Source organism: Acomys russatus, chromosome 3, assembly GCF_903995435.1.
Source record: "Acomys russatus chromosome 3, mAcoRus1.1, whole genome shotgun sequence".
In the NCBI taxonomy this organism is placed as follows: domain Eukaryota; kingdom Metazoa; phylum Chordata; class Mammalia; order Rodentia; family Muridae; genus Acomys; species Acomys russatus.
In genome coordinates this window covers 59,494,529-59,997,900 of record NC_067139.1, presented here as the reverse complement: position 1 = coordinate 59,997,900, position 503,372 = coordinate 59,494,529, and the positions used below count along the sequence as shown (strand labels likewise).

The window sequence follows — 503,372 nt, the reverse complement described above, 5'->3', positions numbered from 1 at the left end:
AAGCCGTGGCTGATCACTTTTTAAAAAGATAGAATAACTTACAGGAGTCCAGTGTTATATAGTCAATCCCGAAGCACCGAAGATGGAACATTTGAAGGGGTTTTAAAGGTGAGTCGAAGTCCCCTAGTGGGGTGAGGGGAGGTTACAGGTTGTGTTCCCTGTTGGGGAATGGCAGGTGTAAGGACCATGGAGTGGAGGATAGACAGGATCTGTCCTGTGGCTGTGTTGAGGTTGTTATTGCCGACAGGTAGAAATAACCAGCTAGTGTGCACATTACAAAGGTGCAGGTCTTCTACACGCAGGCGGAGAACTACAATCCATAGTAGAACACCGCATTGCAATTAGCCTTGTGAGTTGGAAGTGTAGTTAGAAAGCATCTCACTGTGTGGCCAGGCTGACTTCTTACTCAGGATCCTCCTGGCCAAGCCTGGCTGGTGACACAGTCCCTGATCCCATCACTCAGGAGTAAGGCAAGAAGAATCACAGGCTCAGCCTGCTTAAGTTTCAGAGTTCAAGACCAGCCAGAACACCTTAGGAGTAGTTTTCCTCAGAAAAAAGTCACAAAAAAGGATGTGGTGGGGCTGGAGGAGAGAGGCTCAGGGTTAAGAGCGCCCATCTGCTCTTCCAGAGGTCCTGAGTTAATCCCCGGCAAACCACATGGTGGCTCACAACCATCTAGATGAGATACATGCGCTACACTGTATACATAAATTTTTTTAAAAAAGGTTGTGTGGAGACAGGCTCAGTGGCAGTTTACAAGACATATCCAGATGTCCCAAGTTCAGTTTCTAGCTTCCCACGTACCACACACCACATCCCCTGCTTCAGACTTCCAAACACTGGAATTCTATAATGCATCTGTACCCACCGGCATGGCTGAAAACTTTCTTTTCTGCAGACCGGGTCTCACTGTGTAGCTCTGGCTGTCCTGGAACTCACTGTGTAGACCGGCCTCAGACTCAGATATATGCCTGCCTCTGTCTCCCTGGTCCTGGGACAAAGGTGTGCACCACCATGCATGTTTATTTGGGATATTCTTAAGGACACACAAAAAATGAAAGAGAACTAATGAATATGGCTGTAAAACAACACTAACAGTTCTGTCCTGGTATGTGTGTGGGTGGTATTGAATGTGAGCTTACATATTCAGGTGGCCTTGAACTCTACAGAGCCCCGGCATGACCTTGAACGCCTCATCCTCTTGCCTTCACACCCCACATACGGGGTTACAGGCATGCACTGCCATGTTGGACATCTCCCCAAGTGTTTCCTCTTCTCTTCCTCAGTTTTGTTCTTATCTAATCTTAATTGTTCACCGACACAGCACATCACTCTTTAATCTCCAAATATGCCTTTAGTCCCAGCCCTCGGGAGCGGATCTCTGTGAGTTCAAGGCCAGCCTAGTCTACAGTGAGTCCAAGGCTACACAGAGACACCCTGTCTCAACCCCCCCCCCCAATTACATTTGGGTTGGGAGTACGTAATTCAAGAGTAGAGTACTTCCTAGTGTGTACAAATGGAGGGCTCAATCCTCAAAAATGGTGTGTGCGGTGGGGGAAATCACATCTTCTACTTAAACTTAGGTAACTATGGCCTCCTCAATAGTCTCAAGTGTTTAAACAACAAAACAAAATTAGTAATTCTTTGGCTGGAGTTGACTCAATGGGGAGCCGGCTGGTGGTGGTGCACGCCTTTAATCCTCTCACTCGGGAAGCGGGCAGGTGGATCGGTTCAGCCCAGCCTGGCCTGCCTGTAGAGTGAGCTCTAGGACATCCAAGGCTACATCAAGAAACCCGTCTCGAAAAAAAAACGCAAAACAAACAAAAAGAGAATGCCTGCTGCTCTTGCCGGACAGGTTTTTTCCCAACACCCTCACACACAAGCTCACAACTGCTATAACCCAGTTCAAGGGACCTGATGCGTCTTTGGCTTCCACAGGCACTTCATGCACATGGTTCACATACAGGTCACACGTTAAACACAAATTTAAAACACATTAAGAAAGTATCTTATGACTGGTTAAAGCAAACAGTGTCCAGCTTTTGATACTGACATGACATCATCCACAGATGCTGGGCTGTGTCATAGCTGTCTGAGGAACACAGGCAGCCTGTCTGCCAGTTTGGGACCTGCCAGGTTTAAAAGCGCTTGACTGGGACAGGTCTGTGTCTTTGTGGGTGTGTCATATGACCCAATACTTCTGGCTCCGTTGCACTGTTGCTCAACCCCGTGACCATGCTTTGAGTTTAAAGAAAGAGCGGTGTTGTAGCAGAAAGTTAGCAAAGTGAGAGCTGACAAGATGTGCCCTGTGGACACTCAGGAGACTGGCTGGACACGCCATTAATCAGCACTCAGAAGGCAGTGATGAGCAACCTCTTTAAGTTGAGCCAGCCCACCTAACAGAGTGGAACCCAGCAGCTCGGGGCTACATGGACCCGACACTGCTCCCTTCCCCGCATTCCGCGCCCCCGCCCCCTCTTGCTCTGTCTGACACCTATGACGGAGGCAGGGGGATTGTGGATGGATTGAAGGTAGCCTAATATTACATAGCAATCAAGTGCTCAGCTACCCAGGCCTATATAGCAAAACTGTCTCATAAAATGAAATAGAATGGAAAGAAGCAGTTTTATAAACTTTTATGGAGGTTGTGAACATACCCTAATTAAAAAAAAAAAGACTCCTTAAAGAAAGTGTGCGACAGGCTTTGTAATGGCTGTTCTTGGTCGTCAACTTGATACATCTGGGATGAACTGGGATGCAGAAATAAAGGGCACACCCAAGAGACATTGCTTTTGCTTGGTCAAAGTGGGTGAATCTTCTAGTCAGGACCTTTGAGGTAGGAAGACGCACACCTTTGATCGGGATCTTTGGAAAGAAACACCTTTAATCTAGGCCACACCTTCTGCTGGTCGTGGAAGGAGGAAGCTTTTGCTCTTGCCTGCTTGCTCTCACCCCGGCTGCAGCCCGTTCCTTCACTGGCATTAGAGCCGCCTTCTTGGACAGCCCAGTGTATGCTGAAGACCAGCTGAGACCTCCAGCCTTGGGACTGAGCAGCTTCTAGTTTCGGACTTTCAGTTCACAGCTCGCCATTGTTGGATTAGCTGGACCATAGCTTGGAAGTGAGTCTAATAAATGCCCCCTCTCCCCACTCATTCTATAAGCTCTGCTACTGTAGAGAACCCTGCGCCACACAAGGTTATTGACTCACTGGCACAGGAAAGGACTTTCTGAGCAGGACACTAATGGCACAGACACAAGACCAACAATTAATAAATGGGACCTCCTGAGGCTGAACAGCTTCTACAGCAAAGGACACCATCATTCAGGCAAAGTGCAGCCTATAGGGTAAGAAAGAACCCCTATCATTTTCACATCTAATAGAAGGTTAGTATCTAGAATATATAAAGAATTTTTAATGAGCATCAAGAAAACAATCCAACTTAAAAGTATGGTATAGAACTAAACAGAAAATTCTTAAAATATCAAAGACAAATGACTGAGAAACACTGTAAAATGCTCAAAATCTTTAGCCGTTGGGGAAATAAATTTAAAACTGCTATGAGAGTTTCCATCCTAACTCCAATCTGAATTGCCAAGACAGATAAATGACAACACAGGATGGCAAGGGTGTGGGGAAAGGGTAACCCTTATTCATCACTGGTGGAAGTACAAGCTGCTACAGCCACTGTGGAAATCAGTGTACAAGTTCCTCGAAAAGTGGAAATTTGACCTGCAACAAGATCCAGCTGTGTCACTCTTGGGCATATAACCAAAGGACTCCACATCTTCCCACAGAGACACTGGCTCATCCACGTTCACTGGTGCTCTGCTCATTATAGAGATTAGAAACAGCCTAGATGGCCATCCACCAGGGAATGGATAATAAATATGTGGTGCATTTCCACAATATATAATACAATTCAGCTGTTAAGAAAAATGAAATTTGCAGACTCGGGATCTAGCCAGAAGAGGAGGTAGAAAACTGTAAGAGCCAGAAGTGGGGCTCCAAGGAAACAGTGCCTTCTGGACACAAGAGGACTGATGGTACAATACACTCACAGAGACTGTGGCAGCACAAAGCCCTGCACAGGTTCAGACCAGCGAAATCCGAGCACCGAGGAGGGGAGGAGACACAAAGTCTCACCCTAACCAAGAAGCCGTTTGCAATTGATAACCTGCAGGGAAAAGAAAAACCAGTCTTCTCCAATGGAATGTTATCTGGTCTATCAACCACACTCCAGGGCAGACCACCGGCCTAGCGGCAGTAGCTGGCTAATACTTCTCTCTCCTCTCTCCTCTTCTCTCTCTCTCTCTCTCTCCTCTCTCCTCCTCCTATCTCGCTCTCTCTCTCTCTCTCACACACACACACACACCACACACACACACACTCCTCTCTCTCTCCTTTCTTCTCTCTCCCTCTCCTCTCTCCCTCTCTCTCTCTCTCTCTCTCCCTTCTCTCTCCCTCTCTCTCTCTCTCCCCTCCCCACCTCTCTCTCCCTTTCCCCCCCCTCTCTCCCCCCTCTCTCCCCCCCTCTTCCCCCCCCCCTCTCGTTTTTGGCATCTTTCAAAATACAAGACAGCCATAGTCGAGTTGCTTAGTGGCTGTCCACTGACACATGCGCCTCAGCCAGCCTCTGCCTCACAGAACATGTCCTGTGGGTCCCTGCGCTTTGGATACTGTGAAACCTCCAGGGTGTTATCAGCGGCCTTGGCATTCTAAGCTGGAGACCTGCAGCCACTTGTTCAAGGTTGCAGGCCCAAGACAGAGATTGGTCATTGTTGGTGCCAGGAATGTGCCCTGTTTCTCCCGTATCTCTGGGCACAGCCTCCTGCCTCATAGTGACCCAATTGTCCTGGCCATCAATGCCAGTTCTGTGCAAGGCATTGGAATGTGTCTTTTGTTAACAGCCTGGTGTAGTAAGAGCTGGGAACCCTGGGCACTGGAAAGCCACAGAGGGCCTGTTTGTTCATAGTGGGGCTGGCCGGAAGTATAGATGGGCACCTTTCCTCACAGTCCCCAGGTTAGGAAGGCTGTGCCCACAGGGCTAGAACCAGAAGCCTCCCAGGAGAGAGGAAGGAGAGAGGGAGACAGGGTCAGAGCTTTGTTTCCGGGTCCTTGACACTGAGTCCAGGGTGTGGGGAAAGTTTCCAGTTCCAGCTCCCTAGATCTGTTCTTTCTAGGGATTATAGTAACTTTATTATTATTATTGTTGTTGTTGTTGTGTATGTATGAATGGTGTGTGCATGCTTGTGCACATGTGTGTGCCACAGCATGGGCATGGTGATCAGAGAACAGCTTTGTAAAGTCAGTTCTCTTCTATCTATGTGGGTTGTAGGGACTGAACTCGGGTCATCAGGCTTGCATGACAGGTACTTATGTCTGTCTCCCCATCTCTCTCCCCTCCTTTGCTTGCTTTCCTCGTTCTCCTTTCTGTGACAGCACCTAGGGCTGGCACAGGGCTGCGGCCCTAGCCCACTGTCGTTCCTTAGCCACGCTGCTGCGCCTGTGTTCCATCTGGATCAGAGGTCAGCACTTGCTTATTAACCGCCAAGGACTATGATGAGGTGTGATGACAGAGTGTGTGGCTTTTTCGCTAGTGAGCATCTCACGTCTCTTCTGGTCTAAAGCAACACTCCCATCACCTTGGAGTGCTGGGTAATGGATGACTCAGTCACTTTTTTTTTTTTTTTTTTTTTTTTTTTTTGCTTTTTCGAGACAGGGTCTCTCTGTGTAGCCTTGGCTGTCCTGGACTTGCTTTGTAGACTAGACCAGGCTAGCCTCAAACTCATAGTGATCCACCTGCCTCTGCCTCCCAAGTGCTGGGATTAAAGGCGTGCACCACCATGCCTGGTGACTCAGTCACTTTTATGCCCTGGGTCTGCACTGTGTTCCCCAGTGGAAGGGTAATTGGCTTCTCAGATCCATGTGTCTGACGCTAGCCTATCCGACAGATGGCATAGTAGCATGCCAAGTCATGAGTGGATGTGTGGGACGGAGGGGTCAGTCCTGCTGGCCTGGGGAGGCTGCCACAGCAGAGGATGGTGTGTAGTTGTAGGTATAGAATTAGAATTCGTTGTTGCCTGGCACGTGTAGGGCCCAGGAAAAGCAGTCGCAGCGGTCTGTCCCTTGGCTCATGCCTCCACCACGTGCCTGGCCCATGACTCCTCCCATCAGCAATCCCACAGCAGATGGGCCTCTCACTGCTCTAGCACAGTAGGTGTGGGAGGAAGCCCCACGAGGACGGTGGGTGCACCCTTCTGGAGAGGGTGGCATCTGTTGTGCCTCTGCAGCCACAGGAAGAACGTGACCTGGAACGTGTTGTTCCTGCAGGCCCCATTGCGCGTGGCTGGCAGTTGTATAAGCTGCTAGTCACTGTGATGGAGAGGCAAGCATGAAAAGGAAGTAGAAACAGCTGACTTGCTGACTTAGGCTAAGTAGCCATGCCACTGTTCCTGTCCTATGCTGTTGGTGACAGATTGCCCAACCACCCATCCGTAACGTCAGTGTCAGAAGCACCCTGGCAGCAGACACTGCATGATACAGGGACCAGGGGTCCTGAGGGCCTGACTGTGATGTATGCAAGATGCATTACTGCTCATCGGCTTCCTTAGAAACAATGAGGGGGTTTGGACTATGTGGTCTATAAACCTAATTCCCCCTGAATCTTCGTTGTAGCCAACACAAATGTCTGGATGCCCTTCAGAGAGCTGAGTGGCTATTGAGTCAGAGGGCACGAGGGTTCCCTGCCTGCTGCCTTCTGGCAACCTCTTCTGTGCCTCATGCCTGACCCATCTGTGACTTTGTAGAACGTGCATACATTTTCAAGTGTTTTCCAGACTCAGCTGACTGGGCCAGTGTGTGGTGAAGGTCACTTACCCAGCTCATTCAGGAGTGGCCTGTAAGGATTACCCCCACGGCTAGTTCCACAAGCTCTGTTAGCATCCCTGAGTCATGGAGACACTTAGGTCATGTCCTATGTGGGTCTTATAGCCCAAGCAGAGCTGTGCATTTGCCTCAGTGGTACTCAGACGCAAGCTTCACCTCTCCAGCTTGCTTGTTGGTTTTCTCTGCTGAGGGAACCACTGTCTGACCGCCCTCAGTTAGATCATGTGTTGGTAATAGGGCCTGGCACCTTTGTTGGGGTTCAATGGCTGGATCTTATTAGTTGTCTCAGGGACCCCCTAGGTATCGTCTTTCATACAAGGGCAAGAACAGGAAGCTGAGCGTGTAGCTCGGCAGCGGAGCGTTTGCCTGGAGTGTGTGAGCTCCTGGTTCCCGCCACATGGTGGATGAATGAGTAAACTAGGTTTATCGGCTTTCTCTGGGATTGCTAAATTGGCTTCTGCTGTTTGAGGTTCTGTGTTTTGTGACACATCTGAGTTGCTCTCTCAAGTTAAATCTTAAATACAGGTAGTAGCTTTTGGGTGATTCTAATGGTGTGACCTCAGATCCAGCACCTGAGCTGAGAGACTTTAATAACTGACCTTTTCCTTCACAGCCTCCACAGCCTCAGAGCACTTCATCTCTCTTGAGGCTCGTGGGTGGCTTCATATGAGAGTTCCTCATGAGTGTGCCCACTCTGCTAACTCACCCAGAGCACCATATTGAGAGGCTGGCCTATGGCTCTCCATCAGTCTCCAGGAGGCATTTAGTAGATTTGGAGCCATCTGTTTCCATTTCTTTCTTTCTCTTTTTTGTTTTGTTTTGTTTTGTTTCTCAAGACAGGGTTTCTCTGTGTAGCCTTGGCTGTCCTGGACTTGCTTTGTAGACCAGGTTGGCCTCAAACTCACTGCAATCCGCCTTTAATCCCAGTACTCAGAGAGGCAGAGGCAGGAGGATCACTATGAGTTCAAGGCCAGCCTAGTCTACAAAGCAAATCCAGGACAGCCAAGGCTACACAGGTAAAGCCTGTCTCAAAAAAAAAAAAAAAAAAAAAAAAAAAAAAAAAAAAAAGAAAAAAACCAACAGAGCAAAAGAGGAGAGAGAGAGATTTTATGAAAGGTGGTTTCAGTGTGCACCTCAGAAGTCTCCACACCTACCTGTGTTCACAGCGGTTTCTACCTCTTGGTCTTCCTTATGCTGCACCTCACTGTCTTGGCATTGCTAGAACAAAAGGCCACAGACTTGGGGCCTGAGCCGGCAGACACTGTGGAGGCTGGCGGTCCCATAGGCAGTGTCTGTCAGGGCTCTTTCCTGGCTCCTCCCTGGGTGCTCGCCGTAGGAGTTCATGTGCATCCGTTTTCTAAGATTTGAGTTACCTTTTTCTCTGTGTGTACATGCCTGTGTGTGTGTGTGTGTGTGTGTGTGTGTGTGTGTGTGTGTGTGTAAGAGGGTGCTGGGTGCCAGGTGGCTGGAAGGCCGACGTGAGTGCTGGCAGATGAACTCTGATCCTCTGCAAGAGCAGTAAGTGCCCTTCCGCACTGAGCCCCCTCTCCAGCCCTCAAGTTCATTCTTAGTTACATTTTACATTCAAGTTTGAGGCTCCCTGGGCCCTGAGAGTCCCCGCCTCAAATTTGGAGTGAGTGGGTGGGTGGGTGGGTGAGTGAGTGAGTGAGTGGGTGAGTGAGTGAGTGAGTGGGTGAGTGAGTGAGTGAGTGAGTGAGTGAGTGGATGAGTGACTGAGTGGGTGAGTGAGTGGATGAAGTGGGTAAATAAACACAGGGGCTGGAGAGATGACTCAAAGAGTAAAGTACTTGTTATGCCAGTGTGAGGACTAGAGTTGGGACCCCGACACCTGTGAATGTTGGTGGGCGTGGCCACCTTATTACCATTACTATTAGTTTATCTCTGTGACAGGATCTTGCTGAATAGCCCAGGCTGGCTTTTTAGTTTATTTTTGAGACAGGGTCTTGCTGTATAGCCCAGGCTGGCTTTTTAGTTTATTTTTGAGACAGGGTCTTGCTGTATAGCCCAGGCTGGCTTTTTAGTTTATTTTGAGACAGGGTCTTGCTGTATAGCCCAGGCTGGCTTTTTAGTTTATTTTTGAGACAGGGTCTTGCTGTATAGCCCAGGCTGGCTTTTTAGTTTATTTTTGAGACAGGGTCTTGCTGTATAGCCCAGGCTGGCCTTTTAGTTTATTTTTGAGACAGGGTCTTGCTGTATAGCCCAGGCTGGCTTTTTAGTTTATTTTTGAGACAGGGTCTTGCTGTATAGCCCAGGCTGGCTTTTTAGTTTTGTTTTGTTTTGTTTTGTTTTGTTTTGTTTTGTTTTGAGACAGGGTTTCTCTGTGTAGCCTTGGCTGTCCTGGACTCGCTTTGTAGACCAGGCTGGCCTTGAACTCACAGCGATCCGCCTGCCTCTGCCTCCCGAGTGCTGGGATTAAAGGCGTGCACCACCAGGCCCGGCTAGGCTGGCTTTTTAAAAGTGCTTCTTTCCAGGCATTCTCGAGTCTCCTACAGACTCTGTCTCATGATACAACTTCAGAGTCTCAAACGCTAGCCTCCCCCCCATCAGCCCTGAGTTGCTGCTCCTGCCTGCCCTTCAGGCCTCTCTTCAGGAAACCTTCCTCAGTTTACCCTTCTGCTGCCCTGTGCACAGCCTCGAAGTGTAGATTTCTGCACATCAGCTACACGTGGGCCCAGTCCCCTGATGGGTCACTGTGGGCTGGAGGGCCACAACTGTGGGTGTGCACAGACCAGACCAGGGGTTGCCCCTCATGGGTTATCGTGGGTCACTAGCTGCTTCTTCCCCCAGGGCTGCTGTGGTCTCTGCTTCTTTGTTTCTTTCCCCCTTAATTTTCTTTGCAAAGTGCCCTCAATCTATGTGAAAGTTTCCTCTAAGTCATGTGACACTTTCTCTGGGGAAAGGTGGGGCCCTGTTGTTCCCCTCCTAAGTCCCAGGGGATGTCCTGGGGATGTCCCATCAGGCCTTCCACCTTCCGTAATTGTAATTGGCCTAGGGATCCTGTTGACTCTGGGTGTGGTGCTGTGCCAGATTAGCACGCGGCAGTGGTCTGCCTCTGCTCTGGTGAGAAGGTAGAGATGAGCCTGAGAATGGGGCCAGCAGTGTGGGCTGCTGACTTCTTAGGGCGAGCATTGCTACAGTGTCGGTGTGGAGGTCAGAGGACAAACTCAGATGTCTCTGGTCCTTACTGTGTACCCTAAGATTGGGTCGTGTTTGCTCCTACATTCACCAGGCTTAGTGAGTCCAGGACAGCCAAGATAACGTAGAGAAACCTTGTCTCGAAAAACCAAAAGGAAAAGTTATTTGTGTTGTCCTTTTTTTTTTTTTTTTTTGGTTTTTCGAAACAGGGTTTCCCTGTGTAGATTTACTTTGTAGACCAGGCTGGCCTTGAGCTTAAGAGATCTGCCTGCTTCTGTCTCATGGCCTAGAGAGAGCTCAGCAGCTAATATGTGTCATAGGCAACTGGACTAGAGGTTCAGAGCCCCAAATGAATGTCAGGGAGGTGTGGCAGCTGCCACAGCTCAGACAATAAAGATGGGGGTTGGGGGAGGATCCTTGAAACAAGCTGGTTAGAGAAACTAGGTACAGCTTAGAGCTTTGGGTTTGACCAAAAGACCTGGCCTCAAAAAATAAGGTAGACGATTGATTAAGATTCTGGATACTCTAGACCCGAGTTCTCAATCCACAGCACCCGTGAAAGAGAGCCAGGCATGGTGCAGTATTTGCTTGTAATCCCAGCATGGGAGAAGTGGGTGGATTCCTGGGGTTCACTGGCCAACCTAGCCTCACAGAGGCATTCCAGGCCACTGGGAAACCTTGTGACAGAAAACAGGCTCCTGAGGAATGGTTCCAAGATTATCCTCCGGCTTCTCCACGTGCACATGTCCACATAAATACACAAGCACTGTGTGCGCTGTTGGCAGCTGTAGCTGTGAGGATAATGCGGCTTGCATTGACCCTTCTTCCTGAAAGCCGAGGTTGTGTGTTAATAGGTCCTGGGCCTGGCTACTGCCATGCATGGCCTGCCTCTGCTGTTAGTGCGGACTGAGAGGGCTGTCTGGCAGTGCCCATGCTAAGCTGGCAATCGTGTTGTGGGGGCATTTTGTTTCTTACTGGCTCTGGGGTCTCCAGAAAGGCTGTTTTCAGAGACACTGCCTCACCTGTAGAGCAGAGCCCTATGACTATGGTCTCTGGGACCACTTTGGGCTCTGAGGTATAGGTAAGGTGCCCAGGACTGCTGTGTTTACCTGGGCTTCGTTCCTGAGCCAGGGCTTTGGAGAAAGGCCACAGCTGGCCTAAGTAGTCGTGGCCATCACAGATGCAAGATCCATGCGTTTATTCATCTGTTGAGCTCCAGACTGTGGAGACTCTGCTCAGCAATCTGGTGTCCACTCGGTCATCAGCCACCTATTACCCAATTCCATGTATGATGGACCTGCCCATGTAGCCTATCGAAGAGAGAGGCAGAGACAGGTCAAATCTTGGGCCATTCATCTCCAGGGGCAGGGATGACGGGCCCCAGGGACTCCCCGGCTTTTACCTAAGGCCTAACAAGACCTTCTCTCTCAATAGGCTCAGCTGGAAGCGCAGAAAGCCACGCAGGACTTCCAGAGGGCCACCGAGGTGCTCCGTGCTGCCAAGGAGACTATCTCCCTGGCTGAGCAGCGGCTGCTGGAGGATGATAAACGGCAGTTTGACTCTGCTTGGCAGGAAATGCTGAATCACGCAACTCAGAGGGTAGGAGTGACCGTGTGTAGGCTGGTGGTGGAGACCTGGGCCTACATGTTGTATGTTCTTTGGGGTCCTTACAGGAGTAGAGGCAGGTTCCTGGGTGACATGAAACACTCCTGTAAAGGGCATGGACTGTCTGCTCTATGTAGTCTTTTGGCTGGCCTGGCTTTAAGCCATCCTCGGCACGACAGTCTCCCAGTGGCAGGTGGGAGATAATCTTTCTCTATATTGCCTGACACGTGTCTGGTTCCCATGGTCCCTGCATGTCTCGGCAGTGAGTTGGGTTTCCCAGTGGGGCCAGGATGTTCTCCAGGGTCGGCTTCCACTATATCAAGAGGCCTGCAGGTCCCAGATGGAAGGCCTCTGTTAACAGTCTCAACCTGCCACTTGGGTGTATATGTTGGTGGGTGAGGTGCCTAGACCAGAACCAAGTGAGCACTCACTCAGGCAGGGCCTCCCAGGTGGCTCTGGGGAGTGGTACATGGGGAGCTAGGACTGATTGTCATCTAGGCTAATGTCACCATTATTTGGCTCTCCACCTGTCCCCAGCACTTCCTCCCTGGTCATCTTGCTCAGAATTGGAAGCCATAATCATCTTGGTCTAGGTAGGCTAGCAAATAAAATACCACAAACTGCCTGGCTCCTATATAGAACAGTTCTGGAAGCCAGGAAGTCCAAAAGCAAGGCTGACATATGTGGTGTCCGATGATGCATTTCTGGTCCTCCAAGGGCTATCTCCTCTGAGTGGCAAATGAGCTCTCTCAGACCTCTTTTTGTTCCTGTGGCGCTAGGGCTTGACCCCAGGACCTCTCACACTGCTGACAGGCATTCTAACCCTGAACTGCAGCCCACCCCTGAGGTCTCTCTGTAAAGGGCAGCGGTTCCACAGCTTTACTGCCTCAGGGCCCACCTCGATATCACCACGCTGGGGACATTCCTACTCCAGCAGGTAGGGCCACGTGCTTGGCACTGTGGTCATAGGATGTTCTGAATACATCTTCCTTCCACCCGGTGCAGCTCACGGTCTTTTGACTCTTGATCCCCTTAGCACTAGCCTGTCCTCCCACAAGAGCCCAGAAGGCCAGTGTCAAAGCGAGGCCGGAGGCTTATTATAGATAGGGTAGGCAAATGAGCTGCAGTCCCTGACAGAAGGCGCAGGCTGTTGCTTCAGTCTCGATGAGTGACAGGAAGGATGTCTGTGGGGTAGAAAAGAGGTCAGGAGTCAGTGCCAGTGGCTGTTCCCTTGTTGGTGTCACCTGCCACAGTTGCTCAAGTCCTGGGGGATCTGATGATTAAAGATGGCGTTGGGTATCTTGAAATAGAAAGCCTGGTGTACAAATGACTTCAGGAGTCATATCTGTCTTGACTTTATATCAACTCTCCCTTGAGACCTGCCTGTGGCTTGGCCTGGTGACCTTGAGCCTCCTGCCCCCTAGTGGGCGCGATACTTGTAGACCCAGGAAGGCTGAAGAAAGTCACACTAGGTCAGCTGAAGACAGACCAAAGGGGAGGTTGGAAATCTTGCAAAGCAAAGCCTGATAGTTGAAAAGAACCAACTGCACAACCAACAAGCCGCAGGCCTGCCTTTGCTTTGAACTTCTTGTCCTCCAAAGCTGTAGCTCTACAGCAGCGTGTAAGAGGCCATTTCCGAAATCGCCAAATGTGCCTGTTTATGGTGGTGTGTGCCTATAATGCCAGCCAGGAGACTGAAACAGGAGGATCGAGGCTAACCTGGGCTATATAGGGGGACCCTATATTTTTTTTAAAAGGAGAAAGAAACCACCGGATCTGTTATTATGAAAAAATTTTAAATCCACGTTTTAGTCATGGGGTATGGTTACATAGACTAGGACATGCTTTTCCTTGAACTGGTGAGACACGATCCTTCCTCTGAGCAGGTGGCACTTAGCCTGTGAGAAGCCAAATCCATCCCTGGCAATGAGGTAAAAGTACTCACATTAAAAAAAAGAGACATGACTTTCCCTCTACGTCACTGTACACTACCCAGTGCCTCAGCCTGCAGGGCATGCTCCTTGATGAAAACAGGTCCAGTGCTCCCCGCAGTCCAGATGCTCATGTTTGGCTCTGAAATAGCATGAGTGAGTGTGACCCTCTGATTGAATTAAGCACTTCTTCCAATGGGACTCATGGGGGCCATTTCCCAGGTTTTGTGGGAAATGCTAGGCTGCCTTGAAGAGGACCATGCAGGGCCTGGCTGACTTCTAGAGATAACAGGGAGCCTGGTGCATCAGAGGAACTGAGCATCACAGAACCCTCTCCTCCCATGTCTCAGCAAGTTCCTCACCTGAGGCCATCTCTGTATCTCCTCTTAATGCACACGGGAGCGCACGCACACGCACACACATATATCCGCACATACGCTGTTTAACGACAGCACTAGATGGCCATACCTGATGCCGTAGCAGAGGCTGACACTAGATGGCAGGGGCCCCAGTATTCCCCCGTGGTCACAGGGAACACTATCAGCAGGCTATGGGGACAGTTGTCGGCTCAGTGCTGGGAAACAGCAAGTGGTTTTAGCACCACTGCCAAGCCTACCGTTGAGCAGCCTCCCTTGGGGCACAGGACTCCGTGTTGTTCCTCGGCACCAGAGGGAGGTTTGGCAGGAGAGGCATCTCCACACCATGGCTGCTTTGATTTTGATATGCAGCCTTTTGGGGAATGCGAATGGCTTTCTCTTTCTACTCTCTGAGACAGGAGTCCTGGTAGCCTGGGAGGGAGGAGTTGGCTTTTGATGTCTGCTACAGGGGACCAGATGGTGGAAGGGGGATGTGGCATGGGCATAGGAAGGCAGTCTTTGTTGATGAGCTGGCAGCGGGGGCTCCTGGGGAGGAGTGGGCAGGACATGGCCAGCCTCTACTCCAGGCTTCCAGGAGGTCCATGAAGGCTGGGATGCAAGAAGAGTTGCTTCCTGGAAAGCTGCCTGATGAGACATGAGAGCCACCATATGCCCCCTCCTTGGTGCAGTGGTAACAGTGAGGCTACAAGGAGATGGGAAAGCATCTTTTTACCTGGATGGACATTTTAGATTATAGAAAGGCTGTGGGTAGGGCCCAGAACAGGGCCCGTGTTAGGAGTATACTCTAAACCACGCGAATGGAGGAGACCTCGTTCATCTTAAACAGTTGTTTCCTTGAGCTCAGTTCACCTATTTTCTTCTACTCAGAGAAGGATGTAGAAAGCTGAGCACCATTACTCATCTTTGTGTGTCCTGTGTGCTCATGCCAGGACAGTGGCAAATGGGTCCTAGGGATCTGTGGCAAGACACAGAGGAAAGCGTGTTAGAAGTGTTTCTTCCAAACTAGGCACAGTAGGACACAGGGGTGCATATACGATTTATCAAATGGTTTGGGAATACATGGGGAGTACAGCCATCTCAAATAATGAAACAAAAAACATGGCATGCTACCTCCCCAAAATACCACTGTCACAAGTCCTCTAAATGGCCAAGCTACCCCTGCTGCCTGGGTCCCACACCCACACAGCCTTTAAAGACACATATTATCGCAGTAGCATTCATATACCCTGCTAGGTTATCAGCTCCAGATTTGGCCTCTTGTTCCTTGCCATGGTAGGTGCTGGATTAGTGTAGATGGTTCTGAAGTGGGAGTGGTGGCAGTAAAACAGAAGAGCACCTTGTCAAGAGTCTGGACTAAATACCGGACCAACAGGGGTTCCAGGAGCCCGGGCTGGCCCCACGGAAGGCTTTCCTCTGGGGCTCCATCTCTCTTGCCTGGATGCTGGTCCACCTTTCCTGGTAGAACTTCTCTTCTTGTGCCCCGACTTTGCCTTGCACTCATGCCTGGCTCCCTGCCCTCATCACTGCACACAATTTACAGCTGAATATAAGGTGCGGATGGAGGAGCTCTTTGGTTGTCTAGGCAGTGTACCATGGTGACATGCTTGGTGGCCACTGGGCAGGAAGCTCAGTGTATGGTGTGGGGGGGGTTGTCTTCCCAGAGATGGAGGGTTGTGTAAGTGGAGAGGTGAGGTGCAGACCAAGTGCAGTGATGTGTCCTGCTAGGGTGTGGCAGAAATACTGATGTGTGTCCTTTGAAGGTGTTGCTAGCAATACAGCCGAATGCTTGGGGCTTTCAGGGTGCTTAAGGTTAAAAGGCTTTTGTTTGTTTACAGTGTGGGAGCTGAGGTAGAATAGGGCCTGTGTACAGCTTGGGAGAGCCCTGCTTCTCCCAGGAGACACTTTCTGCTCAGCAGCTTTAAACTGCAGCTTTTCAGCTGAGTTGGCTCCAAGTGCATCTGTTTAGTTCCATAACAGAACAATCACATCTGACGTGGGGTTTTCAGTTTTCATAAAGGTTATACACCAACTGATTAAAAGCTTAGATGCAAGGCTAGACAGAAGAGTTATTGCTATTTTCCCAAGTGTCAAGCATGAGATGCTTTTAATGTATTTTGTTTCATTGTGAAATTTTGTGTTAGAACTAAGAAGGGAAGGATTCTTCTAGCCCCAGGAGTCATTTTAGTCCCATAGGTTGCCTCACTTTAGCTTGGCTCTCTCCCTTTCTCTTTCTCTTAAAAATTATTTCACATTTATAAAACATACACTTTTTAAAACTATTTTTTCTTTTTATTTAGTCTTCTCTCATACAATACATCTGGGCCATGCCTCCCCTCCCTCCACTCCTCTCAGTACCCTCTCCCCATCTCTCCTCTCTCCCAGATCCACTGCTCTTCTACTTCCCTTCAGAAAAGAGCAGGCCTCCCTGTGATACCAACCAAACATAGCATAACAAGATGCAGTAAGACTATCAAGGCTGGCCGGGTGTGGTGGCGCATGCCTGTAATCCCAGCACTCGGGAGGCAGAGGCCAGCCTGGTCTACAACGTGAATCCAGGACAGCCAAGGCTACACAGAAAAACCCTGCCTCAAAAAACAAAAACAAGCAAACAAACAAAAGATATCGAGGCTGGGCAAGGCAACCCACTAGGATGAAAAGGGTCCCAAGAGTAGGCAAAAAGAGTCAGAGACACCCCCACCGGAAGTGTTACAGCACTTCCACTGTAGGCTTCCCCCACAGCTCCACTTCAGCCAAGGGGAAAGTTTCCCTAATGCAAATGTACCAGTTCTGCTCCAGTGGGGGATGGTTTCCCCAGAGAAAGTGTCACAGCTCTGCTCTGAGGGGGCCATTTCTCCCTTCAAAGGCTCTGTTCAGGCTCTGTTCCTGAGAAAGTGTCAACCCTCTGCAGGGTAAGGTGTCCTGGCCGTGAGGAGCCAAGGAGTTCCACAAAGCCATACCACATGATAAACCCCACACAGGAGATTTATTGGGAGGGGAAAACCCAGGAGGGTGGCTGCCTCTGCTCCAGAAAGCAGCAGCAGAGAACCGGACAGAAGGAAGGGCCGATAGAGGGTTTCTTTGAGGGAGGGGCATGAAGCTTTCCAGGGTGGCCTGAGATTGGAGAGATTCTGTGGCCTGATCACTGGGGCAAGCTCAAGGATTGGTGGGGTCTTTTTCTTTTCTTGTATGGTGGGGGCCTGGACACTCTCCTACCTTGAGGGGCCTGTGACAGCTGTTATAGCTGTTTTAGCCTTAAGGCCATTAGGGAAGTCTTGGGGGGTGGGGAGGGCTGGCCGCTGGAGCTCCTGGGGGTGGGGGTGGGGCTGACTACTTGCACACCTTGAAGGTTTAAGAACTTTACAAGGGACTCCAGGGCAGGAAAAGCTTTCCCTGCTGCTTGAGTTGGTATAAACAGCCCACACCCACTATCACAGTTTGGAGTCCGGCAAAGTTCCAGGCTAAATAACCTGTGTGCAGCCATGAGGGCTCTGTGATTGCTGTTTCGGTCTCTGTGAGCCCCCATGAGCTCTGCTTAGTTGAATCTGTGGGTCATGTTCTTGTGGTGTCCTTGATCCCTCTGCCTCCTATAATCCTTCCTCCCACTATTCTGCTGGGTCCCCCATCTCTGCCTAATGTTAGGCTATGGGTCAGGAAGCCTCTCTGGTGGAGATCAGGCTAGACAGTGATCTCTGAGTATAGCAGAATATCTATCATTATGAATCATTTTATTGACTTTTTTTTTTTTTTTTTTGGTCAGTCAAAACATAGACATTTTAATAAGGTGAAAGGATAAATATTACACAAGCATAAACTATTACCATGGCGATCCTGATTAAGGAGGAAGTTACTATGTTATTCTAGTTCTGAATATTTGGGTTTAAGTAATTGGATTTAGTCATTTAAGAAAAAAAAGGACCTATGCCTAGTCTACAGGCCAGTCTGAGGGAGTCACTCCTTCCCAAGCAATTCCATCTCAAATCAAGCTGACAAAAATTAATGAGCACTGTTGGCCCCTTGTCAGCTTGACATACTAACCAATCATTATAAACTATGTTCCTAAGATCCCTTATTAATATCACACTATCAAGTACAGGTCAGAGCCAGGCATGTGGTGCCTACCTTTAATCCCAGCAGTCAGGAGGCTGAAACAGGTGGATCTCAGAATTCAAAGCCAGCTGGTCCTACAAATCCTATTCCAGGCAGCCAGGGATACAGAGTAAGACCCTCACAAACAAACAAAAAATTAAAATAAAATAAAATGCAGTCAAACACTTCAAAGTCCTGTGATGGGTTGGAGAGATGGCTCAGCAGGTAAGAGTACTGGCTGCTCTTCAAGAGGACCCAGGTTCTATTACCAGCACCCACACCTGCTGACTTACAACTGCCTATAACTCTGGTTCCATGGGATCCAACACCCTCCTCTGGCTTCTATAGGCAACAGACACTAATGTGGTGCACAGACATACATGCAGGCAAAATACATACATAAAATAAAAATAAATACATCTAAAAAAAATCATTTTTAAAGTCCCATTGTCAAAAATTTCAGCACTTAAAAGTCCAAGACTTTTAAAAACACATCTAAAGTATCTTAACTGTGGATTCTTCTAAAATAGAATAAAAAACAAAAAAAACAAACAAAAAAAGTTATGCTTTCTTCAGTGGGGAGTACAAAAACAATCCAGTCATAGCAAAACCCAACATCCAGGAGTATAAATCAAATTCTGTAGCTCAGTGTCCAGCATCTAGGACTCACTCATAAACTGGATCCAGAGGGCTTGCTTGGGCAGCCCCCTTTCCCCAGCACTGCTGTTCACAGCTTTCACACAGCTTGTCTCATAGACTCAGGCTGCCTCCACTCTATACTGATACTCCTTCGGTGGTGGTTCTGTAGTCCTAGCATCTCACTGCAGCTGAGGCTGCACCTTCACCCACTGGCTTCTCCTGGCTGCTCACAATGCTATGCCTTGGCTTCTTTCCTTGATCCTTCAGTCCTGTATTGAACCAGGGTTGACTGGAGATCAGAGCATGCCAGTAACCTTCCTGTGTGCTGCTTGACCCTCAGGTTACAGGCACCACAGCCCTTGCTAAAGCTGTCCTGCTCGCGTCTCATAGAGTGCCAAGGAGCAGGGCCACTGGGTCTCCTCTCTGCTCTTCAGTTGACAGAGACTGCCCCCCTGAGCTTGCCTAACCTTGTTGCTGTTCCTCTAGTGTAGTACAGTGTGACTATAAGTAGAAGACAGGGAAAACAGCTGTTCAAGGGGGTTCTCTCCGATCAGGCCTTGAGCTGGTGTTTCATAAAGACAGGGAAGACCATGTCTCTCCTTGGTTCAGGGCACTCAGGACTCTTAAGGTTTATCAACAGGTTTAGCACCATACTCTCACCAGAACTCTGCCTTTCTCTTGATGGTGGGTTTTGCAAACCTCAAACTCTAATATGAACAACTTTGTTTTAAATTTAATTTTAACTGATTAACTGGGAGGTCTGACCTTTTGCATTTTGTGCCTAGGCAACTTGAGGGCCTTTGGCAAGAGTCTGCCACGCTGGCTTTTCTGCTGTCATGTCTGTTTTCGGTGCTTTTTAGTTTTGACATTCAAGTTAGGAAGCTCTGAAGCCCCCACTGCTGCTGCCCGTCAGGCTGGCCCCAGGTTTCTCCTAGGTTCCACAGGCTTACACAGTAGAAAGTAGATACTGGTTCAGAGTATTTAAACATTTCTTTCCAAGTCACTTGTCATAGCTAACTTGGGTATATTATCTGACAGGCTTTTTCAAAATAGACCAGGAAGAAAACAGATCCTATTTTATTGAAATTTAATCTTAGTCTTCCTGTTGATTTATTCAAGGAATTGCTTTCTTTTTCTTCTGTTTTTAAAGACAGAGTTTCTCTGTGTAGCCTTGGCTGTCCTGGACTCACTTTGTAAACCAGGCTCTTCTCACAGAAATCCACCTACCTCTTGCCTCCCTGAGGCCTGGGATTAAAGGCGTGTGCCACCACACCATGCCTGGCTTGAACTTCCTCTGTGTGTGTGTGTGTATGTGTGTGTGCGCGCGCGCGCCAGGAGCTGTTCTGGGCTTGACCAGTCTGGCTTCTGCCCTTGTTTGAAAGGTCATGGAGGCCGAGCAGACCAAGACAAGGAGCGAGCTGGTGCACAAGGAGACGGCAGCCAGGTACAACGCCGCCATGGGCCGCATGCGGCAGCTGGAGAAGAAGCTCAGGCGAGCCATCAACAAGTCCAAGTGAGTCTGGGCCCATCCTTCCCCGGGTGAGGGCGGCTCCCTTCTGCATCTGCTCTGCCTTTTATGTACTTTCACCTAGGGATTGCCCAAGCAAGTGCTTTATATAGGCTCTGGAACTCCCTGCATAGTACCCTGTTCCCCAGTAGTAGTAGTAGTGTGTGACACCCTGCATCCCACCCCCCAACCCCTGTAACACTGCCTGCTGCTGCTGCTGCTGCTGCTGCCATGGTGGGGATGCTGGTAGGAGTTAGGAATTGATCCAGATATGATTTTCATGGGTGACACAGAAGAAGGGATTTCTAGAGCAAACCCTTATCTGGCTCACAGGCTCCACTTCAGGGAACTCAGCTGGTGCCCTGACTATATAGCTGATGGTGTGGGCTGGACAAGTCCCTCAGTTTATCTATGAGCAATAGGGGTGAGCTCTGCTCACCATTCATGGTCTCTGTGGATTGAGCTGGTAAAACACTCCAAAGGGGCTTAATGGAACTTTCTCCAAGCTCTTCTCCCTAATACCCCTCTACATTTGACCAAGTAACAATCAGTGGGAAAAGATGACTGGGAGCCAGGGTCCCTTCTTCATTCCATCCAAGAGAAAGGAACAGGACTTGTGATGGCTGGACCCAACAGTGAGTCAGAACCGGGACCTATGGCAGAGGTGGTGAGGGTTCCTGGAAACCCCTCCCCTCCCCCAAAGCTGAGGAAGCAGCCTTCTATGCTGCTTGCTTTGTTTCCATGTTGCTTCAGGACTCCAGTCTTAACATCGCCGGTGCCCCCTGTACACTTTTCTCGCACTTAACGTCCTCACTCATCACTAACATGGTTAAGGAAACAGACTTCCTGTGACTACACTCTGCCAACCTTTCCAGATTCCTCTGGGTGACGCCTGTCTGCCTGAGACTAAATGCCAGGCTGTGCCCTCCATGTAATGGCTTCAGGGCTCTGGTGGGCTCTGCCTGCCCTGTTGCTTTGCTCACTGTCCCCTCCCCTGTCCATCTTTGGCATTCATGTGCATGCTCCTTCACCTGGGCATTTCAGACACCTACCACACAGTCTCGAAACCTCGGCTGGCCTGCTATCCACTCCGTTTGGCCACTAAAAGGAATTTATTCCCAAGTCTCAGATTTTCCTTACACACCAAAGGGGTCTTGCAGTGTGTCCTCATCAGCAATTACAGATGCAGGATTTAGGAATTTCGGAGGAGGAACAGCTCAGGCACCAAAGCTTCTACAAAGTGCCAGCTCTTCTGACCCAGAGTCCAGGGGACTTGCCTTTTCCTTGTCTGTAACTAGCCTTGGTCACTGTACATGAGAACTGGTGCGAGGTTCAAAGTGCAGTGATCCTGCTATACCCAGCTGACAGGGAGCAGTGTTGCTTCTTCCATAGTTGGTCTCAGCAGAGGGAGTATTTTAAGTAGCCTGTCACCTCAGCCCCTTCTTACACTTGGTCTGCAGCCTGGAGTAGCCACCCTACAGAGAAAACTGTACCAGGATGCAAGGTTTCCAACATCCTGAGACCAGCCTCCTGTCAGAGGACTTGGGTGAGCCAGCAGTGGTTCTGTTGGTATTCCTAAATCCTGAATGTCCTGACTAGCTACAGTGGATGTAGTGAGAGGAGTGCACCATGAGATCATAATCTTAGTTTTGTTTTGTTTTTTCCTGTCTTCTGCAGGCCTTATTTTGAACTCAAGGCAAAGTACTACGTGCAGCTTGAGGTATGTGACCTTGGATTTGTCACTGTTTGGTTCTCCATACCTCCCCACACTTAAAACTCAATTTTAATGCAGTAGCAGGCCTTCAAATGGCCCATGTGCTATGCGAAGCGAATAGAGAAACGTCTTCCTACACTTGGCCTCTTGGGTTTTCTATGTTGTCTGGAGCTATTTGCCACTTACTCACGTGCTCTTTGTATTGCACTTTTTTTATTAGGTTTCAGTGTGATCACCCAAGACAAGCAGCCCTAGGAACATCTTGGTAGTAGAGTTCCCAGGCTTCCCACTGTACTGTCAGACCTTTGAGGGTTGGGTCACCAGTCTGCATTATAAGCAACCCTATAGGTGAGATACGGGGCCAAGAGCTTCTGTCAGGGGCCAAGTGAGGAGGCTACAGGACTGTCCACTGTTCTTTTCCTGAGGGCTGCATTTTATTAGTAGCCACTTCTGCGTATATCACATGGACTGGTGTTGAGGTGGTAGTGATTCTCTTTACAGTGAATGGGTCGTCATTAATGAAAGTAACTGGACCCTCCTTTGGTCCATCGTCTTGGGTGTCTTAGAAAGTTCTTTGTGATGTAATCATGTATAGCCCTCTCTTGGTGGGGATATCCAGAGCCACTTTTGGCTTACCAAGGCCTCCATCTTCCAATTCAGCAACTGAAGAAGACGGTGGATGATCTTCAGGCCAAGCTGGCCCTGGCCAAAGGCGAGTATAAGGCAGCCCTGAAGAGCCTGGAGAGGATCTCGGACGAGATACATGAGCGGCGGCGCTCCAATGCCATGGGGCCTCGGGGCTGTGGCGTGGGGGCAGAGGGCAGCATCACTTCAGTGGAGAACCTGCCTGGGAGCAAACCCGAGCCTGATGCTGTTTCTGGTGAGTCTGGCAGTGGGGCTCACATGGCATGTGACCTGTTTTCAAGGCCTTCTTGTCCCATGGTCCCTATCCTTTGCCTCATGACTGATGATTTAAACAGTTGGGCAGCCTGCAGGCTGTTTTGATGGTTTTTCATGTTTTGGGGACACTGTGGTCATTGGATTGCTACTGAGTGTTAGTATTCTGTGGTCAAGTAAGCTTGGGAAATGTTCCACCTCCACCCTTCTCAAGAGTCTCAGTACACATTAGAACATAAAAGGCTTTAGGAAGCTCTGAGCAGAGATTTAATAGGGACTTGAGACCCAGATGGTTCAGGTCCTGCTTCACCACTGGTATGGGCTAGAGGGGTCTTGACATGTTCAATGCTTCAGCTGTGTAATGGGGATACTGTCTACTTTGCTGTGTAGGGTGGTATGGAGTGACAGCTGGCAGCTCTCCCTAGGGTCTGGCCACATGGGCCGCTTCTGTCCAGGGATATCCTGTGCAGAAAGGATAGATGATGACCTAGTTTCTGTTAATCAAGAAAACTACCTCGTGACACTAAATGACACCTCGCAGCTTTTTCTTTCCTGTGGAATAATCCATTGTGGCTCTCTCAGGCTCCTTCCCCAACATTACCCCCCTTATCACTATTTAAAAATTTTTTGTGTATGAGTATTTTTTCTACATGTATCTATGTATATCACAATTGTCTGGTGTCAAATAAGGACGTCGGGTCTTCTGGAATTACGGTTGTGAGTGTTGGTGTAGGTGCTGGGAATCAAGCCTGGGTCCTTTGGAAGAGCAGCAGGTACTCCATCCTCAGCAATTCTTGAAGGCCATCAACATGCTGAATTTCCAGATTGAAGGGAAATGAAGCTAATGTAATCAATGACGATGTATGAGTTACTTTATGTACCTCCTTACTAGTCCTGTACGTAGAGCACCATGAAGCTGTGTGGTCAAGTGACTTGATAAGGCCACAATCAACAGTGGAGTTAGGATCTAAATTCAGGTCTGGGCCCATTTCCTGTCTCAAGTGGTATAGCACAATCCTCTGTGGAGTGCTAGGCCATTCTTAAAGATGCCACAGGCATAAAGGGAACTTGGAAAACAAGAATGGCTTGACTCAGAGCCTTGGCTATTCTGTCCACAAACTCAGGCTCAGCTACAGCACTGTACGGGAACATTGTTGTTTGTAGCAAGCAGTGCTCTAGGCAGACTTTGAGCATAACTGGTGACATTCCATGTAGGCCTGCCCTGCCAGCAGCCCTTGCTGCTTATGCCAGAAGGGAAACCTCCCATCTTCATTGTGAGACTGCCTCTATATAAGACACATTACAAGAGGCCAGTGTCTGAATTTGTCTTTTCTTCCGTGCTGAGGATGGAACCCAGGCCTTTGTATGTGCTAGACAAGCTGCTGCTTTTCAAACGCTCCGGAGGCTGGTCAGACAGGCTCAGGCCCTCCATGCTGTGAGACTGCCTGCCAGCAGAGTGCATGTTTAAGGAACTGGCTCCTGTCTAGCAGACCCCATGTGACTGATGTTCTCTCCCATCACAGTGGCTTCAGAAGCCTTTGAAGATGACAACTGCAGCAACTTAGTGTCTGAAGATGACTCAGAAACCCAGTCTGTGTCCAGCTTTAGTTCAGGACCAACAAGTCCATCTGAAATGCCTGACCAGTTCCCTGCAGTGGCAAGACCCGGCAGCCTGGATCTGCCCAGCCCTGTGTCCCTGTCAGAATTTGGGATGATGTTCCCAATACTGGGCCCTCGAAGTGAATGTAGTGGGGCCTCCTCCCCTGAATGTGAGGTGGAACGAGGTAGGTGGCAGTCCCTTTGCCAGGTCTCCCTTTGCTAGGCCTTAGGGGGCCCAAGGGTGCATCACCGCATCTCTAAGAACATACTTTGGGGTAGGTCACTCAGATTGCTTTCAAGGGCTCTTCTGGTGTCCCTGGCACTCTGCCTGGCCAGCTTTAGCCAAGCAGAACTTAGGCCCCATGTCTCGCCTGAGAACAGTCCTCTTGGCAAGCTCCTGCTGAGAGGTTTGCTTCCTAGCAACAAAATGAGAATGGTACATCTCATTGCTAAAGATACACACCAAGGAACAAATGCAGTGTATTACCCAGTGCTGGAGAGCCCTCAGATGCATGGTGGGTGGCAGTGGAACTGCAGAGAGCTTCTGGTGGCTGATGCTGGTGCCTTTGGAACTCTTGAAATTGTCAACCCCCACTTGCAACCTTTGTTATCTCTACAGGAGACAGAGCAGAAGGGGCGGAGAATAAAACGAGCGACAAAGCCAACAACAATCGTGTTCTCAGCAACAGCAACAGCAGTGGCAGGGGCAGGAGCCAAAGCAGCACGTCACTCGAGGGCCAGGCCTTGGAAACCCGTATGAAGCAACTCTCCCTACAATGCTCAAAAGGAAGAGATGGGATTATTGCTGACATAAAAATGGTGCAGATTGGCTGATTCACCCAGGCTGTGGCCCATGTGCAAATCATATTTACACATGAAACTCAAGAACATCGTGCCAATAATCATTTAACATAAGCCAAATTGTAAGCATTTACTCTAAACTGCACTAACCAAGTTTCAGTGACCTTGAGGGCTGAAGAATTTCCCTCTGGTAAGAGCTCTTGGGCTGGTGTGTTCTTTAGAGCAGAGCCATTGCAGGTTAATTGTGACCAGGGTCACAGCCTTTGCAGAATGTCCCCTGTAGCGGCAGCATGGAAGCAATAACTAGTTTCTGTGAAAGAACCCGAGCCAGGAGGAGAGCTGGACACCTAGCCAGGGGGTCACCAGCCGACATCTCTAACCCCCTTTCCCCACTACTTGGGGAAACTGAGATGTCTCTTCATTATATCACAGGGCACTAAAATAATTTAAAAACTCTCACCAACAAAAACGCAAGTGTTCTGAACACATTGTTTTGACCTAGCTTAGAAACAATGCCAAGAACACAATTCATTTTCATCACCCTGGTGCTCAGAGGGGGTTTTTAAAAGCATGTCTTCTGGGAACCCCATTAAAACCATTTCCTAGGAAAGCTACCATGAACTGCACTTTTTGGGGTGGGAAAGGTGAATGCCAATGTGGGGATGGGGACGGAGGTAGCAGGGACATAGCATAGAGGGGATTTGTGGCTGTGGGAGGTTTCGAAGCCTAACCTCAGCCTGCCAGCCAGGGGGGTTATTCTAAGAGAAGTGCATGTGAAGAATGGTTGCTATGACAGGAGCTGATTTCTATGTAGGCTGTAACTTCTACAATAACAGATTACTTAAGGTTTATGCTGCACCTAGTACTCCTTAGAGGAAACTGTCCTTAAAGCTGGGAAAGGGAGTGGGCATGGCTGGTAAATAGAAGCAGTGGATTATGCTAACAGTAGTGTTTAGACTGCTTAGTGTTTATGGTTATGCATACTTAAGAGCACTGTAGTTTATTTGTCCTGTTATATTAATTTGCTATTTCTGAATGAAAAAAAAAAAAAACAACCCTCCCCCCATTTCAAATTGTCTATTGTATATTTTATCCATTTATGTTAGCCCTTCATACAATAATGGTTTCTCCTTTTTTATTGTTGGATACAGTATCCTAACTACAAGGTTATTTTGTACTTGTTTTAATACCTTGAGTGTAATAAAAACTAAGAAAACTTTGTGACTTCAGATGAAAAAGCCCACACTGTTGTGTGTCTTCTACTCTGGGCCGTTCCTTGCCTTGTTAGGGGAGACCATGGATGCTGTGGCCATCTGTTCTCATGTAAGGTGACGAATCCTGGTAATTTAAGTTCCAATACTAAGGTCTGGATTAGAATTCCACCATTTGTTTGTTTTGTCTGTTTGTTTTTCGAGACAGGGTTTCTCTGTGTAGCTCTGGCTCTCCTGGACTCACTTTGTAGACCAGGCTGGCCTTGAACTCACACAGATCCACCTGCCTCTGCCTCCCGAGTACTGGGAATAAAGGTGTGTGCCACCACACCCAGCTTTAGAATTCTTTCACTTTTGCCATTACAAAGGTGAGCAATGAGAACAAAGCAGGTAGCTCCAGGTGACATAATCCTGAGGTTTCCAGCTTCATTGGTCAGTGTACTCTTAGGGGCAGAAGGAACATTCTGCTCTATGGTCTCATGTGACTCAGCCTCATTTAGTTAATGTGTGATTCACTTGGGCACTTTTAAAAGCTTCCCAGGTGGATCTAAAGTGCTTTTTCAAATGGAAATGTGAGAGTACCAGAGTTTAATGTATATGCTACATACTGAAGTGTGCTGTGGATAAGGTGCCTGTTGATACTCCTTGGAAGCCTTCAACTGCTTTGTTCCTGCAGTTGAGGCAGTTCTCACTTCCCTTCCTATCACCATTTCTGAGGGGAAATGTTGTAGTCTAATGTTCAGGATCCAGCACAGGGGATTTTTGGCTTAAGTATCTGTCACCCTGAATGCTGTTCCTTACCCTAGCCTTTTAAGTGGGAGCCGCGCAGAGAAGAGAAGATGGGATCCTCTCATGTTGGAAAGTATAGTGCTCTATCCCTTGCTTGGGCATTGAGACCTCCTAATCTGACTTCCTGCCTCAGTTTCCTTTCCCATCAGCCTGCCACCTGCTTGTCTTCTACAGCAGGAAGGGAAAGCATCATGTTTCATCATCACTTCCTCTATTTTTCCCTTTCACATTTCCAAGTTAAAGTAGTGTCATTCTTGTCATCGTAGCCTTTTTAAAAAAGATTTATTTTTTATTATACATACAATGTTCTGCCTGCATGTACACTTGTATACCAGACCTATGAGCTACCATGTGGTTGCTGGGAATTGAACTCAGGACCTTTGAAAGAACAGCCAGTACTCTTACCCTCTGAGCCATCTCTGCAGCCCCATCACAGCCTTCACACTTTCTCTGCAATGCTGGGATTTCACTGTTCTCTTGACTTAGGAACTCACTCTTCCGTCCTGTCCACGTCTTCAGTTCAAGTTTTGGCTGCCCTTTTCTTTCTTCTATTTATTTTTTTTCTCTCTCTTTTTTTTAAGCTGACAATGTACTACTAATTCTAGAATATAACCTTTTCTGAATAATTGCATTTACTGTGGGGGGGGAGGCGGAGTTTCTTTTTTAAGTTTAACCATTTATGGGTGTATTGAAATTAGATACCTGAGCTGCCCTCCTCTGAAGCAATTTCTCATTTTCTTCCATTTTTAAAATCTGCTCCACTCTGTGCTTCTGATTCAGTGAGGTCACCTTCCTACAACACAGATCCAACAATCAGTTCCAGCCTGCTGTCCCCACACAGAAAGCAGCTGGGCCCTGGGTTGAAGGCTTGTGAGCCTGAGGCAAGATCGTTCAGGCTTGTTTCCCCTGTTGTAATAATGTCTGTACCCGGAAGGTTAAGAAGAATGTGCATGAGGAGTAAGTTCATGGTAAAAAGTAACTCCTGGCTACTTTTCTGTATTTATGGCATTTCAGATGGCAGCTCTTGAACTGCGTGTACTGATCTAGCCTTACCTGTACACTTGTACAGTCTATGGATCTTAATTACAGGAGTCAACACTGTTTACATATAGGTCTTCTCTACTGGTGTATATGTGCACAAGCACTACTGAGAACTGAATGAGGGCAGAATTATATTTGAAATTTACATGGCTAAAACAAAAAGCCAAGTGAAATTTCATGGATAAGAACCTTCTAACTAAAAGACATTCTTGAAGCATGTATGTTCATGAACACCTGTCTTCTTTTACAGGGAGTACACTAGACTAAATCAAGTTCTGAAGGTTGAACCATATACAGTTTCCATAAGTATAAATATTTTATTTCAATTAAAGGCAGTAGAAATATTTCTGATAAATAGTTTTGATAATTATAAAGTAGAGACAGTGACAGATCCCATCCTATTTTCCAGAACTTTAAAATCTGATGCACGGACATACTGATGATTTTTATGTAAACAAATGGGAATTTATGCAACACTAATTCCTGGCAACTAACTTTTCATGAATGCTGTATAATTCCATCACCATAGACTATGTTCTCAAGGACTCTCCAAACCCCTGTTATGAAAGCACTGACTACAGAGCAATTTAAAAAACTCTACACACTAAACTTTAACATTTCCAGTCTCAGATTACTACATTCACCAACCTGCTAAGAACTAAAAACAGCACAGTAAATACATCTCAGTTCTCTCTACAATGGACGATGTTTCTAACACTGACAACCTTCATTCTTAAGCCTGAGCATTTCATGCTAAGCTAAGTACTTTTTAAAGCTTTATTCTTTCGTAACACCTAGACAACACTAAACATTTAAAGACACAATGAGAAATTCGAATAGTTACAATGACACGATGCATTTGGTAATTAGTCGCCCAGGATGTATGGCGGAGTACAACACAAACAGATTAAACTTCCGTGCTCCGTAAAAAACGAGGAACATCATATAAATACCTCAACATCCTAAGACAGCCTGCTCTTGGACTCAGTGGATCTGTGGCCCTCGTCCTCATCTGTTTTCAGTTCTCCTGCCCCGTTAGCAAAAGCATCTCACAGTGATGGCTGAATCTAATCTGTAATTATACAAAGTTAGCCCCTAAGCACATGCCAACTCTGTACACACAAAACCATGTAAACAGTACTTTTAGGTGACTAAGGTAATCCTGACTATGTACAACTTTACCAAGCACCAGATCCCATGGTAGCCTGTTTTTTCATTTAATTCCATTCTGATGGCTCACTCATGATTTGCCTTGCCTGAAGAGTTGATGACTGGTAAGTATGGAATCCAGTGATAGCTGAGAGCTCGCTATCATTGGAGTTGTGTTGTCCTGATGGGGACAGTACTGTTGAAGTCCAAGAAAAAAGGTCCTTCTTGTTTAGGCAAAAAAGTACTGGGAATGATATTGAAGACCCCAGCAGGTATGTTTTCCAATTCTAAGTAGCAAAATCCGCACCTATATTCAGGGAAAATGAGAATAAGGTTTATAGACCATCATGTCACATAAAGTGTACATTGAACACAAACAAATGCCAATGTTACCTATAGTCACCACTAGACTTCCTCTGAAAGCCATGAGGACCAGGATCTCCCATTATGGAAACTGCTACAACCTCAAATCCAACACTGTATTGCCTGGTGTTAAAATCAAACAGCATTGCTATATTAGCAAACAGTTTCAAATACACATGTCAAGCGTAGGCAAGATATTAAGGAATGCACACACATATATGCTTCAGTTTTTACCAAAAGAAAACAGTACTCAAAACAATGTATAATATTTTTAATCATAAATCCTATCTAGTTTTGAAATTGAATCAATAAAGACTAATAATGCATTAAGCTTACCTTAAAACATACTTTTTGTTTTGCTTTCTGAGACAGGTCTCACTATGTAGCCCTGACATCTCAAACTCTGAGAACTGTCTGCCTAAAGGCATTGTGCTATCACTCCAGACTAGACTATTTTTAATATAAAAGATAAAACATCATTTAACATAAATTTCTAACTCAAATACTGTCATTGTAATTGACAGAAAATTCTACAGACTAGAAGAAAGCCCTTGAATAAAATCTAAATTCATAGAATGGTTAGTATATGGCCCATATGGCATTCTAAGACTCATAGAAAAAAAAATATAGAACTGCATTTCATACCAGATATACATCTGCATTATATTAATCTGTAATCTAGAACAAATTACTATTATACATGGATACTGAATTCCTATCACTTACAGAAGGCTGACCTAATACCATCATTATCCTAAGCCCTTTGCCTATGTTTGCACAGATCTGTTTCCAAACTTTGTTCCCTTAAGGTCAATTTTAATATATCCTCATTAACTTAAAACTAATTATTTTAAGCTAATAAGGATACATACAGCTGAGGATATAGCTCAGTGGTAGAGTGGCTGCCTAGCCTACTAAGTTCTAGCTCCAGCACACACACACAAAAGGCTACTCATCACAAACCTTGGTCCTCTCAGTTCAATCAGCAATGGTCCAGTCTTATCTATATGGAATTGGTAGATGGGGTTATTTTTGTGAGTCTCCTGAAAATTTCCACATCCTCCAGCACTCTGACCACTCCACTTTCCATTAATCTATAAAATAAAGTGTCTGTATTAACAAAATTTCACATCCTGATTCCACCCTGGTTTTAATCTGTTTCTTCACTCTTTGTCACTGACAGTCAAAGTCTTCACTCAGGAAGGTTGCTTTACTCCATCTCCCATTCAATTATTAAATTGTTCTCCCTACCATGAGTTATCCCTAGAATCTTACATTTATTTTATACACACTGCAAGCTATTTTCAAGTTCTCTTTGAGTTCATCTTAGCAAGCTTCTAGAATTACATATTTTCTATTTCTATGTTGCTTACTGATGAATCTTGTATTCTTTTTTTTCCTGACCAAAATAAGCCAACACTTATTTTCTTTGTATTTCTATAAAATCCCAGGAAGTGTTTACTTAATAATGAGAGCATGAAATTAAATTAATTTCTAAAAGGCTAAAATCAGTAAGATTACAATGCACAGACTTTCTTACCCGTTTTGATAAGGTGTATGGTGAAGGGATCTTTGAAAAAGTAAAGCTACATGCTGAATATACCTAGATTAAAAAAAAAAAAAGATTATTCTGAGAAACATCAAAGGAACTTACCACAGTGATAAAGCAATACACTGGATTTATGCTACAGCTAAAATACTAGTTGGGATCAAATCAGACCTAAGTCCCCAGGAACTGGGATCTTGTCCTCTATCACTGCGTATGGCTCAGAACAATTTGGCTTCCGTGCCTGAAGAATGTAGGAACCCTGAACAGCTCCCAATGGCTTTTATCATAAAAAAAAAAAAAAAAATGCATTCAAAATGAATTTTTTATATACGACGGACAAATCTATGTACGAGAAAATTACAGAACTTCCCAGCAATATGAGAGCAATATGAGTAAAAACAGTTTAAAATTGTTTTTGCTTTGGGGAGATTTAAGACAGGGTCTCAAGCTGGCTTTGAATTTGAGATCCTCTTGCCTCTGGCATTACAGGTATGTCCCACCACTACCATGCCCTATTGAAAGTTGTCATTTAATTGCACTTATTAATTTACCACATTATCTCAGGAATAAACCGTTACTATGAAAATGTGTTCATTCAAAATTTTACTCAAAGTAAAATACAACTCATATTTTTATAGGAAGCATAATTATTTAATTGACAAATATACAAAAATAGAAAATGATTTTCAGAAACAAAATGTTTTCCTAGCAATCTCTGAAAGCAGAGGTCAGAGTATATTAATTCAAGGCCGCCTTGGTGAGCTTAAAGCCAGCCTAAGATAAATAGCAAGACCCTATTTCACTGGAAAATCTTTAAATAGCCCACATATAAAACAAAACACATCATGAACTCTGTATTACTGTGCTTTGTCACTACATGGTTCATGGTTGATGGATTTCTTACCCGGACTGTATAATGAATCGTGTTCTGTTTTTCATACTGAGAAACCACTAAGGTAAAGGTGTGAGTCCCAGGCGTGGTCAGCTTTATCTTGGTTAGGTAATGAGGACTGTTAATGCGAATCCCATCAATGTATGGAGGTGGGTCAGCTGCACAGACAGCAAGTTTACAGAAAAGGTTTTCAAAGTCAGATTAGCTTCTTTTGAGGTAACTTTTAAAAAAAAAAAACACAGAAAAGTATATAAAGACAGCTATTAACATACCCTCCCCCACCCCAGTTTAGAACTAAAGAAACCTAGCTTTTTAAAGTCCCTCTTAGTCACTGTCTTATATTCCTTTCACTAAGCAGTGTGTTGTTAATAGGGATTTGTGTGTGTGCACACTTGTATGCAGGTTGGAGGGTGACTTGAGGGAGCCATTCTCCCTTCTACCATGCGGTCACAGGGACAGAAGTCAGGCTGTCAACTTGGCAGCAAACACCTTTATCTACTTAGCCATCTCACCAGCCCAGAAGTTAAGTTTTTAATCTGTGTCTGTTTATTCTTTCATTAATGGAGAGTGAAAATGCCTGTTTTAGTGTGATGAAAATGAAACTGTAACCCTAGAAGTAGCCTGAAAAATCACTACACACAAGGAATAGTCTTTAATTAATAAAACACAAAAAACTCCTTTAGTTTTAGGAGTAAAAAGAGTAATAAATGTATTTGAAATTATAAAATTATAAAAAAAATATTCATGCTAGGAAAATACTTGAGTTTTTTTAGTTATATAATGATGAACATTTGAAAATAGCTAGTTTGACTTGGTATTGACCACTGGACCTTGTGTGTCATGCCAGCTGCAGAACTGAGAGACATTGACTGGGAAGGTTCAGTGCCTGCCCTGACCAGTACAACAATGAAGAACGCATGACTTCCTCTATGATTACAAAGTAAGACATCAACCAATTCTGATTACTGTAGCCTTACTTTCCTGACTGAGCCTGTTCTCATCAAGGTCAACCAGATGCTAAGCCCAACCAATTTTCTCTGACCTCTCAGCAGGAGATAAAGGTGTCTTCTTTTCCTCTTGGAATACCTCCTTTGCAGAAGTTATATCAAGCCTCACTGTATCGTCAATTATTTCATCAAACATCCTAATAAAGTTTTCCATAACAGTATCAGCTCCTTTGTCCAGTCTCAAGATGTATGAGAACCTAAAGGTCAGGTCCTGGGCATTCAACTCTATCTACAGCTCTCTTCAACATTTACAGGCCAGGCTTCAAATGCTTTCTAGATGCCTCTGCCTCATAAGTCTGCACCTCAAGCCCTCACCCCACCTCATATCCCTACACAAAAATCAATAGTCCATTTGGCATCCTTACATGGAAGTCTTATTACCTCAATTTTAACAAGCCAAAAACTAACTTCTGAGTTTTCTCTGTAACAAAATCTTGCAATATATAAGTAATGTTATCCATCTTAGTAATTACTACATCTTAGTTTACTTATACCTAAAACCTGGGGGGGGGGGGAGATCCTTGATTCCAGGGTCTCCCTATATCAACTTAGCAAGTCCTTATACAATCCTACTAAAATCCAAATCTGTCCTCTTGGTTGTACTCTAAAACTACCTAAGTTTGAACTATCATTTCTCAAATAAAATTGCCTTATTTGGGGCTGTAATTAATAAAAAAGTGCTTAGAAAAAATTCAGACCATTGCCACTTTCGCTACATTCCCTTTTTGGTGGTTCACAGACCTTTGTACATTTTAGAAATTAAGTTCTAATGATAATGTACAAAAATATAAACACAAATTCCAAGAGTTTCAAAATTAAAAACAAGTGTACACACACACACACACACACACCTCAACCTAAACACACTGTTTTGCAGGTATACCAGTATAATTATTGGTTTCTACATGCCATTTACATAAAAGCCTTTCCTTTTCAGCTCAATTATTTAAATAAGATTGCTTCAACATCTGCTCGGCAGACTTACCTGGGTAATAAACTTTCTTGCCATCAGTCTTGTACACAACCATTGTGATAAATTCACGGTTATTTGCAAAGTCATCCTAAAGTCACAGAGAATCCACAGTGGTTAGGAAAATGGACTCAAGATATTCTTTGTTCTACGTGTTTAGAGAACTAATTTCCAAGAGCACTTCAGCTACTCAGTGCTACACAGCCATGCTTTTCTGAATAAATGAGTACTGTGTGGATGATATAATTAGCCTTTCTACAGTCAAAACTAATGACCCAAACTTTCCAAATCCCTTCTAGCACATTATAATCCTACTAGTCCTAAGTTGTAAAGTATGTATCAACCCTCATATTCTCACTGAAGCGCAAGCTCCTCCTTTAGAGAAGTCTGAATAAGACTTAAGTGTCTAATTATAAACTAAGGAAATTTACCTGGAAGTAATCATTCACTTGAGAGAACATTATTTTCAGAGCCCCTATATTAATGGAACTGGCTAGTGATAAAATTACGGATCTAACAGTTAATTTCTGTATGGTGGGTGTGTCATTAGAAGGGTATCATACCTTGTCTGTTATGTGTCTACTCAGCAAAACCCAAACTGCAGCACCCCCTTGCGGACACTGCACCTCCAGTTTGTACTGCGGGTTGTTGGCCAGGCTATAAGCATCTTTCACAGGTCCTTGTTTAGCATCCCAAGTACTAAAAAATAAAGCCAACAAGAAGACAGCAATGGTTAAATTTCTCATACAGCTAAACTTTTTAAAAAATCTTTTAAAAAAATGTTTTATGTGTATGATTGTTTGGCCTATGTGTTTAATTTGTGTGAATGTTTGGTCTGCATGTATGTATGTGCACCATGTGTGCTTTGTGCCTGTGGAGTTCAGAAGAGGGTATCAGACCCCCAGGAACTGGAGTTACAGACACTTGTGAGCCACTATGTGGGTGCTGGGCACTGAACCTGGGTTCTCTGCAAGAGTAACAAGAACTCTTAACTGCTGAACTATCTCTCCAGCCCATGGCTAACCTTTTAAACACTACTTTAGAAGTGATATGTTTTTAAATACAATAAAGCTATCAGGTTTGTTTGTTTATTTTTGAGATAGGGTTTCTCTCTGTAGCCCTGGGTGTTCTGGAACTCACTATATAGATCAGGGTGGCCTTAAATCGAGCACTCCACCTGCCTCTGCCTGCCAAGTGCTGGGATTAAAGACATACACAGCATAGCTATCAGGAATTTTGTTTTATCCTTGAAAAAGTTTTTGGTGTAATAAAGTAATAAAAAAAATGGCTACTGGAATGATAAAGAGGGGTTGATGATCCTCCTGAACTGATCACTGTATTTGAAAACTTCAGTGTGGAGAACAGGCACTGGAAAGGCAGCGTGTGGTTAAGTGCATGTACTATTCTTGTAGATGACCTGGGTTGATCACTGTATTTGAAAACTTCAGTGTAGAGAACAAGCACTGGAAAGACAGCGTGTGGTTAAGTACATGTACTGTTCTTATAGATGACCTGAGTTCAGTTCCCAGTACCCACAATGGGTGGCTCACAACTGCCTGTAACTCCAGCTCCAGAGAATCCAACACCTTCTTTTGGTCTCCCAGGCACATGTACTCATGTGAAAAACCCCATTCCCATTCTCCACATAATTTTTAAAATTCAAAAAAATTTCAAATGTAGAGAATATTATGAAGCATACTCTAAAATGTATAAAAACTTACCTGTGAATGCAAGTTGATTCTTTAAAAAGAGCTGGATTCCAACTCAAATAAACTACATCATAATACTGGCAAAGATCATCCCAGGAAATCCAAAATATTCCTAAAAGTTAAATGTTTCTGTTAATCTAAAAAAAAAATCTTAGTGATAAATAAAGCTGGAGAGAAGGCTCAGTGGTTAAGAGCACCTGGCTGCACAGCAGAAAACTCAGATCCAACCCCAGCACCTACATGATAGCTAACAACTCTCTCTAATTCCAGTTTCAGGGATTCACCTCCACGGGCACCAAGCAGACACATAGCACACAGATACACACAGCAGGCAAAACACTTATATGTATAAGTCCAGTTGTTGCTCCTGGGGAGGACTGGGTTTGGTTCCCAGCACCCACACAGTGGCTCCCACGCATAATTAACTTAGTTCCAGGGAATCTGGAGCCCTCTTATGACTTCTGCAGGCCTGCACACATGTGATGCACATATATACACAGGCAAGACATAAAAATATACAGATAGGCTGGGGAAATGGCTCAGGCAGTGACATGCCTACTGCATCAGCATGAGGAGCTGAGTTCTGGCTCCAGCATCCAAATAAAAGCTTGGCATGCCAGCGTGTGCTGGGGAGGCAAAGACAGGATCCTGGTGTCTTGCTGGCTAGGCAGTTTAGCCAACCAGTAAGCTCCTTGTTCAGTGGAGAGCAATAGAGAAAGATACCTGATGTTGAATTATGGCCTACACACAAACACACACACACACACACACACATACACACACAAGGACCACACACACACTCAAGGACCACACACACAGACACACACACACACACACACACACAGACACACACTCTCTCTCTCTCTCTCTCTCTCTCTCTCTCTCTCCCCCCTCTCTTCTCTCTCCATCTCTCTCAAGGACCCCTCACACTCCCAAAATGGCATCAAAGTTACAGAGATATTTACCATTATCTATTTTCTGAGCTGTCCGGGGATCAAAGTTTAAATACTTTTGCAATTCTGGGGTCCAGTTCTTCACGTCATTTTCACTGTACCTTCCTTTCCAGCGTAAATGGCTCCAAGGGTTTTTCAACTGAATAAACCGTAGCCCCTGTATTAAAAGACAAAACAAAACAAAGAGATTAACAACAGATAGATCTACTACACTCTTGTATACTCATATCTATCTATAGATAGTTATAGTACTCTTAGAATGGACTTTGATTACCTATCGAGTATCAGCTCTTAACATTAACACCTTGTAAAGGGGACCATAACGGAGTAGAGAAATCTGGTACACTTTTCAGAGGCCAGTCTCAGACATTAGAAACAATCGAGGGCATATGGCTACAGATTTTCACTGATAAACTCAAAGAGCAATTTAAAGGGCCCAAAACACAGGAAGAGATGCAAGAGAATTTTAGAAAATTTGAGATATGCTGCAACATCCCAATTCTAGTTATTTCCAGCAAAGGAGAAAGCCTTAGATAGGTTAAGAATGCCTTAGATGTGTGGACTGAACCATGGATGTGCCTTAGAGTAAACTATGGAACATTCCCTCCTGGAGAAGCCACAGAAATGACCCAAAGGAGGATGGGAAACTGAAATGAAGATCATAGAGCATGCAAGTATGTTAGATACACACGCGTGCGCACGCACACACACACAGACACACACACACACACACACACACTTTTAGGAATATATTAATATAAGAAAATCCTAAGTGAAAAAAGTCACAAATGATACTGTAGCTTTAAGACTATGTGTGAGAGCTGGAGAGATGGCTCAGTGGTTAAGAGCACTGTCTGCTCTTTGAGAAGTTCTGAGTTCAATTCCCAGCAACCACATAGTGGCTCACAACCATCTATAGTGAGATCTGATGGTGTAGCTGTACATGCAGGCAAAACACTATATAAATAAAAAATAAACAAATAAATAAAGTTTAAAAAAAAGACTATCTGTGAAAAGAAGTCTTATAGGCAGAAAGTCAAAATTGGCAGGACATGGTAGCATGTGCCTTTAATCCCAGCACTTCAAAGACAGAGGCAGGCAGATCTCTATCTAGGGCAACACAGTAACACCCTGTCTCAAAAAAAAAAAGGGCGTGGGGGGGGGGAGAGAAGAGGAGGAGAAGAAAAAAATAGAAGGAAAAAGAAAAGAGAAAAAACAAAAAGGAGAAAGAAAAGTCAGATTTGAATAAGTGTTTCAAAGATGAAATAAAACCATACATACAATAAAGGATGAGCCCAACAAAGGGTCAAACTTATATACAAAGAGCACTAATTAAAGGTTTCACTTTTAACACACATCAAGGCTTTGGGCAAAGATCAACTCTGACAGCATCAAGTTCACATACAAACTTAAAACAGGGTGCTTTCCAGGCTATGGAGCCTGCTCAAGCTGGGTAATAACGCTACATGTCTGCAATTTGAAAGTGAGCATTAGTGGTGAAGAAACCTACCACTGGCCACAGCTTATTCTGTTTACACATACTCCAATAAAATGTCACAGTCTTTACAGAATCACTATTAAGAAATCAAAACTATGCAACTAATGGCTCTAATTTGTAACCAGGTTGTTGTTTCACTATCCAAACTTAAACCACATTCTTCACGCTGCACTGACACCAACCTCAAAGCAGGCTCTAACGAGAAAAACAGCTCATTTGGATAGTAACCATTAACTACAGCACTCCTGTGTGTAGAAAACTGCAATTCTAAAACCAGTACACTTTTTGGTTTTTCTATTCTACATTAATTTTTTTTTTTTTTTTACTTTTTGCTTTAAGGAGTCAATTTTACTGTCATGTTTAAAGAAATACACAGTCCTATACAATATAGTTGGGGTTGGAATCCTGCCTAATTCATAAAGCCTTGAGAGCATAAAGTTTTACCAAGGATTAAGGAGTGAGTCTAAGCCCTCATGCCTGCTGGTCAAGTCTCTGCCACTCAGCTGCATTGTCCAGTGAAGCCTTAAAGTTTAACCACTGCACAGGTGCATACTACCTTCCATCCCTATACAATCATGTGTCACAACAGCATTTGGCCAGAGATAGACCTTGTGTACCACAGTGGTCACATAAGGCTATAATGGATCTGAAAATTCCTGCTGCCTAGTGACAGCACAGTCATCTTAATATCAGAGTGCATTACACACATTTGTAACTAGGAGGCTTGTTTGTTTAGAACTGAACTCACCACAATCGCTGGCCAAAATATTATGAATAACAGTTATTACTGTTGAATACCACATATTTGTTGTTTGAAAGGTTTTTTTTTTTTAAAGATTTATTTATTATGGCCAGAAGAAGGCATCAGATCACATTATAGATGGTTGCGAGGCACCATGTGGTTGCTGGGAATTGAACTCAGGACCTTTGGAAGAGCAGTCAGTACTCTTAACCACTGAGTCATCTCTCCAGCCCTGAAAGGTCTTATTACATATCACAGACTGACTATGTAGGCCAGGCTAGCCTTTAATTTGCTTCCTATCCTGTCTCTTGAGTTCTGGAATTTTACTTTTTTAAAAATTTGTTTTTCTTTTATTGTGAACCTTATAAAAACCACCTATTGTGCATGTACTGTCAACTGTAAAGAGTATAGTATAGCACATATAATTATGTACAGTGAAAAATACCAAATATTGACGAATATTTATGGCACTAGTTTATACACTCCCTGTGTTTTTTTTAATCATTATTTTAGAATATACTCTTACTGGGAAAGAAAAACAAAAGCCAAGCATGGTGGCACGTACCTGAATTCCCAGTACTTGGGAGGCTGGGCAGAAGGGTTAGGAGTTCAAGGCCAGCCTGGGATACACGGCAAAACCCTGTCTCAAAAAAAAAGCCTTAACTGTAAAACTGTAAGGCAAATATGCTGCTGCCTTAAACTAACAATAGCTTCACACATCTTGTGTCTCCTGTTGCGCCATTTTCTCTTGGGTTTGATTTAATCTCGTATTTCTTCCTGAAGGCCCTAGGAGCAAGACAGACAGACAGACAGACACAATATTGCCTAGCTGTGTAATAGACCATATCATCTAGGCTTCTGTAAGTACACTTTCATGTCTGCCTAACAACAAAATCACAGGCAAATTTCTTGGATTATACCCTGCAGCTAAATGACCTATTTCTATGAGCCAACTTAATACCTCATTAGTTTAATTAGCAAATAATGGGTACTGTTGTTGCTGAATGATCATGTCTCTCTATTCTATTAAGGACAGGTACTTAATAATACTTGTATCTTCTACTGCAGAGAACTCATCAGTTTTTCATTTAAATATAACTATAACTTGAGAAGTAATAAAGTCACACATTTGAAGATGTTTTAGCCCAAGGACATACTGAGAAAGGGTTTAAAGGCCTGATAGCATGCAAAGACTTCAAGGAGGAGAAATACATGTGCACACAGACCCATGGCATCTCTAATTTCTAGCCATCTTCTTACTTTTCCTTTCACAGATATTTATCTTCTATACCCTAGAGCAACCTGGGATCTTCAGAGCTGCATATTCATCTCAACTGTGGTAACTTTTTTAAATGATTTTTTAAAAATGTTATATGCACTTGTGTTTTGCCTGTATGTATGTCTGTGTGAAGGTATCAGATCATGGAACTGGAGTCACAGACCATTGTGAGCTGCCATGTGGGTGCTGGAAACTGAGCCCCGGGTCCTCTGGAAAAGCAGCCAGTGCTCTTAACCACTGAGCCTCTCTCCAGCCCTAACTGTATAACTTCTTTGGAAATGAAAAATGTGTAATGGCATGCCTGCTCTATTGTCATTATCTGTACGATCACTGAATTTCATTTTCCACCTTTCCATCTCCTACTTTCCAATGGTAGAACCCACGTTACTCACACTGGTAGAACCCACGTTACTCAAACTGGTAGAACCCACATTACTCACACTGGTAGAATCCATGTTACTCACACTGGTAGAACCCACGTTACTCACACTAGTAGAATGGCTCTCAAAGTTTGAGCATCATTGAAATACATAACATCTTATCAATCAAGAAAAAAATAAAAGAAAATTATAAGGCGTAACCTTGAACTCTCTAATATCCAAAACAGCATACGCATGTGTGGGAACCAGGCCCCACTTCTCCCCTTCAGCTTCCGTCATCACTCCAGTTGATGCGGTGATGAGGACATCCCCTTTGTGAAATCTACAAAGGCGCCAAGACAAGAAGTTAAAAGAAGATGCATTTGAAATCTCAGATGACATCATCTTTCCTATACTGTCTACTGGCTTACATGAAAACTTCCAATTTGAAATCTTTTTAAAAACTGGCTATTCTAACAGATGAATTATTTTCCTTTTTTTCTCATGACAACTTAATTCTCAGGCATAAACTTATCAGTGAAGAAATTTAAATATTAAATTTTCAGCTTATAAGGATGAAGATGTGAAATACCAAATTTACTTCTCCAAGGTTTCCTATGTCTGATACTGTATGCTTGTCATTATTTAGAGAATTTCCCAGTACCTCCATATAAATTATCCACTTACAGTTTAAACTCTCAATACTTCCTTTCCCCCTCTTCTCTCAAACTTGGTAAGTAGTAGGAGCAAATGATTTTTCCACATCAGTATTCCAGAGTCAATTACTTTGAGTTTTCTAAAACCTGGATTGCCTGTGCCCACTACTGAGGATCGCTAAGGCTGACAGCTACTTCACGTAACTGCCAGTGACTGCTGCTGTCGGAGGGAGTGTGTGCAGAGGTGAGCCCAGCACTCAGTGCTCGAGGCCCACCTACACTGCTCACAGAAGCAGAGCTGACAGCCTTGCGACCTCTAGCATAAATACCACAGGATGCCCTTAAACAGCCTTATTTACTTCACTGGAAGAAGGGAAGGAGGAGAGGCGGGGAGGGGAATGTGAAAGCCAAGGAAGAGGCGGACACAATTACCTTTGATAAAGCATTCTGAATGAACTGTCCTTACTGAAAGTCTGGCTATCTGAATGCATCGCAATTCTTTCCGGTATCCACCCAGTCAGAGCATGCAGATCAATATTCTGAAACATATACACATTTCAGAGCTGTCAGTAGTTTCGGGCTGTTAAAAAAATCCTCAGGAGAGCTATTAAAGATCATTGATTTGGGATAATGATCTTGATAGGTATAAATCTGAAGATGAAGTTGCTTTTCTGCTCTAAACTTAAGAGAATTTTTAAAAAGGATTTATTTTTATGTGTGTGATGGTTTGGGAAAAAAAAATACAACCCCATAGGGAGAGGCACTATGAGGAGTGTGGCATTGTTGGAGGAAGTGTGTCACTGTTAGGGCGGGCTTTGACGTCTCATATGCTCAAGCTAAGCCCATTGTGGCCCACAGTCTCCTTCTGCTGCCTTCAGATCAAGATGTAGCGCTCTCAGCTCTTTCTCCAGCACCATGTCTGCCTGCACGCTGCCGTGCTTCCTGCCACGATGGACTAAACCTCGAAACTGGAAGCCAGTCAATTCAATGTTTTCCTTTCTAACAGTTGCTGTGGTCATGGTGTCTCTTCATAACCCTAACTATGACAGTGTATATGGTATTTTGCCTGCATGAATGTCTGTGTACCACACATGTGCCTGGTGCCCATGGAGGCCCAAAGACACACTGGCCCTCTAGAACTGGAGTTACAGACAGCTGTGAACTGGCATGTTTGGGGCTGGAAACAGAATGCAGGTCCTCTACAAGAGTAACGGATGCTCTTAACTGTGGAGCTATCTATCCAGCCTCATAAAAGATTTTTTTTTAAACTGATAAATATGGCAAAATTCAAAATGCAACGGAAAAGATTGCTTTAATGACAAGTTATTTATTGTATAGTGAGTTTTACAGTTAGGTAGTTCATGTTACATACATTCCTGTTTTCTCTTTCTCTAAGTTGAATTTAAACTGGCAATTAGGTGGGCATGGCAGAAAAAGAGTTCAAGGCCAGCCTGGTCTAAATAGCCAGTTCCAAGATAACCAGGGCGACTGTCTCAAAACCAAAAACAAAAGAAAAAAAGTATAATGAATTACAAAGCTAAACTAAAACTATCTGAAAGAACATAGTAACTGAATGTGTAGGCTGGGAAGTACAATCTTTACATTCTTGCATTGTAAGATCCTAAAAAATGAAGAACTCCTATTAGACAAGGAAACACATTAGGTACAAGTGATGGATGCTTTGCATTTATTAATTTATGTTTTCTACACACAGAAAGTCTTATATCTCATCCTGAAGTCACTATGTAGCCCAGGCTGGCCTCCAGGTTGCAGCAATCCTCATAATTCAGCCTCCCAAGGGCTATGGGATCACCCACTAACTCAATCTTTGAAAGCCCTATAGTATAGTTATAGAATAGACATATAGACACAATTAGGAAAGTCAGGCCACTTCTAAGGCCACATGCTGATTATTACAAAATTTTAGAGTTATGTTAATTTGACTAATTCATGGCTTAAATCTAATAGTTTATTTCATGCAAATGAAGGACCCTGGCACACAGTCTGATTTTTACAGGTTTTATTAATGATGGCTGGGAAACAATCCCTTGCACCTTAATTTCCAATTAAAGATATACAGAAGAATATCAATATGATACCCACCTCTCCTTTGACCTGGAAAAACACACAGCTCTGTATCTCAATGTAACAGCAGACATATATATTTTAGGTTTTTTTGGATACTTAATTTACCCAATGTATTGTCCTCACCATAAGGAAACAGCACATTTCTTAGGGGTTGATAATCTGTTTTTTCCCATAAACAAAAACATCTATTTTTTCAACTTTAAAATATATAAGTGTGAGGATACAAGGGATGGGATAAACATTGAGATGTAACAAGAATAAATTAATAAAAAAAATATATATATAAGTGTGTATCTATAATGCATATTCATGACTTACTGAGTTAGATCCTGGGAAATCATATCCTCCCATAACTTTCATGTATGCTTTCTCTATAAGTGATACCCATAATTCACTTTTATTGTTGGAATAAGAACACAGCAATTCTCCTTTGTGATCAACAGGTAACTGATCATCAATTATTACCTGCAGAAAGAGAATGTTAACTTTCTTAAGTAAAGCAAAATATCTTTAAATCTCAAGATTAATAGAATAATTCTGCATTGATAATGAACACAATATACCTATTATTAAGATAATGAAAGCTTTATAAAATGTTCATGGTTTTTTGGTTTGTTTGTTTGTTTGTTTGGTATTTCAAGACAGTATTTTTCTGTGTAGAGCAGGCTGGCTTAAACTCAGAGATCCACATGCCTCTGCCTCTGCCAGGATTAAAGGCATTCACCACCACTGCCCATCAATGCTCATCATTTTAATACACTGTCTTTATTTAGTCTTAGAAGCTAATCTCACTGACAAGTAAGCCACTAGTTACACATGAGCTATGTGTGTACATATGTGTGTGTATAAAAAAATCAAAATTATTAGAGATTCCAGTATGTACATTATACATTATACATTCCAGTATATACATTAAAATTATAAGAGCCTTGCTATTTTTGATTTAACTCTACAAAAGATTTATATATGATTGTAAAAGTACAATATTATAGCTAAAAAATATATTTAAGTAACTGAACAAGCAACACCACAAAAATATATCTAATTAATATTACAAATTATTCACAAGACGTCGGGATAAAAGAAGAGTTTTAATCTAAGAATAGTACAAAGATTATTACCTCAAAACCTTTAAAAAAAAAACCAACACCAACACCAACAACAACAAAACAGGCTATGTAGCTCAGGCTGGCCTCTACTTAGCTATCTTCCTGTCTCAGCCTCAGTCTCAAAAATTTTTTCTTAATTCATTAGTAATTCTTTTTTTTTGGTTTTTCGAGACAGGGTTTCTCTGTGTAGCCTTGGCTGTCCTGGACTCACTTTGTAGACCAGGCTGGCCTCAAACTCACAGTGATCCGCCTGCCTCTGCCTCCCGAGTGCTGGGATTAAAGGCGTGCGCCACCACGCCCGGGCCTCATTAGTAATTCTTTATTAGAACTTTGCATAAGGTATTTGCAAAGCATGTTCAGCTCCAGCTACTCATGAGGCTCACCTGAGATCAGTTAAAGGCAGTTTGGGCAAAACAATGAAACCTATCTATCTATAAGAAGAGATTCTTTATGTGGCTACAGAGACTGCTCAGTGGTTAACACTTGCTGCTCCTCCAGAGGACCAGAGTTCAGTATCAGCCAGCTCACAAAACCCTGCAACTCTAGCTCCAGGGGATCTGACACTTCCTTCTGGCATCCATAGGCACCTGCATACATATGGCTCTTGCTCAAGTGTGTGTGCACACAAAATAAAAAATCTTTACAAAATTTTATATTTGTAAGAGGTTGTATTTTTATTACTATCAAATTATTCTTTTTCTTTTTGGTTTTCTGAGACAGGGTTTCTCTGTCCTGGACTCACTTTGTAGACCAGGCTGGTCTCAAACTCACAGCGATCCACTTGCCTCTGCCTCCTGAGTGTTGGGATTAAAGGCGTGCGCCACCACGCCTAGCACTAACAAATTATTCTATTGGCAGTAGTATGTATACATATCACAAATACAAATCAACTAAACTGAGTTTTAAAATCTTTACACAGTCAACTTTTCTTAGTTGTTTTCCTTCAAGATTCAAAGGTGAGGAGGTGAAGAAAGAGGAAGTGGAAGTAGGGATTTAGAAAAAAAAGAGAGACATTCACCTTTCTTGGGACACCATTGAGGTGAAGTTTTACCATATACTTTCCACATGGATTGTACTCTGGTTCGCCATCCTTATTCTGTGGGTAAATTATGCTTTTGGAAAGGAAAATAGAAATTAAGATATCAATGCTAATATTCAACATCAACTAATATGTAAGATTTTATGTTACATTTCCCAATTTTATAAAAATGAACATAAGGATATTTTAATATATTAAGAATTTCTTGGTTTTGGTCTTCCTTTTGAGATAGGATTTCACTATGTAGCCAGGCTGGTCTAGAACTCATGATCCTCCCGCTTCAGCCTCCTAGTGGCACCACCACTCTCAACTTAGGGAATAGTTTCTGAAGCCATAAGCTAGAACTTAACTTTTCACAATATCCTGCGGCAGGGTCTTACATACCTTAGGCTGACTTCAGGCTGGTTTCTAATTCTCTATCCAGCAAAGGAAGACTGTGAACTTCTTCCTGCTTCCACCTCCAGAGTGGTAAGATTATAGATGTGCTCCATCATGGCCATTTTATACAGGACTGGGGATGGAACCCAGGGCTTTGTATACACTAAGCAAGCTCTTAATTAACTGAGCTACAGTCTATACAGTGCTCAATTTTTAACTATATGTTTTAACAAACCATATACGAAGTAGATATATTTTAAGCCAATTAAAATTATCTTTTATTATTGGTTTTAAGAAGTAAACACCATTTCAATAAATCACAAGGCACTAAGTACAATTCTGATAAAGCTACATAAAATTAAAAGTATATGAGGTCTAGGGAGATGGCTCAGCACTTATGAGTACTTGTTGCTTTTGCAGAGGCCCTGGGATCAGTTCCAGGCGCACACATAGTGGCTAACAACCATTTGTAACTCCAGATCCAGGCGGCCCAGTACCCTCATCTAGTCTCTAAGACCACTGTGCCACCGCTCCTGGCCAGGACAGTATTTATGTATGGATTAAGGGCACAGTACACATGATCATGGAACTAATGAAATACAAAGCTGCACAAATGGCAAGTGGTGCACAGATGTATATGCAGGCAAAATACCTATCCATACACATTTTAAAAATGTGTATACAGTGAGACATTGTAAGAACTTTTACTACCAATTTTCTTTTAAAATATATTGCACCAAACCAAGCACACTCCAAATTGCTTATTTATATGGCAAATAACTGAAATTATGGACTGTCTGATTTATCTTTTATTCTTAGAACAAGCTAAATAAAAATTATGATTATAATTACACTGACTGATTTTAAACTTCATATAACTTAAAAAAAAATCAGAAACATTTCAATACATTTTAAAGCTGTTAGACTCAACATTAGTATATGCCAATTTTCTATTTTCCTATAGCCACATTAAAAGTTAAAAATAAAAAAAGCCTTTAATCTCAACATTAGGGAGGCAGAAGCAGGTGGATCTCTGTAAGTTCAAAACCAGCCTGGTCTACACAGTCAGTTCCAGGCCAGCCAGGCAACATAGAGACCCTGTCTCCAAAACCAAAACCAAACAAAGTTAAGAATTAAATGAACTCTAATAACATATTTTGCTTAATCCAATTATGACTGCAACATATACTCATAATACTCAGAGAATGTCCGCCTTGTACTTGCATATGGTCTAACTTTTAATTTCCTAATTAGTAACAATTATATAAAGGACAAACACAAACATTTACCTGGTAATTAACTTCTTATTAAATCGCCTCTCATAAGCTGCACTGATAGCCAATGATGCCACGAAGGAACAATCTGATACTATTGTCTGTTAATAAGAACAACACATTCTTTTGTTCATGTAATTTCGACATTTGTACACTATCTATGCATTACAGCATTACATCTGCTTTTTTTTTTTTGGTTTTTCGAGTCAGAGTTTCTCTGTGTAACCTTGGCTGTCCTGGACTCACTTTGTAGACCAGGAAACCATCACTTGACCTTTTATGTGCTTCTGGGGATGAAAACTCAGGTCCTTATACTTTGCAACAGGTTCCTCACTGACTGAACCAACTCCCTAGCCTCCAATAATTAAATACTTAAAAAATAAGTCTTTTATAGCTATCTCCTTGTCAATGGTGAAATATAATTCTCAAGTTTCACATCTACAAATGTAAAAATCTATAACTGGGACTGGGGCTGTAGCTAAGTGATATGGTGATTGCTTAGCATGGCTGAGGAGATGGCTCAGTGGTTAAGAACACCACTTTTTCTTCCAAAGAACCCAAGTTCAATTCCTAGCACCCACATGGCAGCTCACAACTATCTGTAACCCCAGTTTCAGGTGATCCAACTCTCTCAGAAGTTCAGGCAAAATTCCAATATACATAAAATAAACAAAAAAGAATTTTTTAAGCCGGGCATGGTGGCACACACCTTTAATCCCAGCACTTGAGAGGCAGAGGCAGGCGGATCACTGTGAGTTCAAGTACAGCCTAGTCTACAAAGTGAGTCCAAACCAGCCAAGGCTACACAGAGAAACCCTGTCTTGGGGGAGGAAACATGTATGAGATCTTAAATTCAGTTCCAGTACTGAAAACAATCTGTAATTGCTCAGAACAGTTTCTCATATTATATAGTAATTTTCTCAACGGTAAAGCCAAGATGTGCGGAACGTACTGGGCATGGTGCACACACCTGTAATCTCAGCTACTTGTGAGTCTGAGGCTGGAGATTACTGAGTTTAAGGCCAGCTCAGGAAACAGCAAAATGCTATCTCAGAAGAAAAAAAATTAACAAATTTTTGGCTTGTTTTGAGAAAGAATCTTGTTATGCAGCCCAGACTGGTCTCAAACTTTCTATGTAGCCCAATATGGCACTGAACCGTGAGTGCTGAGATTACAGGTATTACTACTAAATCAAGCTGAAAATAATGTGAAGGATGAGAAAATTTTGCAACTACACTCATGCACCTAAATATATACAATCTAAGAAAAATCAAATCTAGGCTCAAATTTCCTTAGCATGCCAACTTCCTTGAAAATTACACAAGATAAATGCTTACCTGCTTTATGCTAAAACTGGATACAGTGTAGATCATTGTGGGATTGTTGGTGAGATCTTCTGGTCGTACCCATTTAGAAAATGTAGCTTTTTGTTTAGGTGATAATGGAAGCTTGCCCAATCTATCACTGAGGTAACAATAAAAGTTAAAAGAATTTATTAATTTTTAAAGATGACTTGAAGCCAGAATGAAACCTTCTTTTTGGCACGGAGATCATATAGCTACACTTTTGTCTTCCCAAAATAACCAGTCAAATCTGGCTTTTTACACTTAACCCTTGAATTCAGTCCACTTGAAAACATTCTCCGATTTAAAAAAATAAACCTAAGTAGCCGGGCACGATGGCACACATCTTTAATGCCAGCACTCAGGGAGGCAGAGGCAGGTAGATCCCTGTGAACTGGTCTACAAAGCAAGTACAGGACAGCCAAAGCTACACAGAAAAACCTTGCCTTGAAAAAACAAACAAAATAAATAAGCATAAGTAAGTGAAAAGATGCTTATATTTACTTAAAAATATGGTATGGACATTTAACTTAGCACAGTTATAACATTCAGGTAACTCAGCAATAAAATGGAGTCATTAACAATACAAGCTGATCCACTGAGGCCCAGAAGAAGCTACAGATCCCTCCATTGTTTCTTGAAAGGACAGAAAGACTAGAATTTACTGAACAGTGACCTTATATAAAGCACCATGCTAACATGCTTATTTACTACTCTCCACTTAAATCCTCAATTAACAGTGTTCAGCTCAGCATTTTGGGGGAAAGCATAAATTGGTTACCAGGGCCAAACAGCTAAGAAGTGACACTTGAATCCACTGGGTCTGTGCAGCCGGCTCACCATTTTACCCATTACACTGTGCTTGCTCTGTGCTGTAGAACCTCTTTAAAGCTGGCCTATAACACCAAATAAAACCATCCACTTCCCCACCCAGACCTTCACCGTGCTACAGCAATGACAATACCTCTCTAGATTTCAAAAGGTTTTGTGATAATTTGATATGCAAACTAAAACAAATTTATGTAACATTCTTTTATCCAAGAATGCTGATGAGTATTAGATAAAGAAGACTCTGTGCTCGAGTATGATCTGAACACCCCTACAATACTAGTTTCTTCACTGTAGGTAGGACACCTCTAGACTTTCACGGCTCCATGTTGTGGTAAATCTCTTGAGTAGAAAAGATTGCCTACAACACTGCTCAAAAATAATTTTTAGTTTCTTTTTAATTTTGAGACTTGTTCTTGAATTTCTGCTCACCCTACCTCTGCCTCCTGAGTGCTGTGATCACAGGTGTGTGCCACCAAACCTGAACTCTCAAGATGATGGTCATCTTACAGAACCTCTACTGTTCCAGGTAACATTTTTGCTAGAACCTGTGTAATGTTAGAACCAATTATAAATAGAAAGAGCTAAGTAAACTTAGGAGTTTAAAGACAGCAATCACAAACTTGTAAGGGAGGAAATCAAAGCTAATTCAAACCTATATTTTTATCTATTACTAATCCATTATTAACCTTCCATACAACAGATACTACAGAATAAATTTGATTCCATACTATTTGTTCTCTCAAATCACTGAGTAATTAGGACAGTGTTTAAGCACATTTCTTTTTTTATAAAATACAATGCTTATTATGACTTAAAGGTTAACACAGCACCAGAATACCAAAATAATTTTTTTTCATTATTCAGTCTCTAAATCTGGTTCTCAACCTATGGGTCACAACCCCCTTAGGGAATTCAAACGACTCTTTCACAGAGGTTGCAATTCAGATATCTTCCATGTCAGAAATTTGTATTATAATTCATAACAGTAGTAAAACTACAGTTATGAAGTAACAATGAAACAGCTTATGGTGGGGGGTCCACAACATCAGTCCCAGCATTTGGAGGTTGAGAACCACTGCTCTAAACGAAGTTAAACTTTGGAGTCCTTTTCCTGTCAATCTGTTAAATGAATTTAAAATGTTTACAATAATTTTTTCTTTTGATTATTCTCTATGTAAAATAATTTAGATGTTGAAAATGGAAAAATATTGACACTTAATTTTAGAATTCATCTATTCTTCCCCAAATTTAATTCATTCAGTAAATCTTGAGTGTTTACAACAGATATCGTGCTAGATATGGGGTGGGACTTAGTTTAAAAGACATGGTCTCTGTCCTTATGAAGCTTATAATTCCCAGTAGAGGACATGTATTAAGCAAATAATTATACAAAAAAGGAGAAAAGAAAACTTCCAACTGTAGTATGGTATTCCTAAATTAAAGGAGCTTTGTATATGGCCACACTACCCTGAACAAACTGATCTCCTGTAAATTAAAGGAGTTTCTATACTCCATGTTTTACTTTTTCAATTATATTATTAAATTGTCCCAAATTTTGGTTGTTCATGCTATATTTTTCTTTTGGAAATTCCAGCATTAGAGATGTAATTTGTCTTAATTTGCTACATATAAATTGAAACCACAAATTTACATCTCCTTAAATATATCCATTTAGCACACACTAGAGTGATTTATTCTTGTAATTATAATACCAATATGGTGTAGGTATTTGAGTACATCTCTAAGCACATTACTTTCTGGACTTTTTTTTTATTGTGATCAAATCATCAACTGGACAAATATTTGCTTAGTACTTACTCTGTGCCAAGTATTATACTAAGCATTACGTCTATGTTAGGTTTAAAAACAACAACAACCACCCATGAACCCATGACCAGGCCAATTAAAACAAATCTGATTCTGTGGTACTTTATCATGATCCTGTATTAAAGTGACAACTTCATGTTGTTCAGATCTTTATTTGGACAATTTTTCCACCTCTTTCCCATAAATACTGCTTTTTTCCAACCAATTTTGTACACAAAAATTATTAATTAAATTGTAATTCAGAGTACTGAAAAACTCTTTAAATCATTTGGGAAGTAGAAGTTAAAATTTCTTACTTACCAAAAAGGCATTGGATAAGCAAAACGTTCCCTAAGATCAACACTCATGAAAGGAACATATTCTATACCGTTAATTTTTGATGTTGTCCTATAAGGCACAGGAAAAACATGTAAGTTTTCAAGTCTATGTTAGTTACCAATCTTATTTGAACTCAAAATTTAAATGAAAATAGCTTCTCGGCCTTTTAGCTAATACCAAGGTAAAATTTTAGTGACAAAGTATGACACTGTATTAAATTTACGACTACATGATGTTCAGATCTTTATTTGGACAGATAATAATTGTTATAATTCAATTCAGCTTAATAAGAACATTCTTTTAAAATTAATGTCCTGGGCTTTGGATATAGCACAATGGTAGCACTTTTGCTATCATGTGTAAAAGATTCAACCTTTAGCATAAAAACTGAATTAATTAAAATAGCACCAGCGATGGAATCAAAGAAATAAAAACCACCGGACATCCATTACAAAAAACTGTAGTCTTAAAACAGGCCTTTGTGTATAATACAAGAATACAAAGCCAAGCCTATCTTAGTTGCCAAGCTACGCAATAACTTAGTTATTTGAGAATTTAAAATCAATACAACTCTGAAAAATGTCTTTCTATTTTCTGGCTATGGGAATATGGACCAAGTCCTGGACGAAGGAAGTGTCACAGAAACAGCTATGAGCTGTTGACAAATTCAAGTGCGGTTCATAGAGGTTCTAAATGTTTTATGTGTATTAACTATCTCCATTTGAGGGTTTATTTTTTGTGGTTGTTTAACTGAGGCAGAGCTTTGCTATGTAGCCTAGGCTATCAGGCTGGCCTTGAACTCAAAAATCCCTGCATTAGCATCTTGAGTGCTGGAATTGTAGCATGTGTCACCATATTTAGTAACTCTTTCTTACATGGTTTTAAGTAGTTGCAGAGTAACTTATTTAGTGTTTAGATAAGAATGCTCAGTGAATTTGAACATTAATGCAACAGTAATGGATACTATAAATGTTGAGACATGTATCCTCATTTTCGATTGTATGAAGGGCAGCTGTGTTTTGAAACTGTTTTGTTACAGTGTGGAATTTCAAATGTGTAGTATATATAAAAGTAGCATATAGATACTGAGTAGCCAAATGATTCATTTTCACTGTACTGGATAACCTCAATTGGAAAAAAATGTCTCCATACGACTGGGCTGTAGACAAGCCTATATGACATTTTCTTAATTAGTGATTCATTAGTATCCAGCCCATCCCTGCCTGGTGATCCTGCATTCTGTAAGAAAGCAGGCTGAGTAAGCCACGAGGAGCAAGCCAGTAAGCAGCACCCCTCCATGGCCTCTGCATCAGCTCCTGCCTCCAGGATCCTACCCTGTTTAAATGCCTGTCCTGACTTCCTTTGATGATGGACAAATGTGAAGGCATAAGCCAAATAAACCCTCTCCTCCCTAAAATGCTTTGGTCATGATGTTTTATCATAACAACGGGAACTTTAAGTCACTAACTTAAAGCCTCAGATTTAAAAAGGAACCTTTTTTGTTGTTTTGTTTTGTACTCTTTGTTCACACATTTTTCCTAGGCAAAGGAACCAGGCTAATAGGCATATAATGAAATCTTCAGCAAGAAAGAAGATGGCCTGGAAGGCTGTTGACCTAGAAGGGAACACTACTCTCAGCTCAAGCTCAGGAAAACTGAAAATGAGAACTGTATGACCTACCCAACTAAAGAACAGCTAGCTGCCTTTAAGATTTACCCTCTCACAACACATCAACTGACTCAGAAGACAGTCATCGTGGCCCTTGCTGTTACTGTTTTTTGAAGCGAGGTCTCCCTATTCAGGCCAGGCTGACCCTAAATCTGAATTGGTAAGTCTTTTTCCTCCAGAGTGCTGGGATTACAGGCAAGTGCCACACGCAGCTCAGGCTTTGCATTTTTAATAGCCCCTCCCCAGGCTGCTTTCAGATACACTAAGCTGTCTGCCTAGACCAGGGGTCTGTGAACATTTTCTGAAAAGACTGATATAATATACAGCTTAGGTTTTACACAGCAGTCTCTGTCATAATTTTTCTATTTTCTCTTAAAAAAATGAAAAGGTATTCACAGCTCCAGATTTTTGTTTGCTGGCTATTTCAAAGTTACTCTCCATTCGTGTGAGAGTTGTAGTTACACAGGCATTACACAGAGCATTAGCAGCCTGCCATAACATGTGTGTGTGTGTGTGTGTGTGTGTGTGTGTGTGTTTCTATTTATACACACATCTAGTAAAAAATATTAACACTAAAATATATTAGAACCAACACATTTTAACTATTCAAGGTGATATATAATGATGTAAAACACAGTTAAATAGCAGCACAACATATCACAACAAAACTCTGAAGACAATTCAGATTGAAATGATCTGCACTGATTTTATGTTTAAAGTTTTCGTTACAATGAGTCTTAAGTGGATTTACCTGAGCACTTCTATTTCTTCTGCTGTGTATCTCTGTCCTTGTGCGTCACATGACTGTGGACTTAGAAATGGCTGAGGCTTTTCAAGGAAAGGATTGGGTCCTAGAGGAAAATGTGTTCTTACTGGAGGGGTCTTCGTTTTCAGATTTGTTGACTTCAGTTTGCAAAATGGCTTTGTCAAAGGTTCACTCAACGCCTCTGCTCTAGAACAGAAGCACAAAAGAACTGCTCTAGTTCTCTCCTTACATTTGGACTTTTGGTTTTGTGTGATAGAGTATCATAAGGAGACTGGTATCAAACTCACTATGTAGCAGTCTGGCCTTGAAACTCTGATTCTCCTACCTCTACCTCCTAAGTGTTTCCTTTTAAAATTTCAGAACACAAAACTTACTTCGAGTTAGTAAAGCATTCTAATGTAAAATCAGCTAATAAAATCCTTACATACTAATAAAAACTTCTCTATGTAAGCTACTGCACATATTTTGCAAGTACTATTTAAATGAACATTTACTATATGTCAGAAACTAGGCAAGGTAAAGGATGTATAATATTATGTCTATCCTTAAGATCTGGTGACTAAAAAAGACAGCTGTGTCAAAATGATAGACTCCAGGACAGAAGCATTTTATGCAAATGAACACACAAAAGAACTAACAGCCCTAATGACCAAGAAAAGAAGGTGAATCAAGGGAAAGACGTTTAGACCTGACGCTTGAGTCTTGGGGAGTCCACCTGCAGTGAGGACGGCAGATAGAGAACATGCTGTAGTGTCAGAGTGCAGAGGCAGCTAGGGTAACTTCAGAAGGATGGATACAGAACTTGTGAAAAGTACAACGAGAGCAGGAATGAGGTGAGAAAATAGCAGGAACTGATGACAGAGGGTATCACAAGAAATGCAAGGAGATGTTTGACTGTTCTGTCAAAGAACTAACAAACTAAAGAAGTTCTTAGCCTAAGATCCACATACGAGCTTCACGAGTCTTGTAACCCTGACAACACTTGACATTCATTTTCCTAGAAAGAATGTTCTTAATCTTCCACAGATCTCAAAGGAGCCTGTGACTTATACCTCCACCCACCTACCTTTGCTTAGGATGGGCTCAGAAACATTGGATGCTCATCTACACAAGAATAAAACTCAACTATGATTACAATTGGTAAAAGAAACCACATGGAGAAAGTGACTGTGTCGGTTGAGCATGACAGTCCCACGTCACAGAACCTGGAGAAGGTGAGTGTTGAGTGCTTACACCGTCATGGATCTGGGTAGACACACTAGCGCTTGGCTGCTGATGAGGCACAGAAGGGACGAGTCATACCTCAGGGGAAAGGCAGAGTACAGCCACAGGCAGAGCTTCAAACTAAGGTAATTTCAAAATGTCACACCCTAGAAAAAGATAGAGTTTCTACTCCTTTCCTCTACAAAAAGTTTACTACGTCAACTCTTGAAAGAGGAATAATTCATTTGTACATTATTCATATTATACATACATATTATACATGTATACACAGTCATATTCACATTTATACATATTACCCATTCACTCAGCAAATACCTCCTGAACAGAATCTATGTTAGGCACTGTGCTAGGTGCTTACTTAAGCATTGACCAAAACAGGCAAAATTCTGTCTTCCACTTAGGGGATGAAGCTGAATGCAACACAGATATCAACAACAAATACAACAAACTAGTCTTTTTGTATATTCCACAGTGAGGTAAGAAAAATGGAAAAGAATATTAAAACAGAGCAATCAGAATGATAGTGTTGGGGGAAGTCTCAACTTTAAATAAAATGCTTATAGCAGGTCCCAAAAGTGATACAAGCTTGTGATGAAGACTACACACGTGGTGTGATGTTGGGAACGAATGCAAAGCATTCTCAATGTCAATGTTTTAATGGTAACTCTGGAGGGCTTTCTGAAAGGTTGCCTTGGAAGTCTGACGTTATACAACACAGAGGAAGTATTTGATTTGAAATATGACTGTTGGGGACTGGAAATATAGATCAGGGTTAAAATGTTTGAATAGCATGCACAAGACCCTAGGTTCAAGCCACAAAACTCCCGCAGACAGTCAGTAACATTGAGGACATAAAACCAGTCACATACCACAGTTCTTTTCTCTATATAGCAAAAGTTACAGCCTCTTGAATAATGGACAGGCTACTTATTTGGTCTAAAGCAAGGAGCTAGATAGAAGGTAACTTTACTCATCAAGAAAGGGTAGACTTCTAAGTCTCAGCTTACGGAGGAACATTTAGATCTCTACCACACAGTAGGATAAATGGTATGATAAAAAACAAAAAGAGCACAATCCATGCTATCCATTGATAAGAATTTCAGCAACAAAACTCACCTATCTAGTGCCTGTCGAGCCAACTGTTTCAATTTATTTTGCAGAGTCTTATCAGCAGTTTCGTAAGACTTAAGAGAAAGAAATAGACATTCTAAAGCAAAGTTCTTTAATTTACTTAATCCATATTTCTATGCAGAAATAAAATATGCTTCTTGAAATTATAAGTAAACAAATACAATCTTTTATTTCTGTCTTTAAAGGTTATCACTTAAAACCATGTTGCGTATTTCGCCACTGGGGTGAACTTAAAAGCAGATAAGTGCTAACTAGACCACAAACACATGAGCATGTACCACAGAGGGCTGAGCAGGAAGAACCTAGGGAGACCAGCACTTATCTATGTCCTCCAGGGTTCAAGAAATCAAGGTAATGGGTTTCCTGTCCACAACAGCCTGCCAAAAACGCTGGCACATGAAAGGCAAGGGGAACATCTACTACTTTATCTCATCCTCCTGCCAAATGCACTGTGCTCTCCAATGCTAAATGCCCCTTGAAGCTTAGTGTCTCAACCCAGGTCCATCAGGGAGTACTAAGAGCCAATCAGCACATAGATTTTTATATTGCAAGTTAATGAAGCTCTCCCAAGGCACTAACTTATTTTTTACTGTATGAAATTGAAATAAATTTATGCTAAATTCACAGATTTGTGATGACCAATTCTTCTTATATAAGCTTTAGTTACTAGCATAATTTTTAAACAGTTTAAAAATAAACAAATATAATTTTTAAGAGCAGTTGCTTAGTGATTCAGTAGTAGCAAAACCATAATAAGGCATAAAACTCTATTATAAACCTTCTACTCAATATTTTTAGTGAAGATTAAATTAGTTCTTATAATCATTATTTATGATAGAATGGAGGGTTCCTTCAAAATAAATAAAATTCATTAGTAAAGGAAGCAATTGTTTAACATAATTCCACCAAGTTTAACTCATAGCTATACCTACAGTTTTCAGGCAGAGATCCACAGCCTCTGTATATAATTCTATGGCGTCGTCCACATTCCCCTTTTCATCCTCATCAAACGCTTGTGTGACAAGAAAATGGGCACGCTCTAGGTCCAACTGATGCTTTGACTTCAATGGATCAGCACTCTTTGACTGAACTAGGACAGAATAAAAAAAATGTAGAAAGGATATTAAACTCAGCAAGGAAACACCAACACTTTAATATATTTAAGACATTCTTTACCAAACTCTATGTTCCTCATTTAAAATGCGTAACAAAATATATAAAAATCTTTTTTAAAGGAATAATTTCTCCTTTCTCTAATTTTAAGCTCCCTGCTCAAACCTAATTATTCAGACATTAGAGATAGGATACTAGAAATGCTTTATGGACATTTTTTCTTTCTACTACACTCTTTTCATTAAAAAACAAAACAAAGGAGTCTTCCTCATACTCTTCTCCCTTAAAAACAAAGTAAGAACTTGTAAAATGCTAAATATTAAGAAGCACACAGGGCTAGGGGTGTAAAGTGACCCTGCCTCACAATATGCCCTGGGTTCTACTGCCAGTACCAGAGAAGGATAAGAGGATGAAGAGAAAAAGGAGGATGAAGGAAAAGAGGAGGAGGGACAGGAAAGGAAGAGGAAAATGAAATGAGAGAGGGGAGAAGCAGCAGTCATCATATTTTAAGGTAATTTTTTTTTTCTTCTTCTTTTTGGTGGTACAGACCTGATGATGAAGTTCCTGCTGTTCTTTTCCATCCAGGTCCAGAATAAGCCATCATGCTTTTACTACCCTTTAAATAGTATTTCAATTTGTTTTTTTGTTTGTTTTGTTTTGAAAGGTTTATTTTTACGTGCATGGATGTTTTGCCTGCATGCATGTCTGTATACTACATGCATGCCTGGTGCCCTTAGAAGTACTGGATCCCTTAGAACTAGAGTTACAGACAGTTGTGAGTCACCATGTGGGCTTTAGAAACTGAAACTGGGTCCTCTACAAGTGCTCTTAGCTTCTGAGCCATCCCTCCAGTATCTCCATGTGAAGATGCTCAACATCAGCAGCCCTCAAACAACGCAAATCAAAGCCCAATGAGATGGTATTTTATATCCATCAGGATGGTTAAAAATAAAAAAGTCAATAACAAGTAAATTCTAATAGCAGAGCTCTGTAATCCCAGCACTTGGAAGGTAGAGACAAGGATATCTGAATTTAAAGGTGGACAGCAAGAGCTGGTATAAGAAGAAAAAAATTAAGTGTGGCAGAGATGAGGACATAGCTCAGTGGTAGGGTGCCTGCTTCTCATTTAAGGCCATCTCTAGCACTCTCCACATGGACACACAGAAGAGAAGGAGCGGGAAAGAGAGTACAAGTATAAGAGTGAGGATGTAAAGGAACTAAGAAACTGGAACCAGCTATGCTACTGGTAGAACCGCAAGCACAAAATGGTACAGCCAGTGGTACCTGAATGCGTACAGCCTTGTTTACAGTAGACAAAAGGGAGAAAACCTAAATACGCACCACTTGATAAATGGGCAACCCAAGTGTGGCGTGTTACAACAATGGGCTATTGTCTAGTCATGCAAAGGGATGGAGCACTGATGTAAACTATGAACCTTACAAACATTAAGCTCAGTGAAAGAAGCGAATGACAGAAGAAAGGGACAGGTCTATATTAGGTGATTTTATCTCATTAAATATCCAGAATGAGAAACCTAAAGCAGAAAGTTAGTCTAGTAATCTTAATCTCTTTATCAGTTTTGTTAGTTCCAAATGAATCTTTTTCTCCACTCAGAAGTCAACCTATCCCCTCAAAAGTTTCTTGACTATAAACAAGCTGTTTTGAAATTTGAGGTTCTATTTTCTTTTTTAAAAAATCTTTTTAAGATAGCGTCACATACATCCCAATCTGGCCTCAAATTACTATCATTATCTACTTCCAGCACGTTGTAATGCCTGTGCCACCCCATGTAGTTTCTATGTTATGAGGACTCAAACCCAGGGCATCCTGCCTTTACGTAGGCACTATACCAACTAAACTACATCCTAGCCCTGATTTTTATTTATCTACATATTTATATGTATTTTTAGACAGACTCTCATTATACAGCCCAAACCAGCCTCAAACTCAGAATCTTCCTGCTTTAACTTGTATCTGGATTATAAGCATGTCTTACCACAGCTGGCTAAAATTGACGCTCTGAACAAGATTTTTATTTGAAAAAGTCCTTTTTTTTTTTTTTTTTTTTTCTTAAAGTAATAAATATGGAAATCACGGACTTCTTACAGATTACATATGCTACATTTACTGAAACAAAATAAGGAAAATGTTGGTCAAACAATGAAGATACTGTCTGCATTAAAAATCCTTTTCCAGGCAGGCATGTTGACTCAAGCCTTTAATCCCAGCATTCAGGAGGCAGAGGCAGTCGGATGGCTGTGACTTCGAGGCCAGCCTGGTCTACAAAAGCGGAGTCCAGAACAGCCAGGACTGTTACACAGAGAGACCCTGTCTGGAAAAAACTTTTAAAAAAATCCTTTTACAATTTCATCTCACTGGGATATTTTTTAAGTGTTGAGACTGAAAGGAGGGAGCCCACATGGGTCTAAACTGCCCTTTGTATTTATGTTATTATTGGGTAGCGGGGTGTTTTTGTGGGACTCCTCACAGAGGGAGCAGGGACTGTTTCTGACACTTCTGTCTGTTTCAAGGCCCTTGTCCTCTACTGGGTTGCCTTGTCCGGGCTTAATATGAGAGGATGTGCCTAGTCTTTCTGTAATTTGATATATCATGTTTGGTTGATATTCTTGAGAGGCCTGACCTTTTCTGAAGGGAAACAGAGGAGAAGTGCACGGGAAGGGAGGAGGTGGGAGGGGATGGAGGTGGTGGTGATGGGAACTGCAGTCAAGATATAATATATAAAAGAATATGTTAATTCAAAAAAAGAGATCAGTGTTATTCTTCTGTAACAGATAATCACATTTATAGTATCAATTTTAACACTTACTTTCTGGATCAAATGCTATTTGTTTGTTTTCATTTTGTATTGTTGCTATTGCTCAGGCTCATCTCAAATTCAGTCTCAAGTGATCCTCTGCTTTAGGCTCCTACGTACTGGAGTGCAGGCTCAAACCAACACACCAGCTCAAAGGCAATTGTTAATGCTCTTGTATTTAATACAAGTGGGGAGATATATTCCAGTTCTCTAGGGAAAATATAATTTTGTATTTTTTCACAATTGTTAGAACTTGAAGAATTTAGAGAACCCTGACTGTAACTAATCAAGCAGCCTGTGGGATAAGTGTGACTATGTGACATAGACAGGAAAAGATGGAAATTCCCTTTAGTTACTAGCTCCCACGCCTAAGCTGGTACCACCATACAACCCTTTCCTTCTAGGGATGTCTGTGTTAACATCTGCCCTAGTCGTGTCAGAAAGGGGTTCCCACACTGCAATATGTTTATCTTTGTGCTTCTGCATTTGACCTAGAGCTTCCCGAGGGCTCTTCTGGCACCCACCACTTACTGTTTAGCCCAAACATTCACTCAGGGATGACTGTTGGAATAAAGATAAACACCTATAGAAAGGACAGGGAAATCATGAAATAGTCCTGAAGTATTACATTATAAACCTTAAAAGTAAGTTTCTTAGAAAGCAGCATATGAAATAATGTGAATTATTTATAAAACAAGGCAATTACATCTAAGAACTTCATTTACATGGCTGGGAAAATTAACTTCTTTTTAACCAAGCAGGGTCCTGTGCCCCACCCCACCCCCGCACCCCTCATGTTAAGGAGGAGACCCAGAACCGCAAGTATGCTAAATCAGTGCTCCAACTGAGCTACTCCCAGAGTTCCCAGCAAGATATTCTGGGTGCAGCAATTAGTGTAACTTTCTATCAAACAAAGTACAATAAAGTGCAATGCACAGACAATTCTTACAACACATGTAACTCCTGGACACCATTTTAAAGTAACCTACCAATTTTTAAAAACACTGTTATGACAGGGCATTAAAAGTAGATCACATGAACTTTATCCTAACTACATGCTTATACTGGTCATTCCATTCAGAATAAGTAGCAGACAGTAACAGAATCCATTTAGAGTAAAAATTGTGCTTATTACTCTGTGAATTATCTAGCAATAGAAAAAAGAAAAAAAAATTTAAATCATCCTAAAGAAATGAATTTCTTTTTTTTTTTTTTTTTTGGTTTTGTTTGTTTATTTGTTGTTTTGTTTTTTGAGACAGGGTTTCTCTGTGTAGCCTTGGCTGTCCTGGACTCACTTTGTAGACCAGACTGGCCTCGAACTCACAGTGATCCACCTGCCTCTGCCTCCCAAGTGCTGCTAAAGAGATTAATTTCTTTTTTTCTTTCTTTTTTTTTCTCCTTTTGTTTTTCAAGACAGGGTTTTTCTGTGTAGCTTTGGCTGTCCCAGACTCACTTTGTAGACCAGGGTGGCCTTGAACTCACTGAGATCTGCCTGCCTCTGCCTCCCTGAGTGCTAGGATTAAAGAGGTACACTACTATGCCCAGTTGAAATGAATATATTTCTAAACCAAATGTCAACAATATTTTTCTTTTCCAACAGCAGATTTGACACAACCCCTTTTTCTCTAACAAAACTGGTCCCTTTTCTAGTGGCACCTGCTATGCTATTTATAAAAAAAAATAATAATAATATTAAGTACAAGTTGTTCCAGGTCTCTGCTTAAATATTATGTTTCCAGAGTGTGGCTTTACTTAAATAAAAAATAAAAAAGAGTTCAGCTACAGTAAAGGACACTGTGAAAAAGGTCTGTGAATCTACTGCCTACTGCTGAAGTCTTTAAATGCTAAAGACAATTAGTGACTTCTCCTTAGTGTCAGAAGAAGGCATGTGTCTGGTCCTTTAAAAGCAGGTTATGACAGGGTCCTCATTGTAACTCTGTCAATGATAAATTCAATGTAGAAAATCTACTATCTCTGCAGCTAGAGAAAACTAGGAAAGTGTGCTGTATTGTCTCTACCATTTTTCTTATTAATCTATTGATTTACTTCCATATCATGATTTCTTAAATCTCCTTAAGAGATTTGTAGGCTCAATTTTTTAAACAGTTACACTTTATTATGAACTCACTAATGGAGCACACCTCATTTGCTACCCGGCTAACCCAAACAATAGGAAAAGGAAAGTAAAGAACACAATAATGACACCTTAAGGAGATCAGTCCCGAAGAACGATTCCAGCCGGGCGTACTCTGCAGGCCCTCAACAAACCTGCAGTTCAACCACGGTTGCTGCTGGAACCTGGAACAGCAGGCTTAAGGCCCAAAGCCTTAAAGCCTTCCCTGGAGCAGTTCTCTCTAGGAGTGTCTCTGGAAGTGTTGCAATGAACAGCCAAGACAATCCCAAGTCCTCTCTCCCAGCCTCCTGTTTTGGGCTGATACGTGTATCTCCTCTCAGAGTCTCTACTAGGATGTTTTCAGCTGACAACATCCAAGCTCCCCCACAAAGTAGACTTCTAAGTGGAAAAACATCCTGCTCGCTCACAAGTCTGTTCCCCATCCCACATTTGGGATCAACACAAAAACATGTTTATCTCTCCTACAGAGATTCTTCTCTGTGAGTATAAAGTGTGAGTATCAAGCTCCCAGATGGAGAGGAGAGAGAAGCATGGAGTAAGAGTGGTAGGAGAGGAAGGAAGGGCGGCGGCATCTTAGACTCACCTGCAGAATGCAGAGCTTGGACTCTTTCCAGATATTCACTGATCTTTTCTTGGATCCGTTCTAGGCTGGATCCTGCCATCTCAGCATAAATTAAAGCTTGTGCAGCTTCCTTTAAAAAAAGATATAATTCAAATAAAAAGATCTATTTCAAAGACCTCTAACAATATGAATTTTAATTACTACTTTCTAACTTTTTACTCATTTCATGGCAACAACAACAAAAAAACTTTAAGATTTCCATCATCACATAAGTTATAAAACCCTCTAATACCTTTTCTTCTACTTTTCAATATCCTTACTTTTTGTACTCTGTTGAAAATTTAAGACTCCAGGGCTGGAGAGATGGCTCAGCGAATTAGAGCACTGTCTTCCAGAGGTCCTGAGTTCAATTCCCAGCAACCACATGTTGACTCATAACCATCCTTACTGGAATCTTATGCCCTCTTCTGTCATGCAGGCATACATGCAGATAACGTATTCATATATAAAATAAAGAAAGAAAATCTTTAAAGAAAAAAGAAAGTTTAAGAACCCAGTTTTCAAACACTCAGAAGAACCATAACTTACATATTTTCTGTTTCCTCATGTGTAAAATCAGATGTAAATTACATACTTGAAAAGGCACACTGCATCTTTTGTTTGTTTGTTTGTTTTAGAGTATTTCTCTGTGTATCCTTGGCTGTCCTGGAATTTCTTTGTAGACCAGGCTAGCCTCAAACTCACAGTATTCTTCCTGTCTCTGCTTCCGTGAGTGCTGGGATTAAAGGTGTGTGCCACTACGCCCAGCTGGCACACAGAGTCTTAAAAGTATTAAAACGGGCTGGGGCTTAGCTCTGGTACACCACTGAAACGAAATCATTAAAACTACCATGAAAACAAAATATCAATAAGAACATCACACACAAAAATATCACAGTAGGTGGGCGGTGGTAGCACATGCCTTTAATCCCAGAACTCTAGAGGCAAAGGCAGGTGGACAGCTCTGAGTTTAAGGCCACTCTGTTCTACAGAGTGAGTTCCAGGACAGCCAGGACTACATAGAGAAACCCTGTCTCAGGGAGAAAAAAAAGTTTCACAGTAGCATTAAAATATTAGGGTAGAACATATTAAAGTACATTTCAGTTTCATAAAACTTAATTAAGAAAACCTGATTCACCTTCCAGCTTCCCATAACTTCCACAGCCAGTTGTGCTATGGCTAGTGAGGAAAGCTTCCTTTTCCTCATCACTGTTCTAGGGTTGGCAATGCTACCCACCAAGCAAGGGCAGACAGAGATCCCTGCAGGTGGCAGACCCTCTCTCAGGAGCTGAATGTGTGCTACATTTCATAGGCCTCATGCTGTTTCCAAGCCAGTTTGCAAGCCAGTTTTTGAACTGAGTCCTACAAAATCAATAAATGCAGTTTAGACCCCATGGGAAATTCAAACATAAAAGGCAGGTGGGGTAGAAAAGATGACTTCTTCAGCGTCCATCAAGGGAGAAAACATAATTTCCCACACAAACATTAAACGCCTAATCTTATATATACCATAATTATTAAAATACATTATACTTCAGTAAACTGAACCTCTTATATATAAATTAAATATTAATTCTGAGTGTATTTTACCTCTCACATGTAAGTACTGATTTTCAAATAATAGAATCAGGGGCAAAGTACAACCTCTCTCTCTCTTTTTTCTCTTCTCTTCTCTCTCTCTCTCTCTCTCTCTCTCTCTCTCTCTCTCTCTCTCTCTCTCTCTCTCTCTTCCTCCTCCCCTCTCTCCTCTCTCTTTTTAATTAAAGACGGGGTTTCACTATGTAACCTGGGTTCCCTGACTGGCTTGGAAATTAAATTTTAGAACAGGCTAGCCTTAAACTTACTGAGACCCAACTACCTCTACCTCCCAAGTACTGGGATTTAATCTGGATAATAGCTAGCTCACTCTCCCCTCCCCATCTCTCTCCCTCCCTCAATGGGTTTCATATACCCTAAGCCTGCTGGCCCTTCTGACTCCTGCAGTGCTGGCGATTGTAGGCTGCCGCTCCCCTACCCCCCCCCCAGCCTTTTAACTTCCTTAATGACGAATTTTAATTCCTAAATGTCAAATTTTTCTAAAAGAAAAAAGACCAGAACAGTCTTTTGTTTTACAAAAGCTATTTATTTTTATATAGCACTTTTGAGACAAAGTCTTACAATGTAGCCCAAACTGACCTGAACGCAGCGATCCTCTTAGCACACTGTACTGAGTGCTGGGATTACAAGCAAACAAGCAGGTGCCACCACACTAGGCTATATGGCAGTATTTTACTGGCTTAGTATTTGCTGTAGTCAGTTCACAAAACGAAAACAGAATTTTCTTTTAAAGAACTATCACATGGTAGTCAAGCATGGTGGCACATTTCTATGACTCTCAGCACTGAGAGGCTAAGGCAAGGGGAGGGCAAATTTGAAACAAGCCTCCACTATATAGCAAGATCCGGTAGAAAGGGACGGACACATGGACACGGACACACACACACGCGCGTCATGTGCTCACACACACACGTGGGGGTGTTATTGTGAAACCAAAAATTAGAAAATTTAAAACGAATGATCCTCAAACACACCCAAAGCGTCTAAATGTAAGGGACATTCTAAAATAAAAGCAATAAGATAGTAGCAGAAAGCAAACCGTGCTTAACTGACAGCATTTACCCTTAGGGAAAAAAATTTACTACTTCTGTATAACCAAGGAAAAGCTGCCCATATCATGAAGTCACACCTGGAGGGGTGCGTTTGCCAACCTCAGGAAAGGCAAGCACAGGATGAACTGCGGAAGCACATACCCTTTGATTTAGCAATTGTACTCCCAGTCATTCATTCAAAAACAGTACCACAAACGTGGAAAAAAAAATTAGCTCTAAGGATATTAACTACACCATTACAATGCTGGAAACCCACAACCAAACTGCCGAACGGGTTGTAAATGTGGCACACGCATGCAACCAAATATCACCTAGGTACAATGCACACGTGAGGTGTTACAACAGTACACACGATGGGGGTGGGGGGGAGGAACCGTATACAATCATGAATATATACATACATAGACATCATATGCTAGAGTAAGAAATGAATTTTTTTCTAATTTACTTTTTCTTTTCTACATCGAACATGCACTACTGGCATACTATGACAGCTCACTCACGGTTGGCCACAGATCAGGGCCAAGACACAGTCAACAGGCCACTCGCTTCCCCATCCCACCTCCGGCCGCCACAAGCAGCAGAGCCGCGGGCACCTGCCAGCTGTGACTGCGGCCTGAGGAGCAGGACCCCGCCCCTCCGCCTCCCGTTCGGCCAGTGCTCGCTCGGGTCACTCGACCCGAGCCCGGCGCCAGGTCCTACCTTGTAGTAAAACACCGCCTCGGAATAGCGGCCTTCGTGGTCCCGCTGCACCGCCAGCCGCGCGAACTGCACGGCGTCCCGCTCCAGCGCCGACGCGTCCATGGCGCCCAAGGCTCCGTGCCGGGAGAGGCCGACAGGGCCTGACGCCGGGCCGCAATGCCCGGAGGCACTGCGGCGAGAAGTTGGGACTCCGAAGGCGGAGCAGCAAAGTTTACTTTCGAGGGCGGACGAGGTGAAGACTGAACCCCTACTGCCTCAGACCCTCCCAGACGCTGGCTAGCTCCAAGCAGCCCCGGCTCGGAGCCCTCGCGGCCTCCCACCTTCGCGTGCTCGCTCCGCCCATCAGCCGCACTGCGCAGGCGCAATCGGCCCCAGGGACTCCCTCCGAAGCGGGCGGGGCCCAAGTCGACCGCAGGTGGGCGTGGCCAGAACAATGTCCCGTGGGATTGGGCGAAGGGAAGCAGGTGCCAGGTCCAAGCCGACGGCTTCTCTTCAGCCTGCCAGGAAGGAGTTGATGGTGCCCATGAGGTTGTTGCGGAAGGTTTCCGGTTTGGCTTGAAAAGAGCATGCGTATTATGGAGCCCTTCGACCAGTAAACGTGAAAAGGGTAGGCGGAAAGAAACGATCCGGTCGCCAACTGGATTAATTAAAAATAAATTAGATATAAAGTGAGGCTACGAGGTGCTTTTGAGATGGTCTGGTAATAGTCAATTTACAAGCTAAAACATGACCGTATATGGCTCCCCGAGGCACACCGAAGTGTGGTATTGTTTGAATTGTCTACAAGCCAGATGTTATACAAATATACAATTTACTTGTATCTTGAGGAACGTGTAACATTGTAGTTAAGTAATAAGTGATAATTTAGTTGCTTTCTTTTGCCCCCTTAAAAGTTTGAATTCAGCAGTGTTGAAAATGAACTAATGGCAGGTGCTAGAACTTGGATGAAATTCAAAATTCATGCTGTGTCAAAGTAGCAAGTCTTGACAAAATTATATACTGTATGATTCTACTTATAAGAAACATTTAGCGCAGCAAGTGGTGACGCGTGCCTGTAAGCCGTCAGGCTCGATGCTGAGGTAAGAGGACTAGGCCAGCATGATCTACACAGCAAAAGCCCTCGACAACCCCAGGAAGCATATGTCTGTCACCGTGCAGTGCTTCTCCATGCAAACAGGAACACAAGTCAGCTGAAGATCTTGTTGAGAGTTGATCGTTAGCCGAGTGGTGGCGGTGCAGAACTTTAATACCAGCACTCCTGCGGCAGAGGCAAGCAGATCTCTGAGTTCAAAACCAGCCTGGTCTTCAGAGCCTGGTTCCAGGGTAGCCAGGGATACACAGTGAAGCTCTGTCTCTGGGAGGAAAAAAAAAAAGAGTTGATTATGATCCTGTCTAGAGTGGTGTCAGGGGTCCTCAGGCTCAAGAAAGACTCTGTGGTAATGTTAATGCTGGTGGTTCAGGAAGTTCATTGTCAAGGTCACAATGGTGTGGATGCTACTACTGGAACTGGTCAGTGTACAGCCGAAGAGGCTGTGGTCAGCATCCCTATATGGTCAGCATCATGTATATCTGCACCTTCCACCTTGTTTGTGCCAGCTATTACTATCTGTTATCCCTTTCCTCCCTTCTTAATATCCTCAAGCCCCAGCAAGAGGATTTCTTCCACCCCAGCCCCCCAAAGGCGTGGGTCCAGGGCTTTTGTTCCATGTCACCATCCCCTAGAGTCCCTCTAGTCTGAGGCTTCGTCTTGGACGGCCCATCACACATGAATCATGAGACTTAGACAAATCATCTTTCAGATGGGTAATTACATCTTGGTATGTTCATTCGCCAATGGGGAAATATTTACTTACACTCACACATGCCAGGTCTTACCATACCTGCCAGGTCTAACTTTCCAGATTTCATGAAGCTCAAAAAGTCTGTTCATGGACCTACCTAAGAGGCAAAGACACACTTTTAAGGGTTAGTACTTTTCCCCAGGGCTGGAGAGATGGCTCAATGGTCCTGCTAAACAGGACCTGGGAGAGATTCCCAGCATCCAGTGGCTCATGGCTTCTGTAACTCCAGTGTCTTTCTTTCTTTCTTTTTAAATTTATTTATTTTTATTTTAGCTGGAATTACAGACAGTTGTGAGCTGCCATGTGGGTGCCTGGACTTGAACCTGGGTCCTTTGGAAGAACAGCCAGTGCTCTTAACCTCTGAGCCATCTCTCCAGCCCCTGTAACTCCAGTTTCAATGCCCTCTTCTGAGTTCCAAGGACATCAGCCACACACAAACACACTACATTTGAGCAAAATCTTCATACACATAAAGTAAATATAAATATAAGATGTTTAAAAAGAGTTTTTCCACAACAAAGCCACGAATGTTCATAGCTTTACTTTTAAATTTATTTTATAATTAATAAATATACGAGCCGGGCATGGTGGCACACGCCTTTAATACCAGCACTCAGGAGGCAGAGGCAGGCAGATCACTGTGAGTTCGAGGCCAGCCTGGTCTACAAAGTAAGTCCGGGACAGCCAAGGCTACACAGAGAAACCCTGTCTCAAAAAACCAAAAATAAATAAATAAATATACATATCCATGATGTATAAGATGACTCCTTAAAATATATTTGTGAAAGGTTAAATCAAGCCAACAAATGCATTGAGCTTTATTCTTGCTAACTAAGTCTAGAAATAATTCAAATGTGCACAAACAAATGCATGAATAAACAAACTGTGACGTGTCTATACAATAAAAACGTGTAGCTACAGCTACAGCAGCAAAGGTGGAGCTCATTACTGTCATACACTCCAGTGTGGGTCAACCCCCAAAATATTATTCTGAACAAAGAAAAAAAGGACAAAAGAGTACATTCTCTGACCTTCGATTTCTAAAACTCAAGGGGAAAATAAAACTTATGTGTAATGACAGAAAGTATGTCAGTGCCTGCCTAGACTTGTGGGGCAGAATGACTGATTTGGAAGGATGGCTGAGTTTACAAAGCGTTAGTGTTATATGGGCGTATAAAAATTTCAATTATACACTTAAAAATATTGCGTTTTATTACCTATAAATTTCACCTAGTAAAGTTGGTTTTTAAATATAAAAATACTCATAGGAAGGGCTTCATAAATATGACTTATTAATCATAACAGTACTGCCTCTTTTAAAGCTCCCAGCCAAGTAATGATAACTTATCACTTCATTCAATAAATACTGTTGCCCAGACACTGGGTGTTAAAACAAGGCGGCTCAAACATCTGACTGGTACCAGCCAACAGGTAGCAGCACCTTTAGATCATTGCTAAGAAAGATGTCAACACTCGAAAGGCCTCAGGAATGGCAGCTGAATCAGCATTGTCAGCCCACGCTGTTGGACATAGAAACTAGAACCATCACTTTGAAAAGGGTTTGGCAGCTGCTTGTAAAGATAAAAGACAAATAGCTTATGGTTCTGGAGCTCCACTCACAGGCCCGTACACAGGAGAAACAGGCCAGGTGCAGTGGCTCACGCCTTTAATCCCAGCACTTGGGAGGCAGAGGCAGGAGGATCACTGTGAATTCGAGGTCTGCCTGGTCTACAAAGCGAGTCCAGGACAGCCAAGGCTACACAGGGAAACCTTGTCTCGAAAAAAACAAGCAAACAAGCAAGAGAAATGACTGTGCGCGTCCACTGTAAGACATAAGTAAGTATGCTTTCATCATCTCTATTCTTAAAACTGGAGATGACTGAATGTTCCTCAAGACTAGAATAACCAGGGGCTGGAAGGAAGGCTCGTCAGGTGAGTTAGAGCGCTGGCTAACAACTGTAGGATAAAATGGCAAAGGAAAACACCAGGACCAAGAAACAGAATCCCACCAAGCCCACAGAAACCCACCAATCCCTGATCTTGCCACAGAAACCCACCAATCCCTGAAGAGGAAAATCCGACAATCCCTGAGTTTGCTCAAGCTCAGCACCCCTCCCCATCCCACCACACACACCCCTGCCCAAGAAGTCCTATACAAACCCCCCACTTTCTACTCAGTTCCCTACTGCTTGTCAGCTCAGCAGAGGCAGCCACGCTCCTGGATTTTTTTCCTTCCAATAAATCCCTTGTGCGAGGTTTGTTGTGTGGTACGACCTTATGGTATTCCTTGGCTCCTGGTTGCCAGGATACCTCTTGGAGCAAAGCTGTAGCATTTTTACCAGAGCCGAGCTGTGACACTTTGGCTGGGGAAATCATCATCCCTCCTGGAGCCGAGCTGTGACACTTGCATTGGGAAAACCTTCCCCTGCAGCAGCCGCAGCACAACTGCAATACCCACCTTTCCCTTCATAGCTGCAACGCTATTTGTGATTCCAGTTTCAAGATGATCTAACACTTTCCTCTGGCTTCCTCGGGTACCAGACAGACACAAGTGTGGTGCACAGACACGCATTCAGGCTAAGCACCCATGCACATAAAAATACAGGCAAGAAAAGATTTTTGTTGTTGTTTCTGCACAGTTACTTATCCTCATAGAGCTAAGGAAACATTTGAAAGAATAAAATGGTAGATGAATGAGGCCATATTTATGCAACTGAATAGCATACAAGAAGTTAAAGGAACAAAATACTATTACAATGAAAAAAAGAAAGACACGGATGAATCTCAAAGACACGAGGAACTAAGGAATTCAGGCCAAAGAAGTATGTAACTGTGATTTCAGTTGTATGAAACTAGATCTGGCAAAACTTATCTATAATTGACTGAACCGTCTCCCCAGCTCTGTTTATCACTGTTGAAGCAGGAGATACTTTGAGATTTAGAATTCATTATTTACAATTAAAGGTACCAGTTTCATACTTTAAAAAAAACTTATCTATAGTGAGAGAAGTTAGAATAATGGTTATTTCTTGTTAACGCTACCTAGGAGAAGATAATAGAGAGACTTTTGGACTGGATGTGTTGGCTCATGCCTTTAATCCCAGCAGGCTGGGAGGCAGAGGCAGGAGAATCTCTGTGAATTCAAGGCCAGCCTGGTCTACAAAGCAAGTCCGGGACAACCAAGGCTACACAGAGAAACCCTGCCTTGAAACACCAAAGGTGGGGGGGCTTCCGGGGTGTTGGAACTATTTTATTATTATATATTTTAATGTGGATGTACTTAATAACTGTGTAGAAATATAAATTATTTCGAGCTACACATCACTAAATGCTTATTAAAACTTAATTTTTATGTGTGTCTGTGGTCACTGTAGTCATGTTCCTCAGAGATCCCTGTGCAAAGAACACACTGCTTTGCTGAGAATGGCATGGCCGCCCCTAACCCTGAGTTGCCTTCTGCCTTCAGGTCCACATTCTTTTCTTAAATACCCCTGCCGTGGTCTGAATGTGTCCCTCCAGCATTCAAACTGAAGTTAGTCACCAAGGTGAGAGGAAGAAGAGATGGGGCTGTTTAAGTCCTGAGGGTGGAAACCCTGTGAGTAAATAAGACCTATCCAAGAGGCCTCACACAGCAACCAGCCCTTTTGATCTTAGACTCTTCTGCCGTGAGCACGTTACCTTACCAGGTGTCAGTACCAGCGCTTCGGCCTCCAGAACTGTTTCTTTTGTTTCTAAGTTAATCCAGAAAGTATTTTTTGGTATCGTAACACACATGGACTAAGATAGCCAACCCCGCAACTGTTAATTGATCAAGACAGTGATACGTGGGACATCACTAAAGGACATCATCGGTCTGGAAGATAGTGTCAGGTTTTCCTAAAGACGCACAGCTTCCTGCCATTTCCTTTTCACAGGTGCTATTCTTAACAGTTTGCTATTTGAACTCCTGATTCCATTTCAACACGTGATTCCCTAAGATTCCAGTATGTGACACGTGACTACAGAATACCATCAAGATCTTGACCAAAGAGCAAATGCTAGAGTCTATAATGTGTGGATGAAATGTCTCTGAATCATGCTGCCAGTGGGAATGTAGTAGGAACCACATATGTCATTGTATGTTTCCTAGTAAACGCATTCTATTGTCTTTTATTTGACTTGATTATTTAAGACAGGAATCTCACTGTCTGGTCTGGAACTCAGTACGTAGATCTGGCCGACTTCAAATTTGGAGCGGTCCCCCTGCCTCTGCCTCCCATAAACACAATTTTTCTAAAGGAAACAAAACAAATCATGAGGATATGGTTCAGTGATCAAATGCACTTTGGCAGCCGTGTGAGGATCCGAGGCTGACTGCCCAGGGCCCCCGTAAGAGCTGGGTGTGAATGGAGAAATGAGAGATGTAGACAAAAGAATCCTAACCCTAAAAGTTCCTGAGTGGTTAGCCTGGTGAGTGCTGAGGATTTGTTGAGGAAACCTCCAAATTCAGTTTCTCCTGCCGTACTTGTATACAACACAGTAGACTTTTGTGGCCAAATATATAGCCCTTCAACATACACGCCAAGCAAGCAGAATCCTCAAATCCAGCCCAATCTCAGATGCTATCTTCTAAAAGACGCCTCAGATCCCACAGGCTGAGTGTTCAAGCCTGCGGGCTGATGCTCACTTTAGATGCCAGCCACAATCCCAGGATGTTTCACCTGCATTTCTGATGGCCTGTTCTAAGCCAGCATCCCCACAGCTCCTCCTTGGTTCTATTGCTTCACTAAAGAGCTCATAGAACTTGATCCTTATTGGCTTATAAGGATACTACAAAGGATACTGGTAAACTCCAGATGATGACACACAAAGGGCAAGGTCGGAGGATGCGCCACCGTCCAGGAACCTCCAATGGCACACTGGCTAGCCAAATTTGAATTTTTATGAAGGTCTCATTATTTGATTAGATCATTAATTGAATAGGCCATTAGATCTTAATTGATTAGATCATTGCCTATAGGTGATCAGCTTGACTTTCAGGGGATGGGACATAAAGTCCCAACTCTCTAATCCTATTTTAATTTTTCAGTTAACCGCCTCCATCTAAAGCTACCTAGAGGTTGCCATTGCCTATACACATAAACCTGCCAAACTTGTTAGCATACATAAAAAGACAGCTTCCCTCATACTGACATCTAAATTAAGGTCCAAAATTTTTCATACTGAATCACATCCAAAAATGGCTTTTAGTTTTGCTTCATTTTAAAAGTGACTTTAAATTTGATTCTAGACTCAGGCAATATATTAATTTCCTAAAACAGACCAAATCTTCCCTATGGAGATGTTTCCTTCTTTCTTTCTTTCTTTCTTTCTTTTTTTTTTTTTTTAAACCTTTTTATTGATTCTTTGTGAGTTTCACATCATGTACCCCAATCCCAATCACCTCCCGGTCCCTTTGTATCTACCTGCCACCCTTGCAACCTCCCCCCAAAAAGAAAATTTAAAACAAAAATAAAAACAATTTTAAAAACCTTTTTGTCTTAGAAGCTGTAGTGTGTGACAGTGTGTCCCACAGTATATTCTTTTATCTACACATCTTTACTTGCTAAAGATCATTGCAATGAGTCATTGGTCTGATTCCAGGACTCTGGCTTTTGCTACGCCGTCAATATTGGATCCTCCCAAGGACTCCTCTTGGGATATCCTGTTGTTGCCCTGTGTCATGGGGATCCTGCATCTTTGAATTTGTAGGACCATCCCTTCCACATGCTTCAGCAGTTCACAGAGGTGATAGATGTTGGAATGGATCAACTCAAAACCCTATATCTGGGCCTGAGTGGTAGCTGAACCTGTCCAACTCTCCCACACCCACATGACCAGAGTGAAGCTCTTCAGTGCTGCCCCGGCCAGCTCACCCAATGCTGCAGCTGGCAAGGAGCAGGACCAGCTCTCCTGTGCTCAGGCCCTCAGGGGGTGCTGCTCACCCATGCCCCTGCCACCAGGGTCAGCTCTACTGACCAGAACCTTCTATCCCAGGTGTTTCAGCTGGTGAGAGGCACAGCCAGATCTCCCAGTGGCTGTGGCAAGAGGCAAAGAGGAAAGAGAGCATCTCTCCCTCACCCAGTCTACCATAGAGTAGTAGGTCCAGCTCTCCCGAGCTCACACCCTCAGGGCCAGCTCTCCCATGCTCCTACCACCAGGGCTAGCTCTACTGTGCTGCTCAGGCGAGGTGCAGAGCCTGCTCTCCCAAGTCTGAAGCTGGTGAGGAGTAGGGCCCACTCTCTGGAGTGCCTTAGCCAATAAGGGGCAGGGACAACTCTGCACAGCCCTTGGACATCAACAGGTGGCAGCCCAGACCAGGGAGGTGAGCATGACCTTTAGTGGTAATATGAGCCACAGACCCTCACTGCTGCATGGTCATGGGTCCAGACATGGCCCTTGGTGGCAGCACAGGCTGGGACATCACCATGGCCTCAAGTGTCAGAGAAGGCTACCTACACCAGGATATTCTTCTTCCCCCTTGAGTCTCCAGGTCCACCTCTCTTTAAAAAACAAAACCAAAACCAAAACGTATATTTATTACTATGTATACAGTTCTCTGTCTGCATGTACACCTTCAGGCCAGAAGAGGGCACCAGATGTCATTATAGATGGTTGTGAACCACCAAGTGGTTGATGGGAATCAAACTCAGGACCTTTGGAAGAGCAGTCAGCGCTCTTAACCTCTGAGCCATCTCTCCAGGCCCCCACCTCTCTTCTTAATGCTCAAACTGTCTGCTTCTCTTCCTCTCTTACCTCTTCACCACATACTTGCACATCACAGTGGCTCCTCTGTGGGTGGGCCATGCTGTTGATGGGTCTCTGGGTGTCTTCCATCCTCCAGTGCCATGTGGCATGGGGGCAGGTGGGCCTCTGGGTGTCTTCTTAAATTGCTTTTTGAATAATCAAATAGGTCAGGTTATCCATCATGACGAGTAAATGCTATTACTAAATGTGACTCCCCGCCCCCTTTCCTCTCTATTTTGATGTCATGTTAGCCTTCTGTGAAGCTATGCACCAAAACACACAGAATGCCAAAAGGAAGAGAGGTTTATTTTTGGCACCACAGTTTCAAAGCTTTAAGCCCAAAATGGTCTGGATTGTTTGTCTTGGGCCTGGGCCAAGGTAAGACATGGTGGTAGGAGGACCATGTGGTAGAAGAGAGTGTTCAGTTCATGGGAGCCAGGAGGCAGGAAAAAGACAGAGGAAGGTTCTCAGGGTGGCATATGACCATCAGAGATGCACCCACAGTCACCTTCTCCAACTAGCCCCACCCCCTAATAGAAAATTCAGCTATGAGTCCATCAATGGGTTAACCCACTGTTGAAGTTAGCATCCTAGTGACTCAATCACCTGTCAATAGCACGTCTCCATGGCAACTGAACTGTTAACATGCTCATTTTGGGGGGCACATTTCACATTAAAGCCATCCACAGATACCTATATGAGGAGAGGGAAGAAAATAACTTTAATTGGATCAATGTTAATTTTGGGGAAGGTAAATTATAAAGAGATGACGAAGAAAAGGCTTTAGGTTCCCAGAAGCCTGGGGTTATTTCGTAGCTTTCTAATTGCTACACATATGGCCTTGGGAACGAAATGTATTTTCAGTTAATAAAAGGAAGATAATGTATCTTTCAGTATGGGACTGGAGATTAAGCCCAGGGCCACAGGCATGCTGGGCAAGTGCTGTGCCACTGAGTCATGTCCTCAGCCCAAGGGTGATATTCTAGAAAGGCAGTGGTTGTCAGATCTTAATTTAAGCAGAAGTTTATTTAGCCAAGCAAAATACAGTCCAGAGAAAGATTAGAGTGGTTTGAGCAAAAGGAGAGAGTAACAGAACCCCAGGTTCCATGTTGTGGATCAGTTAATGATGCATTAATGAATATTTATGAGATGAGATGAGTTGCATATGCATGATGTAAGGTGATCTGTTTTCCTCTTCTGAATAGTGATTTCAGTGTTGTCCTGGGATTACCATGAAAAGGGCACAAGGGGACTCAGGACCACAATGCAAATAATAGTATAACGAGGCCGACATCTGTTGAGGATGGAGCTCCTTCATGAGTGTGCCTTTGTGATACTTGGAAAGTTCTCTATTTTTAATAAAATATTTTCATATAATATATTCTTTTCATGTTTTCACCTCTCCCATTTCCTCCCAGACACTCCCACACTTTATGTTTATTTCTATCAATTAAAAATAAATAAATAAATAAATAAGGGCTAGAGAGATGGCTCAGAGGTTAAGAGCACTGGCTGTTCTTCCAAAGGTTCAATTCCCAGCACCCACACGGTGGCTCTTACCCATCTATAATGAGATCTGGTGCTCTCTTCTGTCATGCTAGTGCACATGCAGGCAAAACACTGTATACATAATAAATAAATAAATCTTTTTTAAGTAAAAAATAAAAATTAAAAAAAGATAAAAAAGGAAACCAAAACAAACAAGCAAGCAAGCAAGCAAGCAAACAAACAAACAAAAACCAGTAAGCCAAGAAATGCCATTTTAAAAAGCAAAATGTAAGCCAGGTGTGGTGGTGCACACCTTTAATCCTAGCACTCGGGAGGCAGAGGCAGGCAGATTGCTGTGAGTTCGAGGCCAGCCTGGTCAGCTGCAGCCAGCAGCCAGCAGTGGATACTTGAAGAACAGCTTAAGCAGTCTCAGGGACTTAACCCTTTAAGCAGCTCTTCAGCCTCTGTTGACACTGCTGCAGGATCCCATTCCCTCATGTTCACCTTCCTATCTAACTTAAGAGATACAGCTACCAATTTTTTACCACGGCTCCTTGCTTACCTGCTGTCATGTGGAAGAAGGTCCTAACGTCAAAGTATTTGCATCAAAGTGTACTTGGGGCTAAATCGAGGTTCAAGAGAGCTGCATCTTAGGGGCTGGGAATAGCTCAGTTGGTAGAGTACTTCAGTGTGAGGACCGAAGTCAGAACCTCACTGCCCATGTAAAAAGCTAGCCACAGTGGTGTGCCCTCATAGTCCTAGGGCTCAGGACATGGAGGGCTATGGATCTGTGGAGCTTAGTGACCAGTCCCAGACCCCACTAAGAGACTCTTTAAAAACAAGTTCCACAGTCCCTGAGGAGGAAAAACACCTGCTGCTATTCTTGGGCCTCCACACATGAATGTGCATGAGAAATCATGTACACACAGCCATAAATGTGTACACACAAGCTGGCATGCACACTTGCACACACACACACACACACACACACACACACACACATCACTCCATCAACTGGCCATTTACATGCTGGGTGACATTCCGTAGTCTGGTTTAGGTACTTTTGGAATGGCATGTGTTCCTTGACTCAGTGAGTCAGATAACAGAAAAGGATAGACTAGATAAAACTAGCAAAAGGCACAGAATTTTTTAAAGATTTATTTATTTATTATGCATATACTATTCTACCTGCGTGTGTGCCTGCATGCCAGAAGAGGGCCCCAGATCACATAATAGATGGTTGTGAGCCACCATGTGGTTGCTGGAATTGAACTCAGGACCTCTAGAAGAGCAGTCAGTGCTCTTACCCTCTGAGCCGTCTTTCCAGCCCCTCTTTCCCTCCCCGCCCCCCCCCGCCCTGAGTCTAGATAGTTAGTGCTGCCCGCTGGGATGGTGACTGATCTTGTTGGTTTGATCTTTGCAGGCAACTGCTATTGCAGTAAGTCCATGCAGTGCTCATGCCATGTCCAGAATATAGCGTTTCACTGCACTCTTTCCCATCCTCTGGCTCTTCTTTCCAACTCTCTTCCATGGTGTTCCCTGAGCCTCAGGTCAGGGAGGGGCACATTTGACATAGATGTCCCATTTCCCATTTAGGGTTGAGCACTCAATAGTCACTTATTGTAAGCATTTTGACCAGCTATGAGTCTCTGTGTTCTCAGCATTTAACGATGTGAGTCTCTGCATTAACTGCTGCCCACTATAAACAGAGGCACTGAGCAGGATGAGAGCAGCACTAACCTACGGGTGTAAATCATTAGCAGGTAGTTTGACAGGATGTTCACAGGGCCCTTACCCACCAACAGGCCTGTGACCTCCTGAGCCATGAGCTTTTGAGCATATGCACAGTATCAGGCATGATTTCTTCCTGTGGAGCGGGCCTCAGGAACGATGAGAAAGCAGTTGGTTATGGCCTTCATCCCGCCATCACACCAGTGGGCACACCTAACCTGGCAGGTCTGTATAGTAGCACTCAGCACCCACTTCTGGGTAGTGACATCGATTACCTTTCTCCCTCAGCAGTTTGCACAGCACCTTCTTATACTATAAAAAAAACTAGCCAGCAGGGAGGTAGATTTAGGGTCAGCTCTTGCTTGGTTTCTCTATGCCCTGCCATCAAAGAATGTCACTGCCCAGCCACAGGAGGCAGATGCAATAGTGAGCTGGGGCAGGGGCTGGGGTCAGAGCTCGGAGGGTAGCCAGGGAGCTGAGCCTCCAGAAAACCAGAGCCACACTCTGTGCTCACAGAGCCCTGTGACCATTTGTCTGCAGCTAAGGCTTAAACACCAAGTTCCAATTCATAACCTCCTTCCGTCATTTTTGCTGATGTTTAGTGGTTGGTTATTGTTGATGGCGTGTTGTTGTTTGAGATAGGCCGAGAATGACCTTGAAATTCTGGTCCTCTTGCCTCCACCTCCCCACTACAGGGATAACAGGTGTGTACCACTTGTCGGCAGACAGGCCAATGCTCTACGAACTGAGAAAATCTCCAGCCCCAATAGCTTTATTTTTGACAAGGTTTCAAGTATCCCAGGCTGACCTCCGACTTGCTATGTGTTCAAAGTGACCATGCCTCCACCATCTATGTGCTGGGACTTCAGGTCTGAGCCACCACTCCCACCCTTTCACCCCCGCCCCCACTTCCCTGCATTGTGACCCCCATTTCCCTGCATTGAGCTATTTTGTCTCTTACTGTTTAGAGGGCCCTAAAGTAGGAAATGGTTAATGGAGTCTGAATTTGAGAACTAGATGCCCACCTCCGGAGCGGCCTAGTGTGATCAGCCTCTGCTGACAAGCCTGGAAGAGCCAGACCTCTGGGGCCCAGAGCAGTTTTGGGGAAGTTCGCAGCCGGAAGCTCCCGCCCCGCGGTGCCGGATGGTCCCGCCCCCTCGCAACGGGCCCAGCGTCCTTCCCTAGAGACAAGGAGGGAGCGACAACTTTGCAGTTTAGGTGAGCCCGGTAGGTCCGTAAGGCGGCGGGATGATTGGGTTAGGGAAAATTCAGTAAGGCGCATGAGTAAGATAACCATTCCCTCTCACGAATGTGGGTTCCCTACTGAGCCTTGCCGGGCTCGGAGCTCGGGGACCAGGGTATTGGAGAAGACACCTTAAGCAGCCTGTTAAGTCCTGTGCTTAGCACACCCGTTAGGGTATGAATCCAACAGGGAGTGTGACTCAATACCCTCCCTCTAGCAGGCCCTCACCAGACACCCATTCTCTCTCCTTATCTGACCAGAGAGTTGTTACAGAGATCGAGTCCCTTCCTTCGTTTTCAATTGTTTGTTGGTTCATACAATCACTCAGCAAGTGCATTCTGGGGTCTTACTGAGTGCCAAGCCAGTGACTGTCCCATGGTAGGCACTCAGTTTCGAGAGGTCAATGTTACTTGAAACGTTGCTGTTCAGCAGGCAAGGGGAAAAAAGGACCATATAATTTCAGGCTGCGTTCAATGGTGCAAGCAGCCGAGAGCGCAGAGTCAGTGTTCCTCAGCGGACTGCATCAAAAGTATGAAGGCAACCCCTAGCCCGTGAGAGAGATGACCACCTACCATGCTGTTTGCCCAGCAGTCTCAGCAGAGGCAGAGGCTTCCATAATCCTTTAAAGTTCACATCCTTTGCCAGATGAGAGCTTACGCTGTACCCTGGGGTGTTCAAAGCGCAGGGTCCCTTGTGAGTCAGCAGATGGGTGACTTGGAGGCCCTCCTGCTCAGGCCCTCCTTGGGCACCTGTTTTGCACACATCTCAGAGCTTCTATATGTACCTTTCTGGCCCTGAGTTTCCTTGTTTATAACTGCTAGTAGCTGTAGTAGCAGCAGTAGTAGTGCCAACGAGGACCGAACACCTCCACCCACCCCAACTCCCGCCCCCATGCATCTGTATGCATTCAGCCAAGTGGTTGAGCATGGGGGCGCCTCTTGATGGCTGTGAAACATAGGCCAGGTCATGTAAACCTTTTGAGGGTTCATTTTCCCATCTCTGAGAAACGAGAATAGTCTTAAATTTCTATGTAGGTTTAAATGGGACTGGGTACGAGATGAGTCCACAGCCCAATAACACTCACCCTTCCTAGTTCTGGGCCTGCCAGGGCCAAACCTGCCATCTCACTAGCTTGTTTTCTCACATAACTAAGGGGGGGTGGGGGGGGGGGTGAGGAAGAGTTCCTATGGTGACCGACCAGCAGCAGAGGCCTTGCTGTGAACCATGTCCTCTCTCTTGCTAGCCACACTCATTCCCAGGCAGAGGCCTCTGTCACCATGGTGAGGAGACAGAAGTTCGTCTGCCTGCCACAATTCTTGCACACACTGACACACTGGCTCTGGATAGGCTCCCCAAGTTGGGGCAGGACCAGAAGGGATCTGTTGCGATGAGTTGGAAAGTAGAGGCAAATAGGGTTCTGAGTCTCCCACCTTCCTTCTTGGGCTGTGCATTGGTGAAGTCCCCCCTTCCCCCTGCCCCACTGTTAACCATGCTTTCCCCTACTGCGGCCTCCTCAGAGGAAAAACAGCTTACAGCACAGGGGGCAGTAAACCTACTCAGCCAGACTCCTTTGCTCCTTTGCTCCGGCCGCACTGCAGTTTCTTGGACAGTTTGTGTGGTGTGTGTGTGTGTGTGTGTGTGTGTGTGTGTGTGTGTGTGTATTTCCATGCCTAGCAAAGCAGGCCTGGCATACTGGATACACTGGCTAGAGAAAGCAAGACTGGAATGCTTTCCTGAGGTGAGGGGACCCTGGCTTCTCCGAGCCAATTGTCTGGTAATTTTGCCCAAAGATGATATCTGTAGGTTTGCAGGATGAGGAAGCCGAGCCTGGTGGGGGGGGGGGTCTTCTTGTCTGTTACGTTGTCCTGAAAAGAGCAATGAGTGTCACACAGGTAGGCCAGAGTCTGTATTATCTTCAGCATCTGCTCTGGGGAGGCAGCTGGCCACCAGGAATAGATTCAGGTAGTTTCCCAAAGGGAGGCCTGTCAGGTCTGCCTCCTTAGAGGATGGTGGGACTTCATGCCAGGGTATCTGGGGCTTCCTCCAGAGCCCCACCTGCCTTTGTCCTTCAAATGGCCTTCCAACTCACTGTCTTCTACCTAGAAAGTGCTCAGCCGCTGCACTTGGCGTCTGGGATGCTGTGTGACTGTGGTCCATATAGGTCCATGCCAGTCCTCGTAGTAGGGTAGATGAGATCCTCTGCCACAGTGTAAGAGGAGACATATGCCAGCCAGTCCCATTGAGAACAGAAGACACCCCCCCAAAAAAACATCTTTGATGCTGTGTGTAGAGGGGGTGAGGAAACGAGACGAGGGCTTGCCAGGCCAGGCCACTGTTTCTTTTTGTTAAGATGTCTTCTTATATGCTGGGGAGAAGGCTCGGTGGGGACAGTGCTTGCTACACAAGCGTGAGGACTTGTGTTCAGATTCCCCAGGAGCCACGTAAAAGCCAGGTGTGATGACACACGCTTGGAAGTCCAGGGTATGAGATGGCAGAGACAGGTGGATTCTGGGAGCTCACTGACCTGCTAGCCTCACTGAACTGGTGACCTCTAGGCTCCGTGAGATGATACCTTGTCTAGAGAAAATAATGTGGCCTATGAAAGGCCTTAGCAAGTAAAGGCACTTGTCACTGAGCCTGAATTCAATCCCTAGGACCCACATATTGGGAGGACAGAACTGACTCCCCAAAGTTGTACTCTGGTCTCCACACACAGGCGATGGCATATGCACACACACAGATACTAAATAAGTGTATAAGAAATGTGGAGGCGTCTAGAGGAATAAAGCTGAACTCAGCCTCTGGCTTCTACATGAGCACACACAGGTGAGCACACCTGGACACATGTGCAGAGACATTCATACAACACACACACACACACGGGGGAGGGGAGGAGAGAGAGAGAGAGAGAGAGAGAGAGAGAGAGAGAGAGAGAGAGAGACTTCATTTTGATTTTTGTACCACCTTTACACGAAATCCTCTTCTTCCTCACACATTTATCTATCTAATTTATTGTAACATTCTCCTGCTTAAGGATTTCCCCTGATGCTAATACTGTCTTGAGGTAGCTAAAAAGCGACAGTGGTTCAGGAAGGACTTGCTAACAAGTGCCCTGCAAACTCTTGCCCTTCAGGTGGTGGATGTGCACATATCCCGGTGCAACCCGCTACACCTTTTGTGAAGACAGGAGGTTTACATTCCTTGAGCTGAGCTGACACTCTGAGTCAGGGTGAGTGGATGCCACTTTGTGGCTTATAGAAAGATCTGTGGCTCCGTGGGCAGTTAAATTTGGCTTCCCATTGGCAAAGACCATTGAGTTTTCTGGTGTCTGGGGTATCGGAGAGATAGAGTGGGCAAACCTAGGTATGGGATGGGTATGGTGGCCTTGTGCACACATGGAGGAGTAGGAGGCCAGTCCAGCAGGTCTGGCCTTGGGCACTGGGACTGCCTCTGACTGTATGAAAGCCTTTGGGTGAAAATTTACTGAGTGGGTGAGTTTTGGGCCTTCCCCCTTGATCTGCCACAGCAGGGGAGCCAGGCCTTGCTGGCTAAAGGAACGAAAAGGGAGGGAAAGTCAGGAGGCATTGGGTTGGAGGTATCTACAGTTCCCTACCCTCAACCCTTGATTCCCAAGGGGTGCCACTGTCACCTGTGGGCCCCCTGGCATTGTCTGTCCTCTTGTGTCACCCATGATCGATGGGCGGAGAGGCAATCTGACCATCCACGAATCATGGTGTTAGCCGGGCTGAGGCGGAGCTTGTCAACGCGTGAGTGATGCTGAGTCTTTTCCTAGGAGCTCTGTGTGGGACAACTCTTGGAAGAGCATCATGGAGCCGTGTAATAAAGAAGAGCCAGGAAAGAGCTCCCAGGGCCCAGGATGCTTCCCAGCGCTGGCTCCTGAAAACCGCAACTGTAACCTGGAACGGTTACTCCAAGAATCAAGTCACTTAGGAAGAACTCCCTCAGTTCCTGACCCCAAGCCCTCACCTTTACCCTTCACAGACTCAGGGCAGCCCAGGAAGTCACCTCTGACAGGCACCGATAAGAAGTACCCCTTAATGAGGCAGCGTGGGTTTTATTCTGACATCCTCAGCCCCGGAACCTTAGACCAACTTGGGGTGAGTATGGCGGCTGTCTCTTGCCATCCTTGATTCCTCCATGCGGGCTGCACGCACCCATCTTTCTGCCCTGTTCAGTGTCCATTCGTCGGTTCACTTAGCTACCCGACTGTTATCTGTCTACGTGGCTATCTGTCCATCTGTCTATCCCTTTCCTCAGTCCATCCTATATTTTTCAATCCATCGCTAAGCCCCTCCTACATGCCAGGCCCAGGACTGAGCACTGGAGCCTGCAAAGATAAGACATCCGCATCCCGTCCCTGATGCGGTGGCCTTCGGAAGTCCCTCAGCACCTGTTCTGGTTAAGAAAGGATGTGCTGATGAGGCGGCTGAGAGTTAAGAGATTTATTTGCTGCATAAGATAGGGGCTGAAGTATGTGTCATGCAGGGAGAAGTGCAAGGACAAATTCCTGGGACCCTGAGGGAAGGCATAGCCCATGTGACAAAGTGAATGTATCAAAAGCGGTGATGCTGGGACCTGGGGGGAAGATGGGAAGGAAATAACTAGAGGAGAATTCCCAGATCCCTGTAGGTCCCAAGCAGCCTTAGGAAGAACTTAGACAGGGGAAGACTGGAAAAGCAACAGGGATCCTCTGGTACGCAGCACAGCAGCAGGGCCTTATTGGCCCTTGGGAAAGGAAATACGCCTAAAGGCAACTCCTGACTTTGCTTGGCCCTTGGAAATAAGTTGAAGTGTTCTCTAGAAGGAAGGAAGCTATGTTGGATTCAAGTGGGGCAGTCAGGGGTATCCTAGGAGGCCTCAGTCAGTCATCCCCCATGGCCTTTGAACAGTGTGTAAGAGCTCACCCCTATTCTCTTGGGGTGCTCTTTGGTGGGCTGTTGGACCCAGCCTTCAAGTCATCCCTGGGTCCTAACTGGCTATGGAATATTTGTACACACTTAGGGTTCTGGGCTTTGTTTCAGAACGTGTGCTGTGGCCCCAGCATGTCCCAGAATTTGATCCGTCAAGCTGACCTCGACAAGTTCACCCCAAAAGGTAAGCGCCAGGAGGGCTGGGTGGGTAGTGCTAACGGGGGCGTTCAGACTGCCGCAGGCCTCTTCCTGGCAGCGCCTCTGTTTCCTCAAGGGTGAGATGGTGTTAATGAATTATCAGCTCTGCAAAGCCCCAGGTCCCAGGAGTGCTTTGTCTCGGCCCTCGGCAGAGCTGTGTAAGGACCTCAGCTCTCTCTACTGGGCTGGGCTCAGCAGGGCTTGGGCTTTCTTCTCCCCGAGAAGATGGGCTGTGGGGAAGCCAAGGTCGTGTCTGAGCTACACCTGAACCAGAGCCTGGCCTAGATAGAGGCCTGAGAGATGTTTGAGAAAGGAGAGGGGGCTGTCGGAGGGTGACATGGTAAATCTCAGAGCATGCCTAGGGGCAGGCCTTAGCATAGTGCAGATTATAAAAAGGAACCCCGCCTTATTGTTCTTCTCCTTCAACAGACAATATATCCTGTCCATCAGACCCAGGTACCCCATGGTCCCAGGCATCTATCCTATGTCAACCCCCAAGAAAGCCTGATTCCATCTTAACACTGCTCAAAATAGCCGTGTCAACCCCCGAGTCCATGAAACCCTAGAGTAACACAGAAAACGTTACAACTATGGGCGTTTGTGTGCTCCTGCAAGGGTCTAGCTTATCCTCAACAATCTCGCAAGTACCCAAGACTCAAGAAATGGCAATGGAGCAGGGGCCCAGCCTGTGGAGGATGCGAACGGTGCTCCTGCCGTCCATGTCAGGGGTGGGCCATGGGGAAGGCCAGTGCTTCAGCTGCCCACCCTCAGAAGGGAGAATGGGCCAACATGCCCCAGGATGGTGCCAGTCAGAGGCCTCAGCAGGCTCTCATAGAAAGCTATTCAGTAACCTGTGGCCTCTAGAAAACCTCGGATACCAGCCCAGGCTTCTGTGGGACTCCGAAGGATACCCCTAAAATTAGCTCATGCAGTTTAACTTCTTTTTACTCCAGATAGGAGGTGGGGTACTAGGAGGGGCGTCACCAGAGTCACACAGAACATAAGGCAAAGTAGTAGCCCATGGTATTCTCTATTCCTACACCCCCTTTCTTTACCCATACGGTCTCGGCTCACCTCGTACTTTCCCCTGAGCACCTTGTATTACAGGATACCCCTGTCCTAGACAGCCGGGATGGTAGGTCAACCTATCTATGAGTCTCTTCTCAGGGTCTCCCTGTCCTAGAATTAAAATGGACACCTGTCTGCCATTGTCTAAATACGGGTGACAACCATTAGGTGGCATAAGGGTCCCATGGAGACCACTCGCTCCTACAGTAACCAGGATGCCTCACTCCTAGAAACCAAGCCCAAAGAACATATGGGATTCAGACACTAGCATGGAACACACCATGGATGTCTGGGACTGAGTAATATGGAGGGATTCTGTCCATCTGTGATCCTCACTAATACTGCGATTCGAGCATTGGCCCCTGGTATTAGAATACCTAGTATCTGGAGTGGGACTGAGCAACTATGTTGGCCTTGGACTGACATAACAGTCCATGGTTTCTCATTTCTGTGCCAAGCCACAGGCAGGCCTAAGTGTCCCACACCCCAGGACATACCTACCTGGTTCCTATCTAAGGATATGCCATATGCGATGGCTCAGGGTAGAGTTGTTGGTCCTGGCCTGGACCTTCAGCTCCTGATTTTTTCCTCTACCCACAGTTGAATCATTCAAGGTTCCTGAGGACTTTCAGGAGCTTGTGGAACAGCAGCGCATAGGCACTACCACGCAGCTGCTCACCCAGACTGACTTCCCGATACAGGCCTATGAGCCCAAGGTGCAGGTCCCATTCTATGTGCTTCCTGGCCAGTGCCCTCGCAAGACTGAGATTGAGAGGTACGCTGGGAAGGCTGGAGAGGGAATCCTGTCCCAGGGATTCTGCCAGGCTCGAGGGGTGGGGGACTGTAGACCTTGAGTTGACAAGCCCCATAGCAAAGCATGCACAAATGTTCAAACAACTCTTTTAATAGGAACACATGGCTTTCCTCACTGTGGGATTGGGAAGGTAGCAATTAAGTCAGTGAAGTGAGGTTGGCAGGGCAGGGCAGGGTAGAAGAGGCAGTTGGGGTCCTGAGACCTTACTGACATCCCTGAAGCTTCCTCATGAGCTGTCACCCCGTGACTCTCCCTGTGCTCTGCCAGGAGGAAACGGCTATACTTGAGCCTGGACATTGAGCAACTATTGGCCAACAAGGGCATCGACTCCAACAAGCTCATGCCCAGACACCCAGACCTGCAGCATCCACAGACCATCGAACAGGGCCATGACCCACTCTTCCCCATATATCTCCCACTGAAGGTAAGCCACACTGCCACGCACTGCAAATAGATGGCAGTCCAGAACCCCAGCTGAAGCTCAAGGCATCACACCCCAGTGGGGACCCCCACTCCAGTTACAGGCATTCATTTGTCACACGGTGAGATAATAAGAGCCCACCCCGGGTGTTCCAAGCATCCTGGGTTGAAGCAGGACTTGTCCTCAAACCAATAGGTTATCAGTTCCCTAGAATCCTGGGCGGCCTATGTGCCTGCTCCCTACCCTGACCCTGGCCACAGGCATCTATAAGCAGCCAGGTTGAAATGTGCAGTGGTATATGGACCCCCTGACTAGAGCCCTCCTGAGGGTGGGAGCTTATGAAATGGGGAGAGTAAGGATGTAGGAGAGATGTGGTACCACTCCCTCAAGGTACTAACAGGGAAACTGAATCTGAGGAGGAGCATAGCCAGGCCCCGGCTCTTGCTACCTTCTCCTCCCTTCCTCTGTGGCCCTGTGTATCTCTTGCCTGGAGTCCCTGTGGGAAGCGGAGCTGAATCAAGTTGCCTGTTGATAGCGCTGAGTCTCTTGTTGTTGCTGATCAGGAAATCCCAGAGCCACCAGGCCCCTTGGGCCTGAGCTCAGTGCTTCCCCCCAAGTCATCAAGAGCACCCACATCCTCCCCTGAGACCTTGGACACCCTCAGACTGAGCCTTGGGTCAGTGGAAGCAGCAGGGGTCTTACAGATCAGTACAGCCCGCAGCTGCCTGACCTCGGGAGGCTGCAGAGGCCTCAGGCCTGCTTGGTTTTGTTTGGCTACTCGAGGAGCTGTTTCATTGGACAGTTGCCCGCTTTCTCCAAGGTGTTTGATAATGAAGAGTTTGATTGCCGGACTCCCAAAGAGTGGCTCAACATGGGCCTGGAGCCAGGGTCTCAAAACAGGAAGCCTGTCCCTGGAAAAGCCCTTCTTCCTACTGACGATATCCTGGGGCACGGTGAGCAGGACTACCCTGGGGTGGGAGAGCTGTCTTGTCCCAGCAACCACTGGCCAAGACCTTTAGGGTCCCTTGGGATCTGGTGAAGTATCCGCTGAAATCCGCCCAGCTGTGATGCTGTCCAAGGACCTGGCCACACAAAGGCAGGAAATGCAAAGACCAAGAACAGCACTGCCAGGAGGGCTGGGAACAGAACAGCTAGGCGCTGTCAGGCCTCTTCAAACAGACTGTGGGAGGTTAGAGAGATGGGTAAGAGCACCTGCTGCTCAAGCATGAGGACCTGAGTTCAAATCCCTGACACCCGTGTAAAAAGCAAAGTGTGGTGGGCACAGCCCTCATCACATTACTAAGGGTGTGGCTAGAGAGAGATAGAATATCACAGGGGCTTGCTAGATGCCAGCCCAACAAAAATAAATACATAAATGGTGAGTGCTAGGCTCAATGAGGTATACGGTATCAAGGGACCAGGCAGAAAGCAAGAGAAGAAGATATCTGATGTCCCTCTTTGGCATCCATGAGCATGCACACAGGGATGCTTGCCTGCATGCATGTACACACACACACACACACACACACACACACACACACACACACACACACACACCTCTCTATTGGCAATAAAGTAAACACATAAATGCTCATTGGGAATGTAAGGGCCCAGTTATTGGCCTTGCATCTCATCATCCTGAAATCACTGTCGCTCCTGCTCTCAGTGACCTCTCAGCTTTTTCTCTTGCACGGACAATACACACTTGTTCACTGGAGCATAAATGCGCACTTTGTCACATATGGTCACACTCACTGTTACACACCATCCACCTCCCTGGCATGTCGTTGCGTTCAAACACATTTCCAGCACACGTACTCATCATCTATGCCACGGTCACACATTCACAACCACTAACACACCCTTTCCACACACATCCATCAGACACCACCCAGACTGGCGTGTCTCATCCTTGCCTGTGTCTCTTTACAGAGTGCCCACGGTTCCTCCGTCGGCCTCTAATCTGCCCCGATCGCCACAGAGGTTCCTGCCTGCTATCAGGAACAGTGACAGGGTGAACATAGATGCCACTCTGGCCTGCATGACCAGGTCTCGTGGAGCCTTCCTAGGAAGATTCCTAAGTATAGCGTGGAGGTTGGTAGCGGATGGGCTGAAGGCTGCACAGAGCTGCAGGCTGGTCGGTTCCCTGTTTGGTGACGAATGGCAGTGTTGTGGAGTGAGTAGACCCAGCCACCCAGTCACCAGGTGGAAGGCAGGACTAAATGAACAAGGACAGGCTTAAAACTTGTGCATCCTCCGGGAGGCCCATGACACTTCACTGAACAGCCTTCAAATATGCTTCATTTAAAGCATACATTAATACTGCAATCAATTTATCTGAGGTAGACAAGAAGCCCAGGGTGTTTCCTTCACTTTGGACTTAAATTGCAGAAATAGTTTCAATTGACCCCAGTTCTCCAGTTCCTGGCAATGAAACCATCAGGAAGGGGCTGTATTGACCTTAAATGTGCTGAATACCAGCCTCCTCCCTTCACTGGGGCCCTGGTCTTGAGCAGGGACACTAGAGCAAAGAGAGGCCCACAGGAAGCAGTTGTCAGGACCTTCTTATTTTTTGGCGGGTAGTCTCTTGGTACAGATTTTTCTACAAGTTGAGCCACGATGAGGTTGGTGTTTTCACAAAGGAAACATCCCAGGAAGGGAAGAGCAAAGTAAAACCAGAGCAGGCGACAGGTCATAGCAGCAGCCTCCTTGACCCGTCTGATGGCAGAGGCAGGGGCCATTTTCCCAGAATTCCTGCCCTTTCTTCCTTATCCCAAGCTGGGGAACCCACCAGTTTGTTTTTAGCCACTACTTGTTGAGATGTTCTCTGCTGGGCACAGTGTGTGTGTGTGTCAATACTTCTTCAATAACACACTTAATACTGACTGTGCACCAATTTCAACCCTGAGCTCAAGTCTCCAGCCATGCTTAAGATGGGACAGCAACGGTTCCTGCCTTTGGTCATGTTGTCAGTAAACAACAGCATGACCAAGTTGGGATGAAGGACATGAAAAGGGCAACAGGTTAGAGAGCATATGGGGCAAAAGACGCCCTGTGAATCAGAGGTGCTTCTCCAAGGAGGAGCCACATGAGCAGGGAACAAGTCATCAAGCAGAGGTCATAGCCAGTGCAAAGGGCCTGAGGCAGAAACAAGCCCCAAAGTCACAAGGATGGGCAGACAAGCAGCGTATGAGCAGAGGGGTGCTCAGCTGGAGCCAGAAATGGTACCGTGGAGGAAGAGACACCAGTCTAGTGACCTCTGAGATCCAGTCCCAACATGAACTGCCACACTCAGAAACCCCATGTCCACTGCCGTGGCAGAGAGTACTGGGTGGGTGTCCCTCTCTGTTTTAGATGACCCAAAGAGTCAGAGCCTGGACTACAGATGGTGTGAGGTTGGTGTCCTTGACTACGACAAAGAAAAGAAACTGTACTTGGTGCAGAAAACTGACGAGAGAGGCCTGGTGCGCGACGAGATGGGGATGCCCATCGTGAATGGAGGGGTCACCCCCAAAGGTACAAGCCCTGCACATTCCCTGGGTGGGCCCCACCCAGCTCAAGCTTGGCCTCGGCCTGTGACAATGGCCCAATCCCGCCACCTCGGCTCTGAGTTCTACCTCACTGGGGCTAATAATAAGGGTCTGCCCCTGGCCAGTTTGAAACAGAGCACCTGGAGAAGACAAGTGGCCATTGATGGGCCTGGTGGTGGTGAGCAGCATGGCGTTGTATTAGGAAACCAGGGCCTGTCAATCAGTCATGTTTGCTCTGGAGTAACGTGGAGGAGGGGACATGTGAAGAGCCGCCCCTGTGTATCTCTTGCCAGCGCAAGGCTTTTTTACAGTTTACAAAGTATTTTCTTCACATGCATCCCTCTGTTACCCTTCTGAAGTGGACCGTGCAGGAACTGTCATTTTGCCCGTTTCACACATTTGGCCGTGGGGGGGGGGGCACCCCACACCATGATAACAATCACTTGCTCAGAGCCACCAGCTGAGGCACAGCTGCCCAGAAGCCAGTACTCCAGACCGGGACGCCTGACTGTGTGTCCCTTTCATCCTCCCACCTGACCCCCAGGAAGGCCACCCCTGCTGGCCTCCCAGTACTGGGTGCCGCGGATCCAGCTGCTCTTCTGTGCTGAGGATCCTCGCGTGTTCACACAGCGTGTGGTAGAGGCCAACGCTCTGCGCAAGAACACAGAGGCGCTGTTGCTGTACAACCTGTATGTGGATTGCATGCCCACCGAAGGCCGCCGGGTCATCAGTGAGAAGAGCCTGAGCAAGATCAAACAGTGGGCTTTGACCACACCGCGCATGCGCAAGGGACCAAGGTACACTGGGTGCTGCAGTCGTCTCCCCGGACGTTTTTATGGGGTTGTTGTTGCTAGGGTACAGAGCAACTGCTGACATGTGGGGTGATGTCTTGGGACATCTGTTACTTTGGTAAAACACCCTGACCAAAAGCAAGTTGGTAAGGAAGGGGTTTATTTCATCTTGTACTTGCACATCGCTGGGCACAGTCAGGGCAGGAACTCAAGAAGAGCAGGAATCTGGAGGCAGGAGCTGAAACAAGTAGAGCTCATGGAGGAGTGCTGCCTCCTGGCTTGCTCCTCATGCCTTGCTCAGCCTGATTTTTTTTATATACAAGCCAGGACCACCTGCCCATGGGTGGCACCAGCCCTGTGTGGGCTGGTTTCACCCACATCAATCATTAATCAAGAGAATGTCCTGCAGGCTTGGCAACCTGCGATCTGATGGAAGCATTTCTCAGTTGGTGGTCCTCCAGCTTGTATCAAGTTGGCCCAGGTGACTTGCTGGCTACATAAGGCCTTAAACGCCAAACAATGTCTGGTTGTCTTTGGTAGCCTCGTTGTGGAGCTTTATGGACTCATGATGTCTTGCTGTGTTGAAAGGGATGGAGTACATTGCAGCGTCTTTTTAATTTTCATGCTGAAACGTGGCCTGTGTCCTTTTCAGGCCAACCAACTGTCATTTTGCGCCATATTCCCACCATGCTTCCTGGCACAGCAGGAAGTCCTCAGCTTAATTTGTATTTTCCCACATATAGCCTTGAAGCTGATGTTTACATCTTTTTATCTTATGCGTATGGGTGCCTGCGTATATCTATATGCGACATGTGTGTGCCTGGTGCCCGTGGAGGCTAAAATAGGGAGTCAGAGTCCTTGTGAGCTGCTTTGTGAGTTCTGTGAACTGAACCCAGATCCTTTGGAAAAGCAGACAGTGCTCTTCAATGCTGAGCCATCTCTCCGGCCTCTGAAATAGGCTTTTTCTCCAAGAAGCCCCGACTGCATTTACTGAGGAATTTAGAAGGCAGGATTTGGATGTGGTCATTGCTCCTGGGAAGTGATTGCTGCAAGGTTCTTGGAGCAGACAACTCCAGGGGGAAATATTTTTCCTAGATATAATTAATCTTATATATAGCACCTCTGTTCACCACCATATTTTCTCCATATTCATCTGTCTTTTCAAAGCATGGGCCCCTAACAATACCTTCAAATTGACTCCAACAGCATGTGGCTCGTTCTCACTTTAACATACTTGTGGCTTTCTTCACCTGAGGAAAATTGGTTTCCGCTGCTCAACACATGTTGGTTGATTTGCTCAGTCTAGAATACACCGAAAGTAGCTTCGAATGGCTGATCCATGGCACCTAGGATAAAAACACTCTATGAAAGTTTAAATTCTTTTGGTTTTGTTTTTCTGTTTTGAAACAGTCCTGAATTCATCATCCTTCTGCCACAGCCACTCACGTACCTGGGTTACAGGCATGGTCCCCGGGCTTCTCGTTAGATGGTTCTGGCATTTGTGTGCTTTTTCTTGTTAGGATGAGAGAATACAGTCTAAATATTGTATTCAAAGCTGATTTGGTTCTATTCTTCCTACACCATAGGGTGTATATACTTACCATTTTATAAGATGCAGTTTGGCTCAAGTATTTTAATTTAGCAATTTTTGTTAATTTTTTAAATTATGTGTATGTGCGTGCGTGTGTGTGCACACACATGCCTCAGTACATATAAAGATCACAAGATGACTTTTAGGAGTCCATTCTCTGCCCCCACCACGTGGTTTTGGGAATCAAATGTAAGTCATCAGGCTTGGTGACAAACACCTTGACCCCTGAGCCTTCTCACTGGTCCTCAATTTGTTTATTTTACAAAAAAACTGTATTGCACTCATGATTTATGTTCAGCCGGATATATGAGCCTCCTATCTCCCTCTCTGTGATAGGGTCCTGGAGCACCTTAGCAGCCTGGCCAGAGAAGTGACCCTGGACTATGAACGTAGCATGAACAAGATCAACTTTGACCAAATTGTCTCTTCAAAGCCAGACACGTTCTCCTACGTGACTCTTCCCAAGAAAGAAGAAGAAAAGGTACCCGATCAAGGTGAGAGCCACCGGACCCTGGCTGCCCACCGGGCTCGCTCACCCCAGCCCCACCTCTCTTGTAGGATTGTCTGCACAGTCATTAACGGCCTCCTAAACCCAGTACTGCCCTGTGTCCACCTATTCCTAGCATTTACACTCCTTTTGCCAGATGCCCAGGGTAATCTTGGCCGAGGAACAGTGTGTGTGTGTGTGTGTGTGTGTGTGTGTGTGTGTGTGTTTCCCAGTAATGCAAAAGCCACAAGGTAAAAATGTAGCAGGAAAGCCATGGTCAAATGTAGATGTTAGGACCCTGATAGTCAGGCCTCAAAGACATATAAGCCTTGCTTCCTCCTGTAACAAGATAGAGCTGGCATTGCTACAGCTCCATGGACACGTGGAACACCAGGTCTCAGAACAAAACCCAGAGAGTCCTTCTTGCCTTGAGTCCACTCATTCATGCTGCATACACTTCCCGGCCCCGGATTCTTGTGTGTGATGTGCCCGGGACACTGGCAGGGCTATGAAGAACAAGCATTCTTGTTCCTAAATATTCCTTCTTTGGGCTCCCAAGGCCCAGGCCAGCCTCTGGCTTTGTGCAGCACAAGTAGAAGATAGGGAGGGTGTCCACAGGTGCCAGCCAGCACTAGTGAGCCCAGAGGGAGGCTCAGAGGTGACTCCCAAAGGCTACAGTAAGAGTAGAAGGGTTCTGGGGATGGTGTTGACTGTTGAGGAAGGAATCAGTGTGACCCCTGCACAAGCACTCTGTAGGTGACTCCTGACCCTCAGTGTGTCCCAGACAGCTCTGATACTGGCCCTGTCCCCTCTACAGGGCTAGTGAGTGTCCCCAAGTACTCCTTCCGGGAGCAAAAAGAGGACTTCACTTTTGTGTCCCTGCTCACTCGGCCGGAAGTCATCACAGCTCTGAGCAAGGTGCGAGCTGAATGCAACAAGGTGACCTCCATGTCCCTGTTCCACTCCAGCCTCTCCAAGTACAGCCGCCTGGAGGAGTTTGAACAGATCCAGTCTCAGACCTTCTCCCAGGTACCCGAGCATCAGAACATGGGGGATAGGGGCCTCAGGCCCTTAGAGCCAACAGTCACAGGCCTCAAGGCCCTGAGAAGTGGGACAAGAATGGGGCAAGGGTGGAACTCATCTTGCAGGGCAAAAAGAACCAGGGTGGGCTTCCTTTCCAGTCCCCCTGAGCCAGCTCTAGTGGCCTTAGGGTGGATCTCACATCTCAAAAGGGAGAACAGAACCCCGTTCCCATATCACAATATGAGGCCACAGCTTGAGGGCCAGGGTGCAAGGGGCATGGCTACAGTCTCTCTCAACTCAACTCCTGGGTTCTCCCTCTCTGCCTATGTCGCTCTTGTTTTCTCTCTGCCTCTTTCTCTTCTGTGTGTCTGTCTCTTTCCCATGCTGTTCTGAGCCCCATGTTCCCTGCCTCTCCTCCAAGTAACCCTGGACCCCAGGTGTCACACTGAGGGTGTTGGTCCGCAGTGCTTGGCAACAACTTGTGGGTGATTTCCCTTCACAGGCTTACACACGAGTCCTGAGGTGGCCCCTCTCAAGAACCTTGGTGTATCATCTTTGAGCATAGTAGCTATGGATGGTGGGGCCCTGGGGTGGCCTTTTTTTTTTTTTAATGAAATTTGTGTCCACTCCAGGTGCAGATGTTCCTCAAGGATAGCTGGGTCAGCACACTGAAGGTAGCGATGCGAGGCAGCCTCCGAGACATGAGCAAGGGCTGGTACAACCTCTATGAGACCAACTGGGAGGTGTACCTCATGTCAAAGTTGCGCAAGCTGATGGAGCTCATCAAGTACATGCTGCAGGACACACTGCGCTTCCTGGTGCAGGACTCGCTGGGCAGCTTTACACAGTTCATCGGCGATGCTTGCTGCAGTGTGCTTGACTGCACAGATGACATGGCCTGGGGGGAAGACCTTGTCAACAGCCCCTACAGGTGCGTCCAGGTGGGCAGAGGCCCTGGGGAATGACCTTGTCGGGAAACCAAGGACAGGGTGCCCAGCACACCAGGCTCTTGACATCAGAGAGAGCTTAGAGGTAGAGTGACCCCTCTAGCTGTGGCTTGCATTCTGGTGATCATCACTTATGCAGTCACTCTGCGTTACGCGGTTGATAGTACCGGGCCCTTACCATGAGCCAGATGTTGGTCTTAGTGACTCTTAGATCGAGTTCTTACTGTCAGTGGGCAGCAGGCACAGTAAGACCTTCAATAGATACTATCACTGTCGATTTTGTGATGGACTTGTAGGGATGGGCCTTTGCCTTGGGGTCAGGAAGGAGGTGGCATCTGAGGCACGAGGACACTAGAGGCAACTGGCAGGACCAAATGGAAACAGAAGCACCAATGGTTAAAAGACCCGAGGCAGTGGAGGAAGGACAGGCTAGCAAGTGTGGCTGGAATGTGGAAGGGCAGAGAAAATGGGACAAGTCAGAGGGACCAGTCAAGATCACCAAGAGCTTTCTGTGTATTTTTATAGTAAAGCAAAAGCTATCAGCAGGGCTCTAGCTGGGATCTCTCAGCAAGGCTCTTGATGTGCCTCGGACTTGGGAAACTGGGGACAGTGGGCCCTCGGAAGAGTATGGGGGCTCTAGCAAGTGCCTAGGTCAGACCAACCTGTCCAGTGACCTCAAAACCAAAGTAGGATGGTACTAGCTCTGTGGTTCCCCAACATCTCTGGGGCAACACTCTAAGGACTTTTCTGGCTGGCCCCAAACCTTTCTCTCTAGGAAACTGGGGGTTCCTGTAGGGAGGGGGAGGCAGTGCTATGCTTGAAGAAGCTTGAGCTTACAGTACCTCAAGGGGTAGGCATTCTTAATCAGCCCGGTTCTTTGCCTCCAGGCCCCGCAAGAATCCACTGTTCAGCGTAGACTTGGTGCTGGACAACTCAGGGGTGCACTACAGCACACCCCTTGAGCAGTTTGAGATGACTCTGCTCAACCTCTTTGACAAGGGTATCCTGGCCACCCATGCTGTGCCTCAACTGGAGAAGGTGTGTACTACAGGCTGGCCAGGGCCTGGCTCCTGAGAGCCACGGGATGCTGTCACAAATGCCAGACCGCTGGCCTTCCACTTAATGGACAGTAGGCATGTCTTTGAAATTCACAAATATCTCCTTTAATCCTCACCATAAATGTTAACAGTACTGCCTATAGACATGGAGAAAGTAAACTGGTTAAACCTAGTTTCTAAAACAGCTAAGTATCAGGACACTAGTTTAAATCGTAGATTAATTGGACTAATCTTGCCATAGCCACAAGTCCTGTATTCTACCCCATTTATCCTCTCGAGCTTTTAGGCCCTTTCTCTACCTCAAGTGCAGACCCAGGTGGACTTCCACACGCAGCTAATATCCAGGGTCTCCACAAGTCGCCACCACCGCACAAACATACACCCAAGCTGCACACAGCCCGCTTTCCAGGCCAAGAGCCTCTCATAACTCAAGTCCCTTCCTGGATCTCCTGCTATCAGTCAAAACCACCAGCAGCCTGGTTGCCCCACCTGTTAGGGTCCTTGGCAAGTCTGAGTCAGACCAGGAAGAGAGCATAGGGTCCCTCGGTGGGCCTCCCAGTAGCGTCTGCATTTGTATTAGAACACAGTGTCTCTGCTTCCCCACATTGCTGCCGTTCAGTCTTTAGACCACTCTGCCACCCAGTCAAGGGCTTATCCAGCTCCGCCTCTTCTGTCCCTTTCCTTAAAGCTGGTGATGGAGGACATCTTTATCAGCGGCGACCCCCTGCTAGAGTCAGTGGGGCTTCATGAGCCCCTGGTAGAGGAGCTACGGGCTAACATCACCAACGCCATGCACAAGGCCATGATCCCGCTGCTGGCCTATGCTAAGGAGTACAGAAAGTATCTGGAGCTCAACAACAATGACATTAGCACCTTCCTCAAGTATGTGCGTGCGTGCGTGCGTGTATGCGTGCGTGACTCGGTCTGTCTGTGCATGCATCCCCTCCCATCCTGCTAACCAGCCTTTGCCCCCCACGCATGCGCACTGCCTTCAGGACCTATCAGACTCAGTGCCCGTCCGCAGAGGAGGTGCGCGAAGTGGTAATTACGCACCTGAAGGAGAAAGAGATCCTAGACAACTCCCTGCCAAGCAGCATCGTCATCGGGCCGTTCTACCTCAATGTTGACAATGTTAAGCAAAGCCTGTCCAAAAAACGCAAGGCCCTGGCCACGTCCATGCTGGATATCCTGGCTAAGAACTTACACAAGGAGATAGACAGTGTAAGGAACCACGGGCCTGGCCCCAGCAACCCCAATAGTGCACGCGGAGCCTTGCATACGTGGTGCGCTCCCACTAGTAAGATGCCCTAGGCAAAGTCGGGGGTGTGTTCAGGGACCCTGCCTTGATCCCTATCTGTATTCCTATGTCTCCCTATGTCAGGAGCTTGACACCTCCACCCCTAGACTCTTAGAGGCTCCTGGGAAGGCCAGTCTGAGCTGGGCTACTCCACAGAGCCGAGGGTATGCAAATACAGAAACCCAAAGTGTATTCCTGGGCCCAGAGGAGACTGTGAGGGTGGAGCACCCTGAGTGACGCCTTTGCTGAACCTCTCTCTTGGAAGGCATGGCAGAGTATAGCCATGGCAGAACGATTGACTTCAAGGCCCTAGGGGGGCCTTGAAGAGAAACAGGGTATGCAAGGCACACAGCTGTCGCTAGAACCTTCCCACTTCCCTACACCAGATCTGTGAGGAGTTCCGCAGCATTAGCCGCAAGATCTACGAGAAGCCAAACAGCATCGAGGAGCTTGCCGAGCTGCGAGACTGGATGAAGGGAATTCCTGAAAAGCTGGTAGTGTTGGAGGTAAGGCAGGCACACCGGTGCTGGGTGCTGGAGCCTGGTGGGCCAGAAGTTGGTTAGTAAATTAGGGATCCAGAGGCTGGATATGTTAAACTTTTGGTCAGAGGCTGGGGGTCAGGATGGGCAGAGTCTGGGAGATCAGAGCCAGTAGGTGAAGTCAAGCAGACACCCAGGGACTGGTAAGGGCCCGGGGCATAGGTTGGGGGTACAGCAGAGATTGAGAGCTTCTCTCTCTGAGCAGTCAGGAGGACTGAAGGCATAGGTCAGAGGACTAGAACCAGAGATGTGGTGACCATGACTCCTAGCGCCCTGGGCCTGGCCTTGAAATCTGTTGAGGCTTCCCCTCTCTGGAAGAAAGTATCTTCTCCATGGTCTCCGGCCACTTTGGAGAACCCATCCATGTCACCCCTCCCCAGCATGGCTCATTTCCTGCCCATGCAGGAGCGGATTGTAAAGGTCTTGTCTGACTATGAGGTCATGGACGAATTCTTTTACAACCTGACCACAGATGACTTCAATGACAAGTAAGTGAGAGCATCGTTCTCAACAATGGTTACTGAGCAGGAGACACCGAGCCGCAGTGGTGATCCAACGTGCCAGCTGTCGCAGGCTATAGAATCACACTGGGAATGCCCTGCCAAGATGCCTTAAACCATGGTTCCACCCAGGAGCCAGAGCCAGGCAGAAAGAAATCATGTGGGAGCAAATTCTCTTGGTCTGGGGACCCTGTTGCTGTCCTATCAATGATCTTGTATCAATGATCTTGGATATGAGGTTGTTGGGGGACAGTGAGGGAACACAAATGAGCCTGTTGGAAAGCTCTTGAACACTAGAAACAAACCCAGCACCCAGTTCTGTCCTACAGATAGGATAGCAGTCTGACAAGGCATTGTGTACAGATGGAGCTTTCTCAGGGGCTGACGTCCCTAAGCCAGCTGCAGTTAGAAGCCTCAAGTTCCATTGAGAACTGTGTCAGGTGGCAGAGGGAGTTGGCTGGTGTGAAGGAAGCTGGCCCAGTGGCCCTTGTTGGTCAACAAAGGCATGCAGGCTAGAGGCTTGATTTTGTCTCATCTGAGAACCCTGGGATTTCAGAGGAAATATTGTTGTAGCTAAGGTCCCTGTTGCTACCATGATTGGGTAGAAAGGAAGGGCCACCCTTCCAGGTGCCCGGGCCCCAAGCCCGTGATCAAAAGTAACTTAGAGAGGAAAGGGTTTATTTTACTTCTAGTTCTCTGTCACACTGTCACACTTCATCAGCGAAGGAACATGAAGGCAGGAGCTGATGCAGAGGCCACGGAAGAGTGTTATTGCTGGCGCTTTCCCCATGGCAAGCACCAGCCCAGGTGTAGCAACACTCACAGTGCGCTGAACCCTCTGATGGCCATGGCCGCCCAGAAAGCAAGGCAGGGATGTCTCCCCACAGGTGCCAGAGACAGCCTCCCAGCTTACTCGGACTTCCCAGCTGCCCAGGTCCAGCTAGATCCAGCTGACATCTGGATTCTCTCATCCCTACCCCAACCCTAGCCTACTCATACTCTGGCTGCCTAGGCTTGGGGTCCGGGCACCTGGAAGGGTGGCCCTTTGTTCCTACCCGATTATTTCAACTGTGGCATCTTCCCAGACCCTGACCCTCCTTCCTGCCAGGTGGGCTGCCAACAACTGGCCCTTTAAGATCCTTGGGCAGATAGAGCTGGTGCGGCAGCAGCATATTGAGGATGAGGAGAAGTTCCGCAAGATCCAGCTCATGGACCAAAACAACTTCCAAGAGAAGCTGGACGGGCTGCAGGTGGGGCTTAGCTTAGAGCTCTGCCTGCTCTCCATCTCACACACACGCACACGCACAGGCACAGGCACACGCACACACATACACACACGCGCGCGCGCACACATACACTGCTGTCCTATCAATGGATGGACTGGATGGACAGGTTTTTTTAATGGCTGAGAGAATGAACTGAAAGACAAAGAGATGCCTGGGTAGAACATTCCATAAAATGTAACAATAATGGGCCCAACGTTCTTGGTTGTGTAACCGTCACCCCAGTGGGTGCCCCAGGCTGTGCCCCAGTCCTGTAGTAGCCTGCCTGTGGTTGGCCAGCACATGGCTCACCGCAAAACAAAAGTTCTTTCAGAGCTAGGCACTAGTGCCAGGGGTATGTGGCCTACATGCTCATCATAGGACTCTGGTGCATTTGCCCCTTGCTCCTTGGCCCACAGCTGGTGGTGGCTGGCTTCTCCACCCACGTGGAGATTGCCCGAGCTCACGAGATTGCCAACGAGGTGCGGCGGGTCAAGAAGCAGCTGAAGGACTGCCAGCAGCTGGCAATGCTCTACAACAACCGCGAGCGCATCTTCGGCTTGTCGATCACCAATGTAGGCCTACTGGGGGCACCTTGCCCCGCTCCCCAGGGCTTCAGGAGGCAACTTGGAGATGTACTGACAGCATAGTGCAGCTGCTATGGGGCAGGGCGTGGGGCATGCTGGGGATAAACCTGAGCTGCCTATGGGGTAGAGATGACCTCCTTGGCTCTCAGGATGGAGACTGTTAACAAGCAGAAGGCTTCTGAGGATCAGCCTAGACCCCAGGAGCTCAGCATCCAGAGCCTAGATATGGCAGGAAAAGGGGACTCCTGGGTGGGTCTTTGGGGGGCAAGAGCAGAGGTAGCAGCCAAGAATAAAGAGGAGGCAGGGCCAGTGGAGAGATGGTGCAGAGAAGACCCAGTGAGCATCCTGACCGTCCTGCCCTCTGTCCCTGCAGTACGACAAGCTCTTAAGAATGGTGAAGGAATTCCAGCCCTACCTGGACCTCTGGACCACAGCCTCAGACTGGCTGCGCTGGTCTGAGAGCTGGATGAATGACCCCCTGTCCGCCATTGACGCTGAGCAGCTGGAGAAGAACGTGATAGAGTCATTCAAGACCATGCACAAGTGTGTGAAGCAGTTCAAGGACATCCCAGGTAGCTGAGAGGACTTGCCAGCGGGGCCCCCACAAAAGCCATGGCTTGGCAGGGGTCGTTCTTCCGATGCTGGTCAGACAGCCCGATAACTACCCCATTCCTGTGGGCCCAGCCTATCCTCTTCCTTCCCTGGACTGGCTGACTGTCATGCTCTCCTGCCTACCCGGCAGCCTGCCAGGAGGTGGCTTTGGATATCCGAGCACGCATAGAGGAGTTCAAGCCTTACATCCCGCTGATCCAAGGCCTGCGCAACCCTGGCATGCGGAACCGGCACTGGGAGATGCTGTCCAATGAGATCAACATCAATGTCAGGCCCAAGGCCAACCTGACCTTTGCCCGCTGCCTCGAGATGAACCTTCAGGACCATATTGAGAGTATCAGCAAGGTGGCTGAGGTGGCTGGCAAGGAGTATGCTATTGAACAGGTAGGTCCCCCAAGGCCTGGTGCCACTTAGCCCCTGCTGAACAGGATGATCTCTAGCCTTTGCAATGACAGCCCTTTGGAAGGGTAACAGTAATGGCTCCACCCCTGGGGACAGAGTCCATCTTGTTAAAAGTCACTAACGTAGGTGGAGTGCTTGGCATAGTACTCAGCATTGCTATAATACTCAGGTTCCCTCTCAAGACTAGCAAGGAGCGAATAGAGTTATCATCACAAAGGCCACGGCCTGGCTGAGTCCCCCTGCCCAGTGCTGGTCAGACCACATGACAGCCAGTCCTTTCCAAGCACATGGCTCTGACTGTTCCTCTCCCCCCAGGCACTAGACAAGATGGAAAGGGAATGGTCATCCATCCTGTTCAACGTATTGCCCTACAAGGAGACAGACACGTATATCCTCAAGAGCCCAGACGAAGCCTCGCAGCTGCTCGATGACCACATCGTCATGACCCAGAGCATGTCCTTCTCTCCGTACAAGAAACCCTTTGAGCAGCGCATCAACTCCTGGGAGACCAAACTGAAGCTGACCCAGGTGGGCCTTCCTCCCTTTGTCCTCCCCTCCGAAGGAGTACCGTCCACCAAGTGGCGCTGGTCCTCCAGCTCCTGGCTCTCTGGTAGGTCTCCATCTGGAAGAGGGTTCCAGGGTGGACATGGCCATCCAAGTACAAGGCCTAGCTGCTAAAAGAGGCAGTAAGGGCTGTGGAAAAAGTGAACAATGTGGCTGCCTATGCTTGGGACAGTCTAGTCATTGGAAGTTCATGGGCTGGATGAGGCCCCAAGGCCCCTCAGTATCTTTTCCCACCATGCCCTGAACCTCCTGTTCCCATCTCATCTGGTGATACTTTGAGGACAGGGGCCAGGGTGCTTGGGACTCCAGCTGTCTCAGGCTTTCAAGAGCAGAGGCAGGGGCTGCCCAAAGATCTCCAGAGTGTATGTCCCACAGCCTCTTCCTTCAGTCCTTCTTGAGTGTTGTACATACGACAGTGGACGCCACAGGTCAGGCGAAGGAGGGATTATCTGTACAGCATTGACCCCGGGCTTCCCTGCTGTGCTCACACTGCCCTCCCACCTATAATTCCAGCCCTGCCCTCCATCTCCCCAAAGCTTAGCACAGGCAGCTCACCAACTCGCCCACACCTGCCTGCAGGATAATCCCAGTGAGGCCCTTGCTCAGCGCCTCGTAAAGGGGCTTCATGCATTGGGCTCTCAGTTATCCAGAAGCAGAATCCGGACCACTAGTGTACCCCTCAAGAACAGAGCCCATGCCCACTTCCCCTGATCTTCCTGGTGTCCACTTAAGCCTGGCATGGACCTGGTACAGAACCACCATGCTGCCCATCTCCTGAGCGGAGATGAGCGAGTCAGTTTGCACTGATGGGAGAAAACGAGGTCAATCCCAAGTGGGAAATTGGGAGGCAGAAAGGAAAATGGCTCTGTGTGAAGTTCCCTGGTGGACACTGGCTGGGATGTAAGGTGCTCTGCACTGCACTCCAGTGGGGTGAGATACCTCCATCACAGGCACTGAAGCCAACCTGAACCCCCATGCCATACATGGCCTGCCCCACCTTCCCAGGAGGTGCTGGAGGAGTGGCTGAACTGCCAGCGGTCCTGGCTCTACCTGGAGCCCATCTTCAGCTCCGAGGACATCACCCGGCAGCTGCCGGTGGAGAGCAAGCGCTATCAAACCATGGAGCGCATCTGGAGGAAGATCATGAAGAACGCCTATGAAAACCGGGAGGTGAGGGGGAGGCACCAGGTGATCACATTGCCAGGGACTGCTTGGTCTTTTCCCACCATAAACAAGGATTAAAGACCAGCCTGAAGGCTTTGGCTGTGGCTCATGCCCTTGGGAGTGGAGTCCTGATACCAGAGATGCCCACTTAGAAACACAACGGTTTTAGCATTTTAGAGATCCTGCCTAGTCCTGCAGCAGGACAATTCATTAGCCACATTGCCCTTCTTTTTTGACTGCAGAATGGTTTCTCGGAGTTGATGTGAGCAATCCCTAGGCTAGGCATCTGCTTCCTGCCCCTTACCGGCCCCCTGACAGTGTCTGGCTGCCATAGGCACTGTCTAGTAAACCCATCTGGCCACCTCCCGTTTGGATATGCTCATTTCCACTTTCTCTTCCTGGCTGCATCTGGTTCCTGCAGGTGATCAATGTGTGCGCTGACCAGAGGCTGCTGGACAGCCTGAGGGACTGCAACAAGTTGCTGGACCTGGTCCAGAAGGGCCTCAGCGAGTACCTGGAGACCAAGCGGAGTGCCTTCCCCAGGTAGGCACCGCAGCCTGAGTCCGTACTGTGGGCCCTCGGGTGTTCTGTCAAGCCAGTGTGTAAGCACCATGCCAGTGGTGTTGGGGCTGCTAGGGCCCAAGGAGTGCACCTGACCTTTTTCCTCACCCATGTTCCCCTGGAAGATTCTACTTCCTGTCAGATGATGAACTGCTGGAGATCCTGTCACAGACGAAGGACCCCACAGCCGTGCAGCCCCATCTGCGCAAGTGCTTCGAGAATATTGCCCGGGTGTGTAGCTGGGCCTGAGGCTACTCTCCAGAGGAGACCTCTCTCCTCTTATGCCAGTCCCTCTTAGAGAGGAGACATGCCTGGGGCTGGTGGCAAGAAGGCTGCCTAAAGAACCCACCCCTCCCCTTGTTCCTGGGAGCCCTGGGGTCGCAACTCAGCCAGCAGCTCCTGTCCTCCCAGAATTCTGAGATCTGTGAAGGGTGGAAACAGAGGCCAATTTTAGCCTCTTTCTCCAAGGCTTTAAACACATCCTGCCAAGTTGACCGTCAGGGAAGGGCCAGTGAAGGCAAACACTGGGGGTGCCCCTGCACAGAGTTAGCTCCTCTAAGGGGCCAGGGTCTGTCCAGGTCATCCCGGGCCTGAGGGCAGGCCCTCTGGCACACCAGAGTAACCCACTCTTCCCTCTCCCTCCCTGCTGGCCTGTAGCTGCTGTTCCAGGAGGACCTGGAGATCACACACATGTACTCAGCTGAGGGTGAAGAGGTGAAGCTGTCCTTCTCCGTCTACCCCTCCAGCAATGTGGAGGACTGGCTGATGGAGGTGGAGCACAGCATGAAGGCCAGTGTGCATGACATCATCGAGATGGCCATCCTGGCCTACCCTAAAGTGAGTGCAGCCTTCCCGCACAGCCTCCAGTGTGTGCTTCCTTCCCAGGGCTCTCTGCTCTCGCGCCCCCTTCACCTCCGGCCATTCTACCAGCCTTCCGTGCTTAAGGCTCCATGCTTCATGGCTGTTGTCTTGTTGAGGGAACATTTGAACCCAGAGCTCGAAAGGCCAAAGCACAGACAACATTCAAGCGACGAAGAGCACAGGGTCAGGACTGGTACCACCTGGGTCAGTCCACTCATATTGTCTTTCCAGATGCCCAGAACTGAGTGGGTCCTGAACTGGCCAGGCCAGGTGACCATTGCTGGCTGCCAAACATACTGGACAATGGAGGTAGCCCAGGCACTTGAGGCTGGCGACATCAGTAACAGGCTCTTCCCCCAGCTCTCCAAGCAGGTAGAATTGAAGAGGATTGGTGCACCCCACACTCCTTAATACCCCACACCCAGTCCTTCTAGGGACATTTTCCTACATCAAGCCTAGAAGAGGCCAAAGGTCAGGTCCAAGGAGCAGATAAGACTCTGTAGAACCAGCAAGAGGGGACCTAAGGAGGGCTCTGAGACTAGGCAGGTGCCCCTCCTAACGGTCAGTGAGGTGGCCACCAGGTTCTTCCTGTACTGTCCCTTGGGCTGCCTATGATCTATGCTTCTCGCCACACTCCAGACTTCATTTCCAGCCCCGAACACACAGATAGTCTGTAACCCACAGAGGCAGGTGCCACGTGTGTGCTTTGTGTGTTCTTCCTGCTTCCCTTGTCCCAGGCCGAACTCTCCTCCCATCTCAGACCAGCAGAAGCCCCTGGAATATAGATGCTATCTGTGGCAGAAGGCCACTCTCTGTGCAAGGGATGATGGGCTGTAGACCCCAGAACTCCTCAGGGCTTTCCCCCACTCTTTCAGCTCAGTGACCTGGTGGCCCTGGTACGGGGAAAACTGTCCCGCATGCAGCGGACAGTGCTTTCAGCACTCATTGTCATTGAGGTCCATGCCAAGGATGTGGTGAGCAAGCTGATCAATGAGAATGTGGTCAGTGTACATGACTTTGAGTGGATCTCACAGCTCAGGTGAGGACATGGGGGCTACCCCGGGGCCAGAGGGGATGAGGCTGGGCTTGAGAATACTGTCAATTCACACGAGGCCTGTCCCCGCCCTCAAAGCGAGACAAGATGGATGGGGGTATTTTTGTGTCCTCGTGCTTTAAAAGAACCCCGTCTTTTTAACTATATACCTACCCATGACCCTGTGGCTTGTGTCCCTGCATTGCTAGGTACTACTGGACAAATAACAACCTGTACATCCGTGCTGTGAACGCTGAGTTCATCTACGGCTACGAGTACCTAGGCAACAGTGGGAGGCTGGTGATCACACCCCTCACTGACAGGTGAAGGCCCCCCCCACCCCGGGCTGGGTTTTAAGTAAGGGAAACGTGTAGCCCAAAGGTCAGCCAGCCCAGTGGATCTCCAAACAAAGCTCGGCAAGGCTCAGAAATAGGGCAGGAGAAAGTCTACATAGGTTGCCAGCCCCGGGCTCCAGTCCTAACCCTGGCAATCGGGTGTTGACATACCTGTTGGTCAGAGGAGCAAGAGCTGCTGACCCCTTCAGAGTCCTGAAGGGGGAGGCACCCCAGGTCTGTGGAACAGCCCGGGAAGGATGAGCGTGGCCCATGTGCACCTCCTTTCTTCCCATAGATGCTATCTGACCCTGACTGGAGCCTTACATCTCAAGTTTGGAGGTGCACCAGCTGGCCCAGCTGGCACAGGGAAAACAGAGACCACAAAGGACCTGGGGAAGGCCTTGGCCATACAGACAGTTGTGTTCAACTGCTCTGACCAGCTTGACTTCATGGCCATGGGCAAGTTCTTCAAGGGTCTGGCCAGGTGAGGCTGGGTGGGAGGTGGCCCAGGACAGGGAGAAGTAGGGGAGAGCACTGGTCAAGAGAGTCTCACAAGGGACAGGATGAAGTGACAGGAGTCAAAGGCTCAGACCAGTGGGCTAGGGTTGGAGGCAGGCATGGGATTATAGTTGAGCTGGTAACCACGACTGAGAGCTGCCTCCCCAGGGAGGCCCGAGGGCTGTTGGAAGGAGGTAGCAAGGATGCTAATTGCCCCCACCCAAATGTCTTGCTGTGCTTAGTGCTGGGGCCTGGGCCTGCTTTGATGAGTTTAATCGGATTGACATCGAGGTGCTATCTGTGGTGGCACAGCAGATCACCACCATCCAGAAGGCACAGCAGCAGCGGGTGAGCCTTGGGCACCCTCGAGGGATGATACTGCCCCTTCACAGCCCTCAGTGAGGTGTTTAGAGGAGTTTACAGTCAGTCCCCAAACCCACATCTTTACCTCAGCCCCTGGTCAGGTGGAGGGAGTCTCTTCCTACACCACGGAAAGGCCAGGGAGTTGGTCCTTTCACCAACCTTGTTCAGAGTAGCCAGGGACAAGAGCTGAGAGGCTGGCATCTCCCACTTGAAGTAATGCCCTAGGTTCTGTTCTGGCCTGAGCCTGAGTAAGTCTTAAGGGATCGTTCAGAACTGTGACTAGTGGGTGTGAGGAAGTAGCAAGTGTGTGGAAACCACTGAGGAACTGGAGCCAGAACATGGGAGTCCATTTGGGATTGATCAGTGGGACCCACGGTCTTAGGCCTAGATCCTGGGAGAGCTATTCCATGACCAGGCATTCAGTCTGGCTGACTTCTGATGTCAGGTCAGTGACATGACAGAGCCCAGTCAGAGGAGGCGAAAGTCTGGGCATCTTCTCTTTAACGTGGGCCAACCCCTGTACCCCACATACAGGTGGAACGCTTCATATTTGAGGGTGTTGAAATCCCCCTTGTACCATCCTGCGCCGTGTTTATCACCATGAACCCAGGATATGCTGGCCGCACAGAGCTGCCTGACAACCTGAAGGCAAGTTTGAGCCCAGGGTGGCCAGAAGGTGACAGAGCTTTAGCCTGGACCCTAAGATGCTAAAGCTCTGATTTGAGAACACAGAGCTAGCTGCCTGGCATGAGGAGCTGGGATTCCCTGTGGTGGTGCTTCTGTCCAGGAAACACATTGAACCACACCCAGCTACAGAGGGGAGGACCCCAGGAAATCCACTGGACCACACCCAGCTACAGAGGGGAGGCCCCAGGAAATCCATTGGACCACACCCAGCTACAGAGGGGAGGCCCCAGGAAACCCATTGGACCATACCCAGATACAAAGGGGAGGCCTCAGAAAACCCATTGGACCACACCCAGCTACAGAGGGGAGGCCCTAGACCTGTCTTCAGGGCATGGGAAAAGTCTGGGGTTCCTATGGGGTGGGGTGCAGGATATCCAATAGAAGGTGCTAAGGTGGATCTGTGAGAAAAATGGAAAGATGGGAACCAAGAGTGGCCCTGCCCTGGGAGTTACATGGGGAAAGTGTTTCTATGGTAAGAGTTGCATGGCCACTGAGGACTGGCTGTCTCACGGTGGCAGGTGTGGTACAGAGCAGAATCCAAGCATTAGCTAGGAATCAGATAGGGAACATGTTAAGTCCCTGGGTGAGTGTGATCTGCCTGCCTTTCCCATGTATGTTGTATGTCTCCAGGCCCTCTTCCGGCCCGTGGCCATGATGGTCCCTGATTACGCCATGATTGCTGAGATCTCCCTGTACTCCTTTGGCTTCAATGAGGCCAACGTGCTGGCTAAGAAGATCACCACCACCTTCAAGCTGTCTTCTGAGCAGCTCAGCTCACAGGTAACGCCCTGCTTAGTCCCACAGTCTCAGACTGGAGCACGGCCACCTCCAGAGCTGTCCCACAGTCACCCTCTGCAGGGGCGCTTCAGAACAGGTACTCCTATAAGCCAGGGGATTATTGGGAAGATGATGTAGAAGGTTCCAAAGCACCCCAAAGGAGGCACCTAGCCCAGGCTTCGGTGTGCAGGTGAGTAGCCACAGAAGGCCTGTGGGAGAAATGACACCTCAGCTACAAGATGGGCGGCGCGACACAGCCAGGCTCCATGTGGGAGGGTGGCGCTCACAAGTCAGGACACCAACTAGAACAGCACCCACACACGTGCTTCTCCTGCGTGGTGTCGACAGGATCACTATGACTTTGGGATGAGAGCCGTGAAGACTGTCATCTCAGCAGCCGGGAAACCTTAAGAGAGAAAACCCCACCATGAATGAGGTGAGCTTCAGGAGGGTCCTGGCACCAGGAGCGGGGGGTCGGGGAGGTACCCAGCCCATCATCCTGAAGCCCTGGCATTCCCCCTACTACAGGAGCTGATCTGCCTTCGGGCCATCCGGGATGTGAATGTGCCCAAGTTCCTGCAGGAGGACCTCAAGCTCTTCTCAGGGATTGTGTCTGACCTGTTCCCTACCATCAAGGAAGAGGATACTGACTATGGCATCCTGGACCAGGCCATCCGCAAGGCCTGTGAGAAGAGCAAGCTCAAGGATGTGGAAGGTGAGCTGCGGCCCCAGGATTCCTGCAGACCCTCTGTGTTCTAATCTGAGGGAAGTGTTGGTTCCAGCCACCTTGGAATCCAGGGTTGGAGACAGGAACAGGGACATGCTATCTCAGGGTCTCTCACCATTGACCAAGATGACCCTGGGCTTGTCTTTAATAATGCTTCTCCAGGTGAGGAGCAGCATGTCTCTTTACTGAGACCTTACACAGCTTGGGTCCTCTGCCCATGGAAGGGACCGTCCCAATCCAAGGTCGCGCATCTAGCCTTGCTTCATTTAGCAATGAGTCTTTGTTGAGTGTCTTGGTTAGGGTTTCTGCTGATGTGACAAAACAACTTGACCAAAACACCTTGGGGAGTAAATGGCTTATTTCATCTTATAACTCACAGGTCACAATCCATCACTGAAGGAAGTTAGGGCAGGAACCTGAATGCAGGAGCTGAGGCAGAGCCCATGGAGGGATGCTGCTTACTGGCTTGCTCCCATGGCTTGCTCAGCCTGCTTTCTTATAGAACCCAGGACCACCAACACAAGGGTGACATTGCCCACGGTGAGCTGGACCCCCCCACATCAGCCATCAATCAAGAAAATGTACCACAGGCTTGCCCATGGGCCAATATGATGAAAACATTTTCTCAATGGAGGTTCCCTCTGGCCAAATGACCCTAGCTTGTATCAAGTTGATATAACCCAGCCAGCACACCGGCTGAGGCTGTCCTCTCCCTAACTTGGCTGCTTGGTGCAGGGGAGCAACCCGGCCTGGTCACTATATAAGCCTGCAGCTAGAGCTCTTGATCCCCACAGTTTCCTGGCACACTTTCTCCAAGTACCTTCCAAAAGGTCCTCAGGGGTGGGGGCTCTCTAAGGAAGGCATGCCTGTCCACACAAGTCCTCCACTAAGGCCTGATCAGTTGATTTGCTCACCTCAGCCCTGCAAGGCCCATGCTTTGTGTTTCATATGTAGCTTAACGCTCCCTTCCCTGGCCACCTCCTGCACTTAGATGCAGCAAGCCTGTTAAATCCAGCCCTGGGCCCTCCCCTTCCGCGACAGCCTCAGGTCAGCTCTGTCATCCCTAGTTCACTGCACCCAGTCCTTTTGGCAGGGACCCCCTGCCCCCTTGTGCCAAATCAATGTGCTCTTTTCCTAAAGCTCCTGACTGACTAGGATTCTGACCCTTGAGTTTCACCCCATCCTGGACAGCACTTTCTCAGGACAGTCTTCTGAGGAGGTTAGGCAGCTGTTTGGGGAAAGGAGTTGATTCTGAGGCCTGTAATGTCTGACCACCCGACTAGATGCTATTAGGCAATGGAAGAAACATTTAGTGAGGTCCTACTCTGTGCCCTGTAGGCTCGTGCATGGGCCTTCACCTGCCCCTGCCCATGACATAGGTGTCACTGCCTTTGCCACTTTGCACATGAAGATACTTAGGCTCAGGGGGTCAAGCGACTCACCTAAGGCCACACACGCTAGCCTCTGTAGGCTTCGACCTTTTCCAAACCTACTTTATTTGAAGTTCTTTAATGCTTATGCCTCCCTTCCAACCCACCTACCCTAGATAGGAGAGAAAAGAAGTTAATGGGAATAGGAGAAGTAGACCTTTTTGGCCTCACTTCCTGGGAGTGATTGCCCTGGTGTAGTCAGCAAGATTTCAGCAGACCAGCAATTCAACCAAAGTTGCTGCTAAAACCTGGAACCGCAGCTGGAACCCAGAGGCCCTAAGCGTTCTCTGGAGCAGTCTCTCTAGGAGCGTCTCAGAGTGGAGCGATGAACAGCCAAACAATTCCACGACCCAAAAAAAAGCCTTCCTCGCCCCACCCCACCCCCGCCTCCTGTTTTGGGCTCACATATATATATATCCTCTCAAAGTCTGCACTAAGATGTGTTTCAGCTGGCAAAAACCAAGTCCCCACAAGAGGTGGTTTGTCTTCTAGTGGATAAACATCACCTGATCTCTCTCAAGTCTTGTCCCCATCCCACACGGGATCAAAACAAAAGCATGTTTATATCCACTACAAGCCTCAGAGCCATGATTCATTGCCATCTCTAATCCATGTTTCCCTGCCTTGTCCCCTAGGCTTCCTGATCAAGTGCATCCAGCTGTATGAGACCACAGTGGTACGGCATGGCCTCATGCTTGTAGGACCTACAGGCTCTGGCAAGAGTAACGTAAGCAGAGCCAAGCTAGCCCCCTGGGTGGGGGACAGGGCGTGTATCTCCCAACAGGCTTCCACCTGTCTCTCACTGGCCCCTGGAATGCTCTCCCTTCTTCCTATAGTCCCCAGCCCACTGCATCCCTACCCTCTGAGATGCCAGTCACTTTCTGTGACTCCCCAGTGTTACAGAGTCCTGGCAGCTGCCATGACGTCGCTGAAAGGGAAGCCATCCATTAGCGGTGGTGTGTACGAAGCTGTCAACTACTACGTGCTCAACCCTAAGTCTATCACAATGGGCCAGCTATATGGGGAGTTTGACCTGCTCACCCATGAGTGGTGAGTGGCCCCCAAGCTGCTCCAGGGATGCGCTCCCAGGCTGCCTGCAGTGGCAGCTGGGGACTTTAGTTCTCAGCAGAAAGCCTGGGCTCATACACACCGTTCCACTTCATCCCTTAGTGGCTTTCCTCAGTTACAGCACTGGCACAGTGACAGCAGTCATGGCAGTGCTGCTGTGGCAAGGAAAGGAACTTAACACACGATGTATTCTGGCTGGCATGGATGAGAGGCTGGAGAAACCACTTCCAGGCTTGCTCCCAGGCTAGGGCATGTATTTTAGGGAGTTGCGTGGATCTGGGAGAAAGAGTGGAAACCTCCTTGAATGTTAAAACCCAAGGCTCTGGGAAAAAAACCTCCTGAACACCTTTTCTATTCTCTTTCTCTGGTCTCCTGGTGGCTGGAAGTATCTGCTGAGCTACCATGCTCTGTGAGCCCAGGAAGGGGTGGGCACTAATGAGGGCAGAGTCACCTTCCTTTTCCAATATGGACCTGCTCTGCTGTCCCCATTTCTGCCTTTCCCATGTCCACACAGATTCACATGAATGGCAATGGGGTCCACAGGTCAGTCCAGGAAAATGTCCCATTGAAGAAGAAGAAAAAAAACCCAAAACATTTAACTATATCGCAAAGCATGCTAAAGAAGACTTTATTCAGGACCATGACCACAAGTATAGGGACCCCTGGGGCATGTCTCAAGGTTGGGGACAGAATGGGCTCAACTCCAAATCCAGCATGGGCCAATGGGGCAGGGTGGACACCAGTGGGTAGAAAATTCCTAAGAGAGTACATCGGGGTAAGGGGGTTTCTGGCTAAACTGACCTCACAGGATTCTTGCTTAAAATGGGTCAAGTGAAACAAGTGCGGTAACACATACCTATAATCATCAGCACTCAGGGAGGCAGAGGCAGGCAGATCTCCATGAGTTCAAGGCCAGCCTGGTCTAAAAATCAAGTCTAGGAGAGCCAAGGCTACATAGAGAAACCCTATCTTGAGAACAAAAAACAAAAAGATGGGCCAAGTGGTCAGACCTCAGCTGCAGGAGGAGGGGACTAGGGGACCTGAACAGGCTGAGGTGGATAGATATGTGGGGTGAGGGCTTGTCTAAACTGACTTAGCAGGCTGGTAGCTAATACCAACTTATAGGGAAGTGCACATGTGGACCTAGGAGACTCGGAAGTGAGGCACAGACCCTTTCCTTGATATATAGATCTTGTGAAGACTGAGCTGTTCTTAGGTTCGGAAGCAGAACTTGTCCCTTCTCCAGTTCTTCCACCTTCCAGAACCTTCCAGAACTGCTGCCTGTTGTTGCCTCTCCCCCACTGCTGTTCCCCCTGGGACACCATCATTTACTTCCATTTAATGTGACTTCCGTGGGAGCTCAGCAGGGAGGGGGTATTTCATGTTACACCGAAAACTCCTATTTTTTCCTACTGTAATGCTTAATGAGTGAAGATATGAGAGTTAAAAATACGAGAAGTGGCCAGCCAGGCTGGCGCACGCCTTTAATCCCAGCACTCGGGGGCAGAGGCAGGTGGATCACTGTGAGTTTGAGGCCAGCCTGGCTTACAAAGTGAGTCTAGGTTATTATGAATAAGGCAGCTATGAACATGGTTGAGCATATGTCCCTGTTGTGTGGTAGAGCATTTTCTGGGTATATTCCAAGGAGTGGAATAGCTGGGTCTTGAGGAAGCCCTATTCCCATTTTTCTGAGAAAGCGCCAGATAGATTTCCAAAGTGGTTGTACTAGTTTGCATTTCCACCAGCAATGAAGGGGAGTGTTCCTCTCTCTCTCCACATCCTGAAACAGCCTAAGTGTCCCTCAGTAGAAGAATGGATAAAGAAACTGTGGTATATTTACACTATGGAATACTACTCAGCTATTAAAAAACAAGGAATTCCCAAAATTTGTGGACAAATGAATTGAACTAGAAATTATCATAATGAGTGAGTTCACCCAGAAGCAAAAAGAGACAAATGGTATATACTCACTTATATCGAGACACTAGTCCAAGGGGTACGTCCCATGAAAAACTTTACTTACCAGGAAAGTGGGTCAGAGAGGAGGACATCCTATTGAGACTTTAGGTGAGAGAAGCATGGGAGAGTGGGGAAATAGAAGGATCCAGAGGGCCCTGGAAACCTACAAGAAGAACTTTATGACAGGCGGATCTGGGTCCTGGGGTCCTCCTCAAACTATGGCACCAGCCAAGGAAAATATAGGCAGTAAACTTCGAACACCTACCCAGACCTAGCCGATGGACAGGACATTCTCCACCGTTGAGTGGAGAATGAGATCTGACTTTCGTAAGAATGCTGGTGTCCCATTTCTGACCACGTCCCCTGGATGGGGAGGCCTGGTGGCACTCAGAGGAAGGATAGCAAGTTACCAAGAAGAGACTCAATACCCTAAGAGCATATTTGGGGGAGGAGGTCCCCCTTAGTCACAGACATAGGGGAGGGGAGTAGAGGGGAAGCGGCAGGGAGGGAGGAATAGGAGGATACAAGGAATGGGCTAACAATTGAGATGTAATATGAATAAGTTAATAAAATAAAATTTAAAAAAAAAAAGAAAAAAAGTGAGTCTAGGACTGACAGGGATACATGGAAAAACCCTGTCTTGGACAACCACAAAAAAAAAGAAAAAAAAAAAAAAAAAAAAGAGAGAGAGAGAGAAAACCAATGATCAAAACACATTATATGTAAGTAATAAACTATCAGAAATATTTAAAGATGCCCCATTAAGGAAATCAGTAGACAGATCATAGATTTAGAAATGCATTAAAAATTTTTTTTTATTATTATTTGGTTTTTTGAGACAGGGTTTCTCTGTAGCCTTGGCTGTCCTGGAGTCCCTTTGTAGACCAGGCTGGCCTTGAACTCACAGCGATCTGCCTGCCTCTGCCTCCAGAGTGCTGGGATTAAAGGCATATGCCACCATGCCCAGCTTAGAAATGCATTTATATCTATATGACCTCAGAGTTTTATTCAAAACATAGTAGAACTCTGGCTGTCCCTACTCTATCCCGTCAGACATTTTACTTTCTGTAGATTCATTTGCCTGAGGTCAAGTGGAATCTGTAAATATTAAATGGAAAGTTCTAGATGTGCAGAATTAATGCATGTTAAATCGTACACCATTCTGAGTAGTGGGAAGAAGTCTTGTACTGAGCCATTCCACCACACCATGGGACATGAACCAGCCCTTTGTCCAGTGTGTCCATGCTGTGTACAGTGCCTCCTCAGTAGCACCCCTTAGCCATGTCAGTCATCAGATTGACTTATGGGCTCACTGCTTATACTTAAATAACCCTTTTAAACAACTATGCCTCCCTAGTATAAACTTTTATTACAGTTACAACTTTTATTACTGTTACAACTGTTGTTTGTTAATGTATCTGAATTATAAATCAATTTTCTCATATATAGAATAACAGATTATATATATATATATATATATATATATAAAATTCTGTACTATACACAGTTTCAGATATCCACAATGGGGGTGGGGGAGGAGGAATCTTGGAATGTTTCTCTTGAAGACAAATCAATGTTTTTAAGTAAGAAGCTAGGTTTTCTTCTTCTTCTTCTTCTTCTTCTTCTTCTTCTTCTTCTTCTTCTTCTTCTTCTTCTTCTTCTTCTTCTTTTTCCTTGCAAAATTGACCAGTACTTCAGTAATTGCTTGGCAAATATGTAAAAAACTGTATTACATATGAGGATGATATGATGAAATCCAGTATTAGACATAACTAATATATGCTAATAAAAAAAGATGAGAGTCAGCCGGGTGCCTAGGTTTCCCTGGGAACCATTTGTGCCCATCGCCCTGCCTCCCTGGCATCGACATCTCCCTCGTCTCTGGTGGTTACAGGACAGATGGAATTTTCTCCTCCCTCATCCGGGCTGGGGCCATTGCTGCTGACACCAACAAGAAATGGTATATGTTTGACGGCCCCGTGGATGCTGTCTGGATAGAGAACATGAACACAGTGCTGGATGACAACAAGAAGCTGTGCCTCAGCTCTGGGGAGATCATCAAACTCACGGAGGTGGCTGCCTGCCTGCCTGCCTGCCTGTCTGCCTGCCTGCCTGCCTGCCTGCCTGCCTGCCTGTCTGCCTGCCTGCCTGCCTGCCTGCCTGTCTGCCTGCCTGTCTTCCCACCTGCCTGCCTGTCTGCCTGCCCGCCTGCCTGTCCGCCTGCCTGCCTGCCTGTCTTCCAGCCTGCCTGCCTGCCTGTCTGCCTGCCTGCCTGCCTGCCTGTCTGCCTGCCTGTCTGCCTGCCTGCCTGCCTGTCTTCCCACCTGCCTGCCTGTCTGCCTGTCTGCCCGCCCGCCTGCCCGCCCGCCTGCCTGCCTGCCTGCCCGCCTGCCTGCCTGCCTGCCTGTCTTCCCACCTGCCTGCCTGCCTGCCTGCCTGCCCGCCTGCCCGCCTATCTGCCTGCCTGCCTGCCCACCTGCCTGCCTGTCTGCCTGCCCACCTGCCTGCCTGTCTGCCTGCCTGCCTGTCTTCCAGCCTGCCTGCCTGTCTGCCTGCCTGTCTGCCCGCCTGCCAGTTGGCCTGCCTGCCTACCTGTCTTCCTGCCTGCCTGCCTGCCTGCCTGCCTGCCCACCTGCTGTCTGCCTGCCTGCCTGTCTGCCTGCCTGCCTGTCTGCCTGCCCACCTGTCTGCCTGCCTGTCTGCCTGCCTGCCTGCCCACCTGCTGCCTGCCTGCCTGCCTGTCTTCCCGCCTGCCTATCTGCCTGTCTGCCTGTCTGCCTGCCTGCCTGTCTGCCCGCCTGCCTGTCTACCTGCCTGTCTGCCCGCCTGCCAGTCGGCCTGCCTGCCTGCCTGCCCACCTGCCTGCCTGTCTTCCTGCCTGCCTGTCTTCCTGCCTGCCTGCCTGCCTGCCCACCTGCCTGCCTGTCTTCCTGCCTGTCTGTCTGCCTGCCTGCCTGCCCGCCTGCCTGCCTGTCTTCCTGTCTGCCTGTCTGCCTGCCTGCCTGTCTGCCCACCTGCTGTCTGCCTGCCTACCTGTCTGCCTGCCCGCCTGCCCACCTGTCTGCCTGCCTGTCTGCCTGCCTGCCTGCCTGCCTGCCCGCCTGCCTGCCTGTCTTCCTGCCTGTCTGCCTGCCTGTCTGTCTGCCTGCCTGCCCGCCTGCCTGCCTGTCTTCCTGCCTGCCTGTCTGCCTGTCTGCCTGCCTGCCTGTCTGCCCACCTGCTGTCTGCCTGCCTACCTGTGTGCCTGCCCGCCTGCCCACCTGTCTGCCTGCCTGTCTGCCTGTCTGCCTGCCCACCTGCTGCCTGCCTGCTTGCCTGTCTTCCTGCCTGCCTGTCTGCCCGCCTGCCTGTCTACCTGCCTGTCTGCCCGCCTGCCAGTCGGCCTGCCTGCCTGCCTGCCCACCTGCCTGCCTGTCTTCCTGCCTGCCTGCCTGCCTGCCCACCTGCCTGCCTGTCTTCCTGCCTGTCTGCCTGCCTGCCTGTCTACCTGCCTGTCTGCCCGCCTGCCAGTCGGCCTGCCTGCCTGCCTGCCCACCTGCCTGCCTGTCTTCCTGCCTGCCTGCCCACCTGCCTGCCTGTCTTCCTGCCTGTCTGCCTGCCTGTCTGCCCGCCTGCCTGTCTACCTGCCTGTCTGCCCGCCTGCCAGTTGGCCTGCCTGCCTGCCTGCCCACCTGCCTGCCTGTCTTCCTGCCTGCCTGCCCACCTGCCTGCCTGTCTTCCTGCCTGCCTGCCTGCCTGTCTTCCTGCCTGCCTGCCTGCCTGTCTGCCTGCCCGCCCGCCTGCCTGCCTGCCTGTCTGCCTGCCTATCTTCCTGCCTTCCTCCCACCTTCCCTCCCTGCCTGCCTGCCTGCCAGCTGCTCACCCATTCTCCCCTGCAGCTAGTTGGATCTGGAGACCCTGCTGGCCAGGCATCACCCCACTCAACCCCTTCACCACAACTCACCAAGGAGCCTGGATAGTAGGATCTTGGGCCCAACCCCATTCCTGAATTCCCTTCCCCAAGTAATATCCTATGCACCTACCTTCCTAAGGTGTCCCAAGCCGTGGGCCATGACAGCTGCCTTGTTGTTCCCTAGCTTATGCTGCCTCATGCCTCCAAGGTCCACTCCACTCTGGGCCATGTCTACCTAGTCTTGCTCTATGTGTTAACCCAGTTCAAGCAGTGCATTCAGGCGCTAGGGACTGGTAGTACGAGCCTGGCCACAGGGGCCTCCTTGGTGTATGTAGCTCAGCCCTTGAGAAAGTTGGCTGTGGCCTGAGTATGAGAACATCTCTGAGTGCATAATGCACTAAGCTCCTGAGAACACAGGCCAGGGAATCTGAGCCTGGTTGTGAGCAGAGCACATATTTCCTATTCGCTTTCCCAGGCCTCTAGGAACTCTGCACTGGCCATAAAGTCTGGGACTCCCCAACCTTGGCTTTCTTCCAGGGCCTTGTGGAAGGCCACATTATCAGATGAGGAGTCAGGGACCCCTGAACCTCAGCTCCAGCCTTGATCCACCCTATGACTGACCGAAGACCCTTCTAGAAGGATAAGCATGCAGTTTTCCTGTGCCCCATCTCTCTCTCTTTCCCTTACTTGGGGTCTGCTGGTCCACTTACATGTTGTATCCTGGCACCAGGCAATGACCATGATGTTTGAGGTACAAGACCTGGCAGTGGCCTCCCCAGCCACGGTCTCCCGCTGTGGCATGGTATACCTGGAGCCCAGCATCCTAGGGCTCATGCCATTCGTTGAGTGCTGGCAAAAAAGCCTCCCTTCCCTCATAAAGCCCTACGAGGAATCTTTCAAGAGTCTCTTTGTCAAGTTCCTGGAGGTAGGTGAGGTCACAGGTACACCCAGCCAAAGGGGCAGTAGAGCACTGTCACCACCAGCCATGAGAGCCTAGTGCTTGTAACCCAACAGAGTTCCATCAGCTTTGTTCGAGTCACAGTGAAGGAAGTGATTGCCTCAACCAACAGCAACCTGACCATGAGCCTCCTCAAACTACTTGACTGTTTCTTCAGACCTTTCCTACCCAGAGAGGTACAGATCAAACAATGGAGCTGGAGGCCTGTTCTCACCTGGCCCCTGTTCTCCTTACCAGGGCTGCCAGGGGCCTCTGAACCCTACCCACCTCCATCTCACCCCCATCCCCCCCCCACCCCCCCCCCACCCCGCTTCCTGGAAGAACCGGATTTACTCCCCACATATCATAAGCCTACCCCATCCCACGTGTTGCAGGGAAACAAGTTACATGCTATGCCCACTGAGGCATCCCACTACTGCCTCGACTTAGCCTGACGCTGTTTGTTCCCCCTGTCCCCAGGGCCTCAAGAAGATACCCTCTGAAAAGCTGAGTCGTATCCCAGAGCTGATAGAACCCTGGTTCATCTTCTCCCTCATCTGGAGTGTAGGCGCCACTGGAGACTATGCCAGCCGCCTCAGCTTCAGCCAGTGGCTAAGGATGAAGATGGTGGTAGAAGAGGTGAGTAGCAGTGGACCAGGCCAGGCCTCTGGGGCCAACGGCAGGCAGCCCACTTGGCCGCACAGCCTGCTTCCCTTGCTTCCGACAGGTGAGACTGCAGTTCCCAAAAGAAGGGCTGGTGTTCGATTACCGACTGGATGACGCTGGGATCAGCAGCACTGAGGATGATGATGATGATGATGAAGAAGGCAAACAGGTCGCCATGGGCCTGCCCAAGAATGAGGGAGGGTAGAGCCCCACTGGGTTGTGGGATGTCCCCCTCGATGAATAATGGCCACTTAAGAGAAAGCCACACCAATTGCCCAGGTCTGAGGCAATTGGCTATTTATATCACCACGCGGAGCTTTATCGTCCACCAGGTGTTTATTGTTGGGTTCCCTTTACACACATGGGCACTGAGACATAAAACAGTCTTAATCAGCCGGTCAGTGGTAGAGTTGAATTAGAGTGTGGAGTTTAGAGGCTTCAGTGGGCCTCACTTCCCAGACAGCTGTTTCTTCTGCGTTGATGCTGAGTCCAGGGACCGGCTTTCTTTTTCTAGGCAGCAGCCCTCACTTTCTTTGGAACCGAGCTCCCTAAGAGCCCAGGAGCATGTCTGTTGTCTTGCTTTAGTGTCCCATTGTAACTATCAGTCAGAGCTCCTGGGTCAGGGCTCCGAAGCCCCAGAGGGAGTGACAGAAAGTCGCTACATTAAGTCCTGCAGCGGAGCTTTGGGTCTAAGAGTCAGAACTGCCACCAGTGGGACATGTTGGTTTGGCCAAATTGAGCCCTTCATCAAAGGAGTTTTTCAAGGGCCATGGGTAAGGGAATTATGAGGCAGGGACGGTGAGGAGAGCCTGGGTGGCTCTCAGCATACAGCTGTCAGTGCCCTCGGCTCTGGGTTAGCCTGAAAATCAGCAGTGGGCACCTTTGTCTTCCTGGACCATTCTATTCCCAGAGCATCTTCTTGCCAAGACCTAGGGACTGGCTGTGTATAGGGAAGCCACCACCACAGCAGCTGCACTCAGCCCCCTGACTGCTCAGCTGTGTTCAGAGAACCACTAATCCTCGTGCTTTATGGTGGGAGCCTCCTATTCCATGCAAAGAGCAGACCACTGGGATCCCTAGTACTGTCAGAAGTAGCTCTTGCCTGGATGTTCTCGCCAAGGTGCTGCAGGACAACACCTCATCCTCCTGCTGTGTTAGCAGTGCGGCCACAGCCAGGAGTGGAATGGGAAGGGCTTTCGGCCCCATCCTGAACCACATGTGGTTCCAGATTGCCTGGGTAAAGTGGATGGACTCCTCCGCTCCATTCACCATGATGCCAGACACCAACTACTGCAACATCATTGTGCCCACCATGGACACCATCCAGATGTCCTACCTTCTGGGCATGCTGATCACCAGTAACAAGCCTGTGAGTGCCACCATCATGCCCTGCCCCAGCCGACCCAAGGCTCGGGCTAGGGTGTGGCTAGGGTTCTACACCAACAAGATGGTAGCTCTCTGTGCGTTAGCGTTGGGCGAGCCCACCTTCCCGATGCCGATCACCTCTCTCCCAGGTGCTGTGTATCGGGCCGACAGGCACAGGGAAGACGCTCACTGTCTCCAACAAGCTTCTCAGGAACCTGCCGCTGGAATACGTCAGCCACTTCCTCACCTTCTCAGCCCGCACCTCAGCCAACCAGACCCAGGACCTCATTGACAGCAAGCTGGACAAAAGGCAGGGCACCTCTGGTTCCTTCCTCAGCCAGTGTCCCCAGCCCAGCTGAACCAGCTACTATGTCACCTCCCCACAAAATTATACTCCTGGCTTTGCCTGAAATGACCCAGAGGGAACAAGAAAGCCCCTCAAGGGGACTTCAGTTGTCTGTCAGATCTCTCCGTGCCTCTTTCAGGATCCCTCTAGTCTATCTGTAGGGCTTTCACTGGCCACTAAGTCCAAAGCTCTGCCTTTGAGATGGCTGCTATCTATCTTTCTAGGAAGTAGGACTCTTGTTTTGTTTGGTTTTTTTGTTTGTTTGCTTGCTTGCTTGCTTGTTTGTTTTTCGAGACAGGGTCTCTCTGTGTAGCCTTGGCTGTCCTGGACTCGCTTTGTAGACCAGGCTGGCCTCGAACTCACAGCGATCTACCTGCCTCTGCCTCCCGAGTGCTGGGATTAAAGGTGTGTGCCACCATGCCCGGCATAGTAGGACTCTTTTTAAAGACCCAAGATACAGGTCAGCTGGTCCCAAATGTCCCAAGACAGAGGGCCGGTCACGAAGTTTAGCAATTTAGAGTAGGCTAAAATTTAGCGAGGTGCCATTCAGCTGCCTCTCAAATTCTCAGAGGACCTGGTGTCCGTGGGTGCTGGGCTCACACAGCCCCTCCCACAGGCGAAAGGGTGTGTTCGGGCCACCCCTAGGGCGCAACTTCATCTTCTTCATTGATGACCTGAACATGCCAGCCCTGGAGACATATGGAGCACAGCCGCCTATTGAGCTGTTGCGCCAATGGATGGACCACGGTGGCTGGTACGACCGAAAGCTCATCGGTGCGTGCTGGCTTGGAACAGTGGGAGGTGGGCTGCATGTGCTGGGTGAAGAGTACAGAAGGTGTGGGGGTAAAGCCCACTGTAGGGGTCCACAAAAATATTTTAAATGTCTCTTAAAACAAGGGAATGAACAGTTAGGTCAAAGAAAATTTTCGGTGCCTGTTAACACATTCTCTATATCAGTACTGTGGTAAATTACACTTTTTGCATGCATATGTGGACACGTGTTTGCATGACCGTGAGCACGTGTGTTTGTGGGTCCATGTTGGATATCTCCCTTGATGGCTCTCACTTAACTGAGGCAGGGTCTCATAGAACCTAAAACGTGCTGACTCAGCATATGTAGCTAACCAGCTGAGCCCTGTCTCTACGTCCTGAGTTGCTAGGATAACAGCCACACTGCCACACCTCCCTAGCTCTCATGTGGGTTCCTGGAGATGCAGATGCTCTGATCCATCTCCCCGAAACCAGAAATGAGTGTTTTAACATATATCCTTATCATGGGCATGGAGCCCACAAAAATCATGTGATTCTGGGGAGGGTCCCCTCTGACTTCTCACTCCCACTCCAGGAGCCTTCAAGAACCTGGTGGATATCAACTTCGTCTGTGCCATGGGTCCCCCGGGGGGAGGCAGGAACGCTATCACCCCAAGGCTGACACGCCACTTCAACTACCTGTCCTTCATTGAGATGGATGAAGTCAGCAAGAAACACATCTTCTCGACAATCCTGGGATGTTGGATGGGTGAGTGTCGGGTTGGGGCAGGAGGGCCCCTAACTGCAACGCCAGCTTTACTCCTTTACCCACCTGTCACAACTGGCAAATTTATGAACCTCTCCAAACTTCAGTTTCTTTACCATTGGAGGCTAATATTAGTACCTATTGCTCCAAGCCTGGAGAGTTAAGTAAAACATGGCCAAGCAGTAATTCTGCATATTGCACATGTGACACATGTATCGCTGCACATACACATTCACTTACATAGAGAGACACGTGTTGGTGTTTGCCCAGAAGCTGCCGTGGGATGACTGCAAGTGTTGGAGAACAGGAAGCCAGAAAGACTAAAGTGGGGCAAAGTAGCTCAGCTCCATCCTGGTGCTTGGAAAAAGTCCACCAGGATGCTGTTTCTCCAGTAGCCCACCCAGCACACCCTGACCATGGAATGCCACTTGGCACCACGCTGGGTGGAGAGTACTGAAGTTAAGCCTTCCGTCTGGCCTGGGCCACCCTGCCAGAGCTATAGGCCAGGGCTCTCCTTCATGTACAAATGGGGTAAGGGGCACATTTCTCTGACGAAAGGTGGGAAGCAGCTGCTTTTGAGGAGCTTCCTGGTAGGACACAGCTGGCCAGGGTAGGCAGCAAGTGACTACCTAAACTCTGAACCTTGCATCTGTCTCTCCATCCTGCAGACGGACTCCTCGGTGAGAAAAGCTACCGAGAGCCTGTGCGTAAGTGCAACCTGGGCCTGGGAGGGCCTTGAGGGAAAGGGACTTTAGTCTGGAGGCAACCTTTGTGCTCTGGCCCTAGCCAGCTAGCTAGGGTAAGGTTAGGCTCAGGGACCACAGTGTGACCTCCTCAGGATCATGTGGAACCAGAGCACATGTCAGCACCAGCCCTGGCCACTCTTCAGCCTTCAGGACCACTCTTAGAGTCATCCCATCCCTTGGCACCTAGGCAGGAAATGAAAGATGAGTGGATGAAGAAACAAATCCTTCAAACCCTGCAATCTGAAAGAGCCACAGTAAAAAGAAAGTCAGCCTTCTCCGGGGAGCAGGTGTGGGCAGGAAAGCAGGTGATTTGCCACTAGGAGGCAGGCATCCCTCTGCGGTAGCCTCACACAGATCTAAGTTGTCATCCATGGCTGCAGGGCAGCTAGCCACTTCAGGTTCTGTCCTGTCTTGGTGACCACCTCCTCCATTTCTTTCTCTCAGCTGAAAGAGATTGTCACACTCCCTCTCTGAGAGAGCCTCTCACTGTTACTGACAATCCCCACATGCCTCTTGTCACCTTGACGAATGAACTTCCTATTCTAGCACAGGCCAGGCTCCTCCTCTTTGACCTAATGGAAGCTGAGAGTCACACATCCCCCAACACCGGTATTCCCTGTTCCAGTGGGCCACTCTATCAACATATAAAGATGTTGTGGGCTGTGGTGGCACACACCTTTAGTCCCAGCACTCAAGAGGCAAAGGCAGATGGATCTCTGAGTCTAAGGCCAGACTGATCTATTTGTCTACATAGTGAGTTTGAGAACAGCCAGAGCTACATAGTGAGAACCCATCTAAAAATTAAACAAAAACCTATAATGTCCTCATTTCTCCAGTCCTGACCAAAACCTAAAATTATCTCCATCGGCCAGAGCCCTTCTTCACCCGTTGCCTCACTTCTCTGCTTAGCTTTATCATGTTTTTAATATTTTATTTATTTATTACATATACACACCAGAAGAGGGCATCAGATCACATTATAGATGGTTGTGAGCCACCATGTGGTTGCTGGGAATTGAACTCAGGACCTCTGGAAGAACAGACAGTGCTCTTAACTTCTGAGCCATCTCTCCAGCCCCTCTGCTTAGCTTTATAACAAAACTCCTCAAGAACTCTTTTCCCACTGGCATATCCCCATCCCTCCTGTTTTCCACTGAGTTACCTCCTCCATGCTTGTCGCTGGTGACAAGAGTGTAGCCACAGCAGTAGTCAGATCTCAGGCCCCATCTGCTCTGTAAACAGCCTTTGCTCCCAGGCCCTGCTCACTCCTGGGTATCCCAGTCAGCCTTCTGTTGCTCTGATAAAGCAGCCTGAGGAAGGGACAGTTTCTTTTTGTTCACCAGTTCAAAAGTTTCCTCTGAGATTGGCTTGCTCTGTTGCTCTGGGTCTGTGGTGAGGAAAACGCCATAGTAGCAGGAGGGCGTGGTAAAGCAAGGCTGTTCATGGCATCCAGGAAACACAGGCAGGCAGGAGGGTGTCAGGGCAATATATACTTTTCGAAGATGTTCGCCAAGCAATCCTCTTCCTCCAACCAAGACCGCTTCCTTCACATATTCACTATGAGCCCCATTCAGGATGCATTCATCAACGAATTATTGATGAGTTTAGTGTGCCTGTGACCCAATCATCTTTCTTTTCTTTTTTTCTTTTTTCTTTTTCTTTCTTTTTGTTTTTGATATTTTGTTTTGTTTTTTCGAGACAGAGTTTCTCTGTGTAGCCTTGACTATCCTAGACTCGCTTTTGTAGACCAGGCTGGCCTCGAACTCACAGCAATCCGCCTGCCTCTACCTCCCAAGTGCTAGGATTAAAAGTGTGCACCACCACCACCCACCCAACTCATCTTTCAATGATTGGATCCACCAGCTGGGGACCACAAACCTTTTCAGGGTGTCACCTCAACTGCAAACTATCATCCTAGGCACCCCGTCTTGGGTTTACTAGATGTTGACCTCCAGCCCCCTTTGCCTCTTAAATACACCATTCTCAGACCATCTCATCCTGGCTCAAATGTAAAGTCAGCTTCATGTCACCAACATCCCAGTCCACACCCTCAGCTCAGACTTCTCCCCTAAACACGTGACTCCATACTTCTCACATGTCTACTGTGCATCTCAGACTGAGCCTGCTCAAATGCATGCTTTCCATGCCTTGTCAGTCCCATCCTCACCTTTGGTGACGGCGGCTCCATCCTTCCAGGTGCTCATGAGCAGAATAGCACCATCATCTTCTTGCTTTCATGCCACATGACAATCGTCAGGAGCTCTCTTGGCTATCTCCACAGAGTCTGTCCTAAGTCAACTCCCCACCCTCTCCTCACTCACTGATCCCTGGGGTGGCCCCCTCCGGGGTCTACTCACTCTGCCTCCATGTAGCCATTCGTCCAGCCTCCTCCTGCAGCCAGAGGGGACCTGTTAAAACATTAGATCAAGATGGGTGTGGTAGCACCTGCCTGCGGTCCTAGTGACTTAGGAGGCTAAGGTAGGAGAGTCACTCCAGTCCATGAGTTTGCCCAATGCTAGTCTGGTAAATGCTAGTCTCAAAACTACCCAGCACCAAAAATAAGGCAGTGATGGAAAGTGTCCAGGCTTCACACCCCGCATCGCTTCTCCCACTCAGCCTCTCCTCTTGGTCCTCTACATCCTATCTCCAGGCTTTTGCTCTTGTTGCCTGAACGCTTTCCTCCAGCAGTGTATATGCTTGCAATCTCACTTCTCTGTCTCAGCTTGAATGTCTCCCTTCTCAGCGTGAGCAAGGTAGTGATGAAATGCAAGATGGAGTTTCAGCAACTTTTCACAGAGGGTCGTAAGCCCCAAGTTTCAGGCCTGAGGTCCAGGTCACCCTACACCACCCCCACCAGCACTCCTGGAGCCTTTGTACACCAAGAGACCCCTTGCCCACATGTGACTCAACACTGCCATGTTCGGGTCTGGCCACAGGCTCTTAAGGCAAGGCAGGAAGTTCCCACCCGGTACTGAGTCCACTAATGCCCACAATTCTGTGACAGCCCCTCAGTGCCCTATGTGTGGCCAGCTGTCAGGAATATGAGTGTAAACTTAGGACACACAGAACAAGAGATCCCATTCTATGGCCAGGACACCAGGAAGGCCTTACAAAGAAGGAAGCATCTAAGGAGGGACTGAAACAGAAGTGGAATCCAAGCCTAGGGTTCTGGAATGTGTGCTGGGGGAACCAAAGGAGCAAAGCTAGCACCTGTGGAACCAGATGGGGCACTCCTGTTCTGTGTGACCCGGCCCATTATCCTGTCCCACAGCTGGGGCCCCCAACATCACCCATTTGACGGAACCCCTCGTGGACGCCACCATCAAGGTATACGCTACCATCACCTCCCAGCTTCTGCCCACTCCAGCCAAGTCCCACTATACCTTCAACCTGAGGGACCTCTCCAAAGTTTTCCAGGGTATTCTCATGGCTGAAGCAGCTAAAGTTGAGGTAAGGATCTGCCAGGCCCTCTCCCCATGCCATCCTCCCTAAACCTCCCCCAATTTTAGGCCTTCAGTCTCCAGCTAGGCCCTGCAGAAACTGGGACATAAAGAGTCAGGCCCACCAGAGCCTAACCTTAGGGCAGCTAAGCCTATTTTGTGAGTCAAACTCATGTACAACCTCATGGTGAGGTCATACAAAGATCAAGCCAGGAGAAGGCAAGGAGGCAGGAGAATTTCTAGTGGAGGCCTTACGTGTGAGAAGACTTGGGTGAACGTGATGCCTTTGAAAGTGAAACATGTGCGGGGCAGTGGTGGCACACGCCTTTAATCCCAGCACTTGGGAGGCAGAGGCAGGTGGATCACAGTGAGTATGAGGCCAGCCTGGTCTACAAAGTGAGTCCAGGACAGACAAGGCTACACAGAGAAACCCTGTCTCAAAAGGCCAAAAAAAGAAAATGAAACGTGTGCAGGTATAAGGACTGGGCAGTGGGATGCACGGGAGCCAGAATGCCCAGTATAGAGCTCAAATGGGGAGCCACATGGAGCCCCTGGCTTAACAATCCAAGTGTGGCTACCCCTAGATAGGTGTGGTGGGTAAGACAAAAGCTGGTTCTTTGGTTCTGTCCTTGCCAAGCTCATAGGAAATGAGTAAAGAGAAAGGTCTAGAACTTCCTCAGTGTTCCCAGTTACTCTAAGGAAGGCATGGGAGCTGGAACAGAATGGTCCGTGGATCTAAACACAGGGAAAGACTGGTGGGGCTTGTTGAGCAGTTAGATGTGGGCTGCTGGGAAGGAATAAGGAAAATGAGGTCTCCTTCCCAGGCTTTGAGTTTGGAAGTTTAAAAGAGAAATGATGACTTTGGGATACTCGTGACCAGGTGCTGGTGCTGGTGCCCAGAGGACACTGGGGGCAAGGTTAAGGAGCTCTGCCATTCGTTTTAGTCTTCAGTTGGCCTGCAGGCCCGTCTCCCAGCAGCTCTTGCATGTGGCTCTAGCTCTGATTCAAAGGACAGAGATTAGTGCTATGATCCATGTCCCTACACTCTATCTCCCCTGGCACTTCAAATGATGACTCAGGGCCTGGGGCCAAGGCAGGCACTGACCCTGGGCACTCACAGGACAAGGTGCAGCTGCTGCGACTGTGGTACCATGAGAACTGCCGCGTGTTCCGCGACCGACTGGTGAACGAGGAAGACCGCAGCTGGTTTGATGAGCTCCTTGAAACCCAGATGGAGGAGTTTGAGGTGGCCTTCAACAAAGTCTGCCCCTTCCAGCCCATTCTTTATGGTGACTTCATGTCACCAGGCTCGGATGTAAAGTCCTATGAGCTCATCACCAGTGAGACTAAGGTAGGTCTTCTTTAGTCTGTGCCCTGGAATCCAGGGGACACCAAGTATAGTGCCTAGAGAGTCTGAAAGCCTACACAGGATAAATGCCAGACCCCAGGCCCTCTACCATCAGCACTAATGAATCATCATCCTAGACCAGAGAGCCAGCATAGTCAAAAAAGAAAAAAGCTTTTTGCTTCTCTGAGTCTCCATTTCCCCCTTCACATGGGTTTAGCTAGGCAGCCCATTTGTGAGAACAAGCCTGGAGTCCATCTGAGACAAATCCTGCCAACAGTAACACACCATCCCCATTTGAGATGCTATGATTCTCACTCCCAGAGGGCCAGGAGGAGCCTGGGTGCCAGAGGTCAGTTAGGGCTTTGGGAGACAGCATTGAGGTTTTCATCAGTGGCCTCAAAGCTGTGAGGCTGCAGTGGACCTCCTGGCCGCTTTCCCATACACATTCTCTCCTCATTCTCAGATGGTCTCATGGTTGCTACAGGCTGGTGTGTTTCATGGGTCAGGCTTCTCATAGGCAGATGTGACTTCTGAAAGTCAGCACTCCTTTCCGTGCACAGAAGGAGCAGAACAAGCCATGGGTAGGGTCAGCTCTTTGTCAAAGAAGGCCTGGTACTCAGCATTCCAAAGAACATCATTCCACCAAACCTACCTATAGCTAGGGCTGCCACAAAAACAGTGGCATGGGATTCCTCCAAGGGCCTCCCCCAAATGCTTTCAGGGTGGAGCTGGCTAGAATCCAAAGAAAGCTGCAATAGGTGATGGGCCCAAAGCATTCACTGGGAACTTTATGAATAGAGAGAGTTACAGATTCCTCATGAAGCACAGGGAGACAAGATGTCCTAGTAGGTCTACACAGTGAGTCCAGGACGGCCAGGGCCTTTACACAGAGAGACCCTGTCTCGAAAAACACAGAACAAAACAAAAGATAACCTAGTATGTCCACAATACAGCAATGGGTGCTGGAGCTAGTGAGCACACAGAGACTTGGCTAGGGGCAGAGCGAGCATCTACATGAGGTTCTTTCAGTACTTTGAGTGACAACCTGAGCTAGCTTATCCACACCTGAAGCTGCACAGGGCACACGATTGGGTCCAAGCCCACAGGAGGAAATGTGCAACAGGCCAGGTCACAGATTGGTCAGTCACTCACATTTCTGGGCCTGAACAGGGTCAAGTGAGGGATTGGAGGACCCCTCCACGGAGGAAAGCCTGGCCCTTCCCTACCACCTCCTGTTCCCAGATGATGCAGGTGATTGAGGAGTACATGGAGGACTACAACCAGATCAACACAGCCAAACTGAAGCTGGTCCTCTTTGTGGACGCCATGAGCCATATCTGCCGCATCAGCCGTACTCTGCGCCAGGCACTGGGCAACGCGCTCCTCTTGGGTGTGGGTGGCAGTGGCCGCAGCTCCCTCACTCGGCTGGCCTCCCACATGTAAGGGATTATGGTGGGCAGTGGTGGCATGTGGCAGACTGTTTATAACAGATGCTTTTCCACCATGGTAGAATCCAGGTGTAGCCCCAACATAAACCTATGCAGCCCATGAGCTTCTGGAAGAGCTGCAAATGGGACCTGGACCCCGAGAAGAGGCAGCAGCAGTACCCTGTGGTGCTCTGGGAGGGAGGTTAGAGGAAAGCATCCCAGAAGGATGGGCCTGCTATCAGAATCAGAGCATGCGGGGTGGGTGGTTAAAGGGACAGGACTCTAGGCTATAGGAATGGTAGGCAAAGGTTGGGAAACAAGAGAATAGATGCAGGGCCTAGAGGATCTACAAGTCCACCCTGGATAAGAGCAAGGCACCAGGTGGCTAGCTGGGGTGCGAGCACCCACTATCCATCAGTGCCTGGCCCCAGGCCTCTAGCACACCTTAACCCAGACTCCTGCCTCCAGGGCTGAGTATGAGTGCTTCCAGATTGAGCTGTCTAAGAACTATGGCATGTCCGAGTGGCGTGAAGATGTGAAGAAGGTTCTGCTCAAGGCTGGCCTGCAGAACCTGCCCATCACCTTCCTGTTCTCAGACACTCAGGTGCAACCACCACAGCAGTGGGCAGGGCTTGGGGTGGTCTGAAAACAGAACGTCCCCAAATGACAGCCTGTAGGGTGGTCAGTCCTATATGCGCAGCTCCCTGTATCTTAGGACCCGGTGGGTTATGATTGGACTCATCAAGAGAGGAACCAAAGCCAGCCTCTCGGGGCTAAGGGGAGGCAGAGAGCATCATCGGTACTCCAAGAGTAAAGAATCACCTTGGTACTACAGGACACACAGGCCAATGGCTTCCTACCTTAAGGACGAGAACTTTTGTTCTTGAGGGATAGGGAACCCATAGCTCCACTTTGGGGGACATGGGCCTCTTTTCCAGGTCTCTGAGTAGAGAGACTACAAGACAAATAGTGCATCACTTAAACCTGGTTGGCAGTACAGGTTGTGTCTGGGGACCTGGCTCCAAGATCATGCCCCACCCCTAGACAAGGTCCTTCTCCTCCTAGTCCTGTCTAACCCCTTCATATAGTCAGGAAAATGAGGTTGCCCTCTGACACAGGTGGATGCCTCTGTCAGTCGCCATGGTTTCTTCTTATAGTAAAATAAAGCCTGGAGGACAACTAGAAAGAGATCAGGAAGATTCCACACCATCACCCAGGACCAAGGGCCCTGCCACAGCCCATAGGTTATACAGAGCCTCTACAATGGGGCAGGTCAGGGTACAAATCTGTATGAGGTCACTGGGTGACCTTGGCCTAGGCCTCTATATGGGGCTGCTACAAAGGCCCAGAAAGACTGCTAATGGAATGTGATATATTATCGAGGCTTTCATAAAGACTTATCTCCCACCCCTCGTTCTTCTCCAGATCAAGAATGAGTCCTTCCTAGAGGACATTAACAACGTCTTGAACTCAGGTGACATCCCCAACCTTTACAATGCAGAGGAGCAAGATCAGATCATCAACACCATGAGACCCTACATACAGGAGCAAGGCCTGCAGCCCACCAAAGCCAACCTCATGGCTGCCTATACTGGACGTGTGCAGAGCAACATCCACATAGTGCTGTGCATGAGGTACATGTAGTTGTCATCAGGCCACACGAGGGCCTCTGGGATGCTAGAGGGTACTTCTGAAATGAAAAGCGGACCCAGGCCTGCCTACTATGACCCAAGGCTATAGGCAGGCCCTGAGTCCTGAGTGCCTAAGTCAATTTACCATAAGCCTTATGTGGCTCCTTCCCTCTCAGTCCCATTGGAGAGATCTTCCGAGCTCGCCTGAGGCAGTTCCCCTCCCTTGTCAACTGCTGTACTATTGACTGGTTTAACGAGTGGCCGGCAGAGGCCCTGCAGTCTGTGGCTACCATGTTCCTGAATGAGATCCCGGAACTGGAGTCTTCCCAGGAAGTAATTGAAGGGTTGGTAGGTATCTTGGTGAGAAGCAATCTCTTGTGGAGAGATGTCTCACTTAGGGCAGGGGCTTGGGGTCACTGGGGCCTGGGTAAGAGTCCTACCACTGTCAGAAAAGCTTCGGTAAGATGGCATTATTTGTTTTGATTTTTTTATTTTTTGGTTTGTTTTGTTTTATTTTGTTTTTGACACAGGGTTTCTCTGTGTAGCCTTGGCTGTCCTGAACTTACTCTGTAGACCAGGCTGGTCTCAAACTCACAGTGATTTGCCTGTCTTTGCCTCCTGAGTGCTAGGATCACATTACCTGTTTATGCCTCAGTTTCCCCATGTGTGAAATAGAGCCATGAATCATGAGTGTTCTACAACTGGCTAGCACCCCCCTTTCTTCCAAGAGCCCCGACACCTCTGAAGAGACCACAGATAGGATGTGCCAGACTTGTCTGCTTCAATCTCTGACAATGTTGGCCCTCTGAGGGCCAAGAGATAAGATGAGCCCTACATTTCCCTGTCTTAGACCCAGCCTCTGATGGGATACCCACCATCTTAGGGCTTCTAGAAGGAGGTAGCTTGGGGAGCTGTGGCAAGGGTGCTGGGACACTGCTGGGAGATTCCTGGGTCCACGGTCAAGGCCAGCTCTGTTGTTCTCTAGCATGGGCCTTGAACTTTTCATCTACATAAGAGGTTCACTTGACATGGAGGTTGTGAGGATCTTAGGAAACCATTAGTGTGAGGTATAGTTGTGCTATAGCCCTTTCCTCAGGACCAGGACACAGTAGCTTTGTGGGTACCTGGTACCTAGTCTTTGCTGAAATGCCACAAGCATCCATGGTCTCCCCTTCACAGATCCAGGTTTGCGTATATATCCACCAGTCAGTGGCCAAGAAATGTATTGAGTATCTGGCAGAGCTGGCCCGCCACAACTACGTGACCCCCAAGAGCTACTTGGAGCTGCTCAATATTTTCTCCATCCTCATTGGGCAGAAGAAAATGGAACTGAAGACTGCCAAACACCGCATGAAGAGTGGCCTTGACAAGGTAGACCTGCTGGGCCTTAGCAGTCTTTGATGCCAAGGTGACCTGGCATTTCAAGCCATAGCCCAAAGTGCTGCAAAGGATGACTTCCTTCTCAGTGAAGGAATAAAAATGAACAGGGAAAGGCAAGGGCAGCAGAGGTACCCACCACGCCTCAGGGAACCAGTGCAGCTGCCGCCTCTAGTGACCACTGAGCAACCTGGGGGCCACGAGTGAAGGTGATCCAGCAGGCTCCTCTCCTCAGAACCCTGAGGCCTGGCCTCTCTCTAATCCCTGTAACACCTTTGGGTTTTTTTGTTTTGTTTTGTTTTGTTTTCTCTGCTCCTAAACTCAGCTTTTACGCACGGCTGAGGATGTGGCCAAGATGCAAGAGGAGCTGGAGATAATGCGCCCCATGCTGGAAGAGGCTGCCAAGGACACCTTGCTCACTATGGATCAGATCAAGGTTGGGGTGCTCACAGACTGCTCTAGAGTCCCCCACCCCCACCCCCGTCTCTGATCCTGTCTGAGGATGGTCAACATCTCAAGGCATCACATGGCTAGCCCATGGCCTTCACAGTCCTTTAACCTTTGTGTGTTTCAGATTCCTCTTTCCCTAGCTGCTCATTTACTTGACAAACACGTAGGCAGAACTATTAGTACTTTAAGACAGTGCATCTACAAGACAGGACAGAGGAACCCAAACAGGCCAGGAAATGATGATGATCACAACTCCGACCTAGTGGTAGGCCCGCCACAGCAGACACGCAGATCCTGCGCAGAGGGCTCAGTCCTCCTAGCACATACCATCATCAACATACAGCTTCCTGGCCGTGTCCAAGTGACCAGTTCTATGGAGTATTACAAAGTGTTCTCTGAATAAGTGGGGAGGTCTGTCTTTGCTTCATGTATAGATGACCATGAAGGCCAGTAGGGCTGGAATGCCCAAACCTAGAAACTCCTAAGCGCTGTTGTGGGCATTCAAGATACAGAAGGCCTTACCAGGTCTCTATAGCCTATTGCAACTCAGAAGGCCCTTGGAAAAAGTGAACGTCCCATCCTCCGAAGAAGAGGTTTGTACTCCTGTCCTTGTCACTAGTCACTAACTGGATCCCCCGGCTCCCATCCCCAGGTGGACACAGCTTTAGCTGAGGAGACGCGAAAGTCGGTGCAAGCAGAGGAGATTAAGGCCAATGAGAAGGCCAGTAAGGCCCAAGCTATTGCTGATGATGCTCAGAAGGACCTGGACGAGGCGCTGCCGGCCCTGGATGCAGCCCTGGCCAGCCTTCGAAACCTCAACAAGAATGATGTGACAGAGGTGGGCAGCCAGGCGTCATCTCACACTCACTACCATATCCCTTTCTGGTGTCCTCTAAAATCCTGATGGTGTCTTTAAGCCCACCCTCTGCACATCTTTTGGTGACCGTGTGCAATAGGTGAGGGCAGAATGAGGGTCAGATCCTAGCTACTTGCTCTACTTTCCTTGTGCTGTCCCCAGGCAGTCCCAGCGCTCTAGGTCCTATGGCAGTAAAGACTAGATTGATGGGGCCCACTTTACCCTTCTACACCTCTTGGCATGGCCCACAGGTGCGTGCCATGCAGCGCCCACCCCCAGGAGTGAAGTTGGTCATAGAAGCTGTGTGCATCATGAAGGGCATCAAGCCTAAGAAGGTACCTGGAGAGAAGCCAGGCTCCAAAGTGGATGACTACTGGGAGCCAGGCAAAGGGCTGCTGCAAGACCCAGGCCGCTTCCTTGAAAGCCTCTTCAAGTTTGACAAGGTAACCATGCTAAGCACATGGGCAAATCAGTGGGCAGAGGACACAGCAGAATGGGAGATGGAGAAGTACCTTTCATATCAGTGTCTGCAGGTGCCTGTCCCACCACCAGTTACAGCACACATGCCCCATGGGGGACATAGAGCCTGCCCCAAGGAGCTGGAGAGATGACAGCATCCCCCTCCCCCTATTGAGGAAACTGGGATCAGGACAGGCTTCTGTGCCTACAGGACATCACCCACGGTCACTCTGAGGCTCCATGACCTTGGAGATTTCTTTTTTTCACTGGTCCAAGTCAAGAAGTTCACCACCTGCTTGCTCTGTGTTAATTATCTCCCTCCCTGAGTGTTAGCTTCCTCTGGCTGTCTCTAGGTTCTCCGTACAGCCATTGGGATTTTCAGTGTCCATGGGTATCTGTTCTCTTGGGCCATGCCATGGTTAGGTCAGCCTGGAGCCCACAGCCCCTTCAGGGAACGCCTCCTCAGTTCTGAAGTTCACTGACTGCTGGCCGCCTGGCCCACATGGGCAGGCCCAGACACACCCTTCTTAGAGAGGCACCCAATCCAGGAGGGCTCACAGCCTGAGCTCTGGTTCCCCCGGGCTTGCCTTAGCTGTGCTGACAGCCTGCTAGCAGAACAGGTTCCCAGACCCATCAGCAGTGAATGGTTGGACTCAGGTGGGACAGAGCAAGGGTGTGCAAGGCTCTCCGGCACCTGAGATGTAGGGAAGCAGGCTCTTAGTGGTCCCTCTTGGGAAGCAGTGTCCTAAGATTCGCGATTTCCGCCTCAGGACAACATTGGGGAGGCAATTATCAAAGCCATCCAGCCATACATCGACAATGAGGAATTCCAGCCGGCCGCCATTGCCAAGGTGTCCAAGGCCTGCACGTCTATCTGCCAGTGGGTTCGCGCCATGCACAAGTACCACTTTGTAGCCAAGGCCGTGGAGCCCAAACGAGTAAGGACTGTACAGAGCTAACGGGGGCGGGCTCTCCTATCCTGGTCCTGGCTCCGAACTGGCCCTCTTTCTGCCTGCAGCAAGCCTTACGGGAAGCCCAGGATGACCTGGAAGTGACACAAAGGATCCTAGAGGAGGCAAAGCAGCACCTGCGGGAAGTGGAAGACGGCATTGCTACAATGAAGGCCAAGTACCGAGAGTGTGTGGCCAAGAAGGAGGAGCTGGAGATGAAGTGTGAACAGTGTGAGCAGCGCCTAGGCCGAGCTGACAAGGTGCATGCCCCTCCTCAGGAGCCCACAGGCAGGCCCACTGGGAAGAAAAAGGCTTGGGTGGTGTGGAACAATTATGGGTTGGCTCTCCCCATCCCCTTTTTAGCAACCTATGGGTGGGGCCATGGTAGGCAGGGCCAGCCCTGGCCCCAGCCCAGCTTCCCAGAGCCCAGTCCATAAGCCTGCTTCTACAGCTTATCAACGGGCTATCAGACGAGAAGGTTCGCTGGCAGGAGACCGTGGAGAATCTGGAGAATATGCTAGACAACATTTCTGGGGATGTGCTGGTAGCTGCTGGCTTTGTGGCCTACCTGGGCCCCTTTACGGTAAAGAGCCCTCCACACTACCCCTGAACAGCTTCATCCCACAGAGAGACCCTCCCTCAAGGTCTTACCTCTCTGAGGACATTGTAGCCTGCAGGTGCTGAGCATAGCTGTGCACACAAGTCAGAAGAGCCCCCACTGGCAGAATATAAAGGCTCACACATGTGCACCTATGCCAGACACTGCTCTAAACGCATCATTGTGTGTGTCCCAGTTAATCCTCACAGGCATCTTTTGGGAAGACACTGCAGAAATGACCCATTCTATAGACAAGGTTCTGTGGTTTGTAGGACCCAAGTAGGTCTGACGTATCTACAGTGTCACCTGAGACCTGACTTCTACGTGCAGTGTTGTATCAAGAGGTGAGCAGAATGCTGTGTGTCTAGTGTGGTGGTGTTAAGTTTTACATCTCTCCAGGGCCAGTACCGCACAACACTCTATGAGCAGTGGGTGAGGCAGCTCACAGTTCACCATGTCCCGCACACCTCCAAGCCCACACTGATTACAACACTGGGAAACCCCGTGAAGATCCGCTCCTGGCAGGTAAGTATCAGGAGGTGTCAGTACGTGCTTCAGGCTGCTCCTAGGGCCTCCTGCCTCCTTCCTACCCTCCTTTCCCAAGCCTAGTGCATGGATGCCTCCTCTGGACCCTCCTGAGTGTAGTAAGAGGGTGATGAGTAGGAAAAAAGTACCAGGCCTAGCAGCTGTAGGAAGAGGTTTCAAGTGTAAGCCAGGCCCCCCAAAACAGAGAGAGGGGCCAAGTGTGGGCAAATGCAAGACGGGCCAAAGGGATGTGGGCGCTGTGAAGGTGGTATCACTAAGCAAGCACACAGTGGGCATATGGACAGAAAGGATGAGCAAAGGAGAGCATTGGAGACTTCCCAGGAGCAGGAGGGAGTCCTGGAGACAAGACTTTGAATACACTGCCACCTGCCTCCCTCATGCCCCCATCCAAAGCATACAACAAAGAGAAATCTACAGCCAAACCCAGGTGGGAGTAGCTCATGTCCCAGCCAGTGGTGCTCATTTAAGACCCCTGACCCAGCACGGCACCTGGCTTCCTACAGATTGCTGGCCTCCCCAATGACACTCTATCAGTGGAGAATGGGGTCATCAACCAATTCTCCCAGCGTTGGACCCACTTCATTGACCCTCAGAGTCAGGCTAACAAATGGATCAAGAACCTGGTAAGCGGACCCACCGACGGCGCCTCCTCCAACAGGCCTGGCTGTCTTCCTCAATGCTGGGGAAACAACTGAGCCCTGGGCCTACTCTAAGCTCCTACAACCCCACCTCTCCCTGCAGGAGAAGGATAATGGGCTGGATGTGCTCAAGCTGAGTGACCGGGACTTCCTGCGCAGCATGGAAAATGCTATCCGCTTTGGCAAGCCATGCCTTCTAGAAAATGTGGGTGAGGAGCTGGATCCAGCCCTGGAGCCTGTGCTGCTCAAGCAGGTAGGCCTGTCGAGGACAGGGAAGCTCTGGGCTACAGGCCTGGACAAGGATCTGTCCACACTCCAACCACAGTGCCGCCCATCCTGCCTACTACAGACATACAAGCAGCAAGGGAACACGGTGCTGAAGTTGGGGGACACAGTGATCCCCTACCATGAGGACTTCAGGATGTACATCACCACCAAGCTGCCCAACCCTCACTATACACCAGAGGTCTCCACCAAACTCACCCTCATCAACTTTACCTTGTCACCCAGGTAAGCCTCCACCCAAGAGAACACCAGCATCAGCTGTCCCTTCCGGACAGCTGTCCTTGGCTATCCCTAAGCTGCAGGACTCAACAGGTCTGTCTTTCCTGCTCTTCCTCCCAGGTACTTTGGCATCCCAAGACTTTCCAGACCCTCTGTTGGCTCCTCTTACTTGGCTTCATTTCCATCTAAGAATATTCCTCATTCCCTCTACACACACACACACACACACACACACACACACACACACACACACACACACATACACACACACACACACACACACACTCTCTGCTAAATACTAAAGCCTTCATTTGAGTAGCTTCAAACAATAGATGGGAAATAGACTCTCTTAAGCCTTGTCTTACTTGATCATTCACAGGCCCCTTTGCCAAAGAACAACTCTGGATCTAGCAGGCTAGCCTCTGCTATGTAAAGTCTCACTGAGAACCATTGGTTTGAAAGCAGCCCTGCATTGGCCCTACAGATCGAGGCTAGGCCTCCCAGGCTGACGCTGGCAGCGGTGCTGGTTTCTTGATTAAGTGTGGGCATCACATGGATCTCTGGAGTTCCCAGGGTGTTATAACATGATGTCCTCCTCTCCTGGCAGTGGCCTAGAGGACCAACTCCTGGGCCAGGTAGTGGCTGAGGAACGACCTGACCTGGAGGAGGCCAAGAACCAGCTGATTATCAGTAATGCCAAGATGCGCCAGGAGCTAAAGGACATTGAAGATCAGATACTGTACCGCCTCAGTTCCTCTGAGGGTAACCCTGTAGATGACATGGAGCTTATCAAGGTGCTAGAGGCTTCCAAGATGAAGGCTGCTGAGATCCAGGTTGGGAAGTGTCTTCCTCCCAACCTGACCCTCTTAGCTACTTTACCTACTGCTCTTTACAGCTTCTCTGGACCCAACACCTTTCTTTCCTGCTGCCCCTCTTCCCAGGCTAAGGTCAGGATTGCAGAGCAGACAGAGAAGGACATTGACCTCACACGCATGGAGTACATACCTGTGGCTGTCCGCACCCAGATCCTCTTCTTCTGTGTGTCAGACCTAGCCAACGTGGACCCCATGTACCAGTACTCCCTCGAGTGGTTCCTCAACATCTTCCTCTCAGGCATCGCCAACTCAGAGAGGGCAGGTAGCTCTGGCACACTGGCACACCAGGCCTGCTCTGAAGTGGGTGGAATACCTATAGGCACATTTCTATGGTGGAGCACACATATGAGCCCTCTTACGCTACACGCTCATGATACCTAGTAACATGCCACCTCTCATCCATACCCTGCTTAGAGCCCCTTTGCTGGAGACACTAGCTGTCCGGGGAGATGCACAGACTACTCTGATAGCTGATAGGAGACTTGGAGGCCAGGCTGGGCCCTGAGATTATCTCTCTCCTCCCATTTCCCCATGCTCTGCCACTGCTTCTCCACCCTGTAGACAACCTGAAGAAGCGCATCACCAACATCAACCGCTACCTAACCTACAGCCTCTACAGCAACGTCTGCCGCAGCCTCTTTGAGAAGCACAAGCTGATGTTCGCCTTCCTGCTGTGTGTCCGTATTATGATGAATGAGGGCAAGATCAACCAGGTGCACGAGCAAGCAGACGGCTCGAGAACTGTCTGTCTGAGGGGTCACCTATTGCGGGCATGAGAGCCCAGGATAGGTATAAAGGGAAAGCCAGGCAAAAGGGCCTAACACAGTTAAAGGGATAGAGGTGTTTGGAAACACAGTTCCTTGCTTACGCACAACAGGGGACTCTAGGTTAATATGGCCCAACTGATGCTATGAACACAGGTCTTCTCAGAGCCTTAACTGTGCTGCTGAGCAGAGAGATCATCCCCAGGGACCAGCTGTCCTAAGCCTCACATAGTTAGGAGCTTTCATGGATCTTATATCCAAGAAAGAGCAGAGTAGCAGACACTAAGAGTAACTCAGTTTCTCTGGTTGAGGTGCCTAGAGTCAGAAGCACAAAGGAGCTGGGTACAGGATATGGACACCAACTCAGCCTGTACTCTACTAGGCTGAGTGGCGCTACCTCCTATCTGGAGGCTCCGTCCAGATTGTGACTGAGAACCCTGCACCAAGCTGGCTATCAGACCGGGCCTGGCGAGACATCTTGGCACTTTCAAACCTGTCAACTTTTGCTACCTTCTCTTCTGACTTCCTGAAGCACCTCTCAGAATTCCAGGCCATCTTTGACAGTGTCGAGCCTCACCGGTGAGCTGGGTCCTATAGTATGCTACCGGGAACATAAGAGACGACCCAGGAACAGCCTGCCCACAGGTCCTCTCTCAAAGATTGCCTAGTATTGTCCTGCACCTATGGCCACATCTCCCTATGCCTCTAGCCCTGTTCTCCTGGGAAACCCCATCCTCCTGACAAAGTCCACGAGCCAGTGGCTTCCCGAGGGCTGGCTTTCAAGGAGATGTGGGCTTTGTTGCAGGGAGCAACTGCCTGGCATCTGGGACACATACCTGGACGAGTTCCAGAAACTACTTGTTCTCCGTTGCCTGCGTGGGGACAAGGTTACTAATGCCATGCAGGATTTTGTGGCCAACCACCTGGAACCCCGCTTCATTGAGCCCCAGGTAAGTGCTGGCCTCAAGGCAGAGTTGGTATCCTGGGTCTCAAGGACACAGCTGCTTTGAGGACCACCTTCCAGCCCTGTCCAGGCTAGAACTCTTGAACAGGGTGCTCTAGGACCTCGAAGGCCCTTCTGGAACCTGTTCCAGGAAGCCTCAGGAGTCTGTTCCCTTGCCCTGAAGCTTGGCTCTCATTAGCCACCGGTGGGCTCAGCATCTCTCCCTATCCTTCCAGACAGCCAATCTATCTGCAGTGTTCAAGGAGTCCAACTCCACAACACCCCTCATCTTTGTGCTGTCACCTGGCACTGACCCTGCTGCTGACCTCTACAAATTTGCAGAAGAAATGAAGTTCTCCAAGAAGTTTTCTGCCATCTCCTTGGGCCAGGGGCAGGTAAGGGTAAGGCAGGGAAGACAAAGCAGGCTAGGGAAGATGAGCAGCTATCCCCTACTCAATGTTCCTGTCTCCACAGGGCCCTCGGGCAGAAGCTATGATGCGCAGCTCCATAGAGAGGGGCAAGTGGGTCTTCTTTCAGAACTGCCACTTGGCACCCAGCTGGATGCCAGCCCTGGAGCGTCTCATTGAGCACATCAATCCTGACAAGGTGTGCCATCTGTCTGTCACTGGATCCTTATCAGTGAAAGGACTAAGCCAGCCACCCACCAAGGACTGAGGATACTTACATGAGATGATCTCATAAAGCACACAGCCCACACCCAGATTCAAAGCATGTGTACCATGATGCAACTAGATTATTCTGGATTATTAACTGGATTATTATTGGCCCTCCAAGTTGCTGAGTCTTGAGGGGCTGGTGACTACCCAGGACAGACTGGTGGCCCTAGGATCTACTAAGCCCTGTTCTTAGCCAGTTGTCCACATAGCCTTATATCCCAACCAAATCAGGAAAGGAGTAAGTCAGAGGGTGAGTTTGAGTTCATGGATGGAAGAAGGAGCCTAAGCCTACGTCTTTATACTCATGAGGCACTGTGGCCACCAGGTACATCGAGACTTCCGCTTATGGCTCACCAGCCTGCCCAGCAACAAATTCCCAGTGTCCATCCTACAAAATGGCTCCAAGATGACTATTGAACCACCACGTGGTGTCAAAGCCAACCTGCTGAAATCCTACAACAGCCTCAGTGATGACTTCCTCCACTCCTGTCAAAAGGTGAGGCATCAGCTAGAGAGATGATGGCTCAGGGGTTAAGAACACTGGCTGTTCTTCCAGAGGGCCTGAGTTCAATTCCCAGCACCCATCAGGCAGCTCTCAATGACCTGACACCTGTGGCCTTTCAGCAACAGCACTCCTGCACATACACATACACTCATACACATAGTGAAACATTTTTAAAGGTGAGGCACATTCTAAGCACCCATCTACCTGTGCCAACTCTTCCTTTTATGACCCTGTCCCTTCCTGTCCTGCAGATAGTGGAGTTCAAGTCCCTGCTGCTATCTCTGTGCTTGTTCCATGGAAATGCACTTGAACGTCGTAAGTTTGGGCCCCTGGGCTTCAATATCCCCTATGAGTTCACAGATGGAGACCTACGCATCTGCATCAGCCAGCTCAAGATGTTTCTAGATGAATATGATGACATCCCCTATAAGGTAGGCAAGGGGCAGGCTGGGAGCCGCTGACTGGGGCACCTCTAATAGGGACTCTTTTTTGGGGGGGGTTTCGAGACAGGGTTTCTCTGTGTAGCCTTGGCTGTCCTGGACTTGCTTTGTAGACCAGGCTGGCCTCGAACTCACAGTGATCCGCCTGCCTCTGCCTCCCGAGTGCTGGGATTAAAGGCATGCGCCACCACAGACTCTTGTTCACCCATCCCATAGGTTCTCAAATACACAGCTGGAGAGATCAACTATGGGGGTCGTGTCACTGATGACTGGGACCGCCGCTGTGTCATGAACATACTAGAAGATTTCTACAACCCTAATGTGCTCTCTCCTGAGCACAGCTACAGTGACTCTGGCATCTACCACCAGATCCCACCCACCTATGACCTCAGTGTGAGTTCTCAGGAGTTCCTGGGACCCCATGGGGCCTTAATGCAGAAGGGGGCAGTAGAAAGGAGGTATAGCCCTGCCTTCCAGGGCACCTAATAAAAAGCCCATCCCACAGCAAGGAACATGGTCAGTTACATCTGGTGACCAGGCTCTGTGGGGAGAGGTGAACCCTGCCTCACCCATTCCAAGTATCACTCAGTGTGGTGGTAATGCAGGCTGGGTGGGGTGGGGGTCGGTAGCAGTTAGGGACACTCCCTGAGGACATACTTCTAGGGTGGTGGGGGAAGCATTCTGAACTGTGGCTGGGTTGGATGAGTGCCACATGGGGGACTGTGGCAAGAAGGAGCACGTCAGGTTTGAACAGCTACAGAGTGGGACGGCAGTAACGGGCTGAGCGGAAACCAAGAGCCACAGTATACAGCATCACAGAGACTACTTCAGTTCTAGAAGGGGCAGAACAAGCCAAGGCCTTCAGTTCCCACCCTCTTGCTTCCTAGGGCTACCTCTCCTATATCAAGACCCTTCCACTCAACGACATGCCTGAGATCTTTGGTCTGCATGACAATGCCAACATCACCTTTGCCCAGAATGAGACTTTCGCCTTATTCAGTGCCATTCTCCAGCTGCAGCCCAAATCATCTTCTGTGGGTGGCCAGAGCCGGGAGGAGGTGGGTAGCAGAAGAGGGACAGGGCCAAGGTCGGGGCAGAGCCAGGCTGCCCCATCTTGCTTGCACCTGTGAGTACAACTCTTCCAGTAGAAACCTGCCATGGCTAAGAGTAGCTAGCCTTGTCCCTTCATGTCTCTTTACTCCTGCAGTTAGTAGAAGATGTGGCCGAGGACATTCTGTTCCAGGTGCCTGAGCCTATTAACTTGGAAGAGGTGATAAACAAGTTCCCTGTGTTGTATGAGGAATCAATGAACACGGTGCTGGTACAGGAGGTCATTAGGTAAGTTCCTGCCACACCTTAGCCAACCGAGTGAGGGGCCGCTGTGCTATAGAGAAACAATAGGTGTGTGCTAAGTGCTAAGCATCTGTCCTCTAATCCAGCTGCTTATCATTTTATAGATGAATATACTGATCCCTAAGATTGACTTTTTTTTTCAAGACAGGATTTCTCTGTGTAGCCATGGCTGTCCTAAACTTGCTTTGCAGACCAGGCTGGCTTCAAACTCACAGAGATTTGCCTGCCTCTGCCTCCCGAATGCTGGGATTAAAGGCGTGCACCACCATGCCCAGCTAAGGTTGACTGTCTTAAGTCACATATTTGCTGGGGCCGGAGCTGGGATTGTACCCAGGATGCCTTACCCAGTTTTGCACTTAGCTTTTGTGCTTGTCATAGTCTGTGGTCTCAGATGGAGGGGCATAGATGCTGCCATTGAACCCCAGCCCACTAATACCTTGCCATGGACCCCACAGGTACAACAAGCTCCTAAAAGTGATCACACAGACACTTAATGACATGCTCAAGGCACTCAAGGGGCTAGTGGTAATGTCCTTGGAACTGGAGCTGATGTCCACCAGCCTGTACAACAACACTGTGCCTGAGCTCTGGAAATCTAAGGCCTACCCGTCACTCAAGCCACTGGCTTCATGGATCATGGACCTGCTGTTGCGCCTGGACTTCATGCATTCCTGGATCCAAAATGGCATCCCAGCTGTCTTCTGGATCAGTGGCTTCTTCTTCCCTCAGGCTTTCCTGACAGGCACTCTGCAGAACTTTGCCCGGAAGTTCATCATCTCTATTGACACCATCACCTTTGATTTCAAGGTCTGTGGGCCATAATTACCTAAAAGTTGAGGTAATTCTGAGTAGGAGGTGAAAAGACCCAGGCCAAGAGCCCCTGAGGAAATCAGAGGGGCAGGGCAGACTACATTCACTGACTAATATAGCAGATAGATGATAGGCAGGCAGCAGCTTTCAGGAGGGAGATTTGCCTCCTGACACAAATCTTAACCTTGTTACCACAGGTGTTGTCCCAGGCACCATCAGAAATTGAGCAAAGGCCTGTCATAGGGTGCTATATCCATGGACTGTTCCTGGAAGGTGCTCGCTGGGACCCACTGGATTTCCAGCTGGCTGAGTCACGGCCCAAAGAGCTATACACAGAGATGGCTGTTATCTGGCTCAGACCAGTGGCCAACCGCAAGATTGAGAACCAGGACTTCTACCTGTGCCCCATCTACAAGACGCTGACCCGTGCAGGTAAGGCAAATCAAGACAGAGTCTACACAACAGATGGGAGTCTAGGAAGTTTACACGGACCCCAGGAAGGCTGGTGGAAGTTTGGGCCAGTCCAGAGCTCAAAGCAGCAAGTTAGCATCTAGAGGCTTACTTCCCTGCCTACTTGCCCTCCTTAGTAATCTACTGTGCATACTAGGAGCCTACAGGCCCCATCTTTCACCTGGACCTCAGAGGAAGAACCAAAACCAAAGACAGGAAAGAGTCAGTGCTGGGCTCAACGGGTGGTAGCAACTTCATCTTCCGTGTCATAACTCTAGGCAGACCTGAGCCTTGATCAGATCCAATCACAAAAGAGCCTGACTTTTAGGCCAGGTCCCTCCCTCCCTATGCCCATCTCAAGTCTATCAAACTCTCTGCCCTTGCCCCTAATCCAGCCCTTCTCTAGTTGTGACAGGGCATAACCTAACCTTCTCCCTTTCTTGCCTGCTCCAGGAACATTATCAACCACAGGTCATTCAACCAACTACGTCATTGCTGTGGAGATCCCCACCAACCATCCTCAGCGACACTGGATAAAGCGTGGTGTGGCCCTCATCTGTGCCCTGGATTACTAGACCCAGATAGAAGGGCCAGGGTGATTAAAGGTTTTCCAGCAAGTCCTGCTCTGCCTTGGCTGTGTACGTGAGGCCCCATCTACAGGGCCACTGTAGGAGAAAGGGCTATAGCAGTCTCAATAGAGAATAGTCAATATAGTAGTGAGGGGCAGAGGCAGCTCTGGCCTGCTGTGCCTGCCCTAATGCAGTAAGGATAAGACACACAACCTCTCAGCTCCCAGTGACTCTCCAGGATCTATGGGCAATCTGGCCTTGATCCAGAGACCCGGCACCTTTCCAGGTACAAAGCCTGATCTTTCACCTGATCTGGTGAAAGCTGAACATCTGACCTCAGTATATCTTGCCCACAGCGCATCTGAAGCCTTCCCCTCAGTTTAGGTCTTAAATCCCACCCCAGACCTACCATAGCAACCAACCATTTCTGGCTCAGGAATACATACTACCTTACTATCAACAGTTGAGCCGGAGTCTAGTCAGTCTCTTGCTCCACCACAGCCCAGCATACAGACCTCAAGACAGCAAGCAGAGGATCATCTATAGCACACTTTTATTCACTCACTGATCCAATATTTACAGAAACTAGAAGGGCCAGACTGCTGTACCATCTCCCCCACAGTTACTATGTACAGTTCAGGGCCTGCTTGGATCACCTATATCTAGCAGAGGGCACAGGGCTGTTTGGGGCTGGAGCTTCAAGCAGTGCTGTGCTTATTACCCCATTGGCTTCTAGCCCTATGGGAACACACAAGTTCTAACTCATCTTGACCCTGTCCCCTACCCTGAGTACCTTGCAAGAGGCCAAGGAAGCTGGCAGTCGGAGAATTGACGTGTGCCAGCTTCATTCAAGCAGCCCTGTCTCTGACATCCCTAAGAGGAGACATGGTAATACTGAGTGGCTGGAGAGAGGCTCCTCTGAGCCCAGAGACAGAGATTAGGAGCCCAAGGCAGGCCCATGGCCAGGGCCACAACACTGAAGGCAAAGCGCCCAGAGCCTTGCTTTGACAGCACTCATCACTCTGGATGGAACTAGGACAGTCTGCATGCTGCTGGGACAGTCTGAACACTTCTCTCCACTATAGCTGTGGGACCCTGGTAGGATGTTTATCCTACTAGGACATCCCATGCCTACTCCAGCTCAGCAACCAGGCCCCTGAGTTTGTTGTTTTCCCAAGAGGAATGAAGAGTAGGCCAAGCTTCTTTACAACTTGGACCGGTTAGAGCACCAGGGCCAATGCCTTCTCAATTTCTCAGCTGGGACTCTGTTATGTTATAGAGAGCTGGCCCCAGAAGAATGACAGCTGCTGGGAGAGAAAGCAGAGTCAGAGGAAGCTGGCCATGTTAATACAGTGGCAAGATGGGCAGGAGCCCCCCAAAAAATAGACATCTCCAATAGATAAATATGCTGCTGCCCAGGCAACAAGGCCAGGTCCTGCTGCTCCTCCAGTTCCAGCTGCTGCTTCCTGAGCATTATGGGGCTAGCTTGCCCCTGCCAGGCCCCAGAGCATAATGCAAGACACACAGCTCATTTCCACTCCTAGGGCCTGGGCTCTAGCTGAACTACTCAATAATACTTAGAAAAGTGTGACTGGGGGGAGGGGCCGAGGTGAGGGCCTTGCGGCAAGAGAGGCTGCAGAGTCAGGGCCAGAGGTCCTCACTGGCGTTTGGCCTTGTAGGGGCGAGAGCGTTTCCGCCGGTCAGGCTTCCGCTGCTTGTGAAGCCGACCAATGCTGACCCCTTGGCGGCGCCGCACTGAGATGTTCTGTTCCACTAGGTTAGCCAGCATTCCTGTGTAAAGCAGAACGTCCTTAGTGGGTGGCTTACTCCCAGGTTCAGGCCAGGAACCAAGGCTCTCTCAGCCCTCCCTGTGCTTTAGTCTGATCAGCCTCAGAAGCATTCTTGGGCAAGGATTGGGGGGGCAGGGGCGGGGAACATGCTCTCAGCAGGGTAGGACAAGTAGGGCATAGGAGGCACCCCTCACCTTCCTGAGCCAGCATGGAAATAAAGGTACAGATAAACTCGTCATAGTTGTGGGTCCTTCGCTGGTCATCAATCTGTGAGAGAGAAGGCCACAGCTCATCAGAACAGCTATGCATGGGGAGGACAGGGGAACAGGCAGTAGAGGGAGCACCTACCTTGAACTTCTTCCTTTTCTCCACCTCCTCCTTGAGACAGGCCTCATAGTTTGCAATCTCAGCTTCCACACACTTTAGCAGTGCCAGCAGCTCCTGCCAGAACCCAGTATTGTGCGCATTAGGAGGCCTGCTGACACCAAAGCTCCAGTACTAAGAAGCAACTAGAAGCAAGGGTGAACAGCCAGTCCATGGAGCTTCCAGGTACCCAGCTCTAGCCACCAACTTTCACACCACAATTCCAATCAAGGACCAGAAACCGGGGATTAGGGGCCTGGGTCCTTCGCTCTGCTAGGAAAAGCAAGCTAAGACAGACTCACCTTGGGTGCGTACTTCTCTCCACTCAAGGGCTCACTGTGCCTGTTCAGCCCAGACTTCTCTCTGCTATCTGTGGCTTCCACCACCTCCTTCTCCTCCAGGCTGCTGGACCCCTGGCTGCTTTGGCTTGATCTGGTAGAAGGTGAGGAGCCCTTCACACCCTCTGGGAGAGGACAGAAAGAGATGTATCAGAGTCCATGATACTTTGTAGTCACCTGGCCACCTCCCTCCTACTCCTTGGGTCGGTGAGGAAGCCCAAGGCCCACCTGCCAGCGCCAGGGGACTCAGTACACCATCTTCAGCAAGGTGCAGCAGGCCTGTGCTAATGACAGGACCCAGGTCACGGACAGCACGGTTGTAGCGTATGCAGTCAACACGCAGTAGGCTGTCATCTTCTCCAAAAAGCACCTTGGAGATGTGAGAGGTGACTGGGCTAGAGGGCCGTGTTGGGTTGGCTGAGCGGATGGGTGAGCGCAAGGGTGAGTTGAAAGCACTGCCAATCTCAGAGGCTGTGTCCGTACTCTCATTGCTAGGGGTGGGTGAAGGCTGCGAGTGTGTGGGTACAGCCACAGCTGGACTCCCAGCCCCACTGCTAGTCTTGATGGACAGAGGAATTGAAAGGTCTTTCTGAGACTCTTGAAGCTTCTCAGTTAAGACATTGATGGTGTTGGGCTGCAGCACTGACAGCTGCCCATCTGAAGAATTGCTCAACGATCCTGGCTTCCCTGTCCCCTTCCGCTTGTATCTGTGGGGTCCAATAAGAGGTAAAAAGAGGGAATGGGCCAGGTGACCACACCCGGCAGTGTCCAGAATGGCTCAGACATACTCACTTCTCCCCAAGCCAATCTGGAAGCTCCTTACACTTGTTCCAGGCAATCTGACCACAATGGTACCCTAAGTGCCACAGTACAGACAGGTGGCCGGACAGGACCTACTCTAATCTAACTCACTTCTAAACTTCCAGCGCTAGTATCCTCCAAAAAAAATTGCCATCCTAGTCAATAAACCATCTTAACCCCTTTTCCTACACCAATCCCTTGAGGTCCAATTGAAAGATCACCTCAACAAAACATTTCTTGATACATGGTAAGATGTTTCTCTCCTTCTAAACCCACCACAGATTTCTTGAAGATTTGGGGTTAGCCCCTCAGGCCAGGCTCCTCCCAGCCCAGCATTCTCTAAGTGCCTAGTGTTCTCTGTGGAAATGCCTTTTCAGAGACAGGGTGAAATATTCAGAACAGGAAGCACCCAAGGCCTGCAAGTTTTTCAGAGTCAGGACTGACCTGATGGCAGAACTGGTGTTCTGCACATCATCTTCATCATCTTCATAGTCATCTTCATCATCAGAGTACTGTTGGGGTGGTCGGACTGGAACTCGGCTGCGGCCCACACCTGCTGCCAGGTCTTCCTCCTCCTAGGACAAGCAACAACAGTGATGAGGAGGGCTGCTGCTTACCCAAGCTGGGCATGGGATGGCAGCTAGGGAGAAAAGTAACTTGGCTCTCAGCTGTGCAAAGTGCTTCTAAAAGAAACAGAATGCCCTGCCACATGCTTTTGAGTTATCATGTGAAACCGTCCTATGTGCCAAGTAGTGTGCCCAACTGTGTAGCCCACAAAATAGATTAAAGACAGAAGAGCTCTCTTGGCCACCTTAAGGCTATGCCACTGTGCTACAGTGGGGCATATGAGCATCTTAGAGGAGCCTGCTCATCAAAGCCCAAGCAGAGAGTCAGAAGAATAACACTGGGAATCCGACACTGTGGCCTCTCAGATGAAATCCTGCCAGGGTGCTTCCATCTTACCTGCATAGGGGATTTGGCATAATTGTGATTGTCTAGAAAGGCTGGCAGCCGCTGCACAATAGGGGTAGGGTTTGGGGGAACCCCATTGAGGCTGCTCCCTGGAGGCTTCACCACCAGCTTAGATTTGCTGGGAGGACTGTGGGTCGGAGCTTGTGGGCATGAACCAGCCACCTCCTCTGCACCATCTGAGACAAGGCAGAGTATAGATAGGACATTCAGTTGGGTCCTTAAGAAAAGCCTACAGTCTCCCCAATGCTGTGACAGTTGTTTCCCCCCAGTGAAGGCAGCTAACAGGACAGACCAGTAAGCTCTAAGTCACAGTTCCACAATGAGATGGAAAAAAACCAAGACATAACAAGGCGGCAGCCTATAGAGAAAATAATGGGGGCGGGTGCGGGGGGGTGATGGTGAGTATACCAATACAGAGGAACAGGGGTCTACGGTCATGACAGTCCTTTTCAGGGGTCCTTTAGGAAAAGCTCACTCTACTTTCCTTGTATTATGAGGGGAAAGCTTCAGGTACTGGAATTTCAGGCCTCCTGCTAGGGCCCCTGTACCACTGCCCAAGTACCTTCTTGAAGTGCCTGGGCCTCCCATATCAAGCTATGCTGGATGGCTGAGGCCCCAATTCCCTCCAGTACCTGTGTGAGTGCACTCAGAGGCCGCTGGGGCCCTGCCTGCCTCCAGCCCAATGGGGGACTTGCTGCTGGCTGGCTTGTTCTCCTCAGGCAGTTGTGACTCTTGAGATTTGTGGGTCTGAATCAGCTCCGGCTGTGTTACTCTAATCAGCTTAAAACAGAACTCAAAGCTTAGAGGAGAAAGGGTAGAGCCAGGTTTCCACCTTAGATAGCTAAGGGCCTTGACCCTACCCATTCGTTTATTTGCTGAAAAATAAAAAGGCCAAGCCACAACTTCTTTTTAGAAGCTATTCCCTTCCCACACTACAGAGGAAGGAAAGGAAAGAAATGGTTAGTTAAAGCCTCACTCTACAAGGCACTGTGACAGGGAATTAGAGACAGATGCTAAAATGTAGGAGTGACTGGGAACACTGGGTTGGCATGGCCAGGCAGGAGGCCCACTTACCTGCTGCAGGGCCTCCAGAACTGTTTGTCTGTTCACCTTCAATACATGGAGCCTGGCCTCATACTTGATCCTGCGGTCAGGCACCACTGCCATCAGGTTGAATCGAATGTCATGGTAGGGCTCCCTGCAGTCACATTGGCAGCCATGAGAGCAGTTCCAACCCCAGCCCCGCTGTCAGACTGAGGCAAATATCTTGGCAAAGCTCCCCATAGTCACATTTGCACCTGTAAGTACAAGCCCCACTCCAATAGGAAGGCAGCAGCCAGCAACATACACCCAAAACCTGAGCTATACCTTCCTATAAACTATATGAGGGGCCCGTCAGAAGTGAGCCAGCACACCTGTGCCACCCAGGCCTCCCCCCAAGGTTTGTCCCTCCTCCAGCCCAGCCCAGAGCAGTCCAGGCAGCCTAGGCAGGAAATCATGAAGTTGGAAGCCCAAGACTCAGCCTGATCTTGCCAGATCTATCATGTGGCCTTACAATTTACAGATAATCAGGCTTTTCTCTTTCCCTCCCAAAGGGGCAGACATAGCTCCAGAAGGAAACAGGGCAAACTGAGAGACCTTACCCTGCAGTGGCAAGGCCGATTCGCTCCATGATGACCCTTCGGGCTTTATCTGTCCACTCCTCATCCTCTCCCCAGGGCCCTAGGGAAGACCAAGATGAGGAATCAGTAGATGGGAAAGCCTGAGATGGGGGAAGCCAAGGTTAACAGATTAGTATGGCTGAGCAGCTACTCTAGTCACATAAATGGTGCAAGATGAAATTAAAGCCAGAGTTAGATATCTGTGGCATTCTTCCATTTCATGCTACTGAGTCTCGAGCACCTAAAAGGCCCTGAGACCTAGATAACCAGAAGGAAGAATGAGAAATCCAATAGGCCCTTTCCTCAGGACGCCTACCATGATCAATAGGGTAGACTTTCAACCCATCCAATTCAAAGAGCCGCCCTGTGATAGGCACATAGCTGACAAAGTGGAACGCCTCCATGGTCCGCACTGCACTGAGGCCATTCTGCTTCTCAGGAAGGTGACGTGGCTCTGGCCTGGAAAAGGACCAAGTCAGAGACATCCTCCACCATCCCTCCCCTACATCAGCACCCACAGTTCTCACATACCTGGCATGACTATTATGTGCCTTGGCCAGCTCAGGGGCATTGCCAATTGCATATCCTTTGCTCTGAAAAGAAAATAAGACTAGATAAGAACAGATTCTCTCTGGTGAACCTCTGGGTAGGGGCAAAGTTCAAGAAAGCAGGAACAGCATAGTGAACTTTCCTAACGGGCTAGTGGTGGCAGATGAGAGCCTAGGACCTCCCAAAGACATGGGCCATACTGGCTTTACACAGTAGTCAGTGGTTACTGGGGAGCAGCACAGCCTGATAGAAAGAGTAACTACAGAAAAGGTTCTGAGATAGGTGACTTAAAATCTCTTCCTTTTTTATTTTGTTTTTTCGAAACAGGATCTCTCTGTGTAGCCCTGGCTGTCCTGAACTCACTTTGTAGACCAGGCTGGCCTCAAACTCAGTGATCAGCCTGCCTCTGCCTCCCGAGTGCTGGGATTAAAAATGTGCGCCACCACGCCCAGCTAAGGTCTCTTCCTTTTCTACCTCTATCATCTCCTTTCTAACGGTGAAGGCTAAAATCAAGTACCTTCCACATTACTTATGAGTTAAATACATGTTAATTATCATCTGAAAAAGAAATGACCGAACAGTACCAAATTCCATGTAGTGGCACTACCAACAGCTCTGAGGAGCAGATGTGCCCACCAGCTGTGAGCCATGATTTAAGGCATGGTTAAGCGTACCTCAGGGCTGAAGCCTTTGGTGAAATCCTTCATTCGACTCAGGGTAGGCCCCAGATCCACATTGCTGCAGTTCAGAAGCACGCTCAGCAAGGCATGAGTGGCACAGGAGTTGGGAATCAGCTGTAAATCAAAAATAGCCCCTCATGTACCCCTCACTCACCTTTACCCCAAGTGTCTCCAAGCCCACATTTATTGAGAATGAGTTTTTAAAAAATGATGTCAATACCCATTAGTTTCCTTTGTCTTCCCTAGTCCTTATTCACTTAACTTGGACAACTAAATATCTTATATCCAGGGACACAGAGAATGTATTAAGACACTGCTCTACTCTAAAAGGGGTACTCCTTTAAGGAAAAGGAGCTAGGGTCTGTCTAGCTCTTCAGCCTGCTTTCCCCACGGCCACTTTCCACACAATACCAGAAACAAACAAAACAAAGACTGGCATCCTGCCCTGAAACAAGCTCAGAACTCAGCAGACCTGGTGGGCAAAGAACATGTTATTCACAATATCGTCATCAATCACGGACGTATCATCCACCAACGTAGAAACCTTGCGGCGGGACCTGCGTTCCTCGATCCATTTGAACAGGAAGATGAATCCATATACAGGCCTAGAGAAGCGAGAGGCAGTGGCAATCAGCATCCCCTTCCTTCTCTCTCTAGTCCTCCGCCCTGGAGGGCTCTTATCCTGACACCCTCACTCTTACCAATACTGTAGCCAATGTGGCTCTGAGACCTCACCCCCCAGAAGCCTATCACAGACAGTCACGTGTGAGCTTGATGCTCTGAAACCCCACTCAGTCTCATTATCAAGTCTAGGCAAGAGAAGAAGGAAATCTGGAACTGCAGGCCTGGGATGGAGCAAGGTGGGAACACAGTGTAAGGCACAAAAACCTTGATAAGGACTTAAGTACCAACTCTCACTTATGGACCTCAGCCTCAAGCCCTAATGAAACAAGGGAAGCACATGAGCCTCCGAACCCGTCCCTTCATCTCTAGGAAACGAAGCAGACCTCTTGCTTCAGTACTGTTAGGAGGTTTTCTATGCCTCAAGTCTACACACCACCAGAACAAGAACCTGAGCGTAGGTACCTGCAAAGGGCCTTGGCACTCAAACCAGTCAATACAGGACAACTTTGTTTAGTTTTGTTGAGACACGGTCTCACTATGTAGCTTAGGTTGGCCTCAAACTCAAGAGATCTGCCTGCCTCTGCCTCCCAAGCACTGGAATTAAAGGCCACCACTCCTGGTCAGGACAAATTCTGCATGGTGACTAAAGGCACAGCATACGTGGTTATGTTATTAATGGGTTGTACACTTTACTAAAAGGGCACTGTGCAACACTGCGCAACCAGAGCTTCCCGCTGCAAAACCAGAAAAGGCAGCTGAACTGTACTCCCAGAGTGCTTAGGGTTGAAAGGTGGGCTACAACCTCCTAAGGACAAACACTGAGGGGAGACTGGAAAGAAAAAACAATAGTCCAAGGAAGGCACCCACAAAGACTGAGGCTTTCTTATGTGGCATTTTATACAACTTGGGTTGTCTAACACTGCCTCCCTTGAAGGGGTAATATTCCCCTGCCCGTCCTCAGCCCTCCGGAGGTAAGGGTGCCCCAGCCACTCACCCCTGGCATTTACTCTGAAGGTCATAGATCTCCTCCACTTGCACCCCTTTGACACCTACGATCAGGAAAGGAGAGGTCGGCAGGACAGGCCCAGGCTCTGCAGCGGGAACTCAAGGACCAACACACCCACACACCCACACACCCCAGCCAAGCAGGCAGGCACACACACACACACACACACACACACACACACACACACCCCAGCCAGGCAGACACACACACACACACACACACACACACACACACACACACACACCCCAGCCAGGCAGACACACACACACACACACACCCCAGCCAGGCAGACACACCACACACACACACACCACACACACACACAGCCAGACACACACACACACACACACACACACACACACCCCAGCCAGGCAGACACACACACACACACACACACACACACACACACACCAGCCAGGCAGGCAGACACACACACACACACACACACACACACCCCAGCCAGGCAGGCAGAGAGACACACACACACACACACACACAGGCAGACACACACACACACACACACACACCCCAGCCAGCAGGCAGACACACACACAACCACACACACCACACACCCCACAGCAGACAGACACACACACACACACACACACCACACACCCCATCCAGGCAGACACACACACACACACACACACACACACACACACACCATCCATTCAGGACACACACACACACACACACACACACCCCAGCCAGGCAGCAATATACACACACACACACACACACACACACACACAGCAGACACACACACACACACACACACACCCAGCCATCACATAACACACACACACACACACACACACACACACACACACACACACACACACACACACACACACACACACACCACACACACACACACACACACACACACACAACACACACACACACACACACCCCACATCATTCTTCACACACACACACCACACACACACACCAATACACACACACACACAACAACCACACACACACCATCCATTCCTTACTATATTTTTAAATTTTTATTTTTTTCTAGATTTACTCTTAACCTAAATCTTCTACCATTATTTAAGATCCTTAGTATAACAATATTATTTTTCCATGCATTCACGTTCCATTTCCATCCGCCTCCCCCCCCCTACCCCCATTTACCCTCCATACCCGGGTCACTCTCCAGCTCCAACCAGCCCTTATTCATCTTCCCGCGGAGCGGCCCCTAAGCGCCATGTCCAGGCCCTGCCAACCCCGCGCCGCCCCCACAGGGAGCGCCCACCGCCCTCGGGGCTTCTCAGCCCTACACAGACAACGGGCCGCGCCGCGTCAGACGCCCGCGCCGGCAGTGTGGCGTCATCATTACGCGACAGGCCCGCCTTCCGCTTGCGGAACCGCAGGAGCGGGCGCGCGGGCGGGGGCGCGCGCGCCGAGAGGGTGCGCACGCGCGGAAGATGGGTCCAGCGCGCGGCCGTTAGCGGTCCCGATTTGACAACTGTCTGCAACGCTGAGGTTCCCGCGGGCCGTAGTCCGCGTGACCCAGCCCCCGTTAGCGCGCTCGCCTCCTTCGACGGCGCAGTCACCGCGCGGGGCGGCCGCCCGTGAAGTACTACCACGTCTTGTGTCAACGAATAAAGCTCTGGGACGGCGGCGCCCTCGGCGACAGCTGGGTGGACAACCTGGGCTGGGAGCGGTGACCCGTCGCTTCCGTGAGAAGCAAGCCGCGGAAGCATCCTGTAGCCTGGCCCCGCACCAACCGCCCGGCAGGCGTGACCTGAGCCTGGTCTGGCATGCGCGGGATGCTCCTTGAGCCCTTCTTCTGCCTGTTACCTCCGGGGGACGTTTGTGACCACACTGACACGTATTTTCCAAATACATCGTTTATTCTTGCGGCGGCGGGGCCGAACACGCTAATATATTTTTTAATTTTCTCAGCAAGCATTTACCCAACACTTTTATCTAGTGAAACAACTTGGTAAGCGTTTCGAGCGAGCATCCGGACTGAGCAGCTTGCATTTGCCACGTCCGTCCTCAACTGTTTTGAAGATTGCCCCATCTAATAACTACCAGTGTGCACAGACTCCTACTCCGGTAACATCGTGGTCCAGCGATGCAAAGAACTGAAGTCTCAAGGTTTATTTTTATTCTAACACGGTCAGGTTTAGTGCCAACAACTAGGAAGTGGTTAAAGTAGATCCCCCTAGGGACATGGCAAGGCTGGAGCCAGCATCTCACTCAGCCTGTCCGCGTGTAGTAAGAAAACAAAACGATGTCAACTTCATAACTCCATCTCCTGTGTTGGGAAATGCTAGCCCGAAGTTTCTATGGCTTGTAAGCAGCTAGCAGTTATGTAGGGACGTTCATGAGGAGATTCATAATCCTCAGTCTTGATCTGAGGCTCTGGATACCGAAGTATATAGTTTGTCTCTAGAGTGACCTAATTCACTGAGCTCTCTTAAGAAATGTTGTCCTCCTTCCCTGTACTAGACATAGCCGGTCATGGGGTGACCTCGTTTATTTTGTCTCAGTTCGCCCTCGGAGACTTTGTAATGGCAGGTGAAAAGTGGGTAACTTTGTAATCCGCTTACATTGGTAGCAGGAGTGGCATTTTACTCAAGCGTCCATCCAGACAAGGATGGGACAGGCCAAACCTCAATGAGGCTCCGAGCGAGGTAAAAGGGATATGAGCTAAAGGGATGGCCTTGAGTGTTATTTCTTCCCTCCTGCTAGATGGGGTTGTAGCTTCTAAGCAGCAAAATCTCTCAGATTCCTTTTGCTAGGAAAGAGCTACCTTATCTAACTGGGTACAGCAGCCACTCAGACCTCATTACAAAAGGTTCCCTTTCTCTTGAGTGTTGTACCAGGTGCTTATTAGAAACAAAGACCCATTGGTAGAAACAAAGAATCAAGGGTTCCAACGTCTTACACTGCAAGGGATCAATTCTCAGGGTTAGCTTCAGATCTCACCTAGGATCGCTGATTCTGACCTCGGCTGTGATGTTGATCTTCATCTCCCTGTCCCTCAGTCACCTCAATTTGAAAGTAAGGGTTATAGTTTTGCCTAGGGTGGAGTGCCTAAAAGGGATCTTGGCACAATTTAATCATTATTGGCCATTACTAGCATTAGTTGTGACTAGATCCCTTTTTATCAAGTGAGAAGTAAAGTGCCTTGGCTGTTGCTTTGATTTTGTAGAACTTGATAACCAAATATAAAACTAAATTGCTAACCTCCCTTGTTTATATTTATAGCCGGAAAAGCCTGCATTGTCTTCTTAATAGTACAGAAGAATTCTAGACAGGAAGGAAAGACGGAAGCGAATGAAGACTCTAAAAGAAAAGAAGGGACGTCCAAGATTGAGGTAGAGTCCGTGGCCTGGAGGAGTTGAGGGACTTACGGTGGCCATTGATACAGGCTGCATTTTCTGCTCCCTTCAGCATATTTTCAGAGGCTGGGATTAGACAGTGTCAAAGCATAAAGCAGGGCCCCAGAAGTAGCCCTCCCTGTCTTCCCAGTGCTGTCTCCAGCGGCTAAGTGACAGTTGTGGAACTTGACTATTAAATCTCTGCCTATGCTGCTTGATAACTCTATGACCTGAGACAAGTCATCTGTGCCTCAATACTCATCTCAAAAATAAGCATTATAATAATACTGTCTTTAATCCCAGCACTCGGAAGGCAGAGGCAGGAGGAACTCTTGGGTTCGAAGCCAGCCTGGTCTACAGAGTGAGGTTCCAGCCAGGGCTACACAGAGAAACCCTTTTTCGAAACAGACAAACAAACAAAAAGAAATAGTACTCCCTTTTTAGAATGTTCTGCAGATTTGTTGAAGAAATTCATGATAAAGTACTGAAAGTAGTGCCAATCCCTGGGACGCATTCAGCCAGCTTCAGTGTCATCATAGTGTGCTTTGGGAAGTTGGCTGAAAAAATAAAAATAGTATTACTCCTGAATTCATTCAACCCAGGTAGCATATGTACAAAGATGGTTCTATCCTCAAATAATTTAGGGTATTTTATACTTTAAAAACGAAATTTGAGCCAGATAGTGGTGGCACACGCCTTTAGTCCCAGCACTTGGGAGGCAGAAGCAGGTGGATCACTATGAGTTCGAGGCCAGCCTGGTCTAGAAAGCAAGTCCAGGATAGCCAAGGCTACACAGAGAAACCCTGACTTGAAAAACAAAAACACCCAAAAAAACAAAAAAAGCAAAACAAAACAAAAAGAAATATGAGAGCTGGGCATGGTGGCACACCCCTATAATCTCATCATTCTAGGAGGCAGAAGTAGGCAGATCTCTGTGAATTCAAGGCAAACAAGTCCAGAACAGGCAAGGCTACATGGGGAAACCCTGTTTCAGAGAAAGAAAGAAAAAATATATATATATATATATATTATATTTTTTCGGGGAATTGGTTCTTAATCATACTATGAGGAGCATTTTAAGGAAAATTCAGAAGGCTTGTCAGTAGTGTCCTGAACACTTTTACTTTTCTCTCTTATATAGAAAAACTGGCAGGATTAAGAAGGTAACCCAAAGGAAGCCATCTTCAGGTCCTGGTAAGAGAGACAAGGTGGTGTGGAGTTGCTGCTTCCAGCCATTAGCAGGGAAGGCCACCTCAGGGGCAGTGAACCCGCTGCTTTCATTGCCAACCCTACTTCTTTCCCAGACTCTCTAAGATTAAGTCCTAAAGAATTTGATGTGTGAAATTTTAAAATTTCATAACTTAAGTTCAAGAAAGAATTAAAGCCAAGCCAGGCATGGTGGTGCACTCCCTTAATCCCAGGACTCGGGAAGCAGAGGCAGGTGGATTTCTGTGAGTTCGAGGCCAGCCTGGTCTACAAAGAGAGTCCAGAACAGCCAAGGCTGTGCAGAGAAACCCTGTCTCGAAAAAACAAAAAACAAACAAACAAACAAAAAAGCCAGTTGAGAACAAAACAGTATGAAGTAGCAGGTACAGCGCACTCTGTCAGTGACCAGTTATGTCGAGGTCTGATACCCGTTAAGAGTTAACCTTTATTTTTGCCAAAATTACCCGCTTCCTAGTGAAGATGCTTTATTATTACAGTGTTTTAATTCTTGGTTTGCTTTACGTTTACTTCAAATTTTGGGTTTTGATCTTTTCCTAAACTAATGATACAATACAGTGTTCTCTCACAGTGCTGGGCGGTGGCAGCAAGGCATAGCTCCTAGTAAGCCACACACGCATAGTAGGAAACAGCTATTTGCCATGTACTGTGCTGCTAAGCTCTGGTGTTTGATGGGCTACTTGTAGTAAATGCACTTCCAACCTTGGACCATATCTAGCTAAAACCACTTAGTAAGTAAAGGAGGCGATCATTTTTCTGTTCCTAACGGTCACCTTGAGCCACGCCTTTATTCTTAGTGTTTACTCTTTCAGTTTGCCTGCTATGCCTTCAAGAACCTGGTGATCCTGAAAAACTAGGAGAATTTCTTCAGAAAGACAATCTTTGTGTCCATTATTTCTGTCTTGTGAGTATAAGGGCCTCTTTGTTTCGAATGTCTACAGCTTTTGCTATATAAGCTACTTTTACATCTGGCATCAAATGTACACCCATGTTTGGTTTTCCTTACAGGTTTTTAATCTTTTAAAATAGATTTTAAAGAATAAATTACATGGTGTAAACTCCTGACAATATACAGCATGAACAGTAAAAACCATCTTCCCCAAATCATATTATTTCATTTTCCCTTCCTCCCAGAAACAACTGTTCATTTGGATTGTCCTTCCACTTAATTTTCCTCAATATGCTTTTTTAAATAAGTATAATCTGAATACTAAAAAAAATGAACCAATCTTAAGTGTACAACTTGATGTTTTTTTTTAAAGATTTATTTATGAGCTAAGCGTGGTGGCGCATGACTTTAATCCCAGCACTCGGGAGGAAGAGGCAGGCAGATTGATGTGAGTTTGAAGCCAGCCTGGTCTAAAAAGCAAGCCCAGAACAGCCAAGGCTACACGGAGAAACCCTTTTATGTGTTTTTTCCTGTATATATGTCTGTGCACCGTGTGTGTACAGTGCCCTCAGAGGCCAGAAGAGAGCATCGGATACCAAAGAAGGAGAGTTACATGCAGTTGTGAGCTGCCCTGTAGATAAATAAATAACCAGGTTTGAACCTGGTTCTGTCCAAGAGTGGCCAGTGCTCTTAACCATGTAAATCATAAAGCTCATATTCTTTTTGTTAGGTCCCAACCCCCAAATGGCAATCTGAGCCCAGCTCAGGCTGGACTCTGACCAGGTAAACAGAAGGTTAATGCTTAAAATCAGCATTCCTCAGAAAACTTGTAGGCCTTGTAAAGTGGCTGTTTGTGAAGAAGAGCCACTACTTCCTTATCTTCACCCTCCCCACAGCCACCTACCTCTGGAGAAGGATCTAGCTCCCTATTAACCCAAACAAGCCTCCAACAGATCCAAGCCCACGCTGTTCCCAGGCTGTTCCAGCTAAGTCACATTCCTCTTGCCAAAGCATAGCCCCTTATAACTAGCTGTGCTCTGCCTTTCACATGAGCAACAGCACACAACAGCTTCATAGCTCCAGTGCGCCCTCACATCTGGCGCAGAAACACGGGAACAGACATGCACTCCTCGTAACAAAGCTGTTGACTTGGCTCTCCTGCGTGGCTCCTGCCACCCACCATATCTGACTACAAACTTCAGAGTCCGCCTCTCCAACCATTTCTCTCCTCCACTTGCTGTACTCACTCATCTCTTAGTGTCCTCCCGGAGCTTCCTGCTGTCTCTGAGTGGCTGCAGCCTGCTCCAGAAGTCACACTGGTATGGTATGCCAGGCACACCCCCCAACCTCCTGTACTCCCCAGCACTGTGCACAGGGCGCCTGTCCATTTGTCCTGGGCACCTCTCTGACAAACCTTGGTCCTTGAGCATGCCCTCAGAGTAAGACACTGTCCTATGACACTTACCCTTTTCCTGTATTTCTGTTTCTGTGCTATTGGAATCATCCCTCTGGTGAAATTGCTATTTACAACCCCTTTTCCTGAGTCTCCCCCACTTCCTCCTTGCTCTGCTCCTGAAAAATCTTCCTCCTCCTAAGAAGTCTCCCTACTTGGTCTGTCTTCCTTTCTCTAGGTTGCCTGCTGGAGCCTGAACTAACCACAGGCTCTTATTAGATGTCAGCCCCTCTCTCCTGCCTCCTCTAATCTCTTTCCCATGCTAGACTTGGAGATTCTATTATGCCTGGCTTATATATGTTGCTGTAATGACTTCCCCCAAATTGCTTGACTATGTTAAAGTTATCTTTTTAACAGTTGGTGGACATTTGATTTGTTTCTGGTTGGTGGACTTTTGTGAAAAAACCTGCTAAGAACATTCCCTTGCAAGTCTTTCTGTGACATGCATTCTTCCTTCTCTTGGGCAGATGCCTAGGAGTAAAATTACTGGTAGACATGTATGTGAAGCTGCCAAGTCCTCTTTCCAAAGTTGTTGCACCAGTTTACACACCCATTAACAGCTTTTGAGAGTTCCAGCTGGCAATGTTTTACCAAAATTTGTTATTGTCAATCTTTTTCACTTCAGCGTTCCTACTGGATGTTACTGCAGTTTTTGTTTTTTATATATAAGATTGGTTCACTGATCAGTTTGGAATGCTGAGACACTGACAAGCTTGAGGATGGCTTTAATGCCTGGGCTCATTTTTCCTCCAATTCCTAATCACACAATTTGACGCATTTGTGCTCTTCTAAGGAGAGGTTCGGTCAAAGATGATCCAGGTTGGGTGAGCGGAGATCTAAACGCTGTCATTGTTGGGCTCTCCTGCTTACTCCAGTACAGTGCCACTGAGGCAAGATTTGGAAGTGCCCTAGGGGCTAGCTTGATCACTTCAGAATGCTAGATAGCACCCATGAATTCGAACCATGGAGCCAATGTTTGTTTAAGCTTGCTCTCTGTTGAAATGAACAAGGGAATCGCATTGGGACTTGAGGGAGCACAATTGTTCCATCCATACACTGATCTAAGTATTGTTTGATCGTTGTGTGCATGGTCATTTGCGCATATGCGAATACCATCCTAATCTGGTCCATCAATTCCTTACCTGGTGATTCAAACAGCGTAGCAAGAAATCTGACGTTGATGTGACCTGCCCATGATTGGGAGTTAGTCCAGTCTATGGCAGCACTGGGCTGGTGCATACTCAGAGCTGTAGCCGTGTCACCGTGGCCTGTCTTGCCGAGTGTAATCATTAATGTTTTGCACCGTCGCTTTATCTGCTCTGAACCACTTTGAACTTTTTCTGACGATCCAATCACAGCTCCGATCAGTAAGGTGCAGCGGTGATTGAGCATAGCGAACATTCCCAGCGCTGTTGGTGGTCTCTCCTTGATACCCTCCAATTTGAGAGTGTGTGGTTGATGTATAATTGTTCCGTCATCCCTGGGTTTGTGAGAAACGATCTCTCTGGCACCCGGCCACCGAGAGAACATCCCACAGTCCAAGTATGAGGTAACACAGGAATGATAGACTTCCTGTTGCAGGGTGGAATTTTGCCCTGGGGTCAGCATTGAGCACCGATAGAGCATTTTAAGTCCAGATCTGATCTCTTGCCAATTCCTGGGTGGGGGTCAGATGCATCAGTTGGGTATTGGCGGAATTTGCCACTGATTTTGCATTGTATTTCAATTGTCCGGGGTTCAGGTTCCAGATCTGTGTCCTCCTTGTCGGGGCGGGGCGGGGAGTCTCTCGAGGAGGGTTTCCGTCATTCTGCGTTTCGCAGCCATTATACGGGTTGGTTACTGGAGTTTTATTGTGCTCATGATTATACTTCTTTGAGGAATAAAGATACTGAACTTTTCATGTGTTTTTAAAATATTTTGCATATTTTTTATTGAATCTGTATGAATACTTTCTTTTGATTAAAAAAAAAAACCTGGATTCTGATCTGGACATGATGTCTCCTGCCTTTAATTCCTGCACTAGGGAGGCAGAGGCAGACAGATCTCTATGAGTTCAAGGCCAGCCTGGTCCTCATGCTGAGTTCCAGACAGCCAGGGCTATGTGGAGAGATCCTCTCTCAAAAGAAGAAGGAAGAAGAGGAAGAGAAGAAGAAACTGTATTCTTTTGTCTTCTAGATTGTAAAAATTGTTTATATATTCTGGATTCAAATCCTTTTTACATATATTATTTCTAAGGGTGTCTTTTGAAATTTTTAAAAATTTTGATAATTGTATTTATCACTTTTTCTTTTATGGTTAGCACTTTTGGTGTGTCCTAGGTGGTACTTCAATACCATTGAATTACCTAGATGCCTTTACCAAAATCAATTGGCCATATATCTATTTGTAGATCTGGATAATCTATTTATACCATTAATCTACATGTGTCTTCATATACTAGCATTCCACTGTCTTAATTCTTGTGGTTTTATAATTAAAATATGGTAAGATTTACAGTCCTTTTCAAGATTGTTGGGTATCAATTCCTTTCTATTTTTTATCCATAATGCTCTGCAGTCCTAGTGGGTGTGTAGTATTATACATCTTCTGTTAAATGTTTTTCTCAATATTTTGTTGCTAGATTATAGAAATGCAATTATTTTGTATAGTGATTTTGTACTCTACAATTTTGTTAAATTCATTTACCAAGTTACCAATTGTGTTCATTTGTTTACTTGAGATTCTCTGGTTCTCTGTGTATATAGTCAGTGTCATGCGTGAGTTAAGGCAGTTCTATTTCTTTCCCCCCAAAAAATTTTAATATAGGGTCTCCTGTAGCCCAAGCTGGCCTCAAACTCATTCTGTAGCTCGAGGATGACTTGCCCTTCCTTTTTTTCTTGTGTGTGTATGGGGGGCAGTCTACATGTGTACAGATTCATGTATATGTGCATGTATGTTCACTTGGGTGCATACATGTGTACATGTGGAGTTGAGGTTGACATCCCGGGTCTCCCTCTCTTTCTCTCCACAGGATCCTGGAGCTTACCACTGTGGCAGGAATATCTGCCCGTCCTGCTCCAGGGACCCTTCTGTCTCTGCGTCCTTACTGCTAGGATTACGCCCACACAGTACATACCCGGCATTGTACATCTGTGCTGGGGAACTTAGGACCTGATGCTTATGCAGCAAGTGCTTTACTGACTTTGAATTTCTGATTCTCCTGCCTCTAACTCTCGAGTGCTGGAATTACAGGCATTTGCCACCATGCTTTGTTTGTTTTAAAATTTGTGTTATATGTATGAGTGTTTTGCCTACATATGCATACCTGGTGCCTGAGGAGGTCAGAAGAGTGTAACCCCCTAGAACGGGACTTACAAAAGGATGTGCGCCACCATGTGGGCGCTGGGAACTGATCCCCTTTCTTCTGCAAGAGTAACAAGTGCTCTTAACCTCTGAGTCATCTCTCCAGCTCTCCTACCTGTTTTTAATAGGGTGCCAAGGATTGAACCCAGGACCTCATATATGCTAGGCAAGTACTCCACCAATTGAGCTATATCTCTAGGCCCCAGTTTTTGCCTTTTATTTCTTCTTGCCTTTTGTACTGGCTGGGTCAGGCCTTGAACCTGATTTTCAGTAGAAGTAAATAGTTGTCCGGCAGCGTTAGAGAAGAGCATCACTGTAAATACACTAGCTGTGACCTCTTTCATAGATAGGTTTTGTCAGATTGGAGTGCTTTCATACCTGGTTTGCTGAGGATATCCTGAATGTATGGGTTTTGCAAATGTTTTGGCATCTACTTATGTGTTCTTGATTTTTCTCTTTTTATGGTTATATCAACTGCATTCTTGGTATAGGCCCTTCTTGGCCATGCTTTATTATTCTTGAATAGGGGGTTGAGTTCAACTTACTAATGTTTAAATTCTTATATGTATCCTCATGAGAAAAGTTGATATGTGATTTTTATTTCTTGTAAGTCCTGCCAGATGTTAGAGCTTGGCTAATTCTGATATATTAATAAGCATATATGTTTTAACATAAAGTTAAACATATACCATGTTTTGTAGGGTTTTTTTTTTCCTATCGTATATTTTGGAGATCTCTCCATATAGAACATATAAACCTCATTTTTAAAGTAGCTGACTGGTATTTCATAGTATGGATGTTCCTACAATTATTAAACCCTTGTTAAAGACTATTTAGACCTGGATGATGGTCTGCACTTTCACTCTCACCATTTGGAAGGTAGAGGAGGATGATCATGAGTTCAAAGTCAAACTCCACTTCATAGTTCAGAGTCATCCTGAGATATAAGACTCTGTCTTGAAAAGTAAAAGAGGTATCAAAAAATTTTAAAGGACATTTAAATCATTTCTGTTGTTACTTTTGTTTATTAAAATAGCACATGTAAAAAATAAATTAAAAAAAAATAGCACATGTTAGCCAAGTGTGGTGGTGCATGCCTTTAATCCCAGCAATTGGGAGGCAGAGGCAGCCTGCTCCAAAAAATGAGTCCAGGACAACCAAGGCTACACAGAGAAACCCTGTCTCGAAAAACCAAAAGAAAAATAGCACATGTTCATTATAGAAAACATGACTAATGCTTAAAAAGTATAAATAAAACAAAAAACCACTCACATAAAGCCTTGAGATAGTGAGAACCTACATGTGAAATATTTTACACATCATTGGGAGCCCTTAGCTACAATCCAAGCCATCTAACATTATAGGATCATCTCTAATGTTAAAATAAGATTACCTGATAACTTGGAAGACTGAGGCAAGAGTATTACAAGTTCAAGAATAGCCTTCACTACACCAAAAGACTGTCTCAAAAATAAATATTGGGGTTAGAGAGACGGCTCGGTACTTAAGAGTACCCACTGTGCCAGACGTGGTGGCGCACGCCTTTAATCCCAGCCCTCGGAAGGCAGAGGCAGGCGGATTGCTATGAGTTTGAGGCTAGCTTGTTCTACAAAGCGAGTCCAGGACAGCCAAGGCTAACACAGAGGGACCTTGTCTTGGAAAGAAAAGAAAGGGGGGAGGGGAGGGAGAAAACGAACCCACTGCTCTTCCAGAGGACCAGAGTTTGGTTCCTAAAATCCACATGGCATTTCACAGTTGTCCATAGCTCCAGTTCTAAGGGATGTGACCACCTCTTCTAATCTTGGGTACTGCACACATACATGCAGACAACACACTTCAAAATATTTTTAAAATATGTTAAATAAGCCAGGTGTGGTGACACACACCTTTAATCCGAGCAAAGGTAGATGGATCTCTGTGAGTTCAAGGCCAGCCTCGTTTACAAAGAGAGTTCCAGGCCAGCCAAGGTACACAGAAAAACCCTGTCTCAAAAAAACCAAAATAAGTTTAAATGAGCCAGCACTCAGAGGCAGAGGCAGGCAGATTGCTGTGAGTTCAAGGCCAGCCTGGTCTACAAAGTGAGTCCAGGATGGCCAAGGCTACACAGAGAAACCCTGTCTCAAAACACAGAAGACAAAAAACAAACCAAAAATAAATACATAACCTAAGCTCCTATTACACATAACCACTGCAAGAAACCCATCACCCTAATACTTCTGAAGTATTAAGATGAGAATGTCAGGGCTGGAGAGATGGCTCAGTGGTTAAGAGCACCGTCTGCTCTTCCAGAGGTCCTGAGTTCAATTCCCAGCAACCACATGGTGGCTCACAACCATCTATAATGAGATCTGATGCCCTCTCTTCTGGCCTGCAGGTGAACATGCAAATAGAGCACTGTATGTATAATAATAAATAAATCTTTTTTTAAAAAGATAAGCAGAATGTCCTGGTGATTTTAATAGAATCATATAGTATCTTTTTCCGTAATTACGTATTCTAAAACCATCTTTGAACACTTTTAAAGAAGCAAACAATGCTTCAAGTATGCTTTTAAAAGTGTGACTTCTATTCTTTTTCTATTAGTGCAGAATGGCTATGAGAGAGAAGACTTTTAAATCCCACTTACCTTCATATAATACTCTGAGAAAAATATTCTAAAACACCCTGTACTCAAGGGGAATATAGCAAAAGAGGTATGAGCGTGGGCTTTGTAGGCCAAGTGTGAATGCCAGCTTTATAACTTTTTACCATGTGACTCCAGCCATGTCACTTGGCATATTACAGGAGTAGCCTCGCCACAATAACGTCACAATAACATCTGTGTCATGTGTGTCATGAAATGACAGTCTAGAGAGAACATGTCCCCAGCACTCACACGGTGGCAGGGGCAGTCCTTAGCAAATGAGGGGCAGAATGGCACTGCATAAAGGTACTGATTCTGTGGCTCTGTGGCTTTTAACTCCATACTGAGTTGACCAAAGAGTGCCAGAGTGTCCAATACCTGCCTGTTATAGCAGACTTCATTAAGTAAATAACCCTGTGTACACAAGTGAGTTCCACCGAGCCCTGTTTCTTAGTTCTCTTCCTTGCTCACCATCACCCCGCTGTGCTGTTTCACTGACCATCTCATGTTGACAGCCTGGTTCTGCTGCTCCCTTAGATCTTATCTAGCAAGCTGCCTCAGAATGGCCAACCCAACAGAGGTCTCCATGGATTTATGCCTGAAGACATCAAAAAGGAGGCAGCTCGGGCTTCTAAGAAGGTTAGAATCTCTTGAAATGGGGACCTTGGGTGTAGGGTTTTCTCATGCATGCTTTAGAATCTCTGTGTGTCTGTCTGTCTGTCCCTGGGAATCAAGCTCAGGGCCAGGGCACATGGTCGGTCTGTCTGTCTGTCCCTGGGAGTCAAACCCAAGGCCAAGACATGCTAAGTAAACACTCTACCACTGAGCTACAACCCCAGCCCCAGTCCTTCTCTTAAGTCCCATACTTAGAATGTGTCCTAAGGAAGGAGAGGAAGCAACGCCCTGAGAAAACAAGAAAATTCGGTGCTTCTTGAAGTCCAGCTTTAGGCTACCCTGGACCACTGAGGGAAAGGGCATCGCTGTTGCTTCCCAGAATTCTCTGTCTGTAGAAAGAAGAACCACAACCTCTGTTTGTCTTCCTCGGGTCACAACACATTGCCTGGAATCTCCTTTGCAGATCTGCTTCGTGTGCAAGAAAAAGGGAGCTGCTATCAAATGCCAGAAAGATCAGTGTGTCCAAAACTTCCATCTGCCTTGTGGCCAAGAAAGGGGTTGCCTTTCACAGTTTTTTGGAGAGTACAAGTGAGTGAGGAAGGAGAAGAGTTGGGTTACCATTTTGCAACCTGCTTCAACACCACTGAAGTCAGAACAGTTCTCACGGGACTGTTTTGATTCTCCAGCAAATCTGTCCCTCCACTCGATAATGGGAAACAGTGTCATGTCTTGGAAGTTTCACAGAGGTTTCTTCTTGCTTCCTGTCCCCTCCTTAAATTACAAACAGCTGCGGTTCTTAGCCAGCTGCTCCTAACAAAGTGGGGCTTTCAATAACGGGGTGCGCTGGAGACAGTCCTTGGAGCTCTGCTCCCAGGGAAGCAGTCCTGAGAACTCATGGAGCTGATCTCACCTGCTTCTCCTGTGAGAGGAGCTTTCCACTGGGCCCCAGGCAAATAGCTCATTGCCCCTCCTAGGCCAGGCAGCTGGGACTCTGCATCAGGGACAAGCCAGAAACCAAGTCTGTTTACCCACCACAGATCATTTTGTGGAAAACATCGCCCAACACAGAACATCCAACAGGGGAATTTGGGGGAGGAAAGCTGCGTCTTGTGTTGCGAAGATTTATCCCAGACAAGTGCTGAGAACATCCAAAGCCCATGTTGTAGTCAAGCTATCTACCACCGAAAGTGTATCCAGGTAGGGCTCTCTGTTCTGGGAGGGCCCTTCCATGGTTGACCTGGCCCTGTGCTTGGAACCGGGGCACCCTGGGAGTGCTCAAGCGTGTCTAAGCTTCAGAGCTACACACTTCAGGCATGTATGCAGGAACTGCATCCAGGTCAGTGAGGAAAGAGTCAGCCTAGTCTCTCCTTATCCTTGGCTTAGGGCCTCATTCATGATAAGATTTAGACTAGGCACCCTCAGGATTGCCAAAGCAATGGCTGTTTCCAAGAATGAGTCGAAGAGCTCAAAATCAGCCTCTCTACTGGAAGGAAAGAAAACGATGTCCCCAAGTTCCTGACCCCTGTTGAATCAGCACTGCCAAACCCTATAGCCAGGTCCTGGGAGGTGTCCATGAAGTGAGGACAGGGGTGGGAAGGTGGCCTAGTTGTTTCCACAAATACTTTCTTCTCTTACAGAAATATGCCCACACATCAGCAAAACACTTCTTCAAGTGCCCCCAGTGCAACAACCGAGAGGAGTTTCCACAAGAAATGCTGAGAATGGGAATCCACATCCCAGACAGGTAGCAGGAAGTCCACACAGCAGGAACTGAGCCAGGGAGTGGGTTGTGTGGCTCTCTAGACAGGAGGTGAGTGTGAGGATAGATCAGGGATCGGCAGCCACGGAGGCCTCGATCGCTGCACAGTGAGCTGAGGATGGCGGCAAGAGTGCTTTTCAATAGTCAAAGAAAGGGAGAGGGAAGTGGGCGGAAGGCATGCTCCTGAAAAGGCGCTTTAAGAAATGAATCTCTGGGCTGGAGAGCTAGCTCAGAGGTTAAGAGCACTGGCTGCTCTTCTGAAGGTCCTGAGTTCAATTCCCAGCAACCACATGGTGGTGTGGTTCACAACCATCCTATAATGAGATATGGTGCCCTCTTCTGGCGGGCAGGCACACACGCAGGCAGAACATTGCATATATAATAAATAAATCTTAAGAAAAAAGAAATGAATCTCTGAGGATGGGGAGTTGGGACTCAGGAACCCCCATGTTCCACTCTTTGTCTCGATCCTCTTCTCACTGGCAGACCGCTTGCCCAGCCTTGTTGGCAGTGCTCAGGCAGCCTTGGAACTCTTGCTGTGCTGAGCTAGGAGTCTCCCAGGTAGATTATATGCCCCTTACAACTCATTTTCCCACTGCAGAGATGCCGCCTGGGAACTCGAGCCAGGAGCTTTCTCAGAGTTGTATCAGCGCTATCAGCACTGTGATGCCCCCATCTGTCTGTACGAACAAGGCAGAGACAGCTTTGAGGATGAAGGGTAGGAAGAAGCCCCTGGGTAGAGAGCGCTCATCAGCTCCATCGTAGACTTAGAACTTGGCACTGTTACTAAAGCAGGAAGTCTGCTCTTGCCCACAGCCCTCAGGATGAACCCAGTTGCCAAGTCTCATTTTTGACCAGCCACTGACTTGTTCATACAAAAATGGGCAGGTCTTCTCTGCTGGGTCTGTTGTTTATGCCCATTGGAGTGACACTCAGGGTCAGTTACCTTCCAAATTCATCCTGCCAGGGGATGTGCCCACCCGTAGCCTCTTAGAACCAACTCCTAGCATCACCTAGCAACACCATTGGATCATGTCTATAGTAAAATTATACTAACTTAAAATGCTGGAGAGATGGCTTGGTGGCTAAGAACACCCACTCCCAAAGGACCAAGTTTCTATTCCCACCGTCCACATCACAGCTCCAGCCCCAGGGAATCGGACACCTTCTTTGGCCTCCATGGTCCACATGCATGCAGGCAGGCAAAACACTCATAAAAAATAAAATTCCCAGGGAGTTCACCTCATGGCTGAGGCTGGATGGTAGCTAATGTTCAAGAGTGACAGTTGATGTCTGAATTGTCCCTACATCTCTCCATGGCTCTTTGGCAGGCGGTGGCGCCTCATTCTGTGTACTACATGTGGATCTCATGGAACCCACCGGGACTGCTCCTCTCTCAGACCCAACAGCAAGAAATGGGAATGCAATGAGTGTTCATCTGCTTCAATCATGGGTGAGGCTGGAAGGATAATTTGGTGTAAGAACTGGGATGAGGGTGGAGGGGTACTGGAGAAATGGCTCAGAGGTTAAGAGCATTGGCTGTTCTTCTAAAGATCTTGAGTTCAATTCCCAGCAACCACATGACAGCTCACAACCACTTATAACGAGATCTGGTAAGCTGGGCATGGTGGCACACGCCTTTAATCCCAGCACTTGGGAGGCAGAGGCAAGTGGATCACTGTGAGTTCGAGGCCAGCCTGGTCTACAGTTGAGTCCAGGACAGCCAAGGCTGCCCGGAGAAACCCTGTCTCGAAAAATCAAAATAGAATAAGATCTGATGCCTCCTTCTGGTATTCAGGCACACATACAAACAGAATACTATATAAATAATAAATAAAAATCTTAAATTAAAAAAAAAAAAAAGAACTGGGTTGGGGCAGGGGACTTGTCATGTCTGGGGATGGAGAAAGTGTCACCCGGGGGGAACTTTGAGTAGATGCTGTCGCTTTGGAAGGAAAGTGGCTGATGAGGGGTTTAAGGACCTGAACATAGGAGAAGCAAAGGGCTGCATTTACCTTCCCTTCTCCACCTTTCTTTCACCACAGATTACGTATCTGAAGACTCGAGTGACACCCCCTGCTGCAGCAACTCCTTCCACCCCCAGGAGAACTTCTTAAGGGCCACCAACCTGGAAGAGAATCCAGGCTCTTCTTGGACCGATTGCCACCAACCTTCCCTGTTAGAAAAGCCTGAGTCCTCTGGCAGCAGAAGCTGCCACTCCTGGCAATCCAAAGGCATCAGAATCTCTAAGAATGGCAAGAAATCCAAGTGAGAGCTTCGGAGTGGTCACTGCCTGGGCCAGTGAGGCACAGAACAACACTGCTGCACCGGGTTTGGAGAGATCAAACTTTAAAACCATGAGGCACAAGAGGCCAGCAGTGAGACAATTAGCCAAGCAAGGAGGCCTCAGGGGAGGCTGAGGAGAAGGACTGAGTCTGCATGTCAGCAGCTGAGAGTAAGGGCACCTCTGCTCTTTCTCCCCAGTTCTTTTCCTCTTTCACCAAGATTCTTCCACCTTAATCTGGTTCTCATCTGCCTCTTCTTGCTTCGTTCATTTATTTACAAATAAAGGCTGTCTCTCCACTGGTGTCTCCTTATGAATTTGCTCTGGGATCTGTCTAGTACACTAAAGAACCTGAGGGGTAGAGAGAAGATGTAAGAAGCTCAGGCCTCTGATCCCAAAATACTCAGTCACTAGAATGCTCAATATAGAACGTAGATGTGTTCTTCGGGAGGGACTCGGCTTTCAGGGTAACTGAGATTCCAGGTGTGGGGAGTGTCGCCCTCATGCAAACGTGCGCATATAAGGTCTGGGCAGTGAGCTGGCTTAGCAGCCCACATTGGCCCAAGAACAGGCCCTTGTGGCAAGGCTAGGTCCCTGGACTCAACGGTAGTAGAATTGACGTACTTGTTCGGGCAGAAGGCTTCCACTCACTCTGGCCAGTGTGGTCTTGGCACTGCAGCTGGAGTGAGCCACTCACATCCCACTGCCTGGTGGTGTAACTATGAACTTGCATACCAGCACAGTCACATTAGGCAGGGCAGCTGGCATGGGGATCAGGCAGAGGGCCTGGAAGAAACTGAACAGAGCCTAGCCTACATTTGTATGTTTTTAATGATTCCTTGGGGCTTGGGTTAGTTGGGGAAACTCAGAGAATTGCCACATACTGAATTCCCAAGGTTTCAGTGAGTCATTGTCACTTAACGGTGGAGGACAGGGTTTTCATTTCAAATATTGCTGAATCCTGCAGACTTCGATCCAAGATGTCTATGGTGATTGCCTTCAGACTTGACGAGATTCACTTGAAAAACGTAAGTACTGTTTTGTTACTATCAAAGTGCACAGGAAAGTAATCTATTCTTTTTAATATTTATATACTTTAAACCTGTCATACATCCATTTAAAAGTCTGCAGTGGCCAGGAGTGGAGCTCAGTGGTAGGGACACATGCTTACCGTGTGTAAGGGCCTGGCATGGCTCACAGCCCATACTTATGAAAGCCATTAGACTACTAAGTCCTAAAGGGACTATAATGAGAACCACTCCTAGCCTACTCTTCTCTACTTCTAGTTGTATGTCCTAAAGGCAACTACTGCCATTTTGTAAGCAGGTTTTTGATTTAGTAATATTAGACATTATTGACATGTTACAGATGGGTTTAGCACCTTCAGAAACTTCCCATTTTCTTTAAAGGTTCATTTATTATATATACAGTACTCTGCCTGCATGTACACCTACAGGCCGGAAGAGGGCACCAGATCTCGTTATAGATGGTTGTGAGCCACCATGTGGTTGCTGGGAATTGAACTCAGGACCTTTGGAAAAACAACCAGTGTTCTTACCCTCTGAGCTGTCTTTACAGCCTCAAATTTCCCACTTTCAATCTCCCCATCTTAAATAGTCACATAATTTTTGTCATGTTTAGAGAGTGGAGATCCCTGACTTTCATCCTCAGCCTATTGAATTGAACGCAATGGTCACCTCTTTGTCGCTGGGTTCTCACTTCTGGTCTCTGCTTGTGTCCTTGTAGCTCATGCCCTCTGTCAGTCTTAGAGTTGTAGGTCTGTCTCCACTGCTGGTTTGGAATCCCCTTACAGTCACAGGCCTGAATTGTTAGCCAACCTTCCTGGTTGTGGTGACTAGCCCAGAGTTCCACCTACAGAGGCAGCTAGCTTGCCATCTGTTCACACTGTGTTCTTGATCATGTTGTTCTGCTACTCAACACTAGAGGGCAGTGTTAGCCGCGGAGGAAGGAGAGTATGAAAAGCCCGCTTCCCTTAGGGCATTTCACAGTCTTAATGCTCCTCTCTCACTTGTTCTAAACACATTAGCTCAAGTGTATTCATGAGGCGTATTTATGTGAAGCTTGGAGATGAGGATCAAAACTAACAGTGACACTGCTACTCAGGTGAACTCTTTAAACTAGACTGCCTTTATAGTGCGTATAGACTCAAAGTGGCCTTCCTAACCCTGGCTTGCCTTCCACACACCACCAACTGGTGACTTCCAGTCCCAGGGGATATGCAATATGGCTCTATTGCTCTTCTGCATTGCTCTCCTACCACATACACATACACACATGTGCACACATGCCGACACAGAAAGGCACTGGCACACAGCCACCAGTCTGTGGTTGGAGGTCCAAAGGCTCCATCCTCTACAGACAGGGCAGAGATGCTATGAAAGATAACACCTCTCCTGGCCTCTGATCCCAGGGACACAGTGTCAATACCACCTCCCCCGCCAACACTACACTCCACGTTTCCCACGCTCAACCCCCATCCCCCTCCGTGTTCCATACTGACAGGAGGTGAGTCACAGCATCATGGAGGCCACCAGATGAAAGAAGACTCCTTATTGACCAAGAAAGGAAACCTTATTTTAAGGATCAGACATCATGAGGCCCAGAGGGGAGTGAACCGTCACAGTCCCTCCCCCCTCCCCCCATCCCTCACTCCCCACCCCCCACCCCTGACCCTGGCTTCTTGACCCTATGCTTCATACATGCCTGATAAACAGGAAGGCCTCCGCGCCATCAGTGTCCATCCGTCTAAGTGCATCTGAAACCCGTCTGGGCCATCAAAGCTATCCCTAGGCGTCAGGATCAGACTAGAAGGGACACTATCCTCAAGGAAGCAGTCCCCCATTGTGACCCACCCCTTGGAAATGGTGAATTTGTAAACAAGCTCTTACATTTGGACAGATCCTGCCCTGGCTTTGTGTTGGGGTGTTGTTTTTTCTCCCTTGAACAATGTCCTTTCCATTTGGGCCAGCCGTTCACACTATTGTCCAAGACCCTTGAACTACAGGAAACAGTTCCTGATTCTTATCAGCCATGGGGGGGGGGGGTGGAGGTGGTGTGGACAATGAGATCATGCCCACAAAGCAGGCTGCTGTTCTGACAGGTCATTCTTCTATATCTGTATCTGTGAGAGCAGAGCTGCCTCGACTTTCCAACAGGCCAATCACGTGTCCCTAGCACAGTCCCTTCTGTTGGACACCTGGATTCTGTCCCAGGGCTTTTTGTTTTTTTTTTTAATTCACTTTGGAACCCTTATCAGGTCACAGCTTTCTGATGGCCCCGGTGGTTCTTCTCTGTCCATGGGAAACAGATACTCTTGTTGGATTAGAGACTTTGGGCCTGTTCCTCCTTGCATCCTCTCATCCGCGGAGCTCCTCGGACTAGGCTACCAGCTGGCTGGAGGAGGCCTGTGGGAGGAGAGGCCAGCATCCCTTTCAAATCCGCCTGCCCCACCCCCCCCCCCCCCCCCCGCCCACGGAGACTTTGCAGCAGTGCTGATTCCCGACAGAAAATGACTGAGGAACTAGAAATTTCCTTAATTGAAGCCCCAGCTCAGAAAGTGAAAGGTTTCATTATGAGGCAGCCTCGGAGGCAAAAGCGTGACCGTGAACAGGCTGGGCAGTGGGAAGCGGGCACCAGGCCATTGCTGACTTCCTCGTCTCCCATATAACCAGAGAGGTAGGCGAGCCCGGAAAAGGAGCCAGGGTGGGACCCCACCAGTCCCCAAGGTCCTTATCAGCCATTGTGTCAGAACCTGGCGCTGCCTACCCCTTTCTCTGCAAGTCTATAATCTTAGAAAAGCACAGAAATTAGGTTTTTTGGGGGGGGGTTCAAACTTCTCCTCCTAGAGTACCCCAACCCCTGCAGCCCAAGACACAGTGGACCTGGGCGGGGTTCTTACCTCAGATGAAAACTGGATTATTTCTGAGCACCTCTCTCCTAGTTTTAAGAAAGTGGTGCTACATAAAGGAGCCTCCGTTTTCTGGGCTGACAGGTGCATGAGCTGGTTAGAATTAACTGTCTAAAAGGAGACCATCTCCTGCTAGCAGCTACATGCCTATTCCTCAAGATTCTCAGGTGTCTAGGACCTGACTAAATGAAGGAGAAACACAGAAGTCATCTGAGAAAGTAAAAGGGCCATTTTCCTCTCCCTCTGACAAGCTCCCCACCCTCCCTGTTCCATTTCACCCTCACAGGCTTAAGGTGAAACTCGGCCACCCTTCCCCCCCCCCCCCATACACACAGAGAGCCATACTGGACACTGGAAGGAGCCAGGAGAGGCTGAGAGTGGGAGAAATGGGAGCCAGAGCAGGAAAGACCCCAGACTCACACTTCCTACGCCAATGGCTCTGGCCCCAGGGTGGAAGGGCCTATTTTGGTGAAGGAAGTAGCGACTGACTGACATCTGGGAGTCAGGACCTCCAGTGTTTACAACATTTGGGAGGCGACGATGAACAAATTAATCTCATGTGTAAAGGGAAGGAATTAATCTAATCAGCACTTTTCCAAAATGTGCTCTTCAAAACATTAGGTACAAGATGCTAGCAGCCCTGTGAAAATGAAAACAAGAGACAAAAAGCCAAGCACCCAAGCTTGGAGCAGCCATGAGCACAGAAATCCTGGACTCTGACAGATTGTGGAGACCAGGAGGTCATGGAGGGTTTCCTGGGATTGACAGTTTACAGGACATCATTTTGGTAACACTTGACCAGTCTCTCTGGCCATGCCTCTCTTTGGGTCTCAACCTGTTTGGGAAATCATGAACCGGGGCTCTAGGCACCAGGGGAAACACAAGATGCAGAGGAAAAAGCTGCAAGAGAAAGATAGAGAAAAGGTAAAATAACTGAGGCCGGAAATTGGGCTTGAGCTGAGAAGTGAGTGGGGAGGGAAGGAGGTGGAAGACTTTGGAAACCCTGGGAGCAGTGACAGCTTGGGAGCAGTGACAGCTTGGGAGCAGAGGCTGTGTGGTGTGGCCAAGAGAAGAAGGGAGGCGTGGGGGCCACATTTGTACTCTTTGCTGGGCCAGGGCTAAGTAAGTGCACTAGTGATAATGATTAGTGATGGCTCCGGGGGGTGGTAATGAACCTTCAGGTTCAATCAAGCCTAGGTGTTTGTAGAGGGGGGTCCAGGTTAAGAAGAGAAATTCAGAGTAGCCAGGCTCGGTGGCTCACACTTGTAATCCCAGCACTCAGGGAGGCAGAGGCAGGCGGATCACTGTGAGTGCACAGTCTACAGAGTGAGTTCCAGAACAACCAAGGCTACACAAAGAAACCCTGCCTAAAAAAAAAAAAACAAACAAACAAAAAGAGGAATTTGGCTCCAGGGCCAACCTATAAGAGGAGACCAATGACTGGCCTATTCTGTTATCGCCCAAGGGTCCTATTCATACTAGATGCGACAGCTAGCTATCTGGGGAGGTAGGCTGCCATTCTTCTCTGTCTTTGAAATGTTCCTGTAATTTTTTCCATCTCCCCCTAGCATCAGTGTAGCCATACTTTGGGCAGGATGTCACTGGAGCAGTGGGGACCATGGTTGGAAGCGTTCTGAGCATGCCCAGTACCTCACTCTCAAGGCTTCTTCTCCTCCCCTAGAAGCTATAGCCTGGCCTTGATTTTAGTGGCCTTTGTATACATTAGTGTATGGCTTGGGATGAAGGGTAGCAGAAGGCTAAGAGGTACCGTTAACAAACGTCAAATGCTGTGAAAAAGGAGCAAGGCCTCCTGCGTGCCTGTCTGCCCTTTGCCAGCTTCTCCTGCCCCCTCAAAATTCTTCTGAAGTTCCAAGGTCAATTTTATAAGACTTGAGGACAGGAATTTCCTCACATACTGAGAAATCTTTGCTTCATAGGCAAAACCCTTTGACTCCTTCCGCTGTCAGACATTGCCCTGTCTGCTAGAAAAATGCCATCTAGGCCGACCATTTCTGGGAACACTTAACGCTCTTCCTTCCTCATTCAAAACTAGTACCCATCAGCTTAGTACAAAAGCACACAGATACAGTCAAGATATAGTTATGTGACATAAATATTTCATTTCTTTCTTTATGCGCTCTGCTTTCCTCATCAGAGATCAAAGGCAACACGACAATAAAAATATCAGTAGAAATTTCAATAAGCATGCTTGGAAGACTGAGAAGCCAAAAGGTCCATTTTAAAACACTAACACAAATACAATTCACAAATGTGGGCGTTTCCGGGTGCTCGGTGGCACGGTACCATGGGGAGGTTGGCAGTTGGCAGGAGCTGTCCTGTTTTCCCAAGGGTACATTGTTCAGGTGTTGAGTTCCTTCTCCCTGTGTTTTCCAAGACCACTTCCCTAGAGGACCCTGCCCAGAGCTTGCCAAACCTAGACTCACTCCAAAGGCCACTGAGGGCGAGCTTGTCGCCTTCTGTCATCTCAGGCTGTCCTCTATCCCTTTTACCTCTGTCTCCCTGTCCTTTTTTTCCTCCAGTTTCCACCCACTCCTCTCCTCTTCGTTCATCCACCAGTATCCCAAGGGACAGCACTCACAAGCAGAAGCAATCCGGGTTTGGGCAGGTGGATTTCAGGGGTTCTGTTTGCCAGATGAACAAAGTGGGGAAGGGTGCAAGTTCAGATCCCAGCATCCTGAGGGTGGGGGTGGGGTGGGGGAGGCCGGGGTAGAGGAGATAAGCCCAAGGTCCTTTGGTTTGAACTTTAGCAGAGCAAGAAGCTCTATCTTGCGTCTCCTTCCACCCTTTTTTCTTTTTCTTTCTTTCTTTCTTTTTTTCAAAGGAGGGATCTCAGACTTGCCCTCTTGTCCATCTTGTGCGTCACTAACTTGTTCACCCTCGGGCTGGGAATAACTTTTCATTTAATTGTCCTACCCATCTCCCCAGCCCCCATTCCCATCCTCTCTCAGCTAGAGAAACTGCTGATGGCAAAGCTCCTCCCTTACGCCCAGGCCAGATGTCCCCCGCTCCCAAAACAGCAGGATTTACCATTCTTACCAACTTCATTCTGAGAGAGAGAGAGAGAGAGAGAGAGAGAGAGAGAGAGAGAGAGAGGCTATAACTCAGTAATAGAGTATTTGCCTAGCATGCATGACATCCTGGGTTCAATCCCAAGTACCACAAAAACAAAAAACAAACAACAACAACAAAAAACAAACATGGGAGTCTTGTAAATGAGCCATCATGACCACCCTGTGTATAGCAGAAAATAGAGATTCCAGGCTTGGGAACATCTGGCCTGCCCAGTGCCTCCTGAACCCGTTAATGTCACTTTGATTCTTGAGGACTCACCATGGGGCCCTGGACAAAGGCCAGGATGCTGATCCTGACCACCGACTGCAGTTCCCAGTGTCTGCTTGTAACCTCACAGGCCTGAGTGTTGCCTGCCCATGCATCCCACTCTACTTCCAGCCGCCTTCTTCCTTTCTCTCATCCAGAGACCCTTCCTCTGATCCTCAGGAAGTGACCCTGATGGGGATGGGGATGGTGACGTGTGGGCACCCCAGCAAACCTGGCCTGACAATTTGGGATGTGGGAAAAGGTGCCATGCTGTGAGACAGCTCTTCCTGGCTTATATAAAGGGGGCCAGGCCACCTCCAGGTTCCAGCAGCTCCTGCATGTGTAAGTATAAGATGGTAGTGGGCTGAGGAAGGGAAACAAACAGGGCTCCCCCACCTCTTCGGTTCCTCCACCTTCTCCCGCACCTCTGTGGGGCATGCGTCTCTTATTGGGTACTGCTTTAGGAAGCTATGCCAATGTATCCCCTGGGAGCCACCCATACCCCCACTCAGAGGGTCACTCAGAATGGCCATTGTTCTACAAGCTGGGAAAGAACCACCCAACCCTCTTGCCTCTGGGCACAACCGGAAATGTGCTCCGGAAGCCACACCATCTCTGAGAACAAATGGCAGGCCCCCCTGGGACTACAAGTGGTCAAGGGGTGCCAGCTCCAGCCTGGGACTGAGAACAGAGAGGGCCAGGAATAGGCTGAGGTGCAAGGCCCCTCCTATCAGCTCCTAGTCTTTCTGCAGGTGGTAGAGATTTCCTCCTAGGAGGTAATCAGGTGTCCTGGACTCCTCTCCCCTAGCTGGGTGGTAGGGAGATGCGGTTGAGTCCCCCCAGCAGCCCAGCCTGACCACCCCCTCCTCAGCCATCTTCTATGTGGCTTCTACCTCCCGGGGCGTCCGATTGTGCTCAGCCAGCACCCTGCTCTTCACCTTCTTGCCCAACTCCAGCCCTACCCAGCTCTTGCCTTTCGCCTGTTTTCCCCTCCCCCGGAAGGAGCCTGAGTGCTCCCCGACACCCCTGCACCACACACGCTCACAGTATTCATTGACCCGAGGCAGGTTGGCAAAACCAGTGAGCTGAAGGATGTCCTTATACCAAGCCTTGGGTGATGCAGAGGCCAGGCCTCCCCAGGCTGAGGGCCCCTCCAGCCCTGGCTCCCGGAGGAACAGGTTGTCCAGCTGTGCAGTTGCAATCACATCCAGGGCAAAGCGGACCACAGTCTGGGAGAAGCCATGCTCCAAGGTGGTACAAGTGTAGTTTCCAGCATCCAGGCGGCTGAGCCTTCGGAACAGCAGCCCCTGCTCTGTTTGTACAACTCGCTCATCTGTCTTCACCTGTAGGGGGAGTAGGAGGGCACAGGAGACATAAGCAAGGGGTGGGGGAGAACATTCACCCCATTTTCTTTACCCCGCTTTTCCATATTCATCATGCTCAGGGTCTAAGCCTCGGGGGCCCCTCCCTTTCGCCTATTCCCTCTTTCCCAAGGTGGGCCGAGCAGTTCAACAGGATCTCAGAACAGACCACAAGCTAATTGCAGGCAAGTGGGTCCTCCCCTTCCCACAGCTCAGCACCTATGAAGGAGGCTTTTCAGAGACCGAAAGCTGCATGTCTCTGGGTATAAGCCCGAAGGCAGCACCTTCAGATAACTCTGCGTGGGCACCCAGGGGGTGGAGTGGAGGAGCTCGGTGCCTGTCTATGAGGTTTTACTCTGAGCTAATGAAAAGTCTACAAACACATACATTTACACACACAGTCATGCTGGGCCTTCTCCGTCTTGGTCTGCCTGGTTCACTCCCCCACAGTGTGAGGCCCACAGCCCAAGCCTGGGGTGGGCTAAGTGCCCACTTGAGTGTGGGAGGCAACAGCTGGCTCCGATCCCAGGCTCTTCTGCTAACCCTGTCTGTGCATCCGAACGCTGAGGGTGAACTGCCTGGGTGGCTAGCATTGTGCAACCTCATCTTGTTGCTCCCCTTACTCCAGGGAGTCTCCTCAGTGCCCAACCCTACAGCTGGTCCCGGGCTTGCCCCCCCCCCCCCCCCCCCCCGGCTCCCAAGCTGGAAGAAGAGCCCCTCCCTGTAACCTAACCCCTCCTTTTCTTACCCTCCCCATGGGAAAACCGTTCCCACCCCTGCTCTGCCCCTGCTCAGCCTCAAGCCCCAGATTGAAGCCATCTTAAGAATTGACAGACTGTCCCAGGCAGTGGGAGAAGAGGGCTTGGGCAGACTGGCTTCTGAGGAAGAAGTACAGGGCTAGGAATGGGAAATGATGGGAAGCCAGGGACCAGGCTTGAGACAAAGAGCATTACTATTCTCTGGGGGGAAAGATCTCTTCAAAGCTGAGCCCTATGCATTAGCGTGAGACCTGCCAAAACAGCTTAGACCCCATTCTCTCTCTTCAGCCTCTGCCGCCTCCTTCACAGACTAGGGAGGTTATAGCTGTGTGCAGCCTAGGCACTCCCAGAAGCAGAAATGGGGGCAGCTCCTCGTAGGTACCCCAGGGTGTAATACACATTTTTTTCTTAGCATAACCTTGGCCCCCTCACTCCAGAGTCCCTTTCTAGAGCTTAGGTTTGGGGTTCATGGAGAGAAGTGGATCCCAAGGCAGGATCTTCACTCACCTGGTCCATCCCTTTATCCGCTGGCCTCTGTAAGAACCAGCGCACTGCAGCCTGGGGAGACTTGGGCAGACACTCAAGGAAGGTACTGTTATGCTCTGTGCCAAAGACTCTGGCCACCCGTCCTGAAGCTTCTTCTGCGGAAAGGACCAGCTCAGATCAGCCTGGGAAACTAGGGGACCCCGACTCTGAGGGCCACCGACTCCCACAGGATTCCTGTATGCTGGAAACTTAAACACCCATCAACCTCAAGCCCACGGTTTCCCGGGATAGAGACCAGTCCACAGGGTGTCCCACAACCCAGGCCCACCACTCACTGTCTTGGCTCTGCCCCAGACACTGTACAGCAGGGTTGCCATGTCGGATGTCCTGCCGACGGAACCTGCGCTTGCTCAAGCTGGGGCGGTAGCGGGCACAGGAAGTGCCATCCCAGGCACAGTATGGGTCCCGGGCCAGGCAACACTCGGCACAGGCCCTGCCATAAGTCTCACAGTGGTGCAGCTGCAGCCGGGCCACTCCTAGTGGAGAGCCCACATACAGTGTTTGCTGCAGGAGGAACACAAACAGAGCCCCCAGTGAGCTGGGCTTCACCAACATGCTCTCAACCCCTCAAGGCTTTCCCAAGACCCATCAGTTTCAGGAAGGCTTCCAGAACCTCGTGGATTCATTCACAAGAATAGAGATGTTGATGTATTCCAGACCCTGTGCAATGAGACTGTGAGTAGGCATGAGTGAACCTGGGTCTTTTCTATAAGAGACTTTTTCAGGCCCCCTTGGCTGTCAACCTTTGTGCCCTAGCCTACCAGACTTGGTGAGACTGGCCTCTGACTTCCGAGTTGTACCTTGCCGGCGTGCCTAACCTTTGCCATTGTGACACAACCTTGTCATCTGCAAAGTTCACATATGAGCAACCGAGTCACTAAGAACTAATTATTAAAAATGCTAACAATGGGGCTGGAGAGATGGATGGCTCAGTGGTTAAGAGCGCCGCCTGCTCTTCCAGAGGTCCTGAGTTCAATTCCCAGCAACCACATGGTGGCTCACAACCATCTATAATGTAATCTGATACCCTCTTCTGTAGATAAAGCACTCATATGCAATAAATTAAAAAAAAATAAATCTTTTTTAAAATGCTAACAACTCGTGTTTTAAGTAAGTTTATGATTTTGTATTGGGCCACACTCATAGCTGTCCTCGGCCCCATGTGCCATTGGATTATAGAAATCCCAGGATAAAAGCTGAGATGTGGACCACTAGCCTGACAATATGAGTTTGCTGCCTTCTGTCCCATGTGGTGAAAGGAAAGAACTGGACTACTACAAACTGTTCTCTGGTCTCTGCCCTCCATTTGCCACAAAAACTTTTAGGGCCTTGTAGACTCATTGACTAGCTCACTGCAACTTGACCTTGGCAGGGCTTTATCAAAACAAATAAAATATATTTTAAAGAAAATTTAAAAGCTGTGATTTACTCCAAAAGGCTGAGACGGCTCAGTCAATCAAGTGCTTCAGCACAGGGGCCCGAGCTCAGTCTTCAGAACCTGTGTGTAAAAATGCAGGGTATTGGGCTTCCACTTGCAATTGCAGGCTGGAAAAGCAGAGCAGAGACATGGGGCTTTAGGGCTTGTGGCCAGTCGCCCTAACCTAATTGGCAAGCTTTAGACCAATGACTCTGCCTCCAAAAAAAGATGAGTAACACCTGAGAAATGACACCTGAGGAGATCCCCTAGCCTACACACAGGCAGACACAGATGGACGGACGGACAGACAGACAGACACACACACACAGAAGTAGACAGACAGACAGACACACACACACATAGGCAGACATGCACACATGCACAATGTAAACAAAAAATGTAAAGGTGTGATTTACCAAAAGACAAACTGGGACGGAGTATTTGTAGGTGGTTAAGGGCATGCATCACACCATTAAAAGATTTCTTTGTTTGACTGGAAATCTGGATTTTGTTTCCAAGCCCATTTGTGTCCCTTAGAAGGCTCCCCAGGTGCTCTTGTGGCATATTCTGAACACAGCCTCATGTTAAGCTCTGCTCCCAGCTGGACTTGGCCTTAGCTGCAAGCCCTAATTAAATCCAAGAGGCTCAGCTCTCCAGTAGAATCCATGGCAGGTTTAGGAGAAGGGATCTAGGATTAGGGGCTGGCCTTACCCGTTTGACAGAGATCTCCATCTCGGTGATGGGTGTTGGCACCTAGAAAAGGAATGGAGTCTTAGGATGGATGGCTGAGGCTCTGCTTCCAGCATTCCCCAAGCCCTAGGAGGGTGCCAGCTGCCCCTCACCTGATTGTTGTATCTCCTGGCAGCAAAGGCTGGGCAAGATTTGGGAAAGGTGACACATGTCTGCAACCTCAATACTTGAGCAGCTGAGGCAGGAAGGTGGAGTGTTCGAAGCCAGCCTGCTCTATATATGTTTCAGTCTCAGCTAAGCAACATAGAGAGAGGTGATCTCAAAAATACAAACACAGGCCAGGCGTGTTGGTGCACGCCTTTAATCCCAGCACTCGGGAGGCAGAAGCAGGCGGATCACTGTGAATTCGAGGCCAGCCTGGTATACAAAGCAAGTCCAGGACAGCCAAGGCTACACAGAGAAACCTTGTCTTGAAAAACCAAAAACCAAAAACCAAAAACCAAAAACAAGAACAAAAATACAAACAAAATGGTAGGTGTGGTAGTGCAGAGTCGAGAGGCAGAGGCAAGTAGATTTCTTTGAGTTTGAGCCTTGTCTACACAGTATGTACCAGGCCAGGCAAGGACCTTGTCTCAAAAAAGAAGGTGGTAAGGGGGCCGGGCAGTAGTGGTACACACCTTTAATCCCAGCACTCGGGAGGTAGAGGCAGGCGAATCACTGTGAGTTCGAGGCCAGCCTGGTCTACAAAGGGAGTCCAGGACAGCCAGGGCTATACAGAGAAACCCTGTCTCAAAAAAAAAAAAAAAAAAAAGACAGTAAGGGAGGCTGGATCATGTTGCCCAGACATCCAGAAAGCTCTCCTCATCCTGGCTTGGCATAGAGTTCCACAGTCCCTTCCCACAGTGTTCGCCAGCCATAAACCAGCTGTCCTAATCATTCACCTTATGCCCAGAGGCAAAATAGGCCCCAAACACAGACAATCCCTGTCCAGATATACAAGGGGCTCTTGGGGACCTGGAGTCTCAGCCATTTTGTCACTGCAAGTTGAGCCTGACAAAGCTTTGTATATGGTGCTCTCCTTGGCTTTCCCTCCCTGAAGAGCAGCAGGCGGTTGAGGCCACAGCCTGCTACCCCAGCTCTCTAGGTAACTCAGTAGCATCCCAGGGCCTCTTCAGAAGTATGTGCCATATTTTGAGCCTCTCCCCCAGGCCTAGGGGTGGGAGGGGGAAGCCGTTCATTAACTCCTGCTCACCTTAAACACCTGAAGCTCCTCCAGAACTATCTCTTCAGGCTCGGCCGTGCCACTGCCCTGGAGGGCAATGACTTTGAGCACAGACCCTGAATCTGGAGAGTCACGGGAATAAGGGTTAGTGAGACCACAAGGAAGAAGCTACCCCCTCTCCCCACAAACCTGGCTGCCTCTGTTCAGCCCTCCTACCCGTCCCTAGGAAGATGACATCATAGGCCCCATCCTCAGCCTCCACTCGGTCCACCACAATCTGACGCAGCTGCTGAGCCAAGTGAGTTTTGACCAGGACAGGGCGGCCACGCCTAGGCCTCACAGGCTGGAACATGAGTGGGTGGTCTCGGACAAACTGCAGCACCTCATCTGGGTAGTTCTTGGTGCTGCCAAAGGGTCTCCCTGGCTGTGCTGTCATCTTGCTGGGGCACTGCAAGCAACAGCAAAGAGAACACTTGAAGTCCCTGGGGTGGCACTACCCAGCCTCTTTCCACCTCTAAGGGCCGTGCACATAGCAGAGGCTCTCCTCCCAAGCCCTCTGGAGGCCCAGCCCACTACTTCCCTGGGCTGAATGCAATCCTAGAGCGTTTTCTTTTCTATGGGGGAGCCCCCCTGTCATCTACTTACACCTCTTTTGCCTGGCCCCAAGCAGCTACTCACCACACCAGGGCGAGGGAAGGGCACCTTGCCCTCATAGGGTCCCCACTGTTGCTGAGGACCATCTCGGTGGGCAAAGGGTCCATTGAAGACCTCCCAGATGTCTGCCATGTGGTACACACAGACAGCAAAGCCCTGGAACACAGCACTGCCGAAGGCAAACAGGGACAGTCAGGTCGGGCCAAGGTGGTTGGGGGAGGGGAGAGGGCAAGCTGGCTCCATAGGCGATAAAGAAGATGATAGTGCCGCCTGCTGAAAACGAAGACTGGGACACAGGACACAGAGGCAGAGACACAACAGAAACAGAGATGAGGAAATAGACAGAGTCGCCAAATCAGGGAGAAAGACAACCAAAAAACCTGCAGTACGAGGGCAGAGGCTCAACAGAGAAACCAAGGGTATAGAGACCAGGCTGGGGTGGCAGCTGGGTGTAGGGCAACATGCGTGCCCACCTGACGGTGCTGAAGAGCGCATACACCTCGAGGTTCTTCCCTGCCTTGGGCAACAGCAGGAACACATCCTCTGGAACATGGAAAGAGGCATAAGCATTATTTATAGCCACTGGCGATGACCTGACTCACCCCCTACTCCCAGAACCTAGGCTAGCTTGGCCATTGCCTTACCCAGCTGGTCAAAGTGAGTCTCAGCCCCACCAGGGCCAGGCACAGAGCATATCAGCCTGGCCTTGAGGAAGGTACTCCACTTGTTCACCAGCACCCGCTGGCCACCAGCATCATTCTAGGAAATAGAGGATGGAGTCAGCTTTATGCCCATGAGGATGAGTCCCGCCTCCTGTTCCTCCACCCTCAACCACAGGGAGAGGTACACATGTCAGCGCTGCGTCCTCGCCTCGTTTCTCCACCGTGGAGGGACAGTCTAGGAACGAGGTCACAACAGGGATCTTGAACCTCACCACCCCACCACGGCTCTCACCACACAGACACGGCCCACACGGCTGATGGTGACATGACCTGGCCCACCATCTGGTGATGGGACTGTCTCGGAGAAGAAGAAGTACACTTTGTCGTCATCCCGGTCAGAGTTATCTGGAATCCGAGCAGCCATCACAAACCGGGGCTCTGAGAGGGTGAAGGGTGGGGGGATGATGTGATGTGGTGGAGTGGGGAGCCACATGCCTCCCCCACCCTAGGAGCTGGAGGTGTGGCCTGTGCATCTTGTGCCACATTCCATCTACCTTCTCTCCTCCCAGGATGGGTCCTAAGCAGCCTTGCCCACAGGGGGCCTCACCATGTAGGAGGCTCTGGTCAGAGTCAGAACGCAGGGCCGGCCGGGGACCCCCACTCCGGAAAATCATGGCCTCACGTCCCAGGAAATCGGCAGTTAGGCCTGTGTACAGCTCCCCACCTAGAGGAGGACCAGAGTCAGGAGAGAAAGCCAGGCCTAGCAACCAGCATCATCCCCTCCCAGTGTGCTATGGTCAGCTCTCACCCTCCTGGCCCACTCTGGCTTGGTATCACCCACCTACATAGGTGCTGGCGAAGGGACGGCTTGGCTCGTGTGGGCAGCGCCCCCTTCCGTTTTCCACGCTGCTGGGCTCCAGGTGGAGCACGTGCTAGAGGTTGGAAAGGGACACAGAAGGGTGTCACCTGGGAAAGAAGCAGAGCCTCAAGCGGGCAGTGATCCTTGCGTGCAACTGGCGCGTAGGGTCGGCGGTGGGGGAAGAAATCCTCATTCATGGCCCTTCTGTCGGGGTCAGCACCCCCGCACAAAGGGGCCTTTCAAATCCCTGCTCCCTCTGTCCTACCCAGGGTCAATGGGAAGCGTTCAGACAGCAGGGGACAAATGTCACCGCTACCGCCCCCCACCCCCGCCACCTCCCCCCACGACTTCTCATGGGGCCTGGCCCAGGCTCACCTCCCCTCGATGCCCCACTGTGATAAGGGCGCAAATGGGCTGGAAGGCTCCAGTGCCGCAGGCCATCAGATGGGTCCGGTTATGGGGCTGTAAGACCCGCACGAAGTTGGCACACTCTGTCTGCAGGGGAAGGAAGGCGCCCAAGGGTGAGGGAGAGGAGCACCGTCGCCTTGGGATCTAAAACTCAGCCCCGCTTTGTATCAGCTCTGGGGGCGCAGTCTTCCTCCAGCCAGACCTCCCAAATGCTCTCGACAGAGGAGCGGCTGCAGGCCATTCTGAGAACCAAAGCCTGGCTGAGTGGGCTGGAGAGTGGGTCTTGCTGACGATACTCACCGAAGGGTCTCTTCCCTTTCGGACACACTCGGCCCTCTGTCCTGGCTGTGGCAGCCACAAGACCTGAAATACAGACTCAGTGCCCTTAAACTCGGAGTCTCAATTTCTCCAACTGGCCTCTCGTCTCAAGGTGGCCCGCTTTCGGCCCGTCTGTCCGGCTCACCTCCCGGGGGTCTGTCCATGCCTGATCCAGCCTCAGAGAGTAGAGGGCGTCGCGGCCTCCCAGAAAGAGGCGATCCCGGTACTCATCCATGTACATGACTTGGAGGTCTAGGGAGCCCCGTGGGCCCAGAAAGATGGCAGAGCGGTTGGCAGACAGGAGATCTAGTAGAGAGCAGGGGAAGCGGGTTAGGGTCTGCTACTCAGCCCCACTGCCCTAGCCAGGGAGTGAGAATGGGGGGCCCAGCTGTGCACACGCCACGCATGCACATCTGGAGAGTGTTGCCATCCACAGGGTTGTTGAAGGACTTTTGGGACATGGTTCTTGGGGCAAGTGGTGCAAGCAGCTCTCAGCCCCCACCCAGTGGGGATTAAACTTAGGGCCATCCTCCATCACGATCGGCCCCCAGGCATTCTGCCACCAAGTCACAGCCTGATGGCCCTTCCTCCTCCACTCTTTAGACCCTTCATCTTTCAGCTGACAGCTTCCTATGATCCTATCTGTACCTTGCTAAGTGCCCAGGGAAGACAGCCCCTGTCAACAGAAAGGGTGTCAGCAAGCCTGGCAAAGACCTTGGAGAACCAGGAAGACGGTAGAAGATGGTGAAAAAGACTGGCTCCATTGGGAAGGTGGATAGGTCCGGGAAAGAGTTCTCAGCAGAGGGGACAGTAAGGCAGGGTAGACTAGGCATAGCCAGACAGAACTCCAACCTCAGAGTTATAGACAATGACATTCTCCTTCCTACATGCTGCGCTGTCAGCTGACCCCAAAGATGGCGGGGTCAAGGGCCCCAAGAGTTGTAGGTCTTGATGTAGTTTCTTGGGGTCTGCTTGGGGAGGTGGAAGGGGGCCTCAGCAAATGACTGGAAGGTCTGTCAAGAAGGAGATGCCAACTGGGCATGGTGCCACATGCCTGTAATCCTAGCACTCGGGGAGGCAGAGGCAGGTGGATCTCTATGAGTTTGAGGATAGCCTGGTCTACAAAGTGAGTCCAGGACATCCAAGGCTACACAGAGAAACCCTGTCTAGAAAAAGCTGAAGACTAAAGGAGGAGGAGGAGGAGGAGGAGGAGGAGGAGGAGAAGAAGCAGTCTGCTACCCTTGGGAAGACCCAGAGTAACCCTTACTTTAGAAGTTCTCAGGCACTCCACTCCATCCTCAACTCTTTAATGCCTCTTCAGCGTGCCCTGCTTGGTTACTATAGACTCTGAAACTTCCCTCTCGGATGCCATTCATAGCATCCCGATCTCCCCTCAAAGCCACAGCTCCCAGAACAAAGACTCCTTCTCCCCGTGGTCTCTGCAGCAAGCTTGTGCCGTCCCCTTCTAACTGAGGTTCCCGGGGGAGATGATCTTTCTAAAAAGAATCTGCAGGGCTGGTGAGATGGCTCAGTAGGTAAAGGCGCTTGTTGCCAGACCTGACAACTTGAGTTTGAGCCCTGGAGCCTCATGTGATATAAAGAGAGAACCAACTCTGCAAGCTGTCTTCTGGCCTATACACGTGTGCAAAATGCACTCTCTCTCAAATAGTAGATAGATTGATGATAGATAGATAGATGCAATACAGTTTTGTTGAAAAAGAATCTATAATTAAATCTTAGTCTCAATTGTCTTATAAACTATCAAAAGTGGCAGAACCACAGAGGGCCACCTCAACACACACACACACACACACACACACACACACACACACACACACACACACACACACACACACAGAATGGCTGAGAAAAGCAAAGTCTCTCCTGGACCATAGACGGAGAGAGCATAATAAAGTGAGCTTGGATGATAAGTCAGGACAGGCTGCAAGAGGTGGGAGAGGTTCCTCCTTTCCCTGTGGCTCAGGACCAGAGGGACCGATTTCTTCCCACTCCCCTGATGTCTGCCCAGCCCCTTTCCTGTCCAGTCCCCCTGTCCCCCTCCCATCTCTGTGCCCATCCCTATAAGAGGTCTCTCCGGTTTTCCATCTTCCTCCCTCCCTTTGTAGCAGCCCCCTCGGTTTCTGCCTTGCATCCATCTCCCACTTTGGCCATGGCTCCCAGGATGTACCTGCCTTTCCTGCCCACCGGCATTCCTAGCACCATCCAGGCTCTGACCAGGAAGCCTTTCCCCAGAGATATGCAGGGTCTGACTCTACCCCTGCTGCTGCTGCCGGCTGCCTAAGGACAGCTCTGGCTGTCCCAGAGCCCCGGACAGACATCCACAGACATTCACGACATGGCACACAAATAAGGCAGCACTGTCCAGTACCTCTGTAGGAGAGCCGCAGACGAGGCACACTGGGGCTGGGACCAGGGCTGGGGCTGCTCCCATGGAGCAGGAGGCTCCCCAGGAGGCAGCAGATGGCCCAAGCTGGTGGGTCCATGCTGGGGTAAAAGAGGAGCTGCCCTCTGATCCTGCTGCAGGATGTAGTTTGCTCTGCTGCCAAAGGCCAGCCACTTATAAGGCAGTGGCTCCGCCCAGTGCTGGGCGGGAAGGCGGCAGAGGAAGAGGGAAGAAGAGCTCCAAGCCTGCCATCTACCTGCAGTTAGTTTCTCCAGCCACCTCAGCTGGCCCACTTAATGCCTGTGTAGCAAATTGGCTAGCGCGCTTCTTGGGAGACACTCTCCTGGCTGAGGTGGACAGTTTGAGTGATAGATACTCACAAATGGCAAGTACCCGGGCTCCAGCAAAGTGGCAAAGGGACAAGATAACCTGAAAAAAGAGGTCAGGAATCAGGCTGGGGTCTGGCTTTGTTCCACGGCCTCCCCAGAGTCTAGCCCTGGGAGGGCTGGGTATCATTGACCTGGGTGCCCAAGGATCTCCTCATCCTGGTGGAACTTAAGATCCAGCCACACGGGGCTGGAGAGACAGTTCAGTGGTTAAGAGCACTGCCTACTCTTCTAAAGGACCCAGGTTCAATTCTCAGCACCCACATGGCAGCTCATAACTGTCTGTAACTCCAAGATCTGACACCAGCACACATGAATTAAATAAAATATTTTTTAAAAATCCAGCCACACGTCACAGGTCAGCAGGCACTGGTAAGAAATGAATGTCTAAGGCAATGGTTCTCAACCTGTGGGTTGAGACCCTTTTGGGGGTCAAATAACCTTTTCACAGGAGTCACCTAAGATGATCCGAAAACTCAGATACTTACACTATAATTCCTAACAGTAACAGAATTGCAGTTATGGAGCAGCAATTAAAAATAATTTTATGGTTGAGGGTCATCACAAAGGAGGAAGTATATTATTAAAGGATCTCTGTGTTAGGAAGGCTTGGAACCACTGGTCTAGAGTCTTCTATCTAGATTTTCCCAGGCCCTACAGCCCCTCTCGGAATCTACGAGCCTCTTTCTCAGCTCAGCAGGTTTGCTCTGAGGAACGGGACAAGGTTTATCTGATCCCTAGGAGAGCTTTCGTTGCCTTGTTCCCGTCAGAGGCCCAGAGGCTAGAGCACAATCAGTTGAGCTCTTCCCGAGCCCCACGTTACCAGGGTTCACTGTTCTGCCCTGGTGTGAAGTCCATGAAAAAGAGCCAATGGGGAGATGCACCAAGGAACTGAATCCCGGTAAGTGGGGAGCCCCCAAACCCTCATTGCTCCTCACCCCACACTGAAGGTGCCTTTCAGAAGAGAGGGATGTGACTGAGATCACAGAAGGCTGATCTCAGGTCAACCCTGGGACCCTCCCTCCTCCTTCCTATCTCTACGTACCTCCACCACCCTGTTCCCCTGGGCTTCTTAACTGGAAGCAGATCAGGAGCTGCTCAGAGACGCCAGCAGCTGGCCCCATCCTACACCCCCCCCCCCGCCACCCCCCCTACCCCCGCCTCTGGCTCTGCTGAAGAACTTTGACCCTTGCCCTTTACTCTCTCAATCTGCCTTCTCCTCCTGAGGCCAAGGACTAGTCATCCTGGATATGACCTTCCAGACCAAAGAATGACGCCTGTACAGGGGCAGCTAGAGCAGTGAGCTTATCCTGGGACCTCAGTAGGGTGGGGACACGCTGCCTCCACTTCCTGGGGAAACCCTGTGTACATAACCCAGGCTGAGCCCTTACATCTTGCTTGGAACTGAGCTGAACAGCCAGCCACACGTTGAGCGTGTGAGCAGGAGACAAAAGCACTCCTCAGTCCACCACCCTTGGGGTCTCTACTCAGCCAGCCGCTCAGCGGTGGCTCTAAGGAGGCCTTGTGTCTGCCAGGCCGGGCATTTGAGGTAGGCGGCTACTTCCCATCACAGAAAGGACCTGTAGCAGAACCTGGAAACCCATACTCAAGTGTGTGGATACAGCTCACTCGTCACTCCCTCTCCATGCCTCCCTTTCCTCTTCTCTTCCTCAGTTTCCCAGTCTAGACAGCAGGATACAGATCTTTCCTAAAGGACCCTTGCTGCCTGCTGCAGACCCACAGGGACCCCAAAGGCTCAGATCAGTAAGCCTAGCACAGACACCCTGTGCCACCTAGCGGACAAAGGTGGAACTTCATGACAGATCGAGGGGGCTGACCGGGTTTTATGCTGAACCAGCCTCCTGAGGAACCAGGCAATTACCTAGATGCCACAAAAAGAAGAGGCAGAAGCAATGAAAATTGCTCCCGTGATTTCTTCTAATGGGAAAAACCGAGGGTGCCTTCATGGAGAACGTGCTACCCAGACAAAGGGTGACACAACTCAGCAGTGGAGAGGACAGAAACAGGTGACACATGCAAGTGACATGGCATTAGGTGTTGGGGGGAATTGGGATCCCTGGGTTGATTCATATGTGATGTGTGTGTTCAGGCAGCAGGGGCTAAGGTACATGTAGATGTATAGCCCAGCCATTCCTGGGTAGAATTCCAAGGCAGCAACGCCTGGAAAGAATGGTTCACCCTCTGCCGTCAAAGCACATGACCTTTTTATAGAATTCCCTTCACCAAGCTGATCACGAGCTCCTTCATCTCTCTCAGAACTGTTCCTGCCTCTGGCAGCTGCTTCTAGGCAGTTCTCACGTCTAAACCCCAGGTATATGGACAGCTATTAGGGGTCAGTACTAAGCAAAGAGGCAGCTATATCAGGCTCAGACATCCTCCTCCTTCCGTCAGAGCGGGCTTGACTCTGTTCCCCTCCCCAGTCCCATCAACACTCACTGCCCATCACCCTCTCTCTCTCCATATATACCTCTTCAAGTGGTCACCAAGAAGGATGTGTCTTTCTGTCCTTCCTCTGAGCTGTACCCTCAGTCCCCACATTCACACACCCATCTTTTTTGTTTGTTTGTTTGGTTTTGTTTGTTTTTTGTTGTTGTTTTGGGGTTTTTTGTTTTTTTGTTTTTGTTTTGTTTTTTGTTTTTCAAGTCAGGGTTTCTCTGCATAGCCTTGGCTGTCCTGGGCTCGCTTTGTAGACCAGGCTGACCTCGAATTCACAGCGATCCCCCTGCCTCTACCTCCCGAGTGCTGGGATTAAAGGCGTGCGCCACCACTTCCCGGCTTTTTTGTTGTTGTTGTTTTGTTTTGTTTTTTTGAGATAGAGTTTCTCTGTATAACCACCTTGGCTTTCCTGGAACTCTCTCTGTAGACCAGGCTGGCCTCGAACTCACAGTGATCCGCCTGCTTTCACCTCCTGAGTGCTGGGATTAAAGGCGTGCTCACGCACGGCTTCCTTACCACCCGCCTACCTCTCACGGCTTCAAGCCCCTTTCTCATTGTCCAGTTTAAATCGTGGGCCCAGCAGCCTTGTGGACAATGGTGGCTGAGCCCTCTGCTTCTTCATCACCCTCGATGGCTTGTTCTCACCTGCACACCAGCCATTCCCCACTCACCCTCAAACAGCCATCTTCCCTATTCCGCGTTCTTCCTTCAGCCCCTGCCCATTCCTGGGTTTTGGCTGCTGACCACATCATTCGCCATCTCCCCAGACTTCTGCTCCCTCTCTTCAGGGCTCTCCACTCTGCCCTTCATCCCACTGTTCCCCCGGGGACCCTCCCATCCAGATAGCCGAGCCCCAGAGGGAGCAGGGAGGGCTCACATCCTAAAACCCTGGAGCCATCAGCTGTCATCCAGGCCTGTTTCTTTCGGTTTTGTTTTTGGTTTTTGTTTTTGTTTTGTTTTTTGAGACAGAGTTTCTCTGTGTGGCCTTGGCTGTCCTGGACTCATTTCGTAGATCAGGCTGGCCTCGAACTCACAGTGGTCCGCTTGCCTCCGCCTCTCTAGTAATGGGATTAAAGGGGTGCGTCACCACACCTGGCTCAGGCCTGCCCTCCTCAGCTGCTCATTTCAGGTATAGGCACCCAGTCTCTGTTGTTTATGGACAAAACTGGGAAAGGTTCCCTGCTCTGCTGACACCTATATTGCCAGCTCTCACTCTGCCCCTTCTGTCCGTTCCATCTTCCCACCAGCCTGTGCCTGGGGCATCTCAACTTTGATTCTCCATATTTCTCATAATCAAGTTATCAAAAATGCCCTGCCAGCCGGGCGTGGTGGCGCACGCCTTTAATCCCAGCACTCAGGATGCAGAGGCAGGCGGATCACTGTGAGTTTGAGGCCAGCCTGGTCTACAAAGTGAGTCCAGGATGGCCAAGGCTACACAGAGAAACCCTGTCTCGAAAAACAAAAACAAAACAAAAAAATGCCCTGCCTATATCTTATCCTGAGGAAACCCACCCAAACTCTGAGAAAGCCTACAAAAAAACCCAGCCTGGGAGCCAGGAGGATGACTTGCTTGGTAAAGCGCTTGCTTTGCAAGCATGAGGGTCTGGGTTTGAGCCCAGAACCCACTTACTAAAACAAGAGTACTGGCATGCTCTTGTGATCTGGGCACTGGGGAGGCAGAGACGGGAAGATCCCAGGATGCACTACTGGTCATTAGGCTCAGGCTGGTCAGAGAGTTTTAGGTTAAGCGAAAGACTCCGAATCAGAAAGTAAGCTGAACAGCACCCGAGGAATAACACTCCCAAACTGACTTCTGGCCTACACACAGACACATGAGTGCATGCGTGAGTGCTTGCGTGCGTGCATGTGTGTGTGTGCATGTGTGTGTGTGTGTGTGTGTGTGTGTGTGTGTGTGTGTGCGTGCCTGTGTGTGTGCAGATATATACACACATAGGCACACACACACATACACACAGGTACACACACACACACTGAGTTCAAAGCCAAACTGTTCTAAAGAGGGACTTCAGTACAGTCAGGACCACCCAGAGAAACACTGTCTCAAAAACCAAAAAGCTAAGTTCAAGCCAGTACAGTTTTTGCATCTGTAGGTCCAACACTTGGGAAACAGAGGTGAGAGGACAGCCAATGAGCCTAACCTGAACTTCATTGTAAGATAGTGCTAAAGCTTGGGGAAGCTGCCTAAAGGGCAGCTGAGAGGAGTTTGAATATCTTCGCACTTAGATTTTTGTACGTGTGCATAGGTTGGGGGCGAGATGCAAGCATGTCACTGTGCATGTGGGATGATCAGAGAACAACTTGCAAAACTACCCCCTCTGGGCATCCCTCTGGGACAGGTTAGCTCTCCGTGTGACGGAGAGGGAACAGAACAGTAAAACAGTCCAAGTGTAACAACACTGTGTCCGTTGGGGTCCCAGGGATTGAACTCGGGTCATCCATCTTGGTAACAGGTGCCTAGTAAAGGTAAGTAAGACTGAGGCATCTCCTTGGCCTGGAGTATTTTGTGCTATTTCTGCAACATGTTTGAATGTCTAGAATTTCATAAAATAAATATCAAAACAGAAGACAAAGAAACCTCCATCCCCAATACCTCTGATCTAAACCTATGCCTCCCCAGCCTTCTGTATCTCAAGAAATGTCACCCTGTAGTCCCTAGCCCTCTCAAGTTTGAGCCTTGGGCAATTTCTCCCTATACTACTTTCAAGATATTCCCCGAACCCAGCAAATTTTGTGCCCCTTTACATCCCACGGTGCCAAGAGCCACCCGCCTTCTCATGCAGCTCCTGGCAAGGCTCCTGGCTCTCACAGCCCTTCTGCCTCCTGCAGCCCCAAGAGTGCCTCACGCCTCACGTAAGTGTACTCAGGAGTGTGTAATGTGTACTTCACTGGTAACTTGTCATGTGCTTGTCTAAGCTTGGTGAAAGTGGACTCAGGGAGCGAGGGGAGGCTTTCCTGTCCCAGACTCCAAAACGTTTATTTCAAATATGCTCCAAAACTGACCCCTAGCACTGCAACAGCAGAGAAGTAAATAAGACCAGCTAAGGGTACAAAAATGCTGTGTCCTTGAGAGAAGCCAGAGGGTCAACCGTTTCCAACTGATGTTACTGCTATTTGATCCTATAATGTAAAAATGCCCGTAGTGAGGTCACTGTGAGGAAAGGTCACCTGGAACTGCTTTACCTTGTCCCATTGGACTCTACTGCATGTTGTGAGAACCTGGTTTGATGTTATCTATCTGCCGCTGTGGTTTTTGTTTTTGTTTTTGATTTTTTTTACTCAGAAGCCCCACCAGCATCACCCAGGAGACACTCTCCTCCATCTAAGACTCTCTGGAACTCCAGAAGACTGTTTAAACAGAGCTCCCCAGTTGATTTCAGCTGGATGGTTATATATCCCCAATTCAATGGTATTGCTTTCTGCTTGCTCTTGGTGAAGCTGAGAGAGAATCTCTGCTGGATGTTGTTTCTTTGTTTGTTTAATTATTGAGACAGGGTTTCTCTGTGTACCCTTGGCTGTCATGGACTCACTTTATAGACCAGCATGGCCTCAAACTCACAGAAACCCACCTGCCTGCGCCTCCCCAAGTGCTGGAATTACAAGCCACAGCACCAGCTTCTGCTAAATGTTTTGAGTAACTGTTTTGATAATGTTCAGCTAGCTGCTGCTTTTCTCTATGTGCAGCTCGCTATTTGCTCTTGTATTTTTGCTTTCTACATACTTAATAAACTCATTTATAAACCAAAGGCAGACTATTGTAGATCATTCTCCGGGTACTTGGGAACAGGAGGCCTGGCTGGCACTGCCCACCTCTCCCTGAGCCAACTGGAGCTCAGCTTCTGTCCCAGTACATCCTTCCTATTTGAGACTCATTTAACGTTTCCCCCCATGCACCCTACAGCTGCTTCATTGGTGTTTTAGGGGTTCTGCTCAAAACCATCTCTTCCAGGAAACATTTCAAGATGACTTTATGTCAGGCCACCACACCATTCTGCTTTCCCCTCTGAATTCCTTTGTTCTTTCTTTCTTTCTTTAATAATGTATTTATTTTTATTTTATGTGCATTGTATTTTTGCCAGCATGTGTGCCTGTGGGTGTCAGATTTTTGGAGTTACAGACAGTTGTGAGCTGCCATGCAGATTCTGGGAATTGAACCCTGGTCCTCTTGAAGAGCAAGCAGTCAATGCTCTTAACCACTGAGCCATCTCTCCAGCCCCTCCTTTGCCTTTTCAAGTTGGCTAGAAATTCTATGAGATTAGGAGCAAGGCCTCACTCTGACGTACCACGGCATCTAACCCGGTACTGCAGACGGGGTGTGTGGATAGGCCGCTGTATGATGCCCTGGCAGGCTGCACCGCCCACTGCAGCTCTTCCTGGGACATCATCCTTGCCGGCTGGTTCACTCTGGATGTCTTCATAGGACCCCAAGGTCTCCAGTTCCCAATCTCAAGGGAAGGCCCGTGGGGACCCCTAGCCACTTTTCCTATGGCTCTTCTGGGACTAGAAACTCCTGGTAGCTCTTGCCTAGCCTGAGGCATGTCTAGAATTCCAAGATTATCTCTGGAATGTGCAGCCTGTCTGGAGAATGCTTGGGCTGAGGCACAGGTGCAGAGGCAGTGCAGCAGCAGGGTGGAGCAAGGACAGCTGCTGACTGGAGCCTGGCTGTCATTATCAGCTGTCTCTCCTGAAAGCATTGCTACAAACACTTCCACTTCCTTGAAAACACCCCAACTTCCCCTCCCCAGTCACTGTTCTGGCCTCAGCTCTGACCTGACACCCCCCCCCCCACTCTACCCTCCACTACCTCTAATCTGGGGGCAATGTTACCAGACCTCAGGCCTTCATTTCCTGTCAGGGAAAATGACCAAATGGGTGACTGAAGGCCAGCCTCAGAGGGCCAAATAACTAGACAGCAGGTCTGTTTGAACCTCATCTGTCACAGAGGCCTTGGTTGGCTGCGAGGTGCCTGAGTCCTCCTGATATGCCAGATGCCCTTAGCTCTCTGGGCCATGGGGTCCTCATCGGTAAAATGAGTGACAGAGTGACATGCTCCTCAGCGGAGTCCATATTGCTGGTGGAAAGCACAAAACAGTGGGAAGACAGCACCGCAGCCTGCTGAGTCTCATGAGATTTAGCTTTGTTCCAACCAGGATGGAGGGGTGCTGTGCCAAGGGGCATCCAGTGCCCACTGGGTTGACTGCTCCCAGCTGAGAGGGTACCTATTGGCTGCTATGCCGGCTGACCCTGGCAGTTCGCCCCCATCCCAGAGCCTGGCTGGAGTGGGCAACTCGGAGTGAAAGTCAATTTCTATCCCATACCTATCCGAAGTCCAGGAGCTTGTTAAAATGTAGGCTCTGGGACTGGCGCAGGGCCTAGCCATCAGTGGGGCACAGAGCAAGATGTCACCGACCTAAGGAAAGCCCTCCAGCAGAAGGTGGGTTGAGCAGTCAGAGCACAGGGGTGGGGTCATCAGGCAGGAGGGAACCGTAAGAAAACATTGTGACCCCAAGAAAATCAGAGCAAGATAACCAGGCCTCTGGGGAGCAAGGATTTATTTGCATTCCCCAGGACAGGAAGGAGGAGAGAGTCCAGAAGGGCCAAGGTTTAAGGACGCAGCCAGGTTTCAGAGCCTAGAGAATCCAGCTGCACCCCCATCAAGGGACAAGAGGCGTGGGTAACTCCGCAAAATCAGTGTCTACTCCACGCCTTTCATGAATTCCAGGAACTCTGCGGAAAGAAGACGGTGAACGGGTCAGAGAGGTAAGAGCTGGTAGAGGACGAACAGCAGGGGACCTGGTCCTCCCAGCTGCTCACCGTCATAGTCAATCCGGCCATCGTTGTTCTTGTCGCCGTCTTTCATGAGCTCCTCAATGTCATCTTCTGTGATGGTCTCGCCTGTGGCCTGCAGCATCATCTTCAGTTCATCTAAGTCAATGTAGCCATCGGCATTTCTACAGGGAGGGCAAGGGGCACCTCAGAACTCAGGAGAGGGCGGAGCAGGAGGAGGGAAAGAGGCACCCCACATATATAAGCCCAGGAGGCAGGGCAAGGACACCGGGAGATGGGCTTCCTGTGTCTCATCACATAGGATGAAAGACCGACTGCAGGGTATTTAGCCTGGGATCTGAGACTACCTCTCTCCCTCCCCCCCCCCCCCCCCACACACACACAGTTTGTTTTTGTTTTCGTTTTTTCCTAGACAGGGTTTTTCTGGGTAGCCCTGGCTGTCCTCGAACTCACTCTGTAGACCAGCCTGGCCTCGAACTCAGAGATCCACCTGCCCCTGTCTCTCAAGTGCTGGGATTTCAGGTGTGAGCCACCCGCGCCCCCCCCCCCCCCCAGACTACCCCTCTCTCCTCTCAGCTTGGGTCGGGGTCAGAAGCCAAGCGTGCTCTCACTTGTCAAACATGCGGAAGAGATCCGACAGCTCCTCTTCAGACTTCCCTTTGCTGTCATCCTTCATGCACCTAACCATCATGACAAGGAACTCATCGAAGTCCACTGTGCCGCTGCCTGTGAGTAGACAGCAGGGCGGGAGAGAGATCATGGTTAGTGCTTAGGCAGCGCTCTCCCAGCACCACCGCTATAGGGCTAGTGTGTTCATTTGCCCACTCTATAGTGCAAGCTGGCCTGGAGCACTCTTCTCTCTGTCTCTGTCTCTGTCTCTGTCTGTCTCTGTCTGTCTCTGTCTCTGTCTCTGTCTCTGTCTCTGTCTCTGTCTCTGTCTCTGTCTCTGTCTCTCTCTATATATATATGTGGCCCAATAAGACTGGCTTCAAACTCACAGCAGCCCTGCTGCCTCGGCCTTCTTGGGATTACAGGCATGAGCTAATGCTGAGTTTCTGGATGAGACAGGTTCCTAGGCCAGCGAGCCCAAGGTGTTACATGTGAGGAGACTGGAGTGCATGAAGAAGAGGCTCACCATCCTCGTCCACTTCATCGATCATCTCCTGCAGCTCCTCAGGTGTGGGGTTCTGGCCCAGCATCCTCATCACCTTGCCCAGCTCCTTGGTGCTGATGCAGCCATCCTCCGCTCCCAGGACAAAGATATCAAAGGCAGCCTTGAACTCTATGTCCAAAGGTAGGGTGAGGAGATGGGATCAGCAGCAGGACACTAAGAAATCCAGGTCCCTGGGGCCATCAGCAAATCGTCTACCTCCCTCCAACAGTTCTCTGAGGTCATAGGAAGGTGAGCCCTCGGACTATGGCTCTTTCCTGGAAAGGCATCCCCATATTCCCTCCAGTTAACCCTGCTGTCACTCAGTGGGGCACTTACCATTCTTCTGTTCTTCTGTCAACTGCTCTACCTAGAGAGGAAAAGGGAGCTCAGGACCTAGACTCAGGCCTTGGGGAGACGGCTGTGAAGATGGACCCATTCCACAGGTAGGAAGACTGATAACAGAAGAGGCACATACTCCCTGGTTACAGTCCTCAGTCCTCTTTTCCTGTCCCCCCACCAAAGCCCTAAGGTGACCCATCTGGTTTTCCAGAGGCTGGGCTAGGGGCCAAGGTGACAGGCAGGCACCCCTCCCAGGACCAAGGTGTCCTGTGTAACAATACTCAATGACCATGCCATGTCCTTTAGATCATCCTAATGAAATTTAAGCTGCAGGGCCTAAGAGACAGCTGTCCCTCAGGTTGAGACAATAAAACTAATGTGTGGGTGAGCAAAGCCACCCACTGTAACCTGACCTGGGTGGCCACTGAGCTATTTTTAAAGGGGGACAAAGTTAAACCTGGTGATTGTTCTGGGGACTTTGGTATGCAGGGGGTGGGGCAGTGTTATCTGCCCCCCTGGCCTACTGGTGCTGCCTCAGGAGCCAAAATTAGTCCCCAGCCCCGCCAGGCCTTGTATGGGCACTGGGTGGAGGGCCACCCCGCCCCTCCTCACTTCAGCTCCACGGACTCCTACAAGATAGGCAAGGATGCCATAGGAACCAGCTGTAGCCCTTCCCTGCTCACAAGTAGGGCCATGTTCTGGGGGTTGGGGGAGAGTTCCCTGGGGAACAGCTGTTTGCTAGGATTTTCTTGTTTCTGGAGCAGGTAGTGAGGTTATCTTAAAAGCCCCTCAGTGTCCGCAGGATATTTCAGAGTCTTAGGGCAACTGTTCTCTAGCCCTGACTCCTACCTAACCCCTGAGCCCGCCAGACCTTAGAGGAGCTGAGGTTTCAACTATCTGTGCCTTCCCCCCTCTCTCTCCCCAGGCCTGGACCTTCAAAGCACCTTCTCCATCCCAGAATTCAAGTTCTGCGGCCCTCCTCACAACTGCTGCCCACTTTCTAAAGTGACTTCAGCCACCTAATGGGCTAGAGGAAGGTGGCAGATCTGAGCATGTAAGAAGCAGACTGTGAGAAACAGAAATGGGGGTGGGGGGGGGGGGTCTGAAGACACACAGAGAGACAAGGACTCAGACAGACAGAGACGGAAAGACCTTGAGAAAATCCAAAAGATCTAAAGACTAGAAACACAACTACAGAGGTGGAAGCAGGACAGCGACAGACCAGACATTTAGAAACAGGAAGACACAGGATGCTAAAAGCTGCGACAACACCCTCTAGCCACTTTGACAGCTCCTCTCCAGACCCCAAGACTCCTACCTTTTCTGCACCCCCAAATGTCAGCCTCACTCTTCCCTTGAGGGGCTGGACTAAAGACATGTGAGGACTCTTTTGAGTCTTCCATCATTTCCCTCGGGCACCCCTGCCCTTCATTCTGAGATGAATCACACACACACACACACACACACACACACACACACACACCACACACACACACACACACCACACACACACACACACACACACACACCACACACACACCACACACACACACACACCCCACACACACACACACACACACACACCACACACACACCACACACACACACACACCCCACACATGCACACACACACACCACACACACACACACACACGCACACCACACACACACACACATACACACCGCACACACATACACACACCACACACACGCACACCACACACACACACACACACACACACACACCACACACGCACACCACACACACACACACACACACACCCCAACCCTTTGAGACTCATCTCTCACCGCAGCCTTGTAGATATCATCCATGGTTGCAGCTCACAGGACAGGCTACTGGGGTTGCCAGCCAGCCGGCCCTCAGCCTGGCCTTAAATAGCCCTGCCTCCCTCCACCTCCTGCTGCATTCCCAGCCCAGCCCACCACTGCCTGTAATACCCTCCACCCCCTCCCCTGGTTCCTGTAATCTCAGGCTGGCCAGAGTCCCTGTACCCTCTCTGCCTAGGGCCAGGAGCTATGAAGGACTGCAAGGGCCAGGTCTCTCGCCATCTGTTGCCCAGACTCCCTCCTTTTCCTCCCTCCCCCCGGAAGTTGCAAGAGAAAAAGTATTGAATTTACTTATGTGTGCATGTGGAGGTCAGTGGACAACTCTCAGGAGCCATCTAGCTCCCTTTACTACCGAGGTTCCCAGGACTGCACTCAAGTCTTTGGGTTTGGCAGCAAGCACCCAAATGCAATTGGTCCCAGGAAAAGCTTTCTGAATGAATGAAAACACCAGGCCGAGCTCAGACAGGCCAGCCGGGTCTCTAAAAACAGTTCAATCTTCTATGCAATGCAATCAGAGAGGTGGGTGATAACATCTCCCCCCCCCCACCCCCCACTTTCCAGTTTAGAAAAAGAGGCTCGGGCTGAAGAGATGGCTCAGCGGTTAAGAGCACTGACTGCTCTTCCAGAGGTCATGAGTTCAATTCCCAGCAACCACATGGTGGCTCACAACCATCTATAATGTGATCTGATGCCCTCCTCTGGCCTGCAGGTGTACATGTAGGCAGAGCTCTGTATACATAATAATAAATAAATAAATCTTAAAAATAAAAATAAAAAAAAAGAAAAAGAAAAAGCGGCTCTTGGGTGGACAGTGACTTGCCTAAGACCAGGCTGACTGGAGAAACCCCTACCTTACATGACACCCCTCGAGAGGGGGTAACACCCAAACAGAGGCTGGCAGTATAAGTCCTGCCAGGAAAAGCCTTCTATGTGAGCTTCAGACTAGAACGTGAAACTGGAAAGGGAAGAGTCACCGGGCCACCTAGGATAGGCTGCCCTGGAGCCCAGCGGCCACATCTGCCACGCCTCAACCTTCTATCTCTACAAGAAGAACAATCAATGTTCACTTTGGACTTGAGTCTGCTTTGCTTTGGGATTCAACAAGCATCCCCAAAGACCCCCTACCTATGTCAGGATTCTCTTTCTTCATCCTCCAGCTAGGTCTTCTCTACGGTTAAGAATGTTTCCTCATGAAAATCTTTACTTACCAAGAAAGTGGGTAAGAGGAGAGGACATCCTATTGAGACTTTAGGCAAGAGTAGCATGGAAGAATGGGGAAATAGTAGGACCCACAGGGTCCTGGAAACCTACAAGAAGAACTTTATGGCAGGCAGATCTGGGTCCTGGGGTCCTCCTCAAACTAAGGCACCAGCCAAGGAGAATATAGGCAGTAAGCTTCGAACTCCTACCAAGACCTAGCCGACGAACATGATATTCTCCACCGTTGAGTGGAGAGTGAGATCTGACTCTCACACGAACTCTGGTGCCCCTTTTCTGCCCACCTCCCCTGGATGGGGAGGCCTGGCGGCACTCAGAGGAAGGATAACAAGTTACCAAGAAGAGACTTGATATTCTAAGAGCATATATAGGGGGAGGAGGTCTCCCTCAATCACAGACATAGGGGAGGGGAGAAGGGGAGAAGTGGGAGGGAGGGAAGAATGGGAGGAAACAGGGGAAGGGCTAACAATCGAGATGTAATATGAATAAATTAATAAAATTAATTAAAAAAAAAAAAGAATGTTTCCTCATCCAAGCACCGAAGCTCTTGTGTGCAGGGCCAGTCTGCGCCCCCACCGCCACCCCTACCCCCCACTCCCCACCCGCCTCAATTAGAGCTCCTGCAGGACGTCATCTTGGAAACCAAATAGGCAACGCATATTCCTTCCCTCCACCTACACCTCTACTTCACAGACATTTTTCCTGAGCAGTTCGCAGCCTAGCACACTGCCAGGGGCGGGGGCAGGGTGGGGGTGGGGTGCTGAGCACTGCAGAACCACCACACTCAATTCTCCACCACTACAAGTAACAACAGACCCCCCCCCCCCCCCCCCCCCGAGCTCTCAATCTAGTTATTATCTTCTTCATCCTACTCTCGCTACACAGGGAGTGCGCCTAACAGCCAGGCGAGACCCTACTAATGTCTCCTCTGGAAACGGAGGCCAGCTGATTTCGGAGAGTTCTGCCTCTGCCCTGGGTGGCTGGGCGCCCAGCGGGCAATAACCACAACTGCCAGAGAGAACCGAAGCTGCACAGGTATACAAAAGGCAAATGATGCAAGCCCGCGGGAGCTGCGCATGCGTGCCATTGGCTGGCCTGTCAATTACGGGCGAGGGGCGGGGCGAGGACTGCGAGAAGGCAGTGGGGCCAAGATGGCGGCGCGGGCGCGGGCGGGGGGCAGCGGGCGCCGGGGGGCGGTGGGACGCTGACCCCGCCCCCTGCTGCTGCCAGTCTGCGCCGGGCGTCGGCAGCGGCGGAGCCCGCAACATGGCGGCCGCGGTACTCCCCTTCAGGCCCGAGCGAGAGGCCGAGCCGGCCAAGGAGGCGCGCGTCGTGGGTTCCGAGCTCGTGGACACATACACGGTGCGCTGGGGGCGAGGCGGGGAGCGCGGGCATAGCGCCTGGAACCCGGAGTTCCAGTCCGGGGGGTGGCGGGGCGAGCCCTGAAGAGGCGTCTGGATCGCACATCCGCTGAGTGGGTAGAAGGTTCTGAGATAGGGACGAAGGAGCCCTAGAAATGGGGTATTCGGAGGAAGGGGCTGGGTCGCATAGGTCCTAGAGGAGGTTCTAGGGCGGGGCACGGAGATGGGGGGAGGATACGCGACCAGAAAAGGAGGCTTGTGTCGGGGGTAAAGACCTGGGGAGGAGGGGGTGATGAGATGGAGTCCCTCCGGATCCTCCAGGCAAGGAGGGACCTTGATTGAGAGTCTGGGAGGAAGGAGACTCAGAAGGTGTCGTCTCTGATAAATAGAAGCCAGGGACAAGGATCCTCAGGTGGTGAAGGAGAGGCGGCGGATTTTCATTTCCATCCCCACCACCACTCACACACCAGACGCAGTCCAGATCAGTCCATCCAAGTACGGGAGGAATTTGTTAAAATGGGCCTTCAGGGGTCTGGTGGGAACGGAGTGGACCCTAGCCGTGGGGAAAAGAGAAGTTGCCTCAGGGCTGAAGTACAGGACCTACAGAGCGACAGCCAGCTTCTAACTCACGTAGGATACAAGGGAGACCCGACGGAAAAGGAAGATGGTTAGAGGATGATGGTGCTGAAGCCCTTTTGGGTCTGGATAGAGATGGATGCTAGGCCTGTGAGCCTGGTAGGCAGGCTGCCAGGTGGAAAGTTGTTCTGTGGTGGGGGCGCGTTGAGCACCTCCCCAGCTCCTGGTCCTTTGTTCCCAGGGGGATGGACAGAGGTAAGGGCCTTGGCCCTGCCTTGGCCTCACCCTATTGGCTCCCACTCTAATACCGGATCCTGAGGCCCATTCCTCTAGTTCTTTCTTCCTCCTGCAAGGAAGGGACACTGTCACAGTGAAATTTTGGCCAGTGGCTCCTCCTCCTCCTGGAGCAACAGGCTGGCCCTGGAGAAACAGCTGCTTCTGGGCAAAGACTCAGGCTAGTTGACTACTGCCACTCACCTTTCCCAACTTCAGACAGAGGTGAGGAAGCTAGGACCATGAGGCTTGATCTTGTTGAGGGGTGAGGTCACTCACTCATGACTAGCTACAATCAGTAGAGGCTGTTCCTATTCAGGGCTTTGTCAGGGAGCAAGCTGACAGGTTGACATTGTCCCTGGCAGTGCTGCATTGGATGCTATTTACGTACCTGTCTTTTGTTAGGTGCTACGCCTGTACAAATCCTTTTACACTCCGTTTTACTTGATTCTTAATTAAACCAGGTTTTAAAATGGAGGATTTGAGGCCCAGAGAGAACTTAGGCTTACATAAGTGACACATAAGCCACACCCAGGAAATGGGATAACCAGGTTTTGAACCCAGGTTTTCATAACCACCAAAACCCTATTGGCCTTCTGTTAAGGCTGATTGAAGCATTACTGCTCCTGGGAGCATGGTGGTGCCTTGACTCCTGGTTTAGCTGCAGAAGCCCAAAGCACAGCCTGTGGAAAACACTGCCTGGAGACCTGCTTCTAGGATGGAGTCAAACTACTGGAAACATGGATTGCACAGGCACTGGGCCCGCCAAACTGGGCTCCGCTCCGCCTCCCTTAGAAAAGGCAGCCTTGCCTACAACTCAATTTGGGATTTGGGTTCCACGGAGACTGGAGTTGAAAATCCGAGGAGGTCTGTTGGGCTTGTCACCTTTTCTGTTCCTTCCTGACAATGAAAGCCCCAGCTTTGCTCCAGCCCTCACAGGGTGGTAGAGGAGGCTGAGGAAGGCAGGCACACATTGGGTGTGGAAGGATGCCTGACTCTGGCTTTTTGAGGAGTGCGGTCTTAATGCCTTGCGGCTATTGTGTGGCAGAGTTCCCTTGCCACAAGGAATCATTTTTCCCTTTAGGTTTATATCATACAGGTTACCGATGGCAACCATGAGTGGACGATCAAGCACCGTTACAGTGACTTTCATGACCTGCACGAAAAGGTAATCGTAAGCACCCGGAACCTGCACCTCAGGGATTAGGGGTTTGGGGACCAAGCCTCCATTGTGCCACACATTAATTCTAGGGCAAAACTGCCTCCACATCCATTATTTGCTAGTTTTTAATAAATTCATTTATGGCTGGGGGTAATGATGCACACCTTTAATCCCAGCACTTGGGGAGGCAGAGGCAGATGGATCTCTGTGAGCTTGAGGCCATCCTGGTCTACAAAGTCAATTCTAGGGCAACCAGGGCTACACAGAGAAGTACTGACTTTTAAAAGACCATTTGTACAATTGAGATGTAATATGAATAAATTAATAAAATATATTAAAAATAAAAGACCATTTGTGTGTGTGTGTGTGCATGTGTGTGTGTGTTCATTTTACGTGGGAGGAGGATACACACACACACCACAACCCATGTATAGAGGTCAAAGGTCAGTTTGTGAGAGCTGGCTCTCTTTCCACCACATAGGCCCCAGAGATTGAACTCAAGTCATCAGACTCAGTGACAAGCTCCTTTACCAGATGGGCCATCTCATGGGTGCTGTAGTTTACATCAGAAAACCAGTTTCTCATTGGTCCTATGAGTTCTACCCTAGTGTGAGACAGTCTATGGGTATTATACTTAATTTTTTTGTTTTTTTGACACAGGGTTTCTCTGTGTTAGCCTTGGCTGCCATGGACTCGCTTTCTAGACCAGACTGGCCTCAAACTCACAGCGATCCACCTGCCTCTGCCTCCTGAGTGCTGGGGTGAAAGGCGTGCACCCGGCTAAATTTTTATTTTTAAATTGCCATACATCTTGGATATAAGACAGTCTCCTGAGGAGGGTATAGGTTTGAAGTTGTCCTATGACATACGTTTTTATTCTCTAATAATAGATTGAGATTACATTTTTCCTTTGTTTTTAGAAAGAGCTGCTTTTCCGCGGTACATTTTCAGTGAGATTGTCTTAAAGATGCAACACTAACTCCTTTGATTTTTGAACTTCAGGGCCATACGCACTACTTTTCTGAACACCCCCAAAGACCACAGATGAGATTTCTCACTGGAGTTGTATTAGTGCTTCCAGGACTACTTGGATTTGGAGAGGCCAGGTCCCAGATGCATGGGTCGGAGCACGAATCCTGGTGCTGCTACCAAGAGTGGCTGTGGAGCTAGCTATGACAGTTGCCCAGGCGCACCTTACACACGTACGGAACCTCTTGGTCTATGGTTGATGTGCTTGTGTTTTCTTACAGCTTGTTGCAGAGAGAAAAATTGACAAGACTCTACTTCCCCCCAAAAAGATCATCGGGAAGAACTCGAGGAGCCTGGTGGAGAAGAGGGAGAAGGACCTGGAGGCGTACCTCCAGACTCTCCTCGCTGCCTTCCCTCACGTGGCTCCCAGAGTTTTGGCCCATTTCCTGCATTTTCACTTCTATGTAAGTTCCTTCATTGCCTGTGAGCCCACGGCCTCCAAAGCACAAGCCATGGAGCTCAGCTTTGAGGACATGGGGTCGTCACCCTGAGGTCAGACGATGGAAGATTAGGGCCAGATAGTGCAGAATCACGCTTGTGTTAAATTAGAGTGGCCACGTGTTTTCTTCTACTACAGAACATTTTTTTTCCTTCCGTTAATTTATTTATTCACTTCACATCCTGATGGCAACCCTCCCCATCTCCTCTCAGTGCCCCTCCCTCTCCTCCTCAGAGTAAGGGGAGGTCCCCCATGAATACCAGTCCCTACAGGACTAAGCACATCCTCTCCCACTGAGGCCAGACCAGGCAGCCCAGTTAGGGGAACGGGATCCAAAGGCAAGCAACAGAGTCAGAGAGGGACCCCGCTCCAAGGACATTTTATTTTGCAAAAATAACCCATGGCTTTTAAGGTAGATTTTTTTTCCTCCAAACAGGTGAGGATAGAGTAGAAACAAGTAATACCTAGCTTAGACTTCCTGCTGCCATGCCACCTCAGACTTGGTACCGGCAAAGGAACCAGCCATTCTTTTCTGCTTTTAAGATTATTTTACTTATACTGTTGCGTATTTGTATGGAGTATGAACATGTCAGAGTAAATACCAGAAGAGGATGCTGGGTCCCTAGAGTTTGAGTGAGAGGTGGTTGTGAGCCACCTGAAGAACTGGATTTGGGTCCTCTGCAAGTGCAGTATGCACTCTTAACTGCTGAGCCACCTCTTCAGCCCGCAAGTATTCATTCTTAGTCAAAGCGTTGCCACCATGGGGCTCCTGATAGACATCCCCACTGCCTGGGTATTGAAGCTGAGGGCACACATCTCCCTTCTATGAGAGCAGCTCCAGTCTCCCTTCTGGGTAGAGAATGATGTGCCACTAGTGACAGAATAAATCCTGCTGAGCAGAGGGGTCATCAGTGAATGACTGTCCAGAGCTGTAGATCAAGACCATGTCTCCAAGGCTAACACAGAGAGACCTTGTCTCCAAAAAAAAAAAAAAAAACAAAAACAAAAAAAAAAACCAATATAAATAAATAAAAGACCATGTCTTAAAAATTATGAGAAGTAAAAATTAATTAAGTTGTCATACCTTAGGAAGGGTAGTTTAGCAGTGTGAAGCAAAACTATGAAAAGCCACTAGCAGTTTACCTCAGAGTTTATGCTTAGGAAAGACACATGAGCGAAGAAGGTGTCATTTTAAGACCTGGAGCAAGATACTGAAGACAGTGAAAAAATAAGTCAAGCCACGCCAGGTATGATGACACACACCTGCAGTTCCAGCGCTTTCCAGACTGTAGTTCAAAGCCAACCTGGGTTACACATCAGGACTTGTCTTGAAAATCCAAACAAGGTTGGGTGTGGTGGCATACTTTTATTCCAGCAAGTAGAAGCAGGCAGATCTCTTGAGTTTGAGACTTGCTGGGCCACATAACGAGAATCTTGTCTCCAGTCAAACGAACCAAACAAAAAGTGGTCAACCATGCAGCTGGAAATCATACTGTTGGTATAGCTGTGGACCTACTGTCATGGGGAAAAATATGTAAGAACAAGCGCTAGCTGTGCAGGTGCACAACTTTGATCCCAGCACTTGGGAGGCAGAGGCAGTTGAATCTTTCTGAGTTCAAGGCCAGCGTGGTCCTCAAAGCGAGCTCCAGGCCAGCCAAGGCTACATAATGAGACTCTGTCTCAACCCTCTGCCCTCCAAAAAAACACCCCCAAACTACAAAAGAACATGTCATAAAACAGTATATAGACTAGGGTTCTGGTTTGGAGCAGGGTTTTTGGTTTTTTGTTTGTTTTTTTGTTTTTTGAGACAGGGTTTCTCTGTGTAGCCTTGGCTGTCCCAGACTTTGTAGACCAGGCTGGCCTCAAATTCACAGTGATCCGCCTGCCTCTGCCTCCCGAGTGCTGGGATTAAAGGCATGCGCCACCATGCCTAGCTTCTAATAACATTTAATACTTAATTATTTTCCCCTTAATTGATGAAGATGGCCTTGCCTTATAGGAAATAATTTCTTTAAAATAAATCTTTCTTGAAATTGCAGAGTAAGACTCCTGAACCTTTTTTTTTTTTTTTTGAGTGCTAACTAGACCCTGGAGATTTGGAATTTGGTGATGTGGCTAGTCTGCCACTAAGATGAAAGGACCATATATAGTTAGAATGTGTCTGTATACTAGCTCCTGTTGTAAATCTTTTTTAATATTTCCTTGTGTAGAAAAAAAAACCTCTTCTTATGTGAGTCTGTCAAACTTCACAAAACTTCCATTCTTCACTGAAGAATGAAACCTGATAAACATCTCTTTGAAAGTATAATTTGTTGCTTAAGATTGTGTTTTTGGAAGAGATTTTCTCACTGCCTCAGGTTTGCCCAATTCTGGCCCAGGAAAGGCCTGGAATGCTCTTTTTAATCAGGCTTTCCTGAGATGGTTTGGGGCCAGCCTGACTCTGTGATTCTGGTTTGAAGCTTGGCCTCTGAGCTGTGTGAACATGTTTCACAATATTGACATCAAACATGTATATAGGCGTACACATATGAGAACTTTAAAAGTAATTAACCTGTCATTAGATTAATACCAGCGTGTCTCAGCCGCGGCGGCCCTGTCGTCACTCTGGGCTGTGAGTGCTGACCCGTATGCTGTTGAGAAGCTTCCCTGCCTCTATCCACTTGATGCCAGAAGCATTTCCTTCCCTCTGGTCCCTAGAGGAGGCAGTGCGCATCTTCAGGGCAGTGGGGACAAAGTCATCCATTTTCGAATCAATAGGTTAGCTCCTCATTTAAATTTAAATTTAAACCAACACAATGTAATGGCACTGTCACACACCATACAATTCACTCTAAGTATACGATTCAGTAGGTTTTTTTTGTTTTTGTTTTTTAAATCTATGTGCATTGGTGTGAAAGTGTCAGATCTTGGAGTTACAGACAGTTGTGAGCTGCCATGTGGGTGCTGGGAATTGAACCCGGGTCCTTTGGAAGAGCAGGCAATGCTCTTAACCACTGAGCCATCTCTCCAGCCCCGATTCAGTAGTTTTTAGTAGATTCACAGAGTTGTTTTTTTTAAGATGTATTTATTATTCTGTATATAGTGCTCTGTCTGCATGTACACCTGCAGGCCAGAAGAGGGCATCAGATCACATTATAGATGGTTGTGAGCCACCATGTGGTTGCTGAGAATTGAACTCAGGACCTTTGGAAGAGCAGGCGGTGCTCTTAATCACTGAGCCACCTCTCCAGCCCCAGATTCACAGAGTTGTAAAATGGACACTACTGTCTTAATTCCAGAACACTTCATCATCACCCCAAAACAACCTGCATCTAGGAGCAGTAACTGTGCCTTCCTCTCCCCAGCCCTTTCATCACTGTTGCTTTCTGCCTCTATGAGTTTGCCTGTTCTCAGTGTTTCAAATAAGTGGGGTGTACAGCATGCAACAACTTAATTTATTTCCAGGGTTAATTCGTGTTGTGGCCCTAATCTTTTAGTCCTTTTATGACTAACATATTCTTTCAGAAGCCCCTTTTTAACCTGTGATTTTTAATTCTGTGGTTTCTGTTGCCAAATGGCAACCATGGTTTGAAAATGTTAAATGGGAAACTCCGGAAGTAAACAGTTTCTGTGTTTTAAAGTATGTACCACTCTGAGTGGTGTGGGGAGATCTCTCACGGGATTCAGCTCTGTGTCCCGTGCTTCCACACTATGCAACATCATTACTACACCATTAATCACTTAGTAGCCGGCTCACTTGTTAGATCAAGTGTTACAGTGTAACATTCTGTCCAGGTAACTCTGGTTTTATGTGATAGTGGCCCAGAGCCCCTGAGTCACGACGCTGGTGGTTCAGATACGGCAGGATATAGCCATGAGTACTTCCTGGAAGTGGAAAGGTATAAGTAGAAGATATTTGGAGATACTGCATTACATAATGTTTATTATAACATTGTTTTAGTAATTTTATTCTAGATTGCTAATGTTTGGCTTTGCCTTAACTTAGACTTGTATGTGTTTATAGAAAAGAACATGGTATATAAACTATATAGTGTTGAGCATCTATGGTATAGTTTTAGAGCATGCCCTCCATAGCTAAGGAAGGCCTGTCATACCATATGTGTTTATCCGTTCACCATCCCTTTATCTAAGATGATGGATATATTGCAAGGCCCTCAGTAAACAGCTAACAGCAAGGCTAACATAAGCCCCACCTATGGTCTTTTCTACATAGGCATGTACAGATCTGTTATTTTTGAATCCTAAGTACTTATCATATATTCTAACCAACCATAGCTCTTTAAAAAGATTTAGTTAATGTATATGAGTGCTCTGTTTTACACCTGCAAGCCAGGAGAGGGGATTAGATCACATTATAGATGGCTGTGAGCCACCATGTGATTGTCAGGAATTGAACTCATGACCTCTGGAAGAGCAGACGGCATCTCTCCAGCCCCGACAACCATAGCTTTTACAGAGCGAATTATCACAGCGAAACCAGCAGGGATTTGTTTCCTGGATTGAAGATTTATTTTATTGCAGATATTAACAACTAATTTATTTTCTTATTAGAGTAGAAACTTTTCATCTTTTCTCTTCTGGAGCCACTTTAAGACTTGTTTTTGGCATATCTGAGTTTCTACACCACTGCTCCTGCATGTTCAGACTGCTTCAAAGCAAGTAAGAGTTATTTAAACACAAGCATCTCAGCACTGCCGTGGCCAAGATGGCTGTTGATGCCTTACAGACTACTGAGTGATGGCAAGGGCTGACTCATGTTCTAGGAGGAACAGAGTGGGACAGTTAGAGATTTCGTGGTGCTCAGAATGGTGTGCAACTTAAAACTTAGGAATTGTCAGGTTTGGTGGCGCACACCTTTAATCCCAGCACCCAGGAAGGCGGAGGCAGGTGGATCTCTTGAGTTTGAGGCCAGCCTGGCCTACAAAGCGAGTCCAGGGCAGCCAGGGCTACACAGAGAAACCCTGTCTCACAAAACAAAACAAAACAATAATAAAAAAATAAATAAAGCTTAAGAATTTTTTTCTGGCCAGGGGGTGGTGGCACTCGCCTTTAATCCCAGCACTTGGGAGGCAGAGACAGGTGGATCACTATGAGTTCGAGGCCAACCTGGTCTACAAAATGAGTCCAGGACAGCAGCCAAGGATACACAGAGAAACTCTGTCTCAAAAAACCAAAAATAAATAAATAAATAAAAGAAAAAAAGAATACTTTTTTTCTGGTATTTTCCATTTAGTAATTTTGGACTATAATTGACCATGAATGATCACAGAAAATAAAATTGGATGAAGGGAATTGGGGAGACTATAGTGTAAGGTTCTATGTAAATGTGTTTTATCCCTATTGGGTATATACCCAGAAGAGGAAAGTGAGTTATATATTAACTCTTGACTTTTTGAGGAACCACCAGCTGATTTTCCAAAGTTGCTTCCCTTTTGCATTTTTAGTCACTCTGTGCAGGTTCTAGTCTCCCCACATCCTTACTTGCATCATACTTGTCCTTGCTTTAGCCTAGCTGGTGGGTGTGACGTGGTCTCGTTGTGGTTTTGGCTCTTGCACTGTGACTAATGATGTTGAGATTTTTTTTTTTTAGCTTATTGGCCATCTGTATCTTTGGAGAAATGGATTTAAATCCCTTATTCTTGTAACATTAGGTTTTCTTTTTGCTGAGTTGTAAGAGTTCTTTATCTATTCTGGATACTAGACCCTTATCAGAAGTGTCATATGCAAATAACTCCTCATGTTCCAGTTTATTTTCTGTTATTGGTTTTTTTTCCTTAGGACATGGTCTCTATATAGCCCAGGCCAGCCTAGAACTGTGTAGACCAAGCTGGCCTCAAACTCACCACCCTCCTACCTCAGCCTCCGAAGTGCTGGGATTATAGGTGTGTATCACTACACCTGGCTTCCTTAACTGATAGTGTCCTTTAAAAAAATTTTTTTTTTAATTTTATGTTTAGGGGTGTTTGCCTGCATGTATGTCTGTATACAACATCTGTACAATGTCTGTGAGGTCAGAAGATAAGTCAGATTCCCTAGAACTTCAATTATAGACAGTGGTTAACTATGTGAGTGCTGGGAATTGAACCCCAGTCCTTTGCAAGAACAGCAGGGTTTTGTTTGTTTGTTTGTTTGTTTTCCTTTTGCGTATTTTGTTTTGGTATTTTGGTTTTTTGAGACAGTGTTTCTCTGTGGAGCCTTGGCTGTCTTGAACTCACTTTGTAGACCAGGCTGACCTTGAACTCACAGAGATCCACCTACCTCTGCCTCCCGAGTGCTGGAATCATAGGCACGCACCACCATACCTGGCTGCAGCAAGTTTTCTTAACCACTGAGCCTTTGATAGTATCCTTTGACAAACACATGTGAAAAAATTCATTTTTTAAAAAAAATATTTTGGTCACTTGCTTTTTTGGGTACCATATCTGAGAAACCATTGCTTAATCAGTGTCACAAAAATTTATAATTTTATTTTCTCTTGTCCATTGTGTTTCTACATTTAGGACTTTGATCAGTTTTGAGTTCATTTGTATGTGTGGTATGAAGTAGGGATCCAGCTTGATTCTTTCATAGTGTGGATTTTAAAGACTAGGGAGAAAACCTCATTGCTCTCCCCAGCTCTAAAAGGGGGCATTCAGGGGATGAGGAAACCTTTGTTTTCCACTCCTCTGGATAGCTGCGCTCTTAGCTTCCTAGACTCACAGCGATAGATCCCATCCCAGAACCTCTAGAGAAGTTTTCAGACTTAGTAGAATGCAGTCCCATGGCCGTTGGGACTTAACTATTCTGGGGTAAGACATTTGACTGCAGACTTGGAAATAGGCAGAGCCAAGTGGATCTTCAAGACCTCATTCAAGTTCATTCCAAGTCAGTTAACTTTTCTGGGCCCTGGTCTCTTTTGTGAGCTGTAAGGTGATAATCCCGGGCCCTGTTTGCAGCCTGCTTGAGATTGCACAGTGAGTGTCTGAAGCTTAGAGGAGGCATGAGTCAGGGTTTACCGCGTGTCATCATACTGGCCTGTACTGGTAAGGAAAGGCACTCAGTTCTCTTCAATGTAATGTTTAAATCACTTCTTTATATTAAAGCCACTTACTTGCCTGTAACAAAAAATATTTTAATTTGAAATGGAACTGTTAACTATATTAGTGCTTGCTTTTGATCCATTTTATTCTCATAATTTGTTTTAGTTGCAAATGACTCAGGCTGTGAGTGGTAACAAGTCTGATTGGTGTGTTTGTTTTTCAACTTAATAGTCTTGGACCTCTTTTAAAGTTTATATGTGAAGCCAGGCAGTGGTGGTGCACGATTTAATCCCAGTTCTTGGGAGGCAGAGGCAGGCAGATCTCTGTGAGTTCAGTCCAGCCTGATTTACAAAGCAAGTCAGGAACAACCAGGACGACACAGAAACCCTGTCTGGAAAAACCAAAATAAATAAAGCAAGTAAGTAAGTTTGTATGTGAATCCCTCAGTTCAGTAGGAATCTTTGCTTAAAGTGGAATCACATATAATATGCCTGACTTCTACTAGCACAAAATAAAGCTAGACAAAGCCTCTCAATCCTTAACATGTGTATCTCAGTCACACTGGGTGATGCCTGCCCTTGGTGGCATGTAGTTAATGCCTGGTTAGTGCCCACTGACAGGCACAGTGCTTTAGCGTGAACCAAGCAGAAGTGTCAGGGACTGGCTGAGGGTCTTTAATTGAGCATCAGCATATGTATTTGGGGGTACACTTGCAGCTAATCTCTGTGACTGGGCAGGCTTAAAATATAAATAGCCTAACTGGCCCATTAGGTGCTTATGTAAAGGCCAAAGAGGAGGTGTGGCCAAGGTAGACCCATTCTCAGTTTGCTTATCTAGAATGGGAAAGGTGCTAGGTTCCATCCCAGCACAACAGATACTTAAGGGAGAGAGTGAGAGAGCTTTTTTTCTAAGAGTGCACCCTGACACACAATCCTAGTGGGCAGTGGCATGGCTGATTAAGTCAATAACACATGTTATTCTATAGTTTGAGTAATTCCAAATCACTTGAGGTCTGTGTATCCCCACAGGTGGCCTACCCGGGAAGCAGTAGCTGGGCTCAGCATCCAGAGGAAAGCCTGACTCAGTTTGGCCAGAGGAGAGTAGTGTTCTAGGTTTGCAGGCTGAGGGATTTCTGTGTACCTCTGGTTCAGGTTCTCTGCTAAGGTGAAGGTCAATGTGAGGAAGGCAGGTGGGAAGGGCAACAGTGTGCTTCCTGTGTCCAGAGCCGGGAGAGACTGTTACAGTTTGCTTTTGAGATTCTCATGTCTTCTGGAAACAGCCCCGCCTCCCTAGCAGGGTGCCAGTCTAGCAGGATTCTTCTTGTTCTGTCTGAGTCAACACCAGTTACCTGTAGAAGTATCTGTGGAAGGTGAGGGCTGCCCTGGTGACAGGTGAGGGCTGCACTGGTGACAGGTGAGGACTGCACTGGTGACAGGGCAGGAAGCCCTTTTTCTCGACTCCACCAGCAGGTTACATGGCCTATACAGTGCCTGAGAGGCCTGGGGAGTTGGGATAAGTGTAGACTGATGGGAAAGAAAGGCATCATTCTCAGAAGCGCATGGGAGACTTGTTTGTGGTCATTCCAAGCTTTCCCCTGACTGAGTTCAGAGCCTCACCGTTGCCAGGTTTTCAAGAGGTTGTGAGAGACTGAAGCTGAGCTTCACAGAACCCATAGCCTCTGCTAACCTTTTACATTTTGACCTGTCCCCTCAACTCTTTCACACAGGGCTGTGATGGCTTTTTGTACACTGAGGGATGAGGTGGGAGAGGGACAGTTTTTACCTTATGTATAAACTGAATTTCAAGCAAGCTATAGGAACACAACTTTTAAAGATCTCGAAGCATCAAGAAAAAAGCCAGGAAAATATTCTTAAATTCTTGGAGTGGAAGAAGAGATCCTCACAGCCACGAAGGAAAAGAATTATAGGTTAAACATAAAAATGAAAAACCTCACTGTGTTAAGGAAACAACCTTAACCGGGCGGTGGTGGCGCACGCCTTTAATCCCAGCACTCAGGAGACAGAGGCAGGTGGATCACTGTGAGTTTGAAGCCAGCCTGGTCTACACAGGGAGTCTAGGACAGCCAAGGCTACACAGAGAACCCCTGTCTCAAAAACAAAAACAAAAAGAAAGCCTTGAAGCCAGGACAGAAGTGTACATAGGCTGGAGGAGGACTTGCTGCATCTAAACAATGGTTAAAATTGCTGTCACATGCTGAGTGAAGGACTCCTATGTCTCGCAGCTACTTGGGAGGATGAGGCAGAAGGATTCTGAATTTGAAGCCAACCAGGTAGCTTAGTGAGATTCCATCTCAAAACACAACAAGGCTGATTGCTGTGGTGCAGTCGTAGAGGCCCAGATTCACTTCCCAGTCAGTATTTGATGGGCGTAGCTATGATTTGTAAAGGAGAGACAAACAATTAACGAGAAAAACAGGAAAAGGACACCCTGTCCCCTACAGCCAGGTGCTTTTTAAGTTCTATAAATACATAAATTGTATGTCCTAGTGACAGTGTTCCAGTGAGTTTCAAGTAGTTATTTGCAGCCTCCATCTGGGCTCATTTACAAAATGACCTGTGCCACAGCAAACATTTAAGTTCTTACTTGTGGGAGGTGAGGCTAAAGGTTTTGGCAGGGGTCTGTAAACTACATGATTGTTTTGATTTTTAGATTTGTAGAAGTTTGCGTGTATGAGTATTCTGTTAGCATGTATATACAAATACCATGCATGTGCCTGGTGTCTGACAGGGTTAGAAGAGCCATCAGACTCCCTGAAACTGAAGCTGCCATGTGAGGCTAACCCTGTGTTCTCTGAGAAAGTAACGAGTACCATTAGCACTGGGCATCTCTTTGGGCCTCTGAGTGCAAAAGCTACCTTTTTTTTTTTTTTTTTTTTTTTTTTTTTTTTTAACCAAGAGGAGCAAGATCCAGTGCTGGAGTGTAGCTTGACTGTTTATAGCCATTTAAAATTGTAGTGTCCCTAAAGCTCTCCACCTGGCTTTGCTTGTCTGTGTGACATGGTACAAGGTAACAACAAGGTAACAGCTTCCTTTTGTAGAATGGTGGAAGAAGTCAGCGAGCCAGAACCCACGGAGTGCTCAGGCATTGCTGTGAGTTACAGCCCAGCATGTTAGCTGTTACTATGAGAGAAGGCTGGTTCTTGCCATGCCTCCTTAAGGTGTTGTGTCATTTGAAAAACCCTTGCCACACCTTTCTAGTGACCCAGGGGCTTTGTGGTACTGCCGTGAATCTGGAAGGGATGTGTACAGGGAAAAGACATGTCTACTCTTTGAAAAAACATTTGACCTGAGAGAAGGTGCAAATTCCTTTCTCCAGAGTCAGTTTAGGGAGCTGCTTGCTCCTCAACCAAACCTTGGCATAAGTCAAGCTTTGCTGGCTCCTGGGCGGCAGGCAGAACACTCGGCCAGTTCCTCTACAGACCTGGTATTGCTTTTGAGGAGACTATGCAGATGTATCTGGGAATACTTAGTTCCCTTTCTAAGTTCCTTGCTTCACCCTAGGTTTCCTCTCTCCTGTAATTTTCTCACCATCGAGAAGCTGTTCACCATCTACTTGCTGCCTGCAGGCCATGTGTGGTCTAGGATAGGTACGGATACAGCCCAGCACAAAACAGTGAACTTACTTAAAGCATCATGAGATGTCTCATGTGATTGTATTATTACTACTTGATTGTGTAGTTCTCAAATGTGACATTGTCTTACTGCAGTGTCAGAAGATTGGACACTCTCGGAGCAGAGTGAGTAGCTAGCAGGGAGTGTGTAATAGACTTCTAACTGCACGGTTTATTCTCTCCACAGGAAATAAATGGTATCACTGCAGCACTAGCTGAAGAACTTTTTGAGAAAGGTACATAGTCATTGGCCCTTGAAATACTGGGGCCATTTGCCTAGTCTAGTCAGTAGGTATAGGCCCAAGATAGTACCAAACTTACGTGTTAGGTCCCACTTCCTCGAGGGTGTCAGGTCCCTGTCCCTGGTCCCCAACCAAGTCTTCCCACCTACTTAGCCTGCAGGTAAGAATCTATAGTCCTTCATTCTGTAGATTCTTTATTATCATTATTTCATCTTATTGTAATTGGGCAGTGTGGGCACATGTGTCACAGCACACATACAACGGTCAGAGACAACTTAGTAAAGTCATTTCTCTCCTTCTGCCTTTATGTAGGTTCTGGGGATCAAACACAGGTAGATAGGCGTGTGTAAAGTGAGTGTGTGGGCCTCACCTAAGACTCAGAATCTAGTCCCAAGCCACATGGGGTGGTGAAAAGTGGCTGGCATGCTGTCATCTTGCACCCAATTTGTCCTTGCTTGGAGGTGTTGAATTCACAAATAGAAGTCAATCTTGGGCCATGGTCCTGCCAGAGGACATTTTAAACAATAGCTGACATGTAATTAGCAGCCCCTGCCAACAGTCTTACTTAAATTTAGAATCTTACTGTCTTTCCTGAGGTACAGGTAAGGACACTAGTGGTCAGAGGTCCAGAAACGTGACAGAAACAGCAATTTAAGAACTAAACACTGGCCAGATAGAGTGGCCAGCACTCAGAAGGCAGAGGCGGGTGAATCTTTGTGAGTTCGAGGCGAGCCTGGTCTACAAAGTGAGCCCAGGACAGCCAAGGCTACACAGAGAAACCCTGTCTAAAAAAAAAAAAAAACAAGGGGGGGGGAAGAACTAAGCACTGATATCTTAATTGATGGTAGTCTTTACATATTAGATCGTAGATACATATGTATATACAGAAACATATACATATCAGTATAGTTGTGAAACCCAGAGTATTGTCTCTCTCAGCTGTATCTTGGCTCAGTGCCTTAGATCTTTACCCAGCTGCCCTCTTCATGAGAGGCCCCCAGTTCCACAGCATATCCCTCCCTCCTCATCATATGTCCAAGATTGCCCTGTGTCCCATGTGAGCACCGAGGGCTGATCCTATGTCTTAAGACTGAAGCTTTGCAGGGTGGGTGCATGTCATCGGTGCTTGCTGCTTAGAGTGCCTGGCTGGGCACTCACCTTCGGCTTTGCCTGTTACAGGAGAACAACTTCTAGGAGCCGGGGAGGTCTTTGCCATCAGGCCTTTGCAGCTCTATGCGGTCACGGAGCAGTTGCAGCAGGGCAAGCCTACTTGTGCCAGCGGTGATGCCAAGACTGACCTTGGCCACATCCTAGACTTCACCTGTCGCCTTAAGTACCTTAAGGTAAAGATGTGGCACCTGTGCTGTGGACAGTTGTTCAGTTGCTCTCTGGCCTACAGCTCACTGGGCTCGCAGTGGATGAAAGCTGCCTGGTGTTCTTGATACTGTGCTTCTGTCTGTGAGCACCAGGGGGCATCAGGGCCCACAGTCTCAATATTGTTGAGTGGTCAAAGCTTTGAGTTTGACAGCCACTGCCACATTGACCCAGACTTGCAGACCGGAACGGTTATAGCATCATCCCTAATTTAAATTTATCTTTGGCCTCAGGTTTCTGGCACAGAAGGACCTTTTGGGACCAGCAATATTCAGGAGCAGCTCCTGCCCTTTGATCTTTCAATATTCAAGTCTCTTCGTCAAGTGGAGGTAAGGCCCACCGCTGCTGATGAGCAGGCAGGGCTGAGCCCTGCGCAGCAGCATCCGGCACCGACTGTCTGTGTGTAGGATGCTTGTGATAGCAGTGCTAAGGCACCGTGGCTCCCATATTTGCAGTAGGTTAGCAGATTCTATCCAAGTAAATCAAGCCCCTCTAAAGACAGAAAGGGAGCTTTTCTGTCCTTAGCTGGTGCAACTCTGCGTCCCTCTTGTAGGCTACAGGAAGCAGCGCACTAGAGCCTAGTTCCCTCTGGCCTCTCTTGAGTCAGTGACATGTATTTTTCCAGGGGAAGTCATGGGCATCATCCCAAACTCCAGACATTTAGTCCAAGTCATCGCTTTCCAAGTCAAAGGACCTTGAAGGCTCTCTGCCCTCCAGGGCTCCCATACCTAACAAGGAGTGCCTTATATTACTGCCTACTGATTTCTGCTTCTTAGCACTAGTTTTGTTGTTAGTTTTAAAAGAAAGGGAGTCAGTAATGGACAATAAAAGCTGTTTTAAGTCATGTGGTTTTTGAGCTGTGTCCAACTGTGTACCCTGTGCCCATGTATTCTTTTTTTTTAAGTTATTATTATTATGAATACAGTGCTCTGCTTGCATGCACACCTGCAGGTCAGAAGAGGCCATCAGATCACATTATAGATATTGTGAGCCACCATGTAGTTGCTGGGAATTGAACTCAAAACCTCTGGAGGAGCAGTCAGTGCCCTTAACTGCTGAGCCATCTCTCCAGCCCTGCCCATGTATTCTTGATCAAGTCTCCCCAGCTGCTCCGTGAAGTGTAGATGCTTTTCTTCTCAGTTTACAATTGAGGAAACTGAAGCTTAGGAAGACAAGGATGTTCAGCCAGGATACTGGATTTGAACTCCAGAGACCTGTTCCCATTGGCCTGCTGTTGCCTAAGGACAGTGGGGCAGTTTGGAAAGCTGAAGAGATGCTCCATACACTATGGGGAAACGTCCCCTTGTTCTCCAGCACTGATTCCAATGTTCCACCTTTTCTGTTTACTTGCAAGCCCCAGGTCTCCTAAACCAAAAAAGTACAATCTGTGGCTCATAATGAGCCTAAGGTTCCAAGTTTTTGAGACAGGGTCTCACTGTGTGGCTCTGGCTATCCTAGAACTCACTATGTAGATGAGACTGGCCTTGAACTCAGAGATCTGCCTGCCTCTGCCTCCTGGGTGCCAAGATTAAAAGTGTATACCACTACACCTGGTTAAATGCCAAAAGATTTAATCAGCACTGAGTAGCACTGGAGAATTTTTTTATTAGCTTTTGTTTCTTGAGACAGGGTTTCTCTGTGTAGCCCTGGCTGTCCTGGAACTTTGTCTGTAGACCAGGCTGAACTCAGAGATCCACCTGACTTTGCCTCCTGAATGCAGGCTGAAAAAGGCCAAGTTTTTGTTTTTGTTGTTTTTGTTTGTTTGTTTGTTTGTGTTGGTTTTTTGAGACAGGGTCTCTCTGTTATCTTGGCTGTCCTGGACTCACTTTGTAGATCAAGCTGGCCTTGAACTCACAGAGATCTACCTGCCTCTGCCTCTGCCTCCCGAGTGCTGGGATTAAAGGCATGCGCCACCAAGCCCAGCTCTAGACCAAGTTTTGAGTCACCTCTTATGAAAGGACTTGGGCTTGCCTGTGGTGTGAACACCTAATTCCTGGGGCTTCTTGGGGATCAAGGTGCTACATCTGAGGCACAGCTGTCCTTTGTTCCAGATAAGTCATTGTGACGCTAAGCATATCCGAGGGCTGGTCACCTCCAAGCCAACATTGGCCACATTGAGTGTCAGATTCTCAGCAACTTCCATGAAGGTAAGCTCTGCCTTTGTATTTCTGCCTGGAGCCTGGGCCTGTGGGGTACACACAGCCTTCATTAGTGGAAGTGACAGAGCTTCCTCTTAGCCCACAATCCCTAGTTTAGCACTCACTTGTATTCATCTCATCCTCCATGGCCTTGAAGAAGAAGGTGAAGGATAGAAAGCTGGGCCCTGTGTGAATATGAGTAAGAGACAGCCCAGCTGGTAGCACAGGGCGCCTCTTTTACCACTGTGTGGACATCATTGTAATAACATTAAAATCCTCCCTTAGCCGGGCGTGGTGGCGCACGCATTTAATCCCAGCACTTGGGAGGCAGAGGCAGATGGATCTCTGACTTCAAGGCCAGCCTGGTCTACAAAGTTGTTCAGAATAGCCAGGGCTATACAGCGAAACCCTGTCTTGAAAAACGATAGATAGATAGATAGATAGATAGATAGATAGATAGATAGATAAATCAAATCCTCCCTTAGTATAGAGACCATATGTAGTAGCAAATTTTATGGCCAAAGGCATCTGATCAAGATTTGGGTTTGTAGCCGGGTGGTGGTGGCGCACGCCTTTAATTCCAGCACCCGGGAGGCAGAGGCAGGCAGATCACTGTGAGTCTGAGGCCAGCCCGGTCTACAAAACGAGTCCAGGATAGCCAAGGCTACACAGAGAAACCCTGTCTCAAAAAAAAAAAAAAAAAAAAAAAAAAAAAAAAGATTTCGGTTTGTTGGAAATTCTTTCTTCTGAGGTTACTGGTTGAAAGGCAACGTGGCTAAAGGAGCCCAGGGTGACCCCATATAAGAAAATATCTTGTAGGCACAAAAGTCAAGCCAAGGAGAACTGCCTCCTTCTCCTTTGATGATTGTGCTCAGTGCTGCTGCTCTCATCTCAGTGACAATTCTTTCCCTTTCAAACAGTAGTTAAGGTATTTGCTGTCCACAGTGGAGACCACTGTAGAAGCATGGTTGCCCGGCAACACCATGAGTTCAGACCTGCAGCCTCTGATGGTTAAGCCAGAGGCCTGTGGGGGCTTGACTACATTTGTTCCTGAAGTCACAAGGCCAGAACACACGCAAGCTGCTGTTATGCTAAGCCTTAAAGTTATTTCACAATCGCCTGAAGGCACATTAACCGAAGTTCCTTTTAGTGCAAGCTCATTTCCACATACTAAATATGCTCCAGCTCTTCCTTAAAATTTGCAAGGATAGCACGTTCTACTTAGTGTTGCGTGAGGGCCCAAGTGTGGTGCTCAACAGATGTTCTTATGCAGGAAGTCCTTGTTCCTGAAGCCTCAGAATTTGATGAGTGGGAGCCTGAAGGCACAGCCCTGGAAGGCCCTGTGACTGCTGTCATCCCTACATGGCAAACACTGACCACTCTAGACCTGAGCCACAACAGCATCCCTGAGATCGACGAATCTGTGGTATGTTCATAGGCATTCAGACCTCCTAGACCTAGGGACAGCTATTATATTTAACTTTTCTGAAGGAAAAAAAAAAATCAGTACTCTAAACATTGTTTTTAGTTTCTAAGTTAAATTTTCAAAAGGTGTGTTAATACATAAAACCAAGTGAAACATTTGAACTATTTGTGTGTTTAGTATAACCAAACCATGGTGAGTGATAATATTCACTCCTAAGGAATAACAGAGAATCCCTTCCCTAGAATATCAGTGTGTTAGGGTGATATCCCAAAGGCCTTAAGAGTGTGACTCTTAGCGAGGTGGTGCCAGCCACAGCGGCGCACACCTTTAATCCCAGCACTCAGGAGGCAGAGGCAGAAGGAGCTCTTTGAGTGAGGCTAGCCTGGTCTACAGAGCGAGTTACAGGATAGCCAGAGCTATCTTTGGAGAAAAAAAAAAAGAGTATGATTCTTTTTGTGCTCTGTGGTGGTGGACAGGGTTGAAAAAGAACAGGCTCAGGGCTGGAGAGATGGCTCAGAGGTTAAGAGCACTGACTGTTCTTCCGGAGGTCCTGAGTTCAATTCCCAGCAACCACATGGTGGCTCACAACCCTCTGTCATGTGGTCTAATGTCCTCTTCTGGCCTGCAGGTGTACATGCAGATAGAGCACTGTATACATAATAAATAAAATAAATCTTAAAAAAAAAAAAAAAAAAAAAAAACAGGCTCGAAAAGAAAAGAAAAAAGAACAGGCTCCCTTATTTCTCTGGGACATTACCATTTGTATTACTTAAGCCAAATGGTGAGTTCCTTTGGATTTCTGCTGAGTGGGCAATGGGAGGTGTCAGTGGTCCTGCAAAGACAGCCAGCTGGAAATGTATGTTTAGCCACCAGGTCCATGGACTGTGTGTAGTTCAGCTTCCAAATAATGCTGAAAATTCTTTTCTTTCATAAGAAATTGATCCCAAAGATTGAGTACCTGGACCTGAGTCACAATGGAGTACAAGTTGTGGACAACCTACAGGTAATGTATGCCTGCAAGCTGTTTAGGGCCGCGCTCTCCTGATGGGTCCAGAGGCTGAAGAAGCACTGCACCCCATGGGGTGGTTAGCATAGGGGCTGTTGCCTTGCTTTTGGGCTTCCAGGGATGCGCTCTGATTGTTGCTCTAGTTCCCAAATGCTAGAAAAGCTGAGTACATACAAACCAAGTGACAGTGATAGACAGGCTGATTTCCCGTGCTCACCCCTGGCCTGTCTACAGGGGACACCACTAGGTTATGGCATGTGAAAGAGGGAAGAAGGGCTTGCAGAGCTGCCTCACAGAACTGGTCCACTTGGCCTGAAAGGGTCCAGTGATGTTTCTGGAGACTGACCGTGGCTGCCACCCTGTTTCTCCTGCTCCTGCAGCATCTCTACAACCTCGTGCACCTCGACCTGTCCTACAACAAGCTCTCCTCCCTGGAAGGCGTGCACACTAAACTGGGCAATGTCAAAACCCTAAACCTGGCAGGCAACTTCCTGGAGAGTCTGAGTGGCCTGCACAAACTCTACTCTCTGGTTAATCTGGACCTCAGAGACAACAGGATTGAGCAGGTGAGCCCCAGCCCTGAGGGCCTCTGAGATCTGAGATTGCTGGACCTTGGTGTTTATTATTTTAAAGAAAATAAAACCAGTAGGATTCTGTTCACTTAAAACCAGCCATCAAGTGTATAGTCTGTTGCTGAGGTGTTAGAAGAAGGGACCAAATAGCACTGGTGTCTTACAGCTGGAGGAGGTCAAGAGCATAGGCAGCCTGCCATGTCTGGAGCACGTGGCCTTGCTGAACAACCCTCTGAGCATCATCCCTGACTATCGGACCAAGGTGCTCTCCCAATTCGGAGAACGAGCCTCTGAGGTAAGACCTGCAACCAGCAGCAGAGCCCAGCAAGACTCAGGGTAAACGCGTCTGTTGGCACAGGTAGAGCAAGGTAGCAGTGTTCACCTACCCTAGTCTGCTTCAGAGGGATACCTGCATTTCAGGCCTACAAGTCCATGCGCCCTATGAGAAGACTCCTCATGTGTGCCAGAACTTCAGGCCAGAATGGCTTCAGGAACACATCGGCACAGAGGGAGTGTCTTCAGCTTTCAAAAACTACACGGAAAGCTGGGAGGTGGTGGCACACACCTTCAATCTTAGCACTTGGGAGGCAGAGACAGACGGATCTTTGTGAATTCAAGGCCAACCTGGCCTACAGAGTGTGTTCCAAGACAGCCAGGTCTATGTAGAGAAAGCCTGTCTCAAAACGCAACAGCAACAATGACAAAGATAACCATTGAATATTTAGGCAAAAGGCCTGGAATAAGATGCCTAATATATATATAAGGCGTATATTGGATGAATATATATGCCTTGTATATATACGATTTTTATTTAATGTACATAAGATGCCTGAAATTGCCAGTATCTTGGACAGCTAGTAACCCTGGTGTTTGACTATAAACCTTGAAAGTTTCCCTTACTAGGTCAGACCAGTCCTTTGTGTGCTACCTCCCAGCCATGACTGCACAGGGGCCACCATGCTAACTCAGCAGGTCCTTCCCGGGTGTGTTCCTTTCCCTCAGCCTCTAGCAGCCTTTATCCCCAGTCCCACTCTCCCACCAGTACTTAGAACATCTTTTCTTCAGATCCCAAGTCAGAAGACATCTGAGTGTCTGTACCCATCTCTCTCCAGCCCTTCTCGGCCCCAAATGTCACTGTCCACATTTTCAAAAGATGATATCTCTTACTGGAGATGATTGCTTGTGTCTGTAATTCTAGAACTCAGGATATGAGGCAAGAGGGTTGCCATGAGTTCAAGGCCTGGGTGACAGAACGAGACCCTAACTTAAAAAAAAAACAAAAATCAAAAAACAGACAAAAAAGGTGTCTTTCCTTTTTTGATTCCCAAGTTGGAAATCCTCCCCGACTGTGTGACGCCTGCACCTGTCTGTTGCTTTAGGCCATCCTTTCTGCCTTCATGCCAGCCCACAGCTCTCCCTGCATATCTACAATAGGACTCCTGCCTTCTTCTTGCTCTGTATCTTGACTAGTCCCTTGTCCAGAAGGTTCTCTTGTTCTTTGACAGTCTGTCTGCCTGAGTTCTGCCTATGAGTAGGAGCACAGTACATTCACTCCCTTCTTAGTCCCCAAGAGGCTGCCTTAGTGGAAAGGGGCTTCTGAAGATGGATTAAGCAGTGCAGGATGTCCATGGGTCCTCTAAGGTGGTAAGGAGCCTCCCTTAGCCCCCAGTGTCCTCTTGGGCCTGTGGGGTACTCAAACCCAGTGTTCAGCAGAGTCCCACCATTTTGCTGGTCTCCGTGCTGTAAGCTACTTTCTTGACTTTGTAGATCTGTCTAGATGACGCTGCAACCACAGAGAAGGAGCTGGACACTGTGGAAGTGCTGAAGGCCATTCAGAAAGCCAAGGATGTCAAGTCCAAACTGAGCAACACAGAAAGGAAGGTAAGCATTTTAGGGTAGGGGGCTCCAGCCAAGGATGGAGCTTTTTCTGGGGAAACTGAGCCATGGAATTCCTCAGGGTCTCTGAGCATTAGTGCCCCACCCCACCCCCTTGCTTGTGAAACCTCAGTCTGTGTCCTCAAGTTGCTGTTGTACGGTGATGGCACCTGCTGCTGTACTGTGTGAGATCATTTTCAACAGCCTCTGGCTGGGACAGTGTTGAGCTCTTCCCTCCACATCCCTGGCCTTGGCAGGGCCGTTCTTTCCGAATCTTTTTCTCTCCTGGACTAACTCCATACTCTTCTCAGGTTGCTGAGGACTCCCGGCTCCCAGCTGCTCCCTGCACCAGACCCAGCAGCTCCCCTCCCACCGCAGCCCCCAGCTCAGCCTCCCTGCCTCAGCCTATCCTCTCCAACCAAGGTAATCATGAGCAGACATTGCTCCTAGCTGAGCTGCTAAGCTCTGCCTGGACCGTAGACAGGGCTGGGCTTGAGAGAAAAATGTTGGCTCCTGCTTCCTACAGGGTCAGGCACAGGGCGGGTGGTACCTTCTGCAGGCTGGCTCCTTGGGTGGCACATGGCAGGGAGGTGCCCGGCCTGACTTCAGCGCTGTCATTTGCTTAGCGAGGACTCTCTATCCCTTTGTATCACATCCGGTTCCTGTAGAGTACTGTGGGGTGTTGGAGAGAACTGAGGCTGCCCTTGGCATAGGCTGAGGCTGTTGGCTCATAAGGGTCTGTTCCTGCGTGGGCAGTATGGGCAGGTCAGCTCCTCAGAAGCCCAGCCTTGCTACTTTACTGAGTCTGGGGCTCTTGATCCCTGGGTCGAGAGCTTACTTTGTTGTGATGCCTCTGTGGCACTCAGTCAGGGTGTGGCCAAGCTCCAAAATACTGCATCTATCTATGGGACGAAGATGGGCTGTCTGTCCCCATGGACCTGTGGAAGAACAGTTCCTTTCATCTGCCCGTTGTCTGTGAGCGTTTTCAAAGGGCTTTCACCTCTGAACCCAGGCATCCTCGGAGATGAGTGAGTGAACCAGGTGCCATGAGCTTGGCTGCCGTCCTGGCCCCGACGGAAGAGGGGCAGGTATGCCGTCCCAAGTGGAGCTGAGGCTCGGGACACGCAGGAAAGAACGCCGCCCGCCCAGGCTCCTGGAGACGCAGAACTTGGTGTGAGGTCTTGGGAAACTAGTTTGGCCTTAGGTTTGAAGAGCCAGAGATAACAATATGTCTACTCTTTAACCTGGTAACCCCACTGGAGGAAACGTCTCTAGAGAGGGGGGGACCGAACTGTGACAGACACACCAAGGAGGCAGGGAAGGGCAGCTGCGGCACAGAACCCTCTACAGCAGTCCTGTCAGGGAGAGAAGACTAAGCACTTGCTTGTGCTGAGGCAACAGCCAGCACATAACAGCCTGAAGTCACAGAAGAAAAGGGAAAATGGAGTGGTAGAGCCAGGTGCCAGCACGTTTACCCATTGGCTTTGTCACACTTTGACAACATTGTTGATACTTTTTTTTTTTTTTTTTCATAAAAGAGGAAGAAAGTTTGAGTCTCTGTGAGGAAGTGTCCCTGACCTCTCTTCAGGTCCCCACAGTATTAATGATACTACATAGAAAGCATGCAACCATAGACTTCTGGAGACAGGATGTTACACTAAGGTCCCAAGGTCCAAGATGTAACCTATTCTAGTATTTGTTGAATCAGTGCATATGTATGAGTGTGCATGTGTGCGAGCGTGTGTGTGTGAGTGTGCATGTGTGCGAGCGTGTGTGTGTGTGTGTGTGTGTGTGTGTGTGTGTGTGTGTGTGTGTGTATTGGTGAATGGACAAACAAGTGAAGAGCAAGTTGGCCAAGAGCAAATCCTGGCTCAGCAGGAGGAATGGGTGTGTCCTCCAGGCCGCAGCTGCCAGCAGCCCTCTACCTTGTGGTGTTGAAGTCTCTGCAGCAGCCTGGGGCAAGCCTCATCCACCCCTTCCCTACTGCCCTTCCACCCCTGGGTGCTCTGTAGTCTGTCCCCTCCCCCCTTCTCAGTCATTGGACACTGAGAGATGCTGTCACATATTTACACCTTGTAAATAAAACTACAGTGGATGTCATTGTGTGCACATCTCTTTCCTTTGGGTGAGAAGTGATAAAGGTCAAACCCCTGTCTGAGGGCTCCTGGTGTTCCCTATCCCATCTGCTGAGTGGCCCTTTCTAACCACTTGTTTGTACAGGCCATGGTCCAGGAAGGAAGCGGACAGACTGTCCTGTCTGTGTTTCCTCATGCCCAAACAAGGCTGGGGGGGGGGGGTAGTGGCAAGAAAATACTGCTTTTTTCTTTTTTCTTCTTCTTCTTCTTCTTTTTTTTTTTTAATCTTTTTTCTTCCCCCTCCCTCCCCCCTCACCCCCCCCACAGATGTGAGGCACTGACATATATGTGTGTGTTTGGCCATGTGTTACTGGAGCTGGCCTGGGTGCACAGGAATTTTTCTGTGTGCGAACAGCTTTTTAAACCTACCCTGGTCATTCCCTACCTGACCTATAGAGAACATATTTATGAAAAAACTGGGCATTCAAGGCCTGTCTGAAGTGGGTTCTATCCAGAAAACCCCAGGCCTCTCTGGTCATCGAAGCTGTTAGAGCAGCGCAAGTTTGTGACTGATGGGGTCAGTGTCCGAAATGCCAGAGTTCGTTCTCCAGCCCCGTCTGGGGGTGAGAGAAGGCTGCTGTAGACATGGTAGAAGCAGGCAACTGAGTTCATGTTCCGTCTTCCTGGCCATGGAATCCCAAGCAACCTGTAGCCCCTTGGAAGCTGTTTTCTCAACCACAAGGTGGATACATCCTAACTTCATCAATTCTAAGATGCACACATTTCCACCCTGTGACTTCTCTGAAATTGAGATGCGTCTTTCAGTCAGTGGCGTCCCCTAATTGCTGGTAATCGTGATGGAGTCGTGGGAAAACCTTCCGTGGACATCTACTATGACCAAGATGGCACCATATCCACACATCTTAGATTTGATGAAATGTGGTAAATAACAAGAGGTGCGCATGCGCTAATGCCGGGGCAGCGCTTAGCACTTCTAAGACGCAACAGGATTGGCCGGTAGGGGCTTCTTCCTGCATCCTGAGTTGGGGTTCAGGACAGTACCTCTAGGTACATGGAGCCACTTGGGGAGACAGACTGTATGCCTATGGAAGAACAGGGGAGAGTGGCTTGAGGGCTGCAGCAGACGTGGTATCAGAGATGACTCTTGAAAGATGGGTTGGGTTAAGCTATTTCAGTAGCAGGGGCAGCATAAGCAAAGCTAGGTGCTTGGTGCATGGCTGTGTGCTTGCCCCCTTTCTGCTTGGGAGCCTCTGCAGCTTAGCTCAGTTGGGGGTGTCTGGGCTTGGGCTGCCTGCTTACCCTTTGGCAGAGGACCTGGGCTGTGTGGTAGTCCTGTTCTAGGCAACAGTCAAGCTAAACATGCTGGATGTGGGGCTCTTGAGAGTTCAGTCATTTAATTGGGCCATGGTGGCTGTTTAGTAACAAAGCCGGGCTGCGGAGACAGGCCTCTTTGAGACCAGCTAGCTACAGTTTGAAGCATTGTTTTGTTGATGTTAAGTCGGGTGAAGGTGTTCCCCTTTAGCTGGTTACAAACTGGAGTGAAGTAGTAAACTGTATCCATACAGGCTATCCATAAAATACCCTGAGTGTGGCTTAGTTAATCAGTGCATTTCAAGGAATCTAAGACCGCTGCTGCCCATAGGAGGTAGTGCAGGGTACCCTGGTAAAGCAGCCTGTGGATTCAGGCTCCAGCTGTGCTCAGCAGCCACTGCAGGAATCAAGTCTGCAAAGCCTGGCTTCTTGGCTTAGGGTCCTATACTTGGAATTTGCGAGCCTTGCAGAGATACCAGATGACACTACATGGTCACGTATAGTCCTTTCTTTGGACAGTGTTCTAGTATGTCCAAGACTATTGATAAATATATCCCCAAAATGCTTTCCTGATAGGTGGGCCAACTTGTAGCCCAGTGTCCACCTCTTCCTACTTAGGCTGGGCCAGGCTGCATGGTCTAACATTGCCACAGTAAGAGAAGCAGCGCTCGCTCTCCTGTTTGAATTTGTCCTTTTTGTGTTAGCATTGTTTTGTGTTACATCTATTGGTCATTCTTCCGTGGACTGTTTGTTCTTATTCTTTGTATTCTCTTACAGAGTTTTCAAACAGCTCACTCCCCGTTTTTGTAAGCTGTAAGAGCTCCCTACAGATTAAGATCTGGCTCTTTGTTTATATTCCAAGCACTTTTTTCTCTGTACATTTGTCTAGAGGTTTGGTCTTCATGACTTTCGCCCATGCTTGCCTGCTCAGGGAGCCTCTCCCTTACAGGAGAGAGCAGCCACTGACTCCGTCCTGAGTTACTGGGGAGTTACTGAATTGCTGCTTTTTTTGTTCCTGTAACCCGTATGATGTTTTGGAGTCTGGCTAGTGCCGGACCGTGCTGTAAGCGCAGGGCCTGGCCTCTTGTTGAACAGCTGCTCTTCCTGCCCACCTGCCTACCCCATCTCTGCAGGAATCATGTTCGTACAGGAAGAGGCCCTGGCCAGCAGCCTCTCATCCACTGACAGTCTGCCTCCCGAGGACCGGCCCATTGCCCAAGACTGCTCTGACTCGTTGGAGTCTATTCCCACAGGACAGGTAATGCCCTCTCGAGCTGCTGGGGACACTGTCTTCAGCCATGTTGCGCTGCTGTCTCACACTGTTCACAGTGAGACATGGCCTGAGTGGGGTATGGTGCTTGTTGCTAGGGCTTCTGGGGTACTTGGTGTGGCATGCAGTCTTTCTCTTGGATGTGTCTCTAGTTGGGTCATCTCAGTAGACCAGGTGGTTAAGGGTTTGATTTTGGCCTCCCCCACGCTGTGGCAACAGGCAGTACTGTTTCTTGGGCCTGGGGGACAAGGAAGGTGGGAATTAATTCTTTGCGCACACATGAGCCGGTTGACCAGGAGGAATCTACCCTAATGCCTAGCACCCTGAGGCCACTCTGCCCCTTCCCACATGTCACCTTGGTGGTCTGAATAGTGTGACTCTAGCACTGCTTTGTAGTCGCTATCCAGGCTTCTGGGGCCCATTTCTGTGTCCCTTGAAAAGAGAGGCTGAAAATGAGCGCCTGGTGCTGTGTGCTTGATGCCTGGACCTCCCGGCTCTGTTATTCTGCACAGTTAGGGTCGTGCTCATGTGATGCTAAGTGCAGAGGCTTTGTCTGTCCTACCTCTTGAGCACTGGCCCATTGCCTGTCTTAGACCTTAAGGAGAGTAAGGTCCTGTTAATAGTCTTAACCTGGTATGCAGAAAGCAGAGGGTGGGGGTTGCCAGAACCACTTTTCATCATGTGTACTGCTGGCTGGCTGGGACCAGACCAAAGCACTTGGATGCTTGGGTGGCACAAAGATCTCCCAAATGCCAGACCTCCATGGAAACAGGCTCTGGTCCGTGGTTGGGCATATAAGCTCAGGTGAGAGAGGTGGAAAGCCAGCCCTGCTGAAGAGTAGCAAGATAACCAAATGAGCATCTCCTCAAGCCAGAGCACATCCAGAGTGCAGTGTGGAGGCAGCGAGGCAACTCACGTGCAGCTGCAGGCCAGGGAACAACTGCAGCAGGTGCTCACTGTCTTCTGCTCTATCAGGTGGCTCCTGAAGATTTAAGGGACGTGCCGGGAGCTGTTGGTGGTGCAAGGTAAGGAAGAGACAAGGAAGTCAGTCGCCGGCCAGCTGTACACCTTCTGTGCTCTGACTGCAGACTGAGCAAGCAGCGGCTTCTGTTGGTAGCCTGTTGGCAGAAGTCTTTCTCTGCAGAAGCCCGGTTGAGAGGAGCTCCAACTGTGTTTCCTCAACTGCCTAATTGACGTTATCTTACACCAGAAGTTGGCAAATCAAAGCCAGTTCAGGCGTGTTTTGTACTGTGAGCTAAAAATAAGTCTTCTCTCTTTGTTTGTTCATGGGTTCTTTGTTTTGTTTTTTGAAACAGTGTCTTACTTTAGCCCAGGCTGGCCTAGATGTTACAATGTAGCTCAAGCTAACCTCAAATTCATGGCGCGCGCGCGCGCGCACACACACACACACACACACACACACACACACCAGCCTCCTTAGTGCAGGATTACAAAAATAAGCCACCCCACCTTTTTTGGTTATTACAGTTTTTTGTTTGTTTGTTTGTTTGTTTTTTCTTTGAGCCAGGGCCTCTATGTAGCCCTGAATGCCCTGGAACTTGTTTTGTAGACCAGGCTGGCCTTGAACTCACAAGATTGGCCTGCCTCTGCCTCCTATTGGCTAGGATTAAATATGTGTGCCCTCGTGCCTGGCTGCTGCTACTTTGGTTGTTATTATTGTTTTAAGATTTGTTTGTTTGTTTGTTTTTCCTGGGCGTGGAGGTGTATTTCTTTAATCCCAGCACTCAAGAGGCAGAAGCAAACAAACGCATCTCTATGGGTTCAAGGATACCTTGGGCCGGGCGGTGGTGGCACACACTTTTAATCTCAACACTTGGGAGGCAAAGGCAGGCGGGTCGCTGTGAGTTTGAGGCCAGCCTGATCTACAAAGTGAGTCAAGGACAGCCAAGGCTACACAGAGGGACCCTGTCTAAAAACAACAACAAAAAACCCCAAAAAAGAAAACAAACAAGCCAAGAATTGCTTGTTTTCTTTTAATTGTGTATTTGCCTGCATGTATATATGTGTGCAGCTTATGTGCGCTTGGTGCCCTGGGAGGCCAGGACAGGGCATCACATCTCCACATCCCCTGTGACTGGAGTTGCAGGCAGATGCCAGCTGCCATGTGGATGCTGAGAAACAAGCCTAGATTCTCTGCAAGAGCTCTAAGTACACTTAACTGCTGAGCCACCTATTAAGCCTGATTGTTACTTTTTTTTTTTTTTTTTTTTTTTTGGTTTTTTCGAGACAGGGTCTCTCTATGTAGGCTTGACTGTCCTGGACTCACTTTGTAGATAGACCAGGCTGGCCTCGAACTCGCAGCAATCCGCCTGCCTCTACCTCCCAAGTGCTAGGATTAAAGGCATGCACTGCCAATGCCCGGCCGATTGTTACATTCTTAAATAATTGTTTAAACAAAATTACATGGATAGGGCGAGCACACACATCATGAAATATTAGCTCCTTGGCCCTTTACAGGTCTATTTTTGTTTGTTTGTTTAATTTTTTGTTTTTTGAGACAAGGTTTCTATGTATAGCACTATCTCTCCTAGAACTCACTCTGTAGACCAGGCTGACCTCAAACTCAGAGATCTGCCTGCCTCTGCCTCCCAAGTGCTGGGATTAACAGTGTGTGCCACCTCTGCCTGGCTTTATTTTTATCTGCTTATTTATTTTTAAGGTAGGATCTCTACATAGCCCTGGCTGGCCTGGGACCTGCTACCTAGACAGGCTGGCTTGAAAACCCATAGAAATCCTCCTGCCTCTGCCTCCCCAATTCTGGGATTAAAGGCTTGTTCCACCATGCCTGGCTACAGGAATATATTTTTAATTCTTGTTCATGGGAGGGTTGTAGAGGTCAAGAGGGGCTGAAATTTAAATGTGAAGGTCCTAGGACCCACCCAACTTGGTTTACTGCCCTGAAAAACCAGAATGTCCCTAAAGGTAGTCATTTTTCAACAAAGAAAGTTCCACACACCTGTTGCACTCGGTTGTCTCTGACACCTGGCAGCACTAAGTGACAGGAGTCTGCATAGCACCTTTGTTGTGCATGTAGCTTGGTTTGGGCAGCTGTGCTAGAGAGCTGTGATCTGAGCGTGTAGTAGCCATTTGACGGGCTCAGCTGGGTGAGAGGCTTGGGAAACCCATGCATCGGCTTCCCAGGTCTAGGGTCCAACAGCAGAATAGGGGATAGAGTGTCCCTGTGTGCCTGACCCAGTCTCTTCTTGCACAGCCCAGAGCATGCAGAACCAGAGGTTCAGGTGGTGCCTGGGTCAGGCCAGATCATCTTCCTGCCCTTCACTTGCATTGGCTACACAGCCACCAACCAGGACTTTATCCAGCGCCTCAGCACACTGATCCGCCAGGCCATTGAAAGGCAACTCCCTGCCTGGATTGAGGCTGCCAACCAGCGAGAGGAAGCCCAAGGGGAGCAGGGCGAGGAGGAGGAGGAGGACGACGACGACGAAGAGGAGGATGTTGCTGAGAACCGCTACTTTGAAATGGGACCCCCAGACGTAGAGGAGGAGGAGGGCAGTGGCCAGGGAGAAGAGGAGGAGGAGGAAGATGAGGAAGACGAGGAGGCAGAGGAAGAACGCCTGGCTCTGGAGTGGGCCCTGGGCGCTGACGAGGACTTTCTGCTGGAGCACATCCGCATCCTCAAGGTGCTCTGGTGCTTCCTGATCCACGTGCAGGGCAGCATCCGCCAGTTCGCGGCCTGCCTTGTGCTCACCGACTTCGGCATTGCTGTCTTTGAGATCCCACACCAAGAGTCACGAGGCAGCAGCCAGCACATCCTCTCAGCCCTGCGTTTTGTCTTCTGCTTCCCACATGGCGACCTCACTGAGTTTGGCTTCCTCATGCCGGAGCTGTGTCTGGTGCTCAAAGTGCGGCACAGCGAGAACACGCTCTTCATCATCTCAGATGCGGCCAACTTGCACGAGTTCCATGCTGACCTGCGCTCCTGCTTCGCACCACAGCACATGGCCATGCTCTGCAGCCCCATCCTCTATGGCAGCCACACCAGCTTACAGGAGTTCCTGCGCCAGCTGCTCACCTTCTACAAGGTGGCTGGTGGCTGTCAGGAGCGCAGCCAGGGCTGCTTTCCTGTCTACCTGGTCTACAGTGACAAGCGCATGGTCCAGACAGCTGCTGGGGACTACTCGGGCAACATCGAGTGGGCCAGCTGCACGCTGTGCTCCGCTGTGCGGCGCTCCTGCTGCGCACCCTCTGAGGCTGTCAAATCCGCTGCCATCCCCTACTGGCTGCTGCTCACTCCGCAGCATCTCAACGTCATCAAGGCCGACTTCAACCCCATGCCCAATCGTGGGACCCACAACTGCCGCAACCGCAACAGCTTCAAGCTTAGCCGTGTCCCGCTCTCCGCTGTGCTGCTCGACCCCACTCGCAGCTGCACCCAGCCACGGGGCGCCTTCGCCGACGGCCACGTGCTGGAGCTGCTTGTCGGCTACCGCTTCGTCACCGCCATCTTTGTGCTGCCCCACGAGAAGTTCCACTTCCTGCGAATCTACAATCAGCTGCGGGCCTCACTGCAAGACCTGAAGACTGTTGTCATCTCCAAGACTCCTGCGGCCGGGCCAAAGTCCCAAAGCCCACTCGTGGATGGCCAGCCTGCCAAAAACAGGGCCAGGTGAGACTAGTGCAGGCTCTTGGGGCCCGGGCCATGGGATCGGCTTGGTGTGATCTCTGGGCATTTGTATTTTGTGGGAGTCTCCCTTCACAGTCCCCTTTCCCACTTCTCTCCGGCTCTTAACACCCTCAGCCCTTGCTTCCATGGACTTAGTGCTTAGTGCTCCAGATCCCCAGAGCCTTAAAAGCACCCAGGCAAGCTGTCCTGTGCAGCGCAGGTTAAGGGAGCCAGCCCTGTCTTGCCAGTGGAGAGCCATCATTGAGTCCCTGGCCTACCGCTATCCTCTCATAAGCTTGAGCTTGGTTTCTGGGCATCACGGTTTCTGGGCATCGTCTTCCTCCTCCACAAGGGGTCTCATCCAAGTGGCCGGCTCTGGGGCTGCTTCAGGTTTCCCATTCCTGAGACCAGCCCTCAGGCTTAATTTTTGGCACCATAAAGTTCTTCTCAGGAAGGACTGAGATAGCTAACTTGGGAGCCCCACCCGAGAACCTTCTGAAGATGAGAGTGTCCGGGTAGGTCAGCTTTTCTTTAGGAGACTGAGGTGCCTAGCAGGAGGGCGCTGGCAGCTTTAGCCTATTCTCACTCTCCCTGTGAGTGCCCCTGCTCGCTGTGGCTGGGCCTCCCCACCTGTGGAGGGGAGGGCCTAATAGTTGATGCTCTCTATCCTGGCAAAGTGCTGCGACCCTACCTGTACCTCTAGTTCTCCTTAGCATCTCTAGGCTCCCCGCTCCTCCCTCCCGCCTCAGTCAGTCCCCAGCTGATGATCCAAAGGGTTTTCAGCTCTACAGATGAATCCGGTGCCTGTCCTCTACCTGTACAGAGGTGGCTGTCCCCTTCTCTCCCCTCGCCCATGAGGCTTAGGTGGTGCCCACCTTACTCCTGGGCTTGCTGCAGAAGCCAGGCCTTCCTGTATCTGTACAGCCATTGCAGCAGGGAAGGTATCCCAGCAGCTTCATGGGATGCCTGGGATTGCAGCAGTTGGAGTGGGCCTGATGGATGGAGAGGGCAGCATCCAAAGGACTCCACCCGCCTCACTAGGTGTAGCCCCATGGGCTGAGTGCTGGGGACTCCCAGCTCCAGCTCCCACGAAATTTAAGTTTTTTAGCATTGGCAGGTATTATGAGTGGGATAGACTAGTGACATCCTAGCATAGCCATGTGCAGTGGTGGCTGAGTAGGCTAAGTGCCTGGGCCACCTAAAAGCATCCCCCAAACACACCGAAGCCATTTCGAGTTTTGGTTCTCACCTCTGCGTACATATACACACGTTGGGTTCTTAGGCAAGTACTCTAATTTCTTAACACCTCTGACACCTTGCATAACCCTGAAGTGGCCTTTCTGTGTCTCTGCAGTACTTTCAAAATGAATTTGAGTCCATGAACCAAAGCCCTTAATGCATGTATATGGCTGGCTCAGCAAGGGGTGGTCAGCTCTGCCCACATCTGCTCAAGAAAAGGACCTGATGCTTTCCCTCTGCTGTGTGGTCCTCCCATGAAGAACCTGGTGGTGAAGTAGGTCACCAGTGACCTCAAGGGTAGCACGTGGGTACAGCTGACCATCGCACTCAGATGTTGTGGGTATGATATGAGTCTCTGTGGGGTCACATGTTTATTTGGCATTTCTCGGGTCACTGGGGGATGTAGTGATGAACAGCGGCTACAGGAGGCCCCAGCAGAAGCTCCTGGTCCAGTCCTGGCTCCAGCTGCAGGCCCATCAACAGCTCCAGCTGCAGGCCCATCAACAGCTCCAGCTGCAGGCCCATCAACAGCTCCAGCTGCAGGCCCATCAACAGCTCCAGCTGCAGGCCCATCAACAGCTCCAGCTGCAGGCCCATCAACAGCTCCAGCTGCAGGCCCATCAACAGCTCTAGCTGCAGCCCCAGCAGAGGCCTTGGCTCCGGTTCCAGCTCCCATAGAGGCCCCAGTAGAAGACCCAGTTCTGTCTCCAGCAGAGGCTCCAGCCCCAGCGGAGGCCCCTGCTCAGTATCCAAGTGAGCGCCTGATCCAGTCCACATCTGAGGAGAATCAGATCCCCTCTCACTTGCCAGTCTGTCCATCCCTCCAGCACATTGCCAGTCTTCAGGGGAGCGCCGTCATTGAGCTCTTCCACAGCAGCATTGCCGAGGTATTGGCCCAGGTGTTGGCCTTACTGGCTGGCACTTGTGTGAAAAGAGGTGTGGGCTCCACTGTGCTACCAGTCAGTCCTGAGGGTAGGGCAGAGTTTGTGTGGGGACATCCTTGGGTCCCAGATATCTCTAACATAATGTGGTCCTCAGCTTCATCTGCTCACAGCATTGAGGATCTAGGTCAAGAAATCTGCCACTCGACTCCCGGCCATGTGCTCCCTGTCATACCTGACTCTGTGTAGCCCTGGTCCCCGTATATAACCCCATGCCTACCTCCTTTTCTCACCTCTTCTCTGCTCGGAGTTTATTTGAAAAATGAGATGAGCTTCCTGTTTCTCCTCATCCAAGGCCACGAGCAGTTCCTGAGACACAGGAATCTCCATAGTAGGAGGGCTGACAGAAGGCTGGGTGGGGGCTGTGCTGCCTGGAGTCTGCACAGTGTGGTCCAGGAGGAAGGAAAGAGTGGTCTGCCCCACCCCACTCTCCTACAGGTGCCCACATAACCCCTCTGTGCCCAGGTTGAAAACGAGGAGCTGAGGCACCTCCTGTGGTCATCAGTGGTGTTCTACCAGACCCCGGGGCTGGAAGTGACCGCCTGTGTGCTGCTCTCCACCAAGGCCGTGTACTTCGTACTGCACGATGGCCTCCGCCGTTTCTTCTCTGAACCGCTGCAGGGTAGGTGCTCCAGCCTGCAAGACCTAAGACCCCTGTATTCAGTTCTCTCACGTGAGGAAGGGGTAACAATAGCTCTTCCCTCTTAGGACTGGCGTGAGGACCTAAAGCCAAATATGACTGTGCCCTGCTGGGAAACTTGGGAAGGGGCTGACACACGCAGGGGTTTTGATGTCAGTAGGAGCCTCATCCAGTGGCCTGGTGACTCCATTGAGCTAAGCTAGATACAAAGGTCCAGCCACTGCTGGACATGTTTAACCACAGCCTCGTCTCTCCATCACAGATTTCTGGCATCAGAAAAACCCTGACTATAACAACAGCCCTTTCCACATCTCTCAGTGCTTTGTGTTCAAACTCAGTGACCTGCAGTCAGTCAACGTTGGCCTTTTCGACCAGTACTTCCGGCTGACGGGTGAGCAACCCAATGTGTCTTGTCTCAGTTTGGGTGAAGGCCGGTGTACCAGTGGGCTTCCACCTCGCACGTGTGGGTGCCCTGTCACAGGACACATTATCTCCACTGACAGGCCAGCTCCTTGGGTGGGAGGAAGCATCGTTAAGGAACTGCTGAGATGGCAGGACTCCCGCCCCGGGACTTAGAGCAGGCGGTGGGTGTACAGGGAACAGCCAGCCCTGACAGCAGCAGAGTGGGCCCTGGTTAGAGGGGCAGGATGTCTCTGACTCATACTTCCTGAAAGGAGAAAGCTAAGCTCTTTCCCTAGGCCTCTGTCTATCCCCTTCCAGAAAACTATCTCTGCCCTTCCTGCCTGAGATAAGGTTGTCTCCCCAGGCTTTGTGATGCCCTCCCACATGGACCCCGTGGGCCCCGGTTTTCTGTCAGGGCTTTGCAGGGGATGGGAGCGGTGGCCTGTGCCTGTGACCAGCCCCTTCTTGTTCAGGCTCCTCCCCAGCACAGGTGGTCACCTGCTTGACCCGAGACAGCTACCTGACACACTGCTTCCTCCAGCACCTGATGCTCGTGCTCCCCTCACTGGAGCGCACGCCAGAGCCTGAGCCTGCTGACAATGACTTCTACTCAGAATTTGGAGACAAGAACACAGGTACCCTGTCTACCCCCAGAGCTCCCACTGCCTCTGTCTCTGCCTTTCTCTTCTCTACCTACCTGGCCAGGGCTTCGAGGGGCCTCTTCCATGTAGTCCCTCACCCATCCAGCAGATGGATCTCTCAGCTCTGGGTGGTGTGGGGTCGCTTTTGCTTCTAACCCCACTGCCGGCCAGCTCAGGCTGCAGCCATGGTGTTGTCTCTTCCTGCAGGGAAAATGGAGAACTATGAGCTGATCCATTCCAGCCGTGTCAAGTTCACCTACCCCAGTGAGGAAGAGGTTGGGGACCTGACCTATATCATCGCACAGAAGATGGCTGATCCAGAAAAGGCTCCAGCCCTCAGCATCTTATTGTACATACAGGCCTTCCAGGTGGCCGCACCACCGCCTGGACGGGCCAGGGGTCCACTGCGCCCTAAGACACTCCTGCTCACCAGTGCGGAGATCTTCCTCCTGGATGAGGACTATGTCCACTATCCATTGCCTGAATTTGCCAAAGAGCCACCACAGAGGGACAGATACCGGCTAGACGATGGCCGCCGTGTCCGAGATTTGGACCGGGTGCTCATGGGCTACCAGCCCTATCCACAGGCCCTCACTCTTGTGTTTGATGACATGCAGGGCCATGACCTCATGGGGAATGTCACCCTGGACCACTTTGGGGAGATGCCAGGTGATCCTGGCAGGGCTGGCCAGGGCCGAGAGGTTCAGTGGCAGGTGTTTGTCCCCAGTGCTGAGAGCCGAGAAAAGCTCATATCACTGCTGGCACGTCAGTGGGAAGCCCTTTGCGGCAGGGAGCTGCCCGTGGAGCTCACTGGCTAACGAGTGCCACAGCAGACCTGGCCTCCTGCCACGTCCAGTCTAGTCTGATGCCCACAGGGGCAAGGAAGCAGGCCTTCTGTGTTCTTTTTAAGGTGTTCTTCCCTCCCTTGACTCCTACAGTGATTCCCGTGGACCCCACACAGTTCCCACCAAGAATGTGAACATGTGCGTTCAGTTAATTCTTCCTAATGCTGGGAAGAAGTATGCTAGCCCCACCAGAGTGTCCTTGTGCCATCAGCTTCCCTTGTGTCGCCTGCCTCTGAAGTGGCATGGCCAGACACAGCAGCATTGTTTTGTCTGTGATTGATGCTGTTGTTAACATGTGGCTCTGTGACCCCGATAACCTTCACGTCCTGTCCTCCAGTGTCGAGTCCAGCCCTTTGTTGCTGTCATTGTGGGTGTTTTGCTGCTAATTACGAAGCTGGTAGCAGAATGTGCGCTGCAAGCTCCCATTTTGTGGGCTTTTCCAAAATGGAGGCCTCCTCAGCTCTAGACAAGAGGAAGTCCTATGGGGAGTTCCCAGTTCATGGGCCTGAGGGGGCCAGTGCAGGGGACCGAGAGCTGCCAGCACCAAGCGCAATTCCTCTTGCCTATTTTCTCTATTCTAATAAAGCAGAGTTTGACACAGTCTAGGTCTTCTATGCCATAAATAACTGGGGTCCCAAAAGGGCTGGCCAAGGGCATGGTCAACATCAGGGGAGACTGGAGATGAGGGGAGAAGAAAGGAGAGCTGTGAGAGGCTCCCTGGACGGGGCCATGCTGGGTTGTGCTCAGACCAGGAGCCTAGGCAAAGACTAGTCTCTGAAGTTCTTCAGAGTACCCCTCCCATAGCCTCCCACAGTCTGTCACTTCCTCGGGGTGTCCTGCATCTGGGTCTAGCCCCAGCCTAAGGGGAGGCGTGGAGACAGGATTGCTAGTATGTGTGGGACGGGTCTGCTGAAGATGGCAAGTGGATCAGATGGCGAACAGTGGCAAGCAAAGCCCCTGCCTATCTGCCTGCATTCAGGCTGGGGGAGGGAGCAGGTTACCTCAGGGGCCCTACCAAGTAAGACCTAGGATTTCTTGGATAGCCAACCCCTGTGCCACACCTCTGGGCCAGGTAGGGTTGTGGGAGAGGTAAGATGGGATTAGAGCAGCTTACTAGGGCCCAGGTTCTACTCTGCTGCTGAGAGAGAGAGAGAGAGAGAGAGAGAGAGAGAGAGAGAGAGAGAGAGAGAGAGAGAGAGAGAGAGAGAGAGAGAGAGAGAGAGAGAGAGAGAGAGTATTTAAAGGGATCCTAGCAAGGAGAACCTGCTGCCTGTCAAAGAGGGTGTGGGTGTGGAGGAAGAGAAGCCAAAAAAGAGTCCCCCCAGGAAAGGGCTTCTTACCCCCCCAATGCCCCTACCCAGATCTCAAAGGCCAGTGGGGCATGTCAAAGAAGAACAGGGAAGCATATGGCCCTGGGTTCCATTCCCAGGCCCACACAGCACCCACTCACAAATGCAAGGGGGTGATGACACTAACCTAACGCAGGTGAAAAGCAGAGGCAGGAGATGAGATCCCAGGCAGCCTGTAGTAGACAGCAAGACCCTTGTCTTTAAAAACATGAATAAACCAGGCGTGGTGGCGCACACCTTTAGTCCCAGCACTCAGGAGACAGAGCAGGCGGATCACTGTGAGTTCGAGGCCAGCCTGGTCTACAAAGCGAGTCCAGGACAGTCAAGGCTACACAGAGAAACCTTGTCTTGAAAAAAACAGAAGAAGGAGGAGGAGGAGGAGAAGGAAGAGGAAAGGGGGGAAAAAAAAAAGATAAAAGGGCCAGGTGTGGTGGCACATGCCTTTAATTCCAGCACTCCAGAGGCAGAGGCTGGCCAATCACTCTGAGTTCCAGGCCAGCTTGATCTACAAAGCGAGTCCAGGACAGCCAAAAGCTACACAGAGAAATCCTGTTTCGAAAAACCAAAAATAATAAATAATAAATAAGTAAATAAAATAAAAATCTAGGCTTGGTGACTTGAGCCTATAATCCCAACACATGGAAGGCCAAGAGTTTGAGGCTAGCCTGAGCTACACTGTCAATTCTAGGCAAGATTGTTACAGAGACTCTGTCTCAGAGGAAGAGGGTAGGAAGAAAAGGGAGAAATTAGCAGTAACAGATAGTGGGGCCTCCCGCACCCAGACTAGCAGGCTCCATCCAGTCTGGTCCTAAGGAGGCTGTTGTCCAAAACATAAATTAGCGGAACTGCCTGCGTGCTGTGAGCCTACATTCCTCTAACAATAAGAGGGATGAGAAAGTGACCATCTTTAGCTTGGAAGTAGCAGCACACACCTTTAGTTCCAGCACTCAGCAGGTGAAGGCAGGCAGATGGATTTACATGAGTTCGAGCCCAGCCTGGTCTACAAAGCAAGTTTCAAGACAGCTAGAGCTACACAGCAAAACCCTGTCTCAAAAACCAAACCAGGCCAGGCATGGTGGCACACGCCCAGCACTCAGAAGGCAGAGGCAGGAAGATACACTGTGAGTTCAAGGCCAACCTAGTCTACAAAATGAGTCCAGGGCAGCCAAGGCTACATAGAGAAACCCTGTCTCAAAAAAACTAAACTAAACAAACAGACAACAAAAACCCAACTAAACAAACAAAAAAAGCCAAAACAAAACAGAAGTACACTTTCCCCTAGCTTGGCTGCTTTGTTGGGCCTCAGAAGAAGGGGATGCTTTGAGTCCTGATATGACTTGATATGGTAGGTAGGACAGGTTGATAGGGGGCAGGGGTCCTCTCTTCTGAGGAAAAGGGGAGTAGGGGAAGTAGGAAGGGGGTGAAAGGGAGGAGCCAGGAGGGGAGGAGGGAGTGGGCTGTAATAGGGACATAAAGTGAATAAATTAAAGAAACGAATGTACAAACAAGACAGCTTTTTGTTCTTTTCTGATACAGGGTTTCTCTGTGTAGCCTTGGCTGTCCTGGACTCACAAGACCAGGCTGGCCTTGACCAAACTCACAGAGATCCGCCTGCCTCTGCCTCCCTGAGTGCTGGGATTACAGGCGAGCGCCACCACGCCAGGCCAAACATCTTCATTTTATGCTTTGTCTCTTCCACATACCTGTACCAGCCCAGATGGTAGGTACCCTTGTTCTGTGTCAGCCAAGATGGCACCTCTGTTCTTTCTTGGCTGATACTCCAGGGGAGACAAAAACAAAAAACAAAAAACCACAACAAACTATTAAATAAGGCAGTGACAGCTGCTTGCCAGTGCCAGAGGGGATGAAATCAGGTCCTGGGCTGCCTGGATGCCTGGGGTCAGGCAATCAAAGAAGTGCTCTGAGCCTTGCTTAAAGGACACCCCGGGGCTGGAGGGTAAAGCACTTGCAGCATGCTCAGGCCCTGGGCTGAACCCCCAGCACAACTCACAGCCTTCAACTAATTAAACATAGCTGAGTTTATCTGAGCAAAGAAAGCCTAACTCTCTAACCAGGCAGCCCTGAGAAGGACAGTCATCTGAGAGACCGGACCAGGCCAACACACTCACAGGTCCCAGAAGGGGACAGAGATTTAAGTTAAACTTAGTTGGCCAGTTGATGAGAAAGCCTCCTGCGTGTGACGAAGCCCCATGCTACTGTTGACAGCATGTGTCTGGTCTGCTCGGCACAGCAAGAGATCTTAGTCCAAACCAATGCCTTCAACATCAGAGGCCGTGCCTACCTGGGAGGAGGAAAACAGCAAGTACCACTGCAGCTTTCTTTAAGACAAAAGCCCCTGTTGGACCAGAGGCAGAATAGAAAGGGACAGTGGAGGGGATGAGGGAAGCAAAGATTGCAATGAAGCCCCATACACAGAAAAGTAGAAATAAAGCTGGTTTGTGGTGGCATACACCTTTAATCCCAGCACTCGGGAGGCAGAGGCAGGCAGATCTGTGGGAGTCCTAGGCCAGCCTGGTCTACTGAGTTGTGGGACAGCCAGGGCTACAAAGAGAAACCCTGTCTCGAGACCCCCTCCCAAAACAAAAACCAAAACCCCTCCCTAAGTCTTTTAATAAGTGGTGACTCTGGGAAGCCTACGCACATGTTCTTGAGTTTGTTTTTGTTTTGGTTTGGTTTGGTTTTGGTTTTTCAAGACAGGGTTTCTCTGTGTAGCCTTGGCTGTCCTAGACTCGATTGGTAGACCAGGCTGGCCTCGAACTCACAGTGATCCTCCTGCCTCTGCCTCCCGAGTGCTGGGGTTAAAGGCATGTGATCACCACGCCCGGTTTGTTTTTGTTTTTTATACTCTTTTTAATTTAAAAAAAAAAAAAAAAACTCAGTTGTATATCATACTGGCCAGTCCTGAAATTCTTTTCTGCTTTGAAACCCATTAATCCTGGGTTTGCCTGAGTGGCACTTCCTCAAAGATTAAAGGAACCTCTCAGACCGTGAAGCTGCGGCTTTATCCAGTCAGTGCTGATGTCTAGCAGGGTGGGGACATCACAGATGCCCACCACAGGTGCAGAGAGGATCGAAGTGTGATAGGCACTTGGTGCCTGGGTTATGGCTGCAGAGTTAGAGGTAGGCTCAGGGAGGCCATGAGGCTGGTGAGGGAGAACAGACTGAGGGGCTGGTATTGGGTGGAAAGACTGAGGCATCTGGCCCAGGGGCTGCCCAAACGACCTCCTGGCCACCAGAGAACCCCAAAGCCTCTGAATGAAAAGCCCGGCTTGACAGATGCAGGAAAAGTTGTGTGTTATTGGCGTTTGAATTTGTTTCAGAATCTCCCCTAGACCCCAGGCAAGATGGCTAATGGTGGCTCTGGGCCTCCAGACTGTGATGCCAGGGGGCGGCGTCCTGGGCCAGGAAGCCCTGAACTGGGCCCAGGTCGTCCATGCGGGGGTCAGTGGCCAGCGTCTTCCCTTCCGCCTGCAGGCTGCTGATACGCAGGAGGAAATCCTGGTGGGTTCCTGTGGGGGTGAGCTGACGGATAGCTTTTAAAGCGACTGCTCACCCACCCTGTCTGCCTCCTTCCTCGTGCCTGCCTCTTGGAGCTCACTCACTACCTGCCGCTGTAACTGCTGTCCCCACGCCACTTCGTCTTAGAAAGCGGACCTGCCTACCATGGCAGAGCCCCAGATCCTCCGTTTGCTCTGCATCCTGGTCCTTTGCATGCCAGGCTCTGGCTTCATCAGAGAACAAAGGGTGAGTGGGAGCTGGTTTCAGGGTAACAAGGAGGGACCATGCATTTCTGGTGTATGGATGGGTTGAGGGGGTATCAGAGCAGCTGCGACCTGTCTGGCCTCCCTGAGGACCCAGGTTGTGGGGCTGCTGTCCCACCTTCCTAGGCTAAAGCCAGTGGCTGAAGTTCAAAAAATCTAGAGCGACTTGATCTCCTCCAGCTGTGTCTGGCTAGCTGGTCTTTTACCATGGGCAGCCATTCTGGGTTCCCCAGTCTGTGAGTGAGCCAGGACAGAGCCAGCCCCATCTTTCTGGGCTCCCTTCCCAGACTGAGACCATCGACTATGTGGCCCTCACCTGGGGGTGGGGGGGGGGGAGGACAGGCTCAATCAGAACCCAGCCACACAGAGCCTGTGGCCAGCACCGTGCCTGCCTGGGAAAGAGTGAGAGCTGCCCACTCTCCACGCCGCTGGATAGACAGCAACCAACAGTGTTCTTGCATCTCAGAGATGCCCCTCACCCTGGGCATGACCCCTTCAGTCTTTACAACCTCTAGCCAGCTGTTTCTATCCTCCAAGGTCCAAGAAGGACAGCAACAAGCTGTTCCCACTAGCGCCACGGTCTGCACCACAGCCTGTGATTTGTACTCCAGCCTGCCTGCAATTCCCCATGTGGTGCACTAACTGTACAGGAGCTCATGAGTGGTTGTAGGGTGGCCCCTGAGATCAAGAGTGTCCCTAGGTCCCCCAGCCTATAGCAGGGGAGCAGCTGGATGTGTTTAGGAAGAGCTTCTTGCCTTGAGTGTGGAGATTGACATCTGTAACTAGGCAAGAGAGCTTCCCGTGTGAGACCAAGTTCATCTGCTTCTTGGGCAGAGGACCCACCACCTGGTAGCCATGGGGCTCTTCGCCTTTATATTCCCTATGGTCCCATAGAAAAATGATTTCAGCTCCAGGAGAGGCAGGGCTGGGCGGGGTAGGTGGGACACTGGGGTGAGTGTGATGGTGGAAAAAACCCACAAGCTCCAGGGCTGTGCCAAGCTGGAAAGCACCTTGCCACCTGTGTTCTGGGCAAACGAGGGGGACAGAGATCTGTGAGAAATCTCAGCTTGGGTTTGTTTTCTTGTCTCTGTTTTATTTCTTGTCGGAGACCTGGTGTCATTTCAAACAGTCTTAAGTCTGTAATTCGGAGCCAGAGGCCCAGCCAGCCTGACCCAGGGAAGAGTTTATGAGGTCTTTGTGGAGAGGGATGTAGCAATCAATGTTATCTTTACTTCTCGCTCTCACAGTTCAGGGGCCCTTTCTCCCTTTAGGGGCTTTAGGTTCTAAGCTATCAACCTAGAGACCCCCAGGAGCATGGCTCCCGCTTGGGGGAGCTTTTTCCCACCTCGCCAGGCCAGTCATATCTTCCTGGTTTCCCCAGCAGCACTTGTGTAGATAGCAGATGTGACAAACTTAGCCCCGAGCTGAGCTCTCTGGCAGGTCCCAAGGTGCTCCCAGGAAACAGACCCCTAATTTACCCCACCCAGCGACATCACCAGCAGGAATGAATGTGGGCTCCATCTGATGCCGCTAGTGGGCAGATGTGATTTGAGTGGCTGTCTTGGGTGTGATCCCTAGAGAGGTGCTGACTCAGCGGTTGGCTTATCCATCCATCCATCCATCCATCCATCCATCCATCCATCCATCCATACGTCACCACTTCACACAGGGCTTCCAAAGCTCCAGCCTCCTCCACTTGCTCTTGAGTGACAGTTCTTAGTTCACCCTGAACAGTGCCAAAGTCTGGCAGACCACCCCAGGGCCTTTGAGGGGAGCCCACTGTCAGCCAAGCCCTGAACCTGAACCTGAGCTGCTTAACTCCCTAGACACGCTCTGGCTCTGCGAAGAGGAGCTTTGGGAATGAGGGATCCAAATGTGACATCTAGACCCAGAGCAGCCAGACCTGAGGTTTTGCTGAGTAACTTCCCTCCTTATCAACGGGCAGAGGCATGAAAGGAAAAGACAAAAATCACAGCAGCTGGGGAGGGGGGCGGGTTAGGGAGGGGTAGAGGGGTAAGGGGAGGGCTTTGTGCTCTGCAGAAGGAAGTGACTGTCTCTATGATTTTGGGAAGCTGCGCATCTGTAGCTTATGTTAGGGAAGGAGTCTTCTAGGTGCGCCCTCTCTGGAGCACTGTGAGGTCAGCATTTTTAGGATGAGAACACACGGCTTTCTCCAAGCCATCCTCGCCCCCTTCACCCATGCAAATGTACTTCCTTTCAGCCCTTTCTGTGACAGCTACAGGCTCAGTCTGCCCTCCAGGGTACAGCACTTCTTTCTGACCCTAAAGGTGGCCCCAGTGGAGGACGGCTGGGAGTTGCTTCAGGCTACTGAATGGGACTCTCTTTACCTTTCACCCCCACCAGCGTGCTAATCTGTTTCCCCAGCCACCCTCAGGCAACACCTCATTCCCAGCCCTGACTCAGTTCTCCACATGGTGGGCAGGCACTGCTTTAAAGTACTAACTGAAGCCAAGTATGGTAGCCCGCACTTGTAACAGGTGGAGGTGGAGGTAGGAGGATCAGAAATTCAAAGCCAGCCTGGGGCTACGTGACACACACAAGACATGCAATATAAACATGGATGAATGCTTTTTAAAAATCAAATAAATAAATTTAATGTGAGGTAGTAGCACACGCCTTTAATCCCAGAACTCTGAAGGCAGGGGCAGGTGGACCTCTGAGTTTCAGGCTAGCCTGGACTACAGAGTTCCAGGACAGCCAGGGCTACACAGGGAAACCCTGTCTTGGAAAAATAAAATAAACAAATACATTTAAAAACAACCACACCACCAAGAAGAGACTTGATGCCCTATGAGCATATACAGGGGCACGGGGTCCCCCTTAGTCACAGTCATAGGGGAGGGGAGTAAGGGGGAAATGGGAGGGAGGGAGGAATGAGAGGATACAAGGGATGGGATAACAACTGAGATGTAATATGAATAAATTAACAAAATATATTTTAAAAATTAAAATAAAAACAACAACAACAAGACACCACATTAACTGAGCCCTGGAGGCTGCACCCAACTCTACTGCACCCAGGTGTAGCTGGCTGCTGTCAGCCTGGCCTCCAGCCACTCTCCAACCCTCTTTCATGCTAGCCTGCGTGTCACACATGGTCATCTGCTGTGCTCCATCACCAGCCTTTGTTCTGCTGCCCCTCAGCCAGAGCACCGGCCTTGAACAACTCTTACAACCTTCAGGTCCAAATCATGTGGGTAGTTTTAGTTGTCAACTTGACACAACCTCCAATGACCTGGGAAGAGCTTCTTTGTGAAGGACTGACTAAATGGAGTTGGCCTGTGGCCATGTTTATGGAAGGTGGCATTGATTACTTCATCGGATGTGTGAGGACCCAACCCACTGCGGGTGGCACCATTCCCTACTAGGTGTTTCTGGGCTACCTAAATGTAGAGAGCAAGCCGGGCACTATGAAGTATAGTTTTACTTCCCTCTGCTTGATTGTGGATGTGGTACCATTAATTGTTTTAAGTTCCTGTGGCCTCCACTTGCCTTTCAAGATGGAGAGTGACCTGGAGCTGTGGGCTAAAATAAACCGTCCTCCCTAAGCTGTGAGTTGCATTTTATCACAATAAAAGATGTGAAAGTAACACATCCTGGGTCCTGTTCTCCCAGCTGCCCCCATTGTCTGTCATGACCTGGGTCCTGATTCCCTAGCTGCAGGTGGAGCCCTGGGCCAGAACTGGCATGGCATGGGGGCCTTTTTGAGCTGTGGCCATCTAGCCCTAGCACCAGGCAGCCCCTCTACTCAGGGCTAGTACTTGCCTGGAAGTTTGTGCCTTGTCCTAGTGTGACGCATCGGAGGAGGGAGGTCTTGCAAACAATGTGAGGCCTGTTGCATGTTTGAACCAAAAAGGCAAGGAGCTCTAGCTCAGTGACTGCTTCATAGCCCGTCCCTAAGCCAGGTGGGCGTCAAACTTCTCACCTTAGGTGGAAATGGTTCTCCTGTAGGAAGATAAAGACTTGAGGGCTTTCAGCCACAGACTCAGGGGACAGGATGTAGCTTCGGCTGACAGGGAAGTTTCTCAGGACTTTCCCCGGCCTTGTTCATTTCCACGTTACAGAAGGGAAACTGTGGCCTTGCTGCAATCGGTGTGGACTCGGGGCTAGACCAGGGTCTAGTTCTCTCATTGCACATTCTGCCTAAGGCCCAGGTTCGGTCTAAACGCTGTGATGTCCACACCACGTTTACCACTCACACACCCTGCACTGCCTGCGCTGTTATCAGGAGGCGGGCATGTCCCTCAGGCATGAGTCGGAATTTTCTGGAGAAGATACTCCAGGACTGTCGGTATGGGCCCACTTTCTTCTTTCCCACCTTCAGGAGGGTGGCCGGGGACCCAGAGGAACCCCACTGACCTCCAGGTGGGGGCTAGACAAATTATCATTAACCCACACACCTGTTGTGTTCTACAGAGCATTAGGCACAGGAAGGGAGGAGAAAGGGTATTTACTGCACACCTACTGTGTGTGCTGGGCCCTGTGCTCAGCCCTGGGCTAGATACTGAGGAGAGAGGTGGGTGGGATAGGATTCCTGGAATTCGGTGTGAGGAGGGTGGGAATGATGGCCATAGATACCCACCACGCCACCACCTTCCGACCCTCTTTCCTAGCTATGAGGTGAAGCTCAGGGGCTCTGTGATATCCTTAAGTGGCTGCAGGCGGGAATGCTGGAAGAACATGTTACAGATTGCCTGCTGCCCCGGCTACTGGGGATCCGAGTGCTACGGTACGGAAGAGGCTGCCTGCCTTCCTCCACTCCAGCCCCCAGTTCGTCATCTGAGGGGCACCTGTATCCCCCTCAATCTTGGTTAGCCAGGGACTGCTCATTGAGAGCCTCTAGGACATGGCTCCCCAGCCCTGGCTGTCCTGGGGGAGGGGGGCTAGAGCAGAGGAAAGGGAGGCATTCTGAGAGTAAGCTGAGTTTTTGGGGTCCACAGAGTGCCCTGGAGGTGCTGAGGCACCATGTAATGGCCACGGGACTTGCCTGGATGGCATAGCTGGAAATGGGACCTGTGTGTGCCAGGTAAGGATTGGGTAGGGATGAGGTAGGAGTGTTGGGGCAACCCCCTGCTGACTTCGTTGTGTTACCAGGAAAACTTCAGCGGCTCAGCCTGCCAGGAGTGCCGAGACCCCCAAAGATTTGGGCCAGACTGCCAGTCAGGTAAACTTGCATGACCTCCTGGCAAGGCCGATTTTGTCTCTGCAGACCACCCCTAACTCCTCAGTCTTGCTTTTTTCTCCTGGGATGCTGGCCTTTGAGTCCTTCTGCCCTGAGGCTCTCGCATATGGTAGACTCAGGAGCCTCCTCCAGGAAGCCTTCCATGATGACCCTCTTTCTACTTGGCTCCCTCTGGGATTTCCCCTTCCACTGTGATCCCTGTCTCATAGTACTGGATACTCTGCGTTCTAAACACACAAAGGGCAGGCAGGTGATGTCCCTGTGTGTACCTTGGCGAGGCTGTGGTTCCACTTGCCCTTGTATGTCCCTCTAAGTGTGCAGCTGTGTGCATGGCCTGTGTGACCACGGACCACGAGGGAATGGGAGCTGCACGTGTTTTGCTGGCTATACCGGCCCCCACTGTGACCAAGGTGAGCAACAGTCACCTGGGGCAGCAGGTTCTTTGTGGCCAGAGCTGGGGGGAGGGGGGGTAATTGGATGATAGATAAGGCCTGATTCTCAGCCGGCTCTCAGCCTGCAGCCTGTTAGGAGGCTCACGGATGGACGGAAGGCAGCTGCTTGGAATCACAGGCCAAGCAGGGCTAGGTGCTTTCGTTCCTCCTCAGGCTGGGGTCAGGCCTTCACTATGATCTTTCTGCTCAGAGCTCCCAGTCTGCCAGAGGCTGAGGTGCCCCCAGAATTTCCAGTGCTCTGAAGAGACGCTCACCTGCACATGCCTGCCTGGATACACTCAGCAAGGCAATGTCTGTGTGGGTAAGCTTGTGGCCTGGGGGAGGGGCCTCCAACGTGTGGAGAGCAGAGAGGGTGGCAGAGACTGGGAAGGTAGCCTTTAATACTGGTATGTCCAGACCAGCTGCTTACACAAAAAGAAAAGTGTTTCTAAGAGGCACAGGGCCTATGGCCACTCTGGTAGAAACCATGAAGGGGTGAGTGCTCCCAAGGCTCACCTCACTCAGGCTCTCTCTGACTTGGCAGCTCCTGACCCCTGTCAGCCGTCTCCTTGCTCCTCACTGGCCCGATGTTCAAAGACTCCCAAGGGGCAGGCTCAGTGTCACTGCCCAGAGAATTACCACGGGGATGGGAAAGTGTGTCTGCCTCAGGACCCATGCGTCACCAACTTTGGTGGCTGCCCCAGAAACTCCACCTCCTGTCATTACCACGCACCAGGAAAGGTGAGCTTTGTAAGGCACTCAACCACTCTGGCTGGGGGACTCTGGGCAAGTCATAGATTGTCTGAACGCCTCAGAAGTGCCCTCCTTATAAGAAGTGAGGAGAAGCCAGGCATGGTGGCGAATGTCTTTGGTCCCAGTGCTCAGGAGGCAGAGGCAGGCAGATCTCTGTGAGTTCGAGGCCAGCCTGGTCTACAAAACGAGTCCAGGACAGCCAAGGCTACACAGAGAAACCCTGTCTTGAAAAACAAAACAAACAAACAAACAAAAAGGATGTGAGGAGAATGCTAACGCTGGTCTCAGAGGAGGGGTGGCAGGGATGTGTGAGGGAGGCACATCACTGACGGATGTACTGTCCCCTCCTGCCCCTGCTGTTTTGCGCAGGCCACCTGTATGTGCCTACCAGGTATGAGAAGCATTAACAATGACGCTTCTAAGGGATGCTATGGCTCCTGCCAACATTTATGTGACAAATCGGCCACCTGTCAGCTGACCCCTGATGGAAGGACCAGGTTGGGACAGGGGCCCAGGGGAATGGGCACAGAGCAAGGAGGATGGAGTGGGCAGGGTACCCCTCTGTGTGCCTCCACTCAGCCTGGCATGGAGACTGGGGAGGAGCGGGGAGATGGCCCACTCTCTCTCTCTGACCAGTCTCTTTGGGGCTCCAGCTGCGTGTGCAAAGATGATGAGGTGGAGGATGGTCGCGCCTGCTACGGGCACCTGCTCCGCGAGGTTCAGAGGGCCAAGCAGGTTGGCCTGGTGCTCCTGCGGCTGAGAATGGCCATTGCAATGATGGGTGTGTGCCCCCTAGGCCTGCCTGTGACCACGCCCCCTGCCCCATAGAGCGGAGGGAGACTAGTTTCTTTGCCAAGAACCGGATGAGGCCAGGGTGGAGGTGGGAACTGGTCCCAGCACTAGTGCCCCCTTCCCACACTAGACATCTAGAACCATCCGCTCAGGAGCTCTCCTTTTGCATTCTGACACCCCTGCCCTCTCTCCACCTACAGAGCAGGGCTGCCAGGAGATTCTTACCACATCGGGCCCATTCACCGTTCTGGTGCCATCCATGTTCTCCGTCTCTGTCGTCTCCAGTTCCATCAATGTGAGCCTTTCTCCGCGAAAGCAGGCCGTGGCCTCCCCGTTCACGATGCTTCCGGTTGAGATAGTCTCATTCAAACTCTGAGGGCAGAGGCCAGCAAAGCCTCTCGTCCTCTCCATGCCTCAGGCAAGGGAGGTGCAAAGAGGGTTGGACTGTTTGGGCTTTACCCAGCACCCACCCCTGTGTATCTGCAGGCGACACTTGCCCAGCAGTTGTGCAAACAATACATCATCGCAGGCGAGCACATCTTAGAGAGTGTAGGGCCCTCAAATGTACGTAAGTGGTGGACGCTGGCTGGCCAGGAGATCACCGTCACTTTCAAAAACTCGGTAAGAGAGGGACCTTAGACTGGGGGCCAGAGGAGTGGCAGGTGGACAACACAGCTGGGGGACAGAGGGCTTGGCATATGGGACATAGTTTTGCATCTGTCCCATCAGAGGTATACCTTCAAGTATGAAGACCAGCCCCAGCAGACGTTCAATATCATAAAGGCCAACTACGTAGCAGCTAACGGGGTCTTCCATACGGTTACTCCCCTACGGTGGCAGCTTCCACCTCCACTTCCAGGGAACCCCAAGGTGAGCCACCAACCTCTTCTCCACCTTGTGCTGTGTGGGATGTCTCGGTGTGTTAAGTCCAGGCATGAGGCTGTTCTGGTTTGTGAAGGCTAGGCGTTTCCTCCTGCCTGCCTCATTCTGCCCTGTGGCCCTTATACCTGCAGAAAACTGTTGGCCAGATCCTTGCTTCTACAGAGGTTTTCACAAGATTTGAAACTATCCTGGAGGTAAGTTTGGGGATAGAAGGGTTCTACCTAGAGCGACTTCTAAACCAGAACAGCTCACTGCCCCAGAATCTGTCCACCCGCCTTCCAAGAGCCCACTCATCACAAACCTGAGGCTCGGTGGGGGCCATGAGCCGATGCACTGCCCATGTCTCCCACTTAACCAGTAGGCACTCCCTGCCGGCTGACAGTGGCAGGGAACAGGTAGGGGCTCTGAGGCGAGATCTATCCATCCTCCATTTGGTTGCCACAGAACTGTGGGCTGCCATCTATCCTGGATGGGCCTGGGCCCTTCACAGTCTTTGTCCCAAGCAATGAAGCCGTGGACAGCCTGCGAGATGGCCGTCTGATCTACCTTTTCACAGCAGTAAGTTCTATGGGGAGATGAGGCTGTGGGCTGGGGCTGCCAGGGCTCTCCCTGCCCCCCCTCCCCCTCCCCCTTCCCCCAACCCCATCAACCTCCAGGAACTGACTCCTCTCCTCAGGGCCTTTCCAAACTTCAGGAGCTAGTAAGGTACCACATCTACAACCATGGCCAGGTGAGAGGGCCGCCTCCTCATGATCACCATGGGGAGGGGGGTTTCTGATCTTTCTGGGGGGCCCCTATTTCCTCATTCTTTCTTCTCCACTTCTGAGGACTCACTGGGTATCACCTGAACAAGGTGTGGCCAGTGCCCCGCCTAAACCCACTGCCTCTTGCCCCAGCTGACAGTTGAGAAGCTCATCTTGAAGGGACGTGTCCTCACCATGGCCAACCAGGTCCTGGCTGTGAATATCTCTGAAGAGGTGAGATATCTGAGCAGCTGAGCACAAGGATCAGTTGCAGGAGCTGCTGGCCTTGCCCCGTGCCTGCTGGTGTTCTCTGAATAATACCATGGTTGGCAGAACCCTTGACAAGGCCACAGCTGGGCTAGGAAAGTGAACATAAGGTCCCACGGTATGAAGTAAAGCCACACTAGACAAAAACAGAACCACAAGGGCCTTCTGAGGCCTGCTGGGCTAGAGATGACACATGGGGTCTGTGTTGCAGGGCCGCATCCTGCTGGGACCCGAGGGCATCCCCGTGCAGAGAGTGGATGTGCCGGCTGCCAACGGTGTGATCCACATGCTGGAAGGCATCCTGCTACCCCCCAGCATCCTGCCTATCCTACCCAAGCACTGCGATGAAGAGCAGCACAAGATCGTGCAGGTGAGCCCTGCCCCGAACCCCAGCATTACCCTGTAATCAGACCCCCACCCCTAGACCATGGGCAGGTGACAACACCATCACATTGCTCTCACGGAGTATTTGGGCCTGGGTAATACAGAGAAAGAAGCCTATTTCCAGGGCTGGAGAGATGGCTCAGAGGTTAAGAGCACGGACTGCTCTTCCAGAGGTCCTGAGTTCAATTCCCAGCAACCGCATGGTGGCTCACAACCATCTATAATGTGACCTGACGCCCTCTTCTGGCCTGCAGATGCACATACAGACAGAGAACTGTATACATAATAATAAATAAATAAATCTTAAAAAAAAAAAAAAAAAAAAAAGAAGAAGAAGAAGAAGAAAGAAGCTTATTTTGGCTCACAGTTCTGAAAGTTTGGTCCAGTAGCAGTTCAGCTCTCGCTGGGGGAGGGCCTTGTGGTACAAGGGCAGCCGGGCACAGGTGTAGAGACCACAGTGAAAGAAGAGGGCAGTAGGCTCATTTCATCAGAACCTGCTGTGGTGATAACTCACCTGTCTGTGCATGAGGGGACCCTGGGACCTCATCTGCCTTTCACAGGCTCTGCCTCCTTGCAGCACCTTTCCTAGCCTCTCTACAGTTGGCTTCTCCTCGCTCAGATCTTTGCTCCATGTCACCATCTCGGTGTGGTTGAGTGTCTCTGACCCTCCTCCCTCCCCCCCGACCCCCTGCCCTTCTCTGTTCTTCCTAGAGTTCTTGTGTGGATTGCCAAGCCTTGAACACCAGTATATGCCCCCCAAACAGTGTGAAAATGGTAAGCACCTCTAGTTCGGTCCTCAGGGATGGATTTCTTTTTGCCAGAATCCCAATAATACCCAGGTTGCTATGGGGAGTTAGGGGTAAGGAGGCTGGACCATACCTGGAGGCTCAGCCTTGCTCAGGGTGGGAGAATTGGACAAGGGCTGCCTGGCGAAGACTAGCCCAGTACCCATGCTCCTGACTGGCCTTGTACGGTGTGCCCTAGGATATCTTCCCTAAGGAGTGTGTTTATACCTATGACCCAACTGGCCTCAATGTGCTGAAGAAAGGCTGTGCCCACTACTGCAACCAGACCATCACAGTGAGCCTGGGAAGATGTGACCCCTGGGGACCCTGGGCACTTCCTCTTTGTCTAGAGCTCCTAAGTTGGGTTGAGGGGGGCTCCCCTTCCCAGGCATTCCTTTCGGGTTTGTTTGGTTTGGTATGGGTTTTATTGTTTGACTTTGTGGCAGTGTTAGGAACAGAACACAAAGCTTTGCATGTATTAGATGGGGCTTTGCGACTGGACTATAACCCCCAGCCCTGTCCCACATGCTAATAATTAAAGAGGTGGCATGGGGTGTGGGAGTGGCGTCCACACCTATTTCTTTGCTCTAGAGGTGAGCAGGAAACAGAACAATCAAGAGTGGGGGTCAGTGCAGCCTAGGTGCCCAGGCATGCTCTGTCTCTTGTAGAAACGCGGCTGCTGCAAAGGATTCTTTGGGCCTGACTGTACACAGTGTCCTGGGGGTTTCTCCAACCCCTGCTACGGCAAAGGCAACGTGAGTCCCCATCCCTGCTAGGTGTAATGAAGGCTGATTGCTTCCTTGGCTAGTTGTATCAGAACCAGAACCCTGCTCTCTCTTGTCTCAGCTGCCCACTTCCGGTGTTGGGCCAAACTGTTTTATTAGAAATTATTACATTCAGGTCTGCAGAGATGGCTTAGTGGTTAAGAGTACATGGAGATCTTGCAGAAGGCCTGGGTTTGGTTCCCAGAGCCCATGTTAGGCAGTTCACAACTGCCTGTAACTCCAGTTCTACTGGATCCAGTGCTTCTGGCTTCCATGGGCCTCTGCACTCAAGTGCACACGCGCGCGCGCGCGCGCGCACACACACACACACACACACACACACACACACACATTTTTATTTTTTCTGAAACAGGGTCTCTCGATAAATCCTCCTGGCAGTCCTGGAGCTCACTGTGTAGATATTTACATCTATTTTCCAGAAGATGGCCTGCCAGTATTCTGTTTTTCTTTAGTATTCTGGTTTTGGCACCTTGGGACATCAGGGCTTCTTAGCGCCTCCCATAGAAGAACACAGGAGTTAGTGTTCAAAAAAGTCTGTACGGCCACAAGACTTTCCGTGGCCATCTTGGCAGTTTCACTCATCTTGGAGGTCACTTCCGGGGTGAAGTCTCAGGGGAAATGAGAGCTCAGAGCCTGCCTGGGAGGGAAGTCCAGGGGACAGGGGCTGTACTGACCACGCCCATGACTGATGCTGTCCCTGCCACCCTGCAGTGCAGCGATGGGGTCCAGGGCAATGGGGCCTGCCTCTGCTTCCCGGACTACAAGGGCATCGCCTGCCATATCTGCTCCAACCCAAACAAGCATGGAGACCAGTGCCAGGAAGGTGAGTGCTCCTGGCCCAGGCCACCTCCCAAGGAGAAAGAAGTCCAGTTAGAAAAGGTGGCTGGGTCATTGGGTACAGTGGCACACACCTTTAATCTCAGCACTTGGAAGGTAGAGACAAGTGGATCCCTGAGTTCAAGGCCAGCCTGGTCTACAGAGTGAGTTCCAGGACAGCCAGGGCTATACAGAGAAACCCTGTCTCAAAAACAAAAGCAAAAAACAAAAGTGACCTCCCTCAGTTTACCTGCCTGCCCATGGAGTTTGAAATGATCTATGGTTTTAGGACTCTAAGACAGGATCAAATAACAAAGTTTGTTTTGTTTTGTTTTTAAGATTTATTTATTTATTATGTATACAATGCTCTGCCTGCATTAGGCCTGCAGGCCAGAAGAGGACACCAGATCTCGTTGTAGATGGTTGTGAGCCACCATGTGGTTGTTGGGAATTGAACTCAGAACCTCCGTAAGAGCAGACAGTGCCCTTAACAACTGAGCCATCTCTCCAGCACCAAACAAAGCCTTATAGCCACTCCATTCCCTACCCCCACCCTTACTTTATAAAACAACCCTGACTTCCAACAAGCCCTGTTTCCTGTCCAGTTTCTCTGTTCTCATCTCTTCCCTGTAGACTGTGGCTGTGTCCATGGTCTGTGTGACAACCGTCCTGGCAGTGGAGGGGTGTGCCAGCAGGGCACATGTGCCCCTGGCTTCCGAGGCAGCTTCTGCAATGAAACCACGAAGGAATGTGGATCCACAGAGCTGGCCAAGCACTGCCACCTGCACGCTCACTGCGTCAGTCAGGGCGGTGCTGCCAGGTGAGAAGGACCCCTGGCTTCCTTTGTGCCCCGTCCATAGTAATTACACATCAGTTTGCTTACTCTCTAGACTCCCCGTGCCCCTCCCCCCAGGTGTGTCTGCCTTGATGGATTTGAAGGTGATGGCTTCTTCTGCAAACGCAGCAATCCCTGCACGCGTCCAGACCGTGGTGGTTGCTCTGAGAATGTTAGTTCCTCTCTTGCCTCCCCCTACCCTTTTATCGACCCTCCCCCATGGCCTTGCAACCTTGAGTCACATGTTCATGCCCCACACAGGCTGAATGTGTCAGTGGAGACCTGGGTACACACCAATGTGTTTGCAACAAAGGCTGGAGTGGGGATGGCCGCGTCTGCGTGGCCATCGACGAATGTGGGCTGGACACACGAGGTGGCTGCCATGCTGATGCTCTCTGCAGTTATGTGGGGCCCGGACAGGTGAGGCACGGAAGGATAGCTGGGGACAATCCTCCCCCCACCCCCCACCCCATTTAACTTCAGGAACACAGCTCTAAGCTCAGAGTCTGGGCCCACAGATGCAGATGAGACTGTGCACTGTGGCCCTGGTCACTGCTGTGCTCACAGGGTCCCTGTGTGTAACCAAGCACCTGTTACAGGGCAGTCTCTCCTCTAGACTACTGACACATGATACTAATCAAGGAGGGGACCCCGCGTGCGGAGGCCTCAAGTCTGTAGATTCACAGAAATATATCTCGGGAGCTTCACAGTCTAATCCTTAATACATGCTATGGGATCTTAGCTGCTGAAGTCTCCAGATCAAGCATCTTGAGGTTCATGAGACTTCTGGCACATGTTTAAGAATACTTAACAGAGCCAGGCGAGGTGGCACGCGTGTTTAATCTCAGCACTCGGGAGGCAGAGGCAGGCAAATCTTTGTGAGTTCAAGGCCAGCCTGGTCTACAAAGTGAGTCCAGGACAGCCAAAGCTAGACAGAGAAACCGTATCTTAAAATAAATAAATAAACAAAAACAAACAAAAAAGAATATCAAACATGGTGGCGTACGCCTTTAATCCCAGCACTTGGGAGGAAGAGACAGGTGATCACTGTGAGTTCGAGGCCAGCCTGGTCTACAGAGTGAGTTCTAGAACAGCCAGAGCGACACAACAGAGAGACCAAGTCTCATCTAAGTTGGGACTGGAGAGCTGGCTTAGTGATTATGAGCACTTGTAGCTCTTGCAACGCCCTGGGTTAGGCTCCTAGCATTTGTAGCTCTTGCAACGGCCCTGGGTTAGGCTCCTAGCACCTCGGTGACAGCTCGCGACTGTCTACAACTCTAGTTCAACAACATCTGATGCCATCGGCTGGCACTGCGCGCATATAGCACACAGACATAACGCAGGCATAATTGAGCCTAAATAAATTAGGGCTGGAGAGATGGCTCCATGGTGAAGAGGCATGGCTACTCTTACTCAGAATCCAGGTTTGACTCCCAGAACCCACATGGCAGCTCACAACTGTTCATAACTCCAGTCTGTGGGAATTCAGTGCCCATTTTGGCCTTCATAGACAACAGGCATGCATGTGGTGCATACACATACATGGAGGCAAAACGCCCGTACACATAAAATAAGTAAATTTGGGGGGTGGGTTCAAGACAAGGTTTCTCTGTGTTGCCATGGCTGCCCTGGACTCACTTTGGTAGACTAGGCTGGCCTCAAACTCATAGTGTTCTGCCTGCCTCTGCCTCCCTGAGTGCTGGAATTAAACACGTGTGCCACCATGCCCAGCTTATATATTTATTTATTTATTTTTTTTTTTTAGTTTTTTTAAGACAAAGTTTCTCTGTGTAGCTGTCCTGGACTAGCTTTGTAGAACAGCCTGGCCTTGAACACACAGCTATCCACCTGCCTCTGCCTCCCGAGTGCTGGGATTAAAGGCATGTGCCACCACTGCCCAGCTATAAATAAATATTTTTAAAAGAATATCTAATGTACCAGCAGGAGGCTAATCTTGGCTGGCTCTGAACTGGCCTCTTTAATGGCCCCATTCTCTTAGTTCTATGGTGGCCATCTGTGGAGTATTGGAATGAAAACTCAGGATATAAGAGCTCTGAGGTCCAGCCAGAGCCTTTTGCTTTTTGTTTGTTTGTTTGTTTGTTTTTTTGGCTTTTTGAGACAGGGTCTCTCTGTGTAGCTTTAGCTGTCGTGGACTTACTTTGTAGACCAGGCTGGCCTCGAACTCACAGAGATCCACCTGCCTCTACCTCCTGAGTGCTGGGATTAAAGGCGTGCACCGCCACGCCCAGCTCAGCCAGAGCCTTAAAATTTAGAACCACCCCCAAGAGTTGGGAAGCATGCAGGAGGGCAGAAGCAAGGGGGGAATCTCACCTTCAAGACCATGCTGGGGCCAGGGGACTGGAGAGATAGCTTAGAGGTTAAGAGCACTGACTGCTCTTCCAGAGGTCCTGAGTTCAATTCCCAGCAGCTACATGGTGGCTCCCAGCCACCTCTAATAGGATCTGATGCCTGGTGCTCTCCCTGATGTGCATGAAGACAGTGTGTTCATATATAGACAACAAATAAATCTTTTTTTTTTTTTTTTGAGACAGGGTCTCTCTGTGTAGCCCTGGGTGTCCTGGACTCGCTTTGTAGACTAGGCTGGCCTTGAACTCACAGCGATCCGCCTGCCTCTGCCTTCCAAGTGCTGGGATCACAGACATGCGCCACCACACCTGGCTAAACAAATAAATCTTAAAAATAAATAAATAAATTAATTAATTAATTAATTAAAAAAAAAAAAAAAAAAAAAAAAAGACCATGCTGGGTTATGTAGCAAGATCCTGTGAAAGGACGAAAGGAAAGAAATGAAAAGAAAACTCAGAAATGAGGCTTTAAATGCATAGGTCTGGATACCCCTCAAAATTAAGATCTGGAGGGGAGGGGTCTCACCACTGCTTATTTGTAGTATAGATAAGTCCAAAGGCATATCTGTTAGAGAAAGAGACCAGAACAGTTGACTGGGTCACAGGGGAGGAGCTGGGATCCCAGTGCCCTTCCTGGGGCTGGCTTTGGCTGACATCTGCCCACTTGCCAGAAGCCACTGACCTCAAAGCCAATGGCCTTGATGGGGTTCTGAGTACAGGTGGTGCTGAGCCTCCACACATGCTTCCAGCCAGTGCCACACCTCTAGACCAGCCTTACCTTGAGAACTGGTCTCCCTTTGGGGCTCTAGAGCGCAGCTCTCCAAGGGCAAGATAGTTAGGGCTCTTCTGGGGCATGGGCAGATTTCTGGGGGGCAGAAGAAGAGATGGTGGCTGTGGTGAAATAAGACACACTGTTCCCTGGCCTCCCCAGAGCCGTTGCACGTGTAAGCTGGGCTACGCTGGAGATGGCTTCGAGTGTAGCCCCATTGACCCCTGTCGGATAGGCAATGGCGGCTGCCATGGTCTGGTAAGAGGGGACAAGGGCTTCCAAGCCCCTGGGGAAGCTCTCTGGGGGAGGGCCTGCTGCAGCCAGACATGCCTGCCTGTCCTCAGCACTGGTATCTTCCTAAAGTCATTGCTCCTTCACTCTGTCACAGGAAAAGCCTTTGTGTTAAGTTATTAAGGCCGTAGATGCTCCCCCCCCCAAAAGCCAGCCCAGCCTGCCCAGCCCAACACATTGCCTCATCCTATTTCCATCCTTATTCCTCCAGCCCCTCCAAGCTCTTTGTTGTCCTTTGGTCTCCCTCTGCCCTCCTTACCCTATGGCATCTCTGCCTCTCCTCAGACTTTGCCCCTCCTGCTTTCAAAACTCAGCCCCTTTAAGTCAGAGCTACCTCTGTCCTTTGTTGTGACTGCTGAGATGATTCCTGTGTCTAGGGTGCTGTGGTGTTGGAGGACAGCACTGCTGAGTGCACTAACACAGCACAGGATAGCTGGAGAGGGGGCTAGAAGAACTTAGTGGCCGCACAAGCAGAGGGGAGGGGGTGGGTGATATGGAGGGGGAGAGAGAGATGAGAACAGCTCATATCCAGATTGTTATTTGGACAATGAATGTCTGTTCTTTACCTCTACCAGGCTACCTGCCAGGCAGTCGGGGGAGGGCAGCGGGTTTGCACATGCCCTCCTCATTTTGGTGGTGATGGCTTCAGTTGCTATGGAGACATCTTGCAGGCAAGTGCTGCACAGATTTGCTCTCTTCCCTATGCCTGTGTTGTCCTCCCATGCGCCTGTGGGGAGGAGGGGTGCTTGGGGACATGAATTTGTCCTTAGGTCTATGACTTCAGCTTTTTTCCTGTCCCTTAGGAACTAGAGGCAAATGCCCACTTCTCTGCCTTCTCTCAATGGTTCAAGGTAGGGCCAGGACAGAATGCTAGGGTTGGGATCATGTCTACAAGGCCTTCCTGGCTACAGAGATGTCTACCTTTATCTCCTCCCCCCCCCCCCGCCCCCACTCACTGATTACAGAATTCAAGTGTCACTCTCCCTGCTGACAGTAAAGTCACAGCCCTGGTGCCTTCTGAATCTGCCATCCGAAGGCTGAGCCTTGAGGACCAGGCCTTCTGGCTGCAGCCAAAGATGCTACCGGAATTGGTCAGGTGGGATGGCTGGGAAGGGCCACGGAGGGGATTCTGGGTGGGACCTTGGACCCTCCCCAGACAAGGTTGAAAGAATCTGATTCTTTGTTTACTGTGTCTCCATAAGAACAATGAAAGGCCAGGATGAAGGATCTTTGTAGGTCATGCCAGTCTGGTCCAATGTTCCCCATCTGTTCTCCGTAGGGCCCATTTTCTTCAGGGTGCCTTCTTGGAGGAGGAGCTGGCCCGTCTAAGTGGACAACATGTAGCCACACTGAACCCCACAACACGCTGGCAGATACAGAACATCAGTGGGGTGAGAGGTGAACTCTGGCCATATGTGGGAGCTGGAGTGGTCCCACAGCTGCACACCACTCCAAGACTAGGGCTCCCAGGAAGTAAGCTTTGGGTCCCTTGGCCCTGCCCAGAGCCAATTCTGAGACTGCACACAGGACACTTAGTTGTCTCATTAGAATCTGTGTAGGAAGGCCAGGTGCAGTGGCACATACCTGTAATCCTAGCACTCAGGGAGGCAGAGACATGTAGATCACTGTGAGTTGGAGGCCAGCCTGGTCTACAAAGCGAGTCCAGGACAGCCAAGGCTACACAGAGAAACCCTGTCTAAAAAACAAAACAAAAAATAAGAAACAAACAAAAAAAATCAAAACCCAAACAAACAAAAAGAACCTATATACACCAGCACATGTGACCCTGGCTCTCTCATGCGGGTACTGGTGAGGATCTACGCATCTACCTGGTGGAACCTGAGACTATGAACAAGGTGGGGCCTCTCTCACAAATGTATCAGTGCTCAGCTGTGCTCTGTTTTTTTTTGGTTTTTGGGTTTTTTTTTTGTTTTTGTTTTTGTTTTTTTAGTTATAGTTAGGTTTTTTTTTCCCCCCTCTGAGACAGGGTTTCTCTGTGTAGCCTTGACTGTCATGGACTCACTTGTAGACCAGACTGGCCCCGAGCTCATGAAGATCCACCTGCCTCTACCTCCCAAGTGCTGGGATTAAAAGCATGCGCCACCACCACCTGGCTCTGTCTGCTATTCTTACAGAAAGTCTGGGTGCAGAATGCCAGTGTGGATGTACCCGACCTCCTTGCTACCAATGGCATCCTACACATTATCAGCCAGGTATGGCAGGAGAAGGGAGTGCGGGGGTACTTCATGGCCAGCAATGATGGACTGACAACCCCTCCTGCTCTCCGTCAGGTCATGCTGCCTCCGAGAGGTGATGTGCAGCCTGGACCTGGGTTGCTGCAGCAACTAGATAGGGTGCCTGCCTTCCACCTCTTCCGGGAGCAGCTAAAGGTAGATGGGGGGGGGGGTCATTCAAGGGGAATGGTTTCCCAGGAGGCTGCAGGGGGCTGGCTGGCTTCCTGTAGTAGGGCTGCCTTACTTAACCTTGCTCCCTGTCTCTATCCCTAGCACCACAAACTGGTAGCCCAAATTGAGGCTGCCAAAGCCTACACCATCTTTGTGCCCACAAATCACTCTCTGGAGACCCAGGGCAACAACAGTATCCTGGTGAGGCCTTGGGGATGGGGAGGCCGAGGCCCCCTATGCCAAGGCAAAGGGACATATACGGTGGGGACCAGCATGATACCCAGGCCACTCAAGAGTCTTGGAAAGCCTGAATTCCTCCCTGGCAGGACATAGACACAGTGCGACATCATGTGATCGTTGGGGAGGCACTGTCTGTGGAGGTCCTGCGGAAAGGGGGGCACCGCAACTCCCTCCTGGGCTCCGCCCACTGGCTGGTCTTCTACAATCACAGTGGCCAGGTGATTTGAAGACCCTGCTTGTAGGACTCTGTTTAGGACTTCCCTTTGGAGCTTCCCCACGGAGGAGATGGAGATGCAGCCTGTGCTCTGGGAAGGACTTCCCTCCCATCCTTGGAGCTGCCCCCAATCCTGGACCGTGTTTTTTTCTTGTTGCCCTAAGAGTAAGGGTGGTGGTGGTGGGTGGGTAGACTCAACCTGCTGTCCTCCTTCCAGCCCGAGGTGAACCACGTGCCGCTGGAGGGCCCCTTTCTGGAAGCCCCTGGCAGTGCCCTCTTTGGACTGTCCGGGGTCTTGACAGTGGGCTCCAGCCGTTGCCTGCACAGCCACGCAGAGGCTCTTCGGGTGAGAAACTGGGGTCAGGGGGTGTTCAAGATCAGCAGCTACCACTGGTGGCCCATGGCTTTAATCCCAGAACTCTAGAGGCTGAGGCGGACAGATTTCTTGAGCTTGAGGCCAGTCGGGGCTACGCAGCGATACCCTCTTTCAAAACAAACAGAAGAGAGGCAGCGGCTGGTTGGTCTAGGTAGCAGGAAGGAACCCGTGGCCTGTCTTCTTCTGAACCAACTGATGCCTTGCCCTCCTTCCCCCAGGAGAAATGCATAAACTGTACCCGCAAATACCGCTGTACTCAAGGCTTCCAGCTGCAGGTGAGGCTGGGCTCACTTACTAACACTACCCCAACACCACGGTCCAGCCATGCTGGGAATTGGCCCTGCTATGGGCATCTGCAACCCCCCAACTAAGGCTGAACTACAGCCCAGGTTTGCACAGAGACATTTGCAGCCCTAGACCTGGTCCCTCAGCCATCCCATCATCAGACCCATCTGTCTTGGTTTCTACTGCTCCCTCCCACTCTCCTCCTCACTTTTGTCTGTCCCACTTACTCTGACGCCTGCAGCATGATTGTTTGTTTCCTGTGCACTACCCTGCCCCTGCCCCTGCCCAAGCCACTAGATGACCCTTCCAATGTGTCTCCAATTGTAGGACACACCTAGGAAGAGCTGCGTCTACAGATCTGGCTATTCCTTCTCCCGGGGCTGTTCCTACACATGTGCCAAGAAGATCCAGGTTTGCTCTGAGGTGTCCCCCAACCAAGGCTTTGCCCAGGGAGGAGAGGACAGAGGAGGCCCCTAAGGAAGAGTTTAGACTGAATCGCGCAAGGGCAGGGGTGCCGTGCCTCCAGCAAGGACAGCAAAGCAAGGGCCCTAGGAATGCCTCAATCAGAGGGCTACTACTGTATGTCTTGTGTCTAGCCCCTGGGGAAATGGGCATGGGAGAGAGATACAGGGTCACATGCCAGAGCTGGATGGTGCCATCAGACAAAACCCAGCAGCAGCAATCTGACTTCCTTCCTCCTCCTGCACAAACCATGCAGTTTGAGCCTATATCCCCCAGGAGAGGGTTGGGGGAAGGCATCCTCTACACCCTAGCCTGTTCCAGTCTACCCTCCCTGGGTCTGTGCTTCCAAGTCGCTCTGCTCCGTGGCTCCGTGGCTCCGTGGCCTGAGGGTGTTATCACCTCTTCGGGGCTAGTAACATCCATCCTAGCCTGCACCGGGCCTCTCTCCTTCCCTTCCCATTGTCCCTGGCCCCACAGGTGCCTGACTGCTGCCCAGGCTTCTTTGGCATACTGTGTGAGCCATGCCCAGGAGGTCTAGGTGGAGTGTGCTCAGGCCACGGGCAGTGCCAAGACAGGTTCTTGGGCAGTGGGGAATGTCGCTGCCAAGAAGGCTTCCACGGAACAGCTTGTGAGATGTGTGAGCTGGGCCGCTATGGCCCTACCTGCTCTGGAGGTGAGGCCTGCAGAGAAGGTGGATGGTGGCCCCCTGGGAAGGAGGTTTAGACTGGGTGCTATACCATAGGAAGCTGGAAATTAACCCTTGTCATGCCACTTCCAGTATGTGACTGTGACCATGGGCTGTGTCAGGAGGGGCTACGAGGGAATGGAAGCTGTGTCTGCAACGTGGGCTGGCAGGGTGTCCGTTGTGACCAGAGTAAGTAGGTCCCAGGGGGTTAGGGGCAAGTGATGATAGGGGAACAATTCTGGTCTGAATGACCGGAGCCTTCTGTCTCCTCTCAGAAATCATTGATCATCAGTGTCCCAAGAAGTGTGATCCCAATGCCAAGTGGGTGAGCCCGACCTATGGTGGGGTGACCGTGGGCAGGACAGGGCAGACGCAAGCTAAGTGGCTGTCGTCTCTCCCAGCTGCATACAGGACTCTTCTGGAATCCTTGCCTGTGTCTGTGCTGCAGGATACTCAGGCAATGGCAGTTTTTGCTCAGGTTGGTCATGTGGATGTCCCAGAATCCACTCCAGAAGGGAATGGGGTGGCCGTCCCATCCACGCTAACCTTTTTCTTTATCCCCCTGCCTGTTTCTTACAACGTCTATCTCAGAGGTGGATCCCTGTGCCTCTGGCCATGGTGGCTGCTCACCCTATGCCAACTGTACCAAGGTGGCTCCCGGGCAACGCACATGTACCTGCCGGGATGGCTATATGGGTGACGGGGAGCTGTGCCAGGGTGAGGGGTCCCAAGAGAGACACCGGGAAGGGGAGGGCCTTTTAGTGATCTGAGTCAGTCTCAGCAGGATTGAGGGTACAAAGGGTATGTGGTGGGGACCAAAGAGGAAGGCAATGGCACCTGGAGTTGCAGATGGACAGATATATGAATGGAGGGGTCATCAAGGGCCATTCTTCATCTCAACGTCTCTCTCCCTAGAAATAAACGGCTGTCTCATCCACAATGGGGGCTGCCATGTTCATGCTGAGTGTATCCACACAGGCCCCAAACAGGTCAGTTGACAGGCCTGACACTGGGGCCCCCGTTCAGACTAGGTTGGGGTGACCCTTTCATTCAGGGCCCTCTGCAGCCCCAATGATCAGGATTTGTGACAGGTCTCCTGCAACTGCCGTGAGGGTTACAGCGGTGATGGCATTCAGGCTTGCAAGCTTCTGGACCCCTGCTCCCAGGTGAGGCCCTCATATCTTATCACGTTTGTCAAAGAAAGGGACAGAGCCTAGAAACAGCCCTCTTCACCCCCAGGATAGCCCCAGGGTCTCCCTTACCCCTAGCTCAAGTCTGGCTCAACAGCAGAAATAAACCTTCGCAGATTAATCAGGGACTCTGGGGCATCTTTCCTAAGGCTGGGGTTTTGGAGGTCCAGGGACACCACCACAGCCTCTCCCTTCCTCTCCCACTCTCAGAACAATGGAGGTTGCAGTCCTTACGCTGTGTGCAAAAGCACAGGGGATGGGCAGAGGACATGTACCTGCGACAGCACTCATACTGTGGGAGATGGCATCACCTGTCATGGACGCGTTGGACTGGTAATGATGCCCAAGTCTGACCCAGACTGGATGGTGGCTGTGCCCCATGAACCTGAACCCCAATCCTGGCTAAGACCCCAGAGTCAATTCTGATCCTTGACCCATGACCCCATGACCCCATGACCCTGAATCTGACCCCTGATTCTTCCTGCACTAAACCTTATCTATATCACATGAAAATAATCACGGCCTAGCTCAGAACCTGCCCTGGCTTTCCTTCCCTCGTCTCTGCCTTGGCCAGACCTTGGGTTGCCAGTGCTGGGACAGGCACCGGTCCTTGAATCGGGGGAGGGGACACCCAAAATCTGAACTGACCTCCACTCCCCCAGGAGCTCCTACGGAACAAGTATGCCTCTTTCTTCAGCCTCCACCTCCTGGTGAGTAGCCAGCGTGCCTCTGAGACCTGCTGGCCAAGTTCCAAGCATCTCTGTACCTCTGGGTTCCCATCTGCTTGAGGGGGTTGGCTGGCCGGGTCTTTTAGAATTTAAGTTTCCCCCATGAGATCCTTAGAAGTTCCAAGTTGGTCCCAGATGGTCTCTTTTGCTCAACTCCTGTCCTGCCTCCTCAGGAATACAAGGAGCTCAAGGGTGATGGACCTTTCACCATCTTTGTGCCACGTGCTGATCTAATGAGCAACATGTCACAGGTAGCCCTGGGAGCAGACTGGAGTGGGAAGCATACTCTGGTCACTGCGTGGGCAGAGGTGTCAATCATTGGCTTCCACTATCTTTGTGACCCTATGCTAGACCGAGCTGGCTAGGATACGTGTCCATCGCCAGCTTGTGTTTCGCTACCACATGGTTGGCTGCAGGCAGCTGGGGAGCCAAGAGCTGCTGAACCAGGGATATGCCACTGCACTGTCCGGGCACACGCTGCGTTTCAGTGAGAGAGAGGTGAGCTTTCACTTTGTTGCTCCAGTGGCTATAGAGTCCTCCTGCAGGGTTAGGATGCAGTCCCTGGACTCAGTCCCTGTGTCCTGCCCTGCCTCCACTCCCTTAATACTCAGCCTGGATCTGAAATGAGAGAAGAGTCCAGCCCAGAGATACCCACACTCTGGGCCCTGCCCCAACCTGATACCAGCACCATGCTCCCGCAATGTCAAGCTTAGAGTGATGCCTTGTGCAGGCTTCTCATAGTTGGGGGGGAGAAGTCCCACCCCATGTCTTGATTCTGTCCTTGACCAATTCAGAGAATTGACTATTAGAAAATTCTCCCACCTCAGGCCCTGCCCTGGCCCATGTGAGCCCTATAGCTTCAAGCACCCTGTTGGTCAATTGCATTCAACCGCAGCTTTGCCCCAACGCAACCATGTCCCTCCCACAGGGCAGCATTTATCTGAACGACTTTGCTCGGGTGGTAAGCAGTGACTACGAGGCAGTGAATGGTGTCTTGCACTTCATCGACCGTGTCCTGCTGCCACCGGATGTGCTGCACTGGGAGGCTGATAGTGTCCCGGTCCCTCGGGTATGGCTGAGCAAGAGCCCGGGACAGGGTGGCAGGCTGGGATCCGCTCTCCCCACCTGACCACGCAGCTCATGTGGGTCATGCGTGCTCTTTCCAGAGAAATGTCACCGCCGCTGCCGAAGGCTTCGGTTATAAGATCTTCAGCCGCCTGTTGAAGGTACCACTCTCACGAACGTGGGTTTGCCAATGTGTGCGCATGTGTGCGGCAGCATGTGTGCGTACCGCTTTCTGGGAACAAATGTGCCCGCGTGGATGTCCTTGTACAATTTAAGAGCTTCCCAGTGTGCAGCCAAGATGTGTGTGAAAATGTATCTCTGCAAGTGTGACCATGCGCAGTAGCTCCCCTACCTATAATTTCAATTTTATCCTCAGTGATGTAGGCAAGATGGCTCAGTGGGTGGCAGTCCTTGCCGCCAAGCCTAACAACCTGAGTTTGATCCTTGGGACCCATGTAGCAGAAAGAAGGAACCAAGTCCTGTAGGGTTTCCATATGCACAGTAGCAGGGACGCTCCCTTCCCTATGTCCCATACACACAAACACACAAAAAAATTAAATATAAAAAATATTAAATTGAAAAACCAAGAAATATCTTACTTTTTTTTTTTTTTGTTTTTGTTTTTGTTTTTTGAGACAGGGTTTCTCTGTGTAGCCTTGGCTGACCTGTAGGTGTCCTGTTGATTTGTAGACCAGGCTGGTCTCGAACTCAGAGATCCACCTGCCTCTGCTTCCCGAGTGCTGGGGTTAAAGGCATGCACCACCACGCCCGGCACATATCTCACATTTTAAATAACTTTTATTATGGTATATTGTTACAACTGCTTTACTGTTTCTCTCTCTTTCTCCCTCTCTCTCCCTCTCCATTTCTCTTTCCCCAACCCACATGGTTTTTGGAGACACGGTTTCTCTGTATAGCTCTGGATGTCCTGAGTTCCTGGACCTCAGAGATCCACCTGCCTCTGCCTCCCAAGTGCTGGGATTAAAGGTGGGCATTACCACCACTGGCTGTTATTCATCTCTTACTGCGCCTACTTTATAAATAATACTTTATCACAGGTATAGGAAAGCAGTGTGTGTATGGTTCATCTACATGTGGTTCATTGTAAGTTAAGGCATCTGCTGGGCTCTTGGGACGAGTTCTCTGCAGACGAAGGAACGGCTGCCCAGGATGGCTGCAGATAGACATGGGTAGTTATCTGGGCCTGGGTCTCTTTGGACCTCCTTTCTGGCCTTGCCCAGCTTCATCTCCTCCAACCCACAGGTGGCTGGCCTCCTGCCCATGTTTCAAGATGCAACCCACCGTCCCTTCACTATGCTGTGGCCCACGGATTCTGCCCTGCAAGCCCTGCCTCCTGATCAGAAGAACTGGCTCTACCATGAGGACCACCGTGACAAACTGGCAGCCATTTTGCGGGGTCACATGATTCGCAACATTGAGGTAGGCACAGACCCAATCTTTGGTGTATATAGCCTGCCTGCCTTTCTCCAGTCACATCTCCATTTATTTAGGCCTTGGCAACTGACCTACCCAACCTGGGCCAACTCCGAACCATGCATGGAAACACCATCTCTTTCTCCTGTAGCCGTGCCCGGCCTGTGAGTCTGGGGAAAGGGCTTGGTTAAGGAAAACAGGCAGGGTGGTCAGGGGCTACAATGCCCATGACCCCTGACATCTTTCCCTTAAGGGTGAGCTCACGGTAGGTGAAGATGGCGCCCGCATCGTGCAACGGCACTTGCTCTTTGAAGGCGGCGTGGCTTATGGCATTGACCAGATGCTGGAGCCACCCGGCCTTGGTGCCCGTTGTGATCACTTCGAAACCCAGCCACTTCAAATGGTGAGGAAGGCCACAGGCCACAGGTGCATGGCAGGGGCCCAGCCCACCTGTCCTACCCTGTCCATTCACCTGACCCTGCAGTGTTGGCCTCCATCCCCTGCAGAAGACTTGCAGCATCTGTGGGCTGGAGCCACCCTGTCCTCGGGGCTCACGGGAGCAGGTAATGGTCTGGAGGCTGAGTTGAGGGGTTTGGGGAAGGGACAGGGCACCATCACTCTCAGGCTGACTGTGGCCTGACTCCTTTTGACCCAGGGCAGCCCCGAGACCTGCTGGCGTTACTACTCCAAGTTCTGGACCACTCCACTGTACTCCCTGACAATGCGGGGCGGTTCCTGGATACAACCTAGTTTTTGGAGAAACAATGGTGTAGGTAGGGGCTGCCACCGCAAATGTGTCACCTCTGTCTGGAAGCCCAGCTGTTGCCCCGGTCACTATGGCATTGACTGCCAAGGTGAGTATTCTGAGGGTTACAGACAAGTTGACCAGCTCCTCTCGCCCCCAATACGGCCAAAGACAAAGAAAGCGCTGGCCATTGCCCTTAAAGGATATTGGGGTGTTCTAGGGTGGGGAAGTGCAAAAAAGTGGGGTAGGTGTGTAAAAGATTCATATCTGGTGTAGAGTGCTGGAGGGCTGGGTTTGGTGGGGTCTCCATGGTATGAGGACATGAGTGGACTGATGCTCCTTGAAGGGCCTTGGCTGGCACTTGGTAGGGGAAAGAGGGTGAAGCTGGGACGCAGGTGTGTGGGTGTTGTTATGAGAGCGTCTGGTCCCAGCTGACACCTATACTATCCCCTAGCTTGCCCTGGTGGCCCCAGAACCCCCTGCAGTGACCATGGTGTATGCCTGGATGGCATGAGTGGAAGTGGGCAGTGTAGCTGCCATTCGGGTTTTGCCGGGACAGCCTGTGAGCTCTGTGCCCCAGGTGCCTTTGGACCCCAATGCCAAGGTAGGCTACCCCTGCCCTGCCCCGTTCCATCCTGCCTCGTTTTCTTTGGCCGCTGTGTGTGTGAACTTGCCCATCTTCCCAGCTTGCCGCTGCACCTCACATGGGCATTGTGATGAAGGTCTTGGGGGCTCCGGCTCCTGCTTCTGTGATGAAGGCTGGACTGGGCCCCACTGTGAAGTACAGCTGGGTGAGTAGCTCTTGAGCTTGTGCCGTGCGGCATATGCGTACACACTAGCACATGTCCTAGCTGCACACTCGGGGCGGGGGGGGGGGCCCTATGGTCGGTGGGAGGGGCATTGGTTGGAAAGGCAACTACTGACCTGGTCATATGGGATGGGTTCTGGGGACAGAGTTGCAGCCTGTGTGTACCCCACCCTGTGCAACCCAGGCCGTGTGCCGTGTGGGCAACAGCTGTGAGTGCAGCCTGGGCTATGAAGGGGATGGCCGTGTGTGCACAGGTAAGCCGTGAATTGCAGGTAGGAAGCCCTGGGCCCCCCTAGGCGCCTGGCTCAACTACGCCTTCCTTGCTCCTAGTGGCAGATCTGTGCCGGAAGGGGCGTGGCGGCTGCAGTGAGCATGCCAACTGCAGCCAGGTGGGGACAGTGGTCACCTGTACCTGCCTGCCTGCCTATGAGGGTGATGGTTGGAGTTGCCGAGCTCGCAACCCCTGCTTGGATGGCCACCGTGGAGGCTGCAGCGAACATGCTGACTGCCTCAACACTGGTCCGGTAAGCAGGTGGGGAGCCAAGCAGTCTTGGGTGCAGAGGCCCTCACGGGCTCACACGTCCATTCTGCGAGATATCCACCCTCTCTGCCCACAGAACACACGGCGCTGTGAATGCCACGTGGGCTATGTGGGTGACGGACTGCAGTGTCTAGAGGACCTCAAACCGCCTGTGGACCGATGCGTGGGAGAGTCATCACCCTGCCACGCAGATGCATTGTGCACTGACCTACACTTCCAGGGTGTGCTTGCTTACCCGCCCCCTCCCCCCCACACCACTGTGTTGTCCCTGGCTACTGTCCTATGAACCATACATCATCCTGTCTTCCTGCAGAAAAACGGGCTGGTGTCTTCCACATCCAGGCCACCAGCGGCCCTTACAGTTTGACCTTCCCGGAGGCTGAGGAAGCATGCAAGGCCCAGGGAGCAGTCCTTGCTTCGCTCCCCCAACTCTCTGCTGCCCAGCAGGTGCACAGGGCTCTGGAGGGTAGAAGCTAAGCCCACGGAAGGCCATTGAGTCGGGCTTTGGTCTCAGCCTCTCCTCCCGCCCCTACAGCTAGGCTTTCATGTCTGCTTCATGGGCTGGCTGGCCAATGGCTCTGCTGGCCACCCTGTCGTCTTCCCAGCGGCTGACTGTGGGGATAACCGCGTAGGTGTCATCAGCCTTGGTGTCCAAAAGAACCTTTCGGAGCGCTGGGATGCTTACTGTTACCGAGTGCGAGGTATGTCTGCCCCACCCACCTCTCCCCACCCCCTGAACCCCTCCCTAATAAGCCTCTGTGAGCTACTGACCTGCCTTTCCTACAGACGTGGCATGCCAATGTCCCGCCGGCTACGTGGGTGATGGGGTCAGCACATGCAACGGGAAGCTGCTTGACGTTCTGGCTGCCACAGCCAACTTCTCCACCTTCTATGGGGTGTGCAGGGAGGGGGCCCTCCCCAGCCTTAGAAGTGGGAATGTAGGCAGGTGGGCTCCCTAAGGAGGGAGCTTACCCGTAGCCCCATCTCCTCACCCTCCCAGATGCTGCTGGCCTATGGTAATGCCACTCAGCGAGGTCTTGAGTTCCTCGACTTCCTGCTTGATGAGCTCACCTACAAGACGGTCTTTGTTCCTGTTAATGAAGGCTTTATGGACAACCTGGTAACGGCAGGGACTTGGGCAGTCTGCTGTCTCCAGCAGGCCTGGCTGGCCCAACCAACAACAGGTTCTGCTCTGCTCATAGACGCTGAGTGGTCCAGACTTAGAACTCCATGCCTCCAATGCCACCTTCCTGAGTGGCAATGCCAGCGGGGGGACATTGCTTCCTGCCTACTCCGGCCTTAGTCTCTTCATAACTGATACAGGTTCTGACAACATTTCCTCGGTTCCTCTGGTGAGTCTGGCCTCCACTGGCTCAGCCCTCGCTCACTCACCCACCGCTGCACCTGACTGCGATTTCTCTGTAGGCCCCAGGGGCAGTTGTGGTCAACCACATCGTCGTGTGGGATATCATGGCTTTCAATGGTGTCATCCACGCTCTGGCCAGCCCCTTGGTCACGCCTCCCCAGTCTGTGAGTCTGGGGAAGCCGGAGACAGACCTCAAAGGGTGAAGGGATTCTCTCTGACCTGGTCCTTGACTTTGCCTTTCTGCTTACAGAGGGCAGTGCTGGGACCTGAGCCTCCAGCTGTGGCATTAAGCATGGGGATTGTGCTAACCTGTGGGGCACTGCTGGGGCTGGGAGCTGGAGCCTTCTACCTGCGTGCCCGAGGCAAGGCCACAGGCTTTGGCTTCTCGGCCTTCCAGGTGAAGAGTGGTTGAGGGAAAGTGGAGGCAGGGTCCCTCTGTCTTGGTTTTTTTTTTTTGGGGGGGGGCTTACCAGTCACCACTCCACTTCCAGGCGGAAGATAATGCTGACGATGACTTCTCTCCATGGCAAGAAGGGACTAGCCCAACCTTGGTTTCTGTCCCCAACCCTGTGTTTGGCAGCCATGATGCCTTTTGTGAACCTTTTAATGTGAGTGTGGGGTGGGAAGTGTGGCTGGCAGGGTGATGGGCCCTGGGCCTAGCCTTGCTTATCTGCATCCTGCCTGCCCCTTTGCAGGACTCCCTCCTGGAGGAGGACTTCCCCGACACCCAGAGGATCCTTGAGGTCAGATGATGCCGTGGAAGGCATGCAGAGGCACATGGAAGACAGGGACCACTTTATTGCTTGTCAGGGTGGCTGGGGCGAAAAGGCCAGACGGTCTGTCCAGGACAATAAAAGTGCCCTCATCGGATGTGGGCCATGTCACCAAGAAAGGGTGTCTTCATGCAGCCGGTACACAGCTGGTCCATCCAGAGGGGCGCCTCATGCTGCAGGGGTGTGCGGCGTGGGTAGAAAGTGAAGTCTACGCGGTAGTTGAGCAAACAGCTGAGGGAGGCCATGTAGAGATCCGAGAAGCGCACGAGGCGCCTGGAGAAGTAGGTGGGGTTGTGGAAGGTGCGGAAGATGCTCCCAAACTGAGCGTTGAACAGGGCCTTTGTGATGCATCTGTGGGAGGGAGAGACATGGTACACGTCAGCCGGGGTGCAGAGAAAAGGATGGGACAAACTTCTTCCTGTCGTGGCTCCTCTCTGCTCACCTCAGTTCTTGCCGCTCCTTCATCCAGGTAGCCAGCACCTGCCGAGACTCTGCATCCTGATAAGTCTGGGGAAATACAACGCGGGGAGGTGGGTGAGCACGCGGCATCTGGGAGGCACAGGGGTCCCCAGATCCGATTTACCAGCCCGCCCCCTCCAAACCCTTGTCCCTGCCGTCCCCACCTGCATGCGCTCCAGCAGCCCGGTGAGAGCCTGCTGCCAGGTCAGTGAGTGCATGTACTGCTCCGTGTTGATGATGCGAATCTCACGCTCTAGCTCAGGGATGATGGCTCCTGTGCGCCAGCCATGCCGCAACATGAGGTCCTGACGGAAAGGAAGGGGCGGGGGCGACCTCAGCACCAGCTGGGAGGGTTCCTGCCCCTCCCTGGGTAACAGCCTGATTCCCTCACCGCCAGGTCACTGTAGAGGTGGTCACCGAAGTAGAGCACACGTGGCCCGCGCCACTCCGTCAGGCGAAGGAAATCAAACAGGTTCCCCTAGGGGGAGCAGAAGGGGCACTGATGAGCCAACTGTGCTCCCGAGTGGCTGTGGGAGCCAGGCTTTGTCCTTCACCAGTCCTCCTAACTCTCCAGAGGCAGCCAAAGCCAGCCGGATGCTGGGTTGCCCTTTCCCGTGGCCTCCCTGTTCTGTGGTCCTTACTGTTTCCCCCTTCCAACAGGAAAGGGGGGCAGGGGCGGGGGTCAGCTTGCAGCAGAAACATCTCTTGTAAGGGTGGACTGGCCCTCAAGGACCTCTTACAGTGGCCTTTCACCTACCCAGGCAAGGGCTGTGTTTGCAAAAAACAAACCATGGGGAGGGCGGGGCCCTGACCCTACAGTCGAGGGCCCTGAAGTTCTGTGAACCTCCTCAGTCTCCACCCAAGGGACCCTGTGGACCAACTATGGAGCTCACTGACAGGCCACGTGCTTCCCTCCTTTGCTCCAGAGCCAGGGAAAAGATGAGCATAACAGAAGAAGCTTCAGGGGTTAGGGTGGGCGCCGGGTGGAGGGGCCGGAGTTTGGAAGCAAGGCAGCTACGAGAGGTGCCACACTCCAGGGTGGGAAAGCTCAGATCACGGTGCCTCAGATACAAGAGAACTCCGGGCGGCAGGCAGCTGATGAACTGAACTGAGAAGCAAGTGCACCAGCTGAACAGATGACAGATGGGGGGGGGGGGGCACTGGAAGATGTGGGCCCTAGATAAATATCCAGGGGCAGCTGAAGGGAGAGAGGGCGAAGAAAGACAAGGGCTTGTGGACAGGCTCCCCAGAACACAGCGTCAGGCCTGAGAGCTGCCAAAAAAGAAAGTCACTCTCCCCCAAAGATGGCCACCGCCATCAGATGCTAAGACAAGAGAGCACCACCTGAGCTGTGGGCACAGGCCTGCACCTAAAGGACTGGAGTCCTGGGTGCAGCAGGGTAGGATGCTGAGCCGGGTGCCTGCCAGCCGAGCTGAGGTGAGGTATCTCGATGCTGCTCTCCTGGCCCCATCTCTGCTAAGATTTCCACATCCCAGCCAGGGCCATCAATGCCCCAAAAATCTGTCCTCTCTTCCTAGCTACATAGGAAACGGGGATGGGTGGGTAGGGGGTGTGCCTCAATTCCTAAGCTGTCTTCACATCTCCACCCCGCCCCCCTCAGGATTTGAAGCAGGCTGGTTTCCCTGCAGCGGTGCTCCGTGTTAATTGTTCACAGTGCATTCTAAGGCTTTTTTTTTTTGTACCATGACTCAAGTGGGACATTCTAAAGTAAACAAGGCCAGGGCTCCCAGGCCATTGTGTAGATGTAGAGTCCAAACCCAGGCAGTGTGACCACAAGGCTGAGCTCTCTCCCAGTATCACCCAATATATATATATATATATATATATATATATGAAATTATATATATATATATATATATGTATATAATTTATATGTGTACACACACACACACACACACACACACACACACACACCTCAGTAAACATGCTCTAGTGTCTAGCTTCCTACAAGCTATGCTGCTGTTGGTTCTAGCCCCACACTGCAAGCTTGGTCAAGGCCATGAGGCAGCCCCTGCATAGGCCAGGGTCACCAACCGGGCACTGCTCCCCCAAAACAGTCCTCACCTGCCGATAGATCTTGCCCTTTTCCAGGCGAGTGATCCGGTCCCAGTGGAGGGAGCCTTTCTCATCGAGCTTTCGAAAAGGCCTGGGTGAGGGAGGAGGAGGCTGATGTGCAGTGTGACAGAACCACAGACAAAGTGGGACAATGGCCAGCAAGGGGGGATCTTTCCTTAAGCACACAGAGAGTACTGAGTCAAGGCCAATTGGGTTTTGTGCCTCCATCTACTCATTGGAATGGGGTCCCCGTCTCCACCCCCACAACCTCCCAGTCACTGCTGTGCCCATACTTGCGCCGGTCGGTGAAAAAGTTGGGCTTGTCTGCCTGGACAATGACTACATCGAAGAGCTGGCGCCAATCAGGGCCCACCATGTGCCGCATGCCTTTGTCCCTGTGCAGAGGTGGCACTGGCTATAGGGGGTCTGGGAGTGGTGCTGTGCAGGCCACCCCACCCCACCTCGCATGCCCTGCATGTCCTCCTACAGTGAGCCTGGACTCACACGAAGCTGAAGGGACTGTTGGTGATGAGGAACAGCTGTTTCCCATGGGCCACCAGGCGGCTCAGGACTGCGAATGTTTCATCCCCTCTCAGGATGTACTTCTCTGAAAGGGAAGATGGGTCGGTCTGCAAGGGCCCCAGGCCCATGACCCTCGGCGCAGGCAGGCCGTCAGAAGGGCTGCTGTCCACATTTACCCATGTCTCGCTCTATCCACTGGTACATGAGGCCCTTCACATGCACGTCCCGGATGGCATCCTGGGTGGGACAGGGGACAGTGAGCACATGCTAGGGAGGAAGGCCTGCCACGTCGCAGACAGACCTCGTCTCGTCTAAGGGACGAGGCCACCCCCTCACCGTGACATCCTTGTAGAGGTGTACTTGGTCAAACTCCAGGCTGTGGCCCAGAAAGTAGTCCACCACACAGGACAGCAGTGCCATCTCCGGGAGCGAGAAGATGTCCATGAACTGCTTGATGGAAGGGCCCTGGGGAGGAACGTCAACTCGGGACACTGGCAGGTGGCACGACCTAATCGGCCACTGCCTCACGGGATGCTGGCACCCACATCAAAAATCCCTGGTCTGGGCTGCTTTGGGCAACAGCAGGCTGTGTGGCTTACCTTGCCATAGAAGCCGCTCATCTGGTATAGTGGGATGTGCTGGGTGCCACCGTACAGGTCAATCACTTCCTCATCTGGCACAGGCTGGAGGCCCCTGAGTTGGGGGTGAGTAGTGGGTGTGTGTGTGCATGGACAGACGCACTCAGCCGGAGCCCAGGTGGCAGTATCGAATAGGGACAAGTGTAGGACTGAGGTGGACCCGACACTAACCTGTAGGCTGTTCCCAGTTGTACATAATGAAAAGCATCAATTTTCATCAGAAGGCTCTGGAGGCATGTAAGGGGCAGGACCAGTGGTGAGGTAGGGTGTCCGCCCCCCACCCCCTGCCAAGACAGGGTTTCTCTGTGTAGCCTTGGCTGTCCTAGACTCACTTTGTAGACCAGGTTGGCCTCGAACTCACAGTGATCCGCTTACCTCTGCCTCCTGAGTGGAGGAGGAGGAAGGTTTTTATCTCTGGCCCTGAGCTAGCTTCTCCTGGCCACGACCGCCCCCCCCCCCCCCGCCCCATCCCGCGATGCTCAGCAGCAAAACCTCTACCAGATGCTACTAAGGAGGAGCTACAACCGAAGCCAGGGTGGTCTGATAAGGAGAGATGGAGGCCGAAGAAGCTGACCTTGTACACATGCAGTCAGGAGGGTGCGGTGTGTGTGTGTGTGTGAGAGTCAGTGTCTAGCCACTCACCTTCTGAATGTCATAGTGGAGGCCACGGATGGCAAAGCTTGGGTCATAGTCATACTTTCGAATCCCCTCTGGGTACTGTTGGACAAAATACCAGTAGCAGTGGCAACCCTCAGCCCAGGATACCAGGGGAACCCCAAGACTCAGTCTGGGGCATAGGTCAAGCTCGTTCCTGCTGGCCTCTAGGGCCAGCGGCCTCACCTTGTAATGTTCTATCAGGATGTCCCGGGCAGCATTGAAGATCTCGGGGTGCAGTGCATCTGCATACTGGGCCAGCGTGTAGTCGTAGTCAAAGCCATAGACTTCCACGTCACTCAGGCTGATCTCATTGTTGGCGTAGATGGCCGCTGGGTTGAGGAGGCTGCACACCTCCGGAGGCAGAAGGTCTAGAGGGAAGGAGACACAAGAGGACAGGACCATCATGATGGTCTCAGTTATGGCAAATGTACCAAGTACTTGGTGGGTCCCCAGCCCCATGTGCCCCATAGGACACTGGATCATGTCACCTTAGCCACTACAGTAGAGGCCAAATGGAGGCTCACAGAGAAGTCAGGTGCCAAGGTCGGGCAGTTCTTCCTCTGGGGATTGGGTCATAGTCACAAGCCTCCCTTTTCTGGGTTAATGTCTCATCTGCAGCGGCCCCTATACACTGAACCTTCGAGGCTGACTACTAAGTTCTACCAGACACAAGTGTGTGGGGGTCTCTGGCAGCACTGCTCAGAACAGTCATGGCCCTCACTCAAAACCCATCTGGGAGCGCCATTGTCCACTGGCCTTCTCTTCCACCTCCTTGAGGTTACCTGCCAAGGGCAGCATGCAGGGCTTGAGGACTCCTCCCATAGGATGCTGGCTCTGTTCTGCCCTGACTAGAGATCAGTGCTGCTTTTCCACTTTGCCCAGAGCTGAGGCCCAAGAACACCGGAGGGTTGGAGAGCCCCTGAGGCTGCCAACTTGGAACACCTGCCATAGTCCCAGGGAGTAAGGCCCTTCTAATCGGATTTCAACTGCCTGCCAGACCACATAATGACATTCTCTGGCTTCAGCCAGGGAACATTGCTAATTACCACAGGCGGGATACAAGATGTCGGGCTTTTTTGGAACACTACCCAGTTTGCTTTCTTCTTGCGACAGTCACAAGCCTTGGAAAGATTCACAGAGGGAGGCTAAGCCAGGCACTATGTCAAGAAGGTTCTGGGGGTCCTAGGCTCAGCTGCCTGTTTTCTCCCATCTGGAAAGTGAGTAAGAGAGATGGAGAAAATGGACATAATGTGACAGGGCATGGGCTGTGAGCCAGCCAGGGTCAGGTCCTCCCTCTCCCGTCTGTGAATTCAGGGACATCAGCTTAGCCCCTGGGTCTGTGTCTTTTAAAAGGGGAATGAAGTCCGACCCAACCTACTCTGTGCAGCCTCCTTGCTCTGTGCCCACACAACGTGCAGGATCAGATGTGTGATGTGCCTTTGAGCTAGAAGCCCTGTCCTGGGTTTCCCTTGGTCACTTCTGGAACAGGAATCACAGGGGACAAGGCAGGACCTCATTTGGTCTCAGAGACTCTAGGTCCAAGTCTCCAGGGAATTTGTCAGCCATACCAATCCTGACCACAAAGCAACACTCTCTGGCTCCACAGAACATCTAGCGGCTGCTAGGCTGTGCAGACACCTCCTCTACGTGCTGAGCTGTTGCCTCAGAGGCCCCTTCTGGAACACAGGGCTCCACCCCATTTCCTTTAGAGTCAAGCGCTGGGTGTAGGTGTGGGAACAGGTGTGGCTGGTTCCTCTGATGGCCTATAGCCAGCACAGAGCAGCTGTCGCAAAGACTCCCTGAGTGTAGATGAAGCTCTTCACTGGACATGCTTAAGACCCAGCTCATGACCTCCCTCTAAAGAGCTGCCTCAGAGACACCCCTCACCCGGTGTCACAGGGACTCTGGGCCTCGGCTGCCCACAACCCTAGACTCCTGGACGTCAATTTTGTTTATGACGTGGCTTAGTGTCCAGAGAACCCCTGGGATGGGATGCACAGACATGGCATCTGCGGGCCCAAACTTGCAGAGTTCTGACCATGTCCGTGCCTTGCCTCTGCTCTTGAGGGGTTTCTCAGGGGCATATAAACCTTCCCGGGAATAAGGAGGATGATGGAGGAAGCCCACAGGGCACACTTGCCTACCCCATTCCTGGACCAAGAAAATCATGGCTTTGAGTGGGTGGGATCACAGAGTCCTACTTCCTCCCACGGGTGGCATATGCTGAGTAAGCCAGGACAGGATCTGTCTGTCATGACCCAGCAGCAGTCTGCTGTGTTTAGGATTTTACTGTCTAGCCCCTGCCCTCCTTCCTTCAGGCTTTAGGACTCTAGTACACTTATGAGCCTTAAAGCCCGTCTCATTCCCTCCCCTGACCCTGTGAAGTAGTCACACTTGCAACTCCACTGTCCAGAGAAGAACTGAGCTCAGGGGGTTAAAGTCACCGAATCAAGACACCCCATCGGCCCTAATCACTCTTTGCCTTCCGGCCACACGAGGCCAAGCAGCGTAGGTGATGGTCTTTTCCCAATGCTCTCTGAAGGGCTACTAGCCCTAGCCTGATGAGGTCAGGGGTCCAGCTAGCTCCCCCTGGCATGGTAATGGAGGTGACCCCACATACAAGAACTCAGAGCATCTACAAGGATCGGAAGACACAGGAGGGCCCTGAAGGATATTCTCAGTGGCTTCTCCCCCATCAAATCTCCAAAAGAAGCCTCTCACGAGCAGAACAAAGACTTCTTAATCAGTGCTGTTCACCCCGCAGTATCCCCAGTCCTTTAGAGGCCTGTCAGGAGGTGAACTCTGGCCAGCGGTCCAAGTCTCCACACAGCTGGAGTGGATGCCCCCCACCAGCCACAGTTGGAATCTCCCGGCCAGACAATGCAAGTCACATAACCTCTGGGGCTTCCTCCAGAAGTGCCTCTGCTCCTGTTTGGCCTTGTTCTTTCTGAGTCATCACAACAACCCTGGGACAGAAGACTGAGGACACTGAGGGTCTTCAGAGGGTGTGAGGCGGAGGGCCTCCCTGCCGGCCAGTGATAGGGACCACAGCCCAGACCATCTGTCTGCTGCAGCAGCAGGGCCCCACTAGACCCACCCAGACAAATGGACAGATGTTCAGCACGCTGATCTCCTGCCTCATCAGCCCATTCCATAGAGGGAGAAATGGTTAGGGGAGGGTAAGTGTCCTGTGCACCTCTGGCTGAGACTATAGCAACTCCCCGAGACGGTAGGGGCGACAGTAACTTTTACGGTCCTCCAGCGGCTTCACTGAGCTTGTTTAGAGTGCTTTAGACCACCAGAGGCAAGCCAAGAGGTGCCTGCAATGTCCGGCCGGTGTCACCTTACGTCGGGCCACCCGTGAGCAGGACTCAGTCTTTGTCCACACACTGCAACTAAGGGTCAGAAGAGAACAAGGGACTGGGAGGGTTTCTACAGTCGCTGCCCGCAGGCTGTACCCAGGAGCAAGACCAAACGGACCGCGTGCGCGGCGGCCGCTCCAAGCATTCCAATCTCTTGCAGCTAGAAAACAAAATTCCCACTCGCCCCCAGGAGTCGCGGCGCTTTGCAGAGGCGCCTCCAAATAACTCGATGGAGTCTTTTCCAAAACGCCATGTGCCTCAGGTTTTAGGACCCGGCCAGCCCCACCGGGTGCATCCAACGAGCTGCAACGGAGACGGTTGGGGACGGTGCCCCAGCCGTCTGTTGGGCACCGCTCGGCTGTTGCCCTCCGGCGCACTGCCCACCCGGCGTCACCCACCGTGCACCAGCCTCCGCATGTCCTGGTAACGAGCCCACAAGTGCGCGCTGAGGTCCGCGCCGTCTGCGGGTGCCGAGCGCGGGGTGCTGGGGCAGTGGGCTCCGGGACTCGGCGGTCCGCAGCCAGGGCAGGAGGATGAGGACGAGGCGGCCCGCGGTCCGCCGTGGCCTCCGCACAGCAGCCAGCGCCGAGCTGTCGCCCGCAGTCCCGCACCCGCCATGTCCCCTGCGCGCTGCCCCGCCGCCCTCCGCCCTCCACCCGTCCGCTCGAAAGCCTGCCGGCCGCCCTCCGACTGCCCGCCCGCCACCGTGGCCTTGTGCTTCACAAGGCGGCCGGCCAATGGGCGAGGTGCGAGGAGCCCATTCGGCCAATGGGCGTACCACTCGGCCCGGGGGGCGGGAGGTCCCGGGACGGGGCGGGGCGGACTGCCGACCCCCTCCTCCTTGTCCTCTGCTCCACTCAGGGGCTCTGCGCCCCCCTTTGGTTGTCTCGGGGTGATGGCGGCACCTTCCCTCCCTTGCGCGGGAAGTCGCAGGGCTTAAGAGCCCGCGTCTCCGCGAGGCCCTGGACGGCCGGAGGAGCAGGAGAGCCTGGAATTCTCGAGTGCATTAGCTCCTCCTTCACCTCGGGGTCTTTTTGTACCTCCCCCTCAGCCTTGGGTTTCTCCTAACCCCTGGGCTTTTACCCTCTCCTCTTCACATGAGTTCTCTTGCCCCGGGGCCCCGCGCTCCTGCCGCAGAATCTGACTGCACGCCCGACTGGAGCCAGGGCAGCTCATTCACCTAACGCACAAAGAGCTCTCCGTGCCTGCAGTGCCAGTCGTAAGCTGAGTAAGACCACTTGACCCGATAGGCAGCTGAGGCAGCCTTTTCTTTGTAGTGCCCAACACAGGTGACGGTCTTAATTAACTAGGAGCCAATCCACGGGCGTACTACATGGCTGTGGGCCAGAATCACTGCAGCCACCTGGTTCTGGTGGCTGTAAATGGATGGGTTGGACGATGCAGGCCCCCAGTTGAAGTGCTGTCTCAATGAAATTCGTTTCTGCTGGAAACCACCCCACCCACTTCTGTTTTCTTAGCCTGCCTGGGTATACCAGGAGAGGCTGGCCCAGCATCCAGGGCCTTGTTGGTGATGAGCTGCCCAGCTGACCACACGGTGGCTGTTGGGTTTAAGGTTGTGTGTAATGTGTCTATTCGTAGTCCTCCTGTACCTAGGCTGAGGATCATGGATGCTAAAGGGTGGGGTCATGGGTGGCTGAACCTTTGCAGCACCAATGACCTAGGGCTGTGGAGACCTGGCCATCTGTGAATTAATCTCTTCCAAGTGGATGGACACACTGCATGTTCCACTCCTCAGAACCAAGGGAAATGGGAACAGGTGCCAGAGGTTGGCTGTATGTGGCTTCTTGGCCTGCGCTCCAGGACTGGAGTACGGGAGCTACAAGACAGGCTGCGCTCAGTGTCTATGCGCTCAGGCTGTTTGTGACCTTTTCCTGGATTCCCATAACCTCTCATTTAGCTCTCTTAGATTGCCTGTCCTCGAGGCATCACAGAAAGACTCTGTTTTACAATGGTGCGGATAGGGATTTGGTTTGACAACAAAGTCACACTCTTTACCGTGGTGCTCTTCTGCAATGGGTTGTGATGCATAAAAAGCACCTACAAGTACCTGAGTAACGGCAATTTCCCATTTATCATAGATTTATATTATTTTTATGATAGTTTGTCATGGCCAATTATACTGGCCATGTTGTTGTGATGATAAAGTTTAGCTTTCAAAATGCCTGTCGAATTTTGTTCTTAGTCCAATCAGTCATATCCCAGAAATAAGAGGAAGGAGTGTCACTTAACGACATTTTAGTTTATTTCCTTCACAGAGGGTCGTCACCTCGGTCAGTGTATTACAAAAAAAGATGGCGATGGCAGAGTAGGGGGCGCGGCAATCAACTCCCAGCCCCAGCAAGCGGAGAGCAGGTCGAGGGCGGGACCTACATGCCACGTTGGAGACTCCGCCCCCTGAGATTGCTCCGCCTCCAGAACCTAGGCGCCTGCGCGGGCTTCTTCAAGGCCGGCTCAGCCTCACAGAGCACGCGCGCCCAAGCGGCACTCTGATTGGAGAGTCTGAGCATCCCGCCACACTCGGATTGGCCGATCCGCCCGTGCTGACCCAGCTCTCGCTGTTAGGCTGTGGCGCTGCGGCGGGGACTTGTCGCGCAGTCCGCGGGGCGCTGCAGGACCTGCTGGATTGCTTGTATTACTTCCAGTACCAGTGCTCCTGCTTCCGCCCTTACCTCCACTTCAAGGCCTCGATCATGTTCTTCAGGGCCCAGGTGAGGAGAGCTCTGCAGCGAATGCCCGGGAAGCAGCGATTTGGCATCTACAGGTTCCTGCCCTTCTTTTTCGTCCTGGGAGGAATGATGGAGTGGATTATGATTAAAGTGCGCGTGGGCCAGGAGACCTTCTGTAAGTGGGGCGAAGCCGCCTCCGTTTCTCCTGTGGGTACACAATTATAGGCCGTTGGTTCCACCCAGTTGCAGAACTGCTTTCACTTTAGGCCGAAGGACAAGTGTTACTAATTTGACAGTTCTGCGGCTCGGGCTGGAGGCCCTCCAACCCTCGGGGTTCTTGTATTCGCTCGCGTTGGCATCCACCCCTCCTCTCCCGGCACTTTAAGAAGGCACACATGCCTCCACTCAGACTCTAGTCCTTTGTAACCTGTCCTTGTCCCTGCCAGTGACGTTGGACCTAAGGAACAGGATTGCTCACACTCAGAACAGGGACCAATTCTGAGGACTCAAGAAATTACAGTTAAGTACCCTGCCCTTTGAGACCTTCAGCCCAAACTCAGGTGGACGCTGGCCTGCTTGTCCTAGCTAATACCACCTGTAACTAGCCATTAGGCCATGTCTTTGGCCCAGAACTGTGAAAACAATGTCTGGCCTTTCTGAGGACTGATGGCCAGTTCCCTTCAGGCCTTCTCCCTTGTTTTGCATCTCATGTAACGTTATCATTTGAGAACTGCCTACTCAAACATTTGTTATTTCAAAGCCCCCATTGATTCTCTTTCTATACTTTGATACGGGGCCTATGTTAGTCCCTTCTAGCCTTGCATCTTCAAACTTGCAGCCACCCTTTGGGATTATAGTCATGGGCCCCCACTCAATATTTAATGACCATCCATGAAAGTATCTAGTTGACAAGGCAAAGGGTTCTCCATTTCAGAAGAGCTCATGGGAATACGGCTGGATGTAGCTTGGTGGTAGAGTACTTGCCTCACATAGGCCCAGCCCCATTTCTATCCCCTACCATTAAGCCAGGAGGGGTGTGAGTTCGAGAATCCTGGATGGGCACTTCACTGGATCAGATGGTGTGGGACGGCTTTTGGGGAAAGAAAGGTATTTAGGACTGTCAGCCACATAAGGGGAAGATCTATGACGCAGACTTCCTGGCAGTGGTTAGGAAGCCTGGAGGCTTATGTGAAGCAGTTTGAGGGCCTGTAGCAAGTGGATTGAATGAAGGGTGACATAGATAGAAGGGGACCTGGGTAGGGCCATAAAAGAACTGGACAGTCAGAATGTATCCTAATGATTGAAGGGGCTCTTTTCAGAGAGATGGATAGAAACACAGACCTGGTATGGCTGGTCAGATATGATGGCCTAGTCTACAAGGCAAAAGGAATGCCAAGAGGTGGAGAGAGCTGAAGACAGCCTAGAGGTAGTGCTGGTAAGAGTCTAGTAGCAGAGATGGGCATGAAGCCGTTTCAGGGACGAGAAGGACAAGGCTGTATTTCCACTGAAGGCACAGAACATAGGCAGGGTGATCCTGGGTGCCACTTAGGACATGAGATGGGGCTAATTAAAGTTCTCAAATTCAGGAGGACAGTTTGGGCCAGACACCTGGATTTACAGGCCATTCAGCCAAACTGTAATGGAAGCATCGGACTTCAGTGTTTAAAGGTGACTTGGAGTGGCTAGAAGGAACATCAGGAAGGGTACCCTTGAAGACAGGTGATAAGGAAATGGGACTGTGAAGGGGGAGGTAACCACCTGCCCTTCAAAGACTGAACATGCAAACACTGAGAAAGCTAAGGGGCTGAAACTGGGGCTATAGCTTACTTGGTACAGCACTTGTTTTGGCATGCAGGGATTCTTGGATTCAATCTTCTGAGAAAAGGGGCAGGGGAGGGAGGCTAGGGGGAACTGGAGACTGCCACTTCAGAGGTACCAGTGCCAAGTGGCATCAACCTTCAAGGTTTGCCAAAGAGTTCGATTTTTTTTTTTTTTTTTTTTTTAGACAGGGTCTCTCTGTGTAGCCTTGGCTGTCTGGACTCACTTTGTAGACCAGGCTGGCCTTGAACTCAGTGATCCACCTGCCTCTGCCTCCCGAGTGCTGGGATTACAGGAGTGCGCCACCCGGCTGCCAAGGAGTTCTTTACAGTGGTCTTTGTGAAGGAAGAGCATGTGCTTAGTCCTTCAGGACTGAAGAAACTGCTTTTAGTCATGTAATGGATTCAGTTAGAGGTGCCACAGGCAGTATGAATTTTGAAAAGTGAGGCTGTGGAGCCGTCGCTGGTTGGGGTTTTGGAAGTGTGCCAAATTAAGAGAGTGCGTGGACTGTGAAGGAACTTCAGCTGGTTTGTCAGGCCAAGGGCCAGAGGGAGGTGGTGAACTCCAAGGACAGGAGAGCTGGGAGGACTGGCAGAGCAGTTGTAGTCTGAGCAGAGCTCTTTCCATGGAACACTGTGACTGGAGACACAAAGGAGGTCAAGGGGCCGCACTTACCTCCCCAAGGAGGAGGACAGTAAAAGGGCAGACGAAGAGCAGGAGACCTGAGCTGGCAGCCACCGTTACAGTGATGGAGAAGATGGCAGTCAAGTAAGTTTTGAAAGAAGATACGTTTTTCTCTTTTTTAAATAAATGAAGGGCTGGGCGTGGTGGCGCACTCCTGTAATCCCAGCACTCAGGAGGCAGAGGCAGGCAGATCACTAGTTCGAGGCCAGCCTGGTCTGCAAAGTGAGTCCAGGACAGCCAAGGCTACACAGAGAAACTGTCTTGAAAAACCAAAAACAAAACAGAAAGAAAGAAAAAAAAGGAAAGGGAATGTTTATTTTTTTACATAAGGGAAGAGGATTAGCAGTTTGGAAAAAGAGCTGCTGAGAGCAAGGATCCTTACCTCCCTCCTTACTAGGGTTTGTGAACCTAGGGAAAGGAGCAGCAGAGAGCCCTGGGCAAGAGAGATCTTAGAACAGAAAGATGTGCCAGGATACGACTCTGTCTCTGAGACATTGATATTTACCCTCTTACCTCAGACTCTTCAACATAAACCTTGCTGATCTCTAGTTTAAGTGCTGGAGACTGCACTTAAGGCCTTCCTATGCTAGGTAAATCACCGAGAAAGACGCCAGTCTCTATTTTTAAAATTCCTCAGTTTAGGGGCTGGAGAGATGGTTCATGGTTGAGAGCACTGGCTGCTCTTCAAAGAGGACCTGAGTTCAATCCCCAGCACCCATATGGCAGCTCACAACCATCTGCAACTCCATTTCCTGGGGATCCAACACCTTTACACATACAGACATGCAGGCCAAACGCCAATGCACATGAAATAAAAATAAGTTATTTTTTTTAAAATCTGGATTCTTTAAAATCTAAGCAAAATTTTTGTTTGCTACAGATGATGTCTACCGTAGAAAAGCTTCAGAAAGACAGTATCAGAGAAGGCTGGAAGATACATCAGAGACCAATCTTCAAAAGTTAATAAAGTAAATATGAATTCTCAGTGTTTATTTTAGCCATTTTGTCTTTTTATAGTCTCATTCTTCCGCAGGCTGGCCTTAAACTCAAGGAAATCCCTTGCCTCTGCATCCTTAGCTCCAATAAGATCACAGTTTCAAGGAGGAGAGAGAGAGCTCAACAGCTAAGAGAACTGGCTGCTCTTCCAGAGGACCTGGGTTCAATTCCCAGCACTCATATGGCAGCTGGCAGACATTCCTAACTCCAGCACCCTCTTCTGGCCTTTGTGGGAACTGAACACATGGTGTACAGATACACATGCAGGTGAAGCACCCACACACATTGAATTTTTTTCTGATTATTAATCCTTTGACAACTGTATAGTAGTCTAAGAATTGCCTTTACAAAGAGTTTTCATATTTCAACAGTCTCTACTTGACTATATCCCAAGTTGCTATTGGATAGTTTCTTCCTAAAACTCCCAGTGTGTCTCATTCACAAAACATTTCTTAAGCTATCTAAAGATCAACCAAGATGTTTTTGCAATGCAGTCTGAATTATTTGTAAAGCCTTTTTAGAAAAAAAAATTTTTTTAATTACATGTATTTGTGTGTCCATTTGAGTATGTGCATTGAGTGCAGGTGATGTGGAAGACAGAAGCACTGGATGCCTAGGGCTGGGGAGGTTGTGAACTACATCATGTGAGTCCTCTGGAAGAGCAAAAAAAGTGCTCATAACCATTGACCTCTCTAGCCCCAGCTTTCTGTTTCTTTTTGGTGCAATTAGAATGAAACCATGGCCATAAAAGATCTTTGCAAGACCACCTTAACTAGGGTAACTGCACTGGTCACATTTCTGTCCTTTTCCCACTTGTAAGCTTTTGCTTGGGAGTGGGGGGTTCTTAGTGACTGCATCCTGGGCTGCAACTAAAACGCTAACATATAGTCCAGTCCAATCAGGCAGTCAACCAAAGGCAACTAGGCAAACTTGACCCCTGTGTAAATTTGCATCCCTAGTAGAAAAAGTAATTTACATGCTTTCAAACAAGAAGGTGACCTACATTCTAAAGAAAAAGCGAGTGGTGGCGCACACCTTTAATCCCAGCACTTGGGAGGCAGAGGCACGCAGATCACTGAGTTCGAGGCTGGCTTGAACTACAAAGTGAGCCCAGGACAGCCAAGGCTACACAGAGAAACCCTGTCTCCAAAAAAAAAAAAAAAAAAAAAAAAAAAAAAAAAAAAAAAGGAAAAGTTTCAAAATATTATGAAGAAGCTGATGTTTAAAGCCCATGAGGTAACATCAAGTTAATTATCCCTGTCACAAACACTTCTAGATGGGTGTGATAGAGGTGGAGGAGGCAGGAGGGTCAGTAGGTTCAAGGCTAAGATGGACTAGACCCTGTCTTGAAAAAAATAGAACCAGAAAGTCTCTCAATTTTTTTTCTAGCAACTTTTTCCTATTTTGAGTTTGCTAATGTTAGTGTCAATTCATTGTAAAAAGAGTCATAACCATTTACAATGCACCCATGATTGTTCAGCTCACTGTTGGTTACCAACAGTGACCAAAACCACCAGGGAAAGAACTGTACTGCAACTCTTCTGCCTACAGGTGTCACTTAAGAGTGAATCTAACCTCAGGACTTTATTTTGAATTCAGCTGTGTCAGGAGCTGTGGTGTAATTCTCAACTATGTGGCTACACTTCCAATTTAAGAAACTGCAGAGTACTCGTGGGGTGTTGTGACCTGTTCCTTTAATGGGAGGCAGAAGCAGGTGGATCTGAGTTCGTGGCCAGCCAGGTTTACAGAGCAAGTTCCAGGACAGCCAAGGTTACAAAGAAAAACCCTGTTGGGGTGGGAGGTGGTGGTGGTGGGGGGCTTGGGAAAGTACTCAGCATGTGTTAAGAGTAACAGTAAACGCCAATACAACCAACATTAGCCAGCTTGTTGGCTATTAACTCCTTTTCTGCTCACCTATCTCCTCCCCATGAGCTTTATTAAAGAAGAAACTTGGAAATGGCAAAACAACTTGAAATTTGACTTAGTTTGGAAGCTATGAATAAGAACTCATCTTTGCTAATCAAGGTGCAAGTATTTTAAAAATTGTTCTTTAAAATTGTGTGTATGAAGCCAGGCAGAGGCAGGTGGGTCACTGTGAATTTGGCCTGGTCCACAAAGCGAGTCCAGAACAGCCAAGGCTACACAGAGAAACCCTGTCGCGGAAAACCTTAAAAAAAAAAAAAAAAAAAAAAAAAAGCCACATATTCTAGGATATTTTTTGCGACTGGGGCAGTACTAGAGTTGAGACTAAGGCTTGGTATATGCTCGACAAACATGCCCACCTTTTTACCTTTTATTCATTCCTTTACTTAAAGACAGGGTCTTATAAATTATCCAGGCTAACCTTGAACCTGCAGTCTTCCTGCCTCCTTCCAGCCCACTAAGTATCTGGTTTACCAGGTGGATAACTTAGCATTTATTGTAACTTATTTCCACTGTGATACTGGGGAAAAGACATAGGACTTGGTGCTTCACTTACCATGTCAAGTGATGAAGACAGTCCCTAGAGTTAGGTATACAGTAATGAAGAAAGGGTATTTTTATCTATCTTGCAGTTTTACACTGGAAGACTTATCTAAATCCTATTTTACTTAATCACTTTAGTCTTTTGTTTGAATTTTTCATAGTTTTCTCTCAAGAAAAGTATATTTGGGCTGGAGAGTTGGCTTAGAGGTTAAGAGCACTGACTGCTCTTCCAGAGATTCTGAGTTCAATTCCCAGCAACCACATGGTGGCTCACAACCATCTATAATGTGATCTGATGCCCTCTTCTGGCCTGAAGGTGTACATGCAGGCAGAATACTGTATACATAATAATAAATCAATCTTTAACACACACACACACACACACACACACACACACACACACACAGGTGTATTCTTGGACCATGGGGTTCTCTAAAGCAGTTTTTCTCCTTGTAAAGGAGCAATGAAGTACAGATAAGCTGGCCTCTGTGCCCCTGACCCCCACCCCAAGTGCTGGTATTGAAGGTGTGTGCCACTACATCCAGCCAGTGAGGTCACTTAAAATGAGCTCTTTACTTTTTGATAGACAGTGTACCTCATTGTCTACCCTCAATACTTGCTCTTCATTTTTGAAACCTGTGTTTTGTTTCTGCTCATGCTGCCAATCCTGAAAATATGTAATAATTCTTTGCCTGCCAGCTGGAGGGCTGTGGGGCATGCCAGGCTACAAATGGGGTCTGTACATTGAATCCCACTTCTTCCTTGAACTGGCAGCCCTATCTTCCTTAGCATGAAATCAGGGCTTGTAGGAGTCTTCTTCAGTTTGCTCAAAACATTTGACACAGCTTTAACAGAACCACCAAGCCTGGCTAATCCAAATCACTTTGCAAACTCTTGTTTTTATTTGGATTAAAAAGCTTTGATGAACAAACATATGATACATACATGGCATAGAACCAGTTACCACTTAAACTTCAGATTATGATATAGTACAGAAATTAGAATAAACCAAATTTTAATCAGGTCTGGAAATGAAAGTTCAAGCTGAAAGTTGTAACATCAATTTGGAGATTTTACACAAGTGTCCCTCACCCCCTCAGTTCCTTCTCAGAAGGGGAAGGCAGATTTAGTAAAATCAAGGTCTTTTAAGTCAGTTTGGCTGACATTCTATTTTAAACCTATAGGTCCCCAACCCAATATAAACAAAATTCTTCACAGGAACTTACATTTTGAAAACAATTAGGTCATTATATTTCCTAAGCCACATTACTACATTTCTTAAAAGTCATGAAAAAGTGTATTGTATACCTGTACTGCCTTAAGTTAGGGCTTTTCTGTTTTTTAAAAGGTGGCTGATCTCACATATTATACCCTAAGTTATCACCGATACTCTCTCAAAGCATGATTCTAAAATAAATAGTATCTTAAATGCCTTTAATTAATTAATTATTTCTTCTTCAAAGGTAATCAGGGCCTGCCTTACCCTGTGCTGGATGTGTACTGCCTTAGGGAACCTGGGGCTGGCTCTTGGTTCCTACAGCACTAGAGCACTGGGAAAGAGCCAGGAGGAGGAGTGCTCCGCTTCTAGTGCCCCTGGTTGCTGATAGTCAAGGGATGTTAGAAGCTCAAGGAGCCTCATATAAACCTTTAAAAAGGAAAAATAAAATGAACTCATGAAATAAATAAATAATTTAACCAAAATTAAGTTTCTGGTTCTTTGGTGTAATTCAAGGGTACCTAAAAAGAAAAGAATTTGATTATATTAAATAGTCCATGATGAGTCAATGGTCCAAATAACCAGGAATCAAAGATTGATTTGATTCAGTTTAACATAAGGTACTGGCATATCTGCTGCAGTACATTTTTTAAAATTTAAAATTATTTAAAATACTTGATGAGAATTGAGATCCAGTGGTTGACTACTGGCATTAAGTTACAAGGGCTCCTGTATTTATTTAAAGTAGATACCAGGGACTTCTTTCCATTCTATACTCTTTTGTTCTCATGATTTATTAAGCATGGCAATTAACATGAGTACTGATTTGTTATGTTTTAAAAGGAAGAGTGTCTTTTAACAGTCATTCTCAGAGAACAGTGGCAGCATCAGTACAACACAACCACGCCTATGAGAGTAAAGCAGGTTCAAAAACATCTACCGTGTGAAATGTCTGCTGCCACCTGAGCACTGTATGCTGCCTCAATGTTTATTCTAGGGCCATGTTAGAAGGCAGGGCACCTGCCCTTAATCCCAGGCCTTAGGAGAAAGGGGCAGGAAGATGTCTGTGAATTTGAGACTAGCCTGGTCTATACAGTAAGTTCCAGTCCAGCCAGGATACATAGTGGGACCATGTTTCAAGAAAAGAAAGGAGGACAAGGTCACCAAGTCCAAGCATTTGGAATTTGTAATATTTTTTTGGTGAACATTTTCTTAAAGTATAATTTCCTTCTCCTATAATCCAAAGCACAAGCTGATTTTAAAAATACTTTAGAAAGAATTACTTCTGGTTGAGAAGTCCAACCCAGAAACAAACAAACAAACAAACAAACAAAACCCACAACTGGTAACAAGGAAACAAAGAATCCAAAACATCTGTGTATGTAGGCAGTCCACCCTTGCACAGAAGACACAGCTTGTGTCTGTCACATTCTCTTAGGTTAGGTATTACGCTTCAAAGAAACCATCTTCATGCATACTTGAGCACTTTCTTCAATGTTTTCAAGCTAACAGATGTAAAGTTTCAAATCATGTAACTCTAACATGAGGGCATAAACTGAATCATAAACAAGTCAGAAGTACCTTTAAACTTACCTTCCAAAACTAAGTCTAACTCGAATCTGAGTACATGGTGTGTGGAAACCAATGACAATACAGATATCTAGCTCACCACAGAGCTAATTTTTCTTTCAGTTACACTAGCTGTGGATGGATACGTAGCATTGACTTAGATTTCTATTGTAAGCCTCTGTTAACACAGCAAATGTGTCTCGTCTGTCATACATCAAAGCACTTCAGTTTACCTGTAGGAAAACCTGCAGATATTCAGGCATGTGAAACATACATATACATTCCTCTAAGATGTAAACTAGGACCAACTTCACATTTCATTGTCAACTTATATTTGTAAACGCTTTTCATTTTTTTTCGTGTGTGTGTGTATAGTGTATATATATATATGTAATATAATATATATATTTATAAAAAAGGAAACCAAAGCCCCACGCCAAAACCTTTGATGATTTAAGTCCCTTAACAAGTAAAGATAGAACTATGACTATATATAACCAATTATGAAACTGGTTTTAAACAAAGGAAACATATGCAAAAAAAACTTTGTGTATTTGAGAGTCAACTTAATATAACAAAACCAAATTGAAATAGCTTATTAAAAGTGTCCTTATATAAAAATGGCCTTGTGATGTACAGTAAAATGCAATAAAAACATCATCCTTTGTTCCTCCCTCCCACCCCCCAGTAACTAAAATGGCTACCATTCCACAACTCTTCGCTTCTAAAGAAGAAACACAGTGATGTGATTAAACATTTTCTAGGTTGTATGCTTGTCGAATGTTTAGAGTGTCTCGAAGCATTAAATCCCGCAGGCGCCAGAGAGCGTCTGCCATGGTGGTGTGTGCCCCTTTACTTTTGAGCCAGTGAGAAGGTAGGCGGCTTTCCTGTTCTTTTGACAAATGGACATCCCGTCTTCGAGCTGAAAATTTGAAGTATAAACAGAGAAACATGTTAAAATTTTAAGATGATGAAATGACCCCTCGTTTTAAAGGCTGATGTATTTATGAATATGTGCTATAGATTATAAACCATAGCAGATCTTTTATTAGACACTGATATCTAACCACTGACACTTTACTGCGGATACCCCTGATATTAATACTTTTTTCAACGTTAGAAAAGATGCTTAAAGAGAAAACAGACTTAGTATTCTTAAAGGAACACCTTCTAGCTGGGTTTAGAAATGAGTAAGGGCTGGCTCAATTGCTAAGAGCATGGTGCTCTTGCAGGCGGCTGGGGTTCAGTTCCCAGCATGCACAGGGTCACTCACAACTGTCAAGAACTACAGTTCCAGGTGATCTGATGTCTTTTTATGGCCTCTGAGGGAGGACATCAAGTATACATGTGGTGCATATATGTATGTAGAGAAACATTCGTAAGATAACGTCTTGAAATGAGTAAGAGCTAGGGATGGTGGCATTCACCTGTAATGCCAGCTCTTAGAAGGCGGAGGGAGGACTACTAATTCAAGGAAAGCCTGGGATACAGGTCAGAGCTAGTCCTGTCTCAAACACCAAACCAAACAACAGCAAAACCCCAAAGTCCAACCAGGATCAGGGAGATGGCTCAGTGCATAGAAGTACTAGCTGCACAATTCTGACTATAACTAGGAGTTCCATCCCTTATTCCACACAAAAAGGCAGATATGCTAGGTATCAGGATCTTAGTAATCTTAAGGCAAGATGGGAATTGGAGACATGAGACACGCCCACAAGTTGAAGGGGGGCAGTTAGCCTACAGTAGATAGTGCAGCCGCATAAACAAGATACCCTGTTTCAATAAGGTAGAGGGTGAGACCCGAATCTTGGAAGTCCTCTTCTGTCCTCCAAGCAACCAAAGCACATATGAGCTCAAACACGCACACGCATGCACGTGCACACACACTCATTTATTCTTTAAAACAAATAAGTAGAAGCTTCTGAATTCCTTTCCAGAAACCAGGTAACACTACTTCACTCTATACTATAGCTTGGTAGACTAAAGAGATAAGCTTTCCAGCTTATTCTTTTAAAAATGTGACACCTATTCTAATGCTCAAATATCTGAAAGAAAAAAATTAGAATGTATTCAAGAAGATGGTAGTATGATATGATTGAGCTTTGATTTTGGGGTGCATTTTCACTGTATCCATGTGCAAAGAACCCCAAATCTATTGTATGAAATTATGTAATTTATTTTACTATACTGGTATAAGAAAAAGGGATGCTGTATAAGCCTGCAGTAGTGAGAGGACTGGGAAGAAACATGCATTTCAGTAAGAGTCTCCTTACCTGCCAGAGTTTGGTCCCACTTGCTAATGCTGTTGGATTCAGCACTGAGTCCTTCAATGTATTTCAGGTAGGCCTCTGAGTGAAGAAGCCTTTGGGTCTTTGGTGGGGGAGCCACAAACATGGGTGTTGTTGGCTGCTGTATGACAGGGGGGCCAGTTGGATGAGGACCAGGATATGGAGGCGGTGCCTGCTGCCCTGGAGGTCCCAAAACTCCTACCTGAAAGAACATGGGATTGCATGATTAAGACAAAAAAAAAAAAAAAAAAAAAAAAAAAAAGATAAATTTGCACATGTTCTGTGAAGGCAGATAGCTAAAATCCTCTTGAGTCCAAGGAAAATCAAACTAGGAGGCTTACCTGTTGTCCGTATGGACTTCCACCTGGTGCTGTAGTCCCTACCATGGGGGCTACTCCTTGATTCATCACACCTATAATTCAGAATGCAATGGCACAATTAGAGGCTCTGGGTTTTGTTGACTGAAAAACTGTCTGATAAGAGCTGATGCCATTTATAATGCCAATCTATGTACTTTTGCCCTTGAATATGGAAAGGAACCTTTAAGCACCCTAAACAGAATCTAATTAGGAAATTCATATTCTTTTGTTTCTGCTTACTTAAAGCACAGCAATCTAGTACAGTTTGCCTGGAATTAATCATTGCAGGCACAGAATGTTTTGAACCCTGCATAAAATTCTAGGGTACCCTGGGTGAGATATAGTCTGAATACACTTTTCTTCTGACCATACAGTCTTCTGCAATGGAGCCTGTAGGATCGGGCTCAGCAGCAGCTACTGTACTGGGATAGGAAACAAAGGCTGAGGAAGAGCAGTTATCTGAACCTTGTGGCGGCTGGAGGCACTACCTTAATATTCCTTTGCAGGCCACCAGCTGGTTCTACCTCAGGTACTAAAGTTGGAGGAGAGAAGGAAAGCATTTCAGTGGGTGGTGTGGAAGCAGTGCACCTTGCTGCCATCACCTCAGACTCCAAATGAAAAGGAAAAGAGAAAGACTTTATGGCCCTGTTTTCTCTGGTAATCACTGAGTAAACTTCTTGGGTAAGTGTTCATGAGCAATTGTTGTCTCATAGACACTAGCTGTTAACAATGGAATGTCCAAAATGTAGTCTTCAAGGCAATTTTTTAAAAATCTCAGAACTATCTGCTATTATAACAAAACAAAATCAGCCAAGGGACTCGGTTTATTAAAACTAACAAACCCCAACCAAACCATTTTAAGCTGTTCCTTAAAGCATAAGTTCTGCCAGTGATGGGTATAGAGGGACTGGGAGGAACTCGCTTCCTAGTCTTCTAGTCCTCTGTTTGAAAATGCTGATGTTTTGCTGTGTATGTTAGCTCATACTTATAATCCTAGCACTTGAGAAGCTGAAACAGGAAGACTGCTGTGAATCCGAGGCCAGCCTGGGTTATACAGAAACTACGTACGTAGCTCTCCCAAAGCTATGGCAGGAAATTGGTCACTTGAGGGTTCAGGGTTTTTAACTGTCTCTTCCAGTAAGTACAAGGCATCTTATTTGTTAGAGAAAGAAAGTAGGTGAAATAAGTTTCTGTTTAAAAAGAGGGACTATGCCAAGTACTCGGAATTATAACCCAATCACTTCAGCTGTGTCCTGGTGATTTATGAATTACACAAAGAAGTAATGGCAGATAGGCTGCTGTTTCAGCACACATTAGTATCCCATAGGCCCCTGATCCCTGCAGGTCCCTCATCTACCATAGGCTCTACAGACGGGGAGGCTCCCCAAACTGGCTCCATCACAGATGTGCAGGACAGCAGAAACAAATCTGCAACCTCCTCCACTTCCTGTTTACAGGTACCATGCTGGGAGTAGCCATTGAGAACATGAGCCTCTGAGACAACAGATGAGCCTTGAAACTCAAAGCCTGATCAGCTGTTGCATGGGCTTACAAAGAGTCCTTCCGGTCTCCCTGACTACTATCAGGTGTGCAGTGCTTTCTTTCCAATGCAGTTTAGATTCTGAAGGCAAGAGAATAGAGGAGAGCAATGCCCCCCACACCCACCAAAACACACCTGCTATATTGGGGTGTGTACTTGGCCTTAGACAGGACTTTAGAAGGTGCTAACTCCAACAAGGTTTTATTGACTCAGAGAAACCTTGTGCCAAGGTATGAGGGCACAGATTTAGGACCAAGTTCATTTGCCATATACGGTAAGAAAATTTATTTTCTGATTGACTCTTGGTGCCACAGCATTTCACATGAGTCACCACATCCAGAATAAGTATCAATACCACAAACATTTCTTCCTTTGGGAACATTTGGGGGGCGGGGGGAAGAGCTTTGATGGGGTTACGGTCATTTTCTAAGGAACACAGAGAATGTGGCTAGACTGAAGGAGTGGAATGCATGCATGTCATCCCTGCACATGGGATGGTGAGGCAGTAGACTCTCGAGTTCCAGGCCAGCCTTGGCTACATAGTCCGATTCTATCACAAAAAAAGGGAACAGAAAAGAAAAAGAAATAGGGGAAAAACAAAACAAAACAAAACAAAACAAAAACCAAACAGGTGGAGTCAGCATTTATTTCCTCTACACACTGTTGGGTTCACCCTCTGAAATATTATTTGAAACCATGCAGAACCCTGTGGGCAGTGGGTCCCAGCATAATGCAAGTAAACCTGACAGGCTCCATCCACATTTTACCTGGGTTTTTGGCTCTCTTAGATGACATTTCAGTAATAGATTGATTGCTGCTCTAAGTCTTTTAAAAGTCCATTCCCCCTAACTAGATTATAGCCAAAAGTAGATTCTTTTGCGTATGATGGAAATTATGGAAGCTTGTGATTTTCAAGTCTTTCAGCTTTCACTATAAAGTGAAACAATGAAGTGGACTCTGAACTCCATTTATATATTTCTACAGGAAATATATTCTGTTGACAGACAAACATGTCCATAGATAACCGGGTGTTATTTAAAGTGTTACATTATGCTTGCTAGGGGACTCAAGACTAACGCAGTACAAACTCCCTTCCTACACCGTTACAAAGTAAAGGATTTCTGAAGAGCTCCACATATGCTGCTCTATAATCACATTTAAAAGGGCTGTTGAGGAGGAAGAGAGAGAACAGGGAGTCTACAATGAAGACCTTGTGAAAGAAGAATTTCACCAGGTGAAGAAACGCACTCAAGAGAAAAAAGTACTTTTATACATGACTCTGAACTGGCAATTCTCTGCTAAGAGGCTGTGGCCCTCAAGGCTTTTCAAACATGTCATGTCTGATAATAGACCACGCCTCTTGCTCCTAAATCTGTGGGTCTGGCCTCTGCAATGCATCCTGTGCCGTTGCCAGGTAGCAGATGGAGATAAGCACACAGGTCATCTGCTCAACATATAGGATGGACTCTACTGCTGACAGCTCTGGGATTCTTAGTGAGAGAAACCTGGCCACCATGGGCAGCAGGTGCCTCCTGGAAGAACTGGCTGAGGGAGGAAAAAGAATAAAAAAATGAGATTAATGAGTGAATGAGGATGAAGTTCTTACCCGGTGGTGGGATGCCTGGGAGGCCAGGCACACCTGGCGGAAGATGGTGAGGTGGAGGCCCCCCAGGGTGAAGTGGCTGCATGCTGCCCATGCTAACAAGGCCATCAACTGGGCCCTGCAAAGGTGGAAGGCCTGGCGGATAGCCACCCATCATGCCTTGAAGGACACAACAAATTTCAGACATGCATCATTAACATGCAACATGAGCGAAGTAATAACAACCCCCTCCATGCGCTACCAATGAATAAAGCACCCTTAGTACTGCATGATATAACAGCAATTAGTGCAATTATTTTGTTGCATAATGAACAAAATAAAGTTACAAATATGAAACCCAACACTTTTGGATGAATTAGTATTTAGTAAATTATTGTCTATAATTATTCTCAATAAGCTAAACATAATATTTTCATTTAATAATAAAGAGGAGCTCTAGTGACAGCTTTCCCAAGGTCAGAGCTATTGGAAATTGTTCTGCCACCTGCAACTCCAAGTGATCACTACACATCCCATCCTCCACTCTGCCTGCACTCACATCCCTATCGGGAGTGCACATGAAGGGGATCAGAATGGAGGGAAATGAGGTGCACAGTCCTGATCACAAGGCATGGTTCTCCGGTCTGGGAGCAAAAAGGTTTCAAGACTTCTTCATATACTCCTCCCTTCTATCTCCATCACTGTGGTTATGAGGGGATTATGTTAAGGTTTGAGCTGGAGACCTAACGGCCATCACAACGAATAATATTTCATCTTTAGATTTCAAAATATGTTAAGGAGAAATCTAAATTTTTCTCAAGCCAACTGAAGTCCAGATAGTTCAGAAACCTACATGAAGCAGGCCTGAAGGAGGAACAGCTGGAGGATCAGGCTCTGCTGACAAGAGAAAATGCCAGTTGTCATCACTGTCTCCAGGCTCACACATCTCCTCATGTAAACCTTCAATGGACAGGGAGCGGTCTACTGAGGTACCGAGTCCTATGCAGAGAAGCTCCTGTCTATTTTCCAAGCACACCATCACATAACAAAACAGCTGTTGGCTAGGGAAGCATTACAGCAAACAGGTATTTTTGGAAAAGGGGTGGATATAAAATAATTTCAGTAAGGACTCACCTATCAAAAAAACAAAACATGACTCTCGTGGCATCTGTAAGAGTCTTCATGAATATAAAGCTCCCCCTGGAGTATAGTCACTTTTAGGCAGTTTCTCACATAGGAAGAGCAAAGGCCTAACACCAAAATAATCTGAAGAGAACTTCAGTTTTACTTTCTTTGAAACCATTTATTTATTTACAAGCTTAGTCTTAAAGCTATGGCATACTGAAAACCCTAAGACTGACTCACCTTAACTCCTTAGTCATATCTAAACTGGCTAGAAAAACTTACAGTTATATAAAACAAATTTGAAAATTTCTATACAAGAAATAGGATGCATTTCAGTTTTTAAGAGTTCAAGTTAAAAATGACTTTAAGCAGATACCATCATCATAAACACGGTGAAATCCAATGTTGCCAAACTGCCCTTTCAACACACCACCAGGAACAGCTTTTAAGGATAAGTAGGTGAGAAGTTGAACAGTGTTAGGAGGCTTTGCTTTCAATTACAAAAGCCCATCTGAACGCAGCCGTCATAGGCTGTGGTTGAAGATTAAATTATTAAGAACTGAAAGACACAACACTTGTCTTCATTAAACTGTACTTTGGCATTTATTATCCCAGTCACATGTGTTCAAATGAGCTTCAATGCTTGTAAGCAAAGCTGGTCTCAGAAAACAAGAAGGCTAAGACTCAGGCCCTAAACAACCTATAATTCCATGAAAAATCACCCTATTTGCTGCAAAGCTCTCACTGTGGACCAAAGGCTTTTTACTGTAGAGAATCTCTGTCCTTCACTCTTGTGGCCCAGAAGCCTGGGCAGCAGCAACCTTTAGTAACAGAGCAGTGGTCTTTTAGAGGGACCACCTTCCTCAACCACAGAGCTATATAATGCTATTCCCCAACAGGGAGCTAAAATGCTGCAGCTGCTAATTTTTGTTTCTTTTTAGCTGTATGTATTCATTTTGTTAATATATGTTCCTGGGTTTTGTAGTCAAGGACATAGTGCCACAGTATTATGCATCAAATAGAACAAAATAGGATATCAATGAGGGAATCCTAACTTTCAAAGTCCCCATGATCAAGACCTGATTTCTGGAAACTTCTGGAACCCCATTAACCAAAATGGGCCATGGAATAGAGCAGGCGATTATGAGATTTGTTAGATCAACATCAGTCACACTGAAAGCACTGACAGCCATGATTCAGATGTGCTTTGGCGAGTGCAACTGCTGAGTTCAGCGATAGTGCATTTGAGAACTTGCCATCACAAAAGTTAGGAGCAACAATGGAAAAGTTACCCTGTGCACTCTTCCTCTAAAAGCAAAAACAAAAAGGCAAAAAATGAAAACGGCAAGAACAAAAAACAGCAAAAACAAAAACAGTATCCCCACAAAGCTGCCTTGAACAACACTGTCTTGGACTCTGTGCAGAAGAGGTCAGACTTCTCATGTCAGAAGAAACACAGGTGGCTTGTACAGAGCTCACCAGACATGGAGAGGTAACAAAGGAAGGGCCTGAGAGGTGGTCCCGCAAGGCTTTTCATGGAGACATGCCAGACAAGATTTCAATTCAACAGTAGTCAAATTTGCTATGGCTACCAGAACCAGAGACAACACACACAAGCAAACCACATTCATCAATTTCTTTTCCTTTTCCCTCCTTTTCTTTCGTCTTATTCATTTACTTAAATATGTGACTGGGATACTAACAGAAAATGCAGTTTAATGTAATTAAATAGAAAAGCATTACAGAGTGGGCACAATGAATTGAATGAGGACTTTCCCCCTATTTAGCAGTCATGCATATTGGTGACCAAGAAAGGATTTAATAATTCACTGTCAAAAATCCTTTTATGTGGTTGGTCTTTTAAGGATGGCTGCAGCAGAATAAGGCATGAACTGGCATGAGAAAGAAAATCAATACCACCTAAAGACTGCTGTTATGTTCCTTGGAGTTCATCAGAACAGAACTCAGGGTCTACTTATATTTCCTGCTGTAGTACTCTATCAAGAGCAGTCTGGAGTAAGAACATGGCCAGACCATGCCCAAAGCAAGGGAGGAGCTGCTACCTACCAATTGCCAGGGTCGGGCCCAGGGCCCACTTTTGGGATAGAGAAGAGGCATTGCCTGTATGGGAAAAGCAATACAGGACAACATGATGACTTCAAACTTGGAATCTGTCATGAGAAAAGGCTACCGACTGTGGCCTACTCCTTTTGGAGAAAAAAAAAATGAAGGAATTTCTTAAAGTGGAAAAAAATGGTCTTAGCTCCTGTTTTTACCTGCAACAGGTGTCAACTGCTGATTGAGCATCCCCATTGGTGTTGGTGGTGGCACCACCCCCATGAGAGCCCCCACAGGGGTGCCTGCTCGGGGAGAAGCACTCGGCTGCTGTTGCTGTGCTGCTCGCTCTCTCTCCTGCTGCTCAGCAACTTTAGCTGCCCGCTCTGTAAAGGCATTTCAGATTTTCAATTCTGTTTTTAACCCAGGAATTCAAAATACCATCCATTGCATTCAACAGGACTAGTAAAAACACAGGCAACAGTTCTGTCTCAATGGAAGGAACGGTAGATGACTAGTCTCAACACAGGAGTCGGGCGGATTTCACTTGGTAACCTAGAATTCAGCTTTCCTATCCCATCTTGAGAACTGGTCTGCAAAGATTTCAAGAATGTTAAGACTGCAACACACATTCAGAAAGCACAGATTTTATCGAAACACATCACCAGCGTAACCAACGTGGTTAATCTCACGAGGCACTCTGAAGATGAGAAGCGCTATCATTATTCTAGTATTAATAGCATTACAGATTATAATTTCAACATGAAGCAATTCCATGGCCCATTATACTTTTGGCACAATTGTACTTACTCTAATTTCCTGATTCCTTGTATCCAATTTTACTAAAATTTGAGTACTCTTATCATTAATATCACAAGTTTAGCAGCTGAAGAAAATTAACTCTGTAAGGGAAAAGTAGCTTACTGCCCCTACTGTAAGATTTTAGGGAAAATAAACAGCCGGTTTCTACACTCTAATGAAGCAAAGAAAGAGGCCATGATTAACAAACTCAAGGGAGGAAAGTACATGATTAGCTACACTATAGTCATCAAACTATATGTTGCAATGGACAATATTCTGAAAGAAACTGGTTCCCTGAAGCTCAGGTCAAAACTGACCATAAATTATCCAAAGTCAGCAAGAATTCCAGCATCTACTTAGTGCACTTGAAATGCAAGAGGAGCACATATTTTGGAACCTCTGGGCTATTCACCAATAGCCCCCTCACTTCCTTGAGCTACTCTGCACCTCTAGAGTCAGCACCCTAAACAGCTATGCTCTCAGCAGGCCGGACCTTCTCTGAGGTCCCAGCACACGGGGTTTATTCAGCATCACCAATCTAAGGAGAAAGTCCTTCCCATTCTTCAGATGGGCAAACAGAAGCTGGACACGGGCACTAAGAATACAGGAGAAACATCACCTTATGGCCCCGACGCCTGGTGTCACACTTCCACAGTTAACTCTCCAACATGGAATTCAAAAGACTACAGCTATCTGAGGGAAACAGCTTGAGGTCACATGGCTTTAAAGAGACTCAAGAAGCAACAGCCCCACTCTTTTATGGTAAGAATGTGAATCGTGAAGTCAAAGGTCCTGAGGTTGTGATGCAGTTGCTTGTAGACACTTATCATCACTTGCTAGCACTGTCCCCGTCTAAACCCTCTAAACTGAGTACAGTGAAGACCAAACTCATTCTAACAACCTGTTCTTTCAAGGTAGTAGTTTAAAAAAAAAAACAAAAAACCTATTGGTGATCTAGATGCCCCAATAGTAAATGCTAGTTTTTTTCATTACACAGATGAAACAATAAACTTGAAGGGAAAAAGAAAAGTTGAAGTTGGAAAAACAGAAAAACTCAGGCATGTAGAGAAAACATTAATTCTTCCCTAGAGAAGCTGACCAGGCTGCTCTGGAAGTCAGAGTTACTACAACTACGCCAGCCAAACTCCCAACTTTGTGGTTTGAATTCAGTGGGCAGAAATACCCAAAGTTCAGAGTTTGAATGTCAGGCTATTGAAACATAGCTCACTTCTCACTAGCTTCTTCCTAATTTCAGATACCCCACTGAATATGGGAGAATTTTTCAAGCGTCGTCTCTTTTTCCCTCAGCCGTGCTCCAGTTTTTCTGTCTTCATATAACCTCTAGATCCCTTTGTCTTACTTGTACCCTAAATAACCAGCCACGTAATACTAGCTTTGTTTGCCTTGAGACAGGCTTTGCACCGTTAGCCTAATTTCTTAGACAACAGTCCTCCAACTAAGAAGTATATTTGGTCTTAACTTGTAGCAAGCCCTGAAATATCAAAGTGTCCCAGAATTCTATGTTCTTATAAGACTAACTAGAGCTTATCAAAAAAGTATTCTATAAGTTAACTTTCTAGGGTATTAATAGATACCACATAAATACCTGGTCAAATTTCAGAAAATGTCAGATAATAAGAAACAGGCTCTTTACTGTAGGTCTTAGAGACTTTAATTTAGGACTATGCACAGAGTTTGGAATGCTTCTGAAACTGGTTTTGCCACAAAATATTTCTTGGCTGAGCATCTTGCAGGATTAGGCTTCAGCAGATCCTTAAGGAAGCCTGTCAGATAATTTTATAAAAATAATAAATAGTAACAAATGAAAGGAATATAAGTTTTTTACAAAATAGTTATTTTGGAGATTTCATAAACTTCAATAAAAGGAGCAGCCTTCATAATGTATGCTTGCTGAAAAAAATGGATTTGGACTTAGTCAAGAAGTACACTGACCACTATAGAGAGGAAGACTCTATATTGAAAAATTATCTAGCACACAAAATTTGAAATGGAAAAACTACAACTCAAAGGTTAGAAGTCCTGCCTTAGGCACTGCTTACTCTCATTCATTAAAGCCATACCCAAAAGAACTACAACTAGAACGACAAACGATCCAAGCCACCAAAAATCTCCTAAGAATTTACCCTGTACAGCTATGAACCCAAATCTTTGAGTAATAATAGCTGATGGCTCAAAGTGATCTAATCCTAGGGTAGGGGGGAAATGAAGGTAGCTGAGCTTTGTCAAAGTAATCCAAGTATTTTAAGAGGAGGTATGAACAGACACAGCACAGGCCAGGGCTGGCCTAGGAAACCAGGCACACCAAGCCCTAGGCTAGAGTTTACTTATGGCTTTGGATTACCAAGAGCTATAATAGAAGATCACTTACTTTAAAAGGCCACCTTCAGGTGGCCTTTTAAATCAAAATTATAGTAAACATTATTGAATAATCACTCCCCAGCTCAACATGTATGTGCCTACAGGGATAAATGAAATAAAATCATGAAATTTTTAATAGCAAAATATTTTGAGATATTTGAAGAAGAGACAACAGTACCAGGATCTGAGGCCAAGTCAGAGGCAACACTCCATGTACTGGCATCTACTGTTGGCATAATACCATCAACTGGAACAGTCCAAAAACCAAATTCATATGCATGTGGTAAGAACAAGAGAGTAAACCTGTCTCTGCATGTGCATATTCCTGAAAACACCTCCTGCTCAGAGAGTAGAGACAGTTGTGCCTACTTTCTATTTACCTTCATACTCTGCTTTCTTGGCTGTCTCAAGGTTTCGCCATTCTGTCCCCACCAGTCTGCTGAGTTCCCCAAAAGAGTAGTCTGGGTGCTGGGCTTTAATCACAGCTCTCATTTCACTGCTGAACAGAATGTAGCCACTCATGTTGATTTTTCGTTTAGAACCTTCCTTTTTTGCACTGCCTTTGGCAGACTTTGGGGTAGACTGTAAGACAGAAAGCTGTTATATAGGGTATCAGAAAATTGCAATGGGTTATCTACATACTTTCTGGAAGCCAGACACATATGGTGCAATAATAAATGCTTTATAGATGACATTTTCTTGGCCGAAATATACCTCTTCCTTGCCTTGTACAAAATAAATAAAAATTTCACTGAGTTCCATGACTGTGATCTACAGTGGGTGACCTCACAATTAAGTCTTGAGAAAATTCTGAATGAGGAAATAAATACAATATGGATCATCTCAACCAAAAGAAAAGTCGTAAGGAATGGAAACTAAACCTATATAGGTATCCAGGAGGGCAGAGTGCATCTCTAAGTGGAGGCACAAGGATCACATGTATGGGCACTAAAAACTAAAGGAGTAAGTGTAAGATAACATTCCTTATTGTTTTTTTTTTTAAGTTTGTTTATATTATGTATATGAGTGCCCTATCTGCATGTACATATACATGACAGAAGAGAGCACTAGATCTCAGTATAGATGGCTGTGAGCCACTATGTGGTTGTTGGGAATTGAACTCAGGACCTCTGGAAGAGCAGCTAGTGCTCTTAACTGCTGAGGCATTTCTCCAGCCCCTGCTTTTTTTTTTTTTAAAGATTTATTTACTTATTATATATATTTATTTAATTATTATATATACAGTGTTTGGTCTGCATGCACACCTGTATACCAGAAGAGGAGGGCACCAGATATCACTATAAATGGTTATAAGCCACCATGTGGTTGCTGAGAATTGAACTCAGAACCTTTGGAAGAGCAGCCAGTGCTCTTAAAACTCTGAGCCATCTCTCCAGCCCCCTTATTGCTTTTTTTCCTACAATGCAAGAAGCCTTCTAATAACGCCTATTAAACCAGCTCTATGAAATTTAAAGGAGAAATCATTACTGGCTTAGTGATATGATAAATGTTTTTGTCAATTAAAAATAAATTAGTAGGGCTGGAGAGTTGGCTCAGTGGTTAAGAGCACCATTTGCTCTTCCAAAGGACCTGGGTTCAATTCCCAGCACCCACATGGCAGCTAACAACTATCTGTTAACTCCAAGATCTGACACCCTCACACCAATGCACATAAATTAAAGTTTAAAAAATATATTAAAAAATTAATTAGTAAATAACAAAAGGGCTCTGTCTGGCAAGCAAAACAAAAGCACTATTATTTCTTTGTGCAGATTTCTAGGCCAAGTTCCCAGATGAAAGATGTGTGGTAATGCATATCTGTGTTTGCAGTGCTTGTTTGGAAAATGGAGGCAAGAGGAACAAGAATTCAAGGCCTACCTTGAATATACAACAAGTCTAAGGCCAGCCTAGGCTATTGACATCTCAAAAAAAAGCTGACACACATAGGGGCTGGATGTCTCCTACTCTGGTTTGAGCCTGGTGCAGACCAGAGAACAAGGCAAGTAATGGGGCGTATCCCTTTACCTGTGGGGGTGTGTAGGGCATGAGCTCCAGCTCACTGGCCAGGGGTGTTTGAAGCTGAGGTAGAGATGGAGGTTCAATGACCTCACTATCCTCTTCTCCCATCTCTTCAATATCATCATCTCCACCTTCCAATTCCGCAAATTTAGCTTCTAGCAATTGTATCTTCTTTTCCAACAAAGGTGAGGGCTCCTTCTGAGGAATGATCGGTTTTCTGAAAAAAAGTGCAAACAAACAAAAAGTTGCCAACCACTTCCAGGACTGCTCAGGGAGCAGATCTAAACATGTACAAATGACATTTTACAACCTGTCACAAACACACTAAGTCTTTGAGTCTAAGGGCAACAAAGTGGCTTAAATGGGTATTTGTGATGTCACTCCTACTTAGAAATAATTCTGATGAATACTCACAGAGATACTGGTAGGCCTAATGGACTATCTGTTACAAAGGAGTTGTCATAATCTATGGAACTAAGCAATCTCCCTGCAATGAGGCTGCCAACCAGAGCCACATGTTTCCTGTCTTCATTCTACAACTGCTGGCATCCAAGGCAAGGTACTATTAGAACAACTGATCATTTTTAACTGAATACTTTCTTTCTCTGAAACAAAGTCTTATTTTGTAGCCCAGGCTGACTAAAACTTACACAATCCTGCCACAACCTCCAAGTATGGGAATTACCACATTTCATTAAAATAATATTTTCTTTCTTCCTTTCTTCTGCCCCCCCCCCCCCCCCCGCCCGCCCAGACAGGGTTTCTCTGTGTAGCTTGGCTGTCCTGGACTCACTTTGTAGACCAGGCTGGCCTCGAACTCACAGCGATTTGTCTGCCTCTGCTTCCTGAGTGCTGGGATTAAAGGCGTGCACCACCACCATCTGGCAAATTAATGTTTTCTATTTAGAATTATATAATGATAGTTCAAGAGCTAATAAAACAACTTAAAACATTGGGTTATACTACTTTGATAAGTTAGCCTAAGTACCTTTTTCCCCTTAGGTTTACAAGATTTACCTGAAGTAATAAATTTCATCATCTACAACTTTAGCAGATAGTGAAAACCTCTTCAACCCCTTGAATTTCTTCATCTGCTTGTCACTCTCATTATAGCGACTCTCACAAAGCAGAATGTCATTTTCTGGTATTTCAGTTGGCCTGCAGGAGAGGAAGTCCTTGAATGACAACACAGCACATTTTCCTGAAAGAGTAAGTTAGAGATAAATTAAGGGAATAAATTCCTGTCACAGTTAACAACCTGGAATTTACCAAAGAGGCTAGACTGGCCAGCTAGTTAGTTGCCTGGAATCTGTTTCTCCTCGCTAGTGCTGGGATTATAAGTATGTACCACCAAACTTAGCTTTTTAAAATCTGGTTCTGGAGACTTAACTCAGGCCTTCATGTTTGCAAGGCAACTTTACCAGCAGCGCTCTCTCTCTAGTCCCAAATTTTACATTATTATGCTTTCATTCACAGCTAAGAATGATAGAGAAGGGGCTGCAGGATGGCTCAGCAGTTGAGAGTATGCACTGCCATTACAGAGGGCTCACATTCAGTTTCTAGCACTGATATCAAGTGGCTCACAACTCCCTGTAGCTCCAGCTTATAGGGCATCTGACATCCTCCCCTTGATCCACTGACATCTACATTCAAACATGCATATTCCCTCCCCATATACATAATAAAAAAAAACCCCAACCAATCAAACAACAGCAAACCCATGTGATAATGAATGCTAGCGGGACACATGCCTGGGCATGGTTATAATCTTAGTGGTCAATGGTAGAGGTACATTCTCTGGCAGGTATGGCCATGTTCATTCTCAAAAGAACTTCTCAGTGGCTATTAGATCACTATTACTATTAGTACTGTTGTTATCATCATCATCATCATCATTGCTGCCTGAAACTCTCTATGTAGACCAAGCTGTCCTTGAACTCACAGAGATTCACCTGCCTGTCTCTCAAGTGCTGGAATCAAAGGCATAAGCCACCACACCTTGCCACTTAGATCACTGCTTAAGTGACTAAAGGCAATTCTTTCTAGAAGTAACAAGAAGCAAAGGTGTCAAGGTTGTCTTCTCAGTGTGTCTTCAAAGACTGTCTTTTAAACATGGCTACAAAACATACCAGGGTGCTTGAAAAATGATCTACCTAATATCTTCAAAACTTATCTTCAAAACTTGTTTGAGACCCCCCCCCCCAAAAAAAAAGGACAAAAATAAGATTTACATGCAACAATGTACAAAGTTAACATCAAAGAGTTATAAATCCTTTCAAGTTTACAACCCTCTGGCGGTTGGTGCATAGTGAGCTATAAAAAAAGGAGCTAAATCTTACTTTTTGAGCACTAAGTGGGGTTTATGTCAAAACGAAGCAACCATATCTCACAGTGTATCTCCTGTCCTGTCCAATACTGCAGGCTCATCAGTTCATACAGGTGTCCCAACTGGCTGTAAATCAGCTAATGAAACTGACACAGAAATGAGAGAGAACCTAGGTTTTAGTTCTGACCCATTTCTTGGGCAGTAATTTTCACCTTTCTGGAAAATACCACCATCTTTCTTAGTCATGTTGAAAATTAAGTAAAATACTGGATATAAAGCTGACTTAAACTACGCATTTAAACAGGAATTCTTAGAAAGGATTTCCCCAAGTTACCTCAGTGAAAACAGTGGTACGGGGTATGTCAATAGCCATTTCTTCACAGAAACAACAAGAAAAGCTGATAAGAACTGTTAGAATGAAAAATTCTCTTGTGGGCTGCACAGAGATGGCTCAGTAGTTAAGAGTGTTTGCTGTTCTTCCAGAGGACCAAGTTCAATACCCAGCACCCACAATACCTCCAGCCTCCCTTAGCTCCAGGTTGTGTCCTCGTTGGGCCTCTGCAGGCACTGCATGCATACACTAACAGATATACACACGTCACATGTAAATACATTTTAAAAAATTTGAACTCAGATTACCTACTCAAGCATCTCATTAGCCTAGAAATCAACATTTTTTTTTAAAAATCAAAAGCTGCAGATTCACAACCATATGTTTAACTATGAAAATGTGGCTGAACCCAGATAGGTAAGCTTTGTAACTTAGCCTCAACCTACTCCCACTCTAAAAAAAAAAAAATGTTTTGTTTGCATATATGTCTGTGGTATCACATGTATGCCTGGTGCCCATGGAGGCCAGAGGAGGGTGTTGAATACCCTGGAATTGGAGTTAAAAATAGTTGTGATCTGCCATGGGGGTACTGGGAATTGAACCCGGGTCTCCTGGAGGAGTAGAGAGTGGTCTTAACTGCTGAGCCATCACTCAACCTCTCCATCCCACACGCCACCTTTTCTTTTGGCTTCAGCAGCAGTCTTGAAAACAATGGCCTGGGTTCCTGGTATGAGGTTTCTGGTGTCAAAGGCAGAGCAGAGCGGAACACTTCCTAACTCCTCAAACAAATTTTTGCTGACAGTTTGACTTGTAAGAAGCTTCCTGAAAGACGAACCTTGCACAGAATTTGCCCATTTTGTCAAACATGGAATTCTCTCAGAGGTGACAAGAATAAACTATTTTTGTTGAAAATATCTGCCCATTTAGGATGCTACACCAATACTATTGCGGACCAGGAAATTTCTAATGAACAGAAAATTTACCAGTTCTAGGAGCTAGGAAGTCCTAAATGAAAGTTTCAGTATCTGAGGAGTTCCTGTTTACTGCACCAAGAAGATTCTAGCTATCTCAAGCATGATGGATAGTAGAAGCACAAGAATGGAAGATAGAGTAAGCCAACATCTAGGATCCCTCTCTAAACTCTCTCTGAGTGTTAATCTACTCAGGGTACTGCTCTTACGACCTCTGCACCTCCCAAAAGATCCCGCTGGCATTAAGTTCTGACCTATGAATCCTGGAGGAACACATACACTGAAACCACAGCACAATAAAGGCAAATTAACCACGTATTGTTAGCTGGGGCCTACGTATCAAATAATACATTTAAAATGTAGGGAGGAAAAGTGGGACTGGGATGCTTTGCGAAATAAATGCTGTTTCTTCCCAATCCCGGGATAGAATCCAGGGCTTTATGAAAGCATTTTACTTCTACATGCTCAGTCCCAGATAAGGGATGCTATTTATTTTGTTTTTCAAAAAAAGGTTTCTCTGTGTAGTCCTGGCTGTCCTGGCACTCTCTCTGTACACCAGGATGGCCTTGAACTCACAGAAACCCGCTTGTTTCTGCCTTCTGAGTGCTAGGGTTAAAGGTATGCACCACCACTGCCCAGCTATACTGTTATTTGTTTAAAAAGAAAGAAAGAAAGAAAGAAAGAAAGATAGGTAGGTAGGTAGGTAGGTAGGGGGCTGGAGAGATAGCTCAGCGGTTAAAAGCTGCTCTTCCATAGGTCCTGAGTTAAATTCCCAGCAACCACATGGTGGCTCACAACCATCTGTAATAGAATCTGATTTTCTCTTCTGGTATGCATGAAAAACAGAGCGCTCATATATATAAAATAAATACTTTATTTAAAAAATGTTTAGTTTAATTATTGTATTGACATTAAAACTACATTGAAACACGCCTTCTTCCAAATTACAAGTAGACTCAAGTAGACTCTACAAGCAAATACCTAAATGTCCTTTCTAGTAGCATTTCAAGAACTGAAAGGAATACTCTGGAGAGAGGTGACTACAACTTCCCAGTTCAACATCTACTTTGTTTGCAATAACCACTGTATGCTAAAAATACCTCACAAAACTACTCTCACGGTCTATAAGAGGACACAATGAGGACAGATGCTAAAGCTGGAGTTTAGGGTGGGGTCAATTGCTGCTGGACCCAGACAGCCAAATAGGAGAGTACAGCCTATAAGATTTCAGACATCTGTACATGACTGGTCATGTTCCCAAACTGTTCATCTAGTAGATACTGTTTAGTGGGCCTCCAGGATGCTTCAAATGCTAGCCTCTTTTTAGGGTTGGCAGTATCATTAGGTTATCTGGGATGGCCTGAAAGAGAGGGCTGAAGGAGAACTTCTAGTCTTCCAGCAGTCATTTGCAGATGACATTTGGTGGCTGCTCATTCTCAGGGGGGCATCTACTACTTACTTTTCATTGAATTCCATCTTGTAGACAAAAAACTAAGTATCAGGCCCAAGTTCCCCATTTCTAAGTCTTGGAAGACTTTTGGTAGCTCATCTCTAGCTTCCTAGTCTAATGCATTACTTTCAGCAGCTGCCTCATGGGCTTTAGCAAAATAAAGGCATCTTTGGTTGTGTCCTCTCAATGTTCATTAACTATTCTATTGCCCGAGGTTCTGACTTGTGTTTTAGCTACAAGCCTTTACTCAGCTTTTAAAAAGGTCCAGCTCTATCTACTTGTTAAACTGTACTTGTTCTTAATTTTGTTTTGTTTAACTTTCATGTCTTTATATCCAATGTCTAGGAGGTAGAGTCAGAACAGCTTTTTTGAGCTCTAGGTTAGCCTAGTCTACATAGAGAGTCCCAGACCAAACTGGGCTACAAAGCTGAGTGAGACCTGTCCCTTTGTAATTTTTTTTTAAACTTTGTGTGTGGACGTCAGAGGACTACTTGCAGGAGCTAGTTCTCTCCCTCCACTATTTAGTTCCGAGGCTTAGTGGCAACTGCGTTCTATCTGATTTCACTATGCCCCATCCCCCTAAATTTTTGTTTCTGGTTTTTTCCAGACAGGGTTTCTCTGTGTAGCCCTGGCTGTCCTGGACAGGCTTTGTAGACCAGGCTGGCCTCGAAATCAGAGATGCGCCTGCTTCTGCCTCTCAAGTGCTGGAATTACAGGCGTGTGCCACTGTGATGGCTTAAAATTTGTTTTACGTAGTCTCATTACGTTGCTAAGTCTGGTTTCAAATTCCTGTGCTCCTCACCTGCAAGTACCTGGGAATACTGGTCTATTCCACTGCCCTGGCTCAACATTTGTCTTTTAAAACAATTAACTAAATCAAGAGTTCATTGCTAACAACTTTTGTTGTTGTTGTTTTGAGACAAGGTTTCTCTGTGTAGCCTTGTCTGTCCTGGACTCACTTTGTAGAATAGGCTTGCCTCAAAATCACAGAGATATGCTTGCCTTGCCTTCGGAGTGCTGGGATTATAGGTGTGAGCTACTGAGCCCGGGTCATTGCTAACTTTTTGTTTGTTTTTGTTTTTTGAGACAGGGTTTCTCTGTGTAGCCTCGGCTGTCCTGGACTCACTTTGTAGACAAGGCTGGCCTTGAACTCACATTGATTCACTTCTGCCTCCCGAGTCCTAGGATGAAAGGCATGCGCCAGCATGCCCAGCCCCAACAATTAAAAAAAAATATTTTATTTATTCATTATTACGCATAAAGTGCTCTGCCTACATGTATGCCTGCATGCCCGAAGAAGGCATCATATCACATTATAGATGGTTGTGAGACACCATGTAGTTGCTGGGAATTGAACTGAGGACCTCTGGAGGAGCAGTCAGTGCCCTTAACCTGAGCCATCTCTCCAGCCCCTGCTAAAAACTTTTATGCTATCTCAGTGAGGTAACACTAAGACTGTCTAGAGTTTCATCTGAACTATGATCCAACCCATATTGTGGAGACATAGATGCCTGCTGCTTGGAATATAGCTTCTCTATAGACTTTTTTAAAAGTCAAGAATGTGCGTGGGGTGGTGGTGGTGATGGCACTGGCTGCTGTCTTGCAGAGGACCCAGGTTTGTTTCCCTGCACCCACATATCAGCTTATGGCCAACCATCTGTACCTACAGTTCCAGAGGATCCAATGCCCTCTTCTTGCCTGTTTTGGGAACATTCATGTTTACAGACACATATGCAGGGAAAATACATACCTTAAAAAAAAGTAGTAAAAAAGAAAATAAAGCTAGGTATAATAGCACATGCTTTTAAAGCTAGTACTTGGAGGCTGAGGCTGGCAGATCTGAGTTTCAGGCCAGTCTGGTCTACACACCGAATTCCAGGCCAGTTAGGGCTTCATTGTAAGACACTGTCTCTTTAAAAAAAAAAATAAGATTGAGATAGGCCGAGCTAGGCATTGTGGCACACACCGGTGTAATGGAAGTTTTGGCTTCTTTGCGAACTCAGTTGTGTTATGTAAGTATGTTTTTGTTTTGATCCCAAGTGGAGGATTTTAGTTTGAGCTTTAGTTTGTCCACAGCAGTTAACTGTCTCATGGGGCGTGGCTTTTGCCAGCTGGTAAGGCATGGAAGGGGAATGGTCTATGCCTCTGAGGAGATAAACGAGAGCCTAGAGAATGTGTGGCATGTAGCAGTTTGAAGAGACCAGACATGGACAATGTGGCAGTTTGGAACAGACAGACAGAAAAAAAATGCTTCGGGGTACAGTGGCTTGGGTCTGTTGTTGACACAAGATTGGTATAGCCCCAAAGACTTTTTGATTTGAAACAGCCAGGAGAAGTAAAGGGCCTTCCCTCTTCCCACTAACCTTTCTCATATATAAGGTTAGGAGGTTGGAGCCTAAGTACCCCCCCCCCCCCCGAAAAAAAGCACTACACACCTGGAAGGCAGATCTCAGTGAGTCTGAGGCCAGGCTGATCTACATAGTGAGTTCCAGGACAGTCATAAACATAGTCATAACTATAACTATTTTATAAAAAAAGACATTTATGTCTAAGATTCTTTTGATATCATTCAATACTGTTCTTGAAGCAATATTATTTTGTGATGAGCTATACTTCTGGAGTCTTCTGAGGTCCCATGAATATAGTGTTAGAAACAATGTTTTTGGGGTTCTACTTTGTCAAAGAATAAAAGGTTAAAAAGTCATATAAAAGTTGTACAAAAACTAATATTAGCTGGGCGTGGTGACACATACCTTTAATCCCAGCACTCAGGAGGCAGAGGCAGGCGGATTACTGTGAGTTTGAGGCCAGCCTGGTCTACAAAGCAAGTCCAAGACAGCCAAGGTGACACAGAGAAACCTTGTCTTGAAAAACCAAAACCAAAACCAAACCAAACCAAAACAAAACCCCCCAAAAAACAAAAAACAAACCAAAAAACCCAAAAACCCTAAGATTAAATAAAAATCAACCCATCAATTATATAGCTGCCCTAACAAAAGAAAACTCCAGCCTCACCTTCACTATGCTTCTTTTTAATCTCCTAGGTTCACACTAGGAAGTGACTTTGGGCACACTTCAGTTTGCATCAGTATTTTTCCAGACAGGGTTTCTCTGTGTGGCCATGCTGTCCTGGACTCACTTTGTAGAACAGAGATCTGCCTGCCTCTGCCTCCCTTAGTGCTGGGAGGATTAAAGGTATATGCCTCCCAGCCCAGCTAGATCAGAATTTAAAAGGAAGATATTTTCTGTTGCAGAAAGGCAAGAATTTACTGACTTTACTGGTCTTAGATCACTTTCCCCATGGTAGAAAGTTGAAAATGTGCTGAATTACTAAGCAGTTTTGCCACATCTAATTCTGAAAATAATCATGAGCACCAAAACATTTAGCTAACAACAACATCATCAAATAAAGACTAACATATGTTTAAATCTGCAAATTTTTCATTGGCTATGACCCATGGTGGCAGCTTTAAAACCATGAACAATCCGTGACTGGATGTAGCTATGCAGGTTAATGGTGGAGTGTGCACTTAGCATTCACAAGGCCCTGAGTTCAGTCTCTAACTTGGAGTGTTAGTGGGTGACCTGCAAAACCCAACCATCAACGTAAAGTTTGTAACTAACTAGTCATCTTTTAGGAAGCCATCTCACAGGATGTAGCACAGCTAGGGTATGATCTAGTGGCCCTCAAGGCTGGGAGGACACTGACAGCTGGCAACACTGTTGGCATATGATGATGCATAGAAACAGAGTACCACTAGGAACACTTGGTAGACGACAAAACAGAAATGGAGACAGTAAAATATCACGTTTAAATGCCTAACAGAAACTGAACCATTAGGCTATCCTCCCTATTCCTTACCTTATTGTTACAACACTGTTCACACAGTGGCCATAATGATTCCTACCTCTAATGTGGGTGGAACCTCAGCTCATAGCTCTGTTCAATACCTCTATGATTTTCTTTCAAACCCAATCACTGACAACTGTATTTGAGTTTCCAGAATGCTCAAAGACCTCATTCCTTAAGCCACATGCCTTCCCTTGTTCTAACTACCTACTACTACTACTCAAACAAGAACAGATAATCTAAGACAACATTTTTTAGTGCAGATGATTCTCTTCTGTTTACTTTTAACCTTCTTCAAAGGTCTATTCATATAGTATCTATCAGTAACATTCTGGTTGATCATGTGACTTTGCCTCAACACTACTGTCACTCTTCGCTTTATTTTCATTTAGAACTCTAAGTACCACCTGGTGTTCTGTTATTTATTTACTGACTCAACTTTTGTCCTAATATCTTTATGAAAGTAAACTATACTGCTGTAGACCCACCATCTAGAAGAGTGCCCTGTATGCCAAGAATATTTAATCAATGTTTTACAGAACAATTGTGATGAAAAAGGACAAATACCTACCTAGAATACAACTCATGGGGCAGGTTTCTTCCAGATTGCTCAGAAACACTTCTTTTTTGTAGAACATTTTTGTGGGTTCATGTTCTGTTTCTTCTGGGTGAATGAAGATGGGGCCATAAAAATATGCAGCTCCATCTCGGACCCATACTTTTTCAATTCTTGGGGTGGAATAGAAAAATTAAGTTATAGTAATTTCAGTCTTGAATGATTACCTAATAAAAATTCCACTAACTAAAATCTAACAGTATACAGCATTTAGAGGAATTTCATGAAATCTACTCCTTTAAGATACCTTTCGGAGAAGATACAAGAGAAAAGGACATTTTGACACTCTGAGAAAAAAGACTAACATAGGATCCAGGTATGTAACTAGATCATTTTATTTAACTCCTGGTTTTCTCCTTCAGATGTTCAGGATGAAAACAACTAACCACTTGTCACTAGATTTGGCAAACATTCCTTCAAAACAGAGGTTCACAGCTTTTTGTGGGAGATAAAGCACAACTGTCCCACATTTTCAGGCTTCCAGACATAAAGAAACAGCTTTGTTTCAGTGAATAATAAGTCCAGTTTTCCAGTTTCCTTAGCCAACTCACAGGAGTCATCCTTGACTGCTCAACTCTTGAACTCCACATTCTATTTATTAGGAATGCTATTAGCCTGATACCCAAATACTACTGCACGTAACCAGCCATATTTAAGAGGCTATTATTCTTGCTTGGCTTATTATGACAGCATCCTAGCAGATCTCCTTGCTTCCACTCCTGTACCCTTTACAGTCTCTTCTCAATAAGAAGAAAGCAGAGCAATCCTATTAAATCACAAGTCAAATGCTACTTCTCTGCTTGAAATAATACAAACACTTTAACTCTACAAAAATTCCAGTACCTACAATGGTCTCTGAAGCCTTACACGATCTGCATACTGCCCTCTGCCCCTATCTACCACCTTGTACAGGGTTCACTACTCTAAGAGTAAATTGCTGGTTCAAGTGTGGTATACTTATCTCTCAGGCCTTTTTATTGGCTATTAATTTTGCTTGGAATACTTTCCCCGATACTCACAATTCTTACCATTCCTTTATTTCTTAACTGCCAGATTCTTAGTGAAATCTATTTGGAACATTCTCTCTGTTCTGACCACCTTACCAAACCCAATTTCAACAGTATGTATCAGGATCTAACATCAACTTTACTTATCCAAGATGCTTGTCCTCTATTTCCTGATTTGAACAAAGCTCTACTGAAGTAAAACTATCTTTCATTATTTGACTGTTTGTTTTGAATTCCTGCTCTTTCTTCCTTCATTATTTGACTGTTTGTTTTGAATTCCTGCTCTTTCTTCCTTAGTTTTCCAGTTGCTGGAATTGTATACATTCTTCTACTTGCCACAAAAGTAGAAGCAGGGACATGTGGTGTGAGGAAGCTGGGGAAAGTGTCAGAGGGGGTATTTTTGTCTTCATTCTATGAATGTGGACTATTAAGCCTCAAACCTTAGACCCAACCTCATCTTCCCTAATTCACCTGCCCACTCGAGGGCGCACCAAGCCATGGGACTTGATGAAGACACAGTCGCCAACCTTCAGCCACATGTCATTGTAATGAAGCTGCTCAAAGTAGTGGCAACCTGGTTCACCATTGGACATCTCCACAGGAACATCTTCTTTCTCCTGTGGAGAGGAACTGGTTAAAGAATAGCAGATAACAAGATAAGGGCACAAAATATAACAACTGTAAGTAAGTTTTTGTGACAGTTGAAATCAAACATTAAGTTGTTAAACTCAAACTCTTATCAAGTATTTCAAATTTATACTTTTCATAAAATGTGACTCTTAAGACATTTTTATACTCCCTTTCCCATGGAATTGGACTTTTTAGAAAAACAATATTGGAAAGGATTTACTAGCATTCATTTAGAAATGGACAGATTTACACAACACTTATACAGTGTAAGGAACTGATTCTCTATAAGCTTCTGCTTTACTGTATTTGATTTTATAGAATTTCTTCCTTTCCTTTGTGGTAATAGGGATGGAACCTAGGACTCTGTATGTGATAGGCAAGCACTAACATCTCAAACCCTCTACTTTTTCTTTTTCTTTTTTTGTTTTTTTAAGACAGGGTTTCCCTGTGTAGCCTTGACTGATTTGGACCCACTTTGTAGACCAGGCTGGCCTTGAACTCTGCTTCCCTGAGTACTGAGATTAAAGGCATACACCACCATACCTGACTTATTTACTTATTTTAAAAACAAGGTCTTACTACATTGGCCTTGAACTCATTCTATAGCTCAAGCAGGTCCTGAGCTTTCCTTTCTCTTGCTTCAGCCTTCCAAAACCCTGAGATTATAAGCATGTGCCTCCAGCATCAGCTTCTTCTTACTAATATTGTTCTAAAATTTAAGCTTATTCAATTTCTTCTAATGACGTAGCTCATTTATTGCCCACTCCAGGAAGCAATACTTCCTTTTGATCCGTGCAGGGGTCAGATGTATAACTGACTTGCCTTTGTGATACAGAAAGAGTCTTTTCATTGTCTGCCCTAACCTGATTAACTCTGATAAGATGCACAGGGAAAGCCATCATTTGCACAACAGACATGAAAGTAAGGACTAGTTTCTCATACCAAAGAAGCACATTAGCAAACTCATCTCTAGACTGAATAGGAAAGAGAAGTGGCAGAGGAAGTCAATTCCCGGAGACATGGCAGACAGAAGGGGCTGACAGAAGCTTACTTCTCTTAAGATCTGTTAATAAACTCCTGCAAGGGCAGATGAACACAGGCTATAGGTGTAGAAGACACCGAAGCTGAGGAGATCTTCCGTGTCTGAATCTGTCCTACTAAGCCTTGGTTCACAAAAGATATGATAATTCTACTCTGGCCTCTTTCTGCCACCCATAGGCAGGTAAGACGGAGAGAGATGAGGGCTAACTACTACATCGGCACCTTCCCCTGGCCTCTACTGTTCTGTTTTCCTTTCTTACTGTTAACAATTGGTAGATTTTTAAATATTATTTTTATTAATTCCATCATGGCAAGAAATAATACAGCTCTATGGCATAAATATGAGGCATTCTGGCTTTGAATAAATTATTAAATCTGTCACCTACTAGCTGCAGTGATGGATGGCAAATTACCTGATTTCAGGCTGGAGAGATGGCTCAGAGGTTAAGAGCACTAACTGCTCTTCCAAAGGTCCTGAGTTCAATTCCCAGCAACCACACGGTGGCTCATACACATCTATAATATGATCTGATGTCCTCTTCTGGTACTCGGGCAGAGCAATGTAAACATAATAATAAATAAATAAATCTAAAATTTAATAATAAATCTTTAAAAAATAACCTGATTTCTTGTGTATCCCTCAAATACGGTTGTTGGAAAGCATGAGTGATATAAAAACTTTATTCTGAATAATCCTTGTGTTCCTACGTGGAACATTTCCTTCCTTGATCATGTTGTTTAAAAATGGCTTGATTTCACTTATAAAAATACCACTTCCTCTGCCAGGCAGTGGTGGCACAGCCTTTGATCCCGGCACTTGGGAGGCAAAGGCAGGCAGATCTCTGAGTTCGAGGACAGCCTGGTCTCTAGAGTGAGTTCCAGGATAGGTAAGATGATACAGAGAAATTCTGTTTTGAAAAACAAAAAACAAGCAAGCAAACAAACAAAAACAACAAAAAGAAAAATTTTGTTTTTTTTCAATTTTGTCAGGTGTGGAATACAATCTGCACTGGCTTTATATGATGAACTAGGAAGGGTTTTTGTTTCTATACTATCAAATAGTTTGAACAGCTACTTTTTAAAGACAGGGTTTCTCTGTGTGGCCCTGGCTGTCTTAGAACTTGCTCTGTAGACCAGGCTGGCTCTGAATTCACAGATACACCTGCCTCTGATGCCCAAGTGCTGGGATTAAAGGGGTGTGCGCCTCCATGCCCAGCTTAAACAGCTTTTAATAACTGCAATCCTACAAAGAGTTTAAAAAAATTCACCTATGGATGCTCAATACTCAGTACTCAATGGCCATCTCACTTGTCTCCTTGACTTAATTTTACTTTATATTTATGAGTATCTTACCCGCATGTATGTCTGTGTACCACGTGTGTATGGTGCCGAGAGATGTCAGATCCCCTAGAAATGGAGCTGCAGACAATTGTGAGCTACCATGTTGGTGCTGGAATCAAATATGGTTCCTCTGCAAGAGCACCAGTGCTCTTAATGGCTCAGCCATTTCTCCAGCCTTCAGCCTCCTTGTTTTACTTTTTAAATTAATTTGTCCCCTCAGTTTCTTCCTTTTTGTTTGATTAAAGTTTTATACTCGCAATCTTTCAATCTATTTTTTTAATACATCGCTTACTTTCTGGAACAGATATTTTAAGGTTAAAATTCTTTCCTAGGTGGCTACTACCCACATACCTTTTCCAAGTTAAAACTGTCTTCAGCTCGACTGTCCTCTGAGTTGTCTGTGTTCTTCGCATCATCCCCTTTATCTGCATTTGCAAATACAGAGGCCACTCGGACCACAGGCAAGGGCACATCTCGAGGGACAAACCTAACTGAGCTGATGGGCATTGTCCAGAGTTTAATTTTCTTAAAAGACTTGGTTTTGGCAGAATATCTCGATTCACAGACAAAAACATCCTCATCTCGAAAGTTTTCTGGGCATAATTTGAAGTATTCCTGGGATGGGATGAAATAATAAAACAAACAGGTAAATATTTTAAAAATTAACTCCCAAAATAAAAAAACAAATGTTAATCAAGCAACCTAACATTGAATTATTAAAACTTTCTGACAAGTAAAGGTAAATGACTAGATAACTAGGGATATTTCCTTGGCTATATTACCTTTAATTATAAATATAAATTTTAGTGGGCTGGAGAGATGGCTCAGAGGTTAAGAATACTTCCTAGAGGTCCTGAGTTCAACTCCCAGCAACCACATGGTGGCTCGCAACCATCTGTAATGAAATCTGGTGCCCTCTTCTGGCGGGCAGGCAGACAGAACATTGTATACATTAAAAAAAAAAAAAAAATCTAAAAAAAAACTAGTGTGAATTATTTATTGGGCTGGAGAGATGGCTCAGAGGTTAAGAGCACTGACTGCTCTTCCAGAGGTCCTGAGTTCAATTCCCAGCAACCACATGGTGGCTCACAACCATCTATACTGTGATCTGATGCCCTTTTCTACCTGCAGGTGTACATGCAAGCATAGCACTGTATACATAACAATAAATAAATCTTTTTTTAAAATAAAGATTTATTTATTTATCATGTATACAGTGTTGCCTGCATGTAACTCCTGGAGGCCAGAAGAGGGCACCAGATCACATTATAGATGGTTGTGAGCCACCATGTGGTTGCTGGGAATTGAACTCAGGACCTCTGGAAGAGCAGTCAGTGCTCTTAACCTCTGAGCCATCTCCCCAGCCCCAACAATAAATAAATCTTTAAAAAATTTATTAAATTAATTTTGTTGACTGCTATTTGAAAATATATTACTTTTCATATAGTTAGATGTTCTTAAGGCTTTGGACAGTTCTGATAAGACAAACAGTATATCTTATTATCTAAAAAAACATCATCATCAAAAATTATTCCAGCAACATAAAAATGTTAACATATTTATATGTAGATAAACAGTACACAGCAAATGATCTCTCATAATTATATTCATGTCAGTCTCAGATACAGACTAAAGATGTTTGAAACAGAGTTTCTAGTTTTGTACATACAGATTTTTATATTTTTAAATTGTATTTCTAGGGAATGATATCATTGGAATGAATTAATTTCTTACCTTGACAAACATGACTACACATTTGCCTAGAATTTTACTAACAGGAACTTTATTGTAGTAGTCACTTTTAAAAACTTCTTTTTCTAGAAATTTTCGTGTAGCCAAATGGAATGTTTCATTTGGCCGATAAAACCAACAGCCATACAACCATTTTTCACCTTAAAAACAGAGAAAGAGAAAATTATTAACAGAAATCACATTTTACCAAGTCACTAATACCAAGGCTTAAACTGTGGTTTTAAATGAAATTTTCTTAATAGAATTATTTTAGAGGAAATAATATTTTAAAACAAAGAGACTTAAAGAACATCATTTCACCCTTCAGAGAGGAGGAGGTCAGAAGACCTACTTGGGTCAGTACATACCAGAGCTCTGTGCATCACTGAGGAAACAGGTAAAGGTAGGACATTTTAGTAAAAGGTAATGGAACTCAAAAGCATTTCACCTGACTGGCAGCTTAAAGAATTGGACTGTCTACAGCACACACTATGTGCTATTAGTTTCATTCTTAATGTTTCAGGTGCAGCTTGCTTCGCCTCAACCTCCTGAGTTTTGGGATGGTAGGTAAGTTCCACCCAAGCAGCTTTTTCTTTGTTTTTTTTTTTTTGAGACAGGGTTTCTCTGTGTAGCCTTGGTTGTCCTGGATTTACGACGTAGACCAGGCTGGCCTCAAACTCACATCTGTCCTCCTGCCTCTGTCTCCCGAGTGCTGGGATTAAAGGTGTATGCAACTACACCCAGACACCAATCCAGCTTTTAAAGACATTTTTAAAGGGAGGCTTTTTGACAAAAAGTTCTAAGCTCAGTTACATTTTTTTTTTTTAATGATACACAATTTTTCATTTGTGACATTCACTGGAATAAATGTGTTAGGTAAAAACATGAGTCTTGGGGGCTGGAGAGATGGCTCAGAGGTTAAAAGCACTGGCTCTTCTTCCGAAGGTCCTGAGTTCAATTCACAGCAACCATATAGTGGTTTACAACCATCTATAATGAGATCTGGTGCCCTCTTCTGGCCTTTAGGCACATATGCAGGCAGAATACTGTATAATAAATTAAATCTTAAAAAAACAAAACAAAAAAATGAGTCTTTTGTTCTTTTGAACCTTTGCCATCCTACAGAGTTTGCCTCCAAGTGCTACTGAATAAATAACACTTCCTACACATTAAGAAGTTACAACTCTGACTCAATTGTGGAACTGCCCAACAGTGCTAGATCCCATGTTTGCATATGGTAGGGTGCATAGCTTTATTTACTGATAGAGTGAAGGGTGAATTTCTTGATATAACTATTGTTGGAAGATTTAAATAAATGAGTTAAACTTTTTTTTCCACAGAATAAAGGAAAAGTAACTACAGTCACATTTCACCAATCTGCCTTTTATTTTTATTTTTAGATTAAGAAAAAAATGTACAAAAAATTGCACATGTATGAGTGTTTTGTATGTATGTATGTATGTATGTATGTATGTATGTATGTATGTATGTGTACCATGTGTGTGCCTGATACCTGGAGAGGTCAGAAGAGGACACTGAACTCCTAGAACTAGCGTTAGGGATGGTTTTAAGTTATAATGTAGGTCTTGGGAACTGAACCCAGATGTTCTGCAAGAGCAGCAAATGCACTTAGCCACTGAAGCCTCTTTCAAGCATATGTCCTTTAATTTAAAACATACTTACCAGCTGAATCCTCCCACAGTCTCTCAATACAGACGATGTGTGGTTGTAGATTGGCCTCTGCAGGTTCAACATAGACATAATCTCCAACATGATACATGCTGTTCTTAAAGCTGCAGTCCTGGCTGTATGTACGATGTAAGCCTGACAGGCCTGCAGTACCTGAGGAGTCTTCACTTTTTTCAGCTTCTTGGATTTAAAAAAAAAAAAAAAAAGTGAAAGACTGTGGTTGCCAGACAAACATTCAAACAATACATACTATTATATGTATTGTATACATCATCTATAATTTAATTCTGTCTCTTTCCTCCTTGGCCCCCACCCCTTTTTTTGTTTTTTTTTGAGACAGGGTTTCTCTATCCTATCTTGGCTGTCCTAGATTCACTTTTGTAGAGCAGGCTGGCCTCGAACTCACAGTGATCCGTCTGCCACTGCCTTCCGAGTGCTGGGATTAAAGGCGTGCGCCACCACACCTGGCTCTCCTCTCCCTTTTTTGAGGCAGGGTCTATCTATGTAGTCCAAACTTGTGGTCCTTTTGCATTAGCTGCTGGGACTGCAAGGCCGAGCCACCACAGCTGGCTACAGGTAATTCTTTGTGTGGCATTCAAAGACTCCCAGCTTCCATTCCCAAGACCATTCTACCACAGCTCCTCTCCCACCTCACCACGTGCCCCTGATGTCAGGCCCCTGCCCCACCCCCTCTCGCCCATTTCTGGCAGGTCTCCAGCTGCTCAGGTGTAGGCCACATCAGTTTGAAGAACAGAGGTGCCCTGCTGCAAAGAGCTAATACCAATACCTCTCAAATTATTCCCCAAAATAGAAACAGAAGGAACATTGCCAAAATCATTTTATGAGGCCAATGTCCCCCTGATACCTAAATTGCACAAACATTAAACCAAAAAAAGAGAATTTCAGACCAATTTCCTTCATGAACATTGATGCAAAAATACTAAAAAAACCCCAAAAAACAAAACAAAACAAAACAAAAAACTTGCAAGCTGAATCCAAGAACATATCAAATACATCATCTATCATGATCATCAAGTAGGCTTCACCCCAGCAGTGCAGGGATGGTTCAACATACAAAAAATATGTCAATGTAATCCACCATATATACAAACTGAAAGAAAAAAACCACATGATCACCTCATTTGATGCTGAAAAATCCAACACATCTTCATGTTAAGTGTTTTGGAGACATCAAGGATACAAGCCACATATCTAAACATAATAAAGGCAATATACAATATACAAGCTGATAGCCAATATCAAATTAAATGAAGAGAAACTTAAAGCAATCCCACTAAAATCAGGGACAAGACAAAGTTGCTCACTCCATATCTATTCAATATAGTACTTGAAGTTCTAGCTAGAACAATAAGACAACTAAAGGAGATCAAAGGGATACAAATTGGAAAGGAAGAAGTCAAACTATCACTATTTGCAAATGATATGAAAGTATATATAAGTCGCCTGTAAAATTCTACCAGAGAATGCCTACAGTTGATCAACACCTTCAGTGAAGTGGATGGATACAAAATTAACTAAAAAATCAGTAGTCCTCCTATATACAAATGATAAATGAGCTGAGAAAGGAATAGCTATAAATATATAAAATACCTTGGTGTAATTCTAACCAACCAAGTGAAAGACTTGTATGACAAGAGCTTCAAGTCTCTGAAGAAAGAAACAAAAGAAGATATCAAAAGATGTTAAGATCTCCCATGGTGCATGCCTGTAATTCTAGAACTCTGGGAGGTAGAGGCAGGCAGATCTCTGAGTTTGAGTCCAGCCTGGTCTACAAAGCAAGTTCAGAACAGCTAAGGTTACACAGAGAAACTCTGTCTCAAAAAAACAAAAAATAAATAAATTAAAATAAAAATCTTGTACAAATCAGGGATGCATCACCATCCCTGATCTCAAACTGTACTACTATAGAACAACAGTAATGAAAACCACATGGTATTGGCATAAAAACAGGCAGGTTGGTCAATGCAATCAAATTGAAGACCTAGAAATAAATTCACACACCTATGAGCACTTAATTTAGCCCAAACATATATAATGGAAAAGAGAAAGCATCTTCAACTAATGGGGCTGGTATAACTGAATGCCAGTATATATATAGATCAATGTAAAAAGATTCATATCTATCACCCTGAACAAAACTCAATTCCAAGCAGATGAAAGATCTCAACATGAAAACAGATACTCTGAGCCTGGCAGTGCTGGTACACACCTTTAACCTCAGCACTCAAGAGGCAGAGGCAGGTAGATGTCTGCGTTCAAGGCCAGACTGATCTACAGAGTAAGTTCCAGGAGAGCCCAGGCTACACACAGACACCCTGTCTCAACCAAACCAAATCAAATCAAACCACAAACAAAAAACCAAAACCAAACCAAACCAAAAAACCTTGGTCTTCTAGGGCTGGTGAGATGACTCAGGGGTTAAGAGCAGTGGCAGCTCTTCTAGAGGCTCTGAGTTCAATTCTCAGCAACCAAATGGTGGCTCTAGACCAATTATAAAGGGATCTGATGCTCTCTTCTGCCATGCAGGTATACATTCAGACAGAGCATGCATACATTAAACAACAACAAGAAACCAGGTACAGTGAACCTGATAGAAGAGAGAGTGGGGAATAGTCTTGAACACACTGGCACAGGAGACAATTTCCTGAACAGAACAGCAAATGCACGGATTCTGAAATCAATTAATAAATGGAACCTCATGAAACTGGAAAGTTCCATAAGGCAAAAGGACACCACCAATAGGACAAAACGGCAGCCTACAGAGTGGGAAAAGAGCTTCACCAAACCCACATCTGACAGAGGACTGATATACAAAATATATAAAGAACTCAGGAAACTAAACATAAATAAACCAATTATTCCAATTTTTAAAAATGGGGTATAGATCGAAACAGAGAATTCTCAACAGAGAAATCTCTAATGGCCAAGAAGCACTTAAAGAAATGTTTCACATCCTTAGCCATTAGGGAAATGCAAATCAAAATGACTCTGAGATTTCATCTTATACCTGTCAAAATAGCTAAGATCAAAGACACAGGTGACAGCTCACACTGGCCAGGATGTGGAGCCAGGGGAACACTCCTCTATTGCTGATAGAAGTGCAAACTTGTACAGCCACTTTGGAAATCAATATGCTGGTTTCTCAGAAAATTGGGAATTAATCTACCTTAAGACCCAGCTATTCCACTCTTGGGCATATACCCAAAGGGTGCTTTGTTATAATATATAATAAAGATGCCACACAACAGATCTAGCATGAAAGGAGATTTACTGTGGGAAAAGGGGGAAGAGAAGAGAAAAAGGGAGGGTACCCATGACAGGGAACAGAAGGAGGGAGAAAGGGAGAGAAGAAGGGAGGGAGGGAAGGAGGGGAAGAAACCAGGTGGGTCCTTTATCCCAGCACCTGGCAGCAGGTGATGATGTCAGAGGTTGCTAGGCAACCTAGAAGGCTATTGGGATTAACATACTCCACCATACCACAAGGACACTTGCTCAACTATGTTCACAGCAGCTTTATTCATAATAAACAGAATCTGGAAACAAACTAGATGTCCTTCAACTGAAGAATGGATAAAGAAAATGTGTTATATTTACACAATGGAATACTACTGTTATTAAAACAATGGCATAAAATTTACTGACAAATGGAAGGAACTAGAAAAGATCATCCTGAGTGAGGTAACCTAGACCCAGTAAAATAAACATGATGTGTACTCACTTATAAGTAGATATTAGCTGCAAAGTACAGGATAATCATGCTACAATCCACAGACCCAAAGAAGCTGAATAACAAGGAGGCCCAAAGAGGACATGTGAATCTATCTCACTGAGAAAGGGGAACAGAGTAGACATGATGGGTGGATGGGGAGAGGGAACCAGATGAGGGTGGGTGTGGGGTGTGGATAGGAACAAGAGGGATCAGACATGGGGAAGATGGAGGGATAAAGTACTGAGAGAAACAACTGGAATGGGAGGGACATCTCTGGGAAGAGCTAGAAACCTAGGGCAATATAAACTCCTAGGATCTTTGAGGGTGACCCTAGTTAAGATTCCTAGCAACAGGGAATACAGAGGCTAAACCAGCCATTTTCTGTAACCAGGCAAGATTTCAGGTAAAGGGACTGGAACACCAACCAAGCCACAAAACCTTTGACCTACAATTTGTCCTGCCTGCAAGGTATGCTGGGGTAAAGGTGCAGAAATTGTGGGAGTGGCCAACCAATGACTGGTCCAGCTGGAGACCCATATCATGAGAGGGAACCTACCCATGACACTGCCTGGAGGGCCAGGAACCAGAGGCTGGATAGCCCAGAGACCTAGGGTAGAAAATGATTTCTAATGATACTCTTCTATACTCATAGGTTGGGGTCTAACCCTATTGTCATCTGAGAGGCTTCACCCAGCAACTGATAGAAACAGACGCAGAGGCCCACAGCCAACATTAGGCAGAGCTTAAGGAATCCTGCAGAAAAGGAGAGGGAAAGGTTGTTGTAGGCACCAGTGGGGTCAAGGGCACCACAAGAAAACTCACAGAATCAACCAATCTGAGCCCAGAGGGGCTCACAGAGGCTGAACTTCCAACCAGGGAGCCTGATGGGACTGACCCAAGCCCTCTCTGCACTTAGGTTATCATTGCGTAGCTTAGTCTTCTTGTGGGAATCCTAACAGTGGGAGCAAGGGCTGCCTCTGACTCTGTTGCCTGCTTTGGGGACTCTTTCCTCCTCCTGGGTTGCTTTTTCCAGCCTTAATAGAGAGGAGGTGCCTAGTCTTACTGCAACTTGATTTGCTGGTTGGTATGCACGGGAGGCCCCTGCCATTTTCTGAAGAGAAATGGATTGGGGGTGGGGGACTAGGAGGCAAGGTGGGTTGGATATAATAAAAAACAAGCCCCAGGGTTTCTGTCTCTTATGGAATATAAAAATGAACCCGGAGCCTCCAAGAGATTTCCAAGAGAATATGTTTGCGTATCGATTTGTGGATCTGATTCTAAGAGAGTTGGCCAGCCTCATCTAAAGCTTTATGTTTCTTCCTTCAAACTCTGGCTCTGGCTTTTCAGGCTCAGAAAGAGACTTCAGACTGGGGCAGGCTGAATTATTCACTCAAACGCTATTGTCTGCCTCAAAGAATCAAAGAAAGCTTAACACTTCACTAGGAAAAACATTTATATATATTTATCTGTTCAAAGCATAGTTTTTTATTTTGGGGGGCAGTGATAGAGCTCACACATGTATTTGGCAAGTGCTCTGCTACTGAGCTGTGTACAGAATCCTGTTTGGAATATCTTACTTTGGGCCAAAGCTTATGGCCCTCCCGGCGGTTCTCTTACCATGTAGTATAATGTCGTCCATGACGTCTTGAGTGGACATACAGCTCCCACATAAACTCCATGGCCTTCACCTTTCTCTTACAGAGGGAATTACCTTATTGGGGTTCTATGGCCAATGCCAGCCCCACCAGATTCTGCCACATCAATGTGGCATGGTCCCAAACAAAAAATAAAAGCATTTACTCTGTGGTGATGCCTCCCATGAGCACTTAGTTCAGATGCTGCCTTTTGACACTATAACCAAACTTCTAAAGTATCAATAACTTCTTTGACAAGTTTTAAGATCAATACAAAGAAAGAAAAATGAGTACACGGATGGTAAAGATGCTTTAGTTAAAATTCCATTACATACATATTGTATTTTAAATATTAACAAAAATGTAGCTGAGAGAGGTATATCTCATTTAAAAACTGTAAAGCCTCTCTGAGTCCTGCAGGTGGATCTCTGAGTTTGAGGCCAGCCTGGTCTACAAAAAGTCTAGGACAGGCAGGGATACACTGAGAAACCCTGTCTCAAAAAACAAAACAAAAAAAGTTTTCCCAATTTTGGTTTAAGAAAAAAAAGTTATCCAATAGTTGATTAACAGTAAAACACTGTGGTATACAAAGTAGATCCACAAAGTTCTTGAGAATTTTATACAAACAGAACCAGAAAACTAGGAGCAGGAGCAGTGAAGATAAAGGTGACCTAGTTCCTTACATTTTATAGACAAGACACAGACCAAGAAGACCACTCAGCTATAAACACCTTTCCCAAGAAAGGATCTGAGGCAGGGTGCTGTGCCACAGAGGACTCTTCTCCTTCTACAAGCCCACTGGCTCCTGTCTAGCTGGATTTAAGTTAAATGGACTCACTTAACACTTTCATCTCTTCCGTTTGAACATAGATCCTATGCATATATGCGATGGCATTTTTGCTGTTTGGACTTTGTTAACATGTCCAAAGATAGAAGGAAATCATATAGGATGAAGAATCACACCAGACCCTCAATCACACGCACAGATGCTTCAGAAGACAAGATGAAATTTCTGAGGCTGAGGATATTTAGACGAGATATGACACCAACTAGAAGGATGATTGTAAAAAACATAAAAGTAACTGAGAACTAGGCCAATGAAGAGCAAAGACTGGAAAAAATTGAAAACATGACAAAAAAAAAAAAAGGCCTATAATAGAAAAGTTTAATAAAAAATGAACATTCAGTGTTGTCTAATCATGATCACTGTCTCTATAATTCTTTCATCACTCCAAATAAAATGCTATGTCATTAAAAAGTACTTCCTATCTCCCCTTCTTGCTCCTGGTCCTTTATCCTTCCTTCTCTATAAATCTGCTTATTCTAGACAGTTCAAGCAGGTTCAAACAAACATTATTTGTGTTTTCTTCATCTGACATAGTTTATGTAGTATATTTTCTAACTTCATCCATGTAGCATGTAAACTTCATTTTTTATGACTAAATAATATTCCATGGAATGAATACATTATAATTTCCTTATTCATATACCTGCATGCAAGGGTGTTTTTGCCCTTTGAGAAATAAATGGTATTTGTTGTTATGTTTGATATGCTCAGTCATGTTGTTTCTGTGTCTATATTGATTTAAAAAAATTTTTTTGTTCTATCCATTAATGAAAAAGAAATATTGAGACTAATTGTTGAACTCTTTCATTTCAACTGTCTTCCTTCAGATGTTCTGAAAAAGACTTAAACTATGTGTATTTGTATGTATGTGCATGTACGTGAATTTAACTGCCCATGGAGGCCAGAAGATGGCACTGAATCCCCTGGAGCTGAAATAATAAGCAGGTGGTTGTGAGCTGACATTGGGAACTAAACTTGGGTCATACCAGAACTTGAAGTTCTTGCTCTTAACTGCTGAGTCGCCTCTCTAGCCCACAAATTTCATTCTAAAGAGTAATTATCTAAATACAAATTTGGGCTTTATATTTATTTTCCTGAAAATTTTCATATAACTTCACTGCTTTCTAACTTCCATTATTTTGTATAAAAAGTTGGCCATTAATTATACTGGTGTTTTTTTTAATCTGATGAGTTGCTTTTTTGCTTTGAAATCCAGATTTTTCTTTCAGAAACTTATGAGGTATCTAAATGGATCTCTGTGTTTATCTTACTTGGGCCTGCAGGTTAATGCTCTTCACCAAATTTGTGAAGTTTCCACCCATTATGTTTTCAATCCCCACCCCACTTCTCTTCTCTCTACTAGTATTACTATATAGATTTATCTGAAGATCGGATACCAGGGATTACTCTCTTTTCTGAAAAATTAGGAGTCAGCAAGTGACTTGGGTAATGGTTATATTCAAATATCTCTACTCCAGAAGGAAGGACGAATCCTTAGCTAATTAATCTGTGGAGAGGCTAGTAGATGCAAGTCCACTAAGTTTTCGGGCCAGCAAACCTTCAGTCTTATTCAATTTATTTCCACATCAACCACTTTCAGTTGGAAAAGATACAGACCCTATTATTCATCCATATCATCTTGAGTGAGAGTGTTCCCTCTGGCAGGAAATGCTGTATTGACGTTACCTCAATGTTGGCAAAAGGACATTCTCACTAATCAATGTTTGTGTGTGTTTGTTCTCTCTCTCTCCCTCTGAAGCTTGATGCTACAGAATAATACATAGCCTCATATATATTTCTAGTTATCTATGTGAACTGAAATGTTATCCAAAATGATCACGTTTTGCCAAGTGTGTTGATACATGCTTATCATCTCAGACTGGGGCACAGGCAAGGAGGATCACTGACAGACTGGCACAGCGGCACAGCCTGGGTTACACAGTAAGGTCCTGCTTCACTCTCCCTGACCCTATCACCCCAAAAAAGCCTCTCTATTTACAATGACAAATTCCCATCATCAAAATATTTGCAAGTTTGGTAAATGAATCAAAGTACCCTTTTAGGTTGACATGATTAAAATGAAACTAGAAATGTGCTTCAACTGAAATCTCACTACGTTACGTGTCTGGTTTAAGAGGAAAGGTGTGTGGCATCAGCTGATGCTGAGCATGTACTGGAACCCCAGGTAAGCCTCTCAAGTATGTGGCATTAGGTTCCCACACTTGTCACTTAACAGTCTGTTTCTACAATATTAGCTGTGTCAGAAGCAACTTACTTAGTGTGACAAATAGATGGTGACAACAGGATTTCTGTTTTCCCACATCTTATGTGAAATAGTCAACAGTCTGAGTCCTCAATCACACAAACGCTCCAAAGCTAAATGTGGTACTGGCTAGAACAGACTTCAATGTCTTCATACTTAGTAAGTGAAAAGGAACCAACCTCTTTTTTCTTCTTCCCGTTTTAGTTTATCTTCTTCTATTTCTTTAGGTAACTTTTCCTTTTTTTCTTTTTCCACATCATTATGCAAATGTTTGGTGGTATAGCTGAGTGCTGGAGAAAGAAGGATCTCTCCATTTTTGCAGAGTTCATCACGAATTCTAATAAAAAACTGCTGAAGTTCTACTGCATCCTCATATATTTCGGAATCTGTCCTATAACGGCATTAAGAGTATCCATTGACACATGAGCTGCTTCTTTTGTAATACTTCAATTACATGCTAAATCCTATCAAATGCTTTATTACATTCATTAACATAACAATATTTTGGCTCAGCTAGGAGGATGCTCCCATTAAGTTTGTTAAGACAGAGCATCTGAAGCCAGGCATGGTAGCACACGCCACGCCTATAATCCAGCACTCAGGGAGGCAGAGCTGGGCAGATCTCTGAGTTCAAGGCCAGCCTGGTCGACAAAGTGAGTCCAGGACAGCCAAGGTTACACAGAGAAACTCTGCCCCCAGCCCCAGAGTATTTGAGCCATGCACTGTGGTACATTTCTGTGATCCAGCACTTGGAAGGTAGAGGTAGGAGGATCAGGAATTCGGAGTCATCCTCATTAACGTAATGAGTTTGAATCTGAGGCCAGTCTGGGCTACAAGAGACCTTGTCTCAAAAACAAAGGACAAACAAACAGAACGGAGAAAAAAAAGTACACAATTGAGTACCTGAGCTGTCACTCAGTTTCCTTTTTCTTAAGGCACAACCCTTTCTTACTCATGTTAAAGGAAAGGCCCCATATTTTTTCAGATATACAAGGCCTATGAATCAATCATGACAGAAGAAGCTGGCAGAATTAAAAACTGTACTATTGCTCCTGAACAAGTCCAATACTTAATTTGTATCTATTTTCTTTCTTTCTATTTATTTATTTTGTATACAGTGCTCTGCCTGCAGGTACATCTGCAGGGCAGAAGAGGGCACCAGATCTCATTGTAGATGGTTATGAGCCACCATGTGGTTGCTGGGAATTGAACTTGGGACCTTTGGAAGGGCAGTCAGTGCACTTAACCTCTGAGCCATCTCTCCAGCCCCTTTTATTTCTTTTTTTATTGGTGTGTGTGTATGGGGATTCAAGACAGGGTTTCTCTGTGTAGCCCTGGCAGGCCTCAAACTCAGAGATTCACCTGCCTCTGCTTCTCCAGTGCTGGGATTAAAGGTGTGCACCACCATACTTGGCTGCATCTACTTTCTTAACCACAGACCCACATTTCTAGAAAGTTGGGCAAAAAAGTGTCTACTTTCTTCTTTTTGGTCCCACAGCATTGCTCCCTTGGCTGATAGGACTCACTGAAAAACTGAACCTAAACAATAAAGGCACAAGAATATCCTGTGTAATACAAATACAGGTCTGAGAGTTAAATTTAATTTTTCAAAAGGAACTGATTTGGAGGGAACTGGGAGATACAAAAACTGCAAGAAGGAAAAATTATGTGTCATACTTAGAATCTGTCTAACTATATAAGCTTTACTGAGATATAGTCTCATGTTGATACTCAAACTAGCATGGAATTGGATAGGTAGCTTAGCCCTAGCTTTGAACTTGCATGATCTTTCTGCTTCCACGTTCAAATGTTGAGATTACAGGCACAAGTCAAGAGGGGTGGTGACAGACGTATTATTAACAGTTATGTAGACATCGGGTTAGGGGAATATGGTAGGCAAAGCAAGGCCAATCCGTTGTCTCCTGACACAAGGCATTAGAGCATTACACATCAGAGATACTTCGATGACCCCCCACCCTGTCAACAAAGAGAACTGGCAAAGAATTAACCCTGTAAATAACCTACATGGGTATTCTAGAGAAGTTCTAGAAACATGTTCTGAGGATCTGGAGATGTTCATACTTTTAGGAAAGCAATAAAAATAAAATCTACTCAGGAGGAAAGAAGCGCCATAAGACTCTATTTTTAAAATCTTTCTTGAACAAAGATAACTGAAGTCTGTTTTCTTATAATTAAATTCATTTCATGATAGCACTCAGATTTACTGAGAATTATAAGTGAATTGCCAAATTCCTGTAACACTGAAAGGGCAGATTTACAAGTTCACCAGGCCACCTAATATAATTACATTTTGTAGAAATTACTAAGATCCTGATATATCCCCTTTAAAAGTATGGTAAATAATTTACTAATCTTTGCTTTGGCTTTTCTTAAAAATTTCTGTACTATAATTCTAGTATTCAAAACATTCTGTTAGGGAAAAAGAGTAAACAGTGAGATCCTGTCAAGAAAATGGGGGAAAAAATGGGAGTGGTGGTGCATGCCTTTAATCCCAGCACTCAGGAGGCACAGTCAGGAACTCAGTCTCTAAATTCCAGGGTAGCCAGGGCTATACAATGAGACTGTGCCTCAAAACAAACAAATAAACAAAATGATTGATTAAAAAAGTTAGCCTAGGAAACCAGGTGTTGACTGTGCAAGAACAAAAGTTCAAGACAGAAAATCAACCAACTCTAATTTCCTGCAATTGTTCTGCAATCCTTTCAGGTAAGCTTGATATCCAGTAAAAAGAAATAATTAACATTATAAGTTCTATATGCTTTGCTGTACCTGTTTTCCTATGGAGTCTTCTTACTTGCAAGGGAGCCCGGGTGATTTTGAGGAATACGGCCAACATACTAGTGAACTGTCACGACTCAGCACTGCACTGCTGCTACCTGTGCCAACTGTTCTGCTATTATTCCCTGCTCATAGTCCCTGTACTCCATAATTCTGGGTAGCACTAGGGGGTGGGGTAAGTGGTGATGAAGTAAGAATATTCTGGAAATCAACATGTGCATTTCATATACTCATATTATATATCTACAATGCCTAAAATTAATGTGAACACAGTAGATAAGAGGGCAATGTGTAACTCACTAAACAGATGCATTTTAAGCTACTGTTTTCTTTCTTTTGGTTTTATGAGCAGGCTCTTGCTATGTAGTCCAGGCGGGCCTAAAACTCAGAATCCTTCTGCCTCTGCTTCCATGTGCTGGAACTACAGGTATAAACTACAACATCTGGTCTATCAATTCTTCTTAAGAATTTATTTTTTTTCTTTGGGTGTGTGTGGTTGTAGGGGTGTGTACATGCGTTTGTAGGTGTGTGTGCATATGGGTAGAGTTCAGAGGTCAAGGTCAGGCGTGTTTACTACTTTCTACCTTATTTTTTGAGATAGGGTCTTATACTGACTAGCTGGCTAGGAAGCTCCAGGGATCTTCCTATTGCCCACCCTCAGCTACCCTCACTTCCAAGCACAGTAGTCACAGGCCTGTGCCAGCATGCTTGGATTTTTTATATGAGTGCTGGGGATCTGGACTCAGATTCTCAGTCTTGCATGGCAAGCACTAAGCATCTCCTAGACTCTTTTTACTAATTCTTATAAATGCCACAAGAAGTCCCAATACTATTTTTATTTATAAAAATTAAAATAGCTTCTACCATATTTTTATTTTAAAGATTTACTTATTATGTATACAGCATTCTGCCTGCAAGCCAGAAGAAAGCACCAGATTTCATTATAGATGGTTCTGAGCCACCATGTGGTTGCTGGGAATTGAACTCATGACCTTTGGAAGAGCAGTCAGTGCTCTTAACCTCTGAGCCATCTCTCCAGCCCCCTATTATATTTTTAAAACTTATGTGTATGGGTGTTTTCCCTACATATATGTCTTCACACCACTTGCATGCCTAGTGCCTATGGAGGCAAGAAGACGGTGTTAGATCCCTTGGAAACGGAGTTACAGATGGTTGTGAACCACCATGTGGGTGCTGGGAAACACACCTTGATCTTCTAGAAGAGTAGCCAGTCCTCTTAATTGCTGAGCTATGGCTCCAGCCCCCTCTTCTGTTTCTCAACAGAGCTATGGGCATGAGGTAAACTATATGAATTATTGTCTCATATAAATGTGTTGTGGGCCCTCAAAAGCAAAAACCTATCATATCAACAATGGGAGAATGAAAATATCTCAGGTTCTAGAAATATAAATCTACTTCTTTATTTTTTTGTTTGTTTGTTTTTGTTTTTCGAGACAGGGTTTCTCTGTGTAGCCTTAACTGTCCTAGGCTCACTTTGTAGATCAGGCTGGCCTCGAACTCAGTGATCCATCTGCCTCTGCCTCCCGAGTACTGGGATTAAAGGTGTGTGCTACCATGCCCGGCTTCTGCTTACTTCTTAATAGGCAAAAAATTCCCCACAATCTAGGACACATGTATCTTTAGAAGACTCACTGAACTCAAGCCATAATGGGATCACAGAGAGTGTCTTTTGATTTACGGACTCCTTAGACTGAAAGAATAAGCAGACAGCTGAATTTCATGAAAGTGCTGCTACGTCGCACGCACGTAGAACACGCTCGTTAACTAGTGGTCTCCAACAAAAATTACTTGAATGGAAACTCCTACAAAATGGGACCTATTTCCAAAACATGTTAATTAAGGGCCTACCTCCAACTCTGGAACACAACATCTCCACACCCTAACCTTTGCCTTTCTTGATACCATTTATTCTATCAGGAGTATCAGACTCTCTGTTCATCCTCCAACTCTTTTATGATGCTTTTTACCTTTTTAGGTAAACTCTGGCCCACAAAGTTCCTTATACCACTATCTTTTCTAAATGTTGGGTTTTAACATGCTATTTCACAATTCCTGATGCATTAGTCCTATTCTGCCCACAAGACTTCAAGCTCTTAAGAGTCTAGAGCTCACCAATGCTTATCATGCATGGCTCTGTTGCATAACTGGTGACTGTCAGCAGCAATGTTCTCAGAGGGAACCAGCCAGGCCATATCACCTAGTAGTTATTAGCTTATGAAAACTTTTCTGTCTGCACATCTCCAGTTCTTCACCGGAAAACTGAAAGGATTATCAGTTCCCTAGAAAAGCACAGATGAGTTGGGAGATTATCTTCGTGAAGGGCTTTCCCATGATACTTTACAAAAGTTCTCACCAGGAAAAGCAACCATTAATATTTATTTTTCCTTCAAGGTGCAGAGCAAATGACGGCTTTGAAGATCTCCTAGGTTAATTAAACAGCCTGAAGTTCTAGCTCTCAGCACTACAACACTGTAAGCCACAAGAAGGTAGGGGTTTAAAAAAAAAAAAAAAAAAAAAGAAGGTTCATCCAACCAAATGCCTCTAAGCGCATGCAGAACCTATGTTGCAATTGCTGGATTACACTGAATATGCTACCAATAAGTAGCAAAGATATACAAAGGCCAAGAAACTGAAGGGATTCTACTAAATCAATTATTTTAAACCAGTTAGTCCTACGCTAAGTTCTTAAATTAATAATTAAGATTTAAAAACAAAAAGTCTTCTTAAGTACTTGAAATAAGAGATTGAGGGGGGCTAGAGAGACAGCTCAAGGGTTAGGAACACTGACTGTTCTTCCAGAGGACCTAGGTTCAAGTTACAGCACCTACAAGGTGGCTAACAACCATCCATAACTCCAGTCCCAAAGGAACCAACACCCTCTTCTGGCCTGTGGGAACTGGACATATCTGGTACACAAGACGTACATTCATTGCTCTTTTTTTTTTCTCCTCTTTTTTTTTTTTTCAAGACAGGGTTTCTTTGTATATCCCTGGCTGTTCTGAATTCACTTTATAGACCAGGCTGGCCAGGAACTCACAGAGATCGGCCTGTCTCTTATTCCTGAGTACTGGGATTAAAGGCATACGCCACCACACCTGGCTCCTGCAGGACGTCTCTGTACACATAAAATAAAAATAAGTGTTTTGTTTGTTTTTAAGAAAAAGAGATTGGATTTAGACCAGTCTAACCTCAAAGAATAACTCCCAGCTCTTTAATTAAAGCATTCTTAGACTAATCCTACTTTTAATTCTTATTACAAACTATATTACTTCTCCTTTAAAATACATATTCTGTGAAAGGCTGTATTTTAGGTTTCTGCACTGGGCAAGAGCTTCACTTCATTGTCCTCTCACTGGTATTTTGACAACTTAGTAGTGCTCTTTCTTCTTTATAGAATAACCTGCTTTTTGTTTGAGGCAAGATTTCTCTGCATGGCCTGGAACTTGCTCTGTAAACCAGGCTGGCCTCAAACTCAGAGATCCGCCTGTTTCTGCCTCCTGAATGTATGGGGTTAAAAGTGTATGCTACCACTACCAGGCTCGCTCTTTTTAAGTTTCCACGTGAGCCCCCTCCCCCACAACACTGTAAAGGGGAAAAAAGTAGATATTTGTCTTCTGAAAATTCTAGATAGCAGGCTACCCTCTATAACCACGAACCTAAGTGGAAAGATTCATCAAAGCATAATTCCCTAATCTGTTTTGCAGTAAACACCACATATTTCCCTCATAAAGAAATTGCTTTGAAAACGTACCGATTCATCCTCCTTGCCCTTTCCAATACTTCAAACATATGCTCCTGAAATAGATCAAGTCGCCGATAGCGATTACTTTCAACATTCTTCCTAATAATGTCAAATGTCAGGGGAGGTTTGTTGGGAAAGTTTGGATCCACAGCAGGAATTTCTGCTAAGGAGTCACTGTAACATCTTCCTTCATCATCCTGATGACTCATGACTGACACAAAAAGATTATGGATAAGTTCTTGGATCAGCAAAGTCACATTTGGGACATGAGAATCCTCATCTCCCTCCAGGTCTCTCCGAGTTTCGAGGAGGACTTTATGTAGGACAAGGGCATCTTTGTAGATCAAAGACTCTGGTTCATTGTAGGTACAGGCGTTATTAAACATCATGACAAAGTCCTCTACCATAGAATCTATATCTTGGTACTTGTTTGCCATCATGTGACTTCGAATTTTTTCCATGTCCATGGGCTTTTTAATGGTCAGATAGTAGTCAGGCAGCTCTGACCTCGAGGGGAGTCTCAGGAATATAGCACTCAGGCGGCGACCCCTCTTGTCGGTGTAGTTCTTTACCGCTTCGTACACTTCATTTAGTCTCTGCTGCATTGGGGTCATGTACTTTGACTTCTTAGGAGAAACACCACTCTTTCTACCTGAAGAGGGAGATGCAACATAATGCTAAGTGGATAAAACTGTGCTAAGCATAAACTGTTACACAGCTAGTACTACAAATGTTAGAAAGGTGCTGTCCTAAATGACTTGTAAAAACACAATAATTAGCATATCTTTAGTGAGACAGATCTTATAGACAAAAAATAGATCTGAAAGAAAAGATTTACTCTTTTCAACAATATAGTTTATACATATAATAAATTTATATATAAATAATAAAATTTGTATTTGCATATAAACTTTTTTTGAGACTGAATCTCATAACACAGGTGAGCTTTGAACTCTTCACTCTCCTGCCTCAGCCCTTTGAGAGTAAAACTGTATGAGTAACACAAAAGCAAGTCATCATGTTTTTGATGTGAGAATACTTCTTTTTCTTTTTTTACATATACATTTATATTATTACACATATACACAACAAAATACCTACAAGAAGAAGAACCACAAACAATCAGGAATTATATAAATGTTACATTCACAGTGTTTTGGCAACCTTGAAGAAAGCATCTTTCCTAACTTGGTGTGGAGAACAAATACTTTCATGCTGTAACAGCTGTGAAGAGGCCAAACAAATGAGTATCCCTGAGACACTCCAATGTTATCACCTCTGACATCTCTGAGAACTAAGAATTTTACTACAGGAAAAAGAGAGATGTTGAAACAAACTGAAGTGTTGACAAAATTCTTGAAACTTGAATATAAAAGTATTGATTGAGTTTAACATATTTTACCTCTAAATATAAAGCCATATTTTTCCTAGTTCCATTTAAGGACATTCCTAGAAATGATGACCAACTCAGTAACAGGATGCACCAAACTAGTCTTTGTTTATAGGCAGAGTCTCATATAGCCCAGGCTGGCCTCAAACTATGTAGCTGAGGCTGGCCTTGAGCTTCTGATTCTCCTGCCTCCAGCTCCCAAGGGCTGGGATTACAGGCATGCACCTCCATGACTATGTGTATACTTTTATAATTACATGAAAAGTATACTTCGTTAAAGACAAGGAATGGTCATTTAGCAGTAGTTTCCAGTAAACACAGCTCTAAAGATTATCTGACATCATTATTGCTTGTTTAACATTTAAGATTATTTGACATTGTTATTTTTAGCTAGCATTTGTTTAGTTTATATTAAATAAATCAGAAACATCTTCTTTAATTCAATGGTATTCTTTTTCTTGTATTCTTTTCCTTTAAAACTTTCAATAAAATCATATCCACATAGGGCACTCAAATGGTCACTGAGTAGTACATTTCTCACCTCTGAAATTTCATCCAGTAGTTATCGGGATTGATTTTTAATTTTATGAAACATCAAACATAAACTAAACCTGCCATATTTTTCTTTTTGGCATCAGCTAAAGAATAGATAGTTTTCCTATTTAATGGTTATGTTACCACTGAATCCCAGAAAGCATGGAAAATCTGTGCCATTATATTCAAATTTCCTTATTTCATGGTTTGGATATAAAGTATTCCTTGAAAAGTTCTTCATGGCTGGGTAGGCAGTGGTGGTACACGCCTTTAAGCTTGGGAGGCAGAGGCAGGCGGATTTCTGTGAGGCCAGCCTGGTCTATAAATGGAGTCCAGGACAACCAAGGCTACATACACAGAGAAACCCTGTTTTGAAAAACCAAATAAATAAATAAAAAGTTCCTCATGGAAGATTTGGAAGGCAGTTGGTGGATATAGTCACTGAGAACTCTGACCACAATAGCTCTGCTCTTATCAACAGATGACTTGATGGCGTCATAATGTGAAGGCAGTACTGGGAGATGGAATGGACCAGAGTAAGTGCGTCACTGGTGGAGTGCCTCTAAAAGTCCTTGGTCTCTCCATGTTTTTCTCTCTGCTCCTTGACTAAGCAAATCTGCAACTCTGTGTCCTTCTTACATGATACTCTATTTTCAGAAGAAGGGAGACTGAACTTCTGAAGTTGTGTCAAAATGAATTCTCTCACATTTTCATTGTCAGATATTTTGGTCCCATCAATGAAAAAACTAATTAACTTCATACTTTTACTTAAAGCACAGTCAAAGAGTGTGAATGTGAGGAAAGAGAGTGTCAGTGAATAAAAACATATTTAATTAAAGAAATGTCAAGAAACCAGCTATCTCTCTTTGAAAGACTAAATTGAAGAGCAAAATATAAGGCAGACTTACTCAGCTTCAGTTTGGGAGAAGCCATGTCGTCATCATCGGGTAGTGGTCCTAGCTCTTTCCTTTTATCTTTAAGTAACTTCTCCAGGATATGGGCATCATTGTATACCTACATTCCAAAAATATAGTGAAGATTATTTTTTAAAAAGATAATTAAGGAGTAAAGAAGTTTTTTATCTCTTTGAAGGTGGTGACACATAATTAATAGCCAGCACCCAGAAAGCTGAAAACCACAAGTTTGAGGCCAGCATCAGTCACACAGTGAAACGCTATTTCAAATATCTAAACATCAACTAACAAATAAAAAATAACGGACATGTGTAAATGTGTTTAAAACATGGTTCAGTTAGCTGGGTGGTTTTGGCACACACCTTTAAATGCCAGCACTCTTGAGACAGAGGCAGGTGAATCTCTGTGAGTTCAAGGTCTGGCCTACAGAGTGAGTCCAGGACAGCCAAGGCTACACAGAGAAACCCTGACTTGAAGAAAGCAAACAACAACACCACCACCACGGTTTAGGACAGCTGCGAGCCAAATGCTGAAGTTCTCTCAGAGCATTGCTATCTCATGGGAGGACCTATTTTGAAGCTTTCTGGGTGATTATAATGTATAAATATGCATGTTAACATCTAAGATCCACTATGGTAGAAGTTTTATGGACTTTGGATTTTTTATTTCATGTATCTGAGTGCTTAGCCTGTACATGTAAGTTCCTGCACCCACAGAAGCCAGAAGAGCGCACTGGATTCCTTGGAACTGGAATTACAGAGGGCTGGGAACTGCCACACGGGTGCTGTCAACCATTCAGCCATCTCTCCTGGTCCCAGTTTTGCAGATTTAAGTTCCAAGACACTTTTATGTGTTGTTTCCACAAAATAAAAACAAACAAACAAATAAATCTCTATCTTTTTCACTAGATCTCCAAAGCAGCAGACTCAACCCAGTAGAAATAAAAAAACTAAAAATATCCTTCCAAAGACTGACTCACTGGTAGTAATATAGAGATAAGAGCAAGGTTCCTCCTTCAGTGGCTCCCTAGTTCCTCCTATCTCCTTGGCAGAGGCTTTAGTCCTGTCAATGCCCACCAGAGCAAGTGCAGAAGGAATGTGACTTCTCTCACTATCTCCCTTAAGGGTACAACAGTAGCTACAGATAAAGGCCATTTCTTCAATCTGCAAGTATCCTCAATGTGTATACTTTATTTCAAATTCAAATTAACGGCAGAAAAAAAAAAAAAAAACCCAACTTTAAAATCCTGTTTTATTCTTGGGATATTTAAAATAGATAAAAGACATGAAAGAAGATATATTGAAGGAAGATCACACTTTGGCTGTACTGATAAAGAATTAAAAATCAGCCAGGCGTGATGGTGCACGCCTTTAATCCCAGCACTTGGAAAGCAGAGGCAAGTGGATTGCTCTGAGTTCGAGGCCAGCCTGGTCTACAAAGCTAGTCTAGGGCAATCAAGGCTACACAGAGAAACCCTGTCTTGGAAAAATAAGCAAACAACAACAAAAAAGAATTAAAAATCATGGGCTAAAGATATAGCTGAATGGCAAAACACTCATAAAAGTCCTGGGCTCAATTAATCTCAGCAGCACATCCCATCAGACAGAGGATTCAGCACTGAGAATGAGTAATGCTCTTGCAGAACACCTGAGATCATTTCTGAGCGCCCATGAAGCCCAGGACTATACACAACTCCAGCTCCAAGGGATATAACACTCTTTTGTGATCTTAACACCAGGCACATGTGTAATACACATACATAGACACATAAAAACATACATATACACACATACATACACACATACAAAATACACATATACATAAAACCTTTTTCCTTTTATTTATTTGTTTAGTTGTGTATGAGTGCTCTACCTGCATGTGCACCTGCACATCAAAAGAGGGCATCAGATCACTTTATAGATGGCTGTGAGCCACCATGTGGTTGATGGGAATTGAACTCAGGACCTCTGGAAGAGCAGACAGTGCTCTTAACCACTGGTCTATCTCTCCAGCCCCAAAATTGTATGACTCCATCTAGATGAACAATATCATTTGAGGACCCTTCTACAGACTACAGACATTTTCTTTTTTAAGATTTATTTATGTATTATGTATACAGTGTTCTGCCTGCATGTGTACCTGCCCACTAGTAGAGGGTACCAGATCTCATTAATATATGGTTGTGAGCCACAATGGGGTTGATGGGGAATGAAATCAGGACTTTTGGAAAAGCAGACAATGCTCTAACCTCTTAGCCATCTCTCCAGACCACATAAAACCTTTTCAAAAATTCTTAAGATAAATTAAAAAAAAAAAACATTTTAATGTATTCACTTTTCTTGGAGTACATATTCAATATTAAGCTTTATTGCCAAAATTAAATTATTTCTATTATATCTGTTTAATATTCTATAAAACTTGAAAGTATATACTATGATTATTATTTCTAAATTATACACAAGGAAACTAAAGTTGAGGAATAAAAATTTCCTTACACATACAACCGGCAAGGCAGGAAACATTCAAAACATTCGTCTTTTTTATGACCATCATCACTTTGGTTTTTTGAAACTGAGTCTTATATAACCCTAGGTGGCCTAGAACTCATGATGAAGACTAAACTGATCTTAAATTCAGAGATCCACCTGCCTCTTCCTCCCAAGCACTGGTACTACAATGTGAACTATTATATCCAGCTCTTTCTTTTACATGTGAGTGTGTATTTGTGCATGGAGGCCAGAGTTGACGCTGGATGCCTTCCTTGATCACTCACCCCCCCTGCCCCCCCCACCCCCGGTCGTCTCAATGAAGGGATCTCCTTGTCTTACCTCCCCAGATCTGGGGTTACAGGTATGTACTTTTGTATTTGGCTTTTTACATTCGGCGCTGCGGACTTGAACTTAGGTCCTCATCAATGTACAGCAAGAACTTTATATACTTAACCATCTCCCCAACACAAACAAGGATTAAATTTAGGTACCATATAAGTGCATGGGAAACTAAAGGAGGATATCAGGTATTTTCTTCAAGTATGCTCTGTCTTATCTCACCGACTTTCAGCTAAGCTGGCTGACCAGCAAGCCCAAGGATCTTCCTGTCTCTTCCCCAGTGCTAATTTATAAGCATGTGCAGTGGTGCCAGGCCTTTTACATAGGTGCTGGGGAATCTGACTTGAACTTGCATGTTTGCACAATCAGTGCCCTTATTCAATGAACCATCTTTTAAAATTATAGACTTTTACTCATTTTTTAAAAAAATATACTGCCTTCCATTTTAAAACAACCAAGAACAATAAAATAGTAACATAGGAACCAAAACTTGAGTCAAGAAGAGCTGATAGCCGTGGTAGTCAATGGAAATGCTAAAGAAGCAAAGACAAGTTTCCAGACGGTCTGGATTATACCTTTAAACAAGGCTGTTTCCAGCTACATAGCAAGTTTCAGGCCAGCCTGAACAATGAGATAGTTTGTCTTGAAGCTTAAAAAAAAAAAAAGAATTGAGAAAATGGTCCCTAGGTAAAAAGCCAGGCACAGTGCACTTGCCTACAATTGCAGCACCGGGGAAGAGGATCCTGAGGGCCTGCTGGCTAGCCAGCCTAGCTGGAAGTCAGTGAGGTAGGACAGGGTGACTGAGGAAGATGCCTGATGACCTTCCTTAGCTTCCCATGCACCTGCACATTCACCTGCATGTTTTGTATAAAAGTATGAGTGCACATGCACGAACGCACGCATATGCGCGTGCACAGAGAGAGAGACACACACAGAGACAGACAGACAGAGGGAACCTAGCTTTGATCTTTCAAAATGCATTATTCTTAAAAAAAAAAAAAAAAAAAGAACAACAACAACAACAACAAAAAAAAGAACACAGTGTTCACTCTAGATCCCCTGTGTTACCTGGGAGCCCTCCTCATTGTAGTGCCTGGCATTGCGGAACATGAGTTTCATGTCTTCCATCATCCCTTCTTCACCTGCATATTTGTCGTTTCGGATGTTATGCTCAATTATTTTCAGGTCCATTGGCTCTAAGATGATTTTATAGTAGTCAGGATAGTCCTTCTTGGATGGCTTAACCATAAATAGATCACAAAGTCTTCTGCCTGACCCTGGCTCTCGAGCTTCAAGAACAACATTGAATAAAATTTTCATTCGCTGTTTTCTTATGTTCTTTTTACTGTTGAGGGGAAAGGTAGAAAAGGGGGAAAAAAGAAAAACAACACCGTTAGTTTTCTTTATCCAAGGGTAAAATATCCAAGGGTAAAAACCATGAAATAATATAATTTGTGGGCAGGCACTTCACAATGACTACAATGTATTGATTAGATGTGCCATAAACATAGCACACTGGAAAGGTATAAGAGAATAGTTTAAAAATTTACAAAATGATTAAAAGTGATCTTGGCAGGAACAACCAGTGACAAACCTATTTAGAATAGCTCTTGAAATGTAAAGTTGAAAAAGAGATACTGTGTGATACCATAAGGAAATTCAATAACCAGCTGAAATACATTTTGGGGTTTTAAGACAAATAATGCAATAAAATTAGCTATTCTATTTCTAAACACAGACAAAACAAAACAAAACAACCTAACAGTCCCTACTTATTCCTTCACCCAGTATTCCTGTCTAATCCAAAGTAGCCTGAAGTAGTGTGTGCTTCATCTGAGGTCTCTCTAAATTTTTAGCCTTCAGCGTGTATCCTTGCCTTTTCTCTAGCATCCGCAATCAAGATAAGATCCTGAGAAGCTGATATAAATGGTATAGAACAAAGTACAAATATCAGAGATTAATAACATCGGAATTCAAAAGAGTCCCAAGATGCTTGGCTTACTTGTTGACAAAACCAGTTCAGAGAGGCTAAAACGAAATGTTCAAGGCAGATGGCTTAATACATCACTAACGGTTTACCTTCCAGGCTCACTTCTGGTCAATTTTCTTATGTCTTCGGGATAGTGATAAACTCTAGCTGGACGACCCAGCAGTCTCCAAGTGGCCAGGTGTGTAAAAAAAGGAACTAACTCAAGATTTAGTTTCTGGTCTACAAAGAAAACCCTGACAAGATCCTATAATACAATACATAGAGGTAAATATTTTTAATTGTTTTCCAGATTTCAAGGTCATCTTTGGATTCACAACAAGTTTAGACAAATTTGGGCTACATGAGATGGAGGTGGGTTTGGAGAGAGAGGAAAGGGATAGGAGACAGAACAATCATGTGTGCATCTGTGTATGTGAGGTGTGTGTGTGTTCAAATAAAGAATAATCAGCAATTGAAAACCCAGACACCCTTAAGTATCAAAACTGTCTACCTAGCATGACAGGGCTCATGACAAACTGAAAGTGACCTAAACAGGAAAGAAAAAGAAAACTGGTTTCCAGGATTAGGCTCATCCTCACTACCTAGGTCTTTCCTCTGACTGCCCTCCTCCTCTGTGGCCCTGTGATCAGTCTGCCAATCTCTTTCAGCTCTTTTGTGTCTCTGTGTCAAGTAAATAGTTGTTAGCTAACCTAAGAGATGGGTCATCTAGTGGATAGTACTTCCTCAAAGAGGCAATATGGAACAGTGACGTGGAGACAGTGTTCTTGATTTCCAAGTCTGTAGCTAATGGACGCTCTTAATGGAGACAAAACTCCAAAGTGTCAGCCCTCCACACTAGGGCAAGACAACTTTAATTTTCAGAGACTGAGAAGAAATTTCAGAACTTGAATTAAACGTCACAGAAGTCATACTTAGATCCAAGCTAGTATGGTTGTTTAGAACTGTCTCACATGAAGAGCATGACTTCCAAAGATGCATGAACTCAGTTTTGAAATGCCAGGCTAAAAGTGCTCATTAGTTATTACAGAAAGAAATAAGTTCCTCATTGCAGAAGTTCCATGAAGCAGAATGCTTCAGGCAAAGGTCAGACATGAACCAGGAGATACACTTCATTCTCTTCCAGAATTCACCAGACCACTCCCAATTACCAGCAGAGCTTTCTGTATGATGCTACAAACAGTTCTTAGGACTGAAACTGTGGCTGGCTTTAATGAGATTTCAAAAGACAAGTTTTAAACTAAATTTTGTCAAGTAAAAGAATAGCAAATGGTCCATTCTCTCAGTGCCAGTAACACTTGGCAGCTATGAATAGGTCAGATCCGGAAGATGAATCTACCTGTATATACAAAACTGTAATCAAGTAACTATAATTTCCTTTCTCTACTTATTGTCATGAATAAAATAATATATAATTTTTTTACAGCCTCAGAGGCAAACAAAACTATTACTAGGGTCACACAGGATCTTTGAGCAAGTCCAATTTTATTTCATTTTCAGTTTTCTAAATCCTTACATATTGCCTTTGAGACTGAGAACCACTGGTGCAGAAAACTTCGGAGCTAAACTTCCATAACAGCTGTATTACATTTAGTAGTTATGTTTATTGCTTTCTAATACATACTGTTCAGGTATGCATCTCTCTGTGTTTGTGTGAGAGAGAGAGATTGTATGTCATGTGTGTTTAGGTAGCCATAGATGCCAGAAGAGAGATTTGGATTCCCTGGACCTGGAATTATAGGCAGCTGTGAGCAATCTGTTGTAGGTTCTGTAACTAACCTTAGGTCTTTCAGAAGAAATGCAAGTTCTTTTAGGCACAGGAGTCACCTCTCCAGCCCCTTTCTGTCCATTTCCAATATCACTTTGCTTTTTGGAGTCTTCGTTAGAATATATCTGTAGGCACTCTACCCTTTTATCCCCTTTAAGCTACTAACTACAACTAGTTGGGTAACTTCCACTTTTGAAAAGGTTAAAAACAGGTCCCATACCTTTTACTAGTATCAACATTCATTGAGAATCAGTACCATAGAGCATATTAAAGTAAAACCATCTTGTTTCATTCCTCCCCAAGACAGGGTCTCATAATGTGAGCTGACCTAGAATTCCTTAACTCCTGTCCCAGCAAGGCTGGGATTGTAGATATCTGTTTACTACCATGCCTGGCTAAAATATTTGCTATTTTTTTCTGACAAAATCTCATGCTATGCAGCTTAGGGTAGACTCAAACTCAGAATCCTCCTGCCTCTGCTTCCCAACTGCTAAGATTAGAAGTGTAAGCCACAATGCCCAATCAAAATACATCTTAAAGAAACTCAAAATTAAGACTATTCATCATTGTGTAAAGTGATTCCAAGCCAAATCATACACATTATTGTAATTAATACAATTTTAAAGGAGACTGGCCAAAAAAGGCCCTGTACTAAAAGTATCAGAATAGTAGAGCCAACTGTTAACACATGAAAATCAAATGAGTGTCTTTTCTAATTTATACAATGATTAAGAAGGAACTTTGTTATGAATCTCTCATCTTTTTAAACGAATGAACGAACGAACAAACAAACAAACAAAAGTTGGTTCTCAGCTATAACCCAGGCTAGCTTCAAAGGTAGTGACCCTCTTTCCTGAGTCTCTTGGATGCTGTTATGAGATAAAGCTGCTGCCCGTACGAATGCCTCTAACTCCAGTCCCAGACCATTTGATGTCCTCTTCTGGCCTCTGTTGGTACCACATACACATGATGCACAGACATGCATTTGGGTAGAACACCCATACACAGCAAATAAAAATACATTAGCTGGGCGTGGTGGCACATGCCTGGAATCTAAGCACTCAGGGAGGCAGAAGCAGGCAGATCTCTGTGAATTCAAGGCCAGCCTGGTCTACAAATTGAATCCAGGACAGCCAAGGCTACACAGAGCAACCCTATCTCAAAAACAAAACAAAACAAAACAAAAAACAACAACCAATCAAAAAATCACCAAACAACAACAACAACAACAAACCCACTACACAATTATCACTCACCACTGTAAAATGGCAACCTGTGGTTGTACTGAAATTCCTAAGTAGCATATAAAAGATGCCTTAAAGAAGTAATATGTAGACAGGGTCAGAGACTAAGAAAATGACAAGAAACACTAGCCCAGTACAATGTACAAGTACCTACGGGCACTGACTGTTTGGACTGCCAGTGCTGATTCTGATCTCTCCACCATCCCAGTAAGAAAGACACTCCTGTGATGCAAGCAGCACTCATCAGTCTGTGTCACTAGCAATGCTAGCCTCTACCTTTTGCTAAAGAAGCATAGGCACATGATAAAAAAGGGGGTTTGTCTGCCCCTGGAAAAGAAAGCCAGCAACCAATTAAAGGTAGCACATGTGGAAGCTAATTTTGACATACTAACTAGATTTCTAAACTATACTGCTTCCTTTACTCATAAAATAAACTGGCATCTCAAATACTTAGTTTCACATGCATAAGATTTTCCTTTTCATACTGTCAGTACCGACCATGTCATAGAAGAATTACAATATTAAAAGTATGTTTATGCATAAAAAAGGTCTGCACACCTGGATAGCCTCCTGAGACACAACATTTCACTGTCATGAGTATTCCTGGGAAAGCAGAAACAAACAGTACATGTGAAGAGAAATAAATCAAGCAACACTGGAGGGTCATGCATAAGCCAAATATGACTGAGAAAAAGAAGATTATTTGGTCCAAAAGATAAAAAATCGTAACACGAAACATTTCAATACAAAAACCAAAAGCAGATTTTTGAGTAGAGGGTAGGGAGAAAGGGTGCAGTCTCAGAATGAAAAGAATAGACGCACAATCCATTTTTCTTACACTTTTTAGTATTAAAAAAAAAAAAAAAAAAAGCAAAACCAGAAGAATACTTATTATTTGGAGCCCAGTTGTCTCTGGAAGACATGGCTCTTACATCTCTGGCCAAGCTCAGGCTTCCCTGCCTTCTGCAGAGACTCACTGTAACCTTCTTTAAAAGGTTCATCACTTTGTTACTGACCAACAGGACTTAAGTCTCTGTCTCGTAATATCCAATCCTGGGATAGTTTATTATTGTTGTTGTTATTGTTGTTTTGGTAAATAATTTGGTAGCTACTTTTTTTCACCTTATATGAACCATTTCCTGGGGAACCTATTCATAGGGAGACTTTTGTCTGAAATAGGATTTAATAATTTTAATAACATGGCTTAGTTTTCTTTTTATAGGAGGTTGAAGGGCAATGACTTCATTTACTTGGACTATCCCACAAACTACAAGCTACAGAGACATGTACTTTCTAAGTAGACAGCTTGGGTAACACTTCCTAACACTCATCCAGTGTTGGCACTAACTGCACCACCACATTGCCTCCATTACCTGAGAAGGTTCTATCTTTGATTGGTGACTGATCTGGAAAACACAGGTGATGCTGAAGAGAATTATAGAATTATACTCAAAGATGTTCTTGATTTGATGTCTCTGATCTGGTTTCACATTTTTCCTCCGTTGTCCCTAGTATAACAAGGAATTAAGAACTTGGAAGGATGAAATCCACAGGCCAGTAATGGAGGAGACTTGCATCTCAGGGCACACCAACCTATTCAGCTAATACCACATAGCTTTGCAGGGTTTTCCAAGTTAAAAGCTGTTTCCCAACTGCTGTTTAAGAGGGAAAGACAAGGCAGCTTTTTGTTCCTAAGTCACATTTCAAAATCTTCTGATCTAAGTGGACCTTTTAATGCAAATACAGAAATATGTTTTAAAAAAAGAAAAGAAAGAAAAGAAAATGAACTGATTTCTTCATTCGATTCTGAGTCTGTTGAGTCCTGTTATCCATGATTAGTTTACTCCTTGTTCAAGGGATGTTCTCAGACTGACTGTTGCTACAAAGAATGTAAAGTATCTTCAGGGAGAATATGGTGTTCCACAAAGATCAGGCCAAAGAAATTCCAAGAGATGGTCTTACAGGATCCCATGTAAGAGTCTAGCCTTAGAATCTCACAGTGAGGTTCCCTGACTTAAAATCAGTGATGGAGGGAAGGGGAAGTCGAGAGGATGGTTAGAAAGAAATAAAAAAACAAAAGAAACACCCAAATAATCAGCTTAACATTTTTTTTGCCTGTAAGTAGTTATGACTTGATATCTCAAAACCGTAAGTAAGATCAAGTTAATAAAGAAAAGCAGTGATCAGAGCAGTGATTTATTTCGTTGCAGCAGCAGTGCTGACTTATTCCTTACCTTCCTTAATTACTACTCTATTTTTGCAATTCACTATGAAACAACTATCTAAGATTTAAGTGGCGCTTTGAGAACACTAACTTAAAGAAATCTGAACAGTGAAAAGAATGTTTCCCCAATCTACATGTTATTTTTCTGTCATCTAAAAGCAATATGGTACTTGGAAAAAAGAAAACACTATCTGTCCAACTTACAAATGAATTAGAAAAAATATACTATCAAATATTTAAAGCTTTTAAAAGAATTCATACTTCACAGCTTACATTTTTTTCTGAATTTATCTAAAGTAAAATAAGTAGGAGCTGAGCTGGATCCAGATTTGAGAAGAACATATACCTTTTTCTTTTGGCACTACCAGTATCAGAAGTGGCTGAAGAGATCATGCTGTCTCCATCCTCAATGTCATCTCTCCTGGCAAGCTCTTTCTTCTTTGCCTGAAATAAAGCAGGTGCAGGAGTCAGCCTCACTATCAGGCATTCCTATGAATATATGAATGTTAAAGAGCTAGGCATATCACCTACATTCATTCAGAGAAGTATGACCTCATGTAGGATGCAAAAACTAAACAGTCTTCAAACATTTTTAATAACCTAATTTAATAGCCTACATGATAGAAGAATAGATTAAAAATTAAATCAGACTAAAAAATAAGTATCAATGCCAGCTAGAGCATTTATGATTGTGAATGGCAAGGTATAGTTAAAAGCTCTGAGGCAAGATGTGGGATTGGCTTGCCCTGCTGGCCATGCTTAAGCTAAGCTAACTTAGAAGGGAGCCTTTGGAACCTTACTTCTGAGGAATACTACACCAAAGAAAAAAAAAGTTCAAAAACTGAGAGGTGAAAATCTAGATCTACCATCATAAAAAAGTAAATAAAGACTATGCTTGATATAAAATTGCCTGTTATTAGCCGGGCGGTGGTGGTGTACGCCTTTAATCCCAGCACTTGGGAGGCAGAGGCAGGCAGATTGCTGTGAGTTCAAGGCCAGCCTGGTATGCACAGCAAGTCCAGGATAGTAAGGCTACACAGAGAAACCCTGTCTTGAAAAACAAAAAATAAATGAATGAATTAATTAATTAAAAAATAAAAAATTGCCTGTTATTGGTTCAAGGTTCTTTTTTAAAAAAATATTTATTTATTATGTATACAGTGTTCTGCCTGCATGTACCCTGCACACCAGAAGAGGGTACCAGATCTCATTATAGAGAGTTGTGAGCCACCATGTGGTTGCTGGGAGATGAACTCAAACCTTTGGAAGAGCAGCCTTAACCTCTGAGCCATCTCTCCAGCCCTCAAGATTATCCTTGCTTCCAGAAATAATCCTACCAAAAACTATGAGAAAGAAGCCAGCAAAATGGCTCAGTTCACTGAGCCATTGGTGCCAAGCCTGATGACTTGAGTTTGATTTCTTAGACTCAAGTGCTAAAAGGAGAGAACTGATTGCTACAAACTGTAGTATGACCAAACCCCTGGCAACAAACACGTGCGCTTATGCGTGCGCGCGCACACACACACACACACACCCAAAAAGGACAAAAAGCCCACATATGAGAGAGAGTTAATCTGTATTTCTTTTCCTGCTTTTTGTTTGTTTCCTGAGACAGGGTTTCTCTGTGTAGCCCTGGCTATTCTGGAACTTAGTCTGTAGACCAGGCTGAGATCTGCCCTCCTCTGCCTCCCAAGTGCTGGGACTAAAGGCGTGTGCCACCACAATCTGGCTTGGGTTAATCGGTCCTTCTTCTCTACCACCTCTTTGTCATAAAAATCTCTGATCTCTAGTACCTGGTTCCCTCCCAGGTATACTGTGAAAGGTTTGACAAGCCCTTCAATAACACAATGATCAACTAGTTTTGAGATTTTTTTTTTGTTGCCAAAGCCAGGTGTGTGTGTGTGTGTGTGTGTGTGTGTGTGTGTGTGTGTGTGTGTGTGTGTGTGTGTGTGTTTGTCTGTGTGTAAAACCAGGGTCCTCTTGCCTCTGCCTCCTACTGAGTACTGGGATCAGAGATGTGTGCTACCAGGCTCTCAAAAGCCATCCCTATATTAACAAAGTCTAGAACAAAAGAATTATCATCTGAAATAGAAGGGTAACTTCCCCAGAATCTTGAAACTGGCTCTCCCCATAGTGACAAAGCCTATCTTCCTCTACCATAATGCTTATAATATTTAAAATATTATTTCTCCTCTACATGGTTCTGACAAGTCTAAAAAATCTTCAACAGTACAAGAATACCCCAAATATATGAAACTACCTCAGTGATAAACAGCAACATACCTGCATGACTTGCTGCAATTTTAGAACTCGCTTATAGATGGCTGAATTGGGAACATTATAGCGTTTGGCATTTTCAAACATTAAATTCAGATCGCACTCCAAATGATCTAAAGTTTCATATTCTTGGTTCTTTAGCTTTGTTCTGTGAAAGAGAAATGATTAGAGGTTTCTATTATGAAAACTATCAACCATTCTTCCAGAAAGTTCAACAACAACAACAACAACAAAACAACCTTCACAAGTACTACAAAATGTCTTCATAAGCCACTTGTATTTGGCTTTCAAGTTAAAATAAGGTCTGAAGCACTATTAAATTTAGACAATATCACAGTTTATCTGAGAATCCAAAAGAATAAATTAAATAAAAGGATTTAGTAAAGCAGTCAACTATGAAAACAAATATACTAGGAAAACTCCCAGTGGAAAAGCCTGAGAAACAAAAATTAGAGAAATTTTAAACTAACTCAATGAAGAATCACCATGAACTACTGATTTCTGAAAATTAGGAGGCCACTCTAGTTCATAAATGTAGTGATACGGTCCTGAAAAAGAACTCAGAATAATATATTGGCGTCCAGAGGAGACACACAAACAGTGAAGGTAGCTCTTATGATGGGGAATAAGAGTCAGTGTCAGTGCCTATTTATTAGTATTCTTCCACTTATACAGAAGCACATAGAGTTGGGCGGTGGTGGTGCACACCTTTCATCTCAGAACTCGAGAGGCAGAGGCAGGCAGATCACTGTGAGTTTGAGGCCAGCCTGGTCTACAAAGAGTCTAGGACGGCCAGGGCTACGAAGAAGAAGAAGGAGAAGGAGGAGAAGGAGAAGGAGGAGAAGGAGGAGGAGGAGAAGGAGAAGGAGGAGAAGAAGAAGTAGTAGAAGAAGAAGAAGGAAGAAGAAGAAGGAAGAAGAAGAAGAAAAGGAGAAGAAGGAGAAGAAGAGAAGGACTAGTTTAAAGCTGAGGATTGCTTTTTTTATTTAAAATCACTATGAATGCAAGCATTGGGGCTAGAGAGATGGCTCAGAGGTTTAGAGCATGGACTCCTCTTCCAAAGGTCCTGAGTTCACTTCCCATCAACCACATGGCGACTCACAAACATATATAATGAGATCTGGTACCCTCTTCTGGTGTGCAGGCAGAATACTGTGTACATCATAAATAAATATGTAAATATTAAAAAAAAAAAGAATGGAAGCATTTTAGACACATTACTAACCAGCAGTTCTCAAATGGGCTTGATGCTCTTTGTACAAAGTAGAGTCTCTGTTGGCTCTAACTCTATAATTTTGGGCATAAACTTTTACAACTTTGACTAAAGTATCTATATGCCAATCATCAAAATTAAAAACAACAACACAACAACAACAACAAAAACTGTCCTAAGAATGACAAAGGTGAAAACAACTTCATCAAGTGAATGTGGAGACCCCAAACTTTCTCTTAAAATGGTATTCTCCAACCTGCATATAAAGTTTTACGTTAAGTTTACTCATTTACTCATTCTGTGCAGTGCGTATGGAAATATTAATATTGGAAAACGTCTCTAGATTCGGCAAAAACAATTAAGTACAAATGCAGTTCTTAGTGCTAGCTCATAAGCCTAACACCAGAATTTAAAATATACTCTCAAGTTTATTCCTGCTAAAACAAAAGGTGATGGGTACTTGTTAAGAACACCCCCAAAGAACAGAAAATCTGGGCCAGCAGGAGGAGTCAGTGGGTAAAAACACTTGCTGTCCAAGTCTGACAATCTTAGAGTTCAGTGCCCAGATCCCATAGTTAAAGAACTGACCCCTAAAAGTTGGCCTCCTAGCTCTCCACCAGTTAGGGTATGCATTTGACTGCATTCTACAACTACGTGTATACATGCCGCAAAACAGAATCCAAACATGAAAACAAAAACGTGTTCTACATCCACAGATACTGACCACACTGGTGTTATTCAATGGCACAGGGAGGGGAGTGATGAGGAGGGGAGGGGAGGGGATGGGAGGGGAGGGAGGGGGAGAAACAAGGACACATGGGGATGGCAAACCCTGGTACAATGGAGAGTGGCATGGGGAGCCACACTGGCTAATTCCTCTAACTTTCATTTTGGGGGCGTTGGAGACAGAATTCAAAGGCATGCTAAGCAAGCAGACTTTGTAACTCACACAGCTCATCATCTACTCTACACTGTTTGGGGAGGCATCTATCCATCTCCCTTCCTTCTGCCAACAAATATTCCTAGGACCATGCTGGGTTATGCAGCCATTAAAATTGAATGAAACTTAAAATCAAAATTCTTACCTTCATTCCTCACATTTTAAGAGCACAACATCAAGTGACTTGTGATTATTACACAGGATGATACACACAGTAATATATTTCTAGCATTATAGAAAGCTCTTTTGAATAGCACTGCAGAAGACATGGCTCCATCAAAACTTTAGTGTGAGACCTGTTAGGCCTCAATTATTTCCCTACTTTCACTCTTTCACCCTGGTACACTATACACAGTGGTTCTCAACCTTCCTAATGCTGTGACCCTTTAATGCAGTACCTCATGTTGCAGTGAGCCTCAACAGTAAAATTATTTCATTGCTGCTTAGCAATGTAAATATCTTATATGTGACCCCCAAGGTCACAACCTACAAGCTGAGAACCACTGCACTATACAACTACCACAGAAAAATTTAAATGGGGGAAATGCAGAATTCTGAATCTTGCAAATTCTTTATCTTCTCATTTAACAAATCAAAGTTAGTATTACAAAATTCCAACTCAAAAGTTTGTTAACTAAGATGGCTGATGACTTAATTTGGCTTTTAAAATGAACTAGACTAATGACTAAAGACATGGCTCAGCAGTTAAGAACACTGGCTACTTTTCAAAAGGACCAAGGTTTGATCCCAGCACCCACATGGCAGCTTCCAACCAGGGACTCTGATGGCCTCTTCTGCCCGCCACAGACATCAGGTACACATACAGTACTGAGACAAACACACAGACAAAATACCCATACAACTTTTTTTTTTTTTTTTTTTTTTAAATATATAAAGTAGAAGTTGTAGGGACAGGACACACTAGAGACAGGGTCCAGCAGTTAAGAGCACTTGCTGCTCTTGTTGAGGACCTGAGTTCAGTTCCCAGCATCTACATGGTGGCTCACAACAATCGGCACCTCTAGTCCCTGGGGATCCAAAGTCCTCTTCTGATATCCAAGGACACCAGTCATGAACACGGTGTACAGACATACATGCAGGCAATACTCATTAAATAAATACATCTTTAAAAAATTAAAATTAGAGCTGGGCGTGGTGGCGCACGCCTTTAATCCCAGCACTCAGGAGGCAGAGGCAGGCGGATCGCTGTGAGTTCAAGGCCAGCCTGGTCTACAAAGCGAGTCTAGGACAGCCAACATAACACAGAGAAACTCTGTCTCGAAAAACCAAAAATAAAAAATTAAAGTAATTGGACTACTACTTAAGTTTTAAAAAATGAAGTAAAAAGAAACTAAAGGTAAAAAAGTACTAAAAGGAACTTCATAATATCTTTAAAATTCACTATTCTTCCTAAAGCAAAGAATATAAATGAAACATTTCTAGACTGTTCTAATGAACCTTAACCTCAATTTCTGTATCATTTTAGTAAGTCAAATAAAGTGACTTTCTATATGCCAAGGCAGGAGGACTTTGAAGGCAGCCATGACTATACCATAAGACTGTTTCAAAAAACACAAAATATTGATGAGTGATAGTGTGAGCATGAAGGTTTTCAAATTTGTTTTTACTTTACCAGTTATAAGACAGATACATAAATATTGAGGAAAAAAATTATAGCATTTAATGTCCTTATCTATTTCCAGAATAAATAGGTATGTGCATGCCCAACTACATACAGACACATCTCTATACCGATTAATGTAGAGGTCTTACCTGATCTGCTGAAGTGATATGGGCATTTTAATTTGCTGATAATAATCTGGGTATTTTTTCTTTGAAGGCAAATGGAAAAAAGGTTCAGCTATTAGCTGCCCTTGGTTATTCCGGCAGCTCCTAACTGTGTCATAAAGCTGATGGAAAGGATTTGAGACATCCATAAAGGATGTGATGCTCTCTGCTTCAGATTCCCCTTCTTCATAACGTGCAGCTGGGAAGACAAAAACATATTTATCAGGGGAATAAAACAAAACAATCAACATTTAGCTTTATTAATTCTTAAAAACATTTTGCTCTATCTGTGTGAGTACCTCCCCTCCATGTATTCATGGGTGCCTGGTGCCTATAGGCCAGAAGAGGGCACTGGAGCCTCTTGGTCTAGAGTTGTAGACAATTGTGAGCTGCCATGTGGGTGCTGGGAATCGAACCTGGGTCATCTACAAAAGCCGTAAGGGCTCTTAACTATTAAGCCATCTCTCCAGTCCAGAACCAAAACTTTAATGCTGTTTTTTTTTTTCTTTGTTTGCTTATATATTGGTTTCATACTATGGCTCAAGCTAACTTACTACTCTAAGAAATCCATGGGCTGGAGAGACGGCTCAGAGTTTAAGAGCACTGACTGCTTTTCTACAGGTCCTGAGTTCAAACCCCAGAAACCACATGGTGACTCACAAGCCTCTCTATTGAGATCTGGTGCCCTTTGCTGGTGCAGTTATACATGCAGATACAACATCGTACACATAATAAATAAATACATCTTTTTTTTTTTTTTTAAAGAAAAAAATCTTCCTGCTTTAGCCTTTTGGGTACTGGAATTATAAGCATGCTCAGTTATCCTCAGTTAAAAACAATTTTATTGTTTGTTTGTTTTTTGTTTTAAAGTTTATTTTCTTATTTATGCATACAGTATTCTGCCGGCATGTACACCTGCAGGCCAGAAGATGGCACCAGATCTCATTATAGATGGTTGTGAGCCACCATGTGGTTGCTGCAAATTGAACTCAGGATCTTTGGAAGCACAGTCAGTGCTCTTAACCTCTGAGCCATCTCTCCAACCCTTAAAAACAATTTTTACTTCTTTGGTTAGTTAGGGTTTTGTTTTGTTTTTGTTTTTGTTTTTGAATAAAGGTTTCACCATTTAGACTTGGCTGACCTCCAACTTACAGGAAGCATCTACCTCCTTAAATGCCGGGATTATAGGCACGTACCACTACACACAACTTTGCAATTTTCCTTAAAGATAATGTTAAGCATGGTAGGAGTATGTACTAAAGAGATGGCTCAGTTAGGAATGTTTATTACTCTTCCAGAGCACATAAATTCATTTCCCAGAATCTACATTGGACAGCTGATAACAACCTTAATTATAGCTCCAGGGATCTGATTTCTGGCCTCCTTCATGTACATGGCATACAGTCACTACACATTCACAGACACATACACATAAATAAAAAAAATAAATCTTAAAAAAAAAAATACTTAGTGTAATTGCATGTAATAAAAAACATCTGGAGCCAGGAGTGGTGTAGCACACCTTTAATCCTGGCACTCGGGAGGCAGAGGCAGGCGGATCACTGTGAGTTTGAGGTTAGCCTGGTCCACAAAGGTACTCCAGGACAGCCAAGGCTACACAGAGAGACTCTGTCTTGAAAAACCAAAAAAATCTCAAAGACCAAAAACAACAAAACAAAACAAAAAGCCCAAAACTGAAAACATTAAATTCAGAAGTTACACTCACTTAAAAGACTGAAAAATAGTATATTTTTAAAATGTGTTTTCTTCAGACTTCCTGCTATGCTTAGCCAAAGGGAACAAGTAGTCATTCAGAGAGCTCAGAACCAAAACAAAAGCATGAGTGTTTAGTGCTACAGTTAGGATCTGCAATGCACCCCCCCCACCAAAAGCCCCATGTGTTAAAGGGCTGTTCCTTGGAGTGGCATTAGTGAGAGGTGGTAGAAACTACCACATGTGGATTGGTGGGAGTCACGGGGGTCGGGTGGGGTGGGGTGAGGTGTATGCACCTGAAGGAGAGGTTTGCTCTACCACAGCCCCTAGCATATCTAATAAACTGTCTTGCCACAGGACTAAGAGAATCAGGTCTGACTGATCATAGACTAGAACTCCTTAAACTGAGCCAAAGCAAGATATTTGTAAGTTTATTGTTAGAAAAACAGAAGACCAACATATATACCACAGTATACATTTAGATTAGGTTGATCCTCTCAGACCTAATTCAACCTTAAGTCTGGCTTTGCCCTACTCATCTATAACATCAGAGGAATGATTCCTGAATGAGGAAATGTTCAGGTAGAAGCCCAGTCATAAGCACACCAGAACACAGTAAATAGTAACTCTTATAGAAATACAAAACACATATTGCTCATTTCCCCAAGGATTTATTTACCTGTTTGTATGTGTATATGCTATGTGTGTGCAGTGCCTGAAAGGGCTAGGAAAGAGTTTTTCAGCTGAGGTTAACCTTGAACTTCCTAACCCTCCTGCTTCTACCTCCAGAGTGCTAGGATTACATGTGCCACCACAGCTGATTTTATGAAACATTGGGGATCAAAACCAGGGGTTCATGCATGGCAAGTGCTCTAACAACCAAGCTATAGGCCTGACACCCATTTAAGTTTTTAAACTTTCCTTAATAGTAGGGCTTTTTTTCTTACACTATTATCAGAAACATGTCCTGTATAATTCTGAAACATTCAAGTTTACTGAAATTTATTTCAAGCTTGGTAGATAGTCAGTTTTAATAAATGTGAACCTGGGAGGAATATGTTTTCAAAGTGCAGAATGCATATATCAAGCCTGTTATGGTACATTGTATAACAGACACTAGAACATATTAATGTTCCAATCCATAGAACCTACGAATGCTACCCATGTCATAAAAAGAACTTTGCAGATGTTAGTAACAATCTTGACTTGAGAAGATGAAACTGGACTAAATAGGCACTTAAAAATAGTGACAAGGATGCTACCACGAAAGAGTCAAAGGAAAAAGGGGTAATACTGAGGCTGGACAGCTATAGTTTAAACATGGACAACGGGACTATAGCCAAGGTATACTGGTGGCCTCTAGAAGCCAGAACAAAATCAAGGAATTGGTTTTCCAGTAGCATATCTAAATGGAAGGTTGACCTACTCATCATCTTGACTTCAGACCCCTGAGCTCCACAACTATAGGAAAACAGTGTTGCTCTAAGTCACTAAGTTTGTGGTAACTTGCTTCAACAATAGGCAACAAAGTAACACAAGTCTGTATAGAAGGGCTGTGGATGTTGCTTAGTGCTGGGGCTGTCTAGGACCAAGGAAGCCCTGGCTTCACTCCCTAGTACTACTGGTGGGCGTGGTGGCTGCTGGCAGTTGGGACAGAGTAAATGGATCTACACCTACAGTCTGCTTATTTAGCAACTGTGAGAGAGCGCCCTTTAACTTATAAAGACATTATTTTCAAGTTTCCCACAAAGCTCCATCTGTTTCTTTTACACACTTGGAACTCTTCTGTTACACCTTCCCAATGAAACAAACCTTTTAACACTATGACTTAACACTTATTTTCAATATTTGTATTTGAGAGTTTACTTTATCAGAAGTCTATACAGCTAAGTTACTCTTTGGTGATTTCTTTACTTTTTGGTTTTTATTATGTGTATGAGTGCTTTGCCTGCATCTAAGTATACTTTATACACACGGTGCCTGTGGAAGCCAGCAGAGAATGTCAGATCCCTTGGAACCAGAGTCACAAAAGCTTGTGAGGTGTCACATGGGTGGTGGGAACTGAACCCCACATCCTCTGCAAGAGCAAGTGCTCTTAATGGTTGAGCTATCTCTCTAGCCTCTTGCCTGATACATCTTTACCTACTCTTTTATGTTCAAGTTCCCTGTTCATATCCATTAACACAAAGCCATTTGCCTTTGACAATTCTACTTACCCAAGATTATATCAAATGCAATAAAATACCATTTTCTTAAAAAACGAATCAACTCCAAGAAAGAACAAAGTCTGTGCAATTTCCCTCAGCCAGAAGAACCACAATCTAAAAATGCCTACCAGCTAAAGCAGCATCCTCTTCACTTTCTGAGCCATACTGAAGTGCCATGGTAATTGCTGACAAGCGACCCCCTTGGACTGCTCTTTTATTACTGCAAGGAAAAACAAACAGAAGATAGAATAATGTTATGATATGTTTACCTTGATGAAATAGGAACTGTTAAAATACACTATATCAAGGAAAAAAATAATTCCTATTAACTGCCTTAGTTTATAATTAATATTTCCCATAGTCTTAGCAAAAAGAAGTAGGGTTTTGCTCTTTTCAGAAAAGTTGGGGCTGAAGTGATGATGGGGCTCAGCAGTTAAGAACACTGGCTGCTCATCCACAGAACCCGAGTTGGATTCCTAGTACCCAAAGGGCAGCTCACAGTTGTCTGTAACTTCTGCAGCAAGGGCTCTGATGCTCTCTTCCAGCCCCCACAGGCACTGTATTCATATGGTACATAAATACATGAAGGCAAAACACCCATATACATAAAATAAAACTTAAAAAAAAAAAGAGAAAGTGGTAGCAGAGAGCTAGAATAAACTATTACAATTTGTTTTTCACTTAAATGTACATTATTCTATATTTTATCAAAGGATTTAATTATTTTCTAAAACACTCATTTTACAGTAACAAGTTCTATTATAAACACAATATTTATTTAGTATAAGCAAGTATTTAATACCACATTCTATTTGTAATATTAAACATTACATAATAATGTCTAAGTGTTATCTGTGAGGTGAGGAAAGGTCTACCATAGAATAGAACCTTAACCTACTTGTCGTTATTTTTGTGATAAGATCTTGCTATGTAACCTGGACTATCCTTGAACTTATAATCTTCCTGCCTCCGTGTTCCAAGTGCTGATATTATGAGTATATACCACTATGCCCAGCTCTTAGCTTAGTCTTTTTAAGTAAAGCACTAGATCCATCCTCCTTAAAACCTACAAGTAATACTTTAAGATAGCCATCTGGCTAGCATGCCTATTGTCATAAGCATGAACCAGCTCTCAGACTACATCCTCTTCCTCTCACCGGTAATACTTGCTAGTGGGATTTCTTTCTTCACCAAGGCTGCTTTTACTGTGCGAAGAACCTGTCAGCCTGGCTGCAGCCAAATTTGATGCAGTCCTATCCAAAGATAAAATAAAAAAATAAAATAAAATAAAAAAACCCTCATACACCGAATAGCTTAAAAAAAAAAAAAAAAATCAGAATGCTGGGCAAACAAAAAGGAGACAAATATTTTCTTCTAAGAGAAGTAGTAAAGTATATCTGAGTGTCTATTATGCAGTGAGTTCTGTGTTAAGATCTGGGGACACTGAAGAAATGGGCCAGGGCCAGTCTTCAAGAGCTTATGATTACTACGAAAGCAGGAGACACCATTCTGAAACAAACATGAGGGTGGAAGAAAGCTTTGAAAGTAGTTACTCAATGTTTCCATTTCATTTAAAAAGAAATGGAATCCCAGAACTAAGACTTGTTCATAGATATGGTCCTAATCGAGGAAAAGCCAGAATGAGACTTGAGATCTTCTGACTAAACATCTTACTGCAAACATAAATATACAGTATTACATATTAGACACAAAAAACATATCTGGCACCTTTTCGAATAACTTTCCTTAGCTACAATGAAGCAGCTAGAAAAGCTTCTTTTTCTGTTTTCAGACTCATACACCAACCATAAAATAATCTTTTTTTTTTTTTTTAACTGTATTAATTTTACTACCTGAAAATTCAGCAAATAGGCACTAGGATCTTAGATATCTTAAACCTACCTTATTCGAAGACTTGATTTAGCCATTTCATGATGTTCAACTTCTGCCTTTTTCATATAAAATATTTTTTTAATTGAATTGGCATCCTAGCAAGAAAAAAATTACTTTGCTTAGAAAAAGATTCACAAAATGGCTCAATGGGTAGAGCCACTTGCCACCAAGCCTGATGACCTCAGTTCAATTCCTAAAACCCACAAGGTTGGACAGAGAAGTTATAACTCCAGTTTCAGAGACTCCAGTGCCTTCTGGACTCCCCAGGCACCAGAGACACATGGTGTAAATACACTCAGGCAAAACACTCACATAGATAAAATAAAATAATAAAAGGAAACGATGTTACAGTGTACCATCCCAGCAGTATGAGGATGGAGCCAGTACATATGCTCAGATCATACACTGGGGCACAAGATCAGTACCCCCCGCCCCCCAAAAAAAAAACAGGGCTGAATGTTTGTTGCACATGCTTAAAAATAAGAGTAATGCTAACTAAGGGTTTAGACATGGACTCTGTACTCACTGAACACATCCAGATGAACAAAGCACCCAAGACGGGTTGCTAGATTTACAGAGCATGATTGTGTGGGACTAGCCCAAACCTGAGCTCACCCTGCCACACTAAGATGATCCTCACTAAAAAGAAAAAAACAATTCCTAAGCCAAGAAGGCTGCACTGAAGAAAAAGATAGCTCAGAAAAAACTAAAACTTATGGCACAGGAATAAATTCAGCATAAATTAAGTGCAAATAAAAGTTAATACGAAGTACCAACAGCAATTTTCAGTATTTTGGCCAGCCCTCAGAAATTTTAATGTTTTTTTTTGTTTGTTTGTTTGTTTTGTTTTGTTTTTTCGAGACAGGGTTTCTCTGTGTAGCCTTGGCCATCCTGGACTCACTTTGTAGACCAGGCTGGCCTCGAACTCACAGCGATCCGCCTGCCTCTGCCTCCCGAGTGCTGGGATTAAAGGCGTGTGCCACCACGCCCGGCTAATTTTAATGTTTTTAATAGCAAAAGACTTACTGAGCACTCTTCCTCGATTGTCAATGATTAATCAAAGATATTTCTATAATCAATTATTTTTACTAGGCCAGAAAGTTTCAAAGAAGCCACTACAAAGCAGTTATTTTATATTATGTACTATATTTCAAAAGATGCTTTCTGCTTAAGTACAAGAACTAAATATAAAAAATCAAGTATTAGATGAAAAGATAATCAAGAATCCAGGAATAAACCTTTACATCTATAGTTAATTGATTTTCAATAAGGCTGCCAACACAATTCAATGAAGAAACAGTAACTTTTAAAATAGTGTTGAGATAACATCCATGTAAAATAATTTATTTGGATTCCTACTTACATATACAAAAACTAACTCAACTTAGCTCTCAGATCTAAATATAAGACCTAAAACTATAAAATTCTTAGAAGAAAATATAGGTATAAATATTTTTGGCCTGGGATTAGGTATTATTTTTTTGCTATGAAACCTAAAATATAAGCAAACAAAGAAAAAAGATAAACTAGAATTCTTCAAAATTAATAAATGATGTCAAAATAGATTACTGTGAAGGTGAAAAGACAAGAGAATAGGAGAAAGTATTTTAAAATCAACTGATAAGGATATAATATGCACAATATATAAATAACTATTAAAACGACAACAAAAGGATAAGTAACCTAATCTACAAATGGGCAAAGGATCAAAACAGGCATTTTACCAAAGAGGACGATATCATACACAAATAGCCACTATGTACATGAAAAGATGTTCAACATCATTAACTGTATTAAGGAAAAGCAAATCAAAACTGTAACATACTATGACACTCCTAGGATGGCCATAATAAATTAACAAAAAAACAAAACAAAACAAAACAAAACAAAAAACCTGGGGGGTTGAAGAGATGGCTCAGTGGTTAAGAGCACCGCCTGCTCTTCCAAAGGACCTGGGTTCAATTCCCAGCACCCACATGGCAGCTCACAACTGTCTGTAACTCTAAGATCTGACACCCTCAACCAATGCACATAAATTAAAGATTAAATAAAATAAATAAATAAATAAACACAAAACTGAAAAACAAGAGTTTGGTGAGAATGCAAACAAAGTGCAGTCAAACTGCTAGTGAAAATGGAAGATTTTGCCAATTCTTCAGTAAGATAAATACACAGTTAATGTATAACCAGGCAGTTGTATTCCTATGTATGTAGTCAAGTAAAATAAAAATGTATGTTCACTAAAAATATGTATGGGAATGTTCCTAACAGCATATTCATAATAGCTGAAAATAGAAAACAACTAAAATGTCTAATGACTGATAAAAACAAAACAAAACGAAACACAACATGGTGTCTTCTTTAAGCCACACCATTAATGAGAAGAAAAAAGACTAAGTACACACAAATCTTAAAACAGTACACTAATCAAAACAATCAAACACCAAGGAATCCATGCCATATGGTGCCATTTATATGAACATTTTCGGAATAGACAAATGCAGATGGAGGTTGTCTAAGGCTTAGGAAGTTGTGGGAATGAAGAATGAGGGCTAGCCAGGTGTGGTGGTGCACACCTTTAATCCCAGCACTTGGGAGGCAGAGGCCGAGGCCAGCCTGCTCTACAGAGTGAGTCCCAGGACAGCCAGGGCTACACAGAGAAGCCCTATCTTAAAAACCCAAAAAGAAAAAAGAAAAATAACTGTTAATTGACTGGTGTAATGATTATATAACTCACAACTCCATAAATAGTGAACAGCTAAGTTCTATATTTTAAATAGGTGGAATGTATGGTTATAATAAACACTGACTCTAAGTTCCTGTCTACTATCATCAGCGAAAATAGCAACAACAGAAAACTAACCTTAAATACTTGAGAACCAGGCTCATTATAAGTTTTGGCATTTTTTGCTAGAAGATCTATATCTTTGGCCATTGCGTGAATACTTTTGTAGCTTCCATTCTATAGTAAATAACAAAACAACAATTCTCCTTAATAAGAGCTAGTCAATATAACATTTGAAGAAAAAGATTAAATATATTTACATTGTCACTATAGTCCAAAATATCACTGAGAAGAACCCTGGTGAGAACACCTAAAGTTATTTTCCTTTGCACAGATTATTACTAGAACCTATTTACAAATACATTCGTGACACAGAACAAACCAGAACCTGCTCTTTTAGTAAAACCTTACAATTTTTTTTAAAAATCAAGTAAAGAAAGTTTTACTTAACAAAACATAGTTTACTCTGTGCCAAACACTAAGTGCTACATAAATATTTATTCATTAATGTAGACTTAAAACTGTAAAGTAACACTTCCACTATTTACCAGACCACTGGGGTCAAGTATAAAGTCAGTTCTACTATATGCCTGAGCTATTACGCCTTAAAGCTCATGCAGTACAAAACAATGCAAGGATGGTCATACAGTTGTTTCTTAAGATTTATTTATTTATGTATACAGTGTTCTGCCTGCATGTACACCTGCAGGCCAGAAGAGGGCATCCGATTTCATTGTAGATGGTTGCGAGCCACCATGTGGTTGCTGGGAATTGAACTCAGGACCTTTGAAGAGCAGACAGTGCTCTTAACCTCTGAGCCATTTCTCCAGGCCCCAGTTGTTTCAATTTTACAAAAGAAAGGGGCATACACACAGGTAAAGGTATATACTGACTAACGGCTGGTACACAGAAATAAACAGGGTATGTTCTAAAGAGTGGAGAAATGAAATTTAGTGGAGAGTGAGAAAGGGTAAAACTCTATAGCAGAGGCTGCATAGACAGGGAAAAGACAAATGAGGTGGAGTTGAGATACAGGCAAAGTAGAATAGCTGGTGGGCAAGCCAGCATCTGAACATCCATCTTATTTGGAAGGACTCTCAGAGGTGGTAGACAGGGCCATGAGAATGAACACTGGCACATGACTGCTTTGCAGCAAGGCAAAGGAAAATAACTATGGGAAAAGTAATTCACAATTTAGATCTTGAGTGACTAAAGTCATGGATGGCAGGATTTATCCCTACTTCTATAAAGGAGGGGTCTAGCTGCAGGGCAGAAAGCAGCCAGGGCCCCTGGTAACAAATAATAGAAATGGCAATGTTACCACAGAGAGGGTTATACACAATCTCAACCGTTTCATTATAACTCAGTTCTGCCTGTTTTCTAGAGTGTTCCCTTGAGAAAGAAAGGGAACAAACACACACACACCAGGGAAAGGGCACATAGACAAGTACCTATTTTAATTGACTTTGTATTAAAATATTCAAAGCAGCGGTCAAATTTATTTAGTTAATTAGTTCAGCGGTCCCACTTATTTAGTTAATTGGTTATTTATCCATTCATTCATTTATAGGCAAGAGAGAGACTTGAACCTAGGGCACTGAATTTAAGTTATAGTGATCCTAAAACACAATAAAGAACTACAATTTTACTTCTAAAAACTCTTAAGAAAGTATACAAGCCAATCTGCCCTAAATCACATAACTACAGATGTTCACCTTCATACCTGTATCCTCTGAGCAATGGTCTTGAGGTCTATAGGCTCCTTAATTATTGCATAATAGTCTGGATATTGCTGGAAAACAAAGGCAGGTATGTTCAATAAGCTAAAGTACCCAGTTAATGAGCAGGTAAGTATGTTCTTCAACCAGTAAATTGATAAACTTTATGAAATCCATGACTAAAGCATATTATAATATTAGAAGGAAAAAGAACGTGATTTATTTATTTTTTCCTTTTTCAGGGAAGAGACAGGGGTCTCACTATGCAATTCAGACTAGACTTAAACTCTTAAAAATTCTTATACCTCAGCTTCCCACTTAGCTAGAATTTTAGGAACACAACACTGGACTCAGTTCTTTCAGTTCAGAGTGAACCCAAGCTTTTCATATGTGCAACCTAACACTGGAACCTACAAATTCATGATTAACCACCATGAGATCTGAATTTAAAAGCACACACATTTTAGTATTAGTCATAAATATCTGTAATATTTATGAATTTGTGTTAGAGCACAGGTGGAACAACCAGTGGATTTATCTAATCCGAGTTCATCCCAAGAAACAGACACGTGAGGGAATGTCCTTATTGTTTCCATGGTGCCTTCATATTCACTACTCGCAGGCTCTTCTACAATTTTTTTTCTTGAAGTAAATAACTGAAGTTCACCAAAAACCCAAAGCAGTATTTTTTGTAACATTTTTGAAATTATATCATTTCCTACTTCATCTTTTTCCCGCTAACTCTTTCCATGTACCCCTCACTCCACTTTACTCTCTTAAAATTTATAGCCTCTACTTCCATAATTGTTACGTGTGTGAGTTTGAGTGTGTGTGTGTATTCTTAAATATAGAAATATAACCTGCTCAGTCCATATGTTAGTTATATGTATGTGATTTCAGGACTTGGTACTGGGTAACCAATTTGGGGGTTCTTTCCTGAGGAAGACTATTTATTTCTCTTCCTGATCTCCAAATTTCTTAGTGGCATGTAGTTCTTTCTTTGTCTAGGATTAAGGACCCATGAAATTCCCCCCTCCCGTGTTAGCACGCCTCTTGCTGCCACCTTTAGGCAGCAGTGTTGGTGAAACTTCATGGGTATAACTTCCCTGACATTTCTTTCTTTCTTTCTTTTGGTTTTTCAAGACAGTTTCCCTGTGTAGCCCTGGCTGTCCTAGACTTGCTTTGTAGACCAGGCTGGCCTCGAACTCACAGTGATCCTCCTGCCTCTGCCTCTCGAGTGCTGGGATTAAAGGCGTGTGCCACCACCACCCAGCTTTCCTGACATTTCTAAAAGACACATTCTCACAGTAAACGTCTGTTTCTCTTGCTCCAACAATCTTTTCATCAGCTCTTCCACAATGATCCCTAAGTAATTTTTGTTCTTGTAGACACAGGATGAAAATGAAACAGCTAGGATCTAAATCAAGACAGTGTTTTTGCGCATGTATAGCCAGAGGTCAACAACAGCTGTCTCCCCTATCACTTTCCTCTTACATTGGAAGACAGGGTCTCACAATAAACACAGAGCCCACCACGTTGACTAGACTGGCTGAACAGCAAATTCCAGAGATCCTCTTGCTTTGTTTCCTCAGTGCTGGGATTATAGAAGCACAGCACTATACAGCTTTTTATATATCATACTTTCTGGCATATAAGATGACTGGACGTATAAGACGCCCCCAACTTTTCCAGTTAAAATAGTTTGGAATAAAGCTGCCATATAAGACTACTCCTCTTCCAATGTACACCCTGTGCAGCAGACTTGGACATGTGTCTATTTGCAGGCAGGGCACAGACAGCCAGGTGCTTTACTAGTGCCAGCCTACACTGCCCCTTTAAGGCGTGCTCCACACTCAACCCGAACATGTGCAGCCCTCCAAGCCAAATGGGCACATTCTAGTGGAGAGCCAATCCACGCTGTGTTCTCCTCCTCAAGGTACAGGAAGATGTGTGCAGCTTGCCCCTCCCTGCTTCATACTCCCTGCAGAAAGCGGAATATTGGCCACAGCACCGCTCTGCCCCCCACTATATGTGCCAGACATATGAAGCAAGCTACAGGTTAAGTACCTGGCATACAAGATGGCCACCTCCCCCGGCTTTGGCAAAGATTTTTTTTGGGTTAAAAAGTCGTCTTACATGCCGGAAAACACAGTAGGTGCTGAAACTCCCTCTCAGGTCCTAATACCTATGTGGTGAATGCTTTATTGACTGAGTCATCTCAGTATGACTCAGTACTAAAAGTTGGGGTTTTGTTTTTTGTTTTTTAGATGGCAGAAGTTGAGGGCTCACTGGACTGTTTTTTTTATCCCTAAAGAAACCACCATTCTACTTACTGCTGTGTCTTTGGTTTTGACTATTCTAGGTCTCTCACATAAGATGAATCACACATAGTAATTTCTCCTTTTGGGACTAGCTATCTAACTTATCAATTGTTAAGGATCCATCCATATTGTACAGGTATTAGAACTTCCTTCCATTTAAAGTTGAATAGTATTTTACTGCTTTGTACATATATTTTTATTCACTCACTCATCTACCAAAGCATATTTGAGTTGCTTCCAAGAATAATTTCTCAATGACAAATTACGTATCTAAAATAAACTTTGTATAAATAAGAAGAAACTCTGTTCAAGTGATAGGACGAGAGGAAGATAAATAAGTTCTTCCTCCTTTTAGGTCTCCTTGTTTTCTGGTGATGGAGACAAGAAAGACAAATTGAGTATTCTTCCATCCAAAAAATGAGATATTTCTAGATAAGTGAGACTTTTTTAACATATCAGGGACTCCTATGGCTTCACACATAAGAGAGGATTAATAGGGATACATGTATAATTCCCACTATAGCTTTTCAAACTGCAAAGATGTCCATGGCCCTAGCATTCTTCAAACAGTATATTTTATTTTTTATTTTTATTATTATTTTTTTGGTTTTTTGAAACAGTATATTTTAAAAACACTCCCCAGTGATTATTTATTTCTATTAAAATTTTTTTAAGTTTTTTTTTTTTTTTTTAGGTGAATGTGTGTTTTGCCTGTATGTATATCTGCATCACATGCATGCAGTGCCTGAGGAGGCCAGAAGAAGGCGTTGGATTCAGTGGAACTGGAGTTACAGACAGTTGTGAGCCACCATTTGGATGCTGGGATTCAGACCAGGTTCTCTGGAAGAACATTCAGTGTTTTCACTGCTGAGCCCTCTCTCTAGCCCCACCATTTATTTCTGTCTCTACATCATTGTCTTCTCCTTGAATTTCCAAAGGACAGGGATCCATGCTGTATTGAGCCTTGTGCACTTGCCTTACAATTGGAATTTAGCATATCACAAGTAGCTAAAAAAATACCTAATAGTTGATAAGTGATAAGCATGCAGCTTTTTCCGTAAGCCACAGACAAAATTAATTATTTAAAAGTATGTATGGCTAGAGAGATGGCTCAATGGTTAAAAGCACCTACTGCTCTTGGAAAGAACACAAGCTCAATTCCCAGAGCCTACATGGCAGGCAGCTCACAGAGGACTGCACTCCAGTTCCAGGGGATCTGACACCTTCTTCTGACTTCCACAGGTACTGCGTTTAAGTGGACAAATATACACAGCCACTCACCCACACACTTAAAGATAAAATCTTTAAAAAAAAATTTTTTTTGTAGAGAAAAAAAAAGGAGTCTTAATACATGTGACAACACAGGTTAATCCTTAAACCATTATGGTAAATAAAATAAGTCATAAGCAGTCCCAGAAGGACAGATGCTACATGGCTGCTCCTCTTTTTTTGTGTGTGTGGTAGTGGTGCTAGGGAGTGGGTACAGAACCTTGAGCACATTAGGCAAGCACACAAGCACTAAACTGTATTCTTAACCTGGCTTCTCTTACAGAGGCACTTAAGAGTTGTCAAAAGTCATAGAGTCAGATGTAGAACAGTGTTTCCAGGACAAGGAGAAGTGGACTTGATACTTAATGGTATGGAGTTTCAATTTTTTTTTTTTGGTTTTTCGAGACAGGATTTCTCTGTGTAGCCTTGGCTGTCCTGGACTTGCACTGTAGACCAGGCTGGCCTCGAACTCACAGGGATCAACCTGCCTCTGCCTCGGGAGTGCTGGGATTACAGGCATGCGCCACCACCACCCAGCTTGGAGTCTCAATTTTTAAAGATTAAAAAAAATCCTGGAAGGTTAGTGACCATAACAGCTGCAAAATAATGAGAATGTATTTAAATGTCACAGAACTTTACATTCAAAAATGGCTACAGTAAAGGTCAAGAAGATCTGCAATCCAAGTACTCAGAGGCAGAAGTACTCAGATTTGCTGTGGCCAGCCTAGATTATACACTGAGATCTTACCTCAAAATACTAAAAATAAGTATTTAGCATGAATAAATGAAGCTAATAAGGTCAATTATGCTATATATGTACCACAGTAACAAAACAAAACAGCCAATACGTTTTCAACCAACTCAAGCAGCAGAGTCACAAACACTGCCTTATGTGGATGCATATACAGAATTGATTATCTTTTAAAAAGCCAACCTTTGGGGGCTGGGCAGAAGGCTAAGCAATTAAAAACACCTGGTGCTACTGCAGAGAACCCGGGTCTGATTCCCATCTCCAGATCCAGCTTAGGGGAATGTAACTTCCTCTCCTAACTTCCATGGACACCAGGTAAATACATGGTACACAAAGGCAAACATTTATACCCATATTAAGAAAAAAAAAAAGAGGCATCTTCTAGTCAAGTAAATAGATATAACCTTTGTGCTTTCTGCTGAGGCCAGGAAGACTATCATTTCGCTACCTCAAACACCGTCCCTTTCATCTTACTAATAACTAATAAAATTCTTAACGTACTTAAAATTCTATATTTTAATTCACTGTCACTTACCACTTTGGAAGGCAGTTTCTGAAAAAGTTCACTGATGAGCCGTCCTGAAGGATTTGTGGCTACAACTATGGCTTCAAGAAGCTGCTCCAGGATCTCCTTCAGGTAACTTGGAGAAGACTAGCAGGCAAGGAGGTTCAGGAGGAGAAACAAATCCGTAAGAGAGTGCCGAGTATTAAACAGTTTTAAGATTACATAGCTAATTCAAAAGAGCAACTACTAAGCAGTATTTATCTTAAGTTCAAGTGTCAAGAGTACCTTGCTTGTAAGTAAGAAGGACTACATGAAATTAGTAAAGCTCCCTATAATATTTCTGTAATTAAGTCCTTTAGATCAGGTCCTATAATGAATCTTAATTTTGTAATAAATATCCTTTTGGGACCTGAGCAACTGAACTAGAGAATACATGCCCCATAAGACCTGGCATAGTGCCTCAAGTCAAGTCAAGACTAAATGGAGATTAAGTACACTCATATATAACATTTCTGTCCTTCAGACTGAGCAACTTGCATTTAGTGGCACCTAGGTAAGTCACTGTTTTAATACAATAAATTATGTGCCCCAACAGTACTTGTCCAGAGAAGGTCCAAGTTTGAAACAAATTTCTGTCTTGCTTTTCTTTTCTTTCTTTTCAAAGATTATTTATTTATTATGTATACCATGTTTTTGCGTGCATGTACACCTGCAGGCCAGAAGAGGGCATGAGATCACATTATAGATGGTTGTGAGCCACCATGTAGCTGCTGAGAATTGAACTCAGGACCTTTGTAAGAGCAGCCAGTGCTCTTAACCTCTGAGCCATCTTTGCAGCCCTGAAGCACATTTCTACAGTGAGCAAAAGGATTGTCTCGAGTCAAAATTTATAATAACTAATACTTCAAAATCAACCCATATTTATGTGCAAAAGAAATTAAGATTAATGGTTATTTAGAGCAAATTATACATGCACAGGCATTCTGACATTTATTTTTAATATAATCTCAAATTTTAAGGTCCATGTTTCTTTCCTCCTGACACAGCCCACTACTCTAGAAACATCTTACAGGTAGCTTAAGAATCAGGGTGTGTGGGCTGGAGAGATGGATCAGAGGTTAAGAGCACTGGCTGCTCTTGCAAAGGTCCTGAGTTCAATTCCCAGCAACCACATGGTGGCTCACAACCACCTATAGTGAGATCTGGTGCCCTCTTCTGGCATTCAGGTGTACATGCAAGGCAAAACATTGTATACATAATAAATAAATAAATAGATAAATAAATAATTAAATAAAATATGGGTGTGTGAATGCATTTATGTAATCTATTCCAGCAACTGAGAAACTGCTAAGAAAATCATTCTTGATTGAAAAGTTAACGTGTCAAGACTAGCAATAGCTCAGTTGGTAGTATGTCTGCCTAAAATGCATGAAGCCCTAAGTTTGATCCCAAGGACCCCATAAACTAGACTTGCAGGAAGATTTGGAAGTAGAGGAAGAGGCACAGTGGAAGGAGGACAAGATACGGTAAAAGGGGGCTGATTAAAGTGTCATAATGAAACTATTTTTAAAAAAGGACTTATTGGGGAAAGAGAGGGAGGGAAAAAAAGGATTTATTTATATATTAGGTATACAGTATTCTGCCTACAAGCCAGAGGAGGGCACCAAATCTCATTATAGATGGTTGTGATCCACCATGTGATTGCTGGGAATTGAACTTATGACCTTTGGAAGAGCAGTCAGTGCTTTTAACCTCTGAGCCATCTCTCCAGCCCCCAAAACCCATTTTTCATATACTGCATGTTAATAAAAATTGGAAAATTTTTACCTAAAATAGAAGTCAGGCTAAACAAGAATATAAATGAAATCATATGATAATGTATCCTAGAAGATTTTACAAACCTCTTTGATAAAACTCATACATACAAGTCGGGCGTGATGGCGCACGCCTTTAATCCCAGCACTCGGGAGGCAGAGGCAGGTGGATTGCTGTGAGTTCGAGGCCAGCTGGTCTACAAAGCAAGTCCAGGACAGCCAAGGCTACATAGAGAAACCCTGTCTCCCTGTCTCCAAAACCCCAAAATAAACAAACAAACAACAACAACAAAAAAGCCCTCATACATACATAGGAAGTACAATAAAAGCAAATAATCTATATTCTAATTTAAATTTTATAGCAAAGCAAAATAAAATATAATTTTATCTTAAATAAAAACTAGGAGCTTAAGCCGGCACAATGGCACACATCTGTAATCCCAGAACTCAGGGAGGCAGAGGCAGGTGGATCTCTGTGAGTTCAAGGCCAGCCTGGTCTACAAAGTGAGTCCAGGACAGCCAAGGCTACACAGAGAAACCCTGTCTTGAAAAACAAAACAAAACAACAAAAACTCTAAGAGCTTGAAAATGCCTTCCCTTTCAAAAAAAAAAAAAAAAAAAAATCTTACAGCTATAAAAAGAAGCTCAAGAGGCATAAACATGAATGTGTAAGATTTCTCATCAAATACACAAATGAAATAAATGAATGAAGATAGCTAAGTCCTTTGTTGGGAAGATTTTTCGGCAGGAAATACAAGAAATGAGAGAAGGTAATGGGGAGTCAAAATAAAACAAAAACAAAAAAACAAAAATGCATTATTTACATGTATGAAAGTATCAGAAATAAAATTTAAAGGCCAAGTCCTACATTTTATTTTTTGGCTAGAGCTATAAGAGGCTGCAGGCTGAGCAAGCAACATTCTGGTAGTTACTACTCCTTCATTTGTTTCCTTGTGTACCAGGCACACAACGGGCCTACATACAGGTAAAACACCCACATACATTATATATATATTTTTTTAAACATTTATTTCTAGGGGCTGGATAGATGGCTCAGCAGTTAAGAGCACTGGCTGCTCTTCCAGAGGACCCAGGTTCAATTCCCAGAACCCACATGGCAGGTCACAACTTACTGTAGCTCCACTTCCAGAAATCCAACATTCTCACATAGACATATAAGCAGGCAAAACACCAATCCATGAAAATGAAAACTAAATGAATCATTAAAAAGAGAATAAATTTAGCCGGGCGTGGTGGCGCACACCTTTAATCCCAGCACTCGGGAGGCAGAGGCAGGTGGATCACTGTGAGTTCGAGGCCAGCCTGGTCTACAGAGTGAGTCCAGAACAGCCAAGGCTACACAGAGAGACCCTGTCTCAAAAAAACAAAAAGTAAATAAATTTATTTTGTAGCACAGGTAAGAGCAACTGCAAAATCCCAGAGTTCAGAAAACACCTGGAAAGTCATAGGATCAAGCAGTAAATACCTAGTTTATTAAAAGTATTCCTGATAGTCGCTTTTAACCTGGCATCGCTATGAAGCCTGTTTAATTCCTTTAAAGATACTGACAAAGTACCTGATAAGTATAATTTTTCAATTTTACCTTTTTCTCTCCTACCTTTTATTTTATTTATTTATTTAGGGTTTTTGTTGTTGTTGTTGTTGTTGTTGTTGTTGTTGTTGTTTTAAGAGACAGGGTTTCTCTGCATTATCTTGGCTGTCCTGGACTCACTTTGTAGACCAGGCTGGCCTTGAATTCAGAGTGAACAGCAAACCTTCTGCCTCTGCTGGAATTAAAAACATGTGGCACCACACCCAGTTCCCACCTTCGTTTTTAGGTATTGGCGGAAGGACTAAGGATGCTTTCCTGGACACTTTAGGCGCTCTCCCTCTTCTCTGAAGCTCCCCTCCCTTATGCATGCAGCATAATCAATGACTTCTTCTTTCCCACCTACCTCCTCCCAGCACCTGCCAAGGCTTCAGCTGGCCTATCCTCTTGTTTTTCCTCTCTAGTTCTAACTGTCCTCTAGCTTAAGAAAACAAAGTATTCCTAACTAAGGTGCTTCAACTGGCTTTCCCAAATTTTAATCACAACACTGCCTACCCTTACACATTGTTAACCTAGCAGTATTGGACTGACCTAGCCCTAGGTGATATCGTGATTTTTAAAAATGATCAGAAAGTATGCACAAGTCATGAAAACAGCCCTGAGTAGCACTGAGGGACACTGACCAGGATGTTTAAGGTCACATGAAACCAGAGTGAGCCTGTCTGGTTTAACATTCCCTCTCCCTCTCAATCACCAACACAACAGCTTCCCACAACAGTCCAGAAGAACAACAGTAGAGTTTCCTCCTCCTTCCCACGCTATCCATGCGGTTGTGTGCTCACACTTACGCCTTCAGTCACTGTTCCTTGATTGTCTTGCCCGTCTTCATCATCATCTTCATCATCTGCTTCTCCTTTTTGAACAAACTCATTTCTTGTTCGAAGGTACAAATCCCAGAGTTTACAGGCAGCTTTATATTCAGGGGAGTCTGGCTATACATTAGCAAACAGAAGAGAAAGGAACATTACTTTTATGGTTAAGTCAATTTCTACTTTAAAATCATCATGTTCAACAATGGCTGATATTTTAAGAGGTGAATTTAAAGATGCAATTATTACAATTATTTAAAAATTTTATGATTAGAGGATACACAGGACTTAATCCATTTTCTAAAAAACTGAATGTGCATTTTAAAGACATTCTGAAATAAGTTTACAGGAATACGTGAGGCAGAAGACAAATTATTTGCAAACTTAAAGTTAATTATTAATAATATAAAAACCTCTTATAAAAGGTAGAAATAACAGCCAGATGCAGTGGTACATGCTTATAATCGCAGAACTTAGGAGCAGAGGCTGGCGAATCTCTGGAGTTCGAGACCAGCCTGGTCTACAGTCAGCTCCAGGATAGGCAGGGCTACACAGAAAAACCCTGTCTTGGAAAACAAAGCAAAACAACAACAACAAAACCCTAAAAATAAACAAAAAATTATGTAAAATAATATTTATAGAATTCAAATTCTGTCATAAAAGTAGCACTATGCAGCATGAATAAGGAACATAATTATTATATGGTCTTTGTACTGTTTATAAGTAGTAGTAATATGCTAATTAGCTTCTCATTTTGACAAGTTAACTATTGATCTTAAGATTTCTTGAGGCTGGGGATAGGCCTGTGGTACAACATTTGCCTGAGGTTCAATCCCAGCATATGTGTGTCTGTATCTCTCTCTCATTTCTCTCTCTCTCGATGTATAGACAGATAAAGATGCATGTGGATGTAATACAGACACATGCTGTACATATATATACACACACACATATATCATTTGTTTTGTTTTTCAAGACAGGGTTTCTCTGTGTAGCTCTGGCTGTCCTAGAACTCACTCTACAAAGAAGGCTCATAAAAATCCATATGCCTTTGTCTCCCAAGTACTGGAATTAAAGGTGTGTGCCATCACCACCTGTTTTTTTTTTTTTAATAAAAAAATAAAATAAAATAACTTCTTTACTAAGACTTTACAAACCCTACATTTTGAGGGAATACATCAAAACTAAAAAGCAAAAGGAAGTAGATTTTTTAAAAGCAACAAAATATATTAAAAAGCAAGAAAATTAAAAGTAGAAATTTGATGGTAGGAATGCATTTGAACAACAGTAATTACTGAAACTAAATGTGTAAAATATTATGATACCTACCTGCAGTCTTGGTACCACTCTGAGCTACATAGCAAGACTAACTCTAAAATTCAAGAGTTGAAATATTCTAGTTAAAAGACAGGCTTGGGTCTGGAGAGATGGCTCAGAGGTTAAAAGTGTCTACTGCTCTCACAGGTAACCTGAGTTTGGCTCCCAGTGCCCACATCATACACAACATGGCAGATCCCAACTATCTACAATTTTAGTTCCAGAAAAATCAAATTAACGTTCTGTCCTCTGTAGCCAATGGCACAGACCTACATGCAGACAAACACATAATTCTAAAAATTAAAAACTAAATGTGTGTGCCACCATGCTCTCTACCTCTATAAAGCTTTGAAGAGAAAATGCAAAAGTGTTTTTTATAACATTCAAGCAAAAGGAATTTCGAAACCAAGACACAAAAATATAAATTAAAAAATTAGATTTGTCTTTTTTTTTTTTTTTTTTTTCTATTTCTTTTTCTGGTTTTTTTTTTTTTTTTTTTTTTTTTTTTGAGACACGGTCTCACTCTTTACCCTTGGCTGCTCTGGAACTCTATGTATCCTGAGCTGAGCTTATACTAACAGACATCCACTTGCCTCTGTCTCCTGGGCATTGAGATTAAATGCAAGATTCATATATTTTATTACCTGAAAATGAAAACTTCTATTTATCAAAAAGACTACAAGAATTGGAGGCTGGGGTTGTTGTTCAATAGTATACTGTCTGTTTTAATAGAATTCAATCCCTAGCATATAAAAAAAGAAAAGTTTAAAATACATTTTTAAAATATTTTAAAAGTTCAAATATTTAATAAACTATTAAGGGGCTGGAGAGATGGCTCAGTGGTTAAGAGCACTGTCTCCTCTTCCAAAGGATCTGGGTTCAATTTCCAGCACCCACATGGCAGCTTACGCCTGTCTATAACTCCAGTCCCAAGAGATCTGACACATTCATGCTAATGCACATAAAATAGGGGGAAAAAAAAAAAGCAAATAAATTATTTAAAAAAGAGAAGATATACTTACAACAAATACTTTGAAAGATTTATTATTAAAAATATTTGTTTTAATTTCCATAATATAAAAATACCAAAACAAGGCAGGGCATGGTGACACATGCCTTTAATCCCAATAGTCAGAAGATAGAGGCAGGTAGACTGCTGTGAGTCTAAGGCCAGCCTGGTCTACAAAGAGAGTCTAGGACAGCCAGGGCTACACAGAGAAACCCTGTCTTGAAAAAAAAAAAAAAAGAAGAAGAAGAAAGAAGAAGAAGAAAGAAGAAGAAAGAAGAGAAGAAGAAGAAGAAGAAGAAGAAGAAGAAGAAGAAGGAGGAGAAGAAGAAAGAGAAAAAGAAAAAGAAGCAAGAAACAACAATAAGAGAAAAATGGGCAAAATACCTGACCAGTTCATTAAAGAAACAAAGCAAAAATGGCTGAAAAAAAGATGACACGAATGTTACCCCTTTACTAATAAAAGAAATGTAAGTCAATCATGTTTGCAATGCATGTTTGAGACCAGTGAGCCTTGGTTACATATTTAGACCCTGTCTCAACAGCAATAAAACAAAAATATCCTCCCAACCAACTACACAAGCAAATATTAAAACAATTACAAAAGTAAGAGATAAAGTACTACTTCTCTGAATGATTGCTAAATACTAAAAAGCTAGCTGAGGGGCTGGAAAGATAGCTCAGCAGGTAAGAGCACTGGCTGCTCTTACAAAAGTTTAGAGTTTGGTTCTAAGCACTCACACAACAGCGCACAACAATCTGTAACTTGTTTTAGATGACATGATGGTCTCTTGTGGCCTCTGTGGACACTGTATATACTTAATGCACTTACATGCATTTGGGCAAAATGCCCATACCATTCCTAGTAATTCTTTTAAAAAGACATAAATATGTATATACACACACATATACATATATACATATACATCTATACATGTGTGTATATACATCTATACATGTGTGTGTATATATACATATTTAATATATGTATTTTTAAAAGAATTACTAGGCATGGTGCATGTACCTGTAATCCTAGTATTTGAAGATAGAGGTGCAAAAGCTCAAGGCCAGCCTATACCTATATAGTATTCCCAAAATTAAAAAGTAAAAGATTAAAAGAGAAATTATAAAATTAGATCCTTTCCAAATCTGACGCTTTCTTACCTTGTAATAAGCTTTTGCATTGTTAAAAAGCAGCTGGAAGTCAGCAGTCAGTGCATTCACGTCGTCATACTCTTCCATTTTGAGTTTCTGTTGGATTTTCATCAAGTCAATGGGCTGAGAAACCACTTCATAATAGTCTGGCTGATTTCTGTTATAATTTAAATAGCTTTTAACAACACTAATCCAAAGCATACAACACGTTTCACTTCAAAACTATTTGTATAATATCCAACATACCAAGGAACAAATTTAAGTAGAAATCCCCAAGAGACTCTGACTTTTCCTCATTACTAGAGCTAAAAGAAAATATCCAAAGTAAGGTATGGATGTGTTGTTCTCTTTTCAATATGTATTAATCATACAAAAAAAAAAAAATCTAAGTTAACATCAATAATCAGCTTTATATGCTAAATATCTAAGGTTAAGGGTACTGGAACTAAATCTGCACCATGATATTTTTCTATAAAGATAACTTACATTTCCTGGTTTCCAAAATGGCTCAAAACAAATTCAAAGCTCTTTTAAAAAATTAAACAATGAGCTGGGCGTGGTGGCGCACGCCTTTAATCCCAGCACTTGGGAGGCAGAGGCAGGCTTGATCACTTTGAGTTCGAGGCCAGCCTGGTCTACAAAGTGAGTCTAGGACAGCCAAGGCTACACAGAGAGGCCCTGTCTCGAAAAACCAAAAAACAAACAAACAAACAATGAGCCAAGCATAATGGCACACATGCCTTTAATCCCAGCACTCGGGAGGCAGAGGCAAGTGGATCTCTGTGACTTTGAGGTCAGCCTGGTCCACACAGTAAGTTCCAGGAAAGATGGAGCTACATAGTGAGGCCCAATCTTGGAAAACAAATCCAAAAAATTATAGAATGGGTTATCTTTCCCCACTTAGTAACCACAGAGCCTTTCTTGACATGTTTATATCAACTAATGAAGTTACCAAGGAGAAAGATGCTTACCAAATGCAAAAGATCTAAAGCTACATCTAAACACGATGGTATAAGAATAATAAACACAAAATTCAGGTAGTGGGGCTAGGGATGTAACCCCATGGCAGGATGCTTGACCAGAGTGAGCATGGCCCTGGTCAATCCTCAACATCACCAAAGAGGGGAAAGATGGAAAAACCCAGCATAGTGACAGCAGTTATACCTTGAAAAGGAGAGACAGAGAGGCACACAAAGGAATTTCAGAGGCAATTATAAGAAATTTAAATTTCTTAAGATAATTTCTTGGGGTTAATGAACGTTTATTATTCTTTCTGGCTTTTTTCTAAAGGAGTTCTACAAAGAAAAGCAACACCCCAAAAATAATATGAGTGATTATTTTCCCAATTTCCCAATAGGGTTATTTAGTTTCCTTTTATATGTATAATAGAAAAGCTAATACATTTAAAGAACATCATGGTCATGAATAGTTTAAACTCTTTTGAGAACCAGGGAAACATTATGTTCATTCATCTAGTATGTGTATTTGCTTGAAAAAAATGTTTAGGGGGCTAGAGATGGCTCAGGGGTTAAGAGCACTGACTGCTTTTCCAAAAGTCCTGAGTTCAATTCTCAGCAACAACATCGTGGCTCATTGCCATCTATAATGTGATCTGATGCCCTCTTCTGGCCTGCAGGAGTTACATGCAAGTAGAATACTGTATAATAAATAAATAAATAAATCGTTTTTTAAAAGTTTAAATCTGTAATAAAAATTTTAAGAACATGAATCAGCAAAATATTAAACAGGTAAGGGTGCACGCTGCTAAGTTGATGACCTGAGCTCAATCCCCAGAACCTGAACAATGGAAGAAGAACCAAGCCCACCACGTTGTTTACTTGCAGACATAGACCCTTGAATGAGCATATGCACAAAATGAATTGACTTATTTCCCAAAACAGTTGAGTAAACTCTGACATATGTTTGAGTACCAATTTCCTATAATCAAGGGACCACTATTCAAAACCAAGAGACAAACTTGGTTATGGAACCATCTTTTCTGTTCACCTTATTTATATTTTGCGAGCTATTCCAATTTTGTCCTTCACAGTAAAAAAATCAAGTACAGAATTTTGCTTTAATTTTCTTTTTTTTTCCTTTCTTTTTTTCTTTTTTTTTTTTTTTTTTGGTTTGGTTTGGTTTTTTGAGACAGGGTCTCTCTCTGTAGTCTTGGCTGTCCTGGACTCACTCTGTAGACTAGGCTGGCCTCGAACTCACAGCGATCCACCTGCCTCTATCTCCCGAGTGCTGGGATTAAAGGTGTGCGCCACCACGCCTGGCTAATTTTATTTTCTTAGTTCCCTTCATTTTAAATAATTTCCAGCCTTGATTTTCATATATTTTTGAAGGTCACGGGCTCATTATTTTGTAAAGCATTATTCAACTGGATTGTTTCTTCTGGTTTCCTGTTGAACGTTCACCTTGTTCTTTATAGGAAAGAGTTTGGCAGAGATGCTGTGGCAGTATCTCACTTTACCTTACCAGATGGAGCATGGTTTTATCTTGTTCTATTAATCTGATAAAGTTACCTTTGATCATTTGATCATGGCAGTGTATGCCAGGTTTCTCTACTGTCTCATTTGAACTTTATGGGGAGAAACATTCAGAAAGCCCATTCCTAATCATACTTTCAATTTATTCATTTACTATTTTCATATGGATTCCTGAGTTCATACTTTACTAAATGGGTTAATGGTTATTATGTTAATGATGATTATTATTGTTGAGACAGCATCTCATCTATTTAGTCCTGGCTGTACTGAATCTCACTACCTAGGCCAGGCTGATTTTGAATTCACAGAGATCCACCCACTTCCACTTATGGCCTATGTTACCCTCAAACTGCTTCACTGTCTGGCCAGTGGGTACCCTTTTAGGGTGGCTTCTATATTTTGCTTTCATTTTTCATGTTTTGAGACAGGGTCTCACTATATACTCCAAGCTGACCGAGAACTAACTATGTAGCTCAGGCGGGTCTCACAGTCATGATCTACCTGTCCGTGTCCTGAATGAAAGGAATATAAATAAGCAAGACCCATCCAACCCTGACAGTCTGCCAGCTCAGCTGACAGTATTTATTTTCTATGTTCTTCTAACATGCTCTCATCACTTTCCATGTACTTATTTTTTTCTTGGCACCATACAACTCTCCAGGATCGTCCCTGTTCCTGCTCTGAAAATTAGGTACTTCATTAAGAATTTAAGTTAAGTTTAATGGTAAGTAGTATTGAAAAAACAAGATGTGAGTGCTGCATAGGCTCATTTCTACGGGGGTGTTGCTGATTTCATGCTGTCACCGTGGAAAGAGCCAGGAAATATAGATATGTTTATGAATGAGTATACTTTTAAGTATCTCTGCACTACATACATTAAAAACCATGAAAAACAACTCCCACAACTTCTCCATATGCACGGTGTAGCATTAACAGGCACACACAACCTACAACCCCCACACACAAATATTCTGACTAATATTAAAAATAAAACAAAAGAACCCTAAAATTGAAACCCAGATTTAAGCCATTCTTTATGAAGGAAAACTCAATTACCAAAACACATTAACTTTAGACCCTCCCACTCTATGCAGATGTTCCCAGCTCACCTCCGCTTTGGTGCCCTAATGAACAGCTCACAGAGGAGTCGGCCCTGCTCATCCTTATAGTCTCGGATGGTGTTATAGAGTTCATGGCACACAGCAATCTATACAAAGGAAGAAAAGAAAAAATAAATTTAAAAAGCCTAAGGATTATCAACAGTTCATTAATAAAAGCATTTCCCTAAAAGGAAAATAGAGAACAAAGAAGAAACCCCAAGTTACCAAATGGGATCCCAAGTCTAAAATATGCTCAAAGGACAGTCATTAAATAATGCTTGGGAGCTGGGCGCAGCGGTGCACGCCTTCAATCCCAGCATTTGGGAGGCAGAGGCAGGTGGGTCGTTGTGAGTTCGAGGCCAGCCTAGTCTACAAAGGGAGTCCAAGACAGGCAAGGCTACACAGAGAAACCCTGTCTTGAAATCCCCTCCCCCAAATGCTTAGGAGGCAGAAGCAGGAGCTAGCTCTAATTTAAGGCCAACCTGGTCTACATAGTAAGTTACAGGCCAGCCAGGGCTATATAGTAAGATCCTGTCTCAAAACACCAAACTAGATACATAAACAAACAAATAGAAAATTCTCTACGTTTTTATAACTTTTATTAGATCTGTGTCCCCCACATTCATTTCCTGGTGCTAAAATCACAGGTATGCACCATGATGTCTGACTCTTTCTTTCTTTTTTTTTGTTTTTTTTGAGACAGGGTTTCTCTGTGTATCCTTGGCTGTACTAGACTCACTTTGTAGACCAGGCTGGCCTTAAACCCACCTGCCTCTGCCTCCCAAGTGCTGGGATTAAAGGAGTGCACCACCACCGCCTGGCTTGGTGGCACATGAAAAACCAAAATGAATGAATGAATGAATGAATGAACGAACGAACGAACGAACGAATTCAGAATAAATGAAATCAGCTCATTGGCTCACATAATTCTCCTGTTCAAAAATAATATAACTTAAAAAAATTTGAGCTGGAGAGATAGTTCATTGGGTAAGAGCACTGGCTGCTCTTCCAAAGGTCCTGAGTTTGATTCCCAACCCCCACAGAGTCATAACTGTCTATTAACTTGAGATCCAAGATATCTGACACTCTTTGGTAGCTCCAAGGACACTGCATGAACACAGTACCTTTACATACACAAAGGCAAAAAATTCATACTCATAAAATATTAAAAAAAATTTTTAAGTCATCTATGGGGCTAGAGAAATGGCTCAGTGGTTAAGAGCACTCGTTGCTTTTCTGAAGGTCCTGAGTTAAAATTCCCAGCACCCACATGGCAGCTCACAACTGTCTAATGCCTTCTTCTGGTGTGCAGATGTACACTCAAAATACCTACATTCATAAAATAATAAATCTTAAGCCAGTCAGTAGTGGCGCATACTTTTAATCCCAGCACTCAGGAGGCAGAGGCAGGTGGATCTCTATGAGTTTGAGGCCAGCCTGGTCTACAAAGCGAGTCAGGGACAGCCAGAACTACAAGAGAAACCCTGTCTCAAAAAACAACAAATCATCTAGTTGGGTGTGGTAGTGGTAGCACACACTTTTAATCCCAGTACCTGGGAGGCAGGATAGCCAGTGCTACAAAAAGAAATCCTGTTGTAAAAAACAAACAAACAAAAGTCATGGAAGCTAGGCATAAGGATAACACTACTTTAGTTCTAGCACCCAAGAGTCTAAGTTGGGAGGAGTAAATTTTAAACCTACAAGTCTTATGTGCTTTGGCTGTATGGAGCTTTTCAGTCTTCTCCTCTTGACCATTTCTCTGTAACTGTAATACATTATTAACCCATCCATGAGCTAACCCTCTACAAGAATGAAATCTTATCAAAAGTGAATCTTTTATAAGATTCAGGATAAAACAGCCTAAACCACAAAATTGAAAGGAAAAAAAAAAAAAAAAAAAGGAAGAAACAACTTGAAATACTCAGAGATCTGCCTTCCTCTGACTAAGAGCTTCTTTTTTAAGATTCATTACACGATGTGTATTTTGCCTCCATTTAAGTGGACCAAATGCATGCCTGGTACTTGGAGACAACAGAAGACAACACTAGAGTCGGAGTTATGGATAGTTGTGAGCCACGATATAGGTGCCATGGCTGTGATGTAGAGGTGAGAGGGCAACTTGAGGAAGTCAAATCTTCTTTCACCTCATGGGTTCTAGGGATGCAACTCAAGTCAGGATTGGCACATCAAGGACATTAACCTACGGAGCTAACTTACTAACTCCCCTTTCCCCAAATCACAAACTTTTCATCTAGAACTTCCTAGTAGGTGCCAGTACTTTATTACTATTATTTCATTTGTTTATATTCACACTGGAATCTATGCTCCCTGTGAAAATGGAGCTAGCCTTATATATAACTGTATTTCAATCACTTAAACAGTGCTTAGCACATGACAGGTATATACATTTTTGTTAAATAAATACATAACACAACACATTGATATTTTCACGCCAAAATATTAAGTTGTACTTTTATTGTTAAGACTTGTAGCTAAGGGCTGGAGAGATGGTTCAGAGGTTAAGAGCACTGGCTGTTCTTCCAAAGGTCCTGAGTTCAATTCCCAGCAATTGCATGGAGGCTCACAACCATCTATAATGAGATCTGGTGCCCTCTTCTGGCATGCAGACACACAGCAGGCAGAATACTGTATAAATGATAAACAAATCTTAAAAAAAAAAAAAAAAAAAAGACTTTAGCTAAATACATGCTTTCGTGAGAGAAATAAACCTATCAAACCAGAGGAAAGAGAAGGCCATGTAGCTGCTCAACTGCCTCAAAGAAGGAAGAGTAGGCAAACCATGGGGAAGCAAGCAGAACCACAAAGCCTTAGTTACTCACAGGGTCTACAGTGGGAAGATTAGACAGTCTTCTCCTTTTCCTGCTTGGGCCTGGTGTGGGCACAGAATGGTGCCCGTCATCAAAGTCTCCACTGACACTGCTGGAAGGGGAGGTAGCTCTTCTTCTCTTAGAACCCATGGAATCCAATTTCTTCTATAAAAAATAATTAGTCACGTTCTCATATTTAAATCTTCAATAATGTTGTCAAACTCTAAGATGGGTACAAACCAACAAACTTGTGGTTCATTTAAAATAGTTTATTCCAGAGGAACTGAAATAGCTCTATGTTCTTTTGTTACCTTAAACCCTGGACTTCAGTGATTTGAGCCTTTTACTTATCAGAGTGCTACACTATCAAACTCTGACAGGGAGAATCTGGCAGACGCATACACATTTGTGTGTCAATAATTCTAAATTACTCAACCACTTCTTGCCCCAGATTTATCCTGGAATGTGGCTTCCCAATCCATGTGTAGTCATTTTTTAAAATTATTTATTATTTTTGCTCTGTATAGGTGTTTCACCTGCAAAAGTATCTATGTGTCACACATATGCCTGATGCTGGAGGCCAGAAAAGGGCATCAGATCCCTTGCAATTGGAGGTGTAAATGGTTGTCAGCTGCCAAGCAGGTGCTGGGAAATGAACCCAGGTCCTCTGGAAGAACAGCCAGCCAACGCTCTTAACCACTGAGCCATCTTTACAGTCTTCCATACATAGTCTTTTTAACAGTGTGCTGGAAACGCTGCGCTCTAAGACCCTGAGGCAGCCAGATAACCAAAGACTCTAAGGTCATTACAAAGGCTCAGCAGCTTCACCTGCTTTCCTGTATGTTTTACATTACCTCCATGGCCCATCGTGTGGAAAATGAAATAAGCAGCAGTATCTAAGGCAAAGGGAGTGAAGCATTAAATTTTTTTTAGCACTGTAGAAGTACCCTAAAATTCACAGCAGGAAAATGAATTATCCACTTTAAGTAGAATTCATAAAATACTATCTCTGAGAAACAATGTACCTTTTGCTGTATCTCGGGAGAAATAGCAACCTGTACTTTGAACTCAATTTCTATTAAGTCTTTCCTTTCAGTAGGAGATGTACACTATATGCACAGATTTTGGAAAATACCTTTAAGTCTTACTAGATGACCTGGAAAAACATGTTACTCACATGGGCTCTTAGGTATGGTGTGGACATTTGCAAACACATAAACATTTGTTCTTGGTTTTGTTTAGGCTGATTGACATTTTTGTTTGTTTGCTGGCTTTGGAATTTTTTATTGTTATTTGCAGTAAAAGTAATGAGTGTAGGGGCCTCACACATGAGAAAGTGCTCCAACACTGAGCTATATCTCTAATCCAAACTAGGTGTGTGTGTGTAGGCCATAGTTGTTGATGTTTGGATGTCTTCCTATTTTTGACAAAGGGTTGTTTAATAAGCCTCGAGAATGCCTAGCCAGTGAGTGCCTGAAACCTGTCTCTGCCCCTCCAGCGGGGACAGGGCGCACTATGGACACTACCACCCACATACGGCTTTTAAGTGGTGACTAAGGATCCAAATGCAGGTCCTAATGTTTGCCCAGCAAGTACTTTACCCACTGAGGTATGTCTCTAGCCCTATAAGACACTATTCGTACAGTGGCACATATAGTGCTGGCACACGCATTTAACCCAAGCACTTGAGAAGCAAAGCAGAGGCGGGGGATCTCTGTGAGCTCAAGGCCAGTTTGGTCTACATATTGAGTTCTAGGCCAGTCAGAGCTACATAGTATCTCAAATAAACAATTAGAAAAGGAAAAGAAACTACTTTTAACTTAACTTTACAACATACACATTTGACTATAATGTAAGAAATGTGACCACTGGAATAACTTACTACAGGTAAAGGGTATCGACCCAAGGAAGTCCTACAATGCTTATAAAATTTAACAGCAGTATCAAATAGTGCACTGTAATTTCAAAAAACTTTTCTAAAGCTAAAAGTAACAACAGACTCATTTTTCACTCAACATTTAATTTCAGGAATTCAGACACTAGCAGCTAAATAAACAGTGACAGGAGAGTAGTGACTGCCAGTACTAGACAGAAAAATCGGGGAATCTCCAGGAAACAGAAAGCAAGAACAGAACAAACAAACAAAAAGAAAATCCACTGAGGAACTAAGTATAACGAGAGGGGTCTCCTGTCTTGCTTTGGACGTTGTAAAGACCAAGCATATGCTGTTTAAAACCACCGACAGTACTTGTGTTCCTTCCTCTAGGCTTTGGTTCATTAGCAAATATATTCGTTTGAAACTGACTAGAAGTGGTTAAAAGCATCTACAAACTTGGGCCAAAACACCCAGGTTCTGTTATTGTTGTTTACTTTATAAAAGGCTCTAACTGGCCACAAATCCACAGGTTAATGAAATTAAGGACTAAGCCTTGGAAACACTGATAAACACAGGAGACTGCTGAAGGGCAAAGGGAAAGAACTACAGAAACAGGAAAGGTGAAGATGATCAGTAATTTACCAGCTTTACCAGAGCACAACCAGCGCCTCGAAAAGCCAATCTCCTCATTATGTCTGAAGGCCAAGTGAAGCCAGGGAGAGAAGGTAGGGCTCTGTAAGTGCTTATTCAGTTAGTTTATTCAGAACTGAAAGAGAAGAACAAGGCGTAGAAAAGGGAAACAGGAGTACAAATGAGTACGAACAGTTAGAAAACAACATTCAAATAGAATTGCTAAAGAGAAACAGGCCTATCAGTCAGCTCTTAGGTGCACCTGACATTTCTTTCATTTAAAAACCAAATGCTTCCACATGCTTAGAAATGTCACGAGTTTCACCTTTACTCACATGAAATGACTGTCAATCCCAGGAATGAAGCATGCCTGCCCAAGTGCCCCCCAGTCAGTAAGAGCAGAGTTCAATCACAGAGCTGGGATGCAGAGTGAACACATGTGGGAGGCTCACATGTGACACCAAGTGCTGGCAAGCTGGAACAAACCAAGAATGGCTCATGAGAGCAAACTCTACAAAATCCTTCCTCCCTCCACCCAAGAATCAGAGAAAAAACATTTCTTTCCACAAGTTCTGTCTGCGCTGGAAAGACACAGCATTTAAGTTTAGCAGGGATTTCAAAAGTCTTCAGTTATTTTGGCAGCTCAAAATTACTGCCTTTTATAATGCACTGGAAAGCAAATGACAAAAAAAATGTAAATCGTTAGTATTGAGTACACTGTAGTTTTTAGATGATGCAATAGCCAAAACCGTTTACTCTTTAACACACTTTCAAATGACAAGAAAAAGATGCAAGGGAAGGATGGGGCTCGACTTTCCTTATCCAAAGTATACATTTGAACATGTAATGTGGAAGAAACAACGGTCTACACTCAGCAGTCCCAGACCTTCCACCTCTGACTATGTTTGATGCTACCCAGATCACAACTTCTCATTTTTTTTTTTTTTTTTTTTTTAATCTTTAAATGAAAGCAAGAGCTAAGCAAATAGCTAAGCTGGGAGAGTTGTTGACTGGCAGGTGGAAGGGCCCAGGTTCAATCACCAGCAGCACGTGGAACTGGGCACAGTGATGCACACATGTAACACTAGCACTGAGGAGGTGGAGATAGAAGTATTAGAAGTTCAGTGTCATCTCAAAAGGTAAAACAAAATGAAAAACAGTAAAGCGTACCTGCACCATTTTGACAGTGAAGAAACAACATACATTAAAATACTTTGAATTTCAAGCAAAAGCCTTAAGCTCCCGAGGCACAAGTACTTATAAAAAAAGTGTTGGATATAAAGTAAATGTACTGAAAATGCATATGAAATGTTTAGAACAAAAAGTTGTTTCATTATTTCTTTATTCATAAGCAGAAAACAAGATTCTGGGGTTTAATTTCAGATGTCAGAGTGGCCAATTTACAATAAAGAGCCCAAGAGTCTGACAATAAATGTGGACACTTCCAGTGGATGATAAAATACTTTAGGAGACTGGGCAAGTCAGGGCCTGAGTTCAGCTCACCAGCGCTCACATCAAAAGCTATGCACAGCTGTACGGACCTGTGACCCCAGCACTGAGGGTACAGGAGACGGGGTTAAAAAAAACAAAAACAAAAAACCACATAGGATCACTGGGGCTTGCTGGCAGCCAGCATAACCAAACCTAGCAAGCTCCAGATCCAATGAGAGAGTTCATCTTAAAAAATAAGGCAGCCCTAGAGAGATGGCTCAGAGGTAAAGAGCACTGGCTGCTCTTCTAGGTGACTCAGATCAGATTTTTAGCACCCGCATGGCAGCTATAAATCATCTGTAACTCCAGTTCCAGGGGACCTTTCTGGTTTCTTCAGGCACCTGGAATATACATGATGCATAGCCATATATGGAGGCAAAATGTCCATACACAGAAAATGAAAATGACTATATTTTAATATATATAAAAATTGAATGCACTAAGAGGAGGACAATGCCATGGGTCTCTAGGCTCTACATACCATGCATACACACAAGAGTACTTAAAAATGTGTAACTGTCAAGTAACTAGTATAGTCAGCTGACAACTTGATAGCTTTTAGTATTCTGTGTATTTCAGTAATATTTAGTATTGTACACACACTTTTAAAAAATCATGGTAAACGCCAGGCACAGTGGCACACGCCTTTCATCCCAGCACTCAGGAGGCAGAGGCGGGCGGATCGCTGTGAGTTTGAGGCCAGCCTGGTCTACAAAGCCAGTCTAGGACAGCCAAGGCTACACAAAGAAACTGTCTCAAAAAACCAAAACAAACAGACAAACAAATAAACAACAACAAAAAAACTTGGTAAAAAGGGGAAAGACCAAAAAATTATAGCAATTATAATCACACTTCCAATGGGGAAACCCCCCTTATCACTGTCATTCCGTGCCTTTAATATTTATGCCTCAGTTGTTATATTCCCCCCCCACACACAACAGGGGTTCATACATGTCAAACTAGTCTTGAACTGAGGACTTGAATTTCTGGGGCTCCTGCCTCCCCATGCTAATGCTAAGATAACATGTGCCACCATGCCCAGTTTTATGCAGTCGTGAGACCGAACTCAGTGCTTCCTGTACATACCAGGCAAGCACTCTACTAAATAAAATACATTTCAACCCAACTATATTGTCTATAAACAAAGTGATAAAAAACAAACATTCATATATTGTGACACTGTGTTCAACTTAGAGAGGCTATCAAGTCAGCATTCTTCTCTATGATTGTCTGACATCTTACTAATAGTCTATTATACAGATAAAAAATGTACTTATTTGAAGACTTTGGTAAATGGTATTATTTGAGCTATGTTTTACACTCTAAAGGAAAAGGTAAGATTATTCCATTCCCAATGGTGCATTTGCACATACACATTTGTTACTGTTTTGATCACAAATATTTCTTCACAAGACACTATCTTCACTACCCCCCCACCCCTTTCCCACCCCCCCCCCCCCCCCCCCCACTCTAGTAGTCGCACATGCCTGTAAATTCAGCATTCAGGAGACTGAAGCAGATCATAAGTAAATCTACCAAGCAAGACCAAGTCAAAGATGAAAAACAATACTTTCCAATCCTTCATTTTGGATCTTTAAAAACTACTAAAACAAAATCTATATCCTTCAATATCTATATCGAGCCCAACATGCTTCCGAATTTAATATTACCAAATGGGGGAAGAAAGACACAACTACCGTTTTGCTTTACTAGCAAAAGACCTCACTTGTGACCCAAGCTAGACTGAAATCTGCAATCCTCCCGCCTAGACCACCCAGGGCTGGAACAACAAGTGTATTTTACTGTGCCTGGCTCCTAAAGCCATTTTTTAAATAGTTTGGGTTAAGATAGCTTATTCCAACATATACTTCTACAGTTATTCCTAGAATTTCCATGTTCACTCTATTGTATATTTGTCATTTGTTTTCCTGTTGTCTCTTCTTTAAAATCCAATTTTCTTACAAAAACAAGACCTACTTTTTCAGAAAGTAAAAAACTTTTGAGGCGGAAAATACTTAGAACTAGAAAATAAGGTTTTAAAAAAAAAAGACCCGATTTGTCGTGACGTTGCAGATGAGAAGCAGAAGTACCTAGCCTGTAAATAAATATGTCTCGCTGACAAAAATATTCGGTGTGGGCAATCACGCGGAAAGAGAAAAAACCAAAAACTTATTAGGCGGAGTTTTTGCCGAACGTACAAGAAACAAAAAAACAAACAAACAGAAAAAGGCCTTGAGAGGCAAAGGAAAAAGATGAGTTTGCCCGACCTGTCACGAGTTCTGGGGACTAAAGGAAACGTTGACAGCTTGGTAGCCGCCCCGCGACGGGCGAGAAAGAGCAAAGCGGGGAGTTTCTGGGCCCTGGTTCGCCTTTGTCCCCGCCGGCAGGTGCGGCCAGGCTGCTGGGCCTGTCCCGCCGCGGTGCCCCGCCCCGCGCCCAACCCGACCAGCGCGTCCGCACCGCGGGGCGGGGCCTCCGTCGCGGCTCCCGCCCGCCCGCCCGCCCGCCCGGGCCGACACAAAGGCCCCGCAGCTGGCCGAGGGGGAGCGGCCCCGCCCGCCCCGGGCCCAGCCTTACCCCGCCGCTCCGCCGCCTGCAGCCCCGGCCGCGGTCCCGGACCGCCGCGCCCCGCCCCGTGGCCGCCACGGCTGCTAGCGCTCCTCTAGCCGCAGCCGCTGCCGTCGCTCCGGCACCCGCCGCCCTTACCGCCCTCACCCCTCCCAGTCCTGCCGTAAATCCAAGCCGTGGCCGGCAAGCGATCCCGACTGTGTGCGACGGTGCATGCGCGCGCACACAGCGGGGCACCGGCACACTTTACGGCAGGAGCTTTGAGCGTGTGACGTTGGCCCGCAGTTCCATTTCGCACGTGGCGCCCGAGATAGCGCGGTGTACCTGAGACCTTCTCTACTTCTGAAGTGCCCCTTGCCATCATGAAGAGGCCGAGTGAGTGGGGTTGGGAGGCGGGAGTGGAGAGACTGTCTCTAGTAGTCAGTGAGCCGGGCGGGTGGCTCTGTCTTTAGGCCGAGGATTACCCGGAGGCCATTGCTCTGTTCCGCGCAGATGAGGCGTGGAAGGCCCAGGCCGGACTTAAGTCTGTTGTGTAGTTGGATAGCTAGGCCTTTCAGGTGAAGACTAAGGCAGATTTCTGTGGTTAACGTGGCTGAGCCTTCTTTCGGGCCCAACGTTTTCCTTTTGCGTAAGAGCTATTCCAAATGTGTCGGTCGGTCTTGGCCCGCGCCCGTAATCCCGTACGCGAAGGGATAGCGCAGAAGGAGCGGGGGAGCGCAACTCTGCAGCCGCCCTGGGCTGTGTACTGAAACCGTGGCTCAAAAATTCAAAAGGACTTGTGCTTTCCTCTAAAGCTGGTTCCATTCTGGATCTACCGGGCCAAATCGACTGGGATTGTGATGTATTTACTTTTAATAAGTATCCCGCATAACTTTGCAGGAAAAGTGGAGGCAAGATCTATGTAGCCCAGGCTAGCCTTATTTTTGCAGGCCCCATGGCCTATAAAACACTGTTTTGAGAGCCAGGAATATGGCAAACGTTGTAAAGGCACTTGTCGCCAAGCCTGCCTGACAACAGTTCAAACACACGATGAAGAGAACTGACTCCTGGAAATTGTTCTCAGACCTACACACAAAATGAATAAAGGAAAGATTTTGGGAGGGGATGGAGTGGAGACCGAGGTTTGAGTCTCAGCGCCCACGTGGCAGCTAGATGCCATCTGTAACCAGAGGTGGGGGAGGGAGTGTAGTGATGAAGACCTCTTAATGGCTTTCTCTGCAAGATCACTGCATGGTTGGTGTGCTGACAAGGGTAGGTAAAACATCCATACACATAATTGCTTAGAATTTTAAAACAAAGCTAGGTGTACTGGTCATGTGTGTGGTCTTTATCTTTTGTTTTTGGCAGAGTTAAAGAAAGCAAGTAAACGTATGACCTGCCATAAGCGGTATAAAATCCAAAAAAAGGTAAGTGTTCCTGGGAGGCCTATATTAATCAGTTTACCAACTTAGATTTTTGTATCCTCTCCTTTCTGGAGAAGGCTCTATTTGGGGATTAGACAGGCTGCAGCTATGGGAAAGTGCAAGGTAAAGAAAGCCTAAGCTTCATTTACTGTGGCATAATATTTACAAAGAGCTTCTGAGTGACACTTTTATGTTTAATGCATATGTTAAGCCTATGTACAGTTGTAATTCTATGTACATCTATGTAAAGTTCCATTTGAAGTTCTGGTTTTCCTAGGGTGCTTTATGTGCATTATAAATTTGGCTAGACTGTCTTATTGCCAAATTCTAAGTGGTCAAGTGTTTATGTAGGGTGAGACTTTGCTGAGGGGTTTTTGTTTTTGTTCTCCTTTTCTTCAACCCCCCCCCCCCAGCAGGGTTTCTCTGTGTAGCCTTGGCTGTCCTGGACTCCCTTTATAGACCAGGCTGACCTCAAACTCAGAGATACCCCTGCCTCTGCCTCCCAGGTGTGGGATGAAAGGCATGCACCATCATTCCCAGCTGTTTTTTTCTTTGTACTATACTGAGGGTTGAGCCTGTGGCTTCCTGAGCTATGGCGAGCACCTTCTTATGGTGTTGTTTTCAATAGGTCCGAGAACATCATCGGAAATTAAGGAAGGAAGCTAAAAAACGGGGTCACAAGAAGCCTAGGAAGGATCCAGGAGTTCCAAATAGTGCTCCCTTTAAAGAGGCTCTTCTTCGTGAAGCTGAGCTAAGGAAACAGCAGGTAAATTTTGCTGGCTGGCACTTCCAGTAGAATCTGATAGAGTATATGTGGTTTCCAAAGGGATGTAAAAACCACTAGGTCACCTGTTCATTCATTTTTTTTCTTTTGACACAGCTTGAAGAACTAAAACAACAGCAGAAGCTTGATAGGCAAAAAGAGCAAGAAAGGAAAAGAAAGCTTGAAGTTAACCCTGGTGATGAGCAATCTAATGTGGAACCCCAGAAGGTAGGGTTATCTCTCCTTGAAATTCAGTTGAGTTCTCAAGTAAAGGTGAAATGAAAAATTAGTGAGCCACTTGAGACTAAGAAAATGTAGACGATATTAAAATAGATTGACCATAGTCATCTGTGAAAAGTGGAGTATACCGGTTAACAGTTGCTTCTAATTTTACTATCTTTTCCCCTAATATCTCTTAGGAACCTGAAGAACCCAGAAGTAAAAAGGCTAAATCAGGCAAACAGAATCCAAAGAAGTTACACTGTCAAGAACTTAAAAAGGTATCTTAATATAGGTCAGTGTCAGAAATGGTAATGAGATTTTGAAAACTTTGAGTCTTCCTCAACAGTGCTTTGTAAAGTGGGAATCCTTAAAAGTTGCTAAAGTCGATGAAGAAGGCCCATTAAACTACGTGACTCACTGTGGGTAGATCATGTGTCCTCCAGTGTGGAGGCCCATGTATTATCAGGGACTGGGCAAAGTTGTTTAATAGGAATTAATGAACATGTCAACATTCTTCATAGTAGAATGAAGGTGTGAGATCCTATCTTCTGGACTCATGGCCAGAGTTGGGCGTGTTACTCTACAAGGAATGCTGTTCTGAGGGTTTCTTATTTGGCAGGTGATTGAAGCCTCAGATGTTGTGTTGGAGGTTTTGGATGCCAGAGATCCTCTTGGTTGCAGATGTCCTCAAGTAGAAGAAGCTGTTATCCAACATGGACATAAAAAGCTGGTACTCGTATTAAATAAATCAGGTGAGTAAAAAGGATCACCTTTGTCTACTGTGTGCACATATGAGGTATGAGGAAAATATCTGAACAGTCTGATTCTCACTGAAGACTGATAAGATCCAACTCTGACCTCAACAAAGCCAATGCATGTGTACTCTGGATTGCCAGAGGGCTGGGGAGGAGGTGGTTTCGACAAGTGATTATTCAACCTGATTTTTCTGTTCTGCTATATAGTATTTAGCACCCTGTGGTTTTTAGAGTTTCTATTACCATTGTATTTCAAATAAGAATGGATGACGATGTTCCACCTACACTCCCACACAATAACTCAGCTGTGTGGTACACATCGTAAACTGCTGGGGTACAAGATAAGTTTCTCTAAGAACATAATTTAAAAGCAAACACTGTTGGGCTTGTTAAACTGGTGCCTCTTAAGTGATGGTAAATTTTGGCAGCATAGACCTAAATTGACTTAGTCCTTAGATTGAGTGAACAACACTAGAGAGATTTATAAGTAGCTCAGTTGGCACAGTGCCTGCATGGAACTCAGAAAACGTGCTCCTATGCACCACAGAAAACCAAGTGTTGCTCCTCTGTAATCCCATGACTGAGGGATTCAGGTCATTCTCAATTCCAGCTTGAAATACATGGGGCTGTGGGGACATAGAAGTAGGGATGTAACATCTCAAGACTCAAGCAGCATGATAAGTTTATACTCCCCTTAATTCCTTTTGAAAGATTGGGAGAATGCAGACTACTACAGTCAATAGTTTGTCACATTTAATAAGTTAGTCATAAAACACTGAATTGGGGCTAGAGAGAAGGCTCAGTGGTTATAGCTGACTGCTCTTCCAAAAGGTCCAGGTTCAATTCCCAGCACCCATGTGGCAGCTCACAACTGTCTGTAACTCCAGGATCTGACACCCTAACACAGACATGCATCCAGCCAAAATGTTAATGCAGTAAATTCATAGCTGAAAAAAGAAAACTGAATCAAAGTGTCTTTTTAAAATTCTTGTCAGATCTAGTACCAAAGGAGAATTTGGAGAGCTGGCTGAGTTATTTGAATAGAGAATTGCCAACAGTGGTGTTCAAAGCCTCAACAGACATCAAGGGCAGAGAGAAGATACTCAAGGTATATTGTATTGTTAGTGGTGGGAAATAGGGTTTTCCTGAGATTTGTGATGATTGAAATGTGATGAGTACACAAAATGTTGATTAGAGTGAAAAACAATAAGATCCAACTCTGATTTCATCTAAAGATCATCTGAACGGCAATAGAGGCCAGCAGGGTTTCTGAGAGCTGGACTCTGATGCCAGAATTCTTGGGTTCCATCTGGTGATGTTTATCAGGAATACTAAACTGCTGAATTTTGAATTTTTTAATGTCTAAAGATGAAGAAGAAGAAGAAGAAAGCGCTTCCATTCCAGAGTAAAGTCTGCTGCGGCAGGGAAGCCCTTTGGAAGCTTCTTGAAGGTTTTCAGCAGTCATGTGGAAAAGAGATTCAGGTTGGAGTAATTGGTGAGTTCATTCATTGCTCTAGTCTAATGTACTTAGCCAGGGACTTCACATGTGACTCACCTCACCACTTTGGCATCTTAAGAGTTCTCAGTACAAGTGCCTGCTGTGGCAAGGCAACTGCTAGAAAATGGTTCATAACCTGAATTTACATTTATTTGTAGGTTTTCCAAATGTGGGGAAAAGCAGCATCATCAATAGCTTAAGACGAGAACTAATTTGCAGTGTTGGCATTCCCATGGGACTTACAAGGTAAATGGAACTGTCAGTAATCAGAAAGACAGCAGTAAAAGAAACAGGTGGTGCTGGGCTAAGAGAATTGATTGAAAAGGCCCAGCTACCTGCAATTGAGTTTGAAAAGTTGAGGAAAGTTGCCTGAAATAGTAGTGTTTGGCCCTGGTCATGGGAGAATAAGGAAATACTGAACGGATATACTGCTAAACATGTCTATTTTAGAGGGGCTCACTATGTTAGAGTTTTACATAAACGTGAAGCGGTGATGATGAATTGGATCTGACTGCTATGCTGAGTTTGTTCAATCCAACCCTGAGCTTCATGTTCTTTGTCTTGCCCTTAGACCAATGCCCTTGTTTGTTTATTTTTTATTTATGCTTTATTTCAGGAGCATGCAGGTTGTCCCTTTAGGCAAGCAGATCACTGTCATAGATAGCCCATGCTTTATTATTTCACCATCTAACTCCTCTACTGCACTTGCTCTACGAAGTCCAGCAAGCATTGAAGAACTAAGACCGCTGGAGGCTGCCAGTGCTATTCTGTCCCAGGCTGATAGTCAACAGGTAGAAGAATCCAATCCCCCTTGAGCTCCTTACCACTGTCCTTTACACAGATTGGTGACGGTTCTTGTTTTGTGTTTAAGGTGGTGTTAAAGTACACTGTCCCTGGGTATAAGGATTCTCTGGATTTTTTTACTAAACTTGCTCAGAGAAGAGGTCTACATCAAAAAGGCGGATGTCCAAATGTTGAAAGTGCTGCTAAGCTGTTATGGTCTGAGTGGACAGGGTAAGGTTTCATTGTACTGGTGTTCTGAAGACAACTTACAATAAAGGGATTGCCCTGTGTTTGACAGATCTTGTTTTTTATGCCAGTGCCTCATTAGGTTACTACTGCCATCCCCCTACATCCTGGAATCATTCTCCGCATTTTAACGAAACTATTGCAGCAAACTTGAAGAGAGACTTTAATCTAGAAGAACTAGAAAAGAATAACATAGATAGCATAAAAGGTGAAATTATGTTTTCCTATTATGCTGATGTATCATGACAGAATGCTAGACGTCTTGCCTGTTAACATGAGGTTTATTCCTTTCCTCTAGTCCTCAGGGGTCTACATTCAACTAATAGAATTCTTTTCCGGTCTTCGGGACTAACAAATGGAGTATTAGAAGAAAGGGACATACCCGAAGAATTGCCAAGACAGAGAGAAGACAAAGGGGATGGTGGTGATCAAGAAAATGTTGACGGTGAAATTAATGTAAGTTTTGCTTATTGAGTTCAAAGCTGAAGTGGACTTTTTAGCATTATACTATGGAAAGAATGAGTGAGGTGGGGCCAAAGATAGTGTGATTGGAAGGAAGTCCTGTACAGTTTGGGTATTTAAAACTGAGCTGTTAGTGTTTTATGCATCTTCCTGTGTACCACCCAAGACTGATCTACCCTAGCCCCTTAGAGTTAATGTAAAGTCATGGGCTATTAATTTCACGCTACTTTTCTCGGTCCACAGGCAGAGATCTTAGATGTGGCCCCTGTACAAGAAGACACCAGAGAGGTGTTGCCTGGGGAATCAAAAGCAGGTGAGTCTGGGGAAAGGACTTAAGTAGTTTGAGCACAATTGCTTTTTATTTTCTTGTATGAATTTTACTTTTTCTCCAATACAGGCAAGCCATCTGACAGACCATTTACGTCAGTGGATAACATGAGTGAAGAGGGTGATGATGATGCCTATGACTTCAGTACAGATTATGTATAGCTTCTATGAGTATTAAAATGCACTACTGTGTAGTGTTTTGGATCAGTATGACATAAACTGTAAATCTTGTGAATATGTATCATGTTATATAATAAAAACAATACAAAGCACTTAAATGGATTTGTGTTTAATGCACACTTTTTATTTTAAAAAGATTATACAGTGCTCTGCTTGCATTCACGCTTGCTCACCAGAAGAGGGCATCAGATCTCTTAGATGCTTGTGAGCCACCATGTGGTTGCTGGAAATTGAACTCAAGAACTATGAAAGAGCAGACGCTGCTTCTAGATGCTGAGCCATCTCTCCAGCCCAGTGCTGCACACTTTTAATCCTAGCAATGAGTGGGGGCACGTGAATCTAAGTGCCAGGGCTCTTACACAGAGAAAACCCTGTCTCAAACCCAAAACAAAACTGAAGATATGACGTGTCAGAGGTTTAGAGTACTGGCTGCTCTTTCAAAGGTCCCGAGTTCAGTTCACAGCATGCTGCCTCACAACCACCTATGAGATATGGTGCCCTTTTCTGATGTGCAGGTGTACATGTAGGCAGAACACTATATATAATAGAACTTTGGGTCCCCTGGAACTACAATACAGTAATACAGATGTGACCCGATGTTCTGGGAATTGAACTCTGGAAGAGTAGCAGTGCTTATATTCTTTAAATATGGGGAACAGAATTAGTTCTCAAGAAGCAAAGGGGTTATTGGAAAATGTAGATTTTTATTTACAAACTAGGCCACAGGTTACAAAATTAAAACCAAATAGCAGTTCCTAAGAAGCTAGACAAACTAGTTATGCTGGCTTTTTCACTCTGTCCTTCAGGCCAGTCAGCAGTATAGTAAGCAAACATGGTAAGGCACGTGGAGACATTTGTAGTCATCTGGAAAGCTAACTGCTACAGAAGTGTTTATGATTTCTACCCACCTGAAATACTCCGTTTTCTGTGGTTGCTACAGGGACTCGAGCCTTAACAACTTCCCACGTATTGTGTCTTCCAGGATTTCCTGAGTAATGGACTGAGCTTAAACTGTAGTTCACTTTATGTTTGAGGTATCCATATGTCTTCGGAGTAAACTGAATTTGCCTGTTGGGTCTGGAATATACCATTTTTCCCAAACATCAGCATATGAAGCAGCTCTTCCCCAAGGCTTGAAGTGACCATTCCAGTGAAGTAGCTTGGCAGCCTTTACAAACTGGGGTGAATACCGTTTTCCAGCACTGGAACCTCAATAGACAAAAAGTGTCAAATGATAGCATTAGTAAGACAAAGCAATGCCATGCTAAGCTGCAGAAACCTAAAGGGAAACAAGATAATAGGCTGTCCTTGAGGAGGAATTCTTAGATATGAATTCCTTAGCTTACGCCAGCTATTTTTTTTTTCTTGGCTTTGATGTAGGGTCTGCTAAGTGGATCTGGCTAACCTCAAAACTCAGGTACTTCTGTCTTAGTACCCCAAGTGCTAGGATTACAAGCACGAACCACCATAAGGTAAATTCTTTATACTTACCAAGGTGGCGGACATTCCACATAGGGTCAATGGTGGAATGCTGTTGATAAAATACAATGAGCAGAGGAGGTGTGGTGATGCTCCCAGCCAGTGTCCTACTGTACAATCCTTCTCTTGAAAATATAAAGAATGTTAGTGCAGAGTACTGACCAACTTTTATTAGTAAAGACTTAAAATTTTTTTTGTTTTTTAATAATAGCCAGTTAAAGACACTTACTCTACATTGAGTTTCATCCATTTTTCCAGCTGGTTGGTTACATTCTGTCTTTTCCATTCAGTCAAATTTGCAACAAAAACTCCAGGATTAAAGGAGCAGGTGCTGGCTTTCATGGAAAGCTTACGAATTCTTTCCTTTTTATAGTCAAGATACCCAATGTAATTGTACTAAAAACAAATGAGATATTTACTGCTTCAAACAAGATACATTTCTATAGCAAGTAAAGTCAGTAGTTAACTAAGAAGGCTTCCCAAGTAGTTGGCAAATGCGACAGAAGATCCCACATAAAAACAGTTGGGATCAAATTTTTAAAAAAACAAACCAGTTGGGTCTTAGTAAGCAGAACATTCAAGGAAAATTTGGTTGTAAAGTCGATAAGTGAGTCTACAGAAGAGTAGGTATGAGATCTGGAATGAATTAACCAGTTGGAGTCCTGAATTTGCCAACTTCTCATTAAACTTTCATAGGGAGTAAAGTTTGCAATAGGTAATTTACCTGGTTCCCTGCTCCACGAATGATGACCTTAGTAGAGGCTGAGTCACAATCTTCTGAAAATGCAGCAGCATGTCCTGGCTTCAGTGGTGTATTGTATAAGGCAAGAATATCACCTGAAATGGATAAAGGGAAATGAACAATTGCAGTTGTTTTAGGATTCTGTTCCTCCCATTTCTTTTTCTTTCTTTCTTTTTTTCCCCGAGACAGGGTCTCTGTGTTAGCCTTGGCTGTCCTGGACTCACTTTGTAGACCAGGCTGGCCTTGAACTCACAGTGATCCGCCTGCCTCTGCCTCCCAAGTGCTGGGATTAAAGGCATGCGCCACCACGCCCAGCTTTCCTCCCATTTTTAATGTTGGGTTTTTTTTTATAGCAGACCACTAAAGGGCATCCCTTTCAGCCCAGAATCCAGGTGAAGAACAACTCATTCTTTGGTACCTTGTACAATTACATCATCATCTATGTATATGGCCTTCTTTGCACTGGGAACCAGAACTGGCAGGTAGAACCTTGCAAATGTTAACTGAAAAAGAAAAGGAAACAGGATATAATAGCTGGGCTTTTATTTATAGAAGTTTTTAGAATGTTCTTAGAAACCTGTAAAAGATGGTCAACAGACTCTTGGAGCCACCTAGGTTTGGTTCCCAGATAACTACTTGCATTGTACCCAGAGTTATCCAGGTATTCTAATCAAATACACTCCTCCACAGAAACAAAGTGGTGGCTCACACACCAGTAATCCCAGCACTCAGGAGGCAGACAAAGAGGCAGGCAGATCACTGTGAGGTCAAGGGCAGCCTGGTCTACAAAGTGAGCCCAGAACAGCTAAGGCTACACAGAGAAATCCTATCTTGAAAAACCAAAAAGAAAAAAAGAAAAAGAAACAAAGACATACGGAAGGAACTCACTGGCTTCATAGACTCCCCCTGGTCAGGGTCCTCCTTTACTTTCCCTTTCAGAAGTTTAGTGTCGAAAGTTACAATTTTGTACCTGATGCTTCTCAGGGAACCACTGTTAAGCCAGGACCTGATTGGAAAACAAAAACACATTTCAGTTTTAAATAGTTATGTTTTTAAAGTAGCCTTTTCTATGTTTTTCTAACAGTGACATAATGCAATGTGAGCGAAACCCTAAGAACTAAACAGATGTTTCCAGTTCTTTATTTCTTTAAGACTAAGGGTTCCACACTTGGGATGAAGGCATTCCCACCAAAGTTCCTTTTCAATCAAGAATATATGGGAGGATCTCTTCTCTCATAACCAAACTACTGTAGTAATGAGACTTGAGAGCACTCCGCCAAACCTGCTTTCTTTTTTATTTTATTTATTTTTATTATTTATTTATTTATTTGAGACAGTGTTTCTCTGTGTAGCCTTGGCTGTCATGGACTTACTTTGTAGACCAGGCTGGCCTTGAACTCACATCAATTAACCTGCCTCTGCCTCCCCAGTGCTGGGATTAAAAGTATGCGCCACCACGCCCAGCCCTGGACTGCATTCTTTTATTTTTCTTGAGGCACTATCTTACTATATTGCCCAGAGTAACCTGAGTTCACTATTCTCCATCAGCCACCCACACGCTGAGACCATAAGGTTACACTACCATGCCCAGATGGACCATAGAACTTTTGGGCCTTCCAAATAATGAGTCAAATTATAACAGTAGTAAAAGCTAGGTATCAACAGAACTATTCACTCTGTCAGCTATAAAATGATTAATTTACTGTGACGAGTCTAAGAAATTCACCCATCTGACTCTGAGGTAGTGGTCTGGAGAACAGCCCATATTACCTTCAAAAGCACTACATATTTTTTCTAGTCCATTCCAAACCTGCAGTATATTTCTCTATCTCAGATGGGCTCTAAGGTTTTCAAGAATGAGAACATAAATTTCAAGAGTGTAAAACATGGAGAAAGCCTTAAGGACAGAAATATTTAGAACTCTGAAAAATCTGTCAGACAAGCATGAGCCACATGCCGTTTCTGTGATGGTGGAATCGAGCCACTGCCTTGTGCATGCACATCTGTAAGAAGCCATGACTAGTAAATCAATATACTGCTTTCCTAATTCAGAAAGTCAGGTTGCTAAATATTAAGCTGCTACTAAAAGAACTGTGGAATTAACAGTGTGACTACAATTGATGGTTTACTTCCAGACATAAATTTCCTTTCTCCTGCCACAGAGGCATGGCACAATCAATCATATGGAAAAGTATTGGTACCGAGTGTGTATGTGTGTGTTGGTTTGAATAGATATGGCCTCGCCATACACTCATATACTTGGTCCAGCGGGAGTGGCACTATTAACTGGTATGGCCTTGTTGGAGTAGGTGTGGCCTTTTTAGAGGAAGTGTGTCACTGTAGGGATGGGCTTTGAGGTCTCCTGTGCTCAAGCTCCACTCAGTGTGGGGACAGTCTCTGGCCACTGCCTGGGGATCAAGATATAGAACTCTCGGCCCCTTCTCCGGCATCATGTCTTCCTGGACGCTGCCATGCTTCCCACCACGATGATAATGAACTAAAGTCAGCTCCAATTAAATGTTTTCCTTTATAAAAGTTGCCATGGTCATGGTATCTCTTCACAGCAATAAAACCCTAACTAAGACTGTGTGTGTGTGTGTATGTGTGAGTGTGTGTGTATGCGCATGTGTACACGCGTGAAAGCAAGAAGATATCATATCACCATATATTGTAAAATGATTCCTTGTTTAGCAGTAGGCCCATGAAGAGCATCAGATAGAGGCAGAATTGTTAGGAAAGCAGTGCTCACCGGAGATGGTCTGCTGTACTGTTGAGCGTAACGATGTAAAAAATCACCCTGGAGCGAGTGTTCTGATGAATGCTATTCACGGCTGCAATAGTCCCGCCCAGCCTGTCTTCAGAGGCAGCAATAACTACGGCAATCTCCTCTTGTCTGCCATTTATCAGATGTTGATGTACATTTGCAACAAAGTCTATGGGCTGAAGGCCCAGAATTCCTGTATCTGAAAAGAACACACCAGGAAAGCACCAGGACACAAACAATCTCATCAACTTTTGTTCTTCTCTGGGGTTGTTTTTTGTTTTATTCTTTGAAACAGGGTTCACTATGTAGTTCTGGTGGGCCTGGAGCATGCTATATAGACCAGGTTGGCCTCAAACTCAGAGATCTCCCCGTCTCTGCCTCTAGAGTGCTAACATGAAGGTGTGTACTACCAGGCCCAGAAAGTGTTTTACAGAGTTCAAGACACAGAAGGAGATAACATGAGAATTATACTAACAATTTACTTGTTCTTGCCCATTACCTTTGAAGCATACAACAGGAAGTTGTGCTTTCCTGTATTGTGACTATTTTTAGACAAGTAAGAGAATTTTAAAAAATTAATCTGGCAATGCTTTTTGTCACCATTAAGTGGATAAGCTACAGAACCTTTCTAGAATGTATTATGACAGTTTAAAAACCCCTTAAAGGGGTACATGACCTTTGTCTTAATCATTCTTTCTTAAGGACAAAAAGCTGAAATAGAAAAGAGTCAAGTTTTTAGGCTGAGGCCCTAGCTCAGAAGTAAGGGCATAAGCTCTGCATGTACTTGGCCCTGGGTTCAACCCAAGCACCCCAAAACAAGCCACCTTTTTACTTATACTTACGAAAACCTAGAAACAAACTGTTCTTCAAGCCACAAATCATAGGGAGGCATAAAAATCATGTAATGGATCATGATCAGAATTTACTCATTTATGGTAATGGAGATAAACCTTGGCCCTAACATATGCTAAGAGTTTAAAAAGGAAAACTTTTGAATTGAAACAGAAAATTAAATTTAAAAAGAAAATTCAATACATAACAACTGCAGTATTATTCTGTAATATACTTCTTAGCTTGACGATACAATGGGACCTCTATATTTATAATTTCCATATCTGTGGACACAGGTAGAAATTATTAGAAAAAAATTACTGTGCTAATATATAGAATTTTGATTTTTATCATTAGTATCTAAATAGTACAACATAACAAAGATTTATGCTATGTAATCCAGAAATCCTTTATAGTACATAGCATATATGCACAAGTTATATGCAAATTTTCTCTATGCACTTTTACACAAAAGACACAATCATCTGAAGATTTAGGTCCTATGGCCAGTCCAATGAATACAAAGGGACAACTGTATACTCACTTAATCATTAATAAACACTGAGTACTTATATGCTAAGTAATGTCTAGCACTAGAGTTGTAACTATGAATAAAACATGTAATTTTAACCACACAAACGTCTATGTCTGTACTGCATATAATGCAGTTCCTACTATGGGACTGCCATCAAAATCTAAGTTGAAAAGAAAACGTATCTTCTTATAGTTACAAATGAACGTACAGCATTAAAGTAATACATACAAATGAATGTAAAAATGTCTTAATTGCATATATGAAATTTATATTATGCTTATGAGTAAAACACATGGAAAATTTTGTCATATAAAGTTTAATATAATCTCAAATATATATATAGAAAAAGACTGAAAGATACCTGTCAAAAATTTTATAGTACTTCCTCAGGTCAATGAAATAATTTATTCAACTAATCCTAAGTAATTCCATCTCAGTCTCCAAGTACTGGGATTACAGACATGAGCTAAATTTGGTTTTATTTCCTTTTGAGAGTCTTATGTAGCTCAGGCTGACCTCAACTTGGTATGTTGGGGTGGCCTGAACTTTTCCCTCTAATTTTATTTATTCGTGTTTGTGGTATTTATCATGTGTAAGTGTAGGTATGCCATGAAATGGGGGGTGGACGGCAATTTTTAAACAGAGTCTTAAATGATTTTCTTGCCTTGCCTCCCTCAGCTTCCCAATTGCTAGCATTTTTTTGGATCACCACACTAATCTCAAAATTCATTTTTTAAAATAAGGACATTGCAGCTCATACTTATAATCCAGTCACTATGGAGGCTAAGGCATGAGGATCAGAAATTTAAGGACAGCCTAAATTATACAGTGAGTATGAAGCCAACCTAAGCCATAAGATCCAGTTCCAAGACAACAAGCTACCTGACACCTTGAGTCTCCAATACCCTCGTTATCAGAGGAGAATCAGATGAACAGCTAAGTAATTCCAACACAATAACAATAAAATGATTCTTTTTTTTTTTTTTTTTTTTTTTTTTTGATAAGCTGATATAACTATTGGGTTTTCTTTCTTTCTTTCTTTTTTCTCGGTTTTGGTTTTTCAAGATCGAGTTTCTCTGTTATAGCTTTGGCTATCCTGGACTCACTTTGTAGACCAGGATGGCCTTGAACTCACAAGAGATCTGCCGACCTCTGCCTCCCTGAGTGCTGGGATTAAAGGTGAGTGCCACTATCACTCACTCAGCTACCTCCGAGTCTTTGTAAGGCCAAGAAGCAAGTTTTCTTTAACATAATGATAAAACATCATCCTCCAGGTCCTTAACGAAAGACAGTAGTACAGCATTAGTAAAGGCTCCCATACCTGAAACTTCATTTCTTAGCAAACTACTCAAGCTGAGGAAGTTATGGTGCAAAACCAGTAAGAAGAGAACAACAGCCAGAACCCAGATGACGATGTTTACTGAAACAGAGGGAAACCTGCATTACATCTTTTGGCTTTGGTAGGTATAAAAACAATGGAACTTAGAGAGAGAGAGAGAGAGAGAGAGAGAGAGAGAGAGAGAGAGAGAGAGAGAGAGAGAGAGAGAGAAAAGAAGAAGAAGAAGAGGAGGAGGAGAAGAAGAAGTAGTAGTAGTGGTGGTGGAAGAGAAGAGAGAGGAGAGAGAGAGAGAGCATACCTTTACGGAATGACATCCTTTTCTTCTGTCTTACACAAACATTAGATATTAACCCTATAAAAATAAAAGTCCCCAAATTCAGTGAGTACATAAAAATGGTCATCAAAACGCTTACACACTTATTATTCAGATAGAAACAAGATGCACATATGATACTTTGCCAGACATTTATTTTAAATTAATAACTTCTAAGCACCTAATTTGGGAGCTGAAATTTTTAAGATGATCATAATACAATACTTTCGTATGATATAAACACATAGCTTTAGCCCTGTTGCACTGCATGCCACAAGATGAAAACAAATCTATCTGAAGTCTAGCAACTAGGAACATCTCAGATATAATTTCTGTTTAAAATGGCTAATTAAACTGGACATGGTGACACTCGCTTTTAATCTCAGCACTTGGGAGGTAGAGGCAAGCAGACCACTGAGTTTGAGGTCAGCCTGGTCTATAAAGTGAGTTCCAGGACAACCAGGGAATCCTGTCTCAAAAAACCAAACAAATAAAAACAAAAAAGCCTAGTTAAATTGGGCATGGGCTGTTGTGTCTCTGACAAAGTAACCTGAGGATTTAGTGTTATTCTCAAAAATTATGCTTTAAGGAGGCTGGAGAAAATGGCTCAGGGGTTAAGAGAGCATACAGCTCTTCCAGAGGACCCAAGTTCCCCAGCATCCATGTCAGGTGGCTCATAATTGCTTGTAACTCCAGGTCCAGGAGAACTGACGCCCTCTCTGGCCTCCACAGGCACTTGCACACACATGGCAAATGGAGATACAGGTGCATGTGCATACATTTTTTTTAAATGTGCTTTCAGAGCTGAAGAGGTAGCTTAGCAATTAAGAGCATTTGCTGCAGAGCAGGAGACCCGGTTCAGTTCCCAGCGCTCGTACTGAATGCAGCACAACTGCTTTTAACTCCTTTTTCTGGCCTCTGCAGCCACTGCATGCACATGATACACACAGAGAAAGACAGTCATGCACATATACACACAAAAATCTGCTTTAAGAAAACATAGGCAGCCAGGTACGGCGGCACATGCCTTTAATCCCAGCACTCGGGAGGCAGAGGCAGGTGGATCGCTGTGAGTTCAAGGCCAGCCTGGTCTACAAAAGTCCAGGACAGTCAAGGCTACACAGAGAAACTCTGTCTCAAAACCCTCCCCCTGAGAGAGAGAGAGAGAGAAAGAAAAAGAAAAAACATAAGCTAGGCTGAGGACATGGCTCAGTGGGTAGCGTGAGGAGCTGTGTTCTATCTCTAGCACCCACATAAAAGCTGGGCATGGTCACATGTACACCCGCTAGCTCAGTGCTGTGGGAGGATCACTGAGGCTTGCTGAGCCCAACTCCAGATTCAGTGAAAAACCCTATCTCAAGGAATTAAAGCAGAGTGTGATAGGGCTGGACCCTGGAGGTCCCCTATTAGGCTCTGCACACCTTCATGTATAACACACAAACACAGAGCTTCCCAGATTTATCTCTGTTGATGAAACGACCAAGCATTCAGAAAGTGGTGGCCAACCCTGGTGCTCTGTAGGTCCCCTCTGTTCATCTGAAAACTTTACTTTTTCAAAACAATTCAATGGAATATATATTTATGGAACTAAATTGATTTAACAACTTTTTACAACAATCTCTTGGAAATATTTCCTTAAAGACACATTTTATGCAACCAGGAAACCTTTAACCCTTTCGTAAACTTCACTTATAGTAGTGTCTAACATGTAGATGGGGATATTTATTTTACAAAGAACTTTCAGCCACACCTTACTGCTAAGAAAGTCGATCGAAAGCCAGGCGTGGTGGCGCACGCCTTTAATCCCAGCACTTGGGAGGCAGAGGCAGGTGGATCTCTGACTTCAAGGCCAGCCTGGTCTAAAGTGAGTCCAGGACAGCCAAGGCTATACAGATAAACCTTGTCTCAAACAAAACAAAACAAAAAAACCAAAATTGATCTAAACTGTGTGTATATACTGGGCATTTAATTTCCCAAGGTCTTTTAAAAAACACGAGCATCTGTTTTAAAATGGACCATGGGTCTATTACAAAATTGAGGCAATGTAAATCAGACAATCTAAAACATGCAAACACACTTCTTTTTAGAATAATGTATGCAACACATTATACCAATGAACTTACTCGGTAAAAAAAAAAAACATGCATTATAGACTGGCAAGATGGCCCAGTGTTTGCAGGACAAGCCTGGTGACCACAGTTAGATCCCCAGAAATCACAGAGAACTGACTCCTGAAAGTTTTCCTCTGACTTCCACATGCACACCATAGCTCTCTCGCATACGTGTACACACACACACACACACACACACAAACTTTTGAGACAGGGTTTCTATGTGTAGTCTTGGCTGTCCTGAAACTCAATCTCTAGACCAGGCTGGCCTCGAACTCACAGAGATCCTTCTGCCTCTGCCTCCCAAGTGCTGGGATTAAAGGTATGCACCACTACCACTAGGCTCACAATAAAAATGTTTAAAGTTAAAGAATATATATTGTGGGCTGGGAAGACAGACGGCTCAGTCCATAAAGTGCTTGCTGTGCAAGTCAAACATAAGAACCCAAGTTAGATTCCCAGGACCTGGTAACAGACTGAGACCCAGTCACTGAGCAGATGAAGACGGGAGGATTCCAGGTAGATGGCCATCTTGAGGAACACCACATAAAGCTGACCTTTAGCCTCCATGTGTGTGTGCTTATACACACATACGAATGCACACAAACACAAATAAAAGATCACATGTTATACAGAGTATGTTATTTGTCTTTACCACATGATAGGCTGAGACTCACCTACAGAAGCTGCTGGATTGGGAGCTACTCAATAAAGCCTATACATCTGTCTGCTTTGAGCTAAATTCCAGCAAGACTGGATAAAAACAATCCCATTCTAGTAAAACCCAGCTAGTTGCTGATACAAAAAGCAATATTTTCTCTGGTCAGCCTCCAGAGATAGTCAGTTACACATAGCACTGTATATGGATTGGAAATCATGTGTATTTGAGCTTGGCAGGACACAAACACACTCCAGGCAAGTATTCAATGTACTTAAGTAGATAACGTGGTGGAAAGCACTTGTTGATAAGTCTTCCAGTTACCTACATGAAACATCAGCTTTCATTAAAGGCATGGTGGTGGACGCCTTTAATCCCTGCACATGGGAGGCAGAGGCAGGTGGGTATCTGTGAGTTCGAGGCCAACCTGGTCTACCAAGAGAGTTCCAGGATAGGCAGGGCTTATTACACAGAGAAACCTTATCTCGAAAAACAAAACAAAGTCAGCTTTCAGAGCTAGTCTGATCATGTTATCTTGCCTGGTAATGACAGTTCCTTGGTCTGTTTAGAAGAAATTCTCAAAATTTCATATACACTGTGACTATGTAATAGCAACATTTTTGGTCAGAGCACAATTGTGTACAGTGTGATCAGCAGCAATCCTCTTCATTATGAAATTCATCTTTTGCTCAGAAATTATAATACCTATCCATTCCCAAACCATTTGTATAAACAAATTACACACACACACACACACGAAGCCCAGGACAGATATTACCCATTAATAGAAAAGAATCTTAAGGAAAAACATTTCTTCTGTTTATTGTTGCTTTTGAGGCAGGTCTCCTATATAGCCCAGGATGACCCTGAACTTTTGATCCTGCTGCCCCAGTGCTGAAATTTCAGCCTTTTAATTCTTTTCTTTTTCTCTTGTGTTTGTATAAATGGTATGCACGCTTGCTTGTGTGGCTGCAAATGAGTGTAGTCGAAGTCAGAGGTTTCATGTTTCTTTTACCTTACAAAGTCTCAGTTGAAGCGACAACTTGTTAGTTTCGTCAACTGTTCTCAGGATCTCATCTCCACTTCCTGAGTGCTGGGAGAATAGGTGGGCTGCCCACACACCTTGCATGGTAATGGAGATTTGAATCAGGACCTCACACTTGTGTGCTAAGTACTTTACCCACCATCTCTCTAGCACAACTCCACTTGAGAAGGGGGGGGGGGGGACCCCACAAAACAAAAACAAAAAAACCCTAGATACCTTATTAATATCCTCTCAACAACTGTTTTCTTTTTGCTTCCCATTACAATATATCTACTGACCAAATGTATCCATGAAAGGCTACCCCACTGGTGCTCTGCACTGACCAAATGTATCCATGAAAGGTTACCCCACTGGTGCTCTGCACTGACCAGATGTAGCCATGAAAGGCTACCCCACTGGTGCTCTGCACTGACCAGATGTAGCCATGAAAGGCTACCCCACTGGTGCTCTGCACTGACCAGATGTAGCCATGAAAGGCTACCCCACTGGTGCTCTGTGAATGCAAGTTCTATGGAAACAGGAAGTTTAAAGAAAATGTAACTCTACTGCTGTATCCCTGACACCTTGGCCATCCCCACGAGAAGACCAACAGGCACATGGTCCTGTGGAATGTCTTGCTAACCCAGGAGCATTCCAACAAGAGAATCCATTCCTTATAACCACTGACACTAAAGTCCAGCACAAGGAAAAGCATGAGATGCCAATGGAGCTCTTGCTCAAAAGGAACCTGACAAAACCATTTCATATTCCCATCATTTTATCATTCAAGCACTGTATGGTCTCTCCAGCAACTGCCATCCTCTGAAGCCCACTGGCAAGGATACCTCCCTGAGGGGTGCTAGTCTATTTATACTTGTAACAGAGTGAGTCTATTCATACACACTAAGAAACACATGGGGGGCGGGGGAGGACCGTGAGAATAGTTGCTGTCCTTCACTATACTGGCTGCTGTCAGAAGTGTCAAGGGGGTCTGTGGCACAGGCCTGTAATCCCAACACTCGTGAGGCAAAGGCAAGTGGATCTCTGTGAGTTTGAGGCCAGCCTGGTCCACAAAGAGAGTCCAGGACAGAGAAGCCCTGCTTTTAAAAAAGTGGGGGCAGGGGGCGTATCCTGTGTATTCTGAAGGGTAGCGCGAAGCACAGGGGGACCTGAGCATTTTCTCCACTCACTTTGCTGGCTAGGTAGGTCCTACTTGACTTTCATGTCAGAAAACTTACCCAAACACCACGTTGCACCTCCCTGAGCTCCATCTCCTCGGTGCCTCTCCCCCACAGCTAATTCAATAGGCATATACTTCTAGAGTAATGTGGCCATCTTCCTTGACACACTCCTAGTTCTAAGTCACAGCTTGGCTGGCTAACAATAAAATAAATAAATAAAAATAAAATAAAATTGGTCGCTCTGTGGATGTGATGATGCCGGCAGCAGCCACTCACCTCCCGGCCTGGAGAGCCTAGTATCTCACCGCCTGTGCCGGTGTGCATGCACAGCAGCAGACTCATGAAAGACAGATGGCCCCAGAGGGCCGCTTCACCAGAATAATCTCCGTCTGAATACCGCGCCTGCCTACTTCACTAGTGAGGGAAGGCTCACGGCTCTGAAACATACACCGCCCTTAAAAGAAAGGGCCAAGGGAAAGCTGCTGTTTATCAGGAGGGCCTAGTCTGGGGGTGTGAGAGCCACGGAAACTGGCAACCAAGAAACTGGGCCGAACTTGGGACCCCCTAGATAAGAGCGTGGAAGCTCAATCCATGAGGCGTGGGGCGGCCCAGGGCCTCGCGGCTCCTCTCTGAGGCAATCTCCTTTCCCCGGAGGATGTGGCTCGGTTATCTTCCCTAACTCTAGAGGTCATTAATGGCCTCCTGACGCTTACGAGTGACGGGGAGGTGGACGAACCGTCTCCCTCGGAAGCTCAGCGCAGCCGCCTTACCTGCGCTGGGAGGAGGGGCCGCCGTCCGCGCCCCGGCCCGCCCCGCCAGCTCAGCGTTTGCACCGCAGGCCCCGGGCCTGGGCCCACCGCCCGGACGCCCGCGTCTGCCGCACCCCGGCCCCGGCGCACTGGCCGGCGAGCTCTGCAGCAGCCACGTTGTGCCACAACCTCTAGTCGGATTTGGTTCCTGCCGCCGCCAGAGAGCCGCGCGCAGCAGGCGCCACTGGGCAGCCCCGCCGCCGGGGTCCTCGAGAAAAGGCCGTCGCTATGGAGACGCGGCGCGCGCCAGCGACTGTTAAACGGGGAGAAGAGCAGCCCACAACCGATTCCCGCCGCGATTGCGGCTCCTGCCAGCCAGTAGCACTGATCGGTGCACGATGCTCTGGCCAGGTCGCGGCCCCAGCCCTCGCGAGCAGTGCGCCGGGTTCTAGGAAACTGAAGAGACGAGCCTCCCTTGGCCATGGCGCGGGGCGGGGCCAGAGGCTGTCCGTGCCCGTCGGAGACATCCGCTTCCGGGGCCACGGCCGTTGGAGTGAGGGGCTCAGCAAGTCGGCCAGGCTACTTTCGGCATCGCACCCCGCAAGCCATACGCCTTAAGAATCGGTTACCCTCGTTTTACTGTCGGTGTCGGTCTTCTCCGCCAATCATGCTGGAACATCTGAGCTCGCTGCCCACCCAGATGGTGAGGGCGCGCGTCCCAGGTCCCCGCACGCCACTTTGGAGCTTAGAGGCTTCTAAGGCCCCCACCCCCACCTCCGGCTAGAGCACCGATTGGTGTTGGCGTGGTTCGCAACTCCTAAGCGGTCACTTTCCCCAGAATGGATTCCCTTACCCATGCTCCGTTAAAATGCCCAAGCTTACCAAAAAAAAATCAAATTTTTGCTTATATACTCGGTCTATTTTTGGGAAACTCCTTGGATTGAGTGCTGTCCTGTGCCAAAATTGAGTTTCCTAGAAGACCTAGTTGGACCAACTCTGCCTCTTCTCTTTGATTCCTAGGATTACAAGGGGCAGAAGCTAGCTGAACAGATGTTTCAGGGAATTATTCTTTTTTCAGCAGTAAGTATTGCTTTTACCGTTAATCTCTTAATCCTAACTCCCTTGGTTTGACTGCATTTAATATACTTTGTTTCTTTTCAGGTAGTTGGGTTTATCTACGGGTATGTGGCTGAACAGTTTGGGTGGACTGTCTACATAGTTATGGCTGGATTTGCTTTCTCGTGTTTGGTAAGACATTTGAGTATTATCAGCAACATGAATTTTCTAAGTTGGGGAAACTTGGGTGTACCTAGTGAAGAGAACCAGAATCGGCTTCTTCCATCTTTCCCATTAATGTTTCTGTTTTCCTATCATTGGAAAAGTAGCAATGTTACATAAAGTCAGCTGAAGTGAGCTGCACATAAAAGAGCTGAGCTGGCTGTGGTGGCGCTCACCTGTCATCCCAGCACTGGGGAGGCAGAGGCAGGCGGATCTCTGTGAGTTCGAGGTCTATAAAGTGAGTCCAGGACAGCAAAGGCTACACAGAGAAACCCTGTCTCGAAAAAAAAAGGGGGGGGGGGGCTGGAGAGATGGTTCAGAGGTTAAGAGCACTGTCTGTTCTTCCAAAGGTCCTGAGTTCAATTCCCAGCAACCACATGGTGGCTAACAACCATCTATAATGAGATCTTCTGCCCTCTTCTGGCATGCAGACAAACATGGGGGCAGAATACTGTATAAATAAATAACATTTTTAAAAAAGAAAAGAAAAACCAAAAAGAAGAAAAGTAGAGCTTTCTAATTTTCTTTTGCAGCTACTCTAGGCAGATCAAATATGGCAGGGATTTCCTACTGTGCTCACACGGTCTCCATATTCCTTTTAGTTCTTAGCCCTGTATGTGTAAGCACTTAAGGCTTGTTCTCACCACCTGACATAGCTTGTTTACCTTGTTAATTTTTAGCCTCGTGGTTATTCGGGACTGGACAGTATATGAAATGATCTTTTAAGTCTTGACTGGAAGTAACTGCTGCCTTTTCTCTGCTCTGCTCTAGCTGACACTTCCTCCGTGGCCCATCTATCGCCGACACCCCCTGAAGTGGTTGCCTGTTCAAGAATTAGGCACAGAAGACAAGAAATCTGGGGACAGAAAAATTAAGAGGCATGCTAAAAATAACTGACTGGGGCTCACATGATTCAGCACCTGCTTTTGTTTCCTGTAAAACGAGCTGAATTGCTTTCATAACGAAAACATGAGCGTAAGCCACCATGTTCTTACGGGGCAGCTGTGCAGAGGCCTAGTTGTCCTTGTTTGATTTCTAATCCAGTTGTATTTTCACTCCCAACTCTTACCATCTATCTCTTCATCCTCCTTATGGAGAACAGGAAATATAAATATGCAATGCTTCTTTCAGGTGTACATAATGAATAAACATCTCATAACTGGTAGTACTTTTGTTTTTCTCTTTAAAATAATTTTGCAATAGGTCCTATGTAGACTAGGCTGTCTCTAAGCTCAAACTCCTCCTGCCTCAGTCTCCCAAAGTGCTGGGATTACAGGCATATGCTGCCACACCTGGCTTGATAATCCTATTTGTAACTGTCAAAGTTTCACAATCCATTAGGAGCCATGGTGAGTTTGGGTTTGTTTTTTTTGTTTTGTTTTGTTTTGTTTTTAAACAAAGTCTTTCTACATAGCCCTGGCTGTCCTGGAACTTGCTATGTAGACCAGTCTGGCCTTTGAGTTCCCACCTGTCTTTGCCTCTAGAGTACTGAAATTAAAACGCCCCTACCACACCTAGCCCTTATGGTTTCAATTATAATTCAAGATGCACTGGGTGGTGGTGGCGCACGCCTTTAATCCCAGCACTTGGGAGGCAGAGGCAGGCAGATCTCTGAGTTCAAGGCCAGCCTGGTCTACAAAGTTGAGTCCAGGACAGCCAGGACTACACAGAGAAACCCTGTCTTAAAAAACCAAAGAATAAAATAAAAAATAATTCAAGATGCAAGTCTATGATGGGTCTTTTGTTGGTTATTTTGCAAATCTCTTAGTAAAAAGCCAAAATTAGATGTTTATATTTAGAAAATGTAAGCCTCATCTTGTTCTGTCACTGCAAGTTCCCAGTGGATTTTTAAAATTTATCACTTTTTAAAAAGTTATTTAGGAGCCAGGTGTGGTGGCACAAGCCTTTATCCCAGCACTTGGGAGGCAGAGGCAGGCAGATCGCTGTGAGTTTGAGGCCAGCCTGGTCTACAAAGCAAGTTCCAAGACAGCCAAGAGAGACCCTGTCTCAAAAAAAAAAAAAAAAGTTATTTAGTGGGTGTGCATGTTGAGGTCAGAAGACAGCCTGCAGATATTGGTTATCTCAAACCACATAGGTCCTGAGATGGAGCTTTTGGGCCATCATATGCTTTTATGGGCTAAGACATATCAACAGCCCCCTCTTTTTTCTTTTTCCTTTCTTTCTTTTTTTATTTTTTATTTTTTTATTTTTTGTCCTGTTGACATTTATTTATTTGTATGTACTGTATGTGGGCTACATGAAGAGGTCAGAGGACAGATGTGGGAGTCCTCTATGGGTTCCAGGGATTAAACTTGGGTTATTTGGCTTGACAGCAAAAGCATTTGCCTGCAGAGGCATTTCACAAGTCCCCCAGAAGTTATTTAATTTCTAAATAATTCTAGTTGACTGGAGAAGAGGAGATCTCAGAGACCCAAGGAAGCCATCAGACTCCAACCAGCTGCCTGGGAGGCGGCAGTGAGCGGGACTGAGAGCCTAGCCCTAATGAAGCCTCCATCCAGTTGTGAGGGAGCCAGGCCCACTGTGGCCAACAGGCAGGAGGGCACACCTGAGATGGTGGGAAGAAGAAAAGAAGGGTCTAGGAGTGAGGGAGAGGTGTTTGGTGGGAGGGGGGAGAGGATGGACAGTACATAGTGAATGATAGCAAACAGCTCTGAAGAGCTTACCAGTTGGATCTGTGGAAAATAGCACTTTGGCACTTCTGAAACAAGAGCATTTAAATGAAAGACATGTTCTTGAGAGGACCAGTCACAACTATAAGTTTGACCATTTAATATTTTCCAAACGACTGAAAAGAAAAATGTGCTTAAAGATCTCAGGGGTGGGTGTAGGAGAATTGTTAAAAGCAACTATTTCTCAGAGCTTCCCTATATTGAGCTTAAGAAAACATTAGCAAAGACTAACCCAACAAGCCCAGAAAAGATACTTTTAAAGAAAAATTCAGAAGAGGAAGCACACTGTTAAATGTAATGAGTGTGATTCAGAAGTTAGAAACTTGCAGCTAGAGTTAGAAATCAAGGGGGCTGCAGAGAGGGCTTAGCAGTTAAGAGCATTGGCTACTGCTCTTAAGAAGACGTGGGTTCAATTCCCAGCACCCATAGTGCAGCTCACAACTGTCTGTAGCTCCAGTTCCAGGGTCCAACACTCCCATACAGAAATACATGCAGACAAAAAAATCCAGTGCACATAGTGGGGCAAAAGTCAAGTTACTTCATGGTCTTGAAATAGAAAAGATGACACCAGGAATAAAGATATACTAGGCAGACAAAGGCAGAAAGGAGTGTAAACAGTCAAAATGATACATAACAAGGTGGTGGCACACACCTTTAATCCCAGCACTCAGGAGACAGAGGCAGGCAGAGCTCCAGCATGGACTACAGAGTGAGTTCTAGGACAGCCAGAGCTACATAGAGCTTGTCTCAGAAAACAAAATATTTCAGTCCTTGCAATATAAAGGTGATGGAAATGGAGAAAGAGTTGAGAGTTCAGAGCACTTGCTGCTCTTGAAGAAGACCTGGGATCAGGCCCCAGCACCTATATCAGGTGGCTTACAACCACCTGCAAAGCCAGGTCCAGGGAATCCAACACCCTCTTCTGGCTTCCTCAGGCTTCTGCATGCACATGATACGCATATATACACTTACACAACACTCATAAAAATCTTAAGTGAAAATTTACTAAGGATTTATATTTATAAAAATCTTTCTAGATGGGCATTACCTATTGAATAACAACAAATATACAATTATGACCTTTTTTGAGATGTGAGCCTCTATAGTCTGAGCTAGCCTTTGTCATCCAAGCTAGCAATGAATTTCATGATCCACCTGCCTGTTTTCAGGTGTTACGATTACACATGTGCACTATTGCACCCAGCCTTCCAGTTATACATTTAAAATATGGAAACTTAGCTGACACTTTATTGTACATAAAGACAAACATTGCATATTCCAATAAGAACCTGGACTTTGCTTAATTCAAAGAGGAATTCACATTTAAGAGATATTTTAGCTGATAGAAAAAAGAAACATGTCAAGTCATAATGACTCAGAAAACTATACTTTAGACTGAACAAAAGTTCTAGGAGTCTAGAGACCTCCTCACTAAGGTTCAGAATAATCAAAATAGTTGGTTTTTTGTTTTGTTTTGTTTTTTTAAGACAGGGTTTCTCTCTAGCCTTGGCTGTCCTGGACTCACTCTGTAGACCAGGCTTGCTTTGAACTCACAGAGATCCACCTGCCTCTAGCTCCCTGAGTGCTGGGATTACAGGTAAATCAAAACATTAAAAGTCCACTGATGTTGCCAGGTGGTGGTGATGCACGCCTTTGATCCCAGCACTCGGGAGGCAGAGGCAGGCTGATCTCTTTGAGTTTGAAGCCAGCCTGATCTACAGAGTGAGTCTAGGACAGCCAAGGTTATTACACACAGTGAAACCTGTCTAGAAAAGCTAAAAAAAAAAAAAAAAAAGAGGATGGGCATGGTGGCACATGCCTTTATTCCCAGCACTTGGGAGGCAGAGGCAGGCTGATCTACAAAGCGAGTCTAGACAGCCAAGGCTATATAGAGAAACTGTGTCTCAAAAACCAAAAACAAAACAAAAAGGTCCATTGATGTGTAAAACAAGCCCGGTGTGGTGATGCATCATGCCTTTAATCCTAGCATTCAGGAGGCAGAGGCAGGTGGATCCCTGTGAGTTTGAGGCCAGTCTGATCTACAAAGTGAGTCCAGGATAGTCAAGGCTAAAACAGCAAAACCCTGTCTTGGGAAAATAAAAACAAACAAACAAAAACCACCAGATATAAAGTGGGTTTAAGGCTCAGTAAACAGTAACAAACATAAAACATCTTTCTTCATTAACATATGATATTCAAAGTATTTTTTTCTTTTGTAAACTTGTTTCAAGTTAGTCTACTCTGTCCAATTTTTTATAGTAAGAAGACCCCAAAGAGACATCAAAGGATGGCCTCTGGGAACTGAAAGTCTCGTTTCTTTCAGATGAATGCCCTTTGACAATAGAGCTTTAGTTCTGGCAGCACATTAGAACAAATCTCAAAAATTCACATTTTCTTCAAAAAATTTCAACTGGCGAGCTTTCACACTGTAAGTTGTGTACTTGTCCCCCATGTGCTCCTGTAATCGTGCCTATTTGAGAAACAGATAAGAAGATCAACATATAACAGAAAATAACGCCTGTACTCTTCAAAAACAAAGGCTTTCCTAAGTGGCACTGTAAGAAGTAAGCTGTTTGGCCCATTTCCAGTGTGAGGTGCCTTTGCAGCTCACCATTTCAGATGAGCAGGGAGCTCTGAGCCCCAAGCTGGCGGCTGACCCTTTATGTCCCACAACTCTTGGGAAATTGCAATTGGCTACATAATTGCGTCTCCGTCAGAAAGAGGCAGTCTCAAACCCCACAGTAATTATTACATAAGCTAACCCAGCAAGAGGCTAAGAGTTGGTTAGGGAACTTTGAAAACCATTGCCAGTGCACAGTCGGCATGCCAGTCACCTCTGCTTTCTCTATGCTTTGTCCTTATCTGCTGAACTGCACATTAGAAATGGCTTCATTTTCACTATGCTCCTGAGTTTATCTTACTTCCAACAATACTAAGGAGGAAACCATATAGGGAAATACTAACATTTCTGTTTACACAAAGTTGTTGCGTATGATCTGTGTACAATCTGCACGTGTTCAAACATGCCATAGTGCATGTGTGGAAGGTGGAGGACAACTCTGTGGGGTTGGCTGTCTCTTTCCAAGTTTGCATGGCAAGAGCTTTTCCTTGCTGAGAGATCTTGCTGACTTCAAAGCCAGACATGAATCCCAGCTACTCTCAGGGCTGAAGTGGGAGAATCCCAAGTCCAAGGCCTGCCTGAGTAAGTCTGAAGCCAACCTAAGTAACTTAGACCCAGTGTCAAAATAGAGAAGGGTGGGTGGGGCTTGCAAACCCTAACTAGTAACCCTAAAAGGGCATAGCACACAAAATATCTGCAGAATTAATGCTTAGAATTAGGACAACACCTAGAGTGCTGAACGGATATGATACATACTCTGATGTAATTCACTAAAGACATCACTTTGGTGCATTCTAGCAAAATTATGCAGCCTGGAGGTGGAGGCAGGAGGATTAAGCATTCAAGGCCAGCCTACATAGTGATTTTGAGACCAGCCTAGACTACATGAGACCCTGTCTTTAAAAAAATAAAATAAAATCCAACAGTAAGAGGATAACCTAGCTAAGAATGGTAGCACATGCCTGTCTCAGGCCAGTCTGCTTAACAAAGAGAGGTCCCGACTCATTCATGAGAAAACAGAGAAGCGGGCGTGGTGGAGCACACCTTTAATCCCAGCACGCAGGAGGCAGAGGCAGGCAGATCTTTGTGAGTTCAAGACCAGCCTGGTCTACAAAGTGAGTCCAGGACAGCCAAAGCTACAAAGCTGTCTTGAAGAAAAAACAAACAAACAAATAAAAAAGAAAGAAAATAGAGAAGCACAGTGGCTGGGATGTGACTTCACTAGCACACAAGGCACCTGCCACTGAAGCTTGATGCCCTGCGCTGCATTCAAGCTCCAGAAAACACACAGCGAAGAAGAGAACCAGTTCGCAAAGTGTCCTTTAATCTCTATATGTTTGGCATGGTATGTGCATGCACACATGAGAATTCTCACATGCACACACAAAAATGTAATTTTTAAAAAGATAGAGGGCGGGAGAGGTGACTCAGCACTTAAGAGCACGTGTTCTTGATAAGGATCTGTTCAATTCCAGCACCCACATGGCAGCTCACAACTCTCTATAATTACAGCGCCAATGGATCAAATGTCCTCTTCTGACCCAGGAGGGCACTAGGCATGCATGTGGTGCACAGACAAACATGCAAGCAGAACATCTGTACACATAAAAGTGAAGTCTAAAAAAATTATTTGGAGGGGACTGGAGAGACAGCTCAGAGGTTAAGTGCACTGATTGCTCTTCCACAGGTCCTGAGTTCAATACCCAGCAACCACATGGTGGCTCACAACTAACTATAGTGAGAGCTGGTGCCTCTTCTGGCCTGCAGGTGTACATGCAGGCAGAGCACTATCTATAATAAATAAATAAATAAATAAATAAATAAATCTTTCTAAAAATTTTTTTTTGGGTTTTAGTTTTTCAAGGCAGGGTTTCTTTGTGTAGCCGTGGCAGTCCTGGAATTCACTCTATGAACCAGGCTCGCGTCAAATTCAAGAGATTCACCTGCCTCTGCCTTGCAGTGTTGGAATTAAAGGTGTGTGCCATCACCACACAGCTCTAAAAAGTTTAAAAAAAAAAAAAACTTATTAAAAAAGAAAAATATTTATTCAAGAACATTTGGTAAGGACTGGAAAACTGGTTCAGTGGATAAGAGGGCTGGCTGCTCTACCAGAGGCCTCAGGCTCAATTCTCAGCAGGTTTACAGCCATTTGTAATTCCATTTCCAGGTGCTCTGATGCCCTCTTCCACCCTCCAAGGGCTTCAGGGATAGAAGTGGGGCATAGACATACATGCAGGTAAAACAGCCATACATATGAAACAATAAAATAGTCAAAGCTGAATTTTAAATAATACATTTAAAAAGAACATCTACTAAAATCTAGTAAGAGCAATGAGAATCTTAGTATGTGAACCCAGGTAAATTGCCATCAAACCCCAACATCGTCCTTCTTGCTCTCAGGTGAAAGGCTACTGCAAAAGGAGAACTCAGGCAAGAAGCGAGAGATCCTCTTCTGCCCAGCATGGCCTCCAGGATGGAGATTTCCATGCAGCAACACTAGGAACAATGGGGCTTCACCAACCTTTGCCCCAGAGCAGAACGTGAAGGTGCCACACTAGCACATCCCAAGAAAGCCACAGACTATTACTCTAGTCTTCTCCTCTTCCAACCAAATGCCTTGGCCATCACCACACCTGCCTGCCCTCCCCTGTCTCTTTTTCAGATAGATCTTTATGTTGTACAACCAGCTGGTCTGAAACACTTGGAATCAAGCAACCTCCTGCCTCAGCATTCTGAGTGCTAGAACTACAAGCAAGTGCTACTAAAAATTCACAATGTTTCCAACAGATTAAGCAGAAGGGAAGATTCATAATATGAAAATTAGAACTTAGAATGGAGATATTACTTTCAATTCTATACAAATAAAAACATTGCAACAACTATAAATGATTGTACAACAACCAACTTTTTTTTTCTTTTTTTTGAGACAAGGTTTCTCTGTATAGCCTTGGCTGTCCTAGACTTGCTTTGTAGACCAGGCTGGCCTCGAACTCACAGTGATCCACCTGCCTCTGCCTCCCAATTGCTGGGATTAAAGGCGTGCACCACCACACCTGGCTTAACAACCAATTTCATAACCTAGTTGGAACTGGGAAATTCCTAGAAATAACCTACCAAGACTGACTCACAGAAGATCTGTATAGGCTCATAAATAGTGTAAGGATTGACTCAAACATGGCTATATATTGGGAGAAACATTAACAAATCTTACATCTGATGAGAGACTTGAATCTAGAATATATAAACACTGAATAATTTAAAACTTATTAGGCCACGTTTAAAATAAACATTTCTCCGAGGAAAATATGCAAATAGTTAAGAGCATATGCAAATATACACGACATCATTAGTCATCATGGAAATGTAAGTCGAGCTTACAATGAATACCATTTATGCTACCAGAATGGCTAAAATCAAACAGACAATTATTGTTAAGGATGTGGAGAAATTAGAATGTCTTATCTTACACTGCTCCTGAGACTATAAAATGGTGTAGTCACTTTAGGGAAAAGTCTGAAAATTGTTCAAACATTTCAGTATAGCCACTGTATGATCAAGCAACACAAAACCTTGCCCATGAATGTTCAGAAGAGTTAAAAATGGAAACCACACAAATATCCATCAGCTTATGAATAAACAAAATGCACAGGATAACATATATGGCCATAAAAAAGACTAAAGTATTGATATATGTTATAACATGAATGACTTCAGAGAGAAGCAAAACACGAAGATCACTTGTATGTAACTCCAATGTCCAGAATATGAAATTGTCTAAAACACAAATTGTCCAGAATAGGAAATACATGCAGAGAGAACTATCTGTGGCTGCTTAGGGCTGGGTGGGGACCCAAGAGACAAGGGGGAACACTGTGAATGGTGTTAGGTGTATTTGGAGAGCTGTGAAAATGTTCAGACACTGATTGTGCTGATGACTGAACATGTAAAATCAGTTCAAATGGGGAAGCTGCAGGGTACTAAAAAGTAACTTTGAAAGCCTAAACATGGTGGCACACACTTTTAATCCCAGCACTCGGGTGGCAGAGGCAGGCGGCTCACTGTGAGTTCGAGGCCAGCCTGGTCTACAAAGTGAGTCCAGGACAGCCAACGATACACAGAGAAACCCTGTCTCAAAAAGCAAAAAAAAAAAAAAAAAAGAAAGAAAGAAAGGAACAGCTTGATACAGCTTCCACACTTACCTCTCTCTCCAATTCATCCTCTTCCTCCAAAAGACCATACACCTGCTCTAAAAGCTGAACCCCCAGGCCCTGGATCACATCCGCTCTCAAGACTTCAACTATTCTCCTGATCTTTTCAGAACCTGGTATGATAGCTAGAAATGCAACAAGAAAAGCAGGGAAAATAAATACCACTACAGCAAGAACAATGCAGTATTTAAAAATCATGTAGCAATTATTCTTACTTCAAGAATCTGTGTTAATGACCTCATTTATATACCTTTTCCTGAGCTAGGCATGGTAGTGCAGACCTTTAATCCTGGCACTCGGGAGGCAGAGGCAGGTAGATCTCTGTGAATTTGAGGCCAGCCTGGTCTACAAAGTGAGTCCAGGACAGCCAGGGCTATTGCACAGAGAAGCCCTGTCTCAAAAAACAAAACAACAACAAAAACCTTCAAATATTTTATGCACTGATATAAGGTTTATTGAATTATATTTATTTTTAAAAATAAAATTTATAGGGCCTGGAGAGATGGCTCAGTGGCTAAGAGCACTCCTAGAGGACCTGAATTCAATCCTAGCACCATATCAGATGTCTCACAACAATCTGTAACTCCAGCTCCAGGGATCCAATGCCTCTGATCTACATGGGCACTGCAGTCACATGCACAGATCCATATCCACAAATGGTAGCAAATGCCTAGAATTCTACCACTTGAGAGGCTGAGGCCAGAGGATCAGGGGTTCAAAGCTGTCCTCAGCTATAGAGCAAGCTGAGGTCAACTTGAGCAAGTTTGAAGTCACCTGAGACACTGCCTCATAAAACCAAAATATAGGGCTGGAGAGATGGTTCAGAGGTAAGAACACTGGCTGCTCTTCCAGAGGTCCTGAGTTCAATCCCAACAACCACATGGTGGCTCACAACCATCTATACTGTGATCTGATGCCCTCTTCTGGCCTGCAGATGTACATGCAGGCAGAGAACTGTATACATAATAAATAAATCTTTAAAATAAATAATAAATAAAATCAAAATATGAAGACATAAATTTACATGAAACTTTTAGAATACATCTATTGACTGTATAAGATACACCTTTCATGTAGATATTCAAATGAAAAATTAAAACAAAACTAACTTACAAGCATCAGCCGCATTCTGCACTACCTGCATTTGCTGCACTGCTGTGAAGGAAGGAACTAATCACCTGAAGGCAGCTCTTTACAGTGGGGCTCTACCTCTTCCACAACCTTGCCGTGAAGAACCAGCGTGTCTCGGTACTTCCGATGAAGTTTGAATTCTGATACTGGATTTAGTGCCTGGAGATCGTCACTGCGCTCTTTAGGGTCCAGCTTAAGCGTCTGAGTCATTAGCTGTACCAAGTCACTCATTTCATGTGTATGACTTTTCCTGAGGGGGAAAATCTCCTTAGTATTTACTTGACTTCATGCTAAAAGTTAGATGTGAAATGACCTAAAAGGGAGGGAGTTCTGCTTGCAAATGCCCAGCAGGTAACCATAATATACTTGAAAAATACAAAAATCAACTACGGGAAAGCAGTGAAGAATGACCAAAATGGAGAGTTGATTTTGGAAAGGAGTCCAGAATTTAGCCTAAGGGCAGACAGCATGCATCTCAAAATAGAGAGAGCAAGCTGCAGGCAGAAGCAAAGGGCAAGGGTCAACAGCCGCTGCTAGCGGAAGGCAAGAGGAATCCGGGAAAGGAGGGGTCAGAAAGAAGCAAGCCAACTTTATACAGATTCTAAATAGCCATTTCCAAATGACTTAATTTTTTTTTGTTTTTTGTTTTTTTGTTTTTTGAGACAGGGTTTCTCTGTGTAGCCTTGGCCATCCTGGACTCACTTTGTAGACCAGCCTGGCCTCGAACTCACAGCGATCCACCTGCCTCTGCCTCCCGAGTGCTGGGATTAAAGGCGTGCGCCACCACGCCCGGCCAAAATGACTTAATTTTACACAAATATAAAAGCCAAGAATAGTCAAACACAAAATGCCAGCCTCAGAGCTAAAATTCACGGGTACAGTCCACTCACAACTGAAAAGAAGCAGGAGAGATCACCCTTGTAAAGGAAAAATAAAATTTATAGAAACAAACCCAGAAGTGACACAAGTGATAGAATAAGTAGATGAGAAAATTAAAGTAGGTATTATAAATATATTTCATATGGTTACAATAGAGAAAAATATGACCATGGTAAAGGAGCAGTATGGAAGACATATAATAGGCCTACATCAAACTTTTATTTGTGACAACACAATGTGTTAAACAGGGCTAATGGAATAGACACTGAGAACAGGTGCATGAGCTCAAAGATATACTAGTAGAATCTATGGGAAATAGAACAAAGAAAAAAGTGGAAGAATAATCAGAGCACCACAGAGATGGTGTACATGCATAAGCAGTGCAATGCACATGTATTTAGAATCTCAGAGAGGGGTAGGCCCTGTCTCAAAAAACAAAGAATCTCAGGGAGGGCAAGGGACAGGGGAGTGTCAACAAAGCCATAAGGAAAATAACACCCAACACCAATAAAAATTACAAACTTTCCAGGTGTGGTGGACAGGCCTGTAATTCCAGCACTCAGAGAGACAGAGGCAGGGGGATTTCTGTGAGTTCGAGGCCAGCCTGGTCTACAAAGCAGCTGAGGCTACACAGAGAACCCTGTCTTCAAGAACCAAAAAACAAACAAACAAAACAAAAAAAATTGTAGGTCCAAGTATATAAAAATACTTTTTAATTTTAAAAAAATTATTGTACGTGTGTAGGTAGGTGTTTTCCCTGCATATATCTGTGTCACATGCATGCAGTGCTCATAAAGGCAAGAAGATGGCATCAAATCCCCTAAAACTGGAGTTATGGATGGATGTGAGGTGCCATGTGGGTGCTGGGAAGCAAAGCCAGGGCCTCTGGGAGAGCAGCCAGCCTTCTCACCACTGAGCCATCTCTCCAGAGCCTCCTGGAAGGTACATTTTAAGCTCTAGCACGGACCAGACCACTGTCAGGTTATAATGAGAACCACAGGTAAGAATACATCTAGAGTCAGTTCACACGGAGCTGAGACAGAAACCAAGAACTTACCCCTCCCTGGAATCCCCATCTGATTTATCAGTTGAGCTTGTAGAAGAACTTAACTCCTCCTCAGACAGACGATGTACCGCTCTCCTTTCCTATCGGTGTTTGGAAAGAAAGACACAATGTACCCTGCAGACAATTTAAAACTTGAAACTAATTTATTCAAATGACGTTACAGTTTACTCCTGGAGTTCACAGCTTAAGACTGAGGAACAACAGGGTGAAGCTTTTCAAGATCTCAGTCTCAGCCATCAAGATATTTCCTTCGCAGAGAAGAGTGGATGGCTGTTCTGGTGATTCAATTCTCAGGCAGAGGGCTTACTTCCAAAAGGAACACTGGCTTTTTCTTTCTTTTTTGTTTTTTGGTTTTGTTTTTTTTTTTTTTTTTCCATTTGTTGGTTTGTTTGTTTTGAGACAGGGTTTCTCTGTGTAGCCTTGGCTGTCCTGGACTCTTTCTGTAGAGCAGGCTGGCCTCAAACTCACAGAGATCCGCTTGCTTCTGCCTCCCTAGTGCTGGGATTACAGGTGTGTGCACTGTACTCGGCTTGGAACAGGAACACTGGCATTTTAAATGAGCCAATGCCACATCAATCCAGGCAATCTCCACTTGCTCTTATGTAAGATTATAAAGTTCTTTATGGGGCTACCTAATATAATTCACTTAAACCTTTCAGCTTTAAAAATTGCAGATGTCAGCCGGCGTGGTGGCACGTGCCTTTAATCCCAGCACTCGGGAAGCAGAGGCAGGCGAATCCCTGTGAGTTCAAGGCCAGCCTGGTCTACAAAGCGAGTCCAGGACAGTCAAGGCTACACAGAGAAACCCTGTCTCGAAAAATAAATAAATAAATAAATAAAGTGCAGATGTCAATTAGTGAAGTAACTAAGTGACACTGTAAACAACGCAGCCAGGTGCAGTGGCTCTTATCTAATCCCAGTGCTGAGGAAACTAATGCAGAAGAATCTCAGGCAGTTCCAGGCTGGCCTGGAATTTATACAGTCAATTTGAGAAGACTCTATCTCAAAAACCTTAATAAATTGACACAAATAGGACACTAAAGATTAATGACTAGCAAATGAGCTAAAAATCTAGCCAGACAGAGGGCTGGAGAGATGGCTCAGAGGTTAAGAGCACTGGCTGTTTTTACAGAGGTCCTAAATTCAATTCCCAGCAACCACATGATGGCTCACAACCATCTATAATGAGATCTAGTACCCTGTTCTGGTTGGCACACAGGTGGGCAGAATATTGTGTAAATAATAATAAATAAATAGATCTTTTAAAAAATCTGGCCAGGCAGATGGGATATTTGTTTATATAGAAAAATAGACAAAGTGTTGTCTAATGGAAGCTCTTCGCCTGGCGGGGTGGTACAAGCCTGTAATCTCAGCTATTTCAGAGGCTAAGGCAAAAAGATTGCAAGCTCAAATCTAGCCAGGGTACACAGTGAATATAAGGTCTATTAGTGGCTTTGTAAGACTGTCTCAAAATAAAACTAGAAAATCAGTCTAGGGAATATTACCTCAGAGATAGTACACTTGCCTAGCATGTGTGAAGGCCAATATAAAAAACAAGAGAAAGAAAAAGAAAAAAGATGACTCCCTAAGAAAATATTGCTTAGCCTTCCAACTGTTAACCAGAATGCCTGGGGCTGGAGAGGCTGCGTAGCAGTTAAGAGCACTGGATGCTGCTCCCCAGCACCCACATGGGTGACTCCAGTTCCCGGGATCTTCTGGCCTCCAGGGGCACCAACACATGCCTGTAGTGAATAGACACAAAGGCAAAACACCATACACATTTTAAAGAACATACATCTTGAATGGATTAAGCATAATCCTTTTAATTATTATTTATGAGTTCCTTTCTTTTATATATATATAATTTATTTAATTTTTATTTTATAGGTGAGAGGTTGTCAGATGCCCTGGAACTGGAGTTACAGATAGTTGTGAGCTGCTATGTGGATGCTGGGACTTGAACCTGGGTCTTCTGAAAGAGCAATCAGTGCTCTTAGCCACTGAGCCATCTCTCCAGCCTCTCCTTTCTTTTTTGGTTTGTTTATTTTGTTTGTTAGGTTGGTTAGTTGGTTTTGGTTTGGTTTCTTAACACAGGGTTTCTCTCTGTAACCCTTACTGTCCTGGAATTCAATATATAGACCAGGCTGTCCTCAAACTCAGAGATCCCCTGCCTCTGCCTCCCAAGTGCTGCAATTAAAGGCATGTACCACCACTGCTCAGCTGAATTCTTTTCTGAATCATAAGTGAAAAAGAAAGGCATGGTAGTATGTGGCTTTCTTCAGTCTCAGAAACTGGGACCCTGTGGTGGTTTGAATAAGAATGGTCCCCATAGGCTCACAGATTTGAATACTTGGTCACCAGGAAGTGGCACTATTAGGAGGTATGGCCTCATTGGAGTATGTGTGGCTTGCTGGAGGAAGTGTGTTACTGGGGATGGGCTTTGGAGTTTCAAATGCTCAAGCCATGCCCAGTGACTCAGTCTCTTCCTGCTGCCTCTGAATCTGGTCGTAGAAATCTCAGCTCCTCCAGCACCATGACTGCCTGTGTGCCACCATGCTACCAACCATTTCAACAGTGAGCTAAAACTCTGCAACTACAAAGCAACCCCAGGTAAATGCATCTATCTATCTATCTATCTATCTATCTATCTATCTATCTATGTTTCTTTTAGACAGGGTTTCTCTGTGTAGCCTTGGTTATTCTGGAACTCACTGTGTAGACCAGGCTGGCCTCAAACTCAGTGATTGCCCTGCCTCTGCCTCCTGAGTGCTTTAAAGATGTGTGCCACCATTGTTCAGCTAAATGCTTTGCTTTATAAGAGTTACTGTGGTCATGGTGTCTCTTCACAGCAATGGAACACTGAGTAAGCCAGATTCTAAGACAGGAGAGTCAAGAGTTCAAGGTCACCCTGGTCTACACACAAGATTCTATCTTAAAATGAACTGAGTATGGTAGTGTGTGCCTGTACTCTCAACACCTCGTGGAGGCTGGAAGATCTGAAGGTCAGCCTCAGCTCCATAGTAAGCTCCAGATCAGCCTAGGCTACTGAGACCCTGACTCCAAGGAGGAATAACTTGGTCAGCAGTGCCCCTAAATAAATGATGCTAACATCTGTGAAGCTTGCTGTCCTAGGCTTCCCAGGAACAGACACATCACCTTTTCCCTCAGGGGTGTGTGGTGCACCTGAGCAACGCTGCAGTCAGAAGAGACTCGTTGGGCAGGGATGGCCTGGTCTTCCTCCTGTGGTTTCACTGGCTCCACCCCACTTGGAGTTCTCCAAAACGAAGGGCCTGAAAATATGAACACCGTGGTAGCTGTTTGTAGTTGGCTGGACTGCGCCACGCAGGACACTGCACACAGCACAGAGACACCACAGGGAGAGTAAGCTACAGCAGCCAAGACAGCGCATTCATCATCAGTCTTGTGTCTGCGTCTGGACAAATCTAACCCTGCATTTACTAGCTTTGGACCTTGCACAAGTTACTTAACCCTCTGGAACCACAGGGTAACAGCCTACCTTTGGGGGTGTCTAAAAATAGAAAACAAAATATTACCCTTAACACATTTACCATAATGCTGGAGACAGTCACCTTTAATAAAGAAAAACTGGTAATACAACTTTCAGATGATGGTCCTAAGAAAGACCCAGAGGGGCTGGAGACATGGCTCAGCAGTTAAGAGCACTTGATGCTCTTGCAGAAGACTTGAGTTCTGTTGCCAGCACAGACACGGTGGCTCACAACCATCCATAACTCCAGTTTCAGGTACGCCAAAGACTACTTCTGACCTCTGTGGGCACTAGGCATGCATGTGACTTACATACATATATGCAATAACACACTCATACATGTAAAATAAATCTAAAAACAATTTATAACAGAATTATTCATGGAGGCTGGTGGCACACACCTTTAATTCCAGCACTCAGAAAGCAGCAGCAGATGGATCTCTGAGTTCAAGACCAGCCTAGTCTACATAGTACAGCCCAGCCCAGCCAAGGCTCACATAAAGATCCTGTCCTCAAAACAAAGCAAAAGCCCTACATTCCTTAGCCCAGTGAGGCTCCCTGATTTCCAGCCTGAGATGGCAAAGTTCAAAGCCCTCTGGCTTTCTCTCTCTCTCTCTCCCTTTTAAATATATTTATTTACTTGTTTGTTTTATACTTTTAGGTTTAAAATTTTTATTTTATGTGTATAATGTTCCACCTGCATACATGTGTGTGCACCTGCTCCACACGGGTCAGAAGAGGGTGTCAGATCCCCTGAAACTGGTGTTAAAGATAGACGCGAGCTGCCACGTAGGTTCTGGGATCTGCAAAAGCAACAAGTGCTCTTAACTGTTGAGCATCTCCCCAGTGCCTGTCTCTCACGTTAGTCCCCTTACTCTGATACATAGTCAAGAGCCAGCACTCTACAATATTCTATAAGGCTTATCCAAGAAATTCCAAAAACTCTTCCGAATCCTTTCCCAAAAGAGACTATTGCTGCTTCAGAGCTTGTACACCTACCAACCAGAGCCAGGGCTTCTTGCCAGCTACCAACAACCAACTAGGTAAAGACATCAAGCTCACCTGAGGGGAGCATCTCTTCCTGTGACTGCTTTAGTCGTCTTCTCTCTCTGGCTGATAACGGTCGATCCTTTGAAAGACAGTCATGGAGTTATTCCTGTTTCTATTCACTGTCCCTGCAGCAATGGTAAAGGCCTCCCACTGGTTTCTCAAGGGGTGGAAACCACTTTGCATGTGGAGTCTAGCACACGTAAGGGTTACAGCTATTAAGGGCTGATCACAGCTGTGGCTTCTGGAAGGTGCTCATTTGTAGAAGAGCAAGAAGATGCTCTTGGGCTGGAGAGATGGCTCAGTGGTTAAGAGCCCTGTCTGCTCTTCCAAAGGTCCTGAGTTCAATTCCCAGCAACCACATGGTGGCTCACAACCATTTATACTGAGATCTGGTGCCCTCTACTGGCATGCAAGCTAACATGCAGGCAGAACACTGTATAAATAAATAAATAAATAAATCTTAAAAAAAAAAATGCTCTGCACTTCTTATACTCAGAAGCAACCACAAGTGGCTATCTTTGGAGCTGTAGGCTATGTCCATGTCAATCAAAGCTAATGCTGTGAAAGCACAAATGTCTCTTCTATAATTGGTAAAGTGGGGCTAATATGTTTATTATGAACTGCCACAATATACATAGATTTTATAATCCAAAGCTTTATAACAAGTATGTTTAAACCCAGCCCACATTCATACAAACCTTTGATGATGATGTTGAACTGTTTACAGACCCAGCCACAGGTCTACTTTGGTTTTCATTATTTTGCTGTGTTGATATGATATCCACTTTTCCAACAGCAGGGTGAGAAGGCAAAAGCTGAAGGGGTGACTCTTGGAACTTAAGTCATGTAAAGAGGGGGAAGAGTATTAACTTCATGTATACCCCTCTCTAAAACTTCCCATTGGCAGTCCTCCATGCATTCACCAATGCTTTATCCTTAAAAATTTTAAAGCATTAAAAAAACAAAAAAATTTTTTTTCACAAAGGAAGGTCTCATGTCCCCCAGGCTACCCTCAAATTGACGATATGTAGGCAAGGATAAGCATGAATTTCGGATTTTCATATTTACATGTCCTAACTTTTGGGATCACAGGTTTGTGCCACCATGCCTGGTTTACTTGGTGCTGGGTAAATGAACCCAGGCAAGTGCTCTACCAACTGAGCTACAACAACATTTTTAAAAAGCCAGGCCTGGTTGTGCAGGCCATAGTCCCAGCTACTTGGAAGGCTGAGGCAAGGAAGTCACAGTGTCAAGCCCGCCTGTGCTATGGAGACTGCCAAGAGTGAATGACTACCTAGCAAGTTAGGGAAGGGTATTAATGGAAGGTATTTTAATGGAGGAGGTACTGAGGGCTAGTACTGCAACTCGGTAGTTGAGTGCTTACATAGCATATACCAGACCCTGAGTTCATTTTCCAGCACTGTATAGGAAAAATACGTATATTCAGTCAAGAAAATATACATGAAACAGTATATTAGCAACATAGCACAATGGAACCAAACAGGCTGTTCCTTTAACTTTTAAATGATCCATTAATTTCTGCTATATTTCCAACTCACTGATAGTTGAAAGTTGGTATTAAGCTTTTTATCCTTGCTCAGCTTCCTGATCCACACTCTGCTTCTTTTCTGCACTTTTTGGCAACTGCTAACCATTCTAAACAAAAGGCAAGCGTCCCAGAGTCTGTCTCCCACAAAGCACGATGACTCACTGCAAAGAGATTGCTGACCTGGCCCTTTGTCTGACCATGGTCAGTCTGTTTTCTTTTTTTCTGCCTTTGCTGTTGGGACACAGAAGGTTCAGACACAGAGCTGTGTGGCTGGAATCTTGGGTGGATGCTGTCCTGTTTTTCTATAAGACATCCGCCAGTAACTTGATCCTTAAAAGCAATAAAATAAAAGAAACATACAAGGGAACTGCACAGAGTAATGCAACAGTCTTTAGAACTGCAAATGGCAAACTCTCCACACTACTTTTGAAATTGCAAAATGAAAGGCTAGAGAGACATTTCCACAGGTAAGAGCACTGGCTGCTCTTCCAGGGGGCCTGAGTTCAATTCCCAGCAACCACATTACAGCTCACACCTATCTGTAGCTCCAGCTCCAGGGGATCCAACGCCCTCTTCTGGCCTTCTGAGCACTTGGCACATACCTGCTGCACAGAAACCCATGATGGCAAAACACCTACACATCACACAAATTAAAAAAAAAAATTTTAGCCGGGCGTGTTGGCGCACGCCTTTAATCCCAGCACTCGGGAGGCAGAGGCAGGTGGATCTCTGTGAGTTCGAGGCCAGCCTGGTCTACAAAGAAAGTCCAGGACAGCCAGGGCTCTGTGTAATAGAGAAACCCTGTCTCAGAAAAAAACAAAACAAAACAAAAACAACAGCAACAGCAGGTGATGGTGGTACAGCCCTTAGGTGGATCTCTGTGCATTCAAGGCCAACATAGTCTACAGAGCGAGTCTAGGACAGCCAGGGCTACACAGAAAAACCCTGTCTCAAAGAGAGAGGAAAAAAAAAAAAAACCTACTACTTTTGGAGCTAGAGAGATGGCTCAGGGATTAAGAGTACTGGCTCCTCCCCCAGAGGAAAGGAGCTAAGTTCAATTCCCAACCCCTACATGGTGTCTCACAGGCATGTATACTGGGAGCTGATGTGCTCTCTAACTTTCAGGTGTACATGCAAGCCAGAACACTCATATAAACAAATGAATCTTTTTATTTTGTTTTGGTTTGGTTTGATTTTTTTGAGACAGGGTTTCTCTGTGTACTCTTGGCTGCTCTGGAACTCAGAGCTCTGCCTGCTTCTGCCTCTGAGTATTGAAGGTGTGCACTGCCATTGCCCATCAAATAAATAAACCTAAAAAAAAAAAAAAAAGGAAATAGAAAAATAGAAATGGAAAGAAAAGAAAACTGGCAACAAGGGGCTAGAGAGCTGGGGTAGTGGCTAAGGGTATTTTCTGCTCTAGCAGAGGGCCAAATTCAAGTTCAAGGAACCACATGGTGACTCACAACTGTCTGTAACTCTGATTCCAGGGGATCCAACACCCTCTTCTGCCTCTATGGGTACCAGGAATGCATGTGGTACACGTATATACATGCAGGCAAACACTCATACACATAAAAAAAATAAGCATTCAAAAATTTGCCCAAAATTCTGTACAGACTATTTCTCCAGGGAAGTATACAAATGACCAGTCCATGTATTAAAAAATCCTCAAGCCAGGCATGGTGGCACACATCTGTAATCACAGCACTCAGGAGGCAGAGGCAGGTGGATCGCTGTGAGTTTGAGGCCAGCCTGGTCTATAAAGCGAGTCCAGGACAGCCAAGGCTACACAGAGAAACCCTACCTCAAAAGAAAAAAAAAAAAAAATCCTCAGGCACTTGTCTAGGAAGATACACGTCCAAACCACAGGAAGGGGTCTGAGAGACAGAGCAGTGTGAAGGACATGTGCGGTTCTCCCAGAAGACCTAAGCTCAGTTGCCAGCAGCCACAGCAGGTGGCTCACGACAACCTATAACTCCAGCTCCGGGGGATCTGATGTCTCTAGCCTCACAGGACATCTGCCCTTGTGTGCACATACCCACACACAGACACACATAATTTTATAATAATAAAAATAAGCTGGGTGTGGTGGTGCATGCCTTTAATCCCAGCACCCAGGAGGCAGAGGCAGGCAGATCACTGTGAGTTTGAGGTCAGCCTGCTCTAAAAAGCAAGTCCAGGATAGCTAGGGCTACACAGAGAAATCCTTTCTCAAAAAACAAACAAAAAACCAAATAAAAGCAATAAACAAAAAACAAACAAAAACAATAAAAAGAAAATTAAGACTCTAGTGTAGACCATTTGGGCCAATAGCTATCTATGATCCCAAGCTGGGCAGCATGAGGTGCTGTGTTTGATTGCAGTATTTTTAAAAAGGATAATAACAAATCCTGACAAAATTTCCAGAGAAAGTAGGACCCTCATGTATTACTACTGGGAAGCAATGACGACAGTTGTTTTGGAAAATTGCATTGCACTCTCTCAAAAAGTTAAACACGATGTGGGTACTAGAGAGATGAGGTGGCTCAGGGGTTAGGAGCACTGGCTGCTCCTCCAGAGGACCCAGGTTTAACTCCTAGCACCTACATGGCCGCCCACAACAAGCTATAATTCCAGTTCCAGAAGATCTGATGCTCTCTTCTGGCATCTACAGGCAACAGGCACAAAAGTGGTACACAGACACACATGCAGACAAAACACCTACACATAAACATTAAAACATTTTAATTAAACACAACACAGTGAGATGGCTCAGGGAATAAAAGCTCTGCCATGGAAGCATGACGGCCTGAGTCAGATCCCTTGAACCCATGTGAAGGCCAGGGAGTCAACTCCACAGAGGTGTTTTCTGGCATACACACACACACACACACACACACACACACACACACACACACCATGGTGTTCATGCTACAAACACACACACGCACGCACATATACACACATGTGCACATACACATGCCATATACACAATAATATTTTCATAATAATATTTTCTAAGTTAAGCATCCAATTAAATAAAATTAAACCCATGGCCCAACAATTCCATACCCATTTACCCAACAGAACATGAGGAAAAACCGACTCCCCAAAGTTGTTCTCTGCATGGCACCATATGTGCGCTCCCCCCACATTATATACTCATGCAGTAATAATCTGTGAAGTTAAATATAGTGTTACCTAAAATTAGACGCACCAGATCCAATAATTCCATTCCTATTTACCTAACAGAAATGAAAATATATATCCATAAAAAATACACAAACGCACACGTGCATACACACACACACACACACACACACACACACACACACACACACACACGGCTGGTAAAGTGGCTCAGTGGGTACTTGCCACCAAGCCTGGCGACCTGAGTTCCGTCCCCAGAACCGATGCAGGAGGAGGAGGAATCCAGCTCTCATAAGTTGTCCTCTCATCTCTACTTGCATGCCATAACACATAAGTGTTCCATACACACACATACATGCACACAAAAATAAATGAATTTTTATTTATTTATTTATTTTTCTTTTTTAAATGAATTTTTAAAATCTTACTACTTTTTTTAATCTTATTTTTTATAAATGCACAGGGGCTGGAGAGGTGACTTGGGTAAAGAGCACTCTTTGCTCTTCCAGAGGACCTGGGTTCAATTCCTGGCACCCACGTGGTGGCTCACAATTGTCTGTAACTCTAATCCTAGAAGATCCAACACCTTTTTCTTGCTTCTTTGGACACTACACACAGATGCAGGCAAAACACCCACACACATAAAAAAACAAACAAAAATATAAAAAGAAACATATACACAAATATTCATAGCAGGGCTGGAGAGTTAACTCAGCAGAAGGAACCTGCAAAGCACTGAATTCAATCCTAAACACCACACATGCACACACCAAAAAAATTCAAAGCATTATATACAGATACATAGAGGGGAACATATTTGACAATAAAAAGCATACTGGGTGTATGCAATGCCATGAATAAACTTTGAAAACATAAAGCATTATGTAAAGTAGAAACCAGATACAAAAGGCTGTGAATCCTATGGTTCTATTTACATGAGATGCTCAGAATTGGTAAATCCATGGACAAATATTGCCATGGGCTGAGAATGAGGAAGAAGGGGAGCGAGTGTCACTGCACATGGTTTGCTTGGTTTGCTTGTTATTGCTGTTGTTTTTATAGGTGATTAAAATATTCTTCTACTTTAAATTTGCACAACAAATAACTGACTTTCTAAACATAGGTAAGACATACCTACATCTTTGGTTTTTAGTAATTAAAACATTTTAGATTTATTTAATTTTATAGGTATGCACACTTTGTCTGCATATATGTATGTGTGCCACAGGCATGCTAGCACCCATGGAGGATCTCCTGGAACTGGACTATGGATGATTGTGAGGCCCCGTGTGGGTGCTGGGAACCAAGCCCAGGTCTGCTGCAAGAGCAACACGTGCTCTTAACCAATGAACTATCTCTCCAGCCATATTTCCTGCTTCTCCTTCTGTGTCCCCACTCACCTGGTCTTCTGGCTGTTGGTCTGCCTTTGGGGGATGCAATGGTGTCACTGGCTCATTCCGCTCCCCATCCCCGTCGTCAGAGGTGGGAAGATTTGCAGGCTGATTACTGCACTTGGTATTACCTTGTGGCCTCTCCTCCTTCTCTTGAGAAATACTGCACTGGCTGTCTACTTCATGAGAGGAATCCACGTGTCTAGGCTGGTCCTCCTGAGCTATGCCATCCTTCACTGAGTCCCTCCTTTCTACAGGTAAGATATCGACATTTATCCTACTGACTGTGGCAAGTGACTCTGCAGTATTGTTCATGTCTTGTTTGTCAGTGTGGCCTTTGAGACTAGCAGGTGATTTCAAGGGACCAACGGCCATTGGTTTCTCTTGGGACAAACACTTATCTTCACCCTGGGTGAAAAGATGTTCTGAAGTTATTACAGCACCTTATACCATATACAAAAATTAACTCAAAAAGGAGCAACATCTGCTTCAAAAAGCTAAACACAAAATTAACATCTAGCTCATGTTAATTTTTTGGCATGCACTCTAAAAACATAAAAACAGGAACTCAGGCAGGTATCTGTGAACCAATGATTCTAGTATCATTATTCAAAAAAGGGTGCGCACAGTGGCACACATTTTTAAGCCCAGCACCTGAAGGGCAGTGTTGAGGTAGGAGGACTGTCATGATTTGAGGTTAGCCTGCATACAAAGTGGGTTCTAAGCTACCCAGCGTTATACAGCAAGACTCTTTTTTTAAAAAGAGAGAAAGAGCCAGGTGTGGTGGTGCATGCCTTTAATGCCAGCACTCAGGAGACAGAGGCAGGTGGATCTCTATGAATTTGAGGACAGCTTGGTCTATATACTGAATTCCAAGACAGCTAGAGCCAAATATTAAGGAACCCATCTCAAAAATAAAAATAAAAATAAAAAATAAAGAAGGAAAAGGTAAACCGGGCATGGGGCACACACCTTTAATCCCAATACTTGGGAGGCAGAGGCATGCAGATCACTGTGAGTTCAAGGCCAGCCTGGTCTACAAAGCAAGTCCAGGGCAGTCAAGGCTACACAGAGAAACCCTGTCTCGAAAAACCAAAAAGAAGAAGAAAAAGAAGGAGGAGGAGGAAAAGGAGCAGGAAGAAGAGGAGGAGGAGAAGGGTAGAAGCAAAGCCAAATCAATGCATAAACTGTGAAATATATATGTGTGTGTATATATGATCATAAGATTGGCCTCTGTGAGTACACATGGTATATATACTCACACAAAAACGTTTTTTAAAGATGGGGGATGACATTCTAACATATGTTAGAACCTCAAAAGAAGGTAGTTAAAAAAAGCCAGATAAAAATAATACTATAAGGCCGGGTGGTGGTGGCGCATGCCTTTAATCCCAGCACTTGGGAGGCAGAGGCAGGTGGATCGCTGTGAGTTCGAGGCCAGCCTGGTCTACAAAAGTGAGGCCAGGACAGTCAAGGCTACACAGAGAAACCCTGTCTTGGAAAACCAAACCAAACCAAACCAAAACTATATATATAGCAGGACAATGGTGGCACAGGCCTTTAATCCCAGCACTCGGGCATCAGAGGTAGATGGATCTCTGAGTTTGAGGCCAGCCTGATCTACACAGCACAGAGCTACATATAGAAAAATTTTACATATATATACAATTATGTATACAAATATATGTATATTATATGATTCTATTTATATAAAAATATCTAAAGCAGGAAAATTCAGAGTTATAGAAAAAAGAGGTGTAAAGGCCCTGGGGTGGAGGAATAGGGAGTTACAGCTTAAAGAGACAGGGAGTTTCTGTTCTATATGATGAAAGAGTTTTTGAGGATAGTGATGACGGCTATATCACAACACAGGGACTATAATCCAGAGTACTGGACAATATGCTGAGGAGTTGTTAAAATACAGAGTGTCACGACAGCTCAGCAGGCAAGAGCACTTGCTGCCAAGCTTTGTGGCCTGAGGTTATCCTGGAACCCTCATGGTGGAAGGAAAGAACTCACTCTGCAACTGTCTCTGTCTCTCTCTGTCTCTGGTCATGCAGTTCTGCAGTTCTTAGACAGTGCCCTGCCTATCATGCACAGGCATATGGGCTAAAGCGTGTGTGTGTGTGTGTGTGTGTGTGTGTGAGAGAGAGAGAGAGAGAGAGAGAGAGAGAGAGAGAGAGAGAGAGAGAGAGAGAGAGAGAGAGAATGTGACCATGTGGGATCAGTGCCTCAAATAAATATTCAACACACCAAAGTAAAACTCCACACACTACATGAACAGAACAAAAAGAACACATGATCATCTCAACAGATATAGAGAAATGCTCTGACGAAGGTCAATAGCCTTGCATGATTCAGAAAAACCATTTAGGTGGCTGGGCAGTGCTGGCACACGCCTTTAATCCCAGCACTTGGGAGGCAGAGGCAGGTGGATCACTGTGAGTTAGAGGCCAGCCTGGTGTACAAAGTGAGTCTAGGACAGTCAAGGCTACACAGAGAAACCCTATCTCAAAAAAACAAACAAACAAACAAAAAAAAAAAACCAACAACAACAAAAAAGGAAGAATTAATTTCTGCTCACAGATTTATTAATATTGTAACAAAACCTAAAATACTCTGTAGGCTCAGTAAACACCTATCAAAGTCCAATGACATTTTTCACTGAAACAAAAAACCTCATCCTAGAAGGAAACTTGAGAAGCCAAAACAATATTGAAGAACAAACTCTAAGACCCACGTTTCCTAACTTCAAAACTCGCTATAGAGCTAAAATAATCAAAGCAATATGGCACTGAAACTAAGACATATTGACCAATGGAATAGAATAGAAAGCCAATTTAAACCCTCACAGGTATGACCAAATGATTATTGACAGAGGTAACAACCATTTGTATTAGTCTATTTTCTTTTACTATAACTGAATGCCAGAGTCTGTGTTTTGTTTTTTAATGAGACAGGGTTTCTCTGACTGTTCTGGAACTCACTTTGTAGAGGAGGCTGGCTTCAAACTCACGGACATCTGCTGCCTCTGCCTCCCGAGTGCTGGAATTAAAGGCATGCGCCACCACTTCCTGGCTGATATTATTATATTTATTAATAAAAGTAAAATCAATAATACAGGAAATATTATTTGTAGGAACATGAAGAAATTAAAAATGCAGAACAGCATGGTTGCTGTGGAAAACTATAGTCCTCACGAGGCTAAACGCAGCACTATCACGGGGCCTGGCTTTACATATAGGCTGAGAGCCCACAGCCTGAAAACGGGTGCTCAACCCTGGCTCCTACATGTTCACGGTAAGACCCGACAGGTGAGAGGGACCCAAGCCTCTGCCAGGGGATGAGTGGATAACCCTATATGTTTATTAGTCAGTCCTAAAAGAATTGAGGCATTGGCATATGCTGCATGGGTAGACCTTAAAAACATAATAACTTGGGGCTGCAGAGATGGCTCTGAGGCTGAGAGCACTGGCTGTGCCGGGTATGGTGGCACACACCTATAATCCCAGCACTCTTGAGGCGGAGGCAGGTGGATCTCTGTGAGTTTGAGGCCAGCCTGGTTTACAAAATGAGGCCAGGACAGCCAGGACTACAAGAGAAACGCTGTCTCAAAAAACCAGGGTGGGGGAAAAAAAAGAGCACTGGCTGTTCTTCCAGAGGTCCTGAGTCCTGAGTTCAATTCCCAGCAACCACATAGTGGCTCATAATAATTTGTAATGAGATCTGGTTCCCTCTTCTGTCATGCAGGTGTATATGCAGACAGAACACTATCTATACAATTTTTAAAAAAACATAATAACTCAGACATAAAAGGCCACATGTTATATGATTCTATGTATATGAAATATTCAGGAAAGAAAAATCCGTACAAACAGAAAACTTGGTGTTTAGTAAGGTGCCGGAGAATGTGAGAAGTGACAACTTAATGTGTAAGGAATTTCTTTGGGCTGATGAAAACGTTTTGGAAGCAGAAAAGAAGTGCTAGCTGCATACTGTTAGTGTGCTAACTGCACATACCTGTCCTCATTATATGGGCTGACGTGGGACTGGAGAGATGACTGGATTCCAACACTCACATACCAAGCCAGGCGTGCAAAACATGCTAGTAACTGTAGCTCTGAAGAACCCAATGCCCTCATCTGGCATCTACAAACATAGCTGTCACACTCTCCCTCACATGTGGGAATACACTCATACAGGCACACACACACACACACACACACACACAAATAAAATATTTTTAAATAGTGGTTATGTCAATTTTATATTTTGGGGGCGGGGTTCGAGACAGGGTTTCTCTGTGTAGCTTTGGCTGTCCTGGACTCACTTTGTAGACCAGGCTGACCTTGAACTCAGATCCACTGCCTCTGCCTCCCAGGTGCCGGGATTAAAGGTGTGCGCCACCACTGCCTGGCTGTAAATTTTATCTTAAAAAAAAAAAAAAAGCTATTACACTGACTTCATGAACAGTTTGGCAGCCTACTGCAGACAAAGGGAGAGTAAGGACTGACCTTCACCAGTATGCTTTAAAATTGGAAGCAACTGCATAATGAATCTCTAGAAAAGCAGTCATTTCCACATAAAAACCGTTCACGTCAATGCCATGTTGTTCACAGGATTCCTAAAGCATGACCACAGGACACATACCATGACATGTACAGCAGAGCCCGCAGAAGAGTGTCGCTGGCAGTGGGTCACTTCATGATCTGCTTCTTCCTTTCTGGAAACTACAGCCACAGCAGGCCTGGCTCTGGAGTCACAGTGTTTAACATTATTTTTGCAAGTTTTTCTTCATAGGGAAGAAAGGAAAGCACTATTATCAACACGATGCTTGATGGTTTGAAAGAATATACATGAAATGTGTGTCTACAACACATCCCTTATTTTTTTATTTTTATTTTTTGTTTTTTCAAGACAGAATTTCTCTGTGCAGTCTTGGCTGTCCTGGACTCACTTTATAGAACAGGCTGGCCTCGAACTCACAGCGATCCGCCTGCCTCTGCTTCTCGAGTGCTGGGATTAAAGGCATGCACCACCACACTCAGAACTGGTTTCTTACTTTTAAACCAATTTTTAAAATCACACTTGTTTGTTTATTGTATGTATGCATATGAGAACACATACAAATATACACATGCAGTCAGAAGACAACTTGTGAGGGTTGGTTCTCTCCTACCATGTGGGTCCCAGGACTGAACTCAGGTCAGCAGGCTTAGTGGCAAGCACCTTTGCTTGCTAAGTCATCTCAAGAGCCCTGGTGTCTTAATTTTGACAAATGCCCATGATAATAATCTAAGACGCTAATAATAGGGGAAACTAGATGGGCATAGAGGAAGTCTGCACTGCCTTTATAACTCTCCTATAAATACAAAATTCCAAGATAAATTTTCTATGAGAAAGTAGCTCATATACAAAAGCACCAGGATAAGTTCTTTTAAGTTTTACATGTTTACAGTAATATCACTATTGTATTGCAAACTTTAAGAGTAAAAATATGGGGCTGGAGAAGTGGCTCAGAGGTTAAGAGCACTGGCTGCTCTTCCAGAGGTCCTGAGTTCAATTCCCAGCAACCACATGGTGGCTCAGCCATGTATAATGAGATCTGGTGCCCTCTTCTGGTGCGCAGGCACCCATGCAGGCAGAACACTATATACATAATAAATAAATAAGTCTTTTTTAAAAAAAGAGTAAAAATAATTGGCTTATATTCTCTGACTTGCAGAATAAATGTGTATAGGAATAATACCTTAACTGTTTAGCTGCTTCTAGGCGCTGAGTCTCTAGGACATTAAAGCAGAGCACAGAGATCAAGACCAGCACAACAGAGGGACAATTAGAAGTGATGCTGGTGTAATCCCAATATGTGGGACACTGGTGCAAGATACCAAGAGTCCAAGTTCTGGGCTACACATAAAGGCCTTGTCTTAAAAGGGAAGAAGTCCAACCCTGAGCATGTCTAACATAGCCTCCTCTCCTCCCAAACCTATCTCACCGCAGGCACAAGTGACGCTAACAAGACAGTGACAGTCTTCTCTGACCCTAAGTCTTAGATACTGAAACATCTGTTTGCTAAAAGTAAGACTGTGGTCAAAGGAAGGAACTCTTTTACTCCTGAAGAGTACCATGAGAAAACCTTTGAGCACTCAGAAGTCTGAGCACCATTTTCTTACATGGTGAATACATAATAGTAGCTCTCTAAGTAGTTATAAAATTACATTTATTCATTTATTTGTGTGCACATGTGTGGAGGTCAGAGGACAACTTGTAGGACTTGGTTCTCCTTCCCCTCTGTGGATCCTGGAGACTGAACTCAAGTTCTCAGGATTGGTAGGAAGTGTCTTTACCTGCTCAGCCATCTTACCAGCCCCTCTAGATGGCTCTCTAGGTATTTTTGTTTTTTGTTTTTGTTTGTTTGTTGTTGTTGTTGTTGTTGTTTTGAGACAGGGTTTCTGTGTAGCCCTGGCTGTCCTGGACTCAGATTTTAGACCAGGCTGGCCTCAAACTCACAGCGATCCGCCTGCCTCTGCCTCCTGAGTGCTAGGACCACAGGCATGCACCACCACGCCCGGCTGGTTCTCTAGGTTTTTTACTTCAATAATTATGCAAATTTTAATATTTTCTGTGTTTTCTTTCTATGATACTGGGATTTAAATTGGGGACCTTGCACATACAAGGTAAGCACTCTACTACTGAGCTAAATGCCCAGCCCAGTTTTAGTTTTGGGACAAGGTCTCCCTGAATTGGCCTGGCTGGCTCACTCTCTAGTTTGGGCAGGCTTTGTATCTGTGATCCTGAGTAGCTGGGATTATAGGCCTGTGCCACTAGATCTGACTAATACATATGCGATAGGAGCCAGAATATGCTACCCTAAAAATGTACCTTTGCCTGGCATGGTGGCGCACATCTTCAATCCCAGCATTTGGGAAGCAGAGGCAGGCATATCTTCATAAGTTTGAGGCAATTCTGGTCTACAAAGTGAGTTCTGAGGACAGCCAGGGCTACACAGAGAAACCCTCTCTCAAGGGGGGAAATGCACTTTTGCATAGCAATTATTTCGAGCTAACAGCACTTAAAAAAAAGAAAGAAAGAAAGAAAGAAAGAAAGAAAAAGCAGGTACAAGGGACTGCAGAGATGGGCCAGCAGTTAGGAGTGCTTTCTGCTTTCCAAACGACTCAAGTTCAGTTCCTAGCACTTAATCAGACGGCACAAAACTACCTATTAATTCCAGTTCCAAGGGGTATGATGCTTTATTTTCAGCTTCAACAGGCATTCACATATGCATAAATAAAAAGTTAAAAAAAAAAAGCTGGGAAGTTGTAGCACACACCTTTAATCCCAGCACTTGGGAGGCAGAGGCAGGTGATCTCTGAGTTTGGAGCCAGCCAGAGAAACACTGAAAAGCCCTATCTTGAATAATGCCCCCCCAACACTAAATAAACAATACAATTTAAAATAAGTAAAAAATGGAAAGCTAAGGTTAAGAGAAACGTGTAGTCCTTAGTAAAATAATTCTAATTTTCCTTTATGCTCTCCACACAGTTCCTTTGCACAATTCCCTTTCTTGCTGGCCTGTCACCGATGCATTAGGTGTGATGCTTTGGGGTCTTCGAATTATAAAACTTTATTCTACTTGTGAAACATAAAACTTCCAAATAATTTTTTTTTTACTTTGCTATGTAAGTTAAATTCTGAGACCCAGGCCAAAAAACACCACGACAGTAGAGTTTTGTCTCCTTACATATTCTAATTACACAAATTTACTTTTCATTAAACAAACAACTCACCATAAATTTTTACTGAAAATTTAGAAGCCACCCTCTTTTGCCCCATCTGTTTAGCCCAGCGTTCTGTAAGGGAAGTATCTTACGCCTTTGTGGCCTCCAAAAATAAGGAGATTTGGTGTTTTATATAAGGCTGCCTCAGGATGTTCCGCACAGAGGGTCTTTCTTCAGGCCTTCTGCTCAGCATTGTTCTTATCAGTTCTGCCAGCTCTGGGCTATAAACTTTTGGCATTGGTGGCAACTGCAAAAAATGACAATACTATGATTATGATTAAGGTCGTTATGAGACAAAGGAAAAGCTGGCAGGTATTTCCCACTGTCTAAAATCACTATGATATTTAAAATTATTTACATTTATTCATTTAAAGTCATATATCCAGAAAAATAAAAAGTAGCTATTAAAACTGTCTGCTGTGTTTATAACAAGCTGTAGGAGTGCAGCAGTGCCCCCTTCAGCCCAGTGGTCTCATTTGAGGACGCTGTCCTCCAGATGTAAGCACAAGTTTCTTTTTCTTTTTTCAAAAGATTCATTTATTTATTTATTATGTACACAGTGTTTTGTCTGCATGTACACCAGAAGAGGGCACAAGATCTCATGATAGATGGTTGTGAGCCATGATGTAGGACTTGAACTCAGGACTTTTGGAAGAGCATTCAGTGCTCTTAACCTCTGAGCCATCTCTCCAGCCCAAGCACAGATTTCTTTCTCTTTTCTTTTAAATGTTATTTATTACTAGCATGTGAGTATGGGTGCAGTGCATGCATGAGCATACACACATTCAAGCCAGAAAACAACTTTTGGGAGCCTGTTCTTTCCTCCCACCATGGGTTCTGGGATCAAACTCAGGTTGTCAGGATTGTGACACAAGCATCTTTACCCATGGAGCTATCTTGTTGCCCAAGAGCACAAATAAGATTAATATACCAGATTATACAGTCCAGCAGTCAGTAACCAGACATAAAGTACCACCACAGAGAATGACAAGCTATGCAGCCTTCTTCCTGTAAACACGAGAGGGCTGCGTAAAAGGAAAACACACGTACTGACAATTAAGCCAAAAGAGAAAGTTGGCTACCACTGTGTACAGTAAGACTCGGTTTGCTTCTTTTTAAAAAGTACTTGTCAGTATTAGGGGAGGCAGAGTCAGGCAGAATCAAGGCCAGCCTGGTCTACAAATCAAATCCAGGATAGCCAAGGCTACAGAGAAACCCTGTCTTGAAAAACAAAACAAAAAAGAGCCAGACGTGGCGATGCACTCCTTTAATCTCAGCACTAGGGGAGGCAGAGGCAGACGGATCTCTGTGAGTTCGAGGCCAGCTTGGTCTACAAAGTGAGTTTAGGAAAGCCAAGGCTGTTTATACAGAGAAACCCTGCCTTGAAAAAGAAAGAAAGAAAGAAAGAGAGAGAGAGAAAGAAAGAAAGAAGAAAACAAAAACAAAAAAACCCCCAAAACCCCAAAGGTGGGGGTGCAGGGAAAGTACTTGCATTTAAGTACATACACACCCAGAGTTATGCCTGTCTCAAAGAAAGGAAAGGGAGACCTTGGGATAAATTGCTAGCAGTAGTTATCAAGAACATAAAAATAATACCAGGAGTGGTGGAGCACGCCTGTAATCCTAGCACTCGAGAGGACGAGGCAGGCGGATCTGGTCTACAATATGAGTCCAGGACAGCCAAGGCTACACAGGGAAACCCTGTCTCAAAAAACCAAAACAAAAAACAAAAAAACCAAAAAACCAACAACAACCAAAACAAAAACATGAAAATAGAGACATTTTTATTCTTTTTAAAAACCTAATTATTTAAATAGCATAACTGGAAACAGATTTCAGAGACTTCATTTTTATTTTATGTGTACAGGTATTTTGCCTGCAGGTAAGTAAATGCACCACAAGCACAGTGCAAGCACAGTGCCAGCAGAGGCTGAAAGGGCATCAGGCACCCTAGGGACTAGAGCTACGGACAGTTGAGAGCTGTTATGTGGGTGAACAGTAGCAATCTTAAACAATGAAGCATCTCTTCAGCTCCTATACTTGAAATTTTTACTTGTGTACTTTAAAAGATATTGGGATAATGAGTCTTGGGGTAATCTTTAAATCACTGCAAAGGACAGCCAGCCTCAGGGAAATAACATGAAGTCATTTCCAGCATCTGCATCAGGTATAATGCTTCCTGCAGTTCTTAACCAGTTACTTGCAACTACACCAAGAACACATTTATTTTTTTTTTTTTTTTTTTTTTTTGGTTTTTCAAAACAGGGTTTCTCTGTGTGTAGCCCTGGCTGGCCTCAAACTCACAGAGATCCACCTGCCTCTGCTTTCCAAGTGCTCCGATTAAAGGTATGTGCCACCACAGCCAGCCCCAAGAGCACATGGAGTCACTGTAAACAGGGCTCCTTCAGCTACGGGCCACCTTAGCCTCTCACAGCTCCTATACTTCTGTAGCTACAGTTTCCAACCTCCAGCTCTTTGTAGCTGATCAACTTTTGTTTGTTTGTTTTGGTTTTTTGTTTTGGTTTTTTGAGACAGGGTCTCTCTGTGTAGCCTTGGCTGTTCTGGACACACTTTGTAGATCAGGCTGGCCTCAAACTCACAGCGATCCACCTACCTCTGCCTCCCAAGTGCTGGGATTATAGGTGTGCGCTACCATGCCCGGCCAATCAGCTAATTTTACATTTTAACATTAAGGGAAAAAAAACCATCTCTTCTCAACTTCAACCTTTCATACAAAAGAGATCTTATATTCCTAATTATCAATGAATTCCTAACTAATATCAATGAATATTAGTCAATTAATCAAAATCATTAGTGAGGGCTGAGTATGTAGTTCAGAGTGCTTGCCCTGCATTTGCCCTGGGTGTGACCCCACCACTGGGGAAAAAAAAGATCGACGATTTTGACAATAGATATTTACAAAGCTCTATTTTATAAACCTTGTTCAATTATTCTAAATCAATTATTCTGAATTTTTTTTTACCTTTCCTTCAATAATCCGATAAACTAAAGAATTCATGTCTTTTGCATTAAAAGCGTGCTTCAGGGTGGCCATTTCATAGACGCAGCATCCCAGAGCCCAAACATCAGACTACAAGAGAAAAGCAGCGGACAGTCAAACGCACAATGTCTTATTACGTTTCCCCTCAAATATAACCAGCATACATTTCCTTCCGACTGATTCACAGCTAATTCTGGCTTAACTACTCATCGGCCTCTGAAAGCTGATACTCCCTGCACCTCTGCAGTTGTACACGTCCTACCTTGTAGTTGTAGGGTTTGTTGGAGAACAGCTCAGGGCTCATGTAATAGGGTGTGCCAATGAGGGTGCTCGCCATGTCACAGTGACTCTCTAACACTCGGGCAATTCCTAGGTCACCCACTTTGATGATGTTTGTTCTTGTTAAGAAGACATTCTGAGTTTTCAGATCTCGATGAAGGATATGTTTCTCGTGTAAATACTGAGAAGAGAGAAAATTTTGATTATGTGTAAACATACTAATTTGTTTATTTAGTTCTAGGGTATTAGTTTTTGCTTTTGTTTTTTTCCTGAGACAGGGTTTCTCTGTGTAGCCTTTAGTTCTAGTTTTTATATATTATCGGTAATTACATGGGTTAAAGAGCCTTGGTTACCTGGCAACCAAAACATTACTGTTCTATAAACTCTAAACAAAAGTAAGTTCCAGGGGCTGGGGAATGGCTCAGCTGGCAAAGGCACTTGCCACACAGGCACGAGAGCCTGGGTTTGGATCTATAGCACTCTAAAAAGTCAGGCATGCTGGCGCACTCCTGACCCTGGGGAGGAGAAGACTAGAGGCACCCTGGAGCTCTCTGTCAAACAAGTAACTTTTACATTCAGTGAGAGACTCTGTCCAAAAAAACAAAACAAAACAAAACAGCATAGAGCAACAAAGGAAGACATTTAACATTTTCACCTCTGGCTTCCACACATATACACACATATGTGCATACATACATGAACATGTATGCACACACAGGAAATTAAGTTCTATATATTAGTTGGCCTGGTACCTTCTACAATTATTTCCTGGTGCCTTGAAAATTGTGTCATTTTTTAACAATACCTAGACCTAGTTAATATATATACTTATAAGCCAGACATGGTGGCTTAGGCCTATTAAGTCCTATATTTGAAAGGCTGACACAGGAGGACTGCTGTGAGTTTGAGATTATCTTGAGCTACATGGTGAGTTCCAGGCCAATCTAAGTGGGTCCTTGTCTCCAAGGAAACAAACAAACAAACACAAAAACCCAACCCCAAAACGTATAAACTTCCACTGAAGGTAGAACAACTTATGCAAAGCCAGCTGTGCATTCCTCTCTGACCTACGAAATCCTAGACAATGCTTTAAAGTGCAACAGCATCGCTTTTCCCTGAAGAGAACCTGTAAGAATTGAGGCAATGTCAATTAATTCCAGCCAAATAAGCCCAGTGCCTGAGTTATACTTCAAAATCAGCCTCCCCCTGGGGGATGTGTCTACTGAAACGCCAATCTCCTCGGCATGTTCATGCCCTGTGTCACAGCAACAGGACAGCCTGGGCCTCACGGTACTGGAATATTAAATAGCCCGGGCATCTTTCAACATGACACAGATGACTAACTGATTAGAACACGGTCCTCCTTGTTCTTTGTCTATGCAAGGCTCTTAAAATGGACTCTGCTACAAAATACTCAATGCACAAAGAATTTGTATCTTCTGTAATTACAGATGAAATCCATGTCTACGTTAACATAGGCATCACTCAGAAACATCCTAATGCTACAAGGCGGATCCATCTAGCTTTTTAAAAGATTTTTCAACCCCCCCCCCCCCACATAAGCATGTGAAAATATGCAGACATCATCCTGGGGCTGAGACATCTAGCCTCTAACAAGGCTCCTTTTACATCAAAGCGTGCTGGGCAAAGACCAAGGCCCCTGGTGCCTCTTGGCAAGGGCACAAAGACTTAGCTTCAACAAGGCCTGACTGCCGTCTCTCTTAGGGCACCCTGACAGCACTGTAGAAAATACCACTCTTGACAGAGCGGGCTCAGGGTCAGGGAGGTGGCTCCATCAGTGGCGTGTTTGCTGTGTAAGCACAAGGGCTTGAATATGGATCCCCAGCACCCATATTAAAAACAGAAAGGCCTACGTGTGGCAGAGGGGGCAGAGAACACAAGAACAGGGCAGACTCGGGTCCTCAAGTGCCAGACTCTGAGTCATGCCTGCCCTGCACATAACCTTCCCAAGAAGAGACTACTGACACTGAATACTTACTCGCTAGCTAAATACCGAGATATCTGTCTCAGCACCCAGACAAAGCCCCACACAGATGATGGTGACACTCAAATACTGCCTGGTTGCCCATGTGCAAACACCCCTTAAAAACCAGCCCTGAAAATATTACTGTACTGTTCATTTCTCTCTCCACTCTTGCCTGCTATGGCTGTATCTCAGTACACTTATAAAGTCTATTTCTCGCTTTTTCTGTATTGGTGAAGTCAGTCACAGCGTATGACGTCATCCCTGGCCCAGGAAAATACTCCTGTTGCCCTCCTGCCATGCAGGAGCCTGCAGGAGGCTGCGAGTGTGGCAGACAGTACCTGCAAAGCCATGGCGATCTGTACAAACCACTCCACCACCTGACTCTCAGGCAGAAGCTGCCCCTTCTGTTCCTTGAGCTTCCGGTAGAGATCACCCCCTTCGCAGAAGCCCATGACGATGTAGAGCAGACCATCTCCTCCCTCCCATGACTCTTTGTAGGTGACAATGTTGGGGTGCTTCAGCTGAGACAAGAGCTGAGCTTCCTGCTCAGCAGCGCGACGCTCTCGGCTGGAGGCATTTCGGAGGTTCAGTTTTTTGATGACATACTAACAAAGAAAATGCGTAATTTTACAAGGTGCAAGAAAACAGGGTTCTGTAGGTTCACAAGTAGCTAGAAGTTCTCATGAATGCCCAGTCCTCAAAAACCAACCTTCCGGAGCCTATCAGATGACCTACTGACCTGTTCTGCAAAGGGCATAAAATTGTCAGTAGGATACTTTGAAGAGGAGGCAGCAGGAAGGTCAAAAAACATAAAAAGCCGGGTGGTGGCGGCACACATCTTTAATCCCGGCACTTGGGAGACAGAGACAGGTAAATCTGAGTTCAAGTCCAGCTTAGTCTATAGAGGACATTCCAGAACAGCCAGGGATACACAGACAAAACCTGAGAAACAAAACAAAACAAGCATAAAATGGGGAAATATTTGCCATTGACAATTATGCTTTTTTTTTTTGAGGGGGTTGGCATTAAACTTGGGGCCTTGCATGTGCAAGGTAGGTAGGTACTCTACTACCTGGTCTTAAGTCAGGGTTATGTCCTTTCCAGGTCACAAGCAACAATACTTCATTTTTATTATTTCTTTAACTATGCAATCCCAGCTACTTTGAAGGCTAAGGTGGAAGGATTACTGAGGCCCAGAATTTTGAAACCCAACTTGGAGAGCACAGAGATGAGGTATCTAAGCAAAAACCAAAAACCAACCAACCAAACAAACAAACAAAAAAACTCCTAATGACTAATTTAAAATGAGAGAGACTCCTTAACTTCGAAATTCTTCTACAAGCAAGCATTGTGATATAGCTTAAACACACATCTGCAGGCTGAAAAGGTGTATGAGACACATTAGATATTTGTGGCCCAATAAAGTTAAAGCATCATTGGTCTTCCACATAAGACATCATTCCCACTAAAAATAAAATCCTTTACAATCTAATAAATTGTCCTCAATCGTCTCAAAGATAACGTACTCACTCCTTCAATAGACACACACATAAATGTGTTTCCTCAAGTACAAACTGAAGGGTTATTATTATGGCTGTACTCTGACTCTTAGCATAAACGTCTCACAATTCCGCAAGGTGCCTACTGTGTTCATCTCTTATGTGAAAGCATGTGTTCTAAGCAGCGAATTTAGCGCATGACACAAGAACAGGAGAGCAGGTCCTCTACTTGGGAGGGTCGGGGCTCTTTCAGCTTGCTGCCACTGGCTTGGTGGTACTATGAGATGCCCCTTTTCGGTTTTGTAATTGTCCCTCTTTGTGCAAAGCCACTCTATGGCCACCTTGATAGCAAAGCATACGGAAGAACTGGTTCATCAGCCTTTGGGTGATGGGATAAAGTTCTTCACACAAAGGAGGAGCATCAATGTGAGTTTTAGAAAGACCACTCCAGCGAACGTGGCGGTTAGAGAACAGAAAGCAGGCGACAGGGACTTGTTGGGAAGGAGTGGGCGTTTAGCCAGAAAGAACGGTGCATCCTGTATTGGGGGTCGGTCCAAGAGAGATGGAGAGGCCGCTTTGGCCTACTGACAGGAATACAATCAGCTTTGGGGGAATTAAACACAGTTGTCACAAGTCGAGCTTAGGAAACTGCAGGGCTGGTGTAGCTACTCCTGAAATAGGGGCCAAGAGATGTGCTGGCGAGAAGATGACGAGCCAAGTGTTTAAGTAGAGAAAGCTGCACAGGAGAAGGCGCTTGCCAGGCGGTACTGAGTTAGGCCTGGGGGACCGCATGGCCCCCGCTCTCAAGAAATTTTCAGGTGGCAGGAAGTTTGCAGATAAACTACACCGGTTAACACCATAGACTAGGTGAAGTTTGGAGCCCGCCATTATAGAGGGAACTGGGAAGCTGACCTCATAGCTGAGATGAATTTCTTGCCCACCATTCAGGCCTAGAACATTTGAGGATGCCCCGGCGCACCCCTTCCCTCATCGCCCCTGGCCAGGTCCCAAATCCCCGACCTGCTTGCCGTCCCGCCGATGCCTCACGAGCGTCACCTCTCCGTAACTACCCCTGCCCACGACCCGCACATAGCAGTAGGCAGCCTGGGGCATGTTCCCGAAGGGGGTCACAGTCAAGAAGCTGAGGGAGCGGCGCGTAAGGCAGTGGGAAGTCCTGCTCAAGCCGGGTAGGAGGTGAAGTCCTCCATCAATATGGGCCCTCGGGGCCCGGAGCTTCCAGGCCCAGCCCACCCAGACGCCGCTACCATAGCGATACAGGCGGGGTAGTGCTGCGCATGCTCGGATTAGGAAGACCCGCCATAGAGGCGACCTAGCAGCGCCCAGAGTGGCTCCTCAGCCTTGGGATGACCTACCATTGAGCAGTCACTGGAGCGACCAGATAGGCTCCGCAGCCTCGGAGGACTTGCCATAGAGTCCGACCGCCCGAGAGGCCAGAGCGACCCCCGAGTCTCAGTTCTGCGTTTTGGTTCTGCGTTCTTTCAATAAGTCCGTACTAGTTCTAAGCGTCGTTACAAGTATTATTCTACAAATATTAACCGTCTGTGTCCTTGGCTCACATTTTATTGGAAGAGTGGCCAGTTGAGATTTCACCAATAATGTTTGCTGTATTTGTTTTGTAGCAGGCCAGCATTTCACCTGCCTTTTTTGTTGTTGTTGTTTTGTTTTGTTTTTTTTTGTTTTTCTAGACATTGTTTTTCTGTGTATCCCTGACTGTCCTGAACTCATTTTGTAGACCAGGCTGGCCTCAAACTCAAAAAGATCTGCCTGCCTCTGCCTCCTGCGTGCTAAGATTAAAGGCGTGGACCACCACATCCACAACATTTTGTGGTGTGGTAGATGTGTTCTGTATTATTTATTTATTTGTTTGTTTGTTTATTTATTACTTATACAGTATTCTGCCAACATGTGTGCCTGCACGCCAGAAAAGAGCACCAGCTCTTTGGCCTTGGCGACAGAAGCAAGATGACAAAAGGGACATCATCCTTTGGAAAGCGTCGCAATAAGACGCACACGTTGTGCCGCTGCTGTGGCTCTAAGGCCTATCACCTTCAGAAGTCGACCTGTGGCAATGTGGCTACCCTGCCAAGCGCAAGAGAAAGTATAACTGGAGTGCCAAGGCTAAGAGGCGAAACACAACCGGGACCGGGCGAATGAGACACCTAAAAATTGTCTACCAAAGATTCAGACATGGATTCCGTGAAGGAACAACACCTAAACCCAAGAGGGCAGCTGTTGCAGCATCCAGTTCATCTTGAGGATTTCAAGCAGTCATAAAATAATTGCTCTGGTTTCAAAAAAAAAAGGGGGGCATCAAACCTCATTACAAATGGTTGTGAGCCATCATTTGGTTTCTGGGAATTGAACTCAAAAGACCTTTGGAAGAACAGAGAGTGCCCTTAACCTCTGAGCCATCTCTCCTTGCTATTGTTGTTGTGATAAGATCCACCTGTGTAGCTCAACTTACAATCTACTCTTGAGTGTTGAGTTTTCAGGCATATGACAGCAACACGCTCCCGAAGCTTTGGAATTTTTCATTATTTTAAGGAGTTCCTTTGCTAACTTCTCGATTTTTCCCTTCATTAACCATTTTGGTGGTGGTGGTGTTGGTGGTGGTGTGTATGTTTGTGTGTAAAACCTTGTTTTAGACAAAGTCTCACTATGTTACCTAGTTTAGCTTCATACTCGCAGAGATCAGCCTGGCTCTGCCTCCGGAGTGTGGAATTAAAGGTGTGTGCCATCATGCCCTGGCCTCATCTCTTTGTAAAAGACCCAGTTACCTCTGCACAATTGAAGGAATCTCAGCTTTTCCTGTTATTGTGACTAGTTAATAAATAACAATCTTCCCCCTCTGCGCTGACTAATGTTTGCCTTTTTTATCTTTAGCAATATCCCTACCAGAATTCAATATTTATTTATGGCCTCCTTTGTTTGGTTTTCTTGTGGAGAGGAAATCAGCATTCCCAAGAAATTCACCAATCTCAAATGTGTAATTAGATCATTTTGGCAGATGCAATCACTCAAATATATTATGGTATAGATCAATAGATATGGAAAAATTGGAACCCTGTGTGCTGCTGATGGAAATAGAAAATGGTTCAACTTGTATGGAAATTGGTATCATGACTCCTCAAAAGAAATTGCACATGTAATCCACCCATTTTACCTCGGATAAATACACCAAAGAAAAAAGAAGAAAAGAAAGAAAGAAAGAAAGAAAGAAAGAAAGAAAGAAAGAAAGAAAGAAAAGTTCAAAGCAGGCACTCAAACAGATATTTAGTTTTTTGAGACAGGGTTTCTCTGTGTAGCACTGTCTGTCCTGGAGCTTACTCTGTAGACCAGGTTAGCCTCAAACTCAGAGAGATCCACTTGTCTCTGCCTCCTGAGTGCTGGGATTAAAGGTCTGTGCCACCGCGCCCAGCTTCAAACAGATATCTGTACACTTATGATTACATCAACATTCACAAGAGCAAATGTTGAGAACAACCTAAGTTCTTATCATTGATTGAATAGTTAATACTGTGTGTGTGTGTGTGTGTGTGTGTGTGTGTGTGTGAGAGAGAGAGAGAGAGAGAGAGAGAGAGATAAAGTGATATAAAAGGAAGAAAATATGGAAATACTTTGAGGACATTATGTAAATGAAATACAAGGGACTGATATGGAATGCTTTCACTTATGCAACTTGTCTAGAGATGGGAAGCTCAGAGACAGACAGAAGAATGGCAGTGTTGGTGTCAGCCATCTCCCTGGCTCCTGGAGAGCGAAGGGGAAGCCAGGAGTTAGTGTTTAGGGAGTGTAGAGCTTCACTTGGGGAAAATTAAAAATCTCTGGAGATGGACAGTGGGGATGGCTGCACCACAGTGTAAATGTACTTACACCACTAAGAAGTACATTTTAACATGGTACCTGGGAGTGGTGAGTTGTCATTTGATGCCAAGCCTGATGAACTGGCACTGGTGCCGGGGCCCCCAAATAGTGAAAGGTGAGAACTGACTCCTGAAACTTTCCCTCTGACTTCCACTTGCACACCAGGGCATGTATATATATTAACATATAGTAAAGTAATAAATGCTGACCAATTCCACGGCTCAGCAGACAAACGCTGCTATTCATTCTGATGACTTAAGTTCCACCTTCAGGACCCCTATGGCAGAAGGAGAGAATTAGCTCACACAAGTTGTCCTCTGAAACACACACACACACACACACACACACACACACACACACACACTAGCACAAGCACACACACAATAAAAAAATAAATAAAGGTAAACCAGGTGTGGCACATGCCTTTAATCCCAGCACTCAGGGAGGCAGAGGCAGGTGGATCTCTGTGAGTTCAAGGCCAGCCTGGTCTACAAAGTGAGTCCAGGACAGTCAGAGCAACACAGAGAAACCCTGTCTTGAAAAATCAAAGTAGTAGCAGCAGTAGTAGCAGCAGCAGCAGCTGAGTATAGTGGCATGGTGTGAATGCTGAAAGATTGAAAAAAAGAAAAGAAAAAGGAATAAAGTAAACTTTATGTTTGTATACTTTGCCACAATAAAAAGCAGTTTAAGTATTTTTGTTTACTTACTGATTTTTGTTGAATTTTGTTGTTGGTTTGTTTGTTTTTGTATAGTTGAGATAGGGTATCAGAATCTTCTGGCCTTAAACTCACAGAGATCTGCCTACCTCTGTATCCCAAGTGCTGACATTAAATATGTACACCATAACACCTAGCCAATACCCAGGCATGGTGCCGCACGCCTTTAATCCCAGTACTCAGGAGGCAGAGGCAGGTGGATCGCTGTGAATTCGAGGCCAGCTTGGTCTACAAAGCAAGTCTAGGACAGCCAAGGCTACACAGAGAGACCCTGTCTCTAAAAAACAAAAAACCAAAAACAAAACTAAAAACACCTGGCCAGTTTTTTAGGCTATTATGTAAGATATAAAGCGATATTTCCAACCTTTCTTTCACTGTGGCCTTAAGGATAATTTTTAGATTTATTATTATTATTATTATTATTATTATTATTATTATTATTATTGTTGTTGTTGTTGTTGTTGTTGTTGTTGTTGTTGTTGTTGTTGTTGTTACTATTATTTGTGTGTGCATGTGTGTGAGCAAGCATGTGGAGGCCAGAAATCAAACTCATTATTATTATTTATTATGTATACAGTGCTCTGCCTGCATGTACACCTGCAGGCCAGAAGAGGGCATCAGATCACATATTAGATGGCTATGAGCCACCATGTGCTTGCTGGGAATTGAACTCAGGACCTCTAGAGGAACCAGTGTCCTTAACCTCTGAGTCATTTCTCCAGCGTGCCCCGCCCTTTTTGTTTGTTTGTTTGTTTTCGAGACAGGGTTTCTCTGTGTCGCCTTGGCTGTCCTGGACTCCCTTTGTAGACCAGGCTGGCCTCGAATTCACAGAGATCCACCAACTTCTGCCTTCCAAATGCTGGGATTAAACGCCTGAGCCACCATGCCCGGCTAAACTCATCATTTTTTTTTTAAACAGGGTTTCTTACAGAGCTCAGAGCTCATTAATTTGGCTAGGCTGGGTGGTCAGTGAGCTCTGGGGATCTGCCTGTCTTCTCCATACCCCCAGCATTAGGGTTGCACGTATGTGCTGCAGTGCAAGGCTTTTATGTGGGTCCTTGCCTGTATGGCAGGCACTTCACCAACTGAACCATGTTCCTAGGCCCTAGACGGCTCCTTCTTGCCATTTCTTCCAGTGAATTTTCAGTACCTCAGACCTACTGTTCACATAGTGTGACTCTTGGGCGGGCTGCAGCCCATTATGGTGATCTAGGGTTTGGGGAGGAGGTGATGTTTTGTTTTGTTTTTTATTTCTCTGAGACAACATCTATTTTCCCTCTCCCTGAAGCAACATCTTTTTGTTTGTGTTTGTTTCTGACTCAGGGTCTCTCGGTGTAGCCCTAGCTGTCCTGGAACTTGCTCTGTAGACCAGGCTGACCTCCAATGCAGACTCCAATGCAGAGATTCACCTGCCTCTGCCTCTGCCTCCAAATACGTCACCATGCTGGGCTCCCGAAAGGACCTCTTTGTCCATCTGGGAAATCTTTTCCTTTCTTGGTTTCTGGTACTTCCTGGTTCTCCTACTATCCTTGTCCACACTTGTTTCTCTTTTGACTTCACCTGCTTCCTTCAGGCTTGATGTCTCCCAGCGTTCCATGACGTGTGCGTCTCTGCATTAAAACAGACAGACAGACAGACATATGCTTTGTGGACCAGGCACGGATGTTTATGAAATAAGTCTTACACAGCCAGCAACATGGACCATGGGTTAAGTGAGATACAACTGAGCAGGGACCAGACACAGAGGGTGGAAAGGCATGGGTCCCTGTGACTTTTTTTAATTCCCTTCCCATCTTGTTTTTAGTACTGCTGGGGATTAGACCCAGGGCCTCTTACTTGGCAGGCCAGCACTCTACCACTGAGCTGTACCTTCAGTTGTATTCATTACTTTTCTGAGGAGAATCACCTTAAGGGAAGAGTTGCTTTTGGCTCACAGTTTGAGGGTCCAGTTCCTCATGACACAAAGGGTACAGCATCAGGAGTGTGAGGCTCCCCCCCTCCCAGGCACTCAGATGTGGTCCTTAGCAACCCCATCTGTCCCTGTCTGCCTCCTCTTCCCATTGCCACAACTGGGCCAATTACACTCTCCATCCTACACATAGGGAAAGCAACAATACTTAAGTCCTGGGGTAGCTGGGAACAGGGAAGGAACGGGACATTAAAGACGCTGGAAAGCATGCTGGCCAGGCACTAGTCATTGCTACCTTGCCTCGTCCTTTTCTGTCACCTGCCTCCATTGTAGCCAAATAAGCATGTTTGGTCCCTTGGATGAACCAAATTTGGCATTAGTCATCTCTCAACAGTCAAGTTGTTGTTGTTGTTGTTTTTGGATTTTTTTTTTCTTTTTAGATGACATCTGCTTGTGTTCCTTGCTTTCCAAAGCTTCCCCAGACTCTTGAGTCTAACCGATCCCCCTGCCTCAGTAGCTGGGACTGCAGGGATGCACTACAGAACCTAGCTCTCAATACTCCAGTCCTGGACACTTCAGTGTTTCTACCCCAAACGCTAAGGGTCCTCAGACACTCTGTCCTAGTTAGCTTGAACTGTCAACTTGACGCAGCCTAGAGGCACCAGGAAGGGAGTCTCGCTGAGGGCTTGTCCAGAACAGATTGGCTTGTGGTCGTGTCTTTAGGGGATGGTCTTGATCGTTAATGGATGGAGAGGGTCCAGCCCACTGTGAGCGGCACCATTCCTTGGGCAGGTGATGTTGGGCTATAAAAGAAAACCAGGCTAGGCATGAGTCAGTGAGGGAGCCTCCAGTAGTGTTCCTTCATGGTTTCTGCTTTAAGTTCCTGCCTGGAGTTCTTGCCCTGACTCACCACAATGATGGTTTGTAACTATATGCTGAAATACGGCTGCCCATCCCCTAAGTTGCTTTCAGCCATGGTGTTTGTAACAGTGGCACACCAAAACTAGAGCAAACCTGTTCCAGATGATTCTAGGCCCCTTGCCAAAATCCCTGTGGCCGTCTTCACCTTCTCAAAGGCCACTTTTCCTCCCGACACCTTCTGACTCCTTCCCAGTGTCACAGATCTTGAGGCCTCTTCAGCCTGCAGCCACTCCCTCGAGCACCACGGCTTCCATCGGTTCTTCTCTGTCCCCTTTGCCATGGCGTCAGCTCGCTGAACACATCAAGGCACCCACGTTTCATCACGGTAGTATCTCAACTCCTAGCAATAGTGACCAGCCCACCGCAGGCTCTTTTTGGGCTGGTCAAGGAATAAACAGACCCTCAAATGTACAGCAGTGTGTTGACCTATACAGTCTTCTGCAAAGGCAGAAAACAAGTCAGAAGGTCACCTGGCCCAAGGACAAAACCCTTTTCCCAGAAGCTGCCTGTGTGACACAAAGTCCAGCATAAGCAAACAGATCTGTGAGGTCCCCTTCATCTCATCAGGGTCACATCCCACCCCAGGTCAAAGAGCGACCTAACCAAATGGCTACATCTGTCCAGTGTTTTGTGGCTTGCTGGTGTCATGAAGGGCTTGTGCCTAAAAGCTGAGCAACTTGTTGGACAAGCCAGGTGTTTGGGGAGTCGCCCCTCTGGGGTCCTCATTCCGCCTTCCTTGCTTTGTATCTCAGGTGACATGTCTACCCTATGTGATAGGCTTTGGAGTCTGAGACTCAAGTTCAAGTGTGGATGTCCCACAGACACGCAAGTAGACTATAGACACTAAAGAAAAATCACAGGAGGCTTTCAGAGGCCTTGATTATGAAAAGGAGCCACTGTCCCTATCTTCCTTGGTGACAGCACCCTGGACTGGTGGGAGCAGGACAAAGCCATCTTCTGTTTTTCTGTCCAAATCCAGCAAGAAGGTCCAGGGGAGATGATGCAATAAGCCTGGAGCATGGGTCACCCGCTGTGCCTCCCCCACACTTCCTGCACAGAACTATTACCGGCATTGGCAGCCTCAGAACCAAATGTGTAACCAGGTGTTCATGGCACCTTCTAAGATGCCGACCATATCTGTGGCCAAAGCATGGCAGAAAAGTTGGCTGATGGTTAAAGAATTTTGGAAGAAAAGTTTCATTAAGTTTAGAATCTCTATTTTACCTGTGACCTTTTGCCAGAGGTCACCTGTATGAAGCTGGTGCCTCCTGGTGCTGGAGGCATGCCTCATGATCCCTCCTGACTGCGAGCAGCCTGCGACACAAGAAGAAAGCATTCACCGCCTTATTGTTTTTTGTTTTGTTTTGTTTTGTTTTTTTAAGACAGTTTCTCTGTGTAGCCTTGGCTGTCCTCGACTCACTTTGTAGACCAGGCTGGCCTCGAACAGTGATCCGCTTGCTTCTGCCTCCTGAGTGCTGGGATTAAAGGTGTGAGCCACCACTGCCCGGATTCACTGCCTTTTTCTTTTATTTTTAAAAATATATTTTATTAATTTATTCATATTACATCTCAATTATTATCCCATCCCTTGTATCCTCCCATTCCTCCCTCCCTCCCTCCAATTTTCCCCTACTCCCTTTCCCTATGACTGTGACTGAGGGGGACAGCCTCCCCCTGTATATATATGCTCATAGGGTACCAAGTCTCTTTTTGGTAGCCTGCCATCCTTCCTCTGATCATAACGAGTGGGTTAACCCAGAAGCAGAAAGAGTCAAATGGTGTATACTCACTTATATCTGGACACTAGCCCAAGGGGCATGTCCCATGAAAGTCTTCGCTTACCAGGAAAGTGGGACAGAGGGGAGGACATCCTATTGGGACTCTAGGTGAGAGAAGCATGGGAGAATGGGGAAATAGAAGGACCCAGAGGGTCCTAGAAACCTACAAGAAGAACATTACGATGGGCAGATCTGGGCCCAGGGGTCCTGCACAAACTATGACACCAGCCAAGGACAATATGTGCAGTAAACTTCAAACCCCTACCCAGATCTAGCCACTGCCTTTTTCTTAAACGAGCCTGTGCCATGCATGCAGTACCTACAGAAACCAAAAGAGGGTGTCTATTCCCTGTAGCTAGAGAAACAGGAGATTGCAAACTATCCAAGCAGGTGCTGGAAATCCAACTTGAGCCTTCTGGAAAGGCAGCTAACACTCCTAGCTCCTGTATCTCAGCACCTCCCCTTCCCCCCTGCACCCCCGTCCCTGTTTAAAGACAAGATCTTACATAGCCCAGGCTGGCTTCCCTATGGAGCTGAGGTTTGCTTTGAACTCCTCCTCCTCCTCCTGCCCGCCACCTCCCTAGTGTCAGAGTTACAGATGTGCACCACCACACCAGCTGCCATAAAAACTCTCTCTCTCTCCTCTCTCTCTCTCTCTCTCTCTCTCTCTCTCTCTCTCTCTCTCTCTCTCTCTCTCTCTCTCTCCCTCCCCCCCTCCTCTCTCGTGCGTGTGTGCATGCATGCCACAACACACATGTTGAGGTTAGCGGACAACTTGAAGGAGTTAGTTCTTTCCTTCAACCACGTGGGTTTTAGGGTTCAAACTCAGGCTTGGTGGGTAAGTTCCTTTACCTGCTGAGCTGTCTCCCTGATCCTGCAACTTCACTTAACACGTTATTTTTCTTTGCCGTGTGTGTGTGCGTGCTAGGAATTAAACCCAGAGCTTTGTGTGTGCCAGGCAAGCCATCTACCAATGAGCTAAAGACCTGCCAAGCTTTGATTCCCTAAATCCTGCTATTTGCCTCTGCTGTGTCTAATGTTTAATCTATGTTTATACAGCACAGTGTTAACCAATAGTCTGAGAAAAGCGATAGGAAAGTGAGAGCCTGGAGACCATGGACGGTGCTCTAGGGCTTCGGGTGCTGCTGTGTGGGTACCTGGTGTCCCTCCTCACTCTGCAGGCCATGCCCGCTTTGGCCTTGGCCGCAGGCAAAGCCAGGGGCAGCGAGGTATGTGACTCAGCTCTTGAGCATAGGCAGAGGGGCCTGGACCACCCCTACCCACCTGATCATTTCTGTCTGAAGAGGCAGCCTCCAAGCAGCAGGAGGGCGGGGGAGAGTGCCGAGCACAGACCCTACCATTCCTACCTTTTAACAAATAGAGCACGGTCCCTGAGCATCCCCGCTCACACTCAGCCTTGGTTTTGTTTTGCAGAAGCGACAGGCTGTGGACACAGTGAGTGAAAGCCTTGATAAAGGGGTCTGAGATGGGGTCCTTTCTCCCACCCCTGTGGACCTCTGTCAAGTGGGGCTCCCATCACTTGAAATGTGACGTTATTCCCATCTCACCTCATGTCTCCAGCAAAGAGAGGGGTCTTCTTGGGAGGTTGGGTGTAGTCTTCTGGAATCTGGGCACCTTGCTCTAGAGTGGGAAAGATTCCTCCATTTATTTATTTATTTATTTATTTATTTATTCATTTATTCATTTATTTTACTTCAGACAGTTGATGGTGTGCTCATCAGGAGCTTGAAAGTCAATTGTAAAGTCACCTCTCGCTTCGCCCACTACGTCATCACCAGCCAAGTGGTCAACAGCGCTGACGAAGCCAGGGAGGTGGCTTTTGATGTGGAAATCCCCAAGACAGCCTTTATCAGTGACTTTGCCATGTGCGTGCGTGCCCTGCCTTACTCCTACGTTTTACTCCAGTGTGCCCATTCAGCTGTCCAGCCTGAGTCCAGAGAGGCCAGATCTCACTTCCGGTCACGGACAGCCCCAGCTTAGAGGGACAGGAGGAAAGAGGTCCCTTAGAGTTCTCAGACCCCACCTTACACAGGAAACCAGGGCCTCTGACTGCTTTTGACTTGAGGAGCAAAGCCAGCATGTGATGTGGCCTCTGTGACCATGGTTACCTTCTGATTCCCCATGAGTCCTCTGAGCAGTGGGCAGCAGACAGTAGGCACCCTCTTTTCAAGGAGCTGTGTGGAGAGGGTCTTAGACTCAGCACACTCAATGTAGAGGACAACCTAGGGAGTGAAGGAGGCCACCATCACTGAGGACTTTTCCCTTTTGTGCAGCACAGCAGATGGGAACGCGTTCGTTGGGAACATAAAGGACAAAGTGAGTGCTTGGAAGCAGTACCGCAAGGCAGCCATTTCAGGGGAGAATGCTGGCCTCGTCAGGTAAGTCCTAGGCTGGACAGCCAAGCCTCCAGGGCTGTCCCTTCTGCCCTGGCCAGGATGGAGCCAGGAGCTGCAAGGTGCTGCTGGGTAGGGACCATCTCCAGGAGGGTGGGAGCTTGAATAAGCCCATCTAGGCTGGCATCTGGGGCAAGGATGGGGTACAGATGGTCTTTTGTCTTGTAGAGAAGTAGGCCTCATCCTTGACTAGCCACTTGAGATAATCTTGGGAAGAGCATCATAAGAGAAACTGGTTCTAAGGGACGTGCTTTAGGTATCAAGGATGCGCATGTCACCTTTTTGTCTGCCTGTTGTCACATGTCCAGAGCCTCGGGCAGAAATATGGAACAGTTCACCATTCACATCACAGTTGGGGCCCAGAGCAAGGCCACATTTCAACTCACCTATGAGGAGGTGCTAAAGAGGAGACTCATGCAGTATGACATTGTCATCAAAGTCAAGCCCAAGCAGCTGGTGCATCATTTTGAGGTAGTTTTCAGGTCCCTGGGCAGGACTCCCCCACCTCTGTCTCTCTGTCTCTGTCTCTCTATGTCTCTGTCCCTCTGTCTCTTTTTCTTCATGCCTCTGTCTCTCTCCCTTTCTGTGTGTCTCTGTGTCTGTGTCTCTCTTTCTCTGTCTCTGTCTGTCTGTCTGTCTCTGTCTCCCAGCACTGGTTCAGCCCTCTCCATGCCTTACCACAGGCCTAAAAACACAGGGAATGAGATTGACTGCTCAGGGTGGGCTCCTGTGGGCTCTTCCTGGGCAGGAAGCTCCCTAATTCTCCCAGCTTTCTCCTCATCCATAAACCCCAGTTTACAAATCTGCTAGATGCATTCCTGCATTTCCCAGGACTACCACCAGATTACAAAAAAATACTAAAGACCCGGTGGTGTGTAAATCAGACTGAGGGACCAAGTTGAAGGTTTCAGGCACACACACCTTTCGGTTAGTATTTCTGACCCGCCTCTGATGAGCCAGGTCCCGCTAAGGGCCGGGTGGGGACTGCACACAGCAGGAAGACAGGTCCATAGGACTCTTGGATAAAATTTGGTACTAGCCCAAATGGGCCTTAGCACAGAATTGGCTTCCATGGTGCAGATTGATGTGGACATCTTTGAGCCCCAGGGGATCAGCAAGCTGGATGCTCAGGCCTCCTTCCTCAGCAAGGAACTGGCTGCTCAAACCATCAAGAAGTCTTTCTCAGGGAAAAAGGTATGTATAGTGGCAGGGGGTGGGGCTGGGCCCTTAGAGACTTCCCAGCTCATCTCAGCCTTTACAACATGTCCAGGCTGCTGGGCACAGGACAGGGCATGGTTGCTAGGCTGTCACGATGAGCTGTTAGACCTTCCACTCCTAATTATTATTATTATTATTATTATTATTATTATTATTATTATTATTTGTGTTTTGAGACAGGGTTTCTCTGTATAGTCTTGGCTATCTTGGACTCACATTGTAGACCAGGCTGGCCTCGAACTCACTGAGATCCACCTGCCTCTGCCTCCTTAGTGCTGGGATTAAAGGCGTGTGCCACCACCACCTGGCCTCACTCCTATTTTTATACCCTACATGCTGGTGATTATTACAGAAACCCCAACAATTCAGAAGCATAAAAGCAAAGGAACAGGTCTTTTTGCTAACCACAAACAAGTGCACACACTCAAAACCTAGATGAGTGGCCCACTGGGCTCATTCCTATGCCTAGGTAAACGCGTTCAGATGTACACACACATGCACACACACCATGCATTCATGTACACACAAACCTTGCGTTGTTCTGAAAACATCCTATTTGCAGCTGTGCAGACCCCTGGTGTCTCACACCTTCTTTGCTTCCAGGGTCATGTGCTCTTCCGCCCCACGGTGAGGCAGCAGCAGGCCTGCCCCACGTGTTCTACCTCCTTGCTGAATGGAGTCTTCAAGGTGACCTACGATGTCAACCGAGATAAGCTCTGTGACCTCCTGGTAAGCCTAAGCCTCATGACCCAAGCCCTAGAGGTTGGGGGAAAAGCACCCTGGGAGAGGCTTCTTCGCTCCTTTTCTGTTGCAGGTGGCCAACAATTACTTTACACATTTCTTCGCCCCCAAAAACCTGACCAACATGAGCAAGAACCTGGTTTTTGTGATTGACATCAGTGGTTCCATGGAAGGCCAGAAAGTGAAGCAGGTAACAGCAGCGGCGGCTTTGAGCAGCTCACCCAGCAGAAGCTGCCTGTAGGTCGGCATGACAATTTGGCTGCAGAGAGGCTTGGGACTTGTGCCGATGGGCAGAGACAAGGGGATGTGGCTGGGACTCCCGTCTCTGGAATCAGGTAGTTTTCTCCATGTGCAACTGTGGGCAAGCACAGCACGTTATCCACGTGAAGCAGCGGATAGAGCCTCCACCCTCAAAATGCTGGGAATGATGAAAAGCTGTGGGCAGAGCCTTAGAGTTCTCAGTGCTCTACCCAATGGCAGCGAACCCATAGCTGCACAAGACATGATCTAGAAAAACAGCTCTGGCGGGAGATGGAGAGCGGTCTCTTTGATGATCCAAGACACACCCAAAGCCCTAGTCTTTCTTCTCCTTATGATTGGTCCTTTTGTCCTCTCTGTGCCTCTCATATACCCCAAGTCCTGTCAGGATGCTATTTTCCCGAGGGCTGTCTGACTGCCATCCTCTGCTTGTCCACTGTGGATTTCGGCAGTGGCTACCTGGGTTCCAGGAAAGACCTAGACTTCAGCCATCTAGTGGCTATGTCCTTCCTCTGACTTCCTGTCTTTGCAGACCAAGGAGGCACTCCTTAAGATCCTGGGGGACATGAGGCCCATGGACAACTTTGACCTGGTCCTCTTTGGGTCTAAAGTGCAGTCATGGAAAGGCTCACTGGTACCTGCATCTAAGGACAACCTGCAAGCAGCTCAGGAATTTGTGCGGCGGTTTTCTTTGGCTGGAGGTAAGGGAAGGGGGTCTCAGAACACCCTGGCATCAACTTCTGTTTCCTTGGAATATGGGTGAACATTTGTCCTTTATGGCATGATATGATATATGATTTGACATGGCATGATTTTCCTCCTTTATAGCCACAAACCTGAATGGAGGCTTGCTTCGAGGAATTGAGATCTTAAACAAAGCACAAGGAAGCCACTCGGAACTCAGCAGCCCAGCCTCAATTCTTATCATGTTGACGGATGGAGAGCCAACCGAGGGTGAGTGCCTCAGAGGCTGCCGTGGGATGTGGTGATCCCTTCACTCCAGAAACGGCCAAGCTGATGCCGGAAATTCATCTGTTGGAGAGGTCAGTGGGGCAGAGAGCCAAGTGCTGGTCTGAAGCTGGTCGGAGCACAAGGTCTGTGGGAGCTCCGAGGTGAGCCTCTGTCCTACGAGTGGCTAACAGCAAGTGTTTCGTATGAAGCTGTGATGCCTAGGGGCCTGAAGGATGGGCAAGCGTCATGGGTTGGGTTCCTATTTTGTGCCAAGCCCAGGGCAAGGGCCTGAAAAGAGACCACAGGAGAATGAAGTGTGTGTCTCTGCCCTCAAGCTGACCCAGGTGTAGAGCATCTACCACAGATGCTAGAAGAATAAACAGGGTGCCACAGGGCTGTGGAACTCCTGACTGGAGGTGCCTGGCCCAGGCATGGTCTGGGAAAGCCTCTTGGAAGAAGTAAGGCCTGAGCTGGAAGTGAAGCAAAGGGGGCAGGAAGGGGTCTTCTCAGGGCCTGCTGGTGCAGATCGCATCTGCTTGTGATGGGTCCATACAGTTGGGCAGGACCCACAGTGATCTGCTTCCCGCTGTGATAGTTGTCCTGTGGTACCTCCAGATGTCAATGGGGACTGAGGCTGGTCTGGGGTGGGAACCGTGGCTCCAAAGGCTTCTAGGAACCCTCTATGCCTGAGATCTAGCATTCCGTCACTGCCTGAATGTGTGGCTACAGGAGAGACAGACCGTCCCCAGATCCTCAAGAATGTACGGAACGCTATCCGGGGCAGATTCCCGCTCTACAACCTCGGCTTTGGCCACGACCTGGACTTCAGCTTCCTGGAGGTCATGTCCATGGAGAACAATGGATGGGCCCAGAGAATTTATGAGGACCATGATGCCACCCAACAGCTACAGGTCTCCCCTACTCCTCCCCCACACCATCAGCAACATGTCATGGGGCTTTGGTGGCCATTTTCCTATCAGCCTAGAGAAGACAGACATCCAGAGTTGAAATCAACTACATGACCTTAAGCTGTTACTTAACCCCTTTGAGCCCTGATTCCTCCTCTAAAACGAGATACCAACATTCAGCTTAGTTACCAAACTTCCCGTCAGGTTCCTGGTTGCTCCATTTGAGGTGACACTCCCAATCCCTGCAGGGTTTCTACAATCAAGTAGCCAGCCCTCTGCTGACAGACGTGGAGCTGCAGTATCCCCAAGATGCTGTCTTGGCGCTAACCCAGCACCGGCATAAACAGTACTATGACGGCTCAGAGATCGTGGTGGCTGGGCGCATTGCTGACCACAAACTGAGTAGCTTTAAGGCTGATGTTCGGGCTCATGGGGTAAATAGTGAATTGTGGGGGGCAGTGGGTTGTAGAAACTAGACAATGTCTAGACACTCCAAACTCACACTATTCCCTGCCCCTCTTGACCACCCTCATAGGAGTGTCTTCCTTCCAGGAGAGGACAAATATGCCCAGGCCTGGGGACTGGACAGGCTGGAATGGAACCAACGTGGCATTAACTAGTTGCAACCCCTTGGCTCAGAAGGAGCCCTCAATACTCCTCATATCATCTGCCCCCACCCCTACCCCAGCCCAGGCATGAGAGAATGGGAAGTCAGTGTCTGTACCTCATTAGGTCTCTCTCGTTTCTGGCTACCCTCTGAGTACCAGGCCCAACATCGTGGTGTAGTGAGTGCAACTACATGCACATGTATGGAAGGTTCAAGGCATAAGAGGCCTGGCTCACCCACCACAGTGAGGTTGAGGGCTTGGGACTCAGGCTCAGAGGGAAGAGATGTAACTAGACTCTAGCCTTGCTCTGTCCAGCTCTCTGGGGTGTCCTTTTTCTGTACCACAGAGGCAGCACTGCCCGTGTGTGTGTGCGTGTGTGCGTGTGTGTGTGTGTGTGTGTGTGTGTGTGTGTGTGTGTGTGTTGGGGCAATAAATAGAATAATCCATATAATACCGGATGCAGCCCTTGGTACGAAGAACACTTTGGGAAAGACTTTGTTACTGTAGCTGGGAGTCTCTGTACATGACTGTGCTATGGCAAGCAGCCTAGGACAGGCCAGCTGGAACTCTGTGACCCTTGGGAGAGAAGTGAACAGCAGAAACGGCAGGTGTTTGGTGGCCTCTGCCAGAGAGAGTGAATCCAGGAGGACAGGCCTGGGATGCCTGTCCCACTGAATCTTAGGCCTAGGCCAAGTCTGGCTCAAAAGAGGCGGCTAGCATCTGTAAAATGAACACACAAATGGAGGAGTGGATGGATGAGGAAGAGAGCAGGCTCCAGAGAGGTGATGATCCTGAGAAAGAGGATGAAGAGAACAGGCGAGGGTGTTTGCCACAGCCTCAGGCGCCATCCAAGGCTTGTTCTGTCATGACTCATGGTCTTGTTGCCCCTTTAACTCTCAGGAAAGGCAAGAGTTCAAGGCCACCTGCCTAGTGGACGAGGAAGAGATGAAGAAACTGCTCCGAGAGCGTGGCCACATGCTTGAGAATCACGTGGAGCGGCTCTGGGCCTACCTCACAATCCAGGAGTTACTGGCTAAGCGGTAGGGTGCCTGCAGCCGCACTTCACGCTAGAGGCTCTGGTCCTGGTGGACAGAGAACGGTGGCTCTGAGCCTGTGGCTTGCTTTCTGCCTCTGCTTTACTCAGAGTCGTCTACAGTGTGGGTCTTCCAAGTGGGTGGGGATTCTGGAGGAGGAGAATTCACATGCCCCACTGAGCTCCCTCAAAGGAGGCTGCTGCTTGCTACAGGCCGCTGTGTCTAGACATACGAATTTAGCTCTCACCATCTGTGAGGGATGTCTTCATCATCTCTACGTAATGGGAGAGCAAACCAAAGCTCAGAGAGGCAGGCTACCATGATCTCACAGCAGGCGAGCTGCCTGCGTACCTCTGAGGCACACGCCTCGGCCCTGCCGTATGAGGGACCTTACAGCCATGAGCTCCCTGAGGTCACAGCCACTGCGCAGGGAGGGTATTGTCAGTGCTCGAATGTTTGACAAACGAGCAAAGGAGTGAATGCACGCCTGTCACCGTTGTGTATAGAGGTCTTGGAGTCAAGTGCAAGCACGTGTCTCACGCACAGGATGAAGACTGAAGGGGAGGAGAGGGCCAATTTGTCATCCCAGGTCCTGAAGATGTCACTGGACTATCAGTTCGTAACCCCACTGACCTCCATGACTATCAGAGGCCTGACAGACCAGGATGGGCTGGAACCCACCATTGACAAGTCCCCAGAGGGTACAGGCAGAGGGGACCTGTGGTCAGCCAGATCATGTGTCAAAATCCTCCTGGGGATTAATTATTTTTCCCCCTTTCTTTCAGATTCTCAGCCCTTGGGTGAGTTTTCAGTCTCTTGGTTTAGTACCCGGCTTCAAGTGGCTGGAAGGTAACACATGTCGTATCCCCCTGCCCCCTCCCCCACCCCCCAAGGACACACTTGTTCCTGCACCGTCCCCCCTACCTGCCCCGCCCCCCCCACTCCCTCTTGGGGTTCTGCCAAGAAGACCTTCTGCCTTCATGACAAGCTCAGGGATGCATCCTTCACGCTACATGAGCCTTTGCCAGCTTGAATCTTTGCCAGCCTCCCCTCAGGTCTCCGTCAAGCCCCTCTGTTAGTGTGTGTCTGAGGAAGTGGGGGTTACTTGGGAGGCCCCTCCACCTCAGCAGAGCTGAGCCTAGAGCAGTTCATCTCTCGGCTTGAGGTACACTGGTAGAATCATCTGCGTGCCCTAGAGGTGAGCTTGCATGCCAGAGTAACGCTGCTTTCCTTGTCTTCCGCAGAGATGGTGGGACACCGAAGAAGTAAGTAGGAGCCATCTTGGGGACTCCCTTGGGGGACTTCATCCCTTCCTACTCCTTCCCCTGTTGGCCCTCCAACTGAGCCCTTAGCTCTGACCAAAAAAAAAAAAAAAAAAAATCCTGGGTATCACTGACCCAGGCCATCTCATAGGACCCTGAGAGGCATGGAGTGTGCGTGATGCTTTAGTGTCCCCATCATCTGTAGCCTCAGGCCAGCTGCATGGATAGGGGCACCTGCACGGCTCTGGGTGGCTGTGCTGCCCCCTTCTTAGCAGCATCCATTCTCACCCGCAGCATTCGTGCTGTCAGCCACACAGCCTTCTCCTACAGTCCACAGCCCAATAGTCTCAAAGTTGCCAAACCGTGTGACTGGGGGTAAGTCTTGGGACGGTCTGAAGGATTCCCCTGAGTGTCCCCCAACAAACCAACACCCAATATAATGGACTCCATCTTATATTCCTAGTGGACACCGATCCCCACTTCATCATCTATGTGCCCCAAAAAGAGGATAGTCTGTGTTTCAACATCAATGAGGAGCCTGGTGTGATCCTGAGCCTGGTGCAGGACCCTGACACAGGTATGGCGGGTAATGTGCCCTCTGCCAGGTGGGCAGGGCTGGTGCTCCTACGCCATTCCTAGTTAAACAGAAACTACTGGGGTGGCCCTCACACCTACTGCCTTGCTTACTGTCCACTTGACAGGCGCCTCTTGCCTTCCTCTTACTCCCTGTCCTTGGCTGGCCTTTTGAGTGTGTGACTCATACAACATACAGGACTTAAAGCCAGCTAAGCTTCATACTTGGTCATATGCTCAGCTCTTGCCCTCTTGATATCCTTTAAAAAAGGAAACCCTCATTTCTGCCTCATACCGTGGCCTGAACATCACACAGGTCCTGCTGCGCCTTCCCACAAACGTGGCTGCACCTCGCTAGCAGGGCTGTTGTAGGGAAGGCATTCCTAACTCCCTCTTCCCTCTCCTCAGCCAGCCAGCCAACTCCATGTGTGTTGAGCATTGGTTAGGTGCTGGGATGCAGCAAGGGCAGGGCTGTCTTGCCCTCAAGGAACAAAGGGAGGAAACAACAGGAAGCCAGTTTCTTAGATTGTCAATTTTGGAGCACGAGACTCAACTTGGTCAGTGAGGGTGGGGCTGCTCAGGGTCTAGAAAATGCTTTTCTAGATTTCCTGTGTGTCTGTCCCTGTGTGAGAAGGAGGATGCTCTCTCCTGGCCTCAGAGGGCCAGAGTCCAGAAGAGAAAGCTAAACAGATGGTTCTAGTAGTTACAGTGGGTAGGGGGCAAGCAGGGAAGAATCACAGGTGGCCTTGGGAGCAGGACCAGTCCTGAACGTGACATGGCCTCCTGGGAAGAAAATGTGGCATGAGCAATGGCCCCACCTTGACTGGATGGCTCCTCACCCCACTGCAGGCTTCTTGGTGAACGGGCAGCTCATCGGGAACAAGGCCGGCAGCCCTGGGCAGCATGAGGGCACATACTTTGGGAGACTGGGGATTTCAAGTCCCACATCAGACTTTGAGCTGGAAGTGACTCCTCGGAACATCACACTGAACCCCAACTCTGGTGGGCCCGTGTTCTCCTGGACAGATCAGGCCGTGCTGCACAAGGATGGGTAACTAGGCTTGGGCAGGAGGAAGGAAACACACTGTGACATGGGTCAAGGCCCACAGCTCTTGTACCAGCTCTGCTACCTGGGTCTTCAGAGGCCACATTTTTGATGCAGTGTGACCAAGTGATGCCCATAGGGCCGGTGCAGATGGCCAGGCTCTGGAGCATGCCACTGTGCATTTTTTTTAATTCCTGGGCATTAGCTTTGGGACTGGAGCCTTCAATACCACCCCCATCTTCACCAAACAGAGCCAATCCCAGGCTGGTACAAAGGCCACCCTTCCACCACAGCCCTATTTGCTTACTGCACTGAATTCAAGTCCTCTGGTCCTCCTTTTTGGCACCTGTCATATTTGCTCCTTCCTGTACTCATTGTAATGAGTACCAGCACAGCTACAGGAAGAGGTATTCTGAGACCAGGCGGAAGGTTCAGGCAGCAATGAGTGGAATTCCTAGGACCCAGGCTGAGATACCTACTGATTCCTAGCTACATGATGTTAGGAAGGTTACTGAACCCTCTGAACCTGATCCCTTCATGGGGTCAGAGTGAGAATTGAATTAGTCAGTTTACATAGATGACTTGGCACAGGGCCTGGTACATCTTATACCATACAGGACACAGACATATGGGAGGGCACAGATAGCACCCAGGCCTCTCAGAGTGAGGGTCATCAGGGATGGGTGTAATATCTGGGTCCCAGAGGATGAAGGCTGTTGGGGGTTGGTCTAAATCCTAGTCTGATGCCTGCCTGGCCCTGCAGGGTCGTGGTGACCATCAACAAGAAGAGGAACCTGGTGGTATCTGTGGATGATGGGGCTACCTTCGAGATTGTCCTGCACAGAACATGGAGGGGCAGTGCCATCCACCAGGACTTTCTGGGTTTTTATGTGCTGGACAGCTCCCGGATGTCAGCCAGGACACGGGGGCTACTGGGTATGTCTGGCCAGCCAGGCAGGCAGAACTGTGTGTGGTGCTCAGAGCTTCAGAGATGGGCTGTCTAGTGAGGGCTTTGTCCCTCTTAAAGATGGTGATGAAGACTGAGGGTGGTGGCGCACGCCTTTAATCCCAGCACTCGGGAGGCAGAGGCAGGCTGTGAGTTTGAGGCCAGCTTGGTCTACAAAATGAGTCCAGGACAGCCAAGGCTACACAGAGAAACCCTGTCTTGAAAAACCAAGTGCAGAGTGAGACAGGAGCTAAGTGAGCCTGGGAACAAGTGGGAGAAACACCCAATTCATAGAAAGGTCAGAGGGCTCCAGGGACTCTGTAAGAGTGGCAGGCCAGTGGTCACCTGATCTGTGTAAGATTTCTGTTATCCCTGCTATCTAGGAGGCACTTGCTTCTCTCATCTTCATCAGTAACTTTGGCCTCCGATGATCCTTTGCAGGGCAATTCTTCCACCCCCTGGATTTTGAAGTATTTGACCTCCACCCAGGCTCTGACCCTATGAAGTCAGATGCTACAATGATGGTGAAGAACCGGCAACTGACAGTTACCAGGTGAGTGGCTTGCTGTCCAGCACTTCTGCTTTTGCCTGTGTTTTGTCCCCTGTCACAAGTCTAGGCCTTCCTCCTGGTGTTATGTGACAGCTCTGCCAGGCCTAAAGAGGGACCTTGTCTGTTTTCAGGGGCTTGCAAAAAGACTACAGCAAGGACGCCAGACATGGGACAGAAGTGTCTTGCTGGTTTGTCCACAACAATGGAGCAGGGCTGATTGACGGAGTTCACACTGACTATATTGTCCCTGACATCTTCTGAGGTCTCCAGCTAGCACCTCAGTCCTCGCCTGGAACTGCATCTGAAGGGGGAGAGGGAGGAGAAGGAGAACATAGCATCGGATTAACTGAACTGGCCAGAGCACACTGGTCCCTTGTGTCAAGACATCCTGTGATTCATTAAAGAGAGGTTGTGGCCGGTGCAGAGTTGGTGCCTTTGGGGAGAGAGGTAGCAGAGGAATAGCTCACCTGACCCAGGGATGGGCAAAGAATGCAGACATGGGAGGAAAACCCACTAGCTCTGTAGCATTGAGCACACCCTGTTTTCTGCAACCTCCTTGCTCCATGGCCTCTGAATTCCCTGAATACGCCCAGAGATGCTCAGATAGTGAGGCCCACCACAACTAACCCAGAGATTCCTACAGGCATGCCCATTAACAGTTGAAGAAACAGAGGTTAGGTGACATGTCTAAAGTCCCTCAGCTTACGAATGACAGACCTGGGTCCTTAACCCATGCTGTCTGACACCAAGCACATCACACATATGTCCTGTGTAACTCTTCCAGGCAGCCATGAGGTGTGTGGCAAACATAAATACATAAAGACTATTTGCAGGTAGATTTGGAGTCCCAAGGAAATTTACAGGAGCAGACCCTCTCCCCAGTCACATTATCTTGTGGGGATGACATCTTATGATAGCCAGACTGGTACATCCCAAGGACAGAGACAGCCACTGTCCAAAGCTGGGATTTCAGGGACCTAGAACATCACCCCTTCTCCTCATACCATCTAGAATTGTCCCGTTAAGGCTTCTCTCTGGAGTTGGGCTTCAGACTCTGTTAAAATGAAACATCACAGAGCACAGGGCAGTGCACCCCCCGCTTGGGGGAGCATTTTCCCTTCAGTGATGGCGAAGGGGCCTCTGCCCACTCTGATCGATAGTTCTCTTTTGTCTTATGCACAGTCCCCATGATAAACAAAACTTATCAGGACCCAGATTAGACAAAGGTTGGTTTTGTGTAACACAGATGTTGTACTATGGGCTCATCACTGTGACAAAATAATCTCAAGGAAGGGAAATTTATTTTGGCTTACAGTTCTGAAAGATACAGTCCGTCACGTCAGAGAAGTCATGATGGCAGGAGCAGGCAGCATCTGGTCAGAAAGCCAATGATGATGATGCTTGGACACATTTCACTTTTTATTCAGTTGAGAAACCCAGCTCATGAAATAGTACCACCCAATTTAAAGTGGGACTTCCCATTTGGATTAACTTAATATAGATAATCACTAATAGGCATGCCCAAAGACTAACCTAATCTAGGTATTATATCATAGGCTTTCCTCGAGGCTTGTCATGCCAAGTGATTCTAGATCTACAGACAGAATTAATTGTCACAAGTTTATCCCCTGTCAACCTGGCACACAAACATATCACTTTTAAGGTATAATCTTCCAGCTGGGGGGTGGGGGTGGTGGCACACACCTGTAATCCCAGCACTTGGGAGGCAGAGGCAGGCAAATCTCTGTGAGTTTGAGGCCAGCCTGGTCTACAGAGAGAGAGAGAGAGAGTCCAGGACAGCCAAAGTTACACAGAGAAACTCTGTCTCAAAAAACAGCAACAACAAAGATGTAGCCTTCCACCCCTATTGTTCCCACAGGCTCATGGCCATCTCAATGGGAAAAGCACTCAGTGCAACTTCAAAAGTCCCCACAGTCTTTAATAGTATTGACACAATTTAAAAGTCCAAAGTCTTTTCTGAGACAGAAGGCATCACTTAACCTTGACCTATAAAATAAAATTTAAAAAAAGTGTCCCATACTTCTAGTATTTGCTGGCACGGAATAAACACTCCATTCCAAAAAGGGAGAAGTGGGTAATTGCAAGGAATGATTGGGCCAAAGCAAGACTGAAACCCAGCAGGAAGAACACCAAATCTTGGATCTACATGTTCAAGCATCTGGGAATCAAGGTAGAATCATCTGGGTGCTAAAGGGTCTAGGCACCCTTTCCTTTCCAGCTCTACGGCCTGCAGCACACACAGCCCCTCTCTTGGGTCAAACCCACCTTATGCATTCAGATTTTCTTGGTAGACATCTCGTGGTTTGGACACCTCCATACCCTGGGGTCTCCATTGCAGCTGAGACTTCATCTTCAGCCCTTTACATGGGATTCCCAGGGCCTTCTTACAAGGGCTCTGATGGCCACATAGGCCCCAGAAGCTCCCTGGAAACATGGTGGAAGACCCTCTCATTCTTGGATCTTTTATGCCTGCAAAAAACAGTTCCATATACTTAAATGTTGTATAACAAATCTGAGATTGAAACACACCATCCCGCTGGGAAGCTCATTAAGACAGGTAAACAACTCAAAAGTAAACTTCAGTAAGACTCTGAAACTGACTAGATTTCCTAGAGCCCTCCTTTTCTAAGAGTATATATCTTAGTTACTGTTCTATTTCTGTGAAGAGCCACCATGACCAAGGCAACTCTTATAAAATGAAGCATTTAACTGGGGGCTGGCTTACAGTTTTAGAGGGGTTACGTCATGATCATCACAGATGGAAATATTCAGGCGAGGTACTGGAGTGGTACCTGAAGCTTTACATCCTGATCCATAGGCAACAGACAGAGAGAGGGAGAGACACTGGGCCTGGTGTGGGTTATTAAAACATCAAAGCCCACCCCTACAGACGCTCTGCTTTCAACAAGGCCACCCTTTAAAATCTTTCTCAAACAGTTCCACTCCCTGCAATTGAGCACTCAAATATATGAGCCAATGGGGCTGTTTTCATTCAAACCACCATAGTATATAAACAGTAAAGACCACTTAGAGTCAGTCACTCTTAGATAAGAAAGAGCCTGGAGGAAGCAAATCCAAGCTGGCCTGCCTAGAAGAGGCTCAGAGCAGCTGAGGCGCTGGGAAAGGGCACTCTCCAACCCACTGAGCTGCCTGCAGGTTATGCCCTGTGGTCTAGATTTCTAGCTTCTGCGAGGTGTCACCAAAGCTGGGGTGGGCTTTGAGTCATTTCTGCCATTATAAACAATCCCTCTGTCATATTCCTGTAAGTAACCCTAAATAAAACTCATTGGTTCACCAAGTTGGACTTAGGTGGTCTGCTTTCTTTGGTTTGTCATTGTCTGTCTGTTTGGATTAAATGAGATTTTGTGTGTCTGTAGGGGTGGTGGTGGTATTGTGTCTCCTCAGGAAAAGTCTGTCACACAACGATTTCTGCGATAAAAATACCCTGACAAAAGCAACGTAAGACAAAAAGGGTTTGTTTTAGCTTACAGTTCAAAGAGGTGCAGTCCAGGGTCAGGGAAGATATGATGGCAGCATGGTCACATCACATCCTGAGTCAGGAAAGAGCAAGCAATGAGCTCTTGTCCGAGTGGTACACCCACATCTAACGTGGGGCTTCCCTCCTCAACCAGCCTAGTCTACCTAGACAATCCTTGACAAGGACCCCAAGTGGCTTGTCTCTTCAGTGACTGTAGATCTTGCCAAGTTCACAATATTAACCATTATAGATGCTGAGCTCAAAGGCTACCCCAGGTTGGGGAGCACAGAGTCCTTCAATAGCAAGTCTTTCAACTCACTGTGGGAAGAGAGATCGATTTACCTCCAAAGGCACTCTGGGAAAGCAGGACTTCCAACTTGCTGAGTCAGCCTGCTTATCGCCATCTCCTGAGGAATAGGCCAGGGACCAGCCTAGGGACCTAATGGAGTCTTTTTCTTTTTTTGTAAGATTTATTTATTTATGATGTATACAGTATTCTGCCTGCACACCAGAAGAGGGCACCAGATCTCATTGTGAGCCACCATGTGGTTGCTGGGAATTAAACTCAGGACCTTTGGAAGAGCAGACAGTGCTCTTAGCCTCTAAGCCATATCTCTAGCCTCGCAATGGAGTCTTTATAATTCTAATTTTTTTGTGTGGGTTTTCGAGACAGGGTCTCTCTGTGTAGCCTTGGCTGTCCTGGACTCTCTTTGTAGACCAGGCTGGCCTTGAACTCACAAAGATCCACCTGCCTCTGCCTCCCAAGTCCTGGGATTAAAGGCGTGCACCACCATGCCCGACTTATAATTCTAATTTTTCATGAGTCTAGTTTTCTCCAAATTCTTGGCCATCCTTCTTAAGGAGCCATAAAATTCCTATTTTGAGTTGTCACTCTCCCCTGTCTAGTGAAGCAGGTAAAGGCTCTGCAGGTAGCTGGGGGCACTGAGAAGGAGCCTCTGAGAAACAGGCCTCTAGCAGGTGCTGAAAATAATCATGTGATTGGGACATCCCCAGAGCTAAGAAATAGGCAGGTTTTGAGGGATCTTCTCTCCAGCTCAGGTATTGGTGGGTTTTTGTTTGTTTGTTTGTTTGTTTGTTTGCTGATTTTTTAATATTTAATTTTAATTTATGTGCATTGGTGTGGGGGTGTCAGATCTTGGAGTTACAGACAGCTGTGAGCTGCCATGTGGGTGCTGGGAATTGAACCCGGGTCCTTTGGAAGAGCAGGCAGTGCTCTTAACCACTGAGCTATCTCTGTTTTGTTTTAAGACAATGGTCTACTTCACTCAGACCCAGAGAAGTCATGGCATGGTGGGCGTGTGGCATCTGTCCTGAAGAGGCCAGAGGCTGGCAGGACGCTGGTGTGGCTCAGGAGGTCCCAGCCCTTATGCAGAAAGACTGTCATTTTCTGAAGTGCCAAGACTCTGGCAGGGACCTAGGGCACAGAGCGAGCAAAATAAAGAAGGGACAGTCAGACTTGATCACACAAAGTCCCCCATAAGGTGACAAGATCCACTCCCAGGGAGGCTGCTGTGGCTGGGGAGGTGGCTCAGCGAGCGATAAAGAACCTACACTGCTCCTGCAGAGGACCTGAGTGTCTGTCTCCTCGCACCCGTGTCAGGGACAGGCACCTACTCACATGCCCATACTCCCACACAGACAATGGACACACACACACAAACACACACACACACACACACACTGTAATGAGCATGTAAGAGCAATGTCAACTGCTCAGTGTAGAAAACCATAATAAGTGTGTTATGAAGTGATAAGGACAGCTGTAGCCAGCTGAGCTAGTAAACATGAGTGGCGTATAGTAATAGATAAGCAGACCTGAGTGTGTGATGTGATAAAGAGTAAAGAAACTCAGTGAAAAGTATATAAACCGCGGTCGAAAGCCATTCAGTATCTCACTTCCACCATGGCTGCATAAATCCCGACTGCCCGGAACGAGATCTACCGAACAGACCGAGACTCTGCCCAAATACCCAAACACGAATGACGGCTCAAGCTCCGAGGACCCTACTGCTGTAATCAGAAGTCGCAGCTCTGGACCTGTCGTCGCTGACACGACTCTCCATCAGGTCGTATAACCCTGATTAGGAATGTTAGATGCTACTCCTATTAGAATTAAGATAGTTATGAATGCTTGAGTGTAAGATAGAATAGTATGGAATGGTATCATTATATGATTTTGGCCATTTGTGTTTTTGGACTGATTTGGTGTTGTTTTTGTGTAGTGGTGACTGATATCCTTGAACCCGTTTATGTTAATAAACTTAGCAACTGCAAAACCACTGATCAGTCTCAGATTGAGTTCATTCGGGATCCTGAGTGCAAAGTACTCAGTGCTCGCGACACACACACACACACACACACACGCACACGCACACGCACACACACACACACACACACACACGCACACGCACACACACACACACACACACACGCACACACGCACACGCACACACACACGCACACACACACACACACACACACACACACATTTTAAAAAAGAAATAAGCTATTATGTTGTGAATGGCCACATGACAAGAACTTGATAGTCTGAGAGCCATCCAGAGCTGATTTTTTTTTTTTAATTAAAAGCACCTTTTGTCTCATAAGGAAGAGGGAGCCAAGGCCCTTGGACTGGCAGAGGCAGCAAAAGAAGGCTCGCCTGGGAAGACAGGCCCAGGGTCAGGGGGAGAGGGAGTCAGGTTACAGGGCTCAGGATTGTTCAGTTCAAGGGCTCAGCCCTGGGGGGGGGGGTCTAGATGGAGAGTGGCTGCCTTGTGAGGGGTGGAGCTGGGATCCAGGCCCAGACCAGAGGCAACGTGGGTGGTTAAGGACAAAAGCATTGAGCCCTAGATGTGGAGATGCCAGCTGTTCTACATGCAGCTCACGCCATCTTCATCATCCACACAAGGGTGACCAGGGGTCACTTGTCTCACAGAGCTTTTGCTTTCCCGAGGACCCCCAGACTCCAGACTATCAGGCGTGAAGCCCCAACACTGGCCATTTGTGCCCACTGGGCCCTCTTCAAACAGTCACACTGGGTGCCTGTCCTACCCACCCCCAGTTCCCGGAGCCACTGCCTGCCTCCTCTGCTCTGGCCTCACGCTGCAGGTCACTGACCCTGCTCGAAAAACACTGGGCTGGCATATATAAGGAGAGCAGGCCAGGCCTGTGTGCTCAGCAATGGTGACTATGTGGTGGCCCTGCCTTGTCTTGGCTCTGCTCTCTGCCTTGGAGACCTCTGGTTTGCCGAGAAGCCCCATCCGGCTGCTTGGGGTGAGTCAAACTTCCTACCTGATATCCAGACTTTGAGGGTAGAAAAATGGGCAGAAAACTCCAACCAAGTCCCCCAAGTAAGGGGACAAGGAGGCTGAGGACTAGACATTGTGATACGGGGCCAATGTTGGACTCTGGAGAACTGAACTCCAGATAGGACTTGATAAACTAGCCTGCGGTATAACCCAGAGTAGAGCTCTTAAAACTTCCAGGCCTCAGTTTCCCCACCTGCTAGAGGGACGATGAATTCTGAACTTCTCGTGGAGGTCTACAAAGACCTGCCTTGGGTACAAAGCAGGTGCAGAGGCCTCTACAGAATGTTAAGTTGAGCCCGATGAGTGGATGGGTGGTCTGGGAAGATAACTGAAGGGACCAGGGGCCATAGAGAGCAAAATGAGAGGCCAAGTAAGTTGGGGGGCATATGGAGCACAAGACAGCTTAGGATCAGTTCTCCTGGGCTGGAGAGACGGCTCAGTGGTTAAGAGCATTGTCTGCTCTCCAAAGAACCTGAGTTCGATTCCTAGCACTCACATGTCAGCTCACAACTGTCTATAACTCCAGTTCTAAAGAGTTACCAATGCACATAAAATAAAATTAAATAAATTATCAATGTGTACCCCCCCCCACATCTGCCTATTTAAAAAAAAAAAAAGAATCAGTTCTCCTGGTTTCCTCCATAGGTGTCCCTGATGACACACTCCTTTCTCCAACTATTCACTGTCCCTCTCCAACACTGGCTTGGAGGGTCCTGTGTCTTTGGGACCTGGCCCAAGCCCAGAACCTACTCGCAGGCCATTGGTGGCTTCATGTTGGTCCTGACCTCCCTGTTTATCTTTGTCTTTACAGAAACGGAGCCTCCCAGAAGGGGTAAGGACTTCCAGTAGGACACTGACTGGGTGGGGAGGGGCCAGAACGGAGCGGTTGTTCGTTTGCTGAACTTACGGATTGTAAAGGCAGCATAGCCAGAGCTGGAAAACAGCTCATGGTCCCATCCTGGCAGAGCCCCATGGGACACAAGACCCTCGGGAAATAGCATCACAGCCCTCCAGCTTTGTGAGGGCAGCGTAGGAAGTGCCTTCGCCTCACACGTATTGATCAAGTACAGGCTGGCATTTGGCTGCAGGAGGGTGGGGAGGATGAGGAGGGCAGGGAGGACGGGGAGGACGGAGAGTGGATGGTGAAGCTCTCTGCTGCAAAGTACCTAGAATCTTAGCCCAGCACCTCTTGGCCTACCTCCTCGATAGGAAAGAGGGTGTCTGGGGACACAGGAAGGAGGTGTCTGTTTGAATAAAAGTACCGGTCGACACCAAAGGACACAGGAGGGAAAGACAGTAAGGGAAAAGAATGTGTGCTGGGGGAAGAGTGTAGGAAGAGCCACAGTGGAGAAAGGCTTCTGGGCATCGCTGGCAGCAGCTGTGTGTACATTCCAGCATTAAGGAGGTGGGCACAAGTGCTGTGGTGGCAGCCAACTGGACATGGGACAGAGGACACTGTCCAGACCTGCAGTGTGTCTGACTGGGAGGATCAAGATGCACCAGGGCTTCAGAGCCCACAAGGGAGAGTCTGGGAAGGGCAGGTTTCCCAGGATGCGGTTTGTTTAGCTAATAACCCGGTGATCCTAGCCCACCTCTCCCACAGGTGGTCGACGGCATTGAGGTCTACAGTACCAAGATCAATTGCAAGGTGACCTCCCGCTTCGCTCACAATGTCGTCACCACCAGGGCTGTCAACCGTGCAGACACGGCCAAGGAGGTTTCCTTTGATGTGGAACTGCCCAAGACTGCCTTCATCACCAACTTTACCTTGTGGGTGCCACCAAAGAGGCTTATGCTAGGCTCCCGGGGGGTGGGGCTCTGGGCCAGTGTGGCAGCCCCTTCCTCTAAACTCTTTGTCTTCAGGACCATCGATGGTGTCACCTACCCTGGGAACGTTAAGGAAAAGGAAGTTGCCCAGAAGCAATATGAAAAGGCTGTGTCCCAGGGCAAGACAGCTGGTTTGGTCAAGTAAGTGTGCATCTTGGGCCTTGAGAGAAGAAAGCAACTATGATAATTGTTCTATCAAACTGTGCATCCTCAGAATATCCCATTTTAAAGTGTCTGAGGTTTCGAGCAGTTAGGGAGCTCTCTAACCTAAGACCTGAGACTCGAATCCAGGGCCAAGGAAGGACCGGTTCTTAAAGTCTTTGTGCTAAATACAGTCTTGCGCCTCACCTCCCAGGGCCTCCGGAAGGAAACTGGAGAAATTCACAGTGTCCGTCAATGTGGCTGCAGGCAGCAAGGTCACCTTCGAGCTAACCTATGAAGAGCTGCTTAAGAGGCACAAGGGCAAGTACGAGATGTATCTTAAGGTCCAGCCCAAACAACTGATCAGGCATTTTGAGGTAATCAGCCGTTCCTTCATGCCTTGCTTGGAACTACAGAGTGCCCTGGGAAGGGCAGTGGAGTCAGGATGGGAGAAGGAGGGGCGGACCTCAGAGCTGAGCCAAGGACACATCTCCAAGTCCCTGTGCTTGGTTAAGGAGGTTTGGAAGCAGCACAGCAGCTCTAGCTACAGTAGCTGGGAGCCAAGGGGAGGAGGCTTTAGTGCCGGGCCCTTGAGCACTGTACCACAAAGTGCTTCTGAAACACTTGCTACCTACATCAAGGCTAAAAGGAAAAGGAAATACTGTGGTTTTTGGAACTCAGGATCAATGGCAGACAGATGGTAGAAATGTTTTGTGCCACCCTAACCTTTTAACAGTTTTTGGGTCGCTTTCCTATTACCCCTCACTATTGTCCTTGTGGGTCTCTGTATCACCACAGACCCACATCCATTCCCTTGGCTGTGTCCCAGACCTCTGTATTATCCCAGTATGATATCTCCTTTATTTGTCCATTTCAGATTGATGCACAGATCTTTGAGCCACAGGGCATCAGCATGCTGGATGCTGAGGCTTCATTCATCACTAATGACCTCCTAGGAAGTGCCCTCACCAAGTCATTCTCAGGCAAAAAGGTGGTATAGATACCTCTGGGGCTTGGGGTACAGGGGGGTAGGACATCAGCCTTGACCTTGCTGACCTAAGCACGGTGGGGGTTGTCAGTCTGTGTCTATCTTTTTCCTCAGTCATCTGGGTCATCAGAGAGAATGCTGGAGGCAGCAAATGCTAATGCTGACCTGCTAGAAGATTTGGGGTCTCCACTCTACCAAGACAAAGAGGAAAGGGAAGGCATTTATAAAGCCCAGTTCCATTCTGCCTTGGCAAATGGACAGGGTAGGGATTGCAGATTAAGAAGCTAAGGCTAGTTTGGCTGACTCCACATTAAGGGATGGAAGATTAAAGAGAATTGGTTTAATTTTCATTCTTGGTGCTGGGCAGTTGGTGCCAGTCACTGAATCCCCTAGCTATTCCAGCCCAGTGCCAGTGGGAAAGAGGATGAGAAAACAGAGACATCAAATCTCAGCTCTCTAGGATCTCCAGAGAGACTTTCAAAGAGCCTACATTCAAGAGAGCTGCTGGCATCCGGGCACTCATAGCCTCCCTCACGCTAACTCTCCCTTCCCCACTCACATCCTTCTCCCTCATCTGGGTACCAACTCCAATGTGCAAAACCACTCGACACCAAGTTCTCTCATACAGAGCAAAACTCCCACACCCAAGTAACTCCTGATGCTGAGATAAAGAGTTGGGGTGAGACAGCCAAAAGAGAAGGGAAAGGCTAAATGAAAATAGCAGTCACGCCCACCCAAGGCAGGTTCTGATCACCCAGGGTGGGGCTATTCAGAAAGATGGGGCATAGGAGCAGCTTCATCCAGGAGAAACTGGCATTTGATTCATGCCCAGCCCTCACCTCTATGCTATCAGAGGGTTCTTCCTGTCTGTCAGTGGGAAGCCTTCACCAAGCTCAAGGCTCTTCCCTCACCCCACCTCCCAGGGGCATGTGTCTTTCAAGCCCAGCTTAGACCAACAACGCTCATGCCCAACGTGTACAGACTCCCTCCTCAACGGGGACTTCACCATCGTCTATGATGTGAATAGAGAGTCTCCAGGCAATGTGCAGGTAAGGGTCGATGGCTGCACCAGGCTAGCTTGCTAATCCATCTTCATGGTGGGGAGAGGCTCAGTATCCTGAGGGGCCGTAGCTGCATCCTTCTCCTCCATCGTTTGCACCACGTCGCTTGCACAGCACCTCCTGGAGAGTGGAAATGGGACACTTTTTTCCTCCAGTGACAAACTTCTGACTTCCACTTGCAAGACGAGGCATTGTTAAAGGGACATTGGCTTCCACATCTCTTCCATCTTTGCAGGTAGTCAACGGCTATTTTGTGCACTTCTTTGCACCCCAAGGCCTTCCAGTGGTACCCAAGAACATAGTCTTTGTGATTGATGTCAGTGGCTCCATGTATGGTCGGAAAATCCAGCAGGTTTGCCCCCACCCAACCTCCTCCCAGCACCCAGGGCAGTATGGGATGTACAAGTGTGGGGAGGAACAGATTATTTTTTTAAGTGGGAAAATTCTAGTATTTCTGTTGGAAAAGGAGGAATCAGACAGAATGTAAGAACACTCAAAGCCAGGGCTGGAGAGATGGCTCAGAGGTTAAGAGCATTGGCTGTTCTTCCAAAGGTCCTGAGTTCAATTCTCAGTAACCACACGGCGGCTCACAACCATCTATAATGAGATCTGGTGCCTTCTTCTGACATGCAGGTGTACAGGCAGGCAAAGCACTGTATGCATAGTAAATAAATCTTAAAAAAAAAAAAAAAACCACTCAAAGTTTATGCCCACTTTCACAGGGAGTTGGAGGCCTTGGGCGATGCTTACTCATAGGATAAAGATAGCGGAGCTCCTCCATCAGCCTAGGCTGGGAAGTGACCTGGCTCACTTCTCTCTCATGTCTTTATGGTCTGTTTGTCGTCTTCTTCTCCAGACCAGGGAAGCCCTTCTCAAAATCCTGGATGACATGAAAGAAGAGGACTATCTGAATTTCATTCTATTCAGCACTGATGTGACTATCTGGAAAGATAAGCTAGTACAAGCCACACCCACAAACCTTGAGGAGGCCAGGACATTCGTGAGGAGCATCCAGGCGGAAAGCAGTAAGAGGGGTCGGGGCAGATGTGTATTCTACCAGTTCCTTTTTCTATGCTGGCACCTAGTCTCTGTCATGCATCTCCCTCAGGATAGACCTCAGACTTAAAGACATCAGGGTGCTTTCTCTGCGGCCTAGGGAAAATGTCTCTCTCTAACCCATGACCCAGGTACCCACAAGTCTCAGCATGATAAGGCCACAGGGAACCCTTCTTGATCCTATGGAAACCGTATATGACATCTGTATCACTTCCTTCCCGCACCTGGTGGCTCCACCTGAGGGCTTGCCGGATTGCTGTAATCACCACATGGAACCTCTTAGCATCCCTTTGATGCCTGTGTGATAGTCTATGCTGCTCATCCACTCGTGTCAATGTTTACTGAGTGCTTCTATGTATAGGCTCACACAGTCCTTGGTACATGAGCCAGGTCTACTGTCTCATTTTCCTTCACTTCAGCAGCCTTGTACTCTGGCGCCCTAAGGACACCCCCGCCCCAATGGTTCTGTCTCTCTATTGGTGTACAGTGACCAACATCAATGATGGGCTGATGAGGGGCATTGAAATGCTGAACAAGGCCCGGGAGGAGCACCAGGTCCCGGAGAGGAGCACCTCCATCATTATCATGTTGACAGATGGCGATGCCAATACAGGTGAGGGAGAGGGAGGCTTGAACCCAAGGCGAGTGGCTGCCTGCCTTCCTGACTCTGCAGCTGGCTCACTACAAGACCCTGGGCATCTTTTCCTGGGGTCCCCCAGCATCTTGTGAGCCCCTCAAAGGAAGGTACATGCCTCTTCTTGTCAAGGCTCCCTACCAGCTGTGCATGTAGAGTCAGATCTCCCCAGACAGAGCTGGGGCAGACGGTCCCCAGCATGAACAGCCCTTTTTACAGGTGAGAGCAGATCCGAAAAGATCCAGGAGAATGCCCGGAATGCCATCGGGGGCAAGTTCCCTTTGTATAACCTGGGTTTTGGCAACAATCTGAATTATAATTTCCTGGAGACGCTGGCCCTGGAGAATCATGGGCTTGCCCGGCGCATTTATGAAGACTCCGATGCCGACTTGCAGCTGCAGGTACACTTCACCTCACACACTAGTCCACCATTGGAGGGCTTCAGGTATTAGAGGGAGCTTCCTCTTTGTTGAGATCTACCTCTGAGCCGGGTGTGATGGCACACACCTGTAAGCCCAGCACTCAGGAGGCAGAGGCAGGTGGATCTCTGTGAGTTTGAGGCCAGCCTGGTTCAGGACAGCCAAGACTACACAGAGAAACCCTGCCTCGGAAGAAAAAAAAACACAACAAAACAAACAATAAACAGAAAGAAACCTACCTCTGGCTGCATCTTGCCCTAATTTACATAAAACAGAGCTGCTTCCTCTGCCGGGTCAGCAGATCAATCCTAGGACATTTGGTTAGATGTGTATGTCTCATAAGCAATAAGTAATTTTTATGTAAATATGCCCAAATACTTCATAGGACAATGGTTTACTAAGTCTATCATAAGGGAGCATATGGCCACTGAGGAGGTGTCTTAAACAGAAGAAACACTGTCTCACAGTCTTAGAGGCCACAAGTATGAGATCAAGGTGACAGGGGGTCGGTTCCTTTCTGAGGGCAAGGTCTGTATAGGCCTCCATTCTTGACTTGACCTCTTCTTCCTGAGCCAGCCCATGTGTTCCTTTGCTGTACATCTGCATCCAATTTCCTATTTTTATAAGGACACAAGGCATAGTGGATCAGGGCCCAACCTCATGACATCATCGGATTATCTTTGTAGAGAGTTTACTCCAAATAAGGTTGCACCCTGAGGATTGGGGCTTTGGGAATGCGGCACACAATCTGACCCGTGACAGACCTTTATATAATAAAATAATACTTACAAATATCAGATGTAAGTAACGTAAATGTGTGTTTCACTATTCAATCTGAGTCTAGGCCCTCCCCCCCACCCTGTGACTGACAGCACCCCTACTTGCAGGGGACCCCAGGGCTTTCCTCCTCCCCTCTGACCCACATCCCTTTCTCTGGCTAATATTTATTTAAAGTTCTGCACCAAGAATTCTCTCCTTTCCTTCTAGTCTCTCGTTGTTAAGACTGGGTGGGGGGGGGGGGGGGGGGGGGGTGGGGGGGGGGGAGGGGTGGGGATGGGAGTGGGATGGGGACAGGAAGGTCCCTCCTAAGCTTCAGGGCACAGCCAGGCACATTTAGGAATGAAAATCAAGGAAAAGGATCCATTCAGCCCTTGGGGATAAAATGCCACCTTGTAGCATCTGTGGGACCAATCTATCCTGGGGTTTTCCATGTCCACCCTGGCGGGGGGGGGGTGGTTCTGAGATGACTGGACCCCTGATATGACCTACAGGGCTTCTACGAGGAGGTAGCTCACCCACTGCTGACAAATGTGGAGGTGGAATACCCCGAGAATGCCATCCTGGACCTCACCAGAAACAGTTACCCCCACTTTTATGACGGCTCTGAGATTGTCGTAGCAGGGCGCCTGGTGGACAGGGACGTGAACAACTTTAAAGCAGATGTGAAGGGCCACGGGGTGAGTGAGAAGTGGTGCCTGGGGTGTGCTGGGAATGCAGGGCCAGCAGCGATGGACCTCAGGCTCACACAGCTCCATCATCCAGCTCCATCACCATCCATCATCCAGATCCTATCCCTCCCCAGGCCTTGAATGACCTGACCTTCACAGAGGAGGTAGACATGACGGAAATGGATGCGGCTCTGAAGGAGCAAAGCTACATTTTTGGGAACTACATTGAGAGGCTCTGGGCCTACCTCACTATTGAGCAGTTACTGGAGAAACGGTGAGTTGGCCTACTCTTGCCTTGGGGAACACCTAGCTGTGTGGCACCCACCATAGCTCTGAAGTGTTCCGATAGGGCCAGAGGAGTAAGACGGCCACACACCGAGGGAGGACATCCCTGGGAGTATTCTCACTGTTCTCCCCTCTTCTTGGCCCACATTTTAAAACGTTTCCAGGCGGGCATGGTGGCTCACACTTTTAATCCCAGCACTCAGGTGGTAGAGGCAGGCTAGCCTGGTCTACACAGCAAGTCTAGGACAGCCAAGGCTACACAGAGAAACCCTGTCTCGAAAAACCCAAACAAAACAAAACAAAAAAATGTTTCCTTGCGTCCTACCCCTCTTGCTTGTCCATCTTAATCAGGCAAGCACTGCCAAGGGCGGTGGCCTGAGTGCATCTAGGGCAGGGGAGGCCTTAGCTCTTGCTCAGCCCATCAGCAGTGACACCAGCAGGGGGAGGTGGGAGGGGGTGCGGGTAGGGTGGGGGGAGAGGCGGGGTAGGGGCATGGGGGTAGGGTGGGGAGAGGGCAATGACAAAGCTCCTATAGGGAGAACAAAGCTGTAAAGCCCCAGCAAATTTGGCACAGGCTAAATGCCACAGTGTCATCATAAGCAATTATAAAAGCAGCCATTTCAAGTCCCTTGTATTGAAAGGTGGAGAAACAGACTCCTAGAGAGGAAATAGTTTTCTCATATGCCTCAGGGAGCTAGCTAGTGAACTGCTATTCCTCCCTACCCCCAGCCCCCCAGTGAGCTCCACTGAGTAGGACCAACAGCGTGGTGGACCGTGGAGGGAGGGGAGGGATTCCTGAGGTGTCCCTGGAGATTCTGGTCTGGCTGGGGAACTATGTGTGAAAGGAAGCAAGCTGCTGTGTCCTGGGCTGACTCTCTGAGCTGTTCCTCCTCACAGCAAGAACGCCCGCGGGGAGGAGAAGGAGAACCTCACAGCCCAGGCCCTGGAGCTGTCCCTCAAGTACCACTTTGTAACTCCACTGACCTCTATGGTAGTGACCAAGCCTGAGGACAATGAAGACCAGACAGCCATTGCTGACAAGCCTGGGGAAGGTGGGCACGGAGAGAAGGCCAGAATCTAGAAACCTCCCTCTAAGACCCTAGACCCTAGAATCCCAGCAGAGGGATTGGCTAGGCTGGGGACACCGGACCTTTTGAAGAGGTCAGGCTTGGAAGCATCTGAGGGGGCTTGGCAGGAGTGAAGTGGCCAGCAGGGGCATGGGGTGTGGGCCAGTAGGAGTCTCTGTGTTCCTAAGCCAAAGAAGCGTGCCGCCTAGGGCCGTGCCCAGGAAGGGACTTCAGTATATCACCCTAAGGCTCAGTTAGACAAGAGGGGCTTCTAGCCCCAAATTTAGGCCTGGAATGAACTACCAGAGACCTGAGATCTGTGTGAAAAAGAGGCCCTGAAAGCTGGAAGCTGAGACCAAACATCTTCAAGACCCCAGATTATACTCACTGGGGGAGCCCCAATGTGTATAACAACCTCATGGGGAGCCTGGCACTGGGAAACACAGTCCCTATTTTCTAGGAGTTCTTGGTTCTAGGGGACACGCTTTGTGGACAAAGTTAGCTTTAAGCCAGGCCATGGAACACTCGCATTGGGTGCAATGGCCTTAGTCAGTTGTCTGTATCTAATGCATCTTTCTTCTGCCTCCCTCACTGTGACTGCATGGTAGAAGGTAAGCTTCCTGTGATGGATGGAGGGAGTGAGGAGGGAGGGCGGAAGGAAGAGAGAGGGAGAAAGACTGAAGAGAGCCTTCAGGCCCACCCCTCCAAGTCAGGGGTTCCCATCCATTCAGTTAAAAATGGTCTCCCTATCTGAACACATGCCAATCATTGGCAGTGTCCTGTTACCTGCAAAAATGAGCAATTCTGATATCTAGCACATTTACATGACTGCCCCCCCCCCCCGCCCCTGCAACCCTCATGTGAGTCTTTTACAATTCTCATTTTATGGTGAGATCACGAGGCCCAGCAAGGACTCAGGCAGCGGCTGATCTGGAACACAGGCCTAGGTGCTTGGGCTCAGTGGCCATGCTGAAGGCCTCTGGGAACCAAGTGCTCTCACACTGGACCCCTCCAGCCCTCTAAAGCTGGGCAAGACCCAGCCCCTGCCAAACACAAGTACATTAGGGCCACCGTTTCTCCTCAGGTGCTACCAACCACCAAGGAACAACAGACATGTGGCTCTCACCCTATTCCCATCTAGGGGGGCTGAAGAGTTCACTGAGGGCCGTGACCCCTACTCACGAGGGGGAGGCTGATGACTTGATAGATTTACATTTTAGTCACATCAGAATATGCCCCTAGCATTAAAATCACACTCTCACTACCAACATAGCCGTAAAGGGATTGCCTGGGCAAGCCTGCCAGTGTTAGTGCCCAGTGTGGGACCAGTAGCCTTCAGGCTGACAGAAAGCACAAGAATGGGATGGGGAAGCCCTTGGCGGTTGCTCATGCCCGCCCTTTGGTGTTTTGCTAGCCTCCTCTGTGACCAGCTCTGTAGCCTACATGAGTGAGTACCTATTGCTTGCTGGGATCAGCTCCCCTCCCCACCTCCCACTAAGAGCCTTTCCTGCCCTGTCCCCTTCTATAATGTGTCCTGAATCAACCCCTGTCACAGGCCGATTGACTAAGTGTCCTGGGAAAGTTGAATTCTGGTGGAGGGGAAAGGGTGAATGAAATCACCGGGGAGTCAAAATGGGGGAAGCGGAAGCCATATTATGAGTGGAGGTCTAGGTCTCCCCAGCACAGCTTGCTTAGTTCAATCCGGTCTCCCCTTTGCTCCGTAGCCAGTCACCAGGCTTCGCCATCTCCTTACTATTATGGTGAGTTCCTTGGCTCCTCCTTGGTCCAGGTTCAGGGTTATGGGTACCTCTTTCCTGCCCACCGGGCCAGGGGAGGCCTGTGGCCCTTGAAGCCAGCCTGTTCTCTGATGTGTCCGCAGTGGATGGAGACCCCCACTTCATCATCCAAATCCCAGGAAAAAATGACACCATCTGCTTCAACATTGATGAGAAGCCTGGCACGGTGCTGCGCCTTGTCGAAGACCCGGTCACAGGTGGGGCAACAAGCTGGGGTTCTTTCTGTGAGGATCTGAGTGGCCAGGTGAGTTGATGGACCAGGCTCTCCTCCTCACTCTGCCTGGTAATTATCCATCCTCACATGCAGGACACTGCACACAGGAGGAGGGAGCTAACCAAAGAGCCAGACTCACTAAGTGCCTGGTGCTATTAGAGAGAGGGAGAGATACGGGCAGCCTGATGCTGAGGGTGGAACCAGCCTTTATATGGGGAACAGTTTTCCCTCTCACAACACTCCTGACTCAGGGAGGAGGGAAGATCCACAGTGTCCCAGCATGCCCCAGACCTGAAGCTTCCAGCACAGGATCTGGCTCTGCCTCTGCTTCCCTCCAGGCCAGCAAGGGCTCAGAGGACCTCACTAGCCTCTCTTCTTGGCCCCGTCCCTCTGACAGGCATCACTGTGACTGGGCAGATCATTGGAGACAAGGGAAGCAACTCTTACTCCAGTACAGGGAAAACTTACTTTGGAAAACTGGGCATTATCAATGCTTGGATGGACTTCCGGATTGAGGTGACCACGGAGAAGATCATCCTGGGGATTGGGAACGAACTGAGCAAATTCAGCTGGCTCGACACGGTCACAGTCACGCAGACCGGGTAAGGTGGCCGTACTTCCAAGCCTCAGCAGAGACTGATGGCACCAATTCAGTTTCCACAGGATGGTGACCACAGGAGAGGGCACCAATTCTTGGGATCCCTGTCATAGGCAAACTTTGTAGCTGGACAGTGTGCAGGACTCATTTTGAGGGAAGCCCTGACTGGATGGAAGCCAAGTGCAGTGGTGCATGGAATCCAGCTGCTTGGGAGGCCTAAGGTCAAAGGACAGCTTGAGGCCACACGTTTAAGACCAGCATTGGCAACATAGCCTGACCTCATCTCTAAACTTTTTATTGTTATTATTATGTTTTATTGTTATTATTAGTGTGTGTGTGTGTGTGTGTGTCTGAATGCTACCCACAACACACGTGGGTTAGTTAGAGGACAACTTTGTGCTTTCCTTCTACTTTTACATGAGCCTTGGGGGCTCTGGGGGTTGAACTCAGGCCATGAGGCTTGCACAGCAAGCACCTTTAAACAATGAGCCATTTTATTGGCCCTTGCAAGAACCCATTCCTAAACAGAAAGGAGGGTTGAGTGTGATGGCAGACAGCTCCATTCCCAGCACTCGGGAGGCAGAACCAGGATGATACCACAAGTTCTAGGTCAGCGTGGGTTTTGTGGCAAGCTCCGGCCCAGCATATGAACTCAGAGACCGTGGCGACATGTACAAGACCTGATGGGCTCAAGTCAGATGAGGTCCCAGCACTGACAAGGGAGTGGACTCAACGTCCTACTCCTAACCAAGAAACTGTTTGCAACGGATACCCAGTGACAAAAGGAGAACCCATTTTCTCCAATGGAGTGTCACTGGGCAGAACAACCACAGTCCAGGGCAGCACCATGCCCAGGAGTAGCTAGCCAGTGCAAAGTAGAGTCCATGTCTTGTTTTGGTGGATCTTTCATTTTGTAGTCTCTTGGTTTGGCTTTTTTGTTTGCTTATTTTATTGGTCTTTTGCTTGTGTTTGTTTTGATTTTTGTTTTTGTGTATCTATTACTTGTGCATATGTGCGAGGGAGAGGTGGGAGAGGAGATACAATTGGGCAGAGAGGATCTGGAAGGAGACAGGGGAGGGAAACAAGATAAAAGTGTATTGTATAAAAATACTTCTTACTTAAAAATTTTAAAAATTAATGTAAAAGCTAAGCAGGAAAGAAGGGAGGGAGGGAAGGGAGGAGGAAGGAAGGATTAAACAACAACAATGATTCCATTTGTAGATTCCCCTGCTGGATCTGCTAATTCCAAACCTTCTTAGCTTCTCCTGTTTCAGAGTCCCTGGGGTGTAGTGAGCAGGGGTTCCTCTATCCCCACTGAGGCTCAAAGAGGGTGCAACCTGCCCAGGATCACACGGAGGCTGAGCTGAACCCAGGCCTCTGCGTTCCTAGGCCTCATTCCTGCCCCAAGAGGTCCCCTGTGTGGAGGACACAGATGACATGATGGTAGATTTATGGTAGCTTTATCCCAACACTGAGGTAGTGTCTGGGATCTGTGTGCCTGGAAGGCCTTGCTGAAAGCCCTTGATTCAGATGGGTAAGGCCAAGGCCACTAAATGCCCTCCTCTTCTCTCCTAGGCTGTCTGTAACAATCAACAGGAAAAAGAATATGGTGGTCTCCTTTGGAGATGGGGTTAGCTTTGTGGTCATCCTACACCAGGTTTGGAAGAAACATCCAGTTCACCAGGACTTCCTAGGGTTCTACGTGGTGGACAGTCACCGGATGTCAGCACAGACCCATGGGCTTCTGGGTATGCCATGCTCAGACTAGACTACGGGCTACATAGTTACATGGAAGCACCGGAAATAGATGTACAGAGCTACAAGCTACCTAGCCTGTACCTGTCCCTGGTTCACAACATGCCCAATCAGTCTTTGCATCAATCCCGAGAAGCCAGTGGCTGTGGCGCCCTCACCCATACACGACGGCTCACTGTCAATGTTTTCTTTCCCAGGCCAATTCTTCCAACCCTTTGACTTTGAAGTGTTTGATATGCGCCCAGGCTCTGACCCCACAAAGCCAGATGCCACAATGGCAGTGAAGAGCCATCGGTTGACTGTCACAAGGTGAGGTGGCATCTCTGACACCCTCACCCCACCCAGTACCAAGACAGGAGGAAAGAACCCTCTGTGACATGGCACCTAGTTTGGTGGGCTCTTGTGTTCTCTGGGGTACTCTTATCTCTTCTTGAGGTCTTGGCTCTCTTAGACCCCTACTAATCAAGGCACAGCTCAAACCTAGCTCCCTAGAGAGAACAGTCATTTGACTTCATTCTTGACAAACGAACTCTCGGCTCTTCAATTTCAAGCCAGGCATGGTGGCATATGCCTGTGTTCTCAGCCCTTAGAGGTGGAGGCAGGAAGACCAGGAGTTCAAGGTCCTCGGCTATATTGCAAGTTCAGGGCCAGCCTGGGATACCAGAGACCCTGCCTTAAACATTAAGAGATATCAAATAAAAATAAAAATCTTATCTCAGGGGCTAGGTGGAGGGGTATAGCTCAGTGGCAGAGCTGGGACACGTGAGGTCCTGGATTTAATCCTAGCACTGCAAAAGCACCAGAAAGAATCTCCCACATTCCGTCAGCCGTGGGTGTGGTCCCATACCATGCTGGTTACTCTGTGCCTTATAGTACCTCTTTCTTTTCCTCCAGGGGCTCCCAGAAAGATTACAGGAAGGACACCAGTGTCGGCACCAAGGTCACGTGCTGGTTTGTCCATAACAATGGGGAAGGGCTAATTGATGGTGTCCATACCGACTATATCATCCCCAGCTTGTTCTGAGTAAACATCTCGGCTGCTGCTCAAGTAGAAGGTCTGGGTTGCCTGGAACAAGGGCGCAGAATGGGGCTTGTGGGAAGGACCAGGACAATAAAGCCCAGCATGTAAACCAAGACAGCTGTTAAGTCTCTGAGTACCTTTGTGAGCCACTACTGAAGAAATGGGATAGCTTTGGGAAGACACAGGCATGGGACAGAGTTTGTCGGGGTGACACCTTGGGGAATCTATAACTGATGATGAGGCAAAGGGCTTCTGAGACGTCAGGAAGGGTGGAGAGGAGTTTAAAACCCAGAGATGTCTTACGTGGGGGTCATGGCTCAAGAGCTCTCATCACTGTGACAAGAAGCAACTTAAGTGAGGAAGGGTCTGTTTTGGCTCACGGTTTGAGAGGATATGGTCCATCATGGTGGGGCAGGCACAGTAGCTGAGATTACCTAGGTCAGGGGTGGGAGGAGCTTGCAACGTGGCTTCCTCATATCTCAGGATCAGAAGCAGAGCCTGGAGCTGGAAGCAGCTCTAGGAAGGCCTGCCCCCTAGTGACCACTTCCTCCAGCTAGGCTCCACCCCTTAAAGGTTCTATGACCTTCCCAAACAGTGCTACTACCTGGTGGACTGAGTATTCAAACACACGAGCCTATGGAGGACCGTTTTGTATTTACACAGCAACAAGAGAGAGAGCGTCCATTTTGGCTCACAACTTCAGAGGTGGCTGCTTGGTAGTATGGTGGCGCAGTACATCGTGGTAGGAGTGTGTGTCAGCAGAAGTCTGTTTGCCTTACGGTAGCCAAAAAAAAGGAAAAAGAGAGAAAGAGAGAGAGCCAGGCCTGGTAACACATGCCTGTAAGCTCAGCAACTGGGAAGCAGGGGCAAGAGAATTAAGCCTAGGTTATATAGAGAGTTGCTGACAGGGCTGGAGAAATGGCTCGGTGGTTAAGAGCACTTCCAGAGGACCCGGGCTCAATTCTCAGCACCCATATGGCAGCTCACAACTGTCTTTAACTCTAAGATCTGACACCCACAGACATACCTGCAGGCAAAACGCCAACGCACATAAAAAAAAAAAAAAAAAGATAAATAGAGTTGCTGATCAGCCTAGGCACATACAAGACTCTATCAAAAAAAAAAAAAAAAAAAAAAAAAAGAAAGAAAGAAGGAAAAAAGAAAAAAGTTAAGAACTGAAGGAGGGCAAGAAGAGGAAGAGAAGGAACAGATACAAATGGTGGTACATTCCTGTGATCCTAGCACTTGGAAGGTAGAAGCAGGATGAGTAGGACTTAGAGAGAGAGAGAGAGAGAGAGAGAGAGAGAGAGAGAGAGAGAGAGCTGACTTAGCACCACTTATCTACTCAACTACCCACCCAGTCATCCACCCAGTCACTTACCTCCATGCACTCAGCCACCTGTGGAGTCAGCAGCCAGGCGTGATACTCTAGGCCAGGATCTGAGGCAGCCATAGAGTGTGTAACACAGTTCCTATTTTCACAGCTGCCAAAGGGATCCTCACTGGGCTCCTCCAGTCACATCATGGTATGGTGGCCACTGTCTCTCTTCCAATGAACCTAGGATGGGACAGGGAGGGACTCAAAGACATTTCCAGCCTGAGTGCATGGGCTTCTATAGAGCTCTGCACAAGCACAGTGACCCCTGCTCTACCTGCATCTGTGCACTAGGACACCCCCTACCTGAATCTGTGCACTAGGACACCCCCTACCTGAGTCCGTGCACTAGGACACCCCCTACCTGAATCCGTGCACTAGGGCACCCCCTACCTGAGTCCGTGCACTAGGACACCCCCTACCTGAGTCCGTGCACTAGGACACCCCCTACCTGAGTCCATGCACTAGGACACCCCCTACCTGAGTCTGTGCACTAGGGCACCCCCTACCTGAGTCCGTGCACTAGGACACCCCCTACCTGAGTCCGTGCACTAGGACACCCCCTACCTGAGTCCGTGCACTAGGACACCCCCTACCTGAGTCCGTGCACTAGGACACCCCCTACCTGAATCCGTGCACTAGGACACCCCCTACCTGAATCCGTGCACTAGGACACCCCCTACCTGAATCCGTGCACTAGGACACCCCCTACCTGAATCCGTGCACTAGGACACCCCCTACCTGAATCCGTGCACTAGGACACCCCCTACCTGAGTCCGTGCACTAGGACACCCCCTACCTGAATCCGTGCACTAGGACACCCCCTACCTGAGTCCGTGCACTAGGACACCCCCTACCTGAATCCGTGCACTAGGACACCCCCTACCTGAGTCCGTGCACTAGGACACCCCCTACCTGAATCCGTGCACTAGGACACCCCCTACCTGAGTCCATGCACTAGGACACCCCCTACCTGAGTCCGTGCACTAGGACACCCCCTACCTGAGTCTGTGTGCGTATGTGTTGGGGGTGGCATGTGGTTATGGGTCATGAGACTTGTCATACCTCCCACTACAGAAGATGCAAGACACTCCCCACTGTTGGGGTCAGAGCTGACTTTGCAGAGCTCACACTCGCGCTGAGGGCCTTGAGGAGAAGGGAAAGTGACTCCTGGTTGCTACCACTATACAGAGAGTGGTATCAGGAGTCATAGCTCCCCAACCGAAGGCCTTCCTCAGATCCAGGGTGAATGTGGGAAGAGGGCTGGAGAAATAACCCAGCCTAAATCCTGCCCCTCCCTTACCACACAAGCAGGGAGGCACCTTCACTCAGGAAGCCACTCAGGAAGCAGCTAGGCAGGTTGCTGCTTTCACCTCTGCAGCACCCTGGCTCCCCTGTTCCTCCTGAGGGCCGGACCCAGACGTCAGGACACACGCCTTGCCCCAGGCATGCTGCCTGGGTTGGCCCAGGGCTCTTTCATCCAGCTTGCAGTACCTTCCTTTCTCTTTCCCAGAAGTCAGTTGAGTGTCCCATCTCTATCCCAGGCTTCTGCTGCTCCTTCCACATGGCTGTCTTTGCCTTCCTTCCTCAGAGTCACCTTCCCTTCACCATTCAGAACCACCCCTAGGAAGCCGGTGTTGACATCCCCAGGGTGGGCAGAAGTATCTGTTAAAGCTAGTTCTGTCACCTTGACATGATCAGAATCACGTGTGAATGGAGTCTGGGGTAAGGACTTTGTGAGGGATTTTCTTTCTTTTTTCAAGACAGGGTTTCTCTGTGTATCTTTGGCTGTCCTGGACTCGCTTTGTAGACCAGGCTGGCCTTGAACTGAAACTCACAGAGATCCACCTGCCTCTGCCTCCCGAGTGCTGGGATTACTCAATGAGGGATTTTCTTAATTGGCCTAATCAAAGTAGGAAGACTCCCCTGGATGTGGGCAACAGCATTTCTTGGGCTGGGCCCCGACCAGAAAGGAGAGCAGGAGTCAGCCTAGCACTAGTGTGAATGAATTAACTTACTGCTCTCTGCTCTATAGTGTGGATGTGATGTTGGCATGATCCATGCAGGACAGACAATCAGGCTAATTAAGCCAACTGAAAGTCTATCAGTCATTTAATTTTAAAAAGATAAGTCATTTAATTAGCTGATGTCTAAGAGCAGCCTCATGTCTCAGAGTATCTTGGCACTGAAGCTCAGGGTTAGATTTTAAAAGACAAAAACCACAGTTACATCAGTGTTTAAGGGAGGTCGAAACAACAGCTGTCATTTTGCAGAGCTTAGCAGTGTTTTCCAGATACCACATGACAATTATTTCTCATTTATACTTCCTCTTAGTTATTTCAGTTTTATGTTTTAGCTTGCTCAGGCATCAGTTATTCTGGTTAATACATCTGGACCCTGGTGAGGGTCACTGACAGTCCCAACAGTGTTACCAAGGCAGATGTGACTATTGGGGTCTGTGTGTGTGTGTGTGTGTGTGTGTGTGTGTGTGTGTGTGTGTGTGTATGTGTGCGCGTGCGTGCGTGCGTGTGTGTGTCCGTGTGTCTAAGGAATGTCTAGGCAGCCACAAAATCAGAAAAGATGGTGTCACCTTAGCCATTCCACCTTAACTTCCCCACAATGGACTTTGTCACCTTTATCCCTTAACTTGCCTGTCACAGTATTTTGTCACAGCAACAGAGCTAAGATGGTGCCCAGTGCAACCACAGCCTTGGCCCAGGGCCTGGAGCAGCCCCCCAGTGGGAGAACAATAAAAGGGTTGTACACCTTCCCACAGGTGCTGGTAGCCAACTATGACTCCACAGCGGTGCACTGACTCTTGGGCCAGGCCCAGCTGACTGTGTCCTACAAGGGTGAGCTTGGGCTGGGCAGGCTCACCTGTGTCTAGCCCCACAGCATGTCCCCCCCCACCCCCGGGGTGCTTTCTTGTCTAATGGTGTTCTGGTCTGAGGTCCCCTGCCAAGGAGGCTAGGTGGAGGAGAAACAGTGCAAGGTGAGTGTTCTTACACGTTGGGCAAGCCTGTCAGAAGTTCACCCGCTGGCTGGATCGCTCACTCTTAACAGACTTATCCACCAGCTCAAGACCTAGCAGGGACTATTTTTCTGGTGATCTGGTCTGCTTTCCCTAACAGGCAGGTGGCTAGTTCAACTTGTGTTCAACCAAGTGTAGAATGAAGCTTTGTCATCAGCTGCTTCTGCAGCTTCCTCTATTTTGGGGTCTGATTTTACTGTGCTACCCCCTTGGCTCTTTTATTCAAATACTCAGTTTTTATTCTCCTTATAATATCTATCTGTAAGCTACAGGCCTCTGGAGGAGCAGCCAATGCTCTCGGCTGCTAATCTGTCTCTTCAGCCCCTCACAACATTTTATTTGAGGGGGTGGGTGTCTGGGAACTGAACTCTGGACCTCTGAGAACAGCGAGTGAGTGCTCTTAACCACCAAGCTAGCTTTTTGAGCTTCCAGGGAAGAGACCTTCGAGAGTCATCTTCCAGATGGGTGGGGTTTACAGTGACATAGCTGTCTTTGAGCCACTGGCGCTCTTGTACGTTACCCCTCATCCATGACCCTGTAGGCACTCAATGAACACATTGGTTTATCAAGTGGACCAGGGTGGAATCCTTTTTTTTTTTTTTTGACCTGTCATTGGTGCCTTCTCTGGGATGAAAAGACATTTATTCACATCTCTTCAAGAAAAAAAAAAAGTCACACAACTATCCAACCCAGTTAACTCTTTTTCAGTCAAAGCTGGTTTTCATGGTCTAGGCAACCACCAAGCAGCCAGAACCCTGTTTTCTATGGAGAACTTTTTTTTTTTTTTTTAGACAGGGTTTCTCTGTGTAGCCTTGGCTGTCCTGGACTCACTGTGTAGACCAGGCTGGCCTCGAACTCACAGCCATCCGCCTGCCTCTGCCTCCTGAGTGCTGGGATTCAAGGCATGCACCATCACGCCCGGCTGGAGAACATTCCTTAGCTCTGGGGCCCTCACTTGGTCCTGCAGTGACATTTTGAGTGGCAAAGACAGGGTGAAAACTTTGTTTTTTAAAAACTAATT

At 46.4% G+C, this 503,372-nt stretch overlaps 18 protein-coding genes, 3 non-coding genes and 1 pseudogene across 77 annotated transcripts in view; 14 read left to right on the top strand and 8 right to left on the bottom strand.

The window, feature by feature from the left end:
- Sh3bp5 (SH3 domain binding protein 5) overlaps nt 1–25,995 on the top strand; it is a 75,678-nt gene extending 49,683 nt beyond the window's left edge. The window contains exons 4-9 of the mRNA XM_051141572.1: nt 11,477–11,641; nt 20,063–20,193; nt 21,865–21,907; nt 22,562–22,781; nt 24,322–24,582; nt 25,017–25,995. Of these exons, the coding sequence (XP_050997529.1) occupies nt 11,477–11,641; nt 20,063–20,193; nt 21,865–21,907; nt 22,562–22,781; nt 24,322–24,582; nt 25,017–25,231 (1,035 nt within the window). The 3' untranslated portion in view covers nt 25,232–25,995. The remainder of the gene's footprint in view (nt 1–11,476; nt 11,642–20,062; nt 20,194–21,864; nt 21,908–22,561; nt 22,782–24,321; nt 24,583–25,016) is intronic.
- A 2,412-nt stretch (nt 25,996–28,407) lies between these two features.
- On the bottom strand, nt 28,408–66,549 carry Capn7 (calpain 7). Of its 4 annotated transcripts, none has more exons than XM_051141535.1 (21): nt 66,376–66,548; nt 63,008–63,116; nt 57,294–57,451; nt 56,347–56,414; nt 53,992–54,192; nt 51,555–51,641; nt 48,591–48,717; nt 47,269–47,354; nt 45,581–45,674; nt 43,772–43,918; nt 41,798–41,904; nt 40,932–41,052; nt 36,844–36,988; nt 35,891–35,990; nt 34,733–34,868; nt 34,185–34,260; nt 32,205–32,350; nt 31,292–31,354; nt 30,715–30,845; nt 29,782–29,874; nt 28,409–29,695 (listed from the first exon to the last, which is right to left on the bottom strand). In XM_051141535.1, exons 1-21 carry the CDS (start codon nt 66,475–66,477, stop codon nt 29,551–29,553), a joined length of 2,442 nt encoding a protein of 813 aa, XP_050997492.1. In that variant the 5' UTR covers nt 66,478–66,548; the 3' UTR covers nt 28,409–29,550. The 4 variants fall into 4 exon arrangements, with proteins under 4 accessions (XP_050997508.1, XP_050997517.1, XP_050997492.1 ...); XM_051141543.1 differs by lacking the exon at nt 66,376–66,548 and adding an exon at nt 64,263–64,352 and having other exon boundaries at nt 28,410–29,695; XM_051141551.1 differs by lacking the exon at nt 43,772–43,918 and having other exon boundaries at nt 28,408–29,695.
- Nucleotides 66,550–79,302: 12,753 nt separating this feature from the next.
- On the top strand, nt 79,303–144,629 carry Dnah1 (dynein axonemal heavy chain 1). Its single transcript, XM_051141589.1, is given in 80 exon segments — nt 79,303–79,418; nt 82,577–82,672; nt 83,237–83,561; nt 84,486–84,558; nt 86,241–86,415; nt 86,722–86,878; nt 87,696–87,828; nt 90,230–90,391; nt 90,950–91,202; nt 93,124–93,281; nt 94,092–94,303; nt 94,930–95,228; nt 96,132–96,282; nt 96,991–97,184; nt 97,298–97,523; nt 97,986–98,105; nt 98,544–98,626; nt 99,747–99,888; nt 100,320–100,475; nt 100,861–101,059; nt 101,230–101,483; nt 101,817–102,029; nt 103,071–103,235; nt 103,651–103,772; nt 103,916–104,021; nt 104,448–104,627; nt 104,883–105,023; nt 105,527–105,690; nt 105,894–106,007; nt 106,315–106,503; nt 106,760–106,865; nt 107,415–107,528; nt 108,198–108,347; nt 108,693–108,743; nt 108,745–108,780; nt 108,873–109,059; nt 111,137–111,228; nt 111,397–111,551; nt 115,423–115,600; nt 118,151–118,345; nt 118,435–118,554; nt 118,838–118,996; nt 119,085–119,192; nt 120,252–120,392; nt 120,538–120,698; nt 121,351–121,508; nt 122,080–122,253; nt 122,919–122,957; nt 126,268–126,446; nt 127,557–127,787; nt 129,027–129,223; nt 129,680–129,815; nt 130,637–130,845; nt 131,019–131,190; nt 132,022–132,213; nt 132,545–132,655; nt 133,322–133,507; nt 133,777–133,968; nt 134,755–134,922; nt 135,003–135,194; nt 135,386–135,517; nt 135,932–136,057; nt 136,582–136,701; nt 136,820–136,969; nt 137,066–137,226; nt 137,828–138,053; nt 138,162–138,357; nt 138,657–138,808; nt 139,242–139,438; nt 139,665–139,809; nt 140,039–140,197; nt 140,277–140,408; nt 140,805–140,975; nt 141,236–141,415; nt 141,641–141,817; nt 142,312–142,482; nt 142,632–142,762; nt 143,233–143,584; nt 143,785–144,019; nt 144,491–144,629. Coding segments are annotated over 78 exon segments (12,756 nt in total). The 5' UTR covers nt 79,303–79,418; nt 82,577–82,672; nt 83,237–83,270; the 3' UTR covers nt 144,613–144,629.
- Nucleotides 144,630–146,053: 1,424 nt separating this feature from the next.
- Nucleotides 146,054–154,543, bottom strand: Bap1 (BRCA1 associated protein 1). Its single transcript, XM_051143325.1, has 16 exons — nt 154,537–154,543; nt 153,379–153,487; nt 152,233–152,365; nt 151,755–151,874; nt 151,063–151,124; nt 150,848–150,990; nt 150,514–150,592; nt 149,945–150,068; nt 149,503–149,650; nt 148,862–149,046; nt 148,343–148,473; nt 147,326–147,804; nt 147,062–147,222; nt 146,745–146,837; nt 146,591–146,663; nt 146,054–146,397 (listed from the first exon to the last, which is right to left on the bottom strand). Exons 1-16 carry the CDS (start codon nt 154,541–154,543, stop codon nt 146,264–146,266), a joined length of 2,181 nt encoding a protein of 726 aa, XP_050999282.1. The 3' UTR covers nt 146,054–146,263.
- Nucleotides 154,544–154,816: 273 nt separating this feature from the next.
- Nucleotides 154,817–171,225, top strand: Phf7 (PHD finger protein 7). The gene is made up of 11 exons (XM_051141618.1): nt 154,817–155,508; nt 156,625–156,734; nt 157,879–157,931; nt 158,774–158,865; nt 166,806–166,907; nt 167,347–167,471; nt 167,921–168,080; nt 168,521–168,627; nt 169,244–169,360; nt 169,974–170,095; nt 170,688–171,225. Exons 2-11 carry the CDS (start codon nt 156,694–156,696, stop codon nt 170,912–170,914), a joined length of 1,146 nt encoding a protein of 381 aa, XP_050997575.1. The 5' UTR covers nt 154,817–155,508; nt 156,625–156,693; the 3' UTR covers nt 170,915–171,225.
- A 7,109-nt stretch (nt 171,226–178,334) lies between these two features.
- Sema3g (semaphorin 3G) lies at nt 178,335–189,651 on the bottom strand. The gene is made up of 16 exons (XM_051141522.1): nt 189,478–189,651; nt 187,234–187,394; nt 187,071–187,133; nt 186,738–186,857; nt 186,345–186,435; nt 186,111–186,227; nt 185,796–185,941; nt 185,486–185,600; nt 185,315–185,384; nt 184,866–185,010; nt 184,404–184,635; nt 184,218–184,309; nt 182,987–183,028; nt 181,134–181,362; nt 180,820–180,953; nt 178,335–179,536 (listed from the first exon to the last, which is right to left on the bottom strand). The coding sequence occupies exons 1-16, from the start codon at nt 189,590–189,592 to the stop codon at nt 179,072–179,074; spliced, it is 2,337 nt and encodes a 778-aa protein (XP_050997479.1). The 5' UTR covers nt 189,593–189,651; the 3' UTR covers nt 178,335–179,071.
- Nucleotides 189,652–198,105: 8,454 nt separating this feature from the next.
- On the bottom strand, nt 198,106–201,576 carry Tnnc1 (troponin C1, slow skeletal and cardiac type). Its single transcript, XM_051143324.1, has 5 exons — nt 201,442–201,576; nt 199,630–199,660; nt 199,276–199,422; nt 198,752–198,866; nt 198,106–198,304 (listed from the first exon to the last, which is right to left on the bottom strand). Exons 1-5 carry the CDS (start codon nt 201,463–201,465, stop codon nt 198,106–198,108), a joined length of 516 nt encoding a protein of 171 aa, XP_050999281.1. The 5' UTR covers nt 201,466–201,576.
- A 2,297-nt stretch (nt 201,577–203,873) lies between these two features.
- Nucleotides 203,874–241,209, top strand: Nisch (nischarin). 3 transcript variants are annotated; one of them, XM_051141500.1, is made up of 22 exons: nt 203,874–204,060; nt 205,993–206,076; nt 207,321–207,503; nt 218,376–218,424; nt 219,610–219,773; nt 220,038–220,133; nt 221,856–221,951; nt 223,216–223,368; nt 224,303–224,371; nt 224,755–224,940; nt 225,113–225,241; nt 226,714–226,827; nt 227,133–227,244; nt 231,362–231,486; nt 232,474–232,523; nt 234,731–236,146; nt 237,789–237,877; nt 238,022–238,269; nt 238,789–238,945; nt 239,226–239,354; nt 239,839–240,000; nt 240,214–241,209. In XM_051141500.1, the coding sequence occupies exons 1-22, from the start codon at nt 203,965–203,967 to the stop codon at nt 240,822–240,824; spliced, it is 4,518 nt and encodes a 1,505-aa protein (XP_050997457.1). In that variant the 5' UTR covers nt 203,874–203,964; the 3' UTR covers nt 240,825–241,209. The 3 variants fall into 3 exon arrangements, with proteins under 3 accessions (XP_050997457.1, XP_050997448.1, XP_050997466.1); XM_051141491.1 differs by having other exon boundaries at nt 237,789–237,925; XM_051141509.1 differs by lacking the exons at nt 231,362–231,486; nt 232,474–232,523; nt 234,731–236,146; ... (4 more) ...; nt 239,839–240,000; nt 240,214–241,209 and adding an exon at nt 227,834–228,251 and having other exon boundaries at nt 203,879–204,060.
- A 4,637-nt stretch (nt 241,210–245,846) lies between these two features.
- On the top strand, nt 245,847–275,380 carry Stab1 (stabilin 1). The gene is made up of 68 exons (XM_051141485.1): nt 245,847–245,965; nt 250,152–250,294; nt 250,617–250,732; nt 250,944–251,029; nt 251,098–251,167; nt 251,500–251,595; nt 251,828–251,938; nt 252,161–252,357; nt 252,739–252,866; nt 253,023–253,150; nt 253,362–253,456; nt 253,648–253,782; nt 253,891–254,031; nt 254,175–254,237; nt 254,488–254,601; nt 254,720–254,773; nt 254,940–255,020; nt 255,265–255,423; nt 256,149–256,211; nt 256,422–256,517; nt 256,891–256,977; nt 257,719–257,830; nt 258,457–258,643; nt 258,737–258,830; nt 258,920–259,078; nt 261,956–262,051; nt 262,660–262,755; nt 262,888–262,935; nt 263,050–263,180; nt 263,364–263,475; nt 264,220–264,474; nt 264,592–264,690; nt 264,816–264,947; nt 265,161–265,289; nt 265,538–265,594; nt 265,932–266,015; nt 266,544–266,739; nt 266,845–266,940; nt 267,027–267,072; nt 267,153–267,229; nt 267,343–267,468; nt 267,667–267,740; nt 267,843–267,917; nt 268,152–268,274; nt 268,604–268,651; nt 268,843–268,920; nt 269,021–269,167; nt 269,598–269,738; nt 269,836–269,895; nt 270,998–271,174; nt 271,246–271,332; nt 271,422–271,571; nt 271,675–271,731; nt 271,824–272,022; nt 272,368–272,517; nt 272,600–272,704; nt 272,868–272,975; nt 273,052–273,245; nt 273,339–273,483; nt 273,576–273,709; nt 273,798–273,963; nt 274,049–274,158; nt 274,263–274,382; nt 274,465–274,614; nt 274,688–274,792; nt 274,879–275,025; nt 275,120–275,236; nt 275,324–275,380. The coding sequence occupies exons 1-68, from the start codon at nt 245,885–245,887 to the stop codon at nt 275,378–275,380; spliced, it is 7,800 nt and encodes a 2,599-aa protein (XP_050997442.1). The 5' UTR covers nt 245,847–245,884.
- A 110-nt stretch (nt 275,381–275,490) lies between these two features.
- Nt5dc2 (5'-nucleotidase domain containing 2) lies at nt 275,491–283,733 on the bottom strand. Its single transcript, XM_051141473.1, has 14 exons — nt 283,514–283,733; nt 279,937–280,121; nt 279,739–279,813; nt 279,268–279,323; nt 279,058–279,151; nt 278,795–278,923; nt 278,635–278,695; nt 278,441–278,543; nt 278,230–278,331; nt 277,946–278,027; nt 276,252–276,338; nt 276,025–276,165; nt 275,844–275,908; nt 275,491–275,752 (listed from the first exon to the last, which is right to left on the bottom strand). The coding sequence occupies exons 1-14, from the start codon at nt 283,731–283,733 to the stop codon at nt 275,491–275,493; spliced, it is 1,662 nt and encodes a 553-aa protein (XP_050997430.1).
- Nucleotides 283,734–285,577: 1,844 nt separating this feature from the next.
- Nucleotides 285,578–289,289, top strand: LOC127184964 (small integral membrane protein 4). The gene is made up of 2 exons (XM_051141450.1): nt 285,578–285,977; nt 289,185–289,289. The coding sequence occupies exons 1-2, from the start codon at nt 285,827–285,829 to the stop codon at nt 289,274–289,276; spliced, it is 243 nt and encodes an 80-aa protein (XP_050997407.1). The 5' UTR covers nt 285,578–285,826; the 3' UTR covers nt 289,277–289,289.
- Nucleotides 289,290–294,307: 5,018 nt separating this feature from the next.
- On the bottom strand, nt 294,308–395,756 carry Pbrm1 (polybromo 1). 48 transcript variants are annotated; one of them, XM_051141091.1, is made up of 34 exons: nt 395,692–395,756; nt 391,959–392,098; nt 391,636–391,759; nt 389,130–389,282; nt 386,299–386,396; nt 382,707–382,854; nt 379,199–379,342; nt 375,018–375,134; nt 370,147–370,215; nt 368,502–368,600; nt 365,648–365,733; nt 364,903–364,998; nt 363,874–363,965; nt 359,811–360,024; nt 355,891–356,032; nt 353,954–354,051; nt 351,942–351,986; nt 347,453–347,729; nt 343,551–343,656; nt 340,728–341,370; nt 334,336–334,547; nt 325,677–325,862; nt 323,997–324,154; nt 322,614–322,877; nt 319,722–319,867; nt 318,199–318,356; nt 309,717–309,900; nt 308,706–308,916; nt 307,061–307,277; nt 303,722–303,886; nt 300,345–300,500; nt 297,181–297,251; nt 296,825–297,041; nt 294,308–295,473 (listed from the first exon to the last, which is right to left on the bottom strand). In XM_051141091.1, the coding sequence occupies exons 3-34, from the start codon at nt 391,681–391,683 to the stop codon at nt 295,301–295,303; spliced, it is 5,193 nt and encodes a 1,730-aa protein (XP_050997048.1). In that variant the 5' UTR covers nt 391,684–391,759; nt 391,959–392,098; nt 395,692–395,756; the 3' UTR covers nt 294,308–295,300. The 48 variants fall into 48 exon arrangements, with proteins under 48 accessions (XP_050997048.1, XP_050997042.1, XP_050997119.1 ...); XM_051141085.1 differs by lacking the exon at nt 395,692–395,756 and adding an exon at nt 395,382–395,529; XM_051141162.1 differs by lacking the exon at nt 395,692–395,756 and adding an exon at nt 395,382–395,529 and having other exon boundaries at nt 307,061–307,262.
- A 112-nt stretch (nt 395,757–395,868) lies between these two features.
- On the top strand, nt 395,869–402,303 carry Gnl3 (G protein nucleolar 3). The gene is made up of 15 exons (XM_051141463.1): nt 395,869–396,057; nt 397,030–397,088; nt 397,714–397,851; nt 397,966–398,076; nt 398,268–398,348; nt 398,690–398,822; nt 399,821–399,933; nt 400,194–400,320; nt 400,482–400,569; nt 400,940–401,114; nt 401,195–401,337; nt 401,424–401,560; nt 401,651–401,808; nt 402,058–402,127; nt 402,212–402,303. The coding sequence occupies exons 1-15, from the start codon at nt 396,045–396,047 to the stop codon at nt 402,301–402,303; spliced, it is 1,638 nt and encodes a 545-aa protein (XP_050997420.1). The 5' UTR covers nt 395,869–396,044.
- On the top strand, nt 398,864–398,940 carry LOC127187296 (small nucleolar RNA SNORD19). Its single transcript, XR_007830446.1, has one exon. It is a non-coding gene; the product is annotated as a small nucleolar RNA SNORD19 (small nucleolar RNA).
- On the top strand, nt 399,981–400,060 carry LOC127187303 (small nucleolar RNA SNORD19B). The gene has a single exon (XR_007830453.1). It is a non-coding gene; the product is annotated as a small nucleolar RNA SNORD19B (small nucleolar RNA).
- LOC127187297 (small nucleolar RNA SNORD69) lies at nt 400,803–400,877 on the top strand. Its single transcript, XR_007830447.1, has one exon. It is a non-coding gene; the product is annotated as a small nucleolar RNA SNORD69 (small nucleolar RNA).
- A 938-nt stretch (nt 402,304–403,241) lies between the features above and the next one.
- On the bottom strand, nt 403,242–426,970 carry Glt8d1 (glycosyltransferase 8 domain containing 1). 5 transcript variants are annotated; one of them, XM_051141059.1, is made up of 10 exons: nt 426,835–426,970; nt 410,310–410,363; nt 409,994–410,092; nt 407,292–407,505; nt 405,431–405,548; nt 404,961–405,045; nt 404,525–404,637; nt 404,030–404,196; nt 403,813–403,925; nt 403,242–403,530 (listed from the first exon to the last, which is right to left on the bottom strand). In XM_051141059.1, the coding sequence occupies exons 2-10, from the start codon at nt 410,323–410,325 to the stop codon at nt 403,340–403,342; spliced, it is 1,116 nt and encodes a 371-aa protein (XP_050997016.1). In that variant the 5' UTR covers nt 410,326–410,363; nt 426,835–426,970; the 3' UTR covers nt 403,242–403,339. The 5 variants fall into 5 exon arrangements, with proteins under 5 accessions (XP_050997016.1, XP_050996996.1, XP_050997007.1 ...); XM_051141039.1 differs by lacking the exon at nt 426,835–426,970 and adding an exon at nt 416,069–416,159; XM_051141050.1 differs by lacking the exon at nt 426,835–426,970 and adding an exon at nt 416,012–416,023.
- On the top strand, nt 416,427–418,490 carry Spcs1 (signal peptidase complex subunit 1). The gene is made up of 4 exons (XM_051141069.1): nt 416,427–416,750; nt 417,068–417,127; nt 417,209–417,295; nt 418,097–418,490. Exons 1-4 carry the CDS (start codon nt 416,529–416,531, stop codon nt 418,220–418,222), a joined length of 495 nt encoding a protein of 164 aa, XP_050997026.1. The 5' UTR covers nt 416,427–416,528; the 3' UTR covers nt 418,223–418,490.
- Nucleotides 422,116–456,421, bottom strand: Nek4 (NIMA related kinase 4). The gene is made up of 15 exons (XM_051141076.1): nt 456,111–456,421; nt 453,930–454,196; nt 451,588–451,785; nt 451,308–451,415; nt 448,417–448,571; nt 445,197–445,338; nt 440,556–440,954; nt 436,207–436,356; nt 435,176–435,313; nt 434,490–434,556; nt 433,076–433,209; nt 429,911–429,999; nt 428,022–428,224; nt 426,835–426,968; nt 422,116–422,485 (listed from the first exon to the last, which is right to left on the bottom strand). Exons 1-15 carry the CDS (start codon nt 456,201–456,203, stop codon nt 422,393–422,395), a joined length of 2,370 nt encoding a protein of 789 aa, XP_050997033.1. The 5' UTR covers nt 456,204–456,421; the 3' UTR covers nt 422,116–422,392.
- A 652-nt stretch (nt 456,422–457,073) lies between these two features.
- On the top strand, nt 457,074–457,371 carry LOC127187038 (60S ribosomal protein L37-like; annotated as a pseudogene).
- Nucleotides 457,372–465,375: 8,004 nt separating this feature from the next.
- Itih1 (inter-alpha-trypsin inhibitor heavy chain 1) lies at nt 465,376–477,250 on the top strand. The gene is made up of 22 exons (XM_051141020.1): nt 465,376–465,528; nt 465,734–465,754; nt 466,019–466,185; nt 466,594–466,698; nt 467,022–467,184; nt 467,794–467,907; nt 468,535–468,660; nt 468,746–468,862; nt 469,463–469,631; nt 469,759–469,884; nt 470,611–470,792; nt 471,038–471,223; nt 472,298–472,437; nt 472,978–473,132; nt 473,217–473,231; nt 473,676–473,696; nt 473,988–474,068; nt 474,157–474,270; nt 475,116–475,317; nt 476,075–476,247; nt 476,699–476,810; nt 476,939–477,250. The coding sequence occupies exons 1-22, from the start codon at nt 465,415–465,417 to the stop codon at nt 477,066–477,068; spliced, it is 2,733 nt and encodes a 910-aa protein (XP_050996977.1). The 5' UTR covers nt 465,376–465,414; the 3' UTR covers nt 477,069–477,250.
- Nucleotides 477,251–483,458: 6,208 nt separating this feature from the next.
- On the top strand, nt 483,459–498,062 carry Itih3 (inter-alpha-trypsin inhibitor heavy chain 3). The gene is made up of 21 exons (XM_051140985.1): nt 483,459–483,600; nt 484,447–484,467; nt 485,239–485,405; nt 485,499–485,603; nt 485,818–485,980; nt 486,481–486,594; nt 487,515–487,640; nt 487,888–488,004; nt 488,509–488,677; nt 489,196–489,321; nt 489,562–489,743; nt 491,033–491,218; nt 491,344–491,483; nt 492,392–492,546; nt 493,976–494,008; nt 494,286–494,321; nt 494,441–494,554; nt 494,969–495,173; nt 496,745–496,917; nt 497,122–497,233; nt 497,819–498,062. The coding sequence occupies exons 1-21, from the start codon at nt 483,508–483,510 to the stop codon at nt 497,946–497,948; spliced, it is 2,667 nt and encodes an 888-aa protein (XP_050996942.1). The 5' UTR covers nt 483,459–483,507; the 3' UTR covers nt 497,949–498,062.
- Nucleotides 498,063–503,372: the final 5,310 nt, after the last annotated feature.

Bases quoted from the DNA above. Each gene is read 5' to 3' on its own strand.
- Capn7 (XM_051141535.1), bottom strand. From the start codon at position 66,477: ATGGACGCGTCGGCGCTGGAGCGGGACGCCGTGCAGTTCGCGCGGCTG. The intron at 47,355-48,590 runs GTAAGCATTTAT...TCTTATTAACAG, and splicing joins CCAGTTTTAGCATAAAGCAG to ACAATAGTATCAGATTGTTC. The intron at 34,261-34,732 runs GTATGATACCCT...CTGTGACTTTAG, and splicing joins GTAGACACATAACAGACAAG to GATGACTTTGCAAATAACCG.
- Bap1 (XM_051143325.1), bottom strand. The intron at 151,125-151,754 runs GTACGCTTAACC...TTTTCTTTTCAG, and splicing joins CCAAAGGCTTCAGCCCTGAG to AGCAAAGGATATGCAATTGG. The intron at 150,593-150,847 runs GTAGGCGTCCTG...GGTCTTCCCTAG, and splicing joins AGTCTACCCTATTGATCATG to GGCCCTGGGGAGAGGATGAG.
- Phf7 (XM_051141618.1), top strand. From the start codon at position 156,694: ATGAAGACTCTAAAAGAAAAGAAGGGACGTCCAAGATTGAG. The intron at 158,866-166,805 runs GTGAGTATAAGG...CTGCTCCCTTAG, and splicing joins GTGTCCATTATTTCTGTCTT to ATCTTATCTAGCAAGCTGCC. The intron at 168,628-169,243 runs GTAGCAGGAAGT...TTCCCACTGCAG, and splicing joins GGAATCCACATCCCAGACAG to AGATGCCGCCTGGGAACTCG.
- Sema3g (XM_051141522.1), bottom strand. From the start codon at position 189,592: ATGGACCCACCAGCTTGGGCCATCTGCTGCCTCCTGGGGAGCCTCCTG. The intron at 186,436-186,737 runs GTGAGCCTGGGC...TCCAACCTCTAG, and splicing joins CAGTGGGGCATCGAGGGGAG to CACGTGCTCCACCTGGAGCC. The intron at 181,363-182,986 runs GTAAGGCCAGCC...TTCCTCCTGCAG, and splicing joins TGGAGATCTCTGTCAAACGG to CAAACACTGTATGTGGGCTC.
- Tnnc1 (XM_051143324.1), bottom strand. From the start codon at position 201,465: ATGGATGATATCTACAAGGCTGCG. The intron at 199,661-201,441 runs GTGAGAGATGAG...TTTCCTCTCTAG, and splicing joins ATGATATCTACAAGGCTGCG to GTAGAGCAGTTGACAGAAGA. The intron at 198,867-199,275 runs GTGAGCCTCTTC...GTCTACTCACAG, and splicing joins CGATGAAGTGGACGAGGATG to GCAGCGGCACAGTGGACTTC.
- Nisch (XM_051141491.1), top strand. From the start codon at position 203,965: ATGGCGGCCGCGGTACTCCCCTTCAGGCCCGAGCGAGAGGCCGAGCCG. The intron at 220,134-221,855 runs GTAAGGCCCACC...CCTTTGTTCCAG, and splicing joins AGTCTCTTCGTCAAGTGGAG to ATAAGTCATTGTGACGCTAA. The intron at 224,372-224,754 runs GTAATGTATGCC...CTGCTCCTGCAG, and splicing joins AAGTTGTGGACAACCTACAG to CATCTCTACAACCTCGTGCA.
- Stab1 (XM_051141485.1), top strand. From the start codon at position 245,885: ATGGCAGAGCCCCAGATCCTCCGTTTGCTCTGCATCCTGGTCCTTTGC. The intron at 251,030-251,097 runs GTAAGGATTGGG...TTGTGTTACCAG, and splicing joins ATGGGACCTGTGTGTGCCAG to GAAAACTTCAGCGGCTCAGC. The intron at 275,237-275,323 runs GTGAGTGTGGGG...GCCCCTTTGCAG, and splicing joins CCTTTTGTGAACCTTTTAAT to GACTCCCTCCTGGAGGAGGA.
- Nt5dc2 (XM_051141473.1), bottom strand. From the start codon at position 283,733: ATGGCGGGTGCGGGACTGCGGGCGACAGCTCGGCGCTGGCTGCTGTGC. The intron at 278,696-278,794 runs GTGAGGGGGTGG...TGTCCCACCCAG, and splicing joins ACCTCTACAAGGATGTCACG to GATGCCATCCGGGACGTGCA. The intron at 275,753-275,843 runs GTGAGCAGAGAG...TCCCTCCCACAG, and splicing joins AAGGAGCGGCAAGAACTGAG to ATGCATCACAAAGGCCCTGT.
- LOC127184964 (XM_051141450.1), top strand. From the start codon at position 285,827: ATGTTCTTCAGGGCCCAGGTGAGGAGAGCTCTGCAGCGAATGCCCGGG. The intron at 285,978-289,184 runs GTAAGTGGGGCG...TGTTTGCTACAG, and splicing joins CGTGGGCCAGGAGACCTTCT to ATGATGTCTACCGTAGAAAA.
- Pbrm1 (XM_051141091.1), bottom strand. From the start codon at position 391,683: ATGAGGAGATTGGCTTTTCGAGGCGCTGGTTGTGCTCTGGTAAAGCTG. The intron at 319,868-322,613 runs GTATGTGGGTAG...TCCTCTCCACAG, and splicing joins ACAGTTTTAACTTGGAAAAG to GAGAAAGAAGATGTTCCTGT. The intron at 307,278-308,705 runs GTAAAGGGATAC...CCTATATAACAG, and splicing joins TGCCCTACACACCCCCACAG to CTTTCTGTCTTACAGTCTAC.
- Gnl3 (XM_051141463.1), top strand. The intron at 400,570-400,939 runs GTAAATGGAACT...GCTTTATTTCAG, and splicing joins ATTCCCATGGGACTTACAAG to GAGCATGCAGGTTGTCCCTT. The intron at 402,128-402,211 runs GTGAGTCTGGGG...TCTCCAATACAG, and splicing joins GCCTGGGGAATCAAAAGCAG to GCAAGCCATCTGACAGACCA.
- Glt8d1 (XM_051141059.1), bottom strand. The intron at 407,506-409,993 runs GTATGGGAGCCT...TGTTCTTTTCAG, and splicing joins GCTAAGAAATGAAGTTTCAG to ATACAGGAATTCTGGGCCTT. The intron at 405,046-405,430 runs GTGAGTTCCTTC...TTTCTTTTTCAG, and splicing joins AGGGGGAGTCTATGAAGCCA to TTAACATTTGCAAGGTTCTA.
- Spcs1 (XM_051141069.1), top strand. From the start codon at position 416,529: ATGGCGCGGGGCGGGGCCAGAGGCTGTCCGTGCCCGTCGGAGACATCC. The intron at 416,751-417,067 runs GTGAGGGCGCGC...TTTGATTCCTAG, and splicing joins GCTCGCTGCCCACCCAGATG to GATTACAAGGGGCAGAAGCT. The intron at 417,128-417,208 runs GTAAGTATTGCT...GTTTCTTTTCAG, and splicing joins GAATTATTCTTTTTTCAGCA to GTAGTTGGGTTTATCTACGG.
- Nek4 (XM_051141076.1), bottom strand. From the start codon at position 456,203: ATGCCCCAGGCTGCCTACTGCTATGTGCGGGTCGTGGGCAGGGGTAGT. The intron at 436,357-440,555 runs GTGAGTGGGGAC...ATTGCTTTTAAG, and splicing joins ACCAACAGCCAGAAGACCAG to GATCAAGTTACTGGCGGATG. The intron at 435,314-436,206 runs GTCAGCAATCTC...ACATGACTTAAG, and splicing joins ATGGTCAGACAAAGGGCCAG to TTCCAAGAGTCACCCCTTCA.
- Itih1 (XM_051141020.1), top strand. From the start codon at position 465,415: ATGGACGGTGCTCTAGGGCTTCGGGTGCTGCTGTGTGGGTACCTGGTG. The intron at 467,908-468,534 runs GTATGTATAGTG...CTTTGCTTCCAG, and splicing joins AGTCTTTCTCAGGGAAAAAG to GGTCATGTGCTCTTCCGCCC. The intron at 474,069-474,156 runs GTAAGTCTTGGG...TTATATTCCTAG, and splicing joins GCCAAACCGTGTGACTGGGG to TGGACACCGATCCCCACTTC.
- Itih3 (XM_051140985.1), top strand. From the start codon at position 483,508: ATGGTGACTATGTGGTGGCCCTGCCTTGTCTTGGCTCTGCTCTCTGCC. The intron at 495,174-496,744 runs GTAAGGTGGCCG...CTTCTCTCCTAG, and splicing joins GTCACAGTCACGCAGACCGG to GCTGTCTGTAACAATCAACA. The intron at 497,234-497,818 runs GTGAGGTGGCAT...CTTTTCCTCCAG, and splicing joins CATCGGTTGACTGTCACAAG to GGGCTCCCAGAAAGATTACA.